The sequence below is a fragment of the Melozone crissalis genome, unplaced genomic scaffold (assembly GCF_028551555.1).
Source record: "Melozone crissalis strain CALT ecotype California unplaced genomic scaffold, PUWL_Pcris_2 ptg000063l_1, whole genome shotgun sequence".
NCBI lineage: Eukaryota > Metazoa > Chordata > Aves > Passeriformes > Passerellidae > Melozone > Melozone crissalis.
Genome location: NW_026535841.1, coordinates 14,172,881 through 14,605,978, shown reverse-complemented (window position 1 = coordinate 14,605,978; position 433,098 = coordinate 14,172,881). Strand labels below are relative to the sequence as shown.

Below are 433,098 nucleotides of genomic sequence, written 5' to 3'. Positions count from 1 at the left end.
CACCCTAACGAGATTTGGAACTATTTGCAAATAAATCCACGTGCTTTATTTCTAGCCTGAGAGCCCAATATGTGAGTTTGTGGGTTTGGGGTCTGCTTTTCTCCTCTGGGAAGATCCACCTTTGGCTATGCACCTTCTAAGGGAGCAGGTGAGTAAACAGAGCCAATGTGCCCAAAACTTTGGAGATCAGATGGTCTTTGCTTTCTTACAGCACCTCTGCTCAAGGCCTGGATGACCCAGGGCAGGACGGGGTGCAGCAGTGAGCACAGGACCAGTGCAGCAGTGAGCGCAGGACCAGTGCAGCAGTGACAGCACAGGACCAGTGCAGCAGTGACAGCACAGGACCAGTGCAGCAGTGAGAACAGGACCAGTGCAGCAGTGCAGGACCAGGTGCAGCAGTGCAGGACCAGTGCAGCTGAGGACAGGACAGTGCAGGCTCCAGACAAGCTCTGCCTGAGCTCCCAGGGGAGGTGAGCAGCCTTGGAGCTGCAGCACAGCCTGGCAGCCTCCCAGCGGGTCCAGCCCAGCCTTGCCTCCAGCTCTGGGGCTATTTTGGGTGCTTTTTGCACATCAGGACGTGGTGTCTGCAGTGAGGCAGGCAGGCTGACAGTGCCCAGGTGTCTCTGGAGCCCAGGTGTGAGTGCAGGTTTGCCTCCCCAGCGTGTGGCCAGGCCCCTCCTTGGGAGGAGCAGGTACAGACTGTGCTGGGAGCAGCCTGTCACCCTGCTCTGCCCAGAGCTGCCCTGCTCCATCCCATTGCTGCTCCATCCCGTTCCTGCTCCATCCCATTCCTGCTCCATCACACTCCTGCTCCATCCCATTGCTGCTCCATCCCATTCCTGCTCCATCCCATTGCTGCTCCATCCCATTCCTGCTCCATCCCGTTCCTGCTCCATCCCGTTCCTGCTCCATCCCATTCCTGCTCCATCCCATTGCTGCTCCATCACACTGCTGCTCCATCACACTCCTGCTCCATCCCATTCCTGCTCCATCACACTCCTGCTCCATCCCATTGCTGCTCCATCACATTGCTGCTCCATCACACTGCTGCTCCATCACACTCCTGCTCCATCCCATTGCTGCCTCAGCTGGCTCTGGGGAACAGCAGCCACTAACCCAAGTTGCTCTGGTAGCACAAAGCACAGAGATGTGCTCTGAGCACAAACAGCCTCCAGCTGCAGCACTGGGGTCCTGGCAGCAGATCTGAGCCTGTCTGCCTGCTCAGAGCTGCCTGTGTGTGCAGCAGCTGGAACTGCCACTCTCATAGGGCAGTGCCATAAATAATGCAGTTTGTTTCTAGTGCTCCTTCCCATGGAGCTCACAGTGCTCTGAGCAAGGTGCGTTCCCTGCTGACCTGGGGAGCCCAGGGTGAGGTGCTGTGCCCAGAGTCACTGCACATCTGTGACAGAACCCCTCTGTGCAGCATCCTGAGAGTGACCTGTGGCCACCTGTATGCAAGCAAACACCCTAATTAATCTGCTAATTAGCAGAAAACATCGAGTTCCTGCTGGGATTTTTGCATGCGTGTGTCTTTGAGAGGGGGTGTTGCGTACATTCCCTTTTTGCACTGCACAGAGCCCACACTGCCGAGCAAAGCCCCCTGCACCCTGAGCATCCCAGGAGGAATTTAATGTTTCAGGCAATCAGCTGAGATCCCAGCTGGCAAACGGGGTCCTAAATCCTGTTTCCCACCATTAAAGCAGTGCTGGTGTTGATGTGCTGCACACACACAGCGTTCTGCAGCTGTGGCTCCCACTGGCAATCTCATGAACCTGATAAAGGGCCCTGCTGACAGCAAGCACTCTCCCGTGAGAGGTATTAATTACCTTATTGTTTTCTTCTGTGCAGTTGCCTCTTGTTTTCACGTTTGAGTCTCTCTTCCTGTGAGCAGACTGATTGAGGCATGTTAACAAAAAAAAAAAAGATTTATCTGATACAGTTTGGTTCTTTTTAGAGACTTTATGCACGAATACAATCAGGAGTGGAAACTCTATGCTCCTATAAATCAGGTAAGCTGGTTCTTTACTCTCTTCTTTCATTTTAAAAGCTTCCCCTTGAGCAGTCTTAAATATATGGTGGTTTAGACCCAGCTGCATTAAACACCAGTGAGTTCGGAGTCTGAGCAATGCAGGTAAATAACCGGTTTGAAACAAGACTTCTCTGCAGTTGACTTCAAAAACCAGAATAGGAATTCAATCTCTGTGCAGCCCGCACCAAGCAGCTCCAGAAGCCACTTTCCCACCTCGTTTGGGTAATGAACGGGATGTAAATGAAACGAGCGCCCCGGAGAGGCTTCAGCTGGCTCTGTGTGTGCTCTCAGCTGAGCTGTGGGAGCTGCTGGTGAGCAGTGCAGCCTGGCAGAGCCTTCCTCCCACCCGTGCACTGAGCGAGGGAGAGCCTGGCTGGGCTCCTGCTATTGATCACAGCCCAGCGAGCATCACTGAGGAATCGGCCCGGGGAAGGAGCTGCCGCTGCCAAATGGTGCGTTTAGAAACTGCCTCCAGCATTTCACAAACTCCCAGAGATGAATTCATTTAGTCCTGAAAACCCAGGACCTCTGTCACACATTCCTGCATGTTCATTGTGGTGCCAGAGCCCGTCCCTGAGCGCTGCAGCCACACATCGGTGCCAGCAGAGCAGTGCCAGCAGCACTCAGAGCTGTCCTGCTGTCCTGCTGGCAGCCCTCCCCAGCACAGGTGAGTCCTGCAGCACAGGTGTGTCCTGAGCACAGGTGTGCCCAGCACAGGTGTGTCCAGCACAGGTGTGTCCAGCACAGGTGTGTCCTGCAGCACAGGTGTGTCCAGCACAGGTGTGCCCAGCACAGGTGTGCCCAGCACAGGTGTGTCCAGCACAGGTGTGTCCAGCACAGGTGTGCCCAGCACAGGTGTGTCCTGCAGCACAGGTGTGTCCTGCAGCACAGGTGTGTCCAGCACAGGTGTGCCCAGCACAGGTGTGTCCTGAGCACAGGTGTGTCCAGCACAGGTGTGCCCAGCACAGGTGTGCCCAGCACAGGTGTGTCCTGCAGCACAGGTGTGTCCAGCACAGGTGTGCCCAGCACAGGTGTGTCCTGAGCACAGGTGTGTCCAGCACAGGTGTGTCCTGCAGCACAGGTGTGTCCAGCACAGGTGTGCCCAGCACAGGTGTGTCCAGCACAGGTGTGCCCAGCACAGGTGTGTCCTGCAGCACAGGTGTGTCCTGAGCACAGGTGTGTCCAGCACAGGTGTGCCCAGCACAGGTGTGCCCAGCACAGGTGTGTCCTGCAGCACAGGTGTGTCCAGCACAGGTGTGCCCTGAGCACAGGTGTGTCCAGCACAGGTGTGTCCAGCACAGGTGTGCCCAGCACAGGTGTGTCCTGCAGCACAGGTGTGTCCAGCACAGGTGTGCCCTGAGCACAGGTGTGTCCAGCACAGGTGTGCCCAGCACAGGTGTGCCCAGCACAGGTGTGTCCAGCACAGGTGTGTCCTGCAGCACAGGTGTGTCCAGCACAGGTGTGCCCTGAGCACAGGTGTGCCCAGCACAGGTGTGTCCTGCAGCACAGGTGTGCCCAGCACAGGTGTGCCCTGAGCACAGGTGTGTCCAGCACAGGTGTGCCCAGCACAGGTGTGCCCTGAGCACAGGTGTGCCCTGAGCACAGGTGTGTCCAGCACAGGTGTGCCCAGCACAGGTGTGTCCTGAGCACAGGTGTGCCCAGCACAGGTGTGTCCAGCACAGGTGTGCCCAGCACAGGTGTGTCCAGCACAGGTGTGTCCTGCAGCACAGGTGTGTCCTGAGCACAGGTGTGTCCAGCACAGGTGTGCCCAGCACAGGTGTGTCCAGCACAGGTGTGCCCTGAGCACAGGTGTGTCCAGCACAGGTGTGCCCAGCACAGGTGTGCCCAGCACAGGTGTGTCCAGCACAGGTGTGTCCTGCAGCACAGGTGTGCCCTGAGCACAGGTGTGCCCAGCACAGGTGTGTCCAGCACAGGTGTGTCCAGCACAGGTGTGCCCTGAGCACAGGTGTGTCCAGCACAGGTGTGCCCAGCACAGGTGTGCCCTGAGCACAGGTGTGCCCAGCACAGGTGTGTCCAGCACAGGTGTGCCCAGCACAGGTGTGCCCAGCACAGGTGTGTCCAGCACAGGTGTGCCCTGAGCACAGGTGTGTCCAGCACAGGTGTGCCCAGCACAGGTGTGCCCTGAGCACAGGTGTGTCCAGCACAGGTGTGTCCAGCACAGGTGTGCCCTGAGCACAGGTGTGCCCAGCACAGGTGTGCCCTGAGCACAGGTGTGTCCAGCACAGGTGTGCCCAGCACAGGTGTGTCCAGCACAGGTGTGTCCAGCACAGGTGTGCCCTGAGCACAGGTGTGCCCAGCACAGGTGTGTCCAGCACAGGTGTGCCCTGAGTACAGGTGTGTCCAGCACAGGTGTGCCCAGCACAGGTGTGCCCTGAGCACAGGTGTGCCCAGCACAGGTGTGTCCAGCACAGGTGTGCCCAGCACAGGTGTGTCCAGCACAGGTGTGTCCTGAGCACAGGTGTGCCCAGCACAGGTGTGCCCAGCACAGGTGTGTCCAGCACAGGTGTGTCCAGCACAGGTGTGCCCTGAGCACAGGTGTGCCCAGCACAGGTGTGTCCAGCACAGGTGTGTCCAGCACAGGTGTGTCCTGAGCACATGTGTGTCCAGCACAGGTGTGCCCAGCACAGGTGTGTCCAGCACAGGTGTGCCCAGCACAGGTGTGCCCTGAGCACAGGTGTGCCCAGCACAGGTGTGTCCAGCACAGGTGTGCCCAGCACAGGTGTGTCCAGCACAGGTGTGTCCTGCAGCACAGGTGTGTCCAGCACAGGTGTGCCCTGAGCACATGTGTGTCCAGCACAGGTGTGCCCAGCACAGGTGTGCCCAGCACAGGTGAGTCCTGCAGCACAGGAGCACGGTGCCAGCCCGAGCTCCCCATGCAGCAGCAGCAATCCGTCCCTGCCCTGTCTGGCTGCAGCTTGAGCAGTCCCCTGAGCGCAGGAGAGCTCTAAACCAAGGTTGGGTATCACTGCAAAGTGCTGAGGAGACAGGATTTGTGTTCTGCTTCCAGTTCATTTCTGTTTGAAAGCTCCCAGGTGGGCCCTGCCTGTGCCCTTACCCAGCCATCTGCTTAAGCACCTCTCTGAGCAGCGTTTGGCTGCCAACAGCCATCACCTTCCTCATGCAGAAATAATGCTCCTTCCACTGGAATCAGGGATGTGCTCTTCGGAAGCTTAAACAGGTGAAGCTCCGAGCTGGCAGCCTGAGAGGAGCAGAGCACCTGGGCCCCGCTCATCCTCAGAGCATCACGAGGGCCAAGGTCACTGGAGTCAAGCCACGTGCCTGAAACAGGATCATTTTCTCCCTTCTTGCCGCTGTGATATGAAGACCTCTGTCAACAAATGCTTCATTATGCAGGCTCCCTGCTCCAGCTCCGCGAGGAGCAGCAAATTAAGCAGCCCACGGATGTAATATTAATGGCTGGAGAAGCAGCCGTGCTGCTGTGCCTGTGTGCACTGCCAGTGCTCATTAGGAGATGCCAGCACACGGCCAAGGTGCCTGCTGGATTGCACAGGACAGGTTCTGCCCCGGGAGCCTGCAGGGACACCAGTGTCACATTGGTTTGCACAGCCCCAGCTCGTGGCTCCCTGCTGGACTGCTCTGGGTGCTCATGGGGTCCTGCAGGCTCCTTTCTGCAGCCACAGACCCTGCTCCAGCTCTGCTGGGTGTCAGATCAATGTGCCTGGATTCCTCAGCTCTCTGTGCCTCAATTCCCCGTCCTGCCCATGCTTCCTGGCCCTGCTGGGTGCCACCATCTCCCTGTGGCACTGGCATGCCCAGGTCAGTGCCCCCAGCAGCAGAAGGCTGCAGCTCTGAGGTGTAACAGGACTGTGCTTGTTCATGTTCAGGCCTGTGTTCCTGGTAATTAAATTAGAGCTTCCTACAGTCAGTTAATGCACTAATGACAGAAAAAGCAATCCAAGGAGCTTCACTGCACTGAGTGCCATTGGCAGCGTTTTCCTGAGCTCAGTGAGGGCAGAGGGGAGCAGAAATAAGGAGAGAAGGAGGCGGCTGTCCTTGCACCCTCCCTGAGCCCTGCCTGGTCAGCGCAGTGTGCCTGGGTGCAGCCCAGCCTCCCCTGTCTCCATGAGGAGCTCACCCCTGTATCTCCTGCCTCCCTGTTTCCTCAGCAAACCCTTTGTCTGCTGCCTGTGGGCACACATTTTCCATCCTGTTATCATCAATCCAACCCCTAAATCACCGTGCTCCTCTTGGCCATGAATAACTTTTTACAGCTTTCTTGCATCGCTCCCCTCTCCCAGGCCCAATCAATAGCTTTGCTTTTAGAGTTTGGCATTCCCTCCTGTGCTGCCCAGCAGGACACCAAGGTCAGACCAGTCCCTCTTGTGTTCCTGCCTTCAGTACGTGCTGCCAGCCTGCAGAGGATTCTGCAACAGTGGAAAATCCTGTCTATTGATCAGCTCTGTACCAGCTGTCCACACAGCCTTGGCCTTAACGCTCAGGAATTGTCTGTGCAAGAGCAGCTGATGCAGCTCGAGGGGCATTTTTGGCAGGCTGCAAGTGCAGGATCAGAAGGATTTTTCCATTGCACTGCACAGTCCTTGCACAACCACCCCAGCTCCTGAGGAACCATGGGATTTTAATCATCTCTTCTAATTGTTCTGTCCCCTCATCTTCTGCAGAGCTGCTGTCCCCCCCTCCCATTGCACCATGAGGAGGGGCTTTGATTGCAGGGGTGCTCTTTACCCCAGCTGTAACATGGTCTGTGAGCTGCTGGGAATGAGTGCTGCAAAGAGGGAGGACAGACAGACAGACAGGCTGAGCATCACCACACAAATCAGCCTCAAACCTGGGAAATTTCCAGCTTTAGAGCAAGAGTCGGGCCACGCTACTGAGAAATCTGCAAACAGCTAAATTTTGCCACTCTGATGCTCCTAAAGAAAATAACATCATCTCCTCCTTCGGAGTCTCACCCTTACATCTTGGAAGGCTGGTTCAGCTTCTCACCCTCCCCTGCAGTGCCCTGGGCTATAAACAGCCTCTCCTCCTTGGTGTGGGCTCCTCCGGAGGGGAGGCACAAGGGAAAGCAGCAGAGAGGGGCAGAAAGGACCCACAGGGACAGGGGTGGCAAACCCCCATCCCCAAGGGAGATGCCCCAGTCCCCAAGGGATTGCTCTCCTCTCACACCCATTACTGTTAGCAGCTGCTGTGGCTGTGGGTGCAGCAAGGGCTGGGAGATGGTGATTTTCCATCCCAAGGCAGCAGGAGGCCCTGAACAGCTCACACTCCTGTATTTCTGTGGCTGTAAATACACACATGGGTGCCTCAGGTACGTCCAGCACTGCCTGCCCTCCTTTCTGCCTCTAACTCATCCCTTGCTTACTACAGCTTCCCCTCCCCCACTTTAATATTTTCACTTACTGTCCCTTAAAGACCAGAAATAGCTTGTCAGATTGAGACAGCTCTTGAGAAGTTTAATTTTCCTAATGCTTGTTGGAAATCCCCTTTCTGAATCTGCAGGAATATTAAGGTTCTTAGCATGAGCTGGGCACAGAGGGAATTTGCAAGTAAAGCTGGCAGGGAATTGCAGCTGGGTAGGAGAGGCTGGATGGGGCAGGATGGGTTGGGAGAGGCTGGATGGACAGCAGGGTGTCCCCAGCCGTGCCAGCATTGAGGTGCCCATTGTCCTGCCCTGCCATGTGCCACGGTGGCACCTCTGTGTCCCCAGCCGTGTCAGCATTGAGGTGCCCATTGTCCTGCCCTGCCATGTGCCACGGTGGCACCTCTGTGTCCCCAGCCATGCCAGCATTGAGGTGCCCATTGTCCTGCCCTGCCCTGTGCCACGGTGGCACCTCTGTGTCCCCAGCCATGCCAGCATTGAGGTGCCCATTGTCCTGCCCTGCCATGTGCCACGGTGGCACCTCTGTGTCCCCAGCCGTGCCAGCTCCTGGGCTGTGCTGCTCACACAATGGGCTCTGTTAAGGGACCTGGAACGAGCTCCTGCATTATTCACTGCATTTATTGGGATACAATATTTGCAGCCACTTCATTAAATTCTCTTACAATGTCCTGTCATTTTCCCCTGTCTCCCTGCCAGTGCCTGGCTCGCACAGATAATGCAGCAGCAACAATGTGGGGTGTGGGGAGGTGGGAAATGGATTTGTTTTCTATAAAAGAGGAGAGCTGGGAATGATTTCACTCACTGATCTGAGGATTCTCACTCTCTCTTCCCCTTTTCCTCTCCAAAAAAAGAAAGCAAAAAGAGAATGAGCTTGGCACACATCATTTTTGGGTAATCGATCCAGGCAGTGAATACTCAGGGCAATTAAGTCTGAGCAAAGAGAAAAGCCTCCAGCCTTACAGCCTGGGAGGGGTGTGCACAGCACAGGATACACAAACACTTATTTCCTACACTGAGCAATGAGCCCCCGCCCCCCTCACCTTCCAGGGTGCTCATAATGCGATACATCAGCCTCATTAATTGTTTATTTCTTTTTAACTGTGCTGTGAGGAGGGGCTGATGGAGCGCAGGCTCTCCTGGCTCAGGCCCTGCTGCTTGCCTGGCACTGCAGGAGTGTCACAGCTGCCAGGGATGGCAGGAGCCTCCTCCAGGTGTGGCTGCACATTGGGAGACTTTGGCTCAGCATCCAGACTCTGCAGTGAGCAGCAGGGATGGGGAAGAATAAATGGACTTTTATGCAGTGCAGTTCCTCCCAGGTTAGAGGGGTTTTGGGGGTTTCTATCCTGTGCACACAGTGTTTAAGGTGAAAGGGTTGCATTTGAGCCCCTTGGCTGCATTTGCAGCAGCTTCACAAGGTCTGCTCTCCTCCAGGCTCTGCTCCCATCCCTTGGGGCTGTGCTGGCACAGCCAGGAGGGATCTGTGTCCCCAGGTGAGGCTCCTGCTCTGCAGCCACACATGCTGTGCATGAACACAGAATTCATGGATTGCAGTGGCAGAGGCAGCCCTCAGTAACTGTGCAAACCAGGTTGCACCTGTTTGCCTGTGCATTTGTCTCTCCCTTCATCATCCAAAGGCCAAACACCTGAGGAAAGGTCAGCCCTGACTTGGAGAGGAAAGCAAACAGTGGAGATGGCTGTGGGGTGCCCAGCTCAGAGCAGTCACAGAGGGGGAACCTCAGCCCAGAGCAGAGGAGCTGTCACACAGCACAGTGCCAGCCTGCCTCGGTGAGTGTGGGACACAAAGAGCAGTTCTGGTGGTAGGAACAGTAAATACCTGATGATTTGTTGTTTTCTCTGGTAGCAGCATTAACAAAAGCTTGCCATTGCCGTGTGCTTTTAATGAGTCAAGCAGTGGCGATGGAGCCGTGTTTGGAATAATTCTGTGTTTTCTCAGGAGAACGCTGAGCCTCAGCCTTAACCTTCCCAGCGGTTCATGGCACTTGCAGCTGAGTTATTTGATTAAAATATTATTTTTACCAGCTCCTTGAGAGTGCTGCACAATGTGATTTATGCTCATTGTCAGGGTGTGTTTGTTGAGGCTCTCAGACAGAATGAACTCTCCATTCATCGGCACGGATGCCAAGGGAACTGCTGTATCCCAAAATAATGGGGCAGAACGTGCAGAAAACCTTCTGCTCGTGCAGCTGCATCCAGTGGGAATTACCTTAGGGAGTCAGTCTGCATCCTCTGGCACCGGGATTGCAGCCCACAGTGATGCCCAGTCCCTGGAGGAGGTCAGAGTGCATTTACACCAAGGGCCTCTCTGTTCTCCTCCCTCCCAGCACAGGAAGCAGCAAGGCTTTATTTCAAATATGTTCCTCTTGCTCAGCCCTTAATGGCTCGAAGTTTTATTATCTTTTATTATCTTTTATTATATATTGTATATTTAATATATAAAAATATATATAATATATGAAGATACATTTATAAATATTTATAAATATATAGTATTTATATAAAATATATTTATACATATATAATATAAGATATTATATTATATATAATATAATATATATAATATTTATAAATATATAAAAATATTTATAAATCTACATAAATAAATAAATATATAAAGTTTTAAAAATATTTTTAAAATTATTTTATTTCCTGAGGAATAATCTGACTTACTTTCTGTAACTCTCTAAAGCGGAGCTGCTGCACAAATCCTCCCCAGTAGTACAGCCAGATTCCCCACTCTTCCCCAGGAAACCTTGTGCTGCAATTTGCTTTTGCAGCCTCCCCAGCACACAGGAGGGTGCAGCTGATGCAGGGAAAGGCGCAGCTCTGTGCCTGCTGGAGGTGCAGCCGGTGCAATAATCCTGGCCCAGCCAGCCCAGAGGGTCGGGCAGTGGGAGCAGGGGCAGGGGGGCAGTGCAAGCTGCCAAGGCTGGGATATTCAGCAGGATTGATAGAATTTTTAAAGTGATTTCAGGTGAATTCTTACCTAAACCTGTTTTTAAAGCAAAAATAAAAAACCAAGCTGGGAAGCAGCTGGGAGCTGTAAGGGATGTAAAGCCACCCTCAGGCTGTGAGCTTTGCTGGGTGGCTCAGGTTGAATTGGAGCTCTGAAATAACAGTGGGAATTTCAGTGGCAGGGATTCACTTCTGAAGCACTAGAGGAGCATTTAGTTTCAATGAGTGATGAAACCTGACTGAATCAGACAAATGAAATAAGTGACCTCTGTCTGGCAAGGTTATCCTTGTGGCTGGACTTTCTTAGGCAGATTTGAAGTGCACAGAAATAGGAATTGTGAGCAAGAAGCCCATTAAAATGCCATAAAAGGGGGTGCCCATGCTCAGGAGCAGGAAGGGTTAAAGGGTGCCCATGGGGTGAATGCTCTCTCAGGTCAGGTGCCCACAGCTTTGGTTTCTCAGTGCCCAGATGTCCTCTGCTGGTCTAATTAAAATGTATTGTTTAATTTCAAGCACATGTTTTAAATTAGCTTAATGGCAATGCTCTAGGGGAAATGAATTTCCAGAGTCATTTTTCCAGGCACTGGACAAAAGTGCTGGCCTGCATTTTTTGGAAAGGATGTGAGATTTGAAGTGCCCTCCGTATTTGCTACCTAAAAGAGATGTCACAGGAATGGCATGGAATAATTAATTACTTGATGGAAATATGCTTCATTTAGGGAGAGTTAAATTGCAGATGACTTGTAAAATGTTAACTGTTTCTTAAAACATGAGGAGTACTGGTTTTTAGTACACTTTGCTCCTATATTGGTGACTGTGGGAATTTTCATTTTAATAAGTATCTGCTCTGTGTAAAATTCTCAATGCAGTTAGGGCCCTGGAAGGTGGTGAGGGTTTGGCTCTGTCAGAATGAAAGGCCCTGAGGAGCTGTGGGACAGGACAGGGCTGCAGGAGCTGCTCTCACACAAGGTTTGAGTTTCAGACATTAAAGGAACTGGGCTGGGACCAGGCAGGCGAGGGAGGGTGGAAGTGAAATAAATTCTGGAGTGATGAAATTACTTTGGACAACTTAATGAAAAAAACCGCTCAGATCCCACTGAGCCATTAAATGACTGAATTCCACATGGAAGCACCCATCTCCTCTGACAAGCCTTTGACAAAACTGTTGCTTTATTTTCATGGGGAGTGATTCCTGACCTGCAGATTAAAAAGACTGAGGGGAGAAAGGGGCACAAGGAGTTATGAGCCCAAGAGACAGCAGAAAATACATTGAAAATGAACACTGAGGTGCCTTTATTAATCCTAAAGGTACATTTGGGTGATACTGGGGCTAAATTGATGCTAAATGATTTGCAGAAGAGGCACAAATACTTTTAAATCTCCCAATATACATTTTAACGTTTTTCTTTCCCATTTAAGCCGTGCTATGATTACAGCAACCCTTGGAAGCAGCTGTCTGTTGCCAGGCTGGCGCTGGGGCTCTGGCAGTGGAAACCCCACGGTCAGCACCCAGATGGGCACAGCAGGAGTGTCCTTGGGGCAGGCTGGGCAGGGAGGTGTGGGAGCTGGCCCTGACAGCTGGGATGTGGTGCTTTGGGATAACTAAATGAAGTGAAATCCCGATGCCATGGCTGGGGTCTGTGCCCAGCTCTGGGCTGTGCGTGCTTTGGGATAACTAAATGAAATGAAATCCCAATGCCATGGCTGGGGTCTGTGCCCAGCTCTGGGCTGTGCGTGCTTTGGGATAACTCAGTGAAATCCTGATGCCATGGCTGGGGTCTGTGCCCAGCTCTGGGCTGTGCGTGCTTTGGGATAACTCAGTGAAATCCCGATGCCATGGCTGGGGTCTGTGCCCAGCTCTGGGCTGTGCACGCTTTGGGATAACTAAATGAAATCCCGATGCCATGGCTGGGGTCTGTGCCCAGCTCTGGGCTGTGCACGCTTTGGGATAACTCAATGAAATCCCGATGCCATGGCTGGGGTCTGTGCCCAGCTCTGGGATGTGGTGCTTTGGGATAACTCAATGAAATGAAATCCCGATGCCATGGCTGGGGTCTGTGCCCAGCTCTGGGCTGTGCGTGCTTTGGGATAACTCAGTGAAATCCCGATGCCATGGCTGGGGTCTGTGCCCAGCTCTGGGCTGTGCACGCTTTGGGATAACTCAATGAAATCCCGATGCCATGGCTGGGGTCTGTGCCCAGCTCTGGGCTGTGCGTACTTTGGGATAACTCAGTGAAATCCCGATGCCATGGCTGGGGTCTGTGCCCAGCTCTGGGGTGTGCACGCTTTGGGATAACTCAGTGAAATCCCGATGCCATGGCTGGGGTCTGTGCCCAGCTCTGGGCTGTGCGTGCTTTGGGATAACTCAATGAAATCCCGATGCCATGGCTGGGGTCTGTGCCCAGCTCTGGGCTGTGCACGCTTTGGGATAACTCAGTGAAATCCCGATGCCATGGCTGGGGTCTGTGCCCAGCTCTGGGCTGTGCGTGCTTTGGGATAACTCAGTGAAATGAAATCCCGATGCCATGGCTGGGGTCTGTGCCCAGCTCTGGGCTGTGCACGCTTTGGGATAACTCAGTGAAATCCCGATGCCATGGCTGGGGTCTGTGCCAAGGGGGAAGCAGCATTGTGGGACCCCGTACAGGTCCCTGCCCCTGGATCCCATGCAGAGCTAACTGCAAACAAAATCCATGCCATGGCATTAATTACCAGCGCATTTCAAGGTCCTGGCATGCAGGAGCAGCCGTGGGGCGGGTGCACAATGGAGTTTTTCCCTGCAAACAGAACAAATGCTATTTTTGGAGCTGTACTGCATCTCATCGAGGTGTGCTTTGCTTCAAAGCTGCCTGGGTAGGAGTGGGGCTTTGAAGGGGAAGATAAATACTGTAATTAGGGCTGCAGGACAACAAAAGGATTATTCTTACCTATAAAATCATTTGAGTGAAGTTGCTGCAAAGATAATTACACCCAAAACTGCTTGCATGGGTCTCATATTTTCCTTACAAGGACCTACAAGACTCATTGAATATTTATAGGCCTGGAACATGAGACTGGGTGAAATGCAAACCATAAATCCGGGCGCATTTATGATGATGAAATTCCCGCAGTTGCTGGCCAGGCTTGGTGGGAGAGCACAGCTGTGCTGGATGTGCCTGGGCAGTGCTGGGGCTCCCAATGCACACCTTGGGCTGCCAATGCACACCTTGGGCTGCCTCCTTTATTCTCCTGCTCGTGCTCCTGCCACTGCTCCCCCATGCAAATGAGCATGCTGCTCCCCAGATGCAATTTCATATTTAGAGATTAAATACAGCCTGAAAAATCATATGCTAATTACATTCCGAGGGTGTAGCAGAATTTCTCACTTGAACATATTTTGTTTTGCTGGGAATAGCACAAATTCCAGATCAATATATTTATAGTTGGAGCTCAGTAATAAATGTATCAGGCTGCAGAAGAAGCTTTCTGATCATTGCTATTACTAATCACTTACATCAGCTCGGTGCTCAGGCTTCTATCCCACACTGGTTTTGGTTTATTTGCTTTTAAAAACCTGTTTTTCTCAGAAGGTAACCAATTCCATTGGAAGGGGAGGAGGAATGCCAGTCAAGCAGGGCATCAAAATGAGCTGGCAGAGATCTCTGAGAGGTTATGAGGAACAGGACAGCCAGAGGTTGGCTCAGTCGGTTGGAAAAGTCCCTTTTTTATTTTCTATGGAGGTCCCCTGCCATGTGTGATGCTGGAAATGCACCTTGCAGGGTTCCCCTGCAGCGTGTGCAGAGCCAGGAGCCAGCAGGGCACTCCAGGGGTGGTGGGATAAATAAATGTGCTCGGGGGGAGTGCAGCAGGGCTGGGGCTTGAATCTGGGTCTGTTTGCCCTGGGGTTTGAATCTGGGTCTGTTTGCCCTGGGGGTGTTACTGAAGGGCTGAGCAGCCCCAGCACAAAGCAAGGAGGGAATTGGGGAGAAATCAATACACAGCACTCAAACTGCTTTCTTGTTTACTGTACCAGAACCTTGCAAAACATCAAAAATAGAGAGGAAAGCTTAAAACACACTGTGAACTTCATTATTACAGAGGAAAGTCTGACACAACAGCCACTGGATCAACAGAAAACATTTCACAGGCTCTCCTTGGGGCAGGCTCCAGAGCATACAAAGCAAACAGGTTCCCAAGAACAAGAAATTACAAATATGCCCCTCTTTTTTGTTGTTTTGGGTTTTTTTCTCTAGATGCAAGTCCTTGGATGGCAATTACAGACTCAGAGATTGTCCATGGTCCCTGGGCTGGCAGGGATGAGCAGTGTGGACTTTGGGCAGAGCTCAGTCTCACTTTCAGACAAGGCTGCTGCGTTGTATTGGAATAAATACATCCTGAAAAGCCACAAATAAGAACAAACAGTGCCAAAACACACAGCAAATACCTCCAACCCCATCCCTTTGTACAGGTCTCATAAATCTTTCAATAAATAAGCAAATCACAGAGGTACCAAAGGAACTGGCAAAGCAAGAGGTAGTTTATGTAACCAAGCAGCTCTGGCACGGCTCTGGCACCTGGGCCCAGCTCCTGCCCTGTGCCAGGGGCACAATGCAGGTTCAGGGGAGCTGGGCTGCTCTGAGGGGCTGAACAGAGGCCCCTGTGCCCGTCCCTGTGCCCGTCCCTGTGCCCAGGCTGGCTCTGATCCCTGGGCTGCTCTGGGGTGCCTGCAGGAGCTGTGTGTCCATAGTTCATCCTCTGCTCGTGCAGCCGGGCCTCAGCAGGTGTGTGAGTGCCCCTGGCTGTGGGCAGGGGCTGGCAGTGCTGCAGGGTGGGAGGGAGCATGGGCAGAGCATTCCCTGGGACTCTGTGTGCCAGGAGTGCCCTGGGATCACAGCAGCAATGCCCTGGCACTGCCCAGGGAGGGCTCAGAGCAGCAATGCCCTGGCACTGCCCTGGGATCACAGCAGCAATGCCCTGGCACTGCCCTGGGAGGGCTCAGAGCAGCAATGCCCTGGCACTGCCCTGGGATCACAGCAGCAATGCCCTGGCAATGCCCAGGGAGGGCTCAGAGCAGCAATGCCCTGGCACTGCCCAGGGAGGGATCACAGCAGCAATGCCCTGGCACTGCCCTGGGCTCAGAGCAGCAATGCCCTGGCACTGCCCAGGGAGGGTTCAGAGCAGCAATGCCCTGGCACTGCCCTGGGCTCAGAGCAGCAATGCCAGCAATGCCCTGGCACTGCCCAGGGAGGGTTCAGAGCAGCAATGCCCTGGCACTGCCCTGGGATCAGAGCAGCAATGCCCTGGCACTGCCCAGGGAGGGCTCACAGCAGCAATGCCCTGGCACTGCCCTGGGATCAGAGCAGCAATGCCCTGGCACTGCCCTGGGAGGGCTCAGAGCAGCAATGCCCTGGCACTGCCCAGGGAGGGCTCAGAGCAGCAATGCCCTGGCACTGCCCTGGGAGGGCTCAGAGCAGCAATGCCCTGGCACTGCCCTGGGAGGGTTCAGAGCAGCAATGCCCTGGCACTGCCCTGGGAGGGCTCAGAGCAGCAATGCCCTGGCACTGCCCTGGCTCAGAGCAGCAATGCCCTGGCACTGCCCTGGGATCACAGCAGCAATGCCCTGGCACTGCCCTGGGAGGGCTCAGAGCAGCAATGCCCTGGCACTGCCCTGGGATCACAGCAGCAATGCCCTGGCACTGCCCTGGGATCAGAGCAGCAATGCCCTGGCACTGCCCTGGGAGGGCTCAGAGCAGCAATGCCCTGGCACTGCCCAGGGCTGCCCTGGCTCAGCCTGGCCCTGCAGCAGCTCGGCTCTGGGCTGTTACTCTATTGAACAATTTCTGGCTGTTTTTCAGAAGGAACCCAAGGAACCCCAACCCCATCACGTTGCCACCACTCAAGGGCTCTGCTGGCCCTGCCGGTCACTGCAGTCTCTGCACAAGGCTCTGGTAGGTTTTCCTCTCCCCTTCCCAGGAGTGATGCTGCTCCACGTACTCTTTGGCCCTGGTCACAATTTCCTTTTCCAGAGTGGGGTCATTCATTAAACTCTTGGACAGCGCAACAAACTCCTAAAAAAGGTGAAAAAAAGGATCAGTTAAAATTTCTTTGTAAAGGTCCCAATGCTACTGCAGTAGCTGGTACTGTCCAACTGTGAGCCAATGCATGGAGCTGTCCTGAGTCCTTTCTCAAGGTCAAGCACCAGACTTTATTTATAAACAATGACTAATAAATAATAATTTTATTATTTTACACAGCCCACCAACTAAGACATTAAAAATCAAAGACAATTCACATTTAATGACACAGAAATTGTCTGCCTACCCAATGGCTGGAAAGGCAGGCTGGTAATAAATGAATTGCCTGTTCTGTAATCTGGCATCAGATGTTTGAGCTCAGCCCAGCTCAACTTTCACCTCATTGCTGCTGCACCCTCAGTGAATTTCATGGTAAGGCTAAAAAGTCCCAACACAAACCCAGTGTAAGGAAGGAGCAGCATGCAGCACCTGGGCAGGTACAGATACAGCAGGGCCAGCTCAACAAACACCAAAAAACCCCACGTGTTCCCTTGAACTTCACTGGGCAACATACCCAGAGAGCTCAGAGCTCACAACTGTCCTCTGCCTGCTCCTCTGCCTCTCATTGACTCCCAGGCAAGAGAAACTGAACTTCAAACACCTGAAGGGAGATCTGATGTCTGAACTAATCTGTTCTGAGCAGCTGCTCTAATTTTCCATCAAGAGACACCTTCCAGTGCTTCAGCCTGATTGCAAATGTGCTCAGATGTGTGCAGAGCAGGGCCTGGCTTCAGCTCAGAAAGCAGCTCTGGTGGCACTGGGAAATTGGGATAATGTGTTAGCACACAATGGGCAGTGAGGATCAGAGCATGGGGACAGGGGGACACAGAGGATCCATGATTTACACATAAATAATGCCAGCTGTGCAGGGAGATAGCCCAGCTAGGAGCAGAGTTCATCAGCATCAGGTTAGGGACACAGCTATCCTTGAAAATCTAAACACACACAGTGGCAAGCACACAGAGTGCCCAAATACCTGCACAGCTGTCCCTGAACAGCCAGGCACACACAGTGCCCAAATACCTGCACAGCTGTCCCTGAACAGCCAGGCACACACAGTGCCCAAACACCTGCACAGCTGTCCCTGAACAGCTAAACACAGAGTGCCCAAATACCTGCACAGCTGTCCCTGAACAGCTAAACACACACAGTGCCCAAATACCTGCACAGCTGTCCCTGAACAGCTAAACACACAGTGCCCAAATACCTGCACAGCTGTCCTTGAACAGCTAAACACACACAGAGCCCAAATACCTGCACAGCTGTCCTTGAAAAGCTAAACACACACAGTGCCCAAATACCTGCACAGCTGTCCTTGAACAGCTAAACACAGAGTGCCCAAATACCTGCACAGCTGTCCCTGAACAGCCAGGCACACACAGTGCCCAAACACCTGCACAGCTGTCCCTGAACAGCTAAACACAGAGTGCCCAAATACCTGCACAGCTGTCCCTGAACAGCTAAACACACACAGTGCCCAAATACCTGCACAGCTGTCCTTGAACAGCTAAACACAGAGTGCCCAAATACCTGCACAGCTGTCCCTGAACAGCTAAACACACACAGTGCCCAAATACCTGCACAGCTGTCCCTGAACAGCTAAACACACAGAGTGCCCAAATACCTGCACAGCTGTCCCTGAACACCTAAACACAGAGTGCCCAAATACCTGCACAGCTGTCCCTGAACAGCTAAACACACACAGTGCCCAAATACCTGCACAGCTGTCCCTGAACAGCTAAACACACACAGTGCCCAAATACCTGCACAGCTGTCCCTGAACACCTAAACACAGAGTGCCCAAATACCTGCACAGCTGTCCCTGAACAGCTAAACACACACAGTGCCCAAATACCTGCACAGCTGTCCTTGAACAGCTAAACACACAGTGCCCAAATACCTGCACAGCTGTCCCTGAACAACCAGGCACACAGAGTGCCCAAATACCTGCACAGCTGTCCCTGAACAGCTAAACACACAGTGCCCAAATACCCTCACAGCTATCCTTGAACAGCTAAACACACACAGTGCCCAAATACCTGCACAGCTGTCCTTGAACAGCTAAACACACACAGTGCCCAAACACCTGCACAGCTGTCCCTGAACAGCTAAACACACACAGTGCCCAAATACCTGCACAGCTGTCCCTGAACAGCTAAACACACACAGTGCCCAAATACCTGCACAGCTGTCCTTGAACAGCTAAACACAGAGTGCCCAAATACCTGCACAGCTGTCCTTGAACAGCTAAACACACACAGTGCCCAAATACCTGCACAGCTGTCCCTGAACAGCTAAACACAGAGTGCCCAAATACCTGCACAGCTGTCCCTGAACAGCTAAACACAGAGTGCCCAAATACCTGCACAGCTGTCCCTGAACAGCTAAACACACACAGTGCCCAAATACCTGCACAGCTGTCCTTGAACAGCTAAACACACACAGTGCCCAAATACCTGCACAGCTGTCCTTGAAAAGCTAAACACACACAGTGCCCAAATACCTGCACAGCTGTCCTTGAACAGCTAAACACACACAGTGCCCAAATACCTGCACAGCTGTCCCTGAACAGCTAAACACACACAGTGCCCAAACACCTGCACAGCTGTCCTTGAACAGCTAAACACAGAGTGCCCAAATACCTGCACAGCTGTCCCTGAACAGCTAAACACACACAGTGCCCAAACACCTGCACAGCTGTCCCTGAACAGCTAAACACACACAGTGCCCAAACACCTGCACAGCTGTCCCTGAACAGCTAAACACAGAGTGCCCAAATACCCTCACAGCTATAAAACCTTTGGTTGAACTCTGGATTTTTGGGTGAATTCGCTGCTGCAGTGCACAATGCACAATGCAGTGTGGCTGATGGGGAAATCTCTGAGCAGGGGGTGATCCCTGCCTGGGCTCTGCCTGCCAGGACAGAGCAGCAGGAAAATGCAACACCCAGAGCCACAGAGCCCCGCTGTGCTGGGGTTTGTTCCCAGGTACGATGAGGAGATTTTCCTCGCACAGGTGAGCAGTGAGCTCTCATTGTACACCAGAGCAGTGCTGCTGTGAGCTGGGCTCTGGGGAGCTGTGCCCACCTGCCTGGGGCTGCTCTAACCGGGATCTCAGCCCTTCCCTGGGGGATTCTGTGTCTGCCAGGGCTCACCCAGCCCCACAGACACCACAGGAAGGTGGGGAAGTCTCACCTGACCTCTGCTGCCTTCATCCACTTGCCTGGAAAGTCACAGTGATAAATACTGGTCCCACTGAACCACATCCCCAACTTTAATTTTATGCTCCTGTGGAGGATTTTATTTAAAGTAATGTTTTAAAGTAATTTATGTAAATTACCTAAGAGCAGAAGCAGCAATGTAACATTTCTTGACAGGTAGTCCTATTAGCATTCTTTTAAATTGTGGATATGGAGGACAAAAACTTGGAAACATGTAAATGATAGAAGAAATGAGATCCTTATTCACAGTTACAATACTCAGGGCTGAGGATAATTTCAGGAAAAAATGCCAAACTGAGTCCAAAGCCTTCAATTTGAGAAAATGCAGGAGAGAGAAGAAGCAAATGGAAAAATGCCAGGAGGTGGCGAGTAAGGACATGTCAGCTTTATCCTCCTCCTCCTCCTCCTCCTCCTGCAGTGAGACCCCACAGTCACTGCAATCCCCTGGAAGGCAGTGGGACACTCACTGGGATTTACTGGGTTTCACCCTGAGCAGTGGCCTGGCCTGTGTCAGTGAGGGTGCTGAGCTCAGGGAGCAGGGAGCTCCTGCTCAGGGGTCCCCCCTACCCACAATGATTGAATTCCAGCTGTGAATTCCAGCTGTGGGTCTGTGCTGAGCTCAGGGAGCAGGGAGCTCCTGCTCAGGGGTCCCCCCTACCCACAATGATTGAATTCCAGCTGTGAATTCCAGCTGTGGGTCTGTGCTGAGCTCAGGGAGCAGGGAGCTCCTGCTCAGGGGTCCCCCCTACCCACAATGATTGAATTCCAGCTGTGAATTCCAGCTGTGGGTCTGTGCTGAGCTCAGGGAGCAGGGAGCTCCTGCTCAGGGGTCCCCCCTACCCACAAGTGGCTTCCATTCCAGCTGTGGGTCTGTGCTGAGTCTGCACTTGCAGCAAGCAGACATGCACAGCTCTGAGCCCCTGCAGGAAATGCAGCATTGCATTCTTCTGCTTTTCCATCAGCCTGTGATACATGAAGTGATTACAGGGAGGCAGCACACCTCCAGCAGCTGTTCTGCTCCATCTGGGATATTTGCACAAATATTTGTGCACTCCCATATTTTGTTGCAGCTTCAGTTTTGGTGAAAAGGGTCAAATCCACAAATGGCTTTCAGCAATAGGGCTAAGGGCACGGCTTGAGCAGCCCAAGTGAAGGAGGTGATCTCTATCCCAGCTTGCTGCTTGGGGCCATCCATGCTTCAACAAACCCTTATTCCCTCCCAGGAGTGGGGATGGTGAATGTGCAGGTGGAGCAGAGCACAGGGAAGAGCTGAGGCTCAGCTGTGACCACAACCCAGAGAAATGGGAGCAAATCCTCTCCTGTCCCTGCAGAAATTCTCACACTGCCCTTTCCATGGGCAGCTCCACACAAACACAGCAACATCCACAATGCAGCTTCCTCCTGGCAAATTGACCAATCATCCCTAAAGAAAATGTCACCTCCTCTGTGTCTCCTCAGATAAATCCTGTCTGATATTCTGCAGAGACACAGGAACACAGGTACACAGGAGATAAAGCTGGAAATGAGTGCACTGAGTAAAACAGGGTGAAGAATTCCTCAATTACCACCAGAGCTGTGCTGGTGACACAGCTCACACATAATGAAAATAGGGTGCATGGTTAATATATTATTTATATCATGAAAGTAAGTCTGCAATTAAAGCAGTTCAGAGCAGCTTGAGCAGGCAGAAGAAGGAGATTCTCAAAGAGATCCCCAGGGAGGCAGAGGGCAGGTGTGCAGGCAGTGCCACAGGTACCTGGGGGCAGGAAAGCTCTGGGTGGCACAGGAGAGCTCCATGGCACGGGAAAGCTCTGGGTGGCACAGGAGAGCTCCATGGCACAGCAGAGCTGCTGCTCCCAGCCCTCCAAACCCTCACAGGGGCTGCCCAGGTCCCTTCTGTCCCTTCTTAGTGCCTTGGAGGTTTATTTGCCTCCTTCTCTTTATTTGGGTCCTTCTGTGAGCTCTCCCAGACATGGGAGCTGTAATTCTGAAACCTAGCCTGCTGAATAACTTCTTGTGCCCTCCCTTTTAACACAGTTTTGCATTATTTATTGCCCCGTTCTTATCTCTTACTTTTTTTTACTTCAGGTCCCATTAACTCAGTGTCAAATATTCCATAAACTTGCAAATCCAAGCAGCAGCAGGATCAGCCCATGATTTCAGTGATGTGCACAGTGATGTGCACAAATGATGGAGTGTCAGGAACAAAATGAGACATTTCCCATGTTCCTGGAAGCCACAGAAGCTCACTTCCAGCACGAAAAGCCAGCAGCACTCACCATTTACAACAATTCTCACTGCATAATGGGCAATTAATATCCCTCTAATTTGGCTTCCAAAAGACAGCAGGCACAACTGCTCCTGCCCCAGGTACTGCAAAGCTTCCCCTCCTCAGATCAGAAACAGCTGAAAATGAGCATTGCTTATAGAACCATACTGGATTTGGAAGAGTTTTTCTATTAAAATCTTCAAAACCAACCAAGGGGATTCACCTTCCAGAAACACAGCTTAATAGGAAGCATTAATCACACAGTCCACAAAGTAAATAAATAAGATATGTTCTCTACTATGCATAGTTATCAAATGGTGAATTCTAGTATGTGTGTTTAATCTTGAGTTGGATAAAACTCTGAGGGAATCTTTTTCTGGGAGTCATTTTCCATGGCATACATGAATATGTAACAGCAGAGCCCTAATGCAGGAAAATATGCTGGAATGAAAATTTCCAGCATTTAAAAATGGGTAGTGTTCCCTCTCTTCCCACTCTTACTTAACTTCCCTGAGACTTCATCCTAACACTTGGCTTAATTTTATCATTAATTTCTCTGACTGAGCAATATCTTGCCTCTAAAAATACTTTACATTAACAGTGCCTGCTAGAAATTACAGAAAATGTGTCATCCGCAGCTCCAGCTCATTCTCCCGGTGTCTGACACCAGTTCTGCTGCAGATCCTCCTGAAGGGGAGTCTGGCACAGGCTCAGCATCTCCTGCAGGGTTTGGAACTGGAACCCAGAGCAGCTCCGAAAGCTTCCCAAGGCTGACCCCTAGTCCGGGCTCCCTGAACTGCAGAGCAAACACTGCAGGGGACAGGCTGGCACGGAAATGAACCCAAACCTCTGTGCTGCTCTCACCTGGGGAGTGGAGAACAGCAGCCCCGTTTCCTTGTGCTTTATTATTGCTGCATTCCCGGGAATGTTCCTGGCCAGCACTGGAACCTCTAAATCCATTGCCTGCAGGAATATAGAGAAGGAAACCGTTTGTAAGGATTTGTGCATTTTGTGGTGCTAACAATGACAATTTTAATAAGAGAGGCACAAACAACAACCCAAACCTCTTTCCCACCTCTCCAGATTTTTAATTTACAAACACCCTTCCCCAGAGAGCCCTGCCAAGGCACAGAACCCAGACAGAACCCAGCTCTGAGGTGTGCAAAGCCTGGCCCTCAGCTCTGCTGCTCTGGATTTAATCACTTTCGATGGATTGGGCAGCCTGGAGATGCACTGATGTAAAAGCAGAAATATTCATTTTGTGCAATTATCACAGTGTCAGATGGGGAAGAAATTCCCTCCCCCAGATCTTCAATGTGTTTCACACTGATTCCCTGTCACTCAGAGTCAATGCAGTTTTAATTGCTGTCATTACACTCCTGCATGAGGAGCAATTTTGCTTCAGTCCACACGGCAAGGAAACAAAACCCCAAGGAGAAAACCAGGATTTTTTATAGTTTGGACAAAACTGAAGAGACAAACAGCCAGGCTGATAAGGTACAGGAAGGGACTGCTGGGACTTAGCAACATATTTTAATAATTTAAAATCCCCAAGAAATCACTGTTAAAATCACCACTGCAGGTGTACTAGTCTGACCATAGCATTTCCATACCCTGGCACAAACATCTGCTTTGCAGCAGTTAGAGCTAAAAATAACAGCCCTTAATGATCAAACCTCTTCTACACTTGGTATCAGAAACTGCCAGAATTTCTGGGGTCATTCAGACACAGTAATGAAGCTGCAGAGATGGTGCCTGATTGAAGTCAAGCACCAATATTTAATCTTCTGCCATTTCCAAACTCTAAAGGGAAAGACATTTGTTCTGCTCAGACTTGGAGGGCAGGAACTGCTACCCAGGAAAATCCTGAGCTCCCCAAATGCACAGGTACCAGTGAGTTACAGCCACTAAAGGCAGGACAGATGGCCAAAGACTTCAGATGCAGGGCTGCCTTTATGCCACTGGCCTTAACCAAATGGACTGGGCTGTAAATAATTACTGCAAGAAGCGGCTTCAAATTTAATTTAGATACTTAGACTATTTCCAAGCAGTAAAAAGAACCATTTGCATTGTTGAAAAGATGCATAATTTACTGACCTAGCTCCCAGGAATAATAGCATCAAACAACATTTCAGTCCACTGGCCATCTGTTTTGTTCCATTATTTTGAGTGCAAATGTGTTTAGCTGCTCCTGCAGGAGGATGCAGGGTGTAAATTGAAGCTGGGGACGTCCCCCTGTAACATCTCCAGCCAGCAACAAGGGCTGATAGAGCAAAGGCAGGGTTTATTCAGCACTCTGTCTTTGCACTGTCCCTCATTTCCTTCCTTCTAGCCCATGCATCTTCTTGGTGGCTCTTCAATTTTATTGCTTTACAATATTCCTTCATCTTTGGTGTTTTATAATCTGCTCTGGCTGTTATTGCACACTGCCGGTGCTGCACACGTTGGCCAAGAGTGGATTGTGCCTCACAGCACAGCAGAACCTGTCCAGCCTCCTTTTCTACCATTTCTAATTGGCTTCTTGTTGGTAAAAGCCAAATTTTGTATGTATGATTTTGAATCTAACAATTTTTCCGGCAGCTGGAGCATTCCTGGAGCACAGGGAAAGGCTCCAGTGCAAAGGTGCAAACCCTGCTGAGCAGAGGGAACTCAGGAACCGCTCAGCAGTGGAGCCTTTGCCACCACCCGTGGCCAGGAACGTGCCCAGCTCCTGGGCTCCCAGAGGAACAGATGCATTTTTAACGCCTGCTCTAATGCTTTGTTTTCTCCCTTCAAACGCCAAACACAAACAGATCAGTTCCAGTCAGATCTGGGATCTCAGACCCAGCTGACAGAGTCATTAGTGACGGCTCCTGGCTCTCCAAACCTCCAGGCAGGTGGAACTGGATGGGATTATACATTTATCTCATTTATCTATTATATATTTATCTCGCTCTGAAATACTGTTTACACATTCATGACCTTGCTAAATGTTGAACTTTGAGGACAATGAGAGCTGCATTTCCAAACTCCAGCCTGTTTTCTGCAGCCTAGGAGCAGAAGACTTTTATGCGGAGTTTTCTGCCCTATTATCCAACAAGCTGTCAGCAGATGGCCCTTCCTGCTGCTGGCCCTCCCAGGAAAGAACTTCAGTGTCCCGGGCTGCCATTTCTGGGAGAGAGAGGTGTTCCAGCAGGGTTTTATCAGCATGGCTCAGATCCCACTGAACAAACACAGAAATCCCAAACCCTCTGGAATCTGCCCCGATGTCCTGTCAGCCCTGAGCCTGCACAGTTTGTGCCAGACTGAGCTCACAGCCACTGCTCAGAGCCCTTCTGGTTTGCCTGCTGCTGCCTCCCACCCCTGGCACTCTGGGGAAATAAATAAATAAAATAAATCAGGTTGGGTTTTGGTCAAGTGTTCTGTGAGCAGCCCTGAGGGGAGCATGGAGCAGGTGAGGAGGAGGTGACAGAGACTGAACTCCACTGAACTTCTGCAGCTCACCCCAGCCACCCCAGGCTGCCTGGCCTGACACAGCCCAGCTTTGGAAATGCCACAGCCTGGAACTGCAGCACAGAGCTGGGCTGGTGCAGGGGCAGCTGCACCTCTGAGCTGGGCATTAGGGGTGGAAATGCACCTCTGAGCTGGGCATTTGGGATGGAAATGCACCTCTGAGCAGGGACATTTGGATGGAAATGCACCTCTGAGCAGGGACATTTGGATGGAAATGCACTTGTGCTGTCCCACCAGCACCTGCCCTGCCTCGTTCCTGTGATGCTCCCTTGGTTCTTACTCGTGAGGACTCTCAGATGAGTGGAAATGCTGGAAATGCAACTCATTACAAAAGAAATGGGAGGCTCATTTATATTACATAACCACATACAAATGGTGTGATAATTCCTGTGCTCATGATGAACCAACATTCAGCACCCACCAAACAAATGGAATAATGAAAGGCATTTGCCCAAAGAACTTCACTTCAAGTACAGTTATTTTTTTCCTGAGAAAGCACTTGATACTAAGCTGCGCCCTACTTTGACAGGTATGAAATAAAACTGGTTATTAATTTTCAATACTGATGGCAAAAGGATTAACTGAGCGTGTCATTCATTCATTAATCATTTCAGAATTAAATAACCAAATACAGTTCTTAGATTGCTTTTTGAAGGGATGTAAAAATAAATGAAAGTCCATTCTAGCAACATTATAAGGAAGTGGGTGTTGAATCAAGCTCAGTGACAACCCCAGGAAATCAGAGTGATTTCTGCATCTCAGGTCTGCATTGTTAATTTAGCAGGATTGATAAAATTACCTTCTATCCTTTAAAAATAAATAGAGAAAACATAACAAACTGTCAGTTCAGGGGAAGAAAACCTTAATTGCTAACACTTGAAAAAGGAAATGTTTTAGTTTTGCCCTCCCTAGCTTTGGACTGTGTCCATGAAGCACTGACAGCCATTCCCAGTGACAGAGGGTGTCACTGGGGGTAAAGCTCTCAGAACAGCCCCAGCAGGTGCCTCACCTCCAGGATGGCAGCAGACATGCCCTCGGAGCTGGAGCTGTTCACCAGGGCCAGGCAGCAGCGCAGGGCGGCGTGCAGCTCGGGCTGGGGCAGCTCCTGCAGCACGCGCACCCCGGGGGCCCTGCGGGGACAGACAGAGGGACAGACAGGGCTGATGGAACCCCTCCGTGAGCGGGGGGCGCTGGCACGGGCTGCCCGGGGCCAGCGGGGATCCCCAGCCCCGCCCGAGCTCAGCCTGGACAGGGCTGGGGCTGCCAGGGTGGGACTGGGGGAGCTCCAGCCAACCCAAACCCTCCCATGGTTCTGTCAGTGGTAAATCTACATCAGAGCCAATCAGATGTGGTTTAACCCAAAACATCAGCATACTGCTTATTCTAGAGTTCAATGTCGGGAATTCCCGGTCTGAGATGGTTCCATGCCAAAGGGTCCTGACAGCCTTGTCAGTCCCACAGAGCTGTGCGTGGACATCTATTTGTATTTACCTGTGCAGGGACTCCCATTTGTATTTATATGTGCATGGACACCCATTGGTATTTAAATGTGCATGGACACCCATTGGTATTTACCTGTGCAGGGACTCCCATTGGTATTTATATGTGCATGGACACCCATTGGTATTTAAATGTGCATGGACACCCATTGGTATTTATATGTGCAGGGATACCCATTGGTATTTACCTGTGCAGGGACTCCCATTGGTATTTATATGTGCAGGGACTCCCATTGGTATTTACCTGTGCATGGACATCCATTGGTATTTACCTGTGCAGGGATACCCATTGGTATTTACCTGTGCAGGGACTCCCATTGGTATTTACCTGTGCATGGACATCCATTGGTATTTACCTGTGCATGGACACCCATTGGTATTTACCTGTGCAGGGACTCCCATTGGTATTTATATGTGCATGGACACCCATTGGTATTTAAATGTGCAGGGACTCCCATTGGTATTTAAATGTGCATGGACACCCATTGGTATTTACCTGTGCATGGACACCCATTGGTATTTACCTGTGCATGGACACCCATTGGTATTTAAATGTGCATGGACACCCATTGGTATTTATATGTGCAGGGACTCCCATTGGTATTTACCTGTGCAGGGACTCCCATTGGTATTTACCTGTGCATGGACACCCATTGGTATTTACCTGTGCACGCACACCCATTTGTATTTACACGATTAAAAAGGGGCACCAGCTGCCTGCCTTCAGCACAGAGCAGCTTTAACATGAACTCCTTACCTTTTAACTCTCTCCTCAACTTCACTGGTAAACAGTGGATCAACCTGGACAGGAGCACACACAGAGTCAGTGGCACTGCAGCTCATGTTTGAAACACGCAGAGAAATGAAGTTCAGCACATTTTTATCTAAAATACTTTAAATGCTGAGCTTTAAATCATCCCACAGATGTGTTACTCAGTTGTGTCAAAGCTTGGTGTGACACCTCCCGTGTGAGTGAGGGCAGGGCACTGATGTGCCCAGGGACTGTCCTGTACTCACTGAGTAAAAATGGGCTCCAGGGGCTCAGGAGGCAGCCTGGCTGCAGCTGGGACACTCACAGGGATGCTACTCACATGTTCTGGCAGAAAGACTTGATGGAAATCTAACAAACACAAAATTCTAATCCCCAGTAAATAATTAACACAAAATTCTAACCCCAGTAAATAACAAACAGTCATGAGTAAAAAACCCAAAAGGAGCTCTGAGAGGAAGCTGAATGCTTTAAACAAAACTTTAAAGTTTTGTGGCCTTAACTTTTTTTGAAGTTTCATAAGCTCCTATTCTTGGAATACGGAGCTGCTGAAAATTAGCTGCTGTTCCAGATTTCATTATAGGAATGAACAAAAGGAAAGCTGGAAGTGGAGACAAACGGTGAAAGTTTTACATAACACAGACCCCAATCCTGCAACATTACCTCGACTGCACCACCTGAGACAATCAGGCACAGAAAATCCAGGGAACAGAATACAATCTTATGGCAGCAAATAGATCATCTCATGGAGGTAAAGCAGAAAATAGAGTGGGGGCCTTTGTTCTTTCTCTTCTTAATTAATATACTCTTACTGAATGGGCTTTTATATTCACAATAAAAATTACATGCTTCATAGATGGTGGCACTGATTTTCTAAAGATTTTTTTGGTTTGAGAAGCAACCTGAATAAGAAGAGTACAGCTAAATACCAACAGAGCTGAGATGCATTTTTTCCTTTAGAAATATTTTAGTTCCATGAGAGAAATATGCTCTAAAGTGTTTTAAGGAGGTTCAGCCCTTGATCCAGTCTGTGCACTGCCACTGGGCTATTTCTGGCCTGTAAAGACATTAGCTTGTGAGAAAGTGAAGCAGAATTAGAAAGACAACTGAAATGTTTATAAATCCTCACTGGAGGCAGCAAGTGCATCTTTTGACTCTGCAGCACAGCTTCATTACACCTGCTCTAGGTTTGCCTTCCACACCAGTTCACTTCCACATCATTTTGTGTATTAGTGTGGAAAAAAGCCCAGATAAAACAAAAATGTAAAAACAGCTTTTAACAATAAAATCCTATGTCCCCAAATTTGCAAAGAATGAAGCCGAATGAGAAAATAGAGAAATTGTTCTTATTTGCCTATTGAGTGTCTATTTGTTTTTTATAAAGCAGATTGCCTGCAAGTTTTCAGGCTCGTGTGGAGATGAATCAGAGATGAGATGATACAGAGGGAACACATCACCCAGATGAGCCAGGGAGGCTTTTAGTCCCCTCCAAGCAGCAGAGAGAGTTTGTCTCACATGGCACAGCTGCCTCCTCAGAGCTTCTGCCTGCTTGAACCAGGGCTGCAGGCTGCCTTTTCCAGCCCTGTGCTGCAGGATCCCTGATTTCCCTCTCAAAAACCCTGCAATTACTTGTGTAACTTCAGCACTAAGTTCCACTGGCAGCACACAGAGCAGAAGAATCAGGACAGAGGCAGAACTTTAGGATTATTCTCAGATGGGGATGTATAAAACCCTCAGTTTATCCAGGCTTTGGCGCTCCGAGGTTCTGAATGGCCAAGGAGCTGGGCTGGGTTTGTGAGCTGCAGCCCTGTCCTTGCTGCTGGTGCCAGACAGAGGCTGAGCCCCATTTTATTTGTGTTAATTGTGTCTGAGCCCAGCAGCGGCAGCAAAGCCCGGCTGGAATGGAACAAGGACAGTGCTGCACGTGAGCAGAAGTGAGAACAGGGATAACAGCACTGAAACACCTTCACAGCACTAAAATCCTCATTAGCAGTGCCTGTGGGAAAACATCTCCTGGATGGCAGCTGCTGCCTTTCAAAACACTTGATAGGCTCATTTCTAAGTTATCCCTACTGGAATGGGCATTGCTAGTATTTGATTTACAAAAGCACACATTTTATCAGTTTGTGAGTGTCTAAAAGCCCACAGGTGTAGCAGCAGTGGCCAAGAGTGGAATCCAAGTGTTCTGCTGGTTTTTCTGTTCAGAACTGCTCCCTGGGATGGAGGGGAGCAGGGAGGAGGAACAGGCTGGGCTGCCTCAGTGCCTGCTCTGGAAAGGCCTGGGAGCAGTGCAGGAGCCCCTTCATGGGCAGTGCTGAATTGGGGTATTCTGGCCCCTTTATGGCCAGTCCTGGACTGTGGAATTCTGGCCACTGAAACCCTGCCAAGCTCAGACCTGGTGGGAAGAGCCTTTCCAAGGTCTGGAGCTTCTCATCTCTAACAGAAACCCTCAGAGCCAGGATCAGTTTGGAGGAGAGCTGAGGCATCTCAGATGAGGTAAATGGAAATATTTAGAAATAAAAATTACAGCAGCTACTTACTGCAGGTCCAATAATGCCCAGATGGACACTGGGATCCTTTCTGTGCCACTCTGAAACAGAAGAGGAACAACTGTTTTATTAATAAAAATTATTACTTTTTTAATCAGTATAAATAGCTCCATGGTTAGAGAAGAATTAGACAAATATTGTATTGCTACTTAAAAGACTGAATGTGCACAAGATTCACACTCAGCCCTCACATTACTCCTCAGAATTCAAATATTAGCATATCTGAAAGTTAGTATTTAGCCTTTCTGCTTCATGCAATCTCTTCTGACTCAGGGGTTATTTAACTAAGCTCAGATATTAATTTTGAATCACTCAGGAGAACAATGCTCTGTATAATGCAGTGGTTCTGGCCACGAAGCCACAATCACTTGAATATTTTCCTGTGTCAAGGAACGTGTGGAAGCAACTGCAGCCATTACAATCATTACTCAGTGATATGCACAAGAGACATCTGCTGCTTTTTGAACCCAGAACAGACCAGTGCAGCTCTCTGCAAGCTGCATTGTTCCTCAGCACCACAAGGCTCCAAGGGCTGTAAAAGTCACTTAAATGTGCAGGCTGGATTTGCAGCTCAGAACGCCTGAACCTGGTACAGACACAAACAGAGCCTGACAAATATTCCCTTTTGTGCTCCCAGGAAACTTCAGCCTAGTCTGAGCGCTGAGCCAGAACAATGGGTGGTAAAACTTGTTTGCAGCTTCAATGGCATTAATTAGCACACATGCAAATCAATGTAACAGCCACGGGACAGCAAGATAAAAAAGTGATTTTGAAGTAGACGATCTTTTCTTTTGTCTTCCATCAATATTGCATGTAACAGCAAAACAGTTTTCTCAGCAAGCAAAATCATCAAATATTGCTTTGATTTGAATGCTCTGTTATTCCCAGCAGGATGGAAAAGACATGGCACAGAAATAATGTGTGGAACAGATCAATGGTTACATAAGAATTGCTTTTTTCAAATGTAAATATATGATGATGTTTCCTGCAATGAACAAAACAGCCCATGCCAAACTTACCAACACGAGAAGAATGCAGTGAGTGACAACAGGAACGTTCAAATGGCCAGAACTCACCTGAGAAAGCTTCCACCAGGTACAGAGGGTCCTTCACTCTGCGCAGCCCACACACCAGGAGGAACAGATGCACAGGGCCTGAGTCTGCAGGGATGCCTGGAAATGATTGTGAAAATCAGCCAGTGGGGCAGGGGGAAAGCTGAACACTGCCAACTGCTCCATCAGCGAGCACAGACAGCGGTAAAAGCAGCAAAGAGTGGATCATGAACAATTGTCATTCTTCCCCCTGTTTCCTGCTCTGAAACAATCCCAGATTGAGGATGTGCATCACTTTATAGGGCACAGGGGTTCCTTTGCAGAGACAGGCAATGTGCAGGACTTGGAGAAAGCTCTGGTGCTGTTCTTGGGCCCCAGAACCAGCTCTGGGCCCTGAGATGGACAGCTCCAGGGGGCTCTCAATGGTTTTACCCCTTAGGCTGAAGAAGTTTTTCCTGAGCTCCAATCTAATCCTGCCCAGCACAACCTGAGCCCATCTCCTGAGGCCATCATCTCCTCCTGAGCCCATCTCCATCTCCCCCTGCCCTGCTGTCGTCCCTGCAGAGGACAGGGCTCTGACACTGACACTCTACATTGGGCCATTATCCAAACCTGCACAGCAAAACAGGAGCACAGGCAGCAAACACAAAGCCTGAATTGTCAACACTGACTAATTTCTGCAGCTTCAGCAGGGACATGGTTTTTCTAAGAAAGGCAGGAATAAGTACAAGTGTTATCTAAAGAGATTTTGGAAGTGTAGATTCATTTAACTCCATCCCTCCAGGTACTATCAAGAAAAAAAAATGCAGCAGTCATAGGTGCACAATAAAAATAAATGTATTACTGCAAATCTTTAATCTTACTGAAAGCTGCAGGCCTGGAATTGAATGAGTAATACCAAGCATCGGCTTGCTGAGAGGTAAAGAAGAAGATTTAGAAATTAATTTTCCAGGGCCTGATTTCAAGTTCACTGTTGTTCTCTACAGACCTTCAGAGAACAACACCAAGCCCACGTTATTTAGGTTATTGGTCCATTTCTGGTTCTGTTCAGAAACAAAACCTAAGCCATGATGAGATGGTGAGGGAGAATAACCTGATTTTCTTTCCTGGTCATTTTGAAAAGATTTCATTTATCCACCTCCTGAGCACCTGACAGCACTGACTGCTGTCCTCAGAGAGGAAATCCATCAGTTTATGGCACCACCAGGAGCCCAGCCACCCTCCTTTCAGCAATCCCAAACTGATTTTCCAGCCCCCAGACGTTCATTCCTGTGCCATGTCACCCCACACAGCAGTTTGCTCCCTCCAAGGTGAGGGGCAGTGACTTCACCCCAAGTGCTCACACTGCCATTCCCAGCCAGCAATGCTGGGGCTGCTGATGTCCTGGTGAAGACAGAGTTAAATGAACCTGGAAACTTCCAGGGACAGGCTACTAATGCAGGAAAAATCAGACTGCAAAATTCTCAATCAATTCTTCTCTCCCCTGTTTCTCATTATTTCTAACAGATCAGACAACAAAAAGCTCTGCACTTTCAGATCACTTTGGGAACTCAGTTTATTGCTGCTATCATACAGGTTTTACTACACTCAGCTGGATAAGTGCACAAACTTTTACTGATCAGTTTTTCTTATGTGGGTCTCTCTTTCCAGCACAGCTCCAGGAAAATCTAATGCCTCTGTAAAACCCTGCCTGTGCCACGACAGCTTATGTAAACTTCTCAAGCTCAGACAACAGCCCTGCCACCAAGCAGAAATTACAGGAGAGCTGAAAACTCAAACTACAAAAGCATATAAATAAAACATATTGCGTGTTTTATTTGCTGCTGCAATAGGCATGTGATGACCCTGAGGTTCCACAGCACCATGGGAGCAGCTTTAAGCCCTGTTTGTGGGCTAAACAAAGATTTCTCAGTGTGTTAGCGCAGGCTTTGTTGGTTATCTGCATCCTCTCATCACATGATGTTTACTGGGGTCTGTATCTCAGCCCCACTGAGAATCAAAGGCAGCTTTTCATCCTGCAGTGATGACCTCAGGCCTGTGATCAGAGCTGCTCTGCCCCAGCCTTGAGCTGCTGCAGATCAGTCTCAGGTTTATCCTTCTCCTAAACTGCCTTGTTATTTTCTGTCAGTCTGTCTCCAGCACGAGGCTGAACTTCCCCTGACTCTCCCAAGTCTATAGATAGGACTTCTAAAACTGCTAACCCCAAACAGACCGTGCTGCACAGAGATCCCTGCAATGCAAGGTCAGGGAACACAGCCTGATCATCCTGCTCTGGCCTCCAGGCTGACACAGGCAGCAAAACCCCCTGGAACAGGCCGAGCTCCCAAAGGGGCTGCAGGTGCTGGGTTCCCAAAGAGAAGCTGCAATCTCTCTGGGTTCAGCCTCCTGCTTTGGCTGCTGCTGCTCACAGTCTCTCAGCCACACAAGCAAACTGTGAAGCTGACTGTTAACCACAATGCAAATTTACTCTAAAAGCCTTTTTTTGTGGGTTTAGCCAGTGAATGCTGACTAACCAGCCCCTGGAGATTCTGCAATAACCCCACACCATCATCTCTGCAGCTCCCGCGTCTGAGACTATGAAAAAATACCAATTCCATTATATTTGTACTGAGATTGTACTGCACCCATAATAATAATAATAACAACAGCAAAAACCCTTCACAGCACTGCTTCCATTTGTGTCAGGCAACTGCTCTTTACATTGGCACCCAAACTATGAAATGGAGTGCACACAAAGCTGGCATTCCTCAGAGTTTGGTTTAGCACCATTCAGATCTTGGGGCTGCACCTCTCCCACCACAAAGTGCATTTGGTGCCTCCTGCCACTCAAAGCCACCACTAAACTCCTTGTGAAGCCATTGCATTGATTTAAAGAGGCTGTTTGGGTATTGATGTCATATTTAAAGTGAGTAAATGTTTCCTCTGACTGACAACATCAGTCCAATGAATATTCACAGGAAGCCTGTTCTGTGGAGGGAGGTCTGGATCGTTCTGAATAACCTGCTTCAGTAGAGACAACAACCTGGCACCCTGCACACCCAGGGTGTTTCACAGAGATGCCTCAGATGGAATAAATCCTGCACTGCAGGCTGTGAGCTGTGCTGGGAATCCTGAATGTGACAAATGCTCAGGGGCTCTGCTAAAGACACAGGCAGGGGTTACCTGCAGAAATGTTTCTCCCAAAAATCATCCAGTGCCTTCAGACATGGGATAAAACTTCATGAAAAAATGTTCAAAAAAAACCCCTCACAAATGCCATAAATGCCACGAGCTGAAGGAGACTGGGCAGCTTCATCTGCATTGAAGCTCAGGGTCTTTTCACATTGTGCAAGCCCACACTGCCAAAATCACATCCTCCTGAGCAAAACTGCCTCCTGCTGTTGAGGGTTTGCTTCTGACTGCTCCAGGTTTAGTGGAATTTTAAACACTTTGGAACTGCAAATGCCCAGAACAAAGCGGCTCACTGGGAGCTCCTAATTAGTCCCTGGAAAGCCAAAGGTACAGCCAGAAAGCCTGAGCCCATGTGCAGTGTTAAAAGAAGTGGAAATTGTGGGCTGCCACCAGAGATGGACACAGGCACCAGGCAGAGGAGATAAATCAGATGAAGCAGTCATAAAAACAATACTGAATAATCTGATGCCAGTTTCCAAGTTATTATTTAATAAGGCACAGATGTTAGAGTCACATTTTAGTTTGCTTTTCATGTACATTATGAATTATTTTGCACTTTTGCATTAGCACACATTAGGCAAAAAAACTGTCTCTAATACATTAGAAATTCACTTTAGGGGGAATCTCCCCCTCCTCAATCTGTTGACTGCTCATTTAATCACAAAATGGTTGGACAAGAGATCAAATCAACACTGAGGCTGTGCTAGCAAGTGACAAATCATTTCACTCCAGACAATCATTAATCTTGGGGGCACTGTGATTTTCCGAGAACAAAATAACCTCACAGTGCTCAGCTCCAGACTGCCCCTGGCTCTGGGGGATGGCTCCCATCTCCTGAGGGGATAAAGCACAGGGGAGGATTCACCTGCAGCACGGGGAACAGCTGAGATCAGGCTGATGGATGTAAAACTGAAACGTTTCCACCGGGCTGGAATGCCCATAAATCACCTTTGGGGAAAGATGGAGGAATCAAAGATTGCCACCATGGGGTGACTCAGAATTAGGGCCCCGCCTCACCTGCTCAGGTGAGAGCAGAGCAGAGCAGAGGCAGCTCCAGCCCAAACAAACAAACACCAGCACTTCTTCCTCCTCCTCCTCCAGCCCAACCAAACACCAGCATTCATTTCTCTCTGCACTGCTGCAGGCAGCCCAGGCTGGGACAGAACAAAGGCTGGGACAGAACAAAGCTCAGGGACTTGTGCTGTGCTCCCCAGGGACCTCCAGGGCCCTGCCCCAGCCTGGAGCTCTCCTGGTGCAGCCCAGCCCTGGCCAGAGCACAAATCCAGAGCCACTCTGGCTGCTGGGTGGCCCAGACTCATCTCATGGATGTTCTGCCATTTCCCATAGAGTTAAGGCACTTTGTTACATGATTAGTTATTATTATTAGCTCTGATTCTAAGTTTCTTTCATCCTTGACGCCTATTAGGAAGGTGTCAAGGAATTAGGAATAAACCCATTAGGGATAAACACAGTAAACAAAGGGAAAATGAGTTTTACCTGCATTTTGTAGAAATTGGTACCAGTCAAATGTTTCACTGGGTGTAGCCTTGATTCCTGTGTAAAAAAAGGAGATCCCATGTTAAATGTCCCCTGCATGGCTGAGCTGTGGCTCCTGAGGCTTTGGGAAGTGCAATAAAGCAATTATTTCTGCAGGCACCCTGAACTCCCCTCACAGCAATGCCAGGCTGTGCAGCCGTTCCCCAGAGGGAAATTTCCTCCAGTGGGAAATGCTGTACAATCCCCCAGTGCTGGGACCTTCCAGCAACACAGCCCTGCTAAATCTGCCTGGTAAAACCACACCTGGGACAGCATCACCTGAGGGGGGACATCATTCCAGAACAGATCCAGGGCAGCTGCGACACAGAGCCCTCAACACAGAAGGAAATAAATCACATTTATACACAACTTTAATATTAATCTGTCCTGAATATTAATGAATGTGCTTTTCCTTATGTTAAAGATTAATTACTTTAATGATGAAACTATTTTATTAATTTATTTAATCACTTATTAAACTATTACCTCCCAAGAGACTTAAATATAAACTAAACACGGGCTAAACAGACTTCACAATGAGCAATTTCAACAGCACAGCCTGGAAAAGGATGTTACTTTCTTTGAAAGCGAAATACACAAAGTGGAATGAGTTTTGGAATGCAGAGACAGCTATTTTTAATTAAATAAATGAGGAAATGAAGCCATCACACCTAAAATACTGAGCTGTGCTCCCTGGACTGTCAGTGGTGTACTTGGCCCTCACTGGGCTGGGAACTCACCCTGGAGCATTTTAAGGAATTTGGGGCTCCAGGAAAGAATTCCCCACCCTCAAACCCTCTGCAGCCTTCGGAGAAGCTCAGAGCTGCCCCATTTCAGCTCCCTTTGGGATTTCTGCTGGAGGGGAGCTGGGAAAGCATCCACAGAGCACCCAGGGAGGGGAAACTGAGGCACAGAGACTGAAATTCTGCCGCAATTAAGGGCAGAGGAAAAAGCTCAAATTAGGGAGCAGAGCAGAGCAGCCCATGGGTCAGGGCAGGAAGGCAGGTACATCACAAACCACAGGAACCACAGGCAGGGAATCCTTCAGCAGGATCTCAAAGCTCTCACCTTGGCTTTGGACATAAATTTTCTTCCGAGCATCTGGCTTTAAAGAGAAGGAGAAGAAAAAAGCTTTCAGAGTTCAACATGAAAATATCTGTTCAATCCTCAAAAAAACCCCACACTAAAGGGCAACAAAACACATGTCAGTGTGATTTTCTTCCGACTATTGAAAATCAAAACTATTAGATACATTTAGTAACTCCAAAAGCCAACAATGTAATTTATATTTACTATGTCCATTTACAGTATCAATGAATCAATTTTGCAAGAAACACAATTACCAAGTTAGTACAAATATATATATTTTTAGTTTGTCTCTGTATCCTCTCTTATGATCATTACCCTGTTTTTCTGGAATAAAACAAATTTCAACTGTCTAGCTGAAAATCAGCACTAGTTCCCAAAAAGCTGTTGGTCTTGGAAGACTGGTTTTGAAAATCCAGTTTATATTTATCTATAATACAATTTATAAACATCTCAGTTTCAGAAACTGCTGTCAAATATAAGACAAAGACTTGCCTAGACTGGAAAACTGGTGCTTGGTGGTTATTGCAGAACAGTCACAAATAAAAATTACAAAATAAATTACCTTAAAATAGCTGTAGTAAAAGAGGTAATTACTACACTTCCAAAATCACTCCTGAAGCGCTGTTATTTAATTTAGGTGATTAAAGAAGCAATTTCCTATTTCAATATCTTTCTATAACTCCAACTGTGGATTTGTGGAATAATTTTTTTTTTTAGTGAAAAGAAAATCAGTTCAGAAAGAAACTTCAATTCTTGAACCAGTCAGCTCAGGAAATAGGAAGCCACAGAAGTGATTTTTTTTTTAAATTGCAGAGATTTTGGTTTTCCCTGTTGCTCCTTTGTGGCTGCCCCTCAGTCCCCTGCCCAGGCTCTGCAGTTACTAAAAATGAACTGGGAAAAGAAACTGGAAGAAAAGAGGTCACTAAAAAAGTCATCTCCAAGCAGCTCACAGATGGGGAGGAGGTGGTTTCTGAGAATCAGGGTGAGCAATGTCACCAAAATTACACAAAAAAGCAGCAAATCCACACGGGAATGAAGTGGGGGAGAAAGAAACAGCTCTGCGCTACCTGGGGATATTCCATGGACTTCATCTTCCTTGAGCTTTTGTGTTCAAAGGATTTAAAATAATAAAAATAGTTTAACACATCGTCACATCATTTTATTACCTAACAGCGGACCTTCTCTGACTAACACTTTGAATTTCCCAGCATGATAAAAATGATAAAATGATAAAAACCTCCTGCAAGCAATGGGACAGCACTGCCAACCCCAGAACTGAACTCTGCAGGAAAAGGGAGCAAAACAGAGAAAACCAGGAAAAAGGAGGTGGGAAAAGCAGGGGGCAGCACCTGAAAACACCAAGTTAAGAGAGAATTTCAAGTTCAGCATCCTCGTTCCTGCCCTGCAGGACCCCAGAGGGCTCAGGGAGCAGAAACAGCCCTGGAGGCTCTGAGAGCACTGGGACAGGGCTCAGGGATGCACTCACTCTTTATAGATCAATTTTCTCTTATGCTTTATTCTAAATGGGCTTGAGGAGAATGGGAAATGAAATGAATGCTAATAAAAGTGGCTTAGGTAATTCCTCTGCACCAGTTTTATGCTCCTGAAATAAAAATCTGACCATGGGCACGAGATCTTTTACAGCATTTCAAACTCACCTGGAGTGCAGATCATTGCAAGGGCTGGGTTATACACTTCAGAATTAAGGTAATTTATCCAATGAAATGGAAGAGAATTTTTTGGAAGAGACAGCCTTTGGGCACAGTGCAACTGCTGACATGTCTGTGATGTACATTCTTGGGTGATATCCCAGCTAATGGAGCCCCATTGGAGGAGCAGGGCAGCTCAGAGCAGTGTGAGCTCACATGTAAATACCGTGAATATCATGAAAATCATCAATAGGAGCTGTGGGGGAAGGACGTGCTCATACCCCTCACTGCCTGGAAGCAGCAAATCTGAGCCTTTTGCTCTGAGCCTTCCCACAGAGCCAGCAGGGCAGGAGCCCCAGCCCTCAGCACATGCCAGCAGCTGGATTTCAGTTCAGGATGGGGCAGATCTGCCCGCCATTCCCTGCAGCTGGATTCCAGTTCAGGATCAGAGCATTTCAGGCACAGGCAGCAGCTGGATTTCAGTTCAGGATGGGGCAGATCTGCCCGCCATTCCCTGCAGCTGGATTCCAGTTCAGGATCAGAGCATTTCAGGCACAGGCAGCAGCTGGATTTCAGTTCAGGATGGGGCAGATCTGCCTGCCATTCCCTGCAGCTGGATTCCAGTTCAGGATCAGAGCATTTCAGGCACAGGCAGCAGCTGGATTTCAGTTCAGGATGGGCCAGATCTGCGTCCAGTTCCCTGCCCCAGACCCCAAACCCTGCATCACTCTCACAGGCCCCCAGTACAAAGTGTTTAGGTGAAATCAAAGCCTGGTACCTAAAAGCATTTGAGGTGCTGATTCTGGAACTATTTCAAAGCTCAGTTTGGTTTCCTCTCCTTACACACTGTTACTTTTGTCCTTTTCTTGCTTAATATCCCTGACAGAAGCTGTGCCCTTTCCCTTTAACCCATCATGAAGTTCACTGCAGTAACTATTAAAACCAAATCACATTTGTAAAATAAAATACCAAATCCCATCTCTGCTCATGTATCCTTTCAATAAAAACAGATTTTAAAAATCAATTAATGCTGGAATAAGGCATTGTATATCCTGCACTCTCAGTGATTATTTTTGAGACAAGAGTGCATTAATGGTTGTCCTATGATGCAAATTGGAACTGAAAAGGTGCCGAGCACTTTGTTTTAACTTCTTGCATTAATTGTTCAGCCTCAGCTGGTGTTTCCAGGGTGAGGTGAGTGAGCCAACACCTCCTGCAGGAGGGAGCTCCTGCCTTGCTGCTCCCATCCCCAATGGCTCCTGCTCACCCCTCACTGGTCTGCTGATCAGCACACAGAAAAATCAAATCTAATTTACCTCTGCAGCTCCCCTTAAGAGGTTCACTCTGTTCCCAGAGTTGACCAAACAAGTATTTTCAAATTATACCTCCAAATTCTCTATTGTAACTAGTGCTGTCTGGAGGAATTTTAAAGTTTAGTTAATGATGCCAAAAGAAACAATTTGGCATCAGGAGAGACTTGGTAATAACAAATGATTTGTGTTAAATGTTACAGAGAAACACTTCCTGAGCTGCTCCACACTCTCTGCTAATCCTAAAGAGCTTTTAATGCCAGGCCCCTCTGACTGCACATCAGCATGAAATGCTCTCTCCGAAAGGACAGCAGGGCTGGGAACAATGCAGATTATTGCAATTCTCTGCATATTTAGGGCACACTTAGGAGCATGCATATCTGCTAATACAGTAAGCACTGCCACTCCAACATACCCACTCTGCTGCTGCCAGCTCCTTCATTTCCACCGTGAAAGCCACCGCAAACCTGGTTAGGGGGACAAAAATAGTTGGGATCATCTGCTTAAAGTGTTTAAACGTTAAAAAAAGTACTTCAGAAAAAAACCTTGATAAGAACTAAGATCAGAGGCTTACAGAGCTGATCCCAGCTGAAAGACAAAAGCAGGCTTTGCACTTGCTCCAGCAGGAAATTTGGTTAAACCAGCAGCAGCTCCTCAAGCTTTGCACTTGTTCCAGCAGCAAATTTGGTTAAACCAGCAGCAAATTGTGCTTAAACCAGCAGCAAACCCTGGTTAAACCAGCACAAATCCTGGTTAAACCAGCACCAAACCCTGGTTAAACCAGCACAAACCCTGGTTAAACCAGCACAAACCCTGGTTAAACCAGCAGCAAACCCTGGTTAAACCAGCACCAAACCCTGGTTAAAGCAGCAGCAAACCCTGGTTAAAGCAGCACCAAACCCTGGTTAAACCAGCACCAAACCCTGGTTAAACCAGCACCAAACCCTGGTTAAAGCAGCACCAAACCCTGGTTAAACCAGCACAAACCCTGGTTAAACCAGCACCAAACCCTGGCTAAACCAGCACCAAACCCTGGTTAAAGCAGCAGCAGCTCCTCAGGCTTTCCTGGGAAGGTGAAGTGGGGATTCCTCAAAGAGAACCCCAAACAAGGGCACAGCTGCCAGTTTGCCCAAATTAATGCTCACAGCAGCAGCAGGATTCCCACAAATGCTGAACTAGAACTCCTGCTTTCGCTGGGTGAAACAAACCTTATTCCCCTGCGTGTGTTCTGTAGGATCTGCTTTAAGGCCCTGCAATGGATTTCACACCACAAGCTGCCAGCTTTGAGGGTATTAAAGCCCCTGCAAACGCTGCCTTTGTCAAGCTGCATATGCTCCCTCCCCAGATCGTGCAATTATCCTTTCAACACATCACATTAACAAGCATAAAAAGATGTCACTTCTAAGTCTACAAAATACTGTTCAATAGGAAAAAAAATACCCCAGAGGGGTACAAGCACCATTTAGAGGGATTTGATTAAAAATGAAACACTCATAAGGCCAGACAGTGTTCAATAGTTTGTTTTATGGAATGTGCTGGGATATTGTACTGGACAAGTAATCTACAATTCATGATGCTTTCTGCTTAGAACCCTGCAATCAATAAAGAAAAAAAATCAATGTTTCTTTTAATAACCATGCAATGAATAACAGCAGTGATGCTACTGGAGAAGAGGCACATTCAGAATAACTTCTGGAAAACTGAGATGCTTTTCCTCTAGTAGAGAAAATATTGTAAACTGCACAGGGATGTCATAATACATTTTGAAAGATCATAGATAATTCAAGCTGTTAAGGTATACTTCAGGTTCCCAACTCAATAGCATTAAAAAACATTCAGTAAAGCAGATTTTGTATTAGGTGTATTTGTGACAGATGATATTTTAAACAGAGATGGATCAAATGGGCACACTCAGAGATTGTTTTTATGTATTTCTCATTTTGCACAGTGCTGAAATCCATCTGGCACATTAGATATCTTTTTCTTTTCCTTCAGACCTGTTTAAAGAACAACTTCTGATTATTTGATAACAAAAGTAAACAAGTACATAAATTTTTTCCTGAGTGGAACCTTAAGTTGCTCTCAGCTCCAAGCCACGCTGGGGCACAGGAACGTGCCCTAATGATTTTTCAATGAGTGTGATTAAGTGGTGTCTTTAAAATCTGTTTGCTTACCACACTTTATGGGGGATTACAGACAGAGCAGCACATCTCTGCCAGGGCCGAGTGAGCCAATAATAGCTGGGAAATGGAGAGGCAGCAGCAAGGACAGAGCAGGTGAGAGGAGCTGGAGCAGATCCTGCCTGGCCCAAAATCCAGGTTTCCTCCCCCACCACGGCCACGAGCAAACACTGCTGAAGTCAACAAACCTTTGGATCAGTCAGGAGAAAACTTCTGAGGATGTTGAAACTATGAAACACGCTCAAAAGGCTTCTCAGTCTTTAGTAATTTCCTCTGGTTTAGGATCAGTTCTTGCTCTACATTTGATGACCACACTGGCACAGCACCAGAGCTTTCCAGACTTTAAAACACCTGAAAATGCTCCCTTGTCATTTCCCCTAAAAACTGAGAGAATTGGCTTAAAGACTTTTTTCAGTCTCTGCTTCTTTGCTCATGGGCCCAGGGAAAGGAACAAATTAGCAGGAGAAAAAATAAAATTAAAAAAAAAAAAAATCTGCTTGTACCAGAGGGATCCACTTTTCCAGCAGGCATTCTGTGCACAAGCTGTGTGTGAGGAGCAGGGCAATCCCAAACAAACAGGCTGCACTTTCTGATCACACTGCTCCCCCTCCACCACTGAATCACAAACACAGGTAAAGGTCACCAGGATTTCAGCACTCCGGGGTTTTCTGCTGGCCTCCACGTCTTCCAGTGCTTCCAAGTGTGTGGGGAAACTTCCTAAAGATCTGCCTCAAAAATGCAATTTCCTGTCAGAAATTCCAGCCCTGCCCTTACCTGGCTCTCTCCAGCACTGCTCCCATCACCTGGCGCTTCTCTTTGCACTTCACGTCTTCATTGACATCTGTCCCTCCAAAGATGATCCCAAAGGGAATTCTGCTCCCTGCAAAGCAATCAGAAGGTGGCCAATGTGTCATGACCAGAGTGAAAAAGGGCATTGATAGCACTGAATCACCTATCTGAGCAAAAATCTCTGAAAAGGAAACTTGAATGTTTATTTTTTTAGCACTGTAACCCCACACACAATAACTGCACTTTCACAGGACATCAAACCAAATGGGAAACAAAGTTTGTTGATAAAGACAGAAAATGTACCATAGATTTCAATTTGTATTTGAAAGTTAAGTGAGCTGTAAGATCAGGATTTATTAGCATTGCTAATTTCCTCATTACTAAATGAGAGAGCAAGCAAAAAGAACGAAAGACTAATTACCATTCTGGCTACTTGGAGAATTTCCTTGGCATTTGTTGATATCACACTCTAATGTTTGCAGGTGGAGGGACTTGATGTGCTCTATCAAAGCACCACTGCCTCTAATCTTCCAGAGACAGACTCTCTGTAACACCATATCAAATATGCACTGCCTCTGTCATGAATTAAAAAAGGGAATAATTATGATGCCATCTATTGGGTGTGCTGATCCTGTAAACAGAATTTGCGGGATGAGGCCAAGCAGATCAATAGTGTGGCAGCAATGGCAGTGCAATCACTAAATTTCTAAATGTCCCAGGAGCCAGGAACGTTCTCTGGATCCCTTTTTTGTCCCAAAGTCTGCAATAACCTTTACACTTTGGCTGTGATCATCTCAGCAACCTTACTATTACTGTCCTGCTCTGCAGAGATTTTTGGTTTATTTCTCTTTCAGTCACTGCAGATACTTTTAGAACAGTGTAACTGATAATAATCAATAAATCAGTGTAACTGATTTATTGAAACTCCTTTTGTAAGGTATCAGGCTTTTAGGTCACTTGGGACTTTGAAAAGGCAACAGCAACACCATTTGGGCATTGCCACGCAAGTTAAACTCCAGTAAAACTGTACTCCAATAAACACTAAAATTCAGCTTTATCTTCTGTTCCTCAGCAAAAATCCCCAAAAAACCCCAAAAAGATGGTGCTCAGACTTTCCATGCGCTTCCTCCAAAACAATTCAAGGTCTTGTCAAAAAACCAATCACCTCTATGTTCCAACAAGCCTTAATTCATATGTGAGCACAGCTCATTTTACATTACTTTACATTTTACATTTATTTTTTTGTGTTTGTATTTCAGGTCCCCGCTGAAACCAGAGCCCCTGCGGAGCAGAAGCAGCCCAGCAGAGCAGACACAGAAATTCAGGCTGTCTGCGCACCCCCAGAACAATGGGGGCACTGCTGACATCCAAACCAAGCCCAGAGCTGCCCAGAGATCAGTGGAAGGTGCAGTTCTGTGCCTTTGGACAGATTCCTGTGACTCAGGGTGCTCTCAGCTGAGGATGCACAAAGTGCAATTTCAGCAGGTGAAATTACTGCCTGTAATTCTCAGAGCCAGTGCTCCCAGTCTGTCATTAGTGGCAGGCTAAAATTTTGTTCTCCGTGGCTAAAGAGAATCGAAAATTTTATTATTTGTCTGATAACATCCTGTCTCCTGCAGCCTGGCTGACAGGAATGTTATTTCACGTTGAAAAACCCTGACTCGTTTTTGAGCAGAAAAATGAAATTATCCTCCCTGCTTCCTTCCATTTGAGCCCAGCTCTCCTTAGCCAAGCCATTGTCCTCTGAAAGAACACATTTACTGAAAGGATCTAATGTTAATGTAATGCTCTCATCCTGATGCAGTTAAAGCACTTAATTACCAAGAGCACCATGTGGTTGAAAAGTACATTTATTTAGTTCTCTCTCTATCAGGCCTCCCATCGAGAGGGATTTTTAGCATTTCTGAACGTTTGCTGAAATGGATAAACAGAGAGAGGATGTTCTGTGTGGGGTTGTACATTTACAGCCATGTGCAGCAGCTAGGATTCATCCTCGCAGGACTTTTTGGGAGGTGTTTTTATTGCAAAGCAGGAGGAGGATTACCTTGCAGCAGTCTGCCTCCTTTATAGAGGTGAATGGCCAGGGCTGCATCAAACTTGTCTGAGGAGGTCAGGTTTGCTATTTCAGCTGCACTTCCATACATGAAAGCATCTTTGAGAACACAGATGTGGCCTGCAGCCTGTAGATGATTCCTTCATTATTGGGGCAAACAGAAAGAGAATAAAGAAGTCACTATTAATGTTATAACACACCAGTGTATGAGGCAAACTTAATCAAAACGTTTTTCCTTAAACTTTGCTCTGGCTTTCAACTTTATGCCTTTTTTGTTCAAGCAGACATCAACAAGGAGCTGCTCACAAGGCTGGTTTTTTTCCTGGAAGATATTTGTTATCTTCACCACTGTGAAGCCACAGGCACCTTCCAGCAAGGTAACACTGCCTGGGCCAAGCCTGAGCACCACAAAAATCAGAAAAAATGAAGCGTGGTCAGGACCTTCCTGACTCAACTTATTATTCTGAAATAATCCCTCCTTTTGAAGGGAGGTGTCAGAATTCCTGTGTCAGGCCTTGCTCTTAGAGATTCTCAGCTCCTTGTTCTGCAGAAAGGACACCAGATGAAGAAAGCACAAACGTGTCCAGCTGGTCAATGCCACTCCAAACACAGAACATCAAAAATGAATGCATCAAGAGAGCCAGAGAGCTGAACTGTGTTCCCCTTCTGTTTGATGGTGGGTTTAATTGCTTCTTGTCTCAGCTCACCCATTTATAAACCAGGCAAAGGATTATTGAAATATAAGCGAAAAAACTACACAAAAGTAATGGCACAAATATTGAAGTATAAGCAAAAAAACTACACAAAAGTAATGGCACAAATACTGAAGTATAAGCAAAAAAACTACACAAAAGTAATGACACAAATACCTTCACAACCTGCTTTAAAATCTCAATTCCAAAAAGCAAAAACAACCAGCAAGCCCCTGGCAGTGAGCTCAGCCATGCCCCTTTCCTTGCAGTGGTTCTCATGTGAAAACATTGGTGCCAGGGCTGCCAGAGCCAGGGACTGATGATTGCAGACAGCCCCACTCCTGCCCTAAACAGAACCAAACCCTGGCATTGGTGCCAGGGACTGATGATTGCAGACAGCCCCACTCCTGCCCCAGACCAGAACCAAACCCTGGCATTGGTGCCAGGGACTGATGATTGCAGACAGCCCCACTCCTGCCCCAGACCAGAACCAGGTATCAGTGCTCCAGGAGCATCAAATCGGGTATCAGTGCTCCAGGAACATCAAACCGGGTATCAGTGCTCCAGGAGCACCAGCAAACACCCAGAGCAGCAAATCCCAGCTGACACGGGGTGTTTGCACTGCCAGGATCACACAAACACCACAGGAACGTTCTGTGCTTATCCCGTATCGTGGCACTGATTGATTTCTCATCGTGTATTAATTGTTCTGGCATTGAAATCCTGCTAGCTCATTGACTGCCTGCATCACGTCAGCTTTCATCTCCTGATTACTGCACAGCCTCCCCAGAAATGTGATTTTCTGTCCTGCAGAAGTTAGTCACTCCTGCAGAAATTGGTGCTAAAAGTGCTGTAAAATGTCTGGGGGACTTGGAGGGAATGTGCCAGCCCTGACTGTGTCAGACAGAGCTGCACTGGCACCACACACGGTGCTGGATTCCCTCCTCAGCCCCCAGAGAAACTCCTTTCATTCCACTGCTCCAAACCAGACCAATAAATCATGATATCTGCTAACAAATAATGAAACACGGCCACATCTCAAGCTCCTTATTGACACTGCTGAGCCACTCTCAACACCAGCTGCCCCACGAGCTGCTTCCCAGTACCTGCCCTGCCCTTGCACAGGCTCTCCATTTACATCCCAATAACGATGCCCCAATCTCCCAGCTGTGGAGGGAAAACCTCCCAGGCATTCCTTGGGATGCTGCTGCAAGCATTCCATCATTTCACAGGTGCTCATTAAATGGTCTAAGAGGGTTTTTTCCCATCAGCACTCCAATTACCATAAATCGCTATCATGTACAAGCAATATGTTTGCATATTACAATTAATTTGAAAATAACTCTCTCAGGACAGCAGGAATCGAGAAAACCCAGCCAGGAATTCCAATCAGAAGTGGTTTTTTTACAATATACTAGGGATGACTACTTCTCCTCCACACATTCCACAGCTCCACATCTCCCTGGGGAATGGCAGCTGCTCTGCAGTAAACAGAGAGGGATTCCCCAAGTGTTCCAAGGCTCAGAGATTCTGCATTACCTCTACAACTTCAAAATTATTTCTTTACACATTTTTATTCTACTCAGGAGCACGTAAAAATTTTGCATACATCTTCAGAAGGAAAAATAAGCAAATATTCCCAGAATAATTCAAATTCCCAGATTTAAACAGGCCCCGATCCCCTGAACATTCCACTGAGTTTGATCTCATTAATCACAAGTTTCAAATGATGCATCCATGGAAATACACAAGTGTAGAAGCTGAGTTATTGGGTAGTATTTAAGTGCTGAAATTTACAGCGTTATTTTCATATTTTCTAAATGGCTTTTCATCTTTATAACCAAAAAAAGCAGGGTGATTTTCACACATATGCTGTTACCAAGGAACATGACTGGGGAGTGCTGCAGTTATTGCAGGGATTTTTTTGGAAGACTGATCTGTGTGTGAAGTCACAGATGTCCCTGAATGAGGCCCAGGCACAGGAGACACATCATCCATATCTTTTCTCCTCCTGGCAAATTCACATTATTTTGCCATTTCATAAACAAATACTTTGCGAATGAGAAACAAAAACTAACCCAGCTCCTGCTGTCTGGGGATCAAAGACAACACTGGAAATGCCAAATCTCAAGGCTACATTTCTCTCTATCATAGTTCTTAACACAGGAGATAAATCCCCAAGAGTCTTAACAAACCCCGAATGTTGCTTGGAGCTAGAAATTGCCTTGCCCATTCTCCCCTTCTGCTGAAACTCCCGTGGAAGCCAGTGCCATGACTTGGGGAAATGCTATTCCTGAAGTGGAGTTGAGCTGTCAGATCCCAGATTTTGGGTGTTTTTCTAAGCAGAAGGCATCAGGGAGAACTCCAGCCATGCAGTAAATGTGACAGAGCATTTTCAGCAGCACATTACACTGGCCACTGCTTACTCTGATATTCATACACACCTGAGTATTGGACAAAGTATTTCCCAGTCCCCCTCATTTTAGCATTCAGGAAATTAATTTCTCTTTGTTTGGTACATTGTTAATATTCTTTGGAAATTACAAAGCTTATAAGTGCAATTTTCAAGTGCATTCTCTGGATCTACACTGTGTGCAGAGATCCTGCTAAAAGCTGCAAGCCTTTCCTGACATGTTTTCACTTTGAGATTTCTGTACAAAAACCATTTTTCTCTAACACATCTGTGAAATACCAAGCGATGTTTTACAATGTTTAAATTTTTATTCCCTACATAATTGATCACTGCTTCTCACTTCTCCTGGCTAGCAGTCTCCCTCCTCCAGCATGAATCTGCAGTTCACAGGTTTGCATATCAGGAAACAGTTTTAGAGCTCCAAACACAGCCTGGCTGATGAGAAGGCACAGGAGCTAAAAGTGTGCTTATTTCTAAGGTATTATGGTTGTGAAACTTGCTCTGTTTTGTGTGATGTCTTCCTCTCAGAAACATTTACCTTCTAAATTTCAACTGATATTTAATGGAATTACTTGCAGACAAAGAATGTTTGATTTCCAAAAAGTTCCTGGTAGGTGGATACACTGACACTTCTTGAATGGCACAAAATAGGCTTCATCCAAAAATATTAATTATCTCTTTCCCTCAGCTGTCTGCTCTGCACAGCAGCTGTGCACCAACTCCTGTTAAATGTACATGGCACAATTCAGAGCTTGTTGAGGGAGCACTGCCTCTCAGAAACTTGGCCAGACCTGAACACTCACAATTCCCACTGAAGCTCATCAAGTTACACAAGCTGAAACCCTGCCTGATCTCCTGTTTTCTTTGTAAACGATCTTATTTTTGCAGAATTGTTAAAACAACATGTCCTTCATTTCCCTCTCAAGCCTCTCCTTGAAGCAACATAGGCAAATTGCATTGGCATGAGTGAACCATGAGTAAAGTTCACTGTGAACCGCAGAAATTAAAAATGTGAGTGAGGATGGGGACCAGCTCCTGCTGTCTGTGTGCTCTGAACTCAGTCACTGAGCTTGGCAAGGACCAGAGAACTCTTCCAAGCTTGGACCCTTGTTACACACAGTTCCTGCAGTGCACACCGTGGTGGTACCAAGGGCAGCCCCTGCAAATGATGGACCTCTTGCTAAGGTGCAAAGAACACCTGTCCTGAAGGTTCCTGCTCTGGGGATGGCCACGCAGGGCCAGCAGGGATGTCCCAGCAGGAAAGTCCCAGCAGAGACATCCCAACCTGAGCAGGGCCAGCAGGGATGTTGCAACAAGGAGGTCCCGGCCTGGGCAGGGAGGCCCCGGCCCGGGCAGGGAGGCCCCGGCCTGGGCAGAGCCATCAGGGATGTCCCAGCCTGGGCAGGGAGGGCCCGGCCTGGGCAGGGAGGGCCCGGCCCGGGCAGGGAGGGCCCGGCCTGGGCAGAGCCATCAGGGATGTCCCGGCCTGGGCAGGGAGGCCCCGGCCCGGGCAGAGCCACCAGGGAGGCGCAGGAGCTCCCAGAGCTGCCCTGAGGACAGGAGCATCCCCTGCCCTGGAGCGTTCCCCTGTGGGACTCCCACCCTGGCACACAGGGTAAAATGAAACAGCAGAAATGTCTGGATTACTGAATACTCCACTAAACGTCTAAGCTCAAAACCAATGGTCCAGAGGAATGATAAGCACCGTTGGATTTGTGGTTTAATTCTCTTGCAGGTGATTACCTGGAGATTTACAGAATGTGTGTCTTAACCGGCCAGTTAATGAGAGCCAAAACAATTTCTCCCTCTCCAGAAAACATTTACATATTGGCAAAAAAGTTAATCTAAATCTTTCTAATTAACCTATTAATTTCAGATTTCTATTCCTCCTTACTACCAAGTAATAAAAGATGAACAAAACATTTCAAGGGGCAGGGAAGAATAATTTCTTTTCTTCCTTGACACATCTTTGATCTCATTTCTAAGGTTGAACAATGGCAGCCTAAGCAAAGACTTTTGCTTAGTGCTGTATTTATTCATTGCTCATATTTTTTAAGGTGATTAAAGATTATGCACACCAATAGGAAGAAAGCCCACAGCACACTCATTATACCACTTGTTTTAGCAAGTTGATTTTTAGCCAAATTAAATTCTGGTACCTTTGTCACCACTTACTTTAAACTCAGGAAATGAATACCTTATTTATGAAAAGATGAAGCAGTTATTGGAAGAGTTGTAATATCATAAACAGAGTATACACTGTTATATTAAGCCATAAAATTAATCTATGCTGGCAAGTGTTCCACCCGGAGACAACACCATTGTTTCATTTATATTTAACCAAAAGTTCAAAATTTAAAAAAAAAATCGGGTAAAGGCACCTTGCTAAGCCACTGAAGCTCAGGACAATGTGCTCACATATTCACTATCAATATCTGTAATTAAAAGACTTTTATATAATATGTGAACCCTTGCTTTTCTGGCTCGTTCAGACTTATTTTAACTAGAAACAATGCAGAACCTGCTTTCCACTAGATTAGCTCTGAACAGCTCCAGCCTAAATGTACGTCTGACTTCCCTCAAAGTGGAATTGAAGAAGAAGAAAAGTAAATATTTGATTTGTAAAGGTACATAACCTCATAGAGGAAAATTGAGCAGTGATGTGCCCAATAACTAGTCTTGTACTATCCAGTGAGAGCAAAGGGTAAGATACAAAAGGAAAGGCAGAATGCCACAGGAACTCTGCTGCAATGTACAGGCATAAAAAGAAGTATATATATGCACATAAAGAATTTACTTGTCTCAATATTTTAGTAACAATTATGGTTTTAAAATAGCAAAACCTTCAGCTTTCTCTGGAGTTTCTATCCTCAGTGCCTGGGTGACAGGACCAGCAGACATGCCCTACCAGCCTCATCCACAGAGCAGCCCTGCAGAAGTCTCAGGCTGCACTTGCTATGACACAGGCAGTGTGAAAACCTAATGCCTGAGGATGCTGCTGTGCATAACCTCACATGAGGGACAATGCACAGATCAAGGGCAGGGAAAACTTGTAATGGCAGAATGTCCCAAGAGATTCATCCGGAGAGAAACAGCTAAACTGTGGAAAACTCTTAGATAAGATGAACCCAAATCATTATTCTGGGCCTCAAGAGGACAAAACCATTGGGAAATTGTTTATTTTCTATAGTGATTCATTTTTTTATAGCTGACGTGCACAGTGAAGCCCCAGCAGCAATGCTCTCAGCCACATCCCTTTCCACGTCACAGAAAACGCCAAACGGGGACATGTGGGATATTTCTGCGGTTCTGTTCGCCCGTGCGATTTCCCAGCACTGCAGCGCCGTGTCCGCCATCCATCCATCTATCCATGCATCCATCCATCCCCACGAGAGCCGCAGCGAGGGCAGCCACCGGAGCGGCTCCCGCGCGGCTGCAGCCGGGGCTGGCTCTGGCTCTGCCGGGCTGCCCGCCACACCGTGTGTGCCAGCCGGGGCTGTGCGGCTCTGCCCTGCTGCCCGTCACACCGACTGTGCCATCCCCGCAGCCCTGCTGCCCGTCACACCGACTGTGCCAGCCCCGCAGCCCTGCTGCCCGTCACACCGACTGTGCCAGCCCCGCAGCCGCAGCCCTGCCGCCCGTCACACCGACTGTGCCAGCCCCGCAGCCGGTGCCCGCCGGGGCTGTGCGGGACCCGGCCACGCTGCGGGGCGAGAGCGGCCCGGGCGCCGCCGGCCGTGCCCGCTCTGGGCACGCACCGGGCGGGCACCGTGCCGGGCAGCGCCGCAGCGGGGGCGGCCCCGCGGTGTCCCCGGGCTCGGCCACCGCCCCCCGCACACCCCCGGGCCGCCGCTCCCCACACGCTGCCGGGGCCGGCGGAGCCACCGCACACCCGGGCCCGCCGGGCTGTGCCGCCACCCCCCGCACTCCCGGGGCCGCCGGAGCCGCCACCGTGCGCCGGCGCCGGCCGCGCATGGCGGGCGCGGAGCGCGGCGCATCCTCCCCATAGCGGCGCTCACTCACTCACCGGATCCTGGCGGCCGTGGTGGCGTTGCCGGTCTGTGCCCGCAGGCACGCCAGCAGCAGCAGCCTCATCGCGGCCGCTCCGCTCCCTCCGCTCCGCCCGCCGCCGCCTCACCTGCCCGCGGGCCCGGAAACGGCGCTGCGGAGCGGGGCCGGAGCGGCCGCGGCCCCGAGCCCTGCCCGACCCACCCGGCGGGGATGGGCCGGCCCTGGCAGGTGCTCCCGGGCAGAGGGCACCTGGATACCTGGCAGAGGTCTGGGTGCCCGCCCACGCCTCTGGACAGCGCTGTGTGCCCTCGCCAGTCCGGCACAGAAGTGACACGCTGGGATCATGGCCGGGGAATGGGAACTCAAAGGCCTCCTGTGGACAGCAGCACAGCCTCTGCCTCCCGCTGCCACCCAGGAGGTGCCCCATGCTTGGGGCAGGAACAGCCATAGGAAAAAACCTAAAGGTGGGTAAGATGCCAAGCACCAGAGCAGCCAGAGGAATGTGCTAGTCTGAAGAGTAAGGAATGAGATGGTCAAAGACCACTCCCAGCATCAGGAAGGCCTCAAAATGCAGCAGAACCAAAGGTGTGTGAGACCAGGGAAAAAGCAAGAAATCACAGCGACAGGCAGAACCCAAAGATACAACAAAACAGAGAAGAAAAAAGAACAAACCTGTACTCCAGATGAAGAAAACAATATCCCAAACCAGCAAGGCAGTGTTCAGGATAAAAGGGTCCACCCTAGTTAGAGCCAGAAACACAGAACGGCTGAGTGGGGCAGCAGCAGGAAGGTGAGAGGCCAGCTCAGGGAATCCGTTGGGAGATCAATAGGAAACAGGTGGCTGATTGTAGATACCCACCTGAACCTGTTTCAACTCTTGTGACAGTATTGAGACCAGGTGCAGCACATTGGTGGTGATGAGAAGGGGCCTGATTGGCCAGAAAAGTCACTTTTTGCTTATAACCTGGTCAGATTGCCTGATGTAATTCACCACAGGGTCACACAGATGCCAGCTTCCCCAAAGCTGGAGAAGACAGGGAAAAGTGGTCTTCAAAAACCTGCAGTGCCTCATTATTCATATTTCACTGTCAGGTAGACAGAGATAAAATATGCCACATGCAGAGAAATATTGAATTAATCATTTCTGAAACAGTACTTCTTCCAATAATTTGTGTGGATTTCTGAGGCTAACAGGTGTTCTGAAATTGAGTGTTTAAGCGTCATAAAAACACACACTGGAGTGGGTTCTGGCAAACTGTAAACATTCTGGTAGGCAGGCTCATATTTTGCTAATGAAACTGAATGCTGCAGAGCTGTGCTAACTGCATCTCACTGAGTTATCCCTTGGATTCAGCCCAACATTCTTTAGACCACTTCAAACTCCACTGGAACTAAAAATTTTGGCTGCAACCTATAAGAGCAGCAAATGCTGCAGAAATGCTAAAAACAGGGTAAATGCTAATCTAAGGGCAGGCAGAACCAAACCATTGGCTCTAGAACAGTCCTGTCACCATTCCAGAAAGTGTTTCTGGCATGAAATCCCACTCCTGCTGAGATGTGGAGGGCTTTTGTCAGCGTGGCCAGGATTCCAGCCTGGAAGTAGCCCATGGGAAGCACACTTGGGATTCTCAACCCCCCTCCAGGAGGGGCCTTTCAGATGTCCCCACAGCCCATCCAGGCGTGTCACACCTCGCAGCTCTGGCAGGGTGTGCCCAGAGCAGCCTTGGAACCAAAAATGGAGATTCTGCAGCTGTACCCTGGCTGTGAAAGCTCAGAAAGCCACGTTTTGGGTTAGCAAATGCTGTCCAACACATTTAGTGCGCAACACAAAGAAGAAAAAACGCAAACATTAAAGCAAGACAAAGCCTGCTCCGTGAGAAATGAGGAAACTCAACCAGTCACCTGAGAAATAAAGAGGAAATAAAGGAAACACTCAAAGAGATCTTAACATGTTATCACTATTTATGGTAACTCTGGCTTTATGCTATTTAGGCTTTGACTGAAAAAATAATCTGGAAATGTGCATTGCAACTTGAAAACACGGAAATGCATGAATGTATTCCTGTACAGACACAGCTGCACTCACTGTGTGCACAGAAAGGGTCCTGGATGTATCAGAATGAACTTTTAAACACACTGTAGCTCAGTATTGTTTGGAGGGAAATGAAAACCTCCTTCCTGCTGTACTTCCAGAGAGAACAGCAACTTGTGAATTTAGTGAGTTACCTGCATCTCTATCCCTAAAGAGTCAAGTAACATTTTAATGTACATTCCAACTGCTGCTCAGCATTGTTAGGTGTTTGTACCAGTTGTGGGACAGGTCAATATAGAAATCTCACCTCACTCACCAACGTAAACGATGAAGGGTCTAAAACATGAAAATAAGACACAATAATTCAAAGTGTGCTTTATTACTTTGAGTCCCCAGAAAATACTGCCAAACTCCTCAGAAAGTGCAATCACAGCTAATATGACAATAAGCTAGGAAAAGATGAAATGTAGTTTTGTTACAGAATCAGTCACGTTACAGTAGTTCACAAAGAAATGCCTGTACAGCTGGTTGCCTTTTCCTCATTGTCCTTTGTCATGAAATTTCTTAACTAGTTAAGAAAGCAAATATATGTAATCAGTCATTTTTATGGCATATGTTATTTACAAAGGCCCATTACTGAATGACTGTATTTACTTTTACAAGCATCACTTGCTCCAAAGTAAGTCATGCCTGAATGTTTGGTATGTAACTACATGATGTCAATAAACTTAACTTTTTTCATTGAAAACACACAACCAGCAGTGTCTTACCCACTTTGTTCTGGCCAAAAATAAGACTTTAAGATCTGCTGCTGAAGACAATTTAATGCATTCACATCCTGTACCTCAACAGGTGTGATGGTCGAACTGCAGCACATCTCAGGGTTGTAATCTTGTAATCTTATGTTTTCCCATTTTAATCACATGCTTTGTCCCACTGAAATCAGTGTTCACTCTCCATGTGTACCTGGATAATTCCTGCATGTCCTCACGCCCAGCTACTGCTCCCATCCGAGTCACCAGGCACATCCTGGGGGCTGAGCTGGCCTCAAACACGTATTAAAACACGTATAAAAACACAGATAAAGACACGTATAAAAACTCTTATTAAAACAGCCTTTAACACCACACATTCATCACCTTTTCCTGCTGAAAGGCCTTGTTGTGAGACAGTCTTTAACTATAGCATTAAATAACCCTAAAAAAAGATTATTTGGGGTCTAGAGCATCTCTTTTGAGAGAACACAGGAATTGAGACTGTTTAGTCTCAAGAAGACTGAGAAGGGATCTCACTAATGCATAAGTATCTCAGAGGCGGGTGCCAAGAAACTGGTGCCAGGCTCTTTTCAGTGGTGCCCAGCCACAGGGTGAGGAACAATGTCCAAAAACCAAAGCACCTCTCCGTGAAGAACTCTTTTCACGAAGGATGGCAGAGCAGCTGCCCATGGAGGCGACGGATCCTGCCTCCCTGCACACCCGCCTGGGCGCCTTCCTGTGCCAGGTGACCCTGCCTGGGCAGGGCCAGCCAGAGCTCCTTCCTCTGGGACGGTTCGGGGATTCTGTGCATTTCCACTTCCATTTCCCGGTGCAGCCCCCGAGCGGCAGCCGGGTCACGGCGGGGAGAGGCGCCGCACACCCCGGGCTGCCCAGCTCCGGCTGGCGCTGCCGGCCGCTCAGACGGGCACCGTGCCGGGCCGCCCCGGCCGCTGTGAGGGACACCCTGAGGGATCTCCCCACTGCCTGCCGGCCGCTCTGAGGGTCACCGTGCCGGGCCTCCCCGGCCGCTCTGACGGGCACCCTGAGGAACCTCCCTGGCCACTCTGACGGGCACCCTGAGGAACCTCCCCACTGCCGGCCGGCCGCTCTGACGAGCACCCTGAGGAACCTCCCCGGCCACCCGCCGAGACTCCCTCACGGCCACACCACTTCCGCCCCGCCGCGCCCCACTCGGCCATATGACGGCGCGACGGGCGGAGTGACAGCGCCCTCGACCAATGGCACCGCGCCGCTGCTGGGGGCGGGGCCGAGCGCCGGCAGAGCGGCAGAGTGACAGCGCCCTCGGCCAATGGCGCCGCGGCGCTGCCCGGGGGGCGGGGCTGGGGCGGCGGCGGGCGCGGGTCCCGGCGGGCGGGCCGGGAGCGCGGCGGGGCCGCCGGGGGGACGCGGGGCCATGGACGAGGCCGAGCCGAACGAGCGCAGCCCTCTGCTGAGCAGCGGCGAGCGCGGGCGGGCGGCCAGCAGCGCCTTCCAGGGCCGGCGGCTGGCCTGCGCCGCCGTGCTGCTGGCCGAGCTGCTGGAGCGAGTGGCCTTCTACGGCATCACCTCCAACCTGGTGCTGTTCCTCAACGGGCCGCCCTACGGCTGGGAGGGCGCGCAGGCCAGCCAGGCGCTGCTGCTCTTCATGGGCATCACGTACCTGGTGTCGCCGTTCGGGGGCTGGCTGGCCGACGCCCTGCTGGGCAAGTTCGGCACCATCCTGCTCAGCATGGCGCTGTACCTGCTGGGCATGCTGGCCTTCCCCGTCATCGCCGCGCCGCACACCCGCCAGGGCCTGTGCGGGGACATCCCCCTGTTCCCCGTGGAGAACTGCTCCTCGCCGGCCGCCAACGCCACCCTGGCGCCCTGCTCGCAGGCCGGAGCCACCCGCTACTGCGCCGCCGCCACCTTCGTGGGACTGGTCCTCGTGGGGCTGGGCGTCGGCTCGGTCAAGGCCAACATCACCCCGTTCGGGGCCGACCAGGTCGGGTATGGTGTGGCAGCTGCAGCGCTCGGGGTGCCCAGGGTGGCAGAGGGGCTTGCCGTGCTGGGGTGGGCAGTGCCCGGCCGACTGGCCTCTGTGCAGGTGCTGAGCCTGGCAGGGAATGGCATCACCCAGCCCTGGCCCTGTGCAGTGCAGCTGGTTCAGCTGGGCCACGTTCGATGTCATTTCGGTGCCTGTGGGGTGTCAGATCCCTTTGCTTTCCTGGTTACCCTGCCTCACATGTGGGATCTGAGTTGGCTGAGCCATCACTATCTCAGGACTTGGGTTGAATACTTAATGGCCATTAAGTGGACTGCTGATTGTCCTCGCTGGTCAGTTTGTATCCAGTTAATGTGACCTCAGAGCTCATCAGGTGAAGTACAAGATACACATTTGAGCTGTGACAAGGATGACATGGGGCTCCTAAGGCAGTGTCAGAGGCCTTTACCATCCTGAGATAAAGGATCTAACAGTGCAGAATGAACAGTTTTTATGCTTTAGGTATTTGTGCACTGCCTTGCCCTGGAGTGCCGTTTCTGTGCAGCCTGGTGCTGCATCACATGATGGGGGAAGCTGCTCTGGCCCTGGTAAACATCACCTGGGCTGTTCTAAGGACACATCCTGTCAAATGACCTTGTGGGGACCCGCCACAGTGATCTCATTCATTGGGTCATCACTGCAGAACCCGGGGGCTGCACACAAAACATTTGAGAGGCAGCTTGCACTTCAGTAGCAACTGGAACGCTCTGTTACATGTAGTTTTTTTACAGTCCTGTGCTAAGGCAGTATGGATGTTGAAATGTAATTTCTGCTTTGCAAAGGGAGAATTTCAGCATGCTCAGGTACTGCTGAGCAGCTTTTCTAACTAAACTGAAACTCCAGTGGCATGTCTGCTGGCTCACTGAGTTCTGCTTAGAGCAGGTATCAGAAATGCCATGCATTCTTTGAAAGAGGGAGAATCCACCACAGAACCATTGCCAGACATACCTCTGTTCTCTGTTGTGCAGTTTGCATTTGTCATTCTTTGGCATTTTGTGTATTCTGAATTCTGGGTGAAAGGCAGTATATAAATGTAAAACATTATTATAGCCCAGGATTGTGTGTCCCCAGTGCATTAGCTCTGCTTGAGCCAGCCTGAGCCCATCAAGTGAAATAGCTTTAATATGACTTTATCTTGTAAGGTGTTTTTCAAAACTGACTGCTTATCCCCAGAACGCTTTATGAAAGTTAAATATGGGAGATAAATAATGGCAGGAACTGAGCAAAAGAAGAGCCATTGCCAATGGAAGTGTAGCTGTTGTAGCTGGATTTTGTAAAGGCTTTTCCCCCAGGATTTCAAGGAAAGCAGGTTTTGGCTGGGTTTGAAGATAATTCACAGTGATTTATGTAGGGTGAAGCAAAAGAAATACTCCTTTCTGGGCCATAGTAATCAGTGGAGCTCTACCGAGGTCTGAATTTTTCCCCTTCTCTCTTTCTCTGGCTTATCTCTTGTTAAATATATTACAGCATGCCACTTACCTTGGAGTGCAGTTTGGGGCCCTCTTGGGTGCCTTTTCCCTGCACAGGAATGCAGAAAACTGCTGGGGAGATGAGTATATATCTATATAGCTGTATGTATCTATCTGTATCTCTGTCTACCTATCTGTATCTGAGAGTAAAGTCTATCCCAGAGCCACGTTCTTGGGAGGCCAGAGCACATTGCAAACGTGTTTGGGCTGGATGTGTGCTGAGAGGGTTTGTCCTCTTTCCCCAAGGAAAGGATGAATTGTACATCATGTACATCAGTTGGCACAATCACCTTTCAGAATGTTAACTGCATTTCATTGCAGATCTCTTAGAAATTACTGTGTGAATTTTTCAGCGTTAATGTATAGAATTTGGGTGGAGGGTTCCTGTATAAAGAGAGGTTTCTTTATTTAGCAGAATCACTTTGTGGAAGATTGGAAACTTGCAATTGCAATACTTACTTTTCTCTGGTTCCTAACTCTGTCGAGTGCCTGCTTTTAGAAGTGCTATTAGAGTTAGGATGAGTAACTTCCACCACTCAGCTTAGCAAAGAGAGTTCTGCAAGGCTGGGACAGAGCAGCTTTTCCCAGCTGTGTTTACAGATGTTTTTCTAGAAGTGTCAGCCCGTCCGTGGTGCTGTGTCAGTCTGAGGGGACGGTGCTCAGAATGGGGTTTCTCATCATGTGATCCCATGCCCTGGCACTTTCCAGTTCCCCTTTCGGGCCAGCGTTTGCTGTCACTTCCTGTTCTTGGAGCAGCCTGCGTGTGACTCTCTGCAGTTGGGAAACAATGGGACTGCTGGTCGTTATTGAGAAAGCTGCTTCAGCCTCAGCACCGAGGCCAGAGTGGCAGCAGACTCCTAATCTGCTCTCAGCCATAATCACTGTAATTATAGCTGGGTCTCTTGCAGGGTTCCAGCGCCTGGGGAGGCCAGGTTTCACCCAGCTGTGCTGCCCTCCGAGCTGCCTTCACAGCCAGGAAATATCAGGCTACAGCTGCCACAGATCTTCCAGCTCTGCGGAAATCGGTGCTTTACAGTTATTTTTTCCAGCTATTGGAAACTGCTGCTGTAAAGATGGCTTTAGAGTGATTTTCAGCCCTTATTTATTTGTAGAACATAGATTTTCCAGCCTCTGGATGAGGATGGGGAGCCAGGTATAAAGATTTGAAGGTCCCTGACTGCAACTTGGTTGGTTGTTGCTGCTGTCAGACTTCTTACGAGCCTGTGGACCTCGAAGGCTCTGCAGAGAGCAAGTTTGAAACAAGTTGTGGCATTCAGGCCCATAATAACAGGTGGGAGAGGAACACACTTTATGTGTGGACTTGCCGAATTTCAGTGTAAAACTTTGAAATTACCTAGCAGCTGAGTAATAGTGTGGAGCTCAGCTACCCAGCTCTCTCAGATGATCTCAGAGTCAGTGGTTGTGTGCGGTGATGGATTAGAGGGTCAGGATTCTGTAAGTTTGACTGCACAGAACTCTTGCCATTGTACCTTCTTTGGTAGGCTAAGGACAAGGACAGGCTTCTCTGTTCCATCCCTGCTCTGCTGTGTGGCTGCTCTCAGAGGTGACTGCGATGAGTTTGGGGCTGTTTGGTACATTTGTCACTTGTGACTCTCAGTTGACTGCGGGAACAAATGAAAGCTACTACTGTCAGGGACTTTTGAGTGATCATGTTCCTTTCATGTGGGGTTTTGACAAGACATCTTCATAGTTCTTCATCTTTGAGAAGATATTCCACCAGATAGTCAGTGGGACCTTTATTCAGTTATTAATGTTTGCCAGTTAAAGGCCGTAGTGGCATTTCAGACGTGGCTGTGATGTGATTTTTAGTGCAAACATATGCTTTGATAAAGAAGGAAGCAATGGATTCTTTGCATTGTAAGTCTGTCATGTGTCTGTCCTTTGAGCACTGCTTTCCTTTGGTCACTGTCACAGAAAGGACACTGGAGATGGTGAAGGAAGTTTCCAGGAAGGGCCACAGGCATGGTCAGTAGTTTCCAGGTGAGGAATCACAAATCAGTCTAAATTTCCTACCTCTGAAAAGGCAGCAGAACGGAAGATGTGACAGTGGTTTGTGCCAGCAGTGCCAGGGGAGAGAGGCAGCAGTGGAGCAGGAATGGGATGGAGCTGGGCTGTGACTGGAACAGCAATGGGATGGAAATGGGATGGAGCTGGGCTGTGACTGGAACAGCAATGGGATGGAGCTCAGCTCTCTCTGCAGCAGGAATGGATGGAGCTCCACTGTCACTGCAGCAGGAATGGGATGGAAACGGGATGGAGCTGGGCTGTCTGTGGATCAGGGATGGATGGAGCTGGGCTGTGTGTGGATCAGGAATGGATGGAGCTGGGCTGTCTCTGGATTAGGGATGGATGGAGCTGGGCTGTCTCTGGATCAGGAATGGATGGAGCTCAGCTGTCTCTGGATCAGGAATGGATGGAACTGGGCTGTGTGGATCAGGGATGGATGGAGCTGGGCTGTGTGGATCAGGGATGGATGGAGCTGGGCTGTCTGTGCTGGTTCCTGGAACAAGGTGAAAGGAGGCAGGCTCAGACAGGCTGGTTCAAAGCAGGCACTGGAGGCAGCCCTGCCCACTGTGCCATTGCCTGTGGAGCTCTTTGCCACGGGATGCTGTGCATTCTGAGAGCTGACCTGGGTTCAGAGGCAGGTTACACAGGCTCGTGGAGAGGAGAGCTGCTGCCTTGATTAAGCACAGAGAAGCCATCCTTGGCTCAGGAAGTTTCTCAGGAGCTAATGGTTGGAGGCTGGGATAATGCTGTCAGAAGGCTCATGGTGTGCTTCCCTGTTCTTACCTGCATCAAAGTTGGCTTTCTTCTCCCTGCTCTCCTTTGTAGAGATGTCAGCCAGGTCATGTGCAGGAGGGAGGATGAGAAGTCATCTGCCTTGCAGAAATAAGAGAACTGAGACTTTGTGATGAAGAAACGGAAACTTCATCAAACGCATTGCTAACACTTACACAAGTTGGAGCACTGTGTTCCATTAATTGTTTGCTAATATCCTGCTGCTCATTGGGCTTTGGGAGGGATTCCTGGATTGAGCCACTGCTGCAGTTGATGAAAGCTAGGAATTGAGTACCAAGTTGAAGCTGGAGAGGGAGAATTTCTTGGGTTTAGCCTCCAGGATTGCATTGGACATTCTGACAGATGCACTGAATGCTGGCAGTGCTGTCAGCTGTGCACAGGAATAGATTCTTTCGTATTGCCTCTGTGGGGCTTGGTTAATGCTACAGATGGGTTTGTGCACCACTGGGAAACCTGAAGCTGTTAATCAGAACTGGCAGTGTTAAAAACTCATTTTAAGACACAGCTTGCTTTTCATACTGCAAACTAAATAGGGGTCTGTTGGAGATCTGGCAAATGAGGAGGGGAAATCTGCAGTTACAAATGAAAAATAACTGACTCAGCCAGGCTGGTGCATGGCACTGACTTGCTAGTCACTGTAAATGGCCTTTCAGTCATCAGCCACTGACAAATACAGTATTATGGATTCTCCTGCAGACTACTTGATCTTTTTAATGTGTTTCAAATTTTAATTTGCATCATTTCTCTTACATCACCTCTTATGAGTGATGCTGGATTCCTGGGAGTGAATTACAAAATGTGGGGTAACTTACAGTAGGCAATAATAAAGAGGGATGGTAAAACTGTACAGATAGTTCTTTAAACAGGGATGTCTTTACTTTCACTGGAGAGACTGAGAGCTTCAAGCAGAAAAAATAACACTATGAACAGCTCTGACTTACAGGGATAAATATTTACTGGAGCCTTGTGATCCTCAGGCAGCCCAAATTTAATTAATTTTTTTAAAGGTCAGAAGGACAAGTGCTCAATTTGTGTTCTGATGAGAGGCATTAAGACTGTGTCAAAAATTAAATTTTTGTTTAATTACCAAGCATTCATTTGAGGCTTAGAAAATGGGATAGTGTTAACTGTTGTGTAAATACAGTTAGAAGAAGCAACTGTGGCAATGTGTGAATTTCTAGGTAACTTAATTTTTTGTTACTAAAAATCAGTTACTTAAACTCCTGTGATCTATGGGATGTTAATCTGAGGGAGCTTTTTGTAGAGCAATGACCCAGTGAGAGTCAGTGCAGTAGGAATAATAATGGCCTCTCTGGGGGAGCTGTGTCTCAGCAGTGTGGCTGCTTTATCCCTGTGCTGAGCTTCCAGAAGGTTTCTCACATAATGGTGCAGCTCTCACTGAGGTGGCATCTCATCAAACACCATGTGAAGCCAAAACACTTAAATCATTCCAGTGTGACTCCAAATGAAACCTGAGCTCTTCGGTGTATTGAACTTGTTAAAATTCTAATTCAAAGATTCTAGTTCTGTTTAGCCTTATTTATTCAGAATCTGAAGGGCTTGCTTTTAATCTTCCCCAGGTCAAGGACCGGGGTCCAGAAGCCACAAGAAGGTTTTTTAATTGGTTTTACTGGAGCATCAATCTGGGAGCTATCCTGTCTCTGGGAGGCATTGCCTACATCCAGCAGAACGTGAGCTTTGTGATCGGGTACAGCATCCCCACGGTCTGCATCGGCATCTCCTTCATGGTGTTCCTGTGTGGCCAGAGCTTCTTCATCACCAAGCCTCCCGATGGCAGTGCCTTCACAGACATGTTCAGGATCCTCACGTACTCCTGCTGCTCCAGGAAGGGCCACGGGGAGCACTCGGCAAACAGGTTTGTGATGAGCTCTCCTGTGTGACCTCTCAGAGTCACCTAGGGCCGAGCTCCTCAGCTCACCCTGCCTGCTGCTCACTGCCCCCACAGGCTGCAGGAGAACAAGCAGGGAGCAGCTTTGCTGTGGGAGCTGCAGAGCTGGAGCCTGGAGCTGCTTTCTGGGAGCTGAGGGATGGAGTGACATCCCTGGGTGTCCTGCAGCCAGACCATGGCATGGAGTGACATCCCTGGGTGTCCTGCAGCCAGACCATGGCATGGAGGAGGCACAGTGACATCCCTGGGTGTCCTGCAGCCAGACCATGGCATGGAGGAGGCACAGTGACATCCCTGGGTGTCCCTGCAGCCAGACCATGGCATGGAGTGACATCCCTGGGTGTCCCTGCAGCCAGACCATGGCATGGAGGAGGCACAGTGACATCCCTGGGTGTCCCTGCAGCCACACCATGGGATGGAGGAGGCACAGTGACATCCCTGGGTGTCCCTGCAGCCACACCATGGGATGGAGGAGGCACAGTGACATCCCTGGGTGTCCCTGCAGCCAGACCATGGCATGGAGGAGGCACAGTGACATCCCTGGGTGTCCCTGCAGCCAGACCATGGCATGGAGTGACATCCCTGGGTGTCCTGCAGCCAGACCATGGCATGGAGTGACATCCCTGGGTGTCCCTGCAGCCAGACCATGGCATGGAGGAGGCACAGTGACATCCCTGGGTGTCCCTGCAGCCAGACCATGGCATGGAGTGACATCCCTGGGTGTCCCTGCAGCCAGACCATGGCATGGAGTGACATCCCTGGGTGTCCCTGCAGCCAGACCATGGCATGGAGGAGGCACAGTGACATCCCTGGGTGTCCTGCAGCCAGACCATGGCATGGAGTGACATCCCTGGGTGTCCCTGCAGCCACACCATGGTGTCAGCTGAGCTCTGTGTCCTGCCAGCTCAGAGCTCCTGAGGGTGTGCTGCAGCCTGACTGGGCTGCTCTCAGCATTAGTTAACTTTCTTCTCTGGCACATATGTTTGGTTTGAAAAGCACTGTCATCTGCATTTAGTGCTCTATGCAGCTTGATGGGGAGCCAGAATTTTGCCACTCTTGAGAGCTGCCCATGGAATACTGATGGTTGGGTTGGATCACTGCTAAGAGGAGTCAGGTGCCTGCTCTGCAGTGGGGTTTCCTGTGCTCAGACTGCCAAACCGTTCACTTAACAAGCAATATCACAAACTGCAGGTTACTCCAGGTTCTGTCAGTTATTTAGGGCTGGGCTGTGAGGGGAGGGTGGGAAATAAGGAAACTCCATGGCAGAAGGTTTCCTCTCGTGTTTCCACCTGCTGGGGATCCATTCTGGCCTGGCTGCGTTGCTGTAACTTACATGAGTGACTCATTTTGGAAATGCATTAGCATTTTATAAGGAAGAGAGGATTGCCAGTTGTGTTTACTGAACGTGTCAAATCCTTGCCCACAGTGAGGGCCAGGGAGTGCTGCCCCCGCCCCGCAGGCAGAGCCTCTTCGAGATGGCCAAGCTGTCCCGGGGGGGCCCCTTCAGAGAAGACAAGGTGGAGGATGTGAAAGCTCTTGTCAAGATTATCCCTGTCTTTCTGGCTTTAATACCTTACTGGACGGTGTATTTTCAAGTGAGTAGTTCCATATGGTTACAGTTATATTTTATGTAATTTCTAATTTAACATTTTTGGGGTGTTCTCTCATAAATAGGAAAACTTACCTTGAAGTTGAGAGATGAAAAATGACTACCAAGGAATGCTCTCAAATAATATTTTGACCTAATAAAAGAAAAAAATAAAATCATTACCATTGTAGTTAAGACTCACAGTTGTACAAATTCACATATCTTAAATACTGTGCTGTGTTTCATCTTGCAGCTGTTTCATATAGGTCAGGCTTAGTGGTCTAGACCTCATTTAATTTTCAGGTTCTGCCTTATGGAGATGATTCGGGATATCAGATACATTTTGGGCAAAAAAAACAATGCAGAAATTGTTTTCAAAGACACACAAATGATTCTTGGTGTTTTTAGTAAAAATAGCTGCAAGGTTAAAAATCTTGTAATGTTCTGAATGTAATTGTTTTCAGGTTGCTGTGTTAGCATTTCACCTCTGGTATACTCTTTGTTAATGATTACAAAATAAAAATATCTTGCTCTCAGCACTCCTTGTCCAAGTAATCTCAACTCCTCTTTCCTGATGCTAGATGCAGACAACATACGTGTTGCAGAGCCTCCATCTGAGAATTCCCGAGATCTCCAATGACACCAACTCCATCCACACGGTGAGCAGAGCAAAACAAGAGCAGGGCCTTTCTTTAGTGGAAATGCAGATTGGGTCAGTGTGGTACAACAATTCCAGGAGGTGCAGGGGCCTCAGCCTTTGGGGTTTAGGAGCACGATGCACATCCCAGATTTTGTTATTCCAGCACGTGCCTGGAGTTCACACCAGCCTGCTCTGGATGCATTCAGGTAACTCTCACTGCTTTCATCAGAGTTTCTTTCTCCTTCAGTGGCCAAAGTGTGACCTTTGGAGAACGCTGATCAATCTCCCTGCCCTGAGTTTCCAGAGCAGGACAGAAGCATTTCTGCAAGCCCAGTAGGAATAAATTCCCATCCTTAAGTGATACATTAGCATTTGGAATTTGAGACACATTTGTTACTCTAGACTGCCTAATCAATAATCACTTTACCTTCAGCATATTGAAAGAAGCTGTTCAATCAATACTTTCAAGAAAGGCTGGCATCATGTGATGCAGAAATGGTACAGAGAAGTAAAACACAGGATTTCCAGGGTTTACATGTGTTACACCACCCTCTCTGGCCATTTGACAAGTGTAACTTGATTTTAATTGAACTTTGCATTTACATTAGTAAGACTCTGTTTCTGCTCTTCTGTTGTATATTTCTGATAGTTGTAAGCTTAAAGGAGAAATACAGAGCATGGCTATTAAATGCTTTTCATGACTGAATTAGGTACAAAGTTCAATTCTGTCAGAGGAGAAACTGAGCTTACAGATGTATGAGCAGCCTGATTCAGTGAAAACCTGAATAGCTGAATATTTTCTTCAGTTTTTAAACACTCTTATTTGACTTTTCACAATGTCTGTCAGTGCATTGTTGTTTATTTCAGATCAAAGTGTTCAGTCAAAACATTATTTGTAAAATAATAGTAAAAGTTACCTCTCAAGTATGAAATTGCCAACTGGAATCATCTCCCCTTCCAGTTCCCAGCAGCCTGGCTGACCATGTTTGATGCAGTGCTTATCCTGATCCTGATCCCCCTAAAGGACAAGCTGGTGGACCCCATTTTGAAGAGGCATGGCTTGCTGCCATCCTCCCTGAAGAGGATTGCAGTGGGGATGTTCTTTGTGATGTGCTCTGCCTTTGCTGCAGGTAAGAAAACGACTTGGGCATCCCCTGACAGTGAATTGTCCAGCTCACTGCTACAGCATTTTCTAAAGAGCTGTGTGAATATTTAATTCAGCATTATTCAGATCTTTTTTAGCAGGGTAGTTGGAATGTGCCTTCATGGATGCATTTTCCTCAATAAAGGGGACTGTATCCAACAATTTACTAAACTGTTTTGAACACTTGCAATAAAATTGGACCAGTTTTCCTGCCTGAGGTAGACTTTGCATATACCCTTTAAAAATGTTTCTTCATACATTCTGACTCACAAGTATAAAAAAGCTGAAATTGTACCCAAAATTCTTTCCCCTGCTCTGAAATAATAAAGTTAGGTCATGGCTGAACAAGAGTTTCCTCCCACTTTGGGTTTGCTCCCCCCTCTTCCTGTCCCTAATGTTTGGGAATTAGTGTAGTGTAAAATAGCTCAGCTGTAGCATGAAAGGGAAAAGATGGCAACTCTGCTGGCCCCATAAATCAGCTGCTTTTGAGAGGATTTCAGGTTGTTAAGTGCTGCTGATGTGGAACTGAACATCTCTGAGCAATGCTTCACAGAATCTATAGCCCTCACCAGCATCAGTGTAATGAACATCCTGATAAAGCATTGTAGCATTAAATAAATTCATTGCAGCACTTGGGATCCCCTCTGTTTTAGGGAGAGGGACACTTTGTATGGTTATTAAGATCGCTTTCAATGAGAGAGGTAATTATTAGGCCAAGGTCACTTTGTGGGCAAGGAAAGTTCTTCAAGCAAAGTCATTTAAAGTTAAATCAGAAGTGTTTCTCTTATTCCATGTTTCTCAGGACACTGCTGCTGCAGAGAGGATGATGTAAAACACTTAAATGTCAGCTCTTTAAATAGAACCTGTGGGCTCACATATGAGGGAATTCAAAACCAGCAATATCTGTCTTTATTCCTGGTGGGGAAGAGCACATCAAGCTGTGAGAGCTGAGCTGGGGAATGGGCTCATACGGCACAATTCCTTAAAGTTTCTGATGCTTTTTCCAATTCACCTGCAAGTGTAACACATGCTTTTGTTGGTTTGATCCTCCCCAAGTCTGCCCCAGTAGAAAGTGAAGAGGTGAATTCTTTGGGTGATTATTTGCAATCTGTTTGGAAAGTTTCACCTTTTGGAGTAACTTGACATCTCTTCATCATAACAGGAATTTAAGAGCTTCAGTTGGGACAAATTTGGGGTTTAGGAAAATGTTTATTTCTAGCAAGGTGTTGGTTTCTATGTTTTACTCAATTTTTATTTTCTCATTAAGTGATATTTAGAGCTGCCATATTTGAACATTCTTAAAACACACTATTACTACCAACCACTGCTGCCTTTGAGAGGGACACTAAATGAAATCTTAAACACATGAAAATGTCAAGAATTTGCAATCATGGCAAAATCTTAATGATTTGTTTGTGCCCTATTTCCATTCGGAATTGCTTATCTAACAGCCATTAGTTGTGGACACCGCTCAGGCTGCCTACTAGATTGGTTAGATTATTTAAAATATTTTACAGACTGTGTTGAAATACAACTGATTAGATTTAATGAACATCTGCTGTGCTTCATGCATCTTATGGTGAGTTCTGAGCTGCAATGTTCAGGGTTATTCAGCTGGAAAATCTACTTCATTTATAGAGTTTAAACCATTATAGCAAGAAGTTCAGATTATTTTAACTACTAAGAGTTTAAAATCAAATATGAAACTTGTCCATCAAAGTCTTAAGGGAAGAATCAATAGATTCCAGATACTGAAGTACTTTGAAGATGAATTTATGGCAAAGTTTGGTATATTGTAGTTGTGCTCCTAGGTGGCTCAGTGGTTATTTTGTAAGAGCATAAACACATTAAGATTACTTGATGTTTTGAGGTGCAACAGTTCTATGCTGAGTGTAAATAAATGAATTTATGTCTGAGCTATTAGATGACTCTGCTGCTTTGTTTACACTTTAATTAAGCTCCACTCTAAAGTGTTGGGCAGCTATATTAAAATTAAAACATCAAGAAGTCCAGTTTTATTTTAATTACAGCAGCTTTTCATGGTTCAGAGGGCACTGAGGTAGGTGAAGAGCTAAAGAAAGATAAGATGGGTCACCTAAAGAGAAGTGAGGAATATAGAGAGAATGTGGGGGCAGGTCTGCCATGAAGAAGTAATAAATTCAGAGCAGTCTTTACCTAAACCCAGATGTTAGTGAGCAATTTGGCACTGTCACTTAGCACAGAGGGGCCTATCTGGCTGCTCCCCTTTTGTTTTTAAAAAATGTTTTAAATTTTTAAAAGAAGTTTTATGTCATGGACTTGGGAAGACAGGAGAACAGGAATTGTGTTGTACACCAGGAATTGTGTTGTACACCAGTGTGGCTCAGAGGGGTTCAGCAGCTGATGGAACGTGTCCATGGCAGCTCTGGGTGCCTCCAGGAAAGGGAATGGCACTGAGGAGCAGATGGAGCCCTGCACATGCTGTGATAGCCATGAGCAGCCTATCTGAGCCCTGCATGGGGTTTTGGGGACACATTCGTGTCCCAGATGAGGGCAGATTGTGGCTCAGGACAGCACTGATGGAGGCTGGGAGTGGCAGTGGCTCAGCCCTGCTCCTCTGGATGGTGCTGAATAAATTCACCTTGTTTCCAAGGATAAGGGATGGGAGTTCCTTTGTAGAAGTCTCTTTTGGTGCAGCAGGGAGTTTCATTAACTATTAGCTATTCTGTGTACTTCATGTAACTGTGAGTCAATGGTTTAATCTGGGCAACTTCAGCAAAACCCCAGAGCATTATTTGATATTCACTTTCTACCCTAAACTGTTGTGCTGAGCAAGCTAAAAATGCTTATATTTTACACTATCCTGTCTCTTTTTCATTCCATATGAAGTACTTTCTATGCAATGTATTGCTTGTAAATCAAGCTCTAATGAGCTCTTGGATCTCTCTGGATGAAAAGTGTCATATAAATGTCATAATCATATTCATAGAGGGTTTTCATAGCTCTACAGGACTGGTGTAGCCATTTCCATAAGCAAAAGGGTTTCTAATTTATGAATACTGTGGTGGCAGTTGAAATGGTTCAACAGTGCAAAGTAGTAGTTTGTGAAAATGAGATTGTCTTTAAAGAAAGCCCAGCACAGTGTCCATGAGAGCTCTGAGCTGATCCATCCAGAAATGGGCTAAGTGTTTGTATAATTATTGCCACTGAATGAGAATATAATCACTAATTCTATGGCAGAACAACCATGGCTTGAAATAACACCAGCAGAAGTAGTCTGAAATGCTTTATGTCAGGAAATAAATACATATTCCTGTTGTATCACTTCTAATTGCAATGCAGGGCTGAATCCTAATTTAATTCTTAATGTGGGGAAGCAATGTTTGCATCTTAGGTCAATCTTTTTTCCCTCCCCTTTCACACAGGAATTCTGGAAAGCAACAGACTGAAAATTGTGAAGGTTAAAACAATTAACCAGACAATTGGGAATGTTACATACCACGCTGCAGATTTGCCAATCTGGTGGCAGATTCCTCAGTATGTGCTGATTGGATTCAGTGAAATATTTGCAAGTATAGCAGGTAAGAGTGTGTGTGTGCTTAAATCTGCTTTTGTATCTGTCATAAATGATGGAATCTTAGAAAATAAATACTTGTCAAGTCATTACAAGTAAGCTCTGATGTTCCCAAATACATTTTCATACAACATTGCTCAATTTAAGTGGCAAAGCTCACCACTGTCTTACACATTTGAAGCCTGGCTATGTAAGACTGTGCTTTCAAAATCGAATTTCAAGCAGAGTGACACCTGAAATATTTGTGTGACATCTAGTTAGTGCTGGATATTTGCAAGCCTTAATGGAAAAAAATGTACTCTTTCAATATTGTATTTTAATGCAGTTTTGTGTCCTCTGTATATTCCTCTGTGTTGGAAATACAATTTGCGCTTTGTGAATTTTTTTTGTCTTACAAACTGAGCTCACATTTTAGAAAGTCAGTTAGTAAGTGGAAACACCTTTCTGAGGGCAAAGGGGAGAAATAAACCACATTGAGAAACACTTACCAGTTTAAATTGATGTTACTTGAGTTTTTCCATCTATGAAATAAGAAAAGTTTTTGTGAATATTAATACTGAAGTAGGTATTTTTCTGTCATTTTATCTACTTTATTTCTAGATCAGTTTTCCTGTAGCTATTCCAGTTTTTCAACATTACTCTAAGCAAACTGAAACTGCTCACATTTTGTGTGTCTTTGTATGGTAGCTGTCACAAGTGCCAGCACACAAAAATCTGAACATAAAATCGTGCCTGATTTAGTTAGTTACTAAAAACTAAGGCTGTATTTAGCATTTTTATCCAAAGAGTAAAATGAATTACTTGTGGTCAGTTTTGTTACAGTGCCACTTCAGTCCCAACTCAGATAAACAGATGACGTATCAGAAACATGGAAAATTAAACCAATTTCTTCCCTCTTACACAACCTTGTTTCTCTATCAGCTACTATTAATAGTTCATAGGTGTTTGCAAGGAAGAAACAGCAAGGCTGTCTGCAGGCTGTGGAGAGGCCCTGAAGCTCTCTCTGCTTGCTCAGCTCCAGCCTGAGAGGGCTTTGGGGGAGTTCTCTGGGAGAAGTCTTTAAGGCTGGCACAATTCTCATGGGAATATTCTGCTCTTCTGCACTGCTGGGTCTGTGCCAACAGCATTAGAACTTCAAAAGCTCTTGGTCAGTGTTGGAAAGAAATGCACCAGAAATTCTATGCACATCTTAATTGCTTTGTGTAGTGCACTTCCATTGGATTGTTTTTACAAAGGCTCTTTCCTGCCTTCTGATTATCTGAACATAACTCTTAATATTTTTAAGAAGTCCTCTCAAGACTCAGAGTGTACTTTACCAGTTCAGTATTTAACTTGATAAAGGCATCTACTGTGCTATGAAATTCAGGCTTAAAACAAGCAAAGTGTTACTGGTAACAAAACCATAATGACGGGGAAATGTTTGTTGTGAACAAAAATAGCCCAAGAGCTGAAACATACCTCTGTTTTTCTGTTTACTGTAAAACTAAGCATATTCTTATTAAGCCACATTAGTTACACTTGGGGTACCTTTAAAAAGATGACACACATTGCATTAATCTTTTGTATTATTCTGTCAATCCTCCTAAAGCACCCTTGTCTAAGTGGGAATTGTAATCTCACATGACAACACCAGCGAGGGGCTTTCATTTCAGAAGTGCTTGTTTGCAGGAGCATGAAATCACTATCAAGGGCCGCCAGCAGCCAAAGGAGCTCTGAAGGCAAAGAAAACATTTTATATTCTTTATGCCAGATTAAATCGTAGTGTTGCTGCAAAAGTCACTCAAATTTAGAAATGTACCTTATTTTGTTGCAAAAAGGGGAGGGTTACACTCATTTTGAGTTTTGTTCTGAGTCTTAAGGTCTTTTTCCAGCTGGAACAGTCAGATGCAGTGTATCTGTAAAATAAACAAGAAAAGGAGGAGTTCAGATCCTTTCATGTGTTACACCTGAGCTTAACTGGTACAGAACATTGAGAAGCCTGGTGCCCAGGCTGTGGCTGAGGCTCAGGAGCCCTGTGGCAGCTCTGACCACTCAAGCACAAATCCCAAACAAGCTGCTGTGTGCCCAGAGCTGGCTGCTTGGTTTTTCTGAAAGTGCAGCTGGACAGGTAAATCCTCCTTGGAACATCAGAATTGTTACATTGGTAACAGAGCTGGGAAACAAAGGCAGTGTTAATCCTGGCAGTAAATGCCACTGTGCCCCCTGGCCTGCCCCTGGCAGCTGTGCCTGTGTCTGTCCCATCTCTGGCTGTGCTTTGAGCCCAGGGAAGCCCCACAGCTGAGCAGGGACAGAGTTTCAGTTCCTGCTGGCCCCAGGGATGGAGCAGCAGGGTGGTGCCAGGGATGGGGCAGCAGGGTGGTGCCAGGGGATGGAGCAGCAGGGTGGTGCCAGGGATGGAGCAGCAGGGTGGTGGCAGGGATGGAGCAGCAGGGTGGTGCCAGGGGATGGAGCAGCAGGGTGGTGGCAGGGATGGAGCAGCAGGGTGGTGCCAGGGATGGGGCAGCAGGGTGGTGCCAGGGGATGGAGCAGCAGGGTGGTGCCAGGGATGGAGCAGCAGGGTGGTGCCAGGGGATGGAGCAGCAGGGTGGTGGCAGGGATGGGGCAGCAGGGTGGTGCCAGGGATGGAGCAGCAGGGTGGTGCCAGGGGATGGAGCAGCAGGGTGGTGCCAGGGATGGAGCAGCAGGGTGGTGCCAGGGATGGGGCAGCAGGGTGGTGCCAGGGAAGGGGCAGCAGGGTGGTGCCAGGGAAGGGGCAGCAGGGTGGTGCCAGAGGAAGGGGCAGCAGGGTGGTGGCAGGGATGGGGCAGCAGGGTGGTGCCAGGGGATGGAGCAGCAGGGTGGTGGCAGGGATGGGGCAGCAGGGTGGTGCCAGGGAAAGGGGCAGCAGGGTGGTGCCAGGGGATGGAGCAGCAGGGTGGTGCCAGGGAAGGGGCAGCAGGGTGGTGCCAGAGGAAGGGGCAGCAGGGTGGTGGCAGGGATGGGGCAGCAGGGTGGTGCCAGGGATGGGGCAGCAGGGTGGTGCCAGGGATGGAGCAGCAGGGTGGTGCCAGGGGAAGGGGCAGCAGGGTGGTGCCAGGGGATGGAGCAGCAGGGTGGTGCCAGGGGTTGGGGCAGCAGGGTGGTGCCAGGGAAGGGGCAGCAGGGTGGTGCCAGGGAAGGGGCAGCAGGGTGGTGCCAGGGGATGGAGCAGCAGGGTGGTGCCAGGGGAAGGGGCAGCAGGGTGGTGCCAGGGGAAGGGGCAGCAGGGTGGTGGCAGGGATGGGGCAGCAGGGTGGTGCCAGGGGATGGAGCAGCAGGGTGGTGCCAGGGGATGGAGCAGCAGGGTGGTGCCAGGGGAAGGGGCAGCAGGGTGGTGGCAGGGATGGGGCAGCAGGGTGGTGCCAGGGGAAGGGGCAGCAGGGTGGTGGCCACCAGCCACAGCTCAGGTGTCCGTTAAAGAAATTGGCTGGATGAGTAATCACACAGGTTTTGGTAAGTGTATTTTTCAGCATGCTCATGGCCTGGAAAGTAGAGGTTTCAGTTAAGCATCGAGGACATGGCACTATTGAGCTCTAACACGGTTTTTTAACACAGTTATTATTTTCAAAATATGAATTTGTCTGCTGCTCTGTTATAGTTTCATCCTGCATCTAAGCATGAAATAATGCGAGGAGGCTGCTGCTGGAGCACTGAGCACCCAGCTCCGCTCCCCCAGAACAAAGCTCCTCCCTCACAGCACCAGGGTGCCTTGAATTGTTCATCCTTTTCTTCCAAAGAAATGCCCCTGGATTTGTTAAAGCTGCCTGGAGCAGTCAGACAGCAGAGGTGCTGTAAATAAAGCATGCCTTCATTATGCCAGACACGAGAGTTATGCAATTTCAGGCCTGTAATGCTCTCCTTGCAAGGAAAAATCTTAGATGAGGTAGCATTAATTCCCAGTATGAGCAGACTGTTTGGAAACAAGCATTTCACCTGTCAGAAAGAGCTCTGCAAGGAATGGATTTGATTGTCTCTTGTGAATAATCCCATTTGATTTTTGACAGGAGTATTATTCTAAAAAGGAGAGTTAATCATGGGCATTAATCTTTGTGTGGCAGAGCCTAACCCAGTGTGTGCTCTTGGTACACAAATGCAGTAGCACAGATTTGCAGATGGATGCTCACTGGTACCCTTTTCTTGGGTTTATTGGTTGAAATTTGAGCAAAGACAGCTGAAAGTTCAAGCCCTATATCTACAAATTTTAAAAAGAATTGCTTGCTAGCAAGCAATGAACTCGGAGAATTCTAGATCAAAGTAAATGAAATTAAAATAATTACTGCCTTTCCAGTTCCAGTTAATGTCTCTGTCTGCACACTCAGAGACAGAGACACTGAGGCTGTAAGAAATAAATGTTCATGGCTCATGCAAGAGTGACTTTTCCCTTTTTCCCTTGTCCTGCCTGTGCTGCCCAGCAGCCAGGGAAGCAGGGGAGGTGGGAAACGTGGAGCTGCCAGGTTTGAGCTGGTTTAATTCATTTCCTTGAGGGTCATTTTAGACAGAAAAATGAATATGTTGGTTCAGAAGATTCCTTGATTTTAGACATGGAACATAAATAAGATCAAAGTCTGTGTCTCAGCATTGGGTTGGTGCATTGATGACCTTTAAGAGGCTTCATAAAGCAATTAAAAGGAGCTGGGAAATGCTAAGGATTCACTACACACCTGTGGCTTCTGGAACAATCTGCTCTCATTTCTTACATACTCTAATAGCATTTTTCATCTTTTAACACAGGTCTAGAGTTTGCATATTCAGCTGCTCCCAAGTCCATGCAGAGTGCCATTATGGGGCTGTTCTTTTTCTTCTCGGGGATTGGCTCCTTTGTTGGCTCTGGGTTGTTGGCACTGGTGTCCATTAAAGAAATTGGCTGGATGAGTAATCACACAGATTTTGGTAAGTGTGTTTTTCAGTGTGCTCATGGGCTGGAGAGTAGAAGTTTCAGTTAAGCATCAAGGGCATGGCACTGTTGCATTTTAATAGTTTTTTAACACAGTTATTATTTTCAAAATATGAATTTGTCTGCTGCTCTGTTATAGTTTCATTTTGCACCTAAGCATGAAATAATGTGACTGTGCAGAATAATTCACTGCCCTCGTGAAAGCATGAGGAACACCTCTGCAGAGCCTCAGTTACTTGCTCAGCTCTTACTGCATTTCATCTCTAGAAATTACAAATATTTTCATTTCAGTAAAAAATATTTAAATTACGTGCAGCAGAAGAATATATTTGGTAAAAAGTACTGAAATTGCTTTCTGTGGTTATGAGAAGTAAAATGTACTCATTTCTCTCTCAAGTGATTATTCAGCTTCCTCATTTCAAGTGACTTCATTGAAATTACCATGAGTTAATGCTGCACTTCTGTCTGCTAGCTATTTATACTCCTAAAGTTCAACAAATCACCTGCTTTGAGTTGCCAGTGGAGGTTAAAAATAATTACTGGCACCAGTAGGTGGCACCTTGGGAATTTCAGAAAACCCTCCCATCCTCAGTGGGCTAATGAATTCAGCCAGGAGGAGCGTGAACAGTTCTTCAGATGTCTGCGAGACCTGCCGGGTGCACATGGCTTAAAACTGCAGCCTAAACTTTCAGTTTGGTCCAGGAGAATTTGCCATTTCACCTGGATTCGCATTTACCAAAAAGCAGTGGTGCCTGATTCCTGCATGTGCCACAAGCTGGCATCTGTGGCTTGTAAGTTGTTCTTCAAAAGATAACAAGCAGCCTGAACTTATGGAAGTGTGCTCCCCAAAGGAATATTTCACCCCATTGAGACTTCTTTTCCCCAGTCAGTCTCAAAATTGGAAAGGGAACCTTTTCTGCAGTACAGAGGTCATTCAGCTGCTAATGGCTCAGCAGGGGATAAGAATTCCACACAAATAATGATGGTGCTTCTTCAGCCCCTTGCCCTTCTTCTCTGAAGCAGCTGAGAGAACACACTGCCAAATCTCTCTGTGAAATATTTGGGCTGTGCTAAATCTACCCAGAGGTGGCCAGCACTAAAGGGGGCTGCCTTTCCTGAGCCATGGGCATCATCTGAGCAGCTCAGAGGCCTCTGGGCACTGTCAGCACTGCGTGTTGGTGCCTTTCCTGAGCCATGGGCATCATCTGAGCAGCTCAGAGGCCTCTGGGCACTGCCAGCACTGCGTGTTGGTGCCTTTCCTGAGCCATGGGCATCATCTGAGCAGCTCAGAGGCCTCTGGGCACTGCCAGCACTGGGTGTTTGTGCCTTTCCCAGCAGGGACACACCTGGCTCAGGTGATCTGCAGCTGCAGCATCCACAGCAGCCCCTGCTGTAACCCTCTGTAACTCTATAAATCCATTTTCCTTTCTGTAACAAGATTTAAAGTTACCAGAGCCACAGCTGAACTTTACCTGGGTTTTCCAGGGTGGGAATGACATCCATGACATCACTGGGGGTGACTGACTGCCTCCCGAATCTCCTGAGGAAGTTCCCTCTCTCCAGCACCTCAGGGGCGGTTGCTGCCATTGAATTGACTTGTTTCTCCCACCAAAACTAAGATTTCATGGGTTTAATATCCCATCTCATTAAGGATAATTACTACTCTTTAAACACATCTGCTCTTGAAATGGAGATTCACATCTATATTGTATTTTAAATGTCAAGGAAAGGCTCAGTTTAATTTTATTGCATTTTATGATAAGTTCATTTAATTGAATCTTAAGTTTCAGTAATTAAAGTAATTGAATCTGCACGTTTATAGGCTTGCAGCAGGAACAGCTGGTTGGGGTCCATGCACACGTCACTGTTTTAGTCTCTGCAACACATCTGATAATTGTAATGGTCCAGTTGGCTGTGCTGTGCTGGAAATGAGCCACGATATATTGTTCTTGGAAATCCAGCAGGAGCTGGGCATGCTTCCTAACAGAGGAGTGATGTTTTAGCAATGAGCTTCCTGCATTTAACACTGTTCAATGTCCAGAGCAGTAATTTGTGACAACTCACAGGGGGCATCACAGGCGGACTGAGCCACAAAGAAATCCCCTATGTTTTCATGAACTCTAAACTTTGCTGCCAAAAAAGGCTGAGAAACAATTTTAATAATGGCTTTTTTTGTATCTGTGGAGTGGCCAACTTCTTCCTTTACAGCATTCATTTTTTGCGTTTTTTTAAATTTTCTTTTGACTTGGTCTAAGGCATTGGAGAACAAAGGAAAACATTGCTTATCCTGGGCACACCTTCCTCAGCAGTGCCAGCCTTTGCTGTGGATAATGAAAATGAACTTTGCTGTGGGATGGAAATGTGGTTTGGTTTGGTTCTGCACAAAAGTCTTCACCACTCACACCTGACCAGATTCACGTTTTCGTTTGTATCATCTTCCTTAATGCTTTTTTCCTCCCCAATTCTTCCCAGGCAATATCAATGGCTGCCAATTGAACTATTACTTCTTTCTGCTGGCTGCTATCCAAGGAGCCACCCTGCTGCTGTTCCTGATTGTGTCTGTCAAGTACGAGCACCACAAGGCCAAGGCGGGCGAGGCGGCTGCCAACGGGAGGCTGTGAGCCCGTGGGGCTGTGAGGCAGGGCAGCCTGTGCCAGGGAGGGCAGTGCCAGCCAGGGCCTGCCCAGGGACCCTGCAGCCCTGCCCTGTGCCCGTGGGGAAGTGCCTTAGGGCAGGGGCTGCTTCTTGCACTACGGCCTGCCAGGGACAGCAAAGCTGGGTGTGAATCACCGCAGGCCCTGGAGCTGCTCTGTGCCCATGGGGAGCCGAATCCATCCCCTGCAGGCCCTGGAGCTGCTCTGTGCCCTTGGGGAGCTGAATCCATCCCCTGCAGGCCCTGGAGCTGAATCCATCCCCTGCAGGCCCTGGAGCTGCTCTGTGCCCTTGGGGAGCCGAATCCATCCCCTGCAGGCCCTGGAGCTGAATCCATCCCCTGCAGGCCCTGGAGCTGCTCTGTGCCCTTGGGGAGCCGAATCCATCCCCTGCAGGCCCTGGAGCTGCTCTGTGCCCTTGGGGAGCTGAATCCATCCCCTGCAGGCCCTGGAGCTGCTCTGTGCCCTTGGGGAGCTGAATCCATCCCCTGCATGCTCTGGAGCTGAATCCATCCCCTGCAGGCCCTGGAGCTGCTCTGTGCCCATGGGGAGCTGAATCCATCCCCTGCAGGCCCTGGAGCTGCTCTGTGCCCTTGGGGAGCTGAATCCATCCCCTGCAGGCCCTGGAGCTGCTCTGTGCCCATGGGGAGCCGAATCCATCCCCTGCAGGCCCTGGAGCTGCTCTGTGCCCTTGGGGAGCTGAATCCATCCCCTGCAGGCCCTGAGGCTGCTCTGTGCCCATGGGGAGCTGAATCCATCCCCTGCAGGCCCTGGAGCTGCTCTGTGCCCATGGGGAGCTGAATCCATCCCCTGCAGGCCCTGAGGCTGCTCTGTGCCCATGGGAGATGTTTACTGGGCTCCTGAGGCTGGCACACCCGGAGGGCACTGCAGGGACCCACAGGGGCTGCTCTGACCCTGACTCTGCAGGCCGAGCCTTCCCTGAGGACACAGGAAGGAAACCCTGACAGGAGCCTCAAGCAGTGCATGGGTTTGCAGTGCTGGGAGTCATTTTGGGGTGAGAAACAGGGATGAATTAAATTACAAATCAGCACAGCTTAAATTTTATAATTGACCTGTTACGGACAGTGTATCAAGGGTTCCAGACTTGCAATCAGGAATATCCAGGACTGAGGGGTGAATCCTAAATCCCAGTCAGGCAGCTGCTGCAGACTGGTGCACAGCTAACACTCGTTGGGATGGCAGCTGTTCGACTGCAGCAATGTTTTTAATTTTGAGCCTGCATTAGATGTGTTAGGGCAGCAGCCACCCCTGGACAAGGCCCTGCTCAGTCTGACCCTGCTCCTCCCCAAGGACTGTTCCAGGTATCTGCAGGAAGCAAAGCAAGCTGGAATTCTGAGCAGATCAATGCACAGCAACCTCTTAGCAGCCTTTAGCCAGGTCCTTCAGCCTTGTCTTGCTTTAGTTAACGTGCTCCAGGGTTTGGATCTTTCAGCAACACATTCCTCCAGCAGAGCAATGGCTTCATGTTCAGCCTCTTGAATTTTAATGATTCTAACAACTGTACTTCAGAGTGCGTGCACACTGCTATGGAAGGTGCAAGGTATTATGCAGAAAGAAAATAAAACCTTTTTATTAATGCGTTGAATTTTTATAGTTTCCTTTGTCTGCAGTTCTGTTGTTGAAAATGTCCTTATTTTGTACATGGACATCTTTTTAATGAGTTTACAAAATAAAATGAACCTCCATGCTGTGACTTTCGACCCTTTGTTTCTAGGTGAATAAAATATACTGTAACTGCTTTGTTCTTTGGCCTTTATTTCCTGAAGGAATGGTGTTGGATTTCTGAGTGTCCACAGGCACCCCATTAATTCTGGCAGACACTACAGCAGTGTCCTGTCCCTGCCCAGATAAATCAGCAAAAATGCTTCAGCTGTTGCATTCCTTAGCATGATTTAAAACTGGAATGACTGAAGAATAATGTCTCTATGAGGAAAAACTAATTTCCTTTCCTAACTCTGTTTCAGAAGCTCCATATGCTGTTTCTGGAATATCCCGTTTATAACCAGCTAAAAAAGCATCATATTAGGAGAGTGGGAGCTGCATAAGAGACAGAACAGGTTATTTAATAACCTTTCCCCTTTTTGGGCTGCTGTTCCCCAAAAGAACCAGCCTGGGGTGTCTCACCGCTGCCTCACTGACTGCCAGAGCTCCCCAGGCCAGGGCACAGCTGGGCTGGGCCTCAGTGGTGCCAAGGCAGAGATTGGCAAACTCTGCTGGATTTATCCAAAATTAGAGCTGCCAGCACTGGGACCCTGCAAGTCCTTACAGCCCCAAAGCCACCTCTGAGCTGATACCTGACCCTGGGGAAATGACTTCTCTTTCCCATGGAAAATGTTACCCCTTTGGGGGCTCTCAGACCGGCAGTATCAGGGTGCCGAGCAGAAAATGATCACACTTTTCTGTATTTCTCAAAAACTGAGGTTTGGCTCTCTGAGGTGTTCCTGCTCTGCAGGACTGGCACCAGGGGCAGAGCTCTGACCCTGCCCCTTTCTGAGCACTGATAAATTGATATATTTCCCATTGCTGAGGGATGGTTAAAGCTGAGTTTAAGGGCAGCAGAATAATGTGCAGGTCCCCAAGGACCCCCAAGGGGTCTGGCAGAGGGAGAGGCTGTGCTGGCAAACAGAAAATGATGGTTTGGGGCCATGGCAATGGTAATTTACCAACAGTGAATGATGGTTTGGGCCAGCCCATGGTAATGACAATTTACCAACAGTGAATGATGGTTTGGGGCCATGGCAATGATAATTTACCAACAGTGAATGATGGTTTGGGGCCATGGCAATGACAATTTACCAACAGTGAATGATGGTTTGGGGCCATGGCAATGATAATTTACCAACAGTAAGTGATGGTTTGGGGCCATGGCAATGGTAATTTACCAACAGTAAGTGATGGTTTGGGGCCAGCCCAGGCCATGCTGGGCAGAACCCCTCCCTGGCAGCAGCACAGCTCAGGGCCAGCTCGGGGGACCCTGCAGGCTGAACAAGCACTGCCCTGTGTAATTCAGTTTTCGTTTGGGATGCCTTGGCTCAGCTCCAGGCACAGGTAATTATGGCCATTTCTGAATGTTAATCTGACACTTCTCATCAGGGGGATGAGGCCTGAGTGACTCCAAGGCTCAGCTGATTCCTCCTCCCCATCTCACCTTGCAGTGGTTCCACCCAGCACAGAAATGAGGACCAACCAATTAACTTCATGGCTGAACACTGCCCCCCATTAATGAAGTGCCTTGAAGATTCAGGGTGTGAATTTGACATTCACTCCTGGTTGTCCAGAGCAGGGGGAAGATCTGACAGGAGTTACCCTCATGGATGCTTTTAAGCCTTTGTCTTTCCAGGTGCCTTAAATTCAAAGCACAACACAGAAAACCTTGTTCAACATGAGAGGAGGTCTCTCAGTAAATTGACTTGTAAAGAACTGCAGAACTAATTAGCATTGCAGGCTAATTACAGCCTCCCCAGGCTCCCACCAGGCCTGAAGGAGGGTGCCTGGTTTTATCTGAGATTACAAGGTGGGTGCATCGCTCATATAATGGTGGATATTTCCAGAGCACAGCAAAACCTGGTTTTCCTGCCTTTGCATCTCTACTGAATATCCCTCCTCAAAAAAGGGAGCTTTTTTCATTTATTCTGCTTATGTAAACCTCCAGCATGAGTTCAATTACAGCAGTTTGAACATCCGTCACCATTTCCCTCTGTAGTCACCCCTGAGTTGGTTTTATTTGTGTATTTTTGGTGTTAACAGAAGTTGCTCAGGGCTGACATGACACAAGGCTGCTCAGCCTGACAATAAACTGGTGCTGGAAGCTGCACAGAGTTCTTAATTTCCAAAAAGCAATTTCCAACACCAAATCTCATCCCAGTGATTTTGTTTCTATGCAGAGCAAGCCGTGGCACTGCAGCAAAGCCCTCTGGGGAAGGAGATTGGAGCGGTTCCCATCTGAGCAGGCAGTGTTTGAGCCAGGTTCATTTCTGAGGCTGTGGAACCCAGCAGGGCTGGAGGGAGGGCCCTCACCTGAGAGCCTGGAGCTGCTGGAGCAGGGGACACCCAGGGCCAGGGGCACTGAACACAGAATGCCATTCTCTGGTTCTTTACTTCCTTAAACACATTTTGCATTGACACAAAATGCCATTCTCTGGTTCTTTTTCTACTTCCTTATACACATTTTTCATTGCAGGGCAGCCCTGCAAGCTGCACATCTGTGAGGAGCAGTGGCAGCAAGGGGCTCCAGGCAGGAGATGCCCAGGGCTGGGCTCACCCCCAGTTCAGGCAGACACTGAAATAATTAAAATGTGGGAGAGGGTTCCCGTTAATTGACTGCACATTTTAGAACTTGGTCAAACACTGACAGTCTAGAGATGCCCTAATTCCAACAGACCTGAGTGCCTCTGGTTCAACCTTTACCCTTCTCCTTCCCTGTCCCTCTCACTGTGCTGGGTTAACAGCAGGCACTGATGCCTTTGCAGGCTGTAAAGGGTTTAATAATTCCAAAATTTATATTGCACACAATGCTCATCATTTCTCAATTCCAGCTCATCAAATGGATGGGCTTTAACGTGAGGAAATTGTTCTGTGTGATACAAAACTGCCCAAATTCGAGCCCTTAGAAAAGCACCAAACACTACCATAATTTCAAGTGGGCTTTTCAAAGCCCTCTCATGATGCTGGAGCACTTCAAATATTTTTACAAGGATGTCAAAGCAGAATATGGTCAAATAGCCTTTTGAAGTAAAAGCAGCAGACATCAAAACATAAATCCCCAGGCTGAGAAAAACACTTGGAGAGTCTTGAAAAGCAACAATCCCAGCTCATCTGCAGCCTGCAGCTTCCTGGAGCAGCAGTGTGTCTGCTGATGGGGTTAAAGGCAGCTTTGGGCCTGTGGGTGCAGGAGCAGCTCCTGTAAATATCAATATCCACACTGCAGAGCAGCTCAGGTGAATACCAATATCAATATCCACACTGCAGAGCAGCTCAGGTGAATATCAATATCAATATCCACACTGCACAGCAGCTCCTGTAAATACCAATATCAATATCCACACTGCAGAGCAGCTCAGGTAAATATCAATATCAATATCCACACTGCAGAGCAGCTCCTGTAAATATCAATACCAATATCCACACTGCACAGCAGCTCCTGTAAATACCAATACCAATATCCACACTGCACAGCAGCTCCTGTAAATACCAATATCAATATCCACACTGCACAGCAGCTCCTGTAAATATCAATATCAATATCCACACTGCAGAGCAGCTCCTGTAAATATCAATATCAATATGCACACTGCACAGCAGCTCCTGTAAATACCAATATCAATATCCACACTGCACAGCAGCTCCTGCAAATACCAATATCAATATCCACACTGCAGAGCAGCTCCTGTAAATACCAATATCAATATCCACACTGCAGGGCAGCTCCTGTAAATACCAATATCAATATCCACACTGCAGAGCAGCTCCTGTAAATATCAATATCAATATCCACACTGCACAGCAGCTCCTGTAAATATCAATATCAATATCCACACTGCAGAGCAGCTCCTGTAAATACCAATATCAATATCCACACTGCAGAGCAGCTCCTGTAAATACCAATATCAATATCCACACTGCAGAGCAGCTCAGGTAAATATCAATATCAATATCCACACTGCAGAGCAGCCCCTGTAAATACCAATATCAATATCCACACTACAGAGCAGCTCAGGTAAATATCAATATCAATATCCACACTGCACAGCAGCTCCTGTAAATATCAATATCAATATCCACACTGCACAGCAGCTCCTGTAAATACCAATATCAATATCCACACTGCACAGCAGCTCCTGCAAATACCAATATCAATATCCACACTGCAGAGCAGCTCCTGTAAATACCAATATCAATATCCACACTGCAGGGCAGCTCCTGTAAATACCAATATCAATATCCACACTGCAGAGCAGCTCCTGTAAATATCAATATCAATATCCACACTGCACAGCAGCTCCTGTAAATATCAATATCAATATCCACACTGCAGAGCAGCCCCTGTAAATACCAATATCAATATCCACACTACAGAGCAGCTCAGGTAAATATCAATATCAATATCCACACTGCACAGCAGCTCAGGTAAATATCAATATCAATATCCACACTGCACAGCAGCTCCTGTAAATACCAATATCAATATCCACACTGCAGAGCAGCCCCTGTAAATATCAAAATCAATATCCACACTGCACAGCAGCTCCTGTAAATATCAATATCAATATCCACACTGCACAGCAGCTCCTGTAAATATCAATATCAATATCCACACTGCAGAGCAGCTCAGCTAAATACCAATATCAATATCCACACTGCAGAGCAGCTCAGCTAAATACCAATATCAATATCCACACTGCAGAGCAGCTCAGGTGAATATCAATATCAATATCCACACTGCAGGGCAGCTCCTGTAAATACCAATACCAATATCCACACTGCAGAGCAGCTCCTGTAAATACCAATACCAATATCCACACTGCAGAGCAGCTCAGGTAAATACCAATACCAATATCCACACTGCACAGCAGCTCCTGTAAATACCAATATCAATATCCACACTGCACAGCAGCTCCTGTAAATATCAATATCAATATCCACACTGCACAGCAGCTCCTGTAAATATCAATATCAATATCCACACTGCACAGCAGCTCCTGTAAATACCAATATCAATATCCACACTGCAGAGCAGCTTCTGTAAATATCAATATCAATATCCACACTGCACAGCAGCTCCTGTAAATACCAATATCAATATCCACACTGCACAGCAGCTCCTGTAAATACCAATATCAATATCCACACTGCACAGCAGCTCCTGTAAATATCAATATCAATATCCACACTGCACAGCAGCTCCTGTAAATATCAATATCAATATCCACACTGCACAGCAGCTCCTGTAAATACCAATATCAATATCCACACTGCAGAGCAGCTTCTGTAAATATCAATATCAATATCCACACTGCACAGCAGCTCCTGTAAATACCAATATCAATATCCACACTGCACAGCAGCTCCTGTAAATACCAATATCAATATCCACACTGCACAGCAGCTCCTGTAAATATCAATATCAATATCCACACTGCACAGCAGCCCCTGTAAATATCAATATCAATACTGCAGAGCAGCTCAGGTGAATATCAATATCCACACTGCAGAGTAGCTCCTGTAAATACCAATATCAATATCCACACTGCACAGCAGCTCCTGTAAATACCAATATCAATATCCACACTGCAGAGCAGCTCCTGTAAATACCAATACCAATATCCACACTGCAGGGCAGCTCAGGTAAATATCAATATCAATATCCACACTGCAGAGCAGCTCCTGTAAATACCAATATCAATATCCACACTGCAGAGCAGCTCCTGTAAATACCAATACCAATATCCACACTGCAGGGCAGCTCAGGTAAATATCAATATCAATATCCACACTGCACAGCAGCTCCTGTAAATACCAATACCAATATCCACACTGCACAGCAGCTCCTGTAAATATCAATATCAATATCCACACTGCAGAGCAGCTCCTGTAAATACCAATATCAATATCCACACTGCAGAGCAGCTCCTGTAAATAGCAATACCAATATCCACACTGCAGGGCTGCCAGGGGTTCCTGCTCCCCATGCCCATGCCCTGCCCTGGTGCCTGTGCCCACGTGGCTGTGCCAGCCTGGCAGCAGCACAGAGCTCTGGGACACCCCCAGGATTTCCAGGAGTGGATAAATGCTGTTCCAGCAGCCTGATGCCCATGGATTTTGGAGAAGATGGCTAATTTGGGTACAAATTCATTTTGTTTGGTTTTGCAGATACCAGTGAGGTTTGACAGGAGCTGCTTCCAGTGCCATTGGTGCTCCAGAATGCAGTAGGGAAACATGGCACGATAACATCCCCCTCCAATCTCCTCTTTCATTTCTGTACAAGAGCTGGATTCTCTCCTTCCTTCTGCAGAGGAGACTAACGCATCCCCAAAGTCAATAAAATGATATGGGGTCATTTTTATTGAAAGAAAGTTAAACATCTGCTGTGTCTATGGCAGTATATTAAACAATATTTTATTATTCTCACTTCCCTGACACGATTCACGTCCCTGGCAGGCGCAGAGCCCCATTGTTTGCTTTTCATATACATGCAGCACTTTAAAATGTGAAATAGAAGCAGGAGATAAAGCCCAGCTGCAGAGAGGGAGCAGACAGGGGCAGGGTGCTGATGGTCCCTGCCTGTCCTGGGGGTGCCGAGCTCATCCTTTTCCTTTTCCTTTCCTTTTCCCTTTCCTTTCCTTTCCTTTTCCTTCCCTGAGCCCCTGGCACTGCCCTGGGGCTGTCCCAGCCCTGAGCCCTCCCTGCAGCCCCATTGTCAATGGTGAAAGCACTGCATGTGCAGGACTGGATGTGCTCCCCATCTCAGATTATCTCAACAAGTTGGTTTTACAGCAGAGATGGATCTTAGCTGATAAAAACCCTCCTGAATGTGGGTCTCTATATCTCGGGGGTTTTTTTGCCCCAATCCAGCAATTTTGATAAAGGGAAAAGAATTAATTTACCTCTGAGATAACAAATTTTATGCTAAATTTCAGCCAGATGGTACAGCAAACAGCTGAGAGATTATAGCCCCCAAACCAGGCTTTAAATAGAAATGATAAGTTGCTATAAAGCTGCCACCAGCACCATTCTAACAATGGAAGAGTTATTTCCCTCATTCACTCTCACATTCCTTATTAATCTTCCTGCTCTTCATTATCCATTTTATTGCACTTCTCCCACTGCTCATTATGTCAGAGGGAAGGGCTGGAGCCTCACAGAGCCTCAGAAGCAGCAGGATTTCCTGCTTTGCCTTGAAGTTCTCTTCAAAACTCCTGTTTCACTTCACAGCAGCACTCTGAGAGGTGCAGCACCTGGAGATGGGCTCAGCAGCAGGAAAAGCTCCTTGGAGGGGTTGGTGGCACCAGAGCCCGGCTCAGGGGCTGCTGGAGCTCTGCCCAGGTGTGCCTGCCCAGCCCAATGGGACACCCCAGTGGCACTGTAGGGCTCCTTTCCTTTCCTGAAATTTCCTTTCCTGAAATTTCCTTTCCTTTCCTTTCCACATTACCCTCATTATTTCAGTGCTCTGCGCTGCCCTGCTCCACTCCCATCTGCCCTGGGTTCAAGGTGTGCTGAAAATGTCTCTCTGTTTTCCAGCCTGGACTTCCATAATGCACAAAACAACGCAGCTCAGTGGAGGAAGTTTGCTGGAATAATTTGTGTGTTCTTATACAAATCGATGATAAAAATTTACCTCCTTGATGTATTTTTCTCCCTTAAACTGCAGTTATGTTTCCTTGAATAGACAAATGCAAGATAAATTCAATTACAGCATAATTTCTCCTGAGGTGAGTAACCTTTAGATCAGCTCTGATCTCAGAACACACTCTGAGATAACTCACTGTCCATTACATGGCTGAAATTGGGGCCACGGCCGTGCCTGCACTTGTCACTGTGAATATCAAATTATTTCTGTTCTTCTTTGCATCCCTGAATGCCAAACAAGCTGGGGAACGTGAAACAAGCAAGGAGCCCAGCAAGAGCTGGTTTTCATGGGGGAGGAGGCGGTTTCTGAACAAAATAACCTCTCAGGAATTCAGGACAGCTTGGGGCAGTCCAAATATAAATATAAATAAAAATAAATAAATAAATAAATGTTTTTAAAAAAATATATATTATATTTTATATATATATATATATACAATATGGCCATCCACATAAATGAGGTTAATCTCACATATATTGTATATATATAAATATCATATATATATAAGTATCATACATACATACATATATATATATATCATATATATATATACATACACAATATCGTCACCCACATAAATGAGGTTATATCTCACATATATTGTGTATGTGTGTGTGTATATATATATCATATATATACAATATGGTCATCCACATAAATGTGGTTATATCTCACATATATATATACAATATGGTCATCACATAAATGAGGTTATATCTCACACATAACTGAGGTTATATCTCACATTCAGTGCTCTTGGATGGGGATTTTTATTTTAAGACACAACCTGACCTGAACTAAAATGCAAACACGACCCTGAGCCAGGGAAGCACAGAGCTGCCACGTCCGGGGAGCCCATGGGAATTCTGTTTTCTGCTCTGAAAGCACATCCTGATAACATCTGCACACAGCAGCACGGGCAGAGCAGGCTCCTGCACCACTCGTGGGAAAATGATGGAATTCGGGAACATTTCCTGAAAGGGACGGGGCCGTGTCGCATGCCAGGCTGCGAGTGCCACCTCCTGGCTCCCGGCAGCGACATCCCCGGCGCTGTCCCGGGTTAACCCCTGCATCCCCGGCGCTGTCCCGGGTTAACCCCTGCATCCCCGGCATTGTCCCGGGTTAACCCCTGCATCCCCGGCGCTGTCCCGGGTTAACCCCTGCATCCCCGGCATTGTCCCGGGTTAACCCCTGCATCCCCGGCGCTGTCCCGGGTTAACCCCTGCATCCCCGGCATTGTCCCGGGTTAACCCCTGCATCCCCGGCGCTGTCCCGGGTTAACCCCTGCATCCCCGGCATTGTCCCGGGTTAACCCCTGCATCCCCGGCGCTGTCCCGGGTTAACCCCTGCATCCCCGGCATTGTCCCGGGTTAACCCCTGCATCCCCGGCGCTGTCCCGGGTTAACCCCTGCATCCCCGGCATTGTCCCGGGTTAACCCCTGCATCCCCGGCGCTGTCCCGGGTTAACCCCTGCATCCCCGGCACTATCCCGGGTTAACCCCTCCATCCCCGGCACCGGGAGCTGTGCTGGGTTAACCCCTCCATCCCCACTCTGGTAATTTCCATCATTCTCTCTGCTGACAGCTCCTTTCTGAGCACTGCAATCTGGCCCAGGAGCGTTTCAAAGCACAGCAATGCTTTGCTGCCGTGGCTGCCTGGGCTGGGAGCTCGGCAAGGGAAGGAGAAGGAGGAGTGGAAGCACTGGGGGTCCCTGCCCTGTTCCCATCCCATCCCATGGGGTGCAGCACCAGGAATTCCCTGCCTCCCTGCTCTCCTTTTTCAGGTCACCTCTCACATTTCATCAGTCTCAAAGTATTTCTAGAGCTGAGTGTGCTGGGGAGGGAATAGGGACTGCCCAGGAGCTCAGCCACACCAGCAGGACCTGGGACGCAGCAGGATTTGGGACCCAGCAGGACCTGGGACCCAGCACTGGCAGGGGCTCCCACGGGTGGGCACCAGGCTGCTTGCCCCTCACTCCTTTCCCAAAGCCATGGCAGGATAAACACAGTTTCTCCTGCTGATTCCCACACTTAAACCTTAAAACTTCCCCTTCCCTCCAAACAGAACTCAGTAATAAAAAAGAATAAGAGCAGAACTCACTTTTTGCCCCGAAGTCCCTCCTGTCCCAGTGGCCTCAGCAGCAGAGGAGCTTCACTGACCCTCACCTGCTCTCCTGTCCCACAGGTGCCTCTCATCACACCCATCAATCCTGACCTTCAGCTGGCTGCCTGGCCAGGTGATCCCACTCAGTGCCCTGCTCCAGGTAATTCCCCTCAGTGCCCAGCTCCAGGTGATTCCCCTCAGTGCCCTGCTCCAGGTGATGCCACTCAGTGCCCTGCTCCAGGTAATTCCCCTCAGTGCCCTGCTCCAGGTGATTCCCCTCAGTGCCCAGCTCCAGGTGATGCCACTCAGTGCCCAGCTCCAGGTGATTCCCCTCAGTGCCCTGTTCCAGGTGATCCCACTCAGTGCCCTGTTCCAGGCACCAGGGGAACACCCAGCACTGGCTCCTTCCTCCTCTTCCTCCTCAGCCCCCTCACATCTCCATCCTTCACAACTGGGAGTCACTGAGCTGCTCAGATGAAATGCTCTCTCTCCTCTAAGTGCAAATTGTGATTAATGAGTTTCTGGCCTGGCTCCTTGACAGAAGATGCACCTTGCAGCCTGTTACCTTTGCAGCCTGTTATCTTTGCAGGATGTTATCACTGCAGGATGTTATCACTGCAGGATGTTATCTCTGCAGCCTGTTATCTCTGCAGCCTCACACCCCTGGCACGGGCAGGTTCCTGGCAGGTGAGCTGAGCTGGCAGCAGGGAGGCTCCAGCAGCTCCCGTGCCCATCCCAGTGCTCTGCAACCAAAACTCCAGAGATGAGAATGCTGCATTGAGCCCGTGTGAGAGTCTCCAATAAATGACATTTCACAGCCCAGTGCTCCTCCCTGCTGAGGTGATCGTTTGTGGTGGCTCACTCTGAACAGGGCTGGGACAGAAATTTTGGTCGGTGCAAGACAAATTGAAAAGTTTCAGTACTGGCCTCTGAAGCCCCGTGTTCTGTAGCTTCAGACAAATTAAATGTGAAGGCAGGGCTCAGCTTTTTCCTTTTTTTTTTTTGTTTTTTTTTACCTCCCTCTGCTGTCTTTTCAAGTGCAGCCTGTCCTCCTGCGCCCAGAGCCAGGGTTTGGTCACCTTGCTCCTGTGCAGCCAGCAGCCCCGGGGTCCTGGAGGTGCCACCCCTCGTGGGTGCACAGGGATCCCTCCCCAAAAACTCAAAAATTTCCCTGGAACCGGTACCTTCTGTGCCACCACACCACTGTTTCTGCTCCAGTTCTGAGTTTCTGCCTCCTCTGCTGCAGCTCCACGCTGTAAATGCCTATTCTATGTCAGGGACACCTGTGTTTTCCCAGGAAGAGCCACGTAATTAATAAATAAATTAATTAATGAATTCCAGGGGTTGCCCATGCCAGGAGCAGCGTCCTGGAGCTGCTGGTGCTGGTGCAGGCAGGGGCTGAAGAAGATGGACGGTGGCACTGCCCTGCCCTGGGCCTGGCTGAGCTGCTCCTGCCACCCATCATCATCGCCAGGCTGAGAGGAAGGCTCAGAGCAGGGAAAGCTCCCTCACATCCCTGTTCTCCCCCCAGAAAGGGGCTGAAATCCAGGGCAGGGACGCAGCACTGCACAGAAACCACAGAGGAGCACCCCCCTGAGCAGAGAGAGGGTAATTTGTCAAGCCGTGTAAAGCATTTTAATTACAATTCATATAACATGTATAAATAAATATTACATTCTTTCAGTCTACAATGCATACTAGGCATACCTTGTTAAAACGTCCATCTATGTTATTGGGTGGCAGGATTGACTTTGTCCAAGTAAAAAAAAAAACAAACTACGGAGTTTAGTAATTAAAAAACCCAAACCAAGGAAATTGATGGCAAAGACAGGACGATGCAAGTGCTCCTGGCTAACATAATACTGCTTCCAAGGGCTGGCTCTGCCACCTCCTTTCATCAGGAGAGCTTTGGGAGGACACTGCTTTCCTCTTTGAATGGATTCTGATCTGTGCCCTCCATGAATGTGAACTGGCACTGAGCCAGCACAGTTCTGCCAGTTCACACCACAAATTAAATTTTGTATTTATTAAATCTCTATTTTGTATTTGCTTCTGATTTATTACTGCCTTGGTATTTGCTTGTTCAAAACTCAGATTTACAATCTAGTCTAAACTTTTCAGTCTTCGCTGGTCCAATGTCAAAAAAAAAAAAAATCTATAAAACAGTTCCAGGTATTTCTTGTTCTTGCTTCAGCAATATTTCCCTCCCTCCCTCCCAACAGTGTGCCCAGAGGCCAGCTCTCCCAGTAAAGGGAATAAACGTTTGGGGCAATCAGGGTCCTTCTGTCCATTCCTCTTCTTGCTTTCAGAGCTTGATGAGAGCTGGAGAAACCAGAATAAACAGAAAAATGCAGCACAAAATTATGAATTCATGAACCTGGCAAAAAAAACCAAAACACCAAACCCAAACAACCCAACTGCAGGCTGTGCATATTTGGCCTGCGGTGGTCTCAGTTCCAGGAACATTTACAATGACCAGAGGGGCACTCCCTTTGCTTGGTACTTGCAAAAGCTAACAGAAAACAGCACCTCCTTCCCTTGGTGAAACACAGGAACTTTGGTTGTGGAAACTTAAAACAAGCAACTAAACAAACAACCCAGCCTGAAAGGAAAATGAAAATTCTTCCAAACAGAACATCTTTCTAGCCAGGGTGAAATGGAGGCTCAGGCTTTCAGAAGAGACACCACGTGGAAATTATCAGTCAATACTTATCCCCTGAATTCTTTAAATGACAGGAGACTGTTTACAGCTACCTCAGAAACAGAATGTTCTTGTCCCACTGTGAACTTATTGAATTTTAAATTTTCCTGTTTTCAGGATATTTAAAAGAAAAATACAAGAGGGAAAATGATTCTGTTTCAATTTACAAGACAAATGGAAAAGTAAAAATGAAAATACCAGGTAATTTCTTCCTCCTTCACATGTAATGCCAAAGACACATCTTCATTTCAAATGAAGGAAAGAAAAGAAATGGCTTGAGAACCAATATAAAAATTTTCCTTGTGGGTCACATGTCCATAACTGTGATGTTTTATTGGAACCAGAACAAGTTATTGTTTGCCTCTTGCTTATTCTTTTCATGCTCTTATATTCTCTCATTTCTTTTTACAGATATTTTTGGTACTGTGAAATATTACTATCGTTATTATTTGTATGACCCATAAAATGAATTTTCACAACCTCATCTTGCCCAGTTCATCAAATTGGTCATACCATTTCCTTGTTCCTTTCCTTTTGTATTCCACTTCCTAAATCCATGAGTAGCAGAATAACCACTGGAAAAAAAAATAAACAAACAACAAAACCCCAACAAAACAAAGCGGAAAAACAAAAACAAACCACGGACAGTTTGGCAAATTTCTTTCCCTGATTATAAAAACTGCCTCATCGTTTCTCCTGGCGATCCCTTCCCCTCCCCTTCGTCCCAATATATACTGTAGAACTGAAGGCATCAAGGTGTGGTCAAACCCAAAAAAAACACCCCAGCAGGGAGCTACGCTTTGTCTTTGAACTTCCCCACGTAGTTTCTGATCTCTTTGGAGTCGCCCAGCTCCATGTCCTGGCACACCCACTTAATGTCATCGTCGTGGCTGCCGAGGATGGAGTTGACGGTGGGGCAGCCGTCGTCGGGTGGGATGGTGGTGAACGTGGTGAACTTCACCCGCTTCCTCTTGGACGTGGGCGAGTGCAAAGGCTCCACCTTGTGCTCCTTGCCCAGCCTCCCCCCCGGGTCTGCAGCCTTGTGCAGCTGGCTCTGAGCGTTCTTCGGGGCGCTGCCGTTCAGCAGCTGGTTGCTCTCGTCGGCGCCCGAGCCGCGGTCGATGATGGTGGTGCGCTCGTCCTGCTGGGGCGACGCGTCCGCCGCGTTCTCCAGCAGCTCGGCCTCGTTGCCCAGCCACACCCAGTCGTGGGAGTGCGTCATGGTGCTCTGTCCTTCCACCAGCACCTGCTTGTGGCGGTACTTGAGTGCAAATGTTGCACAGTTGATGAGGAACACCAGGATGGCCAGGCAGAAGACGCCCAGCAGGGCGTACATGCCGATCTCCAGGTCGCTGAGCCCGCGGGGTGTCTGCACCAGGTCGTTGTCCTCCATGCCAGCACCTCCTTTGGGCAGGTCCACCTGGGCGGGGAAGTTGGTGAAGTCGATGGGGATGTTGTGCAGCTGGCCGTCGTCCGAGAGCTTGCCGCCGTCCAGGCGGTTGTTTTTGACGACTTTGTTTTTGAGGACGGACTTGGCCGTGGTGCTGGCCTTCCTGAGGGGCCCCTCGGGGTCCCTGTCGGCCGAGGAGCCGCCGTGGTAGCGCCCGTCGTGCCCCGGCTCCGGGCCCTTGTGGCGCCGGTCGCTGGCGCGGTTCTCGATCTCGTCGGCGTCGTAGTCGCCGCCCGCCTCGGCGTCCGCGTCGTTCTGCCCGAACTTCACCCTGATGCTGCCGCTGCCCACGGCCAGCACGCTCTTCCTCTTGGACTTCTGGCACGCCTCGGAGATCATCATGTCCACCTTGACCAGCGCGCCCTGGCCCTCGCCCTCGGCCGCCACCACGGGCCAGCGCAGGGCAGGGCTCTGGTGCACGGACACCACGGCCTCGTCCAGGGACACCGCCGACAGCCAGAAGTCCTTGGGGTCGTAGATGTCCAGAGGGGTGACAGAGCTGTCACTGAACTGGATCCAGGTGCTTACCACGGCTTCCTGCAAGGACAGGGACATGGTTAAACACAGGCCTCTATCACGGACATATTTTATGAAAAAATCCTTTCGTTAGGATTTTTTCTCCTGAGAAGCTGAGAAGCCTCAGAAACGAAATGTAAACAATGGTTATCTGCTGCTGTGGAATGCAACAGGTGCATCTTTGATTGGTCCATGTGAGTGTTTTTACTTGATGACCAATCACAGGTCCAGCCGTGTTGGGACTCTGGTCAGTCATAAGATTTTATTATCATTCCTTTCTTTGCAAGCCTTCTGATAAAATCCTTTCTTCTATTCTTTTAGTATACTTTTAATATATCATTTTCTTTTAATATAATATATATCACAAAACAACAAATCAGCCTTCTGGAACATGGAGTCAAGATTCTCATCTCTTCCCTCATCCTGGGACCCCTGTGAGCACCACCACAGGCCTGCAGTAAATCAGCCCAGCTCGCTGCAGTCCATCCATCTCCCAGCTGGAGGAAATAGGACTCTGCACTGCATTTAAAGCAAACCAAGCCTCGACTGATGGGGCACAAAACTGGTCACATTTGTCACTAAGGGTTCCACTGTTACTCTCCCTGCAAATGTTTTGCACAAGGACGTAGAAAATAATTGATATGAGATGTCTTTATTACCCAAGTGCCCATTAGCAAGGTACAATTTTACAAGCTCTGTAAGGAAAGTCATTCCTCTGGTACAAAAGCCAAAAGAGGCAAATCACAGAAATTACCAGAGGCACTTGACAGAACACTTATTTCCCTCATGTAACACATGCACAGGTGTCATGGGGAGCTGTCAAATTAAGACGTAAGGATCTTAGCAGGAGTAAGGAGCTACCACAGCATCTTGGAAATGGCTGGAGCAGAAGATTCATCTGAAAGAAAAAGACTCACAGAACAATTGCCATTTTGCTGGAGAAAGGTTTGTTTTAAGCAAAACACACTTTATCCTTGAGATAATTAAAAAGTCCACCAAATTTCTGTGTCAAGAAGAGGAGGATGGGGATTCTGGCATGATGTCTGCAATAAAAATACAAACGGCCTGGATTTAATTGGTCTGTCCTTGTGCTCTGCAGGTAGCACTGGCAGAAGTCATCATTAGAAGCAAACGCAAAGCCAGAGGTCAGCTGTCTGCCATGTGAAATCCCACCCAGATGACACAGATATTTACTTCTCCACATCTCAATAGCTTTCTTTGCAGGGCATTTCTTTAATTTTTCATTTGTTCTGTGCCTTGCCTGCGTAGCCAGCAGACGGCCAGGCAGATTGCCAGAGTGCAACTTCCCACAAACTGAAGTTCTTTCCTTCCCACACTTCAACCACAAATGGCTCTAATAACTTCACACTTGGGTACATCAGAACAACTGGGCTGAAAAACCAGCTCTGGGGAAAAACGCTGCCACCCTGTTAATGTCCACTCATAATACAAATTTACAACTTAATATGGTTTTCAATTGGCTGCAATTTGTTATGCTATGGTTATAAACAAGGAGAATTGCTGCCCTTCCAGTTGAATTTAAAGCTGTTCAATGAAAACAGCAAGGGGCATTTAGCTGGGCAGAAGGTTGGGCCGTACTGAATATTTGATTTCCAAAGCACTATCAGCAAGTACTTGAGGGACTGAAAGAAGAAAAATAAGTTGTGGCACAACAGGAAAGAAGGCAGAGTTCTTGGTGATTCAAATTTACTTCAAAGAGCTGAAACGGAGCCAGGGTAGCTCAGAAGCTGGGAAGGGTGAACTGCAGAAGGAAATTAAAACATCTGATCCTTCATTAGAGAAACAACCCTGAAATGAGTGAACAAACACAAAGCTGCAGGGCACAGCTCGAATTTCTATCACAGCAATCTATAGCAGAGCAACCCCGGTCAGAGGAAAGCAAAGGGGGTTTTTAATGGGTATGGGCAGAGAGAAGAGGATTCACCTCCTCAGGCAATCCAGCATGCTGCTGCCTCCCTTCTCCCCAAAACAAAGGTCAGCTCCTGTGCCTCTGGGGAAGGCACACTGTGCCAGGGAAACACCAGCATCACTTCCAGCACACCACCACTGCCTGCCACTGTGCCCTCCTCTGGAGAGCAGGAGAGAAAATAAATTCCTGCAGGATTTCGTTCAGGTGGGGCTGGAAAGGATGGCACCTGTGCCCCTGCCCAGCTGGGAACAGGCACAGCTCCACACCCTACCATGGACTCACCTCACTGAACCCTCCGTGCGTTGGGACAAAGTTACCACCAACTTCAAAGCAACTTTTATTCTTTATGCCACTGCTCTACAAATCTGCATTCCTGGTTTTATGAAGCAGAGACAGAGAAAAATGGGATGGCAGTCAGCTGAAATTTGCAGGCACACTTTGTGATTTACTGTAGGTAACAGAGGTGTGCACTGGCTTAGCCATTATTTTCTACCAGCACTGACATTTTTTATTTCCAAGAGAACGTTTCTTCATAGGAGGAACCAATTTTTTCACAAAACAACATTGTCATGCCTGTACTATGGACAACATTAATTAAAAGGGAAAGAACAGAAATGAGAGAAAGAGGGAGAGAGTTTAAAATCCTGCCCAAATATGTTGGATCAGACCAAATATTCTATTTGGCAAGAGATCATTTCCTCTCATTCACATCATTAAAGGAAAGCCAAAGGCAGGGCAAGGAAGTGAATTTCCTAAATGATTATAAATTCTGAGAAGCTAAAAAGAAAAGAAGAGAGAAAAAGGAAATGATTTAGTGCCATGTCCTTCAAGGAGCTGTTTCTGCAAATCCTGTGTACCACATCAATAAATCCCCTCCAAATCTCTGACAAGGTCCCTCCAGTTACTCTCAGAAGATGAAGATGGATGGGAGCCTTCTCACCTGCCAAGCTGCTGCCCCTCGTCTCCTGCCCCCAGCACGGAGGTGACAAATGCTTGTGCCCTTTAATTACCAAGCACAAACAAAGGGTGTGAGGGATTAGCTGGCTTTCCAGCCTTTATTTCCCTCCCTTTTCCTCTCTCACACCTCAGAGTGACCACAGGGACACATCAGTGCCCGTGCTCCCCGCAGAGCAGGAGATCTGTGTGATCAGTGCTGAGATGTGGAGTCACACAATGCTCATCAGGTCATGCTAATGACAGCAAAATCCAGCCCAGAGATGTAGAAACTGCTTCCCACAACCACTGTTGATCACCACCAGGCTTTCCTTAAGCACATAAAAACCTTCATCAAGACATTTTTTGTCTAAACTTTCCCTTGTGCCTTTGCTGCTCTCTTCCCCCACCACAGGTGTATTTTCAGCTCTTGGTCTGTGGCAGTTCCACCACCATTCCTGGCCTTGAATTACATTGTGGCTTATCAGTCCAAAGATACCATTTGATAAATCTTCTTGGATAAACTGGTTGCATTTTAGAGAATCCTGCTGCTTAGAAACACAGTTTGGGATATTTGATTTTATTCAATGCTCAGAATAAAGCAGCCATTTAACGGTCTCCATTCGCTGTAGCACAAATAAAAGTATTTGTGAGTAAGCCCTCAATTGCTGGGGTCAGCTGCAAGGGTCCTGGAGTGAGGCAGGACATCAGAGGGAAGAAATGGTTGGCTCTGCAGAAAACAAATACACCCCTCCCTCAATGAAGGCAAAGGAATATTGTTCTCAGCAGCTTCTGCTGGGCCAGCTCTGATTGCTCTGTCTGGGGACTTGGATGCTGGAATGATTTCCCTAGCAATTTTATCACATGAAATATCAAAGTATTACATGTGCATTTATTTTTAAGCCCGTGGCTTGTGTAGTAAAAATTGGGCTTGATCGTTATGATGTGGAAATGAAAGCAGCCAAGACTCAGATCTTAATTCAAACCATGCATTCCCCCACTGTGGGTTTCTCTCTCTCCTTTTTGTCCAATCTGCTCATGTGACATTCCTTTCCAGTGGGAATTTGCTTGTATTTGCAGGGGAAGAATTCAGATTCTTATACAACAATGCATCCCCTCTCCCTTTCCCATGCTGCTGAATTCCTTTGTCATTCCTGTGAGCCACTCCATTGCTCTGTCAGCTTAAAGCAGATAGAAATACAATTTGGGTGTAACTCACACTGCCAGGATGGGGCAATGAACCCACACCATGACAATACTGCTAATATTACTTCTAATATCTGTTATAAATACAGTTTGTGTATAACTCACACTGCCAGGATGGGGCAATGAACCCACACCATGACAATACTGCTAATATCTGTAATAAGATAAAAATACAGTTTGTGCGTAACTCACACTGCCAGGATGGGGCAATGAACCCACACCACAACAACCCTGCTAATATCTGCTATGAACCGTGAGGGGTCAGTGAATTCTGAGGAAGGCCAGAGCTGAAGCAGACCATCCAGAAGCAGGGCCAGGACAATGATCCAGCCTGTTCTGCTGCCCAGGGATGTTCTCCCATTCCCAGAGAATGACAGCAGAGCCAGGGCTGGAGCAGGCACTGCACCTGGTGAACACCAGAACTTGCCTTTGACAAAGCACCAACACTGCTCTTTTTCCCTGAGAAAGTGTCTGCAGCTCCCCAGGAGCACTGAGAGATACTTTAATGCACAGAACTGTTTATTAAAGGCTTTTTTCTCCTTTCTTCACTGACCCATTTCAGTTGCTCAGCCCCCATGCAATACCCTACAGTGACAAAAAGCTGGATATGACTGTGAGTTCCCCTGCAGAGCCAGCTGAGCTTTGAGAGTCCTTGAAGCTCACTTAGATCAGAAAACATTTAAACATTGTAGGTTTTATTTTGTTTACATTTTGGAGAAGCCTTTAGGATGACAGTGTTGATTTAACAACCATCAGCAAGCCAAATGGAGCAGCCTTCTACCTGAGCAGATGGCCTCCAGAAATAGATAACTCACAGCTAGAGTTTCCAAATTTTCAGAAGACACTTCATCTTTGATATTTAAAAGTTGGTCAACCCATGTCTATTTTTAGGCACCTAAATTACTGATCCACTTTTCAGTGCCAATGAGCTCCCTATTGATTAAAAAATAATACATGGGCTCAGCATCCCCCAAGGTCACCTTGCCACAGCAGGTAATTAGCTGCTCAGCTATAGATAAAGGTATCTAACTTAAAGCTTCCAAGGTGAAAAAATATTGGCTTATCTTCTTTAGAGAGCTTTGTACTTATGGAGAAACTGCCAAATTTCAGGGCTTGTGCTTTGGCTGCTTTGTGCTGTGTGTGCAGACAAGGGGTGGTCATTAGAACTGAGGTAAACCACTCATTATGGTCACTGAAAAAGCCACAACAAAAATTCTGATTTTTGTTTTCCAGTTGCATCAGTAAGGTTGCGCGAGTTATTTGGGGTTTTTATAAACTTGCTTGAGAGGAAAAGACACATTTAAGTAATGAAGAACTCACAATGTTCAAGTAGAGGCTTAGTCCTGGGCTGTCTCCTTGGAAAAAACCCTCTTTCAAAAGGGCTTGATTTTCAGCAAACACTCAGCATTTGCCTTCAGAATTCCAGCTCAGTCAGGATCTCAGCTGATGCACTCCAAATCATGAGTCACTCCTTGCAAAATTTAGCCACAAACATTCCCACATTTGCATTAATTTTTCTAAGGGAAAGTGACTTAAATGTTATATCTTTCATTCAAGCTGCAATGAAAGGAAAAGATGTCTGTGACTCTATAGGTCACTCCTACACCATTTCCTTCCACTTATTTCCCCGTGGGAAATCTATTCCTGTCTGGTTTTGGTGATGGAGATGCCCTGCCCAGAACCAGGGCCTGACTTCTGCACCAGAAATGTGCCACCCTCAGCAACCTGAGACTGTCCTGCAGGGAACAGCAGCCTAAACCAAACACTTCACCAAAATAATCTCACAGTTCAGATGATGGGAGAAATAATTTCAGCCCAAATCACATTTACACGTTCTGACTGTTCTGTATGACCTCCTAACGTGCCAGTTGCAGTGACATGCAGTGACATGTCACATCACATTGCCACGCCATAGGCAACAGGAGGTGGCACAGGGGGCACCCCTGGCATCATCTGCCATAACCTGGTGCTGACAAATGTCTCTGCATACTCAGGACAGACCACCCATAAACCACAGAGGCTGACATGGCACTGGGCAGCCTCTCCAGACCCACAGGCTCTTCTGTCTGCAATCAGAGCCACAATTGCTCCAGTGCTGCTGCAGGACTGGGGCTGCTCTGTCCCACAGGACAGGACTGGGTCAGGAGGGCTCCAGTTTTTGTTTCACAGGCTTTGTCAGAAGACAGGATGCCAGATGTGGTTTCTAAGCCCCGAAGAAGGGTACAAATGGGTTAATTACATAAGATTCTTATGTTTACAGGATGCAACAAATGGAACAGATGGGCACCGTGTCCTTCTAGCTTGGACATTTCCCTGTCACTAAGTTATAAAACAAACTAGATTATTTTTATGTTCCAGAAAATTAGGTAGCAATAATCATGAAAATGGGCCATAAAACTTGACTTGAGATCTCGCCCTATCTATAGGAGAGGAAAAAGCAGTAGCTGTGGACAGATTTAATTGTGTGGTCCCCAGTCCCAACCCTCAAACCAACTGACAAAGGAAAGATGTTCCAGCGCTGACCCTTGGATTTATTCTGGGCCAGAGTGAGTGTTTGCCTTGACCTGCTGGTGTTCTCTAATCTTCTTTTCCACAGCGGTTGAGACCTGAGACAAGCTGTTTGAAAGACCCCCTTTAGAGAGATGGGAATTTGCTGGCTTAAATAAGACCAGCACATGAACTGGATGATGAATTCCCCAAAATCCACATGAAAAATAAAAGGAAAGATGAGCCCGGCAGTGTGTCATGGCTCCAGGAGGGAAAAGAAATGGATGTGGCCATCTTCTGCTTTTTAGAGCTCTTGAAGATATTGAATTGTGACACACAGAGCTCTGTGCTCTCCAGAGCAGAAAACAAGGGCATGCTCACAGACCAGGATCACTGTCCAAAATCTGTCTGTGCAGTGAAAACAACACAGGTTCATTAGCTAAAGAAAGTATTAAAACTGTAAACAGCATAAACTTCAGTGCAGTTAGGACTTTTACTGCAGACTGAAGTCCCTGTTGGAAGGGAAGAAATGACAAAGCAATTCCAGAGTATCTGTAGGAAAAAGCAATTAACATGGACATGGATTACACCTGAAGTTTAAATCCTAAACTGGCCGTGAATTCTCATCTGTACTTTACACTGATAAAGTCCTGCCCCACCCCAGAAGGCAAACCCAGTAAATCCAGAGGGCACATTACCTGCTTGGGAGTGTGAAGCAGCTCCTGGGCCACGGCTGTGGCCACGATGGCCCTGCTGGTGGCTGCACTGGGCTGCAGGAAGAGAGACAGCCCAGACACCAGCTGCACCCCGAGGTCTGTGATGGTCACTTTGTCATCCAGCACAGTCACCGTCTTCTCTGCCAGGATGGAGTCAGACAGAGGAGACAGAACCTTTGGAGAAACACAGAAGAATCAATTTAGGAAAAGGCTGATCAATTGATAAAACCTTTCCTAAGGTCATCGTGCCTCCTTGTCTCCAAAGCTTTATGCACAGAAAGGAAGAGCACAGGAAAGGCAGTCTGATTTCATTAGCAGGGTAGAAAACCTGATGGAGAGGCTGTGGCTGAGAACCATCCCAGACTGGGAACTGTCCTGTCCCAGTTGTGTTATTTGCATTATTTCACCACGAGAGTAGAATTAAAATTCTCTTCTGCTGTTACTCTGTCTTCCCATGAGGATGAGCTCATTAAACCTCCCAACTGCTCCAAAGGGGGTTACCAGCCTAGGATTTGTCCTTCCTTTCTTGGCTTGGAAATTCTGTTCCTCCAGCTTTTACTGTTTCTGATGGAACAGCAAGACAGTGAAATATCCTTCCCTATGCTGAAACTAAGGGCCATGCTGCTCCCTTCAGGAACCACAGATAGCCAGCTCATGCACATGCTGCCTTCCCACCTCCCTCATACCCACACAGACCAGCTCTGTCACCCTTTATGCACTGGTTTGGTCAGGATTCCCAGTGTAACCCCAGAGATGTCTGAGCTGTGGGCATGGCAGGCGTGGCACACAGCCCACCCCAGCGCTGCCCAGGCTGTACCTGCATGGTGGCCATGCCCAGGCTGTACCTGCCCAGGCTGTACCTGCATGGTGGTCATGCCCACTTCCCGGCCGACCAGGATCCTGCCCTCCTGCAGCCTGGCAATGTGGGGATCCTCCAGCTTCATGAAGTCCCTGACCAGGTCTGTGATGTCAAAGTGCCAGTCGGAGCCCAGCAGGTAGCTCAGCTGTCCCCAGGGCCCCGAGTCCTCGGCCACGAACTGGGTGAGCACCCTGACCATGGCGTGCTGGTACTGCAGGGTGCAGCCCCTGCCCCTGCGCTCGTCCTCGTCCTCGTCATCGCTGTCCCGCGTGGGCCTGGGCCAGGAGAGAGCACAGCATGGAGAAACGCTCCCAAAACATCACTGAGGGTGAGCATTGGAGTGATAATGGAGAGTGCCCCTCAAACAGAGCCCTCCCTTCTGCATCTCTGGACCATGGATGTCCACCTCACCTGATGAAGGACCCCACAACAGCACTGTGCCACCTTTTCATCTGTGCTGCCACCTCCCAACAACGCCTCTGCCAGGGCACCTTACCAGAGTCCCACACTGTGTTTTGCTGCCCAAGACAGACACATGCACAGAAGCAGAACTCCCACAGCTTTTACAGCTTTATTGGATCTGCAGATGCCCAGTGCAAAGCTGTACCTGTACTGCTGCTCCTCAGGGGAAGAGGCAGCGTTTTGGGAGCATTCCTTTCACAAATCACACAAGAAATGCAGTGTCTCCAACCCACCTTTTGTTGGAAACCACGGGGACTCTCCATCCTTTGATCTGGCTGAGCTCAGTGTCAGAAATGTCGATCTGGAGGGGCAGGCGTGGCACCCACACCGTCATCTGCAGGGGGGCACTCAGGTACTGGTAGGTGAAGTTCACCAGGGCGTTCACCTTGCCTTTCATCTCCTTGCCATTCACAAAAACGTAGTCACACCTGTCAGACACCTGAGAGGGGAAGAGAGGGGAGGAGAAAAGGTGATCAGTGTGGCAAAATGAGCTCCAAGTGCCACCCTGGCAGCTCAACCCCAAACAAACAGAGGCTCCCCTGTTTATGCACGCTCATGATGGCCTGGTGCAGTGGGAGCAGCTGAACACCAAACACCTCCCTGGCTCAGGACACAATGTGCTGGAGATGCCCAAGGGCTGCATGCTGTTTATGAAGCTTGCAGTTGATTTTCTGCAATGCAGCGAGCTCCAAACTGATGGCAGGGCTGGGGAATCCTTAATGAGCAAAGCTCTTCCCAGCTTGGTCAAGAGGAACCCAGCAAACCCAGACTGGGCTGCACAGCGGCAAAGCCAAAGCTCTGCCCTGAACACGACCTCCATCGGGGGTGATGCTGCCTTCCCCACTGGCTCTGCAGTAGATTTCACCCACTGAAGAGTAACAGAAGTCATTTCCTCTGCAATAAACATTATCTGTTTGTAAATGTTTACATTTTGATTAAAGCTGTAAAGTATTTCTAAACACTACAGTAGATTTATCATTAATATGTAAATGCTGTCCTGGAATATAAGCAAGCATTATCATAGCCATGTAAGAGTTATATCAGTAATCACTTCTTTAATCAGTGTTGTAATTTACAGACCATTGAGTTTTCTCATTTATTATGTTACTGAGTACTAGTGATAAAATCACTTCTGGATATATAAATCATTAAGAGAGATGCAGATAGTATGAAGTGACTCCATGTGATAAAGTCATTGTCATTTCTATTCCTAAAGGTGTCATAAATGTCTGGGGAAATGCAGTGGCACATTAATCATACATTAAGTGGTGAGCAATGGGAGCTGTTACATTACTAAATGAGCTGGTATGTCTGCAGAAATTACCAGCAAAGCCAGCAGATCCCAGCTCCTGCTCTGGCTCCCATCCTGTCAGAATTCTATTTCATCACCCCTAACGAGCATGGATAATGGTGGAAATGCTTCTCCCACCTGAACATGTATTTACATTATCATCTGCTCCCTTCCACCCATTCCCAGCACCTTTTTATTCAAACGAGGATTATCAGCTGGCAGTGCTGGTGTCCCCAGACTAACCAGTTATTCAGGGCAGGCTTGGCTACACTGCCTGGGTCTGTTCTCCTGGATGGAAACACAGGGCTGCTGGGGACAACCAAAGGCAATGGCACATGGAGGAAGGATAGAAAGCAGATTTTTTTAAAAAATGTGTCATATTAGAACTCAAATATTTTTTTTAATTAAAAAGGTATATTTGTTGAAGAGTTTTTGACAGACAGAAGTGCTTTTCTGTTTTCCTCCAGGCTTTTGCCAACATTCTGGAAGGTCAGGGAGCAGTGCAGGGACAATCCCTCAGCTCTCCAGGCCAAGAAAGTTTCTAACAGTGGCTGGAGACTGTGAGCCCTGATGTGTCTCTCATCTCCTGTAGTATTTATGCTTTACTATGAAAACATCCTCCCTCTGAAAGTGCTTTTTATCTCTGCCATCAGAAGAAGTGAGCAATGATGAAGGGAAAGCCTGCTCAGCCACCACCTTTAAGTGATTGGGTTTTTTCTTTCCTGCTTAGCAGATCAGCAAGAAGTTTTGCATTTTAAAGAGCTCTCTGATGCTATTTCAGCAGTTTCTTTCATTATTAAGCTGCATTCAGCTACTTTTCCCTTTTTTCTATTTTCCTAACTTCTTTCTCCAGATTAAAACTAAAATAAAGAAGCAGACAGCAAAGCCAGGGCTAAGCACAGTTCCCTGGAGGCCTCCTCTTTGTCTTTTTCCTGGCATTCTATTTTTGTGCCCCCTTGTAACAAAGGCCATTGCCTTTCCAGATGACTTGGACAGATTCTCTCTGCAACAAATCACATTTTATTGAGCTGACAGAGGAAACTGCTGCCTGGAAATGAAGAGAGCCCCTCCTGGATGGTACCTGTGGCACTCTGATCTGGAGAGGCCATCACAGATGGGCTGCAGTGAATGTAAAGGACATTTCTGGAACTGTCACCAGGCCAGTGCAGAACCCCTGGGTGTCCCTTCACTGCCCCATTTCAGATGAAGCTTTGATCCCACCCTGGCTCTGTCCTGCAGGAGCTGCTGGAGGTCACACAAAGGGTGTGACGAGGACACACAGCCAGGCAGGGGCTGTGGCACCTCTGGGAACACTGGGTTTGCCAGGTTAAATCCCACTACAGACTCCTGAGAAATCTCCCCTCAATTACAGGCAGTTTTAGAGAGACAAATTTCACGTCAAACACAGGCTAAGGGATCTTTCCTTTCAAGGGATGGAGAACTCAAGGCACTGGTTTGTGCCTGTGGTACACAGGAGTGGAAAGGATGACAACTGCAAAACCTAAAATTAAATGAGTGGTTGCTCATGTGAGCCTGCTCTAGTCCAAGCTGCTTTATTCTCCAGTGGTTTTCACCTCTGGAGATACCAGCCCAGTTCAGAAGGACAGAAAGAGAAGTTTTCAATGCAGCAATCCAGCCAGGTTTATGGAGACTGAAAATCTGGGAGGCATCAGTCCATTTCTTGGTGTCTGTGTGGTTTTAGGACTGAAATGGGGAGATGTGGTTACAGTGGATGTCGTGCTTGTATTCATCAGGTTCAGATCTTGCATTTTTGTCTGTAAACCCATTTACCCATTTCTGTTACACTAATGTAAATGTTGCTAACATATTCAAAGGTTACATAAATGTTTAAATATTTATGACAGCACTTCTGTGAGCAGAGAGCTTTTTCCAGTGCCTCTTACAGGAATCTCAATTTCAGTGAAAAAAAAATAAATTACAGGATAATCAGCAAAGAATATTGGTGTTCAGCACTTTTCATCCTTGTGTTCAGCTCATGCCATCCCTCTGGCACACCAGGAAGGCACCTGGAGCTCAGCAGGTCAGGCTCTGGGAGCAGCCACTCATTGCACTAAGGAGCACAGAGCACCAGGATCACTCATTCACCAAGGACCAACACACCATTTACAGGAATTATTAGGCTGTGATAATTCCACACACTTTGGATATTCATGTCCTTGCTATAGAATTTCTCCCAAGATTTCTTTTTAACAAGGTGCTCTGCAGAAAGGGAATTATTCTCTATTAAATTCTCCAGGTTTTGAAAGAGGGACTCTGTGTGGCTGCCCAGCCTTGATTCCAATTAAACACCACGGTCTCACACAAAGGAAATCCTCTGCTACAGGAACATTAGGCTTCCTAAGAAGGATTTCAATGCCTGGCTGCATAATCCTGAATAATCAGTAACCTAGTGGAAAACCGAAGCTGTCTCAAGGCCCATGTACTCATTTTTTCAAATTAAACTCTTTAAGTCTGCTAAAAGTTAAAGCCTCAGATCCATCAGTAATACAGACCAGTAACACAGATCCATCCCAGAGTGGATCCAATGCTCAGGACAGATAACACAGACCAGTAACACAGATCCATCCCAGAGTGGATCCAATGCTCAGGACAGATAACACAGACCAGTAACACAGATCCATCAGTAAGACAGACCAGTAACACAGATCTGTAACACAGACCCATCAGTAACACAGACCCATCAGTAACACAGACCCATCCCAGAGTGGATCCAGTGCTCAGGACAGATAACACAGATCTGTAACACAGATCCATCAGTAACACAGACCAGTAACACAGATCTGTAACACAGACCCATCAGTAACACAGACCCATCAGTAACACAGACCCATCCCAGAGTGGATCCAGTGCTCAGGACAGATAACACAGATCTGTAACAGATCCATCAGTAACACAGATCCATCAGTAACACAGACCCATCAGTAACACAGACCCATCCCAGAGTGGATCCAGTGCTCAGGACAGATAACACAGATCTGTAACACAGACCCATCCCAGAGTGGATCCAGTGCTCAGGACAGATAACACAGATCTGTAACACAGACCCATCAGTAACACAGACCCATCCCAGAGTGGATCCAGTGCTCAGGACAGATAACACAGATCTGTAACACAGATCCACCAGTAACACAGACCAGTAACACAGATCCATCCCAGAGTGCATCCAGCCCTCAGGCCAGGCTCCCAGCACCATTTGCCAGCACAAGGATGGAGCCCCAGCCCTGCAGAGCAGAGCTGGCTAACACCAGGGCCGTGCTCTGGGTGCACTCTGGGCTCTCTCTGCTGAGCAGGGGCTGCACTTTCAGTATCAGCAGCTAGATTAGCAAAACTAAGCAGAAAGCCCCCAAAGCAAGAGAGCTTTTCTCAGGGCAAAGGCTGTACATTATCTAATCCCATTAGAGAGATTTCAGAGGCAGCCTTGCAGAGCAGCAGCAGTACATTTAACTAACTGAACATCATTCACCACGACAGAACTGAGAGAGTAAAAGGGGCACAGAATGCCAGCTGGGGCTGGAGGGCATCTCTTTGCTCCCCAATGCCCAGCTTCTGAGGCTGGGCTGTGCTGTGCTGAGCCACAGGAGCTCTCTGCAGCTCCCATCATCACAGAACCCAAATCTGCCTTGCTCTGTGCACTCTCCAGTCAAGCAATTTCTGGAAATGGGGACAAACAGAGAGCTTGGCTCCTGCTCACTGGGGATGTGGCAGCCCACATTTGCAGCATGGCCCCAGATATCCTGCTTGGCAAGGCAGGATCCCAGGGTGGAATCACTTTTAATTCCATCTCACAGTTTGGGCAGTGGTTGTGCATTTCCATCACAGTGTTTGTCATCCCTTAACTCAGTGTGTATCCACAATGCACAGATCCACAGTGAGTAAACTACAACCAGGGGCAGAAAAGCAAAGCAGAACCAAAGCATCCTCTCTTCTGACTGTGTTACTCAGGTCTGGAGCAAACTGACCATCCTCCCATCACACCTGGCACAGGACTGGTGAGGTTTCTCCCATTTCCTTTCCCAGACTTTGTGTTGGAGCTTTGGAGGTGATTCTGAAGCACTTTCTGTGGAACTTCAGGAGCTGTTGCTATGATTTTTCACTTGGCTCTCCATCCCCAGTGCAGGCAGGCAGCTGGGTGATGGCACAAGAAAAGGGAGGGAAGTCTGCAAGGATATAGTTTAGCAGTTTCTGCAAGGATATAGTTAAGCAGTTTCTGCAAGGATAGAGTTTAGCAGTTTCTTCAGCTGCCCTTGAAACTTCTGCCTATGATGTGATGGCAAGGCATTTACAGCTCCCATTGTGAATGTATCTCGGTCCATGCCCATTCTGAGTTCCAGTTTCCACAGAGGCTGGCTGCCGGGCTGGTGCTGCCCACTCCTGACAGAACAGCTCCTGTGGGAGCTCCAGCCACTGCTGCCCTGGTTATCTGCTGGCATCTGACAGAAGGGCGTGGTAAAGCTTCATTCTATAAAGCTCCTCTCAAGTTCTGCTGCTCTGCTGAATACATTGATCCCAGAAATCACAGCACTGTGGGAGTATGGAGGAGGGCAAGGAGGTGGAGTTTCCATTTGTTATCCTGTTCAGAATATAACATAGCACATTTGCCAGAAGAGAAACCTTCAAAGTCACGGGGCTTCAGAGCAGCAAAACAATGGCATTTCCATGCTGTGACTTCCTCCCCTGTTCTAAAGGTGTTCAGTTTGACACAAGTGGCTCTGTGTTCACTCAGCATCAGAAGGGAAGGAGGAGTCAATAGAGAGCCAGGCTGCTGCCTTGGACTCACAGAGATGCTGCAGTGTCACAGACATCTTTTATGGAAAATCCTTTCCTTGGGATTTTCCCTCCTGAGAAGCTGAGAGGCCTCAGGAACAAAGGGTAACCAATGGTTATCTGCTGCTGTGGGATGCAACAGGTGCATCTGGGATTGGTCTGTGTGGTTGTTTCTGATTAATGGCCAATCACAGTCAGCTGTCCAGACTGTTTGAGACACAAACCTTTGTTATCATTCCTTTCTATTCTTAGCTTAGCCAGCCTTCTGATGAAACTTTTTCTTCTATTCTTTTAGTATAGTTTTAATGTACTATATATCATAAAATAATAAATCAAGCCTTCTGAAACATGGAGTCAGATGTTAATCTCTTCCCTCATGCAAGAACCCTGTGAGCACGGGCACACTGCTGGCCTGGACTCACAGAGACGGAGCTGCTGCTGTCCCAGGGCTCTCAGGTTGTTTGGAGTGTGGTCACTGGGAGCTGCACTGGAGCTCCTCAGCTCCTGAGCGCAAACCTCAAACCCTCAGGGCAGGGGATCGTTGTGTTCCTCACACAGGAACCACAGCTGCTCTGCAGGAGCCTGAGCAGGGTCTGCTCCTGAGCAAAGGGCACAAAACAGCAGCAAAAGCAGCAAAACCCACCTGAGCTGCAGCAGATGGCAAGGGGCCCCTGCATGCAACTGCAATTGCCATTAATGCATCCAGACAGATGGATCCTATTGGTAAATTCCAGCTTGGCGAAATAAAATTTGGCTTTTGCTTCCTTTTTAGTGCCATAATAAATTTTGTGTCCACTTTTAAAAGGCTGGACCACTGTGTGAAGGTCTAGAGCACTCAAAGGCATTTAAAGTTCATGAAATCAGCTGTAAATTTGGAAAGAAAGACGGGGAACTATGAGACAATAAAAGAAGTAAAAGGAGTAGCAGTCAGCAGATTCAAACTGTGCACTGAGCTGCCCTGGGACCGTGAGGATCACTGGGAAACTCTCACCTGCTATTTGCAGATAGATCTTAAACTCAGATTTCCACAGGGTTTTGTCACTGAGAACAATGTAACTCAGCCCAAGTGAAGTAAAAATTAATATAAATAAGCTTTGAGCTGATGGCCAATTGCTGGGCAGGAGCATTACCTTTAAGCTCTTTACATGAACCACACAAAGGACATTTATTTGCTAACTAAATATTACAGGCCAAGTGCAGACAGGCACTGAGCATCTTCAGCTTCTGGCCTCAAACCTGCCAGGCTTGCCTGAACCGAAATTACCAGAAATTCCACACAATTAAAAGCACACAAAAATATCTGCCTGAACCTCTACATGATAATATGAATAAGTATTAAATAGCTCTCAATAGCTCTCATCAATAACTCTTTTTTTTCCCCTAAGTTTGTGGTTTAAGGTAATCTATGGGCTTTACATGAGCTGTAAACTCATGCACACAGCCCCTGTACCATGGGCTCTGCCCAAAAGACAAAATTTATGAAGACTGGATTTTATTTTTCAGCAGAAAGGTTACTCCCAACAAGGTCTCTACACCAGGATTTCACAGAGGAAGATATTTTTCAATTTCTAAAGAATTGAACATAAAAGCTTGATGGAGAATTTCAAAACGAATTAAGGATGAAAGGCCTCTGTGCTCATTTGAAGCTTTCTGAGTGCTTTTTAATATCTGAACCAATTGAAGATGTCAATTTGCCTTGAACCCCAAACCACTTCCCCACGTAAAGAAAGAAATTTTGTGGAAACAAGAACATTCTAGATGGAAAAAAAATTTTAAAAGCCTTTTTTCCTTAATGATGAGATGAGCAAAGCTTTTTGTTCCAAGCACTTAATTGAGCTGTGTTTTCCAGCCAGCTGTATGTTTTACAGCAGTGGGCACTCGTGCCACAGCCACATCCCTCCAGAGGTTCTGCACATATTCCAAACACACAGGAGACACCTTCTCCCACCATGTGAGCAATTCCCAACCAGCCCTGAAGGGAGAGAAATTACACCTGAAAATGTCCCTGACTGATCCCAGTAAATGCTGTGTTAGCCTCCAGTTATTTGTTCCACTTCAGCCTCAGAGTGCCCCAGGCAGGGGAGGCTCCTGAAGCCACTCAGAATGTTCTGGTGGTGCAAACATCCTTGGAAAGAATCCTTTTGGTGCAGGTAAATTATTTCTGCAGAAAATAAGAGAGGAGCACAGCAGGGCCCCAAGTGCTAATCAAAGGACAGGGTGCTTCAGGAAAACATTCTTCCCAAACAAATGGCTGGAGAGCTGCAGCAGCCCAGGCTGTGCTTATTCCCAGCTTGTTCTCCTTTTCCCTGCGAAATGTGAAAGCCCAGGAGCCACTGGGTGGCAGGAACTTACTTTGATGACGTCCTCCCCGGAGGATTTGCACTCCACAGACTCGGAGATGTCTGTCACAGCACTGTTCTCCTCGATGGACACCACCTTGATGGGCACTGCCACCGTCCTGCCCGTCAGGATGGCCGTGTTCAGGATCTCTGTGTCCTGCACGAAACAAAGCACAGCACTGCTCACACCGGCCTGGCTGAAAATCTCTGTTCATACTTAGAGAGCACAGCACCGCTCACACCAGCCTGGCTGAAAATCTCTGTTCATCCCAGAGAGGTGCAGCCTGGTGAAAGGCAATGAAACTCCAGCCCTGTCTGATCTGCTAAATAAACACCCAGCACTCTGTTCAACAGCACCATTCTCTAAACTCAGGTCAGGCACACCCCACAGGCATCTTCTGCTTTTGAGATATGCAGGGTTATTCCCAATATTCACCTTCCAACTTGTGATTTCAGAGTTTTTGCTAATGTAGGCTTGACTGGCAATCACTTCTCAACCCTGCTCTTCATTTATCACTTTCTAATACAAGGGCTTTCACTTCATGAGTGATATCAGCTGCAGGAGAAAAGGGAAATGCTGTCCAGGAGTGACACCAAAAGGGGACAGCCTGCTGCCTTAGGGTAAGGATAAAAGAGCCTCCATATAAATGAATCCAAGCCCACTGCAGAGACGGGGCCTCTCTGTGAACTTTGTGTCTGGAACTGTTTCAAGATTATTTAATTTCCTCTGATACGGCCAATGAAGCAACGTAAGGAATCCAGAAGGAGTCAGTGATGCTGTTAACTGCAGGGGAAATAACAAGGAAATTTGAAGTCTGAGCTGGGGCTGTGGCACATAAAAGCCTTTCAATGCACCATCGACCAGGCTGACACTTGGAACTCCTCAACTATGTCAGCACCACTGTATTCCCAAGATTCCCATGCAGGAAAAACTTCAAAGTTTTCTCCAACTTTTCAGCTTTCAATACAAAGTGAATAAAATATTCAGCAAATTCCTCAGCACTCAAGTCATGAGGACTGCAGCCACTGATGTCAACAGCAGCAAAATGGGGCACTGACACTGTTGATACTGTTTTCAATTCAAGTTCAGTGAGTCTGAAATTTAGGTCAGATTTCCTTTTCATCTGGCACCTTGTTATTTCTCAGGTTCTCCTGCAGCTCTCTTAAGAAATCCCATCAAACTTAAAAGGAGATGCTAAAAAGGAATGTTGACTGTTCTAGAAAGGGAAGAACCCTGAATGGTTCCTACTGCAGCACGAGAGATGCCCAGCACTGGGAGGGCACTGGTGCCCACCCAGCCTCAGCCCTGAGCAGAGATGGAATCCTCTTGCCTTCCCCTCCCCTGGAAGCAGCCACAACTCGTGGCTATTACACAGATTAAGAAAGACTGATGTATAAGCAATTCATATATTACACACTGTACTAAACGCAATTTTCAGCTCTGCCACTTCCCTTCCCCAGGCTCCAAGGGCCCTGTGATAGTTAAAACAAACCAGAAAAAGAGAGCAAGGAGCAAAGCCTGGATTTTATTGTGGTTTTTTGTTTAGAACTAACATAGAGAAGCGTGTATCCCCCATCCCTGGATGTGGAACAGCCTCGTGGCACAACTGCTGCTGCTCTGTGTTCCCTTCACATTGCTGAATAAAGCCAAAGGCAACCCAGGGAGAATCACCACAAACCTGACAGCAAACTGAACAGCACAGGAAACATCCACAGCCCAAACTCCCCAAAGGCTGAACTGGAACACATCAAACCAAAGGAGCTCAAGCAGACTCTGTCTGTCTGTCTGTCTGTCTGTCCATGAGCACCCAGATTTGCTTCCCTGCATTCTCCCACCCCCTGAACATCCTCTGACAAGCACAAATCCCATCCCCAAGGACATGTCAAGCACCACCAGGACAACAATTCTTTTCCATCAGCAGCAGAACTGGGGCTTCCGGGTCTCATTTTTAAATGCAATATCCTGCCCTGACTGCAGGCTAATCCAGGAGTACACAGACAGCATTCCTAAGAAACTTTCAGAGACACTACAAATTCATTTAAAATGAAGGCACTTTTCAAAATCACAATATCTTGGCCATTTCCACATTCTTTAATTTTTAAAATCCCCCAAGAACTAATCTACTTTCTGTGCAGGCAGCAAGTAGACTTTTAAAATGAAATTTATTTTATGTGACAAAAAAAATTGGAAGCATCTGATAGCAGTGTTTGGACTTGTTCCCCAAGAAATTCAAAGATGAGGGAAGTAGAGTAAATTGAAAAAGCACACAAGGAAGACGCAGTGTAAGTCAGCATCAATATCCAGGTCAGAAAGAAGTTCCTGTAAGTGAATTGCAAACTCTAAAAAAGCCAGGGCTGGCACTTCCACAGCTGAGACAGAGCTATGTGGGATCTCAGTCTCTCAGAACTGGGGTGCAGGGTGAACAAGACCCCCCCTGGGGGGCTCGGGAGTTCTGGAATGCTGCCAGAGATGTCTGGTGGCTGGACTTTGATCCCACATGGGAGATGACATCAGTATGAGGACGGGAGGATTTCACTGGGGTGAATGGTGAAGGGACAAGTTAATTGGAGTGTGAGATACAGGGTTTAAGATTTCTGTACAGGGGGTCTAGAGAGGCAAGATGGAGGAATTGGGGCGTGCCCTTCTCCTTCTTCTTCTTCCTCTAGACCTCCATCTTCTGTGGTGATGTTGGCACTCCGGGATTGGACCTTACTAGGGGAACACTGGTTAATAAGGGTAGAGGGTATTGGAGAAAAATGATAAATATTGTATACGTAACTCCGGGTATAAAGATAGGTGACCGCCCCAGGGGCTTTCAGTGTGTGCCCATGGCTGACTGCTGAGCAGAACTCTGTCAGGCCAAGAGAAAATCTTTTAGATAAGCAATTAATAAACACCAAGACCAAGAACAAATCTGAAGCTTCCTCTCGTCCTTTCGAACCCGGGGGCCCAAGGCCATCTTTGGGCTTTTCCCCAGACCATCTGAACAGCCCAGAAATCCCACAACTGGCGTCCGCTGTGCGGGCTATCTCCCACCAAACCTTTCGGGGGGGGGAAAGCCCTGAAGAGCTGAAGAGCCAAGAGAACAGCACTGATAACTCCAGAGGAGGGAAGCCTGAAGAAAGAAAGAAGAAAAAGAAAAAACCGGCCGGGAGAAGCTGCAAAAATCAGCAGTCACTGAGAAATCCCATCTCTCAGCTTCTGCTGAAGACAGCTCGTAGCAGAGCGGCCTGGATTGGGACCAGAAAGGCGCCTCTGATCCATCCCTCGTAATCTGCTGGACGGAGAACAAGGGCCTCCAGACCACGCTGGCGACGGATTCGGTAAGAAGGCCAAAATAAAAATAATGGGGGCAACACTCTCCCAAGAACAACGGGAAATCTTATCCACCTTACAAAGTGTAGCAGAATTATATACAGAAGGGATCCCAAAGAAAGAATTAAAACAGCTGTTATTATGGGCAAGGCTCAATTACCCACTTGCAGAGACATATCTTTTGTTCGAAGTCGGGTTTTGGCAAGAGATTAATAGGCATTTATATATTTTAGCAACAAAAAAAGATGAGACAGCGTTAAAGCTACTCTCGCCGGCAAGAATCATGTTACAAGGTATTGCAGTCCAGTCTAAAAAACTGGAAAAGCAGCGAGAAGCTGCGGCACCCTCAGAGGAGGGGGCGGAGCGGCAGAGCTCCGGGAAAAAAATTGCTCTGGCTTTGAAAGGCCAGGGGGAAAGGGCTCTCGAAAAAAGAGAGCAGGAAAAAATATTAAAACCCCCGATCAAAAAATGCAACAAACCCCAAGGGCGTCCTGAAACTCCAGAGAGTGTGGAGGAGTCAGGAGCAGAAGGGGGGGAGCAGGAAGATAAGGGATCGGGGGGGGGGCCTGCTCGCGGCGAAAGCGGCGACGCGGCGGCGGCGGCGGGCGCGAGCAGCGCCGGTGAGGATGAGGACACGCCCGCGGAGGGCGAAACTCGCAAAAACCGGGGGATAGACTCACATACCAGCGCGGGGGCGGCGAGCGCGCAAGGCGGGCTGAGGGAAAACGCGCAGCCCCGGAGGGCCGCCGCGGCGGGACGCAGGAGGCGCGCGGGTGTAACGTCAGAGCCGGTGCGACGATCAGCTCGAATCGCGGGTAGAGCCGGGGTGCCGGCGGGGGAGGCGAACACAACATCAGAGGAGGAGGGGTCGGATTCTGGGACAGACCGAGGGGCGGGAACCTCGGAGGTGAAACAGGGGGGAGACGATGATGACGTCACCCTGGGGGACACCGGAAGTAGCTCAGAGAGCACGCACGCGCAGAGAGTAAGACGCGGGCGGGCCCGAGCCCGGTCCCCTGTGACGTCGCGGGTGAGGAGGGGCCGTGTTAGGGATTCTACGTCCCGCGGCTCCACACCGTCTCCAGATCTGGTGCCTTTAGTCTCGAGCCTCGGAGTTTCAGTTCCTTCCCTCCATGGGAGACGCCGAGCCGGAAGAGGAAGTAGGGTAGTCGAGATTGCACCGTCATCCGAGCCAGGGGGGCCGGTGACAGCGCCACCTAGTGGCAGGAGGGCAGAAGTGCACGACATGCCGGGTCGGCTCGGCGGAGCCACAGCGCCATCTCGTGGCGAGACTGCAACAATGCAGCAATTTTTTCCAACAATATATAAAAAGAAAAGCACCTCGAAGAAAACAATGTTAACACGACAAAGGGATTATCCATCCACTTCGGGATTTCATGAAGATGATGAAAGCTCAGATGAAGAACAGCTACAAGGGGAAGATGTCATAAGGATCACAGCATCGGAAGGTGTCCCAACATGGATGCTATCAGCAGCAGAAGCAGCAAAAAGCTTCTTGCATTCATTCGATGCAGTAAAGAAGAAATATCAACAGGATCCTCGAGTTTCCTTTTCGGATTTAGGAGCAAGGCCAAAAACCTCAAGGCAAAAAATGAGACACTATGAATCACCGATGACATCTACAACACCATTATTCATGCAAATCCCAATGGAATCTGATGAAGAGGGGTTTCAAGAGCCGGTGAAGACAATGGATTGGAGGCAAATCAGAAAAGCATTGGAAAAGGAAAAGCATTTATTCCCGGGATCAGGGGATTTGACAATGCCAGTGACATATGATGCCCAGGGACAGAATCCAAGGTGGGAAAGGATGGGTCATGAGACACTCAAAGACCTAGGGAAGGCAGCTCAGACTTTTGGGCTGAACTCACAATACTTCAAACAGCTATTAAGAGGGACATTCTCTATGTATGATCTCACACCATATGACATTCGAAGTATTGTGGCAATGATCCTCACTGACACACAGAGTCTTGTCTGGGAAAAAAGGTGGAGAAAATATCTTGCTGAGTTGCGGAACAGATACCAAGGTGGGCCGAATGCGAACCTCACAGAAGGGCAATTAGCAGGGGATCCTCCAGATGACAATCCAGGGGAACAAGCAGCGCGGCTTCCACGGAGAGTGTTAAGCGACATCAAAGAAGCAGCGCGATTGGCAATCATGCAAATTACGCCGACAGGAGCTCCGGATGTCCCGTTCTCTTGCATCAGGCAAGGTCCCACAGAGCCATTCATGTCATTCATCGACCGACTCACGCAAGCCGTGGATCGACAGGTGACAACAGAAGAAGTGAAGAGGCCTCTCTTGGAGAATTTAGCTTTCGGCAATGCCAACCCGGATTGTCAACGGGTGATTAGCACCATGCCAGGACGGCCATCCTTGGCAGAGATGGTGGAGGCATGCAGCAAGGTGGGGACGCCTCAGCACGTCGCAGCGATTGTAAAGGATGAACTAAAAGAGGAATGGGAGAAACAGCTAAAGGAACGCTCAGAAGGGCAATCAGAGGACAAGACATTGGAGAAGATGTTCGAAAAATTACTTCATCAACAGGACGAAAATATCAACAAAGTTCTTGCGGCAATGCAGAAAAGAAACAGACCCCAAGGAGGACAGTGTTACGGATGTGGGGAATCTGGGCACATGAAAAGGAATTGCCCACGGACACATATACCAACGCCAGTCCAGAGAGCGGAAAGACCAATTTGCGCACGGTGCGGAAGAGGAAGACACTCCGTGAAAGAATGTTATTCCCGGACAGATGTGGAAGGAAATCCGTTGCCGCATCCGGGAAACGGGAAATTGAGCGCGGGAAATCCCCGGCGCGCTCCGACACAAATACTGGCGGTGTCACAAGAACAGACAGGGCAGTCATCAGTGAGCGACAAGCAGATGCCCTCAGCAAAACCCTCAGTCGATTCCACAGTGACCCAGACCTCCTCCCACCAGGGGCACAGTGTGCATTGGCAGCTTCAAAACTAGTATGCTTTCTAGATGAAAGTCATGCGGAGATACCAACAGGTATCCGCGGGGACTCATACAAGAAACAAGATTTTTTGATAGTTGGACAAGATAAGTGCAGTATTCTTGGGCTCATTGTCTATCCAACAGTTGTCTCAGCAGACAAAAATACAGAGTTAACAGTTTTGGCAAGAGCGCTTCGTCCACCATTGACTGTACCAGAAAATACTGTGGTTGCGAGAGCCTTCGCACTGCCACCACATGCAGTTGGAGAGGTCATGTCAATCTTCGACGAAGAAGGTCTCCCTATGAAAGAGCATGTTGAAGTACATACAACATGGGTGAAGCACATAGGTCGAGACCGACCCACGCTCACGTGCCAATTGACATGTGGGGACAGGACAATATCGATCAGAGGTATGCTCGACACAGGGGCGGATGTAACAGTAATATCGTACATCTTTTGGCCACGCAATTGGAGCTTGGTCGCGCCATTGGGCTCTCTCTCAGGCATCGGGGGAGCATCTCTGTGTCTGCAAAGTGAGAATTCCGTCGTTGTCACGGGACCAGGAGATAAGACGGCGATCATTCGTCCTTTTGTCGTTCAAAAGCCGATCACAGTCTGGGGTCGGGACCTTTTGGCACAATGGGGCGCGAAGATCGAAATGGATTTTTAATAGGGGTCACTGCAGCACTCGCCACACTGAAGCTGACATGGAAAACAGATGATCCAGTTTGGGTGGATCAGTGGCCCCTTGAGCGGAAAAAATTGAGTGCTTTGAAAGACCTGGTCCAAGAACAATTGCAGAAGGGACACATCAAGCCAACAGACAGCCCTTGGAATTCTCCGGTGTTTGTCATCAAGAAAAAGTTGTCGGGCAAATGGAGGTTGTTACACGACCTCAGGAAGATCAACGAAGTCATAGAAGACATGGGGCCACTTCAGTTGGGACTTCCATCTGTCTCAATGATTCCCAGAGATTGGCAGCTTGTGGTCATTGACCTCAAGGATTGCTTTTTCAGTATCCCACTCCATCCAGATGATGCTCCGAGATTTGCCTTTTCAGTCCCGAGTATCAACAGGGAAACGCCTCTGCAGCGGTACCATTGGGTCTGCCTTCCACAAGGCCTGAAAAATTCTCCGACGATCTGTCAATGGTACGTGGCGCGAGCTTTGGCACCAGCACGAAAGAAATTTCCGAAGGCGAAGATCATTCATTACATGGATGATTTGCTCATCGCAGCATCAACACGACAGGAGCTGCAAGAAGCTCGTGACTGTGTGATCGCAGAGGTGCAAAAGGCAGGTCTGGAAATCAGCATTTCAAAGATTCAAGAGGTTGCACCTTGGAAATATCTAGGGTGGAAAATCTCAGAGAAAACAATAAAGCCTCAAAAGGTGGAGATCAGCACAAAGGTCAACAATTTGCATGATTTGCAACAGCTTTTGGGAGAAATCAACTGGATGAGACCAGTTTTGGGAATCACAAATAGTGACATTCCAGCACTGCTTGATCTCTTGAGAGGAGACACAGACATTCGTTCTCCCAGGACACTCACACCAGAAGCAAGAAAAGAGTTGGAGAAAATCTCGGATGCGATACAGAAAAGGCAGGCACATCGATTTGTTCCATCGTTGCCTTTTCAGTTGGCAGTGCTGGGGAAGAAAACGCAGTTCCATGGTTTGATCTTCCAATGGGATGAATCACAAAAGGACTCTTTGATAATCATAGAGTGGATTTTCCTACCGCACAGGCCCGCGAAAACGATTCTCACAGATCTGGAGATGGCAGCACAAATCATCATAAAGGCGAGAACAAGGCTGCTGACAATGGCAGGAAGAGAATTCTCAGTCATCAGGTTACCTCTGAAACGAGACTACTTCGATTGGGCAATGCAACAATCGAAAGACCTGTTAATCGCATTGTTAGCGTTCCCAGGAGCTTGCACAATCCACTTTCCCCAACACAGAATACTGCAATCGCAAATATGCTATAGAGCAAAACCACAGATAAGTGAAGAACCTTTGGACGGGATCACCGTGTTCACGGATGGCTCGGGGAAGACACACAAGTCAGTGATCACGTGGAGAGACTCAACGACAGGGGATTGGGAATCAGACGTGAGGATGGTTCAGGGCTCTCCACAAATTGTGGAGTTGGCGGCCGTTGTCCGAGCATTTCAGTTGTTCAAACAGCCTCTCAATCTGGTGACAGATTCCGCATATGTTGCGGGTGTGGTCAAGAGATTGGAGGGTTCGCTCTTGAAAGAAGTCAGTAATGAGGTTTTATACTCATACCTGACAAGCTTGAAAACACTGCTAGAGAGCAGGGAAAGGGAGTATTTTATCACACACATTAGAGCGCACACAACACTTCCAGGGTTTTTAGCGGAAGGGAATGCTCGGGCGGACAGGTTGACAATGCCCATTTTGCAAACGCTGCCGGACATTTTTGAGCAGGCAAGGTTAAGTCATGCGTTCTTTCATCAGAATGCGCAAGCACTGATGGAGTCCTTTCGTCTCACAAAGAGTCAGGCGAGGGAGATCATTAGTGCTTGTCCAGACTGTCAGCTTGTGCAGCCACCTTCTTCTACCGGGGCCATCAATCCGCGGGGGCTGCAAAGTCTTCAGTTGTGGCAAGCTGATGTCACAAAATACCCATCTTTTGGGAAGCTCAAAAATGTTCATGTTTCTGTAGATACATTCTCAGGTGCAGTCTTTGCTTCAGCACATGCTGGGGAAACAGCCGACCATGCTTGCCGACACTTTCTGCAGGCATTTGCAGCATTAGGTGTGCCTCAGGAGATAAAAACAGATAATGGTCCAACATACACAGGCAGGGTGCTTGACAGATTCCTGAAAAGATGGGGTGTCAGACACACGTTTGGTATTCCGCATTCACCCACAGGTCAGGCAATCATTGAGAGAACACATCACACCCTAAAATCCCTTCTGGACAGACAGAGAAGGGGTGAGCCAGAGGCAACACCTCACATGAAATTAAATAAGGCATTGTATGTGCTGAATTTCCTAAATAGCTCATCCTCGGAACCTGATCCACCGATCGTGAGACATTTTCTAAACAACACACAGGCAAAGCTAAGGGAAAATCCTTTAGTTTTGATCAGGAACCCAGAGACCGGACAAATAGAGGGTCCTTTCAGACTAATCACTTGGGGAAAGGGTTTCGCTTGTATCTCCACAGATCGAGGTCTGAAGTGGGTGTCAGCGCGGCACGTGAAACCATTCCGAACGCGAGAACACGAGAATGCTGATCCAAGAAGCAGAGAGACGAGTACTCAGACAGAAGTCGAGACTCGGGCTGCGAAAAACGACCCAGAAGAGAAATGAAAAGAAACTAAGGACTTTGGGGGGTTTTCACATAAAAGCAAAAAAAAGTCTTTTGGTGCAAACAGAAGGGGGAGATGTGGGATCTCAGTCTCTCAGAACTGGGGTGCAGGGTGAACAAGACCCCCCCTGGGGGGCTCGGGAGTTCTGGAATGCTGCCAGAGATGTCTGGTGGCTGGACTTTGATCCCACATGGGAGATGACATCAGTATGAGGACGGGAGGATTTCACTGGGGTGAATGGTGAAGGGACAAGTTAATTGGAGTGTGAGATACAGGGTTTAAAATTTCTGTACAGGGGGGTCGAGAGAGGTAAGATGGAGGAATTGGGGCGTGCCCTTCTCCTTCTTCTTCTTCCTCTAGACCTCCATCTTCTGTGGTGATGTTGGCACTCCGGGATTGGACCTTACTAGGGGAACACTGGTTAATAAGGGTAGAGGGTATTGGAGAAAAATGATAAATATTGTATACGTAACTCCGGGTATAAAGATAGGTGACCGCCCCAGGGGCTTTCAGTGTGTGCCCATGGCTGACTGCTGAGCAGAACTCTGTCAGGCCAAGAGAAAATCTTTTAGATAAGCAATTAATAAACACCAAGACCAAGAACAAATCTGAAGCTTCCTCTCGTCCTTTCGAACCCGGGGGCCCAAGGCCATCTTTGGGCTTTTCCCCAGACCATCTGAACAGCCCAGAAATCCCACAGAGCTACACAGATAATCCTATGGAAACAAGGGAGATCCTGGCTTTGGAACTGTCTTGGCAGCACAATGCCCAAATCCCAACAACATCTGACTGCCACTGCAGAGGCTGAGCTGCCTTTCCTGCCTGAAGATCATCTGCAAACTGTCAGGAAGGTTCTTTCTGTTACCAGGGCATCCCTTCAATGGATACAACACGTGAAGGAAATAATTACTATTTAAACGCATTTCATTAACAAATAGTGTAATTAAAGAACAAATTTCCCTCTAATGATTAGAGGAAAACTCTAGTGGTTAGGCTCAAGGAGGTATCAAAGGAGATATCTGAGAGCAAATCATTGAATTTTGTGTATAAGAAATTACTTCAAAATGTATTGACAGAATTTGATGCAAACCCACCACTGTGCAGATCTCCAAGCGTTCCTCCTCGAGCTGCTTTTACAGCTCAGAGCACCACAAAGCTCCTCTCATGTTCTGGCCACGCCTGGGTCAGGTTTATTTGGATGAAGCCACCAGCAGCAGCACTCCCTTCCCCAGCTGCAGCCACTGTGCTGCTCACAGCAAACTCTGCAGGGCTGCTTTGCACAAAAATCACCTTTCTTAGCAAGTGGAAAGAATTCCCCCAAAGCAAATGTGCTGTAGGCAACCCTAGGGCTGATTGTGCAGCAATCTCACCTTTTATTCCAGCCCTTTTCAGTCAGGGCACCTGCACTGAGGGCAGTGGGAGCTCTGCACAAAGGGCAGGAACACAAAGTGCTGCTTGGGCTGAGCTGAAGAGCAAACCTGATGTTCATCCAAGCTCTGGGTTGTAAGAAGGCAAAGCATTCAGCCATGACTGATTCAGGAACTAATTCAACATTAAATTGTGGCAGAATGAGGAAGCAAAGTGACAGCTGTTTAATTAAACTCCAAATCCGATTAGATGGTGTTATCAAGAGAAATCCATGGCAGCCTGAGGTCATGAGAATGGTCCGGCGTGCAGGCTGGAAACTCTGAGAGTGGAGTCTCCCAGGATGATGTTAATTGTGGCTCAGCATTCAGATCTGTCCCTCTCACAGGCACAGCACCTCGGCAGTGACAGACCTGTGGCACAGACCTGAAGGACTGACACACACATGCCAGCCATGCACTGATGGGGAGAGTGCCTTGGAGGGATGTGGGAAAGGGCACTTGGGCACTGCCAGCCTTAAAATGAACCCAGAGCTGTCTCACAGACACACACAGAGCCAGCCAGTGCTGCTGCTGACAGGGCGCAGTGGGGACACAGCCCACCCACCCAGGAGAGCCCCAGGAGCTGGGCTGTGCTCCCACCGAGGCTCCCCATCCCTGAGGAGCACTGACATTTGCCAGAGGAGATGTAGGAGACCTGAAGTGCCCGTGCCAGCTGCAAACACCCCAGGCAGCCCAGGAGGGGCACTGAGCTGTGCCTCAGCCCCAGCGCAGGCACAGAGCTGCTCTGTTCTGCTGTGGGGCTGGTGCGGGGGCACAGTGGGTGTGGTTCAGTCATTAATGCTGCTGAGATTACAGCCGATTAAGGAAACAACGCTGGCAGGCAGCAGACTGCGCTTATCCCCATAATCCCAGATTAACAGTAAATTATACATTGTGCTTTCTGCCAGCTGGGCCCTCTGACACCCACAGACCCTGGGTGCAGGAGGGGAAGGAATTCCGCTCTGGGAATTCTCTTCCACTTGATTCCAATACCATTGGCCCAGAACACCTCAGTCCTGCTCTTCATTTATCACTTTCTAATACAAGGGCTTTCACTTCATGAGTGATATCAGCTGCAGGAGAAATAGGGAGATGCTGTCCAGGAGTGACACCAAAAGGGGACAGCCTGCTGCCTTAACAGCATCCTCAGCCTCCAAACATGGAGAATCCAGGCTCTCCATGGCTGGAGCTTGAACCCAGGTTTCTCTCTGACTCTGAGCTGCAGGACTTGCAGCTGGGATCCAGGTTACTCCCTGACTCTGAGGTCCACTCTGCCAAGGAAAATGTCAGCTAAGGAACAAATTACTTGTGGAGAAAAACCAGGCCATTCCAAATCTATATAAGATGGGGCTCTCAGCAGCTTCTCCTGGGCTGGAGCCCTGCCAGAACTCAGTGACACTTCCTGGGGCCAGGAGCAGAGAAAGCAGAGCTGGGATGGGAATTCTGTGGGCCCAGCTCAATCCTCCCTGTGGCTTTTGTGGACAGTGTAATTTATGATCAAGATCTGAGTGTCTCTTCAGAATAGGAACTCGGTGTTCTGCAAATGCAATGCCCTTTTCATCAAGGATCCTGTCTCTGCTCAGTCTCCACATTAAGATAAATCTTAATTACTGGCCCCCTCCATTAGCAACAAACCATTCAGTTCTCTTCCCTGCTTGCACAGTTTTCAAATACCCTGCTAGTGGAATTTCTGAGTCCTGATAAATTACACTCTGCAGACAGAAAAGGGGGATGCAGAATATATTAAGAGACAGGGATGCAGAGAAATATCTCTGGATCCTTGGATGACTAATCCCCACTTTCCTCCAGTGAATCCATCCTGTTAGCATCCAGACGTGCAGGAGAAGCATCACCCATGATTACTTTGATTCAGCAGATGCAGACTGTGTTGCTAAATGTAATTCCATAATCTGTCACAGTGAGCATCCCTTGCAAAGGAAGAAGGGACTGGAGCACCTCATTGCTTGGTTCTGCCTGCAGGTGGTGACAGGCAAGGCTGGCACTGCCCAGGTCACCCTGACCCAGGGCCAGGGACAGAGCTCTGGGCTCTACCCACGTTATTGTGACAGCAGGAGTTTTGTAATTGTGAACAAAAAGGTGAAATCCTATCAGCGTTCCACGTGAAAAGGGCAGAAATGTTTCTGGCCAGCAGGGAAAGCAGCAGTGGGCACACCCTGGGTTGGGACCTTTCCCAAAGGGACAAATCCTGAGAAATTCTGCGGTAAATTCTGCTGGGAATGCCCCTCGTGCAGAGCTGATGGGAAAGGGATCGTCCTGGCAGCCAGGGCAGCGTTCTGTCCCTGCTGAGGGGGACAGCAGCCCTGGTCTCATCTCCAGCTCTGGAGCCAGGGGGAACAAAGAACCCGAACAGCCAGCAGGTCCAGAGAGGCAGGAGCACAGAACCCAGAACCACAGAGACACAGAACACGGAACCCCAGAGACACATAATCCAGAAACACAGAACCCCAGAACCACATAACCCAGAACCCCAAAACCACAGAACCACAGAACCCAGAACCACAGAACCACCATGCCTCTGAAGCTCCTGTCACTTCCTCCACGTCTGAACAACTGAGAATCAAATTCAGATTTCTTTTAACAAATTGGTTTCAGAAGTAAATATTTACTTCACTGTGTTTGTTGTACTAACTTTATCATATGCAGTTCATAAAACCAATTCAAAACTTAATTTTGGAGCTGTAGGAGTTTGCCACAGGCACTGAGACTAACCAGGAAATCTTATTTCCTCTCCCTTGTGAAATAAGGATCTAAGCACTTGCATTAATATTTCTACCAGTAAAGTTCCCCTGCCTGAATGTGAATTCATTATTTCTGTAAAAGCAGCCCCATCCGGGCTCCACGTGCCAGTGCTGAGCAGAGACTGAGGGGAGAGCTCCTACAGCAGAGCACCCGGATCAGCTGAACCCCAGCACACCTGGGGGAACTCCTGAGGATTCTCTGCCTTGCTGGAGCTGGGGCACCAAATCCCACCAGGAACAGCTCAAATATTAAATAATATTAAATAATATTAAATAATATTAAATAATATTAAATAAAGAAATAAAATTAATATGGAAAACCCAACTCTTACACCAAAGCTGCTTTCTGTTGGCTGAACAGCCATGCCAGGGTTCAGGGGCCAGTCTGCATTTGCAAAGAGAGATGGCATTTCCTGCTGGGTGGAGGAAGGGTCTGGAACTGAAAAGGACTTCAAAGGAAACAATTCTGGAACCTATTAAAACTTAACAAAAACCTTTCAGGACAACTGCAGGAGATGGGAAACAGAACCCCATATTTCATCTTCCTGTAACCACTTAAAATACCGAATAAGGACATAAAAGTGACTGGAGAAGATGGGAAGCAGAATTCTACATTTTAATTCTCCAAGCATATACATCAACTAAAAAAAACCCCAGATTTTTTAGAAGATGCTTATTTGTAACACAGGAAACTACCTGCTCCTCTTTGTGCCATTTCAGTCCTCACTTTCAATATTTAACTAAATTGACTCAGAAATGAAAGCACTTACATAGGAAACATTATCTAGAGAGAAAAAATTGTAGTTATGGCTGGAAATGTGAGTGATTACCTGAGATATTCCAACTCCAGCACCATAACTGGCTCTTTTTAGCATAGGAAATGGGGACAGATGAAAATGAGTGAAGTGGCAGGTTAAAAGCCCTTATTCTGAGCCCAACACACTTGAGAACCATTGCTGCTGCTGCTTCAGCGCACTGCTGCTCATGGACCCAAGTACACTTGCAGGTACTTCTGAGCACACTTACACTTGATAAAACAAGCAGTAAATTGTCCTAAGTTCTCTTGAAAACTTCTGTTTTCATGCATTTATGCAGGGCATGAATTAAACACATTTAATTTCTGGCAGATGTATGAAAACACCTGCAGCATGTAGCCATACACAGAATTTTCATCTGCTGAGCGCCCTCAGACAAGCGCTTGGGAAACTGAGTGGAGGAAACACATGAAGAGCATTGACTTGAGGGTGTGAGGGTGATCCGAGCTCTGCCACTGAGCTGAAGGGATTTTAAACGCCTCATGCACTTCAAGGATGAGGTCCCAAGGACAATTTCTTGTTTTAAAGAACTGGGGTGATACAGGGATGGTTTTTATGGCTGCTCTGGAGGTTGTGAACTTGTTTTATTTGGGTAGATTAATATGCCATGGACTATTAATGAGCTGCTTTCTCCTTCTCATAGACAGAGCTCATGCCCTGCAAGCTCCTGAACTCCTCAGTTCATGGCTGTGCACTTGCTCAAGTCTGGGGATGTCAGAGCCCTGCTCAAACCACAGTGGAAGTGAAGCAGGCAGCTTCTGCTTCAGTATTTCACTTTCATTTACCCTGGTTTGAAATCAGCAAGAGGAATTTTCTACTCGCTCCTTTCTTATTCTGGCTGTACAGTTTTAATTTTTGATAAGCAAAATCTGTAACAAAAATGCCATAAACTTTTAAAAAAGTGGTCCTAAACATGCAGAAAATAGTAATTATTATTTCCTATCCTTGTACCTAGATCATTTTTCCTTTTCAAATAGTTTATTGATTCCACTGACTTCACAGCAGCTCTACATAAGCAAAGCACACAGAGGGCAGGAACAGGATTATTGCATTAATGGGAGCAGATACTGTACAGACATCAGGAACTCAGTGTGGTTAAAAAGATGAGAGAGTGACACAGGAAAATCAAATTATTGATCAGACACACGTCTGATAGACTGGTGAGCCTTATAGAAACCAAACCTGGCATACATCTAGAAGTAGGAAAATTAAATATATACAGTATGTATAACCACAGATGCAATTATTTCCCCCCTCCTCAAGCAGAAACAAGTTTTACCTTCAGGGGCTGCTTGTCCAGACCCTGCTGGAGGCTCCTGGCTGGAGAAGCATCCTTGAAAGGGTCATTGTGTAAGTCAGGGATATGACAGACCAAGGCACCAAAGCCATTTGTTTAAGGCACATTTTCTGTGTTAGTGTAACCTGGAGCAATCCCAGCGACCATTAACTTTATCTGAGCATCTCACAGCAACTTCCAGCTGAAAGAGGCTTGAAAAAAGATCAGTGTGCTTGAGAGCTTGGCCTTTTTTCCAGCTCTATTGGATGGCCTGATAAAAGACATCACCTCTAGCCACAAAGCTGGCTCCACTTATGGAATTACTCTGATTTTTCACTCCTCAGGGCTAGGACTGCCCTGGCAGTGCTGGAGCAGGGGAGGCAGACCAGCATCCCCAGTTAAGCAGGGAATTTTCCTTCCCAGAGAAGCAGAATGATGCTGTACAAAATGATGCTGTACAGAATGATGCTGTGAGCCAAACCCTGCACTGTAACTCAGGAAATCCATGTCCATGCCCATTGTGGAGATGAGTTAACTGCAGTGGCCCGAGCCACAGGGCCAGGAGAGGCAGGACCCAGTGCAGACAGACATGTGGCTCCCACCCCGCCAGACAATTCCTATTTTTGCTGTCAGAGCTCCCAGGGCTCAATGAGCAGCCCGTAATTGGGATGAGGTAAGGGCAGCGAGGAGGAATGGCTGAGTCTGGAATTTATTTACTCCCACTCCAGGCTGGTTCCTGCAGCTCGCAGGCAGCCTTACAGCGTATGCCTGAGGGTACCTGTGCCAGCTGGCAGCTCCTCCCAGCCCTGCTTTTCCACACTTCCAATTGACATTTTGTCCCAGCTCCAGAGGGAGGCTCCTCTGCTGGCCCCACCAAGCAGCAAGCTGTGTAAAACTCCCCAAAAAAAGGCACAGAGAGCCTGGACACAGCGATGCTGAGGAGCCAGGGCTGAGACGGATGGCTCTGCTCTCTGCTGCTGACATCATCTGAGCAGCAGGAGGCTCCTGCCTTCTGTCAGCTCCCCAAAAGCAGAGCTCAAGAGCACAGAGGTTACAGCCAGCCTGGCCCTCGGCCAGCCCAGAGCTGCTCCAGAGCACAAAGGGAAGGGAATTCACCTTTAAACCACACAGAGGTGATTTCTGCCCGCGCGCTGCTCCCCCAAGCTACGTCCTGGTAAAGCCTGGTTTATGCAAATGGAAATGAAAGTGTTGTGCCAGGGTAAAAAATGTCCACATTACAGAAGGAATGGAGATGGAGTGGCTCTCCCTGGCACGGCACACCGAGAGGGGAGCTCAGTAATGAAGCTCAAGGCTTGAGCTGCAAGCAGCAGTTTGGGGGTAGAAGGTGTAAATAAATGTGCAATTCTGCAGAGCCATGAGTTTGTGAGCACATTACGGGGTGCACTAACACTCTGCTGTGCCTCTCAATGCTGAATTTACAGGCTAATGCTTCCCTCTGTCATTTCCTCAAACTTCCCAGTGAACTTGAGTTATTTTTGCACTTATTCAGTTTAAGCAAAGCACTCATTGCACAGGCTCCAAAGGACACAGAGCTCTGCTCCTACAGACCTTGGGGAGCAGAGCACAGCACAGCCTCTCCTCTGGCACTGACACTCAGCATTCAACAGTCACCTCCTGCAATTAATAAAACTGCACTGTTGCTATTTTTCGCTAATAGAGGATTTCCAAAAGCAAATTACAGCCATAAATTACATCATTACAGCCTCTATTATTGTTCTGTGGAGTAACAAATCTTGCAGAAAGACAATCAGCACTGCTAGGGGGAAAAAAAATACAGAGGACAAATCAGATGATTGGGACCTGATTAAAATTAATATCAGTGGTACTTTTTTTCCATTTGCCTGCTGAAATTCCCTCTCTCACCAGCGTGCAGGTGGTCATGCCATGGTGCTGGAGCATTAAATATTAGGCATGATTTGTTTCTGAGGGGAAAGTCCAGTGTTTGTGTGGATTCCCTTTGCAGTTTAACTGGGGACTAAGGACACCCCACAGCAATGGGGCCATAAGGGCTGGGCTGGGATTCCCTCAGCAGATGGGATCACATGGAGAGCTGGGGCATGTTTTAAAGGGGTTTTTATGGTGAGGTTTGGTGAGGCTCTGGTAGCCCTCTGGTTCTGGGGTTATGGATGAATCCAATGCCATCCCCACTGCTGCTCCCCTCCAGCAGAGGAGAGCCAGAAGCAGAGGGCAGCTCTGTCCCCTGCACTGTGCTCAGCCCTGCCCTGGCTCCTGTGCTTCATCTCCCTCAAGCAGAACCAGTGAGTTTGAAGTGCAGATTGTGAGTGAATTCCATGACAAACATCCCCAGTGATGAGCACCTGTCTGGATAATGAACTGTAAACTCAGAGCAGGGCACGGCAAACACACAACAAGAGCAAATTGGAGGTGAAAAGTTCCTGGGTTTTCAAGGTGTGGGGGCAGTTCATTAAAACACTGAGCCTTATAAACGTCATGGTGAAGTTTTAACCCCATGCTCCCTCATTACATCCCATTAGAGTGAGGCATTTTCTGCTGTCTCCATCGTTCCACTGTCCAAGCTGGAACACCTCAGAGATCATCAATTACAGTTCAGCCTGAACAATGCACACTTCTGCTAAGCAAACATTTAAACATTTCACCTGCGGGAGGAGAGTGAGGCCTCCCCCAGAAATACCAGAACTCTCTTTACAGATCAAAACCATCATTGGAAACTGCCAATGAAGAGAAATCCCTTCTGGTTTTGTGTATGGGTCACAGCTATCCCACCTCAGCTCAGCTGGCTGAGACACTGCTCTGTTTGCAGCTGCCACCTCCTGGGAGTGACAGCATGAGGAGCTGCAGGCCATTTACCCTTCAGGGAAAACCACAAAAAATAAAATAAAATAAAATAAAATAAAATAAAATAAAATAAAATATAAAATAGAATGAAATGAAATGAAATGAAATAAAATAAAATAAAATAAAATAAAATAAAATAAAATAAAATAATGCTTGCTGTCTGGAGTTAGTTTGGACAGTGGATGTGTATTTACCAGTTAAGTCCAGACAATCCCCTGTTAGCTATAGTTAATGAGAAAACTCAAGTTTAGGGAGAACTGGTGCATTATTCCAGAGGAGAAGGCACGACCCAGCCATGGAGGCTGCTGGGTGCCATTTCCTGTGCCACATAGGCCATGCCAGGCTCTCCCAGCTGTTTCCTGCTCCCCAGCCCTGGCAGCAGCAGCAGCTCTGTGCTCAGCAGTGCAGCCAGAGCAGCCCCTGCTGCAGAGCTGGCCATGGCTGAGCTCTGCAAAGCCTGAACTGCAGACTGATCACCAGTGAGGAACCCCCTGCCCTCCACTCCAGCTCTCTGCCAGCTGCAAACATCTGCCAGCAGCGGCCTCTGGAGCCGCTCTGCCCCTGCTGGCAGTGCCCTCTGCCCTCCTCCCTCTGCCCTGGGCTGGGCACAGTGCTGAGCAGCTCCGGCACCAAGGCCAGCCCTGGAGAGTCCTCCTGAGCGCAGCTCGCTCTGCTGGCGCGTGTGGCAGCTGCAATATTGCCTCTGTGGCTGCGTTAAACAGCCCGAATTTAAATCAGCTGTCACTTCAAATATGCACTGCTGTCTAAGATGTCTTCTTCTGGTGGGGCACTACCACAGAGCTGAAGCAACACTTCAAACAACCCCCAAAATACACCACAGGACAACACAGCCTCCGGATTTCACACATTACACAGTGCAGTGCCAGGAGCTGGCCCAAGTGTCCCCCTGGCAGCCCTGCTGTCCCTCCTTTCCCCTTCAGGAGCTCAGTTCCACTGAACCCTGGCCCAGCCCCCGACTTGGATCAGCTGGGCTCACACAGAATTCTCCAGAGGTTTCTGACACTCCTCTTCCAGGGGAGCATTCTGGCATCAGCACACCCAGCAGCCAATAACTTACTTTGTGTCTCCCTGCACATTCTTGATGTTCTGCAAGGTTTTGTTTGCTTAGCAGGCTTTGCCTCCTGTCAAGATTAAGAAGCATCTATTAAGCCTCATATTAACATTTCTCAGAGATCTTTGAAAACCTGGACGTTAGCTGGCCCCACCTCTCCTCAGCATCTTAAAAATCCCAAAGTAATCCATCCCACAGCACTGTCAGATTGGAGATGCTCAAGAGGAAATTGCACATACTCATAGAAAATGGCATTCAGCTTGGACCAAGGGAAATACTCATTGCAGCCAGCTGGGACAGCCTCACTGGTCCATTCTCATTTCCTGCAAAGGTTGGGCTCAATGTGACTGTGTAAAGCAGGAATGCAGTAAATGGAGGGAAACAGAAGCTGGAGGCAAAGTGCAAGGGCTGCAGAAAGGATCTGTGGGACTCAAAAAGGCAGAGTTAAATTGAGTAATTTTGGGTTCTTTATGCTGTCTGCACCTTCTGACCAATTTGAGATCAATGAACAACAGTTTGTCCGTGTTCTGCTTTTGTTTCCTGATGGGCAGGCAGCACAAAAAGCCAATTCTCCCCAGATAAGTGAATCAATCAGCACTGCAGGTCCCAGTCCCTGTGTGACACGGTGCTTTACACTGGCAGGTGCAGAGCCCTCAGCTGATATCAACAATTTCTGCACAATTAGTGCAATTCCATCCCCCCAAACCTGAAGGAAGCAATGCTGTCCTTTAGAGCAGCCTGCACTGGGGCAGGGGGAGGCACAGGAGCATCTCTGTGTGTCCCTTCACACCAGGGCATTGGGACTCTGCTCTTCCACACTAACTCTGAAATCTCCTGACTTCAGGTTCTGCTCAGGGCTGCAGAGCTGATCCAAGCTGTCCCAGTCAGCACTATTAATAGAATAGCTCCATTTTGCATAAAATAAATTTCCCAAGCTCACAGTATTTATTTCATGTGAGTCATAACTGAATTATCTGAGACAATACCTGTCAGCTGAAAAGTCTGACACGTGGATGATCTGTTTGTTCATTTGTTTGTTTGTGATAAGCAAATCAGGAAATGGATTTTTCCTTCTGGAAAGCTCCTCTGTGCCTGTTGCCTCCACTTCACCAAAGAGTGAAAGATGAACCAGAGTGAGAATTCTGCACTTGTGTGCCCTTGAACTAGATAGAGCTTTATGGTGTGAACTCACACACTGTGCAGGGATGAAAACTCTATTTATTCAGGTCCATATTTTAAAATGGTATTGCAGGGACTTCATTACAATGAAATACCTTAAAAATTCCTTCCCTTAGGGAACAGCAGACATAAATGTGTATATAAAACAACAGTGCTTTGGGAGCTACGGTTTTGATCACTCTGTTTTAATGGAAAGCCAGTTAACAAGCACACATAAAACTGTCAAAAAGTGGTTTTGGCTGAGTCACAGCTCTGCAGTGGGTGCTGCAGCAGGAGCACCAACACTGTGAGTTCAGAATGCACAGAAACACACAAACCAAGCACCACGAGCAAAAGGCACATGAGGAACTGCAGTGCCTGATGGGCAGCTGACAGTCTCAGCCACACACTGACGCTGGCACTGCCAGGGTACTGTGCGTGCACACTGGACACTGGACCAAGCAGAGCTCACAGGATGTTCTTCCACAGGGGAAGGACTCAGTTTGTACCAGGGTGCATCAGCTCCCATCAGCAGATGGAACTGCTGATTTACCCTACCATTGCTCCACTGAGCCAAGCCCTACCAGGCTATTTTAGAATTTCAGGTTCAGTTCTTGCTGACAATGTCAATTCTTTAATCTCTTTCAGAACGCCATAGCAACAGTTGCACTAATCTTTTGAAGACCACTTGGTTTTCATCTTACAACTCTTTCTGTAATGTAATCAGGCATAGGGCAATAAAAGATACATGATCTTTCTTGCTTCATAAGTTTGGAATGGCTCACAGGAGACCAGCTCTAGTCCATGGGTCAGAGCAGCCTTTATCCAAGTTCCACCCAAAGCAGAGAAAAGTTTGCTCAGAGACTTTCCAGGTGTCCCTCAGAGCAGGGCAGGACCTGAGCAGCCCCACAGCTGGGACACTGCAGTGTCCTTGGGCAGCTCCTTCTCCTGCTCACCTTTAAAAATGTGCAGTGACAGCTTTGACTTTGCATGTCTGCAGCTCTACCCTGGAACGCTCCATGCTTAAATCAACAAAATGTCCTTTCCCCAGAGGATCACAAAGCCCCCTTGCTGCTCAACACTGAGATGTCGTTCCTGGACACAGCCTGGTGCTGCTGTGCTGGGCAGGGCAGACACAGCCTCTGGGCCAGGGTCACCCCTGTGCTTGCAGGGACTCCTGTGCTGAGCAGGAGCTGCCAGGCAATCAGCTCAGCTGGAGATTAATGCCTGCACGAAGGGAGCACCCTGGCTGGGTGTGCAGGGTTGGCTGGGAGAGAAGTGAAATTCCCTTTATCTACAACATCCTGCCAGTAAAGCCAATTGTGCTCTGCTGCTCCATCCAGCTGCATTCTGTTAACACAGTGGATTTTGGCTCTGGCCAAGTGTTATCACAAGGCACAGCAAAGAGATAAACACAAGAAAGCTTTGTGGAGAGAAAGGTTTAATGATTTCATTGTTTGAACCCTCTCTTTGAACCCACAGTGCCCACTGGCAATCTGCTGGGAATAAAGGATCTTGCCTTACATGATTTATACAACACTAAACTCGTCCTTTTAGACCTCCAGTTCTTACAGGAACCCTCGCAGGCAGATGAATTTTAATGCAGGACAGACACAAGTCTGCAAGAACCCTGTATGCAAGTGCAGAGGCATCACATCCACCCTGACAGGAGATATCAGAATCTCCATTCCCTCAGATATGGAACACAGAGAGAAGCTGATGAATTCTTTCATGAAAAGAGCAAGAAGACACAAAGTCTGCCAGCAGACACATGTCTGTTGTTTGGCAGTGGAAGGCATCTATCTCAAACTAAAATCTGACCACAAAAATTCTGCTTCATGCACGTTCTCCAGCCCTTAGAGGGCAGATGCTCCAATAAATACTCCCTGTTCAAGCTGACAGGTAATGAGGACAATTATTTCCCCCTCAGATCTGGAATGCAGTGCAGCCTTTCTGCTGACTTAACAGACTGTGGGTCAGGAAATTGCTGGCCATGACCTCATTTGATATGAGCAGCAGTTTCACTCTTCAAAGGGGAAGAATATATTGAAGACTGGGACTTCCAGGAAATAATACTCATCTAATTATCTGCTGAACATTGTCCAAAGAAAAGGCTGCCAGAACTGTGCCACCAAGATGATGCACTGGAGGGACAACATTCACAAGAAGCACAGAGCAATGTCTAACTCTTCTTCCAAATCCTGAGCAACAGAAAATAAAATGCCTGCCCAACAACAGCACAGCTGACATGCTGGAGCATCCAGTGAAATTCCTTATTTTCCAAAACCCCTGAACAGAGAGAGCAGATTTTAACACAAACCATTTACCCACAAGAAAGTCTGCACTTCATCGTTCTTAAATATACCATTGAGGCTATTATTGTTTTCTAGTTTTGACCTCAAACCACAAGTTCCTACACTATTAGGTCATCAAGCAGAAGAATCAGTATCAGCCTCAGCCTATCAAGGACCAAGCAGCCTGGCCTTCAGCAGGAGGTCATTGAGGCCCTAACGAGTTGCAAGTTCAAGGTAATGAGAAAAAATCTACCGGGTTTTATGGGAAAAGCCAAGAAACGGAGGGTTTAAACATGAGGGAGATGGTTGAAGAGGCAGCATCCTTTCCTCTGAGAATCCTTTCCTCTGAGCATCCCTCCCCTCTGAGCATCCCATCCCTCTGAGCATTCCATCCCTCTGAGCATCCCTTCCTCTGAGCATCCCTTCGCTCTGAGCATCCCATCCCTCTGAGCATCCCATCCTCTGAGCATCCCTTTCCTCTGAGCATCCCTTCCTCTGAGCATCCCTTCGCTCTGAGCATCCCATCCTCTGAGCATCCCTTCGCTCTGAGCATCCCTTCCTCTGAGCATCCCTTCCTCTCAGCATCCCTCCCCTCTGAGCATCCCATCCCTCTGAGCATCCCTTCGCTCTGAGCATCCCTTCCTCTGAGCATCCCATCCCTCTGAGCATCCCTTCCTCTGAGCATCCCTTCGCTCTGAGCATCCCATCCTCTGAGCATCCCTTCCTCTGAGCATCCCTTCGCTCTGAGCATCCCTTCCTCTGAGCATCCCTTCGCTCTGAGCATCCCATCCCTCTGAGCATCCCATCCCTCTGAGCATCCCTTCGCTCTGAGCATCCCATCCTCTGAGCATCCCTTCGCTCTGAGCATCCCATCCCTCTGAGCATCCCATCCCTCTGAGCATCCCTTCGCTCTGAGCATCCCATCCCTCTGAGCATCCCTCCCCTCTGAGCATCCCTTTCCTCTGAGCATCCCTTCCTCTGAGCATCCCTTCGCTCTGAGCATCCCATACCTCTGAGCATCCCACCCCTCTGAGCATCCCTTTCCTCTGAGCATCCCTTCCCTATCAGTATTCTTTCCCTCTGAGCATCCTTTCCTCTGAGCATCCCTCTCCCGTGGGGTCAGTGCAGCACCTGGGTGCTGTGCCCAGGGTGAGGATGGTTCCTGTTCTGTGGGGTCAGTGTAGGGTGCTGTACACAGGGTGAGGATGTTTCCAGAGGCAGTGGCCGGGCAGGGAGCGCTCCCTGCTGAGGCTGAGCTGAGGCTGAGGCTGAGCTGAGGCTGAGGCTGAGCTGAGGCTGAGCTGAGGCTGAGGCTGAGGCTGAGGCTGAGCTGAGGCTGAGCTGAGGCTGAGCTGAGGCTGAGCTGAGGCTGAGGCTGAGCTGAGGCCGGCCCTGCCTGGCTCAGCACGGGTGGGCACGGGCTGCGAGGGGCTCTTACCATGGCCAGGGGCACGATGCCCACCAGGTCCTTCTGGCAGATGAAGATCTCGGCCAGGGCGGGCTCGGAGGAGCCGTGCTGGGGGTACTCCACCTGCCAGCTGATGGGCTGCGTGCCCGACAGGCTGCTGAAGCTGGCGATCTCAAACTCCAGCTGCACGACCTCGTGGAACAGGCTGGTGCTCCTGGGGACAGCAAACAGAGCCATTACTGGGGTGCGGGGCTGCTCAGGGGAGCCAGCTCATCACTGCAAGCTCAGGTGTTTATTCAGCACTTCTACTAGACTTTATCCAATCTACAACTGCCTCAGAGCACACAAACTGGAATTATCCAAAATTATCAAAGCTTCTGCTATGGGCGCTGTGGAGGGATGGAATTCCAGGTTATTGTAACACACTTATTCCATTCCAAGTTCTCTTTGATTTTTCAAGTATGTTTCATACTCTGAGTTGGATCTGAACTCCGATAAACCAAAGTTAAGGCCAGTGCAGCTCATGCAGGCTGAGAGCCCAGAATTGCTGCAGCCAAAAAGAAAACCAAGGTTTCTTGTAGATGTCCACCACCAAAATCACAGAAATCCTCAGCAATCAGTGCTGAGGATCACAATCAGAAGCTCAGTGTAACCAGTGTGGGGAAGCCACTAAACAATTAACAGGATTAAATGAAAAAATGACAATTTTAGTCTAACCTTAGAGGTGCTCCCTGGAAATTAAAATTTCAGGCAGCTGATACCAAACAAAGAAAAAACCTGTGGCAGGTAAAATATACCACAAACTTAGTAAGCAAATTTGAAAAACAAATATGAAAAGACATGCTGGAAATGTTTCTCCTCATATTAAATTCTGTAACTACACCAGAACTAATAAGAATATATGAAAGACATTTGCTGGACTGGCTGCTGGCTTAATTAAAAATAAAAAAAGGTTGAAATCCCCTTCATTAGAAATTATCCATTAAATTCCCTGGAACTGTCCAAATGCCTTCCCACAGTGTCAATATTCCACTGAAAATTCCTGCAACCCAACCCTAGCTGAAATGATTTGAAAATGAAGGGAATGACAGGTAACTTCCCAGCTCAGTAACCCAATGCCAGCCTCATCACACCTTTGCCTGCATTCATCGTGTAACAGCTCCCATTTTTCCTCTCTTTTTTACATACAATACATGAAGGCCCATTTCTGAGAAAACCCATCAAGAACTGATCATGTACAAAGCACTTACATTCTCAAGTGCTAGACTTCCTTTCTCCCTCTGAACTGAAATCACCGTTTTCTGCTACTTAAGACATATTCTGTGCTTTACTTTGCATGATTACTTTGAAAGCAAATGGTTCCCCTGATAATTATTATTTTGATTATGGGTTTTCATTTGGATGGCTCCCTCTGAAAAGTCTTAATACTACCTAACGCTTGAAATTTATTTCCTTGCTGTTTTCTTGCTGTGTCAAAAGAGAGACATTGAGCACGTTTGTGACAGTGGCACATTTCCTGCCTGCATTCAGAGAGTGATTTTGGGCAGTGATGTGATGGATGGATGGGTTTAGCAATTCATAACTCAAGCCCAGCCTACTGCCACTTGAAGAGCTCCTACTAAATAAATCTCACAGCCTGTAAATAGGAGGCAGCTGCAGTGACTGGGGTTTGCACTCTTCTGGGACAGCTCCCAGTGAACACACGCTGCGGGAACTTGGTCATTTATGTGCAAACAGGAGCACAGGTGAACACACACTGCAGGTGAACACACACTGCAGGAATTTGGTCATTTATGTGCAAACAGGAGCACAGGTGAACACACACTGCAGGTGAACACACACTGCAGGTGAACACACACTGCAGGAATTTGGTCATTTATGTGCACACAGGAGCTCAGGTGAATACACTGCAGGAATTTGGTCATTTATGTGCACACACGAGCACAGGTGAACACACACTGCAGGTGAACACACTCTGCAGGTGAACACACTCTGCAGGAATTTGGTCATTTATGTGCACACAGGAGCACAGGTGAACACACTGCAGGAATTTGGTCATTTATGTGCACACACGAGCACAGGTGAACACACACTGCAGGTGAACACACACTGCAGGTGAACACACACTGCAGGAATTTGGTCATTTATGTGCACACACGAGCACAGGTGAACACACACTCCAGGTGAACACACTCTGCAGGTGAACACACACTGCAGGGAATTCAGTCATTTATGTGCACACAGGAGCACAGGTGAACACACACTCCAGGTGAACACACAGTGCAGGTGAACACACACTGCAGGGAATTCAGTCATTTATGTGCACACAGGAGCTCAGGTGAACACACTGCAGGAATTTGGTCATTTATGTGCACACAGGAGCACAGGTGAACACACTGCAGGAATTTGGTCATTTATGTGCACACACGAGCACAGGTGAACACACACTGCAGGTGAACACACACTGCAGGAATTTGGTCATTTATGTGCACACAGGAGCACATGTGAACACACACTCCAGGTGAACACACACTGCAGGTGAACACACACTGCAGGGAATTCAGTCATTTATGTGCACACAGGGGCTCAGGTGAACACACACTGCAGGTGAACACACACTGCAGGTGAACACACACTCCAGGTGAACACACACTGCAGGAACTTGGTCATTTATGTGCACACATGAGCACATGCAAGGACACCTGAATCACCTGAGCTGCAGTGTGCATTTGGCTGCTACAGGCACCACTGTGCCCCAGATTAATGACACCTGAAATGACATTATTTGCACCATTTCTAGTTCTGATTCTTAGTAACTGGCAGACAAAAAGTATTTCCATGTGATTGACCATCCCAGTGCTTTCACTCCCACCAAATGGAGAATAAATCTTTGCACACATCAGAGCTGCTCCAAGAGCTACTGAACTCCAGGAAAGGTCTGCAGATGAAGAAGTTTGCCTGCATTTCCCCAAAGATCCTCTGCAATCTTTCCAAGAGAAGCCCCACAGCTCTGCTGGCAGCTCCAGAGAGCTGCAGGAGGGACCCTGCAGGTGGGGAGGAGCTCATTCCCAGCCAGCCCTGACTCCCAAACCTCCTCTCCCTTCCCTGAGTGCCCCAGCCCTGCTCCAGGACTCAGGAGGGGCTGGGGACACTCTCAGCCCATTGGAAGGCTGGCACAGGTAAGGACCAGATCTGGGTTTTGCCAAATCTTTTGGTTCTGGTGTCACTGGCCAGCACAGCACTGGGTTCTGGAATGGTCTTCAGCATCCTAACACCATCCTGCACCTGAGGCCTGGTTTGGTGAGTTATTCTGGGACAGAAATCACTGTTATCACCTTTTACAAAACACCTCCAAGCTGGCATTTCCAGTCCTCCCCAGCACCGGTGTCCTGAGCTCTCCTGGCCAGGTGTCCCCTGGCCCATGACAAACACAGGCTGCTTTAGTGGTGGAGGGCCATAAAAATGGTACCAAAATCCATCTACAGTTCTCTGATTAATGCTAAAGTACTTTTTTCTGTAAAGCATGAGATACAAAAAATGTCAAAAAATGTGCATGGTGCAAGACAAAGCTTTTCTTGGTGCTGTTCCAGGCTGACCTGCACCAACATCCCAGAGCCTGCATCTGTGAGAGATGCTCCCCCCACAGCACAGCAGCCTTGGTGCAATGTCACACCAGCATCACTTTCCTCCTTCCCTCTCCTCACAGAGCAAACAGAGACCAGCAACAGCTGGGAAAGCATCCACTTGAAAACAAATCTGCCTTCAGAGATGTGTAATGGCTGAGGAAGAAATGCTTCTCCTGAAGCACATTTAATGTTCAGAGCTTGTTCACTGACTGAAACAGCAGTTCCTTAATATCCAGCATTTAGGAGTGCTCAGCAGCCGGAACAGCAAGTAATTATAAAACTTTTCTAAAGTACACAGCACGCAGTGATTGCAAATGAAGCTTCCTCAAGGAAGAGCTTCCAAGGAATTGCTCCAGGGTGGATAGATGAGTCTAATTTGATTGGATTGAGAGCTCCCCTGGGCCAGGTCGCTCCTTGGATGTATTTGAATTTACGGAAATGCAAATCACTCATGGCCAGACTGGAGCACGTGCTGGCACAGGGGACTGGGGGCTCCTCTGGATGTGCTGAGCAGCCCTGGCAGGGTGGGTGTGGGCAGGAGGCACCAGCAGCAGCTGAAGGCACAGCTCCTCCCTGCTGGGGCATGGGCATGGTCAGGGATTGAAGGCACAGCTCCTCCCTGCTGGGGCATGGGCATGGTCAGGAGATGCTGAGGAGATGCTGATGCTCACAGCTGGGCCTGCAGGTCAGGGATTGAAGGCACAGCTCCTCCCTGCTGGGGCATGGGCATGGTCAGGAGATGCTGAGGAGATGCTGATGCTCACAGCTGGGCCTGCAGGTCAGGGATGGGGGAATGCACTCCTGGCAGGGGCTGGCAGCAAATGCTGCCCCAGGAGAATGGGCACAGAGCCCCTGCATGCCTCTGAGCAGCACAGTTTTGGGAAAAGAAGGTGGAATGGAAATGTTCTGTTAATGGAAAGATAATAAAAGATGCATAAAAGGCAAAACAGAAGTGACATCAGGAGAAAATGCCATGAAAGTTGCCAGCTGCTGCCAGCTGTGTGGGCAGCACACACCCTTGGGAGATCAGCAGTGCTAACTGCACCAGCATCCTTGATTTTAGAAGACTTTTGAGTATGATATTAGGCATTCCTTTGCAAGCAGTTATTGATCATTCAAACCCTCAGTGCCCAAAGAAACATTTACCCTTGGCAGATTTTTCTTCTATTCACATGCAGGACTGGATCTATCCAAAGCTGTGCTTAATTTAATGCAGGGGATTTAAAACCTGGTACTGTGGGTGTACAACACAGCTAAACTCACACTGGGGGTAATGCCACAGACACTGAACACAAAATTCCTGATTCTGCTTCCTTCAGGGGTCTGGAAAAGGGGGAGCAATGTGAAACCTGCCCAGGGCTGAGCTGAGGCCAGGATCAGTGACCACTGAGCCCAGCATCAGTGACCACCAAAGCCAGCATCAGTGACCATGAGCCCCAAATTAGTGACCACCAAGGCCAGCATCAGTGACCAGGCCTGTTCTGCAAAGGTTTCCCAGGGCAGGGGGCAGAGGATGACCAAGGAAAGCACCCAGAGGGCTCAGCTGCTGCCAGGGCCATCAGCAGACAGAAATCTTTGCTGCATGCCCATCTGCAGGTGTGGCCCAGCAGTCTCTGATGAGAGATTTCACAGTGCTGGGTTATTGCTCCAAGTAATAGAGCAGTTTCCACTCCTAAATGAGTGAATCTGAGCACTGCCACGGGCTAAATCAATAATTTCGATTTATTACAGTGACTCTCAAAAGAGAAATTTTAAAAAGCCTAGATTAAAAACATTTTTTAGCCATCCTTTATTCCAACAGATTTTTACAGAAAGTGCCCAGGGATCCGAGAATACTTCGACCTGCTGGAAATTCAGCAACTCCTTTTGTCTCTAATGCTCTCCAGTTCTGACAGTGACATCTTAATGCAAGATCAGCACTTAGCAAGTGACATAAAAAAAGGAGAGGAGCACAGAGCCCAGCATCCCCCAGTTCCAGCGCACACCTGACTCTTCACCAAAGGGATGGACTGAAGCATGTTCCCACCATGTGCAGAGACAAGGCCACCAGAGGCTCAGGGCTTGTGTTCCTGCCATCCTCCACCTCCTGCTCTCCTGCGCCTTTTCCCAACCATGGCTGCTAATGGGGATTTCTGCAGGGAACACACCCTGGGGCCAGGCTGAGTCACAGCAATTGAAGGAAAATTACCGGCACAGAATTAGAACTCCATCTGGGAGAGTGTGAGTGAAGGTGGCTTTAAAGATCATGGAGTGGTTTGGGGGGAAAGGATCCCAAAAATCACTGAGTTCCACCCTCCTTCCATCAGACCTGGCTGCTGCACCACTGCCCACCTGAAACACTTCTTCACATGGAGCACAAATGCTTAAAAATAAGTTTCTTTCAGCAAGTCCTTAATAAAAGCTGTTCCAAAGCAAACCCCCTCAACAAACTGGGGGAAGGATGTGGTAATTACAGAGCAATGCTAAGTACTGGAGACAAAATGCAGCTTAAATATCTGATTCTGCAGTATTAACCTAGCTTTTACCTTTAAACCATAAAAAACAGCAGAGGATAAAGAAAAGGATGATCTATTTTGACAATAACAGATAGGGAGGACATAATTTCATGGAAATCTAAGACATTAAAAGTGCTATGAAGTTCTCCAAAGGAAAGTATCCAAGGTATAACTGAGCAAACTCTTGATCACCACAACATAATATCCGTGTGTATCCTCAGGAGGATGATATAACGCTGCACTTGATTTCTTTGTACAGCCCAGATCAGAGTTAGATTACTTAATAAGGTTTCTTGGCTTTCTTGTCATAAACTGTGATATAAAACATTGCTTTTTGATTAAGGTGTTTGGACCAGGACAGGAAATCTCATTTCATTTCCCAGCTCTTCCACAGCATCCTTGAACGACCTCAGGCAAGACGTGAAGACACAGATCCTTGCAGCTACAATAAAATCAATAGGCATTAGGCATTTAGAAACCTCTGGTGCCTGTCTGCCTCACCTGAACGTGGCACCTGTGCCAAGAGCCCAGGATCCAGCTGCCTTCAGCCTCAGCAGGGCTGGGAGAGGCCTGAAGGGCACTCCTGGTTCAGAGCTGCCATGTGGGAGGGCAATTCTCAGCTAATAAATGTGCACTGCCTGCATAGAGAGAGCCTAGGGTGGGATATTTCTGTGCCTTTATTTCCCAGGGGAAGAAGGTGAGGAATAATTTATTCTGCCAGTCTCACGAAAAAACAACAACCCAGGGCCTGAATTCGCTGTCCAAGCCTTGCCTACAGATGCTAATGTCAGTGATGTTCCACTGAGAGCAAACAGCAAAAGTCATGTTGCTAACTGGAGTACAGAAAGCAGAAATGCTCCTCTCCTGGACAGGCAGGAAGCTGAACAAGACAGGCCCTGAAGGAGGGAGACCTGACTGGGGACCCCAATAAATCCCCAATCCCTTCCTCCCATGCAGAGCAGGTTGCAGAGTCACTAATCACCGATAAAGGCTGCACTGAGGACAGCAGGCTCATCAGTCTTCTCTGATCCTACAGCACACGAGGCACAGGGCGGAGGAGATTGATTTCTCCCTGTTCCCAGAGGAATCAGGTGTGCAAGGCTCTGCCTCAGCCTGGAGCAGGCTGTGTGCAAACACAGCTCCTGAGCTGCCACCATGTCCCACCATCACTGCACTCCCCACGCCCCCTGCTCATGTCCTCATTACAATGGCACAGAACAAAATCCACAGGCAGATTGGCCAAGGCATCACTTCCACAGTGATTCATCACCTCCCCTGCCTCTGAGGACATTTTCTACTTGGTATTCACTCAGGGCTGGAACCTCTCCAGCAGCACCAGCAGTGAGCAGCATTTCCCTCTCTGGGGACAGCAAATGTGCAAGCACTGAAAAGCTTCCAAGGGACGGCACTGGGGAGGAGACCCCGAGCAGGCATTTTCAGAGACTCATTCCAAACCCAGGGCTTTCAAAGGCAAAAGAGGAGGCAGAATCTTCTCATCAGCAGCCCTAGATTTCATGGCTCTTGCAGCTTGATAGATGCAGCAAGATGAGATCAAATACCCCAAAGGGGTTTTATCATTCCCATTTAATTGCTGACTTTAACAGCTTGGGAACAGCCAGTGAAACATTTTCAGAGGCAGGAGAACACCTTTAACAAAGCAGTCTAGATAAGACATTTTCTGGGACAAATATCTTGCACATGTGTTTTACTCCATTTAGAAGCAGCAGTACCCCCAGAAATGATGTAAACTGCAATTATTAAATCCATTTGTGGACAGGATCAGTCTCCACCTTCAGCCCAGTGAAGACGGAGACTGAGCCTGTCCACAAATGGATTTTGGCAGCTGCTGTTGCCTCAATGATCAGCTGATTTCTGTCCCAACTGGGCCCTGGCCTGTGGCAGAGCTCTGCCCCAGGTGACACAGTGACCAAAGGCAGGGACACAGGGACCACAGGCAGGGACACAGTGACCAAAGGCAGGGACACAGCCCCACTGCTGCTGCTGGGCTCCTGTGCAAGCCACAGTACCAGGCACTCACTCTGAAACAAACAGAGGCTGAAGCTGCATTATGAACCAGGGGGCAAGGAAAATCCCATTTGGATGTAGCTGAGCATGCAGATCACATGTGGGATATGCACATCTCATTTACAAGCCAGGTGAATTCAGATTCCTGCTCCTGTGGTTCTTACTGGGTTGGGTTTTTTACAGCTCTGCCACTGTATCTGGTGTTTGGCTCTGTTTAAAACTCCAAAAATATTTGTGCATAAAGGTCCCCATTCCCTCTCAACAGAGAACCTGCCTGCTGCAAAAACACCTACCAAGTCAATCATCCACCAGGCATGTAAAGCTGACATAATATCTGCATTTCCCAGAGGCAACGGATTAAAGAATGCACACATTTAATGCCTTAGTAAGGAGAATAACAGCATGGAAGTGATGGATATTGTGGTGAAACAACTAAGAAAGTAACACTCAGGTGAACTGAAGTAGATTTTCACACTTGGACAAAGTGCCTGGGCAAGGAAAATCAAGTTTGTGGGTGCCAGCCCCAGGCTCCCCCTTGGACACCAGTGCAGCTTTCCAAGCTCCCCCTGCCAGGGGCTGTTTCAGAGCAGAAATCACAAGCAATGATCACAACTGCTTGGTGGCAGCAGACTGAACAGAGCTCCAGCTCAGCTGCACAGCTTCTCTGGCTGTTTGTGAAGCTGCCTGAACAGAGAGAAAAAGACCTTGAAATGAGCTGTGTCCTCTGAGAAATAAACCCAACAGCTGCAATTTCATCACACAGCAAACCCAGTTTGTGCTCAGCCCCTTGGACTGGGGGCTGCAGGGAATTGAATAATGCTGTGTTCAGCCCAAAGCTGGAGAATACCAGTCTGGGGAAGGTGCAGAAGAAGTTTTCTTTCTAGAAAGTCAATATAGTTTTGCAAGCTTCACTAAGGAGCCCTCTGCAGCCTGAGTGAATTCCTCTCCCCCAGTCTCAGCTATCTCCTGTCTCAGACCATATTTTTCCCCTTATTTGTATTTGTATGATGTCTTTTAACCCTACTCTTTTGTTGTAAATTCTCTTCAATGATGTGTGCTGCTCACATGGTCTCTCCCATGCTGAAGTCACGAGTAGATGAAGCAGAAACCCAAACCAGTCTGAGGAAAACACTGAGCAGCAGCAGTGGGAGAAATCCTGAGCTCGTGAACTCCCTGTAAATGGGAATGGCCCCAGTGAAAACTGGGAGGGCCAGGTCAGCAGAACTAGATGGGTTTTTAGCTCCCTTCCAGCCCAGGCCATTCCATGATTCTACAATTCCCTGTCTGCTTTCCCTGCCTTTTTTCCTTCTTATGAATGTTTAAAACAAAGGAGAATGAGCTGGTGTTAGTGAATGTCCTGGGGAAATCAGACAAAAATGTGGCCAACTTCAGGCTGCAGTTATAAACCAGCTCTTATTCAAATTTACAAAAACCACAGACCCTGGGGCTTTCAGTAGCTGCAGTTCTCAAGTCTGATGGACAAACCTTTATTTTACAGTTCATAAAGCAAAGCTTAACAACGCTGCCTTCCTAATGCCATCCAAAGCTCTTGCTCATTGTAAATTTAAAAAGAAGCTTATTGAAAGTGGAACCAGCATAAATACTGGAGCTGGATCCATTACATTTCATGATACAGTTATCTGCTGGTAGCTCACTCCTCCTGCTCAAGGATAATAAAAGGGAAAATGTCCCCATGACATTCAGTGGCAGAAATGTCATTGCTGAAGTGCCAATGATGTGCAATTAACATTTTTAAGGATTCATTTAAAGGGATACTGTCACGGCTGATAGATCTGAGATCACACCAACTATCTGCCTTTGGATTTCTGCCTAATTCAGCTGCTCACTGGCAACCTCACCCTCTCACTTCTGGATACTTATATTTTCCTTTCTCCTTATGTCAACTGCATTGAGGGTGCTATAAAAATTGGATCATTTTATAGATTTATCATTTTTTGATTTATCATTGAAGGCCAGGCTGGATGGGACCTGGAGGAACTGATCTGATGAAAGGTGTCCCTGCCCAAGTTAAGGGTTTGGAATTGGATGATCTTTAAGGTCACTTCCAACCCAAACCATTCTAGGATTCTGACTTCTCCCCCACGTTATCAATAATGTTGTATCACAATCAGAGTTTTTATCTAAAAAAAGTTTTCCTTTTTTTAATGTTCTGCTTTCCACAAACAAGTTGTTATTTTCACAATGAAAAATACTTTGTTTTTCAGAAAAAGTAAGTTGTGGGGCAAAAGCTGTTTGGTGTTAGGGTGGATTAACAAAGAAGTCACTGTGCATTGTGAACGAAGGCACTGTCAGGAGCAGGATGGGGATCCAGGTCTGGAATCTGTTCATGAGGAGAAGTGCTGGATCTTTGTTCCATGGCATTTGTATCCAAGCCTGCTGTTTAACAGAATGGAAAGGCAGGGAAATACAGAGGGTATCTGCTATAGCAGAAAATCTGTCTGTAAGCAAATGTCCATCCAAGTTTGCAGGAGACTGCAGCTACTCCTGGAGCTCTCTCTGGCTGTGTGAGGTTTGTGCCCTGCCCTGAGCTGGGGGTGCCAGGGCTCTCCAGGCAGGCTGCAGACACTCCTGCCGGTGCCAGCACACAGAGAGGACGTGTCCCCAACGCCTCAACGAGACAGATGGAGGGACATGAGCCTGATGGGGAATGGCCTGGGAGGAAAGCAAGTGCCTCTCACTGCCACAGCACCTGCAGATAAAGAGCAGCTCTGAAGCGATGCCCTGACATCTGTGCTTTGTCCACACCTGCCCTTCCCCTACAGCACCTCCATTAGACAATTGCCATGTCCCATTTGTTGGGAAACCTCAGTTTCAAATGTGCTACATCAGGCAAAGCAAGAAAACACAACGGCTTGGATGGGGCTTGTGAGAGATGTGCTTTCCAGAGGTGACTTTCCATTGATAGGAAAACAATTTCATCTTCTCCTGACCCCCAGGAAGAGGGCAGGAGTGCTAGGGGGAACCACAGGCTCCATGATATCAGAATTCTCTGTAAACAGCAGCAAGATTTCTATTGCAGAAAGAAATAAACAAGAGCCTAGCACAGAATCCCTCCATGCAGCACAGAATCACACATTGCCTCACTGCCCAGAGCAAAGATTTCTAACTCTGCTGTGATTTTTTCCAAGCAATCATTGCTGCCTTTTTATGCCCTTCTTTCTATGCCTTTCTGCACTAGATGAGTCAAAACAGGTTTCTATGTAATTATACAAATGACATTTAGGGGACACTGTCCAAAAAAAAGAAAGGAAAATGGATTCTAAAGAACACAAGCTTTCCCTTTGTTATTGAAATCTTCAACAATATTAGTCACCACTCCTGCTCCTTGCTGCCTTTGAACTCTGTTTGATCCCAGGTGGGACTGCACTGATGGGAGTCCAGCTTCCCAAGGCTCTGGGGAAATAGAGAGCCAAAATCAGAAGCTCCTCTGGACCTTCAGTGCATTTCCACCTTTGCCTGCATGGTAAGAAACTTTCTTGCCCTTGTTAATGGTTCCTGCAGGAGAGCAGCAGCAGCAGCAGGGAGGGCACAGCTGTGTGAATATCACGTGAGAGACAATTCTCAAAGACAAGCCCCCAGTATCTGCCAGCCCAGGCTGCGCCTGCTCCCACCTGAGCTGCCAGTGCCAAGCACAGCTGAGGGCACAGCAAACCCAGAATGCTCTCAGGGGTTCTGTTTGACACTGCAGCCTTGCAATGTGGAAAAAAGGTTAAACGGGGGGAAGGGTGATGCCAGCCAACCAGATGGGGTGGTCCTAGAAATTACCAGCACCAAGACAGAGGGGTTTGCCCCTCCCAGCCTCCTCCCAGCTCACATCCTCCAGCTGGTCTGGTTTTCCTGGGGTAGCAGCCTGCCAGAGCCATTATAAAGGAGTGAATCAGGGACACACTGTTGTTCCCCTCAGTGTGCAGCAAAGGATCCATCCTTCCTGTAAACACAGAAACCTGAATGTGCAGGAACAATCCATACTTCCTTTAAACACAGAAACCCGGGTGTGCAACAAACCATCCTTCCTCTAAACACAGAAACCAGAGTTTGCAGAAACAACCCATCCTTCCTTTAAACACAGAAACCTGAGTGTGCACCAAACCATTCATCCTTCCTTTAAACACAGAAACCAGAGTGTGCAGCAAAGGATCCATCCTTCCTGTAAACACAGAAACCTGAATGTGCAGGAACAATCCATACTTCCTGTAAACACAGAAACCCGAATGTGCAGGAACAATCCATACTTCCTTTAAACACAGAAACCTGAGTGTGCAACAAAAAATCCATCCTTCCTTTAAACACATAAACCACAGTGTGCAGAAACAACACATCCTTCCTGTAAACACAGAAACCTGACTGTGCAGCAACAACCCATGCAGCAAAAGCTGTGTGAAGCCTCTCCAAGGTCCTGGGCTGCTCAGTGAGTGCTGCTGCCCGTTCCCTGTGCCTGAGACAGCAGCATGGTGCCAGCCCTGAGCCACGCTCCTGTGACACTTGGGCCTGACCTTCCTTTGGCTGCAGTCACTGGTGGTTCTGCTCCTGATGTTGATGGCAGTGGGGCGCTGCTCCAGCGTCACCTCCCCTGCACCCCCAGGGGCTCTCTCCAGCAGCCCTGTCAGCTTAGAGAAGGCAGGACAATTTGAAAGTATTTCCTGAAGCCCAAGGCACAGCAGGAGATGACCTTTTCCACCAGCAGAGAGCTGCTCACAGGCTGCTGTTGAATATTCCAGCAGCTCCGTGCTCTGCCCCCACAGACGGATGCCCTGGCTGCCTGGCGGGAGGGCTGGGTTCTCCTTTTGCTGTCCCTCTCCTCAGTGAACTCCCAGGGCTCCCAGAGCGGCTCTGCTCTGCTGCACACCTTTGTGACTGCCCTGGGCTGTGCCATCCCTGGTCACCTGGCAAAGGCCAGCACAGGACACAGGAACTCTCTCTCTCCTTGGGGATTGTTTCAAACAAAAGCTTCCCCTTCCAGATCCTTCCATTCTGGTTAATGCAGGGATAAACGCTCAGCAGGGCAGCGTGACACTGGGAGCTGAACCTGCAGCAGTGCCCAGCTCTGCTGCTCTGGGTGAGCAGGGCACACACAGCCCTGGCAAACCCAGGGCACGAATCTCTGCAAGCATCCTGCTGTGCCTGCCTGCAGAATGAACACTTTGTACCACAGACAGAGAGGATTCTCCCACTCTGCACGGGAGAATCTTCACAGCCTGTTCCACATCCCAAACATGCTCACGTCTACATGGCATTCAATCAAAAAGCTTTTTGAAAATTGACAAATATTTTCTTAATAATTTTTAGCAGCATTGCAAACTCTTCCAAGAATTACTTTTCACTAGGAAGATGGCTGGGTTTTTTTGCAGATAGGATATCTGTGCTATCCAGTTATTTCTATAAAGAGACTTGGCCTTTAGGACTAATTTAAAGGGTTTCCCAAAGCAGATGGAGCTTTTTGAATATAGAAAAAGGGATTTACAGGATTACTGAGCTCCAAGTATTCAAACATAAAGACAAAATTATGCCTTAGGCAAGTAAGAAATGCTCCAGGCTATCAGAGATTGTCTCTTCATCCTCAGCAGATGACATCTAGTGTAAATTGACATTATTTCCTGACATGAGAAGATTTTTATTCAATTATTCTTGTTGATGATGTGGTTCACAGATCACCAACAAGACACTAAATGTCTTGGTGAAGAGGACAGAGAAAGGGAAGAGAAAAACCAGAGGATGTCTAAACTGGCTGTATTAAATTACCACAGAGTACTCCCATGCTCTACCTGTGCCAGCAGACACAAAAAGGAGCTTCTGGAACCACTGATGTCATTTACTGGCAAGCACAAAACCTTCTGTGACAAGCCAAGGGCTGAGGACATGGACCTTGCGGATGAATGAGCGCTCAGTGAGTGTGCAGGGGAAGTGACACAGACACAAACAGGCTGGGCAGGCTGAATTTATCCAGCTGAGGTTGTACCTGCTCCCCTTCCCCACTGCAGATCTCAAATCCTCCATCAGATTCACGTTACCCTCTGCTAGCCAGGCTCCTGTGGCACTGAGCACAGAGCCTGGGTCCTTACAGGGGATCCACAGCACATCTTCAATTTAGTGATAAACTGCCACAGGGAACCCACAGAAAATCTATTTACTGCTAAACTCTGTCCCTTGCTCGCTGCCCCCTGCTCTCTCCCCTCCCAAGCTCTGCAAACTGGGCAGAGCAGGCAGCCCCATGAGCTGCTGGCCTCTGGAATATATATATATATATTTATAGATCCCGTGGTGTTCAGAGCCTGTGCCAAAGCCCTTTGTGGGGCCATGAGGGGCTGCATGATCTCACTCCAGGCATTTGTCTTCCCTGGCCTCTATTAGGCCTGTCAGGAGAACTGGCTCAATGCGAGAAAAACAGGAGCTCCTTAAAAATGTATTGGCACATCTGAGCTGAACTTCCTCGGGTGAAGAAGTTCTAAAAAACGGCTCTGCTGTGAACTTTGAAGTATCAATTTGCCAAAGAGGCAGTGATTTCCCTCTCTGAACAATGCTCTTTGTGGTGTGAAGCCTTGCAAGGCAAGTGCTGTGTGTCAGAAACATTTTTAGAGATATTGGTATGAAGGACTGGGTGATGCACAATGTTCCAATAACAAATGAAGGCTGCCCAAATAGCTGCTCCCAGCAAGCTGAAGTTACAGTTTAGATCCTGCACTCTATTTATCAATATTTTCATTTCCAGCAGCATTTCCTGACATTTATACCATAAGAAAACTCCTGTAAAAGGTCAGCACGGGACTCAGGTTTTATTCAGTGTGTGATCTGACAGAAGAGCAGGTGACTTTCACTCACTCCTGCCTGATCATTCTGTGAGCTCACAAACAACAGGTCCTGACCCCTTCCCCAGGCCCAAAGGCCATCCTGGGTGAAACCTCGCCCTGCAGGGATCAGCACTTTAAATCTAACCCGCTCCAAAGCAGGCCTGAGCCATGGCTCAGACTCTGTCCAGCTGGTTTGCCTTCTTTATTTTCAATACTGGCACAGCAGAGCCCTAAGTGGTGTTTCACAATGAGATGGTCTCACCCAACAGGACACTGTGAGCACACTCACACTGAACAAACAAGAACTGTGGAAGGATGTCTGTTAGCTCACCGATAAACTGAAAACTGAGCTGTTCCAGATCCCAACACCCTGAGCCAGCCCCCAGTGCTGTGCCTGGATGGCAGGGGCAGCCCCTTCTCCCACAGCCCCAAAAGGGAGCACAGAAATCCGGGGCTGAGCTGAGCTCCACCCTCTCCATCCCTCTCTGGCGCCTTTGATGCAACACTGCACTTGCACTTCCTGTTCCTCGAGTACATTTCATTTTATTTTTCCCACATTGCTTCTCAGACTTTTGGGAAATTCCATAATACCACACCAAAAGCTCCCAATAGCAGCCAGAATTGCTTTTATGGCTGTTTAACACAGTGCTGAATTTAAATGGCTAATGTATATGCCTCTCTCACACATGAGTACAAACTGCTGCGCAGCAAAACTTTATTTTATCAAATTAAAATGCACTGTAACACGAATTTATTGTATCTTTGCTCATAAGTGGTTTTATGCATTTGAATTTTTTTTAGTCTTTTAGGGTTTTGGCAGTAGACAGAAAGCAATCAATGTCCCATTTGAAGCAGCCATGTAAGCAATTCTCATTTACAGAAGACAATGAAAAATTAATCTAAAATGAGTATAACTAAGTTTTCATAGAAACAACAAAACCACTCAGGCATTATCATTTTCAACAGCTGTTTACTGTCTTCATCTACAAAATCACCTGTCAAATTTTACTATTGCCTCCAGGGGAAAAGAGCCAAGCCCAAGAGCCTCTGTGAGTTAATAAAACACTCCCCATGTAACACAGATACTGAGGCTCCCTTTCTTGCAATTCCAACACTTAGCAGGCATGATGGAGGTGATGTTTAACACCCCTTTTCCTGCAGGTTTGAATTCCACACGATTAACTGCAGGGGGAATAAATCAGCCATGGCTGGTGGGTGAGGCTGGGTGTTCTCCTCTCAGTCCTGCTCCACGGAACATCTGCCTCCTGTGCCCACTGGCACAGCAACATCTGGCACCCCCGGAGAGCTCCAGAACACAGCTTCTGCCCAGGAAATGCAAACACGTGAAGGAGAGGAGGGATGTCAGCAGGATGGGGCTGTTCTGGGGGAATGGGGGTTCCTGTTCCAGCCCCAGCTTGTTCCAGTGCTGGGTTGGTGAGGAGTTTGCTCAGCTGCCAGGGCACATGGAGCTGCTCCCTTCCATGTGATGGGTGTGATGGAAGGGTGCCAAACAAGCAGCAGAAGGAAACCAAAGGGCTCAGGGGCCGTGCTGCTGGCAGAGTGATCCCCTGGCATGGAATCACCAGGGCACAGCCCAGACTCCTGCTGGTGGCTGGGGCTGACCCAGGACAGCAGCAGGACAGACAGACACACAGCAGCTGAATTTACTGTCCTTCACATGCAGATTCTTGGGCTGAATCTCTCAAAGGCTGTCTCAAGTGCTGCTGCTGTCCCTAATTTCAGATTTAGGAGAGGGGAAGGAGTTCATTATTGAAGGGCAGCTAGGGGAGTGGGATGCACAGCTCCTACTGACTTCCTTAATGGTGGTAAAATGTGCAAATCCTGTGGACTGTAGCTGAATTCAAATTACAATGATTACAAAATATAAAGCCTAAAAAAGAGGATTTATACATGAGCAGATTTAGCTGAGACACAGACTCCCTCAAGACCTACATTTTGTTTACATGCAAAGCAGACTGCGCCTCCTGAATGCCTAAATCCCGATGACAATTATTTATACATCTCAGCACCCTCCTGAGGGGCTCTGAACCATCACTCCTGCTGCTAAATGCCCTGGGGAGTATCTGCTGCTCTTGGGTTCATCCCTGTTTTCTGGCCACTGTCCAGCACAGCACTCTGAGTGTGCAAACAGCCCTGCTCACACGATGCACAGCCCATGAGGACACGTTGCTTCAACAGATCCATAACACCAACAGCAACTGCGATGCATTTCTCTGGCTGCTTTCAGCCAGGACTCCCATGCACAGCACACAACTATGAACCCATTTGGTGTAATCACACATGGGGGACAGAGAAATGCAGACTTGCCCAAGGTCAGGCAGGAGTTCATGGGAGAAATGAGGACACCAACAATGCCCGTGTTTAAATTGAGTCCTGGGGAGTTTGCAGAGCTCTGCCTGCTGTGTGAGGGAGGCTTTGAGTGCTCTGACACTGGAATAAAGGAATCAGTGAGTTATACAGCAGGAACCAAATATTTTAAAAATTATTTGCATCTAGTCTCATGTTAACCAGTCTAGAGCCACCTCACCCAGAAACTCCAATGACTGTTTAATTAATGTCAAAGCTAAGAAATCATGAAAGTGAGGCTGTTCCACACTCCTGATCCAGCTGCAGGAATAAACTCAAACACCAGCCATTATTCTGAATCCCTTTAGAACAATCAACACGCAGTTACTTATAATGGAATAATGAAAAAATGCAGTGCTATCTTTAACCAAAACCTAGCAGCCACTGTTCAGCACAAGCCTGCCTTTCCCTGCAGCCCCATGTAGAGCAGCTCCCTGTGCTTCCTCTCTTCCTCCATCTCAATCTGAACACAGATTTGCACCAGGAGGTCCCCATCATGTATGTTACCATTTTACACCTCACTTTTTGGCTCTATTTTAAGAAATTTACTTTGCCTTCGCGTTTAAGTCTGTTGCAAGATTCTCGTTGGGATGCAGGTGAAATTTCCATAAGCACCTTGCAGCCACATTCCAGAGTGCTGGGGCAGCTCTGGGGTTTTCAAGAACACCAGTTCCTTTCAGGCTCTGATTGCTTTCAAATGCCTCTGCTTTCTCCCAGGCACTGGGAATTCGAGGCCCCAGAAGTTCTGAAAACTCCAATAGGTGTTGGGCTGCTGAAATAACTGCTTTTTTAAATTTAGGTACTACAAACTACAGTCATCCAAGTATTTATGCATTGCTTCACTTGGCACTGCAAAGCCTAAGTGAAACAGATGGCCAGCTCAGGTTTCCAAAAGTGACTCAGATACTCAGGAGCCCAACTCACACAGGAAGTCAATACCAGTTAATCTTCCAAATGTCAAATGGCACTTTTGAAAATAGCACTTTCCATTACCAGCAAGGACCTGAAACTCTGTGCTTTTTAAATGTTTGCTTTGTACCAAGCAAAACCCCAGGCTCCACCTGTCTGTTTTTTCGTGTTCAAAGGACAAGTGAGCGCTTGGGCAATGCAGTTTGTGCAGGCAAACCAGCACTGAGGCTTTTTCCCCTAAAGGACACTTGTAGGCAGCAAGCTAAAGGTGGGGAGGAGGGAACTGAAAACACTCAGAATTAGCAGCACGGCCTTCCCCTGCTGCCACAGCTTGGGCAGTGGAGTGCAGAGGCTCCAAGCACCCACAGCACAGCTCTGACCTGCGGGGTCTCATCAGGGCCCAGCAGAAATGCAAGGTTGGGCTGCATCAGACAAGGCTGTAGTGACACCAGGGCATTAACCCAGGGCTGGACAGAAGCAGCACCCAGGACAGAGTGCAGGGGGTCACAGTGAATGTTCTGGATTCAGATCAACCCTTGTGACCCAACAGACCTGGGCTGGCCCAGGCCAAAGCTCTGCTCGCGATGGGACTCACCATGCAGCAGCAATCCCATCATCAGAGGTCACCTGAGAACCTTCCAGCCCTTTTCTGCTGCAAATGGGTGATTAATGAGATCAATGTCCTTCCCAGAAACTGACTGAACTGGAGGGGGAACTGAGCTGAGTGCTTCTGGCGTTTTTAACCTGCCATGTCAGGCAGTGAGTAAGGGCCATTATCTCCAGTTCATATCTTAGGAGAAGTTAGGGAGGTGATTTCTACCCACATCACTAAGTCTCAGAGCAAAATGACAGATGGATGTGGAAACTGGCTTAGAGAAGAGACTAGAGGGACACCAGTCCCACAAAGACTTTGAAGGTTAACTTTATACACCTTTAGGAAACTCTGGGAAAGCCTGCAAGTTCCAGACTCGCAAACCTAGAGTTTTCAGGTATCAGCACAAACAACCTGGGGTGAGCTACCTACATACCTTGGACAAATGTCAAAATGCTGTCACTGGCTGATGGCAATAGGGAAATTGCTTCTATAGCCTGGTGAGCAGGAATGCACAGAACGAAGCCAGCACCAGGAATGGCATACTGCAAAGTATAAAATTATAAGTGCATAGATCTCCCCGTAATAACTTCAATCTTTAGTCTTTGTTTAGCGCTCTGCTGTTTTCAGTACAAAGAAAGAACCTTATGGCATTAGCCCCAGGAGAAATGTGACTTTCCTTAGAAAAAGAACAACCATTATCCTTTTGTATTCTCTTTGAAGAGCAGTAATTTCAATACTTTCTTTTAAAATATAAGTTACAAGTACTTAGCAAAGAAAGAGTGACTGTTGACATATCTTTCCTGCATCTAATAATCTCTTCCTTTCACTTAAACTATCTTTTTCCCTGTAGAGGATTATTATCATTGAGCTCCTTGGAGTCTGACAATAAGTGAAATGTTTTGGCTATTGAGTCAGAAGCATTAAGATTTTAAAAAGAGCAGTACAGAGACATGAAAGAATGAAATTGAAATGGCCAAATCATGTACACTTGATTACAATGAGAGACAGAAAACTTTTAAAGGCTCAGGAGAGGTTTGGTCTGTTCGCTTCCATCCCACTCAGAGCCCTTCCCCTCGCAGCACCCCCTGCAAGCCTGGTGACCCAGCTGATTAACCCTGCTCCTTGTTGTGCCGCAGATCCTGGAACAAGGGACACAGGCTCTGGTGAGCCATGCACAGCCCAGTGCTGACCTGCACGGCCTCTGAGCTGAGGAACAGCCTCGGGATGTGAAGGCCCAGCTCTGCCCTCAGTGCTCAGAGCAGGTTTGGACCATGAGGAACATGGGCAGGCTGCAGCTAGGGCTCCTTGAGCTCCGTACCCAGTGCTCCAGAGCTGCTCTTTATCCCATAACCACTCCATAACCAGTGCTCCAGAGCTGCTCCCTGTCCCTGATCCCACAAACACTCCATAACCAGTGCTCCAGAGCTGCTCCCTGTCCCTGATTCCACTCCATAACCAGTGCTCCAGAGCTGCTCCTTGTCCTTCATCCCATAACCACTCCATACCCAGGGCTCCAGAGCTGCTCCCTGTCCCTGATTCCACAAACACTCCATAACCAGTGCTGCTGCTCCTTGCCCTTCATCCCTCACACCCATCCATGCTCATCCTCTCTCCCCAGGGTGTCTCCACCAGGATTTTGGTAAGAAAAGCAGCAGCACTGACCCAGTGAGAGGGTGGAAACAAAAAGGGGCATCCAAGGGCCACAGCTGTGCTCTGTACCTGTGGAACAAGGGAGTTCTGTTCTTGGGAAGAGGGAGCTGTCCCCAGGGCAGCACAGACCAGGCTGGGGTCCCACAAAAAGCAGTTGGGGGCTACAATCAGCTAAAAGCTCTTGAATGTCAGGGGCAAGAACCTCGGCACTCCAATGCCTTGGAAAATTCCATCTCTCCCTGCTTCAGGTGAAGAACCAGCAGCAGTTATAAAACTGAAGGGTTTGCACACTGTCCTGAGTCTGATTTCAGCAATATCTGGAATAGGTAGAATAAAGAAGCTAAAGAGAGTAGGAGCTGCTAACAATTAGTGACTAATTACATGTGTAGATGCTTAAATAGCAGCATTTCCAAATCTTGGAGCGTACATACTGTAAATCTTTCATGTAAAGGATTTGCAGAGAAAGGAATCCTCAAACCCTCTTTAACATCTTCAGTGGAACAAAAGATCTTTCTGTACACTCTCTGACATTACTCAGGAAACAGCAAATTATCTGATTCAATTGGCTCATGAGTAAAAGAGCACACAGCAATTAACTCCTTAGAAACCAAATCCCCCTTTGAGAGGATTTATTATATAAAAAAATACTAAATACATAATAAAATAAGTAATGCAAGAATTTAGAACTAAGCACAGTCAAATACAGGAAAATATAAGAAAAAATGTAGGATGGAAAAGAAAAATAGTCTTAAATGTAAGAAAAAAATTCTCATGCAGGGCTGAGCTACTCAGCAGTCATTACCATTACAAAGGGATGAAGTCTCCAACAATCTAAGTAATCTGAACAGATAAGTTACCCACCACAGTCCACAAAAGATGTGGCTTCAAAGTAGGCAGGATTAATGGTCTTGCTTCCTGGCAAAATGAAGTCATGCTTGTGTATTTGTGAATAATTTTGCAGAAGGCAAGAACAGCTACAATAGAGGCTGATAAACACTCCAGCCAGCTGCTCCCTCCACATGGGCTGGGGTTTGTCTTGAGAGTGTCACTGAAACTGAAACTCTGCTCTGTGTCTCACATGTTCACGGGGAACTGAACACTGGAAACACACAGAAAAGATGGCAAATGATAAAGAATGGAAATGATTTACTGTGCTTTGGTGGTTAAAGCATCTCAACATCTGATGCGTGGGTGATGCCCAAGGAAGGATCCTCCTGCTCATGCACATCCATGGTGTGCCCTTGCTCCAGGGTCAGTGTGTGACCCAAATTAGAGATTTATGTTCCCACAAACACAGAGATGTTAAAGCTGATGGAAATTCTTCACTGAACACTGAATCAGGCTCCAAATTACAAACCTGGTTACTTCTTTCTGTCCTCATAGCTGGGTCTGAACTCCTGCTGCCAATTACTGACACATCTCTTCCAAATCAGTTGCTGAGGTCAGAGCAAAGCCAGGGAAATCAGGAATCCCCTGGGAGCAGATGGTGCTGAGGAGCTCATATTTCCCAACTTTTAAGAAGTCAGAGCCTATTTATGCCCAACACGTAAATGCCACTTGCCCTCCATGTCCTGGCTTTGCTCTAAATGCACTCTGTTCCACAGCTCTGGGGATCTTGTGGATTTTCTGTTTAATAAACCCACCATGAATTAATGTGAGATCCACAGCGAACCACAACAAATCTCTACTGATTTGCATCACTGAGGGACGTGGCAATTATATCATCTTTGAAGACTTTGTGTTTCATCTCACCTCAGCAACTCTACCAGCCCCAGGAATACTGGAGAGAACAGGAGAGGCTGCCTGTCAAAATAATTAACACAGCTTTAATTAACAGAACATGGCAACAATCCCCTTCTTGGGTGGTTCTGGGAGTAATGTCAGCAAAAGCTGAGTTTGTGGCCAGTTCTGAGTGAGCAAGTCCCCTGCCCTTACCATGTCATTTCCAGGTTAACTTTTCCAGGAGTTCTGTTGGGAATTTTCCCTGCACTTAAACAACGTTTATCTGTAAAGTACAGGAGTTGTACAGCCGGTGAGGAAATCACAGCAGGCACAACCAAACTGTGGAACTGCACACATGCAGCCAGCCAAACATCCCCAGCAACGAACAGATCCAGCTTTTCAATATTCCTTACCAGTCTCATTAAATCTCTGGGCATTTCTCAGGATAAAAATTGACAAATAGCATCTCCAAGTGGAGAGCCTCGCCACGCTCCTGCACTTCCTCAGACATGACAAAAAGGAAATGATAATCACAAGCAATTAAAGCCTCCAAACCCAAGTGAACAATTGCTAAACTAAGCAGAGAGATGCTGCTCCTTTGGGGATTGTCAGTGGTGCTTGCTGAGCTCTGATTTGGCTGAAATCTTGTTCTAGTGGAGTGCAGCCTGCACATCACACACATCACAGATTCCCTTTGCTCACTACACTCCAGTGAATGAATTCCATGCCACACAGAACTGTGACTTCTGGCTAAGAACAGATGTAAACACTGAAATTCAGTGCTGGCCCATCAGTGGACAGAACACTTTGCTTTCCAAACCATCTGATAGCATTGCTAAATATGCCAGGCTCATTAAAAATAGTTGAAATAGGGATGAATTCAGTGTCTGAGGTCACTTGAGTACTCTGGCAGAGTCATTATCGAATTTCTACCAGTGTGATTACAAAGAGTGCGTGCTCAGTCCATTAATCTGCAGCATGCAAACCAAAAATCAATGGGGTGCTACTTCAAACTCCTTTTTGTAATAATTACCATCATGTATGAGGGTGTACACGTGGGAGGGAGTGCGGAAGCTGCTGTCACAGCCCTGGATGGAAAAGAGATCACCTGGTTTTCTGAGCTGGACACCAGAGAGGAGAAACAAGAGAAAAGTCAAAATTTGTTCTAAACTTGGGCTCAAATTCAGTCTGCAAAGGAAATTTTGCCATTTGCTTCAATGAAGACAAGGTTTCTCCCCTGGAAACTTCCCTGGAAGCTGGGAATTGATGTCAATGATGTGAAGCAGCAGGAATGGGGCAGCAGGGACAGCTCTGCTGCCAGGGGGGAGCAGGAGCCCACAGCACCAGCAGCATCCCAAAATCCCCCCAGCCAGCCCCACCTGCTTTTCTGACCATCCCTGCTTAACCTGTACAATTTACAACAAGGACCCAGCATTTATGTAATAATTTTCCATTTATGTAATGATTTTCCACCTGTTCCACAGAGCAGTCCCTGTTATTACATAACAAAATAAATAGAGATTTTTATCAGTACTTTGAATAGGCAGTAACACATCAAACCAAAGTAACTTTGATTGGAAGAGTAAATCTCAGTGAGCCAGTGCAGAAACAAATGGATCAGCTGTCCAATATATTATATTTTGTGTAAGGAATGGAAAGGTTTCAGATAAATGGTGGTGCTTCAGCACTGTTAGCTGGTCAGCTGTGACTGATCTGACAGAGACACGAGATGGAAAAAATATTCTAAATAATCTAATTGTCTTTTGTGATATTGTAGCCAGCTTTCCAGAGGTCTCTCCTCACCAGTTTAAAGTGCCTTGAGCTCAGAGGAGTTTTGTTATTACAAAATTCCTCAAGCACAGAGGGCTTACATGTGTAAGAAACATATTTCAATTCGCTTCGCCGAACACTTACAAAGTTCTTATTCACTTTATTCTTGAAAGGTTTGGCTTTTGGCACTTTTTCCTAAATTTTCTCCATTCTTTAGTGCCTGACTGATTTATTTCCTGCGCTGTGAAAGTTCCAGGGGAAAGCAGAGTTGCTTGGCAGCGTGATGGGGTATTGCTGAACTCAGCTGTTTGTGCCTCTCAGCAGATGTTCCTGCTTCAAAGGGAGGGAGAAAAAAACACACAGCACAAATTCCTCCTCCCCAATCCCGCATCTTTTGTCTCTTATCTTCCACTGCCCCGAGATCTCAAGGAAGGCTCCATCACAATAGCTGCTAAGCCATCCAAAGGGCGTCCCCCAGAAATAAGGGCTGACCCTGCCCCAGAGCAGATTGAGAGTGCAAGGGGGGAATGAGCAGAGGGTCACACCAGGGATGGGCTGATCAGAGGATTGTCAGGAATAACTTCACTGTGAGTTACAGGTTACTGACATGGCATTGCTGGGTGCAAGGGGCCAGCAGGGTGCAGGGAGGGAATGAGCAGAGGGTCACACCAGGGATGGGCTGATCAGAGGATTCTCATGGATAATTTCACTGTGAGTCACAGGTTACTGACATGGCATTGCTGGGTGCAAGGGGCCAGCAGGCAGCAGGCTGGGGCAGAGGATGCCAGGGGGACTCCCAGCTTTTCCCCTGCATGTTCCAGGAGTGCTCAGAACACCTTCTGTAACTGAGCCCAAGTGAAAGCTGAAAAGCAAACTGAGTGTTTGCAGGTCGCTCTGGAGAAATGAATACCTTGCCAGAGAGTCAGAAAATCCTCTGACCCTGGACATCAGGAGTTACAGTTATTATTGAACCTGTCCATCAGTCTGCATGGATGGAGAGCTGCTGTCCCATTATTCCATGATTGCACATCCATTCTGTTTGTGTGGGCTCTGCTCTATTTACATTATAATGGAATAAAACAATACATCCAACCTGCCTGGAGAGTAGGGCAGGCACTGGCTGCAGCTCTCAGCAAGGCTGGGTTACTGCAGGCATTGACTGAGCCTCCAGCATTTGGTTTGATAAGCATGTAAAAAGCTTTTCTAAACGATACAAATTTGCTGTGCAAACAGATTTGATGCTTTCATTTGGGCAAGAAATATGTGAAGAATGCCCTTTCTCTTGGAGCTTCAGCCCTGCTGCTTTTCAATAGACCCAGGAACTTTAAAGTAGATTAAAAAAAAAAAAAAGAACAATTATTGCAACCAAAAGTTCTGTAGAGATCATGGATAGATCTCTAATGCATCTTCTTATCTCATCTCTACTAATTAATTTCTTCTCTTAGATAAAAAATCTCATGGGCATGCCTTACTCCTTGGCTACAACTATTTTAAGTTATGTATGAAGATTACTATAGTATTTTTTGAATGGTCAGGACTAAGTCTAACAGTGGTTTTGTTGAAATCCAACAAGAAAATTCCTCCATCCTCCATCTTCCATCCATCCTTCATCCTCAATCCTCCATATTCCATCCTCTATCCTCCATCCATCCTCCATCCTTCATCCTCCATCCTCAATCCTCCATCCTCTATCCTCCATCCATCCTCCATCCTCCATCGTTCTTCCTTCATCCTCCATCCTTCTCCTGGCTCAGGCCTTTGCTGAACCCTGCTGCCATCCAAGGCACACAAGAGGAGCCATGTGAAAGGCTCCTTTGGGAAGGCCCCTCTAACCCCAGCCTCGTGCCCTGGGGCAGCCACAGTTGCAGGCACAGCTGGAACAGATGTGTCAGATGCGTCCTGGCACCTCCCGTGCCCACTGGAGAATGCGTGCCCTGTGTGCCCTGGAGCAGGCATCCTGCCAGGGAGAGCCCTGCCAGTGCAAGGCCAGCAGGCAGAGGGGTGATCTGGGACATGAGATGAGATGAGATGAGATGAGATAAGATAAGCAGGAAGGGGAAGGGGGCTGGAGCAGCAGGTGAAGGCTCAGCTGGAGCAGCCCTGGACAGCCACACACACATTCCCAGTGGCACTGGGAGCTCACAGATGCTCAGCACAGCAATGACTCACTCTGCAGGCTCCCAGGGCTGCTCCAGTCACTTGCCAGCAGCCCAAAAGGCTGCACTGGAATGTGCACGGTGCTTCAAACAAGGGGCCAGAATTATTGAGCATGGAAGGTTTTAATTAAGGTCGTTGAGTCCAGCCATCCTGCCAGCACTGCCAAGTCCATCACCAGAGCACATCCCCAAGCACCACATGCCCTTGTTTCACAGATACTCCAGGGACTCCTTCCCTGGGCAGCCTGGCAGCCCTTGCAGTGGTGAACCTTTCCTCATATCCAATCTAAACCTCCCATGGTGCAATGTGAGGCTTCTCCTCTTGCCCTACCTGAGCACACACCTGGCTCACGTTCAGCCAGCACCTCCAGGCTCTTCTCCCAATTTTCCCTTGAGTTATGGAGCTTCATTCTGCTCAGCTGAGGCCATTTAGCACCTCAGCCTCTTCCTCACCCTTTGTCACAGTGTTTCCCCCACATCCAGTGAAGAATGGAGATTCTCCTGAGCTCTCCTCTTGTTCATATATCCATATACAATGCCTGCTCATATGTGAATTTCTTGTAAATGAATGGAAATTGTTTCTGTTTCAGGGTTGAATGGTGTAGCCATCCATTGCTGGTGCCTTCCTCCCAGAGTGTCGGTGCAGTTTGTACAGCTCAGTCCCTGCAGACACTCGTGTGACCTCCTGTAGACATGCACAATTTCCCAAGCACTCACAGCAGTGGCATGTGCCATCCCAGCTCTGCTCCCGCCTCAATTATCAGTCAAAAGGATAAACAACTGGCATGAAAAAATCCTGACCCACAAGCAAAAACCTCTGAATCCTTGTGAGAACTGAATCCATGCTCTCTGCTCGGGCTGCAAGGTTTTGAGGTCAGCAGGCACCACTGCCACTCTGCTGAGCTCTGCACACCCCTCTGACCCAAAACTGCCAGGGCAGGGTGACCCAGATTCTGAAATCATTAATAACATCCTCCCTGCTCATAACGTGTGACTGCTGCTGTCTGTTCCCATCCTGGGCACGGGCTGGCTGTGCTGTGCTGCAGGCAGACACACTCCACATGGCTCTCCCTTCCCAGGCCTGACTCATGCTCTACACACACACTTTACTTTTGTTTTTCAATCACAAGGGAGTTGATTTCACTGACATCTCTTGGCAGCCTATGGTGCTAGCAGACAGAGCAGGGATCTGCACAGAATTGCAGCGGCTTTGTTGCTTTCCCCCACGTGCTAATGATACCAAACACAGCCTGGGAATGTAATTACTGTTTGCATGGGCATGCAGGGACTCCCAGACATGGCTCCAAACAGCCACAACAGCCCCAGCCCAACAGAACGTGCACATGTGGCACATGAGAGGGGAGAAGTGGCTGTGACACGGCCTGAAACATCAGCACAACATCTGGAAGCTCTCTTCCCCTGCCTCTCTATCAGACAGCTGGCTGCAGGGCTGTAAGCCACAGGCCTCTCCAAAGGTTCAAGGCCAAGAGGATAAAGTGCTCCATCACAGCAGTTTTCCATTATGGCAGTGTTTCTAAATCTCTCTGCTCTCCCCCACGCTGTTTCTGTGCCTGGCTGACAGAAATCCACAGTGCTGGGTGATCCAGTTCCCCCATCCAGGGGCACAAATGCCAACCTGAGGGCAGCTGGTCCCAGGACAGCCCGGGTGTGCAGCAGCAAGAGGAGCCAGGCCTGGATCAGACTCACCTCAGGATGCTCTGGGGCTTTGGCTCTGGCACAGAAGCCAGCCTAAGAAATTCCCTGAGCCCTCCTTGCTCCCACCTGCTCCTCATCCCCACAGCAAGCCAGAGCTCTGCTGCACTGAAATTTGATATTTTAAAAAACAAACCCCACAAATACCCCTTGCTCTGCGTTGGAACAGCTCTCCTGCCTGTGGGGCAGCCAGAATAGATACCCAAAGAGCAGGAGCCCTTCCACAGGGGCTGTTCTCAGCTGAGAGTGGTACCTCACAAACCACACCAGCCTGAGGCTGGGACCAAACCAGGCAATGCTGAGAGATGGAACTGGTTCCAAATCACACCAGCCTGAAGCTGGGACCAAACCAGGCAATGCTGAGAGATGGAGCTGGTTCCAAATCACACCAGCCTTAGGCTGAACCAAACCAGGCCACACTGAGAGATGGAACTGGTTCCAAATCACACCAGCCTTAGGCTGAACCAAACCAGGCAATGCTGAGAGATGGAGCTGGTTCCAAATCACACCAGCCTGAGGCTGGGACCAAACCAGGCAATGCTGAGAGATGGAGCTGGTTCCAAATCACACCAGCCTTAGCCTGGGACCAAACCAGGCAATGCTGAGAGATGGAGCTGGTTCCAAACCACACCAGCCTGAGGCTGAACCAAACCAGGCAATGCTGAGAGATGGAGCTGGTTCCAAACCACACCAGCCTGAGGCTGAACCAAACCAGGCAATGCTGAGAGATGGAGCTGGTTCCAAACCACACCAGCCTGAGGCTGAACCAAACCAGGCAATGCTGAGAGATGGAGCTGGTTCCAAACCACACCAGCCTGAGGCTGGACCAAACCAGGCAATGCTGAGAGATGGAGCTGGTTCCAAACCACACCAGCCTTAGCCTGGGACCAAACCAGGCAATGCTGAGAGATGGAGCTGGTTCCAAACCACACCAGCCTGAGGCTGAACCAAACCAGGCAATGCTGAGAGATGGAGCTGGTTCCAAACCACACCAGCCTGAGGCTGGGACCAAACCAGGCAATGCTGAGAGATGGAGCTGGTTCCAAATCACACCAGCCTTAGCCTGGGACCAAACCAGGCAATGCTGAGAGATGGAGCTGGTTCCAAACCACACCAGCCTTAGCCTGGGACCAAACCAGGCCACACTGAGAGATGGAGCTGGTTCCAAACCACACCAGCCTTAGGCTGAACCAAACCAGGCCACACTGAGAGATGGAGCTGGTTCCAAATCACACCAGCCTTAGGCTGGACCAAACCAGGCAATGCTGAGAGATGGAGCTGGTTCCAAACCACACCAGCCTGAGGCTGGACCAAACCAGGCCACACTGAGAGATGGTTCCAGGACTGACCAAAAATATCCTTTTTTGTCTACCCCAAGCACACCCAGCAAAGCTCCAGAAGCAGAAGCAACAAAGGAAAACAAGCAACCAAGCAGTTGTGTAAGCCTTGTTTTCACTAATCAGCACTGTTGTTATCCTCATCAATAGCTACTTGAGTCTCAGCAGAAACTGCATTATGAGGCACACAAACATTGCTGATTTCAAGCTGTTTGCAGTTACTTGCCATAGTTGCAAAGCCTTTCTGAATAATTTTAAAGTAAACTCTGGCTCCTGGCTTGAGCACCACAAAGTATTTCTTAAAAAAGTAAAGAAGCATGACCCACTTAAATTCTCAAAGGTAATGGTAAACAATTACTGATGTGATGTATCTAAAATATCTCTTGTGTTCTATTATTTATATAATGTGAAAGGTGTATTAGCTGCTGCTGCATTCAGACTCAAACTGCTTCTTTCAAGGTGCTTACAGAGTAATTATATACACACTAATGACAGAGAAATGAGCAAAAAGGAAAAGCAAAAATCAGTATTTTTATTGAGTCTGGGCACTTGTCTCTAGGGTGTGAAGGGGAGAGAGTGCAATGGTTCTCCCTGGTGCAGCAGGGAGATTTCTGAGCAAACACAGAGGAAAACTCCTTCTATACACCAATTAACCAATGTATTTGTGAGCTGGCTGAGCTGCAGGGAGGATGAGGCAGTGCTGGAGCTCCAGAGCTGCTCTCACACCAGCCTGACCTCAGTACAGAACTGCACATCCCCTCTGTGACCCACCCTGCTGAACCAGCCTGGAGGAGCTGGGGGCAGCACAGAAAATTCCCATTAGGGACTCACAGTCCTCCAGCAAATTAAATTAGCCTAATGGAGTATCTGTGCTCTGTGCAGAGGGCTCCAAGTGACACCCAGAGACCCAGCAATGCCCATTTCACCGTGTGCTTCCCTCAGGTTTCCCTGTCCAGCTCCTCCCTGCACACAAACATTTCACTCCAACCAAGGCTCATCATGCTTTCAGAAGACAGCAACTATTTACATGCACAAGTGAGAGAGGCATTAATTAAAACATTGAGTTTTATTTGCATAATTAGTGCCAAAAATATTTTTATGGGTTAATTAGACTTCATGCAAATTGGATTGAGGAGATTTAATTTGGGGTTTGATAACCTGACTATTATAGTTCTGCAGTTGCAAATGTGCTCAGAGCTACACGCTGTTCTACAGCTACGTCCTCCCTTTCAAACTGGTGTAGTTTTTACTCCTGACAGCCCCAAATGATGTTTTTCCTTTCCCTTTGCCAGTCCTGAGGTAGGCTGACCCTGGTAGGATGCCAGGTGCCCACTAAAGCAGCTCCACCTCTCCCCTCCTCAGATGGACAGGGAGGAAAAAACAGAATGAAAGCTCAGGGTTGAGATAAAGACAGGGAGAGATCAGTCACCAAGAGGAAATACCCTAAGTCAGACCATCAGCCCATCAGGAGCTGCTCGTGGTAAGAGGAATTTCTACTTTACACATGTCCAGTATTTGGGCACAGAATACAGAAATTAAAATCAGCTCAGGTTCTCTGTGCCTGAAGGTTTGGTACAAAGCAAAACCAGCCCAGCACCCAGCAAGGACTCCATGGTGCTCCTCTGTGATAACATTGTGATAACAATAATCACAGAGCTGGGGCGTGATCCAAGCATTGTTTGGATCTGTACAATGGGAAATTCCCTGCACGGGCTAATGTACAGCAGCGTTGTGAGAATTCACTATGACTCCTGAGGAGAGCAATAGGATTTCCACTGAAAATACACAACTTTACTGTGTGCCATGGAAGCCAGCCCTGCTGATGGAGCAAGCCCTGCTCCTGCGCTGTGGCACAGCCAGAGCAAGCCCCTGCAAGCACAGCACACAGGCAGGCAGCGGCAGCCCAGCTCAGCCCCACAGGCTCTGCCTCAGGCAGGCACCCAGCAGGCCAAGGAACCTCCTTTGGAAGAACCCCCTGTTTGGCACAGAGGATTATTCTGTGTTACCCACTGGGAGGTTTCAATTACCCTGCCCAGGGGCTCACTGGAAGAACTCCCTGCTTGCTCCATGAGCCAGCCCCAGAGGCTGAGCTGCATTCAGAGACACAAGGTCAAAACTGCCAAGGCAGAAAGAGTAAAGGTTCAGTAAAGCCTTTGAATTAATATTCATATTGCTGCCAAAAGGACACCACCCCCCCAGCCCCAGCGTAGGTCTACTCCATTATTTTTTTCCTTTGAAGTGATGAGTTTTATTGCCCATTGCAGGTCAGCAGATGGTACCACAGCTACCCTGAGTGCCTCCACATTTCCAGGCTGCAGCTTTAGCAGCTGTGAGCAGTGCTGATATGAGCCTTAAGCCCTTCAAGCCCTGAACGGTATTGTGTACATAAATGAGTTTAATGTGCCGAGAAGAGGAGGTTCCATACCTGTTCCTTGAGCTGGGGGCTATCCTCTGGCACAGGACTGTGGTGGTGGAGTGCTTGCCACCATTGCCCACCTCCTGCTTCACGTCCCACTGCCGCGGGTCGCTGGTCCTCGCGCCCAGGATGTTCACACCCTTCTTCACCTTTGCCCTGTGGGAAACGGCAATGGGAAAGGGTTACAAACTCATGCAGGGCTCTCAGAATGCAGCTCAGGCACGGGCATCTCAGCAGAGCAGTTTAAAGGTAAGTGTCAGGTGTGCTTCTCATCCAGCAGTAAACAGGAGAGTGATATCATGAATGTGGCAACATCACATTGTTTGCACAGGGTCTTTCTATGTTCTGCTGGAGTTAGAGGTCAAACTGAACTGCAGGAAAAACCTGCACTGAAGGTTCTTTTCTCTATACAGCCAATATTGTTTTGCCAAAGAGAAGCTTGTCCCAGCACAGAGGACTCTGGCATGTTTGTCTGCATCAAGACAAAATTGTGCCTCACCACTGCACAGAGGAACACTCCACTGGAGAATTATTAACAACCCATATTTATTCCAGATGAAATCCTTCTAGGTATCACTGGACAGGCTGTTGCACCTCTGCCTGACAATTTCCTCTTTCCTGCACATTCCCAAGGAAATTTCTGTTTGAAATCTCCAGCCCTGAGAGAATGCAGCTGTTGGTTGAGACAAGACTTTGTAACCCAGTTCTTACAGGATGCAGCTTTCTGCCACTCCCAGTTGTCATGCCCTGTGGAAAAGCTAACTGTATTTATCTAGTGATGCCAATAACATCAGCAACAACTGCATGGAAGGTTAATTACAGAACACTTGCTAATTGAAGAGCATTTGTACAAAGGATTCTCAGCAAAGGTGTTGTTTGGGTGCAGAATGCTGAACTGCTGATGCTCAGCCCCACCACGAATGGGGCAGATGAAGAGTTATGCAGCCCTTCTTTTCTGGAGACATGAGGGACAGAAGGATGATGAGGATGTGGGGAGGGGGAGGCCACTGAGGAGTCCCCAGCCCTGGGAGCAGTGTGGCCTCACCCTCAGAGGAAGAAGGGAAAGGGCAGCCTGACTCCAGCTAACATCACAGGTCACCACAGCACAGAGGCTGAACTTAAAATCACAATTTTCTAAAATATTCATGCAACACAAAATGCTTGTTACTGGGCAGAAATCATCATCTAGCTGGTGTCTTCTTGACATTTATGAGGACTTGGCACCTAAGTTTCTTTAAAAAACTGGTCTTTCTGCATCTTCAGCCAATAAAACACTCAAAAGCTTGTCGCTAGGAATGACTGAGAGTACCTGTCTTCTCACAGCTTTTCAACAAAACACAATTAATTTAAGGTATTGAAAAAGAAAAGTTGGTGGTTTTTTCTTCCCAGTATAAAAGCATAAAAGATTAATTCTCTCATTTGTAACATGAAACGCCATGGAGTTTTAGAGAATGCTGTCTTGCTCCTGCAAAAGTAGCCTGATGAATCTCTCGTGCCTTCAGCTGAATTACTCCGAAGCAAAAACAGAAAGGCAAAGGAAGAATCAAATTCATTCCTGAAGGTTCATTAAAGCTTTAAGTCCCATTAGGTTTTGCAGTGTATTACAGTTCAGATAAATGAACAATAAATAAATGTTTCAGTATTTATAAAACACCCCTGCCAATCCTGAAGCTGTGTAAATCCATCAGTATTTCTACGGCAATCTGTATTTCAGGCGATCTTTGGATGCATTTTAGGAGGCTGCAATTTAGCAACTGGAGAGAAGTAAAACCTCATTGTTTATACTTTGTTCTTTGAGACAGGCTCTGAAATGACAGAACACCACTCAAAATGAGGCTCCCGTGCTTGGATTTCCAACAGAATTCCAACTCTGTCAGCAGCTGCAAGCTGCTCTCTCCACCATGGAGCCTGACACAGTCAATACCTGGGCTCCTGTAATTAGGATGGACATGTGGATGGGTGGCCAAGGTTAGTGGTCACATACACTGCCAGAGGACCAGAGCAGGGCTGCAATGCCATTTTGTTAATTAACTACACCATGGGGCATTAAGTTGAGTGGTTTGCACATATGCCATTATATAAAGCCCATTAAAAAAAAATTCCATCCCAGGGTAAAGTAGGTTATGTTTAGTGAGAAAAATCAATGTTGTGATTGCACTTAGGACTGGAATGAGGGTATGAACACCCAGAAGATTGAACTTCCGAAATAAATATGCAGAAGCACAATTTGCAACTCTCCCTCTAAAAAGGGCATTGAGTTTTACATAACAAGGTCAATGGATGAATCAGAATTAAGTCAGACAGAACTCAGCCCCACACATTTCCAAATGCAATCTGTACATATGCTACAAATGTTTTCACTCCAATTTTATTTACTTGGTGTTTGAGTGCTAGCAAGGAAAAGTCTATTTAATTACTCACCAAAGATTTGTTGACCTTGTTGGATGCTTGTGATTAAATATTCATTTTTTTAAATCAGTAGTGCCAACTTTGTACATTAAAAATCTGTAAGTTATACTACCTCAATAAACCCCAAGACCGAGGACCTGGAGGCCAAATGACTTGAGAGCCTGCTGTATTTACCCAGATAACCTTACAGTATTTATAAATGCACTGTGTTTACTTGAGGGTGACAATAAATGGGGAGGACAAACAGCTGATGGGGTTCCCCACTGCAGCTGGGAAGTTCTTTGCTGTTCCTGATTATCCACAGGTAGATGTAGATGGTTGTCCTCACACAGAGGCTTTTCTGCACTGCTCCATGGCCTGCAAGCATCTACCAGCCAGAAATTGTCAGCCTGGACTTCCACCCAAAGTGGAGCCAAAATCCTCCCCTCCATTACTACTCTAAACAACCTCCTGGGAGTGTCATTAAATCTCAAACTAAAAATGCACAAAGCTAAAAATGCACAGAACTAAAAATGCACAAAACTGAAAATGCACAGAACTGAAAATGCACAGAACCTAAGGGCAGCAGCTCATTCATTTGAGGGTGATGGTCTGGGAGCTGGAAGTTAAGCCCAGCGTTTGATCTCGTGACAAAAGCCAAGGCTGAATGGGAGCTGGAGCCCAGCCCAGCAGAGCAGAGCTCAGCCCCAGCCCTCCCTGGGGAAGGGGTTCCCTCCCTCTGAACACATGGCGCCCAGAACAAGGGGGGATTTTCTTGCTTGAACTCCTGAGGTTATGAACTCATAGCACAGGGAATCTCTGCCTCAGCTTTGTCTCAAAATAACTGTCTCTCTTTAAATCTCTCCAATGGGGAATTAGAAGATTCTGCTGGCAAGCAGAGCAAGCAGCATCTCAAAGATATTACAGAGAGCCTCCAGCAGCTTACCTAGGAATCATTACTTAATTTGTGTCGAGACCAAGTAAAAGCATTTATTTACTCACACAATCACACAGCAAATGTGCAATTTCCAAGCAAATATTTCACTTTCAACTTGAAGCTTTCAGTTATACACAAAGATTTCCATTTAGCACATCACCTTCCTAACGTGTCAAACCCAGAAATGATGTTTCTAATTAATGCATTCTGATCAATTGCAGATGAAAATCTAATTCTTGCATTTCGCTATGCTCAAATTACAAGAAATGTCAGCAGTATTTAGATATAATACTGTACAGCTATTAAAGACAGCAACCAAAAGGCAATTGAATCAGCAAGAGCCAGAGCTGGAGATGTGACTTATGATTTAAGCAGCTCAAATTATTGCTTCCTATTTAAATTTAAAAGTTAATCTTGCAGAAGTGCTGTGCCATGGAAGGGCTGTGCTACCTGCAGCAGTGCTGGAGAGAGGGCACAGAGTGCTGAGAGCTCCCACCAGCCCTTCCCATGCAGGATTCTGCTGAGTGTGCTGACACCAGAGAGCATCACCCCTTTTACTGCAGAGCAAGGATGCTCAGAGCAGCAGGGGAGCTGCTCTGCCTGGCTGGGCTGGGCTGGGCCAAGGGGAAGGCTCAGGGCAGCACGGGGAGCTGGGCACATCCCTGGCTGCCCTGAGCTGGCAGCATCCAGAGCAGGGCTGAGCTGTGGCTCTGTGCAGGACCAGGGAAGCAGCAGTGCCAGGGCCTGGGAATGCAGCAGTGCCAGTGCCTGGGAATGCAGCAGTGCCAGTGCCTGGAAATGCAGCAGTGCCTGGGAATGCAGCAGTGCCAGGGCCTGGGAATGCAGCAGTGCCAGTGCCTGGGAATGCAGCAGTGCCTGGGAATGCAGCAGTGCCAGTGCCTGGGAATGCAGCAGTGCCAGTGCCTGGAAATGCAGCAGTGCCTGGGAATGCAGCAGTGCCAGGGCCTGGGAATGCAGCAGTGCCAGTGCCTGGGAATGCAGCAGTGCCTGGGAATGCAGCAGTGCCAGGGCCTGGGAATGCAGCAGTGCCAGGGCCTGGGAATGCAGCAGTGCCTGGGAATGCAGCAGTGCCAGTGCCTGGAAATGCAGCAGTGCCAGTGCCTGGGAATGCAGCAGTGCCAGTGCCTGGGAATGCAGCAGTGCCTGGGAATGCAGCAGTGCCAGGGCCTGGGAATGCAGCAGTGCCTGGGAATGCAGCAGTGCCAGGGCCTGGAAATGCAGCAGTGCCTGGGAATGCAGCAGTGCCAGTGCCTGGGAATGCAGCAGTGCCTGGGAATGCAGCAGTGCCAGTGCCTGGGAATGCAGCAGTGCCTGGGAATGCAGCAGTGCCAGGGCCTGGGAATGCAGCAGTGCCTGGGAATGCAGCAGTGCCAGTGCCTGGGAATGCAGCAGTGCCTGGGAATGCAGCAGTGCCAGTGCCTGGGAATGCAGCAGTGCCTGGGAATGCAGCAGTGCCAGGGCCTGGGAATGCAGCAGTGCCTGGGAATGCAGCAGTGCCAGTGCCTGGGAGTGCAGAACTGGGGACTGGAGGGGGAACAGGGCCATGCCCTCAGCAGCAGCACCAGGTACCTCTCACCTGGGCTCACCCTGCCCTCCCACCACAGCTTACACAGCAGGGCTGCTCTGGAGAATAAACAGCTAAACCAACACTCAATTCCTATAACCAGTGAGCTGCACAGTGTCTGGAGAGCTGTCCAGCCTCGAAGCCTTGTGTTTCGTGCCAGGCCGTTTGCTATCTGTGCTCATTGCCATCCCTGGCGTGGAGCAGCCTGGCTGCAGGGCCGGGCACGGCTCTGGGTCTCTGCAGCTCACACCTGCAGTCCAAGCAAGGATCCCAAACCCAAACTCAAGGCAGCTCCGAGGGCTCCTGTCCGGGCTGTCCCTGAGGATGCTCCAAGGATCCCAAACCCAAACTCAGCAGCAGCAGCTCCGAGGGCTCCTGTCCGGGCTGTCCCCGAGGATGCTCCTGCTCCAGAGCGAATCCTGGCATTCCTCAGCCTGGAGCTTGAGCTGAACAAATGCTGACCCCTTTTGGTCAGCCTCCTCCGAGCCTCGCTGCCTCTCCTGCTCTTTGCTAGCTCTCCTCAGCAGCCCCTGAGTTTTGTGGCTGTAAAGGTCAGGTTGTAAGGAATTCCTTCAGCTCTCCTGCTGGCTCCTTGCTGGGCTGCATGTCACAATTAACACTCAAAACTTCATGAGTTCTGCCAGAAAAATTTCAGCTTTTTCCTGCCGTGATTCACTCCTCTCCTCCTTTGCTCCCAGAGTAAATCAGGAGATTAAAGCCAGCTGCAGGAACCCATGAAAGCCAGGCAAGAGACTGACCACAGCAATTAAGCAAGATGTGTTTTATGAAGTAAATATTTTCCCTTTCATCTTTCTGTATGCAATGAGTTGCCGGATCTCACGGCAGCTCTGAAGGAACAGCACAAACATCTGCCTGCACAGCATCCCTCATGAAGAGCTGGGAAGCCAGAGGTGGGACAGAAGATGGCCTGGTTAGCTGGGTCAGCCTTTCAAACACGATCCTTTAATTTGCACGGGCAGGGTGAGTGTGATTGAGGAGCTTGGCTCAGCTCAGGGAATTTGGGGATCAGGTATCAGCTCAGCTTCAGGCTGGGCTCCACACAGGGTCCCTGGCTGATCATCCCACTCCAACAAGCTCCCTGTGGCCTCCTCTTTCCTACAGAAATTTTCATTTACAAGCCACAAGTCCACATCAGCAGGAAAAGAGAGCCCTCTCTGAACTGCAGGATTTAGGTACTAAATGGATGAGGTAATAAATGACTGCTAAAAGCAGCATTTCAGATTTGGTCCCCAGCTCAGGAGCCACTGCAAAGGGCCATCCATGCAGGAACCATCAGTAAAAGCCAAGACCTTGCTGCTCAGAGCATCCTTTCTGCTTCAGGCATTTCTCTCTCATAGTGTACCCAAAAAAGGCCTCCAGGAAACCACTTTTGTAGAAAAACAGAAAACAGCCTTTAAAATGTCAAAACAGCTAAAGTAGGCACACAGCTCCAGCTCTTCACTCCTTACAATTTTGCTTTCACTTCCAATAGACCACAAGGTTGGTCTATTTGAAATGACTTTGGAAAAGAGAACACGTCAAAACAAAACAAATAGAAATATGTCACTTTGAAAGTGCAGTAATAAAACCCTTTAAGAATCTCCAAAGCAGAATGCTTAAGCTTCTTGAATATAGGGAGCAGCTGAGGCACATTTCAGTATTTCTGAAACCTCCTCAGTCTGGTAAATTGGACTAAATTCAGCCCAAAACTGCATATTCTGGTGACTTTCATGTCCATCAAAATGATACAAATTCTCCCATTGCTAGAGAGGAGTCCTGGGATCTGAAATAGCTCAAGGGCTGATCTTCTGCAGTGCTTCTTACATAACTAAAATTCCCTGAGACCCTTGGAAAATCAGCTGTCCTCTATTTCAATAGCAATAGGTGCTTCACATCCCTTAGGAAGCTTTGGAGAGCTCAGCTGCAAGGCACGAGGTGGATGCTGCCAGCTGTATTTTAGATTTATTTTTTCTCCAAAAAAGAAATCCAATGTATTTTGGGATGTTCCAGGGACAGAGTTTTTTGGGTTTTGGGCTGATATCTGTGGTTAACTCTTTGTTAACATCACCAGCCCTCTTGAGGAGTCAGCTATCCCATTACTGGGTTTTAAAAGGAAAGCAGAGAGAGGTGATTTCTATAAAGTTTGGATAACCCTACTCAAGGCACAGTCAGTCACTGAACCTGACAGATCCATGGCAAAGCTGCTTTCCCCAGCCCTGAATTTTAATAGCACTAGTTAAGGGGTTAGGAAAGGGGTGTGAGGGCATGGGGAAATCCTAAAAAAACCTATAAATAAAAGCAGGATGGAAGTACACAACACAGAGAATGTGGATTTGTCATCCAAGCCAATGTGAATTTACAACCTGCTAACATCCTGCCTGCAGCAAAGACAAACCCTGCAAGCTCCTGAGCTCCCAGCAGCTGTCACTGAACTCAGTTTGTTTGCAAAGACTCCTCTCTCTCATTCCTTTCCTTAGTATAGATCAGCTCTGGATCCTAACTGCATCATTGCCTGGCAGAATAATTAATAATTTCCACCAGGAATCCCTTCTTTTTCTTTTTGCAGCACCTGACCTGGCCTCTCAGGATAGAAAACCCCAGTCCTGGGTTGAAGGCTGGAGATCCCCTCCTGACAAACACTGTCCCAGGTGGCACACGAAGGGCTCCTGCCCAGAACTTACAAAGCACATGATAATAACCAGCACATTTGTTGATTAATGAGCACATGTAATTAGGGACAGGGGACAAGGCCAGAGTGTTTAGCCCTCTTTTCACTGCCCTTCACCTTTTACTCATGGAACCAGCACAAAGTCTGGGTTCACAAGAAATGCAGGGGAATTGCAGAGAACACCAAAGTCCTGCAGGGCCTGAGGGGTTTGCAGAGTGTTTAAAGCCTCTGCTCCCCTCATGCCAGCACTGGGGACGCCTGACCCCAGCTGAGGTGGGCACAGCCTGGGTTTGCAGTTCTCCCTTTCCTTAAGGGGTGAGTGAGCAGCAAAGCTCTGTTCTGGTTTGAAACTCAGACAGACTCATGGCTGAGTGACAGATCCATCTCAGGCACTCTGCAAGGAATGAGAGAAGCTGAAGCACAATCACAGGCAGGTAAAATCCCTGGGCAGCCTTTGCTGGGGGATCGGTATCTGGGTGAACACTCCTTTACGAATTCATCACATGGGGAGGCACTGGAGACCTGCTGGCTGCTCTGCTGTCACAAAGGCAGCTGCAATAATCCTCCTCGCACCAACACATGCCTGCTGAGACAGGCAGAGGAGACAGAGATGGGGCTGTGTAAATAAAAATCCCACCAGGGTGAATCCAGAGCACAGATTCAGCTGCACATGCTAAACACAAGCTCATGGATCTATTTTATAGGACCAGGGACACTTTTTAGATAAGTAAATGCTTTGAGATTATATTTCCCTACTATACCCAGTTTCTATTATTACCAGAAAAATCTCTAAGCTGCATATTTGTGACATTCCCCCAGCTGGCAGAGCAACAGCAGTGCTGAGGAAAATACTTACTGTTTGCAGTGGTTATTAGGATTATTACTCAGACCCCAAGTGACTTTCTGAAGTAATCTTCCCATGCAGTCCCTTTGTGGTTTAATCCCATCCTCACTGCCCCTCAGCAGCTGCCATGAATGCAGCTTTGCCATCAGCCACGGGGCTACAGGGGCTGTGCTTCCCTCTTCCCTTGGGGAAAGCATTTTGCTGAGATCAGCTGCTGGAGAGAAGGGGCAAACACCCTTAAAACAGTGAGGAGGGGAGGAGCCTCCCACTCCATATATAAAAAATATATGTATATATATACATCCTCCTGCCACTCCCTCGAGGTGCTCAGAGCTGCTGCACACTCTGCTCTGGGCCCCAGACAGCTCCATTTCTGTGCTGCTGTGCCAAGCACCTGCACACACAGCTCCATCTCTGTGCTGCTGTGCCAAGCACCTGCACACACAGCTCCATCTCTGTGCCAAGCACCTGCACACACAGCTCCATCTCTGTGCTGCTGTGCCAAGCACCTGCACACACAGCTCCATTTCTGTGCTGCTGTGCCAAGCACCTGCACACACAGCTCCATCTCTGTGCCAAGCACCTGCACACACAGCTCCATTTCTGTGCTGCTGTGCCAAGCACCTGCACACACAGCTCCATTTCTGTGCTGCTGTGCCAAGCACCTGCACACACAGCTCCATTTCTGTGCCAAGCACCTGCACACACAGCTCCATCTCTGTGCTGCTGTGCCAAGCACCTGCACACACAGCTCCATCTCTGTGCTGCTGTGCCAAGCACCTGCACACACAGCTCCATTTCTGTGCCAAGCACCTGCACACACAGCTCCATCTCTGTGCTGCTGTGCCAAGCACCTGCACACACAGCTCCATCTCTGTGCTGCTGTGCCAAGCACCTGCACACACAGCTCCATTTCTGTGCCAAGCACCTGCACACACAGCTCCATCTCTGTGCCAAGCACCTGCACACACAGCTCCATCTCTGTGCTGCTGTGCCAAGCACCTGCACACACAGCTCCATTTCTGTGCTGCTGTGCCAAGCACCTGCACACACAGCTCCATCTCTGTGCCAAGCACCTGCACACACAGCTCCATCTCTGTGCCAAGCACCTGCACACACAGCTCCATCTCTGTGCTGCTGTGCCAAGCACCTGCACACACAGCTCCATCTCTGTGCCAAGCACCTGCACACACAGCTCCATCTCTGTGCCAAGCACCTGCACACACAGGTGACAAACACCTGGTTCCTCTCTCCCTCTGGCTGTGAGGGATGCTCTGCACCAGCCCATGGAGCTCATGGGGCTGCTCAGCACCACCAGGGTGGGGGTACAGCACCTGCACATTCAATGTGCCAGCCCATTTAATGCCTCAGCAAAGCTCCTCCTGCCTCCTAAGCCATCCACTTCCTCCTCTGAAAGGTCTTAGATAAAATGGCCAAGAGTTATGGGGTATACAACAACCCAGGATAGAGAGAAATGACAAGTACAAAGAGAGGAATATGAATAATCTACAGAAGAGGCCATTATTCTATGTGCCCAGGGAAAGTGTTTCTGCTCCTTACAAAAGGAAGGATTTATCTTCCCCTGATCAAAGGTGACAAAGCTGGAATGTTAATGCTAGAAAAACACAGGGAGGGCAGGAAGAAGGCTGCCAGCAATTTCACTTTGATTTCATCAGCTGATGGTGCAATTATACATTTATTCTTCCTGTGAGCAGCAGACACTTTCACACTCAGAGCACACCAGGAGGAGAGACAAATTACTGAGTCTCACAGATCTTTCTACAGAATTCCACACACGTTTCCCTCAAGCAAGACACTGATGCTCTCAATCTCGTGTCCTTTGGGGCTGACACAGCTCATGGCACTGACATTAAGGGGGCAGGACTGGCCATCAGCTACTGAGTCTTCTCCCAGCGACAGCAGTGCCACACAGACATAATTCAGGGCCGGCTCTGAGCCTGCTTTGCTGTGCTTGAAAACCAGGTCAGGCCTCCAGCACCTGGAGCTGCTGAGAATTCCAGCCCCTTGTCCCTGTGGATCTGCAGGGCTGCATCCCTGGGATGCTGAGCAGGAGCAGGAGCTGCTGTGCCAGGGACATCCCAGAGTGACAGTGGAACATGAACATCACACAGAGGCACTGGAACATCACACAGTGACACTGGAACATGAACATCGCACAGATGCACTGGAACATCACACAGGGCACTGGAACATCACACAGTGACAGTGGAGCATCACACAGTGACACTGGAACATCACACAGTGGCACTGGAACAGGCACTGGAACATCACACAGTGACAGTGGAACATCACACAGTGACAGTGGAACATCACACAGCGACAGTGGAACATCACACAGTGACACTGGAACATCACAGTGACACTGGAACATGAACATCGCACAGATGCACTGGAACATCACACAGTGACACTGGAGCATCACACAGTGACACTGGAACATCACAGTGACACTGGAACATCACAAAGTGGCACTGGAACAGGCACTGGAACATCACACAGTGACAGTGGAACATCACACAGTAACACTGGAACATCACCCAGTGGCTCTGGAACATGCAGCCCTGCTCTGCTGCACTGCTGGGTGCAATGCCAACACAGCCATGTCACTGTGGGCACATTTTCAGCTCACACAGAGGTGCAAGGCACCAAAGACAACCCACAGCAGGTCAGAGCTTGGACCATGCCATTGTTATCAGCAGGAACAGCAGCCTCCGGAGCAAAGCCGGGAGCTCTGCTGTGCTGTCACACCAATGCATTATTACAGAGTTTATACCCCAGAAGGGTTTGTTAAAGGGAGGAGAAAGGGAAAAATTCACATCATAAATTGCCAGAAGAGCCCTGATCTTGTTTAGATCAAACTACTCAAGCTCCAGGTATTATCTATTCACACATGGAGCTGAAAATTCACCCCAGTCCCAGAGACCCGTTGTTTCTGTCACTGACAGGGAGAGTCAGCGCTGATTTCCAACACAGAGCAGCAGTAAATGGAATGAATATCAAGAGCAGAGCTGCCCTGAGTTAATATGCAGAGCGTGTGCCAGCCTTGCAATGAGCCCACACCACCATGGTGTCATCCTGAGCCACCCACAGCAGTGTCCCAGCGCACAGCATCATCCCTGACTTCATTTTATGTCATGGGCTACGAGGACATTTTACACCTTCTTAGGAAATGTTAAGGCCGCCCTTTCAGCATATAAAAAACAACAAAATGTGTAATTGCTGTCATGGAAAAGTAGCAGCGGAACTTATCCGAAAAACACCTCTCAAAGTGAACACTTGCAATGCTTTCCTTGGAGTCCTTTGGAGTAAGAACTTGAGCTGGGTGTGACAATTTCAGGGGTGTGTGACCTGAGATCCAGGGCAGGACTGAAGGACTGCCTCCCCCAGCCAGCCCAAATCCAGCCACTGAAGCATGCTTTTAGTTCTCATCTAATTTCGTCTCTCACTACCAACTCGCTCTCTCAATCCAATTTTCCTAATTTTTAAGAACCTTTGCCCTCCTAATCCCATTAGATCACAGTGATTCTAAAAAAAAGATTTTACTGCAAGTGATGCAGAAAACAAACACTGCCTGTACCACGTGCTTTCACTCCTTCTTCCCTCCTCAAAGTGATACCTTTGCATGTTAGCCCCTAACAACTCTTTAGTGCTTTGGAATGTATTTGAAATGTGAAATTTGCTTATTTGGGATTTTAGCAGAGCCTTCCTCACTGGAATCTCCCAGTCTCTGTTTGCAAGGGCGGCGTTCAGAGGAGCAATGACCCATTTTTTATTTTTTATTTTTCATTTTAATTTCCACCTCTGCTGCTCACACAGCTGAGGGCCCTGGGATGAATCCATGTCCCCAGTGCACGTCAGATCCTCTCAGGTCTGTCCTGAGCTCCTGGTGGGAATCAGGAGCTGAGCTGAGCCAAGGGGAATGGGGTTCAGAGGCAATAAATCCATCTCGGCACAGGGAGAGGGAGATTTCCCTGCTAGGGATCAGGCAGAGGGCTGAGAGCTGGGGGCTGTGAAACCATTACTGCATCACAGAGGGTTTAAAGGAACAAAACTGCATTTCTGCGTTTGTATTAACACTTCTGCGAGGGAAGAAAAGCAGAGATTGTGTTTGTACTCCCCTGGCTGAGCACTGGGCGTGTTTCAGCGAGGAGGATTTGCCCTCTGCGTACATGCAAAACGAGGCTGCAGTAAATAACATGAACCCTCTGAAATCCTGGAGTCACCTTGCACAGGCACAGTGGGGCTGCTCCGTGCTGCTGTGCTGAGATTCCCATTCTGCAGTGACACAGACACTGCCCAGGGGCTCATAGCTGAAAAACAACAGCACCTTTTCATCTGGGATCTCAGAAAATGCAATGGAGGAGCTATTGATGGAAAACCAACTTAGAACCTCACATTTCTCTTTTTTTTTTCCAGGGCAGGGAGGCACTTTAAGTCACTGGCTTTATTAATGGAATAAGTGCATTTGTCTCTTGCAGGCTGAAAAATAAAGCACTGAGCAGTAACATATGGAATATGCCTTAGGCAAGAGACTTTCTTCTGGTATTGCTATTTTTCTAATAAAATTGAAATCATGGCACGAGTGCACATGTTCTTGTAAAGTATTTCACAGGGGGTGGTCTGAAATAGATGCACCCAAAAACAACAGACTTTTTTAAAATAAAATTGCTAATTTCAACAGTTGAAAACACAGTGATCTGGGATCCCTAATCTCATGGGATGGAAGGAAATAAGAAATACCTCCATAAGTTCTCCTCTTTTGAGTTGATCCTGCAAATTCTTGGGGCAATTTCCTCCGTAAATATAAAATAAGGGCTCAAGAGATCATTTTATAACGTGAAGTCACAGTCACAGTCCTCCTGCCATCCCTCAGCTGTAGCAGAGCATGCTCCTATTAAAATAATGAATGAGACTGAAATTCCCGAGGAAATAGTGAGTGGTCTGAGCACCACTGATGGTAAAAAGCAAGGCAGGAGCTGCCTTAAAATCCTACAAATTGTTAACATCCTACTGAGCTTGTTTGCAGGCAGGATGAAGAACTGAGGGGTGTCAGGCTGGGTTTGGCTGCACCAGTGCCCAGCCCCACAGCACACATCTCATGGAGAGTGGGTCCATTCAAAGCTGGTACCTCTCCAGCCTTTGCACCTCTTTGCTCAGGTTCTGCTGTGCTTCAGGCGGCTTTCTGTGTGAATTTCTGTTCCCTCCCTGCCTCGGGGCTGTCTCACCCTCCTCTCAGTGCTGTGGGCAGGAGCTCCAGGGCAGAGCGGGGATGAGCACTCCAAGCACAAAAAGCACAGAGCAGCCTCAGGCACTGAGATTACCTTTACGCTGGAGCCCCTTTGATGCCAGCTCCTGGACAAGAAATGCAGTTGACTTGTGCTCAGTAAAAATTGATGTTTCCTCCCACGCTCGTCCCACTATCAAGCTAAGTCTGAAACTTAGAACAAGCTGGAAAAAAATAACTGCAGTAAAAGGTCGAGACATGCAAGAGGGTTTTCTCCTCTTGAAAGCACTCAGGGAGTGGGTCTGCCTGGGTAAAATCCTGCCCAAACAAACAGCTGCATTTCCATGCAGTCTGTTTTGGTTCCAGGCTCACATGGCAGCAGCTCCAAAGGTAAGAGAGACCCCTGGTTTGCTGTTCCACACTTACAGGGTGGCTGATGGAAACCAGGGTGGCACCAGGGAGAGAACTGGGAGGCTCTGAAATGCTCTGGAACAGGAATGTCTGTAACACACAGCCTGATACAACACCAAACCACCCACAACTGCAGAGCACAGCACTGCCTCTTAAATTAGCTCTCCTCTTAACATTTTTTGCCCCTTTTTTTTCCCCCATTGGCTGCAATAAAATACAGAAAAGTGATATCTTCCCCCTTTTCTACTGGTAGCATCAGATTCCTCAGGAAACATTAACATGGAACCTATCTGCTGGTTCCCACCCCGAGCTTGCGTTTGTGCCATTGGTGTATGTGGGAAATGGGCACCTTCTGCAGAACCACTGGAACCAGCAAACATGAGCTGCAAAGAATGAAAAACTCTACCCTGTGAGTGTTTTGCCAGCAGGAGCTGTTTTACATCAGCTCCAAATTCCACAGGTACATATCAGTGTCAGAAAGGACCATGTAGATCCTCTGAATGGGAAACAGAAATAGAATTAAATAAATGGAGAGGGCAATGAGCAACAAAATTTAACAAGCCAGGGTATGATCAATGTCCTGTTCCCTTCCAGGATCTGGGTAATGAATCAGATTTTACACCTTGAGTTTCCAACAATGTCTGCAGAGATAAGGTAATGGAATGTCCATTACCCTGGCCTAAGATTGGCATATTCTCATCAAATGCTTTGTGATTGTATAAATAGCGTGGAACAAAGGAAAATCAGGAGCACACAGCACGCAGGAAACCTCCACAGACACCTCATTTTTTTCTATTCAGCAGGAAGCAGCAATGCAAGCAGAGCTGGAGGCATTTGTGCATTTCAGCATTCCTGTCTTACCTGAAGGTGCTTGATAAATCCAGTGCATATAAATAAAAAGGAGAGGGGTTGGAGGACAGGCAGTTCCTGGTGCTGATGCTGCCTTTTCACTGCTGAGGTTCTAATCCAAATGTGATCCATATGAATATTATTTCTAGCTGATTACCAAAGGGCTCAGAAGGGTTGGCTCACCCAAGGTCACAGCGCCTGAATGGCAAATAATGATTTCCTCCCCTCTGCTGTGGTGGACACCACGAAATCCAGTGTGACCAGGTGGCTGCTCTGTGCATGGGAGCTGGGGGTGTCTCCACTGACAGCACAAAGGGTCTCCTGTTATTGAGCTCCCCAAGCCAAAATCACAGAACAATCAATGACAGAGCAGAAGCAACACCAGCTCAGCCATGAAATGCCTGTGTGAGATATTACTGATTAAACTTAAAGTTTTCCTTCATCACACTCCGCAGCCACGTAAGCAGATAGAGAACTCCAGGGCAGGGGCACTTCCCAGACCCTCTGTGCAATCCCAAACACAAATAAACAGTGAAAGCTGAGCTTCCTGACAGCTTTATCTGTCCACACTATTCACCTGTTGCTTTTGGTCACAACTGATACTGACACAGTAATTCACACTCGTATTTCGCAAGCTGTCCAATTTACAAAGCTGTCAGTCCTTGATGACACCTGTGGCACCCTTTATAAGAACATTTTTAGTGTGTCAACATCCAATATTCAGTGAATATGGTTGGATGATGCAGCATTTCCAAAGCAGCTTTAGGAATCAGGCATTTCCCTGTCCATTCCAGGATGGGATAAGCTCAATGAATGGCACAGATCTGCAGCAGAATAACCCAGCCTGTTTTGTTCCTGATGTGACTTCAGCTCACCTACAGTGAAATTCACTGCCTTGCACACCCCCAGGCTGAAGCCTATTCGCCATTTAAGTCCCCAAAATAGGATTAGGGGATTTAAGAAGCACAGAAGCTTTGCATTTTCCATCCACTTTCTTAATGATTTTTCTGCATTAATGGGAGTGAGCACTGCAGCCAAGCAGTCAAATTTCTCAACAGGGCTGAGTCAAGGCTTTGGAGAAGGCAGCTCCAACCACAGAGGATGAACAACCTCCCCAGAGCTGAGCAGCAAAACATTGTTTGCTTTAGTGCTGAGACAAGGTTTGAGCTCAGATGCACAGAAGTGAAAAACAAGCAATGATTTTTTCCTACCTTTTCTTTATTATAAGGGATTTCTTAGTGTGATGTTTTTGAGTTGATACTCAGTCAGTCTTGAATGCCTCAGTACACACTACTCTTTAAACAGTCTGACTTAGAAGCAGTTCTTGACATTCTCAACAACCCAGGAAAAGGTTTTCAAAACAGCAAAATGAACAGCCCGCATTAATTAGCAGCTATTTACTCCCTTTAATAAGCAAACACGTGAGAATGAAAACTGGAAGTCACCCCATCATCCCAAGCCATGTGAATCTCACACACCCTGCACCACAAAAGTTTCCCAGCTCTTTCTTGGCACCTGCTGCAGGCCGTGGGCAGGCTTTTATCTGAGATCTGAACACCGTGTAGCAGCATTAGCTAATTAGATCTCTTGCAACTCCTATCGTATCAGAAGCACTTAGAAGAGAGATAAAGGCAGGATTAAACCACAGAGCCAGGTCTCATGAGACAGACAGTGAGCTCAGCACAGGCTGCCTGCACAGCCCCTGAGCTCCTCTGCTCCTGCTATCGGCTCCAGCTCGCACAGAGGGTTCATGTTCCGTGCTATTGCATGCCCAGGGGCTCCAGGCACAATCCAAACAGCAGGAGGGGAAATTTCTACCTGCCCATCAAGGAGACAAGTCCAAGAGATCGGTGCTGCAGCCTGCCCAGAGATAAACTGCTTTGTCTCAGCTGCCCAGGTGAGCAGGAGACAGACAGAGGGAAGCCTTGGGCCTGTACACAGATCACCCCAGAAACACCTCCTGACCCAGCTGTCACTGTGTGTAATCCTGCTGCAAACCCTGCACAGACAGAGGGACTGCTGCTTTGGGTGCAGGAGAGCTCCCAGGGCATGGGCACAGCCCCCAGGCTGCTTAAAAATGAAATCCCAAAATGATCCTGCACTACAAAGTAGTCATCTGTCCCTATTGGGAGCTGCCTGGGCTGATAGATAACGCTATTCTCCCTGTCACAGCACATTTCACATCCCCTCTGCCTGGATGGGAGAGCTGAAATGGGAACTGGCTGCCATCAGTGCCCATCCAATGGATGGTGGGAGCCTTTGGAGAAACAGAGGTGCTCCACAAACTCATGGATGCACCTGAGACAGGCAGCTGTTACTGGATGCATGGGGGGATTGCTGGGGTGTCTGTGTGGGGCCAGGATGATCCCTGGGGGTCCCTTCCAGCTCAGGACATGCTGGGAGTTTATCTGAGCTCCCACCACTCACACAATTCAGTCTCCTCCCCAGGAGGAGGTGAGTGCTGGGATGGGAGCAGCAAAGCAGGCAGAAAGCAGCAGGCACATGGGAACCTGTGAGAACAGCAGCTGACTGCCAGAGCTGGATCCTACATCCAATCCCCGAGTGCCATCCCAGCTTACTGCCATTATTTCAGGTTTTTAGGAGGTTCAGAACCACTCTTTCAGGAATTAAATGTAAGTGCAAGCTGGTGTCGTTAATTTGCAGCTCACTGAAGAGGAGCAGAGCAGGGCAGGGCAGGCACAGCTCGGGATGGAACCGCCCCGGCTCTGCTCTGACTGCATGGAGAAAACAGAATAAATGCAAAAGGAGCAGAAGGAGGTCTAGGCTGGGAAGCAGACATATGCCTGCCTCTCATTAGAGTTCCTGGGAGATGTAAGCAAGCATCTGTCAGGAGAAGCAGAGCCTATGAAGAAGCAGGGATATAAAATCCCGGATCGCCTCAGAGAGGCAATAAAAACAGTATGGGAAATTTATACCAATCCAGAGTAATTGTTCAAAGGTAACTGCTTCAAGGACTCTTAGGATGCTTGTAAAGGTTTCTCAACTGATAAAAAGGAGCAGCATTTTCAGGATGGGATAATTGAAAGCACAATTCAGCACAGCTGTGCAGGAAAACAGGGCAGGGATGAGCGTGCGTTTGCTGACCTCCCAATGGAAACCTGAAGGAAACCATTCTTGCTAATGAGATGTTATGATATTTATTTTTGCACAAAGCATTTTCAATCTGAAAATCCATTCAATGCCTTTAAAACTCAACAGTTAAACACCAAAAAGTAAATTTGCAGGTCCCACACTGCCAGCTTTGAGTGCAGGGAGGCACCAACTGGCCCCAGCAATGACATTTTCAGAGCTTTATGCAAGAAAGGTTCAGCATCTGCACTGATCCAAGAGCTGCAATGGAAGCAGGGTTGGCACCTGCTCAGCTCAAGAATTCTCATCTTTGATCACACAGGTGAGGAAAGGCACACTGAGAGCTGGAGCCAAGGACTGGGAACAAGGTGTGCTGCTAAAGCTTAAAAGAATATATTCAATTTTTAATCAGAAGTTACTGTAATGATGCTTAAAAAAATTTGAAAATATTAACTTTTTGCAGAGTCCAGCCCATTCTGAATTCTGCTATATTCTTGGGAAATGTATTCTCACCTGAAAAGCAGTTTTATAGGTCTGTTTTATAGGTGAGATATAAAATAATTCCTAGCTCCTGGAGATTTAAATTTAAGATATTATTTTTCCCTTGAAAGCATTAATTTTCTTCTGAATAATTTCTTAGTCTATTCAAGTGTTTCCAAATTTTCCTCTGTTATTAAAAATACATCATTTAGCCTAATTTTTTTTTATTCACAACAGAATCAGGCCAGGTGTCTACGCCTTTATTTGATAAATGTCTTGCTCCCAAATGAGAATATATAAATATTAGCAGGAACCACCATAACAACTATTTATATTGAAAAAGAAGGAGTAAATATTGTGGGCTAAAACATCCCTCCCTGGGAAGGAACACTAATGCTGAAGGCATAAAACATGCAAGGCGTCTTTTCCAGCATGTTTATTTACAATAACATAATTGTCACATTTATTTGTTTGTGCTGCCTTTGAATTTCCTGAAATCACTGCTGGAGAAGGTTAAAGCCAAAAAGGTCATTCCAATCACCCCAGCTCAGCACCAATGACCCAAGAAATGGAGCACACCTGTAAATTACAGAGCTCAACCCAAACTCCAGCCACCAAGAGTGGCCAAAACTCCAATTTTCCTCTTTGGCCAACCACAAACCATGGGGAATCAAGAGAATTCCTGCCTGCAGAACAGCCAGGGCTTTGCAGGGAGACAAAAGCCTTTCATTTTCCTGCTGCAAAGGGAGATTTTTATGTGCTGGAAACGTTGGGTTTTAGACAGAACTCCTTAAAGTTAGGAACACAGAATGCCAGGGAGAAGACACTGAGCTCATTAAAGCTTTATGGGCACTTTAAATCCTATTGACAAGAAGTGATAGAGATTAAAAGGAGGGATGGAAATGTGGCAGCCAACAGCCGTTGTACCAGAGAGGGAAGGCAGGAAAGGGTCAGAATTATCTGTGAAAGTCCCTGGTCACTCCTGGTCTGACCTAACTTGCTGATCCACTTTCTGCATTAATTGGCAAAAGGAAAGATGATGCATTAAGATAGATAGTCCTTAAGTGATCCATATTTTATCCCAGTTAGCTTTATGCTCTCTAATTGATTTTGTACATCCATACTCACATTCCCCTTCAACCTTCTCCAGGTCCCTGTTTTAATTAATTCCCATTCTTTCCCCAGCAGCACCGAACAAGCCAAGGTCAGGGACCCCCCTCCTGTCCCCTCCTCTCAGAGGGTCACCACTGAGCCCAGAGCAGGCTGAAATCCTTCAATTCTACATCAAAAAACATCAATTCTACAACCTGAGCTCCCTGTTCCATCCTTCCTCTTCTCCAGGCCACACAAGCCAGGGGTGCTCTGCTTTCCTCACAGAGACCATTGCAAAGAAAAGAACTTTCCCCATGGATTTTCCCTCACAGAGACCATTGCACAGGAAAATAATCTTTCCCATGGGTTTTTTTTTTTTTTTCTTCCCTCACAGAGGCTATTGCACAAGAAAAGAACTTCCAGAACTCTCCAGAGCCAGTCACACTTTCTTACCTGTGCCAGTGTTTGCTTTAATTCCTAAGTGAGCATGGAGCCACAGCCATGCAGGTGAATCAGGAAAACCCAGAGACACCAAACTCAGGGAATTCTGATGGGGACTCTCAGCCCCTGGCACATCCTGAACACTCTGTATTTGTATTTGAAACATGCTGGTTTCAAAAACCTGAAACCCTCCAAAGCTGCATTGTAGGTAAATAAATTCCTTGCCTGCACACAAGACAACTGATCATGGATTATGTTTGAAAAGTGAGGGCTGAGGTTGAGATCAGCTTTTTGACTCTCTAGATGAATCATTGTGGTGTCCATTTCTGAAATGAAATCAACCAGCAGCACATCAGTGCTGTCTCCCAGACATGAACTGAAATATTTGAGTATCCCTGGGAAGGCAATTTTTTTCTTGACTCAACACTTGGCCATCTAACCTTGAAATGCTAGATGCTGTAAATATGACATAGAGCTGCTATAAAAGTGGGGGAAAGTGTGTGAAACTCAAAATGAGAAGGCAGTGGGAGGAGGATTTCCCCCCACCTGATTGCTGTATCATTCTGCTACTTAAAAATGAAATCCCAAATCCTGATCCTGCACTACAAAGTAGTCATCTGTCCCTATTGGGAGCTGCCTGGGCTGACAGATAACGCTATTCTCCCTGTCACAGCACATTTCACATCCCCTCTGCCTGGATGGGAGAGCTGAAATGGGAATTGGCTGCCATCAGTGCCCATCCAATGGATGGTGGGAGCCTTTGGAGAAACAGAGGTGTTCCACAAACTCATGGATGCATCTGGGACAAGCAGAAATTCCCAGTTTGGGATTCTTCATTCACACTCAGTACCACCAGGGTATTGCAGCATAATCAATAATCAATCCCCCAGGGCTGGTACCACCAGGGTATTGCAGCATAATCAATAATCAATCCCCCAGAGCTGGTACCACCAGGGTATTGCAGCATAATCAATAATCAATCCCCCAGAGCTGGTACCACCAGGGTATTGCAGCATAATCAATAATCAATCCCCCAGAGCTGGTACCACCCGGGTATTGCAGCATAATCAATAATCAATAATCAATCCCCCAGAGCTGGTACCACCAGGGTATTGCAGCATAATCAATAATCAATCCCCCAGAGCTGGTACCACCAGGGTATTGCAGCATAATTAATAATCAATCCCCCAGAGCTGGTCCTGCTCACAGATCCTGCACTGAGCCTTCCTCCCCTTGCTGAGGGCTCAGGCTAAAAGGGAATCAGATGCAGGAAATGCAGAAGTGAAATAAAAACTACACACTGCCCTGGGAGGAGAATTTGCTCTTTCAAATGTCAAGAGAATTGCTAAGATTCCCTCCTACTGAGGAAACCCAAGGATTCAGAAGCACACAGCCTCAATGAGATTCAAATGCTCTTGAATTTTGTAATATAATGTATTTATTCTCCTGCTCAGTCACCAAGGGCTGCCTCTTCCTTCCCTCCCTGCTCTGCCACCACAAACAGCTGAACGCTGGAAGCAAAGGGAGGAAACCAGCCCAGAAACCTGCCCTGAGTTTGTACAAAATGGCTTTATAGCCAGAGAGATCCAAAGCCCAGCTTCAAAAGAGTCCTCGGGGAGCAATGCAGACGATGTGGATTTGCACAACTGCACTTTCAGTTAACCTCATTAATACAGAATTATCTTGGTGGAAACACTAGAGGCTGATACAGAAATCTGTGGAATTTCAGAAAAGAAAATCCATTCTGTTTCCAGCTAAAGATTCTCTCCACAGAGGGCAGGGACAAATGTAGATGAAGCAGGACCAAAAAAAAAAAAAAAGAAAAAAAAAAAAAAAGAGGAAACTTTGAACTACCCTACCTCAAAGGCAGGAACATGGCTCACTTCTAATGTCAAAACTACTTCACTTTCCAAGCTGCTCCCACTTCTCCCAGTCTTCAGTTCTGCTCTTGCCCATCACCCAGCACACCTGGCTCTCTTACAAACTGCACCCATTTCTCCACTCTCTGGCACAGCACAATCACTGCAGACCCTTTACTGCACAAAACCAGGGTCATTTGCAGCTTCCAAATAAACTGCTATTATATAAATAAATAAATAATGAACTTTGCTACATAAGCTGAATTTTCAAAATGTATTGCAATAGGAGAGGTCACATGATTAGTTTACTCCAAAATGCTCTCTTTATTCAACTCTCCTTAATTGTTTCCTACAGGAGGCAGCTGCACTTCAAATTTCTCAGATTTAATCCAACTACATCTGTTGGTAGTTTTTGATCAGTTCTAAGTGGACAGAAATCCAAGGCGGAAAGCAACAACCCTGCTGTACTTTTAGGGCTGTGCTTGCTTATCAGTGGGTTCAGAATTTGAACTTCTGCCTTTCAAAGGAGAGGTCCCAGGTGAGAGGAGCTGAGGTCCCTTCCAAACCCAAATTCTGTGATTTAATCTCTGGAGTTGTGCTGCAGAGCTGAGCTCCATGAACAGGCAGAAGTGACTGTGTGCTGCCCAATCCAGCCCCTGAATAGGAATTTTTAATGCTGCATCCTAAACTAAAGCCAAACTGCTTAACCTCTGATTTTACTACCTGACCTTCAAAGCTGATAAAAGCATTCCCTGAAAAGGAATAAAGCCATTAGGGAGTCAGGAAATAAATGCTCTATCTCCATCTCAGGACTCATCCAAAAGCCTGCATTATGTTTTCCTCCTCCTTTGTGCCAGTTTGGTAATGTGATTAAGGGATGGTCTCACTGGCTCAAGTGTGGCCACAGCACAAACAGCAGAGACTCGTCCTGCCTTCCAAAAGAAGAAAATCCACATGCAAAATACATAAATAAGACGACATTGACCTGAGGACTCAAAGAGAAACTTTGTGGAGATTTTGCCAGCATAACTGTGTTCAAATAACAACGCTTGGATTTCTTTCATGCAGAAGGAGCAAGAAAATTCTGTCACAGAGTGCTTGCATGGGAGCACCTTTACACAAAAATACACAAAACACACACTGCTGTGAGTGACCTCAGGGCCAAACTGCATCTGCACATCCTCCCTGGAGAGGGGTCCTCACCCTCACCGCAGCCCAGCATTGAACACAAAGTGAGCAGATTGGTTGGCTCTCATGAAGATTTCGGAAACCTTTGTCCCTCTCGCCCAAGGACAGTTGGCTTCCCACACCTGGAGCTCTGTGCAGCAAGAAGTGATGTGGAAAAAGCCTCAGCACGGGAGGCTCACAGTGTGGGAACAGCAGGAACACAACTGCAGAAATGCTGCTTCCCCAGGAGGATCCTGCCAACCATGAAAAGAGCTCCCCGCATTTCTAAAGGATATTAAAAAGGAAAAGCTCAGAAATAGAACTTTGTGAGTAATTGGTTTGGGGGTTGCTGGTCAGACTAAACCACTAACAGAGGTAAAACTATTACTGTCAACATAAAATGGTTTTGGAGGTTGCTATTTACCAGAAGGCAGGAAAAAATGTTACTGGATGAAATGATTTTTTTTTTCATAAGTTGAAAGGCCCTGTTTCATTTTGAGGTTGTTCAGCTCTTTCTTAAATTAAAATTTGACATATTAATTTCTTTGGCTGCCTCAAAGTTGTACTCTTCACTGAACACATCATTTTGCCAAGAATTTCAGCCAAACTCAGCTCCTAATAATCCAGAGCTATAAACACCACAACAATGGAGTTTTTTCCATTAGTGGAAAGAGGGAGCCACACAGCATTTCATGGAAATAGGATTGGAGGCAAGAGCAGAACTGTGTCTAGAACTGCTGCTACAGAAAGGATTGTGAGAAGATAAAAGAATGACACTAAAACATTACCTCTGAAAAGGAGCAAGAAAGAGTTTTTAATCCACTGTAGACACTGAGGGTTTAGATTGTACTTCACCTAAAAATCAGCCTCTATCACAAGAATGGGACATTTTAGAATGCTCAGAGGAAAAACCTCTCTCTCCTGATGCTCTCTGTACTTCCATCACACATCATTTATCTATTCAAATGGCCCACCCATCTCTCATTACATTCATGAAAATCATAAAGCAGAGAGAGTTCAGACTTTTTTACATTTTCTGTTCTCATTTATAACTCCAGCCTCCTTTTTTTTTTTCCTTTTTTTTGCTTCTGTAGTAGACCATGAACTGCCCAAGCAGTGCTATTGCAAAATGATAAATACTTGAAGCTGGCATTATGTATCAGCCTTTGTTACAAACAGAGGAGTTCTCTGTGACTGTGCAATCCAGGGCAGGCACAGCCATTTGTTCAGTTTGAAGATGTTAATAGAATATTCATACCTCATATCTTTTATGTTGATGGAGTATGAACTAATCAAATTTTCATATTATCTGTGCTCTATGAAACAAAACTAGTCCTTAGACACATTAATTTCCAGCTGAGACTTTGCCACTCTGAAAACATCAGATTCTCAGGCCAAACGCTTTGGTTGCCAGGATGGTGCCATGAAATGAAGTTCTGATTGTGTTTTCAGCCAGGTTAGAAATTGTGCATATACATTATACAGTTTATGAAGCTTTCCTGCTGCATTCAGAAGTCACACACGATCCTGCTCTGTCCTTCTAAAGGCAGCATCTCTTTCATCTTAGTGTTTACACCCCTTGCAGATGGGATTTCTGCTTTGATGATTGAATTATTTTTGTTTATATTTTGATGACTTGACTAATCACAGACTGACTGTTGTAGGCTGAATGTTGGCAAAATTCAGCTCAAAATTTTCTTTTGCTGGCCTATAATTAGAAGCACTGGTGGTAACGTGCAGGTTGGTCTGTGCCACATCTGTCATTTCTGCTGGGAATTTCCACTTGCTCCTGTATTGTGGGGTTTTGCAACGACATTTCAGAGCATATTCCTACTTTAAAAAAATTTAAGAGCTTTTCAAATGAGTTCTGGGCAAAGTGAGAATTAGTTCTAGGCAGAGGAACAGCACTGACCATTTGGGGCATGGTACAAAATCCTATTGCTCACTGAGGGAAAGCAATTTATTCAATGAGTGAGAAAAAGGCCTGACTTTTCTATCTGCATCATCCTGGTAAAGATAGAGAAGCAGGTTTGGGTTCTGAGCTCACAGAGCTTTTACTCTTTCAGTAGCAATCCTGCAAGATGTACAACTCCTTCCCTTAGAGCACCTTTAGTTGAGCTCACAAATCACAACAAGAACTACCCAGATTTTTAAAGGTTTTGCAACAGTTAAACACACAATAATGATGTTGAACAAAGATCCAGTTCTAAGAAGATATGGACACTCATTCTGTTTGGATACCTTATACCCTCTCTTCAGGCACCTCAAAGGTGATCTGCTGAAAATCTGATCCATAGTTACTTAATCAAAAGGACCTGCACCTATCAGCCCTCCATAGAGAATGACAGATGGAACTAAGTGCATTGTCCAGGGTAAGAACAGGAAAAACGGTCTAAATAATGGAAAAGTAAATGTTATACATATATATACACACACTATTATATAGAGTGAAATAATTTATGACCCTAAAAGACTTCGCAAAAGTACCTACAAACTGCAATATGGGAAAAAATCAGAGATGAGGGAAAGCTGCTCTGGGTCTGGGTTCCCTCTAAGCCTTTCTGATTTTACAAAGGAGATAGATGGGCCTGAAGCATCCCCTGAGCCTGCTCTGCTTTGCAGTTTCTCCCACCTCAGAGCTCAGGGAGGGCCTGGTTACCTCTGGCCCTGCCAGCTCACGCTAAAATCCACAAATGTGCTCCCTTACTGTGCTACTCACACCGTGGATTTTTAAGGATGCTTTTAGCCCTCGGGAGGAGAAGCAGGAAGGGGCCAGCAATGGGATTTGATGTGGCTCCCCCTGTGAGTGACAGAGTCATTTGTCTTTTGTTCCTATGAAAATCACTGCACAGAGGCACCGAGCGTGGGCGGCCAATTAAGATGTCAATAAAAGTAAATACACTTAAAGAGGTCATGGCCATGCATTATGCAATGAGAAAAAAAACAAAAGGTTTATATTTGTATCATGCTAATTAAATTGACGTGGTTATTGCAAATCATTTTGTTTCACCTGGAGCTGTAATTAAGTGACACCACTTAATGAGAAGGAGCCAGTGCTGATTGAACGTGCCTCTGTGCTGAGGCTGCCCTGACAATGAAGGATGTTTCTGTTTACATCTCCCATCATTTCCCATTCCCAAATGCCAGCGTCTTTCCAGTGAGGTAAACACTGTTTTTAAAAATAAACAATCATTTGTAATTTTGGGCAGCCTTTAACCCAGCTTTTCTGCATGAGAACAAAAATAAATAATGCAGGCACTCTACAGTATTACTTCCCCAAAAGACAGATTTTTAAAAGTAAAACATTGAAGTAATCAACACAAAAATTGAAGTTTTAATTGTCTTTCCAGCAGGATTTATTTAATCTGGATCTACTGGGTTAAATTCTGTTCTCTTTTCTGGTGATTTTAGCAGGATTATTCCCCATTTAGAGCAGATTTGTACATGGGTTTGGCTGCAGAACTTCTACAAGAAATCGGGATAATGAGACACTCCAAACGATTTGTGTGAGGAGCTTATATAATAGAGAGAGAGGAGACAGGGAGGTACTGACACAGCTCAGTGTCACTTTTCATTTGAGCTGCAGCTGCTCACCTGAGCCCAGAGCACACCCTGAGCTCACGGGTGTGGCAACCCAGGAATTCAGAGGGGTTTGAGAAAGCTGCAAAAGGCAGGCCTGAAACAGCAGAACTGTGACTGGGGCTAAGCAGCAGCCATGAGATTGGTCTGCAGAAAAATTATGTAAGATGTAGAAAAGCAAGGACAAACAGAAGAATGGTCTGTGTATTAACGCTTGTCTAGAATAACTCTCTGAGCTACAGAAAAGTTTATCTAGCGAGATATTAGGAAGGTTGAAGCTTAATAACGGAGCTCTGTGCATTGTGTTTTAAGGCTCACAAGCAGGTATTGTATTTGAAATAAGCAAGCATTATTTAACCAAAGGTACCTGTGCTTATAGTGGTTGGATAGAACTACTGTCAATACAGAATATATACTATACAGACATAAATACTGTCAATGTGCTTTTGCTTTGTGTGGTTGGTCAAAAAACTCTGAAAGTAAGCTGTAACATGAAGTTCTGTGTCTGCTGCCTGGGATGTGAGCTGTTGGCATCTTCCCATTGTCATGCCCATGGAATGAGACTGATGCTGGAAAATCAAACACCTCAAAGCACATTCCCAGCAGCCATGTCCTGTTTGTGATTTGTGCATACACCCGGCTGGGGATAATGGGGAGGGGCTGCAGCAGCTCCTGCTGCTCCCTCCTGGCACCTGTGGGGGCACCTGGGACACGGGAGTGGCACCTGGGACATGGGAGGGGCACCTGGGACATGGGAGGGGCACCTGAAACACGGGAGGGGCACCTGGGACACGGGAGGGGCACCTGGGACACGGGAGGGGCACCTGGGACACAGGAGGGCACCTGAAACACAGGAGGGGCACCTGGGACACAAGGCAGGAGCCAGCCCTCAAAGCACGGTGCCAGCAGCAGCCACAGCAGCCATATGTCCTTAATCTGCACAGCCCAACTTGGCAGAGCTCTGTTACTCCGGTTCATTTAGTGGGCTCTGCAGATCCCATAAATATTTTCCTGCCCAAACAGGCTCCCCACATTAATTACGATGGGATTGCTTTGCTAGGCACGCGGGAGCGCTGCCAGCATCCCAGAATTTGGCACCTCGGTGCTTGATGCTGAGAGCAACTCAAATATGAGATGGAACTTTAATGCCTGCTGGATCTTTCAAGTGCACCATCAAATCTGGATCTCCAATTTATTCTTTTTTTTTAAATGCTTTCAAACTTGAAAGTGAATTCAGTGCTTTCAGAAGAGCAGGATAAATAGAAATGCTCTGAGCCAGGAACACTGTTGGCAGGGTCTGTGAAAACTCTTTCACCCATTTCTGTGAGGAAGATATTATTTTTATCCTGGGCTGTCCTTAAAAAAGATCATCCTTCAGGTTTACTGTGTAACACACTCAGAACAAGACTGGGAAGGGAGTCTGACAGATTTTAAATTATTATGGAGATTGTATTTCCCAAGCAAAAGCTAGGTATATCTGGAGAGAAGTCAGACTGCTGGAAAAGGCTCATTAGAATGTTTCACTCTCTTTATCATCACTCCTGGAGGTAGCTCAGCATCTCTTAATATCCCTGTGTTAGCACGAATGAATATTCTTAAATCCATCCTCGGCTCTAAGGCCAAACCCACCACTGACAACACAAAATTTTATGATTGTTCTGACATCAAGATGTATCTGAAGTGAATGAAGATGAGACCCAACTGTAAGCAACCCAAAGAGTGGATTCACTCCTAGGAAGAAAACTGATTCTGTTATTCAGTGTAATGAAAATCTCTAGCACAGAAAGACCTGAGCCATTTGGGACTCAGAGCTCTGGAGACTCCAAGGTTTTAGAACCAAAGTCCAGCACCCACCAAGTTCCAAACAGAACACCAGGGCTGCACACAAAGATTGCCTCTGTGGCAGATGAACCTTTCAGCTTGGGTTTAGCTGTGAAGAAATATTTCAAGAACATATTCCTTCTGGGTAAAGAAGCCCAGCAGTGGAAGAGATTTTTATCTCAATGTGTGTAAAACACAATCTGTGCATATTTACTGCCTTATCAGTCACCCAAAATCACAGATATAGCCCTGTAAAAATAACAGAATTAGACTTCAGGACACACAGCACAGCCCCACACCTGGTTTAACTTGATGAAGAGTCATTTGATACCTGACTCCAGGCACTGTGAGGAGTCAGAAGGGGGATTCAGGCAGTTCATCACCTGGGGCAGAGCAGTCAGTGTCCTGAGAGCTGCCCTGGCACCTCCTGCTCAGGATCCTGCAGCCATCCATCCTCAGGGCAGATGCCTGCTCTCTGCAAACCCCTCAGCAAACTGGCCCACAGCCAAATCCCCTGCTCCTCCTCTCCCTCCCTGGTTTTGGGGCTGCAGACAGAAAGGAAACAAAGCCAAACAAAGCCTGGCAATTGTCCCCGCATTTGTCACTGCTGTCTCTTGTTTCAGCTGTTAGAAGTGTTGGAACGTGCATTAAAAGGCAAGAGCAGCATCTGCATGGAGGGGAAGGCAGGAGCTTTGACCCATAAACCCTAATCCCAGCCTAGAGCTAGTCCCAAATTCCTGACAGCATGCTGAGAGCAGCAGGGGCAGGGGAAGGTGTCCCTGCCCTAATCCCAGCCTAGAGCTAGTCCCAGGTGCTGGGCAGCATGTGAGAGCAGCAGGGGCAGGGGAAGGTGTCCCTGCCCTAATCCCAGCCTAGAGCTAGTCCCAGGTGCTGGGCAGCATGTGAGAGCAGCAGGGGCAGGGGAAGGTGTCCCTGCCCTAATCCCAGCCTAGAGCTAGTCCCAGGTGCTGGGCAGCATGTGAGAGCAGCAGGGGCAGGGGAAGGTGTCCCTGCCCTAATCCCAGCCTAGAGCTAGTCCCAGGTGCTGGGCAGCATGTGAGAGCAGCAGGGGCAGGGGAAGGTGTCCCTGCCCTAATCCCAGCCTAGAGCTAGTCCCAGGTGCTGGGCAGCATGTGAGAGCAGCAGGGGCAGGGGAAGGTGTCCCTGCCCTAATCCCAGCCTAGAGCTAGTCCCAGGTGCTGGGCAGCATGTGAGAGCAGCAGGGGCAGGGGAAGGTGTCCCTGCCCCAGGGGCTGGAGCTGGGTGAGCTCTCCAGTCCCTTCCAGCCCAGTCTGTGACTCTGTGACCAAAGGGACCTGTCTGAGGAACAGGTACCAGACCTGAGCACACACACCTGGAGCCTGGCACTGCCAACCCCCCCTGGCACACCCATCTGTGTGTTGGCACACAAACCCTCCTTTCAGCAAGCACAGGGTAACAGCAGCTGGGAGGCACATCCTGCACCAAGGCTCTGAGAGGTTTCCATCAATCCTGCTGGCTGCAAGCCCTTGGGGACAGTCCCCATGGGTGCTTTAAATGCACTTCACTCGATTAGGTCTCGCTGCATTGTTTGCCTTTCAGCCCCCCTGTGTCAGTGGAACACAGGCCTGGCCAGCTCTCAGGAGCTCCCCATTGATCCCCACTCCCATCCTGAGGGTGGTGAAGCTCCCACTGACATCAATGAGAGCTCTTCGCCTGGCTGAGAGATGAGTGTGCCATATGTTTATTTAAAAATAAACAAAGTGAACTGACTCAAAGAGAGTGGTGGTGGATTGGAAGCACCATTTGGGGAAAAAAGGAAAAACTGCTTTATTCCAGCCCAGGGAAGGCTCTGGGACCAGAAGGGTTCAGTGATTAGGGGCTGATTGACTTCACCCTATTCCTGCTTCAAACTTCAGGTCTGCTAATGGATATTTTTTGGAAAGCATAGCCAGAGAGGATTCCTGAGTTATGGCTACCCACATGTTTTCTGTAAGAGCCAACCAGTTTTAATAATGACTTTCAATAACTACAAACCTTGGGTGGTTTCAGGCACCCCACAAAAAGGTTTTACATCACCAGTGTCCCACTCCTGCTCGCCTTTGCTCAGACACCAGAACCCCTGACAAAGATTTCTCTTCAGCTCCTTGTCCTTCTTTCTCTTTCTAAAAAAGCAGTAACAACATCTTTTTATTACCAAGCCCCTTTAAAGCTTCAAATACAGCCAACAGAGGAAAACAAAAAAACCCCAAAACTACAAAAGGCAGGAATTAAAGTCCCACAGCTGAAACTAATAGAGACCATATTTATGTAAGTATGTGCATTTAAGTGTTTCAGGTTTAGGATAAGACACCCTTTGCCAAAAATGTGGCAGCTATATTTGCTAGTCTCTATGGGAAATGTTATAAAGAATCAAAAGCAAACAAATTTTCCTTTCAAATAAACTTGACCCGTATGTTTCAGACATGTGTTTCCCTTTGAATCCCTGTCCCCCTTTGATGGTGTCACATACTTAGCCCTCTTTAAGAGCAAATAGTTTGTTGTTACAGCAGTTCTTTCCCACAGCTCTACCCTGAGAGCCCCCCTGGTTTCCAAACCTTGAGAGTCCTCCTTCCTTGGGCACAGCTTCTGCAGGGATGCCCCAGCCTGTGCAAAGGCAAATTCTGGATACTGCCCTGCCATCACTGCAGCTGGGGAAAATAACCCAGGGGCCTGATACCTCAGGGCAGGGGATAATATACCAGATACCTCATGATATACCCGGATAATGTACCAGATATAAAATATACCAGATAGCTCAGGGCAGGGGATAATATACCAGATACCTCATGATATACCCGGATAATATACCAGATATAAAATATACCAGATAGCTCAGGGCAGGGGATAATATACCAGATACCTCATGATATACCCGGATAATATACCAGATGTAAAATATACCAGATAGCTCAGGGCAGGGGATAATATACCAGATACCTCATGATATACCCGGATAATATACCAGATATAAAATATACCAGATAGCTCAGGGCAGGGGATAATATACCAGATACCTCATGATATACCCGGATAATATACCAGATATAAAATATACCAGATAGCTCAGGGCAGGGGATAATATACCAGATACCTCATGATATACCCGGATAATATACCAGATATAAAATATACCAGATAGCTCAGGGTGGAGGAAATCAGGATTCGCTAGGGAGCTGCTGCTGTGATCTCCTGCCCTTCTATGTTCTCCCTTCTTGCACTCCTTGATGCCCTTTTTACCCCCGAGCAATTTGTGTGGAAATAGCTCTTGCCTTCCTCCTCTAGCTCAGAGGAGAACTGTTTAAGAGAGCTGAAAAAACCCCCTTGTTTCACTGCAGCTTACACAGCTTTTACAACATTCCTGTTGCTTTAGAAATGAACACCATCCAACCTAACACACTGGACTGGTCAGCAGGATTGAATATAAAGGTAAGAGAATATCAATAACTCCTATTAATCTCTGGATGCTGTTCTTCTGGGTAACATACACAAAAGGAAACAATCCTAGCCAGTCTGCTCTGCAGGGTGAAACACACAGCTCTCATGAGAGCTTCACCTTGCAAAATAAAGGAGGGAGGACCTTTCAAATCAGTTCCATGTGTCATCTGAAAGCTAAACCTATTTAACTTCTTGTACAGGCCAGAGGCTGCAAGAGAAACCTGTCTGATTGCTCATCTTCTCACTTTCCCCATCCATCCATCCATCCATGGGAAATAAATGTCTCTCTGATTCAGCCCCTGCACAGGGACTCAGAATCAGCTCTGAGCTTGGGGAATGCCATCCCACGCAAAGGTTGGAGATGGGAACAGCACCAGCAGCCCTGGAAAAAGGGAGCACTGCCTTTTGCTAGCTCTGCTACATCTGCCCTCTGCTTGCAGCACCTTCCCTGAGGCTCAGCACTTGTCAAAGCATTTCCTACTTGATACAACACATGAAATAATATAATTTAATTTATATATTCCATCTCTATTATATTCATATTGTACACAGAAATACTGTAACAGCAGTCTCGCTGCCCAGTGAGAGACTCTTGGTCTCTAACAAATTTTCACTCAATAAGCAAAAACCCCCAGAAAACACCAGGGAAAGCTCCCTGATAAATGTGCCTGTTCACAGGGCTTTCACTAGCTGAGTTCAGAATGACAAATGAAAGCTTCAGATCCATTTTTTGTTTTCAATAAAAATCTTGTTTAACAGTGTCATGAATATTCATGTTTTTGGCACAACTCCAGACAAAGCAAGAAGAGCCAACTCAAACAAGAAAACAACAGTCCACTTGGCTCCGCAAAAGGATGCACTGGATTTTGGACACTAAACCACACACTTAGGGAAAGGTAGAAATCTCAAGTTCTAGTACAACCAACTTACTCACATAAATGTACCTGTATCAGAATAAAAAACTTAATTGAAATGAAAATTTGGAAAAAAAATAAGTCTGCCTATTAAGCACAATCAGCTTTACCCACCAGGTCAGCACCACTCCTTCTCCTTACAAGAAACTTTTCTCTAAGGGTGCTTTAAGCCTCACAGACACACTAGGAAGATGGTAAAAAGCATAAATGGCCAGATTTTAAGACTTTCCTATGAAAATCAATCCAGATTCCAATTTTCTCCAAAATACTCATCTGAAATGAATTCTCACTCATGGCTCTTTCTGCTCTGAATAACGAAGCTCTAATATAACACAGAAAATAGCTGGTCTTTCTTTTTTTTTTCCTTTTTTTCCCAGCCACTGAGAACATGCTCAGATTGAGTTAAACTCATTTTGTGTTTCTTATTTTTCTATCCTTTTTGTGTTTCTGGAGAAGACAAAAAAAAGGTAAAACCAGTTATCCACTAAACAAACACTTAAGTACACTTCAGACTGGCAATTGTGAATTTCAATAGAACCGACTGATTTTCTTACATTTGGAAAGACTCAATTACCACAATCCTCGTGTCCCTTTCCCCTTTTCTTTCATGTTGCTGGATCAGTTGAGTATTTGGTGAAAAGGCAAATCACAATCAAATCTAACCAGTCCAGGAGGCCCATTAAGCAGCATTTAAATAATTATCAAAGCAAAATCCCTTATCCTTTTAGATGTTTTTTGAGCAGAGGAGGACACGTGGACGTTTCACCTGCTTTTGCTGTTAAATTTCCTCCCTGAACAGGCAGGACTTAGATAACACCGACAGGAATGAGCAGCAGTGGATAATACAGGGAGGCAGATATAATTACACACACAACAGGACAATCAGTGCCTCTGAACACGCACAGCTCCCAGAACAAGGAGTTCTCAGCCCTTTCCCACTGCAGGAATTGCTCTTGCATCCAGCTGAGATCTGGCCATGACTCACCCTCATTTAGGGAGATGAGAACAGAGCTGTTGTGGGATGAGAAAAGAGAGTGGCTCTTACCTAACACATCTCCTGCAAGGTGCAGGACATCCCAAAATGACATCCCCAAAATGACATTCCCAAAATGACACCTTCGCTTCTGCTTCACTGGCATGGAACAGGAGTGCTCCCAAAGCAGGATCAGTTCTGTTTAAACCGCAGCAAACTGTGGGATCAAAATGACACCCCCAAAATTACACCCCCAAAATGACACCTCTTGCCCTGTTTTACTGGCATGGAACAGGGGTGCCCCCAAAGCAGGATCAGTTCTGTTTAAACCACAGCAAACTGTGGGATCAGGATAACCCTGCAGAGGCACAAAAGCATCACCCTCTCAAGCAGGGGAGCGCTCAGACCCTTCCAGCAATGCTCACTGCACGTTTCCCTCGGCAGGGTGAGGCAGTTCACAAAGCACAGCCCTGATTCAGAGTGCTGCACACAGGGCACTGAGCTCTGCAGGTAAACCTCGTGCAGAATTGGGGCTCAGCCCTGCAAACACTGCTCTCCATGCACAGCATCTTCAGTGTCAGCACCCCAGCAAAATGCTCTGCCAGAACAAACTCTGCTGGGTTTTAGTGCAAGGTGGCACAGAGTCATTTCCTCCTGGGAAACCCCTGAAGAGTTAATAGAGATGAACCCAAGAGGGTGTAAAGATGCTTAATGAGGTTCCATCTGAAACCATGCAGAATGTAACACAGAACATGCAAGCCTCTTCTTGTAGATAATGATTAGATTTTTTAATTATTTCTTTTTAATTTGTTTTTTACTCTAAGATGAAAAGATAATTGCCACACTTATCAGATGACTGTGATAGGGAGCAGGGAAAACCCTAGAAAACACATGCAGAAAGACTTTTTCCAGGAGAATTTTCCCTTTAAGAAGAGCCAGACCTCAGAGCTGTCCCTGGCAGGGGTGTGGGGACTCAAAGCAAGCTGCCCATGCTGGGGGGAACTGGGAACACTTTATTCTGCATCACTCCCAGAGGATGTGAGGAACAGCAATCTGGGTAGCAGAACCTCGTGGAGGGGACTTAGGCTACTGCAGTTTTGTAGAGCTTTTCATGAGCCATTTGGGGGTTTTGAGGCAACAAAACAGAAGTACTGACACAGGGAAAAACCTCTACTCCCTTCATTAGTGCTCACAAAAAGGTTGGGAGGCATTTTGAACGGCTGCCAGAAGTTCACGGGACCAATTCCACTTCAAAATGGAGCTGTTTAAGAGCAAAAGCAAAGTTCACATGCCTCATCTGCTGTTAGAGCCCATTCCCCCACAGCACGTCCCAACACCCAGCCAGGGACTGTTCCCACCCTGAAGTGTCTGAAATCTAATTAAACATGGGCAGGAATAAAAGCAGAGCTGGAGTAGCTGACATAAAATTCAGTGTGTGCTGAAAGGTGACAGCAGTTACACACCAGGGCAGGAGCCCTGCAGGTTTCTGCTCTCCATCCAGCACAATCATGGCACATTTGCACAGCCCTGGCATCCATTAGGTGTGCACAGTGAATAAAAAGGACACGTTGTGGTGGGGTTTATGTCAATGTTTTCTTTGAGTAAGAAAGAAAGCAGCAGTTACCATAGCAATGGACAGAGAGCCCATCAGCCCTTGCTATGAAAATTAAAGAATGCAGGCTGGAGATGACAGCACAGCCCCACTTCAGCAACACAAAGAGGGATGAGGCATATTAATTTCTGCACAACTATTCAAGATTTCTTTAAAGATCTTTCAGAAGATATTAACATTAACCAGCTGTCACTATCTACAACCAGCTGATAAAATCTTCATTCAGCCCTCTCAATATTTCTGCCCAGTACAAATTACAGTAGCATTGTCTCAGAGAGATAAGAGAAAAATTCTCCAGCAGTACCCTTGAGTCTGGAGGAGGGAGGTTACACATCATCCTCACGAGCTGTGCCCAGGCTGCATTGTCACCTGCAGTATCCTGGCTGGACAGGGCTCTGGGCAGGGGGGTTTGGGGCACTAAAAGGAAAGGCTCTGGGGAGGCTCTTTCCACCTGGAATCACCACTCTCATGGATCCTGAGGACAGCAGGACCCTCCCACAAACCAAAGTCCAGTCCCAAGGACCCAAAGCCACCTCCTTGAACATGCTGGGATGTCACCTGCAGGGCTGTGACACTCCTGTCCCCACAGCTGGTTTGTGACACGCCGCCTGCTCTTTGTGTTTGCTCCGAGCCTCTGCTCAGGCCAGCTCTGTTCTCTTCACAAATGAAGCACAGCTTTAAAACCAGCCTTTTATCATCTTCTGTCTCAAACCCCAATATTACAAGGGTACATTGTCCACAGCCATCATCACACAACCAACAGTGACTAAGTAGGTACCAAAAAATGGTTTTGTCATTCCTTTTTACTGGAAAACTGTAATCAGGCTGCTATAGAAGGGAAAATCAGAGGCTGCTGCTAATGTGGCCTGTCATGGATGTCTGCAATCCAGAGGAATAAAAAATAGCCCAAAGCCTGTGAATATCCTCATTACTTTCCACAGGACTAAATTTGGGCCCGTTCCTAAGTGACAGGCTCCTGCTGAGGGCTGCTGCTTCCTTTCCACAGGAAGAATTCTCAATGCAATCAGAGCTTTTTCTAAGCTAGACACAACCTCAAGCAGAAAAATATTTTGGTTGCTAGTGGTGGTATCCGTAGGACCTGCAGAGAGCAGGCACAGGAGTGACTCAGTGACTCCAGCAATTGCCATCACAGCACCTCATTTCTTAAAAGCTGCAGCCAAGCTCACAGCCCTGAGCAAGCAGCCATGCAACCCATAGGAAAATTCAGTTTCCTCAGTTTCCACACACGTCCAGTATACCAAATAAGGAACCCCTGAGGGTGGTCAGTAACATTTTTGTCTCTGATCACCTGTAGGGCTGAACTCTTCCCCAGCACTCCTGGGGTGAATGAAAGATGAAGCAGGACTTTATGGTCTGGTCTGTCAGACACACTTTTATCTGCAAAACCAAGCTGTGATTCATGACCCACAACTATTTATGTGTTCTGGTTAACAACTAATCAGGGAGGTGGAGGAAGCAAGCTCTGCGTTTTGGAAAGTGCCACATCTTCCCCTTAATGAGCCTGTCTGTCTTGGACAAAGAGCTCGCTCTGGTGGCACTTTGGAAATGAAGGGTTACATCTGAGAGCCAGAGCTTGGATGAAAAAGAGATTCTTTTAAGCAGCCTGACAGCAGAAAATGCAGAGGGCTATGTCTGAAGTGCTTCCACCCATTTTTCTTCTCTCCCAAGACCCAGGCTGTTTCTCAAGCCCTCCTCTCTCAGCCTTGCTGATCTCGGCAGCAATGTGAAAACCTAACACGGTGTCACTGGAGATGATTAGGCTGTTAGTGCAAATTAACCCCCTGGCAGCTTTGCTAATACACACGCTTTGTAACACACCAGGAACCCGGCAAACAAACAAAAAGAATTGCTGAATTTCCTTTTAACCCAGTCTCATCTTAACTATGAATTAATCAGCTCTTCTGGGTATTCAAAGTCTGCAGAAATGCAATTTTCTTTTCCAGAGAATACTAAACACAACAACACAGGCCTCCCTCAAGGGACAGCACACCTGGGCAGGGTGGGATTTCCAGGAAACACACCCAAGGGGGTCCCAGAGGAAACGGTGGCAAAACTTGGGAGTCAAACATTCTATAATTTACAGGAAAGCTCAGCATTCTGTAGAAATGAACTCAAGTGCAGAGCAGCTCTTCCCAAGCTCCTGGTGCCTTTTGTGGGAGTTTTAACAGTGAGGTGCCACAAGAACATATCAACAATGTGATTTCTTTGTGTCTGTGCTGTCGTGAGTGAGGAGCAGCGTTCTGCCAGAACAGGAACTTCAATCAATCTGACACTTTCTGTCTTAAATAAGCCCCACGAGCACCAATAAAACAACAAACCCATCAGATTTCACAGCTCTGCTGGCACTCGTGGCTTACCCCCCATTCATCCTTGCACCCCAGATCCTCCTCCCTGCAAGCTCTGAGCTGGGGCTGCTGGTGTCCCCCCGGTGTGGCTCCAGCGGTCACTCCTGCTTGGGCAGCCTCAGCACATGCACGGAGGTTTCAAAGCCTCGCTTTCTCTCAGGGATGCTCATTTCCACTCAGACCCAGAGGCTCACACAGTTCCGTGCTTCCAGCGGCCCTGGAACCCGGCAGCTTGGCAGATAATGACACTGAGGATTCCCGGGGGACCCCCTAATGCAGCAGATCACAGAAACACAGCAGACAGCCACAAAACATCCCCTTGACTCGATGGAACTCCCAGCAGAGCGGGATTTCCCTCCTCTCTGCTGGCTCGGGAGGATTGGGGTTTACGCCGTGTGATCTCCTAACGAGCCACCATCGTCACTAATTAGGCAGGGAAGCAAGGATTTAATTAACGCTTGTAACTCGAGTCACACGAGTGGCTAACAGTCTGAACAGGAATTAGCGGCGGTGCCCTGTCCCTCTGCAGGCAGCCCTGCGGGGCTCCCAGAGCTGGCAGAGGGCTGCAGGCTATGCACAGGAACATCAGCAGCGCCGGGGCAGCCAGCGGTGGCACAGCTGGAGGGATGGCCAGGGCAGCATGGCACACCAGGGGGTGAATCAGCACACCTCAGTGTGAATTCCTGCAGCCCAACGCCTTCTGCCAGCAGGGGCGGCAGCCCTGCCTCCGGCACCAGGAGTGGGGCAGCACCTGGAGCCAGGAACTCTGATTTCCTGCTCTCCCATTCACAGCCAATCCCTACAACTGCCCCCATCTGCTTCCTCCACTTCTCCAATCAACACATTGGGAAAAGTTTTTCAACACACAAGCCTGAAGTGCAAAAGTCCAAATCCAGTTTATATATTTTGTGTGTGCATATATATACGCACACAATATATATGTGTGTATATATATATATACACACACACATATATATACACACTATGTTTATATTTGTATTTATATATTTATGTATAGTTATGTACATTTATGTACAGTTCTATATCTTTATGTATATATATGTACAGTTCTATATACATAGCTATACATATACTATTATATATACTAACTATATATATACTATAACTACACATTACAATTTATATTTATATATAAATATATATATATATTTATATATAAATGTCTATATATAGTTCAGGTTTGTTTACAGTTCCATGGAGATAGGCTGAGACCTAGCTCAGAGAATATATTTATAAATATACATATATTCACTATATATATTTATATATGGTGTATATATATACACTATGCTTATATATGTATTTATTTATATATAGTTGTATGTATTTATACATAGTGTATATGTATTTATACATAGCAGTGTATATATACATTTATACATAAATATTGAGATGTAGTCCAGGTTTGTTTACCATTCCATGGAGATAGCCCTGGAGCTGGCCCTGAGAACCCACAGCTTTGGGAACACCTGCTTCCACAAGACCAAGAACATTCTGCAAGTGCTGCTCACCCAGTTTAGGTAATTCTTGCACACTCTGCGTGACAGAATTCACCATACAGGAGCTGATTGAGGTGATGCTCTCAGAATGGAGGCTCTAACCTGGGCTCTCCATGGATTTCAGCAGCACTGAGCTTCCCTGCCCAGCCCCTGATCTCAGCAGGGTCTGGAGTCTCCTCCTGGGTGCAAAGCTGTGCTTCACCAACCTGGTCAATCAGCAAATGATTTCCAAAGCATGGAATGCAGAATCAGCCTTCCAACAATAAATCCATAGGTTATTCTCAGAGGTAATGAGTACATTTCGTTGGAGAATTGTTCAAAGGGTTTCTCAGGCACCACAGTTTTTCAGAGGCATTTAAAGAGTCAGGGTGGAGTGCCTGTTTCCTCTTTTCTAGGTAGCTTCAATTTCAAGTTAATAATTAGTTCTTTTTAAAACTTTATTAAACTAGACTGCTGCTGCCACAGTGAGCCCTTCCCTGCTCCCCTTGCTCTGGTGAGAAGCACCTTTCTCAGATGTTTAAAGGACATCCTCCTCCCCAGCTTAGCAGTTCTGAGAACGAGTCATTAGTTTGGAGGACCCAGCTGCCTCCGGTGTGACACCAATGTCCCTGAAAAGTGCCTGCTAAGGGCTAATGAAATTAAACTGGAGAGCATGCCACTCTCTCAAAATAGCATTAACACGTTCCCTTCTTTGAAGAAGTATTTTTTACATCACGAATGCTTTTTAAAGCTACACTGGGAAATATTCCCCCTTTAGTGTGTCACTTCTCCAGTAAATGGTAATTAGGAGTGCTCCAGCAGGCTGCCCCCATTGCTTACTGGAGCAGAACATCCAAGCTGATGGCACCACTGCTATGAATCTACTGGGGAGAGATCTCAACAAAGCACTGCAAGGTGCTGCTGTACCCCAGCCCTTGCTAAAACCATAATCCCCCAGTGCACTCCTCTTTCAATAACCTGCTCCACCGTGGATGTGTAGCTGAATTGTTACTAATCATTCTAGAGAAGGGAAAATAAAACAAACAAAAAAAATCAGTGAGACTTAAAGTTCCACCAGGCTGAACAGCAGACAGTGAAGTATATAAACCTCTGTCAACAAAATATATAAAACTCCTTCAAGTCATAATTCACACCTCTGAGCATTTTTGCAGAGCAACTCTGGACTAGCACCTGGCTTTAGGGGCCCTATCAACACCATAAAGCAACTCAATTTTCCAATTAAAATATACCCTGAAATAATGAGATTCAAGCTTCTCTCCCTTCAGATGCCACCTGAAATGCTTTCGTGCAGTGAAATGACTCTTAAATATTTAAGCAATGCAAAGCTGCACAGGACATGTAAAATGCTTTGTTGCAATTTTTGCCATTTGGAGATGGGCATGTACACCCAGAAGAGCATCCCACCAAACTCTTCTGTCTCTCTTCATTTCACTCCAAGCTCTGCTGGTTTTAAATATGAATCAGTGTAAAAAAAAGCACCCTTCACCTCAAGAGCTGAAAAAGTGCATTCCATTTACCATGGAAAACAGATCCCTGGGATAATGCATCCCAAATTCTGGGTTAACACAAAACTTAGAGTGATTCCAGCTCTGGTTTAGGTTTGCAAGTTTTGCTGTCTTCAGTTCCTCATTATGATGTCACTTGTGTTTGCCATGATGCCACCACACTGCAGCGTCAAGACCTAATGAACCAACAATTAAGTACAGAGCTCAGGGCAGTAAATGTTATTTCATCATATGGTAAGATGAAAATGTCACTATCTAAAAGCAAACAGTAACTGCTTGAAAACGTTACTATTTTTGGTTATTTTGGTGCAGCTGAGGGCAGTGCCAAGCTCCTGGGAGAGGTTTATTCCCTAGGGAGCTTCTTTCATGCAGAACAGGCAGAGTTAGTGTTGAAGATGCCCCTTTTTCATGACCAGTTCCTCCAAACTGGCTTTTTATATTGAGATTCTGAAGCACTTACACAGATGCTATGCCCATAACAACCTTCTCTAGCCCTGGTGCTGTTCTTGATGTGCATCCTCCTCCAGGTCCTTCAGCTGCTGCCAGCACCACCCAACACAGCCCTGCTGTCAATACTCATTAGACAGTACAAGCTGTCCCAGCTCATGGGTTTAATAGCTTTCCTCACTGCATTTATCCTTATCCAATTTGTAGATTTATTATTGCTCCTAATTATCCATTGTGCTGGGTTGATTTGTTTGCTGGACACTGATTACACCCTACATCCCTCCAGGTGCAGGAGCTGCACTGCAAAATCTCTGCTAAGAAGCCTGAAGGGAAGGAAAAGCCACTCCTGAGCTACCCCTCTCTTCTCTAATCAGGATGTAACAACTTCATCCCCTTTCTCTTCACTTCTCCCGCTCAATAGCTCCTGTAAATCAGGTTATCTGCTGGTTCAGCACCTGGCAGAGTGACTCAGAGCTGACCTGGTGCCCAGGGACAGACAGCACTCAGCACTGCCACCCTCCTGCTCGGCCCTGTGCTGTGCACAGCTCTGCCCAGCCCAACGTGGCATGACAAACAGCTGGCAGGATCCTTCTGTGGTCAGTACCTGGAGAAGGATTTTGAGCTCCAAAAATGTGGCACAACCTGGCATGAGGAACAGCTGGCAGGATCCTGTCCTGGTGAGCACCTGGAGAAGTATTTCCAGCTCCAGAGCAAACAGCAGTGCACCTCACCCCCTGCCACACCAGCCATCCTCCTGGCTTTACTGGTGCTCCTGGGCTGATAGATGCACAGGTACAGTACCAGGACGCTGAATTAAGACACAATTTAAGGACTTTGATAAAGTCACATATATAGTACCAGGACACTGAATTAAGACAATTCAAGAACACTGATAAATTGCCAGATACAGTACCAGGATTCCGAATGAAGACACAATTTAAGGACTTTGATAAAGTCACATATACAGTACCAGGATGCTGAATTAAGACAATTTAAGGACACTGATAATTCCACAAATACAGTACCAGGATGCTGAATGAAGACAATTTAAGGACACTGATAAATTAACAGATACAGTACCAGGATTCTGAATGAAGACACAATTTAAGGCCACGCTTTCACTTGCCATGATTTGTGGCTATGAGGTCATTGAGACCAGTCTGCTTCCCTTTTGCCAGAGAAGATTTGTAGCTATTATTTCCCACCCCCCAAGCAATGATCACATGCTGTTTGCTTCAGCCCTGCATGTTGCAATACCTCAATGAATAATATACAAGGAGCAGAAAATAAACAAGCCCACTGTGCCCGGGGATAATGTGTGGTGTGTTTTTCTTTAGGATGATTAAATGTGAGTGCATGTCACAGGATGTAGGGCTTGCTCTGCTGGGAGCCCAGGAGGAGGAGAGCACACAGCTCTCTCCAGGCAGGCAAATGGCCACGGAGAAGGTTAAGGGGGGCCCCAGGCAGCCCCAGCATATGCACTGCTATTCCCTGGCTGCTCTGGGCTCTCTCTCCAGACACAGACACTCCACGGGCTCCTGCTCACATCCCACCCCCTCCACACCTCAAAGCTGCACTGAAGATATCAGATTCCCACCACAGAATGGGAAGCTCCATTCTTTGCCAGCCTTTCACCAGCCCTCTGCTGATGCCTTCAGTTTGAGCTTTCACATCTTTTACATTCTGTGTAACTCTGAACTCCATTTAAAGTGTCGGCAAGTTCTGCTCACAGCTCAGTCAGACAGAACAATCCTTTTCTAGCCCCAGTACCAACCTGTGTCAGACTGTGCATTCCAGATAAATGCTCCCAAAACTAAAGCCAGTCCTCTCTGTCCATAACAGCAAGTCACACAGGCAGCTGCCAACATCCCACACTTCCATTCCTGTCTCCTGCACCTCTCAGCCAGACTCATTTCTGAGCAAAGAAACACAGCCCCAGATTTCAACAAGCTTGTTGCTCTTCAACTGGCTTTTCAGGAAAATAAAGAGAGTGACAAGGACCTTCAGAGAGTGATCCCCACTCCCATTCACCCAACAAACACCCAGCTCACTGCCTCTGCATTTCCTCTTTCACCACAGCTATGTTTGTTACGTGCAGAAGTATTCTGTCTCCACTACTTTGTGTAAAGGGATTTTCAATAGAAGGGAAGTAACAACATCAGAAAATACTTCTAGCACAGAGGTTTCACTGAGTAAACAGGTGTCTGGGAGATAATCTCGCCAATTTAACCAAAGCTGCAAACACCACAACGGTTCTGGGATGACTAAAATCCCCCTTTTTCAAATGAAAGCCTTTTATCTGCCAAGCGACACTTCCTGTTCTAAAGGCTATTCTCCTCGGTGGTTGTCAACTATGTATTAATCTAATTCATATAAGCCTTAGAAATAAATTCTTTCATGTGCAGAATCTTTTGGGAAACTGATTCCCTGAGGCTTTAGAGAGCAATTGTTGCTTATCACCGTGGAAATTTCCACTGAATTTAAAGCCTGGTAACAAGTTAAAAAAAGATACATCAAATTTTTCAGTGATTAACAAGTTTCCCAGTCTTTGTCATCCTCAAAGGATTTTCATCTGATCGGTAGGGAAACGGCTAAAAATGAAAATAAAAGGGAAGCGATCTGACCCAGTAAGGCAGCTCCTGTGTTCCCACTCCTGTCCAAAATAATGGCACTGACTTCTAACAGTCCCTTGCAGGCAGCAGCAATATCAAACACCTTGGGCTTTATTTAAAGGACAAATGTGCTGCCAAAGACAAACACTGCTTAACTGCAAGTGGATAGTTAAACCCTCCCTACAGAGCTCTCCTAACAAAACCACTCTGTGTGTGGGAGAGGCAGGCTCTGCCAGAGCACTTACAGAAAAGCAGGTAATTGAAGTTTTTCTACATTCAAACTCCATGCCTGCGCAATAAAAACCTGATTTTAAAAGCGCCATAAAGCAGAGAAGTTTTCTGATGCCTGGCTGTCTGTCACAGCACAGAAACAGCCCTGCTAAAGCAGCACTTTTGTACCTTGCTGCACACCGTGGGCCTGTGATAAACGGCACTGCAGACACGCTGAAAACCTGCCCGTGACGGGGGCTTTCAATCCTCTTCACAGCACGCAAAGAGGAAAATAAGGAAAATTTCAGTGACTAGGAGCAACCTTCATTGGGATCAGCTTCAAATCAGCTGAGACCCATCCCACGTCCCCAACATCTTTGTGTGCCAGAACCACGCCCGGCCAACCTCCCTACCTGAGGATGAACTGATCCACCGTGGAATTGTTGGCAATTGTCACGTAAACATTGACAACCTCGCCCTGTTTGACGGGCTTGGAGGGCAGCCACACCACCACGTTGCTGTCCAGCCGCAGCTCCGTGAGCTGGGAGGCCTCCTGGCCGCGGTAGAGGCTGACAGAGCCAATCCTCTGCAGGTGGGACATGCTCTCATCCACACCGCCGTCCTTCCCGGGCCGGATGGCGTTGCCCTTGCGGAGATCCTCGGCCGTGCACTCGCCCTTCTCGTCCCCGGGCTGCACCGTGTAGTAGAGCTCCACGGGGCTCCCCTCCAGCTGCTCCGCCGGCTTCTTGCGGCCCGTGAGCACCGTGGGGGGGCTGAACCAGGCGGGCAGCAGCTCCAGCTGCGCCACGCACAGCCCCAGGTCCCCGCGCAGGCGGCAGCTGCCGCGCACCTCGCGCGTCTCGCGGAAGGCGAACACGCGCAGGCAGGGCAGCCGCTCCGCGGGGCTGTACTCGTCCCAGTCCCTGCCCACGATGTAGAACAGCACCTGCACCCGCGGCTTGCTCAGGTAGATCTTGCTGCTCAGGATGTAGGCCTGCAGCTTCCAGTTGTACGTGAACTTGTTGGCGGATCCAAAGGAGCTGGAAGTCAGCAGGAGGTCCTGGGGCACCGCTTGCTCCACCGAGAAGGGGCCGTAGCTGGCGTTTAACACGGGCGGCCTCTTGGCTTTGTAGGGGAAGAAGGACTCCACCCTGGACTGCAAACTGGAGTTCCTCATGAAGTCCTGGTTGGCTTCTTTGAGGAAGAAAGATGTCTCGGCGTTGAAGAGCCGGTAGCTCACAGGTAGGTACGTTGGTAATGAAGAAAATCGCTGATTATTGTCCAAGACCCCTCGGCACTCTGTCACTAATAAAAGAAAAGGTGAGTTAGACCAAGTCTGCTTATGGACTCAAAGGGACACTTAGCACAACTCCAGTGCTGAGTTAGGGACAAGCATTATTCCATGCAAAGAACATTTACAGGGTAACTACATGTTTAGATACAAAATAATTCTTTTCTGCATTACATTTGCAAAAGAAAATATAATGCAGCATGTCAGAAGAGCCCAGTGACCAACAGCCTCAGGGATGCTAGTCACCAGCCCTGCAGGAACAAAGGCAGCTTCTCTTCTAGGTGCAAAGAAACTGCTTTTCTGAGGACACTCAGACAACCATTTCACGCTCTCTGTCAAGTAACCTTGCTCTTGTATTACTGTGCCAGATCTCTGTGGTAAAATACTGACAATTTCCTACGTTCTTTAAATGCAGATGGGCATCACAACCCGTAAGTATTTCAGCAAGTACTAATATGTAAGATGCACACAGAGAGAACCAGCATGTGCTGGCCAATTTCAGGCTTCAGCTGAACATCAGATCCCTTTTGACCTAAATGTTTTCCTGTTAAGATTAACAACACACTGTTGAAAGGCAAATGTATTGTCTAAATTAGGGTAGATAACAGTGGAGAAGGGTTCAAATACACGTTGATTATATCATACAGCTTACAACTCCTCTCCTTAACCCCTGCTGAAGGGATTGGCTATAGGTACAAAAGGTAAATGCATTTAGTGCCGGACCCCTTGAGTATTGATAAAACAGAGCTTGCCCTCAGCTCCAGGGCTCTCAGGAAATCCCATCAGAATCAGGAGTTAAGGTTCTGTGTAGGTTCAGCTCTTTAAAGAATAAAGGTAACCACAAAGACAACACGGAATGCAGAGATTCATCTGGAGCTCAGAAACACCTGAGGATCCCAAAACACCCCACAGACTCTGCCTCACCACCTTCCTCACACAGGGCTGCAGCCTGGGGACTTCTGCAAGTCACATTTGCTGCCCTGGCATGTGTGGCTGCTAACGTGCTAATTATGCAGTCAGATTTAATTAAATGTTTTCAAGTAAGGAATAAACAATCGATACCTGTCATGACACCAAATGGCTGCTGACAGACAACCCCACTGCAGCCCTGTGGAGTGTGCAATGCCAGGGTGCAGGGAATGAAGAGCTTGGGGAGGCAGGTGTGAGGTAATTAAGAAAAGAAGGAGACAAATGTAGAGGAGGGGGAAATCAGAACTCTCAAAGGACAGCAGCCATAAATTTGAAATAAGGAATTAAGATGTGTTCACTCATGTTTAATTCATGAGCCACCATGGAACTGTTCTCCTAACTGAGCAAACTGCCATGACTGGACAGAAATTGAAACAAAACAAAATGAAAAGGTAAAAAAAAAAAAGAAAAGAAACAGTGAATTAGTAGCACAACACCCTCTGTGTCAGGCAGAATCACATTTAAAACATAAAACACTGTTTTAGCTCACTGTTACAGCCCTGCAAGGCTCCAGTCCTTGGCACACAGTTTAATTCTGCTGAAAAAGATGTTACAAATGCCACCTCCTGAGCTGATTGATTTCCCTTACCTGAGTCTGTCAGGATTCCATCCCTAAGTGCTCTAACACTTGTAAAAGGAATGCAAGGAAGATCCACTTTGGACCATGGACCTTTCAAGAGAAGAGGAAAACCTACAGATTTCTTTGGAGTTTCCTCTCTAAGCCCCTTCACCCACCCTGGATGAGCCTGCTGGGATCTGCTCACCTCCCTGCAGCCCTCTCCAAAAAGCAGCCACTGGCATGCTCTGTGGCAGATGCCAACATGCTTTTCAATTAGAACACCTGATTTGCTAGAGAAGAATTCCTTGGAGGCCAGTTTGGCTGCTGAGTTTGACTTGGGGACTGGTGAGAATTTCTTCCCTAGGTGTCCTGCTGCTCAGCTGCAGTACCAGAGGGCAGGGCTGTGCTCAGGGGAAGCACAGGAACGCTTGGTGAAGGAAAGCACGAACTGGTTTAAGCTCGCAAGTTTTCTGAAGGGTTTCCATGACCAGGGATTCTCCAGACACGGCCCCACTGCTCCTGAGGGAATCCCTGCCTTCCACGGAGCCACACAAATCAGAAATGAACTCAGCAGGCTGCACAGACAAGTGAAGCCCTGTGATTCCAAAGGGTTGCTGGTCGGGATCTAAGCCTGAGACTCAGCAGCTGTTTTTGTGCAATTCCCAGGACTTTTGCTGCAGCACATTATCCTCAGACAGACAGTGGGCTCATTTTTGCAGGCACTTCATTTATCCTGGGCTAATCACATGCATGAGGTATGCAGGACTTGGCCCAATATTAAGAAAAACAGTCATGCAACTTCTGCCTTAAGAAGCTGAACACAAACAGCAAAACCCATGTGGCCAGACTGACAGCAGAAAATAAAAAAGCTTCACTTTTTTTTTTTATTGTAGTCTAAAGATTTCCACCCACTTTCATACCATACATAATGGATTCCTGTATTTCTATACTGAAGGCTGTACTTTTGACAATTTATTTAAGCACTTTAAGCCTTTTACTGATAAAATTGGTAGTTAAAATTGTCCATTTTATTTTTAGAATAACAACACCATGCATCAGCAACTGCAGGCCATCACTTAAGGGATTTGTTCCATTCTCTTCATCTCTACCCAATAACTTTCACATCCTGGTATAATTAATTACCTGCATTTCCAGAGAACGCTTTTGTATGCTTAATCAGCTCCGTTTCAAAGTTCTTTAATTTATCAGAGAATCTATTTAAACAGGATGCCATGGGTTTTCCTGAGTTTCTCAGCACAAGTTATTATTTTAAATAACCATTAAGCGGTGTTTACTTTATCTACCTGAAAAACTAACTTTTAAAAAGCAGCTCTGCCTGTCAGTGCTTTCAGGTGCTCCGGAACAGATTTTTGCATTTTGAAATGCTTTACCCCTTTCCATCACCCAGCAGGAATCACAGCTGCCCAGAGATGAAGTCCTGCATGGAAGAGGTTAACAACCATCAAACAAAGCCAGCATTAGCCAAGAACAAAAGCGAAGGCTTACAAGTAATTATTTCTTCTTTGTAACAGCCTGGTGACTTTTTAATCCTTCTTCTGGCATCATATGCCTCCGCAGCACTTCATCTGAACCCAGGCAGGCATCTGCTAAGCACATCACTGGCTCCAGTGTGACAGAGCAGCTCAAATTCCTGCAACCCAGTGAGCTCATTGGATGGGAAACAGCAACTTCTGATCTGTGGTGTTATTATTAGTTCTTGGATTCCAGCATAAGAGGAATTTTCTTTGGGGGTATTTCACATGGAGCTGGATTCACTGGAACAGTCATAAAAGCTTAATATCTTGGCGTTGCTCTTTTATGAGCTTGGTTTGAAGTGACTTTCTTTTGGGCAGGGAGTGAAGGGCTTAGCTCGTGGGTGGGAGATTACTGGCCAATGGCCACGGATCTTCAGTGCCTGATGCTGGATGAGCCTCTGAGCCTTCAAGGCAACCATCTGCCTGTCCCCCCAGCCAGGAGGTTCTGGGCCAGGGAAGTCAGCGAGGAACAGAAGACATGTGCCCATGCAAAGGAGGAGAGATGTGAGAAGCCTTCCTGCACCTTGTCTGCCCTCAGAGGCACTTTAATAATTGTCCTTGCAGGAGACAAGCCAGAGGAGAAGAGAAGAACAGATTCCAGTGCCTGTGTGTCCTCCTGGAACCCCAGCACTGCTGGAGCTCCCACCAAGAATTCTGTAACTTTTAAGGCAGGATCTTCTCCCTCCTTTTTCCAACTACCTTTCCTCCATTCCTGAACCTAGCTATCATTGAATGATGCACCATATTAATTTTAATTTTTGTTCCACTTCCATACCACCAGAGTTTTAAGAAACAAACCCTACCTAGTATTATTCATAGCACCACCATCACCTAAAATCCTGCAAATGCTGTAAATTATCATCCCTGTTCCTTCCATGGACACCCATTCCCACCTGCCCCTGCATCCAGATGAGCAGCTGACACAAACCAGGCCCTCACAAAATCCCCATCCTTGGATGACTCCATCATCCATTACAAACCTGTCCTGCTCCTGCAGAGCAAATCACATATTGCAGCTCAGGAACTGCAGAGCAGAATGAAAGCAGGGAAGATTCACTTCAATCAGCACAAATGCTTCCTTCGCCCAAAATGTCAACAGCTCTGTTTGCTGGTTCATTTTCCCTTAATTTTCTGTGCCAGCACCACACTCAGTCACATTTAGTGACTTCACAGTGTATGAAATCTTTGTAGCAATGTTTTGCTAGAACTAGAGCTCAGCAAATACATTCACTTAGACCTCAGGATGACCTTAGCTGTACTCTCATCCCTTCCAAGCTCCCTTTTCTTACCTTCTAGAAATAGGAGATTTTGCTGATGGGAAGGCTGAGTGGAATCTTAAACCAAACAAGCTCAGATTGAGGATATGGAACAGATTTTGGATGTGAGGTTGATAAAATACAGCAACAAAGGGAGCAGTGGCTCACCCATGTCTTCCCATCCAGATTCCCCCCTGACAGGCGCAACTCAGACTCTCACTCCCCTCTGGGTTAAAAGTGCAGCTCTGTGAGCATCCCAAAACATCAGCTGAGGGCAGGGGACCTGCAGAAGCCACAGCTCCCCACGTGTGCCCACCAGAGCTGCCTCCCCTTCTCTGAGGGACTAATTGCACACAGGCAATGTCCAGTGTCAAATGCTTATGATGACCAATTCGTGAAGCTAAAAATAAGCTCTGCAAACCAATCTGGCCAAGAAATCCACAGAGCAAACATTTGAGGGAAATTGCAGCCTATTATCAAATGTTCTGCGAGCACCTGGTGAGGGCAATTTCATCAAACAAAATGAATGCTAACAAAACTATTTTAGCAGTTCTTTTTTGAATCCAGAGCTCCCCAAACTGAAAGCTGAAGCCCAAGGATAGGTTTGTACCTGCAGGGTTTTGCAGATTGACCTGGGATGGGGTATTCCTGTTCACATCCATGGGAGTACAGAGGCTGGTTGGTTACCAGACATATTTCAAGCCCAGATATAGACACACAGTCTTATTTAGCCTAGATCAGAGTTCAATTAAACCACATTGCAAAGAATTTTGGGAGACATTATAATCAGTTATTGTGAACAAATTTCCCATTTTATTTCAGTGGGAGATATTAACTTCATTCATTCAGTATATTGTTAAATGAAAAACTGCAATAATATTCTATTAAATAGACTTCTCTCACATTTTGAGAGCATATCCTTAATGAATTTATCCTTTGAACATTACCACAGATCAAACCTGCACTGAAGTCCTACAGACAACCCTGGATTCAGTACAGAAGTGAGCACTTGCCCCATTGCTCTCCAGCAGAGGCAGCACTGTGGCATTTCAGAGCTGTCAGAGCACGACAAGCACCTGAAGCAAGGACTGAGCAAAGGTACACCAGCAACCTCTGCGCTCTTGAAAACAAAAACAATGGGATGGGCGCTGAAACGAAATGATGGGAATGCCAAGGGGATAAAAAACATTTCAAACAGAGCATGGCTGGATGCTACAGCTCCTTGCCAGGGAACTCCCCCAGAATTAACAGGGTGATCACTGCCGTGCGGCCCATCCAGAGCAGCCCCATTAACCACATGTAAAACTCCTTGTTTCAGTTGCATCGATTAGAAGCCAGGATTAGACCTCTGCATTCTAAAGCCTTATCCAACATCTGTCAGGTTGTTCCATTTTCCTCAGGATTACCAACACAACAGACACGTGTATAAACCACAAATAGCTGCTAGGGAGGCACAGCCTTTTCACCAACAGGAAAGAGAAGCTTTAAAGTCTATTTTGGAAACACAGAACTCTCAGAAAACTGCACATCAGAAAGGCATTTCCAATATTTTAATAACAGCCTCCAATGCTCTTTGCAGTTCTGTACATGCTCCCCTTTGGCTGCCAAAATACCAAGATATCCTTTTATTACAGACCTCTCTTCTCTCTGACCCTCTGCTCACAGAGCTGCGTTAGTCAAAGGCTGCCTGACATTCAGGACTGAAATCTATAAATGGTTTTCTCAGACTGGCTGGTGACCTTAAGAGTCTGTAAAACAACAGTGTACATGCAAAGGTCAGTGAAGATTTCCGGAATCACTCCCCCTCCCAGGGCTGCCATTCCCAATTGTCTCCACTGCCGAGGCCATCTGACCTATTTAAGCCACTTTGCTGCGTGGAACCAAAGATAAATACCTGGAACCTGCAATTTCCACTGATGAAAGCTTTTGTTAAGAGAAAAGGGCTGGGGAACTTCTATACAGACACTATTCAGGTTGTGTGCTGGCCTGAATAGTGGCCAGAAGCTGCAAATGTCAGAGTCCTGCGAGCAGCACAGAGTGGACAAAATGTCACACGCTGGCTTTTGAGGCAAGCAGGGCTGCAGGGATTGGGGCACACCCCATGGATCCTGCTGGCCCCATTGGGGCACACCCCATGGATCCTGCTGGCCCCAATGGGGCACACCCCATGGATCCTGCTGCCATCCATTGGGGCACACCCCATGGATCCTGCTGGCCCCTTGGGGCACACCCCATGGATCCTACAGCCACCCATTGTGGCACACCCCATGGATCCTGCTGGCCCCATTGTGGCACACCCCATGGATCCTGCTGGCCCCATTGTGGCACACCCCATGGATCCTGCTGGCCCCATTGGGGCACACCCCATGGATCCTGCTGGCCCCATTGGGGCACACCCCATGGATCCTGCTGGCCCCATTGGGGCACACCCCATGGATCCTGCTGGCCCCATTGGGGCACACCCCATGGATCCTGCTGGCCCCATTGGGGCACACCCCATGGATCCTGCTGGCCCCATTGTGGCACACCCCATGGATCCTGCTGGCCCCAATGGGGCACACCCCATGGATCCTGCTGGCCCCATTGTGGCACACCCCATGGATCCTGCTGGCCCCAATGGGGCACACCCCATGGATCCTGCTGGCCCCAATGGGGCACACCCCATGGATCCTGCTGGCCCCAATGGGGCACACCCCATGGATCCTGCTGGCCCCATTGTGGCACACCCCATGGATCCTGCTGGCCCCAATGGGGCACACCCCATGGATCCTGCTGGCCCCATTGGGGCACACCCCATGGATCCTGCTGGCCCCAATGGGGCACACCCCATGGATCCTGCTGGCCCCATTGGGGCACACCCCATGGATCCTGCTGGCCCCACTGGGGCACACCCCATGGATCCTGCTGCCATCCATTGGGGCACACCCCATGGATCCTGCTGGCCCCATTGTGGCACACCCCATGGATCCTGCTGGCCCCAATGGGGCACACCCCATGGATCCTGCTGCCATCCATTGGGGCACACCCCATGGATCCTACAGCCACCCATTGTGGCACACCCCATGGATCCTGCTGGCCCCAATGGGGCACACCCCATGGATCCTGCTGGCCCCAATGGGGCACACCCCATGGATCCTGCTGGCCCCATTGTGGCACACCCCATGGATCCTGCTGGCCCCATTGTGTCAGCACAGCAAGGACAAAGCAAAGAGCACCTCAGCCTGTCCTGTCTGATAGCTGGAGAGAAGAGGAGCATTGAGGACACTGGATTTTATTCCCAGCTCCATCATGGACTCATGGCAGGCACAGAAACCTCTGCAGGCCAGGTTCTGGCAGAGAAATGGGAATGAGAGCAGCTATCCTTCAGTTTGATTGACTTGCGAGTCCAAACCACGTGGAGTTCCGCACACAAAAGGCCAAATAAAACATTGTCTGTCTGGGGGGGTTTCTGGGATTTAAAGCAGGCAAAACCAACCCAGTGGCAGTCACAGAAAAGGGGGAAAAGCAGACAGTGTGGTCAGTATTTTCTACCTTCAGCAGTGCCTTTTCAGAGACCTGCACTGCTCATCCACTGAAGAAATCTAATTTTCATGGCAGTACAATTCTATGGAACACATTTCTCTGCAGGGGATGTATCAAATTTAGCCTTACAGGATGGCTCACCAAAGCCTCCCCAACATTTTAAAGTTTGGCCAGAATGCCGTAATGATTGAAATACACGAATATCACAGTTAGTTGGGTTTGGGTTTTTTTTGAAGTTCTCAAGTGTCATAAAAATGGGAACATTCAAGATGTAAGTTACAAACTTGAACAAGTTCTGGCCTTGGCAATGAATCAATTCCTTGTCCTGTATCTCCTTCTCCAGTTTTTAATAGCTCTGTGCTTTGCTCTGCTGTTTAAGTCTCTGTCAGATGCTGATAGGCACTTGCTCCTCTGTTTAGACACTGAATTGCTTTGCACAGCTCCCTGTTTAAAGAGAGATTAGGGTCCTAGAGCCTGAATGGGGCAATTTGCTCAGCACTCGACTGCCACAAAAACCAACAAGAACCAAGAGCACCAAAGAGCTCAGACCTGCACAGGATGAAGCTTTCAGCTGCAAAAGCGTAGAAGGAGGACACAGAGGACTCAAATGAATTACAATGTTCTTCCCCCCTTACCATCCAGAAAGAACAAAAAAAGAGTATTTTTTCTTGTAAATAGGTACTAATGAAAAATAAAGCCAGCCAGCAACATGAACAACAGGGCTTTATCTCACATAAAGGACTTTATCTCACATACCCCACACTGAGACCCAGCCTGCACTGGGCTCTGCATCACACAGGTACAAGGGACATTTCTCCAAGAGCCAGGTATAGCCTGGCAGTGAGTAATGCCAAGGCTGAAAAGAAAAAAGGGGTTTGTTTCAATCACACCTGAGCCAGGCTTTCCCTGGGGTCTGAAATACCCTTCCAGCACACATCTTGATACCTTCCTCAATGGAACTCACTTCTCAGGGCTGGTATTGCCGGGTCCTGGGCTCTGCTGGGAATAAACACCTCTGACCTCTCATCCCACCTCAGCAACTCAATGCCCAACAGCTGCAACCATCTTCCCCACTACCCAGACAGGGAAGTGAGGCAGTGAAGCTGAGTTTTCCAGGAGGTTCCAGCAGAGCTCGGCACAGAAGGCAGCAGGAGCAGGGACTGGGCACTGCGTGGGCAGCAGGTGAAAGCACCAGGCCACGGAAGGTAAGAGGATGCAAGAGCCTTGCTGGTGATGGATGGGACTTGGCAAGGCAAGGCAGCAAGTGCTGCCAAGATTAGACTCCAGTCTGTCAGCTTTTCCGAGTGGGAACCAAGAGCCCCAACCTCCGCTGCCTGGCGGCTCCTGGAATCTGCAAAGTTGGTGTAGAACATCTAAATCATGGAGAATAAAAGGCCCTGGAAGTACTGGCTTGGAGCAGCACTCACTGTTGCAGAATTCCACTCTCAGGAAAGCTTCACCACCGGTATAAATCAATAAAGTTTCATAAAAGACAGAAAAATCACCATGGGCTATACCCGCAATGGCTCACTCCCAAAAACATCTTTTAATAGCTTCTTGAAAAAAAAAAAGTTAATTATTTATATGAAAATTTAATTTAAGAGTAAAACAGCCACTTATCCTTCTTTCCTTTCTCCTCCTCTCCTTCATGAAGGATTTAGAACACTAACATATGCAATGCATGCACATTTTTAATACTTGCATGTATTAAACAGTTGCTTGTATGCAAACTGTGATTTTAAGCATGCCAGAATATCCCAATATCCTGGCTACAACCCTGCTAATCATCTCCATTTCAAAGATGCAATGAGGATTTATGAGAAGATTAATTGAGAAAGGAGGCTGAGGGGGTGGGGGACAGCCCTGCCTGTTGGGGAAATGAACTCAGCATCACCTTTAACCTCCAAGCAATTCTTTGTCACAGAGCACAAAGCAACTCATCATTCCAGAAGAGCAGCAGGACAGAAACCAAGCGGAAATTTATCTGGTTAAACACCTTCTTTCCCAGGGATTAATCAAAAGGGATGGCTGGAGCGCTGGTGTCTTTGTGCTCGCAGCACCTCCAAGGGCCGTGTTTAAAGAGCCCTGGCTGCTGCTATGAGAGCAAAGGCACTGTGGCTCCTGGGGCGAGCAGCTCCTCCCCAGAGCCCCAATTCTGGCTCTCAATATCCTGTCCTGGCTCAACAGTTTGTGGGAGCAGCCCAGCTCTGCCCTGGGTTTGGTGAGCCCCGGCAGCGAGGGGCAGAGGCAGGAGGGAAGGGGCTCCTCAAACCCCAGCCTCAGCCCTTCTGGCATCTCTGCTTCCCAATTCGCCCACACCAGAAACAGCAGGGAGAACAAAGTGCTTGTGGGGTTGGCAGTGAGAAGGGGAAAGGCAAAACTACAAAAGGAAAAATGAGATCCAGAACAGGGAATCTTCCAGAGGAACACAAGCAGATCTGACAGAATGCTAAATCACAGTGAGAAAACGCAGCAGAAGAATGAGGAACACGTGGTTTTAATTCTGTTTTTAAGGCAGAGAAATGATTGAGAAGTCTCTCTCTGAAGTCTCTGTTATTTGCTCTAATGCCTTGCTATAACCTGCCCAGGAAGGGCCAAACCAAAACGCTCCATCAGTGCCATACCTGAGCAAAGTGTCTGGGAGAACACTCCTGGCAATTCCAGCTCTGGAATTAGGAGGCAGAAGCCAATGGGACCAAGTTCTGCTTTCCAAGATGAAGTTTATACAAAAGGAGTACATTCAGAAGCCAGAGATAAAGGCCTGCCTAGGATGAAGACAAGAACCTGGATCCATTTATGTTCAAAGCAGAGCAACAGTCTGCTGCAGCTCCAGGGAGGGCATTAATGCCAGAGGCAAAGCTGTGCAGCTCTGAAGGTACATCAGAGTAATTCCGTGTTCTCTGGGGTGGGTGGAAAGCACAATCCTAGCTTCCTGCTGGTTCTCAAGCGTCCCTAAAGTCATTGGCAAAGACAAATGACAATGATGGATGCCAGTTTGTTATGCTGAGCACCACAGAACTGCACAGAGCAAATGACTTGCACCATCTTTTTAAGAGGTTGAATGTGTCATGCTCCTAAAGTGCTGTTGTGCTCAAGAATCACTGAGAGCTGCCTGCAAATCAATGCAATAGAGCCCTGCTATACATTTTGTAAGCCCTATTTTTATCCTTTCCTAATATAACTTCCAAACCTTCCTCCTCCCCCATGTCCCTGCCACAGATCCCTAATTCACACAGCTAAAATCACACAGTGCCTCCTACAATTTTTCCAACATGTGCAGTCCTTAACAACAAATTTAATTTCTTCCTTTCTTTGAAGCTCATCTTCATTCAGCCTGGCTCCAAAGGGAAATTAATGAGGGCTCACTGAATATGTTTACATAAGATCTCCTCCAAATTTCTGTTATTAGGCATTAGGAGTGTTTTCATCTGCCCTCTAAGGGACAGATGTGTCTGGCCAGAGATGTCTCAATACAACATCTGCTGTCCACTCACACTCTGCTGGCTTTGCTGCCAGCAGCCACAGCAGCTCTGGAGCAGGGGCTGGGGTGAAGCTGGATAAAAGCTGATTTCACCAGGAACTCACTGCCAGCGAGGGGCTGGCACACCAAGGCACACCCAGGGCTGAGCAGGCTGTAGGGCCTGGCTGTCCCCATTGTCACCTGGCTGTGACTCTGTGCCCAGGGCCAGGCAGAGCTGTGACACTGCTGGGGTGACACAAACACCTTGTCCAGGGCCAGGCAGAGCTGTGACACGGCTGGGGTGACACAAACACCCTGTCCAGGGCCAGGCAGAGCTGTGACACGGCTGGGGTGACACAAACACCCTGTCCAGGGCCAGGCAGAGCTGTGACACGGCTGGGGTGACACAAACACCCTGTCCAGGGCCAGGCAGAGCTGTGACACTGCTGGGGTGACACAAACACCCTGTCCAGGGCCAGGCAGAGCTGTGACACTGCTGGGGTGACACAAACACCCTGTCCAGGGCCAGGCAGAGCTGTGACACTGCTGGGGTGACACAAACACCCTGTCCAGGGCCAGGCAGAGCTGTGACACTGCTGGGGTGACACAAACACCCTGTCCAGGGCCAGGCAGAGCTGTGACACTGCTGGGGTGACACAAACACCCTGTCCAGGGCCAGGCAGAGCTGTGACACGGCTGGGGTGACACAAACACCCTGTCCAGGGCCAGGCAGAGCTGTGACACTGCTGGGGTGACACAAACACCCTGTCCAGGGCCAGGCAGAGCTGTGACACTGCTGGGGTGACACAAACACCCTGTCCAGGGCCAGGCAGAGCTGTGACACGGCTGGGGTGACACAAACACCCTGTCCAGGGCCAGGCAGAGCTGTGACACTGCTGGGGTGACACAAACACCCTGTCCAGGGCCAGGCAGAGCTGTGACACGGCTGGGGTGACACAAACCCTGCCCACACACCCACTGTGATCCACACTGAGCCAAGCTGGGCCCCAGCTGCTCATCCCCAGCAGCCTCTCTGCTGCAGGAATTCCATCACTGATGTGAACTTCAGTTCCTGGCAGACCCCACAACCACTTCTTGGTCTGTGGTATTTAACAGAGGCTTTGGAGTTAGACAAAATCCTTCTGTTCATTCTTGTTGACACAAAAGAAATAATACAGTTCTTTGTGTAACAGCAAGAGTGTGTACCATCACAAGGAAATTGCTGCACGCACAAGCACAGGTAAAACATGTATTTGTGCATACACTCCCAACCACAGCTCATTCCTGCAGGATAAACTGTAAATGCAGCTCCTGAACTGACTCTCAGGCTGACACATGGTGCTGAGCAGGGCACAGGCTGGTTCCTTCTCCCTGTCTAAGTGTGCTGTGCTGCTGTCACACATCTGGCTGCACTAAACCTGTGCTCTATGGCTGCTGGAGCTAGACAATGGCATTGCAGCAGTGATTAAAGATGCCTGTGGCTTCTGGGCAGGCAGGAACAAAGGAAACCCTTCTGCTGGAAGAGGGGTTCGATAAAATCCAGGCTGTCTCCACTCCTGCAGTTTATCTCCTTCATTAGCCAACAAAGCAATGACTCCAATTCATGACAAGAAAAGGAAACCGATCATCCTGACCAGCTTCCAGCGCCTCTCCTGCAGTTCCTTTTGGCTCCCTGTCTCCCCAGGTAACCCTTGCCAGCTAAGGCAGAGTGCTACAAGAGCCATTACATCATCCACATTCAAGAACCAAAACTTCCATAGGGATCATTTTTCCTTCCATAAAGAAATAAAAAGCTAATGCCACCCTGAATTCCCAAAGTGCTGTATTAGCACTCTTGTCAGCTGTGGGGCTTTTGGCCTGCTATACATGTATTTTTTTCCCTTTATAAGTCTGTTTGAACCTGTCTGCATTTCAGTTTGCTAAAGCTGTTTAGCCAAGCACGAAGTCCATTCATGGCCAGCTGTAAGGAACGTCACAGGCTGTAACCCAAGCAGGCAGTGGTGCCTGTTTGCTGGAGACTCATTCAAAAAACCAAAGAGAACAAGAGCAGTTTTAGAGATGCTGTAAATGCTGAGCTGCTTGCTCTGCAAACTAATGCAGAGCCTTGTTCTCTGTGCAGACCCGGCCTCCGAGTGAGGGGGGTGTGGGAGGGAAGCCCTGTTTACACCAGCTCCTCTGAGCTAACCACTTTTACTTTAAAGGCAATATCATGCATTGATCTAGAAGATGGATATCAGCATCTTCTGCCCTTGCTGGAGACAGAGCAGGCTATGGAAAGCTCCTGCCCTCTGGGCTGTGAGGTAAAGAGCAGAGCACGTCTCTTCTCAGTATAAATTTAAAGGGAGGACCTACAATATGGAGAAATCTTCAAAGGCCAGTCAGGTTTCCAGTCCAACAACCCTGCCAAGTGTTCCTTTAATCCTTTATTTACCAGTAAATCTGCCTCTCTGTTCAGCAGGCTTTTACTGGGATTGGGTTTCAGCCTGCAACCCAAAAGCTGTAAGCATATGCTCCGTAGCCCTAATGAGAAACTCAATCTATTAATGAGCAGACCTTCTCCACAGGACCAGGTCTTGGCAACATGAGTCAGTTCCTGAACTTTCACCTCCTGCTTGGCAGCACACCAGACTAACTCCACATCTCTCAGCTGGCTTACATTATCAGCTCATTATTAACATACATCAGGGCCAGATCTCTTTTACATGCACCCAGCAAACAGGAAACTACACGAGGGGAGGGCTCCTCATTTTTGTCTGACTCTGGAGCTCATAAAAGTGACTAATTAGAACCAGCTCTAGCAGAGGCACTCTGCAGATCACACATTGCCTCTGAACTCAGTCCTGACTGGGATAAACACCCTGGGATGCCCTGGCTGGCTGCAGGAACCAGCCCAGCCCCTTGCAGCCCTTACCAAGGCTGAGGTGTGCTGCTCCCCTCACTCTGGAGCGGAGACCAGAATTCAGATGGAACAAACAGCATGTCCAACACCCCGCAGTGTCACAGAGCTGAGGTCCTGCCCTCAGTTCCCTGCAGCAGGAGAGCTGTGGGAGCCTTTGCAGCCCCTTTCAAAGGACACTGCTGTGTACTTTAGCTCTGCACGCCTGCCTGGCTCAGAGCGCTGCTTTGAAGTGGCCTGTGAGCCCCCAGCAGTGTACACAGCACTTTGGGAAAGCTTCCCAGGCCATCTCTCATGGCCAGAGCCCTCGTGGAGCACAGCAGAGGGCTCCTGGCACAGTGAGCACTGTCCTCAATGACACACAGCTATTTGTCATCATGGTGTCACTGTATTTTCCTCCTTACACGACCAGTATTTACTTGTGCCCTCCAGTGCCCTCTCCTCAGCTGTCATCCTTCAGCTCAGAAAACTCAGCAAACAGAAGAAAAAAACAGAATCTGTCCTCCAGATGCCAGGTTCAGATGCAGTCCAGCCAGGCAGCCTGGTAACTGCTCCCATCTCATGTGAGCACAGATGCCAGCACAGCCAGTGCCCACACCAGAAAATGCAGATGGAGACACACTCAAGGAGCAGGGAAGGTCAGCAGAGCCTGCTCTGCTCAGACAGGTGCCTGTTGGTGATGTGGATCACACTGAAGCTGGTACACAGCATTCTGTACCTGCCCTCACCCCAGCTGAAGGTACATTCACCCTTGGATGCAGAAAATCCACACCCACTCTGAAACACCCTTTCAGGCAAACCAGACTTAACACCAATCAATACAAAATCTGGCAGCATCTCAGAGCCTACACCAGCCCCCAATTTTCTTTGGCTGCTCAAAAGGTAGCAATTTATATTCCTTTCTCTAAAAAAAAAATTAGCTGTGGTTAGAATTACTTTTCTGAGCTGATCTCATTTCATAGCTCGCCTCCTATTCAGACGGAATTTATGTGCAGATGCTCGGAGCCAAAAATCTGTTCTCATTTAATCCAGAGCAGAACAGGTAAAGAGCAAAGCTGTTGGAATAGCCAGGTTGGTGCCTTGCTGCTCAGCCTGCCCTGCCCCAGCAGCAGGCACAGAACCCCCAGTGCCCAAATCCTGCTGCTCCAGGGGCTCCTGCCAGCTCTGCTCCTCTGAGAGCTCATGCTGATAACCAGGGGGGAGCTAAAGACAAAATACTCCTACAGGACCAAGAGCTTTCAAATGCAGAAGAGCTGGAAATAGATTTTTAGCCATTTTAAATGCAGTGTCTTTCCCAAGCTGCAGGTCAGAAACCTGCAGAGTAAAGAGCTAAGGGATCTTTTGTGGAAGCAGTGGTGATAAGAAAAAACAGAGTATTTCAGATCAACTGGTCAAGAATAAACCATACAACTCCTCACTGTAGTTATGCCAAGATGATAAAACTCTGAATTCAGATGAAGGTTTGTCACCCAAAATAAGCCAATCCCACAATAGAGGCACCATATCTGTCCTTCTCCTAGGGATGCTGAGTTACCTTAGGCCATTCATTTCTAAATGGGTAAAGCTAAAGTAAAATAACTAAAAGTTCTTTTGCAGAAAAAAACACCTGGGGTTTTAACTGGTGCTCAAAAATGCCTTGGGGTCTTTGAAAGGGTGATTATGTAAGGGAGAATGATATTATTCAAGTTATAAAACCAAAATATATTAAGGTATATCAGTATATTAGTGGTTCACTCAAACAATGGGAAAATGTATATTTAAATGTTTTTTCATTATTTGTTCACATAGCTCCATATAAGAGATGCTAGCAATGGTACAGGTACTGGAAGAAGAGACAAATTTGTTAGATATTTGATACCAGTCTAACTGCAAATAGGTGGCAAATTTAATTCTCAATAATATTTGCAGAAGGCAAAGAAAGTCCAACTCATCTTAAAAATAAGGGTGTGATAGCATCTCAGTCACAGCAATGGACTCTTTCTGGCTTTCTTGGGACTGACTGAAAATCCAGGCAGGAGAAATTAAATTTTCCAACATATAAAGCTACATGTTCTTATCACAGAAAATAATCTGGATTCCAGCAGCAATTCAAATGTTTTCCGCAAGTATGCAGATGTAACTCCTGCCCCCTTGGCAGGCCCCCACAGCTGAGAATTGAACCAGCCTCTTAAACTGAAATACCTGCACAGCCAACCTGATTTGTGATGCTCAGGTCCCTCAGGTCTCAGCAAAATTAGCCCCATTAAGAAACAAAGCACAGTCTGGTGCCCACATATGGATTTAGCAATTTCCCTTTATGTTAGCCAATTAGAAAACACTGGCTCTTTTCCTTTCCCAAATGCTTTCAAATTAATGAGGAGAGAAAAAAAAAAAAAACAACCAAAACACATAGCAAAGGCTGAACAAAGATTGGTACTTGATAGAATTTGCATGTAAATCCTCCAAGATTCAATTTGAAGTAGAAGCAAACAAGGAAAATATTTACTGCTCAGCGTTTCACAAGCACACCAAACTTATCTTGCATTTAAAGGCTTTAGAGGACTGTCAGTGGTGATTTCAGTCTGGAGGCTTGAGCAGTGCTGCTGAATGAAGCACCAGACACAATTATTACAATTATCTGCCCCAAGAGCCGAGCAGGGCCAGGGAGGGGCCGAGTCCCAGCTGTGCTGGTCTGTCCCCAGCCCATCCCACCTTCCCTCACGCCACAAACCCAGCCAGCCTGCTCCAATCTGCTCCTCAGACACTGATGGCAATGCCAGAGCTCCCTGCACACTTCCAGCACAATTCCATTTTCTGGGAGTCTCTCCCAGCTCAGGCACGGCCAGCAGAGCTGATTCATCCTCCCAGGCCATCCCATCCATCTGGAGCACAGCAAACCCTGGCTGCTGTCGCTGCTGCCTCACACCATGTCCATGCTCAGAGCTGACCCACCGAACACTGCTGCCAAATCTCTCTGCTGGAGGTGTTTGAATTTGATGTGGGCTAGAAATATTTCCTAGGAGTTTTAGCTTCATTTCCTCTCAGAGAAACTCCTCTCCCCCTTTTCCTTCAAGCTCATATACTTGAATTACCATATCTCCTTAAGCAGCAAAAAGCAATAACTTCACCAGATCCAGGAAATATCAGCGGCATTATTAATGTAAATAAAGGATTTTTCATAGCCTTTTTAAAGTTATTACAACAAGAGCATAAATAAACCTCACTGATGGAATATTAGTATTTTCTGTTAGCGGGAATCAGCTGTGATACAGTCAAGTAGGGAACTTCTGGGCACATTTAATTCCCATAACCACCAAATAACCACATGGACAACTCTGTCCCGTTAAATCTCCTTCTCTTTTGCATTTTCCATTCATCTCCTTCCAGCCTCAACACTGTCCCCAACTCAAAAAGCTTCAACTGAACCAGAACGAGCCTCACAATAAGGCACCTCCAGAACTAAAGGAGACAAATGTCCTTCTGCCTTTTAAAGCTGCATTTCTCATTAAAAATGCTGCCAGTTGAAGCAAATCTTGAAAGGTGAGCACGGGCTAATGGGCAGAGAAGTAAGATAGAAGCTGGCACACCTAGATTTGACTCCTAGTCTCCAGATTATTCACCAAAATACTAAATACTGGCTGGTTTCAATCTCATTTAAGAACTAACTACTTGCACTCAGGATCACATTGCTCACACAAAGCAGGATGAAACTCTTAATGGATGACATGGAGCAAATAAGAATTTTCTGCTATCAGAAGATAACCATCGTGCTCATCCCAGCTCCAGTCCCACTTCCAGCGTGTGCAGGGAGGGATCTGAGACCATTCCTTCAGTGCCTCCTTCCCACCTGAAAACCAGGCGCTGTCTGCAGGAAACGGTGGGATCTGAGCATTTCACCCAGTTCATCTTTCCTCCTAAACCCCCTGAAATCCCACATGTTACAGAAATCCTCATTTCCATCTCCCAGATTTCCCTGCACCTCTATGAAAGCACCCTGAAACACCTGGGGGAGCGAAGCAAAACAGTTGATCAAAATCCTGATGAAAGCAGCACGTTCCCATGGTAGGTTTGGATTTCTGCAGGGTTCTGTAACTGCAGATATGAGGGGATTACTGGGGCTGTCAGACCTTACCAGACCTGGCACTCAAGAGCAAAGGAAAAGGATTCAAGAAGCAAAAAGCTGCCTCACGATAAATGAAACTCAACCCCCTGAGTGAAGAGAAGCAACTTGCAGCACATCTCTCCTTTTTCAGTGTGAGGCTGGAAAATGCACTCTGCTAATGGATAATATTTATTTCTCTCTTTTACAGTATTTCTGCCAAAAGTGCTGACAAATAGGTGTTATTTCCTTACAATAATTCCTGCAATAATGAGAAATCCCAGGCAGCCTCAACTCTAGATGGCGTTGGGAGCTCCTCTTAGAATCCATGAACTTGCTCCAAGGTATCCAACTCCTGGAGACTGAGCCTGACCCGGGGTCTTACTGCAGACAGACAGAACTACTGCTACTGAGCTGATCAGAGAGCTGGAGAACTCTGTCCAGCAGCTCCAAAAGTGATGGGAGAGTTAAAAATATGTGTTTGTTTTGTTGAGAATTACTATTATACCCACAAAGAACTGCACATCTATTAACTATCAGAAACTATTTCTGTTTCTGCAGAGAATAATGATGCCAGGAGGCATGAACTGTGGCAGTAGTTCATACCAACAGGAACAGGTTAAATGCCACCATTTCCCTGCCCTGATTTCACAATTTGAGTGAGCTGCAAACTCTTCAAACAGCGCATTTGCACATTTCCTTCTGTGACTGGGCTGATTCACCCAAACATTTCTGGATTTCCCAGATATACCAAGGTTCCCCAAACACTAAACCCACAGAGCTGCCAAGCAGAACTAAGATCTAAGCTGCCAGGAGCCTGAGTTAGTTCTCACCTGCACTTCTAGCAAGGTGATGTTGTTAAGGAGGTGCAGCCATGGATCTCATCTTTGGCAGGGCCATAACTTCCACAGCCCTGCACTGAGCAGGAATCATTTATTTCCTCAAGGCACCTTGAATTTCCCACCATTCCTGAGTCCTAAAAGGAGCACCAGCACCTGCACAGGGTCCCCACGTGCTGCCTGAGCCCTGGCTTGCAGCAGGAACTCAGGATACAAGGGGAAAAGCTGGCTGCTGTTTCAGCCTCTGAAATCAGTCAGGGAGCACTCAGATCCCCCATGGAACCCTTAAATCACACATTTCAGAAAGCGGATATGGGAAACCAAATGTAAATATCCTCCCACTCCGGCCATGACAGTGGCTGTTCTGAATTTATTACTGCCCTGCTGCCACAGTTCTTCCTTGTGGGGTCAGTTCAGTGGCAAGCAGCTCCCAGCACCAGGATTGGCACACACACCATGGCTGACCCAGGGCAGATGCCAAGGGAGGGCTGGTGGCCTCAGGATCTCCCAAAACACACCTGTAACTTCCAGAAGGAAGAGCTAAAGCACCCCCAGGTAACACCTGGCCACTCAGGTGGGCATGGCCAACACCTGGTGACCTTTCCCTTCTGACTGGAGGGGAGTTCTGTGATTCTCAGCTCAGCAGTGCCACTGGTGCAGCATTAAAATGCTGCTTAAGTCTGCTCCTGTGACAACTCTTTATTTCAAATGATTGTTTATGAAATTTAATAGCAGCAGCTCATTCCTGGGTGATGGTGTCTGACACAGAACACTTAAAGTGAAATGTGAGTGGCATTTTTGTATGGCTCCTGTACTGAATATCATCACAGTTTCAGTTAATTAAATTGCAGATGAGCTGTCATTAGGTCTGTATGAGTTAATTGGCCTTCTCAGGGGCCAAAATTAAAGCTACAACACATCCAGGGTGCAGACTTCAGGCTGAACTTGCATTACCACATTTGGAGTCTGGAGAAAGGCAGAACCCAGAGGCAGCAATTCCGAGACCCAGCCTACAGGGCTCAAGAAATTTGGTCATTTCTTTATTCTTTAGCTTGTAGGCTGAGCTCTTGTGCAAATCTGGCCCTGGGGTTTAAGCAAAATGCAGTCTGTAGTGTAAACTCCTTGTTTTGCAGCTGGAAATTGCTGTCAGTTTTTCCAACAAGCCAGGAGCCTCCTTGCCATAAATAAAGAACCTGATAGGTTTTTTTTAACCTTTTTATTACTAGCCTTACTTAAGTTTGCTGTATCACTGTTCATTTACTGGTTTACACAAAGTGAGCTCAAAAATACCATAAATTCTTTGCCCAGAACCTAACATCCAAGCCTGAAACTTTCTTCCTTGGAAACAGCTTGGTTATTCAAGTCTGGTAAAAAATTTGCATTTCTTGTACCTAACTTAGATGAGAAGCATAAAACCATCTACATGAGGAAAAGCTGAGGGGAAAAAAAGCCCTCCAGTAGCAATAAACAGATCCCAACCTATCGCAAAGTATGAAAAACTGGCTGCAACAGAATGTGACTGTAAAATGGTCATGTTGTTATGCAGACTCAATAGTTCATTTAAAGAGTGCCCAACCCTTCCCTGCCTCCCCTCCTCTAGACTTTTTGGCTTTTTGCAAATACAAATCTCTGAAATTATATTCACGAGAAAAATCACTAAATCACTACTGCAACAGCTCAGGGCAAATATTGGGATCTCAGAGCAATTACAGACATGAAGACAGCTAACTGCTGAACACAGTGTTTATGGTAGTTAATTGATTACTAGCTACTTTAAAAAACAAAGCTCAGATCAAACTTCTTGTCCTTTCTGGCACATTTTCCCTTCAGAGAGATGCCCGAGAGAGCCCCACTGCAGCCTGAGTAGAAGACAGAATGTCACCTACTTGCTGCTGTTTTCCCTGCAAGTTTAATACATCCACCCACCTCTAAATCCACTCGGCTCAATTCATTCATTTACTTTTAGTTTTGCCTTTAAGCGTCTCTCTAGATGTCTGAAAAGAAAGAGATAAAGCAATTACTTGATTTCATCCTTGGGATTTCGGCTCTCAGCCTCGGCATGGTGCCTCTTTAGTGCTTGATGAGTGTCTAAATTCTCCCCAGATTAAAGAGGGGTGTCTTCTCTCTCCATGCATTATACACACGGAAGAGAAAAGGAAAAATCAAAGGGGTCCAAACTTCTGTGGGTGGAAATTTGGTTTCTTTCTGCTCTGGAGAGGCTGTGCCAGCTTACACACGACTAAGATCTATCTCAAACTATTTTTCAAGCAGATATATCCATTTAAACATGCTATATAAACCCTGAGCTACGATTTTAGAATGAATTCCATAACAAACAGCCTCTTTCAGAGCTGTAAATATGGTCACACTGAGTCAGCTCCTAGAATGAGCTCCCCAGGAGGGTCTGAGTCCGTGCCCCAGAGATCACTGCCCACAAACTGCAAGAAGAGGAATGGTTTGCTCAATACACAAAGTAGGGCTGAGCACAGAAAAATAATTAGAGAAAGCTACTGTGGTAGTTCTTGGGTTCATTTCTGTCTGGAAGTCCTTGAATAATGATCCCAAACACAGCACCAGTGATTACTGTTTCCCAGTGATTAATCAGCTGCAAACTCGTCGTCTTTTCTCTTCTTCATCATCTCCCTGAGAACAGTGGGGAGCTGAGCACTGGCTTTTGGAAATGAAGCACTTTGTTCAGCTGCTCCCTATGAAGCCCACATGGGGGCCATACATTTCAGACTCGAGCCTCTCTTTCCCAGCCAAAACCCTTAATCTGCGAATTATTTGTACAAATGGGAATGAAAAAGAATTTGCCCTCTTTTCCCCCGATCCCTTCAGAGCCTGTGCTTTTAAGGCAGCTTCCAGCAGCCCTCCTTTTCTGCTCGGCAAAATGTGTGCAACAAATGCACAGAACTGAGGTGTGGGAGGGACCCTCACAGCCAAGAGCCCCCTGGACAAATTCCAGCCTCACCAGAGATCAGAGCTGACTCTCCAGCTATTTTCAGATCTCTCTCCATCAGAGGATTGTGGCTTCTAGGAAATATTGAGGTCCCCAGACTGCCAGGCCTGATGGGACTGGTCCAAAGGACTCTCTAATTTATCCTGAATTTTTATTTAGCAGTAAATTCAGAAGTTCTTCCTTTTCTGTGATTTATAAGTACTCAGTTATCCTGCAATAGTTATAAAAGTTTTAAGCTGGTAACAAGGAATCAAATATATCTACATAAGTAAGAGTAAGCAATAATCCACTTTGTGGTAATATTCTGTCACATTCCTTTTCCCATATTTTCAGTTTTTCCTGTGAATAATTTCACCTCTCTTCCAGAAAGCCCACAAATGAAACAAATGAGATTGTGCACAAAGATTGATCTAAGTGATAGAAATGCAGCAACTAAATATGAATATACAATAAAATGCAGAAATGCTGTCTCCCATTTTATGTAATGAGGACTTAAAATGAACTGACACTGCTTTTTTTTAATGGATAATCTTTTATCAGCTAGGAAGAATCTTACTGATGGTACACTAAGATGCACTGGGCAAACTTTCATTACAGAAGCTGGGGACACAGTTGTAACATCATTTCTACTCAGAAGCAGCTTCAGTTTGTACTTCCAAGGTCTTTGCTCTCACTAGCAAGAAATCTCAGTGCTGGGAGCCCTGGAGTGTTTTCTGAACGGCTCTTAAACTCAAACTCTAAAATCCTTATCTGCAAAACAGTCTCAGACAGACAGAGCCAGACCTGTCGGAGCTCAGCCCTGCTTTGATTCTCCAGGTACAGACACATCACCAAAATAACAGAGAAGCAAACGTTATCCTAACCCCACATCTCTGACAAGAACATTCCAAAAGGCTGACATTTAGTACTCTGCTCAGTGCTAAATCACACCTTGAACAGCACAGGCACAAAGTTAATACCAAACAGCAGAAACACAGGCCTGGACCTTATGAAGGAACAGACAGGATATGGATTTCAATAATGAGAGCTGTAAGAGAAGTCTGAGAATCATTTTCAGCTCCACAGTGCAATGTTACCTGATGTTTGCCATTTCTGACAATAATGCCTGCAGTTAACACATTCCAGCTGGGAAGCAGTACTAGCCTGATGTTAAAAAAACTCAGCCTTTGATGCCCTGATGAAACAAACCTTGGATTTCTTCCTAGATTTGCAAACCCCCTTTGTGGAGCACTGCTAGGGACTGCAATCAGTCAGCCCTTTTGGCCATGCCCAGCTGGGGCAGAGCTATGTGGCCCCAGAGCAACTCCCCTTTTATGTCTGGAAATACAAAACCAATAAAGGTGCAATCTATGGCTTAAAAAAACATGGAAAAGCAATGGGTTTAAACTGTATTCCTAAGATAATAGCTGGTGTTCTCGTTCAGCAGCTCTGGCATTGAACTATTTCATGGGGGGGAAAATAAAATTCCTTTATAGCACCCATCTTAACTGCCTCAAAAATATTCAGAGGTCTTTTATACTGTAACTTGAAATGCACATCTCAACTTGCTCCTCATGTCCCTGAAACTGTGACCAAAAGTGCAGAACTCCCGTCAGCTGTTGACACGGTTTTGTTTCCTGTAAAGACCCACATAAAAACTGATAGCAAACCTCAGAGCTTCTCTCCCTTCCTGACATAACTTGACCAGAGAATTCCAAGGGGTCAGACCACACAGACGCATGAATCACGTTTGATCCTGGTTTATGGAAGTCAATGGAGTCGTGGCACAGATGGCCTTTAAATCTCCTGTGACCTGGAGGGCTGATCAAATGCACTGCTGGAGCACACTGGGGCTTTTTCACCACTGTCACCACAATAGTTTCATCTTGGACGTGCTCGTTTCAAAGCACCCTTCTGAGGCTGCATTATCCCTCCTTGTATCAGGTGAACACAGACGTGGTTTGCCCAAGGTTGCACAGCCCGTGCTGGCAGAGCAGGGACATTATCTGCATCTCCTAATTTTACATTTACAAATGCAACAGCAGCAGAGCAAGATACAGTGGTTTTCTTACTCATATAGTCAATTCTTAATCATAAAACTTGCTCATGAGCATCACACAGAACTATCTAAAGACTGTGATTGTGAGTCTACAGACACTCAACAGCACAGAATTCTTTGTTTTTAACAGAAGAGCCCATAGGAACTCATCGCAGCTTTTACTTAATACAGTCTTAGCAAGGACTGCTCCCAACCCTCTAGTTTAAAATCTCAAATTCTGGTGTTTTGATGCTCATTTTAGGACTAAGTGAATGAAAATTCATATTAATGAGATAAAATGTTATTCTACATCATGAAATTCAGCCAAAATGAGAATTAACCTAAGAAAGATCAGAAACTGAAATGTCACAAACTCAAAGCCACAAACTCAGATCAGATGCTTTTATACCTTAGGGGCAGTCCAAGCTGGAAATCTGTGATGAAACTCAAAACTGGGAAAGCCCTCTGTGCTCTTGCCAACACAGCCAAGAGAAGAAAAAGCCACAGAAACTATTGTGCATTTTAAATAGAAAGAATATCGTGGCTCTGGAATTGTATCAGCATCCAGACTTTGAGAAAGGACAGGACATGTGAAAGCTGCTAAACAGAAGACAAAATAAAATAAAGAGGGGATGGGAGAAACTGAAAACCTCATAAAGGAGATAAACTCAAATACAGATCAGAATTATTTTGTCTTCCCCTCCCAGTTTTAGGCATAAAGGCAGGTCCAGCAGCTCTCAGTGGAACTAGGTGATTATCTCTGCTAGTCCCTTTGGAAAATTCCACCCCCATAAATTCCACCCCCATCTTCTCTACAGGCTCATCTACACCAAAGATTTTTCCTCCTTTCGTGTGTGCACTTAAGGCAGAACATATTCCTGAACTGCCCTCACCCCACCTTCTACTTCACTGAAAGCAGACACAAAAAAAATTCTGGGTTTAGTTTTCCCTTTTTTAAATCCACATCTTTGCTCCCTGCTCTCGGCAATGGGAAACAGATTCAGCCAGCCTTAAAACACTATCTCAGCAACAAAGCATGCAATGTGCTCCATCTCATCTCTCCACTCCAACTGAGTTTACAGCAGTGGGTGGTTTTCAAACCTAACATTTGATCAAAATGAAAAAGCGGGCATTCCTTTCACCCCGTGACAGGCAGGCTGATATAAATCACAGCCTTCCCAGCAAGGGCTCTTCCACAGACAATGAGTTGTGGCAGTGCCTCAAAGCTCAGCCCTGGCCATTGTAAGAGAAAGTTTCAGGTTTTTAAAGCAGGCTTGGGCTTTTCACAACGGTACTAAAACCAAAAGAGGGGGAGAATTTACGGTGTGGTTGTTGGAGGGGCAAGGAAGGTGCCTCCCCTTCAGGAGTTGTATTTGCAGTGCATTGCTCTGGGTAGGTTTGTGCCAGTGCCTGCTTTTAATTTTTACTACTCCAGTAGCATTGAAATCTCCAAAGTGGGGCAGCCTCACATTTTACACTCACACACGTTTACACATCTCACGCTGAAGTTCATTCATTGTCCCCTCACTGATTTATCAGGGAAAAGAACCTCTTCCCTAGCCCTGGAGAAAAGCTCCTGCATGTATCTGCTCGAGGAAAGGATGTGTCAGACACCCTCTGGCTCTGATTTAGGAACACAAACAGCGCAGGTAAGCACCAGGCAGCAGCTGTTAAATTCATGTGTGTGTGCACAACACTCCAGAGTGTGATCAAAGCAGAGCTGATACCATCCCCAGCCTGCTGCTGCTCCTTGCTAACCCAGTAACCTATTACACATGCCCTGCAGCCCCAACCATTTTAAGCCTGGACTTCAAAAGATCAGCTTATCCTTCAGGGCTGAGCTGAGTGATGGCTGGGGAGCAGGAGGGAGCCCCTGCCCTCCCTGCAGCCGGGGTGCAGGGTTGCACAGCTGGCTGGGCACGCTGGGGGGCTTGCCTGCATTCCTGGGCCACGCGAGCCTGCGGAGCTGGGACACCTCGGGAGCTCCTGCTGCTGCTGCTGCCCTGCTCCGGCAGCAGGAGCTGAGCTCACAGGAAGCTGTGCCACGCAGAGGTGAGAAATCCCAATTCATCTGCCTCTAGGGGCCTGCTCAGCTGCCAGGGAGGGCTGGGTACACCAGCTGGCCCTGGTGATGGAGAGATGCCCTCTCAAACCCTCCTCAGGGAGCACAGCAAGCGTTTACAGGGTGCCCATCCCAAAAATCTGCTGTGCTGCAGAACACTGAGCCCTGCTAACAGCCAGGAGAACCAGGAACACAGCACAGGGAAAGAGGGAAGAAGCAAAGGCTGAGAGCTTAATGTGCACTGAGGGAAGAGGAGCTCCATGTGAAGGGGTTTGAGAGGCATCCACATCCACATCAGGGTTTGGCTATCTGCTATCAAAAAGTCGGGAACCACTGCAAGGGACACCATGGCACAAAGGCAGACTCCAGAGCAGATCCTGAGCCTTCTCTGCACGTGACACAAGTCACACCTGGTCAGGTATCTTTCAGCACACAGGAGACTCAAATTGTACTTTTCATCTAAACTCTCTTCCTATTAAAAATAAGGGAATATTAGGGCAGGGCAACTGTTGGAAACCTCCACACACCAAGTTGTTCATCCACACTGAATTTTTTATATTCTTTTCTATTAATGAAGCTTTTTTCTCCCCAAAAAATTGTATAACTGGGCTTGAACTTTGCTAACTAAGTAGTGGCAGGTTATATTCCAGCAACATAGCAGTTGTTTCCCTCAGCTGTGAACACACTCCCTCTGCCTCACCAGTCTGCTGATGGCATTGCTGTTCAAGGAACACATTCTCATGCAGTGTAAGAACATGAGATGCAACAGCCAGGCAAATAAGGCTATTAATTACCTAATGAATGTAAAGTGTTGTTTCTCTGAGACACTAGGCTGCTGCACAATCACATTTTCTGCCTCAGAAAAATAAAAATCAAGAGAAAAACAAGCAAAATTATTTACTCGAAATTCAGATTATGGGATGTGAGAAGCAAGTCAAAATTATAGGGAAACCAATTAGTCTGTCATTAGAAAGAGGTGCACACAAAGCTGACTCTGAAAGCCTTTTCCTGTTTTCAGACATGAATTTGGATTGGTGTGGCACACTATCACCCAAAGCAGGCCACTGCTTTAAATTCAACAGCCAATTCAGCAGTACCAGAAGTTTCCAGTCACTGAACTTCAGCTGTGTGTCAGATCTGTGAATGGTAACTAAGGCGGGAACATGAGCACAAGTCTTGGAGCAGCGAGCTCCGAGTCCTGCAGCTGTGCTGGAGTTACTGAGGGACCCCAGAACATCACTCATGTGTCACTGCACATCACCAGACGTGTCTGAGAGCCATTGCTCCGAGATGGGAAATCAGCACAACAGAGGAGGAGAGCAGGAACATCATAACTCAGGCATATGACAAAATCAGCTGGTAATTTAAATTCTGTGACTGTCAGCACGTTAAAACTTACACAACAAACACACCAGGCTCCCTGAAAAGTGATCACAGTGAGGTAAGAGAAAAAACAATAATGTTCTGTACTCAGCTTTAACTACATTTCAAAGTAATATCTCCTTTCTCCTATCGTGTCAATACAATGTGGAGAGGGAACTGATGCTCTCACACAGCACCGGGCCTTCAGCTTATTTCGAGTGCTAACTTTAAATAACAATGCATGAATGGCCAAAGTGCCTGGTTTATAGCATCCTCCCTTTCAGCCTCTCCCTTGTCTCAGCTCATTTCCCCGTGGCACGCTTTGTTCTTAAAGCGGTCTTAACCACTCATACATCAAAATATTTAATCAACATTTCTCAGTCAGGAAATAATCCTGCTTTAGACCGATTCAGTGGGAGACTCTGCAGTGGATTCAACCTAAAAAAAAGGGTCAGAATGCATTTCCGAGGGTGCTTTAGAAAAATCAATGCTGACATGTTTTTAATGAAAATCAATAAGTGACATTAGATAATGAAACAAACATCCAGCAGCACCACAGCCAGGCCATTTAGACAATCAGCTTGGGAAGGATTCAGCGAGGTGAGTGCCTGAGCGTGCCGCCAACGCGGGCTTCAATAAAGTACTGCTTTTTGTTTGTTTTAATGAGAATCTCCAAATGTGCTTCCTGTGAACAATGCCTCCAGGGCTCCCCGTTCCCCCCGTGGCCGTTGCCCAGTGCGTGCAGCTCCAGGGAGATCAGCCCGAGGAGCAGGGCCGTGCTCCTGGGGACAGTGTCCCGCTTTGGGAGCCGCTGACCCGTGCAGCCGCCGCCAATGCTTTGACAAGCTGCGCTGCAGCCCCAGCGGGAACGCCGAGCCATTAAAAGCTGGAGTTGTGAAACTCTTCCAAAGAGGCCTGTCCCTTCTCAGAGTAATTAATTCTTTGACTGCCACACTGAGATGCAATGAATGAACACATACTCTGGGGAGGAACAGCTATGCTAATGCGGAGGAGCCGCAGACAAAGAGTGCAAGGGCTTGCTGGAGCTGCTGAGGCTCTGTGCAAACTGCCCGTGCCATGCACAGGCCTGAAAGCCAACACAGCTCGGGGAACGCACCTCACTGCCCAACCTTTGCCACAGACATGGGTGTTTACACTGCATGTTCCTTATCTGCACCCTGCAGGAGCCATCCACACCTCCTGCACAACTGGAACAGCCTTTGCTCAGTCTATGACCATTCCCAAAGCTTGGGATGCTGGCAGGTGCCATTAGGATGTGCACCTTATCATCTGCACCCTGCAGGAGCCATCCACACCTCCTGCACAACTGGAACAGCCTTTGCTCAGTCTATGACCATTCCCAAAACTTGGAACGCTGGCAGGTGCCACCAGGATGTGCACCTTATCATCTGCACCCTGCAGGAGCCATCCACACCTCCTGCACAACTGGAACAGCCTTTGCTCAGTCTATGACCATTCCCAAAACTTGGAACGCTGGCAGGTGCCACCAGGATGTGCACCTTATCATCTGCACCCTGCAGGAGCCATCCACACCTCCTGCACAACTGGAACAGCCTTTGCTCAGTCTATGACCATTCCCAAAGCTTGGAATGTTGGCAGGTGCCACCAGGATGTGCACCTTATCATCTGCACCCTGCAGGAGCCATCCACACCTCCTGCACAACTGGAACAGCCTTTGCTCGGTCTGTGACCATTCCCAAAGCCAGGGATGCTGGCAGGTGCCACCAGGATGTGCACCTTATCATCTGCACCCTGCAGGAGCCACCTGGAACCTCCTGCACAACTGGAACAGCCTTTGCTCGGTCTGTGACCATTCCCAAAGCCCGGGGTGCTGGCAGGTGCCACCAGGATGTGATCCCAGTGGGACCCAGCACAGCCCCAGCCCTGCTTGGGGACCACTGCTCTGCTGCTGTGGGACTCTGCAGAGCACAGCTGTTCTCACAGGCTTTTCCTGCAGGGAAGGAGGAGTCCCACTCTCCTGGGCTCTGCACATTTGGTTAGGATTTGGTAAGTCACCCTCATTACCAACAGCCCCTGAAGTCAATCAGTGTCTTCCTCGCTCTGACTGTACCTGTACCAAACCCTGTGTTCTGTTTGCAAGATTTCAAATTAAATCAAATGAAAAAAACCAAACACCATAGCAGAAAATCATGTGAGGAAAAGAATAAAACAACTAACAACCCACATGATAAGAACAGAGGAACAAGGGCTCATTATTAAATGACACTAAGAAATGACGGCTGCAAGAATAGAACTTCCCACCTTGAGATGCACAGCAAACCCTTATCTCTCTGCTCTATGTGACTCACAGCTTTAAAAAAAAAAAAAGAAAGAAAACAAAATGGAAACAAACAGCCGAAACGTAACTGAAACAGAACCAGTTCTAGTCAGTTCCACTGTTTGAAATCCCACAGCTCTAAAACTAACAAGGAAACAAACAAACAAACAATTCCCCCAGTGGTTTGAAACATTCACGCTTTCCAGGAAAGCCGGCAAACTGAGCACAGCCCAGCACAGCGCAGGAAGCCTTGCAGGCTCCCAGGCAAACGTGCAATATCTGGGGGCAGGTCTAACAAAAGCCTACCCAGGGAGTCAACAAGAGCCCTGCGAGATTCATGACAAAGTCAGACACGGTGTTGTGGCTCCCGGCTGGCCAGAAGGCTGTGACATTAACACATGCTTCATTACAGCAGAATCACAGCCTGCTCATTCAGGCTGCAGGAATTAGGGATGGTACACATCAAACGTGTTTTCCCAGCAAAACACAGGGCCTCCAGCCCGGCCCTAGAAAATCACTAATTACGGTGCAGAACCTATTTACATTCACAGAATACAACTTCTCTTTGGCAGCTCTTTGTCTTGATTTTTTCCACTGCAAAGGATTTCAAAGTCATCCTCCTGACAAGAAGCAATTGAATATTTTTTCATATTCCAGCAGAAATTTGAACAGAACCAAGATATAAAAATACAAAGTAACAGAAATGAATTTAATATTTTCTCTTAGCAAGCATACAATGATGTTTTATTAGCAGGATAAATTACTTTCCACCTCATAAGCAAGGGTGCTACATTGAATTACTGTTGCAATTCAGACAGTTACATGCAATCAATCAAAGAAGATTTTAAGTCAGTGCTATTTAATGGCTAATTCCTCAAAACACAAAATAGCGGAGCTCCTGCAATTAGTCTCCCACAGAAGGAAAGTAAAGATGTCACAAAGCAAGTAAATGAAAGTAAAACAACCCAAAGATCTAGAGGGAAAAGGGGAACTTCTTTAGCATTAATAGAACAGTGTTAGAATACTTCTAACAAGTACAATATTCTATATTGATTTCTAGTGAAACCCTTGTGGTAAAATATGCTTTTCAGTATGATGAAGCACGAAGCAATCTCATTTTGCAGGTTAGCATGCATTTGAAGAGTTTTTACAGAAAATAGGTTCAAGTCACCAGAACTGGAGATCATAACTGTACGAATGTCTCCATTCTCTTAACCACTATTTATAGCAAATTACAATATTTAAATAACCAGCACCAAAAAAAGCTTCTTCCACTTAAAAATACATTTTAAATACCCAGCTTTGAAGCATCTTCCTGATTAACAGTCTTTCTACAACATCACATTCTCAACTGGTATAAGTCAAAGGGCTTCTTCAATATTAACAGAGATCCCATATTCCTCTGCTCCAGCTAAACTTTTGTGGCATTTTAATAAAACCCAGATTTTAGAGAAGATACAGATAAATGAGGCAGTGTCTCAGTAACACACATCTCTCACTCTCCCCTTCCTTCTGGAAGGAACTAAGTCAGGATTTTGATGCTGCTGGGATGCCAGTGTTTGCAGTTCCCTGTGCAGCGAGCTCATGAGCTCATTTCTGAGCTCCCAAATCCCCCAGCTCCTGCTCCCTGCTGCCTGCAACGTGAGCTGGGCTGGCTCCTCACGGACAAAGGCAGGATAAAAAGTGTAGGGGTACAAATCCCCGCGTTTCCAGGATCTCTCACATGTGAAAGCAGCACTATTCTTTCAGCAAGGTAAAGGTGAGGGGAGAAGGGGGCAGTTGATGAGGGATGGTCAATGTAGGAAATGATACCAAAGGAAGCAATATGGGAGGAGCTGAAGGAGGGCTCAAAACCAACACATTGTCTGAAGTCTTCCAGAATGAGCCACAGAGAGGAGTTAGCATGCACAGGGGGATGAAGAAATACACTAAATTTATCATGTGAAATGACATTATCATGAAAAATACAGATATTACACCAGTTTCTTTTCAAAAGTACCCACTCTGGCAGAATGCTCCATTTTCAGTTTAGGTTTTACTTTATTTTCAAGTACCAAGTTGGGAACAGCCAAATTAGAATAAATCTTAATGCAAAGCATCAGCTGAATCTTGCTCCTCACCCGTGGGCCCAAGTGTCATTCTGACTCTCCCTGGGATCCAGAATTCCTGCAGTCAGACCCTCTCAGAGCTCACAGCCTTCCAACACCAACTCCAAACTCTACAGACTCCTCCAGCTTTACCATTTGCCACCCTGGTGATAAATTCCAAGCGATTTTACTAAGCAGTAGCAATTATTTCGTTGCACAAGAATGATTTATAGAGAGAACTTGAGCAGGGGAGAGGGAGAAGTGAAAAGATTTTCCCTCTTCCCTCCTTCTCCTGAATCACAATTCCACTTCATGAAAGATCAAGAGGGACCTTCTATGCCAATCTGTACTATCGAAAGCATAATGAAAAAGTCAGTCACTTCCTCAGTTACTGTGAGGGAACGTAAGTGAATTCCACAAAGGAACAACTGAAAGCAATCAGATTCACTTTCTGCACAGCTGGGAGAAAAGCAATGCTCTTACTTAAGAAAAAAAGGATTAAAAACCAACTTAAATTTGCTTTCTTCAGAACCATCAATCCCTTTGAATGAAGAGAGCCCACCTTTCAACTACAAATTGGCAGAAGTAGTGAATCACCACAGCAAATGCTGTGCCCTTCAAAGCTATAATAAAAAGTCCTCTAGGCTTTTCTCCAGGGGTGGAACTCCCTCCACATCCCGAACAATCAGCATCCTCCTGCATCCAGCTCCAGCAGTGCCCTTGTTTGCTGGCTGTGGCTGGCAGAGGTCAGCACAGCACACATGGCGAACCAGAAGCTCACTTCATCAGCTGTCTCAGGGCCACAGTCACTAGATTAATCTTCTTGCAAGTGACATTTGAGAGACTCCTCCCACACATCAGCTGAATGGGTGTGAGCAGCCCATTCCTGGGGAAAGCATCTCACACTGGGTCTGCCCAACAGAGTCCTCCTGAACAACTCCAGGAGCAATCCTGGGGGCGCTGACCCCTCCAGACCTGGCAGGATACACAGCCAGGGCAGGAGACACCCATCAGGAAGGGCTGTCTGTGACAGAAGGCAAATATCTGCCCTGTTGGGCTACTCCTGATGCCATTACACACCACCCAGAGCAAGGGCCAATAAAGAAAATACATCTATTGATCAATGCAGCAGCCCTCACCAGCAATGACTGATGCCTCATCTGGGCTGGCAGCATTGCCAGCTGTGCCCCCCAGCCCAGCCCTGCAGCACGCCTGGGTACCCAGCACACAGCAATGGTGCTGCAAACCAAGAACACACACTTCCCCTAGAGCTGCATCACTGCACAGCCCTCCAGGCATCAGTTCTGAAAGGGGGGCTGAAGAGCAGTGCCATGACCAGAACTCATCTAGCACAGACAAAATCCACAGCTCAGCTATTGTAAAAAGCCCTGATGAGACACTCCAAGGGAACAGAGTGAATCAAGTCAGTCCTTCCCACCCAAATCCTGCCTTCCCTAACACACTATGCCTGACAGAACTGTAAAAAGTTCATTCCAGGCTGAGTGAGCTTCTCACCTTGACTGAATGAACAGCTCCTTGTTACAGACTGCCACAGCTGGCAAATGGGATCAGGAGAGGAGCAGTCACTGCTGAAGATGGGATGATGTCCTGTGTGCCACCAGGATGCACTGCCTGCCCCCATTCCCATGCAGCTGGCAGCGTTCCGCAGCTGCTCACCAACTGCTGCAAGGGAGAACACAACTCTGCAGTGAGGGGGGAGAGGTGAAAAGGGAACGGGTGAAAGGGAGATGCAGAATTACTTTTCCATTCAAATGTGAAAATCCAGAGATATGCATGGGTACAAGTAAGGGCAGAATAAAGCCTTAAATGTTTAGTCTTCTTTGAAGCTTTCACACTAATCACTTAAGCCAACACAACATCTTAAAAATCTACGGCATTATCCAAAGCCTTTCTGTTAAGCCAGTTCTAAGGATACAATCAGTTCCTCTCCCGCCCTGCCATCACACAAAGCGACTCAGGCAGCAGTTAATAAATCTAAGCCCCTGTGACAGATTTCATCTTCCACGGGGGAAAAAAGCTGCAGAGGAAACCGAAAAATAAAAGAGGATCTGAGGGAAAAATCTATTCATTGATCAGGGGAAGGAGAATGCTAAATTCAGCTGGCAAACAGCAGCCTGGCAAAGGAGCCATCGAGACGCTTCCGAGTGCGCTGGCACAGCTTGTCCTGGGTCCCTCAGCAGCCCCAGCAGAGGAGCTGCAGGTTCTAAATGCACCCATCCAGCTCTGCAGAATCAGTTTTCTGATGCACTGAAAACAGAACTCTCCTCTGCAAATCCAGACTTGCATCCTGAAATTCCTCCGTGCCAAATGACCAGCTCCTCTGTAATTGGCATTTTGTACAGGAGAAATGCTCACCTCCTGCAGCAGAGCCAGTCTCACAGTGGGAGAGGTGGCCACTGTCTTTTCACTGGTCTCACTGAAACAATTTACTTTAATCCCACATCTTAAAAAAATACTTAAAAGCCATAAAATTAAAGCAGCCTTTCTCCTATGCTACAGACGAGTGTACACAAACTCAAGCACAGACTTGCTGAAGAGTGGAAGGGGTTAAACTCTGTGGAGAATGAGAGAAAAAGGCTAAAAAGCACTACTGCAGTTAATGTTAAAAACACTAATTTCAGTCCATTTGTGCATTCAGAGGCATTCCGGTTTGAATTCCTTCAGTGAAACCAGATGTCTGCAGTGATCACCAGAATGCACAGACTAATCAGCTTGTCCTGGGCACAAGTTCCAGCACATCCAAAGAAATTGGGGACTCTCAGAGAGGAAGCAGCTAAATGCAATAACCTGGTGATTGCTCAGAAACACAGCTCTCAGGGCTGGGGCTGGGAGGGAAAAGGACAACAGCAGTGATGAATCCTGAGCAGAGCCTGACTCCAAACACACTGTGAAAAAAGCACATAATCAAGAGACAAAAAGCCTCCCAGGGAATGAATGTATCTGGTTGCTCTGTCATTGCGCATAATCAAATAGATGTTATAATAGTGAGGCGGCACGTTCCAGAGACAGCTGTAATAATCAGAGCTTTAACAGGCTCCAACACAAAACCCTACAACACGGCAGTGTCACGATCATCTTCACTCTCAAGCTGTCCAACTGAGAAGAGAGGTTGTGCTTTTATTAGCTTATATTAGCACACCACTTATCTAGTTTCTAAAAGCAGAATTAAAACCTTCTGCCATGTGCTGACACCTGGCTGCTGTCCAAGCCCCTACTTCCTTTAGCATTATCACTGAAAAACGGGAGGCTTAGGCAATCCTGGAGGGAGATGGCAGGACAGACGGCTGCCCATTACTGTCAGCTCGCTCCATGGGCTCAATCTCCAGCCTCCAGGAGACAGGGGCTGCCAGAAAGCACAGCAAGGAAAACTGAGCTCCCTAACTTCAGCAGTTCAGGCTGTTGGATCCCTTTGCTGCCCCCAAAAGCTTTTCCCAGCATCACTTCAGAGCAAACTGCCTGGATGCAGATGTGACCTGAGTGAGGGATTTTCTGTCCCTGACAAAGGTTTGTGCACAAACACTGTCCCTACTGATGCACTCCCTGACTTCAGGGAACAAGAGGAACATTTTCTGGAAACGTGGGGCCAACACACCAGCTCTGCATGAAGTTTCTGACACCATTTCCCACAGCTGACTCCTCCTGCCCCACTGCTATTCCTAGCAGAGAGGATTTCCCAGCTCCATCCCAGCTCCAAGCAGTGACACGATGGCCACTGCTCTCTCCAGGCAGTGCTGAGAGCATTCCCTCACTGCCAGGCAATCCTTTCTAGCTCCCAAAGCCCTTTTTGCTTGTAACCACACCTTTTCTGCTCCATTACTAAATCCCCTTTTCCCTCTATTCCCAAGAACACTGGGATACAGTGGTAGAGCAAAGCTGCAGAAGAATTACCTTTTAACTAATTTGTGAGCCTCCAGCTGCCCTGTTCTCCCATTCCAGAAGCTCCCTGAACCTTGCCAGAACAGCAGTGTTTGACATGCTAAACCCAAGTAGAGGACAAATATGAATATGGTGATTTGCTCATTGAGCAGCATACATAATCATTACAAAAGTAATGAACAAAGAACACAGCAGGCCAGAAAAAAAGAGATTGAGCAGGCAGGGTCATGTATTTCAGCAAAGTTTCCTGCCTGTTTATTAATTAATTGAGACAGCTTTTCAGAAACCTTATAGCAACAGGGGCTCCCATTTATTCCAGGTGAGCACAATTTAACTGTGGAAGATCTCTACCTGGGAGGAAGCAGTTTTGAGATCAAGAAAGAAAAAACCAAAAAGGAAATTAAGATTTTGAGGGAAAGAAAAAGTTAAGAAAAATATCACCGCAGCCTCTCAAACACATAATGGTCCTGCAGCAGAGGGGAAAATCTCTCCCCCTCTCAGCTCTAGGTTATCTGAGCTGCTGGATAAAAGTCCATGGAGCCACCGCTCTGCAGTGGCCATTCCCATACCCTCAAGACCTACAGAGCACATCCACCCCAACACATCTTTCCATCAGGAATGCCCTTCCTGGAGAAAAGTGGGATAATAATAGCCAGGACTTACAGTTTATCATTCTTCTGACAGTCAGAAAGTAAGCTTGAAGTGAACTCCTTTCATCCCTTCCCACCCTTTCTCCCTGCTCTGTCTGGTGCATGGGGGTAATTAAAGTATTTTACTGCCTGACTGACAGCCCCGTGCCCCACGAGCCACAGGCGAGTAAAGGGCACGCATATTCCACAAGGAATGTAAACAGAGCCGTGGCAAAATAGTCAGCAGTCACCTCCAGCAGCATTCCTAAAAATCAAGGAACACTCCGCAGAACTTCCTCTCCCTCCCTCCATTGATGTTTTATATTAAAAATCAAACCCGGTCTCAAGTGAACAAAGATAAGAGCACGAACGTTCTTATTTTGCTCCGAGCATTCAATTTGCTAACGCATTTTAGCTGAAATTCCTGCTTAGTCACGCCTGACACAATCCAGTCTTTTAGGCAAACATTCCCTCCATTCTGTGTGCTATGGCTGCCAGCCAGCTTTCAGTTGATGTACCCAGGGCTTTCTGCTGGTGTCCGAGCACAGCGAGATCTCTCAGACCTGCTCCCACACAGCACTGCCACCCCTGCATGTGCTCTCCCTTCAGAGACAAAGCAGATGCAGATTTATGTATAGGCAGGTCTGAATAGTGAATATTAATTTCAGAGATATCAAACAGAAAAACTTTTAAGTCAGGTTGTACACAGGAAATAACTACATGTCCTGAAACAAATAAATCTTTCTGCAAACAGCCACAGGACATTGTTCTTCACCCTGGAATTAAAGCTTTGTTGTAGGTGGATTTAAATGAAAAGCTTTTCTCTGTGGAAAAACACCAATAGAAAAAAAAGCATAATTTGTTAAACAAAACAAACCCAAACAATTTCCGAGTCTCCTACAAAAGGAAAGTGAAAACGAAGGACAGAGCCAAAGCTTCTGATTAGAAGTCAGGCTCAGAAATTCTGACTCTGAACACACTGTTCAGCTGCATTTCCTTCTCAGATGACTTCTTTAAAGTCCGGTGAGTTTTCTTTAAGATCCCAGACAAGAAATTTATCCAAGAGGAGAAAAGATGCCCAGTGTTTTGGCCAAGTACCTGACCACTGTTCTCATACCAGGGTCTAAGTCAGCTACCCACAGCCTCGAAATCTGCTAAAGCAAAGCGCAGAAAGAAAGAGAAGAGGAAATAACATTTTCCCTGTTACCTGAAGCAGTGCTCTTTGGATGCTGGGAGGCAAAGCAGCTTCCAAACAAACTCAAAGGCAGGAAGGGAACCAGCCCAGCTCACAGGCAGCTCTCTCTGATGCTGAGGTGAAAGGTAAGGCCCAAGGTAATTCCACTGCAGTCAATAAAAGCTGGAAAACAACCCCCTGCCTTTCAGGGCACCAGGCTGCTCTGCTGCTGCTGGTACAACCCAGCCATGCCCTGTCCTCAGCCCTTGGGAGCATCATTCCATCCCCCTGCTCCTCCTGGGCTGTTCTGAGGTTTCTTGTGCCTGAAGCTGCGAGCAGATCGAGTTTCCTCAAGTTGAAAGAGCACTGAAATGTCTCTGAACATTCAAATCTCTCTTCTCTTCTGATAGCAGCAACTCCTCTTTTCCATTGTGCCTGCTCAAGGTTTCTCCAGCAATGCAGGAGAATAGAGCCTGCTCTGGAAATTGTAAATGGTTCCAAAAAATATCATTAATTTCTGAGTGTGTTTTTAAGATAGTTGGTCTGTTGCCTCAGCTCTAATTACATTTCTCATGTCAATTAATTAAAACCATGCTAAACGGAATGCCAGTTTTTATTTAAAGTTTAGGGGAAAAAATCATGGAATACAATTAGATGTTACCAGACATGATCTCAGCAGGTTTTCAATTATTCTATGGATAATACAACCCTAATTCAATACAAAGCTGTAATTAAGAATGTAATTAACTTGTGGCATTCTACTGATGTCATACACCACGAGAACACATAACAGTGCAGAATCCTTAATGGATTGCTCTTTTTCATCGAGGATGAATTAGGCACATAAAAATAATTTATTGTGGGAGCCTGGCCAACATAATGGCCACATCCAAAACACAAAGGACAAAACCAGCTCTGTCCTGTCAAGGACGATCTGGCCAGAACCCAAACCTGCAGCTGCTACCCTGGCATGGAATAGGTGGGTTTGCATCCAGAGCCAGGTGGGGCTGGGTGTGCAGGGCTGGGGAGCAGCACAGCACCTCAGACAGTCCCTGCTGCAGCAGCAGCACACAGGGCTGCATTAAAAACCTGCATTTCAGCCTGGGTTTTATCCCAGAGCTGCATTAAAAACCTGCATTTCAGTCTGGGTTTTATCCCAGGGCTGCATTAAAAACCTGCATTTCAGTCTGGGTTTTATCCCAGGGCTGCATTAAAAACCTGCATTTCAGTCTGGGTTTTATCCCAGGGCTGCATTCAAACCTGCATTTCAGTCTGGGTTTTATCCCAGAGCTACATTCAAACCTGCATTTCAGTCTGGGTTTTATCCCATCTCCCTGCTATCACACCACTTCAACTTCACAGAAACCCTCCAGGCCACTTCTGCTTATTAAAGGAAGGTTTCTGAAACACAGACTGCTCTGCTGGGCTGTCTAAACCAAAGATTGCTGTTCTCAGTTACCATTATTTGAACACCACCATTTCCTTAGATTTTTTAATATACGACATTTAAGGGAGGAAAAAGAATAAAGTACATTTCCTGAGGAAACCAAAACAGGTCCCAGAAGAAAGCCCTCAGAACTACAAATAACAGCTCCGCTCACACTGTAAAAAGAAACTGCAAAATATTTACTTTTCTTTCAAGTAAACCCTCTTGCAAGAAGGATAGGAGGATAAAAGCTTGATTTATCAGCTAAAGAATCTCCTGCACTATAGATCAGGGTGATGTGTCAGTAAACAGATGAAAATATCATCAGGTAAGGCACTGACAGGCACTCTAGGAAGTATCAAGGAACTCTAGAGCCATTGAACAGACTTCTGAGACTTTAAAAGAGGACACTTCTTTTTTTCTTTCTCTCTAAACACTTAGTATTTCCCTTCCTTTAAAATCAATTAATTAATGGAGTGTCTTAAGCCTATTGCTGCTACTTGCTGAAGGAAATTACCACTTGACATTCAAATAAAGTTTCGTTCTGTAAGCTGACTGTAAGGAACTTCATACAATGGACAACATAATTCTCAAGGCATTAACCATGACACTCAAATCTGTAAGTGGATTTTCTCAGCTTCACTGTCAATAGCTTAATTAGCAGGAATATTTATAAAGATCTTAAAGGAACTCTGACTTTTGTGGTTGAAGCCTAGAAAAACATTAAAACCAAACCTAAAAAATGCATCAGATTAAAAACTGGGGGAGGTTCTTGTACTATTTTTCTCAACCATACAGGTCACTACCATTCCTGACCTACAATGTGCTCAGCCTTTCCTGCAAGGTGTTGAATCCTCATTCCCTGACAGCTGCAAAGAGCTTTTAGGGGATTCTACAATATCTGAACTCTGGTGGGGGAAAAGTATCTCTTCTGTATGGAGTGTGCAGAAAGGGAATGGCAGCTCCTCTGACACTGCTCGGAGCACACACAGGGGGCACTTGATTTATAGGAAAATCTTGCTTTGAGATAGTTTTTTTTCATGCCCTTTGCTCAGAGACCCAAAGAAGTCAACAAGCCACGGGTTTTCCTTCCCATGCCCTGGGTTGTTGGTAAATTTTCAAAGCATGCACAGTTCCAAGCTGTTTGCACTTGGGTCCACCACCTCCAGGCCAGCCAGGGATCCCAACACCCTTCCATGATGGATTCCATCCTCCCCTTCATGTTCTTTGTTTCCTCACAACTTCCCTGTCTGTGCTGAGCTCTCAGTCAGGGGCAGGGACACAGCCCAACCCATCCTGTGCAAACCAGCACAATAATCACTGAACACCGCCACATAAAAATGTTCTCGAGCTCCCCCAGCCACAGAGAGTTTTTCCCTCCAAGCAGTTATCGCATACAGACACACTCAACAACTACCAGACCTAGCTCTTTTCATTTTCTAAAGTATCACTCCACTAAACTTGAACCAGATGTTGTTTTTATACATTTTGCTAATGCTATCAGTTTTTAATCAAAATGGAACTGACTAAATTCATGGTCTTAGTTAACAGCAAAGCTCCTTTGAATCACAAGATGTCTCTTTCAGATCAAAGTGGCACAGAAAGAGTCTGAGTTCAAATTTATTCTCGTGTATCCAGGGTCTTTCTTTAGGATTCTTACCCTTTTTCCACAGCTCAAGATGTTGGCACTTCATGAATCAATCTCAAAGGATATTAAAAGCAGCAGGAATAGCCTACAATGAGCCAGAAGGTTCCTTCACAAAAAAAGAATGTTAAGTTTGCCAAGGAAAGCACTAAAAAAGTAATAAGAAAATCCAGACTTAAACTTAATTCATCCCCACATACATATGCATTAAGATCCAGCCTTTAATGACAATTTATTTCTTCCAGAGTACTTGTGAGCAAGGCTGACAGAACAGACAGCTGCTCACCATTTCTTTATCATTATGTATAACCCCGTGCAGTCATTCAAGACACAATATTCAAGTGTTGCACTGAATTATGAACATTCTGATAAACTTTTTAGGCAGCTTATCATGGTACTACACAGCACAATTCAGAAATATTATTACATTTACTTACACAGCCCTTTGCTTGAACAGAATTTTCCATGATTTTAAAAGGCTGAACTGCAGCACAGCAAAATTAGCAGCTACACTCTCAGAAGCATCTGCTAATACAGATGCCTAATTAGAAAACCTGTGGCCTGATTTTCTGAAGGACTCACTATTAGTGCAAGTTCTGATCAAATCTCCTGCTTACATTGGGGACAGCTACAAAAAAAAAAAAAAAAAATCAAAGCAGAACAGAAATGTGCCTTTTTTCCTACAGCACAGCGCTGTTGCAGCAGGAACACCAACCAAAATAATTCCCTAGAGTGTTACTAGACTTCTTTGTCCTTCTACAGTCCCTGCTCCTCATGAGACACAAGTGAACCTGCAAACTTACCCAGCACGTCTGGCTACAGCAAGGGCAGGTAACAGAAGGATTCAGAAATGGGAGTCCTGAACACCAAGGGGAATTGCAGAGAGGAAATATAAGATGCCTAGAACCAGCTATCCCCTGCCTGTCTTCCTTCTGTGGCTTGCATGGGGCTCCTCAGAACAAGGCTGTGCTCTTTGAGGGGCTGTCAGGGACATGTTCTAGGATGCTGCCCCCAGAATGAGTGTGCAGAGCAGGGACGCCCCACCACTGATTCCCAGAGCTGCTCCAGAGGCCAAGAACAAGGCTGTGCTCTTTGAAGGGCTGTTAGGGATGTATTCTAGGATTCTTCCCCCAGATTGAGTGTGCAGAGCAGGGACAGCCCCACCACTGATTCCCAGAGCTGCTCCAGAGCTCAGCCCAGCCCCACACCTCCAGCTCCTGGAGCAAACAGAGCCCCAGCCCGCAGACAATACCCTCCTTCAGCCCAAAAACTGGGATTTTTTCCCAGGAAGCTATCCATCCTGAGTGCAAAATGAGACAGCAGGCCTGTGGATAAGCACCTGTTCCTTAACCCTTGGTGTGCCCTGAGTGATTCCTCCTGCCTGGAGAAGGGGGCACTGGGAGCTCTGCTGCTCCCCCCTGCACACTGGGCCCACCACGGCTCCCAGAGAGGAACAAACCCAGCAAAACCCACCTGCAGCTCTGCCATCCACAGGCAGCTTCTCCCCAAAGACAGGATTGCAGAATACTGCTGCTGCACCACCTCAATTCTGCATTAAGAGCAGAATAAACCCTATTTTCTCACTTGAGAAGTCTGGCGACTTTGAATAGGTTTTTTTGTGGAATTAGACCAAAAGCTTCAAAATATTTTCACCCCCCTTTTTATGTGCCTTTTTGTAATGCAGGGACGTGTTTGCAGGAGTTATCTGCAGTCATGAATCTTACTTAGTAAAAATGAATGCTAGCATTCATACATCATCATCACTTCAGAAAGAGAGATTAAGGAAAACACCATCTATCTTTGCCTCCAAAAGTGAGAATCACAGGATTTAACCCAACTAGTGCTGCTCCTGCAAATGGTTCTAGCTGGCTGGAACTCAGGATTCTCCAGCTGCCTTTGTTCTCAGGAACAACTGAGCCACTTCACAGAGACTCTTCTGAATCAGTCAGAAAACACACAGCAGGAAAAACCTCAGCTAAAACTGCTTGAGCTCGAGACAGTCCCATTTTAAAAGTATCACAGTGCAAAGTGTGGCACAGTTACTCTGTCACTTTCTGATCATGGGTATCTGCCACTTTTTAGATAGAAAAATGGGATTAGACTCATTTTTAAACTCTCAATTCAGACCAAAACCCCCTCAGTTTTACTGCACTTCCCTGGCTTCTTTCTCAACATAACACCTATCCACCAGGAAATATCACATATGCAATGAATTAGACCACAGTCCTTTCATCTCCAACTGCTTTGAAATGTCACTTAGTAAACCCAGTGGAGTTTGTTTTCCCAATGAAAATAGATTTCTCCACTAAATCTTCACATGGGGAATGTACCATGTGGTTTGCATTTTCTGTTCCTCAGAACAGTTTCCCAAAAGCTCACATTGTGTGATTTCATTTGCAGTCAAGGGAGTTAAAACCTGAAATGTGGTGAGACAAATTAAAAATGATAAAAGGGGGGTTGAGGTGGGGGTCTGTATATTCTGTACTTATGTAAAGTGCTATTTACTTTTGTGCTGTTTTAGTATAGTAAATCTCAATATAAATACAAACAGTAATTTAACAAAAGCAGAGGCTGGCAAATGCCAACTTGTTTTCTTAGGTTGGATGACTTATTAGAGTAATATTTGGATAACCAAATGCACAAAACAGAGCACAGGTAACAGAAAAGGGAGATTTTCACCCCCATTTGATGGCCAGAAATACAAACTTACTCTGTAGATGAAAGAATAAAGGTCCTTTCCATGGGAGTCAAAACATGCCATCAATGTGAATTATCCTCTGGAAGCATTCCTTACTCCTCTGTGATCACTGGAGCAGAGAGCAGTTCAGGATCTTAACTTTATCTACAAGTCTGTAAAAAAAGGGATGGATTCCCAAAAAGTGCTGCCCACTCACCAGGAGCTCCAGGCCCTCACGCTCACTGGGAAATAATTGGTTTAATAAAGTTCACCTGTGATTGCAGCTCTGCCGTTACCAACACCTGTGCACAATTAAATTGTTCCCACCAGCCCAGGACACAGAAAACACTTCCAGGTGCAGTCCCGAGAGCAAATCTCTCCCTCTAAATCAGATATCTGCACTTGGGAACTCAAATCACCCTCCTGAGCAAAGGCCGTTCCCTTGAGCACCAGTAACAATAACCTGGGCCAGTACATTGAACCAAAACTGAGTTTTAAGCCCCAATTCCCAGTGAGAACCAAGCCACCCAAAGTCTCCAGTCCAGCAGTGAAAATGCTGTGCTTCCTTCCCACCCTCCCTGGGTATCACCCCTGTGCCAGCTGGAGACAGCACTGACATTCAGGAGCTCCCAGCAGCAGGTGAAGCCAGAAACCAGCACAGGAACCATTATTTGATAAAGTCATGATGAAATGGGCAACTGCTGTGCTGATAAACTCCAGAGCAAAATTCCACCAAAACAGCTTCCCTCTGCATCCAGAAACCGTGCCAGGCTACTGCATGACACAGGGCAGAGCAAGGAAAATTCTGGTTACATTTTATTTCTTTAGCGGTGAAAACCAAATAAGTAATCATGGAAAAATGCATTTAAAATGTCCCTACTTGTAACAGCCAAATAATTTGCATTAAATGCCCTTTAATAAGCTGAACAAATGGGCTTAGATTGTTTCAAACATCCTCTTATGAAGGATAATGAAATAGTTCTATTTGAACTGCACCTATCACTTCTAAAGAGAATAATTATCACTAAAAGAGAGAAATTTCCAAAATCACTTCAACTCTGACACGGTCTGGCAGTGCCAAATGATACCTGACATCCTGAACTTTCCCCTCTTCCAACAAAGGAATACATAAACGCTAGGGGGAGAAGAAATCTTTGTAAACTATTAACTGTCTGTGAGTAACACTATGAATGAATGACACATCAAATCCAGCTTTGTTCACTGGAAGGGAAATTGCATGGAAAACAAGGTGGGCTGAAGGCATTTACCAAGCAACCATGACTTGTTAGATAAATAAACTCTGCCAGCCAACAGCTTGTGCCAGTGCCTTGGCAGGTCTTCATGTACAGGTTCTAACACTAAAATCTCATCTTCAAATTCAGAAAAGTCCACAGTCATGAAATAATGAACGAGCAAAAGTCAAGAGAAACTAACAAGCCCTGGAGAGCCATGGCTGCAATCTGACACAGCCTTACCAAAGGGAAAAAGAAGGGAAGAGGTGCAAGAGGCACAAAGCACAAAAAGATCAGAATAGTGCTGAAGTGTAAATGGGCTTGGAAGCACTGCTGAATTGATTTGCTCTACAAAGCTGAGAGAGGCAATTCAGGGTCTAGATCAGGATCCAAATCTTAGAGGCATTCAGAACTGTGGCTTCAATTCCAACTGACACATCTCAGCAACTGACAAAGGTGGATCTTTTGCCTCTTCTCAAAACAAAAACAAATCAATGTAAGCTCTGTTCAAAGGAGCCATTTGCATTTTGTGACTTTCCTGAACAATATTGCCTAAAGGCATGAGTTTTTTACCTCAAACCAGCTCTGACATGACTGCACTACAGGATCATGTTTAAATGTCATCTGATGATTCCTATTAAAGTGCCACAGTTTCATCGCTACAGCTAATTTAATTCTAAATGAATTTTCAAAACCAAGACTAAAGTTCAATGGAAGCCTGAAGCTTTGAGGACTTGTGAAGCTTTGAGCCTGAACTACAGCGATATCCAACTTTAATCCGTGAAATAGCCGAGGCAACAGACGAATCTGTGCCTCTTTGAATAAAGCTATAATGCAATAAAGGCCTTCCAGATGGACCTTGCACCATAGGTGTTTCCACATCTGTCTTTCAAGACCAGTCAGCACCACCCTTTTATCTGCAGGCTCCTGGTGACACTCCAAAGGAAAAAGGAGAAGATTCTAATTCCATTATGTCGCATACAATTGGAAAAATTCCTTTTAGCAGCTTGCTGACATTCCAAAGCACAACACATCAGCTTATGGAATCAATATGAAAATGTAACTAATGGGCACCTGCAGTGAATTGTTGAGCACTATCATGTGATCCTGATCTTTTATCAGACTGGGGTTATTCCTCAGTAAAAATGGAACAGCAATAATTCACAGTACTCCCCAGTCAGCTGCAGGTACTGTTGTAAAAAGAACTTGCAATTTACCCCAAAGTAAAAAATTTTCCTATCCACATTAAGATAACAAAAGATAATCAAGTGCTGCAGCCATTTCCATTTTACAGATGAACAAATGAAATCTGACGGGTGACCTCAGCATTCACATCTGCACATACAGCTGGGGAGAGAATTACAGAAAATATGGAACACCACTTGGAATTGCTTGCTCTTCCCTATTCTACTGCGACGGAATGACAAGGGAGCATGTTCAACACATAGACAGGGAAGAGAGTTCCCTACTCCTGAATTCCCTCAGTAGATTTCTTTCCAGAATCATCAAGGGTATAATTATGAAAAAGAGAAGCACAAAGACTTTTGATACAGTAAGAGCTCAGTAACATCTGTCATAAAACACTGGTTTTTGAGCACCTATTAAAGATAGAAAATATAGCAATTAGTCACTTTGCCAAACAAAACAACTCCTTATTTTTAACTGTAAAAATAAGGCCATCTGAAAGACAAAGATTTGAAGACACAGCAGGATGGAGCTGCTGAGAAACCCAGTCAAGAGGGATCCCAAGCTCACACAGCGTCACATCAGCTTTTCCAGGAGGCAGAGGCTTTTCCTCCTTAGCTATTGGTGCCAAAGCCTGTCACACACAAAGTCACCCAGGGAGCATCTCACAGCACAGACACTGCCCAGAAAACGAGGGGTCAGTTCTAGCTGTACGAGTCGAGTCTAAACCCCAAATTGCACAAAGAGAAGCATCTTCTCCATCTAAACAGCTCAATGCTGCACACCTGCAGCCATGAAACACCAAAGTTCACATCCCACCAAAAGAGCAGAGATAGAGAAAGCCCAGATTAAACTCATCATTAAAAATGTGGGAACGCAAGGAATAACAAAGTATACTATGAAGCATGACAAAGCTGCAATACAAATCAATGCTCTACAAGATTTTACATAAATCTGTAGCAAAATTGAAACCTTCATGAGCTTTTAGGGTGATATTATTCCTAAGTAGGTATCTGCCCCTCACTAAGGGGCAGCCAAATTCAATCTCTCTCTTCCCCCAGGTTCTGATCAGTGAAAATTATCAGGTATTCAGAAGTCAATACTATATTAACTTCCCCACAGTAGTTATTTATTCTATTTGCTACTCTTTATTTCATGCCAGCAGAGTGAGAGGTGATTTGATTCCACAGTGCAAAAATCAAACATTCTGGCTGTTTCCAGAGAGATATGAAATTAGAAAGTAAAAAAGGCACCACTTCAAGTCGTGAAAAAATGATTTAAAAGAAAAAAGATGGATAAGGCATAATTGCTGTCTGCAGCAGCACACCCACAGCACCAACCCAGCATGGCTGGAAATGAGTGCATGAATCAAACATGCCTCAGCAGCCCAGCAAACACAGGCCACTGGTCAGGCTTCAGTCCCCACACGAGTCTGATGGCCTTGCACAATGACTGACGGGGGAATTCAGCTCAGACAGCAGAAATTAAAACTGGTAATCAAGTCCCAAAGCAGCAGGGCCTGACTCTACATTCACCAAGGGAGGTTCCCCCTGGCTACAAGGGCACTGGAGCAGGAGACACCACAGAAGGTCTGGGCCCACCTGTGCTGCTCCTCCAGCACTGCTCCAGGACAGCATCCCGAGAGCACGGAACACACAAGGATGGGCACTGCCCTGCCACAGCCAGCTCAGACTGTGCAGAGAGCACCCAGAGCTGCCAGGAGGGCAGGGCTCACCCTGGCAGGCAATGCCCAGGGCACAGCAATTCCATGGGCTGCAGCTCTAAGGACAACTCAACTCTTTCTCGATCATAAGCAAAATTATCCCCTCCAACACTGCTAACTTGACATCCCATCAAATCACCCACGGACTGTTTCCTCAGCAATCTCCCAAGTATCGTCCTGGCACGTTTCATCAGGGTATCAATGCTTCCCAAACAAGAGGTCAGCAACTATTTTTAAACAAAGGAAAATCCAGAGTTTCTACCCCCCTGCCCCCCTCCATGAGCTCTGTTCTTGTAAACCACTGAATTCTTGGCTGAAGTTCTGGAAAAGAAAAAAAGTGATTCAATCTGAGGCAGATGCTTGGCACAGAATCCTTTAGCTGAAACAGTTAATGGTTGGGGAATTTATAAGAAACTAAAACCAAACTCTCCTAATGACAACGCTAATAGAAGTAGTGCTGTTAATCCTGTTTGAAATAATAGTGCAAGAAACTCAGGGTTTGGGGGTTCTTTGTTTGTTGTGGGGGTGGTGATGTGATGGCCTGTGTTTGGTTTGAGCTCAGGAAAAGTTTTGTCGTAAGCATCAAAAAGCACATTCTACCTGCATGAGGAAATGGCAGTGTATTAATGTAAGCCTCACTTTTATTTGTTCAACACAATACAGAACCAGCAAAATGAGAAAAAACTCCACCCGACAGAGAAATCAAAGCTGCATCGTTCACAGAGTGCCTCTCACGTTCTCTAACCTCTCAGTGTTTAATATCCTGCACTGGATATATGATGTAAGCAACTCCCAGAACAATCCCTTTTTTTCCTGGAGTGTCCCGGGGATAAATTAAAGCCATACCACTGCAACTGCAGGGCTGCAGGACCCAGCTCTGCTCTGCTCTCCCTCCCCCCTTCTTGCTGATTCAAGCAGTAAGTTGATCCCAAGGTGATACAAACTCACCCTTTTTTATTTTTTGTTTTTTAATAAAAAAGTGTATTTTATGTGCTTTATCTCCCCTGAAGCAGTTTCTAGGGGAATCAGAGGCACGCCAGGGTTGGCACACAAAAAGAGGGTAGCTCAGTTTGGGAGAGGGCAGAAACCTGGCAGCATCAATTTCCATTGGCTCAGGCTGGTAAGGAACAGCACCCTCAGGCAATACAACTGGTTAGAAAATGGAATTTCACAAGGACAGAAATGAACATTTCAAAAGTTAACTTTCACTCTCAATCAGAGGGAAAAATTAAATGGTTACATGAAGTTACAGTGCTTTTCAGAAGTTGTTTGGAATGACAAAGCTTTTCATCACAGCTCGTTTTTGTAGCAGCAATACAATATTACAGAAAATCATTAACAAAATATCTGTCATTTATATCTAATGCATCCACTTGAAGGCAAAATGGTCACTTTATGTGTAACAGTTCACCAAAAATAGAGAATCATCAAAGTAAATTGACCTCACCCATGACACTTGCGGCACCAGTGGATGGCAAAATCAGGTTCGATTCTTGCAGCAATGTACAATAAAAGTGTCCACTTAAGGGGACTTGTCTGGCTGCCCACATCTGTCAAGCTGCTGAAACTGCACAGTTGTAAGAGCAGCCTTTGCTAATGACAGTGGCACTACAACTCACATGATCTCTGTTATTCAAGCAAAAAAAGCGCCAGCAAAGGCTGTCTGCAAGCACAAAGGTACTGACCCAAGATGTCAGGCTGCAACAGGAAGACATTAGCACATTTCTTAAGTGTAATGGGAAAGAACCACTTAGTCCCAACGTACTCCCCTAACGAAAAGTTCACTTAATTGACCAGGGCTGCAAAGCTGCCAGTAATTTCAGTGATGGGGATGACACTTTGTTTATGGAATCCAAGCTCTGCAGATTAATATGCTTTAGACTAGCAAGGAAAATAGAAGAGTACACTCACTGGGTCATTTCACTAGATACAGCTGAAAAGAAAAATGCTGACCTGAGGCTGTGTATTGACCCAAAAAAATGTGAACAAATAGATAAAGAGAGAGTATTTCCATTTGCTAACTAAAACACAGGCACTGCTGGGCTGAAATGATTTCCAGAGCGAGATGCATCCGCAGGCTTTTAGCAGATACCTCTGAGTGAGGAGACTGCAGAAGCTATGAACTTTGAATGCACCATTTGTCCGTCCCTGTTTCAAAGGGGTCACATCTGTCACTAGAGCCTGAGCCAGTCCACAGAACACAAAACAGTACAACTGCTTGAAGAGCTGAACACTGTGAAACTGTTTTGCCAGGGTACTGAGTCTGTAAGGAAGGCTGAATAAAATATAAAGGACTCAGGCCTCTAAGAGCAAGTCAGGACAAGAGTTTGAGCTAGACAAAAACAACTTTTCTGGCCAGAAAGTTATTGCTAATGACTATGAAGGACAGGCAAGTCAAATTTCAGCCAAATACCTTAAGCTAGCACCTTACAGCATCCCAAAATATTGCCTGTACTTTTATCTGGACTGTTTAGGTTATAAACAAACCAAGAAGTCCCACTGGACAAGGTGGCCAAACCAGGGCCAAGTCTTTCACAAAGTGGCAGTCACAGTGGGTAAGACACAGAGAGAAAAATGATTGCCAAAAGCAGCAAGGCAGTGGTGATCCTGGCAGCAGAGAGCAGGTACAGCCCCTGCTCACACCTCCCTTACACCAACCCCATCTCCTCTGTGCAGTCACTCTCCCCATGCACAGGGAGTGTCTCCTCCAGGCTGATGGACAGGCGTGACTGGAAGCCACCCAAAACATGCATTTGCTTTCCCCAGCATCCTCAGTTCACCTTTTTAACATCCCTGTTGGATGGTTTTCCATTACTGTCTTTACACCCCAGTTCTCTCAACTTGTTGCCATTTTACATCTTTTATCATAATATGCTTTTTGTCTCTCTGGGAGTAGCTGGGACACATCTAGTGCAGCCTGCCAGATATGAACCACTGCCAAAATCTCGCTGTGGCAGCACAAACTTGCATGCAGCTTATGAGTAAATAAACACATTTACCAAAGCCCTGGAGAAAACTGGGATTCTGCACACAAATCTCTGATACCTCTGTAATGGCATGGTCACACCCTGAAGATTGCAAGCTTGAATTTACTTTTTTGTCACTTAATTGTCTTAGACACAACCTTAACCACACCTGGGAACAAAAGCTCTGAAAGATTTACTGCAGAGGGGCTTTCCCTTGGAAACTCTAATCAGGAAAGTTTGTATTCCAACACTTTTGGCAACTTTGCCAATATTCAGAATTTCTGGCTATTCCTTTACAAGCCACCTTTTCAGTAGTGCTGAACTTCTGCTTTGTCATTAGAGTTTAAAATCACGGAACTAAATCCCAATTCACAATAAAACCCCATCCCTTCATCCCGATGAATAGAATTCTCAATGCTTACTAACAATTGGCCATTTAAGAAAACATAACATTGTGCTGTTTAGTACTTAATTTTACACAGATATTTAGTTCTGCAATTGAAGAGGCAGACACACATTTATGCATTAGAAAAGCAATTACAGGGATGATATTTTATATCACAGTCATGCACTTAGGAGCAGCTTTGAACAGCCATTTGCAGTACAACTGCTGGGTGTTTTACTAGGTAAGTACAGTGTCTAATAAACTTTGATCTACTACCAAATATGAAAACAAAGTAAAGTGGAATATTAATAGCACCATCTCCATTTTGAAAGGGTTCTATCCAGAAGAGAGATCAGCCACTTATAAAAACTCCACGCAGCTATAATTTAACATAATGCAAGCTCCTGCTGTGCTCTTGGCTAGCACTAACGTGATGAAATTGAGAAAAAGGAAATTTACGAACTTTTCCATAACAGTAGGGTGTGCCACGCTACTGAACTTCCAAAATAAGATACAAAAAACCCTCGCTGCTTGATTAATTTACAATCAGAAAGCAACAATATTCAAAATAAAGAGCCTCACTCAGCGTCCACTGCAGTGTGACAAAACCAAGGATGTTACTGCAGGGTTGTGGGATGCAGAAGGGCAGAGCAGAACCCTGGCAGGTGCTGTGCCAACCTATGGATGCACAGCTGTGTTTGCATTTGGGCTCAAACACTGCCTCTGTACCTGAAATCCGGCTAACCCCACACACCTTGAGCAGCTGCTCCTGTTCCACACTTCCCTGCACTTACAGATGCTGGTGCAAACAAATCAGTTCTCTAGCTGGGCACCCTTAAACGCTTTCTTAGGGCTCAGTGTACTTGCAGTTTCTGGGAGCCCTGTTCTAGCTTACTGCTAATAGGAAAATGAAGATCCCCACTTATCTATCCATTACAAAATGAAGTAAATCTGGACATGTGTGTTCACATTTCGGCCTGCCTCAGAAAAGCTATTAAAATAAATAAATAATCTTCCTTCAAGCTCATGAATACCTCCTATAGGCTATAAAGGGGCTTAAGCAAATGCATTAGCACTTTGCTGAAAAGAGGTCATTTCCTGAAAGGAATATATATACACTTGGGATTTACTTATATAAATACAATTTCACACACATCCTCTCCACCTAAGGAGCAGCCATCCAATAATTGGCATGTAAAACATGCACTTGCACCTAAACGCAAGAGCACTTTTGCACGCTGACTTTTATACATCCTGGTCTGACTAGAGGCATGGCTTAAATTAAATGCCAAGCTTCTTTCTTGAGATTGAATGAATTAACATTATTGGCCAGATAATAACCCCGGCATAATGGCGCACTGAGGCCTAAGGCAACATTTCGTGAGAATTTTCTTAGAAATTCAAGCCTGATAGGAGATGCTAATGAGTTTAGAGAAGTAAATATGGCTCTTTAAATAGCAAACGACAACTTGTCTATAACAGTAAGTTTCTCAGCACATTTACAAACGTTTTTGCTTGCGAGCTGTAAAGTGACTTTCATTTAGTTGGACTTTAGCTCTCAAGAACAATCACCATCCTCACACGCCAACAAAGAGAGTGCAAATACACGAGGGGAGCGCAAATGAAACGCTCATTAAGGCGCCACAGGAAACTATACAAACGCCTTATTTAATAAGTTTAATTAAGTGGCTCTTTTCTAAATCATACAGTGCCCAACAATGCTCAGGCCAATCCCCGCTCAGAACCTCTGCTTCTCTTCCCTGAAGGAAAGCAATATTTTGTATTTTCCTCTGGCACAGCAGAGCCCCGGAGCCCCAGCAGCAGCTGCTGGCAGTGCCTGGCTGGGGCACCACTCCTGCATGGCTCTAGGAGTTGGGTTGTTTGTAAACTCTCCCTGTAGCACTTTCTGCTGCCTCCATGAAAAATCATAACCTATTTCTCTTGTACAAATACATTCCTAGAGGAGTGCCCATACAGTGGTGCCTAACTCAGCACACCAACAGCTCATTGCAGAGGATGGATGCGCTGGTGACCATCAAAGCAGCCCCACAACGCCAGGCACCCTTCACAAACCTTAATCCCGTGCAGTCTCTGAAGGTGAGCACGAGGCTGATCTAATTCTCGCCTCCAGGCTACAGCAATCAGAACAGAAACCTGCATTTTAGGCTCTGCACATGGCGTGTCAAGTCACTGGGCTGTCCGTTAATTTTAACGCGCGTTGAAATGACCGGCATTAAGAGGCCATGCAATTTTCTGCCGAGTACTTTGTTTTCACTGCCGAATGGGGTGGGAAAAGTCCTTTTATGAATTGCTCCCGATTCCGCTCTTGCTTCACCCTTGAGACATTTCCGTATCTCTCACGGCTGCCTCCACAATCAACTGCCCTGGGAGAGAGGTTGGCAGGGCTGGACCGAGCTAAACAATGAAGAGTCTTTTAGGAGTAATCTTCTTACGACAGTCAAAGAGCACCACTAATACCAGCAGGATAAAGGGCAAAATTATGTTTTTATTCCTAGGAATGGCAACAACAGCAGGCATTGCAGATAGCTTAGGAAGTTTCCACACCCTCCCAACCCAGACGGGGAGCAGAGCATGGTTTAATAAAAGCATCCACAACCATCATGTTTCGTCTGAGCAAGAAAACAAGAAGTGTTGAGACACGGCAGTCACCTACGATTCTGCACAGAAATCTCCCTTGGGAGCATGCACTGTCTGCATCCCTGAGCCACTTCAGAAGAGATGTACCTTTGTCAAAGGAACTCTCTCATCACAGAAGTTCAGCGATGAGAAAAACCAGCAGATCATTCAAATGACCTCTCTGCTAAGCCAAACCTGCTCCTCAGCTGTCCCTTTAATCAAGATAACAAGCATCTTGTCCAACCCAGGTGACAGCTCTTCCATCCAAGCTCCGGAGCCAACACCGCACAATTCCAATAGAATTTAAAGGACGCTATTCCCAAACACCGTCACCGTGCCGCTCCTGTAGCTTTCACCGCTGCCCAAATTCCGCCCCAAGCTGGCGCTGGGACACCCCCTCCCACAGAGACGCTCCTTTAACACAACGCACTAATTAACAAGCATCTGTAAAATCATCATTGTTAAGGACAGCAAGTAAACTTTGCGTTTGTCTAAGAGGAGAAACAGGCAATCCCGCAAGGTTTTCCCACCATTCACACACCCGGCGAGAGAGAGAGAGCAGCAGAGAGAAGCAGCGGCAGGACTGAAAGGAAAAGGCAGGGGGAAGAGGAGGAAGGGGCAGCTTAGTTCACACGGCTGACAAGATCAACTGGTGCCCGCTCCGCTCTCCCCGCGCCGCTTACCTCCGCAGAGCAGCGCTCCGAGCAGCAGCCGGGCCGCCCGCGCCATGCCGAGGGGGCTCCGGGCCGCGTCCCGCCGGGCCCGGGGCTGCGGGGCTGCTCACCGTGTCCCGCCGGGCCCGGGGCTGCGGGGCTGCTCACCGTTAGCTCTGTGCGCCCGCCGCCCGCGCCATCGCTCCGCGCCCTCAGCGCGGCTCCCTCAGCGCCCTCAGCGCCGCTCCGCGCTCACCCCGCCCGCGCCCATGGCGGCTGCCCCGGCCCGCACCGCCGACGCTCCCCGGACAAAACTTTTGGAGCGGGTGAGCAAAGGGAGGGGAAGGTGCGAGAAGCGGCGCGGCTGGAGCGTCCCCACGGCCGCTGTCCGGCTGCGCCGGCCCCCAGCGCCCTCCGCCGCTCTCTCCGCCCGTGTGAGTGGCCGCGGCGCGCTCAGACACTTTTCCCGGCGAGGAGGGAGGGAAGGAGGGAGGGATGGATGAAGGGAGGGGGCACCGCCGAGCCCCACCCTCAGGGGCGTGAGGGGACGGGGACGCGCGGCTGAGCGGCGATGGAGCGGGACCCGCGGCTGAGGCGGTGAGACAGCGGCTCAGGGGGAAGGGCTCGCAGGGCTGAGAGGGGCTCCGGGGGCGGCCCTGGCAGCCAGGGGAGCCCGGGAGCCGAGCGATGGACGGAGCGCTCCGGCCCCGGCCTCACCGCGGCGCTCCCGCTGCCTCCGCTCCTGCTGGGCAGCCGCGCTCGGAAAAACTGCGAACCGCAGGGAAAGAGCCCTGCCAAAAGACGAGAGTGCTCTGTGTGCGTTCCTCTCTGGGCGGAGGGAAACCCACCGCGAAACACCTGGGCCCGCCCGTGTTGTGTTTGTCCCACCTGGGCCCGCCCGCGTTTGCCCCACTTGTGTTTCCCCACCTCGGCCCACCTGTGTTTCACCAGGCCCCACCACCGCCTCCTCACCCTCTTGTTTTGCCTTTTATACACGTTCCCACTCCCATCTTCCAAACATAATTCACAGGCAGCCGTTTCATCCCTATTCCTTTAGTTCTGTTGCTCTCCCCTGGGCATCTTGGATAGCTGGCGTCTTTTTCCTCCTTCTTGCGGCAAAATAGAATGTAAATATTTGTGGCCCAACAGTAAACACACTTTCAATGATATTTACTACAGCTGTAGCACACAGCAAGCAAGGGGCAGGTTGGTATCAATTAGTGAGTATTTGAAATATACCAAGGGCGGTCTTTGAAATATACTAAAGGTGGTATTTGAAATATACTAAAGTTTTTTTCCGTGCTTAGGAAAAAACCCCTTAGTATATTTCAAATACCGCCCTTAGTATATTTCCACAAACCCTTCACAAACACTCTGTGACAAAGCAACTCCTTTAAATGGTGGCTTATTCCCAATCTGCTGGTTTTATCCTGAGAAATCAGGCTCTGATCCTTCAGGCAAATGCAGCCATTCCCCTCTAGCTGGCCAAAATCAGTGAGACTCTATCTGTCGTCAGTTCCTGAAAAAGATGTCAAAGTTTGTTAGTAGATATTACCCTAAAAAAAAAAAAAAGAGCAAAGCATCTTTTGGCAGATTCTAAAAAGCCTATTGTTTGTGCAAGACATTATCCTGGTTTGATAAGCCAAGTCAGGAAAGAGTTCCTTAGCACAGAGGTTTCCAGGGAGGAACTGCAGAGAACTTTGTCGGGAGTATGCTTTGTGCTCTCATGGTTTACATGATTTTATTGTCAGTAGCAGCTAATTCAAATGTGGAAAAAGCAAAAAGAGGATATCATATGGATGCAATTTCAATGTAATTTTTCCCACAAGAGTGTAAAGAAGCGTTTCTCATTGAAAAACTCATTCAAAAATGTGTAACTGCTTTAGTGTCTTCTGCTTGATTGTAGATTTCACTAGACACTACACATACTTGTTGGATGAGTTCAAATATAAGAATCCAGCAGTTGACAGTAAAACACAGCAGCTATCAAACATTTATGTCCTGTATCTTGAATTTGTAGATAATGTAGACAATTCATCTCATTTATAAGAAAAAGCAGCCACGGTGACAAGAAATGCTGTTTCTTTCCAAGGCAACTTTCACTAAGGGACCAAAACCCAATCCTATCACAATTCATAAACTACCAACATCTGTCTCCTTTGAATTGTGAAAAAAAAAATCAGCCTGATGTAAATTAGATGGAACATGAGATTGTTCAGAAGTACTGACAGGCAGCAGAGGTCCTATTTATCAAGTCTGAGCTGGAGTCTGTGCATTACTTGTATGAGAACAAAGTTGTGGAAGTTGCACCTTGAGTCCATGGATAAGAGGCAGAAGTCAAATAAGAAAGGTGATAAAAATGGTAAAAAAGTCTGGACAGAATAGGTTTTGCTGCAACTGTTCTTACTCTGTGAAATTTGATTTCATGTCCTCCTAGGTACAGCAGTTCAGTACCAGAATTTTCAGTACAGGCTCTGCCTAAGATGATTTGTTTGGGCTTGCATTTTCAGCTGAAGGAGTTAAGTACCAAATCACACTCCAAGAACCCAGATTAATTTATTTCTTAATGCATTTATAATGAAAATATGGGTTGCTGTGAATAGTTTATGACAACAGCTCAATTAGCACCAAACATGAAAACAGCAGTGTGTCTGAAGGCAGAGGACAGTATATAAGGAGTCCTGAAAAAGGAACCTGTAACACTAAATAATACAGAATATGTCATTACCTACCTTTGATACAGTCCAAATTATGTATCTAAACATTAATCAAAGCCATTTAAATTATCTCTAATCCTCAATAGGTTTGGATTTTGTGATGTTTGATTGCTCCAGAGTAAGTTTGTACATTTAAAGTGAAATTTTGACATTTTATTAATGATGATTATTGTGCTGCTCCTCACATTATCCAGTGAAGGTTAGTTTGGAGAATCTATAGAACATCAGAATCTCAGGAGTTTGTTTTGAAGTCTTTGGCTCTCATGACTTTAAATAGACAAAACCAAGACTTTCACTCTTACATGTAGCACATTCCCTGCAAAAACGGTAAGGAAATAAGGAACATGCTCAGAAGCAGAGAGAGTGACTGCACTAAAGTTGTCTTCCTAAGGTCAGTCAGCCTCTAAAAATGTTCAAATGTACCATATAATGTACTTTAGGCTGAAAATGCAGCCTTGGAGGGCTCTCAGCTCCCTCTCTATATTTTGCCAGCCACGATGTTGAAATCACGTGCCAATTCACTGACCCAATGCTAACAAATGAAAGCAGAAAGAAAAACCCATCAAATCAAAGCTCCTATTTCCATGTGCAGGTAGCAATTGCCAGAGGAACTCTCCAGCCCCTGTGCAGGCATTGGGGTGTTTTGTATTTTGTATTTTGTCATGCAGAAATTCTGTTCATCAAATATACCTCACCAACATTTCTCAGGTGAAAACATGATCATATACTTGGAGAAGTAGCATTTTGTGTAGGTGATTGGGCATGATAGCAGGTGCTACAGCCATCCAAATTGCTATTTTTTTGTTAGGGAATGCAAAAGCTATATAGTTGTCTTGTTCTGTGCATGGGATGGGTAATGCTCATCAGAAAATGGAAAAAATAATTGAAGTATAAGACTGTACACAATCTTCTTAATATGAAAATGGATATGAAAGTGGGGGGGGTTTAAGGCAAAAATTGACTAAAATTTGTGCTAAGTAGACTTTCAATATCAAAATATTAATCAATATTAAAAGAAATTCAGAAACCTGTCAACCAACCTGTGACCTTAAACAAGGTCCCTCAGTGTCCTTAGATGTGACATGTGCTAATGACACCACGTGGCTTGGGGATGGATGCAGAGAGGGAAAAGCTGCACATACATTCTGCTGTTCTTTAAATTGGTTGGGCTGGCTGAGTGTCTGTCTCATTTAATGTATCTCTCTGCTCTCTCATGGAATTATTATTATAATAACTCATTCTCTTTAAACACAGAATGTTAAAGCCTTAGAATGTGATTGTGGCCAGTTCACTGCATGTGTCCATGCAGAAATCACATCCTGTATTGTCCCATCTATACAGGATTCCAAAAAGAAGAACAGGAGAGGGATGCACCCCAAATTCTGCCAGAGATCTGAAGTCACATAAAGGAATAGAGTGCAAAAATACTCAACACTCAGTTTTATGCCATCCCTGTGCCTGGGTGCATTATCATCTCTCTCCTGCCTTCTGTGCTTTGTTTGCAGTTAGGAGTATTGCCATTTAAAGTGATTTTATTATGCTCCAGTGTCAGCATCTATCCTTGTAATAGAGATATAACTTGTATCTCTCACAGTTACTCACTGCTGCTGCATGCAGACAGCATGGCCTGCCTTTGTGCTCAGTGCATCTGAAAGGGGTTTTTCACCACAGGGCCTGGCATTGTCATCTCCTTGGCTGACAAATGTTTTTAACAGGGGCTGGGGATCACAAGGTACCAATATTTGCAAGAGGAGCCAGCTCACTGGTCACTGATCTTTGCTGGTACACCATAGGTATCTACTGCATGCATCAAAAATTTGGGGTGCCATGGGTGGATACCCTTCAGCTTGAGGTGTGACGAGGTGACTTTTTGGGGCAGAAGACCAATCCTCAAAATGCAAATACAAAAATCCAGTAGATATTAAAATCACTGATATCAAAGGGATTAAATTGTGGCATTCCATCCTACCATTCAACACAGCTACCAAAACAGCCACACTTGCAGTAAATACTCGATTACCAGTTACCTGTGGGACTGTGAGCTTCCAGAACACAAACACAATTTCATCATTTGAGGACAGCAAATGCAACAGAATTTGGACAGAGCCAAGAATGAGTATTTATTTTCATAAAGCAAATACTTGCTGAAGTTCTGCTGGCAGTATTTTTTTCAATCTGTAATTATTCTCCTCTTTGTTTCTTTGTCTTCTCCAAGCGTTATAGCTTGGGACTATATACTCTAGGGAAGGACCATGCTGCAATAATTATGAGCTCTAGGTTCTATTGCAATGGAATTCCATAACTCACTAAGCCTGTGCCTTACACAGCACTTTTCATTTGTGTATTCTGCAGTATTTATATATATGAATGACCTTTGGAATGATTCATCCACAAGTGTCTCTGATCCCTCTTACTCCTTCTCTTCTTGTTTACATAAAGTAAAATAAATTAAGATCTGTTGATAAGCTTTAAGTATGAATACCATGAGGCAGTCTGGGATTTTCTGCGATGTGAATTAGAATCCTGGTTTCAGCTTCCAGACAATTAGTTGTCTTCATATGTACTTACTCTAGAAACAAAATATCTGTGAAATACAGTATTTGCGAAGGTGTTTGTCACCTCCCTGCTGCATATTTGGATTTGCCTGCAAACCTTTGGAATACTCAAGTCCCACGTATTGCAGGCTGCACTGACAAAGGAGAGCCGCTTCCAAGCGCTGTGCCCAGGATAAATTGCTGATCCGGGGGAGCCCCCTGACACCGAGCTGGAGTTCAGCCAGTGCCTCCAACACGGGCTAACAATTACCGGTCCCTGGAGCTGCACCCAGGGACGCACGGAACGGACCTGGGGTGTGGGGATGGTCATGTCAGTGCTGGATCCTCGGACAGGACAGCCGAGGCACAGCCGCCGGCCAGGAGCCAGGAGGAACCTCCTGGAAAGCGGATTTAAACCGAGCCGCTCTGAGGCCGGGCTTGCCGGGAGACTCCCGGCTTGGATCGCGGCGCTGGATTCCGAGGATGGCTTCCCGGGATGGATGCGGCTCCCGGGAGGGATCCTGGGGACGCGGTCATCGGTTGGATCGTGGGGATGGATGCTGGGGACGCGTTCCCGGGCTGGATCGTGGGGATGGATGCTGGGGACGCGTTCCCGGGCTGGATCCGGTCCCCGGGCTGGGTTCGCAGCGCTCGCAGCTCCCCCTGGCGCAGGAGGAGCGCCGTGACCGCGGGAGCGCTCCGGGAGCGCCGCGCCCCGGCCGGGCGGCACCGCCGCACCCCGCTCCGCATCCCCGTTCTCTGCACCGCTCCGCATCCCCGCTCCGCATCCCCGCACCCCGCTCCGCATCCCCGCACCCCGCTCCGCATCCCCGCTCCGCATCCCCGTTCTCTGCACCGCTCCGCATCCCCGCACCCCGCACCGCTCCGCATCCCCGTTCTCTGCACCGCTCCGCATCCCCGCTCCGCATCCCCGTTCTCTGCACCGCTCCGCATCCCCGCACCGCATCCCCGCACCCTGCACCGCTCCTCATCCCCGCACCCCTCCTCATCCCCGCACACTCCGCACCGCCCCGCACCCCTCCTCATCCCCGCACCCCGCCCCGCACCCGCGCTCATCCCGCGCCGTCGCTCGGCCACAAGCAGCGCATTTTCCCTGCCTAATGAACGGAACGCGCCGCTTCTGCCGGGGCACTGTCGGGCTTTGATGCGCTGCAATTAGAAGAGGTTCTCATTTAATTACCCAGCATAATAGGACCTGAAATGCTGAAATTCAATCTTTCACGTAACTGCTGCTTTTCAGCAGCCCTCTGGGCTGATGAGGATAATGTTACAAACTAATGCATATTATTTATAAAGAAAACGTTGCAAAACAAATACAGTCTTAGAAGGGTATAATGCTTCAAATTGCTTTAATGGCTGTTTGATTACTGTGGCCAATAACTGTTGTAAATCAGTGAAGATGCAATTAGATAGTCCTAGTTAGAAATTAATAATAGTCTAGCAAGGAGCAGGAACTTTTAGATGTTACTTCTGCCTGGTTTTATTTTTTCCCCAATCAAATGAAGGAAATTTGCAACAAACAGATTTTAAATGGCACTTTAGATACAGCTGTCTTTTAATAATAAGAATGCTGAGTCTTGCCTGTCATAGGGCAGATTGAAAAAACCTGAAACAACAAAAAACCACACAAACAACCGGAACTAGAGAAGTATGAGGAAAACACTTTAGGCATCAAATGGATCAGGATAGCCATTTAAACAGGTTTTGAAAAACTTGCATGGGCTGCAGGAATTGTTTTGTTGCAGCCTCTTGGCTCTTCTGAAGGTCCCAAAGACTTCCTTTAATATTAGGATTTATGTATTTACTTTCCAAAACTCCCTCCAAGTGTCAAAGTCATATTACAAAATGATGCATTTGCTGAACTAAGCTCTACCTTATGACTGTCTCCAGGGGATAACAAATCTGAAATTTCAGTTCACTGTGCAGTGTTCAGTGCTCAGGCATTTTGTTATACATTAATTAATTAGTAGGCGTGGAACAGGCTACGAAGTTGTTCTGCCAGGGCATTCAGTTCTCAGCAGAAATGCTGGAATCACCCCAGATATGACTCTTGGTGTCTCAGGGCTTGTGTGAGATGGCCTCCAGAGGCCTCTTTCAGTCTAAACCACTCTGCAGTTATGTTCTTTATGGGAACCTGAACATCACTCAGTCACATTATGAGGAGGAGAAGAAGAAAAGAGTGATAACTGTCCATGCTGAGCTCTCCATAAATATGCATCCAGACTAATTTACATGAAATTACCAGGGCACAAACAGAAGTAACCTGGATGAATTTTGATTTACAAGTGTCACCAATGCTACAGAGATCACTGGCAGTGAGGGCAGGATGTTAAAGTGAGGGATGAACTCAAGGCAAGAAGCATTAGAGAAGGTTGTGGGACCAATGGATAACTGTCAGCCCTGAATGTTTCTTGCAGAAACCACCACCACTGTTACTATAATGAGAGTTTTAATTAGAAATGAAAGACAATATGACTCTACAGATGAGCCAGAGACTATTAGTTAGGTTCCCATTAAATATTTGTGGTCTGAAGAGCTCAGTTTGGCAGGCTGTGACATGCAGAGTGATGATGTAAACTTCAGAACATCCCCAGGGACCAACAGGAACTCCTGAGGGGGTGTGTAAGTCTGCCTGCTCTTCCCTCCTCAGTAACATACACCAGGTTTCGTGGTTACAGAAAGCAGCTCAGTCTCCTGAAGTGATGTGTTTTATTTGGATTGAACAGATCAAGGCAGAGAGCCCTCCACAGAGCTGTTCTGTCACGGCTTGCTGCTTTTTTGAACATCTTTGCCGACAGAAGCTGGTAGAAGAGGAACTTCAAGATGCCCAAAAAAGAAATGGACTGAACCTGGAGCTCTGTGGATAATCTCTGATGTTCTGGGCTCCATCGTGTGCTGGCAGCCCAGGGAGCCAGCTTTGTCCTGGGCTGCTCCAAAATCAGTGAGGGAAAAGATCCAGGGAGGAGAACGTGCCCCTGTGCTCAGGTGAGACCCCACCTGCAGGGCTGCCCCAGCCCTGGGCCCTGCTCAGGGAGGAGCTGGAGCTGCTGCAGCCAGGCCAGAGGAGGCTCCAGGGTGAGCAGAGGGATGGAGCAGCTCTGCTGGCAGGAAAGGCTGGCACAGCTGGCACTGTTCACCTGCACAGGAGAAGGACTTGGGATGACCCAAGTGCAGCCTGAAGTACCTGAAGGAGCCACAGGAACATGGTCAGAGAATCCTTACAGGAGCCTGGAGTAACAAGACGGGATAGACTGGAACTGCAAGAGGGCAGATTTAGATCAGACATTACAAAAATTCCTCCCTGTGAGGATGGGCAGCCCTGGCACAGGTGCCCAGAGCAGCTGGGGCTGCCCCTGGATCCCTGCAGTGCCCAAGGCCAGGCTGGACAGGGCTGGGAGCACCTGGCACAGTGGGAGGTGTCCCTGCCTGGCAGGGGTGGCCCTGGATGGGATTTGAGGTCCTTTCCAACCCAAGGCATTCTCTGATGCATTCCACAAATTTTAGGGCTCCTAATCAATAGTTTAATAGGGCCATATGTGGAGCAGACAGACTTGTTTAACTCTTGAGTGTCAAAGATAAATCACACTATCAGAGCGGTACCAAGATGGAAACTTGGCATTTTAGGCTGAGTTATCTTTCCATTGAATGATGGCTCACACATTTAGTGCCAGGAATAGATTGTACATGAAGTCATTTTTGTCTGCTAACACAAAAAACAGCTTTAGAAAGACTCCTGGAGGAACTTTTATAAGTTTTCTTGATTTTACTGTGCTTACAAATTTAGAATTAAGGCTGACATCATGATTTTTATAATATCAGGAGTGCTGTTCCTCCCTGGCCCTGCCAAGTTGAGAGGTAGAAAGGGAGAGATTGTCCAAATTTCCACAGATATATTCAAGCATGTATGAACTTAAAGTAAAACTGTTCCATGAGACAACCTTGCATTTTCTTTAAGTGTAGGGTAAGAAGAGTCAACAGTTAAATTATTGCTCTCAGTAGAGATGATTAAATGGCATAAATAATGAACAATAATGGAAAGGTAAATCAAGAATTTCATTAATTTTTATATTAATGTAAGGCCAATGAGATATTCAATATAATTGCAATACAGCAACTTTTAAATTGCCCTTATGAAGAGAGGCAATGTCTGTGGGACTCCTTCCCACAGACACCAGCAGTGGAAGTGATCAGCAGTGTTTTAAAAGTACAGGAAATTTATATTGACAACGTCTGAAGTTACAGCAGTAGCATTTTCAGAAAATTTAAAAGCTCTCATTCATCAGAGCATTAACCACCTTTTAACCAAATAAATTAAGGAACTCTATTTCAGGGGAAATCATCTTGTAACAATACACTGCATTAATCTGAATCCCTTACTGCCACTGCTTCTAAGAGGGTTGAACAGGAGAGCTTTTGCTACTCAATTCTAATTTTATTATGAGGCTTCATTTAAAGCTACATGTGACAGCATGCAAGAATACTTTGATTTTAATGTCAATACAATAGAGGTATTTTTATTAAGATTGTATTTTGATTGACATTTTTCTTCTCTAGAGTATTTATAATAATATTTATTATATGTTATGTTGTTATGCATTATTTTAATAGTGTTTTATTATGAAATCATTAAATTGCATTGGCACCTGCAGGTTGCCATGCCATGTCTGTCCCAGGCAGGGTACAAAGTGTCTCTGCTAAGTCTGGATACAAAAGCTTGCAATCAGCAGTGCAGGAATTGGACTTCTCTGTAATTTTCTGCTAAGAAGGCTTGTGCTGTTCTTTCAAAACAATCATTGTTCTGATTTCAAATATCAAGTGCATTTTCTTCTCCAAAACACAATGACTTCCATCCAGAGGAAGGAAATAACTGCATCCTCACAACCTGTCTGTAAATGACGTGTCAATGTCTTTTGTGCAAGACTTTCTCTCTGTTCTGTGGGATGGTTTTGCTTGCCAGAACAGCCAGGAGATGGTTTTAATGCCTCTTTCTTGCTTTCTTTCTGACTTTCTTTCTTTCTTCCTCCTAGGAAGGTAACAGTTCCAGTCTTGTTCTCAAAAACATCCATGAAATCCACCTCCTGACGTGCAAGAACAGTCTGAAGTGTTCACCATCTTCCAGAATGTCAGCCTGAAGACATTTGCCATTTATTTCACGAAAGCTTTCCCTGTTCTTTCCTTCTGATGGTGACAATGATTTAAATATCACATGCAGCTGAATTTCCTATGCTCACTTCTTGGATGGGCAAACTAAACCAGACATTGATCTTCCTGGTTTATTGCTGTGCCCACCATTCTTAGCTACCCAATTTCTGTTAATTTGGAAGGTTTGATAAAAAGAAAGCCTCAAAATCCATTTCAGACCTCAGTTCCATTTGGGTACCAAATGAAAGAACTTGGGTTGAAGTTTCTCTGTGAAACAGTTCTCACATCCCAGGAAGCAGCTTTGCCTTGTCCTGTCAGGTTCTGCAGGGACTCTGTCCTGAAGCCTGTAGGTACTGCAGCAGTTGGGGCAAGCTCTGAATTCTGGAGGAAGGAAGAGTAGAAGAGACAGACCATGATTGCCTTTGATCTTCCAGTTTCATCTCTCAGCCTTAGCAATTGTCAAGACTAGAGAAAGTAATTTCAAAATTCTGCACGTGTTGTTCCAAGACCACAGTTCAGTCATGGTGTGGAGTAAGAGTTTTCTTTAATGCAGATTGAATCTGAAGTGCCAGGAATATCAGAACTGTATTTCATTGAACAATTCAATGTATTTAGTATTAACAGATAAGGAAAAAAACCCCATGCTTAAGCTATCAGTACATAGTCTGAGCCTTAGATGGCTGCTTAATATAAATAACACCAATCTGGTAAAACAGCTGGATAAGAGACAGTTGGTTCTCTCTCAGTGTTTCTCTTCCACTGAGCTCCCCACCAAAATGATCCAGGTCACACGAGCCACTGGGAAAAAAAATAATAAAAAAATAAAGAAGCTGACAAATTCAATCAGTTCAGTGGAGATTCCAAAAAACCAGCATAGCCAGGGCAGGGCAGACGGCTGTGAGCAGATGAGAGGGCAGAAGCAGAGGGAAAGGAAGGAGAAGCAGGTCTGTCCCTTTTGGGGACAGCAGGTTGTTGGGCTGTGGAACTGTACCCCGAGGAGCAAGGAAAAGTCACCAGAGTCCAGTCTCCAGCTGCTGCAATGGACTAATTCAGCTTTTGGCAGCAGTGCATCATCAGTTCACACTCACAGGAGAGCAAATCAGGATATTAACTGGCTTTTTTTTTTTCCCATGGTTCCTGTTCTTTTTCTAATTTCAGAGTTAAGTGAGAGAAATGTTTTCATGTGTCCTAATTGGACTGAGAACAGCCTCAGGTGAGACAGGAGAAGTTTCCTTTTTGGAGGGATCTCTTTACTGTGCCTACCAGGTGCCTGTTCGTTCCTCTTTTGATCATGCCAGTGTTTTACTTCAACTTCCATAAACAAACATTTGCCTTAGCTAATGCAAAGGAGCGCTGGGGTATTCTGAGGGCACATTCCATCACTGCAGCCGCAGGAAAGGCCACATTCCCAAGGTCAAGAGGCATCTCCTCTTTAACCCCAGCAGCAGGGCAGAGAGCTCTGGCCATCGAAAAGGCCATTGTCTGCCTTTCAGGGGCTGCGGGCTGAGTTGATGAAACAGCAATCAGAGCTGAGCCAGATGGCTGTGCCACCTGACAGGCTGCGAGATGTGTCTGACCCCGCTGGAGCTCAAACAAAGCCCGCAGAGGTTTCCAAAGCGCATCAGTCCCGGCGGGGTTGGTGCCATCCTAGCGGGACTCGCACGGCAGAGGGCCCTGTCGCACAGCTCCGCACAAACAATGGCCCTGCTAAACACACATCCATTTCCCCAGCCTCACAGGGTTATTTTAAGCAGCTCCAGGCTTGCTTGTATTTGTCAATATGCAGTTGTTTTCTGTCATGTCGGGAGCAGCAGCCATTAGCAAAATGATGAGCAAATGCAGGTTTATTGTACTAAAATTCATTGCTTTGTTGAGCAAATAGTGTTTTCTGACTGAGGGTATTCTAACAAGCTTCTGTAATCATTCATGTCATCTTTTACACTCGTGCAGAATATACAGTGCATTACAAAGTCAGAATGTGATATTGCTCCATCTTACCCCACTCAAAAAAAGATACAAAAAGATCAGGATTTTTGGAGCAACACAATGACAAATAAAAATGGGCTGGACCAGCTACCGAAACACTTTTACAGAAAGCTGTGCAAACAGATGCAGAAATCACATGGTATCCAAAGAGTTCTTGCCCCCAGAGCAAACCAAACAGTCTGAAAATACTGGTGCTGCAAATCTGCTACTATGAGACAAAGTAAAAATGAAGCTTCCTTTGTAACTTTAAATATCTTTTTGACACATTGAGTGTTAGACTTCGTTGAAAATTGAGTGACTCATTAGAGTCTTTGACTACTACAGAAAAGGATAAAAACAATTTCATTATTGCATTGAGAAAATATTTAACATCTTTACACTGATGCTTTTCCACTTCTAAAGATGCTGGTTTGGGATCTAAGAAAATGAAATTACTAATAGGGTGAGATCTATCCTGTATGAATGGGTATGGTGAAAATATTACTGAATTTACTAAAATGTCTTTTTTTGTTGTTATACGGTGATTAATGGTCCTGATCAGACTGAGGTTCCACTTCAGCTGGCAGATTCCAACTTGAGAATACAGCCTAGTTAAAAATGCAAAAAGTAAAGGAGAAGCAGGGAAGTAAAACGCCTTCTCCAGACCCCTGGTATGTCAGGTAAATGGTCCTGGTTCCACAGGCAAGGATGCAGCCAAAAGCCTGGCTTGCCTTCTTGGAGCTGAGTGGAGGTCTGAAAAAACCTCGTGTTGTTCTTGGGGAATGTGAGATTGTGACTGCTCACCAGTTTGGGATTGGAAATGCCTTCTCATCATACTGGAGAGCAGATGGTTTGCTCAGACCTTTCAGAGAAGAGGTGGTCACTGCAGAAAAGTCTTCAAATAATGACATGGAAGTTTGTGTGCTGAGGACTGAAATGTCAGGACAGGGTTCCTTAATGGATGGGAGACTTTTGCACTGGCTTTCAAACACAGTGGGTCAGGTCTGGAACTGAGGCATCAAAACTGTCCCTCCAATAAACTGAGTGTGTGTCCAAGCTGATGAGCATCTGGATTCTGACACACTTTTCATTATGCAAATGTGAATAGCAAGACATAGACATTTGCAGATGGAAATAAATAGATTCCAGGCTATTATTTGTTAAACCTTTGCTCACAACATTGCAGCTTAGCTGCTTTTACACAGAACTACAGCTGCAGGGAGGCCAGAAGAATTCAGCAATCAGATAACATAAGAACAGTGATTTCCAAAACACCCCTCTAGATGCCCATTTTACTCATTTTCTTCCCTTGTATCTTCCACTACCAAGAGCAGCAGCAGGCTTGGATTGGATTCCTCTCACAATCTCTAGAGAAAGAGAGACCAGTAAAACCAGTATGAGTATCCTCTCTCCATTTTTCTAAAGCTAAAGCTGGTACTGGTTTCTGAGATCAAATATCCATAAAGAGCCCTTTGCTTGCATGGGCCTCTGCTGTTCCCTTTCTTTCCCAGCTTCAGTCCTGGGTATGGGAAGGATCCAAAGGATCCCTTCCACATGAAGCAAACAAACTCACTCATCCCTCAGTCCCTCCTTTCTAGGCCTGGCACCTTTCTTGCCAGTTCCTCAGTGTGCTTTTTTGGATGTGGAGACTCTTTCTTGGTCAGCAGCCTTTGCCCAAAGTTCATCACAAACAAAATACACTTTCTTTTATTGTGCTTCATGGATCTTGAATCAGTTTTCCTGGAAAACTGATATTTCCAGACAATTCCACATAGACAGGAAATGTTGCTGACCTCTGTATTATCTCTGGAAGTGCTTTTGCACTCTAGAAATGCTTTAGAGATATCACAGCTCTGGTATGACATGAAGTTTCTGGACACTCTAGAAAAGACACTTAATTTTCTAATACAGAAATAACCTTTAAAAAAAGTGATTAATTGCCAGAGATGTGGTTAGTGTCTGAGGTGTCAGAGCACAGAGTTATTCAGTTCCCACACTGAGGGCTCACAAGCCAGCAGCTCAGGCAAGCACTGGCAGCACCAGGTTAAGGATGTCCCCTGCCTTCTCCAATCCTACAGCTGTGCAGAGATGGGAGCCTGGTAAATCATTGGGCAGAGTGCAGTGACACTGGTGGGATGTGAATGAGGAAAGAAACACTTAAAAATGGTGCACTGCCTTACAAAATACATCTTAGCCATCAGGAAAGAGGCTCGTGATCCTTTGTACTTCAGAGGCATGATGATAAATCTCATTCCTTAAGGATTGCACATAAGTGTCTTATGGATACTAGGGACAATAGGTCAGGGAATTGCAAAAAAAGGAAAAAAAACCCAGCAAAATAAGGAATTACTGTTATGAGTCATTAAACAAAATTCTAGTTATGTTTTATGTATTGTTGAATAAAGAGCTCATTGTTATTTATTAAAGTATCATCATTGCCTGATAAACCATGTTAGAAGAGGATGGATTTATTGTTGTTCCCACACAACTAAAAGGTTAACACCCTTCTAACTGCAAAATAACACATTTTCAGCTGATGGAAGCATTTAACAGAGCTGGCAAAAATGTCCTTGATATTTATTAATAGACCAGTACTATTTTCTAGGCCCAGCTTTTAAAATCTTCAGGCGTGTACATGAGATTTAAAGCTTTTCTCAATTAATTTTTCTTGAAATTAGTCTAGCTACTTGTGTGAACTGCTTGAGTATCAACAGTTCCCAACCAGGGTTTATTTCATTTGTTGGGGTTTTTATAATGGAAATCAGCTACAGCCTGTATCTTTTAGTTAATTGACCACATTTTGAGGGACTGCAGACATCTCCTGGTAGGTGGGAAAGAGTTTAAGAGGAAAGTGTGATGAAATACGCATATTCTTTCTCTAGAAGGAAGAAAGAAGGCAAAGAAGCTTTGTCTGGAGGGATTCAGATGTGTGTCCTTCAAGTCAAAGGAAAAGAAAAGTACATTGCTTGAGCCTTTTCTCCCACAGCCCTCTTTAGAGACTGAGAAGATAAAAGCAGGATCTCTTTGAACACCAACACCTTCAAGTTAAACACGATTATTTGGTATTTAGTAGAAGAAGTTAATGAACTCTAGCTGGTACATTCCTTGTATATCTTCACTGGAAGCACTTGCAATATCCCCCAGTATATCCAGAGAAAGTACTACAGGTGTTCAAAGGAAACTGCTTTCCACTTTGTGCTTTTGTATGTAAATTAAATTGCCTGAGCCATTAACACATCGGAGATGGTCGTTGGAAGCTGCAAATATTATTTTACTCCCACTGGCGTTTCACTGAAGCCTTTCAGACATTTAAAACTCTGAGTTTGGATACTGTGTTTAAAATTCTATCCTGAATTATGAAAATCTCTGTTTCCCAGGGACTCTACATTCTTCTATCACTGCAGCAGTGCTATCCATAATTAAAACAAGTAGATATTTGCTGGAGGCAGAGCTAGAGGTAGAACATCTGATAGAGACCCTGCATTAGGCATGACGTGATCTGGTCTCCATTTGGAGGGAGCTAATTAAATGTGGGAGAGCTGTAACTGAAGTGAGGAGGTGAGAAAACCCTACAAACTAAACAGAAGCTGCTATTTAAATGTTTGCACTTTAGAAATGCTTGTATGTCTTGTGTTCTATTTTCTTTCCTGCAGGGCCTTATATAACCACCACCATGACAACAGTTGAGTAAATTCTTCCAGTGTCTCAAGCAAAATAACTGAATGTCACACTTCAGCTCTTCTAGCCCTCTTCCTTTCCAGTCATGGGCCACAGAAATCTGTGAAAAAATGTTGGTTTATATCAGCTGCTGGACCCAGGAATGTATTTACATACCATTAATGTAAAGCTATCCGTAGATATGACCTGGAACTGGAAATTAGTCCTAAAAAGGAAGTTCACACGTGTCCCCAAACAGGGAGAATACTGCAGAAGTTATTTAGGGGCCTGCTGAAATGAGATATTTTGGCTGCATACTCTAAGATTGTTCTGTGTTTGCTAATCCCCCATGGATTTCTGGTACCTCAGAACAAAGATGTTGCTTTAGATGAAGCCCAGCTGAGGAGATATCAGTTGGGTATAGAGAGAACACCAAGAAGCCTAAAGAAGTTTTGGAGAAGATAGAGTAGTTTTGGAGGGGCATGAGGCCCAGGACAGGCAGCAGTGTTTAACCCACCTCAGGTAGCTCTCTGTTTAAAATCCTGGGGATTTCCTTTTCCTTAGCCTGTGAAACACATTACTTTTATTTTTTCCCTGAAGCCATGTCTGTAAGAGAGATGTTCTGCTGGAGTTACTCCCCGTGGCAGGTCCATGTTCTGTCATCTTTACCCACGCCCAGGGTGCTGAGGGCTGAGCTCCAGCTCTGAGGAAGGCTCAGCCTTGTTGCATAACTAATGTGCTCCACCACAGAGGGCAGCAGACGTGTCAGACCTGAGGTGCTTTGTTAGACCAAAGCTGGAGTGAAAAGTGAATTAGGGAGATCAGAAAGCCATTTCCTCCTGGCTAACCTCCATGAGGATGACAGGAGTTTGTCATTCACTCAGCCTCCTGTCCCAGCTGATGGACAGGGAAGGACACATTTATCAAAGAAGGGACATGTTTAATCAGTTGGTGCCATGCTCCACACTTGATGGAGTGCTTTAACATCGTGGTGCTACATAGTCACACCCACTTGAATAATAATTAGTGAATAATTCATTTTCCACTGCGGTAGCCACAAAAAAATCAATGAGCCTTGATGTGCAATAAAATGGAGGTATAAAAGGCTGTATAAAAGTTCCAGAAAGGGGGCTGATCCTGGATTTGCTGAAGGCACTGGCAAAAAAATGGCAAATACTTAATAAAATCCTGAGTCCCATAACCAGAAACCCCACAGTAACTTGTAAAAGGCAAACCTACCCAGAATATCAGAAATACTTAAATGTCTTTAACTGAAATATACTGAGTAGATCTCATAGAAAACCTGAAAATGGGCAATTGGTAAAGATGACTGGATACCTTTTTTCATTTATATTTTATTGTTCGAGTAATAACTTCAGTCTCAGGGCAGGAGAGATTTAGCTCTTTTGTACTTTTCTCCAAACCACAAGTGAATTTCCCCTGTGGGAGAATGAATGATTGACTTCGTGAAATTATTTTTCATGAGCAGCTCATTCCAAAACTCCCAGTCTCGTGTCTCAAACTTCATTAGACAGGAGCAGAGCCTACCTGTGACTTTGCACTTTTTTACAGCAATAACCTGCACTCTCAAAATACTTACAAACCATCCGGCTCGTTTTTAATTTCAATCAGGTCAAATCTGTGGAACGTTTCTTGTAATGAAATTATCTAGAAAAGCAGCAATGACAAAATGAGCTTATTTTGTTAGAGTTCCACTAATGCCTTCTTCACACCTAAAGGTAACTGCAAATTGCTGTCCTTGCTTGGATTGTGGTTGGTGTTTTCAAGGTGCTGGGACATTTTCTTTGAACTTTCTTCCATGAATTGTTGAGTGAATATAATTGATTTTAAGGAGGGCAAGAAGGCAGTTCAGATGTTTTAAAACTCGCCCATGATCTTTGTTCTTTCTGAACAAGTGTTCTCTGGCCCCGCCTGAACTTTGATGTGAGAAGGGAAGGACTGAGCTCAATCTTCATGACTGAATCCGAGGAAAGGATTCAGCAAATCCCTGATCCCGATTTAACAGAACTGTTGGGATACTTGCAGGAAATTCACTCATTGATGACTTGTTTGATTACGGCTTTAAAAGAATTTTTCAATGGCTCAAGTGAAAGAATCTTCCAAGATCCTTATAAGAATATTTCAGGAGGTACCACAAAGTTTGACCAGACGTATTTGTATGCAGAGAAAAGAAAACAGAAGGTTTTATCTGGATCAGACCTAGTGGCAATCATTAAGCACTCACTCTTACCTCTCTGACTTCATAATAACTTTTGGAGCAGCATGAGGCCCAGGACAGGCTAGGAGTGTTTTACATACCTCTGTTGTTTTATACATCTCTGTTGTTTTGTACAACTCTGACTTCATAAGAGGAAAGACGGAACAGGTGTTGGAGAAAAAGAAAACTGGTTTTTCTCATCAGGAACACATTTCTCGTTCCTGTTCTTGGTGTTTCCATGTCCAATTCAGTATTGCTCCCTGCCAGCATGGACGGAGTTAAGTCAAAGCAGCCTATGGAGTTGTTAAAGGAGCAAAGAGGAAATGTAAGACAATGACACAGATAAGAATAACTTCAGATAGGTGCCTTCAAAGGAGCGGTGGTGATGTCTGGGTCATCACTCGCAGAACATAATGAGCTGGCTCCGACCTGCGACCTGCGAGGGGAGCCTGCCCAGGGCTGAGTGCGGGATCAAAGCAGCCCGAAACCTCAAAGAGCTGGACAAGGGAGCTGGGCTGAGCCAGGAGAGCCTTCCCAGAATGTGTCACTTACAGAGCTGACAGGCTGGGAAGGCTCACAGACAGAAAGAATGTGCTGCGAGTGATGGAGCTGCTCCCCTGGGAGAGCCTAAGCTGGATTTATGTAAATTACAGGCTGTGCAAGCTTGGACTGTGAACACACTTATAAAAGAAAACCATTATTTTCTGTATTAACACCTGGCCTGCAATCTTTGTTTCCCTGAGTTAGTGAACGGACAGTATTTTGCTGTTCAGTGAGAGCGATTGGAAAGTTCCTAATGCGCTTTTAGCAGAGCTCCTGCGGTGCCTGCGGCCCGGCTGAGCGCACTGAAGGGTGCCCGTGGTTCCCCAGAGCTGTTCCCAGCCATGCCAGGGAGCGCTGCCAAATTCCTGCTCGGGAAACGGAGCACCCTGGGCCTGACACCGCTGTAAGGACACGGCCTTGGCAGGGGACAGCAGCCAGCAGCACCGGGAGGTTCCCAGTGCTAATGCGGCAAGATGGGCTGTGCGGTTTGAGCAGATCTCTGAGTGACAAAGGGTCCCACAGCAAGGGCTGGTGGAGTCCAGCACTGCTGTAGTGTATGGATTGTTGGGCACACGAGTTTATTTTGTCCAAGGTACTTCACGTTTTTCATAAAAATTTTTCTCTCCTGTTCAGCAGGTATTTTAAAGTATCTAAGACATAGGTGAAAATAAAAGATTATTGTGAGCACCTCCCCAAAGCTAGATGATGGCATGGAAGGATAGCAAGGATGTGGATGGTCAGTGGGCCATTTTGGCAAATAATTTTATACTTATTTTATCATTATATATTCACACATACCTTCAGCTAGAAAGAGGCAAACAGTGTTACTTGCAGAGAAAGAAATCTCTCTGGAGAATTGTTCATCAGACCACAGAGATGATCCGTGGCACTCTGAAGCCGTCTGTGTGTTAAACCCCTCTCCCTTTGTGCTGCCACCCCACCTCATTGGCATCAGCAGTCCTTCCAGGTTAGCCCTGCCTGCAGCACACACAGAGCTGCAGCTCCTGGTGCTGACACACCATCCTGCCCTGCGGTGGCAGCTGGAAAATGCAGCTGCTCCCTCCATGTTCCGAGTCCAGCCCAGCCTGCTGGTCCCACGGAGCACTGGGTGGAGATCTGCCGACACAGCACATGGCACAAGGGAAACTAAAGAGCATCAAAGGACATCAAAATGCCAGAAATCACTTTTCCCACTTGTTGTGTTATTATTTCCTTCCTTTTAGACTTTGCTCATTTGTATGCTCGTATTTAGAGAATCCCAAGTAGGACTGTTGTAATTACACAGCCAATCTGAGATCAGATAAAACAATCACCAGTGATTCAGTCATTATTGCATGATTTTTTTTTAAAAAAAGCTGTTGTCTAGTATACTGAATTGTGCCATTAGAGATGCAGCTGCTTTCCTTGATAGCAGACCTTCCTTCTGTAGATCTCTTTCTCTCTGGAAGCTTTGTGTGACTCTAAATTAATGCATCGTTTTTCCAAGCGGGTTCTTCTCTATCATGGAATTGTTTTAGCATTGTTATTATAAGCTTCCATAGAGATAACATTTTTAATAGCCTGTTCTATTTTAGCTCCATAGCCCATGCCTCAGTTCTATCAGAAAATGGTCTGCAGAGTCACCAGGGTATAAGAATCTGATTAAAAAACTCGGTGCACTGCCTTTTTAGAAAGGATCTTTGTGTTCTCCACAGCAGAGGAATATGAGCTATGCAGTGAGGTTACAATACACAAGACTAATTCAAAATCTCAATGACTACTCACTTATTCACACAGCCACCCCTAGGGAGAATAATTGAGCAAAGTGGTTATAGGTAGTCTTATGATAACATCTTTGCATTCCTGCAATGCCTCTCTTGCCAAGATATTTTACAAGCAGATACAACCCAAGGGTTGTAGAAATAAGAATTACTTTAGCCCAAATTATGCTGCTTTCAGTGGTACAAGTCAGGATTTAATTTTTCCTTCTGATTTTTTTTTCAGGCTTTATCAAAGACTTGACATTGTTTATCCTGATTGACAGATGGCTATTGCTATAAGGAGACACAAATTGGATTAAATCAATTCTTCAGTGTGGGAAATAATGCCCATTGTCTTAGATTCTGACCTTCTACACTAATTTCTGAGAGACGTGAAATAAAAGGTTTAAAATTCTGTATGCTAATCACACCTTATGCATTCTTATGAAGGTCTAATTATAGTACAATTACCATTGATTTACTAAAAAAAAGCCCCAGTCTATTGCAATATCATACTGTCCAAAAAGTATTAAAAACTTGGGCACTGTATTAGAACACTTTTAAGTGCTGGCATGTTGGCCTTCATCATTACATGCACAAGCTATTGCCTAAGTGAGCCAGTGACTGAATAATAACTTGTTTAATAATCTTTTGTCAACTGTAGTATCTCATCTGGAGGGTTATCATAATAAAGACAGTAATTGTTTCTTCAAAGTAGCCATTAGAGAATTCTGTAACCACTACCATTCTAATTAGAGCATTCAAGATTAATTTCAAGAGCAGCATTCCCTGAGAATTCAGTCACAGGAGACACTCATTTAGAAAGAGATAAAGTTGTTGCCTGTATATATATATATATATATATACACACACGTATGTATGTATATACAAGCTGGTACTCATTAGCTGGGATACTACACACTTAATAAAGCAGAATACTGTAGCAAGTAGAGAGGAATAAAGTATTGAGCTCACTTTTCCAAGGTCATTGATCTTCCTGGGAACTGAAGAATGATCTCCTTAGCATTGTCTGATGCCCAGATCACCAAGATCTGCATTTCAGATGTGCATCCTTGGAGAAAAATACTTCTGTATATTCTGAGAGCACCTGGGCTGCAGGTGCACCTTTGGGAGTAGCCAAGAGTGGGTGACAGGGAGCTTCTCCAGAAGAACCTGGTACAGACTGATCACAAACCTCCTGAGCTTCTTCAGGCTGATTTGCACAGGTAATGTCACAGTTCCCAGGTTGTCCTCATGCAGCCCAAGTTTGAATGCAGGCAAAAAGATGTAAATCAGCCTCCTTGTGCAAGCAAAGCAAACTCTAAATTCACTGGATGTGGATAACCCTGGGATCACAGAGAAAGAGACAAATGGCATCATTTGTTCGTGGTGGGAGCTGGGACAGGGCAGTGGCAATGCCAGGCACGAATTCCCCACTGTGCTCATTTCTGTGTGCTAATTTCTTACCTGCAGCACTTACCAGGGTGAGAAAAGCACTGAGAGACAGCAGATGCTGCTGCTGGAGATGCTGGTGCTGCTCCTGATGCCCTGCTGAGGTGGCAGCTTGCTTTTGGAGGAAAGCTCATGGCCAGCTGTGAGGGATTCAGCTTTGGAAGCTGAATAAACCCCTCTGCTCTGAACTGCTCAGGGACAGAACTCTCCTGAGTGGAGTGGTGGCCTGGGAGCCCAATTAAATCCCTGATGTAATTCCTTTGGATTCCAGGGAATTTCAGGGAAGCTGGGATCCATGTCTGGACCTGAAGCTGAATGAAAGAGACATTTCTGCTTAGCCAGAATCACCTGGTGTGATCCAGGACAATGTCAAGGGACCAGAAACCAAAGTGAATTCCAAAGGCTGCAGAACTTGCTGCCTCCTTCCACCTGAGCAGTCCTAAAGCTTTTCTGTAAAGACACTTATAAACCCTATTCCAGAGAAAGGAGCGGTGTATCAGCAGGTGGATGAGCTAAATACACAGGGATCCCCTTCTGGGAGCTGGCAAATTGTGCTTTCTCATGCATGAAGGTGTTCATATTGCTGCTCACACTGCTGCACATTTAAAACATCCTTATTCTTCTCAACAGCTCTTGATTTTCATTTGAAATGCAGAAGACATGCACACTAGAGCTACATTAAATTTGCTACATGTGCTGTGCTGATATGCTGTCAGGTCCCATTGCCTGAATAATAATCCCTTTTTTGATGTGTGAAATTTTACATTTCAATCAGAGGGTCTTATTTTTCATTGCCAAATTCCTCTATGACCAAAGCTTTCACAGTGTTCTTTTTATGTTTTAGTTAAACTCACACTTACCTTACGCTTTACCTGTTTCTTGCGTACTCCCCCACACTTCTGCAAGCAGCTGCAATTCTAATACATCCAGTGAGACAATTTATCAGCTGAACAGGACACTGACAAAAATAGCTTTGTACCTCTCTAGAATTGTTATCTTGGGGTAGGTGAGCCACTTCAGCCAAGTCAGTACCAACAGGAAAGAAGGATGTCCATAACATTTTGATTTCAACTTCTTGCTAGTCTAGAAATGGAAATATCCTCTTTCAGGGAACATGGGGTTTTTGTTTGTTTGTTTGTTTGTTTTCTGTGTTTTTTGGGGTTTTTTGTTTTTGTTTTTGGGGGGTTTTTTGTTGGTTTTTTTTGGGTTGGTTCTTTTTTTTTAAACCATTAAATGGGCCATAGATGTGAAAAAAAATGAAATTTCAGAAGTGCTGAAAAAAATACAATCATGGTGTTATGTAACTTCTTTCCACTATCTGATCTCTCAGGATAGCAGGAAATAGGAGATATAGTTGAAGATGATTCATCACATGCCCTAACAGATGTTCCTCAATTTGAAACATATCCTCCCAGCCAGGGAAATGGAGCTGTGGTGGATGGCAGGGCTGTTACATTCGCCTGACAGATACTCCAGGCTCTGCAATAACATTACTGCTAATGAGAATCTACTGCTGATGTGCAGTTCTTTGTTTTGCTGTTGATGTAGAGCAGTCAGGTCTGCTTGGTGCATCCATTAGCAACAAAGCCCTGTGTGTGTGTGTGGTATTTCTAAACTGAATTATAATGCAAAACACAGGCGCCATCCTCACTTCATTTTTCAGGCCTTGCCTGTGCAGTCTCAAAACCAACAGTTAATAAAGCCAGTTCCTCTGCTCCATGGAGTTAAACCACCTGACTTATTTCCCTTGAGGAGAGCAACTTCCAGTGCCCTGGGAGCAGAGCTGGGGCCAGCAGCCACTGGCATCTCCCACAGCTCTAAAGGTTTCTTGCTGAGGATTCCAAATGATAGTGCCCATCTTCATGTGCTCCTTTACAGAATGCTGGAGTGGCTTCCCATGTTTCCTCAGCAGGCTTCTACTCCTGCTCTAAAATAAAAAGCCTTTGTGCTGAAGGTAGGGTGCCCATTTGCCCAGCAAACAGGATGGGAAAGCCTGGCTGCTGGACAGCTCCAGGGTGCTGAGACTCACTGAGATTCACTGAGAGCACAGCTGGCCAAAACCAGGGCTCTTTGAACCCAGGACTGGAGATTGCTACTGAAAAATGCTTAACAGGGGTTTTATGAGGATAAGAGACAGGGGCCACAGAGGAGCTTGTCCTTCATTGCCTGATGGGCAAGGTTTGGTGAACACTTTGTTTTCTTGTTTGCTGTAAATTCTCAGGCTGAGAATTGTGTGAAAGCACTGATAAAATTCTTTGCTCCTTATTGACAGAGAGTTGGGGACCAAAATTGCCATTTACCAATTGGTTGTATCTCCCATGTGCAATTCTGTAGTACGCATAGCTGCAGTTAGAGAACTGGCAAACTAGGAAATTTTGACTTTATTTAGGATTATTTACCTCTCAAGGCATTATTAATAGGTTTGGGGGTTTGTTCTGTTTTTGGTTTTATTTGGTTTTGTTTGTTTTTTCTGTAGTGGTTCTTTATGGGAAAAATTACAAATATTCCTGAGAGATGCCTTTGAAGAATTTCTCCTTATTTCTGTGAGACGTAAAAGGGTAGGAAAACAATAGTTAAAAATTATTCCATTTGGCCAGTCATTTACCATTGAAAACAGATTTCTACTGGTTAGCAAGATCAACTTTTATTGTGAATATAATATAAAGGGGCCTGACAGGCACAGAAAATTCAAAGGACACCTAAATTAGCGGAGTTCTTCCTTCAGCAGCAGATAAATGCATGGAGAGCAGCCTGGAGGCAGGGCTGCATTGTTTTACCCAGACACAACAGTTTGCTCACTTACAGGGGCTCTGATCACTTGTAAGTGCAGAGGCTGATTTACTGAACACACTGATGGCACCCCAAAGCGAGCCCTGAGGAGCTGCAGCTGCCAGACCAGCCTGGGAGGAGGGAAATGTCCCTGGTGAGCTGCACCCTCCGTGCTGGGGCACTCACCTGTGCCCTGAAGGGGTTAAAGCAGGACACACAGACCTGCACATCCAGAGCATCCCACATGGAAATCACTCCATGCTGCTCCTGGACACTCGAAAGCCTCCTGGAAGACTTCAAATAGAAAAAAATAAATCCTTCTTTGTTTTTCTTGCCATAAAAGGAACTTCAACAGATCAAGGAGTAAAATCTGAAAACGGCTGCTTGACAGTTTAACATAAACAATTCCAGTGATGAAAGCACAATATGGGGATAATTATCTGTTCAAATAAATCTGATTGATGCTAATGAGCATTTGAACAATTCATCAAGCAGCCAAGGGTTTTTTCTGTCCAATTTTCTTTGGTAAGCAGAAGTGGCACATCCAAACCTTTTACTAAGTACAGCATCTCCCTCTGGATCTTCCCATCTTCTAGAGAGGTCCCTTTCCCAAGAAGGTGCTGCATCTCCAGCAGGAAGGACACTGAATTTATTCCCACAGAACATTCCCAATATTCCCCTTGGCATTTGAATTTTGGCTGCTGGAGCTAAAATCTGGGTCAGCAATGGCCCAGTGCTTCACCCTAGGGCTCTGCAGTTTGCAGAGCTGGGGAGGGGTTGCAGAGCCCCAGGGCTTTGTCCTGTTGTGTGGAGCAGCCCCCTGCGCCTGTGCAGTAATTTGGGAGCTGGGAGGAATCTCACAACCAGTGGCCTCTGTCTCTTCCTTCACCCCATCCAGCTCTGCTCTGGTTTTCATTCACTTGCCCTATCGGAAGTGGTCAGTGAATTCCTCCTCAGAAAATGCCCACAGCCACAACAGGGCAAGCTGGATTTGTCCTCAAATCCAGAAAGTATTGACCAGTTCAATCAGTGACTCTGAAACATGAGGGGGAGTGCTGAGAAGAAAATATGCTTTCATGGGAGGTACTCCTAGTATCTGTTATTTAAATACAGCAACCAGAAGAAAATCCAGAATGCATTGGATGTTGTTCAGATTTAAATTGTGTTTAGCTGCCTATTGCAAATATCAGACTGTTTAATTCTGTTTGCCCATCTCCTAATAAATTATCTTTGAAACTCTCAGTTCCAGGGCTCATGGCAACGGATTGCTCAGGAATTTGTGCCCAATGTTTTGTCCCCTTCTTCTTTTTTAGTCAGACAAAACAGAAATTTTAACTAGGCAGTCCAAGGCAGAGAAACAATAACACATTATTGAGGGACAATTGGCATAGGGACATGACAGAAAGTGTGGCAAAAATTCACAGAATATCCAAACTCCCAATGCAGTGCTGTGAATATCCAGCACACAGTGATGAGGACTGGACTGCACATGATTTCTTAGCCAGGAGGGGGCTGAATTCCTGGTTGTGCCTTCCCAGCATCACTCTGTGTCCTCATCCAGCACTGGGATTGCCTTGTCCTGTGCATCCCAGGCAGTGTCTCCTCACTTCTCTGCCACCCCTACCCAGCCAGGGCTCCTGCTTTGAAGGGAACTGGTGTTTCTCTGTCCTTCACAGCACATTTGTGTCTTATTTTTTCATTCTAAGATGCCTAATAGTCTCAAAAATTCTTCTGAGAGAATGCCTCCAGCATGCATTGATCTTCTGAATACTAATGAATTTTCTGACAAGTGTTCCTCATGTTAAAGACTGATTTTAGTCATTGGTAAACACTGTTTACTTGAGGAAGTTAAAAAAATTCTTTCTGGAGAATCATTCAATTAACTCATGTGTCCACTTCAGCTCGCTGGTCTGCAGTGAATTAACAGGGGTGTTGTGTTTGAATGAATGTCTGTGCCAGTGTAAATCCATTTATCTCCCAGGACTTGAACACACACTTGAGCCCCATATATTTAGACTGCATGAAGCTTTGTTGTTTTGGTTTTGGTGATTTTTTAAGCGCTCTTTCAGGAAGCAACCCTCCCTCTGGTGAAGCCAGGACAAGGCTCCAGTGGTTTAATGTGTTTAGAATTGGATATAGATTTTTAGGAACTGGATATAGATTTTTAAAAGAAGCTCAGAAGATTTAATTCTTGCCATCTCTTTGGTCATAGGGAGCTATTTATTACAAAGGAAAGATGAAAGATATTTAATTGAACTCTGAATTAATTTCAAAATACATTCTTTTCTTTACATGAAAAGCAATTTTTTGTGTATCCATGTTTCACACATGCATTCCAGAAAACTGGCTTTCATGGGGGCTCAGGCACTGAAGCTGCCTGTGCTGTGATGATTTTTGGTTACACAGAAACCTCACTTGCTATAACCAATAATGAAAGCACATAATGGAAAAATGGTTTAAACCCATTTCTTTAAAAAGCCAGCAAAACCTTAATAACAACTTAAAATCTGTTGAGGTAAGTTCTTGAGATTTGGAAGTGCTTGCTGTAAACAATTTTTCTCAGTATCTTGCCCTGGAGATCCAATTTGTTATTATTAAACATACTGAGGTATTCTTGTTACGAGTAGGACTAAAAATAACCTCTCAGCTTGTATTGCACTGCTATTTTTAGGCCTAAGGATTTATTCCTCCTATCAATTGGTGCTTTGTACTAATTAATTTTCAGTGGCAACTTCATTTTCTCCTCTGTGGCTCGATTCCAAAGAAATTTTGTTTTGACAGATTTCATGTGTTCTGTTCTCAATCACTACAGCATGGAAAAAAAAAGTTCTGCTGTAAAAAGAGCAATGTATTTGTTAATCAGCTGTTCCTCATTTGTCAGGGAAAAAAATAACCCAAAGAACTGAGGTAAAGTCAGTTTAAAAACTGGGGGCCCAGTAAATGGCCATATTTCCATGGTGGCTGGGTAAGAATTGCTCAGATAGAAAAAGAAAGATTTCATGGTAAGGTTGATTTTCAGCATCAGAAATATTGTTAATCCATGCAAACATAGCCATTACTGAAATACTGGTGCTATTCCCTGTGATGCTCGTTGGTTTTTTTGTGACATTCTTGGTGCTACTGGGGTGCCTGGAGTAAAGATAGGCCCAGTGGGATTGACTGGTCCATGTGGGATTGAGTGGTCCAGGTGGGATTGACTGGTCCAGGTGGAACTGGACTGGTCCAGATGAGATTGGTTGGTCCATGTGGGATTGACTGGTCCAGTTGGGATTGACTGGTCCATGTGGGATTGACTGGTCCAGTCGTGATTGAGGGGTCCATGTGGGATTGGTTGGTCCAGTTGGGATTGACTGGTTCAGGTGGGATTGACTGGTCCATGTGGGATTGGCTGGTCCAGGTGGGATTTCCTGCCTCTCCCTTCCCCTGTTTGAGGTGTCCCTGTCATGGCACAGTACCTTCCTCAGAGTGGATCCCTTGGTGGAGATCCCTCATAGTGGATCCCTCATAGTGGATCCCTCGGAGTGGATCCCTCGGTGTGCCCAGAGCGTTCCCAGGAGCCCTGGGGGCAGTGGGGAGTTGCCCTGAGGACACAGGTGACCCCGGCTCCTCTCTTGGTGTCCGTGGGACCGGTGGGAAGCTTTGCAGAAGAGAGGACGGGAACCTCGGGCCGGCATGTTGTGTGCATGGAGCAGAGCAGGATGCAGTCAGAGGCTGGGGGAGCTCCTGCAGGTGTTTGCTCTGAAGTGTTGACAGCTCTGCAGGAGTGGAGGACCAGACTGAAATGTGTCACAGTCTTCCGCCTCCCACGGCCGCCTGTGGGCGGCTGGAGCACGTCAGGCTCCGGTGCCCTATTTTCTGTGCTCCTCAGTAGCTGGGAGGAACAGCCCTGCCTTGCTGCTGCCTTTGGCGAGCTCTCGGTGGATCTGAGGGCAGCTGCCACCAGGGACAGCTCCCCAGAATGTCTCAGGGGCAGGGGTGAGGTTATTTCTCACACTTGGGCTTGTGCAGCCACCCTCCAGTCCCCTTCTGCCAAGCCCCAGAAGCTCTGAGCCTCAGCTTGGAGCAGATGGCTCCCGAGAAGCTGTCAGTACTTCTGTCAGTCAGGGGAGGGCAGGGAGGCCACAGGAGGGACAGAGGAGCACTGGTGGCACTACATATGTGCTCTCACTCTAGGGCTTGCACTGAGTAAATAAGTCTTCTCCATTCCTCTTTTTCTGTTTCTGAATATTCCTCCCTGCAGGGAGCTTCATTCCCCAGTCTGGCAGTCTGGGAACAAAAGAAAGACTTTAATAGCTCCTGGCTTCTGATCTCAGGGCAGACAGAAAACTTCATTGTGACCTCGAGCAAATTATTTAAACTCTTAGCATCAAATTCACCTCTATTCATGCTCTCTGCAACCTCAATGTCATTACATTGAGAACTTAATTTTTTCCACATTCCCTCCTATGTAATCCCAAGAGCAGTGTTTGTCTTTCTCATAAGCATTTTGCAAGGAAAGATTCCCTTTCTGGTTTTGCTACAAGTCTGTATTTTGAAGTATTACAGGAGCTGTGGACTGTGTCCATCCTGAGGTTTTGTCTGCAGTATTTGGGGTGGGATCATGGAAGGAAATCCAGACACAATTATAGACTTACAGGGAAAAAGGTTCCCTATATGCTGTATGTCCCACATGGAGAGGAGAAGGCCTGCTGCCTCAGCATTGTGCTCACCTTGAATTTCCTGCTTCCATGAGTCTCTTCATTTTCCAGGCTCCAGGTGCCCTCGGGACCCTCCCAGTGTGCTGGCCAAGGGCTGTGCTGACAGATCCCATCTCGGGCAGCAGGGGGACAGGCAGCCTCCTCCTGGTGAGTTGCAAAGCTGCTTTCTCTCCTTGCTTTTCAAGCATTGAGTTCCAAAGGTGGAGGACCTGCCCCTGGGATGGAGAGGGACACTTTCCATCTCCTGTGACACGCGCTGCTGTCCCAGCTCAGCAGCCCCACGGCTCAGGAGGGGAGCAGGCAGGTACAGCTGCAGCAGCTCCCTGTGCCCCCCAATGTTTTCAGCAGCTCCTGCCTTATCCAAGTTTCTGGTTCTGATGAGCAGGGAGAAGTTTACAGACCAAGGACAGTGGCTACAGGCCCCTTGCCTCTAACACTTGCCCTACAAGATCGTGTGATGCTTAAAAAAATACAAACTGTGCTTCCAGGCACAAGGATTTGCCTCTAAGATAAAGGATGTAAGTGCATTTGGCCTGAAAAGGTGCAAGAATCACATTTTTGTGTTGGATTTGCCATTAGATATTCAAAGGTAAGCTGATGCTTGTGTCCTGGAAAAGCAGCAGTTTGCAGTTTGTGCTTGGCTGGCTGGAGTGCTGCAAACAAGGGCTACTGTGCATTTAGATTGCACAATCTTGTGTCTATCCAGGCCTGCTTGTTTAAAAAAGAGTCAAGATCAGCCATGCTGAACCACAGCAAACAGAGATTCTCCTTAGGATTGTGCTTGAAGTGGGGAGATCAAAACCCTGGAGTGGGTAAACAGAGGCTTGCTGTGCTGATGGCTTTTGCTAAGTCGTATTTCTCCTGAATAAATTGACAGCAGCTTGAGACATTCTACTGGGACTGCACTTGCATTTCTGAAGTATCACCTAAGCAGGAGCTCAGGCTTGCTTTATTTTGTGCTTTTCCCAGAAGAAATATGGCAATATCTGAAGCCTGGGTTTCTTTGGTGAAGTATCATTTTCTCTCTCTCTCTCATTCCATGCAGCTATTTAAATCTCCCACTCTGTGTTTCTTTTGTAGAGGAATTTAGGACAGACACTTGCTCCCGCTCTTGCACAAATATGAGTTTTCCCAGCTGAAATGTTTTCATATTGTCACAAACTGGGGGGAGTTTAAGAGTATATTACAGGCCAAGTGGCTTTACAAAATGGATAGCATGAGAGCAGAAGTCCCTCAGCCAAGGTCAGCTCGTGTCTCCCAATGTCCCTTGTGCTGGGACAAGGGTTGGTGGCACTGCTCAGGCTGCTGTGGCCGGAGGCACATCCTGAGGGTCTGGCTGTCCTTGCAGGGTCAGTGCCATCCATGCTCTGCTGGGAGCTGGGCAAAGCCCCAGGCAGGGCTGGGGGGCCGCAGAAACACCAGGCACAGGAGGAGAGACACTGCCATCCCTGCTCATTGCACGGAGAGCTCCTCACAGCCCAGGGGTGCCCGGGGAACAGGGGGCTCAAGGACAGGGGCAGGAGGGGGCAGGCAAAGGGGGGGGATGGATTGGAGCAGTTTTCTCCTTCAGATGTCTTTTAAAAAGGGGGAAAGGGGAAAACAGAGGGAACTCAGTTCAGCAAGGTGGCCCCTGCTCCTGAGAGCCCAGGCTGCTGTTCCAGAGCTGGCACTGCAGATCAGAGAGAATCATCGCCTCCGTGTTGGACATTCTTTGCTCGGCCAAGCAGCAAACAGAGCCCTCAGGGCATTTATCCCCAGGGGAAGAGAGGAATAAAAACCCAGCCCCGCTTCCTTCAGCGTTGTGTTTCACTCCTTGCTGCACCAGCAAGTGTCACTATGGGCTTGGCTATGCAGCAGGGGAGGGAATGAGTTTCAGAGCACAGGGAAACCCTCGTCCTGCTCAGGAGTGTGCCTCGGTTCAGTGCCCTGAACCGCCCTCTCCTGTTCCATTGACAAGGTGACCTGAAATTATCTGTTAAACCTTTCACTCTGGAGATGTTTTATTGGTAGAATCATGTGACAAAATCCAATGTTTTTTTCCTCGTGGGGATGATTCCTGCTTGTAATAACCAAGGTTTCATTTTAGGACAGTCTGCTTGGTAAGCCATGCTTTTTAGTCCAGCTTGTCAGATTTTCAAATTTGGATTTGGGAGTGGAAGTTCATTGGGGTACATTGCTACTTCTTCAGACAAGAAAATGAAATTTATTAATTTGGAAAAAGGAGTGAAGTGAAATCTGTGACTGTAATTTTATTTCTCCTCTTCTTTTTCAATGTTGTTGAATATTTTGGCAGCATTTTCAATGTATTTAATATTGGATGGGGAAGTGTGAAAATGGAAATGCATCAGGGAAATGGAAAAACACCAACATTCCTGTTACTGAAACAAAACTAAATTATTATGACAAATATTATCATGAATATGGAAAGGAAGCAAGATTGTACTTTCTTCTCCAACGGCCTAACCACAGTTTTGTGTTCCACAAAAAGAAAATTCAGTCACATGCCTGTGACAGTGAAATGTAAAGCTCTTAAATATTATCTGCAGGAGACACAAAGTTCATTAAAGATACTACTAATAAAAATTTCTTCCTTCCCTACGTAAATATTTATTTTTAACCACTTGTACCCAGCTGATTTAGGACATTACAAAATCCCAGAAATTACATGTAATTTCATCCATCCGTGTGTAGAATTGGTGTTTTGGGTGAAATCCTCACCGTGCTGGAGTGAATCCCTGTGGTTTCTCATCAAGCTGGGATTCCACATTTTATTTCAGAACCATGTGCTCTGCACCTTTTCCCAAATCTTTGGGAGTGTTTCAGGAGGTGTGGGAGGGATGTCAGCAGGGGTGGGCAGTGGCTCTGGAACAGGAACAAACACTCAGTCCCAGTGAGGTTTGGGATGTACAGACCACAAAACCGAGCTCCTTCCCACAGCTGGAACTTCCTTTGTCCAGGGAATTCTTGGTCTGAGGCGCTGGGGGCTGCCTTGAGACTGGCAGCATCTCAGGGAAGTGAGAGGCAGGAATGCATCCATCCATCCATCCATCCATCCATCCATCCATCCACCCACCCATCCATCCACCGACCCATCCATCCATGCATCCATCCATCCATCCATCATCCATCCATCCATCCATCCATCCATCCATCCACCCACCCATCCATCCATCCACCGACCCATCCATCCATCCACCCATCCATCCATCATCCATCCATCCATCCACCCATCCATCCACCCATCCATCCATCCATCCATCCATCCATCATCCATCCATCCATCCACCCATCCATCCACCCATCCATCCATCCATCATCCATCCATCCACTCATCCATCCATCCATCCATCCATCCATCCATCCATCATCCATCCCCCTGTTTAATTCACTCCTGCAGCCTGAGCTGATGCAATCCTGCCTTGGCTAAGTACACTACAGAGGGACATTGACAACAGGAAGAATGACTAACTTCAGGGAGGAGAATTAGAATTGTTTGACCTTTCATAGTCTCTTTTCATCAGCTCTACAGAAAAGAATATCATAGCTCAAAGCTCTTGTTCCCTCAGGTTTCTTTCACTTTAATAACATTCCTGCATGGATGTAATAAAAGTCTCTTTTTTCATGAGCTCGTTTTTCTCCCTTTATTTCTGCTTGCCATTCTTGACTTCACAGATCATGACCAGGACAATAGTAAAAATCCCAGACAATGCTGGAGGAGGCAGCATTTTTGTCTTAGCCACCAAGTTTCCCATTTCCATTGTGTTCATTACAATGAGCCTCATAAAACATTTGATATTACAGATTCAGAAGGTCAGCTGGTGAGGTGGCTTTGGAGGAACACCTGGAGTAATCCTCAATAATCAAACCCTGCTTGTTACTACGCTAAGCTTACAAGCTTTGCTAAACCATGGAGCCCTTTTTATAATCTGGCTGCTCTTCTTCTGGAACAAAATGCTGTTACAAAGAGCTGTTCGTTTGTAACAAGCATAATGAAACGTGAATTTGTTGACTTTATGATCAGCTTATGGAACTCATTTCCACGGGAGGTCATCAAATTTTGTCTGCTTGTGCTATTAGAGAAAAAATCTTGGTTAAAGAGAGCTCCTCCAAATACACATTCTTTTAGTCCTTCCCCATCCTCTGTAGGCAGCTGTTTGCTCTCTGCCCCCTGAAGCTTCCCTCAGCACTGGCTGTGCTCATGCTTTGAAAGAGAGGAGATAAAATCATTAGGCTCTGTGTAACCCCTGAGACTGCAGTGATTTTAACCTGGATTCTTCCAGGGCAGTTCTAACGTGAGGTGATCTCTGCTGAAGGACCTGATCTTTTGGGCTGGTGGAACTGGATGTGTTTAAAAACCAACTTCAGGCACACTTCTCTCAGGAAAGAGATGCAATGTTGGTACAAATATGTGTAGCATGATTTCTGGGTCACAGGTTTCTGAGCCCACCCTGCTCCTGACGTTTTTGTGCTCAAGCCTTGCTGTCCACGCTGGGCTGCAGGAGGAGTATCAGGCATTTCTGATTTCTTACCACAGCATTTCATAATGCTAGATCTTTGAAGAGCTGCAGAAAGTGAAGCTGTGTCCGTGCCCTGCCCTGTGCCCCTGGAGTCACTGCTGTGCCCTCCCTGCCCCATGGATGTCAGGGATGTGCTTCCATCACCCTCACTGCCATGGGGAGGGCTCAGAGAGGAGGGAGATGGGTGATCCTTCCTTGTGGAATGCACCAGGTTGGTTCAAACCATCTGGTTATCTGCCAGCCCAGCTGGGCCCTGCTGCCCTGGGGCATGGCCAGCTGTGTGGGCACATGCAGGAGACCTGCCACTGGCACTGCCACAGGGCTGAGCTCTGTAACCTGGGCCAGCCAGCCCAAAGCTGGGAAACTTCTCTCTAGTCACAGTTCCCTTTAGTGCAGGGCTTTTTTTGCTTTGATTGTGGCATTTTTTTCTTTCCTGTCAGAAGCCTCACTTTACAGCACTGAGAGCCAACCACTGGGACTATTTGGAAGCCTTTAGATGTTTCAGAGCGTAATGGAATAGATTCCTAAAGCCTTGCTTGGTGTATCTGGAGGAGTGAGACAGTTTTGACACAGGTGCCTTGCACAGGATAACACAGAGTCACCAGCACCTGGAAAAACAAAGATGTGAACTCAGCTGACACTTCCCTCCAGTCACTCAGTGAGCAAATGCTGCTCAGCAGACAGAATATGAAAACCAACCCCATCTAACAGGAGCTTGTAGTGCTTAAATCCCTAATATAAAAATAAACTGTGGTCATAAAGAAATATTGTACCAAAATGAAACAAATATTCTTAAAATGCACAGGCATTATGGCATGTCCTCTGGAGTGTAATAGCACATGTGGTTTCATAGCTGGAACCTTTTTTACTTACAAATTGATACTTCACAAGATGTTTTAATCATCTTTCATATCCAAAGCAACATTCTGCCATTTGGTTCTTAGGAATCTCTGTAATAAACACATGAGCAGCTCATTAAGTCTCACTAAACACTTCTGTGTTAGCTAAGAGTTATTTCATATTTTAAACAGATAAATGGGCCCAGCATGCCTAAACAACTTGTATGTGATAATCCATCATGCCAGCTGCTTGGTGTAAGTATTCAGGGTGGCAAGTGCTCTCCTTGCAGATCCAAGGATGCTGCTGGGTTTGCAGAACAAGAACAAGTTCCTTTTTTAACCCCAAGCCCAAGGAGCACCAAGTAAATCTCGTGTTTAACTGTGCTGGTTTCCTTTGCCCAGTGCTCAAGGGACTGTGGCACATACAGTAAATTACTGCAAGAAGAAATCTCCACCAAGGTAACAGGTGCCAAATAAAATATATTAGTCAATAAAAAAACTATTAGAAAGCAAGTCCTTTTAATGTGATTTACAAGAGGCTGAGGTTACAAAGCAGCAAATGGAAGGAAAGAAAATTACACCATGAGCAGTAAAGAGGATCGCAGTTTTTGTGGTAGATACTGGAAAATAAAGGAAAAACTCTGAGTAGGCATTGGCCATGGCCTGCTAACACTCATTCCCAAAGGAAACAGTCCTGAATTTGAAAGGGAGATGGCAGACAGATTTATTTATTGTGGTCAAAGCTCAAGTACAGAGGCCATGCTCTGATCCCCTTCCCCTGCTTCCCACTGCACTGTGTGATCAGGGAGGAAGTTCTTGTTTGATGTGGACAAGAATGGGGACTAAGGAGAGAAAGTGATTAATTAATAACAGCTCCTGACAGGACAAATTAACAGAGCCTTGGAGCTCACTGCTGCTGCTGAGGAGCTGCTGCTGCTGCTGGGGACCTCAGCTCAACACAGAGGGGTCTCTTGGTGGAGCATGAGACCACTGCTGAGGAAAGAGGGGTCCAGCTGAGGAAAGAGGGGTTCTGTTGAAGAAAAAGGGGTTTTGCTAAGGAAAGAGGGGTTCTGCTGAGGAAAGAGGGGTTCTGCTGAAAAAAAAGGGGTTGTGCTGAGGAAAGAGGGGTTCTGCTGAAGAAAAAAGAGTTCAGCTGAGAAAAGAGGAGTTCTGCTGAGGAAAGAGGGGCTCTGCTGAGAAAAGAGGGGTTCTGCTGAGAAAATAGGGGCTTTATTGAGAAAAGAGGGGTTCTGCTGGGGAAAGAGGGGTTGTGCTGAAGAAAAAGAGGTTCTTTTGAGGAAAGAAGGGTTCTGTGGAGGAAACAGAGGTTCTATTCTCCCTGGGCTGAGGGGTGGCTGTGAAAACCCCATTTTGCCACAGGTTCCCCACCTGAGGACCTGAGGAAATCCCTTTGCTGTAGCGAGAATCAATGACAGGAGTTATGTAACAGGTCGGCGTTTTTAAAGAAGGAAAACATGATTATTATTTTCAGGATCTGTAATAAATCCAAACACGGAATGCTAATGTTGACAAAAGAGATTTCTGCTGCTATGAAGCAAAGGCTGTTTGCACAGCAGCTCAGAAGCAGGAAATCTCCCTGAGGTGATGCTGAATAAAGCATGTGCATAAGTACTGTGTTAGTTTAGCTCCTGGTCTGTGATGGATCTGAGTGCCCTCATAAATTCACACCAGAAAAAAAAAAAAAAAGAAAAAAAAAAGAAAAAAAGAAAAAGAAAGGAAAAAAAGAAATGGGAAAGCTGCTTTGAAACAATTTGTCTAAACAATGTTATATGATTGTGTGTGGAGGCTGGGGGGTGGCAGGAGGAAAGGAAGGCAAAAACTCTGTCAGATTATTTAAACAGCCCACTCTGTATTCTGGGAAGGCCAATTCAATTGCTGCATTCTGAATTAGTGCCCTGCTACTTGAAGCAGCAACAGCAGGGCTTGCTGCAAAGGCAGGCAGCAGAAAATCACTAATCTGTGCACTGAACTGCTTCTCCATACTACATGCTGTGTCATTTTGTAGTGTGGCAAAATACTGCCAGAGCTACACTTCATAATTAAGTGATTATTTTACACACATCTGCATTATGGAGTCTGTCTGTCATTACATGACTGATATTCTGATGGCTTGAATTTATTTTAGAGCCAGGTTGGTGTTAGGGTATTACGGGTTTGAAGGTAAAAATTGCTGTTGTGCATGTTTCCCTTAAAACCTCCTAAAGCTAATCAGTTTATCTTTGAGGAGAGATACAGCTGGGAGTGACACAAACAAAAAAAAAAAGGGAAAATAAAAGAGGAAAGATACTTTCTACAGAAGTAGATGGGTAATGGAACTATGCCTCCTCTGTGATCTGATGTGCTCTCTCCTGGCTGTTGCCTCAGCTGAGTTTCAGAGTTTTCTTCACGAGCCAGTGGGGCTTAGAAGGGACATGGGAGAGCAGAGAGGAGGCTCTGAAAGCCAAAATCTGCTGCCAGGCTGAAGCCAAGCAGTTCTAAGGTGACAAAGTGCCAGCTCCTGTGAGACTGCCTGCATGGAATGCATCACTCCATAAAAATGAGCTTATCCATTCTGAGAATGCATTACTGTGTCTGAGCTCCCCAAAGGAAAGTCAGTTCTCTGTGGCTGCCTGCAGTGCAATCTGCACTGACCATCCCTCTGTGTTCTGTGCTCCAGGAGATGTGGCCAAGGATGGATAAACAGGCTGGACCTGCCCTGGAAGAGGCTGTGCCCATTAGGATGGTTTGGCTGAGAAACTCAAGGGTGAATTGAAAAGCGTGACAAGAAAAGTGAGTACAATAACTGAAGTATTTTTAGACCAAAGTGTCTTGGGAAACCATTTTTGAAAAGTGGAATAATCTGCCTCCTAGAAAGTGCAATTAAAGTCATAACATTTAGCATCATCAGCTGCTTATTCCCTATAGTTCAAATTTCACATATTGCACCAATTTGCAGAGTTGTGTCTCCTATATAGAGGGAAAACAATATGCAAAATATTTTCTGATTGTGAAGGAGGGTTGAGATGATGTTAAAATAACATGTAAATAGGGTGAAAGATGCCTGCCAGATGATTTTTTATCTGATCACAATTCCCAGTAGAGAAAGCAGAACTGAGTACCAAAATACCACTTCACTTCAGGCAAGCATTTGCTTCAACATGCCTCAATTTTCTTGGAAGGGTTTCTTCTTCCATGCAGTGATCCCAAAGGAATGGAGGGTTAGTTTTGTGAATACATCTGCAAACCCAATTTGAAAAATGGGAAACTGATACTACTTCTTCTTAAATGTCAGTTTTCTTGCCCTGAATAGACATGCAGAATTGAGATCTGCGGTAGTGAAGCTGGGAAAGAACTTGTGGAAAACGCAGAGGAGCCATAGGCAGGATTTAACGGAGAGTGGGTCTGTATGTCTGCACTGAATTTGGCTGTCCAGGGTGCAAAGTCTCTGTGAATAAGCAAAACCAGTCAGCCACCTCAGCTCAGCTTTGCTATCCTCCCTTCATCTTCAGGCAGGGGGAAGGGTGGTACAGCAGGTGTTTGTACACTGCTGGCATTTGCCATTAGAAATGATAAAAGGAGGATGGAAAGTACTGTGGTGTCTTGTTGGAGCTGCTGTCAGTGTGCAGCCAGATGAGAAATCAGGCAGCAGCTCTGCAAGACAGGGAGGAATCCACCTCCTTTGGACTGTTGCTGTCACAGGGTGCCCAGTGCAGGCATTTCCACTCATTCTGCCCTGTGCTGGGTTAGTTCCTAGGTCTGTGCTGTCAGCCCAGTGCCTGGGTTATTCCTGGTTCTCACTCTGGGCAGAGCTGTCTTTATCAGGTCCTGCATTGTATAAATAGGCTGGTTACCTCAGCCTCCTCCTTGCCAAGCCTGGCAGGAGCCTTGTGCAAGTCACTGCCAGCACTTCAGCATCAGTTTGCACCTGAAAGTACAGCAGGACCCCAGAAAATATAAAAGTGCAACTGGCACGTGATGCTTTGAGCAATAATCCAAATGATGTATTGATGTACAGGTGTGAGAGAGAGCTGGGAGGGAACAGAAATCCATGGCAAAAATTGGTCTTTATCTGCCCTGTGCTGAGCTATGAGAAATCCAGCCTTGCAGCCAAATTGGATCCAGTTCAGGGGCTGTTTAAATGAGCCAGCTCTCTGTTGGTGCTGGCTGAGAAAACTACTGAGGTATTATCTGTGTCGGCTGTACAGCAAGAGCAAAGACAAATCAAAATTGCATTTGCAAGCTCTGCTGGCCTCAGTGGTGTGGGACAGCAGTGCCTGACAGCCATAACCCATGGAAACACAGCAGCATGGGTCACCTTACAGTGATCACCCATGGAAACACGGCAGCATGGGTCACCTTACAGTGATCACCCATGGAAACACGGCAGCATGGGTCACCTTACAGTGATACCCCATGGAAACACAGCAGCATGGGTCACCTTACAGTGATCACCCATGGAAACACAGCAGCATGGGTCACCTTACAGTGATCACCCATGGAAACACGGCAGCATGAATCACCTTACAGTGATCACCCATGGGAACACAGCAGCATGGGTCACCTTACAGTGATACCCCATGGAAACACAGCAGCATGGGTCACCTTACAGTGATACCCCATGGAAACACAGCAGCATGGGTCACCTTACAGTGATACCCCATGGAAACACGGCAGCATGGGTCACCTTACAGTGATACCCCATGGAAACACAGCAGCATGGGTCACCTTACAGTGATACCCCATGGAAACACGGCAGCATGGGTCACCTTACAGTGATCACCCATGGAAACACGGCAGCATGGGTCACCTTACAGTGATACCCCATGGGAACACGGCAGCATGGGTCACCTTACAGTGATCACCCATGGAAACACAGCAGCATGGGTCACCTTACAGTGATCACCCATGGAAACACAGCAGCATGGGTCACCTTACAGTGATACCCCATGGAAACACAGCAGCATGGGTCACCTTACAGTGATACCCCATGGAAACACGGCAGCATGGGTCACCTTACAGTGATACCCCATGGAAACACAGCAGCACTGGTCACCTTACAGTGATCACCCATGGAAACACGGCAGCACGGGTCACCTTACAGTGATCACCCATGGAAACACAGCAGCATGGGTCACCTTACAGTGATCACCCATGGAAACACGGCAGCACGGGTCACCTTACAGTGATCACCCATGGGAACACGGCAGCATGGGTCACCTTACAGTGATCACCCATGGGAACACGGCAGCATGGGTCACCTTACAGTGATCACCCATGGAAACACAGCAGCATGGGTCACCTTACAGTGATACCCCATGGAAACACGGCAGCATGGGTCACCTTACAGTGATCACCCATGGAAACACAGCAGCATGGGTCACCTTACAGTGATACCCCATGGAAACACGGCAGCATGGGTCACCTTACAGTGATACCCCATGGAAACACGGCAGCATGGGTCACCTTACAGTGATCACCCATGGAAACACAGCAGCATGGGTCACCTTACAGTGATCACCCATGGAAACACGGCAGCATGGGTCACCTTACAGTGATCACCCATGGGAACACGGCAGCATGGGTCACCTTACAGTGATCACCCATGGAAACACAGCAGCATGGGTCACCTTACAGTGATCACCCATGGAAACACAGCAGCATGGGTCACCTTACAGTGATAACTCCCAAAAGAAGGAGGATCCTCCTGTGAGCCAGTGCACATTTCCCTGGGGGAATTGAGGGGATCAATAATGTCCCTTTGAAAACCTTTTCATTGCACAGGGAAGAAGAATTAGCTCTAGATGGAGTTACTGATGGGCTGAGCTCACCATGGCCATAGCTGAAGGTGGGTGGGACCTCACAGCTGCATTCCCAGTTCTGGAAGAGCAAAACTGGTTCTAAGGAAGCTGTACTGGAGATAACTGGGATTTGGGAGCAGGAAACATCCAGGCTGCAGAGACATTCTGTGATTTCTGCTGATTCCCAGGTTTGCTTGCCATTCCAAGATATTTCTATTGAAAGAGAAAAGCCTTCCACACTGCCTTGTAAGAACATAATGAGACTTAAACAGCATTCATGAACATGTTGTGAGGATTATCTGTGTTTGAAAATTCCATTAGAAAAAGAAATCTACATGTGAATTGCTAAGTTATATAAATCTGTTTAACTGAATTTTAGACTTAAGTGATATTTAATATTTACAGTGATTTTCAATAGGAAAATACATAAAATATATGTGAGAGATATTTACTTTCAGGTTCCACTTGTTTAAGAAATACTTGGCACACTGTATTTTGATTTCTGATTGAGATGTATGATTTTGAAAGGAATTAAAATTTTCAGGCCGGCCTTCCAGACCTCTGGGAATTCCTAATGTAAATTCATGAATTAAGATGACAAGGAATTAAACAGGTTATCCAGATGAGGTTTGTAATACAAAGCCATTTCATTAATATAAAAGCTTCTTTCAAGCCTGCCATGATTGACTAACCTGTTTCAGGGCAGATTTAGCAGTGTCATCGCACGTCTGGGAGCCTGGGTGAGCAGCAGGTCAGTGACAGCCAGGCTGGCTCCCAGGCAGGAGCAGCAACAATGCAGTTCCTGCAGCACAAATAATGCGGTTCCTGCAGCAGCAACAATGCAGTTCCTGCAGCAGCACACACCAAACTGGAACATTCTGTGCTGCTGCCCCTCCCTGCCACTGCTGGAGGGCTCTTAACCAAGCTGCTCCAGAGGTGAAAGTGTTCTCCATGGTGTTCATAAAAGCCTTTCAGGAATTGCCATGGGCTGCCTCTAGAGCACCTGCTGCCATTTCTGACAGCCACTTAGCAGGGATGTGCAGAGCCACAGAAATCACTCCCATCCCATCTGCTCTGTGCACAAAAGGAGCTGAGATCCCTGAAGTGACCCCCACAGCTTGGAACTCAGCACAGCTGATTGGGATACCTCAGCTGGTGTCAGAGGTGCCCCAGGAGCTGATCCTGCAGCCAGAGGGAAATGTTGTCACTCTCCCACACTGCCCTCGTGGCACATTGGATCCCAGCATTAATAAAACGTGGTGCTCAGTGCAAGGATTCATTCAGTGCAGGAGCTGATTGAAGATGGCAATTAGTCACACTTACCTCCAGCTGAAAATTTCAACTCAACTTCCTATTGGCAGAGGGCTGCCAGCAATGCCAAATCAGTGATGGAAGGTATGATGGGATTGTGGCAGAATGCTGCCAGCAATGCCAAATCAATAAATCAATGATGGAAGGCATGATGGAATTGTGGCAGAGTGCTGCCAGCAATGCCAAATCAATAAATCAATGATGGAAGGCATGATGGAATTGTGGCAGAGTGCTGCCAGGAATGCCAAATCAATAAATCAGTAATGGACGGAATGATGGGGTTGTGGCAGAATGCTGCCAGCAATGCCAAATCAATAATGGAAGGCATGAAGGTGTTGTGGCAGAGTGCTGCCAGCAATGCCAAATCAATAAATCAATAATGGAAGGCATGATGGGGTTGTGCAGAAGGCACAGTGCTCAATAAACACCAGCAGCACTGTGGGGTTGGTTTTGTTCCCTCTGTGCACTCTCCTGAGATGAAGATGACAAGGTGGGCATGCCAGGCAGGGGCAGAATGGCCTGTGCTGCTGCTGGCATCAGGCACGCTTGCTTTCAGACTGCTCAGCTATGTTCTAGCAGGGGGTTATGAGGAGAATTACACTAAAACTGGAAATGCAGCTATGTCTGGGCAGATAACTGGGATTGTCTAAGCACAGCTTTGGTGGCTGGAAGGTTTTGTTTGATCCCCAAAGTTGGTGTGGACAGCATCCCAGCCACAGGTCTGCAGGGAGAGCAAATCCTTGGGAAAGGTGCCAAAAGTTCTGAAATTATATATATAATGCGGGCAAAATTTGAGATATGATTCCTATTGTCTTTGCAGCTCTGGATTAGAGTTTCTCTGCAGTGTCTATTTAAAAACCCTGTTTTGCCCCAGATGTCAGAGCACTGAGAGCACCAGTACAGGCTCTGCCAGCCTCACCTGGAATCCTTCCTACAGGCTGCAATAAAGCAGCTGTTATCTGATGTGACATCAGGAGTGTTCCAGGGTGCTGAGTGATGTCTGTGCATGTGATGTATGCGCATAAATCCATTAGCACTAATGGCAGCTAATGGGCACAGCCTCCTAGAGGAGAAGAGGCTATTCCTCTGTGTCAGACACTAATAAAAATGACATTTCAATTTGGATGTCCAACCTTCAATTTAGGCAGCAAGTGCTTCAGATGAGTTTTTGACAGCTACAGTGCTATAATTAACTTGAGGCTCAGATGGAATTGTTTATGCTGTTTCAGCTGCTTATTCCCATGATGGAGGGCCCCCTTCCCTTCTGGGACTTTAGGGCGAACAGAGTCCCTTGCATTTAGAAGTTTTGTTTTGCAGAGTATTACAGGGGCATTTCTATCAGCTCAAAGGCTCCCTCAATGTGCATAAACACAAACATATCTCCAGCACACAGTGGGTTGGAGGGACCTTAAAACTCATCTTGTTCTTAACCCCTGCCCTGGCAGGGGCACCTTCCACTGTCCCAGGCTGCTCCAAGCCTCATCCAACCCATCCTTGGGCACTGCCAGGGACCAGGGGCAGCCCCAGCTGCTCTGGGCACCTATGCCAGGGCCTGCCCTCCCTCTGAGTAAAGTATTTCTGTCTAATATCTCATCTAACCTGCCTCCTTTAGCTTAAAGCCACGATGCCACTGGCATGCTGCAGTGTTGGGGTCCCATGAATGCATCATGCCTCAGTGCAAGGCAGGGTGCCCTGGATGTCCCCTGCATCCTGGTGCCACTGGGACCTGCCCAGAATCCTGTCCTGGCTCACCTGTCCTGGCTCACCTGGCAGGGAGCAGCGAGGAAGGAAGGCAGTGCACACCTGGAACTCAGGGTGCTGTGTGAGCCATCTGCCTGACTGATCTAGGGCTCGAGATCTTTACACTGAAATATTTGTCTGGTAATTTATCTTTCCTTTTAATTTCCCGAGAAGTTCTCTTAAAGGATATTGCCTCGTAAGAAAATAAAAATGGAGATTTATTAACAAGCAAAGAGGATTGTACATACCCCGTTTAATTTGCCTGGATGTTTCTGTGACCTTTGCTGATTTTGTTTGCCCAGGAGAGTTCTGTGGGATGCCAGCTCTTCCAGGTCACACCATCTGGATGAGCCTTTCAGCTTATGGGGGCGTTTGGGTGTGATTGTATTGAACCACAGCTGCCACTCAGACAGCAGAAACATCATCTGACAAACCTGACATGTGGCCTGGAGGAGCTGCTCCACTTTGTGCTGCTCTTTATGGATTTGATTGTTTCAGCATTCACGGCAGTAATTTTCAGTCACTTTGATTATGATTATTTGAGCACTCACGACACTAATATTTCACAGCATCCTCAGTAAAACCTGTCAGGGTTTCTAAGGTTCTAAATGTGGCATTTCCATAAGAAAGCCCAGCTCTTGGGATATCAGTTTTGCCACTGCCCTGAGGGCTGGGATAGCCCAGACATAGAGGGTTATTTTAGGGTGTCCGAGGATTATTTTAGGGTGTCCTAGGGTTATTTTAGGGTTGTGGGTGAGAGGTTTGAGATCAGCCCTGAGTGTGTCCCTGCCCCGGTGTCCTGCTCATGCTGAGCAGTGCTGAGATCCTGGGACAGTTCCAAGGAGGAGGATGAAGCTCTGGTGCAGGGTAACGAGACCTGTGAACCCAGCAGCATCACCCTGCACCAGTTTGCCTTCCTTTTGAAATGCAGAATGCTCCTGCTCCAGAAGGCAGTGCTTGGCCCAGGTGCCCTGAGCTGTTCCTCTGCTGGAGACACCAATGTGGGTGAATGTTAGCTGGTCATGAATTTGATAGTTAAATGTGGAGATTTGTGCTCAGTTAGCTTTTACATCCTCACTGGGCCTGGCTGGGCATGTTTCAGGCTGGGGTTATATATGAGGATTTTAATCTGTGCCATAAATTCACTATCAGGATGCAGCTGCTGGAATAACTGCAGGGCTGAAAGGAGAGAGTTCCCTGTGTGCTGCTTCCATTCCTGCTGTCGTTCCACCCAGTGTCCATCCCAATGGCTGTGTTAGGGGACAAAGTATTCCTCAGAGTGAATTAAGTGGATATAATCTAATCCTTAGTATTTTTTTAGTATCTGATGGATTTGAAGAAAGATTTTCAATTATGATACCAGATGTCTGGGGCTAGAGCAGTGGTTGATGTAAATCAGTGTAGCTCTGTTAATTATGGACTGAATGGAATTTCATTTTAAGCCAGCACCACCCTTTGTACCAGGGAGTGAATCCAGCTGTGAGATAAGTCACATTCAGACAGTAGGGATGCTCTTTCTCCAGTCTAAGTAAAAAATAAAAATTTTAAAAAAATAAATCTAACTGTTCAGCTGTAGTTGAACACAATGGATGGATTATGAAGACATTGTGCCTTTCATTATTGTGTTAATATGTATGCAGAAATCAATCAACTTAAACATGATTTACTGTTGTTTTTAGAAAAGGCAGTTAAAGGTCTCCTTTCTTCTGGTAAGTAATGTAAATGAGCAGAATATTAAATCCTGCACTATATCCATTAGGAAATCAAGCAGTTAAACAAGTATGAGTGGATTAATTCTCAGAGCAGTTTAAAAGCTTTTCCATTAAGTTATTAACTACACATTAGCAAAGAATAATGCTTAATGAAAAACGCCTTCAACATCCCAAAATACACAAATCAGCAGAAATAGAAATGTTGGCATGGCTTCCAAATATTCCTGAGCCATAGCTGCACTGCACAATTGATACAGGACCTCATTAATGAAACAGTCAAAAGCTATGAGATCTTTTATGTCTGACATGAGCCCAGGCAGGTAGAAGGAATAGCTAATTAGGGTCTGTTGGTGCCAGGGAACTCCAGGAGTGCTGTGTGAGGGTGGGGTGGGTGAGGGAGGTTATTTGGAATTTTTGTTTGTGGTTTTCAGGTGGTTTGGGTTTGTTTTGGTTTGTTTTTCCTGACATTTTTTGAGATGTATTGTTTAGATTTTGTGCTCATCCAAGTGACAGAGCCGTCACCAAGGAGCTGATTTGCACCTCATTCATCAATCTTGATCTTCCACTGCAAATCCTCCATCCACTTCTCCCCTCCATCCAGTCCCACTGCAGAGCTGACAGGGGAAACCAGTGTGCCATGTTCAAAATGCCATCCCTGTGGAGAAATGGAGAGTGTACTCCTGGACATGGGCTTTTTTTTGCTTTTTTTTTTTTTTCCCTTGCAGAATTAGGGCATGAAAAAGGATAATGAATGTTAAGCAAAGTTAAAAACAGATTTAGAGAGAATTAAAAGACAGAAATGCAAGATTAGGTTGAACTCACACTTAGAAGGATTAAGAGACTTTTATTTGTCCTTTGATCTCATTTGTGTTGCTGTAAAGATCTTTAGGGTGAGTGCTGTGGAGGATTATCACTGCTGTAAATGATTGTTGGGATTTGCAGCCATGGATTACACACAGGAAAAAAGGGTCTCCCATGGAAATGGCACAGACACCTCACTCATTCCAGTTTTAACTGAGGATAAAAATCCAGCAAATGCTCTCCACTCAATTACCCAGAGAGAGAGAGACAGTACACCCTGTGATGCATTAAGTTTTTAGTTTTTATGTTTTCCAGATCCTGCACTGCATTAGTGAATAACTGAACTCCATGTGGAGTGTTAGTCAGCTTGCTCAGCCAGAGGTCAGGCTGATTCCATGAGCTCATGTCCTGTAAATCCAAATTCCTGCCCTCCACAGGTTCCATGTTTGAAGTGTTTGGAAGTGCTGAACTCAGTGAGGAGTTTTCTGAAATTTCTCCATTGTCCCCTCCAGGCTCCTGTCAAATCACCTTCAGCACAGGGAGGCTGCAAAACCCCAAACATGCTAAGGGAACACTGCAGAACTGAAAGAAAATGGTGAAGATTTTATTAATACTGACAGTTTTATCTGACAGGCTGGAGATTGGGGCAGTCTCCTGACAAATACCTTTTTGGTTTTCTCCTCCCATGGTCCTATGAGAAAGTGGCTGCTTATGAGTTATTTTTTTCCCAATTAAAACCACAAAATCCACTGGAGATCTTATCAGGTACTTCGTGCCTCGAGTATGAAGGATCTCCAACTGAGAGCCTCTTAATTCCACCATAATACAAATAGCAATTGTAGAGGATCTATCCAAAAAAACATTACCAGCAAATTTATCCTGATGGGTTAATGGAGCAGCCTTCCAGGAACCTAATCTTTACTCACATCTAGTGCTTGCAGCATGGATATAATTGCAATGAAATGCATTTTTTCACAAGGCAGGGGAAAATAAATATTTTCCTAATGAGGATCTTGTACTTGAGAAACTCCTTCTTCTCAGGAATGATCAGACTGTGCAGTTTCCTTAACACAGAGACAGAGATGTCCTTAAAAAATGAGGGTTTGCTGACTCCAAGGTATTGAACATACAGTGAAGATAAAACAGCCCCACACTTATTTCTTCCAGTTGAAATGTTATATACTAGGCTCAAAAAGGAGTCACTCTGACACATTTTTATGTTGGTATCTTCAGATGCTGTGAAGCCAATGGCTCTGTGTAGGAATAGAGAATCACACAGTGGTCACTCGAATCCATTCTCCATGGTCCATCTGCCATTTGTGCCAGAAACAAAAAGTGTTTCCCCATTATCTGTTGTTTGCAGGGATGGGCTCTCATATCCCCCCTCTGTTCATGTCCAGAAATGTGTATTTGCTCCTCCTCCCCGCTGTTTGCTGTAAAAAACACAGTTTAAAAGAACAATTCCACTCACCAGACCTGTAAGCTGCAGCCATAATTCAAACTCTCCTTGCTAGGGAAGATGAAGTGCTTTACTTTTTCATAAAAAATTTCTACCTTTTTTTCTTTTTTGTCAAGTTTCTCTTTTGTCATGAAATACCTATAATTGCTCCTTACTCTTGTTGCTGGATTGTTTTTCTTTCCTGATAAAAACAGTGGAAACTTTAATTGGTTTCTCCTTGTGGAGGAAGTGACAGTTCTCTCCCTCCTTTAAGAGATGCATTTGTCAATTAAATAATTTTGAATATTTATTTGGGAAGCATCTCCCAGCTGCTTTTTATTGTGCAAATGCAGCAAGTTCTTTCAGGGACTGGAGTGTCAAGTTATCCCTTTTTTTAGTTTTTATTCTGTTTTCAAAGAAACTCAGAGCTGTAAGTCTGCCCACGTGAAAATGGGCTGTGTGTTCCCTAGGAAGATTTCTGGAGGGTCAGATCATCAAATTCCATTTATGTTTTCATCAAGGAACAGAAAGGAATAAGAAACCTTCTCTGTGTGTTTTGCCTGGGTCAGGCTGGAGGTGTTTTCTGGTTGGCTCACTGATGGAAATGGAACAATCCTCTTCTCTTCTCTTCTCTTCTCTTCTCTTCTCTTCTCTTCTCTTCTCTTCTCTTCTCTTCTCTTCTCTTCTCTTCTCTTCTCTTCTCTTCTCTTCTCTCTTCTCTTCTCTTCTCTTCTCTTCTCTTCTCGTGAGGGCAGCAGGAAGAATTCAGCTCTCCCTGCTCACAGATGATTTGCCTGCTGAGTAGGAAGTGTTTCCCAGTTGTTTTTCTGGTTCCTTTAAGTGGAGCTCTTCTGTTGTTGATAAAAAAAACCCCAAAAAACTATGAACAGACTCCTCCATTTAGCCTTTGTTTCCCCTTTGCTAGAGAGTTCATCAAAAGTGGACCTCCTTGGCTTTCTGACCACTCAGCAGGCTAAAATTTGGACTATACACTTCAAAATACTCTAAAAGAGAATCTCAGAGAAGCCAGTGGCCTGGAAAACCACATAAAAAAGCCTCCAATTAATAAACCAAACAGTCCTGTTGTTGTGATTTACCCGCAGTTTATCAAGGGGATGCCTCTTGTTCAGCAATTTATTTAGCTCCATTAATAACACTGCCTGCTGCAAGCTAATGTTGCCTCTTGGTTCCGGATTATTCATCTTTGTTTTGTTCAAAAGCACAGAATATTGGATCCTATTGTGTTCCAGCTCTTCTATTTCTCATGTTCCTTGTTTCCTTCTCCTCTTACAAGTTGTGCACATCCATCTAAAAGTGAAATTGTTTCATACCAAAAATAAAATTATAAGCCCCTGAAGGTTTCAGCTTCTGTTGCAGTCGCAATTGTTCACCCTTTCCAGTTTGTGAGCAATCATCATTTAACACAGAACTCGAGTCAGGTTTCCTAAAGAGAAAAAAGAAAAAAGTGGAGGAAGCTTGATGACAGAATGTGTTTTCCTGTAAATCACCCAGATGGAGCACGGCACAGCGATTGTAATGCAGGGCTGACACTCCTTTACACTGTACAGCCCTGGAATATTGCTGCCATAAACACCATAAATCAGAGGGCACTGTAACTGCACTGCACTCCCAAACACCACACTCAGCCTGATGCAAGCTGCCAGCCATAAAACATTTCCCTCTCCCTCAGTCACTTGTTTACAGCTTGTTTGCTGCCTTTCTAAACTTTCCAATGGCTCACACTTGACATCAATTGCTGTGGCAAAGGGAGCATAAATGAGTGAAACACACTTCCAGCCACTGAACTTGGGCAATTCGCTTCTGGCAGGCCATGACTGAAGCAAATTGGTTTTGCTTCTTAAGGCAATTTCAAGATAATTTTTATTTTTTCCTTTGCTCCTCGAAATAGTGTTAAGAGGGTTCATGTTGGGATGACCAGCATTAGAAATGCCTGTGGGTGAAGGCTGGGATCTCACCTGCTCCTGGCTCCTGAGTGAGCACCTTTCCTTGGCAGCTGGGAATGTCCCTCCTCTGCAGTGCCTGGGCAAATGGGTGCCTTTGATGGCTTTTACTCAGTGCAGGGGAACCTTGTGGAGATTTCCTGTTCCTAATAAATGTTATCTCCCATTTCCCATCCGTGTCTCAGCCTGCTCCTGGCTCCTGGTGGTGCTGGGGTGCTTTCCTTGGCAGCTGGGAATGTCCTCCTCTGCAATGTGCAGGGCAAATGAGTGCCTTTAATGGCTTTTACTGAGTGCAGAGTAAAACCTTGTGGAGATTTCCCGTTCCTAATAAATGTTATCTCCCATTTCCCATCCGTGTTTGGCTGCTGTGTGTGGATGCCCTGCACTGAGACCCAGGGGCCACAGGGGATTTGGCTGAGCCCCATTCCAGCTCTGGATGGGTTCGGGAGGTGAGATCAGCAAAATGCCAATTCCAGAGAGCCCAGCTGGAAAACAGCACATCAGGGGCACAGCACCCTCCTTTTAAAAACTCCTTTCTCTTTTTATTGTCCCTCTCACAGATCAGCAGCCATGCTAAGCAGTGAGTTTTTGAGGGCTGCTGTTGTGGTTTGTCAGCAGTTATTTTTCAAGTGTTCTTAAACAAAAAAAAGGGATTATTTTCTGTTTTCCGAGTCTCTTTTTTCCCCTAAAGCTGGGCAAAGTTCTTTTCAAGTGCTTTGTGGCTCCTTAGATTCAAACTGTGAGATACTGTCAGAGGAGACTCTTGCAGGATAAAAATAGGAGCTTTCCATGGGGGTCTGTCTCTAGGACACTTACAGCTGGTGTCTGGAGAACGCATTTCACTGCTGCTTTACCTTTCTCTTTAGAATTAAAATCTCTTTCTTACGTAAACAGAGAGGTGGGGCAGCCGTGAGAGCTAAAGACAAAGAAAATTAGCTCTAAATACAGCAACTGTAAGTGACACATTCTAGAATTATGACAGCAAAATAAAGCTGCTCAGAGTCCACTTTTTATCATCTGCTGGAAACCCCCTGTGATCTGATATGAGGGACAGTGTTAGCTTATTAAACACCACAGCTAAAGTAGGGCAGGGGTCTTGTATTTTCTTATATCACACTCTTATTTGAATTCTTGGTGTGGGATGGAAATAAGGCATTTCAAAATCAATAATTTACAGAGATATTTTAGCTTTTACGGTAATTAGAAGCTGAATTATGAAGATAAATTAGACAAAAAAGACAAATTATTAAGACAAATGAGTGGAATTCTCTTAAAGCTGTAGCAAAAATCCTCCCTGCCCCCAGATGTGATAAGGACTCAGATCTGTAGTTCAGGATTCCTGCTGTGCCTGGCACTCACCATTAGCATCAGATATTGTGGTGAAAACTGTTGCTGTAACTTCTCTGTTTTCCCTTAATTAAATTTAATGCAAGTGAAACATTGCTATTTCTTTTAAAATGGGGTTGAAACAGAAATTATATAATGTGACATTCTTGAGCCTTGCAAATAAGTGCTTTGGTTTCCCTTAAGCATAATATAAAAATTAACTTAGGAGAAAATCCTAAGTAAATTAACTGTAGCATGATTTATTGCTCCTAAATTCTTGAAAGTTGATTCGAGTAGCTGAACATTTTTGGTGCCAAGTGGAAGGGATGAAAGCAGTGTATCCTGCCTCTCCAAATTACTGTATTTTGGCTTGGGTGTCTATTTTGGGTGCTGTTATTCAAGGTCTTTTTCATCACTGTAAGGAAAATGAGAACTTCCCAAAGACCTTCTGTGGGACAACTTCAATTCACAAGTTCATTTTTACTGATGAGTTAAAAACTACTGCATTTCTAAGAACTTATTGTAGAGTTTGATGTGTATTTAAGTCTTCCATAGGACTTAGGGCCTATCAAAGATCTTCACGAAGAACAAGAAGTGACACTGGGCTCTGTTTTTGAAATGTGCTGGGGTGAATTAAGAGCCCCCATGCATTCCTCAGTCACAGTTTTATCGGAGAGATAAAACTCATTTTACCCTGCAGAAGCCAAGGAACCAGTGCAGCGTCTTGCAGGAAGTTAAACAAGACAAATGGAGCCCCATCCCATTTTTTTGACTCCAAGCCCAGGGTTCCAGCAAGGTGCCAGCAATGCCTGCCTGCTGGAAAATGAAATCATGGCAGGCACGGCTCTAACTTCATTTCAGGCAGCTGGGCTCTCTGCTGCACAACAGTCATGGAAAAGAAAATCCAATTTCTCCCATTAAAGCCTGGTTGGTTGAGATTCTGAGCACTCCATCTCTTCTGGGGATCAGGGGGAGCTCTGTCCTGCCATTTGCCCATTCCATTTGGGAATGTCCTACCATCTGTCCATTCCACGTGGGAATGGAACTGGAGTGTGGCTGGGGGTCCTGGTGGTGCTCACCTTGAGCCAGGCCTCACAATGAACAGGGCTATCAAAGCAGGAGAAATCAGAGATTCTTCAGCCAGCCCTGACAGCACAGAACATCTTCCCCATGGTGTGGAGCCTGCAGAGCAGAAGGTGTGGTGGAAAGAGCTGAGATTAATTAGATTCTGCTGAGCCAAATGGCATTTGACACGCATTACACAATATCTGCATATGTTATTAAAACTAGGAGTAAGTAAATGCCATTTCTCATTTCCATTTGCAGCATGGTCCATTTTGAGGCCCGGTAATTGCCTGGATGTGACATCTGTGGGGTTTTTTTTCAAAATGCCAAGGGATGCATATTTTTATTTACTGCTGTTGAATCACTCCTTGCCCAGCCTATTGGTTCCCTGCCCTTGTGACTGAAGGAGCAGTGTTAAGAGAGGTTTGCATGCAAATTTTGCATTGTACAAAATTATCAAGCTGGTTTCCTTCCCCATTATCTTCATATTTGTCTGATAAAGCTGTCAGTTTAAAACAGGCACTGAACTGTGACCTGTGGCCTTTCTCTCTTGCAGTCTTCTGGCCTGTTCTCTCTTTATTTTTATTTGCTGATATATGCCTCATTTTGGCATAACTTTGGATCCAATAGTACTTAATGTGCAAACCAGCCAAGTACTTTGGGAAATATATGAAAGTGCCTGCCAGAAAAGAGTGTTCTCCTCTTCTGGAGAACATCTCAACATTGATACCACACTTGATGAAGCTCCTCTCGCCTGGGAGAGAACTTCCATTTCTCCCAGGGAATTGTGGATCACTGTTTGCTGTGCTCAACCACTCGGAGCAGAAACAAATTCCACTTTTTAAGAATTACCCTGTATTTTTTTGTCCAGCATTGTTCAGCTTAAAATCAGCACTTCTCTGCCCTTAATGCATGGTGCTGGCAGAACCTCCCAAAGTGGCAAAGCACCTTCAGTGTCTGATTTAACCTCTGATATTTTCTCTTCAGCTTCAAGTTCTTTTTACTCTCATGTGCACAAAAGCCATATAATTCATACTGTGAAATCTCAAATTTAAGGCATCCTCTCAGAGAATTCTGTTTTTTCTGAGGCCCCACTGAGGGAGCTCCATCTCAAAGCCCAGAGGATCCACGTTTCTTATTTAATAATTTCAGGGTTTGCCCCTGAAATCTAAAGAAATTGGAGGAAATACACCAAGCAATGGGAATTAAAGAAATGGTGGGGAAATCAAGCAGATTTCAGCAGAATTCTCCAACTTCTGCAAAATCCAGTCAGTCCTTGGTGTGGTGGAGCTTGACCTGCCACAAAGGGGAAGACACCCCCAGAAAAGGGAAGGCACAGCTCCCTCTGCCTGGCCCTCACCCAGCACCAGCTTGATCCCACAAAGCTGCCTTTGACAGCAAAATGAAAATGTGAGAAGCAAAAAGCACATTTAGCACAGAATTAGGGCGTTGGGAACAAAAGGCTGATACATTAGAGGACTAAAAAATCACCGTGTTTTAGGAGTGGATGATTATAGCTGGATTATATTTGTAAAATGCAAACAGAATAAAGCCCAAATCTGTCATGGAATGTACAGCAGTGCTTTTAAAAGAGCTAATTCCATAAAGCTTAAAATAATTATGAGCCACATTGATTTAGAGAAAGAATTAAGACTGAAAAATTTGAATAATTGGAGACTGTGTAAGAATACTTTACTAGATGCTGTGCAGAAATATTTCCACAGATGAGAAATTCTCATATAATGATAAAATATTTCCCTCTAATGGCTCTAATTATGGCAGATGCTAAACAGCAGGCAATAAAACTGTCATATTTAAATTGGCAAATCAGGTTTGGCTGCATCCTCCACTTTTAAAGGGTTGGCCAAGAAACCCAGGGCCATTGCTGTTGGTTTTCAGTCAGCCTTAGAACACAGGAAAAGTTTAGAGAAAAGAAAGCAAACTGATGCCATGGCAGTGTCTAAATTTAGGGGGTCAGGGTATTTCATAATGCTTTATTAAGAAATTGTGTTAGTATGATTATTAACAATTTGTGGGTTTTTTTAAAACAAAACAGTCCAGTTTCCACTTGCACGATTAATGATATATATTTAAATATGAGAATAAATAAATAAATAAATAAATATGCTGGATTGAAGCATTATCAGAAGTCTCACAACTCTTGTCCAGAAAATTTTTCTCAGGCAAAGGCAGCTTCAATTTTTCATTTGGAAAAAATCAGTTCATTCTCTTTTCTCTCTTCTTTAGAAATAGATGAGTTTGAGCCCTGCACAATATATCTGCCAGACATTCTGACCTTTATTCAACAAGATAGATCAATCCTGAAGATATAAAATAGCAGATTTCAAATACTAAAAAGTATTTATATTTAAAAAATTTAATTACGAGTTTTTTAGGGGGAGATAGGCAATCAAAGTTAGGAATTGGAATGCAAGAGTTACAATATAAATGAATTCTGTCCCTACTTTTATATTTTTTCAGAATGCTGGAATTTTTCCAGTGCTGGAATGGGGCACAGCGCTGGATTCTTCAGCCTGGAGTGAACTGCTTGCCTGGGGAAAATTCCCTGTGTCCCCAGGAAAATCTGAGCCTGACATAACCAGCCTGCCTTTGCTGGAAATGATGCAGCTTTTGAAACGCTTTTGTGACTGTGCTCAGGGGTTGTCTGCCTTTGCCCAGGGGAAAGGGAATTGAAGGTTCTTCTCAAAAGGATGGGAATTGAAGGGTTTTCTCAAAAGGATGGGAATTGAAGGTGGTTCTTCTCAAAAGGATGGGAATTGAAGGTTCTTTTCAAAAGGATGGGAATTGAAGGGATTTTCCTGTTCCATGGGGTCAGGCCGGGTGAGTTGAACATCTCCATGTTCATGCAGCTGCACAGGAGATTTGGGGCCATTGATGGATGTGAATAAACGTAAAGCCCAAACCATCACCCTGGCATGCTCAGAGACTCCTGGGCTGGAGAAGGACTCATGTGAGAACCACAGAACGAGGACAAACAGCATCAAAGACAAAGGGATCAATAACCAGAGGGAAATCAGTTCCTTAGAACTGTGTCATTTGGGACTAACGAAGGAGAACTGCTTTGGTTTTTGTGTGTATAAATCTGTGGAAGGTCCAGTACGAAGAGGTGGCAGTGGAATGTTTTCCATGGCCAGAACGAATCAATGCCTGGTTTTCTATCACTACGAACAAAGTGCCAGAGGGATTTTCTTTTCCTCCTGGATTTCAGTGACACCTTCATCACCTGAACAGCAGCCTGGTGTGGCTTTGCTGGTCAGGACATGCTGAGGGATGGAGGCACCCAAAGAGACCTTGGCAGCTTCTCTCATCCTAGCCCAGAGCTGATTTTTGTTCTTGCAGAGTGGGACTGTCCTGGATGGCTCTGGGCTGAAAATCCCACAGTTAACAAGAGTGAAAATCCCTAAACAATCCCTAAACAGCTCCAGCAGTGTGCTGGCACCCATTGCTGTCTCACACCTCCTGCCTGCTCCTGGCTCCTCCTGAGATCAGGACCCTCAGCAGAGCGAATGAGCAGCAACCCTGGGAGAATGAGCTGCCTGGGAATTGATGTAAATGGCCTGGTTAATGATTCTGCTAACCCAGAGTGGCATGTGATTGTAATGGAAATGCTACACTGCTTGGAAAACAAGATATTAATTTAGAACATAAGGACTAGAACAAATAATGTTTGGGGATTGAGTAAAGGGCATTCAGCTCCTCAAGGCTCATTTCCTTTTTCTGTGGTACTCCATTAAGCACGAGATGCTATCGTGGCTTTAATGACCCCGATGTTTTTGCCTGGCAGCTTTGTGTGGCAGACAATTCCAGTGCCATGGTTGATGTGATTGATGGTTCCTGTGGGCCTGCCCTGGTTCCATGCCTTCATTTCACTGGGGAAACCCCTTGGGAATCACCACTGGGAAGGGAAAATTCCTTCATAGTAACAAGTGGCTGGAATCAAGAGATTTACTCTGCTGCTCACCATTTAATGGCATTGTATAATATTGGTTTTTTCTAATTGAGTAACACTTTACATCAATTTGCAGAGTATCTCCATCCATTTTAAGAGCTTATTAGTGCTGGAGTCCTTAGTTTTTTGGAGGTGTTTCAGCCTGACAGTGATTAAATCTCCCACCAGGAATGTGGCTTTCCCAAGAGATGAGAATGCTAATGGGATATGAGTAGGAATATGTTAATAAAGGAGCTTTTCCTCTCTCTGCATTGTGCACTCCTCCTCTGCTTTCTGAACTCCAGCCCCTGGTATTTGTGTATGCTGGGAACCCACGGCCTTGCTTTATGCAGATATTGGAAAAGACATCCATAGAAATCCTGGGGTTTGCACCATTACAATGGAAAAATAAATGTGTTCATATTTCCATATTTATGGTGCAGCATTGTCCAGAAGTGCCAATCAAATGTTATAAAATCCCATACACGGAAATGTCCTTGCAAAATTCTGCTACTGCTGCTAATGAGTTGTCTGGAAATAAAACCACCAACTGGGCATAATCACTCAAATATGTCACCTCATAAATATTGGGGATGGCCAGTCACCACCAACCCCAAACCTGACCTTAAATCCTCTCCCAGCAGCTGCCAGCAAGTTTTAGCTTCCCCTTAGATAAGCAGGGCTTTGATTGACAATCCCTTCTACAAACCTTCAGCACATCTTTGCTTTATTTAGATTTGCAATAATTTAAAGATTTAATTTAATGGGAATTTAGGCAAGGAAGACTGTAGTAATTAATTCCATTTTGTCAGGAAACACTTAGTATTAAATTTCATCCTTTACTGGAGGATTCCTCTCATACTTATAAATGTAGTGACCTTTATTATACATCTGCTGCTGAATGTTTATCCTTTCCTTGAGAGAGAGAGGCAGAAAGAGAGAGGTTTGGGACGAAAACTCAAATTTTCAATCTGAAAATACAAAGTGTGGGGTCATTCTGGCTCCTCCAAATGTCCAGAAGCCATTTCTTTGTTACCAAAGGATGGAAACTCTTAGAAACACCAAGAAGTTGCTAAGGAATTGAAATTCTGTTCTCTGGACTTAGATATGGAGAGCAAGAAATGCAGACCTTGGACATTTTGAATTACATGCTGTAAATATAGAAAGGCTCTTATATACAACTGCAGAATTCATAAATAAAAAAGGTCCATGTTCCACAGAACCTTCAGGGTTGGAAGAGACCTTCAGGACCATCCATTCCAGCCACCAACCCAGCACCACCATAATCACCCATATCCCCAAGCGCCACATAAAGAATAATTATTTCTACATAAAGGAAAATTCCTTATGAAAGAACAAAACAAAATAAACCCCACAAAATGCTGCTCCTATCCCACCCCAGGAAATTGTGATTTTTGTAAAATGAGCTGAATCTGCTGTTCATGGAGCACGGGCTGGCACACAACAGATTGCTCCAGGACTAAACAAAGATCAGGAAATGCAGCCCCCATTTATTATCCTCTGCAGGCCTTATGCAAACCATTTGGGCACTGCCCTGGGGGTGAGGGCAGCCACATCTCATGAAAAGCAAAGGATTATCGAGCATACTGAAAAACACTGATAGTGGAAATTGCTTTTTTATTAATCCATGCTTAAATTCCCTGCCTGTAATTCTTGTGACCTAAATAGGGAAACCTCGGTGCTCCAGCAGCCCTGGGTGTGCCATCCTGCCTTCCTTGCTTTTTTTGGGAAAGACCGCACTGCTACTACTCCTGTGTCATTAGAAATGTTTGTAAGTGTGGCAGAAATTGTCTGCTATTGAGTTGCTGGTGTTTTTGAACTGCTTTATTCACCAATGCCTGCATGCAGCAATGCTGTCAGTGCTCAGTTCAGCTCAGAACGATTCCTTTGGGCTGAGTGCAGCAACTCCTGGCCAGAAACTCCACTCAGGCATTGCTTGGAAACATGGAAAAAATAAAAGCAAAAAGAAATTTCCCTGTTCCAAAAGACTTGAAAAAGAAAACACCTCGTGGCCCAAAGCCAGTGGAGGCGCTGGGAGCCTTTTGGCTGCCTGCAGTGAATTTGGGATAAAAGCAGGGGAACAGGTGAATGTTGCTGTGCTTGGCTGGTGTTTAACACTCACTCTGTCAGCAGGAGGATTGCTGAAAAAAGCGATGGTCACCTGTGAATTCACAGCTTAGCAGTGAATTGCTGTTTAATGCTTTCCCTGGGGCTTGGATTGCCCGTGTCCAGTCTCTCAGGTCAGAAATTCTGTTCTGGAAGTTATCCTAAAGAATGGGATTAGCTGCCTGGACAGGTCAGATGATTTTTTTTTCACCCAAAACCGGGAAATAGTGATGGGGAAGTGGTACCCAAATGTGTGGGGATGTCATTGCTGAGCACAGACAGATCTTGGGAAGTACTTCAGGATCCTTTGGGATGAAAGGCACTATTTAAATCCGAGACTTTATTATTGTCTGTCCCGCTCTACAAATAAATCATCTCGCAAAATGGCTCTGGAAGAAATTACTCTTGCATAAATGAATTCATCCTCTTCTCCCACGGAGAGATGAAAAAAACCTTTATAATAACTATCAAATTGTTTTACAACCAAAATATTGCAATGTTTGAGTAGTTTCCTACTTGTGACTTTGATAATGAGTTTTTGAAAAGTAACAGAAAATGTTTCCAGAAATTGGAAAATAAGATTAGCATATCTGTTATGTAGAATCCTTTGTTAAGTCAAGCTATTTCTTGTTTGGGTGATAATAGCTGTGCCTTTGTTAATTATTATTTCATATTGTCATTATTAGGCCATTAATAATTTATAGTAAAAGCTGCTTCTTTGTGCTATGTAAATGTTTTCATTCTTATGCATCAATTCCTTATTCCATTATTAATGTGATTCATAAATACATTACATTTAGATCCTCTTACAGGAGAAGAGATATTTGCTACTGTATTTTCCCTTTGGTTTGGATGTGAGGTAGGGAAAAAGTGTGAACAGGGGGAAATAGTTCAGAGGTCCCTTTGGGTTGTTTTTGGGGTTATTTCCCTCAGTGTTCCCAGCTAGAAAAGGGAACACCATGGGAGTGTTCCCATTCCTGGGGAATGCCCCACACAGGGACAGCTTTGAACAAACCCTGTGCCAGGGTGTGGGTCCAGCCGAGAGGGTTAAAAATGGGTTGTGTTTGGGTGTGTTTGTCTTTCAGCTGGATTATTGTGGGTTTTGGCACGACCCTCAAACACATGGCTGGTGGGGAAGGAAATCGAGCAATCAGCTTAGCTCCAAACGCTCGGTTTAAGGCGCCTTTGGATTTTGGAAGGGCTCTGAACTGGCATGAAGGTCTGACCTGTGGTGGTTTCCATTGCTGGAACTGGGATTTCTAGGGAATGGTGTTTTATCATGGCTGAAATTCCAATCTGAGAGGGAAAGTGAACTGCAGCAGTGCTGTACTGGGGGTTATTACTGCCAGGACAGGGTTATTTGTCTTTTTTATCTAAACAAGAGGAAACACTGATTTTCCTTTCAGTTCACGAGCACTGGGAGGCACACGCAGTGCCCATGGCCGTGCCCTGATACAACAATGAGAGCTCCCAGTTTAATGGGAATTAAACCAGTTTAATGCTCTAACGCCTATTGGCAAAAGCTGTCCACGTTTAATTGATCCCATCCACATCCATTGCTGCAGCACAACTAACTCATGCCATCCAGTGGCAATGGCACAGCATAAATTGGATGTGTCAGGCAGCGTTGTTCGAGGCTCTGGCTATTGCAAAGCTTAATTAACCTGAAAAAGGCACTAATGAGTGGAAGTGGTTCATCCCAGCAGACGGCAAAAGCAGGGGATTTTAGAACAAATGAGTGTCTGTAACTCCTCTCCCCCAGTTCCATAAAACAAACCAGTCAGGACAAGATTGCCTGGCTGGGAGGGGAGTGGGTGTTGAATTTTGAAATGAAGTTATTTGTCACCTAAGTTCCTGCTTTACTGCACAGAGCTTAGAATTTCATGAAATGCAGACGAGATATTTCACCCCAGGTAAAAGCCCAAGGTGTGGGCTGGTTTGAGGGGTTTTTTTGTGTGATGGAACACTCCCAATGAAGAAATTTACTCTGATTTGGTTATTTCTGCCTAAAACATGCTCCTATATGCAAGAAAAAATAAATCTAGAGACTAGATCTCTGTAACAGAGACCTTTGCTTGCCTCCATGAGTTCACTACAGAAATAGCTCAATCTTTTCTGTTTTCTACACGGAAAATGGCCTCACTGTACATTCTTAGTGAATGCAGAGTGCTTTGAGATCTGGGTAATTCTGGGTTTGGCTGCGGGGTTTTCAGCCACCTCTAACCGGCTCTAATTGCTGCTGCTCTTGTGCTCCCTGCAATTTCAGCAGCCCTGGCGTGGAGTGTGAAATTCAAATTCCCCATCGCTGACACCAGCGGTGCAAAGAGCGTGTGGGAGCTGCAGAAGAGGAAAGGAGTTGTGATGCCGAGCCCTGGGTATGGAACCGATGGGAGTCCAGCCTTGTTCTTGACCACACGTGCTGGAAAATACAAATTTTAACAGCTCTGTTGTGTTCCTGTTAACTGGAACATGTGTTAGCAAAACACAGCTTTCTTCCTCCTGTCAATGTTAGCTTCTGCTTACTTTGCCAAATGTAAATTTGGACAGAATGGCAACATTTAAGTACATCTAAGTCCCAGATTTTATATAAAATTTTACTTAACTCTTATTCATAACTTATACCCAAATTTAAGTATGCCTAGCCCCCAAATTTTATATAAAATTAAATTTAACCCCTATTTACAACTTTATCCATATCTCTAAGCAGTACAATAACCAATGAACATTGACTGCAGTAAATATTTTGGGAAATACTTCAGATTTTATCAGGAATACCAAAGGATGAGAACAAATATCCACAATTCAGAGTGCCTGAAGTTTACTACAGAGTGCAAACTTTTTATTTAGTGCTGTCTTTATGAAGGTTGGACCATGAGAATTTGGTAAAGCAGCGAGGTAACCTGGCAGGGTAATTTCTCAGGGTGTGCAAGAGCTGCTGGGTCAGGGCTTTACACTCAGCCCTGTTTCCCCTTGGTGTGTGAGCACTGCCACCAAACTGAGGAGTAAAACCAGCAAAAATCCCTTTTCCAGCTCTGGCCCCAGCAACAGGAGAGATTCCTGCCTGAGGTCACTTTCTGGGCAGAAGTTTTCTCTCCCCAGTAATTCAGCAAAGATTTGCAAGGTTTCATGTAGCTGATTTGAACAAGTGATCTGAGAGAGTCTGGTTAATTCTGGCCTTAAACAAACGGAGTGATCCATGCCAACTGCACTCCCAGCAGAGCAGGAGGGTCATTGTGGGCACTGGGGGGGCACAACCCTTTCCACAGGCACAGCTGGGTCCTGAAGGGAGCATCTGCTCTCCATCCCTGGCGCTGAGCAGCTGCAGATCTGCTGCACCACAGGCACAGACTGAATTCCAAACCAGAATTCCTGGGCCTGGCTCCTCTGCTTTCAGTGCCCCTCCCAAGCTGTTCATACAGAACCCTGCACAATCCCCAGCACAGAATTGTGGCACAAAGTGACATTGCTCAAGGTTTCTCCTTGCTGCTGTCCATGCCTTGGGAGGGACACAATCCACACAACTGCTGCACCTTACAGCCTGCCTGCTTCCAGCACTTGGCCAGAAATGCTCAGAATACAGGAAGAAAATCCAAATATTATGAGTACCAATGGCACACAGGCCACTGAGTAATTTACATGGTCTAATAATGAAATTCTGTCTCTCTTGGACTTTAGCCCTTAAAAAAAAAAGTGCATACTGTTTTTTTCTTGCCTGAAAACAACCACCCAGCACTGAATGCTAAAATAGAATTATTTCCATTATGTTTTGTCACTTTTTCTGGAAGATGCAGTGTGCAGGCTTTGAGCAAAAAAAGAAGCCTGAATTATTTGTGTAAGCTAAAAGGTCATGAGTAATTTTTCCTGCCAACTAATATCTACTGCCAAAAGAACATTCTATTCAGACCTAAGAGTATTAAAAAATGTTGACAGCCCAGAAGACCTTTATCTGGGAGGAACAGTGTTAATTATGCCACATTGATTTAAACTCAGAGGGCCCTGATGCAGCACTTAAAATTCATCCTGTTCCTAATTTGCCAGGTGTGTTTTACAGCCATCACATTTAAGAAAATGTAAGTATTGCAAGGCCCAAGAACCACTTGCCTTAAACAGTTCTCAGGCTCTCTGTGTGTTTGGCTTCTTGGTGTTTGTTTTGGATCCTGTTTAAAGGTTTTCTCCAGTACAACTGCAGAGCCCTTGGGCACAGCAGTGAGGTGGGCATGGAGCTCTGGGTGATAGCTAGAGGTAAATCACATTATTTATGTAAAGCATAAAATAATATTTTTATTTTAAAAATACTTGAAATTATGATACTTGCTTCTGGAGTATATGATCAAGTAAATGTCATAATTACTTCATTCACTAAAAATGCCATTTAAATTAATATGAAGGCTAGAATATTTTCTGTTCCTAAATAGCTCAGGCACTTTGTTGGGCAGGTGACTTGACAGTGATACAACATCTGGCTAGCTGGGACTAGCATAGTTTAAAAAAATCCTGTAATTAGTCAAAAACAGCTGCATGAATGCTCAGTGCCTCCATGCAGGAGCACAGAATTGATTTGGGCATGAGTGCCCAATTATTTCATGCAGGAGTGCCCCATTATTTAATGCGGGAGTGCCCCATTAACTTCTGCACGAGTGCCCACTGCTGCATGTCTGAACAGACAATTACTTCATGCATGAGAGCCCAATGAATGGATGCATGAGAGCCCAATTAACTGATGCATGAGAGCCCAATTAATTGATGCATGAGTGCCCAGTTAACTGATGCATCATGAGCCTTGTTGGGACACATCCCTGAATTTGGGATCTCTTGGACCCATGGACCCCTGCCAAGGCATGGAGCCTGGGTGGGATCATCACAAGATGGATTTATCACAAACACTTATTTATTATATTTATGACAATTATTTCTTGTTCCTGGGCCCAGGAGAGCTCAGGTTTCTCACAGGCTGCACAAAGCAAATGCTGGCAAGCCCCAATCTCCTGTGGAGGCTGCCCCAGGTGTGCTCTGGGCCCGGGGAAGGACACAGTTCTGTCATTTGGGACACAGGAGTGAATTCATTGCAGCCATCAGGGGGGCTCCCCATTGATTGCGGCAGTATGGAATTACTTGCTGCTATTTGGATTATCAATCCTCTTTTACACCTCTCTATCACCCACACAGTAATATTGACACAAATAATTCCTTCGGCCTGAAATATGCTTTTTTCAAGCCAAAGCACATTAATGCTCCCATTATACAGCTGTTAAATAAGCAGCCTTAAGCCCTACATTTACTTGATTTGCATATATAAAAACTAAAAAATACATGAAGGTATTCTTCAAGCTTTTGTCACATTAGTTCCATTATATACTGGCTTCTGAAAATAAAGATTTAGGTGACAGACTTTCCTTCTTTTTCTATCTTAAGCTGGAATTTTTTTAATAGTTGATTTGACATATAAAGGCAATTATGTCCTTTTTTTTTCTCTCCTCATGTATTCTCTGCTGAATAAGTAAACATCTATAATTTCTGACAAGGTCACTTAATTATCAGCAGAAGAAGAGCTGCTTTATCTCTGCTGCTCCTGCTTCTCTGGTGGAGCTGAGCAGAGCTGGAGCACCTCCTGCGTGTTCATTAATTCCAATTCAATCCCAATTCAGGAGGCACTCAGCTCTGGGGGTCACAGGAGTGGGGTCTCTCTGTGCCAGACCCCCAAAGACACCGAGTTCATCAAAGGAAGGGAAGCAAACAAAAGTCTGATACCCCTGAGCAGGAGGAGTGGATGGACAGGGGTGGAAAGGAGCCAAATCCCTCTCTGAGCTTCTCTGAGGAACAAGGCAGAGCAGTGCTGGGCTTTAAACTTCCAAACTGGGACTTGGGAACTTCAGATCCAGCTTCCACCTTCATAACAAATCTCCTGCAAGCCTCTGGACATAACTTAACTCTTCCTGTGTCTCATCTGTGCAGCAGGGAAAATAATCTTCCATTTATCCTCATTTATCCTGTTGTAGCTGAGGCATTTGTTAGTTCACCTTACCCAAGTGAAGGTGGGGGCTCTGAATATCATCACTATAAAATAGAACTTGTTCTGTAATTAAGATACAGCTGCTGGTATAAAATATGATGGAATGAGAGTATTGCCAGCCATTTGCATATCCTAAAATAAATGGCCACACGTGGTGTCTCCCTCCTCCCCATCCATCTCCCGCTCCTTGCCAAGCCCATTTGAAGCAGTGAAATCAGCCCAGAAATTCTCTCTCCAAGAGCTTTCTGCCTGGGCAGGGTGTGAGTGTCCAAATTGTTTGGAAGCAGGTCACAGAAAGCCTTGGGAGAGTCGCAGGAAGCCTTCTGCTCGGGGTACAGCTGCGCCTCGAAAAAGGGATGGAAACTGCAGCAGAGGACACAAAATGACATGGTGCCACTGCAGGCACAGGCAGAGCACAGCCAAGCCTCGCACATTAGGGGATGCTGATTTCAATGGTATTAAACTTGCGTAAAATTACAGTTCTGGTCACTCAAATTATAGATTTCACGTCTCATAATTTTATTTTCTTCTCCATCCAAAGGGGAAAAGGTCCTGTTTAAACAAATCCCCTCCCTAGGAAATGAGGCCGGAAAGGATTAAGGATATTGTCCTAGTGGAGAAGCTCATGAAATAAGAATGTGTAAGAGGTATGCAAAACAACACGCAGCAGGTGGAAGGAAACTCCTGCTCACCCTTTCTCATCATACAAGGACAAGAGAGATGGATCACTTACAAATCTGAAAAAGGCTAAAAGGAATCAGGGTTTTTACGCAGAGAAAATTTACCCTGTGGGACAGATAAGGATTTAGTGGGATTCAAAAGGGATTAGACATTTGTGTGGATAATAGGAACATCCACAGCTATGTTAGATAAGATTACAGAAGGGAAAAAGGAAGAAGCCCTCCTGGTTCAGGACATGGCCAATTACTGAGGGACAGACCAATTTTCCTGTGGAATATTCTTCCCCTGGAAATGGCTTTTAGTGAAGTGCAAGTGTTGGCAGTGATGTGTCGTGTCAGGGAACCTTCCAATGGACTCAGCTTCAAAACCATTCCTGTTTCCTTGGCAGCTTCCCCCAGGCTGGGCAGCTGGGCAGGGAGGGATGTGCTGGGAATGTTCTGTTGGAAAATCTGCTCGAGGTGCAAAACCTCATTCCCATCTCTGCAGGCCACGACCAGGGAAATATCCTGCACAATCTGAAATGCTAAAAATAGCTCGTTTTCTTCCCAGCATGGAATTGCAGAATTTTTTTCGCAATTTAAAAATTTTCCTTGGAGGATAAATTAATATTTTAGCCTCAGGGACAAGTCTTAACTGTTAGTGTACGCTTTGTTATAGATGACACAGTTATTCTTTGTAAATAATTCATGCCTGGCCAACAGCTGATCAAATCTGTTTTGTTGTTGAGCGGGGCTTTTTTTCTTGGCTTTTTTACTATTAGAAAAGAGTGAGGGAAATGGAGGAAGGTAATTACAGAGGATAATTACTTTAAATGCTTTTAGATCTAAGCTGCTAAGAGGCTAGCTGTGCAAAAGGAAAGTAACCATGATAAATATGGCATGGAACAATAGAGAATTCAGGCAGAAAAAGGATCTGGTGCAGTTGCACAAGACATTTTTGGCAACAATTCCATGTAAATCTCACAAATGAGTCCAGGTACTTAATAGGCAATTAAAGACAGCCAATGTAAATTAATTAATAGCAGACTCTTAAAAGTCATTAGCTGCTGTGTAATTAATAGAAAATTATAAAGGAAATAAATGCTTGCTTACAGCCTTATTAAGATCTGAATGTTACATCTTCTTCTGAATTGATTGGGATGATAAAAATTCAGGGGAAAATATGGAAAGCACCATTAAATACTTGCCAAATCTGAGCAAATTTCCATAGCATGCAATCACCACTCCATATTTCAGAAGCTGACACTCAGAATGTTCCAGAGTAGGTACTGAATGTAAGCTGGAAGAGGTTTATCACAGTCCTTCCAAAGCTGCATGGAGATCATAAAGGAACTTCAGCAGTCTCAGGTGGAAGGTCTCATGCATTATTCAATTAGCCCAGCAATAAATTAACTGCTGCATAAGCTCAGAATCAGTCTGAGTCCCAGCACTCCCTGCCATGCCCATCCACAGATCAAATCCAACTTCATTTTTCCTGCCACCCTGCCAAACTAGTGGAGTATATTTAGGGATGTGGAAGCTTATCAGAAAAATTAAAAAACCAAATAACAAATGAGGCTGAGAGCTATTTCAGAATTTTTTTGCAAGTGGGGGTGTTGGAAAGCTGTACTCACCCTTAATATTTCCTCATCCTTTTCTGTACATTTTGAAGTCATAAAGTTTCTTCAAGGACAACTGACCTCGTAAGAGACTTTTTGGGAATGAAACCTTCTGGTGAGAAGCTGAGGATGTTTTAACAATCAACAACAGACCAGCACAGAGATCCTCCTGCCATCTCCTAGGCCCCCTTCTCTAAAATTCCTCAGTCTTGCTGTTACACAGATGGGAAATGCTTTCATGTGAGGTGCAAGGTTGAACTGTGAGCTTTCAGTCATCCCCAGCTGAGAAAGCTGCAGATTCCTCTATCCAGAACTTTTAAAAGTTTTCCTGACCTTCTCCGGTCAAGCATCTCTTAACCTGATCTGAGTGATATTACTTTCTCTTAGATCCTCTTTTCTTCCAGAAATTGTACCCTCTGTGCTCTGTTTAATTCTGTACAACCCATATGGATTCAACTTTGTAGTGAAGTGATTGTTTCTCTACCTGCAGCAATTGCTGGGAATTGTTAATTGGAGTAAAACTTTTCATTTCACCCACAGCAGGTGAAGGAAAGAGCTGGAGCCCCTGAGAGGTGGGATGGGTAACCATGGGAGCTGCCCGAGATACAACCAAAAGAGAAATGGTGTCAAAAATAATATGGATAATGTGGATAATGTGGGGGGAGAGGGATTTATAGACCTGTGGGAAAAGTTGGACTCTGTGGTTGGGATATCTTCTGCAATTCCCAACTGGTTGGGATATCTTCTGCCATTCCCAACTAGTTGGGATATCTCCTGCAATTCCCAATTTGTTGGGATATCTCCTGCCATTCCCAGTTTGTTGGGATATTTTCTGCAACTCCCAATTGCCTCTCAGGCCTCTTGACCAGGGGCTGCCAGCACAGAAACTTTATTCCTTCTGTAATTCCCTGGGGTCTCATGGCTACAGGTTACAGACAGGGATGGGGAAAGGAAAAAGACCAGCAGAAAAATGGAAATGATGAGGACAGCAGTGGTAGAAAGAAACTACTACCAGCAGGAATTATTGCAAAGGCTTTAGGAAAGCTGAAATCATGGAAAAGGACAGAGTTCCTCAGGACTGTGGTTGCTGGGGTTATTTTGAACAGGCTGTTCTGAAAGCAATCATCTCTCTAAGAGACTGGAAGGAGAGGGAGAGGAATGGAATAGCAAACCAAAGCCACATGTAGAACCCAAATGTGTTTGTTTGGAATACCAAAGCAGCACACAGGAAATACAAAAACATTTAGAGGAGGAACTTCAAATTTTGTGAGCCCTGATCTGGAAGCAAAACAAAACAAAAAGTGACAAGAATAAATAAACCCAACCTTCTGAACATCCATGTGGGGTCAGATTTAGAAACAGTGGGACATTTTCTTATGCAGCAGTAAATAAAGACAGTTTGCTTTGATTGCATTCATTTGGCACAGGCTGGATGAAAAGTTCAGATGCTGGCTAAGGAGAGAGCATAAAAATGTACTTTTATGAATCAGAAATGTAGAAAACTGATTGTAATTCATAACTCCGTGCTGGTTTTATTGTTTTCAAACCACACACCAGCACTTAGGCAGCAGAATTTGCAGCTTAATATGTAATGAGTGTGCTATTCAGCAGTGTATTTTATTAGGCATTAGAAAGATTTACAGAGCTATCCATATGACATGGATTACAGAACACATCAAGAAATCAAGGATGATTTTTGCTTCTCTACTAAACAAAATATACTTTAAGTAATTGCTATTAACTGGTATTACTTACCAGGAGGCCTATTGTGATAGAACAGAACAAAATAGAAAGGAAAAGGAGGATAAAAAAGTAAGTAAAAATAGAGCTGAATCCCATAAAAAAAGGATTAGGGGTTTTTTGGGTTGGTTTTTGGTTTTTTTTGAGTAACATGCAGTTTTAAATTTAATCTTATGTGGAGAAATCAAAGGATGGAGCTTTAATGTTGGTTAATACTTAGTTTTCACAAAGGAAAAATCAGTGTCCTCTAAACATAGTTTAAAGTAATAAAATTGTGCAGAACAAAAGAAGCAAAACCTCAGGAAAATTTTCTTTGCACTTTGAGACAGGAAGTTGTTTAAGGACTGAAAGAACAGGGCTGCAAAGGTCTGGATTTAAATGCTCATTCCAGGTGAAGACTTTCTCAATGTCCTTGGATAAATCAGCTGATAAATCATGAACACATGGGGTTTTTTAAATCTCTCCTTTTTTTCCCTGATGTGTTTTCCTTTTTTATTTGATTTTATTAGCACTGACCATTGACTCAATCTTTCTGCAGCACCCAACACAGCAAGAGTTGCTTGGAATTTTAGTGGTGATGATTGGAGCCTCTGTACCCTGTTATAATAATAAAAACCTACTTATTCAATTTTGCAAACATTTGGCACAGCCATCATTCAGTTTCAGCAGGAGAATCCAGTGAAGCTTTTCTGTGCTACAGTTTAGTTGCCTGCTGTATTTTTTCATTATAGCTGAATGCTGTGTACCAGAACCCACTTTTAATGTCAATTTTCTTACCTCGAAAAGAAAAAGCACCTCCAAAATGAAAGGAGTCACAACAAGAAAGGAAACCGAGATAATTGAAAATAAAAATAAAAAATTTAATACTTTTTAAACTTATTCTGTAGTGGGTGACAGAACTTCAACCAAAGCACAGCTCAGCCTTTGTTCCTGCTGGCATGGAGAACAGGAGCTGTGCTTGTGTTTTTGTTTGCCCATTGCAGTCAGCGGCACCATCTCCTGTTGTACCCCCAATTTCAGGGAATGCCACCCTGTCCTGCATGGGCAAACCCACCACTGTCAAAAAGCAGATTAAAAGGTGCTTTCCATGGGGCACCACCTTGCTGGACACCACGTTCAGTCAGTGTCCTGTTCCCTGTGCTGCTGCCTAAATCAGGATTTCTGTTCCGCAGGGCTGTGGGGACTCAGCAAGGGACCTGGGTTTATCTGAACTGCAAGGACACGTTCAAATGAAAGGGGGGAATTCACAATACAGCCAAGAAGGGCTGTCTTTAGCTTCTTCATGTAAAACAAAACTGCATCCTCACAACTTTAAAGAAGTCAATCCCATTCTGAAAGTCAGATTTTATGGAAGGGGATTTGTGCATTGAAACCAAATTGAAATTCAGCCCTCATTGTTCCTCCTCAACAAAAAAAGTCCTTCAACAAAGCAGCGTGCCCCATGTAGGGTAAAGCAAAGTAAGTTCCTTGACTCCCAAAATCTTCATTTTCTCTCTCCCATCATATGCACAGAACGAGTGAGTCGTAATTAACCCACAAGTTCTTTAAAGCCATAAGCACCAATCCTTTTAATTGCTTAAATGTTAGAAACTTACATTATGTAAATGCAAGGAGGCTTTACTGAAATTTGTTTAGTGATAATCCATCTGTCTTGGCTAAAGGCCAATGTACAGGCAGTTGTGGCACACTGAGAGAGCAGAAGAAAGGAAATTTCTCTTTCTTGGTGCACATGACTCAGGGTGATCTCTGCATTTTTACATTCACAATGGCTGCTGGGAATTGGGTACCAGAGAGCTTTTACCATGTGCAGCTCCCATTCACAGAACATGTTCATCACCGCTTGCAAATTGCACTATAAACATGAACATGATTTATTCTTTTAAATCAGCCCTTTGCAGCAGCTAACTCTTCAAGCAGAACAAGCTCAACCTGGTGTTTAAAACAAGCATAATGACAGAAAAATGTATTTTCCACCAGCTCCAAAAGTTAAAGAAGCCAAGAAAGACAAATCCCTCACTGCTGCCCTGCAGGGAGAGAACAGACAGTTAATTTTTTTTTATTATTGCTGTGCTCACAACTTACATCATCAAATGTCAGGATATTATCTTAAATTAGAGAGGCACATGCACAGTTTCATTCAATTGGAAACATATGTGCCATACACTTTCTCAATTCTTTGTAAATATTTCTATAGCACCGCTTAAGCATTGGGAAGCTGCAGTGACAATTTCATGTATTCTGCTTTAGGAGGCAAGTAAATGTTGCTGTTGAGGGCCTGGCTTTGGTCTGGAATTGTTACTGAATTTGCTGTGAGCTGTGTCCCAGGGGATGAGTACAGTGCTCAGGGGCTGTGGGGCCAGACAGACTCTCCAGGTGAGTTACAGGCACTCTTCATATCCAAACCATAGCAGGCAAGCGCTGTGATAAGAGGTTTGCAAGAAAAACGGAATAGAAACGTTCTGGGATGTTCTCAGGATGCTGACAGCACAGATGCCAAAGCCACCCTGAGCCCAGAGCCATCGTGGCCAGTGCTGCCCCTGCTCCACAGTGAGCACCATGTGTGTGTTTCCATCCAGGTGAGCCATTGAGAACGAGTCAAATCACACACCTGAGTGCCCCAGCTTGTCCCTACAAACCCTGAAAGTTCAGAAAATTGTTTCCTAAATGGCTTCTGAGATGTTATTACCTTTCTCCTCTTTGAGTGAGTCTTGCAGCAGCCAAATGCTCTGTGCTGTTAAAAAGCTTCAGATGCTGCCTGTAGTTTATTGTTCCCTTGAAGCAATTTATTTCATTATAATGTTCTCATGGAAGAACATTAGTGTTTAATTATCAGAAGAACTACTCTTAGCAAGCTCAGACTGAAGGCTAAAGTCCTTGACTGTTGGCTGCTGCTCACCTACAAACTGATGCCTGGCAGTTCAGCGATCTCATGCAAATAATATCTGTTGAGAGCCTTATCATTTCTCTATTAAAATGCTTTTTGGGAATGAGTCTTTCCAATTCAGCCTCCTGTGACTGACAGAGGGAAAGCTCCAGTGAGGCTCCTGTGAAGCAGCTTTGCAGGGGAAAGCAGGGCCTGGTGATATCTGTGTGCAGAGAGGTGCTGCCAGCGTGTGTGAAGGGGGACAGAGCTGGGCACAGCCCTGGGCTTGCCCTCTGCACTGCGAGGGGAATTTCATCCCATTTCCACTGACTAATGCTGATCCTCTGGGGATGAGCAAAAGATTCAAATGAATCAACAAGACAGACCTGAGGGAACGGAAGAAAAGCCCTGGTCATTCTCCTCTAACGCTAACAGCACTTGAGTTAAAGAATTCTTTTATTTAGTCATTTAAGGCAGTATCACCATTTTCCCAGCCTGGATGATGGCCCAAGCTCTGACCTGAATGCTGAGGATTCCTCTGCAGCTGCTGTGCTCAGGAGGGTGCATCACACGAGCAGTAACACATTGCTAGGGGGTCTGTAGCGCCTGGGATGCAAAGGTCTGGCAAAGTATGACAGAATGACTCAGGAAAATAATCAAAAGCATGACAAAAAGTGTCAGGCTCGGCCAAGGAGATGAGACAGCGCATTGTGTGAGGAGAGGCACTTGGGAAGGAAAGTTGGAGCATGGGATTGAACACGGGTTTGCACACCTACTGCAGCTGGGGTGCCCCAAAACCTTCCTGTTTCTGGCCTTCTCCTCACCCATAAATCAACATGAACTCTTTGTTGAAAAGCAGAGAGCCACGGCAATAAAAAAGTGATAAATATCATTACAAGCAAGGAGTAATGGAGGTGATTTTATTGCTTCCTTCCATCCACAGCAGCTGGCTCTGCAGGGCATCCTCTGGGTGCCCTGGGATCAATGCACAGTGCCTGAGCTGCTTTAACCTGGAACAGCAAAGCACTGTGTTCCTGTCACTGTGATTTCTGCATCCCAGCTTTAATCATACCCTACGTTCTCCCTCTTCTGCTAGTAAAGACCTGTGTCCCCTCTGCAGCACAAATCTTCATTGAATTTAAAATGCTGCTGGATTTCATAATCACTGACAAAGAGCAAAACACCTAATTTCTCTTTGCTCCCCCACAGGGTCGAATTCTCTGAAAACTCCTGCCTTTATCAGCAACATCAAAGCTGAAGTTTGTTCCTCAAGGCCTCAGAAGTTGGCCTTTAATCACAGGTTTAGCTAAATACCATGCACGGTGCAAAACAAAACGAGCCTCGAGTGCAAGTGTGTCATTTGCAATCCCAGCTGATTAATCAGCCCGTTGTTCCTGCAAATGAATGTTAATTGCCACGTGTGGCTCCAAACATGGAATGCATTAAACCTGAGCTGGGAATTGCCATCTCCTCTGGCTGAGCCCAGCCCAGGGCAGGGGGCTCTCACTGGCCACAGGTGCAGCTAATCAACCTCATTATAGATAATGAGCATGGTTACTGGCAGCACCTGGGCCAGAACCGACCAGAACCAATCAGACCCAACCTCGTTATTGGCACCACCTGTGCTGGAACCAACCAGAACCAACCAGAACCCACCACAAAGCCCACAAAAGCCACCACCAGAACATTCTATCACCTGCTGCTGGTTCCTGGTGTGCTTCTAAAGGTAAGGGAAGGCTCTCAACTTTCATAGAACCATCAAAATCTGTATTGTTTGTGGCATTCATTCTTGTTCTGCTGTGGGGTTACTTTTGGCCTCCTCAGTAGTGCTTTTTGTGCTGTGCTGATGGGAGGGTTTTTGCCTGGAACAGGGTTTTGTGCTTCTGGAGGAATAAATGGGACCCATTTCCCTTCAAATCCCTGGGTTTTTTGGTGGTACAGCCATTGTGGAGCTCTTTGTGGGTTGGGAAGGAGGAATGCTGGGTGGGTTTTGGAGCAGAGCTGCTGCTGGATTTCAGGAGGATTTTGCTCCCTTTGGAGGAGTTTTGTATATTTGCAACCGTAGCACTGGAGCTCGCTATGCCATGAGTGCTATAATATGTATTGATTTGTTTGCTTTCCACTCTGAGGTGTTTAATGTTGCTGCTTGAAAGATGATTTTTTAAAAGTGTGCTGTTCTACTGAGTTGGTTCTGACATCAAAAAATCAAGGGAAAATGAGCAGGGGAGAGAGCAAGGATATCAAAATGATTAATTGCTGCATTAGCATGCAGGCACGGAGTGTATTTTGCTTCATGGATTGCTTCTTTCTCAGGGTGTGATAGTGGCTCCTGGGCTGCATTAAAGATGTGTGTCCTGGGCATTGATGCTGAATTTCAGAGGGGTTGCATTCCTGTAGCATGGAGGAAAAGGGAAGAGAGAAAAAGTTCTCCCATTAAATAGCAGCTCCAAACAATGGACAGTGTGGAGGCGGCTTTGTTCAGCCAGAATTGGTGAAGTTAAACTATTACCCAAAAAAGCCTTTTAAAATTTATTTAGAAATTTGTGAAAGTCAATGCTACCATGTCTGTCACATGGAAAAAAATATTTCAATGCTGTTTCCTGGGATATTGATGGGGTTTGTGGTGCTCTGCTGGATCTGTGTCTGCCTCTTTGATCTGAGTTGTGATCGGTGCTCAGGTCCATGTCTGGATGATGTTGTAGAGTTGGGAGAATTGTTCACGAGTCTCTAACTTGGCAATATATCTTTTGTTATTATTGCTTTTAAAAATGCCATTATGAATTGCTCTGTTGTGGTCAGGACTGCAGTGTTAATATCAAACACAGGTTGAGTCTCTGTTTTGGCACAGTAGAAATGTATAGTTTGCGTTTATGTATAAATGCATATTTTATGTGTATATCTTGCTTTTGTGTGTAAATCTAGTCCCTCTGTGATCACTTGTGCTTCAAAGTAGCCACCTACCTTTATTTCTTTTCCTTTCTTTTAATGTATATCAGGCCCACAGAAGTCCCCAGGTGGGTTTGATGGTGTGGCAGAGCTGGCCAAGAGCCTGGAGAGGGCTGACCACAAACACAGCCCCAGGGCTTGACTGTGGTCTCAAATGGGGTCTCATTCTCAGAATATCCAGGTGTGTGAGGGCACACAGGAGCTGTGTCCTGCCTGCAGACCAGGAATGCTCTGGGAATGCAGGTGAAGGCCGTGATCCCAGGGCACTCAGCACCTGTGGCTGTTTTGGGGGCAGTTCAGGTGTGGATTTTGGGGCCAGCTCACGTGGGGCTGTTTGGGGCCAGCTCAGGTGTGGATTTCGGACGCAGCTCAGGTGTGGGTTTCGGACGCAGCTCAGGTGTGGATTTCGGACGCAGCTCTGCTGCACTCCCTGCCCAGCTGCTGGCAGAGCCCTGCAGCTCCAGGTCTGTGTTAGCAGGCAAGTTGTTTTTTATGTATTCTCATCTTGCAGAACCAGCCATGCATGATTGTAATGAGTGATGGCCTGATTAAATCAAAAGCAGACATGGAAGAAACACTATTAATCTGTAAGCATATGTGATGCTAACAGCCATCACAACATAATGTTGCAATTATCCTAGGTAGGCAAGAATAATTCTCTCTAATTAAATTCCGAGGATGTATATTTGGATGCCTGTTCTGGATCCTCTGTCATTTCTGTACTGCCAGCAAGAAAGGTACCAGAATTATTTCCAGTTAGCCTGACCACGTGCCTTTGATTCCAAATTCATTCCGGCACAGCCTGCCTGGGGACAGGCTTTGCAAATACAATGTGCTATCAAAACACATCATGTGTTCTCAAATGTGTCAGTGGCATCAGTCTCTTCTCCCTTTCTTCTTTTTTCTTTCCTCCTTCTGTGGCAAAATAAGCTGTAATTTCATATCAGATTATACAGCTTCACAACTGTATTTTTAGAAGCATCAGAGTAATAGTAAAGAATGTGTAATACACTGTGGGGGTTGATTTAGATAAAGGAGCCTCTCTGTACCCATCAGCTGCAGCCCCAGAGACCCCTCTGGCAATCCTTGGAAGGTGAAGAGAGGAAAAAACAGTTTTGGACAATTCCTTTTCAGGAGATTTTTGGGATTTTTTTTTCCTTCCCCTCATACCCCACTTAGAAAATCTGCAGACTGCTTGTCAGGCTCATTTTGCTGATTGAATGCCATGATTCTGTGTGAACCCCCAATGGTAATTTAGGGGAGAAGTGTCACCTGTGGGGCCCTGTCTGGGGACACCAGGGGCCCCTGAACCCTGATGGGGTGTGCAGGACCCTGAGAATTTTGGCTGCTCTTGTTTTGTTCCTTTTTGAGGACTCAAATCCACCCTGCTGCAAAACACCATCAACCCTTAATCCACATGGGTGTGATCCTCATCAGGGGCAGGTTCTACCTAAAATTAGAGCAGGCTCAATTTGTGTTCAATGTTTTCTGTGTCATGGAGGCCCAGGCACACACACAACATTTATAGAAATATTTCCCCAGTCAAAAACCCCTTTCAGGGTCCAAATTTGGTTTGGAGTTGGGGTGAAAAGCTTGCAGTTCCATTAGCCTTTATCACTTCTGAAAATCAAAAATTGTGGCTAATGAGCCTATTTGATGACTTTTAGTGACTTTGATATAATGGTTGACTTCAAATATGTGGTTTCAAAGCAGTTTGAGATTTACCCTCCTGCCTCCTGTATCTATTCTATTCTTATCTTGAATGTCTGTTATAAAGAGACCTCTTCATTTCTTTGTACTAGAATTCCTTTTATCATTTAAAGATTCTTGAAAAGTGTAAGAAGAGAAAGAAATTACCAGCAACGCACCTAATTAATTCAGAAATTAATTGAGGCTAATTTAGGTGACATTACAGCATGATGATTTCATTAATAAATAAAAACTATTATCAAAAGGAACATGCATTTTCCCCTAACTTTGAGTGTACCTGCTCAGCTCCCATAATTTAAATAATCAGTTTTTCACTTCCCTGTGATCACCAAGGGTGCAGCTCTTTTGACTTGATACTTTTTAATATATACATTTAAATATATATAATTTATATATAGTTAAATGAATTGATACTTTTTAATATGTACATTTAAATATGTATTGTATATATATATTATCTTATATATATATTTTATATATAAGTTTATACATAAACAATGTAATTATTTATAAATGTAATACAAACTTCTAATTTAAAATAATACATTTATAATTATATAAACATATATTTATAATGTAATTTTCTGAGCGGTCTGTTCACTCCAGTGTGCGGCAGTGCTGATGGGCAGTGGTTTTGCAGCCTCCTCTCCACCCTCTGCCTGACCATTGCCATCGTGGTGCCAGATGAGGGCTCAGAGAGGAGCCAGCTGGAGGAGGGGGTAATTTTAGTTCTTCTGAATACCTCAGAGCCTTCTGTAACTGGCAATGGTTGGTGCCAGACACTCTCCCATAATCAGTTGCAGCTCCCTGCTCGTGTTCACAGAACAGTTTGTGCCCCTGAGAGGGTCAGGCAAGGAGCATCACACCCAGAGCTGCAAAAGCTGCAGCAAAGGGGGTTTGGGGACTCCTGAACAGCAGAGCAAACGTGGGAAAACCCAAACCTTGGGATAAATTCAGAGTGGGAGGAAGAGCCTGGTGGATGCAGCCAGGTGGGATGGTGACGGGCAGGGCTGATGGGTTGTAGGGAGCAGGTGCTGGGTCCATGGGTGCTCTCCCCTGCAGTGCTTTATCCCTGTGGCAGCAACAGGAGGGTTTATTTTCACTCCAGGCAGGAGCAAACCCACTCCCAGTCCTGGGGCTGGCTGTGTTCAGTGTGCCTCTCACTCATACAGCAGCTCCTTTATGGCATTTTGCTTAGCTTGACTTTGTTCCTGTGTTTAAAGACACAAACTGTGCTGTGGCCATGTGAGAGCCAGCCTGAGCACTGCTGGTCAATCTTGCATTGCTCAGTGTTTGCGGAGTTCATGGCTGTGTGCTCTGCTCTATCCAGCTGTGGCATCACTACTCAAACATCTGCTGCTCCCTGGAGGGGCTGTGGGGATGGCCAGGGAAGATGGAAGCAGAAGGTCAAACAGCAAACTGCACTGCGCAATTAACCTGGCTGCAGTTCCTGAGCCACAAATGGGGGCTGTTTTCCAGAAAATGGGATCAATATACAGTTTGCTATTGTTACACATGAAGGAAGAATAAACAGTGTCTTGAGCTCCTTTTCACGTGGAATTGCTTATCACTCCTGAGCAGCTTGGGATGGCACAGAAGGCAGGCAAGCCTCAAAGGGCTGGGGCATTGCAACGACTTTGGTGCAGCTCCAACTCAGCTGGTGCTGCCTTTTCCACCTCAGCCATGCGGGAGGTGACGGGCTGGGGAAAGCTGGGTCCAGTCCAGCGCTGAGGCCACCCTGTGTCCCCTGAGCAGGGTGGGTGTGCAGGCAGGGCAGCTCTGGGCTCTGTGTTCCCTTCGGGACAGCAGTGAGAGGTGGCTCTGCACTGTCCCCATGGCTGGGACGGGGCTCTGTGCTGCCCTGACTGCCCCAGCTGCAGCCACAGCCCAAGCTGCAGGTGCTGATGGAGTATTTGGTGTTTGACACATCGGGAGTATCTATAACCCTGCCTTGCACAGGTTCCTGTGCCCCTGCTGCTCACAGCTCTGTGATGGTGACAGGGAGCCTGGAGAGCAGCACAGCATCCAGGGGACTGCCTGAGGTTCTCCTCCAGCAGACCTACTGCCTGAAAGCAAAGATGAGAAGAAGAAAAAATATATAGTTGAAGGTCTATTCTAAAATGAGGGGCATCTGATTTTTCTGGCTTCTGAAAAAAAAAAAAAATCTATTTGCCTTGTTTTTTTTAGAAAGGCAGGCCATTTCTCTTTCTGTAGCGTCTATTTTTAAGCAGTTGAATTACAATTAATTATTTCACATCTGCAGTAACCCTTTTTGCACGGGGACCTGTCTGAAAGAGTCATTGATTTCCTCTCTGTGTGTTCACCAGCTGCAGAACCAGTGCTTCATCTTTTAATCTCCAATATGAAAGGAACAACAGAGGTCACTGTGGACTTGTATTCTTCAAAGTGATTAAGGCAGAGCTGGGAGAGCTGACACAAGGTCAGCCTGCTCTCCATTTAAGTATATATATATTTATTTCTCTGTGCTCCCCCCTCACCTGGGACCCCCATGTCCCTGAGTCCAGGGAGAGCTAATTAAAATGGCTTGTTCCTTTGAAATGAGTCTGCAAAGCAGCTTGGCACAGAGGCAGGGCAGGTATCATCCCACCACACCTGCTTCGGGAAGGAGGGAATTGTCCTTTGCTGTCTCTCCAGCAAATCTCTCCTGCTTTTGCTCCTCCTTACCCCCACCTTTAAATATTATTTATTAGAGACATCCAACCCTGGAATTAAAGCCCAAGAGAGTGGACAGAGTGTTGGAGATCCTGCTAGATCTGATGCCTTTCCCACCTCTGTTACTTTGCAATGAACCCCATGATGAGAAATAGTCCATGTATGAAATAGCTCCTGATAACAGGGATACAGGCATAAAGAAAAATAGACTATTAATTATTTTCACACCATTAACCATTCAAATCTGCTGTTTGCAGAGCAAATGCCATCATTCTTGGACCTTCCCATTCCTTTGGACTTTGAAAGATCCTGAAGCAGAAGGACTAAATGAAAGAAATTAAATATGTTTTCCCTGTAATAGAGAAATACATAATGAGGCAGCAGTTGTGAGTCTGCTTGATGGTTCCAGTGTGTTCCAGAGCTGACAGTCAGACAATAAACAGCACACTGCCTCTTTCAGGTGAGGGTGAGCATCATTACAATGAGGGGCATCCCAAGCTGAGCTCATGCTGGTCAATTTTATGGAATATTTACTTTTCCAGGCTACCTTTCTGTGGTTTTTACTGTAACTCAGACAAAACCCCACAACCTTCTTATCTGAATACATTTTTAACTCCTGATCATCCAGTCCTGGGGGCACTTGGTCTGACGGCTGCAAACACAGCCCAACATTGTGCTTTCCGTGGGATTTTCGGGCAAATGTTTGCACTGGCATTCCCAAGGCTGGCTGGCTGCCAGCACCAGTGAGAGACAAATTTCAGTTATCAGATTGCATTGCACATCCCATAAAGGCCAAAGCCATCCCTTTGTGCTGCTCTGTGCAATAAAGACCTGGGATGAGCCTGAGAGCAAGGAGCTTATTCTGGTTCTTTACATCCTCCAATAAACTGATGTCTTTTACCCACAGTTACAGTGCTTACCTGTGCACTTGATGTTTCCATTACAAGGGAGCCATAAAAAACCTTGTAACTGGCCATTGCACTGGCAGATTTACAAACTCCTTTTTTCCCCCCTCCTCTCCATTCTATTAGATGGGAAATTGTAGCCAGAGCTAATATTAAAAATGCCTTCACACATTAACGTAACACATTGCAGCCTCCCTAATAGGATGCATTGGAAGCTAATTCCAACTTTTACATAGCAGACTATTAAATCAGGGATATGGCATCTTTTGTGTGATGCCTGTTGTGTATCAATTACAGAGCAGTGCTCTCTTTGCCTCCAGCCATTCCCTCCCTCTCACTGGCACTGCTCTTCCTTTAGGGGTTTGCAAAGGGTGAAAGAACCAGGCTGGGATGAGGTTTTGTTCCTCCTTACCCCTACCTTGAAATACTATTTATTATGTATTAGTATTATTTATTAGAGACATTGAACCCTGGAGATTTAAAACCTGAGAGAAGTTCTCAGCATGCCCCAAGGGATGGTTCTGACTTCTCCCAAACTCTGCTCAAACCCAGAAAACGAGCACAAAGTCTCCTTTCACCAGCTCAGAGCGGGGGTTCGGTGTTGCACAGGAATTTTCAGCCCATGGTGAATTCATCCTAACACCAAGATCACGGCAATGGGGTCTGTACAAGGAAGCTTTTTTGCCTTCTAATTCTGTAATTCAAGCCTGGGAAAGTGAGTGAAGTTCAATTGATTGCTCAGTAAAACACTCAATTAGAGCAGATTATCTGCAGGAAAAGAATGGCAAACTAGAATTTATTTTTCTGTGTCATTAGGGAAGCCTGATAACAGAATCGCTGCAGAGCCAAAGAGAAAATCAGCAGCAGAGAAGAGAATTAATTCATTTTAAAGCATGCATTGTGGTTTTTCTCAGGAGCTTGCTTTGGGGGAAGGATGCTGAGTGTTTGGGCGTTTTTGGACTGTTGATTCCAATGATGGAGCTTGGGCCTTTCTTCTGCTGATGTCCCTCTTTTGTGCATCTTTACAGTCCTTGGTCATTTACCCTGGCAGTGACAGTGGTCAGTCACTTCTCTGCTCAAGCAGGAGGAATAAACAGCCCAAATGCAAACCCAGCCATCACTGCTGAGCTCACATATTACAGTTGGTTGTTCGAGCATTTTATCCTGCAAAAGAACAGCAATACATTTCTTTTTCTTGCACTGTTCAATGCTGTCGATTGGTTTTTGTTTCTTTGAGGTTGGTTTTTGCCAAGGGCAATGATGGGCCACTCATGCAAATCCTGAATATCCCAGCTCTCATTCCTGCTCTGGGATGGCTCCTGTGCTGTGGTGGTGCTCACAGGGATGCCAGGATGAGGGAGGAGATGAGAATGTTGACTCCATGTTTCAGAAGGCTGAGTTATTATTTTATTACATATATTATATTAAAAGAAAATTGTATATTATAACTATACTAAAAGAATAGAAGAAAGGATTTTACCAGAAGTTTGGAAAGGAAAGGAATGATAATAAAATCTTGTGACTGACCAGAGAGTGCGAGACAGCTGGACTGTGATTGGCCATTAATTAAAAACAACCACATGAGCCCAATCCCAGATGCACCTGTTGCATTCCACAGCAGCAGATAACCATTGTTTTTCTTTTCCTCTGAGACTTCTCAGGAGAAAAATCCTGGCAAAGGGATTTTTCAGAAAATATCAGAGAACCCTGTGCCTCCCCAGCTCCCTGTGTGGCTGAGTGTCCTTTTGGGGTTCTCTGCAAGGCTGGGGCAGTGTCACAGCCAGGGGACATCGTGGGGATACAGAAAAACCTCTGTGTCCCCCCCAATCTGCTCTGTACCTCCAGTCTGGAGAGAGGCAAGCACATACTGCTCACTATAAAGTGTCTCTGGCTGCACATAAAGTGCATTTCAAGTGTTCTGTAAAGCTGGGCTGCTTTTATGAATCTCAGCTCTATTGACAGACAATATATGGGCAAAATGCGATCGCAGCAGTTCTAAAAATCGGTTTAATGATGTAAAGTGGCAATATTTTTCATCAGTTGTAAAATTATATTGGCTTCCTATAATTCATTTAATGGCAATTATACTGAAAATACTTCCACTTGAAGTAAGTACCTGCAGGAGCTTCATAGAGGTGGGAATGTTTGACAGATATTTGCTTACCCAAGCTGCACCTTCACAATGTAATCAAAGAAGCTGTTTTGCCATTAGTTCTACTTGAATTTGTAGCCTCCGAGCCACTGAGAATGTCAAAGCACTGTGGAGGCTCAGAAGGAACTCAGAATTCCTGATATTTCAAATTATTCTCCAAAGCTTTTGAAATTGGATTCGATCGAATGAGTTCTTGGAAAGAGAAAATAAAAGCTTGTCTCCACTTGTAGCTGGGCCAGGCATAAAGCACCAGCTTTACTGCTGCTTCCTCCACTGCTCAGGAATTCCAAAATATACTGAATGATGAGCAGCTGAGGAGGCTGTGCCAGGGACTGGAGCCGTGTTATCTCTGCCTTGAATCATTTTAATGTTTGTCTCTGCAGAGCGTCAGCTGGGGAGGCAGAGGGCTGGGTTCCTGAGCCTGCTGCATTGGGCTGGCTGTTGTGCTGGAAATGGAACAGGTTTGGCCAGAGAAAATCCTCACAAGCTTCACATTTGTTAGCTGAGGTTCTTGTTATTGCTTTTCCATGGCTCCTGTGTCCCAGCCCCACCAAATCTGCACTGCAGAGCTGAGGGTGCCGGAGGAAGCAGATGGGAGAGGGCAGGGCATGGACAGAGCTCAGGATGGGAGGCTCAGCCCCATCTCCTTCCAGCTGGAATCAGGCTGTGCTGCTGCAGTTTGCCTGCCCAGAGCCCCGGGGTGGGTCAGGAGCAGCAGGAATGAGGTGCAGCAGCTGCCTTCATCAGCCCTGACTCTCGTCCTTTCCCTGTGCTCATTTCTGGGAGGTGAGAGCAGGGTCCTGCTGCTCCTTGGGGCCGTGCTGGGCATGGACGCAGGCTTGGTCACAAAGATCAGCCCAAGCTTTACAACAAAGGGCTGCAGTCCCTTCAATCCAAGGGATTGGGCAGCACACAGAGCAAATCCCAGTTTGCCAATAACAGAGAGAGGGCAGGGTTTGGAGCTCTGTGGGGTTTCTATATGGGCTCTGCATCCTGAATAATCTGTGTGCACCTCTGACCTGGGAATGAGCTGCCAGAGGGGGAACTGGGAGCACAGAGCTGGCACTGGATATTCTCTGTTCTGGACAGTGAGGGGCACATCTGAGCTGCCTCTGCCCAGCCAGCCTGGCTCCTAAACCACTGAGGCTGAGCACCAAAGGTGACAAGGGGCAGAGATCTGGAGAGTTTTACCAGGGACAAAGAACTGAATTTGGATTGCTGGTTGTGTTTTATGAGAGGGAATAAAGGATTGGACCTGTTTTGGAGGATGGCTTGGAAACTTATCCTCAATGCAGGAGGTTAAGTAAGCTGGGCTTTTCATCCAGCCTGTTTGTCAAACTGTGATTAAACCTGGTTTTACCATTGTTCCTTTGGTTTATAGGCAGTTCTAGTCTTCATATCTTTGTGCTCTCACCCAAGTTTTCATCTTGATAGAAGCTTCCTTAATTCATGCCCAGTGATTTCCAAAGCTGCTGCTCTACACACCATGAACACGTGGTTTACAAGATAAAAACATTTGTTTGGTTTTGTTTTTTTCATGTGGAGTAACTTTCATTGTAGAATAAATTCCCTCCCAGCCACTGGTACTATTGGATTGCACTGACAATGGGACTCTTTTATGGTGGGGTTGTGGAAATTATTTTATAGATTACCTATCACTGCTTTCAATAGCAGACAGCTTTAGTTAATGTAGTGGAACTGGGATTTTTCTCCTTGATGTCTGCACTTTGTAGCCTTTTGTTCCATGTGCAGGAGGTGGAAAGTAATAGAGAGGAATGCATTGAGCACCAGAACATCACAGCCAGCTGTGGCTCCAAATGTGGGGTTGAGGGAATAAACAGGAATGTCAAATTAAATATCTGCTGGTTTCCACTGGGTTTGGGGGAGAGGTTCTTGGGGATTATTACAGAATGTCCACAGTTAAAGTCTCTTATTGTGAATGGAGCGTGTGGGTGTTAACTGGGAACCAAGGAGCTTGAATAGACCAGAACTCTGAGATTTGGGCTCTAAGCAGAGCTGGGATCTGCCTTCAGAATTTGTTTTCCATCTTTCTCCCTGCTCTCAGAATGACGTCTCTTGCATTTGTAAATGCTGGAGTTTCATTTTTGGACAGACATCATTCCATGCACGTCAGCGCACTCTGCAATCGCTGTGGTGCCAGCACAGAGTGGGGCACAGGAGAGAGCCGGGGAGCCCTGGGGCACGGTGCCTGTGGGGGAAGTGGGGTTGCTCCTGACAACAGCAGCCTGCTGGGCTCTTACTCGGCTCTGCCCCTGCTCATTGCCTAAAATACTCACTTACCTCATCCCAAAGCTCTCCTCGTCGTGCTATGAGTTTCCCACCTTGCCTGCCGTAGCAGCTGAGATATTTCAGGGCTGCCCTACTTGCAGCAAGCGCTGTCAGAGCTGCTTCCCTGCGAGGAGTTAAACACTGCTCCTCTCTAACAGTGTCTCCTTGTGGTCCTGAGTCCTCCCTGGGTGGGACTGGAGCTGTGGCTGGAGCTCCTCTGGGCTGCCCAGCCCTGGGATCTGAGCCAGCCAGGATGCTGGGGATGCTCAGGGCAGGTGGGATATCCAGGCAGGTTTCTGGCCAGGCACATTATCTCCTAAAGCCAGGACACTTCATTCATGTAAAAAGCACTGAAAGGGTTTTGATTTTTGGGTGCAGATCAGGTTTTCAGTGCCCAAGGACAAGAGCAAAATAACCTGCAGAGACAGCCTGTCAGGTTTTTGGGTCCTCCCCTCCTGCATCACCTAGAGCACTGCAAAGACAAGCAGAGCTGCTCGAGTACCCAGAGTTGTGCTGCTCTCAGCACTGATATTTTCCTGTAAGGACAGGGTTTACCTGCTCAGAGAGCTACAGGTGACTTCATCCTCTCCTGAAATCTCCAACTCATTGAAAATTCCTTCCAGGATCCCCAACGTGACCCCACCTGCACTGCTGACTTGCTATGTGTCATCCAGGCACAAGATGTCTCTGTGGGCTCTCCAGAAATTTTAGATTAAAATAAAAAAAAACCCCAAACAAAACCAACGAGACAAATCTGTAGCTCAGGCTGTGTGGGAAACCAGTCAGCTTGTGTTTGTGTTTTTGTTTGTTTTCTGTAAGGAATGTTTCCTGTGCTGAACAGGATGATGGGTTGGGGTTTTTAACCTTCCTCTCTGCCCCAGCTAAAGGGACACCCAGGGAGGGAAGGAAGGGAGGAACCTGCAGGATTTGGGATTCCAGAGGTGTTGGGGGAGGGTTTAGGCAGCAAGGGTGGATAATAAAGCACTTCATTTCTAGTCTCTGTATTGAGAGACACGTTCATGGCCTGAGTGCTTAGGACATCAATAAACACAATAAACATTGGAGCTGAATTGATAAAACTGATGGAAACTCAAGGTTGGAAGTCTCCTGGAGTCTGAATGCTTGAATTGTAATTAAGAATTAATTCTGGGTTTAATGCTCTATAGAAATTTACTTTTTAAATAATAAATCAGTAAGGCTTGTTTCTAACCTTAAAAAAATTGCCACAATCATGTGTTGCACCCAAGCATTCAGCAATGTCCAAGAAAAGATTGCAAAAGCATTAAGTTGTGAGCTGGTGTTTCAGCTCTGGGTCTCAGATAAATATCTTTGCTTTCTGGGTTTGAAATGCCCCTCTGGTGTTCCTGGCTGTTAAATCCACATGAATGGGCTCTGCCCAGTGGAGCAGGGCAGAGTTGTGCACGGGGCACAGAGTGGAAAGTTGCAGACTCTTACTGGGCTGCCAAAAATGCACTGATTTTGTACAAAAATGCACTGAAACCTTCTAGCTGTTCAGCCCAGATGTCCCCAGCACAGGCAGAGGATGCCCATCCACCCTTGCCCAAATAACTCCATCCCGTCATGCCCAGCCAAAGGCAGGAGCTCAGCAGGACCCTCCCTTGTCCTGAGAGGTAATGTCAGGCTTGATTGAAAAGCACAGATTTGTGTTGCTCGGAAATCACCAAGGATTGGTGAGTCCTCTCCTTGGGAAGCCTTTTCAGCCTGGCTGCAGGTTCTCTTGCAGGGTGGGGTTTTAGAGCACAGCATGGAATTTTGATGCAGTGGGCAAGCTGTAAAGATGACGTGGAGTGATTGTGATAGATTGTGCTGGGAAATCATCTCCTTGTGAGCAAAGCACGTGCTAACCAAGAGATGAACCCTTAATTCAGCTGTGCACTGCCATCCTGGTACTGCTGGTTTAGCCTTGCTTTACAGGCAACACTGCATTTTGTAATCACGGTGTTTGCAGTAAATCTGCAAACAATGGTTGCACGCCCACAAAGTGGAAACAGGGAAATTATTCTTAAAACCACTTATTCTTAGATTATTTTTAAAACCACTTTCCCAGGTGGGATCTGAGGATGTGCAACACCCCACTGACACAAATTGCTCCTCTGGGGCTGAAGACAGTAAATAAGATAAAAGGAAAACACCTTGTGGTGTTAAATTCTTAATCCTTTATCTTTACTTGGGATTCCACCTAATACTCTTGCAATTAAGAGATTCTTGATCACTTAATTGGCTCTCATGTCTGTAGTCTTCCTTTACAACCTGGTCAATAGCAGGATTGATAACATTTCCTCCAGTGTGGCAGGATTTGATGCCAATCAGAAAAATCCTGGGAGGAAGCAACTCTAACTGGTGATATGAACTGTAAATGCAATAGTACAGAGCAACAAAAACCCTGCCCCAAACCCAGCTGGGAGGTTTGTGACATGCAGAGGGTGCCCACGGGGAGGGATGTGTTTGAGCTCCAACCCTGGATGTTCTCAAGGAGCAGCAATTCCTCCCTTTCCAGGTTAGCCCAGCTGAAATTAAAGGATGTGTGTGGAGTCTGAGCTTGTAATTTGGGGAGTGAGTGGGGAAAACTCCCAAAATGTTGGTAACAGTTCATGTGGTGGAAGTACCAAGGGGTGTTCAACCAAAGGTTTCTGTCACAGACATCCTGGAATTGGGGACATGCTCAGAAGCTGGGATGGGTGGGCAGCCAGAGCTGTGTCACACCTGCAGGGCTGGGGAGGGTCGGGAACTGATCCACTGCATGGTGAATGAGGAAATGCAGTGTTTTATTGCCAATCAATAGCATTTAGGGTAATAAACCTTCCCGAGTCAACGCTCTTGTCCAGTTGATGATTTAATGAGGCTGAGGATGTTTCTTGTCTGGAGGTGCTTTGTGCAGCCCTGGCTCTGTGTTCTGCTACAGACACTCTGTGGCTGCAGAATGTAGTCCCTGAATAACTCTATTAATTTTATTAAAGATAAAAATTAAAATTTTATAAATTTTATAGCTTATTTCCCAGTCCCTGGAGTTTTTCTGGTTTATAAAACTTTCCCCAACCCCACAAAGGTCAGGGATAGAGAAGGACCTTCAAGGCAAATATAAAACCTGAGATGGGTAAATATTCTAAGTATTGTACAAAATATATCAATATAATAAAGTGATAATATTTTTATTCGGAACTTGTGCTTTAGCTCCTAAGGCAGCACAAAGCAGGAATTATCATTTAAGAAGCCTTTCCTAAAAAAGGGGTAAATAGAAGCTGTCACTGCCAGAACCCAGCCCTGCAGCTTCCCATTCCCACCTTGATTTTACCCAGCATTTGAAGGGTTTCCCTGCTGCCTGGAAGATGCTGCCAGCAGTGAGTGTCTGTACATGGGGGTAGTTTTAAGTTTTGCTCCCATAATGAATGGAAATTGAATCAATCTCTTCTGGGACTTACTCCAAGATGAGACATTAAAGCAGGATTTTTACACACACCCTACACACGCTCCAGCAGTAAGCATAACTTCAGTTAATATTCCTAACAGCTACATTTTCTCCTCAAAAACGAGCTCATTAACTTGTGAAATATACAGGATTCAGGTGCTTGATAGCAAATAAAGCCTTTAAAAAATTACGTTTAACCGCCGGGGATTTTAGGAGCCTGACAAGAAACAGCTATTTCACACAGAGCTTTTTTTGAGGCGCTCCAGAGCAAGTTCAGAATTCTAATTTTGGAGTTAAAAAATCTCAAGGTTGTTCCTCAGAGCAGACAGGAGGAGAACGTGCTGCTGGAGGCCCAAAATCCTCCAATGCCAGTCAGAAAATGCCATGGCTGCCTCCAGACCCAAGGCAGAATTAAATCCTCAACAAGACTGCAAACTTGGGAGGACTTTTATTTTTTTTTTAAGTGAATAAAACCAGCAAGGAAGAGCTGAAATAGTCCCCAAAGTTTAACCCCAGTTGCTCCAGCACCTCAGGAGGTTGATATTTGTGGAGCTTGGTGAGACGAGAGCTGAGGCAAGGTGGAAATGCAGAGGTTGGAAGGGAAAGCTCATTTAGGGATCCTCCTTTGTGGGGTGTGGGTGAGGAATGGGGTCAAAATTAAGTGAGGGCACTGAGAATATGGGATCTCCTGAAGGCTTTAGAGATAAAAGGGAAATAAGAGCCATTTCCATATTGTGTGACCTCTATATAAAAGCAAGTACTGATTTACTGCTTCATTCTTCAGCTCTCTGTGCTGTCTGACAAGCACCCCCAGAAGCATTTCAGCCCCAGTTCAAGGCTCAGGCTCTACCCTCTCACACCAGGCTTTTGCCATTCCAGGCTGCTCCCAGCCCTGTCCAGCCTGGCTGGGACATTTCCAGGGACCCAGGTGGAGTTGCCCACCCTTTGCTGCAGCGCTCTTGGCTGCAGCCTGTCCTCTGCTCCCTCAAGTGTCTGTGTTTTCACCCTGGCCAGGAGGGGAATCATCCTGTTGCTCAGGTGGGCTCCAGACAAGCAAATAGCTCATTTTTCTGCTAAATTTTCTTGCCATGATGTGGTTAAAGTTTGGTGTGTGACACACACAGATGTGCCAGTGCAGGCTGGCAGAGGTTTGCCTCAGGTAAGGCAGGAAGGTTTCTTACCCACAGACCAGCTCACAACTAATTAAAAGTGATCTGATCCTTCTGATCACACCTCCAGGGAGTTGGTGCAGGCTATTAATAAAACCCAAGTGGGAATACTTTTTTTTTGTCATGTGGCAAATTCTCACATTTCATTATTTTCCTTACCCTCAATCAAGAAGAGAAGTAATGAATACAAATCCTAATCCTGCTCTCCCTGGATTTGTGCTTTTATTAAAGGAGCTAACAGAACAGATAGCCAGTTGAAATAATTGTGGTTAAATTCAACACTCTCTTTTCTGCAAGTAAACCCTTCATGCTAGATTTTTAATTTAAGGCATCTCAGCTGGGAGATTGTAACAAGTGCAGATGTTCCTGAGACTGATGTATTTAAAAACATTCCACAAAAGTGTAAATTCTGATGAAAAACTTATTTATGCAAGGAGGAGTGCTGAGTTACATTAATGTAACCAATTGGCCATTAATGTCTCTGCCTATCAATTTGATATTGTTACTCCTCCATGAGGCAACATCATTTCTGTGCTCAGAAAAACATTATATTTAATTAGTGTTGGCACAGAACAGTAGAACCTTGAGCAAAAGAAATGCTAAATTGCTTCATTTCTGACATAGAAAATCAATGCATTCTCTATTCTTCCATTCTCTATTCAATTCTACTGATTGGAAAGGCTTTCCTAAGCTTCTAAATAGGTTTACAGGACTCTGTTTAGGATTTTAATACTGCTAGCACTTTAAAAATTAAAATACAGTCAGGACTGGGTCAGTTAGCCAGGTATCAAACACAAAGCATGATGATGGAGTCTATTCATCCAGTGAGTTTGTTACTTCTCACTTTGTTTGGTAGGAATGATGTTTGTGCCTGACACAGAGTTTGCCATCACCCCCAGCTGGAAGAAGTTTTCTGGGTGAAGTGAGGATGAGCTCGATTCCAGGTGCTGAGGCTGATGATGAGGGCTGGGGGTGTGAGGAAGGGCTGTGCTCGCCTCCCTGCCCATCCCTGCAGCTCCAGTGCCTGCTCTGCAGCTCAGCCTGGCTGGGGAGCTGCTGCTCAGTGCTCCCTGCTGCTCCTGGCCCCAGTTCCCAGTGCCCAAAGTGGAACTGGGTGTTTTCAGTGCCAGCTCACTGTTTGCTGTCAGCCAGTCCAGGGTTTAACAGGACTTGTGAGAGGTGTGGGCTCAGAGATGGAGTTTAATGGCTCCAATTAATGCAGGGCCTGCCTGGCAGGTTGGTTACACCTGAGAACCCAATCGTGGAGCCCTCCCCTGTGCTCCATGGATCTCAATTATGTCCAGGCACAGCCTGAGCCAATCCATCACCCAAACACCTCTGTCAGACAGCTGGTGCTGCCTCCAGCCTCTCTGTTCTCCAAGGTCACTGTCTGGGCTGCCTCCCCTGTTGCCACGGTTCTTTATTGCCCCATCAGCAGGCCGGTGATTAGTTGGGGTTTTCTCAATGCTTTTCTCACTCTGAGCTGGCTTGTGATCTCCTTTCCCGTGCCCTGAAGGGCATTCCCTGCTCTAGATTTTAATCAAGTCTCACTGGAGAGCAGTTTTGTCCCAGAGTTCAGGAGTGCAGCTGAGCTCAGCTCCTGCCCAGAGAACTCCCCAACACCACAGATCTGCACATTCTGGGATGGCCTTCCAGTCTCTAATGATTTCATTTTGCCATTTTTAAAAGATGTGCCTCCCTTTCTCCCTTTGGTTTGTTTTTTGAAGTAGCAAGTTCTCAAGAGAAGGAAGAGAAATACACATCCAGAAACACCAGTTTTTGTGTTAGTCTGCAATGGTTGGTAAAAAAGCACAACTTTCTGAAGTCTCCAGAGCTTGTCACACAAGTTTTGCTATTTGAAAAGCCTTGATGTGATTCTTGTGGCTGTCAGTCAGCAGGACAGGCAGATGCTGAGGAACAGAGCTCATACTGTACCTGATGTGGCCCCAGAACATCACACCAGCTCACACTCATTATTGCAATTAATTGAAATCTATGAAATCTCTGAATCTGCAGCCAGCCAGACAAACTCTCCTCTCTGTGGCTGGCTCATGGAACTAAACCTGGAGCAGGACCTGTGAGAGCTGCCAGGCAGCTTTGTGGCCCTTCTCACCCTCATGTTTGAAACTCTTAGTAAATAAGGAATGGCTTTGTGGAACAGTGATGGGAGTGTTTGCAAATGCTGGGGGGGAGAGCAGGTGGAATTTGGCATTTTGACATCCTCGCTCCAGGATTAGTGCAGGAACTTTGAGGAATTGTAGAGGTGTTCATTTTGGAACAGTTCTGGTGTGGCTGGACAGGAATTGTACCTTCACAAATGAAGGCAAGAATTCAGGCTGCCTTGAGCCTCTTCCAACTCTCTAAATATTTAAATTCCTTTAATCATTTATATTCCTTGAGTCACTGTGCTTGATCCTGCAAGGGTGAGGATTCCATTCTGCTCCAGGAACAGCCCAGCTCTGAGTTCATGGCTGTGTAAAAGATTAATTTACAGTAACACACTGTTAGCTGTTGCTTCTGCAAAGTTTTGCTGAGTTTTAATCTAATTGCTAATACAGCATTAAGTACTTTTTGTTCATCATTGCAGACTTTCCTTTAGGGCCTGCGGATCTTTGTAGGACAAGAACAGGATTTAGTTTTAAGCACCAGACTGAGACATGATGAAAGCAAGAAGCAAAGGCTGAGACCTTAATTAAAAGAGAGTTATATTTCAGAGAGTTATTGAAGAAGAAGGAGGTGCTAGGGGCTAGAGAGAGGCTCTAAATGTTTCTCAAAGCCCATTTGTGCAGAGACAGAGCCAAGGCAGCAGCTCTGTTCCCCACCTTTGCCACGTGAGTGTTTGTGAGAGGCAAACTTCAAACGGGCTGAGCACCAGAGCAGCCTGGCCCAGGGTGATGGGCACACCAAGGAGCAGGGATGGAGGAAGGGATGGGATGCTGCCAGCCCCAAGCACAGCAGCCCCTCTGAAGCTTGCTGATGCTTTTTGACCTTGCTGGAGTTTGCTGCACTTTGTGATCCCCTTGATTTCTGTGTGAGCTCTGGTGCCTGCTCTGCTCAGCCCTGGCTGTGAGGAGCTTCTCATTTGCTCAGCTCCTGCTGGAATCCAGCCCTGCCTGTGCTGCTCCCAGCTCCACACAGCATCCTGCAGGAGGAGGAGGAGGCAGCAGCCAGGTTCATGCAGGAGGAGGAGGAGGAGGAAGCAGTCAGGTTCCTTGGACAGGGAGCAAAGATAAGCCAGGCTGGTCAGAGCTAAACAAAAGCTCAATGCTGATGTGGTTTACAAAAAAAACCCTCAAGTTTTAGGGTATTTTTCATTGCTTCTGATTTATCTCTGTGTTGTATCATGGTGATTTCCCTGATGCATTGGATCAGAATTGGCTGTATGGATTAGAACTAGCTATATGGATCAGAACTGGATCAGAATTAACTCTATGGATCAGAATTAGCTTCTTCCAATCTAATTTATAATAATATATATATTTTATAATCTATAAATCACATTAGATCTTTCATTAGCAAGCAAATGCTATGTAAGGTGGTCTCTGGGAATGAGGGCAGCAATGTTCTTTCTCCTGTGGACATCTCCCTGCCCTGCTTCCCTTCTCCTGAGGCATCCAGACCTTCATCATCTCCTGGGAGTCAAACATCTCAGACACATTGTGGGCCTGCCAGCCGCTCAGGGCTCCTGGCAGGACAGGATCAGAAATAACTCTTTACCCCATCCCACACTCAGAACAAGCCCTGAACCTGCAGCCAGCGGGGAAAACTCTCCTCCATGTGCCTGGCTCATGGAACACTTCACTCACTCACTGAAAATCTTGTAAAATGTTACAAAAACCCTGCAGACCTGCTGGGATGCTGGTGCAGAGGGTTGGTTTGTGTGTTTGGAGCTGCAGTGATTTCTGGATAAATGCTGCCTGTCCCAGGTACCTGGCAGTCACCAAGCAGTCCCAGGGCTGAGCCTGAGCCCCTGTGCTCCCATTCCAGACTAACAGGGGCACTGCAGGACTGGGACTCAACAGCTCCCGCTTAAAAACACTCCCCAAAGTCCTCAGAATCATTTCATTTGGGGTAATGAATTTCTTTCTAGACTTAGTCAAAGCAATTACACCCAGCTAGATGCTGTATTATGGCATTGCATTTATCATCATTTAAGCACTGCAAGGACTAAAGAACCCAAACTTATCTTTATTCCTGCGCTGGCAGTTTGGTGGCCAGGCTGACTCTGCATTCCCCCTCTGCTCACTGCAGGAGGAAATGTGAGCTTCTAGCAGAATTTGAAATTTGAAATCTCCGCCCCAAATGGAGCAGAGAATAGGCAGATCTGGGATGATATGGGGTTTAGTTACAAATCAAGTTTCTGTCTCACACTTGTTGAGTTTTGGGGTTTTTTCCTACCTGATATTCCCAAAATGAGTTAGCACAAAGCCTTTCTTCCTGTTCCTCTCAAGTTACAATTTCCCCATATGCCTCACCTTCAGTAGGATTTCTTTTTTTCTGCATCATGCTCTGCCCTTTATTTTATTTATTGCATAATTTTGTGAAAAGAAAATCCTTTTGCCCTCACGTTACAAAAGAGTGCCTCCATCCACCTCCCTCAGAAGCAGGATGGTGCCTGAGCCTGGCCAAGGCAGCAGCTAAGAATTCCCTGCAATCTTCTGAGGTGCTTGGCCACTCTCAGATCTCCTTCCTTTTGAAGGTGAGTTGAGACACATCAGTGTAGGATCTGGGTCAAAACAGATTAGAAACCCCGGTGATTGCAGGACAGCAGGGAATGTGCTCCGAGCTGTTGAAAACTCTTTCAAACCAGTGTTCTGACGTATTCAATAAGAGTTTCTCACTCCTATGAGAGGTAGAACAGGGAAAGGAAGAACAGGAGCTTTGCCTGGGAGCTCTGGCCCCTCTGTCCTGCTGCAGAGTGCAGACCCCAGGGGCTGGGGCAGCTTTGCTGTGTTCCTGTGAGGACCCAAAGCCTCCATGTGCTCCTGTCCAGCCCTGGGGCAGGACAGAGGGATGTCTGCCCTGTCCCAGCACCCAGCAGAAGGGTTTTGCACATCCAGCAGAAGGTTTTCCACGTCCAGCAGAAGGTTTTGCATGTCCAACAGAAGGTTCTCCACACCCAGCAGTGCCCTGCTGGCCCCTGGGCACGGAGCCCCAGCCAGGCTGGGGACAGGCAGCCCAGGGAAGGGCATTCAGAGCTGGCAAGGACGTGCAGAAGATGAATCCTGGCAAAGCTGGGGCTGCAGACTGTGAATGGTGCCTTCCAAACCGGCTGGGTCTGGTCTCTCCCTGCTGGAGCTTGTGGATTTATTCACATTGCTGGCTCTTGTTAAAGACAATGCCCCGAGGGTGGGAAGGTCGTGTTTGACTGCAGAGCTAAAATATGGAATTCCAGAATCCCCTCTCCATTGTAGCTAATTAAGGAAGCTCATTAACCCTCTCTGTGGATGGACTGAGGGGATGTCTCTGCTAATGGGCTTTCTGGTAGAACAGCAAATGTACCTGACCCCTGGGATTAGGTGCCATGTCAAAGCAGCACTCTGCAGCTTGTGGCAGTGACATTTCCTTTTTTTGTCCATTCTCTCTGAGAAACTTCTCTGTGTTAAACCAATTTCTCTCTTCTCTTGCCCTGCCTCGGGAGCAGTGCCAGTTCAAAGGCTGGGAAATCAGTCAGCTCATCTCATGCAAGATTCTGGGATTCAAAGGGACAAGGATCTGCTGTGTGATGGGGAGCTGAAATGTCAACTCATTTCCCTGAGCTGACCATGCAGAGATAACTGTACCAACAATCCAGCACAATGCTGGACAGAATTCCTCCTTCCCATCCTCCCTGTGCCATGGAATTTATTACAGGAGTGTGGAGCAGGCTGCTCTGTCCCACACCAGTGCCTCTGCTCTATTTAGAGAGGGATCTGCTGTTCCATTTGTCAGGAAATTCTTTATGTACACAATTATACCGATTTTACACACTTTGTGCTTAACTTCAGTTTGTTCTGAGTGCGGGATCTTCAGGAGCTTATGGGATGGGGTAAGAAATTATTTCTGATCCTGCCCTGCCAGCATCCCTGAGTAGCTGGCAGGCCAGTGGTTTTCCTGCTGCTCAGTTCTGTGGGTTCTATCTGGCATTTTCAGGAGCAGGTCCTGCAGCAATGCTCAAGTGGTTAAATGCTTTTGTGGTGCAGGAGCAACAACGGCACATGAATTACCCAATTAACAAAGGCACCTGGGAGTATAAAAATACCCAAGGGACCCTTTCATTGAGTGGGATAAGGGAGGGAAAAAGTCACCTTAGCTATCAGAGTCAGATACTAAGTGATTTTATTCAAGTGAAATATGAAGACTGGTATTCAGATTAAACCATTCCCCTGTGGCCTTTAAATCTATGGCCTTTAAATCATTTTCTTGCATGCACTGAGCTATTCTGAGGCACATAACTTGAGCAAAGTCCTCTTAAACGATCAGAAAATATCAGTGATTTTTTTTTTCCTGGTGCTCCTGCCTATTCACCATGCAAAGGAGCAGTGCAGAGAGGATGCCAGGGCAGCCCAGTGCCTGTGCAGCACTGCAGGCTTGCGGAGCAATGTTCCTCTTTCAGACAGGTTTGGATTTCTTTGTACCTGCCCATTTTCCCAGGTGGAAGGAGGTCGAGCTAGAGTTGGTTTGTTCAACAGCTTTGCTGTACTTAGATTTTTCCTTTCATTGAATAGAACTTCCTTTTAGTACTGGAAAGAGTGTGTATGGGAAAAAACTGCATTAAAGGCACACCTTTCACAAGAAAACTCTGCAAACCCAGCTTGTCCTGTGCCTTTGCAAACTGCACTAATTAGGGTGTGTTATTGTTCTGGCTAACATCAGGTGTGCCTCAAACTTCTGTGGTATCAGTGAACTTACAATTCCTCAACATTCTGCCCTCTGCAAGACTCCTGGGAAAGCCAGGCTTACTTGGCTGCTGTATCAAACCTAAAGCATCCTAATTACCTAATTTACAAATAAATCAGGGCTGACGTATTTATGCACCACGAGGTTAATTGCTCTTCCTGCTCAATTAGTAGGAAACTTTATGCTCTTTATTACATTAAAGTAAGCCATTATCACTTTCTGCATTTTTATATCTGAGGTTCAGCAGTGACAAAAACTTTTATCTCAACTCTGCAAACCTTAATTGGTTTCTGTCTGAGTGCCCATTTCATCCCAGAACCCCAGCTCTGAGTCTTGTCCATCAATATTTGCTCTGGGATTCCAGCATGGAATTTGTGAGCAGGGTTTGTGGGCATTTTCTGGATGTCTTGCTTCGGTTCTTTTTGGAAGCTTTCATATTTCTACAAATTCATCCTCTGGACAAGTTGCTGGCTTAGTTGGCCGTGTAAAGGTGATTTTTACTCAGTACATCAGAGCTTATCAAAGACCTTTTTCTAGCATCTGCCAGCTCACACTTTTTCCAGAATTTGGGTGTTTCATGGAATGCCCATTTTATTTTTTATTTTATTTTATTGTGATTAGTCACAGATCAATGGGAGTGTTGTAGATATGTGGGAAAAGAGCATTGTAAGTTTGTTTTGGAATGACCTTTCAATGGCTATTCTTTTCTATATTGAAAAAAGGTCAAAATTTTCATAAAATATTTGGATAAAAAAGAAATTTTAAAAATTAACTTATGAAAAAAAAATTTAAAAATTCCAACTTATTATTGTGCTTTTCTTTGGAACACACCTACAGAACAGACTTGGAAATTAATATTTTCTTCTGGCAATAGCAATTCCTTTTCCTTTTTGAGTTCAGTCAGAGCCAGTGAGCTGGGCAGGTTCTCCCCTCTGGTCTGCAGGTCACAGTGGGGTTGTGAGTCCTTCCCAAGTGTCTGTATGAGACAGGACAGAATCTGGGCCATCCCTGGCAGCCTGCAATTCATTATCCCAGGCTCTGCTCCACAGCTGCACCACTCTGAGCCTTGCAAATTGGAAGATGCAGCAGTTCCCAACTCCCAAGGCAACAATTGCTGATGATGTGTTCCTATCCACGTTAGTAGATGCTGGAACAAATAATTTATAATAAACGGTGGCTGCTGCTGAAAGGCTTTTGATGCTGCACACTTATTACCAGCAGGGTCTGCTTTTTGTCATTGTTTGCTCAGTGTTTGGAGGATTTGTGTCGTCTCAAATCACCCTGTCATGGCTGATCATGGCTTTGTCTAAGTGGGTTAACTTGTCTGAATAATGAAAGGCTTGCAGATGCTTTGACCCAAGCTCAGCTGAGCACAGATGGGCTGGCTGTGATGAAAGGGGAATCAATAGGGTATTCCAGCCTGAATAAGTCAGGGAGTCACATCTCATCTTCCCCTTGCTGCACCTCTCTGATCCTGATCCCTTCTGAAACAGCATCATGTTCAGTGGGTATCCAGAGGAAAGGAACAGATTTACCAGTGTCCCTGGCTGGCAGAGCCATGCTGGGGCTGTCTGGGTGCCCTGCAGGTGCTGCTGGGCACTGTAGGTGCTCCCTGGCCCTCAGAGCCCTGCACATTGTGTTCATCAGGGTCTGAGACAGTTCTGGGGGATTGACAGCAAAAACCCATCTTCCTGCAGCAGGACAGCTCTGAGGGTGGGCTGGGTGCCTTCAGTTTGAGCTCTCAAATTTCCAGATTCTGTACTGTGTTAGTGTGTATTTCTGAACTCCATCTGAAGTGTCAGCAGCTCTCCTGACAGCTCAGTCCCACAGAACAATCCTTTTCCTCCCCTCAGTCCCACAGCACAATCCTTTTCCTCTCCTCAGTCCCACAGAACAATCCTTTTCCTCTCCTCAGTCCCACAGAACAATCCTTTTCCTCTCCTCAGTCCCACAGAACAATCCTTTTCCTCTCCTCAGTAACTCTCAATCCTTTTCCTCTCCTCAGTCCCACAGAACAATCCTTTTCCTCTCCTCAGTCACTCTCAATCCTTTTCCAGCCCCAGAACCAAGGACAGCTGCAGCTTCAGACCCAAAGAGTGCAAACAGGGAATTAAGGGGAGCAACCTGTGAGGATGGGACTGCACAACCTGGAGCTGGAACTGGATACTAAACCCAATATGGAAATGGACCAAAACTGATAAAAGTGTGAAAACGCGTGACCATTGCCCATCCTGGGGCCCATCCTGGGGCCCATCCTGGGGCCCATCCTGGTTGGAGCCACAGCTGGGCTCTTGCACTGCCCAAGGTGCATCCTTTGAAGGCCTTTTAACAAATCCCTGCTTTATTCATTTCTCTCTGCCAGATTCTGTTCCAGGGACCCCCTTTATGTGCCTGGGGGTCACTGGCCCCTCTCCCGCCCATCCCTGGGGAAGGCTGCTCCAGGCAGGGGCTGCTGACTCTGCCTGCACTCCCCAGGGAATTTGGCTGTCCCAGTATTTCCCTGAGTGATTTCAAACCCAGCACAGCATCTACAGTGCGCATTGCAAGGAAATTCTCTTTGGTGTCTGTGGGATGGAGGCTCCCCATTATCCTGTAACATCTTATTTATACATTTTATGGGCTGTTTCTAAAGGGCTGCTGAATAACTGCCAATTATTTATTCACCTCAGGTGGAGCAGAGGAATTGCCACATCCAAAGTTAAAGAGCACTATCTCAAAACTTTGTAGAAAAGAAATAATTCATATTTTAATAACTTTACCTTTTTCTCATGTGTTTTTCCCCATTTCTAAGCTTTTTAGCGTGGGTTGATTACACATCGCTGCAGGTGATTTTCTTTGAAGGTAGTTGAGTGAAAAATAAAGATTAATCTTGGCTGAATTTCTAATCATGCTTGCAAATGAGTTGCAGCAACCAAATATCAGCTGGTGTGGAAATGCAGTTATTAAGAACATATGGAATTGAAAAACTCCAGAATTGAGACTGAGCCACTTGGTAACTCTACAGTTTAAGAAGCTCCTCACAACTTGTTCCGTAAAATGATTCCTGTGGTAAATGATGGGGCTGCCTTTCAGTCAGCAGCATTGGGGAATTCATGCATATGTATGGGGGAATATATGGATATTTATATAGAGCAGGGAGAGTGGGCAGCACCTGGGCACACTGGCACAGCTGCTTCCAGGGCTCTGCTCCCTTGTAGGCTCTTTGTAGCAGCAAATCCCTCATTCCTATGCTGCAGCTTCTTTTTTAAATGTAAAATAATGGGGAGGGAGGCTCTGGAAGGAGTGCTGGGCTGCCTGGGTAATGTCCTGGTGGTGATGGAAAGTGTGTTTGAAAGGAGTGAGTGCAGTGGGGCCATGATGTGTGGCCATGGAGATGTGCTGTGGGGCACTGCACCCTGGCAATCCTCAGTTGTGGTGCCACAGTCCCTGTGGCCTTTAGAAGCTGCTCAATAAAACTCAGATCACAGCAGGGATAATCAATGTCTGCCCAGGGCAGCTCAGCCCAACATTACCAGCACCTCCCTCTCTGCTGGGCTTGGCTTTGTTAATGAGGCAGGAGCAGGAACAGAATATTCAGCTCCATCCTTCTCCTCAAATGTGCATTAAAGCTCTTGTTCCAGCTCCTGCCACCTCTGCATCAGCTTCCCTGGGGTGGGATGATGGTCCATGGCCCCATGCCCTGCCTCCCCATCCCCTGGGCACAGTTCTGGCCCAGCTCCTCCAGAGCAGCTCGGCAATTTGTGGAAAAAAGATGGGCTGGGGTTCATGGGCTGTGGGGCTGGAACCACCTGTGAGCAGGAGATACAGCAATTTTATCACCAGAGCAGTTCCAGCAGCTGTGCTTTGCTCCTCCAGTCCTTGCAGAGAAATGTTCCCATTCAGATCAATTTATAAAACTGCAGAAGTTGTTAATATTCCATCCCTGTTCAATTCTGTACGGAATTGAAATGACTTAAATGGTTTTAAGGACTTTGGCTCTTCATGGTTTCTGTAACTATTAGCATTTCTAATGGATTGGATCTGGACCTGTCAGGAATCAGAATTTGGGGCAAGAGAAGGTGACAGTGCTGCAGTCGGGCAGGGGTCCAAGGGCAGCCCCATTTCAGGAGTTCCAGTGATCCCATGTTCAGCCCCAGCAATGCTGCTCTCCCCCATGGAATTATTTGGAATATTTTCAATTCTGTCCCAGAGGAATTTATGGCATTCCATTGCTAAGGGGAAATGTGGATATGACAGACACATCCCCACCCTCTGATTATAAAAACCTTTTGGTTTATATTTTGTATTCCTTCTTTAAAAGCAATATCAACTGAGTATTTCAATGCATTGCAAGAAGTATTTTTAATTTTTTGTGTGTGTGTGATTATGATGAACAGGTAAAGATTTTTTTTTTTCTGCGTGGCCACATTTAACAAGGTTTTCCCTTTACAAGTTGGCAGTTTTCAAACAGCTGCAATACTGGGAGCTGTGTTCTTTCTGTGCTCTTATGTAAACACAACCCAGCACTTAAATCTTGTGCTATTCTTTCATCCTGGCAGAAGTTGTTTTCTTCACACTCTTTTCATTATTTTTAAGCCATTGAACTCTCATTCCCACAAATTCTGAAGCTGCACAGAGGCCAAGCAGAGCAGGAGTGCTGATTTGCCATTGGCAGGGGGAAGGGGGAACATTTTCATCAGCACTGGATTCATGGCACAAAGTCAATAATAAAGCAATATTTATAGAACTTGGAGATGATTGTAAACATACTTCAAAAATTCTCTTCAGCAGCACTGAAAATGTAATAATCAGTGATCACAAGTGCTTGAGTTATTTCTCCTGTTCCTCCAGCCAGGCATTCTTGTAAAACTGCTCTTGCTGTTTCCATTTCTCTCTTAATATCATTGGGATGCAAACAATGAGCAGGGAAGCAGTTTAGGCAGGCTGGGGGTGAATGAGCTCCAGCAGGGCTCAGTGCAAGGCTCAGCCTAACCCTGAGCCCCACCTGTGATGCCTGGTTAGTGCTTCTCCTGTGCACAGCCTTGGTTTAATGGAAGGGTTCCAGTCAAAGGTGAGCTGTGTGGCCTTTTGGGGCACGAAAACTGCTGCTTTCCGCAGTTCACCTGCAGGATTTTATGGTGATGCTGTGTTGGAATTCCTGTCTTGGCTTAAATCCTGGTTTAACTCCTGGGTCAGTGGCCACACAAGAGTTTTGCTGCTGAGGCTCCGCAATTTACGAGAGGGCTGAACACAGAGCAGTCACCTGCACAGCACAGCACCCCAAAAATGCCTTTATAAGTCAGCTGAGTTTAGGAATAAATAGAATTCACCTCAAATAGAGAAAGATCTTCATTTAGCCCAGCGTTTTGGCTCTGCCAGATTGTCAGCGTTGAGGGGTGAGAGATGTACAAGGTCACCACAAGAGCTCACAATTCCTCTTTAGGATCAGCTTGTTCTCCTTGTTGTGGGGTTTGTGAAGGGGTTTCCTGTACTCTGATATTGCGCATCAGAGGAAATATGGAAATAATCCTGCTGCAACGAGGGAGGGGAGCCAAGCCTGAAGGGAGGGGATCTCAGGGTGGTTGGGTTCTTGCAGGGCAGCTTTTCCCTGGCCTCTAGCAGTGTTCTGTGAAGGAAACAGCCCCGAGGGCAGGCAAACCCAGCAGGGTGGTAAATGCTGAATTTCACCTCCTGAGGGTGCCTGCCCTTCCCAAAGCAGCTGGGTTTGAGGGCAGAGCGAGGGAGAGACTTCAACTGGCCTGGCTGCTCCCCAGAGCTTGGAAACAGCCACACCTGCAGGATCTTCAGCGATTTGGGCTCTCCAGAATTATCTCAGTGCCTGACAAAATAACCCCTTCCTCCTCCAGTGCTTCAGCTTCTCATGGGATTGCTGTTCCCTAAAAAGGGATTTCTCCAGCTGTTCCTTGGTACCAGGCTGTTCCTTGTTTTCCCCTCATTCTAAACCTGTGTAACTCCAGCAGAATTTGGCCCCGAGTGTAAATCCTGAGCTGACAAGCTGCAGAGCAGTAATTGCAGCAGTAATTGCAGCGTGTCCCCGTTAATTGGTGGGTGCAGTTACAGCTGGCAGCTGAGCTGTGTCACAGCTACAGGATTTCTTCTTGCCATCACCTGTCAATACAGGCAAATAAATCTCCACCCTGTGGTGCTCCTGCTGGAAAGCCTCACCTGGGGGAGATGGAAATGCCCCCAAGCTGAGAGCCAGTCCCTGCCCTGCCTGGTCCCCTCCCTCTCTGTCCCATGCCCACTGCATGGGAGCTGCTCAGAAATGAGAGAGAATAAGATGAAAAGCGCAATTTCCCTCGCCCCAGTGGAAGGAGAGGCTGCTGGAGGCTCTGCTCTTCCCTGATGGTGGCACTGGGTTAAATTAGCCCAGCTGCTGCCAACACAACCTAAAATACTCTGTGGAGTTTGTTATAGCAAAGGGCTGAACGTGAAGCAGGAGCATCCCAAAGAGCTGCCCCCAAATCCAGCCAGGCCACTGCAGGTGCCAAAGCTGCAGCTGTGCAGAGGTGCCCTGGGGGCACAGCCACCCCTGTGCTCTGCCCCACAGCTCAGCTGAAACCCTGGGCTGCCTGTTCTGCCTCAGCAGCCCCATGAGAGGCTGCCACTGAAAGGTGTCAGGCCCATTTGGGCTGTCACTCTTGGCTCATTTGGAGTGGGTGGCAGCAAAGCTCTGAGTTGTTTTTCCTTATTTGTAAAGCAAAACTCTGCTGGAATGAGTCTGTGTCAGGATACCCAGGCAGAAATTGATTTATACAGAGTAGGTACAGTCTTACATCCTGCAGGCTTTGGCTGACACTTGTTAATGCACTTGAACAATCTTTCCTTTGCCGTTCCAGAGGAAAACCCCTGAACCACAAAGACAGATTTTCAGAGGCAGCAGATAAAAGAATAAAGCATTAATAAGTTTAAAAAACCCCCACAAAGTGATTTGTTAAAAAATAAAGAGCAATAACTGCAGCGAGCAGAGCTCTGTGGAGATCATTCACATTTGGCAGCAAAGGTCAGAGTGGGATCACAGGGCAGCTCTCCCACCTGGGTGCTCAGGTTAAAAAGATGTTTTATGAGTCCTCCTCCTCTGTTATCAGACTCTTAAAGGCAGCTGCAGAGCTCTTTTCTCCTTTGTTATTAGGTGGCAATTTTCCAGAGGGAGGGAATGGCCCCGTGTTCAATCCAGGGCAGCTCCTGCCATCGCGCAGCAGCCAAAGCCTCGCTGGTGTTTGGGGACAGCATCGATTGCATCAGGGCTGTAATGAAAATCCACCTCTGCAGCCTCAGCCCGAGTGTGCCAGGAGCTTTCCTTTGTCCCCCCTTGCTCTCCATTAAAATCACAACATCTCCTTTGCTTCCTATCTATCTTCCCATTCGAGCCTTCTAAAAACTTGCTCTGCGTGTGTGCTTTGCTGTAATGAGGAGAGATCTGAGGGCAGGGTTAGTTCTGGTGCCTGGCAGGATCCTGGTGAGGACAGGGAGAGCTTTGTGCATTCCCAGCTTCTCCTCCTGTCCTTGCCTGGCTTATTTGGTGCTCTCTGTGCATTCCCAGCCTCTCCTTCTGTCCCCCATGGTTTATTTGGTGCTCTCTGTGCATTCCCAGCCTCTCCTCCTGTCCCCCATGGTTTATTTGGTGCTCTCTGTGCATTCCCAGCCTCTCCTCCTGTCCCCCATGGTTTATTTGGTGCTCTCTGTGCATTCCCAGCCTCTCCTCCTGTCCCCCATGGTTTATTTGATGCTCTCTGTGCATTCCCAGCCTCTCCTCCTGTCCCCCATGGTTTATTTGGTGCTCTCTGTGCATTCCCAGCCTCTCCTCCTGTCCCCCATGGTTTATTTGATGCTCTCTGTGCATTCCCAGCCTCTCCTCCTGTCCCCCATGGTTTATTTGATGCTCTCTGTGCATTCCCAGCCTCTCCTCCTGCCCGTCTCTGGTGTATTTGGTGCCCACCCTGGCTGGGGATGCCTGAGTGCAGCTCTGCCTCTGCTCTCAGCTCAAGGGCAGAACTGGGCTCAGATTTTGGCTTTTTTGCACTCTGCTCCCTGACTTAGCACAGTTTCTGCCCAATGATGTAGTGATATATTTGAATTTTTTCTTTGGAACTCTGGGGTTTCCGAATTCAGCCTCTGCCATCTGATAAAGCAGCTCAGAGGCTGCAGATAATCTGCCTTTTCACTTCAAAGGGTGTCTACCAGACCTTCATCCTCTGCTCTTTGGCAGGAGGAAACTCCTCCTTTCTGACCTCAGGAAAACATTTTGAAACAAGCAACACAACTGGGAGAAGAAAACCCAAAGTTTCAAGATATTTAGATCTGGACTGTAAGTCCTTGAAATAAAATACACTAATGTATTTTAACATTTTTAATAACACTTTGAGGTGGGGTGAGAAATTCTGACTACACTAATTCTGACATTCTCATTATGCCTCCCTGTGTTTTATCCTAATCACTTGGGGTATCATAATGCTGATTAATTTGTCTCCTGGAGGATCTCTTTTATATTAAAGTTCTGTCTGGCTTTTCTTTTTTTTTTTTTTCAAACACTGCACAAAGAAATAAAAACTAATTAATTGCATTAATAACATCTTTTAGGTTTCTGTACTTTATCTCACACTCAGACTTTGCCACCCAGCCTGCTGTATAATGATTTTCAGTGATAATAACCCATGGGTTTTCCAAGTGGGCTTCTCTGTTCTTCTTGGGCCTGTAATGCATACTTAGGGGATTTTTAGCAGTTCATGGTCAGCCTGAGTGGGAATTCCCTTGGGATAGTGGTGAAATGTTTATCCCAGCAGATAATGCTTTATACAGGAGTGTTTGTGTGGGGGAGCACAAACTCCTGGAGCTGAGTGTTTTTTGAGGGGTCAGAACCCCAGATTTACACTCAAAGTTATTTTGTGTGTGGTGGCAGTGAGCACCTGCCCACCCCAAAATTCTGCAGAACAGTTGAAAGCAAGCAAATCTTAATCCCATTTCACTTCCCCTAAAGTAAGCCCAGCCAAGGCCCTAGGCCTGTCAGCAGCACAGAAGAAAATAAAATTCTTTTCCATGGTTGAGGTTTTCCTGCCCAGCAGCTCCTGGGGAATGGAAGAGGCTCTGTGAGCACCAGAGCACAGTGCTTCCCATTGGGTGTCAGCCTTGGACAATTAGTAAGCAAAAGCCACCACCAGAAGGCAAAAAAAAAAAAAAAAAAAAGAGGAAAAGCGATTAAAAAGAATTAAATGAGGCAAAAGAAATGCAATAATTTCCATTTGTAAGGAGAGGACATAATAAGACAGTGATGCAGTGCAGATTTATCTCTGGAGTAGAACCAGTCTTTATGGGCATATAATGGCTCCCTTCACCCTCCTGTGGTGCCCTTCCCTCCCCAGCCTCAATCCCCAATTCAGGGGGAGCTGGGCCCAGAAAGGGGGGCACTCACCCTGCTGCTGTGGCTGAGGTGATTTATCCTCATCCCTGGGGGATCTCCTGAGAGACAAACCCTGGGGGGGAAAGATGGAGCTGTGCATGCAGCAATGGCCAGGGAGTCATCCCAGCAGCTCCTGGTGGGGTTAGCAGGGGAAGGGATCCGTTTGGGAAGGGATCAGCATGGAAAAGGGATCAGCATTCCTATGGGCAGCCAGTTGACAACAAACCCAACCCACGGAGCCAGAGGTAAATAACAGCGCCATTAATGGAGCTCAGCAGCTGCTCCTGGCTCAGCCGAGCAAAGCCAGCCCTGCCCTGGGGGTTTGAGCATTCCACTCCCAGCTGCAGTCACAGCAGCAAAGCAGCAGAGAGGAGCATCCTCTGTCTCTGCATCCAGGTGCCCATCTCTGGTCTGTGCTGTAGGAGCATCCTCCTGCAGCCTGACCCCATCCAGATCCTCACCTCTGGATCCAGGTCCCCATTTCTGGGGTCTCCTGAATCCTCCTACAGCCTGACCCCATCCAGATCCCCATTTCTGGGTTCTCCTGAATCCTTCTGAAGCTTCACCCCCTTCAGGTCCCTGTCTCTGGATCCAGGTTTAATCTCTGGGTTCTCCTGAACCCTCCTGCAGCCTGACCCACTCCAGGTCCCTTTCTCTGTATTCAGGTCCCCATTTCTGGGTTCTCCTGAACCCTCCTGCAGCCTGACCCACTCCAGGTCCCTTTCTCTGTATTCAGGTCCCCATTTCTGGGTTCTCCTGAACCCTCCTGCAGCCTGACCCACTCCAGGTCCCTTTCTCTGTATTCAGGTCCCCATTTCTGGGTTCTCCTGAACCCTCCTGCAGCCTGACCCCTTACAGGTTCCTGTTCCATCTCTGGCCTCATAGCAGGAAGGACTGAGGGTGGATGGCACAGAAAGGATCCAGTGAAAGGGCAGCGCTGCCATCTCCAGATCTCTTATCAGGGCTCTGCAGCACAAGAATGGCTGGTGGATAACATCAACCCCCAGGGAGAAAAAATCCAGCAGGAAAAGCAAGATGAGGAATAAACACTTTGCAGAGGAGCACATCCTGCCTCTGACAGCAGTGGCTGCTCTCTGCAACACCAGGAATGGAGCTTGGCTCTCCAAACCCCAGTGCTTCCAGTCCAAACTGGCCAGCTCTTCCTGATTTGTTTGGTTTTTTCTTGGGGGGATGGAATAATTTAGTGCAAATGCCTGGAAATCTGATTCCAGCAGCAGCACTGGCGTTTGATTCAAGCACATTAGGGGGATGAGATGTTGATGGTTGGGGGGATTTCTGCATTTCCACAGGACATGATGCTAAATAGCCTGGGCACGAGAACAAAGCAGCTGCAAAATAAATGAGGCAGAGAAAAAGCTCAAACCTGGCCTTGCTGGGAAAGGAGTGCAGAGAGAACCTGCCAAGAGCAGGCACAAAGAAAGGAGAAATAGAGACTGGAAAAAGAGGCTTGGAAAGAGTCACTGAAAGGAGATGCAGGATTGATGTACAGGGGACAGCAGGGACAGAGCAAATGTTCTGTGACAGAACCCAGCTTGCAGTGTCAACCCCAATGTGCAAGAGCCTGCAAAGTACCGGGGCTGGAGAGAGTTTCCAAATCTTGTGTTTTATCACCTACAAGAGTGGAAGTTGAATTGCTGAAAATCAAACCATAAATATCTGTTATTAGTTTCATGCCTCTAATACCCAGGCTATCTGTAAAAAGGATAAAACCCCCAATAATTGAGCATCTCTGTAGAACATGTGCATTGATAACAGTAAAGAAGTTTCATTCCAGAACTCCCAGTAGGATTTTTCCCACTGAGCACAGGAATTTCTGTATTGGTATCAACTGCTGGCTCCCTCTAGTATGCAGCCTTGGAGAAAACTCTGATAGCATAAACTTAATTATTTCTTGCTTTAAGCCACAGTTTTCAAAGAGATTTTTGAAAGCTGGGTTTTGAACTAAAAAAAGGAATTTGAGCTCCTTTTTTTAGGTTTCAAGTTGCAAAAGGACACTGAAAAGAGATTATTTTAAGAGCAGAGAATAATTACAGCTAGTTTAGCATGTAAGGTGTGATGGCATAGAGAGTGCAAAGCCAAGTCAGCCCTGTACACATCATAAAATCATCAGGGTTTATAAAAATGTCCTGGTAACCAGCAGCCAAGGAGGCACAGAAATCTGAAACTATGGCAACTCTGTGTAGGAAGAAGCATTGAGTGGAGAGAGAGATTAAAAACAATAGCCCCTCAATCTCTGTGGCAGCTTGGCTCCTCATTTTCTCAGCAGTTTGTACCTTTTCAGCTTCCCAAGTCAGATCCTTCTCCTGCAGTGTCACCACAGCTGTCTGGGTAGTTATTTTGGGGAAAACTTGGTGGTTTCCATCAATCCAGCAGCCCTGGCAGCCTGCTGGTGTGTGCACAGATCTGTGAGATGGGGAGTCAAACAGGAATGCTGCTGAAAGCATCAAAAGTGCAGGGGGGGAAAGGGGAAATATAAACTTTTCCTGCTGCAGATGTTCCCAGTTTAGGGGGGTTCTGGTTCCCAGCCTGGATTGCTCCATGCGTCCTGTGCCAGGGTGGGAGCTGAGCATTCAAACCAGGCAATTTCTGTGGCTCATTGTTCTTTCTTTCCCTTCCCTGCCTCCCTTTCAGCCCTGCTCTAATCCTAACCAGGTTCTGCTGCTGAACTGCAATTTCAGGCAACCTTTGGCTGTGTGTCCCTGCAGAGGGCACAGGGATGTGTGGCAGGGAGGGTTTTTTGTGTGCACTCAGAGCTGTCTGTGTGTCCAGTGACAGCAGCTGCACCTGCTTCAGCTCTGCCCAAGGTCCCTTGCAGGGTCAGTAAAACGTTTCTGTATTTATTTTCCTGTTAATCACATTTTTTCGCAATTAACACTCCTCCTTCATGATGCATTCCTCCCAATCCTTCACCCTCCTGCACAATTTTTGCACAATTAACCCTCCTCCTTCAGGATACATTCCTCCCAATCCTTCACCCTCCATCTGCAGCCGTTTTCTGTAGTAATGAGTGAATGGAAACTGCAGTTTATTTCAGGGAGAGAGCGTTTCAGGTGCTCCAGGTGCAGGAGGCAAAGCTCTGTGCTTGGGTGCCTTGCAGGAATGTGGGGGGCTGGGCAGGGTCCCCATGGCCTGAGAGCAAAGCCATAAATGAATGTCTGACCCTGCCTTTGGAGAGCCTGCTCTTGTTTGACCTAATTTGTAGCAATATTTTGATATTCCTTTTGATGTGTGGTTGTATTTCAGCAATTAATCGCATTTCTTCTATACCTTCATGCCTTCTATACCTATCCAGAAAACCAAATTCTCACCTGATTGAAGGTGCTGCTCCCTCAATGATCCCCCCAAATTTTATTTAACCATCACAATACAGCAGCAACAATGTGCTCAAGCTCAGAAAGAAGCTTCTAGAAGCTCAGCATGAAGAATCTTTGGCTGATGTGGTCATTTGTTTGGAGCCCTTCTTAAAATTCTGGAGATGAAGAAGCTCTGTCTACATATCATCCCAAGCAAGGAGAATTGCCAAAAAATCTGAGGGTATAGCTTATTTATCTTCTTGTTTGAAACCCTGGGGGGATTTATGTGTGCCTTAGCAAGGTGCACTCCTGATCTACGGCCCTGAGCTGCCAGCTCCTCAGATGGGCTCAGATATTCTGCCTGCCTCCCCCCTAACTTGAGGGAACGTTAATGGAGTTTTGCTAATTTTTAAGTGTGGCAGTTACATGAACTGTTTTGTCTATAAATTTCCAATATGAGGGTTCAGAGTAAGTTATGCCCTGCTTGAGGAGCTGCTCTCCAGCAGCTTCACTGCGCTGGTGGCAGAGCAGGGATCCAGTCTGGGTGGGCACCAGTGTCCCCCCTGCCAACACACCCCAGCCAGGCTCACCTGGCACAGGTACCTGGGGCTCAGCCAGCATCCCCTGCAGGGATGGGCCGTGGAAAGTGAAAATCACTGAGCTCAGCCATGGAAAGTGAATGAATATCACTGAGCTCAGCCATGGAAAGTGAATTTCACTGAGTTCAGCTGTCTAGACATCTTTTATGGAAAATGCTTTTCTTAGGGTTTTTCCTCCTGAGAAGCTGGGAGGCCTCAGGAACAAAATGTAACCAATGGTTATCTGCTGCTGTGGAATGCAACAGGTGCATCTGGGATTGGGCTCATGTTGTTGTTTGTAATTAATGGCCAATCACAGTCAGCTGGCTCGGACTCTCTGTCTGAGACAGAGCCTTTGTTATCACTCTTTCCCATTCTATTCTTAGCTAGCCTTCTGAGGAAATCCTTTCTTTTATTCTTTTAGTATAGTTTTAATATAATATATATAATAAAATAAGAAATCAAGCCATCCGAAACATAGAGTCAGATCCTCGTCTCTTCCCTCAACCAAAAACCCCTGTGAACACCATCACATTCAGCCATGAAAAGTGAATATCCCTGAGCTCAGCCATGAATATCAGTGAATTCAGCCATGAAAAGTGACCATTGCTTAGCTTAGGACAAGAAAAGTGAGCATCACTATGCTCAGGCATTAAAAGTGACCATCCCTGAGCTCAGGACTGTTACAGCTTCTCACAAAGGTGTGCAAGCAGCTGGAAGGCCCCAGTGGCAGTGAGGAATGCAGTTGTGTGTTGGAAGGAACAGGACTGGCACAGAGACAGCCCTGAGGGGCTGGATCACAGCAAAGCATCCCCTTTTGTGTGATCAGGGTTCAGTGACAGCCTGCACAGAGCCTGAGCCACTGATTCCTGGTGTTGTCCTGGAGTGTTCTTCTGGCAGGGTGTAGCGTGTCATTTCTTTAAAGAGAGCTGCTGGTAACTGCTCACACACAAATGTGAGAGTGCAGTGGCATTCTCTGACAATACAGGGTTAATGCCTACGTGTAAATGAGTTAATTGAGCCTTTGACTTCCCTAAACTTCCATAAATTACAAGGTTGAAATAATTAGACATACTCTTTCATGGGTTTACTTTTATTTTTATATTATTTCCTTGACAATAGAAAACACTCTGCTTTGAATTAATGACAGTCCTGTGAATAAGATTTTTGGGACTCAATTATGAAAATCTTTGCTTTACTCTGGAAACAAAAAAAAGAGAGCAACTTCCAAGGAATCTTGCTTTCCTGGACACCAACCACTCCAGGCAGTGGTGTGAGCCCACCTGATTTTTCCATATATATTAAAGCCAAACCTGTGATGCTAACAGCTCTCAGTCCTTCTCCCCCTCAATTGCTCTGCTCTGCCCTGAAGCTGCAGAGCTCTGGAGTCTCTCAATAAGTCCTTTGCTAAGGAAAGGAAGGCTTTTATTTTTAGCCCATCAAAGAGCGGCTGCTTTGTGCAGGCTGTGTGAGGAGGGTGCAGCTCCATCCCTGCTCACCTCACTCAGAGCTGTTTGCTCAGAGTTTAACCAGCACTAATTCAAAGGCCTGCTGGTATAATTAGGAAGGTGCTGGCTGAGCGTGGGTGTGTGTGCAGCTCTCAGAGCCACCCTGAGCCCTCCTCATCTCAGCCCACTGGGATGAGGAGAAAAAGCCTGGCAGGGAAGGCACATTGTACACATTCCCAAGATGTGCAATGCAGGAGGGAGGCCTCAAACCGGGTGGTGTTTTTTTCACCTAAGCCTTCTACAAATCTTGTCTCCTTTGGAACAGGCAGATTAAAGGAGATCTCATTGCTAAGCACAATTCCCAGGCAAGGAGCAGACTGCCTGCTTGGGAGGCAAAATCCATCGCTCAGAAATCCCAGGCTGAGATACAGCAACAATCTCCGAGATCACTCTCTTCTCCCTCTCACAATGTGTTCTGCCATTGACCCAGGTGAACATGAAAGCTTTCTGAGGCACCTCAAGCTTTGGGAATGCTTCCTCTAAGCCTTTTTAAGCCCCCCTGCACATGGTGCATTGATTTTCCCACATATATTCATATTGGGTTTCCATTTCATTTTGCTTTCACTCAAGTCAGCAAATCCCTTAATTACTTTGCTGCCGGTGGCTGCCCACAGCTGTCTGTCCTGCTTTGAAGGATTTGGGTTTGCTGCAGAGGGGGAGCCTCAGGAGCACACTGGAGAGGCAGAGAAGGGTTTGGCTGGGCAGCGTCACCGCTGAGCACAGAAATTCACTTGGCTGGGGTTGCAATGGAAATCTTTCAGAGGAGCAGTGCTGCAGACTGCACTGTGTGTGCTCTGTCTTTACTCACAGGCTGCTCCTGTGCAATGAACTGCCAGGAAATATTGCCTTGTTCTGGGCCGCTCCTGTATTTGGGGTTCTGCACAAAATGGGTGTTTTTGTGCCATGTCCTCAATGCCATGTAAACCCATGAGAGAGTATGTCTTATTATTTCAACCTTGTAATTTATGGAAGTTTAGGGAAGCCAAAGGCTCATTAAACTCATTTACACGTGGGCATTAACCCGGTACTGCAGAGAATGCCACCGTGGCACCAGGAGGAAAAGCAGGGCCAGAGAGGAGCCTCTGGTCATGGCTTTTGTTTTGGGGCACTCTGGTCTCGATTTGAGCTCAAGTGGAAGGAGGCACGTGAAGTTCCATTAATATTTTGTTATCAGTTTTACTGGATATCAGTTTTACTGTTTATCAGTATACTAGAGCATTTCTGTGCTGATTTCTTGCCAGCAGGCTCTGGCACACCCCGTTCCCCTGAGGCCTGACCTGCCAGGGAGTTTGGTGAGAAAAAGGCACTTTTCAGCAGTAGATGTGCCCTGAAATCAATGGTGAGGTGTAGCTTATTAGCCTGGCACAAAGAATAGAAAAGTCTTTGTGAGGACATATTCATAAGGCAGCCTTACACATAATACAGGTTTTTTTACAGCGAAGTTAACATAAAAATTGTCCCCAAACAGCAGCTGGGTCATTATGGAGCAGCTTTTGAAATGGAAAAGGTTGGGGAAATAACCAGCTGCTTCCTCAGCCTGCCTGTGCTTTCACTCTGGGCTAAATTATTATTTCCCTAATTAATAATCTGCATGCAGATTAAAATGATTACTCTACAATATATATTGCATGACAATAAAAGAGTGACAGCAAATTATGCTTCAGTGTGCATAACAGCTTAACTCTCTAAACAGGAGATGTTTTCTAACACTCAATTCATGTCCTTCTGCTGATGATTAAACCCTCACTGATTTTGTTTTTATTAGTCCTCAGTCATTATTGTTCTTTTATCACTATGGGGTCTTTAGAATTAGCCATAATGGCTCAGGAGCGTGGTTGCTGCTGCATTCCCTTATTAAATCAAGTTACCTCTCTGCTTGTCAGGGACTAAAATCAAACCCCTTTGTTACAGTGTTCCACAACCCTTTAAATATTGATTATTGCGACTATGTAGAGCTGCTGAAAATTTATTTTTGTTTGGACTAGTTCAGAATGGGGAGAAACTTCCATGACAACAGCGAGGATGCAGCTGCTGCTTTCTCCTTGGCAGAGCAGCCTGGCTGCTCCTCCTTGCAGGGCTCTGTCCTGGGGGCTCCCCTGGCCTCTGCAGGCTGGGAATGGCTTTGCTGGCTTTGGGCTTTGCTTGGTTTGCAGGAGCAGCAGCTCTGTGGCAGAATCAGGGGCAGGGAGGTGTTGGGGGGCTGCCAGTGAGGTTTGCTCAGTGCCACAGGTGAGCAGAGCCTGGCACCTGCAGGACAGGAGATGGGGCAGGGGTGGTCTGAGCCACACCTTCACTGGCAGAGATAGCAAAGGAGACACAGGGAGCTGCTCACGCTGCCTGTGATGGGCTGTGAGTTGTCAGTCTGGTCATTGTCTCCTCTGAACGTGGCACAAAATAGATTTTCTGATCTTTCTCTGCTATGCTTGAGCTTAATTAGCCAAATGAAACCTGCCTTGTCTCACCAATAACTAAGGAACATTACTAAATCCATCAGTTCCATCCTTCAGCAGTGTGGGTTCATTTACACCCAGGTCTCCCTGAAAAAAAAAAATCTAAAATCACTGAAAGCTGAAATCACTGTGGTCCTTCAAGGAGCTCTCCTCATTTGTCATGTCCTTGCTGCTTTATCTCACTGCTCAGGCTCACTGGAAGCCTTTGTTGCACATTATTTCTGAAGCTGTTAATGCTGCTGAAAGGAAGCAGTCAGGTGAATGGAGAACAGTTCTGGGAGTGCTTTCTGTGCCTGTGAGCCGCTGCAGTGTCCCAGCACTGCAAGGGCTGCCCTGCTCTGTAAGGGACAGTTCTGGCTCCTGCTGCCCCTCAGGGCTGCTCTTCCCTCTGCTCTTCCAGAATTTGTGCAGTATCCCACTCACAGTGCTTACCCACCAGTGCAGGAACATTTTCCTTTCAGAATCCCCCTTCACCAACACTTTGATCCAATTGTCAGCAGCAGGGATGGATCCTGTCCCTCCCCAGCACATTTACAGTGGATGGAGAAGAGCAGTCACACAATTTGATTTCCTTTCCTTCCTGTCTGCTCCTGGCTCTTCTGAGAGTGCTGTGAGTAACTCAGCCTGTGTTTCCCTTAGTGCTGCTGGCCCCAGCCCCAGGTAAATGAGAAATACCTCAGGTAAATGAGAAATACCTGCAGGAGGGTTTGTGGGAACAGGAGGAGGAGGCTGTGCCAAGGCATTACCAGCTCCTTGCAGCTCCTTTTGTGGCAAACCAGAGACAGGCAGTGGCTGAAGCAGGGAAAAGCTTCTGCTCCTTTCTCTTCATGGAATCCTTTGGTTGGAAAAGACCTGGAGGATCCCTGAGCTCTCAGTTCCCATCCTGCAGGTGGCTGTGGGATAATTTGTGGGAAACGTGTGTCCAGGGGAAGGTGTGGATGTTTGCTGCACTCCACTCACAAATAACAAACTGGAACAATGTCAGAGGCTGCCTGGCAGGCTGGAGGGCGGCTGTGTCTGGGTTCAGGGCTGGAAATCCCATTATTCCAACTGCTTTCCATGAAGATGAGTGTGACCTGCTGCCTGGGCTGGTTCTGCCAGGACAATGCTCAGAGAACAGCCCTTGCACACAAGATGCAGCAGCTCCATTGCTGTCACAGCACAAAACAAGAGCTGTCTCCTCAAGAATCTTGCCCATGGGCTCATTACTGGTTTTGAATATGTATTTATTCTGTTTTGTGCCTCAACAACGAACAAAGTTTGTTCAGAGTTGTCAGGGAGGCCTGTGTTCAAAGCAGAGGGATCAGCTCACACAGTGTGGTGTGTGGCATGTCCCACTTTCACTGTCACCTGCCCCAGATCAGCTCTGCACCTGCCAGCAGCATCCCCAGCGCTGGGTTAGGGTTTAATTATCAACTCACTGCTTCCCTCACAGCCTGCTCTGGCTCTGGGGCCGCCCAGGGGACCCTGCTGGGCACAGAGAGGGCAAAGCCAGGCAGGACCAGGTGCCAGGGGATTCACCCTCCTGGGATTCTGGGATTCACCACCCAGCTGATTTAGGCACACAGGTGATTCACCATTCCAGGTGATTCTGGGATTCACCACCCAGCTGATTTGGGCACACAGGGGATTCACCATTCCAGGTGATTCTGGGATTCACCACCCAGGTGATTTAGGCACACAGGTGATTCACCATTCCAGGTGATTCTGGGATTCACCACCCAGCTGATTTAGGCACACAGGGGATTCACCATTCCAGGTGATTTTGGGATTCACCATCCCAGCTGATTTAGGCACACAGGGGATTCACCATTCCAGGTGATTTTGGGATTCACCACCCAGCTGATTTAGGCACACAGGGGATTCACCATTCCAGGTGATTTTGGGATTCACCACCCAGGTGATTTAGGCACACAGGGGATTCACCCTCCTGGGATTCTGGGATTCACCACCCAGGTGATTTAGGCACACAGGTGATTCACCATTCCAGGTGATTTTGGGATTCACCATCCCAGCTGATTCTGGGATTCACCACCCAGCTGATTTTGGCGCACAGGTGATTCACCCTCCTTGGGATTCTGGGATTCACCACCCAGCTGATTTTGGCGCACAGGTGATTCACCCTCCTGTGCCCTCTGTGGCGCTGCTGCAGGAACCTCTCTGTGTCAGAGTTCTAGACGCTAAAACTTCAAAACTTTCTGTGCTGGCAAACTCGAACTCCCCCAAAATCACCACATTTAACCTGAGGCCGTAGAGAAAACTTACCAAATTAATTGATAACACTGAGATTATGAGTGTGTAGTTGATTAGGAGTGTATAATGTCACAAAATAGAAAACTTAAAGTTTTAGAAAATAGTATTAGGTAGAGAACTAAAAAGTTTTAGAGCAGTAGCTAGTCCTTCTTCATAAATTTAAGTAGGTTTTTGTAATTAGACAAAAAAGTCTGCATTGTGGACTTTGAGTAATTAGTTTAAAGCAAAAAGAATTTAAGTGTCATTTCCTAATTAGATAATTTAACCCAAACCCAGCACCCCTGGGCTGCAGGGCTGGAGAGATGGTGTTTAGGAGAGCAATTCAGAGCACTCCAATCTGCTGCTGCTTGAATTGCCTCTGGAGGTGCCTCTCTCTCTGCTGATTACACAAAGTGCTCCCAAAGAGCAGCTCCTGAGCCCAGAATTGACCTTTGTGGAGACCCCTGTGTGTATTTCCTATTTCAGCCTATTCTGCAATGGGAGCACACAACAATTTCTTTGATTATTGCACTCTCTGCTCTGCTGTGCTTGGTGGTATTGAAGCCCTATAGAAACATGAATGATTTGAGTCATCCAGTGCCGGTTTGGTGAAAAGGAGGGTTATTAAGGCTCTATTTGGACATGGCAGAACTCTTTGCTGTTGGTTTTAACACAGAGAAACAGAGCAGTTTAGAAACCCAACCAAGGCAATAAACCAGATTTCTGACAAGTCAAAATAAATGAAGTCACCTGGTAGGAAGGGAGGAACCAACTTATTAATGAAGAAAATCTTCCACAGAATCATCCCCTGTGTGCTCTCACCTCTCAGTGCTGCAGTTCTTTTCCTTAAGTGTGCTGTGCTGAATTCCAGCACACAGACACCTGACATATGTTATAGATTATTGTGTTTGTATTGATGTGTATGTCACTGTTTCACTGAAAGCATATTAGACAATAATAATATTTACAGTGCCACACAGCTTTTCCTACTCTGTTACTGTAATTCTGTAAAAACCAACATGTGTTAAAACCATTAGCAGGGAAGGAATCATTTTTCTAACTTATAAGGAACAGAACTAAATCCCTCAGTTCCATCCTTCAGCAGTGTGGGTTCATTTACACCCAGATCTCCCTGAGAAAAAAATCTGAAATCACTGAGAGCTGAAATCACTTTGACTCTTGACTCCAAAGAGAAATACCAACCTCATTTGTTTGGATATCTTTTTTCTGTTGGATATTTCTGTGAATCACCTGTAGTTTATAGATTACTACAAACAGAATCCCCCAGCCCAGAGAGGACTCCGGATCTCACCAGGGCTGGCCAGGGCAGCACTTCTCTAAATGTTCTTGGCTCTTTGTGATGGATCTGGAGCAGCTTAGGGCCCAAATGACAAATCGCAGTTAAATCCTGGGCTCTCCCTCGTTATTTTCAAGGAATATATATTTCACCGTGCTCCATTTCTTGTGCAATACAGACTTTCTTGAGCCCTGGCTGGGTGTTTGGAGTTTGCTGTGAGGATGTGACATCCCTGTCCCTGCTCTGCAGAGCCACCAGCCAGAAAAGCTGGGTGGTTTTCACCTTTAGGATTTTAATTTTTAACAAAATACACCAGAATAAACCTCCTCCATTATTCTGGCCTCCCATTTCCCAGCCCCTTGGAGCTGTTTGGTGTCTCCTGGTGTCAGAATCCTCTTTTCAAGGTGGCTGATGGGGACTCAGGATGGGCACAGGGAGCTCAGCATGACAGTTTGTTGCTATTTTTTGTTGTTTAACTGACAGAGCCAGCTGTGAAAGGGATATAAATTGTTACATCCAGAGAATAGAAGTCTGTAAATGTTAATTTGCTTTTTAAGGGCACAGACAATATAATTTGGGGCACAAGTTGGAGAAATTACTTAGGAGCTGTGAATGCAAACCAGAATAAAATTTACATTACTGCCTTTATTTTCCCTTCCCTTCATCTCATCTTCTCTCTGAATTATTCCTCGCTTACTTTTCCCCTCCAGACACCGCAGAGTTCTGATTTTCCTCTCACTGTTTTCTTTAAATGGCCTAATGATAAAAAGTCTCCAGAATATTTCCACCAAGCCCCTTTGATTTCATTAATGGGAAAGTTATACCTTAGAGTAAATATTTCAGGAGCTGGAAGATTAAAAAAATTTCCTGCAGGACTTGGCAGTTGAGCATTGCCAAGCAGGAGTGATGGGGGCTGCTCCAGGGGTCTCAGTGTGCCTTGGCCCTGGACAAATGCTCAATTTTCACTAAAACCAAGACGAATGCAGCTGTTAGAGCTGCCTGACCACAGAACCAATCTGCTTTTCTGAGGGAATTTCCAAAATGTACACCTGCCCTCTGGGGCTTTTTCACATTTATTTGGGATTTCTGTCCATTATTTAAGAAGTGGAAGGATAGTGTTTAACTTTTGAGAGCCACGTGGCAAATCGAAATTCTCTCTGTTCTGATTTTTAAGATTGAAAAATGATAGTTGTTTTGTGGGAAAAGGAGTGGGAGTGTTTTCCTGGAGGATTTGGACATTTCACAAGAAGGTTACGACGGCGCAGGGGTGACAAGGCTGTACCTGAAAGCAAACTGAGGTTAATGCTTAATTCTCATTTTTTGACAATGAGAAGTTTGAGGTTTTGGTTTTGGTGGTTGTTTTGGGGGTTTTTTTTGTGTTTTTTTTGGTTTGGTTTTTTTTGGGTGGTATTTTTTTGTTTGTTTTGGATTTTTGTTTGGGTTTTTTGTTTTGTTTTTTTGATGTTTTTGGGGGGTTTTGGGGTTTTTTGGGGTTTTTTTGGGGTTGTTTTTTTTTTTTTTGGGTGTTTTGTTTTTTTTTAATGAGAAGTTTGAGGGGCCATAACCTGGTGCAAAACAATTTCCCTATGAGACAGACATCAGCAGCATTTGTTAGAGGATGAGGAAGGAGGGACAGTAGCAGGGAGCCTGTGGTCCCTGGCCTCCCTGGGATGGGACAGGGCTGAGCCAGCCTGGAAATGCAATTAAGGATTATTAATCCTTCCCCAGGCTGTGTAATCACCCTGGAGCCTGCATTCACACCGGTGGGGTTCCCAAAATAACACCCAGGCACCAATCCAGGATAGCAGGAGCTATTCCTGGAGCTGCACAGCACAGGAGCAAACGTGACTGTCTGGGAAATTACAGTCATGTCACCACCACTGACAGCTTCGCTCAAAACATCCTTTCATGACTTTATTTTCCTTTCAATCTCTAGTTTTTGTTTAATCTGCAGCGCTGTGGGGGTTTATGGATGTTTTTAAGTCGTTTAAATCGTTGACATGAGTTTTATAACGATGTTGACGTGGATTGCATCCCCTGTTTTATCCTGTTTGTTTGTGCTGCGTGCCCTTCCCTGCTCCATGGGCTGTGAGATCCCAGGACCCTGCACAGCCCCAGCCACCCCATGTAGGAGAAGCTTTAAATGATCCCAGTGAGGAGCAGCCCAGCTCTGAGTTATCCCTGCTGCCATCAGCATTTCTCTGACTCCCGTGTCTGTTGCAGCAACTGCTATTTCTTTTTATTTTCTAGAACAGAGGAAAGAGAACAGCTTTTAACATATGTCTCCTCCTCGTGTGAGCTACACACGCTTCCAGCTCCAATGCATACACAGAGCAGACATATGGTTAAAAAGTTCTTTTTCTTCAAAGGAATCCAGAAAGAAAATTCGCTGTTTGAAAGGAGAAATTATAATTTCAGCACACGTCTGCTGGTAGGGATGTTGAGAGTCAGGGGCCTTGTGGCTGCTGTGTTAAAATGCTGCTCTGCAGAATGAAAAGCCAAAGCAATGCCCATTTTAGGTGTCATTTTAACCCATATATCCTGAGCCAGCATTGCTGCTGTGGGTGCTCTGGAGGCTCTGGAGCAGGGGGTGAATGTTCTACAGCTCCTCAGAAGGTTCTGTTGGTGTAGGCAGGGAAGCACAAGTGTGTTCTTGACCTTCTCTGGCCCTTTTGCTTGCTTTGAGAGCGCTGTTACAGGAAAAAAACCTCATGTAACCTTTTCCTGCACCGAGCAAGGTAAAGGCACTGGTGTGACTGGAATTCAGGGGAAGTGCTGCAGTTTAGTTCTGAGCACAGGAGTCTTGGGGATGTCCAGGTGTTCAGAAAACTCTGACAGCACTGGTGCTGTGCTACTCACAGGAGAGGGAACCTGACCTTGGGAAATTAATTACTGCCAAGCCAGCATAGCCCTCTGTTCCCTGCATGGTTAGGATCCCCCTGGAAATAATCCTGATTATTTTTATATTTACTTGGAAGGCTGAAAATGGGTTTAGAGTGTTCCAGTCTAGCTGCATGCAAGGAAAACACAATAAAAAACCTATTACCAGCAAAGCAATCCGTTCAGAAATGTTCTGTCGGATTTTCACTCATTTCAGGCGATGATCAAGGCCCATTTTCTGCATTTGCAGCTCCTTCTGTTCGGTGCAGGTTTCCATTATTGAGCGTGTTTTGTTTCTTTCTGGAGCGGAGGAAACATGGGGAGTGTTTTGCTGGATGCCTGAACACTGACAAATGCAACCATTTCATACTCAGTGGGATCCCTGGCAAGGCTCTGATCCCAATATATCAGCAATCAAGAGACAGTGGACCAAATCCATCTCTAACACAAACTTCATTGGATTCCCACCGAGCTGCTCCGAGATGAATTCAGTGCAGGGCTCCTCACAAGGCTCAGTTACCTGCGAGGAGGTTGGAAGGGATGGGCACAGTGATTCTGTGTGCAAATCACAGGCAGGAAGGGATGGGCACAGTAATTCTGTGTGCAAATCACAGGCAGGAAGGGATAACACAGTAATTCTGAGTGCAGATCACAGGCAGGAAGGGATAACACAGTAATTCTGTGTGCAAATCACAGGCAGGAAGGGATAACACAGTAATTCTGTGTGCAAATCACAGGCAGGAAGGGATGGGCACAGTAATTCTGTGTGCAGATCACAGGCAGGAAGGGATAACACAGTAATTCTGTGTGCAGATCACAGGCAGGAAGGGATAACACAGTAATTCTGTGTGCAGATCACAGGCAGGAAGGGATGGGCACAGTAATTCTGTGTGCAAATCACAGGCAGGAAGGGATGGGCACAGTGATTCTGTGTGCAAATCACAGGCAGGAAGGGATGGGCACAGTAATTCTGTGTGCAAATCACAGGCAGGAAGGGATAACACAGTAATTCTGTGTGCAAATCACAGGCAGGAAGGGATAACACAGTAATTCTGTGTGCATATCACAGGCAGGAAGGGATAACACAGTAATTCTGTGCGCAGATCACAGGCAGGAAGGGATAGCACAGTAATTCTGTGTGCAGATCACAGGCAGGAAGGGATAACACAGTAATTCTGTGTGCGGATCACAGGCAGGAAGGGATAACACAGTAATTCTGTGTGCAAATCACAGGCAGGCACTCCCAGAGCCTGACAGTCACTGCGGAATGGCTGCTGTGCTGCAGCCCTCAGCTGAACTGGGCTGTTACTAAAATACTATTGCAGGAAGTGGCAAAAGGTGCTGCTGAGCCCACCTGGCAAAGAGGGTGGGTGGCTTTACCCAGCCCAGGGCTGTGTGTGCGGCTCTGCTCCCCTCTCTGGCACCTCCAGGGCACTCAGGAATGCTCCCAGGGCATGGGGCACCTGCTCAGGTGTGAGCAGCTGTACCTGCAGAGCCCCTGGGCACTGCTGTGCCCTCCTGGCATCCTGGCCCCATCCCTGCAGTGAGGTGCCCAAGCTGCCAGGACCGTGCCAGGCAGGGGCAGGGGAAAGCAAAGGGAACTTTTCTTCATGCCAAGCACTTGTTGGGTGCTCTCAGCCCCAAGGAAGGGTACATGTGTCCCCCTGGCCCCATCCCTGGAGCTGAGATGCCCAAGCTTCCAGGACCGTGCCAGGCAGGGAAAAGCAAATGGAATTTTTCTTCATGCCAAGCACTTGTTGGCAAGTCTCTCAGCCTGAGGAAGGGTCAGTTGCGTCCCCCTGGCCCCAAGCAGTGCCCAGCTCTCATTTCAGGGCCCTCTCCCTTGGTCAAATGAGGCTGCACACCCTGAGCTCAGGGCAGCTCCAGGGAGGAGCTGATCAAAGCCACGAGGCTTTTGTTCCACACCCAACTCATCCCAAAACCCCAGGGAAATACAGGAAAAGGTTTTTAACCCTGGGAAACCCCCAGTGCACCCCTTGTCACCCACATCCATCCCTGTCCCTTGGAACCGAGCTCAGGCTCTGAAATACCTGTAAGAAACAAGCAGGTTATATTTTATTTGCTCTTTTTTGTTTAAATTTCTCAAGTTTGGGCTTCTTTAGACTCCACCACAAAACTTTGAAGGTCATTTTAATTGCAGTATTTATAAATGGCTTTCCTGGCCACACAGTGCCACTCAGAGCAGATTAAAGGCAGGACTCTCCCTGCCTTTGTTTCATGGAAAAGATTGATAAGCGATTTACTCTCAGCAGAATGGTTTACAAGTGAGCTCTCAGATAAATGATCAGCAACAAGTTGGGTTGTTTTTTCACATGGGATTATTTTCCACAGAGAAAAATTGGGTTGTTTTTCTCTGTGCCAACCTGAGGATGCACGGACCAGATTCTGAGCTGGAGTAAATGAAGAGTCAGTGTTGATTTACACCAGCTGCAAATATTTTTCCCATAATATTTTTCCTTGTACTGTAATTTTTTCATAATGCAAACCCTAATTTCTTCTCCCTGAACTCAAATTCGAGCTCCTGTAATTCCTGCATCTGTTTATTTACTTTCTGGTTTGTATTCTTTAGCTGGCTTTATTAACATACTACATTTCCCTCCCCTGCTCCACACTATGTGCACTGCATGTCTGAGCTCTCATTTATAGTCCATCTCTGCTTTCTGGGATGCTGTTATGTCAAAAATCAATAAAAAGGCAATTTAGGGATTTTCTCTGAAGTCTGGTTAAAGGAGCTGCCAATAATTAGCAGGGGGGAACAATCCTGCTGCCTGGGAGCCCTGGGATTTCTGATTTCAGCAGGGTTTTTCTGACTGATTTCAGCAGGGTTTCTGACTGATTTCTGACTGATTTCAGCAGGATTTCTAACTGATTTCTGACTGATTTCAGCAGGATTTCCAGGGCTCCATGGACTCCTCACCTTTAATGCATTGTCAGGGCTGGGAGCTGGGCCTATGCAGGAGAACCAGGCTCAGCTCTGTGCAAACCAGCTCAGCTCCAGTGACAGGAAAATGCTCCTGGCCTTTTCTCCACACAGGAAATATAAATAGGATTTTGTAATTTCAGCTCCTAGCAGAGAGAAGTTGTGAAATACCCATTTATGAAGCTCTGGATTGGCAGCATGCACAGCTCTGTAGGGTTTTTGGGGGGCTTTCTTTACCCCAGAAAATTTGAAAATAAGGCGTTAAATAAATGTCTGCTTCAATGGAAAACTGGTATTGTGTGATGAACAAAACCATACCTGCAGTTCTGTCTATCCCACGCACTAATCAGTGCACAGATAAATGCATTTTAATAATTTATTGCCATTTATCTTCAGTGCAGCTCTATTATGCTTTTCACTCTTGCTGTAAATATGTAAAATGCTGTTAATCAAGCTTTGTTAGTGAATATTTGATTAATAGGTAGCAGATGTACTTGCCCCTGTGTATGCTGCGTTAAATGCAATGTACCAACACATAATTCATTATTTTAATAACACACTGGGCTCATAAATCACAGGAACACTTGAGGATGCAGCAGCCAGAATTACTGAAGGGATAGCTGTGCATTGTTTTAAAAGTGCTGCATTTGGGCATTGTTTTAAGTGTGGTGTGGACTTGATAATCAGCTACTGATGAGCTCTAATGTGGCATTCCTGTGGGAGTGAGTGAGCATCAGCAAACAGCTCCTTATTGCCCTCAGCCCAGAGAGCAAAACCCAACCCCTGCCCCAAAACCCTTCCAAATGCAGAGGCAGGCAGGATGAAGGGTGAGGAGGAGGAGGTGCTGATGAGCACACAAATGTCCTTTTCACTGTGGGCTGGGGGCACTGGGGGCTTCCAGGCTTTGGGCTCCAGGCAGGAAGGTGATGTGATCCCTCAGGTTTGAGCTTTTATATTTTTTACATTCAGTCGTGCGATTTACTCTGATCCCTTTCACACGCTGCTTCTTGTGGGTGACCTTGGCCATGTGTTTGATCCAATGAGGGATTATCAGCTTTGATAGGGCCTGTATTTAATTCTGTAGTTCGGTTGAAAGCTACACTGCTCTGCATTGATTTCCATGTGCAATTAATAGGTTTTGCCAGCCACAAACACGTGCAGGGATAATGCACTGCACTCATTTTCATCTCTCCTGTGCACATGGTAAATCAGAATAGCACCTGGTGGCCAAGCCCTCCTGAGGAGAGGTGGATTTGATGTGGAAAAGGAGCATTAAGAACTGCTTGTGTGATATTATCATAGTGTTCAGGAGTGAAATAACAAATAATTCCCTGGAAATCAGTGACTCAAGCTTAGACACCTTCTCATCAGCACCGTGGTTAAATGGATTCCTTGTTCTGTGTCTTACTCACACTCACAATGCAATTGCATGGCAAATGAGATGAGTGAGACAAGAAACAATCCCCTGAAATGTTGTACAATGTTGTGATGCCTTCACTCTGCTGCTCCTCCAAGACATGACCCTTGCAGGGCTGGCAGACAACAGCATTTACTGCTTTATGGGTGTCCTGGAGAGGGATTGCAGCTCCTGAGGATGTGCCATCTCTTACTCTGGGTTTCTTCCAAATGCAGAGGAAAAAAAAAAAAAAACCAAGCTGGAATTTCTTTGAAGCCTCAGAGATCTTATAATTATCTTTGCTGAAATATTTTTGATTTTGATTTTTCTGACATATTCCAGCTGTATCTTTTTGACAAGTATCATTCAGCATGCAATCTAAAAATCAGAGCTACCTAAAACATTTAGTTCATGCTTGAAGACAAACAAATGTTTCAACCTTATTCAACAGATTTTTATCTCCACTCTTGGAGAGATCAATATCTGTTTGTGAAGAGCTTCAATTCTGTCAAATCTGTGTTTTCAGGCATTTAGAAGTGCAGTCAGCTCTCTGAAGCTGCAGACTTTTTTCATCTGCCCAATATAGAAATGGACCTTGAGTGATAAGAGTGTTTCAGGAGTACTCCTGTCAAACTTCACAGAATTGAGACCATTGGAATGTAGATGAAAATCCTCTGCCTTTGTTTATTTCAAAACCAGCCAAATAAAAACCTGGCTTTGTAGGATTGCCTTTGATATTGTGCAGAGCTCCCTTTGGAGCTGTGCTTTAATTTCTGATGGGAAAAATAAAAAGTTAGCGTTGAAAGCTAGAGCACAAATAAATAAAAATAATTAAAAATCAACCCTCTGCTTTTTAAAAATCTGTTTATATTCTTAGAGAGCTGCTGTTGGTACAGTTGCATGTGAAACAGGAATGGGTGATGTCTTCAGTGTCCCTGCAGATGTTTTTAGATGTTTTTCCCAGTTTGCTGACAGATTTCAGATAAAAAGGTAGGAAAAATGCTGAGGCTCATGTCACGTAACTGTGGACATATGAAAAATAGATTTCTGGTCTAAATAAACTGGAGTCCCTCTATTCAGTAAATGGAAAGGGACTTTCAGGGGATGATTTATTCCACTTATTTCAAGAGCTATCATCTGTCTTGTGGAGGTAGCCTGGGCAACAAACAGCCAGAGTTCAGAGTGATGTGGGAACCAAAGGGATCTGCCCAACTAAAACGAGGTGCCCAGGGCTGTGGTTTAGGGACAGGGTGTAAATCCTGTCCTGGAAGGGTTCAATTTGACTACCTGGTTGAATTTTGAATTTTGCTTTCCCTATCTGCCAGCCCAGTGAGCCCTGGAGAGCAGGACTGGTAACAGCATGGCATGAAAAGCTGGATTTGATGGTCTCAAAGGTGCTTTCCGACCTAAACAGTTCCATGAGCCCATCCTTTCCCTGGTGCACACCCACAGCAGCTGATGTGGGGCACCCACAGAGCCCCCATTTCCCTGGGCATGCCCTGCCCTGTGGCATCTCAGTGCTGTGGTGTCTCTGTAGGACACAACACGAGGTGCACACACTGCTGCTCTCCAGGTGAAGTTCCTTACATTCCTGTAGTGAACTTTCTCACACACTTTCTGTAAATAACTCATTGGTTTGCATTCTTTTATGGAAGAAGAAAAATTGGGTGGACTGTTGGTTTGTCCAGTGTCATTGGAGAGGTGGCACTGTCACCCTGCAATCCGCTGTCACTTTTGGAAATCTATGAATGTTGGAGTCAGAAAAGAAACTTCCCTTTTTTTACCTTAAAAACAGCAGTGTGCACACATCGTGTTATTTCGTGTCCTACAGCGACACTGCAGCCTGTCTGTCTGTCCGTCTGTGTGTCCTTCCCAGCTGTCCTGAGCCTGTGCTGGCCCTGTGGAGTGCTCCCACCAGCCGGGGTGTGTCGCAGACATCTTTTATGGAAAATCTTTTCCTTAGGATTTTTTCTCCTGAGAAGCTGGGAGGCCTCAGAACAAAAGGCAAACATTGATTATCTACTGCTGTGGAATGCAGCAGGTGCATCTGGGATTGGTCTCATGGGGTTGTTTCTAATTAATGGCCAGTCACAGCCCAGTTAGCCTGGCTCTCTGTCCGAGGCACAAACCTTTGTTATCATTCCTTTCTATTCTTAGCTCAGCCAGCCGTCTGAGAACCTTTTCTTCTATTCTTTTAGTATAGTTTTAATGTAATATATATATCATAAAATAATAAATCAAGCCCTCTGAAATACAGAGTCAGATCCTTATCTCTTCCCTCAACCTGAGACCCCTGTGAACACCGTCACAGGGGTGTTTGTCCTGCACAGATGTTTGTCCTGCCCAGGCTGTGCTGCTCTCTGTTCACACACAGGTGCTGCCATCCTGATGCCCTCCCATCCCTGCCTCTGTCCCTCTGTCCCACATGGACAGATTGCTGAGTTTTTGCTTTTTCCCCTCCAGAGAGCCAATCCCCAGGCAGCCCTCTGGATTTTCTGCTCACTCAGGCGTGTGGCTCTGGCTCCTCCTCACTGCTTGGACAGATGTTTTCCCTTGACTGAGTACATTCTCAATCCATGAGGAGAATGAGAACATTTGCATGATTTGTTCAGAAAAAAAGAATAAAGGCATTTTTTTTTCCTCTTCTGATGCAAACTGCTTCACAGTTGCATGTGTCCTTCATGCTGTGACTTTCATATCAAAACCAGTTACAGCAACAAGAGCAGGAGGATTTTCTGAACCTGTGTGGTGGGTGCCCTGCATGAACACAACAAGGAAAAGATTGCCCTGTGCCTGAAGCAGCTTGTGCTCATGGCAGGACACAAGCACTGCACAAGCAGAGGAGAGGAGAGGAGAGGATTCAGGGTGGAGATGGGATTTCTGTGCTCCACATTTTAAACAGTGGCCAAAGCACCCCCAGCCTGATTACAGTGATTGGTTTATAGGTGAATGTTGGAGAGATAAGGAGTTATTAGTGATAAATGTCTGATTAACAGCAAGCAGAAAGTGCTGAAAGTGTATTTAAACAATCAGGCTGAAACCTTTGGAATTATTTCTGCGCCACTTCAAGGTCAGCATTAGCAGCAGCTTTTGGAGGATTCATTTTCTGCTCTATCCATCTGCTGTCAGGGAAGGAGGAACATTGCTGTATTCCCTGCTAATGTTAAAGCACATTTTCTCACAGTGATGCAGCTTTATTTGCTGTGCAGCTCCTCGTGTCCCCCAGGCTGAGGCAGGGTGAGCAGGTGAATATTTGGGCATGCAGGGAAAGCTCCAAGCCCAGCCAGCAGAGCTGGGTGTCTGCACACATGCAGGGCTCCCATTCCTGCTGTCTGGCTCCTCACCGACAGACATGAATGAAAGCTGCTGCTCTGAACACTTCTCTCTTCGCTTCTTGCTGTAATTTCCTTCAATTAATGATTGCAGCATGATCCCACACACTCACACCTCCCACCCTGAGAGCTGAGGAGCGGCAGCGAGAGCAGAACCAAAGGGATTTATCCAAGGGCTGCCCGGATTCCCACCAGGGAGCTCCTCCTGTCACCATGGGCTGCTCCTGGTGCTCAAGGTGATTTCCCTGGGCCTCGTTAAAGTTGTCCTCTGTATTTAGGCTGGAATCAGGAGGTTGCTGTCCTCCTGAGCTGTCTGAAAGAGGAAGGGATGAGATTCATGCCTGCCTGAGCGAGGTGCCCTGGCTGATACTGAGGGTGGCTCCAGTGAAGCCTGCCCAGGAGATGCAAACTCTGCTGAAAGAGCTCCTCAAACATAATGAAACCCTTCAGGGTTATTGTTCAGTGTGACCTGAGGAGAGCCAAAGCTCTCTCAGTGTGTTTGAGGCTCACAGTGACAGGGATGGAAGGGGAAATATGACAGACTTTGGTGGGAACTTATTATAGAAATAATAAATTAAATATATAATAAATATAAATAACTACTATAATATTTATTGACATTTAATATAATATTATAATAATATATTATAGAATATATAATATTTTATATAATATTATAATAATACTATAATATTATAATGAATTAAATATTATTTAAATGATCAGGAGGGGCTAAACGGTGCTGCATGGCCTGAGTGACTGCAGCCACCCCCTAATCAAAGCTGACAGCTCCATTGCCTCATAATTATGAACTGCCAGAGGGGCTTTTTAGACTATCAGGACTTTTGGGATAGTTTGCATCTAAATTAAAATTGAACTTCAAAGCAGTTTGATGGAGGGAGATGTGTTTCCAAGGAGTGTTTCAGGAATGTGAAAGGCACTCCCTGATTAGCATGGTGCACTGTAGCAGCTGGCTGCTGCTGTAAAAAAATTAAATAAAATAAAGGGTAGCATCCGTGCTGATAATCAGAAAGTGTATCCAGAATCCTATTAATTTTCTTTTGAATTATTTATGGGGGTTTTGTTCCAGTCGTGTGTCTCCTTTCAAATGTTTATTTAGTTTCTCCATAAAGGAAAAAAGAAATGGGGAGGAAGAGAGAGAAACCTGGAGAATCTCCAAGGGTTAGCTCACCAGCAATCTGTTTAGATGTCCTCTTCTCAACTGAGCCCTGCTCTGCTAAATATTTACAGCAGTGTTTAACAAATAAATGTCACCCACCTCCCCATTTACAGTGAAGCAGAAAGCAGAGCTGCTGGGAGGGGGGGATCACCTCTTCTGTGCCATAAGGGAGCAGAAACCCCATGGCTGTGTGTCAGTTCCTGGGAAAAGCAGAACTGCAGGTGCCAACATCTGTGTGTCGCGTTCCAGATGTTCTGCCAGGCTTTCTCCTGGTCCCAGCTGCAGGGAGCTCTCCCTGCCCTCAGGTGGTGCAGGATGGACCCAGGGCATCCTGGTGCTCTCCCAGCTCTGGGCACAGCCTCCAGGCAGGCAGCACAGTCCAAATCCAGGTGCCCAAATCCAGCCCAGGTGGCTCCAGGTGGAGTTTGCATTGTTTAACACCCCTGTGTTTGTGTGCCTGGTTACCCCAGCCCCTGGGCTTTGATGGGAAGGGTTCTGTAACAAAGATCCCTTTTTTGGGTTGTTTTTGTGTGCTTCACCTCCCTGCTGGATCCAGCCAGCTCCAAATCCTCCCAGGGATTGAATTCAGCCTGTCAGAGCAGCCGTGTGCCCAGCAGTGCCCACATCTGCACTGAAATCCACAGATTATATCCCCCCAACCTTTTCATACCTGGCTGGAAACAGGGACTGCATGGAGCACTTCTGGGGGGAATTTTAGGGCTTTAAAACATTATTGATTGCTGGCTGTAGGAGAAGGAAATACCAGTTGTGTAAGCCAGAGCTGTGCAGCTTGGCTCCAGCACTGCTGACTGGTGTCTGGGAGGCCTGTCAAGATTTCTTTAGGATCCTGAATCCATGTGGATGCCTCCACACTTCTCTGCTGCCTATATTGTGCCAATCTGTGCTGCCTGCAGAACCCGTGTAAACAGCTTGTGCTGGGGGATTTGAAGCTTGCTTACCATTAGACCAGTTTGTAGGAAAGAATTTTGCTAAAAGTTTCTCAACTTTTCAGTTCTGATGGGCTGATTCCCACCCTGACAACTTGCGTGTTAGCAATACCTTTTGTAAAAAAGGCAATGTTTCCCTCACAGTTTCATTATTTTTTGCTTTCTTGCTGTTGCTGACTTTGGATGTTTGTGTTTATCCATGATAATTTATTCATTACTTCATTTGCAGATGGGGCATATAGTTAATAGCATATAGGAACTCCTTCCAAAAATGCAAACCTGTTAAATAAAAGTCCCCTTCAGGACAGCACCAGCCCTGTTTTCTAGGGCAGAGCCTTCATTCTCACTGAATTGCTTTGCAGAGCTTCTCAGGGGAAAAGAAAACCAATGTATCTTTCATGAAACGTTTTCTGAGGAAATATTTACTGTTTTACAAGAAAACAGTAAATATTCAGTGGCATATTCACCATGTATCTTTTACAAAAAAATGATGAAAATTCACCAGGTATCTTTTAAAAACTGGACACTTCATTTTCATTGAGGCCAGATGGATGTGCAGAGCTACATCTGCCTCTGCCTTTTGGAACTCTCACTGAGTAAAACATCCCTCAGTTAAATGTTTTAGCCAATAGCAGCTTCTAAGAATTATTTGGGACCCTGGTTAGCTCTATGTACATACAAGTTCTGTGCTTTTCATTTCTGTAGCAATTTATTTATTTATTTATACAGCACTTTCTTCAAGCAGAGGCCTGTGTGTGCACATGAAATGATATTATAAATATTTCAATGATATTATGAACAGTTTCATGATATTATAAACATTTCTGTGGTATTATAGACATTTCAGTAATATTACAAACCTTTCAATTAGAAACATTTCAATGATATTATACACATGCTTACTCTTAAAAGGAAGCACAGGAGAATCTTTGCCACCTCGAAAGCTGCAGGATGAATCAAAGATGAATCAATGATGGAGAGTCCCTGTTGTTAATTAACCACTTTTAGCAGGATTTCCTGCCTTTTAGGGGAATGTTTTTTCTGATTGAAGCTGGAGAAGTGATTTCAGACAGGCAGCACAGGATGAATCTATGCCAGTGGTGAGACTCTGCTCCTGTTGGCACCATCTGAGCTGGAATCCTCAGGAACATATGGGGTGCAGGGAGTGAGAACAGATTCAGTGCTGCTCTGGTATCTGCTGGCTGGGAAGCAGCTGTAGCAGGAAAAGAAGAAATCTCCAACTTGTCCTGGCATGCTCTCCTGCCTGCTTGCAGTTATAAGTGTGGGTGGCATGGCCAGCACAGGCTGGCAGGGAGGGAATGCTGCTTGAGGCAGCTATTCCTGCACGAGCTGGGCTGGTGGCATCCTCTCCAGTCCCTTGGGTACCAAGAGCTGCTCTGAATCTGTTCCTAAACTATGAAATGGCTTCCCAGAAGCTCCCTGTCCTGCTGTGTGAACAGCTGGAGATGGTTTGGTGGTTGTTAGAACAAACTCAGTCTTCAGTGCTCTCAGATGGGTCGCTGCTGGGCCACAGACATTGGCTGGGTGAGGGTGAACCATGAGGGGATAAACCATGAGGAGATAAATCATGAAGGGATAAACCATGAGGGGATAAACCACAAGGATAAACTATGAGGGGATAAACCATGAGAATATGAACCATGAGGGGATAAACCATGAGGAGATGAACCATGAGAATATAAACCATGAGGGGATAAACCACAAGGATAAACTATGAGGGGATAAACCACAAGGATAAACGATGAGGAGGTAAACTATGAGGGGATAAACCATGAGAATATGAACCATGAAGGGGGTAAACCATGAGGGGATAAACCATGAGAATATGAACCATGAGGGGATAAACCATGAGGGGATGAACCATGAGGAGGTGAACCACAAGGATAAACCATGAGAATATGAACCATGCAGGGGGCAAACCATGAGAATATAAACCATGAGGATAAAAACCATGAGTGGATAAATCATGAGGATAAAAACCATGAGTATATTAACCATGAGGAGATAAACCATGAGGATACAAACCATGGCACGGGGACTCTGCTGTCACCTGCAGCTCCTGCTCCCCAGCTCACGCCTGGCTGGGCTCAGGGCTGTTTCCCACAGGGTTTTCCTCATCCATGAGGATTTTCCTGCTCTGAACTGTCCTTTCCTGTGGCTCTGCTGGATCCACCAGAACCAGCCTGAGCCCCCAGCCTGGAGCAGGAGGTGGCAGAGACCTCTCCAAGGTGTGAGCAGTGGATCAGTCCTCCATCCCTCTGCTCACGGAGCAGCCAGGCCTTGGTTCTGTGGGGGCAGGAGATGGAATTTCCTCCTCCCTAGAAGCTGTGGGGAGTGAGGGAGCAGTGCTGATCAGGGCTGGGAGTCCCTGAGTGATTGATTTGGGAGCATTTTGTCCTCAGGGGCTCTCTGATCTCCCTAAATGCTCTCAATGCTAATGGGTAGTAACACGTTGTCTGAAGGAATGAGGCACTGGCAGCTTCACATCTCAGAGGAAAACCCAGGCAGTGCCAGATACTTTGGGAAAACAGAGCTGTGCCCCAGCTGAGGGAACACTGAGCTGCTGAAAACCTGAGATTCACATGCTGGAAAGCATTCCAAGTCAGGCTTTTATCTCAGCTGCACCGAGATGGATTCAGAGAAAATCCAGGTGACTGGTACATGGAGCTGTTCATGGCATCAGTTTCTTGGTGCTGAAGGCAGGGCTGGCTCCCAAATCCTCTGAGCCTCCTCCCAGTTACAGTGCACTATATACTTTTCTTTTGGGTACAGTGCATTCTATACTTTTCTTTTGGGTACAATGCATTATATACTTTTCTTGGCTGAGCATCTCAATATGGCAGAACCAATCTATACCTTAACCATTATCTATATCCTATCATAACTACTGTAATTACCATATTCATGTTATTGTTCCCCAATCACTAAAAGTCAGTACATTACAGTTTAAGCTAGAAATTGTTTTTCAGTTTTCTTGCAGTGGAAAATTCGGAGACCTTTTTTCCACTTGCTGACTTGTTTGCCTGTGCTCTCTTTGTGCTTGGTAAAAACATCTTCTTGTTTGAGGTGGGTTAATGCTTTGCTCTAAGCCATAAAAACCCCTTCTAACTAACACACCCTTTTCCTCCTTGGTTATCCAGTAAGACTGGCTCGGCAATTCTTTCCTTCTATAGCAAAACTTGCTTCCATCTCTATTCCTTCTTCAGACTCTACATTCAAAAATCTTTCTGCTAAGCACACATATCTGTGAGACTTTCTTGTCAAATTTCCATCCTTCCCAACAGGGCAGCCCAGAGTGGGCTGTGCAGATGCCCAGGGTGAGAGAGGGATTCCTGTGGGAATCATCCCAAACTCACCATCAGCCCCTTCTCCAGCCCAACCTCCCCTGCACCTGAAATGAGCAGTAGGAAGGGGGAGCAGAGCCTTTCCTTTGAGCATGGAAATTATTCTTCAAATGTCTTTGCTGACAGCTGGCGTGGCACAAAATAAACACAGGTCTATTTGCAAGTAAGCAGGAATTACCATAAACAGCAGCTGCTGTATTGCCACCAAACATGTAGCAATAAAGGAACTTTTTCTGCCTTCAGAAGCAAAGGTAGGGGAAAAGCCCGCATGAAATAATGAGTTAGTTACCCACCTGTTAAGGGGCTGAGCACCAACAAAATGAAACAACTATTTGTTGGTGGCATAAGTCCTTTATTGAATGAGACTTTCTGGTTGAAACTGAACCTTTCCTCCTGGCTCTGCATAAAATCCAGTGCAGTATCAAAAATACCTCTTTCTCAGCTCTTCTCTCTCTCAGATCAGGGGATTTCCTACACTCCCCTTCTCTGCTGACTTCTTGCTGCATCAGATAAAAATTCAAATTTTCCTGAGGTTGTTTGGATGTGACTCCCAGCTGCATAGAGCAGAAAGGCAAGCCAAGCCATCAGGACAGAGAATTGTATTTATGGCCAGAGCACATTCTGCAGGATAAGTTTATGGTCTTTTGTCTCTCTTTCTTTCCCTGCTAAAAGCCAGTTAGGAGCAGACTCCACAGCACTGTCATATTTTAATAAAAACTAATGACCCAGCACAGTGCAATGCAGAAACAAGAGGAGAGGCAATTTGAAGTGCATCATTTTAGATTGATGATGCTGGGATTTATGGCTTAATCTGCCTCCCATGGAAGGTGCCTTACCTGTCCCATTAATTGCCAGGGGAAGGTGTTTGTGCAGCCTCTGTGCTGGGACCACACCTGTGGGCATTGCTTTGGGATTGCAGCTCTTGTCTCTGGACTTCTCTGCAAACAGGATTTTTTTGGTAAATACAACCACACAAAATAGCCTTATTTAGAGTTTACACAGAGATTTTCATCTCCAAAAAGTCACTTTGACACAAGGCTCGGCAACAGGGAATTGATTTCAGCGTTTCCATTGTGAGTTTAGGTTCAGAGTCAGATCTTTCTTAACAGATTGCTCACTCTGTTTCCTGAGCCAGCTAAATTAGCTGAGTAAAACATCACTTCCACTCCATCAGGGCCTGAGTAAATAAAAGTGATCCTTGAGGGGAGGATGAGGGGCTGTGATGGGTTATGGCCATGGAGAAGTCAGGGTCCAAAGTAGGAACAGAGAGTTCAGGAGTTTCTTGTTCAAGGTCCCATCTCCTTTCCATTCCTTCCTTTCTCCCTATCCTTAAGTTTAAAATCAGGGCTTCTTTGGGTTTTTCCTGTGTCAGCAGACACCTGCTTTAGCTGATAAAGGATTTTGGACAGTATTTTGTATGGGAATAATTCTGTGGCCTGTGTGGAATGTTTGTGAAGGAACACATTTTTCACTTGATCACAGTTTTGTAGCATTGCTTCTGTTCCCACTGTCAGCTTCTGTTTTCAAGGTAACCATATTTCAAAAGCCTGGTATCATTTTGGTGGGTGAAATACTCTGGAAGCTTTTGAAGTAAAAAACACACATAAATTTTCCACAGCAGGTTTCTGTAACAGGCAGAGAGAATCAGATCTCACAATTTGCATACAGATTGGGCCAAGTTTGCTTCAATACCAGTTATTAAAAACACATTTCTGATTGGCTGTGAGCATTTCTGAAGACATTAAAAATCCAGTTATTTACATTATTGATGGAGGCATCCCAGCCATGGAGAGCACAGGAATTTTATTGTGATACCAATACAAAGGAGGTTTGGGTTTTTTTCCTGGAATCTTATTTTTTATTTCTTTTTCTTTCTGAGAACATTTCATCCACAATATCTGTCTGCTGGTTATCTTCATATCTGCAATGTCTGGGCATGTGAGCCTGTTTATTTGCAGAAAGACACACAGAATCCTTATTTTCTGGCTACATAATAAACCAAAATGTGTGAAGTCTTTGCACTCCCAAAGCAGACCTCAGTGTGGTCAAACGCTGTTTTATTTTAGGAGAGATCATTTGAATCTCTCTCTCCTCACACTGATTCAGACTCTGATTCTTTCACCTCCTTCACAGAGCCCCCAGCCCTGAGGAGCTGGGTGTCATCTCCATGGAGCTGCTCCTGCTATTGAATACTTTCAGAGGGGCAGGAGCATCTCTGGTCTCCTTGGTCTGACAGTGACAACAGCAGCTGAAGGGGATCTGATCAAATCTCCAGTCAAAATGGGCAACATTTGCATTTTCTGTGTCTGTTTTATACCAGATATCAGTCTGATACCACATTTAAGTTCAGGCTGAAAATAGAAGGGTTCAGATCCTGCCAGATTAAGGTTTTCTCGCTCTACAGAAGAGAGAAAATATTCTAGGTAGGAAAAGATGTCAAGGTGTGGGGAGGGCAGCAAGAGAACGAGCCCAAACCTGAACTCACTGAAGATGCTGAAGTTTTTAATTTGATTTCAGTGAGTTCAGGGTGTTACACTTGAATGGAGTCCCTTGGTGGATTCCCTGAAGGATGTGCTGTGATGCAGCATCAGCAGTGCCAGCAATGCTCTGTTCCCCCACAGACTGGTGGGAGAGCAATGTCTGTGGTGGTTTGGGGTCAGAAATCACTCTGCCCCACAGGCAGCTCTGTCACAGCGTGAACGCCAACAGCATCTGTGCCTGGACTTGCTTTTCTCTCCAGAGTTCATTTCTGCTGAGTTTTTCCCAAAGGAAATACGAAATGATGAGCACTTCTTAAACAAAGAGCTGTGCTGGCCTCACCTCAGGCACTGGCTCTGCTGATATATTATTCATTTTAGGCACTATCTGACTAAAAAACCACTTACCTGCTCTTAGTACCTGCTCATCAGGAGGATATTACCTCTTTTAGAAATGCTGCCTTCCTTTCCTGGCTGCTCAAGGAGTCCAAACTTGGCTCTCCCCAACACTGAGCTCAGGGAACAAACCCTGTCCTGAAAGCCCACGGGAACAAATCATGAGGACAATAAATCTACCCCAAAATTAAAAATTATTAAATATCAAGGGTCATTTTTCTGGTAGACAAATGTCCACATTTCCTTTTCCCCACTGAGCATGTAGATCAGCTCCTGATTCCTTAACTTCCCTCAGACTCCCACAGAGCTGCTGGGTCTGTTTGGACTCATTTATATTTATTGTCCAAAGGCAGAGAACATTCATCATTTGTGTCGGAGAGCTCGTGGCAGGCACTTGGAGTGTGAGAAATGTTTTGGGTAGTTACTGTAAGGGGTGCTGCACGGAATCCCACAGTGGGATTTTAAAAACCATTTTGAAACCATTTCGAAACCATTTCAAAACCATTTGCCTGTGTGCAAACCTCACTCCCACAGCCTGGAAGGGGCTGGGGATGTCACTTGGACAGATGTCACTTAGACAAATAAATGTCACTTGGACAGATGTCACATGGACAGATGTCACATGGACAGATGTCACCTGGACAAATTTCACTTGGACATTCCCAGTTCCTGCACAAACTTCCAGGAGGAAAATCAAACCATGCTGCTCTTGCTGGGAAAACTTTCATTCTTTCTTTCTTTCTTTCTTTCTTTCCTTGGATGCTCTGTGTTTGTGCCTGCACCTCTCCCTAATTAGCTTTTAATGACTCTCCCCACCGCTCTCAGAGCAGCTGATTCTGTGCACGCAGCCTTTGTTCCCTGCAATAAAATCCATTAAGCTCCTTGTTGCTCTGACCCCATCTCACTCTGAGGCTGAGCACAACAACTGCAGCCCATTTTGGTCCCCATTCTTTATAATTTTGGTTCTGTAGCAGGGCAGGTGTCAGTGCAAGGATTCGTTTCAGCGCAGCACGATGTGTGTGCGTGTATTTAAAGTCTGCACTGATCTAATTATTACACTTACATGCTTCACTTCTGCAAAAAAAAAAAAAAAAAACAATTTAATGAGCCTGTGACACCTTTCAACAGCCTTCTTGAATATTTTTGTTTGGTGAATATTCCAATGGACAGAGTGATAAATTTATGGCAGGCAGATAAATTCTGAAGATTTTCACAGACTTAAAATACCGAGCTGTTGGAAAGATGCTTCTAGAACACAACACCAAACTTCTGTTGCTTGTTGAGATATTTTGTTTCCAAATTAACTTCAAGAAAGTTGAGCGTTTCAAATTAAAGTTTTTAGAAGACGAGCTTTTGTAGAAAGCTTTATTTTTTTTCCTGTCAAAACTGCTTCAACTTATTTTGGGCCAGCTTTAGATAAAACTTCTTGTTACCATAGCTGATGGTGTGATCATTGCTGGAGAGAAAGCCAGCACTGCCCTTTGCATTCTGGTTTAAAATTGATTTGATTTTAGGCAGTTTGATCAGCTCCTGCAATCTCCTGCTGCTAATTGGTTCAGTGCAGGGGATAAAGGGAATAAGAGCAGCTCCCAGGTGCCACAGGAGACACTTTGTACCAGAGATTCCCTTTGCTCACCAAAATCTCTGCTTCTGCAGTAAGTCCTGAGAGCAACCAGAAGAAGAAAAAGGCCGAAGGAGCACCTGAGTTTAGTTTGTTCACAGAAAGGTCCTATCCTACAGCCATCAAATTTAATCAAAAAACGAAAATTTCAGGGCCAAACTGAGCTGCACACTTGGTTGTGTTATCACCAGCCCTGCCTTGGCAGTTTCTGGAATGTTGAATAAATTTCTGTGCTTTGCTGTGATGGCCTCTGTCAAAAACATCAGTGGCATTTCACTTCGAAAGCAGAATTCATTGTTCACCCCAGTGTGATTTTCTGAAAGCCACATTTCCCTTTCATGTCTGTGAGGAAAATTTGCAAAGAATTGGGTAAATAACTGGGCAGAGCTGTTCAGAGAACTGTGTTGTCTTCAGGAATGTCTGGCCTTGGTTATGAGTGGAACATTCTTGTGAAATGAACACGAGAACCTCTGGGTTGTCTTTGGGTAGGTGTCATTTTCAGAGGAGACAGGAGCTGTTTTTGTGACCAGCTCCTGCATTCAGGTGTTCTTGTGCCCCTGAGGCTGAGGAGGTGCTGAGGTGCTGCTCCCCCTCAGCTCCTTGCAGAGCCAAGTTCTCATTATTTCCAGACACATTTCTGAAAAATCTTCTTGTTACGCTCTGACACAAGCTGTAATTACGAGGTGGAGCAAAGAGAAACCCAGTGTTTTACAGAGGAGTTGGGCTGGGATTGTTCTGCTGGAGCTGGGAGCTGCATTGGTGCAGTGACATCCTGGAGTTCCTGCAGGGCCTCTGCTATCAGCAACTGCACCCTCTGCTATCAGCACAGGTTATCTGCTCTGGACAGCTCCAGAAGCCAAAAGAGAGCAAAGAAAATGAATAGGAATATTGCTAATGGTACTTAGTGCAGCCTGGAAATTGAAAACAAGGACAAACCATTCTGTGGCTGCAGCAGAAGTGGTATTTTAACATTTGTAGGTGTGACCATCTAGTTGGAAAAGACAGGTTTGTGCCTTGGAAGATCAGGGATATCTCAGCAGTTCCTGGTGGTCCAGAGCTGATGGAGCAAAGCTCAGCAGCTCCTGCTCTGCCAGTGCATAAGAGCTGAGGGAATTACCTGTAATTGCTTTGCATCCTCCCATGATACTCAAACCCTGCTTACTCTTCCATAGGGGAGGACACAGCTGGCAGAAATGGGACTTTGTTGCCAAATTTCACCCAGCACAAACCTTCTCTCCCTTTTCTGTGCATTCCTGCCATCCCACCCTCACTCACATCACAAAGCCATCAAAGGAATTCCATCACTTGTTCTTCACACCTTTTACTCAAAACATCTCTATCCACTAGAAATCTGTTTTCCATTAATTAACCTTAGACATTTTAAGTCTGTTGATTTCTGAAGTCCCTCCAAACGCAGTGACAGCCGTAATGGGGCTGTTCTGGATTCTGATAATTCTATTTCTCTAAAAATAAAAGCTCAATATGAGCTTCATTTAGAACTGTGCACCTGGGGAAGCTCTGATTACTGCCTGAGGTATCCAAGGCTATTAAAATATTCGCAGTGCAAGTGCTCTGCAGCCAGGGAGGATTTCAGCTCCTCGTGCTGGAGGGAATCCACGTGGTGGATCTGCCATGGCACAGCCCTGGCTGGCTTAGGAGGGCACTGGGGCTTAAGTGGTGATGCAGATCCCAAACCCGGAGGCTCCTTTGTGAGGATTTCAGGTTTGCCTTGTCCTAAAAACCAATTTGGCCACTGGAGCACCTTGAGCAGCAGGGCAGGAGCTGCCTTGGCCAAGGGAACCCTTTTGGTGATGCAGCAGATTTTACCTATTGTGGAATTTCTAGGTTTGGTCTCTCTATGAACAATCAAGGCACTAAAAGCAAGCTGATTTTCCCCAGGATTTTTTTTGCCAATCTCTTTGGAGCTGTGTGTTTACCAGGATTTCTGCAAACCCACTGAAGTGTTGTCCTTTCCATGCCCATCCAGTGCCTTGGAGCTCTTTCCTCCTCAGCTGTTCCCTCCTGCCCAGGAGCAGCACAGAGCCAGAAGGACCAGCAGCACTTTTATATTTACTCCTTTCAAGTGGAAGCTGTAAGGAAGGGCAGTGAATAAATATTTGCTGTCTCCCTTTCAGTAAGACTAAAGCCTTGTCAATACATTCAAATAAAAGCTGGAAAAAGGCAGGAATCCACATTGGGAGGAGAGGGAAAGGATGGTTCCAGAGGAAAATAAAACTGCCCAGAGGAACACTGGGCATTCAGAGGGGAACTGTGGGTTGTAACTGTTTGTGCTTCTGTCAGAAATTGAAGTTCATTCAGGTTCACTCTGCACTGGATTCTTGTTTGGCTTAAGTTAATACTCAGTGTTTACTATTTGGTTTTGTAACACTCAAGCTCTTTTAATGCAGTTTAAAAACTTAAGGAAGTCCAAGGTGTTGCCATTTTCACATATTGAACCATAACAGTGACAAGAAAGAAAAATTATGTATTAAAGTCCCTTCTCCGGCTCTTATTTAGGCACTAGAGAGAGCTAGAAAAACTATTAAAATGCAATAAAGTTCAAGCAGAAAAACAAACTAAAGAGCTGAAACATAATTATCTCTTCCTGCAAATGATGCACAAGCAGCATGTAAAGCTTCCAAACAAATGATTCGGGTAATTTGATGGTGTGTGAGGACACTGAGGAGATTCGGAGACAGGACCAAAGCACACTCAGGTGAACCAGCATTGAAAATGAGCTCAAAAAGGGTTTGTTGAGTTGTACAGCAGTCCTGATATTCTCTGGGGTTTAGCCTATCATTTTTAACCTGCCTTAATTAAATATTAGCAACGTGTGTACTTTGTACTTGAGGGCTAACAAATGTGAATTTTGAAAAGCTGTTGCTCGGAATGGCTTTTCATGCACAATAAGCACGGGAGCCCATCGTTCTCAGCTAATTACCACTGATGGGGGCTAACCTTGCTCTTGCTGTTGGGAGGAGAATGATTGTCTGAGAAGCTTCCATCATTTCTCTGAAAATATCTTTTTCTTTCCACTGTCTGCTCACCTTTTCAGCCTAAATATTTATTGGTTTGGGCACGGCGGTGATTTATTCCTATTTGTTTTTAATTTCCTCGTGCACTGTTTCAAAGGGCACCGGAGCCATGAATGGATTGCTGCTCCATTGCGTGGAGGTGCCACATTGCTCCTGAGCGCACGTTCTTGATGAGGTTATTAAAACTTGGGCAGTACAAATTACCATGGCAACCAAAAGCATCAATTCTCAGCCTGTTCCAGCCGCTGGAGTGCGGGAATAGTTCAGAGCATTCTGACACAGCTCACACATCCTCTCTGTCCTGCAGCACAGCACTCACTGCTCCTGGGTGTCCCAGCCAGGCAGGAGTGTGACTTTGTTCTTTTATTGTCATGGCGAGCGTGTGATCCAGCTCCAGCCCTTGCTGCTGACTTCCCCATCACCTTTTGGTGATAATTTGAGTGGCACCCTCAGCCAAAAGCACAGTGACAGATGTTGGGCAGGGATGGTGATGCTGGAGTGGGGCTCTGGGTTTGAGCCTCTCATCTCAGACCTCATAAAACAACTTCTGATTTTTGTGTTCATATTTGAAGAGCTCTAGTTTTGGAAATGGTAGAAAACCAGGTGCTAGTTAGGAAGTCCCAGCACGATGCTGGAATGCAGGAATTTCTCCTTTACAGCAAGGGAAAAGTTGGGAAAACTTCTCCCATTTCCCCCCAGGTATTTCACAGCAGCTGACTCCTAAAAATCCCCCCAGCATGTGGTGGCTGCAGATCATCCATCCCTGTGGCACTGCCCTGTGTGTGGAGAGGCTGCAGTGCCACCCTTGCTCTCATGCTCAGGAGGGGAAGGATATAATTAATATATATATATATATATATGAATGTTTAAAAATATATAGTGTGTATGTACAGTATATATGATTTAGTGTGTATATTTATTATATTTTATATTATATAACATATTAATATATTATAATATATATTATATAAAATATTGTAAATATAATATGGTATGATATGATATGATATAATATAATATAATATAATATAATATAATATAATATAATATATATTATATTATAATGTATATACTATAATATAATTATTTTATATATATAAAATATCTACATATATTATATATATGTATTATATATACATTATATATATGTATTATATATACATTATATATGTGTGTGTGTATTATATATACATTTTTTATATATATATATATATATATAATAACCAGGAGTGGTGTGTTACAGTTCTCCTGGCTCAATCACAAACAACATAATAAGAATCAGGATTCCCCAGCAAAGTACGTTCCTTAGAACCTGCATATAATCTGTTTTTATATGGTGCACATAATCAGATTTACGTTATGGAAAAAAGGGCTAATCTTGAACATTTTATACCATTTAAAAATGGAAGTAGTTTTAAACTGTTTATTTCTTTATTAATAGGCTGTGATTCAGCTTCAGAAGAAGCAGCAATCCCAATCTGCAGAAACTGTAACGTGGCAGATTCTGTCCTACAGCTCATTTGCTTTATTCCTGTGCCTAAATACAGCAAATAACAGAACAAGTCTGCACTTGTTGGAGGTGAGGGAAAAACCTCCTGACACAGAGGAGCTGGTGATGTGGTTTACAATTATCATTGTTACAAAACTCTCAATTTCTCATTTTCCCAGCACTTCTACCTTCCAGTGGGAAATTGGTATAATTTTACTCTGTAAAGAAAGTCACTCTTGTCATGGCTGGGGTTGAACCCTGAGATATTATTTTTAATCACAGTAAATGATCCAACTTGCCCTGTTCTTGATTCCCTCTGCAAGTGAGAAAGCAGTGCCATGTTCATTCCTTTGCCTGGCAGTAGCTTGCAGGGACCAGCAAGAACATCACCTCTTCTGCAATACTGGGGGAGAAAAAGGGAGTTTTCAGCCAAAATCCCAACTATTCTATTAGCAAAATTTTTTAAAAAAATCTGTTTGTGCCAGACTTGTCACGAATTGTTGTGACAGTGCTGTTATTGCTTCTGCTGCATCAAGGAGCTGAAGCACTGCCTGACCAAAGCAACCGAAATTCTGCACTAAGGCTTTCCAGAGAACTGAAATTAACTGAAAGGAAGGGAAAGTAGGACATATAAAGCCACGATAAGGAACTTTTTTTCTTTTAAGAAGTGTGGGAGGAACTTGAGAAAGTGCAGAGCAGCAGCTCTGACTTTTCTCCTGGATGAAATGGTAGAAAACTGTAATAAAGAGACTTGATAGACACCCAGATAAACACCCTGGGAAAGAGACAACATTGTTTTAGTGGAGGGAAGCCATATTTCACAAACCCATTCGAGTTTTTGGATAGAATCAATAAATATGTGAAGGGTGATCTGGTTTGTGCTGCTTTAGATGGATTTCCAAGATCTTCTGGGTAAAAGTCATCAGAAAAACTTTTGAAATAACTGAGCTGCCATGGGCTGAGAGAAAGGCTTTTTCTGTGCACTGACTGATTGAAGAAACAGGAAGCAAAGGGGGTTTTTTTTAGGGTTTTGTAAGGTTTTAATGTCTTATCCCTGCTTTGAGCAGGGTTGGAGCAGGTCACCCCCTCAGGTCGCTCCATCCCAAATTTCACTGGGATTCTGTGGGTGAGGGAGCTGCACTGAGGGAAACAGGGAAAGGGGACAGGATTGCACTGCTGGTGCCAAAACAGGACTTAGGACACCAGGCTGTCATCAGTGCTTCGAATAAAGTGGTTGTTCTGATTCAAACTTATATATATATATATGTATATATATATATATGTATTTTTATGTGTGTGTGTGTGTGTGTATATACATGTGTGTGTGTATATATATGTATACACACATATATATGTATATCTAAATCTATAGAGATATAAATTGTAATTCTTTTTATAGTAATTCTCAGCTGCACGGTCCCATTGGAGCCTGTCAATCCCCAGAATAGCTGAGTGGCTGCAGACTGGAAAAGCTTTGCAAGGGTTTCTGAAATTGGTGTTCTGGAAGAAATTGTTGGTCCCTCCAATCTGATTTTCATGCTGGTGCAATGAATGAAATGATCATAAATTCTGACATGGGTTCATAGGACCGTGCAGGGGGTAAAGGTGGCTGTCTAGGGGGGTTTATCCTGGTTTAATTTGGGTGGGAGTGCTCAGGAGAGGTTTGTCACAGGGCCTGGGCTGTGGGGAGAGGTGGCAGCTGACCAAAGGGATCATCACGGTGCAAGCAGAGGTTAAAAGGAACATGATGGGACCAGAATCATTGCAGAGAATTACCTGACACCACAGAGCACTTTGCTTTCCTTCCCCCACTGTAAACTCAAATTAATGACAGCAAATGGGATCCAGCAGGTGTAAACCACAGCAGTTAAATATTCATGAGGAAAGGAAAAGCAGGAACAGAATTTAAGCTGGGGGGTCAGCACAGGGTGAGACTCCTCGGGGCACTGGAGTGAAATATCTGTCAGCTGCAGGGCACACAGGAGGGAAGGACAGACTGCAAAGGGTGGCCATGGTCAGTCAGATTATTGATAAACCATGAGGAGGGCACGGGTTGGAAAAGGCTCTGGGAAGGTGGCTGCACATTTCCAGGGATGCACCAATTCCAGGGAATTTTGTGCCTCAGAATTGAACAGAGGCTCTGGGGCAGAATTGCAAGGGGATCTGGAGGCAGGAAGGGACAGAATTCCAGGGGATCTGAAGGAGAGGGGGCAGAATTCCAGGAGTTCTGAATTCCAAGGAGATCTGGAGGCAGGAGAGGCCGGTTCTGACCTTCTGCTCTATTATCTATTATTCTGACCTTCTGCTCTATATCTAAAGGATATTCCTTTTTTTGGGAAGTTAAAAAAGGAATTTTTAGGGCTGTGTTTGGCACCCAGCTCCTGCTGCTGATCCATAAGCTGTGTGTAACCCACCCAAAAATGCAGCCAGACCAGTCCTCCTGCTCCCCCCCTCAAGCTTATGGAGCACTGGGGAGAGAAATGGAGCATTTATGGCAAAATTCTCAACCTGTTTGCAATTTTTGGATGAGTGTTAAAGGCTGGGAACAGTGGGGATTAACTTGCATTTATAAAGTATACACTGCTCCAAAGGATTCCCAAGCAGGTTATAAAACTAAATGGGGTTTTCAAGAGCAACTTTTAGATAAGAATAAAATCTGCTGGGGAGGGAACAAATCAGATGGAGAAAATCTATTGACCCATTCTTCAAAATACGTGCAGAGAGTGGTAGGATTATTTCTCTCTCTGCTGATAAAGAAATTTGCCACCCTCATTTGGCAGCTTCCATCAGAAACCTGCAGGAGGTGGAGGGCATTGCCCTGCTCTTGTGGAAGGGGAAACTGAGGCAGGGGCAGCCAGCAGAATGGCTTTTGCCAGGGTTATATTGGAAATCACTCTAGAGGCAGAATATAACCCTGATTTTGCCAGGGTTATATTGGAAACCACTCCAGCGGCAGAATATAACCCTGATTTTGCCAGGGTTGTATTGGAAACCTCTCCAGAGGCAGAAGGAATATCCTGATTTTCCCAGGGTTATATTGGAAACCTCTCCAGAGGCAGAAGGAATGTCCTGATTTTGCCAGGCCCACATCTCCTGTGGCTCTGGCCTTTGGGCAGTGGAGGCCGGATTCAATTTGATGTAAATCTCCCAGGAATTAATGGAGACGGGGCACTGGGGGGCCCTGAAATGCAAGTTGTGGTCCCCATTTCTGTGTGGAGCAGATGCCACTGTTCCACCCTTAGGGCAGCAATGGGAGTTAATGGGATGAGTGCAGCAACGTGGATTTTAGTGACCCCAGCAGGATTCCCACCATGGACTGGAGACCCCAGACAGATCAATCCCTGATCCAAACTCGCTGTTCCCTGGCCCAGAGCAGAGGAATTGTCCCTGGCAGGGAGTGCTGTCCTTCTGCGGAGGGGAAGCTCTCAGAGATGGACACCATTGTGCAGGAAACAAAAGAGATTGTTTCCATCAGGCTCCATCAGGAAATTGCTCCTGGGAATTACTGGAAATCAGGGGGTTTGTCCTCTTGGGTCCCGTACAGAAACTGTGCTTTTGAAAAGAGCAAGCATATTAAAATTAGATGCTTTTGTGTACAAATCTCAGGTTTTCTGGGAAGCAGGAGTGTGGGGCTGAAAGCAAAGTGAAGGGTGCGCAGGACGGGGCAGTTTTGCTTGGAAATTGAAATTGTTTCTCGGCACTCGGCGTTGTTTCACAGAAATTCTCTTTCACAAGGAGGATTTTCACCTGTGCTGTGGCCAGCGGGTCTCTGAAGCATTGACAGCAACAGGAAAGTTAGTTATTCTTGTGGCAAAACATAAAATATGTAACAAGGTCCAGGACTTTATGGCAATCTAAATGTGAAATGTATTAGGCAGTGTTTCCATAGATCGCTATCAGCGGGGACTTTGTATTTGAGGGAGGATTTGACCCCTTCTTTCCTCCTCTTCCTGGCACCATGCTCCCCTTGGGAATGCTCACACATTTCGAGGCACTGAATATGCCCAGAGATAAAATAATAACTGATCACACACAGTGCATTTTTATTAACACTGCAGTAATGCAGGTCACCTTCAAAAGCAGATTCCTTTTAGGAAACAGGAGAGTGGCAGTCCAGCAGGACTGGAGGCAAACTTTATCTGAAATGCTTACTGTCTGTTTTGTATTTATACAAGAATATGTTGGAATAAGTTCTTTTAATGACGCTGAAGGGAGGTTGGAGGTTTCCAGATAAGAGGGAAAAGTTGTCATGCAATTTTCAACAGGATTTGGGAATTATTCCTAGTTCCATATAATCCTTGATCTCCTTTGTAAAGTACTGGGGCTGATACTGTTAGCCCTGTTTTACAGATAATGAGAAAGTGCCATGGGGACTTAATAACTTGCCCAGGAAGTTCAGCTGAATTAATTGATAACACAATATCAAAACAGAAGTGGATTCAGCCCCCACAGCTTGGAGCAGGGAGGTTTCCAAAGCCCCATTTCATGTTGATGAGAAACTGCATCTATTTGTACAATTGCTGCAAAGGATTTATGGTGGCATGCATTCCCCTCCTGCCTGCTGGGGGACACCAATGATGGATTTTTTTTTTTGTCTTTTTGCTGCTTTTGTGGTTGTTTGGTTGTATTTTGTGTCTTGAGAACAGCTACATGCCCAGGAATACCCAAATATTTGGGGAAATTTTGGGCTAGCAGCAGAGAAATGCTCACTTTTCCCCTGCCCTGTAACTCTGAGTCCTTCTGCACATGGGTGCCTCAGAAATGGCTGAGGAACCAATTAATGATCAATTATTGATATTGGCAGCTGCCGTGCAGTTTCCCCAGCTGTTGCTCACACTTGTCTTCATTCTGTTCTGATTTACATAAGTTCACCCTAAAAGCAGGGATTCCTTTAGTGCCACTGAGCTTTCCCTGGCTGCCAAGAGGGATTATCCTGCTGAAAGTTCTTTGTCAAACCAGGGATCTCCTGCTCTCCGCAGAGAGCTCTGTGTCCTGCTGAGCTCTGGGGGTTCCTGCCCATAAATCTGAATTTCCTGGCCTGCGGTCTCTAAGCTCTGTTCCCACCTGACTTTTGTGGCTCTTGCCTTTGCTTTGAGGCTCTGCCTCCTCTTCCAAGCTCACAGGAACCGCTTCAATCTCTGCTTGGTGTTATTAAACCCAATCCCAACGAGGTTCCTTTCTTAACCTCCCAGCTGGGTCTCCCCCAAGCCAGGCTTTGTTGGGAAGGGATCACTTCTGTCTTCCTGACGAAACCTGATCCTGCTTTCCCTCTGGGGAAATGGCTGGGGCCATTTCCACACAGTTCTGCTGCTGTAAATGAATTTAAGGCCTTCCCCCACCTCCAGCTTTTTGTGGCCCCATGGCGATCAAGGGCTTGCTCACAAAAACGCACCAAAGAAGTTTTACCTCTGAAATTCTGCACATAAATCTGAGAGGATTGCTGTCAGTCACAAAGGGGGGAATGAGTTGTCTTGTCTTGTTTAGAAGATTTCTTTCTGTTTAATTTTTCTTTTTCTTTTTTCCTTTTTATGACACTTCTAGTTAAATATATGTATTTTAAGTTGTTTGCACCCAGCAGTTCTCACATCTGAGGGAGGGTGGACTTGGATTATGAGGATTTTTCCCCAGTAAAAGGCATCCTGACAATCCCTGACAATCCTGCATTTATATCTTTTCCATGGCATTGCTGTTTACACTCCCCACCTCTGTGAAGAACCAGTGCTGCAGAATGTGAGATGCTGCTGGAGTTTTCTGAATCTCAGGATAACATCAGGCAAAATTCAATAGATTCATTCTCTGACGCCTTCACACAAAACACAAATGCTCAACCCCCAGCTGAAACTGCCAGACTGTTACAAAACTCAGCTAAAACTGAACATTAGCACGTGTGCTCCTCACACACACACAGAAAACCTCGATTTTGGTCGAGAGGGAAGTTGGAATTATTTTGAGACAGCACACAGCATTAGCGTGTGTTGAACCACACCATCCACAAACCCTGAGTGTGCTGGCAGTTGGCAGCAAGGGTGGATTTTGATTAAGTAGGCCAAGAACAGTGGGAAAAATGAGAAATTCTGTATTTATGTGTGCTGCAGACAGAGGGGTGGGCGAGCAGCTGCCCCCACAGATGAGAGCAGAGCTGCTCCTTGGCCAGCGAGCAGCTCAGATGGATTAAAGGAGCCCAGGTTGGGTTTTGGGTTTTGTTCAGGGGAAAATGGAGCAAGGAGAGGGAATATTCCCAGCCACCTGCAAATTCGAGTTCTGTTTGTTCAGCAGTGTCCAGTGCCTCTGTCATTAACTGAGAGTGTGGGTTTGTGAAAAGCTGAAAATCTGGTGAGGAAACTCAGTTTTGTTACCCATCAGACAGCACACCAGTATTTCATGTACGACTGGGATTCCTTCATTAACTTGCTCCTGCCTGGGTGCTGTTTCTTTGTGAGGAGAATTGAAGGAATTGAGAAAAGTTTAAGGCATTGCATTAAAATCATTGCACATCCATGAATTTATCACATGGGTGCCAGTACAAATCTGTGGGAACATTTGCTGAGCTTCCACTTGCCCAGCTGATGGCTCAGGATATCGAACCCTTTTCCTGCAGGATCATTCACCTCATCCTTCACCCTTTAACCACAGGATGGCCCTCAAGGCTTGCCCTCAATTCCAGTCCTGTTGGAGGGGATTTTGGAAACTGTTCCATTATTTTATAAAATTGTTTCTTTGCTTCCTGGTAATTGTCCCTTGGTTTCCAAGGTAAACTTGAGGGGGCAAAATAAAATTTACATGTGGTAAGGTTACAAAAGGAAGATTTTGAGGAATTAATAAATAAATATACCCAGTGCCTTGTGTGATGTGAAAGCCATACTCTCATCTGACAGAACAAAAGATCTACTTGGAAATGCTCAGATTTGAGAGGTTTTTCATTCTTACACTGGATCCTGGGCCTGTAGGATGTAGAGATGGCCTTCAGTCTCACAAGTGGCATTGCAAGTGTAATATAGAGTCTGATTTTACTGCTCAAATAGATGAAGATGATTTCAAAGGCATCGATGTTCTCAGTGTGAGCTGAGGGGGAAGCTTGCAGAGATTTTAATCAGTGCAGCAAAATTTCTGGAGAGGATTCAATGCACTCTTCCCTTTCGGGACCCTGAATTTCAGAAGCCAGTGCTGACAGGACCTGACACAGCCAAATGCAGCAGCAGTGCCTGAGGATGATCCTATCAGCCCTGGTGATTTGGGTTCTGGTCCAGCTTTTCAATGCACTCTCCTTGCTAACTAAATGTTCCATCTGGCTGGGCTGGTGTTTGTCCAAGTGCTCCGAGCTCCTGATCTGGCAGTGCAGATGTGGGCTGTGCTCGTAATTCAGATTTATTTTCCTCAGCAGGAGCAGTGCAGGGGAGCAGTGTTGGTTTGATAGCCCTGGAAAAGGAGTTGGTAGGAGAAATTTCAGGTCTATTCTTACCATCATTCCTATCCCGCTACAACCAATTAAAAGTTGCTCAGCAGTGCTGTGGAGATGATGCCTCAAAGCCAGGGATTCAGAAATGGATCCTCTTCCACTGAACTGGTGGAATATCTCCCATAAACACGTTTAAAAATAGTAGAGACTTTTATCTAGGTACACCAGATCCATGTGATGTAAGGGTTGCACAGAGCAGCCAGATTTGCCCATTTGCACGTGGAAAATTCAAACACCAGCTGGCAGCCAGAGGCCCAGGGTGGCTGTGCAGAGCAGCAGCAGAGCTGATAACTGAACCTCTGAGCTGCAGGCACTGCTCTGCCCTGTGAGTTACACAAATTGTCACTGATAAACGTCACTAAAAGTGCCCCACGTCCATCCACCCTCACACTGCAGCAAGCAGGAGATGTGGCTGCCCCTTGCGAGGAGGATTTGCTGAGGGAAGAACCAGGAGCAGAGATCTGTGATCCCCAGCCCAGGGACACGGGTTTGGGGTGTGCAGGGTGGGCACAGGGACTGCTCCTGGAGATAGAAATGAGTAAATTGAGAAAATTGAAATCTGCACAAAGAATGGAAGGGGAGAGCAGCCATCAGGGGGAAAAGGGAGCAAAGCCTGTGCTGCTCTCTGACCTGGAATATGCACTCATGAGCCAGTCAGGTGAGAAATCTGCACGATCTTGAGAATAACACTCAGCTGTCACCTCATAATAAAAGTGGCTGGTGCCTCTGGGGATGTAGAACAAGCCCTGGCTAAGCAAACTGCAGGGGCTGTTCATCATCACTCGGTGCTGGACGTGCTTTCCGTTCGCTTGTTACTTTCCGCCCATTTCAAATTGCACCCATAAGTCACAGGAGGGGGAAATCTCAATGCTCAGCTTCATTAGACAGAGTTATTCTTTGGAATTCAGGGCAAGGAGCATATGGAAATTTCTCCAGCAAAGAGCAGGCACTACACCCAGCATGAGAATCAGCGGGTGCAATATTGAAATGAGTGCCATTATGGCTTGTTTTGAGTCAGACCTTGGGATGATTGAAATTCAATTACCTCTCCTGCTTTGAGGGGCCAAGGAGCTCAGAGAACACAAAGTGAGACCAGGAGGATTAGGAGAACAAAGAATCCGTGTTGGTTGTTGTTCTTGGTAATTGTGGCTGTAACCTGCTCTGAGAGGGCTGCAGACACAGAATGTTGTTTGTGCCATGGCTGTGTACAGATTTCCTGGTCAAAAACAGGCACAGCTGATCTCCTGAGCAGCCAGAGCATCTTTGGTAGAACCAACCTCGTTTGTGACTCGCCCTGAATCTCTGATTTGTCCTGAAAACTTGCTGAGTAGATGGCTTTAGATCTAGTCTGCATATTCTTCTTCTTCTATTAGCCTGCATTTCTGCCTCTAGTCAAAGGCTTTCCCTTCTCTGTCATAATAGGAATTTTGCCATTAAAATGGGGTGTGTAGATGTAGGGTGAGAGCAGTCAGATGGTGTGGGCTCAAACCACACTGCTCTTATAACCAAATGGGTGAGATACTGCCAAAACTCCAGGGCTGCAGCCTTTTGATGACAGCAAGACAAAGATTTCAATCTATTGATCAACAGGATTCACTTTTATTTACAACACAACTGTTCTGTTACAATTTTACTATGACTTTTTCCAGACCAAAACATTTGGTTCAGGGTGGGGCTGAGCGAGTGGCTCTCCTGGAAAATTTAAGAATGCTGAGGCAAAGTGTTGCTTTGGAAGATAAATCTCCTTTCTCTTACACTGCTGTGCTGCTCTAAATCAAAGCTGTCCTCAGAGGAATCCCTGTGCAGGAATCTTGTGCAGGAATTCCAGTGTGGTGCAGGCACAGCCCAGAGGCATTTGTGACCTCAGCCTGCAGAAGGAGCAGTGGTGCTTTAGAACCAGATCTTGGTATTAGACTTCAGTACTAAAGGCATCACTTTAGTGCCAGACTTTAGTGCTTGGACTTTACTGTCACAGACATATTTTATGAAAAATCTTTTTGCTAGGATTTTTCTCCTGAGAAGCTGAGAGGCCTCAGAAATGAAATGCAAACAATGGTTATCTGCTGCTGTGGAATGCAACAGGTGCATCTGGGATTGGTCTGGTGTGGTTGTTTCTAATTAATGGCCAATCACAGTCAGCTGTCCGGACTGTCTCGGTCAGACACAAGATTCCTTTTCCTTTTCCTTTTCCTTTTCCTTTTCCTTTTCCTTTTCCTTTTCCTTTTCCTTTTCCTTTTCCTTTTCCTTTGGGTTTGCAGCCCACAGCACTTGAAGAGAAAGCCCTGGTTGGGATTTGTGTTGCTAAGGGGATAATGCATTTGTAGCAGATTTATTCTTTGCTTCCTCCTTTGTAAATATTTCCTAACTCACATTTTTAATTCCTTTCTTGCACACCTTTTTAATGCAGAAATGTGATTATTGGTATTTAAAAAAAAAATAATAACTTGTAATGATCACAGCACTGTAATGGAAAAAAACTGAATTTGAATTCCATTTTAGGGCTCATTCCATGTAAAAATAGGCTTTAGGCATAAGTGCACATGCCCCCACACTAACAGAGATATAATGCAACATTTCCTTAATGGCCCTAAAAGCAACTATAGCCAAATAAACCCCTTTAGGATAGAGAGATGTACATAATTAGAGTTGTAGATCTCAGATTATTCCATTTATCTTTGACTCCTTACGAGATGCATTGTCCTGTGCCCCTGCACAGAGTCTGGCTCCAGCAACTGCACAGAGGCAATTGTTATAAATGCCTTTGCCTTCTCTGGAAATTAGAATTCAAATTTTGTCCTTTCAAACACTCGGCAAAGGATGTCTCTGAAATTACCATTCAATAGGTGACACGGGATTATTGCCACATCCATTTCCTTGAGCTCAGCCTAAAAGCTGTTCCTTGGGCAGCTCAATCACCATTCCCCCTTGGAAATGCACAGCCCGTGCCTTGCTGCTCTCCCCGGATTAGCAGAGCTGTTTGTTTGTAGGGCAGGCACATTTTGTGCAGGCCAGGCTGGCTGGGAGGCTGCTGTGCTGGCACAGACTGTGTTGTGGCCAGAAATTGGGAAAATAATAAACAGTGAGCTCTGAGCTCAGTAATAATGCCTGACAGAGGGAGTGGGGTGCAGAACAGCTTTCACTGGGGCTATTAAATTTAGACAGGATCTCAGGGAAACCTCACTTCAATTTACAGCAGAGTCTGGCTCCCTCTGCCAGAAATACCTGAACAGAGGCTCAGAATTGTTAGAGAGGGAGGAGCTGCCCCTTCCAGGGAGGTTTCCCATGTGTGAGGATGCCACAGGAGCTTCAGCAGCTCTGACCCCACGTTGTGCTCAGTTCATTGGCACTGGCACCCAGGGGTTCTCCCTGTGCCTCACACTGCTGGGAGAAACAGGTGAAATGGGAGCTTGCTGAAATCCAGGTGTCATCTGTGACCGTGGTCACAGGGGTTTCAGGTTGAGGGAAGAGACGAGAATTTCACTCCATATTTCAGAAGGCTTGATTTATTATTTTATGATATATATTACATTAAATCCATACTAAAAGAATAGAAGAAAAAGTTCAATTTCAGGAGGCTGGCTAAGCTAAGAATAGAAAAGAAAGAATGATAACAAAAGGCAGCTGTCTCGGACTCTGCTGGGCCTAGATTGGCCATTAATTATAAACATCCAAGATGGGCCAATCAAAAATCCACCTGTTGCATCCCACAGCAGCAGATAACCATTGCTTGCATTTTGTCCCTGAGGCCTCTCAGCTCCTCAGGAAGGAAAAAATCCTAAGGAAAGGATTTTCCATTAAAAGATGTGTGCGACAGTCATCACTCGTGTGTCCTTGGTGCTCCCCATGAGCTGATGCTCCAGCGAGCTGCTTCCCCTCACACAGGCACTGTGCAGCAGCCAGCACGGTCTGTGGCGCTGCTTTCAGCAGCTGGAAACCCAAATTTCACAGCTTTACCTGAGATTTACAGCGTTCCCATCCATTTCTGCAGCTCACCAGTGATGGTAAAGAGAGAATTCCAAAGAGATAACATCCCAGTCCCAGGGCACTTCCCCTGCAGAGCAGATCCCAGTGTCAAATGCACTCTCAAAGTTTCTGCTCTTTGTTCTCGGGCTCAGTGGATGCACAAAAAGCAGACAGGTACTCTCCTCTTCTGAAAACTCTGGGTGCACATCAAAGTGGACTAATTACCTTTAGAAAAGCATTGCTCCCTTTGTAGAAATTCCCAGCTATTGTTGGCAGGCTGAGGAGTAATCCAGCAAAAAAACTTCAGTGTAGCTGAATTCAATTGATTTTGTTTCAAGGATTACAGGCAATTTAAGGCATGGCAGGAATGCATTTCCTTTCCTTTCCTATTTTCAACTGTTTTCCAATTACAAAGTGCTCCTGTCCAGGCATGAACATCTGCATTCATTTGGCAAAAGGCACATTTCTGACAGAACAGCAAATTCTCCCATGGTATTAAAGCACTGGGGTTTTTTATTCCCAAACTTGTATAGACAGGAGAGGAGAGGAGAATGATGTCATCTCTGATATTGCAATAATAACTTTTTGCCAATCCTTGATTCCTCTTGTTGGTTGGAGCACTGAAAACCCAGCAGTGCCTCAAGTTTGAAAAGCAGCACTGGGAAGGACTTTCCATCCCGTTCTCCTCCACACAAAGACAAATCCCAATAGAAATTCCTGGGTAATTTTAGGATGTCCAGGAGTGCTTGTGTGAAGTGCTGGGAATCCTCCATGTGATAACAGGGAGAGCCCTGGACTGGTTTCAACCTTTCTTGGGGTCAGTCTCCTTAATTAAATAATGAAGGACATTTCTATCTCAGCTGAGGCTTCTGTGGAACTCTGTCCCATTGCTGTGGGAAGAGATGAGGTCTCAGGACTGGTTCCTCCTGCTGGGTATGGATGAGCATCAGCTGGGAGGGTCATCAGAAGAACAGAATAATTCCTTTTCATTCTCTTTTCGTGGCTTGGTGTCCCCCTACAACTCCAATATTTATTCAGAGGAAGGGGGGAAAAGGGAAGTAAAAAAATCTCGGTTGCTAAAAAAAAAAAAATAAAAATAACAACCTTTTAAAAACTATGAACTATCTGGTGAGTCCTAGCAGCAGAACACCCGGGGTGGGCATTAATGACCCGTTAATGCACTTCTCAGGTGGTGAATGGCCCATTAACGCTCCCTTGCCCTGTCAGATTTGATAATTTATTCAAATTCCCAGCCAGGGCACAGAGGTGGTGACTGGGACATGAGCACTGCAGGTCTGGCTCTGTGCCGGGGTGGTTCTGTATTCCTCACAGCCTTGCAGGGCTGTCATCCCGCAGGAATGTGCCCAGGAATGGCACTGGGCACCTGGAGCCATGGACAGCCCTGCCCAGCCCTGTGCCCACATTTCCCCTGCCGTGGATAAACCCTTCCCTGGGCTCTGCCCTCACTGCCCTGGAGCCACATTTCACAGAGAAAACCCGAACCTCAGAGAAAGGAAAAAATGGTTATCTCATTGGCTGCGTTTGTGCCAAAGCAGAATGCAAAGTGGGGATTGTTCAATCTCCAGAAAAGTGGTAAATGATGGGGTTGTGTTTCCTTGGCCTGTCAGGACCAGGTGTGTGTGTGGGATTTCAGGCTCTGTCTGTCTGTCTGTCTGTCTGTGGGGCATTCCAGGCTCTGCCTATGGAGGATTTCAGGCTCTGTCTGTCTGTCTGTCTGTGGGGCATTTCAGGCTCTGTCTGTGTGGGTTTTCAGGCTCCATCTGTCTGTCTATGGAGGATTTCAGGCTCTGTCTGTCCGTCCATCCATCCATCCATCCATGGGGCATTCCAGGCTCTGCCTATGGAGGATTTTGGGCTCTGTCTGTCTGTGGGGCATTCCAGGCTCTGCCTATGGAGGATTTTGGGCTCTGTCTGTCTGTCTGTCTGTGGGGCATTCCAGGCTCTGCCTATGGAGGATTTCAAGCTCTGTCTGTCTGTCTGTCTGTGGGGCATTCCAGGCTCTGCCTATGGAGGATTTTGGGCTCTGTCTGTCTGTCCGTGGGGCATTCCAGGCTCTGCCTATGGAGGATTTTGGGCTCTGTCTGTCTGTCTGTCCGTGGGGCATTCCAGGCTCTGCCTATGGAGGATTTTGGGCTCTGTCTGTCTGTCCGTGGGGCATTCCAGGCTCTGCCTATGGAGGATTTCGGGCTCTGTCTGTCTGTCTGTCCGTGGGACATTCCAGGCTCTGCCTATGGAGGATTTCGGGCTCTGTCTGTCTGTCCGGGCTGTGGCAGAGCTGTCCCTCCCCTCTGGAGCTGTTCCCCCTGCTGCCCAGGCATCTCTGCTGTCCCCTCTCCCCCTGTGACAGCTCGGGGGGCTCACCCTGTGCTCTGTAACAGAAAGGGGCAGCAGGAGGGGCGGTGGAGGAGCAGAAATGCAGAGAGGCAGCCTGGGCACCCTGCCCTGGGCAGGAACAGGATTTCCCTGCCCTCGCTGGAGCTGCACCAGCTCCTGCAGAGCCGCATTCAGGCAGAAAACCCCTCCAGACTCCAACCTCAGCCCCCTCCACCTGCAGCCATCCCCGTGCAAGGCAGAACCCCCATGCTGGCAGCACTAAAGCGATGCCAAGGGGCCTTTTCATAGGGCCTGGGGAGGGCAGGGAGCCAAAGGCATCCCACCTTCCTTCTGGAGTGAGAAGGGTGCCAGAATTAGCACCAGGAGCACTTGGGCTGCCAGGGAGCCTGAGGGAGAAGGGAGCACATCCCCAGTGTGAAAAACACCAATGGCTTGGTTTTAAAATGTTAAGTTTGATAGTAATAAAATGGTTATAAAATAGTAATATGATTAGAGTAATAATAATGTGGACAATTTGGATTAGGACAATATGAGACAATAGAAACAAAGAGTTATGGACAGTGTGGGTACCTTTTTTTGGGCAAAATAAGCCTAAAAAAGGACACACGTTAACAGAGGATTAACCCTTAAAAACAACAGCCTGTTGCATATTCATACACCTCATCCATGGCGCATAAATTCCATTCAAAGGGATTCTGTCTGGGCAGTGTCAGCTTCTTCCTCTGAATCCTAACACAGCATCCTGCCCGAGCAAGGTGGGAAGAAGTTCATTTCTCCTGATAATGGAGCAATAAATTCTCTTTCTCTGAAAGATTCAGGTGTCCTGTGGCTGCTGTCTCGCTGCGAGTCTTTTCTTTAGAAAAAGTATCCCACATAGCACAGTTTCTATTTTAACCTTATGTTAAAACCTAAAACTATATTTAACACACTACTTAACAGAATTAACAGAGCATAACTCTCTAACCTAACACATATAATCCTCATTTTAATATCTGCGAAAAGCCAATCATAAAATACCCACTTTTCACACCCAACATCTTGTCCATCAAAGCAGAAAACACCTCGGAGAGGCAGCGAGGGTGCAGGAGCCGTTCCAAAGCAGCCACACGTCAAACCCTGCCTGCCAAAAGCGAAGCAGCAGCAGCCTGTGCCAGAGCCTGATGGAGCTCCTCAAACCCACCGTGGTTCTTTCCCTGGGAATCTGCAGTGCTGGGAGCTGTCCTGAGGGAGACATTTCACAGCCCTGCTCCTCCAAAATGGCTTTGGCTGGGGCACAGCTCCTTGTTCTGCTCTGCAGGGTAATCAACATCAGCTGAATAATTTAAGGTTAAAATAAAAAGGCCCCATATTTCTATTTTTTTTTTCTTTGACAAACAGTTATTTCTGTCACCCACAATGACTGTTTTTAAGGATAGCAGAGTGAAGCTGAGTTTTCCATTTATAAGTTTCATACTTTCTTTTGTTTAGATTTATCCACATTTTTGTGGAGAATTGTGTTTCACAATTCACAGTTTCACTGTGGTGGTATATGAAGCCAGGATTTGAGGAAAAACATGATCCATTGGCAAGGAAAAGCAGAGAGGAGAGGTATATCTATTTTTCAAGCAACTGGCCCACTGTTTGAACAGCCAGGGGAAGAAAGGAACTTGGCAAGAAATCTCTGATTTTTAAATATTTTTATATATTCATCTGTGGATCTGACTGGGAAGCTCATGGATGTGGAAGAGCATCAGGAGCTGCTTCTCGCTCAGGTGCAGGTGGTGGGAAGGTTTCTGTGAGATAACAGGATTAAACTTGCAGGAAAATGATGAAAGATGCAGGTGCATTGTGTGTGAGGAGGGCTGCATTTAGGGAGTGAGGGATAAAGCATTTCCAGGACATCGCTGTGGGCAGGTAAAGTCCTGTGCCCACACAGAAATCAGAGATGTGACCCTGGGACATCTCCCTGTGGAGCTGGCTGCTCCAATGAGCACCTGAGCCAGGCTTCAGCTTCAATCCAGCCTGACTCCCTGCATTCCCTGCTGCCTCTCCAGAATGCCCACCCATCCCAGAGATTCTTCATTTGGAACAATTTGGGGGTACGTCCCTGTGCCCACCCTGGAGCCCTGCGGCATTTTGGTGGCAGCAGACAGAAGACAGAAAAGCTCTCTTTGATTTCTTTTTCTCCTTTATGTGCTGCTTTGCAAGTAGTTTTCCATCCAATTAATCCCACTAGGTTTCTAATTGAAGTGGTGGTTTGCATAAATATTAATCAGTCTCTAAGAACCACGGAGGGTCAGGGACAGGCCAGATGAAAGAGGGTGTTTGGTGCCTCCTCTGGTTTATTTTTGCTGAGCTCTCCTGTTGCAGAACATGCTCAGATTGTGTTTGCCTGGTGTGTTTTTGTTGGGTCTTATTGGTAATAGCAATATAGGTAAATAAATTACCTGAGCGTGTAACTCATGGCCCTTAATGCCATTTCCATGGCAAGTAAGTGGCTGCATATTTCCTGTGCTGCTCTGGTCTCTCACTTCCTCCCTGACTAATGAATGGGCAAATATTTCTTCACTCTCCCCGGTGCAATATGTTGTGAGGACAAATAAATAAAAGCCTTGGAGTTGTGAGCAGGGGCCATATAACCTGCTAAAGAAAATTGCCAGGAAGTGTTCTTGGTGCTCACCTTGGCTGGGTAACTTGTTTGCTGCTGGCACAAACCCAGCTCCAAAGCGAGACAGTGTCAGAATTTCTTTCTTTGCTTTTCAGGACTGTTTTCATTTCAGTGTAATGGGATTTATGTGACCACTTCATTAGACCCCTTTACCTTTGTTAATTCTGTTCTTTAAAAATTAGGAAAATTAGGGAGCTACTTAGGAAGGTGAATTGACAAAGAAGGCGAGGCACTGGCCAGACCAAGGCTTATTTGTTGTTATTGATAACTAATTCCAGGGACATGATTTCCTGCGCAGACTGGCAGGGCACCGGAGCTGTTCTTGTCCCCCTTGTCCCTGTGCTGTGCCAGGGATGCAGCTGGGAGCATCAGGGACAGCATCAGGGGGTTTGGTGGTGCTGAGCTCAGAGCTGGCTCTCCTTTCCCAGCATGGCAGTGACAAGCAAGGGGCAGCTTTGCCACGGGGAGGGACAGAGCTGGGGGCTGTAAACCCACTGAAGCCCATTTGCCATGGATGGCTTTCAGCAGCACTGGACAAGGTGGAGAAAAGTGACAAAATATCAAAGCTTTAGCGTTAATACTTTGCTAATACCACTCTTCAATCCATCCTGGTGCTCCAGTACTGCAGAAAGCCCATTCCTGTTGATGGGTGCAAGGCACAGATCCCAGCCCTGTAGCCAAGGCTTTCCCTTGCCATTGTCAGCTCAGGAAAGTTGCAGACACTGTTAAAATTAAGTTGCCAGAGGAAAATGTTCCTGCTGCATCCGTTTTTATCACTTAGCCTGTGGTGACATCAGCCAGCCTCGCAGGCAGCCAGGGAGCACAAACACAATTGGAAAGGGGACAGGGAAAGAAGCTTCAATTTTTCTTCTGCTGAAATGTGGGAGTTCTGGGGAAACACAGACAGTTCAGAGATATTTGCCTTCCTTCAGGCGTGCCATCAGCTCTTGTAGGAGCTTCAAAACAAAACTCGCCAAAATGACAGCACTTTGTTTGCTGCTGCACTGAGCAGCGAGGCTGCTCCTGAGGGAGCATTCTTTAACATCCTTGCAATGCAGGGCTGGAGAGAAGCCTCAAACCATTGTGTGATGACAGCCATTCCAGCTTCCTAGACATGGCAACGCTCTTGTTGCCTGTCACCACGCAGCAGTCACCTGAAAGGACATTAAAATGGAGATTTTGGAACGGCCAAAGAAATAAAGCCACGGTGATAGAGCTTGTCAGCCACTAATCTGATATCCACACACATGCATGTTGTGTGTCTGCTTGTGTTAAATCACTCTGGGCAAGAATTCAGCTGTTCAATAAAACAGTGTGTGACCATCATCAATAGACAAGAGCAGTTTGCTCTCCCTGCCTCCCTTATCACAGCTCCAAGTTATCACTGGAGCCCTCCACAGCTCAGTTCATAGATCTGGGTAACCTACCAGGTAATTTTGCTTTGGTTTGAGGGGTCTAAAACCCTCCTACAAGTTGTACCTGGCACATTGAGTAACTCAGGGCAGAGCTGTCACTGAGCTCTTTCACCTGTGGCTCCCACTCCCCACAGAATCCCTGTGCGTGTACCTGGGAAAGTTCACCAATCTGCAGCTATTTATATAAATAGAACAAATAGAATATTTATTTCAATAAATCAGGTATTTATATAAATAAATACCCTGTTTGGGCCAGAATAGAGAGCTGAGCTGCACGGGGAGCAGCTGCTGAGCTGCTTGGGGAAGAAGATGGGAACAAGAAGAGAAAAGGACAAGGAGTGTCCGTGTGTGCCTGCACAGACAGGGACAGCACAGGGAGCCCCACAGCTGCCCTGGAAAGCCTGTCCCCACGTCCTGAACCCTGTGACATTTGGAAAAGCCTCCCTGTTTGTTCTTCATGGGAGATCTCAGAGGAGCCACAGCAGCCTGCTCCTTAGGTCGCTCTTCAGGAGGGCAAAGATCCAAATCTTTTAATCCTTGAAGCAGAGATTTGAACCTCTGCTGCTCTCTCTCTTTCACATGCCCAGGGAAGAATATCGCTGCTGAAAACATTTGATGGCTTTGACAAATGTTCACGTATAGATGAAATGTATTTTTGCCAAAAAAAAAAAAAAAAAAAAAATCCTAAGCCGTTCTTTTCCCTTGGCTCTGCTGCTCTTTATTTTCCTCTGCTTTCATCTCCAAGCCTCCTACCCTTTTCCTGTCGTGTCTGTTTTGATTCAGCCCGTGCCCTGAGTGACTCCTGTCTTGCTCTGTGCTTGTTCAGTGTCTATCACCACGGCTTTCAGTCTGTTAGCACCCAGAGGCATTAACATAATGCAGGTAATAAGGGCTAAATTTAACTTGCTCACAACTGCTTTTACCCACTCTAATATGCATCACACCCTTCAAGTGACAGACTCAAATTGCATATAATAGCTGCCTGGCTGCAGTACACAGACAAAGAAGGTGATAGAAAGCATTTGCCTCAATAAAAAAAAATAAAGTTTTTCCCATCCAGAATCCTCAGCTTCATTTTTTCCCATTGCTTTCAGAAGCTTCATGTCAAGATAGATTTTGCTTCCACTGTGATGACATTAAATCTCATGGCTGCTGTAAAATATGCTTTATGAGTTATTAAAGAGTATTACAGCAGCTGAATTGGGCAATCATTAAATAAATATTGCTAAATAGTTTATTAAAAGAAAATTTAACTGCTTGCCATTTTTACTTATCCTCCCTAGGATAGTGGATTTTATAGGTTTTCTTGCTTTATCTGTTTTTATGATCTGGAATCAGCACTACAAACTTCATCATTCATCCAAATATCTATAAAAGGTTTAATTGATGAAGATCCCCTTTGAATAAAAAATAACTAAATAGCATTCCTAATTTTCTGTGTTTAGCTCCCTGAGTATCCCACACTGAAAGCTCCAGAAAATTACTCTGAAGTTCTTTAGCCTGTAATTCTTTGCTTTTGCAAGCTGCACTCACTGAGTTAACCAATAATCAGATTATGGATGGGAAAGTAGAAAAAAAAAGTAATTTAAAAAGTACAGGAAGTCTGAGTCGTAGGGAACAGTTTGTAAGGGTTCATTTGGACACTGGCTTTGGTTTCCTGGCAAAAATGTGAGCTCTTGCCCAGCTCAGCTTTCCTTTGTGTTCCTGCTCAACTTTCACTGTGCAGAGTCTGCAGTGCCCAGGGCTGGCCCTGTGTGCCCAGGGCACAAACCAAGAGAGCACCCCAGCCATTCCCAGCAATAAACTGGGGTAATAAACACCCAGCAAATCCCCAGAGCTGCCACAGAACGCAGGTGTGGATATCATCTCTCCACGTTGTGATTTTTTTGGTTTTCCCCCTAGGAACTCGTGCTTATTCCTTAACTCACTCTTCTTTCTCCATCCTTGCCAGGCCCATCTCTCCTCTGGCCACCCCAGTCCCTGGTGCACCCAGCTCCTGACATTTCCCAAAATCCCAACACGTGGCTGGGTCCATCCCCTCCATCCCCAGCCCCTCCTGTCCATCTCTAACAATATTTCATCTCTGTTTTTCATTCAATTGTCTTCACTTCAATAGGTTTATAAATAGCTCCTGCCTATTTAATTATGCTTCCCTTCCCTGTGTTCCTTGCAGTCCACCCAGTCTGCAGTGCTTTGTGTGCTGCAGAATTCCCATTGAGGCTGGCCCACGTTCAGCCCATTACACCCAGCCCATCTCAGCTGGAAAAGGCTCTTTCTCTGTAATGCTGGGAGCCTCTGCAGCACAGCATTGATCAAAATCAGGTCAACAGTGTCACACAAGTGCCTGCAGTTCATGGTGAAATTGGTCATTAGGAGCCATGAAAGCGGGGTATAACCGTGGACAGAGAAGCAAAGAAGTAATCACAGGAATATTTCCCATTCCTCTTTTAATAAGCTATCATTTACCCTTGTTCTGTTTTCATCCCTTTGGGGCATACATCTTGTGCAGGGAAATGTAAAAAAAATTAGAAATATAGAGGAAAGTAATAATGAAATAGTGCATGTGTTTAAATATTTGCAGGAGAAGGGAAACATCGCACAGTTTCCCACAAAGTCTGTGGTGACATGGAAGAAGTGGAGGCTTGTCAAAGCAGTAATTAGGTTCAGTTCCAGAGGGCTGTTTGTGTTGGACCCGCTGGGTTTCCTTGCAGGGAATGCTCTGTGATGCAGAATGCCACTGAAGTCGGGTTTGCACTGCCTCAGCCTGAGAGCAGAGCCCCGAAAGCAGCTGGAGCTTTGTCTGTCAGGGTCATCTCCAGGATAATTTGGTTTCTTGGTGTGACTCCCTGGCTGGGGTCAGCTCCTGCTCCAGCTGAAGAACAAACAGCAGACTGGTCCCTGTTGGAAAAGCATCCCTGAGCAGAGGAGCTGCCCCTTATTCCACAAACAATCTGTGTTCCTGGGTGTGTTTACCTCGGGATGCATTGAGGTGTTTACAGCAGGATGCACGTCAGGGGGATTCCCAAACCCTGAAGGTGCTGGGGGTGAGGTGAACCCTCACTGAGCAGTCAATGTGCTCTGTGACACACACCTTCCTATTCCTGGCTTTGTTTGCAGGCTCTGGGCCCCAGGTGTGTGACCCAGCTCCTCCCAGAGGAGTGCAGCTCATCTGCTGCTGCAGACAAACACGAGTGGCACTCCAGGCTCTGGAGGAGTTTGTTTCCTCTGAGCTGACTCTTCATTTGCTGCATTAGTGAGAGAGGGCTGATGGCACTCGTGCTAATGCAGGGATTGAGTGCAGAGAGCTCACACAGGCTCTGGGTATAACAACACCATCAAACTGCTCTGGTTCTCCCACTGGAGCAGCTCCCAGGGCAGGGGCAGCCTCCAGGCACCAAAGGACAGGAGGGGGGGAAAAGTAAAAAATGCAGCAGCAGCTGACTGACCTGCACCAAAAACCAACCTGCACCAAAAACCAACAGGAACCAAGCACCCAAAACGAACAGGAACCAAACATCTAGAACCAACCTGCACCAAAAAGCCAACAGGAACCAAGCACCCAAAACCAACCTGCACCAAAAACCAACAGGAACCGAGAAACCAAAACCAACCTGCACCAAAAACCAGTGAGATTTTCTGTCACATCCTGAAGTGTGACCGTGTTCACAGGGGTCTCATGTTGAGGGAAGAGACGAGGATCTGACTCCATGTTTCAGAAGGCTTGATTTGTTATTTTATTACATATATTGCATTAAAACTATACTAAAAGAATAGAAGAAAGGATTTCATCAGAAGGCTGGCTAAGAATAGAAAAAGAAAGAATGATAACAAAGGTTTGTGGCTGGTACAGAGAGTCAGAGCCAGCTGACTGTGATTGGCCATTAATCAGAAACAACCACATGAGTCCAATCCCAGATGCACCTGTTGCATTCCACAGCAGCAGATAACCATTGTTTACATTTTGTTCCTGAGGCCTCCCAGCTTCTCAGGAGGAAAAATCCCAAGGAAAGGATTTTCATTAAATGTGTCTGTGACACTGAAGTTCTGGTGTGGGGCTGGAGACACTGGGCACCCACCCAGGAGGCTCTGTGGGCCCCAAACCTGCAGAACCCAGGCACCAAAAGGTGCTCATTGATCTCAGAGCGTGATGAAGCAAGTTTAGAGCGGCTTTGTTCTGTGAAATTGGATTTTTGTGATCTTGTCCTTGCCGTGTGCGAGCTGACACCACTGGGGGCGAGTGCCGAGCCTGAGAACAGTGGTGTCCATGCCCCCCAGGCCTGGCAGAAACATCAGTCACACTTGGGGAATGACAACAAAGGAGGAGTGCTAAAGAGCCATCACGTTTCTGAAAAAATGTGAGAAAATTAATGACAGAAGATGCTTGCTGCTTTTTTTTTTTTTTTTTTTTTTTTTTTAAGCAAAAAGGGTAGAATTTGAAGTGCAAAATTTAAAAAATTGCTGCAATAATGTCAGTCTGCTCAAGCTGCCAAGTTGTGCAGAACCTGGCGCGGTGCACACACACAAAGACAAAAAAATAAAAATTCTCCTCTTTTGTTTTCCTAGAAAATCTGTGGAGGGCCTCCATCCTGGAAAGATGATAATTGGAGTGAATTACTGATGCTGATTAATTAATTATGCTAAGAAATATTTCCCACATAGCTGAAGGTGTTGAGGGAAGCCTGTGACACAGATTTCACCATTTGACCTTCCACTATTACAAACATTCACAGGGACTTCAGTTAAAGGCAGAGGAGAAAAGCTCCAATTTCTGTGTCTGGGCTGTGCTGGGAGAAATTTGGAGCTCTTTGGTTGGGTTCTGATAGAAACAGACAGAAACTGATTTTCCTGGAATTCAGAGATATGGGCATTTTCAAAAAAAACCAAACAAACAAAAAACCAAACCAACAAACAAAAAACCACAAACCCAACAAAAAACAACAACAAAAACAAGCAAAGAAAGAAAAAAACCAAAAACAAAAACAAGAAAAAACAAACCCCAAAGTTTCCCACTTTTGTTAAGGGAGAGCTGAAGATCTTTCCCTTTCTTTATAGTCCACAACTTCCTCATGCACCTCAAAAGCAAAAAGAACAGGAAACTTCCAGCCTGGTGGAAAGTAAGACCTTCTGCACCACAGCTCTTTTTATTTTGTATTTTATTTTTTGTATTTTGTATTTATTTTGTATATATTTTTTATTTTGTATTTGTATTTTGGCTCCCTTTCCCAGCCCCTTCCATGGCAAAAGTTGGTCACTCATAAACGTGTCCTTGTAGAAAAATATTTAATTAGAAAAATCTCCATATTTTGTAGCACACTGCGTGCAAGTGATGGGAAGGGAGGTTCCAATGGCCAAAATATTCCTTGATTTTGGAAGTGAATTTCAATGGTTTTGTTCTCAGCACTGCACTGTGCCAATGCCTGTAACAGATTTACAATTTTGGGGTTTTGTTCCCTGAGCAATCATTAATGCTCCTGGTGCTTTGCCAGGCTGAGGTGGGGATGAAATCTGATGCGAGACCATCATTAACTCCATTAACTCCAGAATGTTGCTTTCTAATAATCCGGTGAGAGCCACTGCTGCAGTTCTGATGTGTTGACATTCAATAGCTTCTGATTTCTGATCTGTTCCATGGTGCTAGGATGGTGCTGGAGGCAATTAGCTGCACTTGGGGAATGATTGATTGTTCTGCTCCCTCCCAGCTGCTCTGTGGGTTTAACTTTTAGCTACAGTTTAAAATCAAAGGGTTTCTTTCTGTTTTTTTTTTTTAAATTAGTTAACAGTCTGTTGACAAAACAGCCCTCCATCTGAGGGATGGTGTGCTCTGACATGGCTTTGCAAAATTTAATTATTAACATTGTAAAATTTAATTATTACAAATGTTGGCAGTCCAGGGTGGTCTCCTTTGAGCTTGGTATTTCTTCCTTCTTGGCTTTAGGTTCCCTGCTTAAACCACCTTAAATATATATTTTGCAATATCAAGCATGTCTTAAAATACACCTTCCATCTTGTGAAAGATAAGCTTTCACCAATTTTTCCACACTTAGAAAGCAGTTTAAAACTTGCCACAAACAATTACAATTTTACACCTAGAGCAGATAAATTGTAGGGAGAGATAAGAGGTGTGAGTCCATTGGCCCTCAGTGCCAGGCAGGAGCTCCCACTGTCCTTCCTGCAGCTCAGCTTGTCAGGAGAACAACGCAGAGAAAATACATTACCCATAAATTACCCATAAATTACCCAAAAATGACCCAGAGCACAGGGCCAGGCACAGCCGGGCTGGGTGAGCAGGGGGAGGATCAGGGATTTTCAGGCCATGGCAGAATTCTGTGTTCCCAGGACGAGGGAAGAGATGAGAATCTTGACTCCATGTTTCAGGAGGCTGATTTATTATTTGATGATATGTTTTATATTAAAAGAAAATGATATATTAAAATTATACTAAAAGAATAGAAGAAAGGATTTCATCAGAAAGCTAGAAAGGAAAGGAATGATAATAAAATCTTGTGGCTGACCAGAGAGTCCGAGCCAGCTGGACTGTGATTGGCCATTAATTAAAAACAACCACATGAGACCAATCCTAGATGCACCTGTTGCATCCCACAGCAGCAGATAACCATTGTTTGCTTTTTGTTCCTGAGGCCTCTCAGCTTCCCAGGAGGAAAAATCCTAACAAAGGATTTATTATAAAATATGTCTGTGTCACTCTAGTTTTAAAAGTCCCTGAAAACCAAACAGAGGCTTGGTCACTGTGAAGGTGACAAAATCCTGGAAAAATTGAATATTTTCCTTGCTGCCCCAGCTGGGCTCTGCCCTCTCCAGCAGCTGCCCCATCTCAATGTGGATTTCTTTATTCCACCCTGTGTCCTTTCCCTGTCTCCTGCTTTGTGCTGTATTTATAGATCCCAGGGATTGTGCTCCAGTCCTTTCCAATTGAGCAGCCCAGCCTGAAAGCCCTGAGAGAACAGGGATGGGGCACAGGGATGTGATTCCTGCTGATGGGGCTGGAGTGTGGCCTGACATCCTCGGACCAAGAGCAAATGTCTTATTATCCATTTTTATTCCTTTTATTCCTTCAACATATCCCTGTGTGCTACAGGGAAACGCTCCCGCTTTTAATATTCCTGCCTCATTTGGCTGTATTGATTTCATGGTAAGTTGCATGGCATTACCTGCAATTATTTGTCATTTTGCTCTTTAAAAAAAAAAATAAAAATCATCCTAAGTCGTGGCCTGGGCTGCAAATGAGATGAGCACTGGAGTGGAACAGCAGAGTCCAACTCACCCTGGCTCGTGCTTAAGGGAATTCAACTTGCATATTTACAGCAGAGCCCTCCACATTTCTGCTTAGCTTTGTTGGGGCTAGAAATGCTGAAGATTTTATATGAAAAAAAATATAAAGGACTGATATAAATATAAAGGATTGGTTGAGAAATCAGAAGCAATTCACTAAAATTCTTGTTAAGATTTGATCCCATCGCTGTCAAAAATTAAAAAAAAAAATTAAAAAGGCAGAAATTGTCACAAAATTGTTTGTAAAAATATTTGGAGAAAGTTCCAGCTCAAAAGTCTAAATGGTGATAATTTTCTTGCAAACCCAACTGTTTTTAGCTTTAAGGTAATGGTTTTGTTTAGATTCAAAGGTGCATCCAGGCATCATCAGAACTGCTGCTGCTGAGCAAGCCATGGGCAGGGCCTCTCCTAATTTCAGTGTGAGCATCCTTGGCTGCCACAGAAATTCCCTCTCGTTCCAGCTCTTCCTCTCTTCTTGGGCAGGACCAGGA

At 46.3% G+C, this 433,098-nt stretch overlaps 3 protein-coding genes across 6 annotated transcripts; 1 reads left to right on the top strand and 2 right to left on the bottom strand.

Annotated features, from left to right (window-relative positions):
* Window positions 1–15,089: 15,089 nt before the first annotated feature.
* Window positions 15,090–52,274, bottom strand: GLT1D1 (glycosyltransferase 1 domain containing 1). Of its 4 annotated transcripts, none has more exons than XR_008483865.1 (13): window positions 52,192–52,274; window positions 45,051–45,199; window positions 42,992–43,097; window positions 40,453–40,504; window positions 37,058–37,094; window positions 35,951–36,007; window positions 31,307–31,402; window positions 30,222–30,271; window positions 27,670–27,713; window positions 26,423–26,543; window positions 22,786–22,884; window positions 15,633–16,426; window positions 15,090–15,515 (listed from the first exon to the last, which is right to left on the bottom strand). XR_008483865.1 is itself a non-coding variant. In XM_054289025.1 (12 exons), the coding sequence occupies exons 1-12, from the start codon at window positions 52,257–52,259 to the stop codon at window positions 16,280–16,282; spliced, it is 1,026 nt and encodes a 341-aa protein (XP_054145000.1). In that variant the 5' UTR covers window positions 52,260–52,274; the 3' UTR covers window positions 15,613–16,279. The 4 variants fall into 4 exon arrangements, 1 of the variants encoding a protein (XP_054145000.1); XR_008483867.1 differs by having other exon boundaries at window positions 15,703–16,426; XR_008483866.1 differs by lacking the exon at window positions 15,090–15,515 and having other exon boundaries at window positions 15,613–16,021; window positions 16,056–16,426.
* Window positions 52,275–56,376: 4,102 nt separating this feature from the next.
* On the top strand, window positions 56,377–77,875 carry SLC15A4 (solute carrier family 15 member 4). Its single transcript, XM_054289032.1, has 8 exons — window positions 56,377–56,946; window positions 62,855–63,150; window positions 64,610–64,778; window positions 65,353–65,430; window positions 66,373–66,541; window positions 69,960–70,115; window positions 74,858–75,016; window positions 77,493–77,875. Exons 1-8 carry the CDS (start codon window positions 56,377–56,379, stop codon window positions 77,639–77,641), a joined length of 1,746 nt encoding a protein of 581 aa, XP_054145007.1. The 3' UTR covers window positions 77,642–77,875.
* Window positions 77,876–91,342: 13,467 nt separating this feature from the next.
* TMEM132C (transmembrane protein 132C) lies at window positions 91,343–266,665 on the bottom strand. Its single transcript, XM_054288608.1, has 9 exons — window positions 266,598–266,665; window positions 211,561–212,452; window positions 167,086–167,232; window positions 135,520–135,703; window positions 110,830–110,973; window positions 102,635–102,840; window positions 101,941–102,214; window positions 101,063–101,254; window positions 91,343–93,829 (listed from the first exon to the last, which is right to left on the bottom strand). The coding sequence occupies exons 1-9, from the start codon at window positions 266,641–266,643 to the stop codon at window positions 92,636–92,638; spliced, it is 3,279 nt and encodes a 1,092-aa protein (XP_054144583.1). The 5' UTR covers window positions 266,644–266,665; the 3' UTR covers window positions 91,343–92,635.
* Window positions 266,666–433,098: the final 166,433 nt, after the last annotated feature.

Coding starts and splice junctions, on each gene's coding strand:
- GLT1D1 (XM_054289025.1), bottom strand. CDS start 52,259: ATGAGGCTGCTGCTGCTGGCGTGCCTGCGGGCACAGACCGGCAACGCC. Junction 45,200..52,191: donor ACCACGGCCGCCAGGATCCG/GTGAGTGAGTGA, acceptor CCAATAATGAAG/GAATCATCTACAGGCTGCAG. Junction 31,403..35,950: donor CCAATTTCTACAAAATGCAG/GTAAAACTCATT, acceptor AATCATTTCCAG/GCATCCCTGCAGACTCAGGC.
- SLC15A4 (XM_054289032.1), top strand. CDS start 56,377: ATGGACGAGGCCGAGCCGAACGAGCGCAGCCCTCTGCTGAGCAGCGGC. Junction 56,947..62,854: donor CCCCGTTCGGGGCCGACCAG/GTCGGGTATGGT, acceptor AATCTTCCCCAG/GTCAAGGACCGGGGTCCAGA. Junction 66,542..69,959: donor GTGCTCTGCCTTTGCTGCAG/GTAAGAAAACGA, acceptor CCTTTCACACAG/GAATTCTGGAAAGCAACAGA.
- TMEM132C (XM_054288608.1), bottom strand. CDS start 266,643: ATGGCGCGGGCGGCCCGGCTGCTGCTCGGAGCGCTGCTCTGCGGAG. Junction 102,215..102,634: donor CCCGTGGTTTCCAACAAAAG/GTGGGTTGGAGA, acceptor CTCCTGGCCCAG/GCCCACGCGGGACAGCGATG. Junction 101,255..101,940: donor TGGGCATGACCACCATGCAG/GTACAGCCTGGG, acceptor GTTTCTCCAAAG/GTTCTGTCTCCTCTGTCTGA.